The 576,716-nt window shown below is 43.7% G+C and overlaps 1 protein-coding gene across 2 annotated transcripts; it reads left to right on the top strand.

Annotated features, from left to right (window-relative positions):
* The first annotated feature begins 113,935 nt into the window (after positions 1 to 113,935).
* Positions 113,936 to 540,308, top strand: CA10 (carbonic anhydrase 10). Of its 2 annotated transcripts, none has more exons than XM_077328676.1 (10): positions 113,936 to 114,501; positions 115,195 to 115,669; positions 193,865 to 193,939; positions 305,870 to 306,012; positions 458,560 to 458,745; positions 517,520 to 517,615; positions 521,973 to 522,045; positions 535,838 to 535,992; positions 537,921 to 538,095; positions 539,544 to 540,308. In XM_077328676.1, exons 2-10 carry the CDS (start codon positions 115,609 to 115,611, stop codon positions 539,564 to 539,566), a joined length of 987 nt encoding a protein of 328 aa, XP_077184791.1. In that variant the 5' UTR covers positions 113,936 to 114,501; positions 115,195 to 115,608; the 3' UTR covers positions 539,567 to 540,308. The 2 variants fall into 2 exon arrangements, with proteins under 2 accessions (XP_077184791.1, XP_077184792.1); XM_077328677.1 differs by lacking the exon at positions 113,936 to 114,501 and adding an exon at positions 114,583 to 114,785.
* The last annotated feature ends 36,408 nt before the right edge of the window (positions 540,309 to 576,716 follow it).

Here is a 576,716-nt window from a genome sequence, read left to right as displayed (position 1 = left end):
TTTATTTAGATATTTATAATCCAGTTTCTCCTCAATGGAGACCTATTAGTAAAGGAGCTTGCCAACTCCTCTCTAGCCATGTGTGTGTGAGGCGAAGACAGATATTTTGGGGGGTTTGAGTATAACTAAAAAAAAATGTCAGTATTTCCCCATATTCCCAAATCTGCAAATATTTAGGAAACCCATGTTTTGTTTTGTTTTTTGCTTCCAGGCATTTAAATGGACTGAGATCCATTTAAATGCTCCCCAGTCAGCTGATCCTGCAGAGCAAGCTCTTTCTGTAGGATGGGCTTGAGGTCTGCTGGAGGCCCTGGTTAAAACCATTTCAGCAATCCCTTTCACTTCCCTCTGTTTGCAAAGGTGGAGGGGGTGAAAGGGATTGTTTAAATGGCTTCTAGCCATTTAGTTTATTTACTTATGTATTATACTTGATTGGCAAACTGGCAAGGTGGTAAGTTTAAATGGTTAAAGGCAAAAAGATTCTACAGATAATGTAGAATCAAACAGCCATTCAGGAACTGTACAGCAAAATTAAGACAACATAAAGTAGTCATGTTAATAGCCACCTAAATTATATCTGGGAGCCATTTTGAGTCTTTGCAGCCAGTGTGACCTCTGACCTATTTTGGTATCAGCAAATGATTCTTTAAAGAAGGCATTTAGCTGAAAAACAAGCTTTAACTGGTGGATTTTTCAATCATGATGATTTATAACTTTAACCTTGTATTGTTTAGCCATTGCTGTTCTGAAAAAAAAAGTTTTCTCTTTGTGTTGTCTTATTTGAAGTAATTTTGCCATACACAGTTCCTGCAGGGCTGTTTGATTCTACATGTTTAAATGGCTGGCAGCTATTTCAGCAGTGTAGTGGCTTTTATGCGAGTCAATTTTTCCAGTAGCCAAAGCAGATTAGAGAATCTGCATTCAGCTTAGAAATACCTCCAAAATACTAGTAAGGGTTTTTTGGGGGTTTCTTTTCCAGTTTGGGTGAACTGAATGCAAATACTAGGTTGTAAATGTGCCACTTTTTAATGGTTAGTTGGTAGATGTAGAATTATTTCTCTGGATTCCCTGCAGGTTTTTTGCATATTAATTTAATACTGTCAATTGGGCAGATTGTCGGGCTGTTGCAGATTTAGCTTTGAAAATGAACCCCCTTTCAAAATGCTTTAGCAATATCTGTCACTTTTTAAACTTACATCATGCTGTCCAAGGCTTTTTCCCTTCTACTTCAAATATTGATTTATTTAGTCAAGCCTAGCTCTGACTTATTCCCACAGGTGTCCTTCAGCTGTAAAACGGTATAACACTTCATCCACACTGAGCACGGCTTGTGCACAAAGTCTCCTCTCCCAATCCCTTTTCAGCCTGAATTACCGGGCTCAGATAAGGCTTGCAAGGAAAATGTCAGTCCCAATACTTTATTTGTCTTATAGCATGTTTTAATTAAACATTAAGGTGTGAAAAAATGTCAGAACCAACTTTTGGTAAATCCTTTAGATGCAGATATGATTAAATTGACTACAAATATTTAAAAGTTAATCATCAGCACTTTCTTAAAACAATAAATCCAGGAGGCAGCATACAGGGTGCATGCCAAATATGTATTCACCAAGATTTCAGTTGTCATGCTGCTACATTAAAGGGAAGAAAATACACCCAAGAAGTTTGAAGATGACCGGTTAAAATAGTTGGTTTTATACATACATACAAACACAGGCATGGAAGGTATTTTGCTAATTCCATGATACTGGTGTGAACATGTGTACACTGCAGCCAAGGACCACTGCAGCCTCAATGGACGTAACTGTGACATTCAAGCAAACTCTTCAGCATATCAGAAGAAATTCACATATAATTGGATTGTTATGTTAAAGGCCTGGATCTCCAAGAAACACTTGAAGGAAGAGTGAGAGAAAATGAACCAAGTGAGTAAAGAAGGAGGCTTTTTCAAGAACTGAGGACATTTGAACACCTGTCATTTCAGCTCACTTCCCATTCACCAGTGGTGACCAGGCTGACAATTCATTGATGGGCAGTTTGGCTGCTCATCTCTTGTTCTTGTCTATTCACAGGAACTTGAAGCCTTCAGAAGCTGACTCCCAGTTAAGGAGTGATCAGGCGTAGCTGTCTTCTGGTCTCCTGTTGGGGAAATCTTGCTCTGTATCCAACAACAAAAAAATTGTTTGACGGGAGGATCAGGACCTATTCCTACCCGATTAATTGGAGGGCAGGCTCTTTTAATCACCTGTCTTGGAAATGTTGCCATATCTCATACTTCTGGACATGGAGCTTTGGGGGAAGGGAGATGATGGGAAGACCAGCTGGTTTTATTTCTCTTCTTTCCATCCCAAGCTATTAGCTGGGCTGCAGATAAAATAAACAGATCACTTGCACTGCGGAGGAAACTTGCTTTTTCTCCTCCACCTTTCATAAAGGGGATCTCTAACTGCACTGAATTCCCATTGACAGTGGATCTACAATCTACTGTGTGAGCTGGGATCCCCATATGAAGGCTTTCCCTGTCTATACCAAAGAATGCCACTTATGTGACTTGGAAGCATGGAAAATATCTTTTGCTTTTTAAAATTATTATTCCACTCTTCCTCATATGTGCAGAACCCTCCAGGAAAACAGAGTGGGTTACAATTCTTTCATTCATTGGTGTTAACATGACTCTTAAGTCTTTGAGATACTTGTCCCAACATGAAATGGAAGGCTTTCCCATAGGTCCCTGCAATATTCATTCCTGGCAAGAGTGGATGGATCAAGTATCTCTGGTCAATTATGGGCCCTGTGCAGTTGGGTCTGGTATGGTATGGTATTTCCCATTAGTATACAAAAGTGTGAAAGCACGATAATGAAGACAGTTACCGTAATTCAGATGAAATGTGGAGTTGGAGGGGAGTTTCACAAATATCATGGAACACCCACAAAGATAAATAAGTGGTTTCTAGATCAAAACAAGGCTCTCCTTAGAAGCTAAAATGACTAAACTGAAGTTAGCTATTGTACTTTGGTCATATGATGTGAAGACAAGACTCACTGGAAATGATAATAATGCTAGGAAAAATTGAAGGCAGCAGGAAAAGAGGAAAACTCAACATGAGATGGATTGACTCAATAAAGGAAACCATGGTTCTTACTTTGCAAGACCTGAGCAAGCCTGTCAACAATAGGATGTTTTGGAGGTCACCATATCAGAAGGGTCACCATATCAGAAGGGACTTGATGGCACTGTACACACACACATACACACCTCACCATTCCAAGCCTTGACCCCCATTTTTGGCAAGGTAACATCTCAACCAGCCATGCATCACAGCTAAACTACTGGCTCTACACTATCGATGGTTAGCCGGAAATAAAATTCATCCATTATCTGAGGCCACCACGCCCAGCTTTTGCCTAACTCTACTAATTTGCCTAACTCTAACAAAGCTTTTTCTGACACACATGGAAATGCACTCTTGATGTAGAGTTAGGCAAAAGCTGAGTGTGGTGGCCTCAGATAATATATATTTTAGAAGGTGGGCTCCAAATCAGATACTTTACAAACGCTAGTTGGCGCTACTCCTAACAGATTTTCTTTGCCACCCAGCAAGCCTTTAGATTTTGATCTTATACAAAAGAGCATTTCACAAAATAATTTGACCACCGAGGAAGACCCTTGTGGGTCGAAACGTGTTTGGTCTATTCTATCATGTGCAGTTAGATATGTGTTGTTTTTACCTTGTTTTATATATTATATTGGTGCACTTTGTTTAATAAATATTTGTAATGGTTTTTTAAATATTGTTTTGCAGCTCAACTTTTGGGTTCCTGACCTCTGTTAAGGTTGGGTTTCAGTTTCCTTTTTTGGTTTTGCATTAAATGGAGAAGGGATCTGGAAATACATCTGGAAATACAGTGTTTATTTTATTCATTTTTATTTTAAAAATATTGTAACCTTTAAGCATGCCATGGCCCCAGCACTACAAAGCCCATCTTGTTTTTGCAAGAGGCATTTTAGTAATGACTCATAAATTATTAGACAATTTTGGATCATATTAAACATTTTTCCAAATGAGCCCATTCATGATTAATAATGCTACCATGAATGCCAGAGGCATTAATAGTGATTAGTGGGAGATTGTGTTGCTATCATCTTCATTTTGTTAACACGCAAAAGGAAGTGGTTTTAATAAAATCAAGCATCATTTTGAGACTCCAGCACCAGCCTGTTAGTCAACATATTGTATCACCATGTGATCAGAGCCTGTAAATTGCAACGTGACACATCCATTCCAAAGAACAGGACATAATTATACCACAGTCGTACCATCAGTTAAAAAGAGATGAAAATTAAGAGCACAGCAATAAACCTAAATTTAATCTTAATTTAGATGAAAACGGATTGGTGCAAAGATGAGTCCGGAGATCACAATTCTTGTTAATCTGTGCAATCTCGCACTCTCTCGCAACACGGAACAGGCCATCTCTATGATAGGCTTCCCATTATGCACGAACCCCCCCCCCACACACACACACACACATCCGTTTCCTCCCATTTACAACATGTCTGTTTTCATCTCTTTCATTCGGTTCACGTTGCCTAGCTATCCCAGGATAAGCAGTCAGTGAATTGGGGTCAGATCCAGCTATATCTGATTCAGAACAGATATTTATGAAGGGCAGCAGATATAATAGGATGATCCCCTATGAAGTGAGAGGAGATCAAACAGGGGAGTTGTTTCTTGTGTGGGCATAAATATTTTAGATTCTTTCAAGAAATAATTCAAATGGAACCCTTCAATGTATGCAAGTCTTCCCTTTCCTCGGTCTGACAATTTATGTTTGTACCTCTGTAGGGACAGAGATCCATTTCTCAGTTCCTGTGCTGCAGTGGGGTAACCAGGCCCTGGGCAAAACACAATCGTAGGCCCTCTCCCTGCATTCCCAGTGCTATTAGTAGGTGATGTAATTGTCATGAATCAGCCAAGTCTCAGCAGTGTTGAGGACACCTCAGAAGGGGAAGGGCCAGCGCAGCCAGACCAGAGGCAGCAGAATGCGGAACAAGTGGAGAAGATGCAACCATGCCAAGATTTACAGCCAAGAGCTTGTTTAGAGTAACCTCCACTCCCCAGTTCTGATCCAACAGATACAAGCCAGCTACCTGTTCCCAGCTCTCCAAGATCACCTGCACCGTTAGAGAGGTGGAGGTGCAGGTTTAGAGCAGAACTGCTCGCTCAAAGAAAAGTGCTCGCCTTATGGCTAGATGCCATGCTTGCCTGACTTCTGGGATCCTGAACCTCACACTGAAGCAACTTTGTATCTTGTTTCCTCCTCCATCAGCTTTGGTTATTTGGAAGGACAGTGAAGCTTGCTGCAATCTGATACCCATACCAGGCCAGACCATTACAATAATTGTTTATGGACATAAAATGTCAACTTCATATATGTCCAGTATACATTACTATATATTTATTTACTATTTGATTTCTATAGCTTCTCCTCCCAGCATAGCCAGTTTATAACATTTAAAACCAAACAAAATTCACAATTATCTGTAATATAATAATCTGTAGCCATAATAAAATTCAGGTTGTGTGCAGACAATGCACACGCTACTGGATTGACCCTCAATGGGGAACATGCCACCAATAGAGAGAAGACACAACCCCAATCACGGGTCTTTCCATCGCCTATCTTCTTCCTTCTCCTCCTCCTCTGTACTGCTTCTGGGCACTTCAGAGGAGGAAGAGCTGGCATAAGATAAGCCAGGAAGGGGGAAGGAGGCCAGCCATGCTGGGGCTTGCAGGACAGCCCCTATGTTTAGGCTACTGTCCTCCCAGGTCTCCTGGCCACTGGCAATTGGAGGAGGCCACTGGCTGTGCTATGCTGTGGGTGCAACAGCGCCTCTGCCAACTCATCCCCTGTGGCTTGGTCACCATTTTCCAAAGTCTCCTGGCTCCCAGTTGTTGCATTTTTGGCTGGGCCACCATGCTCCAAAACCTCCTGGCTGCCAACTGGCTGTGCTCCTGGCTAGACCACCGCACTTCCAGGCCTCCTGGCTGCTGTGAAGTAGGGGGAGACTGGTTGGCTACTATTTGATGTAGGGGGAGACTGGCTTTCCTACTTGATTCTATACATTCTTGCCGAGAAGGTTAAAAAAAAAAATCAGATAGGCACTGCCGTGTTTGGCCTCTAATCTTAGGCAGTATGGACCAATACCTTGATTCCTTCCATCTGTGGAGCTGTTTTCCTCTCCCCCCAATAGTTCAATCCAGCCGCATCTTCTGAAGGACCTAACAAGGTGTGTGTGATATGGAATAGGAGCACATGATCCCAGCCCCTTTCAGCCATTTAAGTTACAGAAAACAGTGTGAAAATGAAGACAGAAGTCCCTCCTCCCCACCTCACACTCTGAACTTTCTTGAGTAATGGAATAGTTCTTAACACAGTCTCCTCTGATGTACACCTGGCTGAGTCAGGCTACTGATCTTCCTATCTGATTCATATCACTGCCATGCGTAGTTGTACTTCAAGTCAACACAACATGGAAATGTTTGTCCCTTGTTTACCACCATCACTTTCCCTAGCTTCCTTGCCTCAAATTCTGCATGATAAACTCCTCAGGGCAGAATCCTCTCTTCTGGTCCTCTGCCTCCATTGGCATCAATGGCATAATAATGGCAAGAGTTCATTTGTTTTCATTAGTTACACAAAGCCTTGATTTAAAGGAAGATGAATAAGTTCTCAGCTGAGGTAATGAACTGCATCTGGGCTGTACCATCTCATATGGGGGGAGGAGGTAAATGACTGAATGCTTCCCCAGCTAAACAATGGAGGAAAATGTCTTGTCCCTCTGGTGTGTGTTAATAGGCAGCTGAAGCTTTTTGTGAATGGACGTAAATAATATGCACAGGTTGGGGGGGGGGGAATCCATTAAGCCTCTGTGAAAAAGGTCAGAATATCTTCCTCCAGCCTCATCGGAAACCCTAGTCAGGTCTCAACCCACTAAATATATGCAGGTGATTATTTCTCTTTAACTTTCATTTTTAATACAACATCAGTTGTTGCTATATTCCTTATCAAACATGATTGTTTTCGATAACACATCCATTTGAGTTGCCATTGGTTTTTAATGGAAAACACATTTAAGATCTGACGCCCTGACCGAAGGAAGAAGTCGGAGATACCTACAGCTGAATGCTGGTGTTACCTGGCACGGCTGTCGCTTGCCTGTCCTGGCAACTCAGTAGAAGACAGCTTCCATTGGATACTCAAATTTGGCTCAGGGGGCTCCAGTTGCAGATCCCTGCCCACTACTATACCGTTTTGTACTCTTCTGAAGTCTTATGTTTGGAGTCTGATAGCTATGTTAGCAATCCTTGCAGCAATCCTTGCAGGGCGTAATCCATATAGCTGTCTACTCACTTGCAGTACATGTATCACGGGCAGGAGAAAAGTGATAAAACGGAACAAGAAACAGGCATCCACTGTTTAAATGCAGTCATCTATTCTAATTATTTTTTTAAGCAGTGAAAGAAGAAAGGTTCATGATGGACAATCAGTTCCTCTGTGAGACCCTTTGCTGAGAGGCTAGGGGGCATTAACATTGATATCTTGGGCTGCCACCTCTCGAGAACAGATGGCTGGCTACTTCAAGTCAATATAAAGAGAAGCTCTTCACTGGATGATTTAAAATGCTACATTTGCAGTACTCCTATCATGGCAACTGCTGTGGATCTTGATTCGGGACAGATTAGCCAACAGCCAAAGTCTGAGAGTGCAATACATGACCAGTTCTATATTAGTGGCAGTTCTGCCACTGACTTGCACTGGGGTATGAATTGATACTTAAAAGAATTTGAATCTGTAGCATGGATATCAACAGCTGGGTGTGATGTTCTCAGGTTGTTGCTGTCACCTGCTTTGTTCCAAATTAAGATCCACGGCAGTTACTATGATGGCATCTCTCACTGACTAGGTTGTTTTTCTATTGGACAATCAAGTGCAAAGGTTCCTGCAGATCCTTTCATTCTACCTGCAGGAAAGTTCTGCAAAGACCAAACACTTGTGCTTGGAATCACTTGCCTCTGAAATCTATGTGATAGAGTTCTGCTCTATAATTATTGTGGTCTGTAGAGCCATTCAGAAAGGAGTCAGCTCCCAAAGTACAATTAGGCTGTCATGCAGAAGGACTGGAAACTCCGCTGGATGATAGAATGTGACCACTTAGGTTTCTGACATGTTTTCAGTGTTAACTCTTCACTGCCGCTTTGTTTTAAGTAGAGTATCACAGAGCAAAGCAAACAAACACAATTATTTAAAAGGCAGATGACAGCAACTATGGATCACATTATACTTCCTAATTTTCTAATGCTTGTTTATTTGGGTTCTCAAAACACAGGCCAAAGCCAACTTTGTATTGCTTAGACCAGGGGTTCGCTGGCAGGGGCTCATGGGAATTGTAGTCCATGGACATCTGGAGGGCCGCAATTTGACTGCCCCTGGCTTAGACGGACCGATGATGCTATATTGCCATAACTAAATGACTTCTGTTAACTTCAGTGGGCCATGTATATGCAGTTTATATGCTGTATCCTTGAAGCATTTGTTCCTTATAATTGGTCATGTAAAGCAATCCAAAACAAAGTGAAACCTTTCAATGCTGTTAATTTCAATGGACTTTGAAAGGTGTAACTTTGCTTAGAATAGCACTGAAGGAGAATTGTTGCTATAAGTTGGTGCTCCATCATCATCTGCTGAGACAGCCAAAATTCTTTTTACCTAGAAATTATTCGGGTTCATAACACAGCATCTAGACAGATGAAATAAACTGAAAGTTAGTATGTAAAAATGTATGTGAAAGAGAAGAGTCATTTCCAGATTTATATCCAATGGCCACAAAATACTGAAGGAGTAAGTTGCTCAGTTTGTGGCCCCTCCCACTTTAATATCTTTCTATCAAAGAAGCCACCTGGGATAGATGCCACTTTCTATCAAGAGTTTACCCAGATAAATATCCCTATATCTCATATACCACCTAGTGGCTCTCTAAGGATTTGCAGTTATGTCTTAAGAGGACTGCATACATTTCCCTTGTCCTCTGTGAGTGTCTAGTGCAGCTTCTTTATGTTGTCCATCTGAGCAAGTTCCTTTTTATAAAATTAATCCTATTAATAACTGTTGATCCCATAGACATAATTGCCTATATTTTAATACTCTTAATGACTCGTGAATATGTACTGGGGGTAAAGTATCTACCCTTTAGTTCTTCTATCAGCAGAGTGGGGAAAAGATACTGGATTTGCCTTCTAATAGCATTCCCATATTTTGAAAAGGAAAAAAGAGAACATATTTCCCATCTGACTGCTTCAAACAAGTGACTACTATGACAAATCTCATTCTAAATATTCCTGCTATTGAAATTATGATAATTGCTGCAAGGAGTATCCCTAGCCTCCCAACCCCATAATAGGACATTTTCATCAGGTTTTTTTTTTCCTTCCAAAAAGAGCCCCGAAGAGGATGGACACCCAAAGCAAGAAGAATGTCTTCTAAGAACAGGACATCTGGCAACCTTACTTGAAATCATGTCTCCTTTAATCTGTCCCACTGCTTTCAACAGGTGCAGGCTTCTAAGCAACACAGGAGCTGGCCAACCAGAGCCAAGTCAAGCCATCTACTAGGTAAATAAGACCAAGGAGCTGGGCAGTACAAGTGCAGTGCCTGCAGCTTCCAGGTGCTTTATATAACCAGCGTCCCAGATTCACCATTTCTAGTACATCAGTGGAAGCACTCAAGCCAGCACTAGACCCTTGCAGCACTTGTCTTTAAGGAGCATTACTTGGGGAAGGAAAAATCTGTGCTGCCAAAGACAATAAGATTTTTGAGGAGGTTCTCTCAGAAGCTGGCAAGACCTGACAATACCCTTAGCTTAAGTCACATCCAAATCAGAGGGATGAATTTACAACTGTGAAGTTGTAAATCTACCACAGCATTAAAAACATTAGCTGTAAAAGATGGCTCAGTAGTCTGCTTGGTGATATGGCAGCTCTGGGATCCTTTAGCCTTGATAATTAACAGCTCCGTAAAAATCTTATTTTCTTTGTCCCTTTGGTACATTTTCTAGAAATCATTATCTCATTGTAGAAGAGTTGCCGAGTTCTTTAAAAGTCACATTAAACGTTCCCCCAAAAGTTTGGACAAAGCTTTGGATTCCTAAATGATGATGGAAATTATTTTCTAAAAAATTAGAATCATAGAATCCTAGAGTTGGAAGGGGCCATACAGGCCATCTAGTCCAACCCCCTGCTCAATGCAGGATCAGCCCAAAGCTTCCTAAAGCATCCAAGAAAAGTGTGTATCCAGCCTTTGCTTGAAGACTGCCAGTGAGGGGGAGCTCACCACCTCCTTAGGCAGCCTATTCCACTGCTGAACTACTCTGATTGTGAAAAAAAAATTCCTGATATCTAGCCTATATCGTTGTTCTTGAAGTTTAAACCCATTACTGCGTGTCCTCTCCTCTGCAGCCAGCAGAAACAGCATCCTGCCCTCCTCCAAGTGACAACTTTTAAAATACTTAAAGAGGGCTATCATGTCCCCTCTCAACCTCCTTTTCTCCGGGCTGAACATTCCCAAGTCCCTCAACCTGTCTTCATAGGGCTTGGTCCCTTGGCCCCAGATCATCGTCGTCGCTCTCCTCTGTACCCTTTCAATTTTATCTACGTCCTTCTTGAAGTGAGGCCTCCAGAACTGCACATAGTACTCCAAGTGTGGTCTGACCAGTGCCGTATACAATGGGACTATGACATCTTGTGATTTTGATGTGATGCCTCTGTTGATACAGCCCAAAATGGCATTTGCCTTTTTTACCGCTGCATCACACTGCCTGCTCATGTTTAATTTACAATCCACAAGTACCCCAAGGTCTCGTTCACACACAGTGTTACCTAGAAGCGTATCCCCCATCCAGTAGGCATGCTTTTCATTTTTCTGACCCAGATGCAGAACTTTACACTTATCTTTATTAAATTGCATCTTGTTCTCATTCGCCCATTTTTCCATTGTGTTCAGATCTCGTTGAACTCTGTCTCTATCTTCCGGAGTATTTGCCAGTCCTCCCAATTTGGTGTCATCTGCAAACTTGATGAGTAGTTTAAGTCATGGCATAAGGAGAGGCTGACTTGAAGCTGGACCTGAAAAGCAGAATCTCCCATGCCGTTAGGGTCCCTGAAGGGAAGGATTGGTGTGCAAAATGTGAGAAAGTGATGCTCAGTTGCCAAAGCAAGGGCACAAAGCAGAATTTGTAACATTCCTGAGCAACCCGGAACCTTTATACTGCCTGCCATTTAAAGGAAGCAAGGCTGCATTCCCCCCCATTTCCTTCTGTACCAGTACAAGTCTATTAGGCCTCAGCATACACAAGCCAAGTTGATTAAACTAGGTCTCATACCATGAGGTTTCCGATACAGGATGCCATCCATTAGTGTAACATTGGCACAGATGTGAATGCAATGATCCTTCTTGTATATCTCTGTATCTCAATAAGAGACAGTATGGTGTAATGCAGGCTTTCTCAACCAAGGTTTTGTAAAACCTGGGGTTTCTTGACGGCCCTGGAATGGTTTTCTGAATGGGAGAGAGTTAATTAATTCATAAGGTAAAGGTATCCCCTGTGCAAGCACCGAGTCATGTCTGACCCTTGGGGTGACGCCCTCTAGCGTTTTCTTTGCAGACTCAATACGGGGTGGTTTGCCATTCCCTTCCCCAGTCATTATCGTTTTACCCCCCAGCAAGCTGGGTACTCATTTTACCGACCTCGGAAATGTGGAAGGCTGAGTCAACCTTGAGCCGGCTGCTGGGATCCCAGCCTCAGACTCCCAGCCTCAGACAGCATGTTGGCTGCCTTACCATCCTGCGCCACAAGAGGTTCTCAATTAATTCATATACATATATACATATATACATGATTCATATACATATATATACATTTATGTATATACATAATTCATATACATATATATAAATTTGCTAAACATTTATTGGGTGATGTGACTATATATGGTCATGTCAACCTGCCTCCCCCTCTCAAAATGGCCAATGATGGGCTTGGAAGGGATGGGAGTGGGAGGGGCCCTGGGTGGGTGTGTATCCAGCTATGCTTCCCAATCGTATTCTACACAATTGTGCCACTTTGGAGGTTTCTTGAAGCTTGAAGAATGTTTCAGAGGTTTCCCAATGGTAAAAAAAAAAGGTGAGAAAGGCTGGTGTAGAGGCACAAGTTAGGGTAGGACTCAGAAGAAAAAAATATATAGGATGGAGAAAAAGACTCAACAAAATGAAAACAGAGATAAACAGGCAGAGCAGAAACAGACAAGTTCCAAGGAGAAAGAGAGGGTGATTTTCTGACAGCACAACACTGAACTTCTATCAAAACGCATGGCTCACAAATGAACAAGGGTCCTCCTGAGGATTGTTAGGTCTGTTCCATATTTACAATCAATTTGTTCCTGTATGTATTAATGAGTGATGAACGTTCTGGCTAACATTAAAGGAAAGGTAGAAAACAGTAAACCTGACTATCTCAAGGAGGAAACCCTGGGGTTTTATGCTAACCCAGAAGGGTTTCCCGGACTGGGTGAGAGTTATTTAAAAAAAAACCAACAACATTGTGATATGACTATATAAGGTCATGTTGAGTCACCCACTCCCAAAATGGCCAATAATAGGGCAGAGTGGGTGGGAAGGGAGGGTCCCTGGCCAAACAAATCTTTGCTGGAAGAGGCTCATGACACATGGTAATGACCAGAATCCAGAGTGACATATTCTCCCTTTTTAATTCTACGGGGGGGGGGCAGTCATGGAGTGGTATAGACCTGCTCCAACCTGTTTCTTGCATTGGGAGGGGGTGAAGGCAACAAAGTGGCATAGGCCTGCGCCAGCCCTGATTCTGGCATTGTGGGGGGGGGGGGAATGAAGGTGGTGGAGTGACACAGGCCTGCACCAGCCCTGTTTCTGCATGCCTCCTACTTTAGGTTCCCTTTGGTGAAGAAGATCAAACTGGTAGCCAGCCCAGCATGCAAGTATGGCTCTGTTCACAAACCATCTGAAATATTTCACGGCTGACACTCCCTATGCTCTGATCTCACATCTGGTGGGAGTGTCTGGGTGATGTCATGTATAGTGACATGATTTCTAGGGTTGTGGCAGGAAGGTGTGGTCTACTGACATGGCTTCTCGGGTTCCTCATAGCCTGAAGAATGGTTCATGGGTTTCCCAGCAGTAAGAAGGTTGAAAAAGGCTGCAGTAAGCCTTCATTCAGTATTGTTACAAGACTTCAGTTATGTAGGCCTATTAGTGGAAGGAGAGCTTTGTACAATAGACAAAGACAAATTTACAGCCTGCCCCCTTATTATTATGGAGACTTGTAATTGATTTGCCGTTTGTTGGAATCCAGTAGTACTTACCCATGAAATTTGTTAAGTAAAATGTCTCTGAATTATGTTTATAGCCCTCAACAGAGAAGTGACATCCCAACAGATATTCATAGAGTTTGCATCTTCTTGTTTTCAGTAGTGCTGACAGCAACAGCTGCCCCCAAACCATTCACAGGGCCTGTGGGTTTGTACTAGAGAGGCTGCAATCACAATGGATCTCAGCCACCTCTTTCCTTTGCACAACAAGCCAAGCATCAAGCTGACAATCCTGAAATACTATGCTTTTGCACTGTGGAATTTAGTGTGGTCTAGAAAGATGACTTTTTCTTTCCGTACGTTGAAGCGCAATTGAAATTGTAATGTAATTGTAAAAATATAGTGATCTGTATAAAAGTCAATAAAAGTAGAAAAAAAGATGACTTGTGTGAACTGCAAACCTCAAATCGAACTGCAGAACAGGGTACCCAGGTGAATTCGTTGCCTCCTAAATCAAAAACCTGCCACCTACAAAACAGCTATTAGGCCACCTGAGATGTGTGGAATTGAAACCTTATCTGAAACAAAGCAGGAGCAGGGGGAGCCAACTGCACCATTTGTGAGATGGAACTGTTGAAAGAACTAGGAGGAAAAACAATTTCCAGGGAGAAGGTAATGTCCTGAGAACCACAAGCCTGTGCAAAACATGCAAGAAGAAAGCCGGTATGATTTACAATCACAGCACACAACACACTCTTGAATATGCTGATGAGTGACCATACAGTCTTCAGGTTTCCATTTGTGCACATCCTGCAAACAAACAGCAAACCACAAGCAGAGACTAGCCACACTGAGCCATGTGGATTGCATCACAATTCTCCTAACACTGGGAGTGGCTTCTGCTGAGTTTGAAAGTTTCTCTTTTACCATCTTCCCCTGAAATTTACTACAATTGAACCCAGGCATCAAAACCAAGACAGGGGGGGGGGGGGTGAAGGGCGCAAGCACTGCTACAGTGTTCACAAACTCTACCTTAGTAGTAGATCTTTAATATGGTCATAGACCAGCACAGGTAAATGGGATACAACCAACTAAGACCAAATTTTAAAACAGCCTAAAATACATAATATACTAGACTAGGGGCAAAGCCCGTTGTATCCAGGAATACAATGGGCGCTAGAGCTTGGCAGTGGGAAGAGGAAGGGGAGGAGTTGTTCAGTCTGTAAGGGCATGGGGTTGAATGTGTGAGTTGTGTGGGAGGTTGTGGTGGCATGGAGGCAAATATGGGCATGTGTGTGGAGATATGGGTGTCAAGAACCTGTGGTTTGTAATGTTCGATGAGTGTCGGAGAGGATTGACCTTTGGGAATTGTAGAATCATAGAATCATAGAATCATAGAATCATAGAATCATAGAATCATAGAGTTGGAAGGGGCCATATAGGCCATCTAGTCCAACCCCCTGCTCTACGCAGGATCAGCCCAAAGCATAGTGTGGCATAGTGATTGCAGATGAGCTTTCCAGAGCCATGTCTCCAGATATGTGAAGGGAAAATCAGACAGGAGACTCTTCTTAGAGGAAGATTACATGGCAACCAATTCCTCCCAGTTCTTAATGATTTCCCTTCCTGTATGAATTAAGCCACAGACACTGAAATGTCCTCCTGCCCTAATACACATGGGGTAGACACAATACACAGGTGTCCACCCTGTCCCTTCTGTCTCCATTTTTTCACTGTTGATAAAATGTTATGTGCCCACATGCTTCTTTCATGGTTGTTCCTTAGAAGAAGAAGAACTGTTTTGTTGTACCCTGTTGTTTACTACCCAAAGAAATATCAAAACAGTTAACAAATACCTTTTGCCTTTATCTCCCCACAATAGACAACCTGTGAGGGATGTGGGGCTGTGAGAGGTTTGAGAGAACTGGAAATGGGCTGCAGAGACCCGGCAGGCCTCAGGTGTCTCTAGCATTTTCCAGGACTGATGCTGGTCTGTCTGTCTGCACCCCAGAATACAAACAGTTGCTGGTAAGGGCTAGCCATAGCCCATAGCCCAGGAGGGACACACCTGCACCACTCCCTCCCAACTGGAGACAAAAATGGCTCCTTTGAAGGCTGGACTCTGAGGCATTGTACGATTTTTAAATCCCACCTCCAAACTTCCAGGAATATTTCCGACCCAGGGGTAGCCAACCTCCAGGTGGGGCCTGGAGAACTCCTGGAATCTGCAGATTATAAAGATCAGCTCCCTAGGCAGAAAGGGCTACTTTGGACAGGGTTGTGGTAGAGAAGAATCATTTAAGACCTCCCACACAGGTTGTTGTTGAATTGAAGTACTTGAGGCCTACTGCAGAGGGTTGTTGTGCAGATGAAACAGGAGACAAAAGAACCTCCGCCACAGCATCCAGTTTTGTCTGCAGAATAACGCTGTGCAATAGGCCTCAAATCTGCAGAGAGTTGCAAAGAAGAAAGACACGTGGCTTGGCTGTGTCTAATCCAGAGCAGTATTTAAAGTGAGAAGGGTCTTTTCTGTGGCCTCCCTGTCAGCCAACTGTTTGGCAGAAAGTTTCCCCCCCCCCTTCAAAAGGAATGCCTTCACCCATGCCCACAGACTCCCCTGCATTGCTCTTGGAGATACCTCCGTCCCCTCAGTCAGGGGCTGTTAGAGGCTCCTTCGCAGCAGGCCTGAAGGGGGGGAGGGGGAGCACTCTGTCAGGGTTCTGAGGCAATTTACAGTTGGACAAGACAGTTAGGACAGCCTTGGGGCGAAAAGGGCTGGCGCAGCCTGTCCAAGCCTCCGTTCTCATCCCCCCTTGGCAGCCCTACTGACCTCCTCTGCCTATGGTGGTCAGGGGCAGACTGGCAGCGATGTCTCCAGATTGCCCCTCACTGGGCTGGGTGGGCGGGCCCTGTCAGAACTTTGGCCCTGTCAGAACTTTGGCTTCGCGCACCCGACTGCCTGGAACTCTGGTCTGTCCTGGTGAGGGCCCAATCGGAAGGCGCTTTGGGCCTTCCAATTGAGCCCTCACCCGGACTGGCCCCATCCACTCTCCGCCCACTTAGGCCTTAGCCTTTCATGTTTATACAGCAACAGCTGTATAAAGATACAGTGTTATGCCTGTGGGCATTTGGCCACTGATGCAAATGAGGGCTTCTGCCAGCCAAGGAACTAACCAATCAAAGGAACCTGTTAAGGTCCAATCAGATTGCTCTGCTTAGGGCCAATTGGATTGCTCTGCTTAGGGTCCTGGTTGAGAAAGTCTGCTTTAGAGACAGGATGGGGGGGGGGAAATAATGCCATGGGTTGAATGGGGTAGGCTCGGATGCATTTGGTCATCCGTAGAACTAGAACAGACACAGTTTGCAGGCCCCCGCAGCAGCCATTAAAAGCCTTTCCTGTCTCCTTTTTTCCCTTGGAACTTCATAGTCTGCAAAAAACTTTAAACTTTTCTCTTTTCACAAATATATACATATAAGGCTTATTTTTTAACTCTTTCCCAGTTATATGTATGTGATGTTTTGTGCTTCTTGGTAGACTGCAAGAATTAAAAACAATAATTCTCAGTGGAATGCTTTTATGTATTGACTGCAGAATTATACTGTTAATGTCTAGTTGAGATGGAGTAAATGATGGCTTCATATCCCTTAATGAAGAATAACAATATCATTAATATGAATATTAGATGAAAACTCATTTTTATACCCCGCCTTTCGCTACCCAAAGTAGTCTTAAAGCAGCTTACAATTGCCTTCTCTTCCTCTCCCCAAAACAAACATCCTATGAGATAAGTGTGGCTGAGAGAGCTCTGACAGGACTGCTCTGTGAGAACAGCACTATCAGGACTGTGACTAGCCCGAGATCACCCAACTGGCTGCATGTGAAGGAGGAGTAGGGAAGCAAACCCACCAGATTAGAAGCTGCCACTCTTAACCACAACACCAAGCTAACTGATATTAATTTAAAAATCAATTTCCACTTTTTCCAGTCCCTTTTGAAGATTTTGAACCAGTGATAGGCAGAGGAAAGGACTGCAGAGGAAAGGACGCTCAGTAATGGGTTTAAACTACAAGTACTAGATATAGATATTAGGGGGGGGGGAAATTTCACAGTCAGAGTTGTTCAGCAGTGGAATAGGCTGCCTAAGAAGGTGGTGAGCTCCCCCTCACTGGCAGTCTTCAAGCAAAGGCTGGATACACACTTTTCTTGGATGCTTTAGGATGCTTTGGGCTGATCCTGCATTGAGCAGGGGGTTGGACTAGACAGCTTGTGTGGCCCCTTCCAACTCTATGATTCTATGATTCTATGATTCTATGATTCTATGTCATAGGGTACAGTGCATCCTTTCCACCTAAGAGAAACAACCACTCCACGCTACCCTGTATTAGCAATCCTCTATCTTATTTTAACTGGATCTAAGTATACTCCACATTCATAAATGTCATTACTTTTACTGGGAGCAGAGTTTACTTCTGAGTAAATGCTCATGCACTTAGGTTGTATGTTTCTTCTCTAAACGTCTGCAATTCCTTATGTAAACTCCTCTGCAAAGAATCAAACAACAGAAGGTGATGTGCCAGAACCACATATGTGCCAGTTGCTCAAGAGATGCTGAGCCTGTGGCAAACAAACTTTCAGCCAGGCGTAAGTTAGGGTTTGTTTCCTATGCAAATTGTAATCACTCCAGTCTTTAAAGCCCAATTGTTGACAAGCTTTCGGCAAGGAAGAAAGCCATTAATGTATTACTTTCCCTCTGAAGAACAATATATAGGTAATGGGCCATTGAGAACATGAATAACACTGACACTGCCAGCAATACTGTATAATTTTAACATTCCGGCACCTTTTACAATCAATCTGATCAATGTTCATTGCAGGCAGAAAGTGAAGAAGAATAGTTTACTAAAACCTAAGAAAAATGCAAGATCTCATTTTGTGCTTCTCCGTTCTTTTGTTATGATGCTGAAATGTCACCCGCATTATATCTGTTTCCCCCTTTTCGCCTTTGTTTTAATGTTCATTTTGGATTCCACTCTGATGGTATCTGCTTCCTTGAAGCAATGATAAATGAGTTATGAACACTGTTTTAACGCCACTCTGCACATCACAACCAAAGAGACTGAGGAGATGCACTGTCAAGAAGGAATTGCCTGCCATAGAGAGGCAACATAAAGAGATTCCTGACACGTGAAATATTGCACAATTGGGACTGTATCCAAATCAAAGAATCTGGACATTATGAATGCATTAAAAAGGGGGTGGAAAAGCTAGTGCTCATATTTATAATACAAGATGCTTGCAATAAATTAGAACATACAGAAAATTCTCCGAGGGAGACCTGGAGGGAATTGGCACTATATATGGAAAGCGTACCAGGTCCTTTAAGCCTCAACATAAAGAAACATAAAGAAACCTAGGTTTTTAAAGATAAGTTGTACAAATTTTTAAGTGCATGGTCAGCCTACGTGCTTTTGGTTCAAAGTCTTTAGCAGGAACTGCCTCGAAAAGGTTAAGTGTGCTTATGCACTATTTAACGAAGTAGCTACCATAACTAATTCAAACAGGAAAAATTAATGACATTAATACCGAGAGAAGGTTGTAAATAAATTATCTAATCAAACCACCTCATTGGTGATCTTCCTGACGCTCTGGGAAAGAAGCAACAAGGGAAGTGGAGTCCTTCAGCAGATATATGCCTGACAGAGACACAATCCAACCAAAAGACTTTGTCAGTGTTCCAGCCAAACAGGAGTATTCTGAGAAGTATTTCTGAACTCAGCAATTGCTCTCTGGAATATTTTTAGAGCTTGTCTTCTTTTCATTAATTTACAAAGTCAGATTTGTCTGCATGCATAGCAACCTCACTCTAATGCCTGTACTACCATCCCTCATTCTGAAGAGAAGGCAAGAAGGAAGAAAGGGAAATCCTTCCCCTCATTCCAGGTACTCAAGGGCTGATTAAGATTCAACACTGGTGGACACAGACACCCCTATATGCTCACTCTGGTACTTTAAACAGTTATATTTAATATTATATCTCATGCTATTTTATGTTTGTGTTTAGTAAAGTGATGCACAGGATGTATCATAGTAATGTTCTCTGAATTTTTTCTGTTACTACATAGCTTTGATATTTTCTGCTTACAGGAAACATGAGCGCAGGAGTCTGGGACTCCTATCTTTGAGGGCTACCATGTTTTTTCATTACCAGTGGTCAAAACCTGCCCAAAAGGACAAGGAAGTGAGTATTTGGCAGTGTTTATCTAAGTAGATCTAAATGTAGATGTCCAGCCCTTGGAAACTGGTTCTCAGCACTATATTCAGGACCTACTGATCCAAGGTCAACATATTGGCAGTAGCTTATCTAAGATACAGCGGCTGGAGTGCATGTCCAGGACACTGCTTGGGGAGGTGCAGGAGGACCACTTTTTGAGCCCACCCACCTGGCCATCTTGAAAGGTAGAACTCTGCTCATGGAGGGCATCAGTGCCCTCTAGCTCACCCCAGCCCTTTCATGGCATGGCTCACTTGGCTGAAAGACCTCAGGTAGGCAGGACAGCCAGCAGCCCTCCCTCCCAGGGCGTTCCCATAGCTGATTTTAATATTCATGATTGGTTTTTTTAATGTGACCCTGCAACAGACAGGCGGTCAATTTCTCAGTATAAGTTCTACCCATAGACAACATCAGAACCTCCTACCTGGTGAACATCTCTTCCCCACCCCCATAACCTCAGAATCCCATTCAGTTTCAAACCATACCAATGACTTTGCTAGCTGGATGTTACTCCCAAATACCACTGGCATCATATCTTTGCTTCTGCAGAGCTTCAGTCCAAGAGGACCTATTACATGATATATTATCTTGTCCTTTCTATACAAAGTCCAGGACCAAATTTCTCTCAGCACTTTTAGTGAGCCTAAATTCTTGAAAACTGTTCTTTCTTCTCTCAGATGTTTTTATTTATTTTTATTGTTACATTTATTTGCCACCCTCTCGCCAGAGACTCAGGGCAGCTCACAACAATATAAATTACATAATAAATACAATATAATTTAGGAATTTAAATAAAATATTTTAAAACATTAAAAAATATCAAGCACTAAACAGCCAAATTTTCTTAATTCTGTGGGAGAAAGCGGGGGGGGGGGGGTATTTTGGTGGGTTTCTGGCAGGCAGTCCTGAAATTCCAGGTGTTGTTTCCGTCTCAACCATAGGCCTGGCAGAATAGCTCTGTTTTACAAGCCATGCAGAACAGATTAAGGTCCCACAGGGCTATGATCTCATTAAGCAGAGGGTTCCACCAAGCCAGGGCCAAAAAATCTCTGGCCCTGGTAGAGACCAGTTGATCTCCTTGGGGTTGGGGATCCTGAGCAGATTTTAGACTCCAAATCATAAGGCTCCTAGTGGAACGTATGGGGACAGGTGGTCATCCAGGTATGAAGGTCCCAGACTATTTAGGGCTTTGAAGGTAATAACCAAGATGGACCTGACCTTCAGCCTGGAGTCAGTGCAGCTCGGAGGGACAGGTCAAATATGGGCCCTCCATTAGTCCCAAGGAAGGACCCATGCAAGAGCATTTTGGACCAACTGAATTTTCTACAACAGCTTCAAGGGCAGCCCTGCATAGAGAAAATTGAAGTTGTCTAATCTGGAGGTGACCGTTGCATAGTGGCTGTCACAAGTCAACAGATAGGGTGCTAATTGTCACACCTGGCAAAGATGATAAAAAAACTGACACACAATATTTGTGAGCTGGGCCTTTACAGATAAGGTCTTTGTACATCTTCATCCGGCAATCAGGAGCAGTGCAAGAAAATGTAGGGGATGACAAGAAATTGTGGAGTGGAGCATGAGGACAGCTGCTTAGCTCAATTCTCTTACTTTCCCCCTGTAGCCCCCTTACCCAATTTGCAACTCTTCAGCAGTGCCTTGAGTCCTACTCTCCATGTTCACCACAGAATGTGGACCAGAAAGCTGTCAAGTCTCTTTAACCTTCTCAGTTTCTGTAGAGAAAAAAAACATTAAACCCACCAAATACCAGGAAATAAAATTATTCACACTTTGCTTTGTTATCACATACTTGCTGTCAAACTACCTCATATCATCCTGTAATTCCTCTGAGAGACAGACAGAGCCTGCCTGAATAGAAGGCAGTGGCTTAGAACCTCACCATTTTCTTATTAAAATGAGAATGTACACTCAACCAGTTGTGAGCAGACAGAATCTAGCGAAGACCTAATTTCAAGCACAATGGCATGCAAATGTATTCAAAAACGTTCTGCTCTTAGAGTCCACTTCTAACCAAATTAGTATTCAACCTGTATTCATTCACTTAAGTGTTGAGGAATCTGTTTGGAATGAGCAGAGTTAAAAATAATACTCTATTACTAATTTTATGGTGATTTTGCCCTGCTGGTGTCCACAGGGAGCAAGAGGCCATGGGCCATATAATAAAGTGCAGAGACATTTGCAAAAAATAAGGCATACATTTGGACATGTGAAACGATTTGCCGACTTCTGGCCTCCTGAAGTTAATTTTAGTTCCACTGCAGTTAAGTTAATGCCTCTTTATTAACCATTAAATTGTTTTGTTGTCTCCAAAGTGTACATTTGTGGGAATAGTGTGTTGGGGTTTCAATGATGTTGGGGAATTTATGCATTGAATCCAGTTGCCTTTGCCAGCTGACAACAAAATCTGCATAAAGACACGGTGGTTTTGTACTGTTATAGCTGCAGAAAACGGGGAGATGACCTTTTCTTCTAGGCATAATATATAGCAAATTGTTAAAGAGGTTTCAGGAATAGGTATGCTAATCTGAAACGGCTTGTGTGTGTATGTGCTGACTTTTTTTTTAATATGACTGCTCTCTCTCTCTCTCTTATGACTTCTGTCTTACCTAGGTGTACTTCCTGGGTGGTATCTTTGCTTCCCAATTTAGCAATGCTTTGTCTTTCAGCTGGTTACCTGTGTGCTACAACTACAAAAAACTATCTATGGCCCATTATGCATGGGCCATAATGCCAGCGCTGGCGGTGGCACTGCTTCGGGGAAAATCCCTGATAATGTTCGCTGCCACCAGTGCAGGTGCATCCCGGCGCAGGGCTACGGAAGGCCCGCTTTAAGCGAATGTGGGATCTTCCACAGCTTCCTGGGTATGCCGGGGGCCAGCAGGGGCTGAGGCGGGCCGGCACTGTGCAGAATTGCCAGTGCCGGGTCTTTCGGCCCGCCCAGCCCCGATCTGCAGTGTTCCTTCAGGCTCCTCTGTGGAACCGCAGAACTGGCAGGGGCAACCCCCTGCCCCCACCAGTGCATGTGGAGGGGGCCTGGCCCCCCCATTCCCCCCAGCCCCTCACAACCTCCCCCCCACCGCTTCGCTTACCTCGGCTGGCAGTGATCCAGCCCTCCTGGCCCCAGCGTAAAGCATGCATGTATGCACTACTCCAGGGTAGCCCAGCATGCCCCGCCCCTGTACGTACATGGGGAATGGCGGGGCATCATGCCCTGCCGCAACGGCACAGCAGCAGCACAGGGTAGCTGCCACCGTGCATAAAAGGTCTACCTGAGTATTAAGCTCAGAGGGGAGTTTCTTTCTACAGTATATCCTCACAACAACCTTTTTAGGTAGATTTGGCTGAGAAGAGAAGACTAGCTCAAGATCACCCAGTGAACTTTATGGCAGAACACAAAGGCTCCTGTAGTTCCGAGTGTGTTACCCTAACCCAGCCTTTTTCAACCTTTTGACCATGGAGGAACTCCTGAAATAAATTTTCAGGCTTTGATGACCCCCCCCAGAAGTGATGTCAGCTTGCCACACCTCCCTGCCACACACCCCAGAAGTGAGATAATCACCTGCAACCTTCACCCTTCTTTCACTTCCTCATCTCATCTTTACTACTATATGGTGGCTTCACATCATGTAAAATGGAAAGAAGCTAAGAAGACCGCCCAGACTCTTCCATACCACACCACAAGTGACTCCCCTCTCCTTTGATTTTTACACCCACAGGCTCTTCACCAAGCCCTCCAAGTGGAGGTGGCCAGTTCCCTAGATTGTGGCCAAGTCAGATAAGGCAGGAAGGGAAGGACCACAGACCTCTAGTTGGGAATCCCTGCCCTAATCACTATACCACACTGAGTGACTCCTGGTCAGTCACTTGGTTCAAATATTTAGGGCAATTTTGCACATTGATTGATTATTTATTATTACAGTCATTGACCAGCATCAAAGTATCTACAGACCACATGCATTGTTACAGCATTTTAAAAATCAGGACACTTGGCATCAGGGAGTAAACAAAAGCACAAAACATTATTACAGCATTTTGACAGTCAGGTCACTCAGCATCAACAGTAACCAAAGATTTCCGCACTCTCCTGGCAATGTAGCAGAACTTCGCCACCATGTAAGAAACAGAATTTTCTTTATCTCCAAGCAAGATGTTAATTAGATGATCATCTGTAAGTCCAGGGAACCTAGAGAGCAAGGGCAAGATTAAACAGCTTCTGGTAACCTTATAAAAGTCACAGTACAATATAATGTGGGCAATCGATTCAATTGCACCTGAATTGCAAGGGCATAGTCGGTCCTCTATAGGCACACACTGCAATTCTGCACATTGAAAAAGATAGCATTACGCAAGCACTATGGCGTAACATCTTTAAACCTCCCCCTGCTCTGGAGGAGCGGGAGGAATAAAGGAGTAAGGGCAAGTGGGGAGGAGTTAGGGCGGGCCCTGTCCGGGATAAAAACTTGGAGGGCCCAACCAGGAGCCGCAAAGCGGCTCCTGATTGGGCCCTCCGAGTGTCACTCGAGGGCCAAGCAGCCAATGGGGAGCCGCACAAAAGTGCGGCTCCCCATTGGCTGGTTGGCCCAGCCTCACCTGGGCTGGCCGGGGAGTTGCCGCTCAGAGGAAGAAGCCTTCCCCAACGTTAAGTCCTCCGGCCAGCTTCCCCCCGCCCAGGGAGCCTTCTGCCGGGCCCAGGGCAGGCTCACCTGCCCTTGGGCCCGGCAGAAGGCCACAAAGCCCACCCCCGCCGTCCCGAGCCTTCTGCCAGGCCCTGGGGCAGCCGAGCCTGCTCCTGGACCTGGCAGTAGGCCGCAAAGCCACCTCCCGCCGTCCCGAGCCTTCTGCCAGGCCCTGGGGCAGCTGAGCCTGCTCCTGGGCCCGGCAGTAGGCCGCAAAGCCTGCCGCCGCCTTCCCGAGCCTTCTGCCGGGCTCTGGGGCAGCCAAGCCTGCTCTTGGGCCCGGCAGTAGGCTGCAGAGCCCACCGCCCCCGTCCCGAGCCTTCTGCCAGGCCCTGGGGCAGCCAAGCCTGCCCCTGGGCCCAGCAGAAGGTCCCAAGACCACCTACCTTACTCTGTTCCTCCCTTCCTCCCAGCATTCCCTTTCTCCTTCCCACAGCGGGCTTAATATCTAGTTATAAAATAATGCACCTCCAGCCATTCTTCACCTCCTGGCTGTCTCGCTTTCCTCTGCCACCTTCTTGCGCTTCTGCACACCTGCTTGAAATGGCGGAAGAGAGCAATGCACTTAACCTGTGACTCTCCTCCACCTGTCAATCAAGCCAGGCAGCCAATCACCTTTCTTCAAGTTTTAAAGAGCCTGCAATGGCAGCTAATTTTTTAAAAATTAGATGCCTATCTAATCATAGATGCATAGTGTTGAGATGTCTAATCATAGATGCATAGTGTTGAAATGCCTATCTAATCATAGATGCATAGTGCTTTTTTATAACATCACCTCTTTTGGAATCATGAACCTTGAAGCTTTTAAAAAGTAATTTCATTCCCATTTTGGGAGGGGGGGATTAGAGATACATGCTGTCTGTTTTAACTGGGAGGGAGATTTTCTTCTTTTTTTTCTTTTTCTTTTCTTTTTGCTTTAACCGCCATTATTTAACACCTATTCATTGCTGCAGGCAGTTTGCTTAAAAAAAAACATCCTCGGGAGAAGGGAAAAGGAGGCAGGTGTGACAGGCACTGAAGGTAGAGATAGTGCTACTTTGGCTCCACACATTTTCTTGGCATGTGGCTTGCTGGTTGCTCTCCTCTGCTTACACTACATATTTTGAGGAATCCACTTTATGCAGTTTCCCAACTAGCGCTTTGAAATGGAGGACGTAGCTACCAGTTTGCTGCTGGGATGCTGGATGTTGACGATGTCATGAGAAACGCCAAAATTACGGCATCTGCAAAAGGTAATCCTTTCACTATATTTTTTTGGATGTAGAATGGGCCTTGTTTGTCACATCTCCCCCCCCCCCACACACACACACTTTTCTTTCAAATATGTCAGGATGGTATATATTTGATTATCCCCCAATCGACCCTCAAAATAACCCTGTGGGTAGATAAAGCTTGGAAGTTGCAATTGACTGGGGATTTTAACGTGGATTTTTCCAGTTCTAGCTGTCTACCCATCACAGAACACAGATTCTCAAACAAAGGAGGGAAGGAAAGAATTAATTTGCAGCACACATCCATTTGGGAATCATGTAGCCTAGATGCATAATGTCCTATAAACTAAATGTTCCTTGTGTATCATGCTCAGTAGCAGGACTGCTGAAAGGAAGAAAGTATCTGGACCAAATTTCAGGGGCTCTGATCACCCTCAAGCCCATGGGACTGGGCAAGTAATATGATTTATTGTCAAATGATATTTGGACTTGGTGAGGCCTCAGAAGGATTTTTTGGTTCGGTTCCCAGAGTGGACCTCAGTATCCCTGTTCATTATTTTCTAGCAAGTCCCCAAAGGTAAAGTGAAGGTGGGTTTCTGCCCTCTGGGAAGTTTTGTTCTCCAGTTTTAATGTACAAACTGTACAACTCAGGTTTCCTTCTTCACAGAAAGAAAACCAAAATTGGTGATTTTACTCTCAGGGGAGGTGACTGATACAAAAGAAGTCTCCTCCAGTGGCGGTCAGAAAATATTGCAAAGGGGACGAGCAGTTGCCCAAAATCACAAAGATCCCCTCCCCATTTGTACACAATAATTTTTTTTAAACTCCCCCCTCCCCATTTGTAGATCGCACCGTGGGCCATTCAGAATCATGGGCTTAACCAAGAGGGATAGCTATGTTTCTCTGTTGCATGAAAATAAAGCAAGGAGTCTAGTGGCACCTTAAAGACAAACAAAATATATCCCAGCAGAAAGTCCTGTGAGTCAGATGCATCTAACCATGTGATCTCTGACCCAGGTTATGCTAGAATAAAATTTGTTAGTCCTTAAGGAGACTGCACTGTTGGGGTGGCTTAATCAGCAGCTTGTTGACATTTTCCATTTATAATAACAATACAACATGGGGCAATTTTTTTAAACCCCTTGACATTGAGAAAATATATTATGTGGTTAGTACACGGAGAAGAGAAGATGCTCCTAAAATCAAATTAAATTGCCATCACTTGCTATTGATCTCTGGGAATTCACAGCCCTGTCTACATACAGGCATGTAAGAAAGAGCAAGAAGATTCATGGTAGCATCCCCGGTTCCGTTACATGGGGTGACAGATGAGTTAGATCGATCCCAATGAATCAGCTTTTAAAAAGAGAGAGATGACGATGAGGGCAGTGGCTCCCCCAACCACCTCCAGAACCCTTTAATAAAGAAAAGAAACACAAATCAGAGTGGCAACTTGAGTGTGAATAAGATCTGAAATGGTGAAGCCTGGAGGATCAGGCTACGCAAGCAAAACAGTGGAGTCAAATCTAAGTGCTCTTGACAGTTGTGACTGATTAAATGCTTAATTCCTAGATTCTTTCTAAGCTCATTCACAATGGATACGGAAAAGATGTCACAAGCCTGCCAACAATTAACCATGTGGGAAGAAGGAGACCATCTCCGGCTGTCGCCAGTGAAACAGTCTTGAAAACCATCCCTAGCAGGCAATTTTGGTGAATTACCGGCATCAGGACCACACTCATAAATGACATTGCTGACAGCAGCAGGAGAGTGCTCAAATTTTTTTAAGTCATGCTTCCCTCCAGGGGATGGGTGAAGTGCTTGGCAATACAAATCTGTGCCTCAGATCTTTTTAAATGGCGTTGCATGTGTGCAAATTCAAAAGGAGCCCAATATATGTAAGGAAAACGACTTGGAATATTATGATATGCATGGATTAAGCTCTGAAAACCTTGCCATGGTTGAAGATATCCATGGAAAACTATTCATTGTATGCTTCATTCATTTTGCTCATGGGCCTACGGTTCCCAAGAGAATCCTAATACAGTATCAGGGAGCTGGGCCAAGATTAAAAAGCAAAGAGAATAATGCAGAGAAGTTTCTTATATAATAAGCAAAATAATCAGTGGATCAAAATGTAATCCTTGTACTCCTCCAAAATCCTGGTATGCATTGTGGCTCTCATAGCAGATTCTGTTCCTGAAGCATGCAAAGACATACCCATCAGACTACACTAGACCTCATGTCATCTGCGTCAAGCATGCTGAAAAAACATCAACAATATTGCCTTGACACACCAGTGGTCTTCAGTCATTAGAAGCAGGCATAGCCTATAAACCTTCTACCCAGGAATAGCCTTAGCCAGGGAATGACCATTGTTAAATTTGGCAGTGGATCCATTAGAAAGAAAAAGCACATCTTGAGCCATTTTAAAAGTGCTTTTGCACCATGAATCATTCCCGGATTCTGGTTTCTCCCCCTAAACTCCTGCAGGGCACTGCTTGGGCCATGGTAAAAAGGGGAAAGCAGCATTGTTCTGGGTCAAACAGATTCAAACGTGTATTTAAAGAAAATCCTGACAGCTTGATCCTATGCAGCTTCCAAGAATATATCTTACAAAATGCAGCTGGTGATTCAGCAGAAGGGAGAATCACACCGGGATTTAATAATTGCAGGCAGTGAGCAGAAATGTGACCCACATCTCTTGATTTATGCATGCCCCTAGCCTATCAGGGTCAATAGTCACAGTGGGAGGGACTGTGCCAGTACATTTTTTAAAAGCTGTGGCCGAAAATGAACAAAGTTGCAAATGATCAAGGCTGACAAAGAGTTTCCAACCCATCCAACCGCCTCTGTGATCTGCTTCTAAGAACCACAGCCCAGCCATCTTACCTTTCCAGAGAGATGGAGAAGCCAATGCTCTAGCCACTAGGAGCTACAGTCCTCCACAGCAGGGCTAGTCAACCTGTGGTTCTCCAGATGTCCAAGGACTATAATTCCCATGTGCCCCTGCCAGCGTTTGCAAACGCTGGCAGGGGCTCATGGGAATTGTAGTCCATGGACATCTGGAGGACCACAGGTTGACTACCTCTGCTCCACAGCATATTAAACTACTCCTCTAGGAGGAAAGCAACAACAACAAACCGCCCTGAGCCTTGGAGGAGGACGGTATATAAATATGAATAAATAAGGAAGAAGGCAAGGAAGACTGGTCTGATTTCAGTTACAGCCATCGCATGGTAGGCGCACCACAGAGGAGTTGGATTTCATATCCACTTTTCACTGCCGAAGGAGTTTCAAAGCGGCTTACAGTTCCCTTCCCTTCCTGTCCCCACAGCTGACACTCTGTGAGGTAGCTGAGGCTCAGAGAGCTCTCAGAACAGTGCCTGGCCCAAAGTCAGCCATCTGGCTGCATGTGGAGGAGGAGTGGGGAATCAAACCGGTTCTCCAGATTAGAGGCTGCTACTCTTGATCACTATACCGCCCTGGCAACATCCCATGTAGTACAATGGGAGCATCTGGAGTAGATTCAAGGCTGAGGTTACTATTCATCATTGTCTAGGTCCCTGGTCATTTCTAGCAGCACACAACCTGTATAAGTCATGACAGAATGTGAAACCATGGCTTGGATCCCACTTTGAGCCAGCAAAGTGCAGTGTTTAGAATCTTGGATTGTGGTCTAGGACAGGGTTAGCCAACCTGTGATCCTCCAGATGTCCATGGACTACAATTCCCATGAGCCCCTGCCAGTGTTTGCTGGCAGGGGCTCATGGGAATTGTAGTCCATGAACATCTGGAGGACCACAGGTTGTCTAACCCTGGTCTAGGAGACACAGGTCTGATTCCGCACATGGTAACATGGTGGGTGGCCTCAAGCTAGTCACATCCTCACAGACTAATTACCATCCAGGGATGGTTTGTTTATTTATTATTTAAATTTATATTCCACTCTATCTCAGCAGACTCAGGGGAGAGCAGAACATTATTAAAATCACATACATAAAATCTAAAATACAAATAAATCTAATTCAGATTAAAATTCCCAGTTTAAAATTACACTCCAGTATTGTCCAAAGAATGAAACTCAAATACTTTGGCCACCTCATGAGAAGGAAGGACTCCCTGGAGAAGAGCCTAATGCTGGGAGCGATTGAGGGCCAAAGAAGAAGGGGACAACAGAGAATGAGGTGGCTGGATGGACTCACTGAAGCAGTCGGTACGAACTTAAATGGACTCTGGGGAATGGTAGAAGACAGGAAGGCCTGGAGGATCATTGTCCATGGGGTCGCGAGAGGTCAGATACGACTTAGCACCTAACAACAACAAAAATTGTCCAAAGAATTTCTGTCATGGGATTGGGGGGGGGGACATAGGACAGACTTCCCTAAGGACTATAGTTTGACAGATACAGGCAAACCGGTCAGTGAGATTGGATCTTGGTTCTTAGGCCACAACCACAGGCCTGGTGGGATAGCGGGGTCTTGTAAGCCCTGCAGAACGGACTAGAGTCCCATGCAGCTCTGATCACATTTGGCAGAGCATTTCACCAGGCTGGGGCCAGGGCTGAAAAGGGACCAGGGATCCTTAGTAGATTTTGGTCACTAGTGTCCTTTGTGGGATATAATGGAAGAGGCGGATCCAAAGATGCGAAAATTCCAGACCGTTTAGGGCTTTGAAGGTAAGAACCTTGAATCTGATACAGTGCCCAATCTGCAGCCAGTGCAACTGGGAGATGTTCAAAATAGAGGAGAAGGGAACAATGAAAGCGGATTTGGGTCTCCACTGGGGAGAAAGGCAGATAATAATGAAGTCAAAATTTAAAATTGTCAGTTTCTAGCTTCCGCCTTCCAGCTACAGCCTCAAATGCCCCTATTGGAGGGAGGAAGTCCAAGGGACTACTGCAGGAGGGGGTAATCAGTGAAAATGCCCTCTTCCACAAGCAGAACTGTTCTGCAAGCTCCAACCCCACAGCTAACTACGGTTAACTTGTAAAGCCCAAGTTCAGTGTGCACCAAATCATTCAAATCCTGATTTGAATACATGATGCTGTCTTAGACGTTGGTCTATCAAGTCAGTATTGTCTGCTCAGACTGGCAGCAGCTGTCTGGAGTCTCAGGTCAAAGTCTTTTACATCACCTCCTGCTTGGTCCTTTTAACTGGAAATGCTGGAAATTGATCCTGGGATCTTCAACATGCCAAGCAGATGCACTACAGCAGGAAGAAACGCTCCACCACCGAGCCACTGATGGCTTCTTCTAAGTTGGCTTCTTCTAAGGCGTGTCTATTACCTTCACTCTCCCTTGCAGAAATCCCACTGGTATCCCCACCTGAACTATGGTGAGGATGACACCATGGAATAAGTCCAGGAGTCTAGGTTCACACATTGCATGAAATCATATTTAAAAGTCTGGCGTTTTCCGAACCAAGTTTTTGCTGCATCTTGTCTTCTAACAGTGCAATCCTCAGAATGCTTTCCTAGGAGCAAGCCCTATTGAATGGCCTTCCGTAGGATTATGAGTAAGCCTGCTGAAATTTTCGCTGTTAACAGCTCTGGTTTCCTCCTCCCTTACACACAGTGTCCTTTGCCAGTTATTGCTCTGTCTTCTTGTGTCCTTCTACCCAGTGTTTTTTAGACCACACAAAGATGATTTACTGTTCGGAGGGGGGGGGGGATGAGTAGTTTCATTAGGTTCTACCTATAAGTACTTGTTAGCCACCCTAAACCCTTCAGGGACAGACAGGTTATAAACATTTAAAAATAAAATACATCCACTAGTAGCAAGCACAAAAACAAACACGCACAGTCCGCAAATGCTGGCCTAGCAACTAAACTATACCCAAAGCATCCAACAATCCAGCAGAAATCCATCAGTTCTCCAGCACTCCGTTCAACAGGAAACACTCGGAAGCAGAATTGTTTAGTAGCATCTCCGGAAGGCCTTTCTTACCTCCTCCGATAAACTGTTCCAGCAGAAGGGTGCCAATTAGGAGTGCCAACTTCCAGGGGGTGGCTGAACTTCCTCTGCAACTGATCTTTAGGACAACTGACCCCCAGGTCACTGACCTCCTGGACACAGAGGTCAGTTCGCCTGGAGAAAATGGCCACTTGGGAAGATGGGCTCTGTGGCATTGAAGCCCTTCCCTTTCCAAATCCCACTCTACTCAGGCTCCACTCCTAAAATCTCCAGGGATTTCCCAACCCAGAGGTGGCAACCAGGCTGAAAACCAAGTTCAGACAGGGCATGAAAGTACAGTTTCATCAACTATGGTTAGTATGCTAAAACTTTGTAACCTCAGTATCTCTCACCACCCCCAGTTGAGGAAAGAACTCAAGGGTTGGTTAATGGAAGGGCGTAGGGCAAAAGGAGGAGGCAGCTGTTGTGTATGTGGATCTGCTGAGGACTGAGCTTGAGGTCCAAGGCAGGATCCAGGCACATGTGAAAACAGCCAATGTGCTGCAAGGATCCCCTCTGCGAGATCCAATGGGTTCCAATCAATCATGTTTAATCTAGCCAATTGCGTGTGGCTGTGGGTGTTTCTTTTGTCTGTCATATGTATATAAGTCGGGGTTTACTGGGGGTGGGGTCAGTCTTGTCGCCTGCTACAGCATGTGCTCACTACTGAGATCACCAATAAAGAGTGGTTTGTTTGCCTAGTAGCCCGGCGTGCTTCCTACGAACCCACATATTTTACAGTCATGAAGGAAATGGCAAAAAGAGAAAGTAGCAATGCTTCCAGCCCATTCTCTTCCGACTGTTCCTGTCCTCCAAGGGAGGAATTGCCAGTAGGAAGAATAGAGGGAAATACCATTTTCAAAGCAACTCCCCAGATCACTAATCAGCTTTTACATAAATCGAACTCAAAATACAAGCCGGGATTTATTCGACAAGGAGAGAGAAGTGATTAAAGCAGGACGTATGCAAAACCGCCGACTGAGACAATACAATTTAAAGTTGGAACAGCAGAGGGGACAAAATCTTTTACTTACAGAGGATAGCCATGCTCCTCTGCAGGGAACAGCTAGATTTGAGTCCAGCAGTGACTTAGAGACCAACAAGATTTTCAGGGTATAAGCTTTCAGGACTCAAAGCTTCCTTCACATCTTGAATCTCAAAAGCTTATCCCACACACACACCTTTTTGTCTCCAAGGTGCTACTGGACTCAAATGTAGCAGAATCTTTTGCTGACTCAACACAGACCTTCTGAAAGTGCCCCATGCTCTTCCTTTGGTGCAGATGGCTGGCTCTCTATGGTGATCTGTTGTTGCCAATCTCTAGAGCCTGCAATTCCTGGGGCTATTCTGTTCTCTCCTCCACCTCCTCAAAAAACCCTCTTTCCCCCTCAGAAACCATGTGGAAATCTCTTCCCTCAAACGCTTTCCCCTCACTCAACTAGAGACAGTTTCATGGAGATACTCTATGACAGCCTTTCTCAATTTTTTTTACCATTAAGAAACCCTGAAATATTCTTCAGGCTTTGAGAATTTCCAGAAGTGGCTTGATTGTGCAGAATATGGTTGGGAAGCATAGCTGGGTACATGCCCAGTTGGGGCGTCTCCCATTCTCATCCCCTCCAGGCCATCATTGATCATTTGGGGAGGGGATGGTTGGGTCAATATGACCATTTATGTTTGTGTTGTTGTTGTTAGGTGTGAAGTCGTGTCTGACCCATTGCAACCCCATGGACAATGATCCTCTAGGCCTTCCTGTACTCTTTTTATGATTGTATCACCCAATAAATGTTTTTTTTAAATAAAAAATACATTAAAATTAATTAACTCCCACCCATTAGGGATATCCTTCCAGAGCCATCAAGAAACCCCAGGGTTTCATGAAACCCTTGTGGAGAAAGCCTGCTCTATGACTAGCGGCCCTCCTATCCTGGCCGGGGTGCCTCTCTGCCTTCCCTGCACCCCCCCTGCACCCAAGGCCGGCCATGTGCCGGCCCGGGAGACTTCCTCGCTGCCGCCACTTCCCTCCCCGCCCTGCCACCTACCTCTCTTCTTGACAGCAAGGCAGCAAATGGCGGCGGCCGGCTTGTGCCGGGGGCGAAGCATCTGTGGCGGCCTCTCCCAGGGGCAGAGGCGGGCTCGGGCTGGGACAGAGTCAGAGCCGGCACTTTTCCCCCATCGCCGCTGGCAACTCCTCGTGGCTCTGCGCCCCGCCGCTGACCTCTCTTCTCGGCGGCGAGGCAGCAAATGGCGGTGGTTGGCCGATTGCTGCCGATGTTGGAGGGGGGCGGACCAGGAGGCGCAAAGCGCCTTCCGATCTGCCCCATCCAACATCGGCCACATTCTGCCAACCGCCGCCATTTGCTGCCTCGCTGCCAAGAAGCGCCTCCCGATTTGTCAGTCCGGCAGCATGGGACCAATCACGAGCTGAGCTCCGTGCGGCTTGCAATTGATCCTTGCCACCGGACTGACAATCAGAGGGCCCAATTGGCAGGCGCTTCGCTGATTGGGACCTCCGATTGTCAGTCCGGGAGAAGGGGCCAATCAGCACCCTTCCTCATCCTGGAAGGGCCCACCCTCAGGGCCCTTACTGTTTTATTTTATCCGCTCCGCAGTAGCGGTTAAAGATGTACATATAAAGGACAGGTTGAAGCATAGAGCAGCACAACTACAGGGCAACAAATCTGATACTTTCATATCAGATCTTCTGAGAGAGAAACAGAGACAGAGAGAGACAGAGACAGAGAGATCCTACCCTCTCTCCCAGGTATTTCAGCAGTAATAACTGTCTGCTTCTCAGTGTTCCTTCCAGGAACAAAATGGTGTATTGTTTTCACACAGACCCACCCCTGACTGTCTTCTCCATCTGTGTGGGAAGCTCACCGCTTCCAGGCCCCAATAGGTACTTGTACAAAATAATTTCCCGACATTCAAGGCCCATTAAGCAGATCTCTGTGATAATCACTGACGTGTTACCTTTCCTTTTGTCTTGCATGGTACTCTGAGCCATAGTGATCAGAAGCTAAGCTGGAAAAGGTAGACATTTATAAACTAATTTCTTGACTTTTTAAAGCACACAAAATTATTTGTGCATGGCATTTCCAATTTTCAAAGCATTTTACAGCCATGGTTGGGAAAAAAAGTTATAACAGCCTTGCAAGGTAGGCCAATAAATTCATCTCAACATCTCACATTGTAGATGAGGCTGAATGAGAGTTTGCCTATGTCCACCAAGAATGTCTGAGGCCAAAGGGAAATTTAAACCCAGGCTTTAGCCTGCTGACAACTTTTGGCCATTACGCTACATCAGCTAAACCCTCAGGTTTTAGCTGTGTTCTGAATAAAGTTGTACAGAAGGCTACAAATTAGCCATATTTGCCAGTTATTACAGCAACTTCCATGCTTGGCAGCCCACTCATCATATCCTTTTGCCAATTTAAAGCAATCACTGTTATTAGCATTATTAAATCAGGGCCTCGTTCTCCCTGCATAATAAGCTAGTCAAATAAAGTACGGCAAACATGGATATTTAATTCTATTACACTATCTTGCATATAACTAGGCGTAAGCTAAATTCTTGAGTCGATCCACTCAGTTTAAAACATTGTAATACTGTCAGCCATTATAAAAATACTGCTGATCACCCCCTTTTTTTCCCTCCCGTGCTAATGAAGGGATGTTTAGTAAAGACTAAGACACAGGATGGATCCCCTCCCCATAAACCCACTTTACTATCTGACCCACTTTAGCTAATTCCAAGCATGTTTCTAATTATTTTAAGGAAAGGAACAGAAAACAACCAGAGGAATACTGCTGCAGGTGTCTATTATTATGCACGGCGCAAAGTAAATAAACTATTGGAGTGTCTTGTGTTATTAATATTGCTGGGTCGCTGCTAGCCCTGGTGTCCTGGCCCAGTTCCAGTTCTGGTAATTACGTTTTGCAGCTCGAACTCCCTGTGTACTTAGAGGCAAGGCCTCTAGTGCCAAGGAAAGCTTGATACGATAGAAGAATCACATTGCTCACCTGCAAGTGAACTGCTGCGCATTGGCAGCCGCAGACGATTGCGGCGCGTGGCAGGGATATTCATGCACTAGTTGAATTAAAGTTGTCAGACACAAAAGGGAGCACCTTGTACCAAGTGTATTTGTTTATTCAGTACATTTCTATCCCTGCATGCCTCCAAGGAGCTCGGGGTGGAGTACATGGCTCTCCCCTCCTTCATTTTATCTACCACCAGCTTGGTGTAGTGGTTAGGAGTGCGGGTTTGATTCTGCGCTCCCCCACATGCGGCCAGCTGGGTGACCTTGGGCTCCCCATGGCATTGATAAAGCTGTTGTGACCGAGCAGTGATATCAGGGCTCTCTCAGCCTCACCTCCCTCACAGGGTGTCTGTTGTGGGGAGAGGAAAGGGAAGGTGACTGTAAGCCGCTTTGAGCCTCCTTTGGGTAAAGAAAAGCACCATATAAGAACCAACTCTTCTTCTTCTTCTTTTGGGGTAGGTTAGATGAAAATTGGGACGAAAGGCAGCATGCTATAGCCTGATCTCACCTGATCTCAGAAGCTGAGTGGGGTCAGTACTTGGAAGGGAGACAACCAAAAAAGACTCTGTGGGGAAAGGTGATAGTAAACCACTTCTCCTTCTCACTTGCTTCCCTCTTGTGCCTCATGACTTTAGACCCACTCAGCACAACACTCACTCAGGGAGGCTGTCCCACCCCCGAGTGCCTCCTCCTCCAACCAGCTTGCCTGACTGTCCAGTGGCCAGCCAACTGCCTTCTGTCCCCCCATCCCTGACCACCCCCTCCTCCTTCCACTTCCCTCCGAGGCTTGGAGGTTGCAGATCCCTGCTGCATGAGAGCTGCCCCTGTTGGTGAGTTCCATAACAGCTGCCTGCAGCCTTTCCAGGGCAGAGTCTGCACTTACTTTGTTTATTCCATTGTCAATCCTGTTGAATTCAGATTGCTTTGAACTCGGGTCTTCCTCTTCCCCCCCCCCCCATTGAAATAGGAAAGTCTTCTGCACGTGGTTAGGGAGGCTCAGAAGAGGGGGGGGGAGGCAAATGGAGACTCTTTCTTTGTTTTCTTGAAGGGGGGGAGAGAATCCAAGAAGTCAGAGGAGGGAGGGAAAAATCCTTTCTTTTTTTGAAGGTGAGGGAACGAAGAAGGCACAAAAAAAAATCCAAGGCCGACAGAAGATGAGAGAAATTAGGGGCTTCTCCTTTAAGGCTTCTCCTTGTCACATGACCACCTGTAGCCAATCACGGGGCCTCTACCATGGAGGAGAGCCCAGATTCAAAACAATGCTATTTTATCATAGAATCATAGAATCATAGAATCATAGAGTTGGAAGGGGACATACAGGCCATCTAGTCCAACCCCCTGCTCAACGCAGGATTAGCCCTAAACATCCTAAAGCATCCAAGAAAAGTGTGTATCCAACCTTTGCTTGAAGACTTCCAGTGAGGGGGAGCTCACCACCTCCTTAGGCAGCCTATTCCACTGCTGAACTACTCTGACTGTGAAAAACTTTTTCCTGATATCTAGCCTATATCGTTGTACTTGAAGTTTAAACCCATTACTGCGTGTCCTCTCCTCTGCAGCCAGCAGAAACAGCATCCTGCCCTCCTCCAAGTGACAACCTTTCAAATACTTAAAGAGGGCTATCATGTCCCCTCTCAACCTCCTTTTCTCCAGGCTGAACATTCCCAAGTCCCTCAACCTATCTTCATAGGGCTTGGTCCCTTGGCCCCAGATCATCTTCGTTGCTCTCCTCTGTACCCTTTCAATTTTATCGACGTCCTTCTTGAAGTGAGGCCTCCAGAACTGCACACAGTACTCCAGGTGTGGTCTGACCAGTGCCGTATACAATGGGACTATGACATCTTGTGATTTTGATGTGATGCCTCTGTTGATACAGCCCAAAATGGCATTTGCCTTTTTTACCACTGCATCACACTGCCTGCTCATGTTTAGTTTACAATCCACAAGTACCCCAAGGTCTCGTTCACACACAGTGCTACCTAGAAGCGTATCCCCCATCCAGTAGGCATGCTTTTCATTTTTCTGACCCAGATGCAGAACTTTACACTTATCTTTATTAAATTGCATCTTGTTCTCATTTGCCCATTTTTCCATTGTGTTCAGATCTCGTTGAACTCTGTCTCTATCTTCCGTAGTATTTGCCAGTCCTCCCAATTTGGTGTCATCTGCAAACTTGATGAGTAGTCCCTCTACCCCCTCATCTAGATCATTAATAAATATGTTAAAAAGTACGGGGCCGAGCACCGAGCCCTGAGGTACCCCGCTACTCACCTCTCTCCAGTCTGATGAAACACCATTGACAACAACTCTTTGAGTGCGGTTCTCTAACCAATTCCCTATCCACCTAACTATCTGAAAATCCAGATTGCAGTCCTTCAACTTATCCATCAGAACATCATGGGGAACCTTGTCAAAAGCTTTACTAAAATCCAAGTAAATGACATCAACCGAATTTCCCCGATCCAGCAAACCTGTTACTTGGTCAAAAAAAGAAACTAGGTTGGTCTGGCAGGACCTGTTGGAGACAAATCCATGCTGACTTCCTTGGATCACCAAATTGTCCTCCAGATGTTTGCAGATCGCTCCCTTTAATATCTGCTCCATTATCTTCCCCACAACAGAGGTCAGACTCACTGGTCTGTAGTTTCCTGGGTTATCCTTCCTCCCTTTTTTGAAGATCGGAATAACGTCTGCTCTTTTCCAGTCCTCCGGGACATCTCCAGTCCTTAAAGAGGTTCCGAAGATGATGGACAAGGGCTGTGCAAGTTCTCTGGAAAGTTCTTTGAGTACTCTTGGGTGCATTTCATCCGGACCAGGGGATTTGAACTCATCCAGTGCAGCTAAATGCCTCTCGACAACCTCTCTATCCATGTTAACCTGCCACCCAGACACTATCCTTTGGCTACAGCCATCTCTAGATGTGCCTAAACACTTTGACCTGTGGGAAAAAACTGATGTAAAATAGGCACTAAGCCTTTCTGCTTTCTCTGCATCTTTTGTTAGAGTTTGTCCATCCGCACCCAACAGTGGGCCTATTGCCTCCTTGACTTTACGTTTGCTCCTCACATAACTGAAAAATCTTTTCTTGTTACAATGGGCTTCCCTGGCCAATCTTAGCTCACTCTCAGCTTTGGCCTTTCTGATGATTGATCTACAGTGCCTAGTAACCTGTAGGTACTCTTCTTTAGAGCTCTGTCCTTCCTTCCATTTCCTGAACATTTTCCTTTTCTTTCTTAGTTCCTCTTGAAGTTCTCTGTTCATCCAAATAGGCTTCTTAGAGCTCCTGCAGTGTTTTCGTCTTTCTGGGATAGTCATTGATTGAGCATGCAATAGCTCTTGTTTGAGTAGCGCCCACCCTTCACATGCTCCCTTCCCTTCCAGCATTCTCGTCCATGGTATGACACTCATCATGTCTCTGAGTTTATTAAAGTTTGCCCTACGAAAATCCAACATCCGCGTCTGGCTACAAGCTTCCTTGGCTCCCCATCTCAAAAGGAATTCTATGAGGACATGGTCACTTCCCCCTAGGGTCCCCACCTCCTTCACCTCATCCACCAACTCTTGCCTGTTGGTCAGTATTAAGTCCAGTATGGCTGAACCTCTTGTGGGTTCATCTACCATTTGATAAATGAAATTGTCAGCCAGGCAGGTCAGAAACTTGCATGACTGAGGACGCTTCGCAGAGTTAGTTTCCCAGCACACATCTGGGAAATTGAAGTCACCCATGATGACAAGGTCCTGCCGTTTGGATATTTTCTCAAGCTGCTCACATAGTGCAGCATCCACATCCTCTCGTTGGTCAGGCGGTCGGTAGCAGACACCAACCACCACACTGTTTGTTTTCCCCTCGCTTATTTTCACCCAGATGCTTTCCACTGCAGATATGCTCTCCTTCACTAGCATTTCCTGACAGGTAAGCCCTTTCCTCACATACAGTGCCACTCCTCCACCTCTTCGATCTATTCTGTTTTTTTTGAACATAATATAATATAATATATTCAGGATTAAAAGCACTCAAAGATATTGCACAATAAAGATAGGGTCACTGCGGATCAATCCTTCTTGCTGCAGAAGGAAAATTTAAATCGCCCCAAATCCAAATGGAAATCACATTCTGTGTAGAGGGCAGGGACTGAATCGATCTGGGGTTGGAATAAAAGCTCTGTGCAGTTTACACCCAGGTTTTTGGGGCAAGGGGAGGCTGTCCTTAGAGTTCTTCCACCACCACCCCTAATCTAGTGCCTGCTGTATTCCTGAATGAAATGGGCTTGATCCTTAGTTATTGTATAAGTTGTCAGAGAGATACTGAAGCCCTTTGCTGGTGTTTGTATAAGAGATCACCTGATGTCTTCTACTGAATTCACAGCCAAGCATACCACTTTAAAAGGACAATATCAGTGCAGTGGCATTGTGAACTGATGTCCCTGTCAGTCTTCTTAGATCCAACTTTGCCCAGGGCAGCTTTGGTAACCTGTGAGCAGTCAAGGGGGGCAGTAATTAGTGAGTGGTCTGTTTTGTCTTTACTCTCTTGTAAGCTGAGAAGAGCTGGTAGGCATCAGTTTAAGTCAATTTTGAAACAAATCGTTTGTCCTCTCCTTTCCTTTGTTCCCGAAAGTGGCTGTTTCCAGGTGGTGCAGTCGGAACCCAGAATAAAACAGAATGAAGTTATTCTTGGCCTGTACCTCTTTGGGCTGTGGGTGAGTGTTGTCTCTTTGAATATTTCCTCCAATGTGCAAAAATAGCTAAGCTGGACTCTTGTCTAGAGAATCTATAAATACCACCAAAAATGCAGTCAACATTCAAACGGGCTATGATCAGTTTGCTGATGGATTCATTAAGTCGAGGCCATTACTAGAGCACGTCAGAGCACAGCTGGTCCCAGCTTTTGTAGAACCCAGAACAAAAAGTGCCATATGCCCAGTGCTGGCATGTTCTTCTCCCTTATATATCCCCTTTGCCCTTAAAGGAATGCCAGACATGATCCCAATGCAGAGTCTTCATGCATGCTTGCTTGCTCCTCTTGGATGGAAGAGCCACTGCCTCCTCTGTTATCACTCCTGTCCCTCTCTTCCTGAACAGGGAAGAAGCAAAGAAATCCTAGAGGGCCTTGCAACAGCACAAAGGCTTTGGAGCATTCTCCAAGCGAGGGCTGCAGTGGACATCAGGAGGAGCTGCTTAGGGCCCAGCAGCATCTAGCGCAAGGAGACTTTCCTTTCTCAGAGTGGCTCCTCAACCCTGCCACTGCCAGGCTCCAAGGCAGCTGGTTGGGCTGGGCTTGCAAAGGCTCAGCAATGGGCAGGGATGATGGGTTCCTCCTCAATGACTTTCACAGGGAGCCCATTGTACCAGCCAATTTCTCAAGGGAAATTCATATGGTGCTACCCCAACTACAAATAAAAGGTTGGGATGGGGACAGTGAGTCAACCAACAAGCTGTTGACCCTGGCAGCTGATCCATGTCAGTACACAGATGCTAAGCCTGGCTCAGGGTCTGAAGCTGATGCCAGGGTGAGCCTCCTGGACTGCAACATCTTCTACCAGAGAGCCAGCTTGGTGTAGTGGCTAAGAGTGCCGACTTTTAATTTGGCAAACCGGGTTCAATTCCCCGCTCCCCCACATGCAGCCAGCTGGATGACCTTGGGCTCGCCATAACACCGATAAAGCTGTTCTGACCAAGCAGTGATATCAGGGCTCTCTCAGCCTCACCCACCTCACAGGGTACTTGTTGTGGGGAGAGGAAAGGGAAGGGGATTGTAAGCTGCTTTGAGACATCTTCTGGTAGAGAAAAGTGGCATATAAGAACCAACTCTTCTTCTTCTTCTTCTTCTTCTTCTTCTTCTTCTTCTTCTTCTTCTTCTTCTTCTTCTTCTTCTTCTTCTTCTTCTAGTTTTCCTGCACTGGTTGCTTCATAAGCTACAGGGTTATGATCTGGTCATGTCTAGGTAAATAAGTCACATTTGACATTAGAGATTGTGTCTTCCAGTACTTTTTCACCAGCATGATTGGCAGACAGAATCTTCTTGATCACCAGTGAAAGCACCTGTCCCTGAGAATTACAGTTGGCTCATTAAAGTGACCTACTTTTCAGGCACAAATCTCTTGCCGTTTGCCTCCTCTTTGCGTCTGCACAGTCAGGAGGTATCATTTAAATGACCTACATTCGATATGGAGGGTTTAAACAAAAAAACTACCGTCACCATGAGGCAGTGTGAGAACATAATGTAGTAATTCTTCCAGTTTGCCTATCTTTGTGATTAACAGACATCGAGTTAGGCAAGTGCAAGGTTCAGAGGGAATCACTTCACACTGGGAAGTTACTCACCATGAGATGTACGGTTTTTGTTTACTTAAAAAATATGTGAGGACCAGCCAACACTGAAGGAAGGCAGTGACAAGGGATAGGGGTGAGAAAACCTGTGGGAAGGCAGTGAGAGGAAGTGGGTGCAGATCTGACTTTTCTTGCACCATTAAACACAACACACAAATACAAATAGTTTGTCAAATATTTGGCAGGGTTGATTGGGACTTGTGGACTTACTGGGAATCAACCAGGGGATGATTAAGCATCCCTGTTTCTGACATGTTGGTTTTGCACAAAGATGGATTCCGCATCCCACCTCGACCCATGGAAAGCATTTAAACATGGGCCTTTTCAGGTGGAGTCTGAAGACGTTCAGTTCAGGAAAAGCTAATTCTACAAAATTGTGTGTACAATACTACATCAGAGCTTTGTTATTTTTTTGTGACATCAGAGCTTTGTTGTTAGTTATATTTTTTTTCATTCTTAAAAAAAATATCTAGGGTACAAGACTTAACACTTCCCTCATTCTGTTTCTCCAATGAAAAATGCCCCTTTCAGGTGCTGTTATCCCTGCCTGGGATCACAGTGTTTGTCTTTTCCTCCACTGAATGGGGGAAGGGGGTTAACTAACTTTTCCCCATCCTTTTGACTCACATTCGACTTAGGAGGACTTAGCTCTCATTTTTGAGAGCTAAAAGCATGCTTGGAGATCTAGTCAGGCCAGGAGTGGTGGTTCAGTGGTAGAACAATTGCTTTCCACAGCAAAGTTCTTGAGTTCAATCACTAGAATCTCCAATTAATATAATACATGCTGCTGCTCTGAGTAGACAGTACTGATCTTGATGGACCAGTGGTCTGTTTCGGTGTAATTTACTGGGAGCCAGCTTGGTGTAGTGGTTAAGAGTGAGAGACTCTAAGCTGGAGAACCAGATTTGATTCCCTGCTCCTCCACATGAAACCTGGGTCAATCACAGTTCTCTCAGAGTGCTCTCAACCACAGCTACTCCACAAGATGATTATTGTAGGGAGAGGAAAATAAGGCACAGAAAAGTGAGGTTTAAAAGCCAGCTCTTCTTCTATGTATGCAATGAACATTGGACTAGGAAAAGCGGACAAAAATGAAAAGTATACATACTGGATGGTAGTTACATTTCTGGGTACCATTGTATGTGAATGAGATCTTGGTGTACTTGTGGACTGTAAGTTAAATATGAGCAGGCAGTGTGGTGCAGTAGTAAGGAAAGTAAATGCAGTCTTAGGCTGGATCAACAGAGGAATCACATCACATCAACATCCCAAGATGTCATAATCCCACACTGGTCAGACCGCACCTGGAATATTGTGGCAGTTCTGAAGGCCTCACTTCAAATAGGATGTGGTCAAAATTGAGAAGGTGCAGAGGAGAACACTGAGGATGATCCAGGGCCTGGTGACCAAACCCTGTGAAGAAAGGCTGAGGGACTTGGGTATGTTCAGCCTGGAGAAGAGGAGGTTGAGAGGGGACATGATTGCTCTCTTTAAGTATTTTGAAGATTGTCACTTAGAGGAGGCAAGGGAGAAATTCCTGTTGGCAGCAAAGGATAGGAACTGAAGTAATGGGTTTTAAACTACATATAACAGTATCACCTAGATACCACAAGAAAAAAATTAACAGAGCAGGTCAGCAGTGGAATTGGCCGTCTAAGGGAGGTAGTGAGCGCCTCCTCACTGGTGGTGCGTCGGCCATAGCAATGGCTGGACAGATTATTATTATGAAAACTTTAGGCTGATTCTTCATTAAGCAGGGGGTGGAGTAGATGGCCTGTATGACACCTTCCAACTCTATGATTCTGTGAGATCTGAGTTAAAATCATACTGCCACCTAAAATCTAGTTTGATATATAATCCACTCAGTCCAAACCAGATTTACACCCCTCTAAATTCACTGCATTCAATAGAAGTTATAATTCTACTTTGGACAGTAACAGGATCCAGAACAACATCAGAATCCTGCCATGCGTTTTACTATATGCATCTCTTGTATTCTTGTGTTCTCTGTGGGAGGGGGGTTGGAGTGCTCTATGATGAGCCTGGGGAGTTCGGAGTATAGTTGTTTATAGTTTCACTTTGATCTCTGTGTAAGCTGTGTGTTAACTTTATGTCGATACATGGAGGAAGGAGAGGAAGCTTCAGCCTTATATACAGGGCCATGTCCTTGGAGCCATGGAGTCTGACGGTTGGGATTCATTCATTCATTCATTCATTCATTCATTCATTCTTTCATTCATTTGTTGCATTTATATATCGCCTTCCCCGAAGGCTCAGGGTGGTTTACATCAAACAGAAACAGTACAAATAACTCAGGGGCTTTTTGCACGCCTTCAAAATAGCACAATGGTTGCCAATTGAAAACGCTACTGATTTGCCGTTTTGCACAACGTCGTCAACAATCTGCCACACACCTGAAACCAATCTGCAAAAAGCGCTTCCTTGTAGCGCTTTCAGGGAAATCCCCAAAAGTGGATTCACCCTCCGGAAAGCGATACGCTCCTGCAACCAATCTGCAACACTAGCGAAAAAGACCTGTGCGTTAACATTGTTGCGGTTTCTACAAAGTCTCTCCCCCTGGCTCTCTCCTCTGATCTTCCGGTGAAGCGATCGCCATTTTTTTTTTCTCCGAGCGAGCGGGGATAAACGCACCAGCGAGCCTCTTTCTGTTTAGAGGCTTCCCTGGCTTCAGTCCCTCCCCTTTAGTCACTAAGCACAAACCACAGAAAAGCACGTTTGCTGAAATAAAGTCCCTTTATTTTTTACACATTCATTCAGCCGAAAATCGGGCCCGTGAGAGGGGGGGGGTTTCACTCGGAGGAAGCGTGGCAACGATCAAACGATCAAACGACAGCTCAAACACACCAGGCAGCTGGATGGGTCTCTCCGTTGCAACGAATCTACCCAGATTCGTTGCTATGGGTCTGTTTTTTTTTTTTTTAAACCTTTCTTAAAGGGAAAGGGGCTGTTTGGGAGCATGCTAACGGCTGCCCATTGGCTGCTTGACGGCCAGGGGCGGGACGAGCTTGGCAATAGCGCTTCCTTTCTAGCGATTTCTGCCGAGACTGGAAGCCTGTGGGAAACACTACAAAACGCAACTGGATTCCACTACAAAGGCAGGTATGCATAACGACGAATTCCACTACTTTAAATGGCGATTTTTCATTCAGTGACCAATTTGCAACAAAGATCCCGGTGCGTAAAGCCCCTCAGTATATAACACAATAATAGCCATAACATTACAAACAATAGAACATTGGGGAGAACAATAATTCAGTGCTTACTGATGGCCCAGTGGGGTGGGTGAGTCTGCAATGATGGCTGTAGGAGGGGGCCAATTGGAAGCAGTGGTACTGCTGGGCCTCAACTGAATGCCTGGCGGAGGAGCTCCCTTTTGCAGGCCCTGTGGAACTGTTTGAGTTCCGTTTGCCCCTGAGTGTAACAATGTGCCTGGGAAAGTGGGGAGGTTACCTTTCAAAGTGGGGAGTCATGATGTAGCATAAAGGTGGAGTCGATGGGGAATATATCGATCTGTATCGGTACTGTGCTTAGTCTTAACAAAAAGTATCATGAGCTTAGTTCAATAAATGGCTTTTGCTGAACATGCCAACCCTGTTTATTTGAGAAGTCAACTGGGAATGTGATCAATGGCATTGTTATGCACTCAGTATGTCCCAGCGCTATCTGCTTTCAAACACCAACAACTTTGCAGGTGCAAAAGCACCATATACAGTTGCAGCTGACTGTAAATTCTGCATGACCCGCCTGTGATGAGTCTGGGAGCATGCATGAGCAAAGTAATCCTGTCATGTGAGCATGTACCTCCAGCAGCGATCTGTCCAGCTGCAAGTCTGAATGCCACCAACTGTGCAGATCTGAAACCAATAAATATATCTCATTTTAAATGCTGAACGAATCACTGGTGCAAATATATGGCATGCTCGACTCAAGAAAAAACGAACATTGCAAGTCGTCTTCAAACATTCCAACGTGAGAATCTATGTAAGAGAAAAGTGGTGCCTCCTCTATCCAGCCCTCTCAGGATCTTTTCCAGCTTGGATAGCCATCATCCCATTTACCAGTGTGATGGCAGCCCCCTGCCAGGAAACTCTGGGTGCCTGAATACTTTGTACTGATATCCCCCCCCCACACCTCCAGACCACGCAGCTGAGCTCTAAAGCATGGCTGCAGTCTCTTTGCATGTCTTTATGCCTATTCATTTTGATATACCAAATGAGAAAAGAAATGTTCAAGTCTTAGTTATCAAGCGTATAGAATCAGTGCCGCTGGTTTCCCCGTTAAAATGAAGACCTATAGGCTGCGAACAAAATAGTTTCTCTGTTTATCATGTCACATCCTGCTGGGCTGCAGGCTGGAGTTTGAGCCGGGGTAGGTTGCCCCGCCTCTTCCTGTTCCTACACAGGGGAGCATTTGGCCAGGTGCACCTCGTCCACCTTGAATTTGTGCTCTTGCATGAGAGTCAGGACAGCAAAGTTCCATGATTTTATCACATTTTGTCAGTACTATAACCCTCTAGAAAAGTTTTGAAGCAGAGCTTCACTCTGGTACTTATAACTAGAAAGTACCATTTTTGCAAGGATGGGTATTTACCATATTTGAAAACTGACATGAAATTCATTCATTCATTTAATTTGTTGACCGTCACTCCCAGGCTATGCCAGCTCATGGCAGTTTACAATAAAATGATAAAATCACATAAAACATAAGATAAATATACAATTCCATGCACTGGTCTAATCCTCCCCTCCCCTCTTTGCACACCCAAATGCAGCAGCCCACAGTCCCCAACCACCATCTTGGGAGTGCCCAGATGACCAACAAATAGGGCCTATATAGGGAGGGACCCAATCTTCGTAGTCAAACCTCAACCAATGCCTGGCAGAAGGCCTCAGTCTTACATGCCCTGCAGAACTGAGATAGTTCCATCAGGGCCCTTAGCTCATTCCACCAGGCTGGGGCCAGGACCAAGAAGACCCTGGCCCTGATCGAGGCCAGGGACCACCAACAGATTCAAACCTGAATAGCGAAGAGCCCTATGGGGGGCCATAAGAAGACAAGCGGTCCCTCAGATATGCAGGTCCCAAGCCATGGATGGCCTTAAAGATAAGAAGCAAAACCTTAAATCATTAGTATAGACTGAGGCCAAAATGATACTGTAAATTATGCATGACCTGCCCAAAACAATTCATGATTGAAATTGCAGAGAGCATATTTTTCTGGGAATCCCTGGTCCCCAGCATCAGCATTTGGGGCTGCAGAGATGGGAGGAGCTAAAAGAAATGAGGCTCCAATGACGGAAATCTTTCTGACCATGAAAACATTGAGGTGGATTAAAACCCAATAATCAGTGTAGAGTGAGGAAGTAAAAATCATATATTCTGTATATTGCACTTGAGAACATCACAAAACAGCTGGTTTACATGCACACGCGTATCCCTTGATCCCGTATACAAATATGTGAATGGATCCCATTGAAGGGCCCCACCTTAAAGCCCCCCCTCTAAAAGAAAAACCCCTTTAGGTACTGGAAGCGATTACATTCAAGCTTTTCAGTTTGAAAACGTTGCAATATCAATTGACAAGGTTTTAGCAAAACCCGGGAGAAGTGACTCTAACAGGTGCTGAAAAAAATGGCACGTGCTGTATCAGGAACAGCTCAAACAAGTCTGTAGGGAATTGGGGTAGCATAAATGAGGCTTGGAAAGATACATTTCATACCCTATTAGTTTTGTTGACAATAGAACCACAACAACCCAGGAGCAGAGAAACGGGCATTAGCTACGCCGGCACAGAGTGGTCGCCAAAGCTGCACGCTGCATGACGGACGGACCCCATGAAGTCTGCTAGCCAAGTGAAGTCAGAACTTGTCCAATTTGTGATCCATTCACAATTACCTCCCAAAACCTTGCAGTGAAATAAACTGTATTCCTTCTCTGTATGTCAGTAGGTTTCTAGCCAGCAGAGAAAAGTGATTTCTGCACATCAGGTTTCACATGTAATTGAACACATCTATTGTATCTTCTCCTAGGCAAACCTGAGTTGTTTTTACCTTCTCCCCACATGCAATGCATCAAATTCCTTGCATCTAAAAAAAAAAAAAGCCAAAGAGAATAGTCTCGGATCTCCAGAGACTTTCCTTACAATGAAAGGAATCCACTGTGTGAGGTGTGTGTGTGTTTTTCAAATTCGGCTTGGGCCACAGTTGTCAGAACGTCGTTAGCCGAGTGATCGATATTTTCCAGTGGAGCAATAGAGCCCTTTAATTTTGTAAACCTGTTTCTGAACAGATCAGAGAGGAGGGGACCTATTGCTTCGGTACTTAACAGTGTGCAACAAAGATATATCTTGTGGGAGACTGTCCACATGCAGACAAGTTGGCCCACAATGAATCCCTCTCCTTAGGATATAACTAACATCTTAAAAGAGGACCAAATCCAGGCTATTGCTCTGCTTCTCCGTCAAAGATAGCAGCCTATTTTGTTCCTTTCCTTGCAACAAAGTACTGCCATCTTTTTGTTACCTTCTTTCTGCTGTCTCATACATAGATGACCGTTTGTTCTCTAGCCACCACTAAATGTCTGAGAGTCTAGAATCCTGTGGTCAAAGCAAAGCTTTCCATGTGGGGAGTACAGAGCACACACAAAAATGCAGCAGAGCATTCTGTTAGAAGCTCTGTGATGTTTTGATGGGTCAGGTACAAACTATGGTGCGTCGGCCATAGCTTAGTGACAAAGCAGCTGCAATTCTTAAAGAACGTCCCTGGCTTCTCTTGTTAAAAGGATCGAGTAGCTGGTAATGTGGAAGACCTCTCCCTGAGATCCTGGAGAACTCATGCCAGCTAGAGCAGGCACGACTGACCTTGATGGATCAGTGGGATGACTAAGTAGAAGGTAATATACTTCTGGCAGCAGAGATGGGTTTGCTGCCCTAGCTGCCTGCATCCCAAACCTCTGGGCCCTAGCACAACCACACATACCTTTAACACTCTTTGTCTTGGAATAGACAATGTGTGGTGTACAAATAAGAGAAAAAGACCTGCAGGGAGGAGCAAGAAGACAATTACAGTGAGGACAGAATCTTCTCTCTCCTGTTAAGTGCCATTCCTTGCCTATCCTCAGGTCACCACTCTTAGGGCAATATCCTGTTTCTTGGAAGTTCCACATGTAGTTCCACATGCACTGATGCCGTGTTAATTATTTTGCCAACACTTTGGAAGAGCTGGGAGAAGGAAGGGGAACAGCTGCTTGGTAAGCAGCTTCTGATGTAGCCACAGCAAAGATGGAAGCTGTTGGTATAGGTATCTATAGTGGCTGCATGTTGAACTATTGTAGCACTATCACTTGCAAATGGGTATTCCAGTGTGGACAAAGCCAATAGGACAAATAATTGCCGTGATGCAACCACAGTGCAATTTCCATGTGTGTACATATGCAGCCTCCCAGCTCACAGTCTTTCTCCCCTACACCATCAGCTTCTTGGTTCGACTCCACATTTCTTTACCTCTCTCAACAGCAGAGGAGAGCAGGGACTTCAGCTACCTCCCCACATTAGCCTACATTTAGCAACGTACAACTTTGTCAGTCTACTTGTGCCCCCCCCCCCTTGGCCTCTCCTTTCTTAGGTCAGGGAAGATACTTTGGAATTTGCCATAGGGCTAGGACACGGCAACATTCTGTTGGAATAGGCAATGTCTGGTGTACAAAGAAGAAGACCCCACAGGGGGCAGCAAGAAGACTGTTAGGTCGGATAGTAAGGTCAGAACCTTCTCTCCTGTGAAGTGTCATTCTTTGTCTGTCTCCAGATTACTACTCTTAGGGGCAATTTCCTGCTTCTTCTCAGAAGCCAACATACAGTCTCTCTCTTAGTTAGGCATGTAGTCAGCTCCTATCTCTGTCTCTTCTCTGCACTATCAAGTATGGTAATTCCTGAATAAACCTTTAAAGGTAAAGGTAAAGGTATCCCCGGTGCAAACACCGGGTCATGTCTGACCCTTGGGGTGACGCCCTCTAGCGTTTTTATGGCAGACTCAGTACGGGGTGGTTTGCCAGTGCCTTCCCCAGTCATTACCGTTTACCCCCCAGCAAGCTGGGTACTCATTTTACCGACCTCAGAAGGATGGAAGGCTGAGTCAACCTTGAGCCGGCTGCTGGGATCGAACTCCCAGCCTCATGGGCAGAGCTTTCAGACTGCATGACTGCTGCCTTACCACTCTGCGCCACAAGAGGCTCTTAATAAACCTTTACCTACTCTTAAATCATGGTGTATTTACTCTGCTAACATATTCCATGGGGCACTAGTGCCACATAAGGTGACGTGTGGCAATCCCATTTCAGTTCTGCTTCTAGTGGTCAATGAAAGATTAATGAACACAAAGAATGGCAAACATTTCTCAGACAAAACGCTTCTTGGTCTTTCACTGCCTATTGGCTGTAGCCAATCCTTGGAATGTGTAAATGTAGTGCTTACCCACACAATATAAGGGGAGGTATAGTTATTCTATTTTTGCAAAAAATGAGATTGCTAAGGTTGACAGAAACCCGCAGCTACCATGTCCCTATCATGCAGGTTTGCTAGTTTTAAAAGTACATATTTGGGGAGGGAGGCTCCTATAAGGATTCATAGGTAAAGAGAATGTTCTATACCAGGGGTGGGCAAACTCTGGCCCACAATTCCCATGAGCCCATGCCAGCATATGGAGGGCCACAGTTTGCCCACCCCTGTTCTATACCCATCTTGTTCCATTTTCCTTCCTCCGGATGGGACCTGGAAAATGGTGTTTTGTTCCACACAATGAGGCCACCCAAGTTAATTAGATACAGGACAAATGAACAGGAAGAGCTGACAAAATGCAGTCCAGATGTTTCCTTTAAAAATGCTTCAAAAACTAGATTTTTAAATAAACTACTTTCTAGTTTTTACCAGTATTGTAAGATTAAATGTAGCTAATCCATATAAGGAGCAGGTTCAGTTTACCTGAGCACTGCAATACCTCTTAATATTGATAAAAATGTTATACAATTAGCCAATACATTTCAGTTCATTGATCATTTCTTGGCAGCTCAAAAGTTATACATTTTATACTTCCTTGTAGCCTAGGGGATGGAATTATTAAGTGAACTTCCTTCTGTATTTCTTTTTTCAATTAGATGTGGTTTGTAAGAGGCTAGATCAGCCGGCTCGAGGTTGACTCAGCCTTCCATCCTTCCGAGGTCGGTAAAATGAGTACCCAGCTTGCTGGGGGGTAAACGGTGATGACTGGGGAAGGCACTGGCAAACCACCCCGTATTGAGTCTGCCAAGAAAACGCTAGAGGGCGTCACCCCAAGGGTCAGACATGACTCGGTGCTTGCACAGGGGATACCTTTACCTTTACCTTTAGATCACTGGTTTCCAAACCAGCCTATTTCAACAATGAGAGCCATTCCACACCAGGAAAATATAGTGAGATACTTACCTTTTGCAGACGCCATATTTTTGGCGTTTCAAATGAGGTCATCAGCATCCAGCCTCCCAGCAGCAAACCAGCAGCTACATACTCCATTTTAAAGTGCTAGTTGGGGAATGCACAAAACTGGATTTCCCCAATTATGTAGTGCTAGCAGCCAGCAAGCCGCACACTAAGGAAATGTGTAGAGGCTAAGTAGTATGATCTCCACTTCCAGCACCTACCCTTGCACCCACCTTCCTTTCCCTTCTCCCAAGGACTTTTTTTTTGTAGCAAACTGCCTGGAACAACGAATATGCGTTGATTTATCCAGGCAGAGCTTGGACTCAGCCTATCTGAAGGACCACTTGTCCACTTATGCCCACCGCAAAGCACTCCACTCTGCGGGTTCTAATCTGTTAGTGGTCCCTGGTCCCAGAGAGATATGCCTGGCCTTGACCCGGGCCAGGGCCTTTTCAGTCCTGGCCCTGACCTAGTTAAATTAGCCCTCTGGCAAAGTTCTGCAGAGCCTGTATAACGGAGCTATTCTGCCAGATCTGTGGTTGAAGCTGGGTTAACAAGATTAATGGCTTCACCTCAGGCTTCACTATATCATCTTGCATACCCTTTGTCAGATGACTGTGGGAGGTAAGAGGGGTTCTGCCATCTTAGTATTTTTTGGATTAATGCTGTGTTAGGGTTGGATTTTATAGGGATTTTAATGTAACCCACCTTGAGTCTTAGGAGGAAGGAGGGCTATAAATTTAATAATAATAATGATGATGATGATGATGATGATGATGATGATGATGATGATGATGGTGGTGGTGGTGGTGGTGGTGGTGGTGGTGGTGGTGGTGGTGGTGGTGGTGGTGGTGGTGATGATGATGATGATGATGATGATGATGATGATGATGATGATGATGATGATGATGATGATGATGATGTCGTCTTCTGATTGGCTATTGGAGATTCATTCAACTATGCAGAATCAGTGTAACATGCCCAGCAAAACAAGTGCTACTGTGGCAGCGCAAACCCAGTAGGAGTATGGTCAAACCAGAGAATATCTGTAGTAGAAACTGAAAGTGAGACATTTTTGTAAGCCAACCAGAACTAGTACAATTTAGAGTGTCCAGAAGAACCCAGTGCTAATGTCGCAATGTTAGCTCACTGAAGTACACAATCACATACCAAGCAAGGGGAAATTGGAAACCCAGCAGAACCAATGCAGGGTACTATGCCCTGCAGAATCCAGTGTTAATGTGGCAATGGCAGCTAATACAATCCCAGGAAGGCGGACATTTTTGAAAGCCCAGCAGAAGCAGTTCAGTGTACGGAGTGCCCAACAGAACCCAGTACCACTAGCATTGCAAGCTTAAAAGGACTGGTTACAAATCCAAGTAAGGAGAAAGGGATTTTGCAAGTTGTACAAAAATGGGAAGAAAACACAAAATAATGCTTACAAAGGGGAAGGAACCCTCAACTGACATGACTTATTAGAAACTGAAAACAGTGTTGCCAAGGCTGAAAATTTCCACCCTTTGTAGAAGTTTGGTAAACATTTTATTTGAGCAGAGGCAGTCTGGAAATGTATCCATTAAAAAAGCAGCAAAATCCTCCAGGAACTGTTTGAAAGTTTATGGAAAGTTCATGCTGGTTGACTTGCCACAAACTTCAATTTGCAGATCATGAACTAGGCAAAATTCATTATGACTAGCCAGTTTATGCCCACCCCTAATCCCTGCTCTGCTATGGAAGCTCACTGTGTGACAGTGGACCAGTTACTCTTTCAGCCAGACTTACCCTGAGAGGCTTGTTCTTGTGAAAATACAATTCAGGCAGTGATAAAATGTTTTTTTTAAGCTACTTTGATTCCCCAATAGGGAGAAAAGCAGAACATAAATATCTAAAGAAATAACCACCTCAATTTTCCATGTCAAGGTCCACTGGTGGAGAGCTAGTCCCTTGTCTTCATAGACTAGTCCTTATGTGCAGAGGTACCCAAAAGGGAAATTATCAACCTGCTGTTGCAAACAGCCAGAAAGCAGATTGGTACCAAGGAGGAAAGATGGAAACTGGGACACTTTTTCTCATGCTGAGATGTTCTTAGACATTGCAGTTTCCACATAGTTTGAAGAACGCTCAATTACTTTTATCTCCTCCCAAAAGCTGCCTATTTTTTATAGGCACTAAATTTAATCAGTGAATTAGAAAAAGGCCTGGAATAATTCAATCAGAACATGGGTGGAGTTTTACATATTCAACATCATCAGCTCAGCTTGTGTTTGAGAACTCCTCCTTTTCCATTAGCGGGATCCAAGGTATACTCATCAGAGTTTATGAGTCAGGCTCCCCAAGCCATGCCTATGATCCCAGGATCTCTATATAGAAGTAATGGCCCATTACTCAGGGCTAAAGCACATTATTTGAATGAACATGATACCCCCTTCCTTCCCAAACTTGGCCAATTAAAGGCTCTCTGGTAGCAAGACTGGGAAATACCTCTGCAGAAGCTCCAGAGAGCCCCTGACAGTCAGAGAAGAAAGCTGTGAGCTGCGTGGGTGATTGGTCTGATTCGGGAAGCTCCTAAAGAACGTAAAAATGGTTTTCAGTGACTGAAAACATTCAACATGTCAATTTCATTTACATGAAAGCAGCTTTTCCATGGCTTTTCTTCTGTCCTCGTTCTATTCTGCATCTGCACCTCATTGGATACAGCACTATTGCTGATGTGGAAACATCTACTGGTGCAGCCCCACAAATGGATAGAACTTCAGACATGGTGTCCCACACCCAGTGACCACACCAGCAGATGGAGAGTACAGGCAGCTTCAAAGAATTAGCGGTGGCTGGCAAGGCTCAGAGCTGAGCCCCATCTGCCACGCTGCTGTCCCCTGTCCTCCAAGGCTGCCCAAGCCCTCAGGAGAGTGTGGGCAGCCTCAAAGTGCAAGCAGTGGTGGTGAGCAGGGCTTGGCTCTGAGCCTCACCAGCCACCCTGCCCTCAGGAGAACGTGGGCAGCCTTGGAGAACAAGCAGTGGTGGTGATGGCTGGCAAGGCTCAGAGCCAAGCCCTGTTCACCGCACTGCTGTCACCTGTACTCCAAGACTGCCCGCACCCTCAAGAAAGCGCGGGGAGCCTCGGAGGATGAGCAGTAGCAGCAAATGGGGCTCAGCTCTGGGCCTCACCAGCTGCTACTGCCACTTTTCCTCTTTTCAGGAGAGCATGAGCAGCCTGGAAGAGCAAGTGGCAGCGGCTGGCAATCCCCAGAGCCCAGCCCTGTTTGCTGTGCCACCACCGCCTGCCCTCCGAGCCTGCCCCCGCCCTCAGGTGAGAACTCATGGGTGGAGGAGGCAGCAGCAGAGGCAGAGCAGTGGGCGGGGCCTGGAGAACAAACTCCAGCCATTATGTGGGATGTTTCCACATAATGGCCGAGAATCCTGTTGCCGGCTCTTGTATTGTACTGTACCAGTAATTCACAATGGAATGGTTTTACCCACATGGGGGAAAATGGTCACTGATGATTGCCATAGCACACTGTGCCACAAGCTGTGGTCAGAATATCCTTTGTGCGGCTGTATGTATTATTGGTGCTCCTTGCCGCTGGTCCTGGTTTTGCATTGTCCTAAATTTGCTGTTTCACTAAAATATGGGGCCAGGTTCTGTGAATATTATATGGGCCTCCACCTTACATGTGTCCTTCACCCAGGATTCTACAAAACCCAGAGCCCAAAGGGGAAGTGAGCCAGGCATTCATTCCACTTGGACCATTAAAGCAGCTCACAGGAAGTAATCAGAGTGTATTTCTTTCATCCTTTCAAGAGATCTCCCAGAACCCAGTCCTGTGTAAAAGGACAAGTCACTAACAATGCAATCCTCAGCAAAGTTACCCCCTTCTAGGCACATCAACAGCTATGGACTCAGAATTGTGTGAACCTGCTGAGGGTGGACCTCTGGCATGTTATTTGTCATTCTGCCCTGCATGTCGTTGTGCAAAGATCATGAATCATACCTGTAACATTACGGTCAAGTAAAAAAATGCCACACCCCAATGGCTGAGCCACATTGTAAGTTTAGCATTGGCACTCCACCTGCCAAGAGAAAGGTCATACAGGCCCTGACAAACAAATGTGTAAACTACAGACAGATCCATTTGCTTTTCGGCCATAAAAGCAAGAGGAGAAGTTAAAAATCAGGCTCACAACATGGAGGAAAGATTTTTTAAAAAAAAATGTTTTAACAAACACTCTCATACAATTTCTAGCATTGCCACATTGGGAAATTCCTGGAGATTTGGAGATAAACCCTAAGGAAGGCAGGATTTGGGGAAGGGAGAGACGTCAGAAGGATATATCGCCATGGAGTCCACCCTTCAAAACTGCCATTTTTCTCTAGGGGGACTGGTATTACTAGTCTGGAGATGAACTGTAATTCCAGGAAATCTCCAGGCCCCACCTAGAGTTTAGCAACCCTGTTTTCCTAATTGATTTTTTTCCTCCTCTCTCATTCCTGATAACTCAGGTGTTAGGAGGTACATCATTATACACACAGGTCCCACCCCACCCCAGGGTCTGGAGCAAAAAAACCCTGCTAAGGAACTAGGCCCCAGTTTATAGCAGCTTGAGTAGGGGTATTTTCTGCCAGGAAAACAGAATGGAGGGAAGAGTTCGCTGTGCTTCCGCAGCACCACAGCACTGAGCCACATAACTGCCTGTGCTCTGGTGCCCTAACAAACACAGCTGTCTTAATGTTATCTGGCTCTGAGCTGTAGGTCTTGCATCTATGAATCTTGAACTGCTGCCAATTCAGGAGTCCTGTCAGCCATCACAGACCACTCTCTTGTGGTCTACCTGCATACCACTTAGACTAAGCCTAAACATCTGTGAAAACAAACCATATTGGTTATCCAGCCTTCTGGCTTCCTAAGGTGGTCTGAGCTCCTTGAATTTTTTTCACCCTAAAAAGATTTATTCAAGGCGTGAGCTTTTGAGTGCAAGCACTCTTCCTCAGAGTGCTCGCACTCGAAAGTTCACGGCTTGAATAAATCTTTGTTGGTCTTAAAGGTGCCACTGGACTCTGATTTTATGGTGCTACTTCAGACCAACACGGCTACTCATTTGAATCTATTTTTTCACCCTAGTCCTCCCAATCCTAGACAGTCCTGTGCAGGCTAAGTTGGTTTGTTTGTTTATTGGATTTTTATACCGCTACTCCCAGCAAGCTGGCTCGTGGCGGATCACAATAAAAACATAACATAAAACACAAACGATTTTGTAAAAACTTCATATGATACACTCTACAACAATTCTACAACAGTTCCCCACAATATAAAACAATTTACAAATTACATGGCAGTAAAATGACTATGCTAAAGCCTTTGATTGTGTGGAGCACAACAAATTGTGGCAAGTTCTTAAAGAGATGGGAATACCAGAGCATCTTATTTGTCTCTTGAGAAATTTATATGCAGGTCAAGAAGCAACAGTGAGAACTGAACATGGAATCACTGACTGGTTCAAAATTGAGAAAGGAATTCGGCAAGGCTGTATACTGTCGCCTTGCCTATTTAACTTGTATGCAGAGCACATCATGAGAAATGCGGGATTAGAGGAGTCACAAATTGGGATCAAGATTGCAGGGAGAAATATCAACAACCTCAGATACGCAGATGATACCACTCTAATGGCAGAAAGTGAAGAGGAACTAAAGAGCCTGTTGATGCGGGTGAAGGAGGAGAGTGCAAAAGTTGGCTTGAAACTCAACATCAAGAAAACAAAGATCATGGCATCCGGCCCTCTCAATTCCTGGCAAATAGATGGGGAAGAAATGGAGATAGTGACAGATTTTATTTTCCTGGGCTCCAAGATCACTGCAGATGGGGACTGCAGCAAAGAAATTAAAAGACGCTTGCTCCTGGGGAGGAAAGCTATGGCAAATCTAGACAGCACCCTAAAAAGCAGAGACATCACCCTGCCAACAAAAGTGCGTTTAGTCAAGGCTATGGTCTTCCCAGTTGCAATGTATGGCTGTGAAAGTTGGACAATAAGGAAGGCTGAACGTCAAAGAATTGAGGCTTTTGAACTCTGGTGCTGGAGAAGACTCTTGCGAGTCACTTGGACCGCAAGGCGAACAAACCGGTCAGTCCTAGAGGAGATCAACCCTGACTGCTCTTTAGAAGGCCAAATCCTGAAGATGAAACTCAAATACTTTGGCCACCTCATGAGAAGGAAGGACTCCCTGGAGAAGAGCCTAATGCTGGGAGCGATCGAGGGCAAAAGAAGAAGGGGACGACAGAGAATGAGGTGGCTGGATGGAGTTACTGAAGCAGTAGGTGCAAACTTAAATGGACTCCGGGGAATGGTAGAGGACAGGAAGGCCTGGAGGATCATTGTCCATGGGGTCGCGATGGGTCGGACACGACTTCGCACATAACAACAATAACAACAAAAATTATAGACTCCTCCTCCAATGTTCCAGGGCCATTGTAGCCAAGTGCTTCTTCATTCACAGGTGGGAGGGCACACCAGACTTTTTTGCAGGTACGTACACTCACCTAGTAGCATGGTTACTTCTTCATCTGTTACTTGTGGTCAGGTCTTCACACTCCTGTCTTTGAAACAGAACTGGTAGTAATGCTGCAGTAATGTTTTGAGGTAATTGTCCAAATAACACAGAACTTCACGATGGATCAAACATCTAGCAGCAAAGGGCATTTCTCCCTACAACTCATACCACCGTATTGGACAGGGGATTCTGACTTTAGGTTTATACAGGAATGGAGCCAGTTGTTTAAAGCTGATCCATAAAACCTGGGATCAGACTTGCCTCCTATAAAGGAGGGAGGGAGAATCTGGCAATACACTTGGGTTCTTTCTTTGCAGGAAGCATTAGCCCTAATGTAATAAAATATTGGTTGGGCATAAGAGATTTATGGGAATATGCAATTACTATAAACCGGCTGGGAGGAGAAGCCATTCTGCAGAGGATCTTGCTTGAGAAATCAAGGTCCTGGGAGAGTCCACATCTCTCAACCATCCCAATTTCCTTTCTGTCTCAGTGTCTGCTCACAGATGATCTCTCAAGCTCTTTTGGTTAACTCGTCCCCTGAAAGAATGTGTTAACTGCAGGAAAATAGGCCAGTGGCAAATGGATGACCTTGCTGTTTCTTCCAGCCCTAAGGATCTACAAATGCAGAAGGTACCTAAAAAAAAGAGAGGCCAGGAGGAGAGCATGCACTAGCTAGTGGAATGTTTGAATCCCCCCCCCTCACCTTAAAACTGCTGGCCCATGCAACACATCATAAAGAGCTGTTAAAATGCCCCCTTTATTCCAAAACAGTTTGCTATAAGGAGGGGAGCAACAATTTTTTAAAAACCTAAAAATATATCATGGAACCTTGTTCTGATAGCGGCTCAGTTAGCACCAGCTTTATACCTTGTAGGTTCCAGGTAAAGGTGTTTTTATTTGCTCAAGCATTTTAGAACCCCCATCATTTATTTTTTTTGGATTTGTTTTTACCTTCCACCCTTACTTTTTTCAAGCCTTTGTTCCAGATCCAGACATTTAAATGCTGGTGTTTATTTTACTGTGGCTCCTTTTTCTAAGGCTTTTGCCATAGACCGTTTATGCACTGGGAACTTCACTGCCCCACCCCCCTGTCAGGAGCACAGATCGGGGGCTGATGAAGCGCACCAGGCCAAATGCTCCCCCATGTGGGTGCAGGAAGAGGTGGGGCAACCTGCCATGACTAAAACTCCAGCCTGCAGCCCAGCATGAAACCTCCAGTGCATAAACGGTCATAGTCTGATTTATATGGGGTTTGGGTTGTGTGTGCAGGCAGGTGTTTTCAGTGTTTAAATGGTTATTGTAATGTATCATAATTGCCAGCTTAGATGGATTTTGTGGAAAGACAGGACATAAATATTTTAAATACATAACAGGCATTTAGGTTTGTCAGCAGTTTCGATGGGTCCTGGCCACAGAGTCCAATTTATTTACCGTATTTGCCGGCGTATAAGACGACTGGGCGTATAAGACGACCCCCCCAACATTTTCATTCAAAATATAGAGTTTGTTACATTACATTACAGTACTATGGGCCACTATGGGCAGCTATGTCTATCCCAATTGAAGTGCACCCAGGATATAGGACGATCCCCCCCCCACACTTGGAGGCATGTTTTTCAGGGGGGAAAGTAGTCTTATACAACAGCAAATACTGTATTTGTTTATATTTATTTGTTCCTTAGATTTTTAGCCTGCCACTCTCTGGGGACTCATGGCAGGGTACAAGATAACATTTCCCCCCAAACATGATAAAACCGCATCCCATAACAAACAACAAAACAAAGATAAAAGAGAATAAAACAAGATGGCAGTATAATACTTCTTCCCCCCCCCCCCCAATCACTGTAGTCATCCACCTGGCAGGGTTAGGTACGCTGGGTGTTATTGTGTAACCTGAGGAGGGCCAAAGGTAGAAGAAGTGCTTGGGGAAAAACACAAACCTTCAGTGGTTCCCATACATAGAGAATATTTCACAAATAATCAACACTGAAGCCAGGTAACATCTATTAGATCATTATTTGTACTTGTATAAATAAGGAACACCCACCTCCATTTCTGTTCTTAATCCCCACCTCCTCCAAGTTGCCGATTTCTTTTATATAAGGTCATCTGACTCGCCTTTGTCGTTTGCACCTTCCTACCAAGAACAACTTTAATGAGTGGAATGACATCTTCAAAACAACGTTTAAAAATATGAGAATGATATTAAGGATTTAAAAAGCCATTTGAAAGAATCGATAAGAATCTCCTATCAACACAGTCTGAAAAGAGATGCATGGTCTTCTCCGGTGATAAATTCATTCAAGGTTTGACCTTTTTTCTTGTCATTGATTTCCACATCCTTTCTGTTTGTGAATACAGTCAAAAGAAAGGACAAGAAAGCCCAGAGCAAGGCATTCCCCAGGAACAGGCACTTAGCTGTAACCTCAGGCTCTGAAATAATCTGCATGCCTGGAATTACTCATGGGATGTTAAAGTCAATCTGATGACTTTTACAGTGTGATTTTTAAGAACAAGTTGATATACCCAGACTTGCAACATGTACTCCTGTAAAATTATAGAGTCATTGCACTCTTTATATAGAGGTAAACATGGTTTGCCAGTAAGCCTACACTCAAGCGAGAGCTACCAGCAGGAGACATGCTTGTTTCGTTCAATTTTAGATGAACTCATAAAACTGTACAATATGAAACAGTCCATAGATGCAACATCATTACTACTGACTAATGTTATCAGCATGCGTGACGCACGGGTGGGTGATGGAACATTTGGATTCTGAAAGTACATGGAAAAAGAAAAGGGATTTCAATATGGTCCCAGGTCATTTACGCACAGGTTGTTTGCCCTGCCTTGGGTGCTACTGGGGGAATGAAATTTCCCTCCCACCCACCCCTCCTACAACATTGTGGAGCTTCTGTTCTCCTTCTAAGTTTTCCATGCCTTTTCTGTGATATTTCCAATCCTGCTTTGCTGTGCTGTTTGGGGAAGGATAACAGGAAATCACAAATGGAAAGCCAGGGTGGAAGTTCAGGAAAGTCCTGATCTTCTCAATCCCACCCACACTAGTGCCATTTCCACTGCTCCCAGTCCCCCACAGCAGCCATTTCCTCCCTGCCACCAGACAGCTTTTTTAAATAGCAGTTAAAAATGTAAGTGTTATCAGTAATCACCAGTAAACCATATATTTTTGAAAATGATGGGTCACTCACTACTTGATTGGCTTTGGGCCAGTAATAGCTCTCCCCTGAAGCTGAGCCCCTATTGGGAGGGAGCCCTCAGCCAGAAAGGGCTGATAAGAAGTCAGCTCTCTGCCCCCAACTTCCTGCCACCTTCGGAACATGCAGGGTGGAAACATAGCCGGCCCCAGTGAGTAGCCCTGGTATGGAGGGAGAGGAAAAGCAGAAGCAGCAGCAAAAGAACAGCCAGTCTCAGTGAGTACTTCGGCCCTGGAAGGGGAGAGAGAAGGACACCTGTCCCATGGGACCCAACGTGGCCTCTGTTCTCCCTCCCTCCCAGCTGTTTTCTCCAGAAGAACTGGTGCCTGGCGATCAGTTGTTATTCCTGAAGATCTCCAATGCTCCATATAGAGGTTGGCAACCCAGCTGGCTGCACATGGAGGAGTGGGGGATCCTACAGTTTAATCATTTCCAACACACTAGATCTCAGGATCCAGCAGGGAACAGGCCAGGGGGAGGGTCAGCACCCAGGAAAGCCACAGTTCAGCCAGGTGTCCTAGCACCCATTGTATTCCTGGGTACAACGGGCTTTGCCCCTAGTAGCAGTATAACAACCTGTCAGATTCTCTTGATTTACTTCCTCCCCCCCACACACACTTTTCTTTTAAAGTCCCTTTCGTTTTAAATATATACCTTTCCTTTTATATATCCACAATGAAAATGGTTTAATAAATGTAATGGGGAGATTCAGCAAACCTCATAGTCAAATTGTTATAACATTATCCTGCTGTAGTGATATTCAAATAGTTTTTTTTTAAGCACCCATGGGGGAGGGCAACGGCCATTGCCAGGGGAAGAGAAAGTGCAGGGAAATATGTGATATGAAAGCCCCATGGCCTCTGTACTGAATCAGGAATCTGGGGTCTACTGTCTATATTCTCTTCTCTCTGCTATTGGCAAATATGGGCTTTTGGATACAAACTGGCAAAACCATAGCATGAGCAGCAGTGCCCTGTTCTGGTGCCTATCACCTCCTGCCTGTTATCATTCATAATGCTTATTTCTAAGTATACTGGCATTGCTGGGCATGAAGTGCCAGACTGCCTACAGCACTGAATTCCAATAGGCCAGGATGATGGTGTAGACAGCATCAGACATCACACATGTACCAAGGCAGAAAAGGACAAAGAAGGACATTCAAGGCAAGAATAGCAGGTGAGAGTAGAACCAGCAAGGACAAAGTTAGCCACCAGGACCAGAAAATGACACTGCCAGATTTGTTCACTTGTCCCCCAAAAAACTGCTGCAACTCCAGCTGAAGACTCTGTTCTCAGAGTGTAGTAAACGATCAGGTGGCGAGCGAAGAGCTCATGGTTGACAATATCCAACAGATCCAGTAGTATTAGAAGCGCCAGTCCCCCTCGGTCAAGCTGGTGCCATCCGTCAGGTTGACCAGCGCTGTCTTCTGGCAGACTGAAAGGATCAAGGATTAAAGTTGGTCAGTCATGCTAGCAGGGACTCATGGTAATTGTAGTCCATGGACATTTGGAGAGGCACAGTTTGGCCACCCCTGCAGTGTAGAGCAAAAAGTATGTGTGCCAGAACATAGGAGAATTAGCTATTGTGGTGCCAACAGGAAACACAGTGTTGCTCATGGAGCTTCACAGTTAGGGATGCTGCAGATTTTGCCCTAAATGTATTCCAGAGTCCAATGGGAGCTAATCACCCAGCCTGTTTGGTCCATGTCACAAAGCCATGAACACCTGCCAAACAAGGGTGCATTCTGATTTCCTAAAATCTTGTATGTGTAAAGATACTGCTAATTCAAACCAACTGGCACCCATTATAGTAACTAGTAGGGACTATTGAGACAAAAAATTAAGACTAGGACTGCATTAAAACACATAATTTAAGACTAATTTGTATGATCTTTGACTAGTTTAATAATTGTGGGCTGAGCAGAGCAGTTAGGTAGTGAGGGGGTAGCGGCAGAAGTCAATCGAGCTGTGTGAGAACTCACATGCATGAACAGCAAATAGCACTGTACTGCACATACTGGTGATCCCTGGCCTGTGTCAAGTGTGCCTGGCCTAGACCAGGGCCAGGGCCTTTTTGGTCCTGGCCCCTATCTGATGGAATGAGCCCCCAGGTGAGCTGAGGTCCCTGACAGGACTGTTACAGTTCTGCAGGGCCTGCAAAACAGAGCTCTTCCACCAGGCACTGCTAGGGCAGGAAGATCTACGGACACCCCCCTTTTTTTCCATTACATGTCTAAGAGATCTGGACGCCATTCCATCCCCGTCCCCACACATCACAACACGGGGCTGGGTATTGAGAAGCTGACTGAGCCAGGGTGGGAAGTGGAATTATTAGATTGTAGTGTTTATCTTTGCTGTCCTTTTGTAACTTGGGGTTTTATAGTGTACTATTTTATAGGATTATATTGCATTTTACGGGTTTTAAATTGTAAGTCACCACGAACTGGCTTCAGCCGAAAGTGGTGACTAATAAACTGAAATATAATAATAATAAAAGGTTGTTAGGAAGGAATACAATGAGGCAACCTGCCATACAGCTACAAACAGATGGAGGAACAATTGAAGAAGAAGAAGAAGAGTTGGTTTTTATACCCCACTTTTCACTACTTGAAGGACTCTCAAAGCGGCTTACCATCGCCTTCTCTTCCCCTCCCCAAAAGAGACACACTGTGAGATAGGTGGGGCTGAGAGAACTCTGATAGGACTGCTGTGTGAGAACAGCACTAGCAGGACTGTGACTAGCCTGAGGTCACCCAGCTGGCTGAATGTAGAGGAGTGCTGAATCAAACCATGCTTGCCAGATCAGAAGCTGCCACTCTTAACCACTACACCATGTTGGCTTTAGAATCACCCTAAATCTTCTCCCTGTTCACAACCGATGAACAGGACATGAGTGGAACTGGTGGGGGTTGGCACATTTTGGGATGAGGGGCAGATCTTGTTATCTTACAAGCTAAGTTGGAAATGATTTTCATTTGGTTCAGAACTTCCTGTTTAAAAGATATGTCAGCCACTTAAGGCATTCTGATCCATCTCAAGTTAATGGGGGGGCCAGGTTACCTAATAGTAGGCACTGATACATTTCCTGTTGCATCTGTGGACTTCTCAAAGCTATGAATATCTTTCAATACAACCATTTGTTCAGGGATCTATACTCTTTACCACAGTTTAATCTTCAAGTTGTGCATTTATTTTCCCTGTATTGCTCTCATCGATCTTCCTACCAGCTGCACAGCGCATTTGGAGAAGAAAACAAAATAAATGAAAGATCAGAGGAGTTACAAGAAATATTGGAACATTTAAATGGTACAGTGATTGTTTTTTCCTTCTATCATCACAGGGCTGGAGTACACCTTACTACAAGCATATTTGTTAAGGAAATCAACAAGATTTGTGAATATTTAACACCCCTATGGATTTTGAATTCTTTTCCCAGGACTCTCTATGAGATCATTTCAAAAGCAACAACAGAACAGGAAAAATAATCTTTTGTTACTTACTCTAACCATAAACCTGAAGTCCTCACACATTGCAAGTGACTTTCCATAAGGGCAGAAGAGGCCAGGAGGGATTAATCCCGCGTCCACATGACTTCGCCACCAGACTGGTGTCCTCCTGGGCTGGGTGCAAATTGGCCCCTCAGTAGCTCCATGCTAAGGGAATGCGGATTCATCTGTGTTCCCTTTTCATGCTGTGGGAGCCAACGGGGCCTGTCCCTACAGAGGCCAGGCAAAAAATGCATCATCTTGTGCTGGTCTATGACTGTAATAAAACTAAAGCCTTGGTCAGCTTCACAGCACTTTGTGGTTTCATGGTGCAGACCGGGGCTTAATTTCTTTCTTTGCAGGAATGGAGGATTGTGTCCCCACGTAATCCCACCTTCCTGAAAAATAACAAGCCTCCAGGGGCCCCTGGGCGGCAGAACCTGTCTGCCACAGCTGCGTCCCTGGGGGGATACATTTCAGCAGTAGACCGGGTGCCCTCAGCCCTGGAGCCAATCTGGCACTGAAATCTATCCTGAGTGGACACAGAAAACTGCGGAGCATGCAGCTATTCAGCTGCGTATCGCTGGTGGCTCGGCACAACTGCCACCATGTGGAATCAGCCTTTGTTAATCAATGAACAACACTAAAACTTTGTTTCCTGCAGACCTCTATTGTGGGTGGTTTCTCATTGGCAGGCCACATTTTTGATGTTATGGTTCCCTTTAAATGACTTTCAAAGTAAAAAAATCAGCATGCTGTAGTGGTTAAGAGTAGCGAAATCTAATTTGGAGAACCAGGTTTGATTCCCCACTCCTCCTCCACCTGCAGCCAGTTGGGTAACCTTGGGTTAGTCATAATTCTGTTAGAGCTCTCTGAGCCCCACCTACCCAGAAGCTGTCGATTGTGGGGAGAGGAAGGAAAGGCTGCTTTGAGACACCTACCCAATCAGGATTCACAAACCCAAAACAGGATTCACAAATTGCATAAAAACACTAAAACGTTTAAGCAATCAAAATACAGTAAAAATATAAAATTCAATTAACAACATTTAAATACCAACACTAGAGGGAGGGCCAAAAACTTTAACTGGTAGGAAAAACAAGTCTTTACCTGCTGGCAAAATAAACTAATACATGGAAACAGACAGGTTTCCTTGAGGAGGAAGTTCAGCAGATGGAGACAGACCGGTTTTCCCTGAGGAGGAATAACAGCAACAACAACAACAACAGAGTTTTAGTGCCATGATGGAGGAAGTTCCTTTTTGAGTCACTACCTGTTCAGCCTAAGATAGGGACAACCAAACCAGGGCTCCTAAGGTGTCTGGACTGAGCAGGTCGGTTGGTATAGAGGAGAAGGCAGTCCTTAAAGTAGGTTCTGGGCCATACAGGGCTTTAAAGGTCAATACAAGCGTGAAAGCATATTGGAAGACAGTATAGGTCGCTGGAGTGTAGGTATACTGGAGTGATATGGCCTCTATGACTTGTTCTAGTCAATACACAGGCTGCAGCATTGTAGCTTCCAGACAGTCATCAAGGGCAGCCCAATTAAGAGTGCATAACAGTAATACAGATGTTATCATGGCATGCATCATAGTTGCAAGATCCTTCTAGCGAGGAAGGGCTGCAGCTGATTCACCACTGAAGAATACTCCTGGCCACCATTGCCACTAGGGCTGGTTCTGCACTTATTTTGTTTTTTCCATTGTTGATCATGCTGAATTCAGATCGATTTAAAACCAGGGGGCTTTACGCACAGGGAACGATTTTGCTGAATGTTTTCAGTATGCAGAAATGTTATATTAAATAGTGGAATTTCTTCATTCCACATACATACCTTTAATTTTAGTGGAATATTGAAGTCCGAGTAGCGTTGTATTGAATCCCCACAGGTTTCCGGTCTCACTGGAATTGCAACAAAGGAAGCGATATTATTCCACGTTTCTTCCTGCACCTTGGCCGTCAATCCAACAGAACAGCCAATGAACTGTTGTGTTCATGCTCCCAAAAGGCCCTTTCCCTTTAAAAACTATTTTTAAAAACCCAAACACACCAGTCGCAACGAATATTTGTTCATTCATTGTCTCAGAAAGACCTTTTTTGCTGGCGTAGGAGCTGGTGATTAATTGTTTACATGCTCTTCAAGTAACCCCCCAATGGGCGCGATTTGTGGCCAAAATACGGCTAGTGTCGAACAGGGAGCTGTATTGTGCTTGAGAACTTTAAAGACACCAGCAGTAGGGAGCTTTGTTTTACTGTTAATCACTTCTGTGGAGGGACTTTAGCTGGCGAAGCCTTGCTCGTTCGTTACTTTTGCCGGTTTAAGGGGGAAAAAATGGCAATCGCATCTCCGGAAGCTCAGGGATGAGAGCGAGGGAGGGACATTCTTTCTACCGCTACACTGAGAATGCACATGTCTTTTTTGGATGTATTGCAGGTTGTTTTCAAGAGTCTAGCAGTTTTTTTTAGAGGGAATCCACTTTTCTGGATTTCCCAAAAAGTGCTACAACAAAGCGATTTTTGCAGGAGTGTTGCAGGAGTGTTGCAGATTGTGTACGACGTCCTGCGGAACGTTGAACTAATAGTGTTTACCAAAGGTAAGACTTCTGCTACATTTAAGTCATGCGGAATGGCCCCAGGTCTTTCTCCTTCCTTACCCCTAAATTGAAACAGAAAGTTTCTGCACTTGATTGGGGAAGCTCTGAGCAGGGAGGGGAGCAGTGGTCACAAAGCTGCTTTTTTATTCTTCTTTTCCTTAATGAGCAAAAAGGGGGAGGGGTCGGGTGAAGGCGTTAAAGCAGAGTGCTTTATTTCTGTCTTTTGACTGCCAAGCCAGAGCAAGCTGGAGCAGGTGCCAAGTGCAGCATGAGGCTGCTTGTTTCTCTTTGTTTTCCTGAAAGGTGGGGGCAGGGGGGAGAGGCAGCAGCCTCACAGAGAAAAATAAATCCAAGAGGCAAATATCTACTGAGAGAACTGTGCTTCTGAAGCACAGTCATTTTAAAACAGCCCAAAATGAGGGCAAAAATAAGTCTTGCAAGGGATGTCTTACAACCGGGAACCAAGCCGTCTTTGAACTGCCTCCCTGACTAATCAGGGACAGACTGCTTTGCTACATCAGCGTTGGAGGCATGGGGCAGGAAGCTAATCCGGCAAAATTCAGAACATCTACACTTATACTGGGGGCTTTCAAAGCCAGTTCTTCAAAAATAGACTTATATCCGCACCTGGATAATGCAGGGGAAAGGTAGGATCACCGCAGATCAATCAAAGATGTTGCAGAGGGATTTAAAGCGCCCAAAATAAAAATAGAAATCAAATACAATGCAAAAGGGATGGGTTTATTTGGGCTGAGAGACTAAAAAGCAAAATGCTGACTCAACCTAAGAATGGGGGGGAATGGGGTTTTTTGGGCTCAGAAAAATTCAGCCTGAAAAAAATTGTTATATGCTGATATAACCAAAAATTGATGTCAGTATTAGTATTCGAATAAGCAAGATTCAGACAGGACAAATCTTTATGATTTACCAATCTTGGTGGCATGAGCAACAAAACCTAACTACAAATTCTTACTATGTTTTAATGGTATGTTTAGAAGGCAACCAGCATCTTCAAACCATAAGAATTGTTGTTACATGACGGTCTAAATTATGACACTGAATTGGGGTGACAACACTGATGCTCAATGGCAGCTGTTTTATAATCGTTCTGTCATCCCCAGGAACAAGTAAACTGACAGGTTTAGACAAAGTGAGAGCCTAAGCAAGGACTCAACATGACAATTACAACCTGATTCAACATCCAGTATTTAAATATGGATCTTAATATGCCAGAATTAGTAATATTCACATGCTAAGGAGCTGATCATTCCATGCATCTATATCCCTTCCATCTATATTTGCATTGATAGCAGACCTCAAATCCAGGTTTTGTTTGATTCTCCAAATACAACATTAAGAATTAGAGACATACAAACATTTTCAAACCCAAAACTTTGGTCCACTCCAATTTTATTACTTAAAAAAGAAGAAAGAATCAAGAGCTAGAGACAGCAGGAAAAGATACAATTAAATTCTTTTTTTTTTTAAGAAATGGTCCCTTGGTGGAGAAGCAAAGAGAATTCAACAAGGAACAAGTGAAAAATGCTGTTAGAAGAGTAGCTCTGAAGAACGAGAAAGCATAATGAGAAGAACATATTATAAGACAAAATAAGCCAAGGATGTGGTAGCCAAAGTAACAGCAATAGGATCTATCACATCTATGCCAACATTCTACCTTTTCCTTCCAATGCACTGTCACATTGCAGTGTGATCAAGAAATGGAATTTAGGGCATGCCCTGGTAGAGGTTGGCTCAGTTCCCAGCAGTTTCTTTTCAGGTGTACATGACACTTGTGCTAACATCTGAGACATCTGGGTTCCAGGTCCCATTTTGTCATGAATCTCCTTGGAGGGCAACTTGGACTGTTTCCATATTAGCAATATCATTAGGATTTGCACTGGCTCCACAGCAAAGGAATCCCCAGAAAACTAGATTTCACATTTTCAAGCCAGGTCTAATGGGGTCTAATTTAAGGCTGCCCAATGCAGAAATGAAATTGGCTGTGGGACAGAGAGGTCATGGTGACCTTAGTCAGTGAGCACCTTTTTAATGCAGGCGAGGTCAGTGCCTCTTGGCTGCTCACTGGATATTCGAGAGTCATACTGCGTGCTGATCTGGCAAAATGTCCAAACTAATTATGCCTAATCAAATAAGTTTTTCATACACACCCCATAATATTGTGCAAAATTCGCGGCCCGGCTTGAACCGGGGCCGCCATTGCCGCGGCGGGTGGGGCGGGCGGGAAAAATGCGCGGGGGGGGGAAGGAGAGCGCGCACGCGCCTGGAGAGGCGGCGTGGTGCGCTCGGATTGGCTGGAGAGGGCCAGCGCAGGCGCAAAGGAGCGCCTCGTGCTGTTCTGGCCCTCTTCAGCTCGGGAAGCGCCGGAGTCGGACGTGTTGGCTGGTGGCTCCGCACATCAAAAAAAAAAAAAAACAAAACAAAACCGTCGAGCGAAGACAGCGGACGACGAGAGGGGAACGGCTGAGGAGCTGGGGAGCCGGTCGGCGCGATCGGGAAGGACGGCTCCGCGGCAGCGGCGAGGCTTTTCTCGGCGGCGCGGCTCCTGCGGCTCCGTGTGGAGTGAAGCGGGACGGGCGTGGCACGCTGAAGATCGGGCAGGCCTCCTTAACACCCCCCCTCCCCTCACACAGGGATAGATGGGCCCGAAACGGGCGAGCAGCCGGGTGGGGCCGGGTGGCAATGAGAGGCCAGAGCTGGCTGACCCGGCCTCAGGCAGACGGGTGGGCCAGAGGGCGAGCGCTCTGCGGGCGCGGGAGGCCTGGGCTGGAGTGGTGCCGGGGCTGAGGGGAAGGGTTGAGGCCTCAGGCACCGGGGGGGTCGACCTCAGGACCCCGCGGGACCGCGGGGCCGGCAGCCCCGGTGAGAATGCCGACGCACGGAGGGGGCGCAGCAGACGCCGCGGGCGTGCTGCGCATGAGCGGAGGGCTGGGCGCGGCTCAACTGGAAGCCAAAGGGGTGCCGGGAGGGGCAGGGCGAGGGTTCGCCAAACCAGGAGCTCCAGTTCTGAGGGCACCCCGACGCTGGACGAGCCTCGCACGGCCTCTAACAGACGGCATGGGCGGCAGCATAGGGCTGCTGGCGTCAGGGGCATGGGGCCGGGGGACTGCTCCTCCTCGGAAGTGGAGAGGGTTGCCCCCCCACCTAAGAAGAGGAGGGCTGGTCCAGGTACAGCCCAAGGTGGGGCACGGGCCACCAGGCGTAGCAGGGGCACTGGCTCAGGGGATGAGGGACCATCTCGGGCCGGGAGCGCAGCAGAAACTGACTCTGTGTTTTTTTGGAGAGGTTACTCCCGGGCCATGGCTGAAATGTCCCGGGCAGGTGCTGCGGAGAGCCGGTCTTCAAGCTCCAGGTCACGGTCAAGGAGCCGGGTCAGCTCTGGGAGCTCTCAAGCGGGCATGGAAGAGCGCAGGGAGCGAAAACGGGACAGGAACCGGAGGCGCAAGAAGGGTTCCGGCCAGAGGCGACGGGGCTCCCGCCTTAGTACATCATCCTCGGGTGAGTTTTCTTCCGAGGATGATGGAGATGACATTCATGAGGAAGGAAAGTATTGGCTCGAAGGGGCCTTCGTGCCTGGCCTTCCATCGTGGTTGAGGAGGCGGCGAGAGGCCGCCAACAGCCTGTTGGCGTCAGTGGAGTGGGAAGGTGTGGACAAAGTCCCACCGGGTAGCTACACGGATGCTGAGTCCCCGCCTGGCATCCACTTGCCCAAGAGGCTGCGGGAACGTGCCCTCGAAGGGTATTATGTGGATCTGTTTGCATTCGTGCGGACAGGCAACAAGAAAGGGGATACAGGCAGGAAGCAGGACCGGAAGAGAATGGAGCCCTTTAAAGGGGAGCGGTCCTTTGGTAATTGGCTGCGGGGCTTTGCGGAATACGCAGCGCTGATCACGGCTGCCTATCCGGAGAGAGGGTGGCACCTGATCAGGTACTTAGGCCACGTTCTGGAGGCCAGGGAGCTGGCGGGGGACGAAGCGGCCCTTGAATATGACAAGTGTTTCAGGGAGCTCGCCTCTCATAATGCCCTGGCACGCTGGGACATGAAGCATCATGACACGTGGTTGGTGAAGGTGGGTCCTAGTGTCAAGGCCCAGCGGGAAAAGGAGCGGAAAAGTGGGGGTAGGCGAGAGGTGTCCCTTCCCTGCTGGGATTATAACAGGCGCTCCTGTAAATGGAAACAGTGCAGGTTTAGTCATACCTGTGAAGGCTGTGGTGGGGGGCACCCGGGGTCCAGCTGCCAGAGGACGGGCGATGCGCAACAGCCCTTTCGAGGGGCCCGATCTTCCGGACGGAAGGATGGAGGATCGGGGGCCAATGGTCCTTCCACCAGCAAATCCGCCTGAGGGTCCCGCGGAGCTCAGCATGGGCATGGCGCCAACACCAGTAAAACTGACGGCCTTACGGCCCTTGCTGGAGAGGTACCCGGATCGGGAGGCAGCAGGATACTTGCTGGCAGGGTTTGAGGTAGGTTTTCGGATCCCTTATGCTGGGGACAGGGTGGCCACGGTCTGCCGGAACCTCAAGTCCGCCAGGGATATGCCAGAGGTCGTAAGGGAAAAGATTAATAAGGAATGTGTGGCTGGGCGGGTGGCCGGTCCCTTCAGGGCCCCGCCTATCGCGAACTTGAGGGTTTCCCCGTTGGGGGTGGTACCCAAGAAGGCACCTGGGGAATTCCGCCTGATTCATCACCTCTCCTACCCGGAAGGTGGGTCGGTGAATGATGGCATCGATCCGGGCCTCTGCACGGTCCGGTACGCCTCTTTCGATCAGGCGGTCCGGATTGTGCGCTCATGTGGGCAGGGTGCTCTCATGGCGAAATGTGACATCCAGTCGGCGTTTCGGCTCTTACCGGTTTTTCCGGGGGACTTTTGCCTGCTGGGTTTCACGTTTCGGGGCCACTGGTTCGTGGACAAGGCCATGCCCATGGGGTGCGCGGTGGCATGCGCTGCTTTCGAGCGTTTTAGCACATTTTTAGAGTGGGCTATACGGGACAGACTGCAGTTTACGGAAATCACGCATTACCTCGATGATTTCTTGTTTGCTGGCGCACAGGGTTCAACGGACTGTGGGGACAGGCTCAGGGCCTTTCAAGACATGGCCGCGGAGTTGGGGGTCCCATTGGCGGCCGCCAAGACCGAGGGCCCCGCGGCTCAGATCACATTTTTGGGGATCACCTTGGACTCCGTACAAGGGGTTTCCAGACTCCCCGTAGAGAAGCTGATTGTATTGCGGGGTCTCATAGGCGGAGTCTTGGAGCGCTCCAAGTGCAGGCTGCGGGACTTGCAGGTCATACATGGGCATTTGAATTTTGCCTGCAAGGTGGTGGCGCCCGGCAGGGCTTTCTGTGCCAGGCTGGCCAGGGCCATGGCCGGGGCGCGCAGGCCGCAGCACCACATCAGGATCACCAAAGGGGTTAAGGAGGACCTCCGTGTTTGGAGGTCATTCCTGGAACAATACAATGGGGTTTCCTTGTGGCAATCCGTCATGGCAGTGGGTGGTGAACTGCAGGTGCATTCTGATGCAGCTGGGGGAGTAGGATTCGGAGTCTTCTACGACGACCAATGGGTGGCTGGCCGTTGGCCAGCGGACTGGGGTGACGGCGTTCGTAGGGACTTAACGTTCCTCGAGCTGTTTCCCATAGTGGTGGCTTTAGTCGTGTGGCAGGGGAAGTTCACCAACCGAAAAGTGCTGTTCTGGTGCGACAATCAGGCAGTGGTTGCCGTGGTGAACAGGCAAACCTCTAAGTCAGAAAGGGTCATGAGGTTGGTGCGACTCATGGTGCTCACTTGTTTGCAGGGTAATATTTCCTTTAGGGCCAAGCACGTGGCGGGCGCACAGAACGAGGTGGCTGATGCGCTTTCCAGGGGTCAGGAAGACAGGTTTCGTCGTTTGGCTCCCCAGGCTCGCCTAACGCCGGAGAAGTTCCCGGAGGGCATGTGGCGGCTTGGAGACGATTGATCTTCCGAGGGGTGTTGGCTTCACTGGCGCCTGCCACGCAGAGGTCTTATGAGGGAGCGGCAAGGAGCTACATGGATTACGCCAGGGGAGCAGGTCACCGGGAACCTTGGCCCATTCAAGAGGACTTAGTCTTGAAATACCTGGCGGGCATGCACGCGGCAGGGTTTTCAGACAGAACCATGCAGCTGCATCTGGCAGGACTTTCTTTTTGGAGCAAATTGTGGGGCAGCTGGGATCCCGGCACATCGTTTTTGGCACGCAAAGCAGTCGTGGGATGGGGCAGGGTGGCACGCGGGAAAAGGGATGCCAGACGTCCTATCACTAAGGAGGTGCTGGGGGCCCTAGTAGAGCAAACTTCGAGCGTGTGCCATGATGATTATGAGGGGATCATGGCGCGGGCCGCCTTCACATTAACCTTTGCTGGGGCATTCAGGGCATCCGAGGTCGTAGCCGCCTCGCGATGCCAGCAGGGCGTGGGGCCCGTGGCCGTGGGGGACGTGTCCGTTTTGGGGGACCATCTGAAGATTTGGGTAGCCAGGGCAAAAACGGATCAAACGGGCAGGGGTCAATTGGTACAGCTGGCCAGAGCGGCTGATCCAGCGGTATGCCCGGTGGCAGCCATGCAAGCATATTTGGCGATCCGGCCTAGGGTGCCAGGCTACTTGTTTGTACATCGGAACGGCACCTGGCTATCCAGATATCAATACAGCGCGGTATTACGGCTGTGCTTGCAGGGGGCGGGATTCGACCCCCGTCTTTATGGCACGCATTCGTTCCGGATCGGGGCAGCCACTCAGGCTTTTTGTGATGGGGTGTCACCGCAAGGCATCATGAGGTTGGGACGGTGGAGGTCCGGGGCGTACAAGGGGTACGTGAGGCCTAGTATGGTGCCTAACGTGTGACTCGTTTCAGGATCCATCGCTACGCCAAGTTCGGTGCTGGTATGCGGGCACAGCTACGTATTCTGGGGAGGCCGTTACTCGGCTGGATCCGAATGGGGAAGACACCTGGGCCTACAAGACCAAGTCCGGCTGCACTGGAGGGGGCGACGCGGCATGCTTTGGAGTGAGCTGGTTGGCATGGTTGCTGATGCGGTGTGGCACGATGGACCACCGGATGCGGTGGTCATACATCTGGGTGGTAATGACCTGCCAGCGACGAAAGGCGTGGAGCTGGTAAACTGGATGAAAAGGGACTTGTCTCTCCTGGCTCATCGGTTGCCCCGGACGGTGCTGATATGGTCATGCATGGTGGAAAGACGTTGTTGGAGGCGGGCCAGAGCACCAAAACGTGTTAATTTGACTGTTAGAAAAATTAATAAGGTTATTGGGCGTTATGTTAAGGGGATCGGGGGGCTGGTAGTTGGTCACCGTGCCTTGGCCGGTTGCCAGGAGGCCCTTTACAGGGCTGACGGGGTTCACTTGTCCAGCATGGGCATGGATATCTGGCTGGGGGACATAGCAGCAACGTTACTGGGTTGGTGGAAGGATAAGAGGGTTGGCGGGAATGATGGAGGCTTCCATCATCCTGGTGGCGGGTTGGCAGAGGACGGAGCCGGTTTTGGGGGGAGTACGCCCTGTGTGGCCCACTCCCCGGGAAAGGGACCTCCTTAAAGAGGTGGCGGGATGTGAGCGGGTGCCAAGCCCGGCTGGGCTTGGTACGGATCTTCACAGAGCCAAGTGGCCCTGGAAGGATGCTGAAGAGGTTTGCGCCTCCTCTGGTGTCCAGGGTGGCACACTTCCCTGATAGCGAGGGGCAATGGCTTAGGGAACCTGCATTCCCGGACGGGAACAGGTGGGAAGGGTGAGCCATTGCCCAGGAAAATGAGGCAGTCGGCTGACTGCTCCGGTTCCTAATCCTCTGCCATGCCAACCCTCGCTGGGGTGGATTTGAATAAAGTTGTGGCCTTTCATGCCAATACGTGTGAGCGTATTTATTGGAGCCCGGACCTCCCACCCTGCAAGGCAATTCGCGGCCCGGCTTGAACCGGGGCCGCCATTGCCGCGGCGGGTGGGGCGGGCGGGAAAAATGCGCGGGGGGGGGGGAAGGAGAGCGCGCACGCGCCTGGAGAGGCGGCGTGGTGCGCTCGGATTGGCTGGAGAGGGCCAGCGCAGGCGCAAAGGAGCGCCTCGTGCTGTTCTGGCCCTCTTCAGCTCGGGAAGCGCCGGATTCCCCACCCACCCTCCCCTGGTTAATCGGTTAGGTTTGGCTGTTCTTGCAGTTTGAGGAATACAGCTGGGAAAATTGTTGTATTGGTTTGGTCACCGGTGGTTACGCTGTGCTAAAGACCTTTGTCACAACTTTGGGTTGGCAGAGGACGGAGCCGGTTTTGGGGGGAGTACGCCCTGTGTGGCCCACTCCCCGGGAAAGGGACCTCCTTAAAGAGGTGGCGGGATGTGAGCGGGTGCCAAGCCCGGCTGGGCTTGGTACGGATCTTCACAGAGCCAAGTGGCCCTGGAAGGATGCTGAAGAGGTTTGCGCCTCCTCTGGTGTCCAGGGTGGCACACTTCCCTGATAGCGAGGGGCAATGGCTTAGGGAACCTGCATTCCCGGACGGGAACAGGTGGGAAGGGTGAGCCATTGCCCAGGAAAATGAGGCAGTCGGCTGACTGCTCCGGTTCCTAATCCTCTGCCATGCCAACCCTCGCTGGGGTGGATTTGAATAAAGTTGTGGCCTTTCATGCCAATACGTGTGAGCGTATTTATTGGAGCCCGGACCTCCCACCCTGCAAGGCAATATAAATTTATGCATGTGCACATCTGTCTATTTACCTCTGATGAAGGTCTGTTAGATTGAAACGCATTAGGTACTGGTCCTAACAACTTGGCAATACTGGTGTATTCACCCAGATATTTCCTGTGTGCCCACAGATATTTTAAATGGCTTTAAATATATGAGCTCCAATAACATGTTTCTATGTTTATAATTGTTTTCATCCCTAATACTTTTGGTTCTTACCCCAACTGGACCCAGAAATGGGGAAATTAGCTTTTTTAAGTATTCCAGAAATGAATAATGCAGAATCTTGACATATGTATACCAGGGTGGATCTGGGTAGTGGTACCCCAAAATAAAATTATGATAAAAGAGATGCACAAGAGACCAGTAGCCCCTTAGGGACTTAGTTCCATGGTTGGAAAACCCTGCATTGGAGAATGAGCAGGGTATAAATCTGATGGTATGTCTCGTGCTACTGGGTCCAGTGATGGCATTGCTAGAATCCATATGACAGCAAAGTTGACACCTTAGCTTGTTGCAGGCCTTGGTACCAGAGTCCATTTTACTGTTAAATAGTTAATCATTGTGGGTGAGAAGTTGTTTTACGTTAACAGGCTGTCTGTAAGCAAGAAAAGGTTGCCTCTTTCCCAAGGGCTATTAAGGGAAGTGTCACTACCCGGCAGAGAATGTGGGTCATTAATAATATGTTAATAATATGTTGAACTGACTTATGAGCTGTATGTGACCACCATGTTGCTCTGTTGTCATTTTCCTTGAGCTTGTAGCAAGTTGTCCCTAGGTATCATTCTGGCCTTTCCAATCACTTTTCTCACTTTAGTTAGGGGATACTGTAGTTGCAAAAAGGCTCCTGTAGACCCTTCAGGTGTGCATATCTGTCCAAAGTGTTGGACCAGATGCAACTATAGTGTAGGGCAGGGGTAGTCAAATTGCGGCCCTCCAGATGTCCATGGACTACAATTCCCAGAAGCCCCTGCCAGCATTTGCTGGCAGGGGCTCCTGGGAATTGTAGTCCATGGACATCTGGAGGGCCGCAGTTTGACTACCCCTGGTGTAGGGTATGGCTATACATAATGGATTGTTTGATGTGGTTGGAGTGGTAGCTGGAGGCATGTAGATATGTTTGCTGGTTTCCAATATAATGTCATACTTATATGTCCCTTGTGTATCTACACTGTGTTATCCAGGAAATTTATTTCTTGTGCAGTGTAATTCATAGTTAGATTGACGGTGGGGTGGAAGTTGTCGAAAGCCTGGTAAAATCTTTTGAGGACTTTGCCATGGGTGCAGGCAATGAAAATGTTGTCAATGAATCTCATTTAAAGGAAAGGTGCCAATGGGAAGAAGTTCAGAAAAGACTGTTCAATATCCACCATGAAAATATTGGCATACTGTGGAGGGAGACAGATGGATTGTAAGCACAACGAATTCAATTCATTGTATATGAAATAAAATGGATATGTAAATGACCTACCCTGAGCGCCAAAGAACTAATGCCCTAAGTAACCATACATGCACACACACACAAACACACACAAAAACAAGAGGGTGCAGTTATAAATGGCAGGCAGGAGGAAACTAGAATGTTTTAGGGCAGGGAATATAAGAACTGAAATCCTGAGCTTGAGGACTGGAGAGGTCCAGAGGTAAACACAGCTGATGCCCGAGAAGCACAGCAAGAAGCTGGCTAACCAAGGAGAAAAGGCCTGCACAGTGCAGCAGGGGTTCTCAGCAGGAAACCAGAGTTTTGAAGAGCAGGGATCAGACAAACAACTTGTTAAGGCATTGGGCTCCTGTCTTATGGACAGGAGATCCCAAGTATAGGTAGGATTTGGGCCATCATGGCTTCAGATTGGATCAAAATGGATTGTTTGAATCTCACTGGTTGGTTTAAAGTTAACTGCTGTCAATCTTTGGCAGGAAAAAGTATGGAAAATACCTTGATTAGGCTATTGTGAGCCAAATACTGTGATTCAACATGATTAGCATACTTTAATTAGGGTGAAGTGAGTCACAATAGCTCCTGAAATCAAGGAGAGTTGGAGTGTGTATTATTTGGCTGGAAAGAGACAAATCTAGAATAGGAAATAGTTTAAAATTTGTATACAAATGTATTGCAATAAAAAATAGAATGAAGTAGAATGAGAAGTAGCTTTAAATGTTAAATGTAGAATATACATGTATCCCAACAAAAAAATATTATATTTTATAGACAGCATTTTAAAAATTCTTTTATGTAATGAATGGGGTGTTGGAGAGAAAAGATTTTCTATTTTTTCGTTATAATCATGTTTTACTTTCTGTATTTTCTTTTACCTTTTTGTCTTACAAATTCATATAAAACAAAATAGCTCCTGAAGCAGGATGGAGCATAAATTACTGCACTCGAGTGCCCTTCTTGATAGAGTGAAAAAGAAAAAGAGGAACTGGGCTTGTGTTGGGCGGATATTTCTGGGGTATGATGAGATCATCCAGAGTTACAAAATCTTTTGTTATCGAGAATGAAATTGAGCAGTCTGGGGGAGATTGCACACTTCCAGCACTCCCTTCCTCTCCTGGGAATTTCCAGCATCATGGCTGAATCTTTGTGCCTTCATGAGACTCCCTGAGTTTCAAATCCCCTTAGAACTTGGGGGGGGGGAGGGTACCTATTAAAACAACTAATTCCAAAATTATAGGGAGACCCCACTAACCAAAGGGGTCTTGGCTAGAAGATGGTGCATAGTACTTATACCAAGCACTATTGAAGATAGAATCATAGAATCATAGAATCATAGAATCATAGAGTTGGAAGGGGCCATACAGGCCATCTAGTCCAACCCCCTGCTCAACGCAGGATCAGCCCTAAGCATCCTAAAGCATCCAAGAAAAGTGTGTATCCAACCTTTGCTTGAAGACTTCCAGTGAGGGGGAGCTCACCACCTCCTTAGGCAGCCTATTCCACTGCTGAACTACTCTGACTGTGAAAAACTTTTTCCTGATATCTAGCCTATATCGTTGTACTTGAAGTTTAAACCCATTACTGCGTGTCCTCTCCTCTGCAGCCAGCAGAAACAGCATCCTGCCCTCCTCCAAGTGACAACCTTTCAAATACTTAAAGAGGGCTATCATGTCCCCTCTCAACCTCCTTTTCTCCAGGCTGAACATTCCCAAGTCCCTCAACCTATCTTCATAGGGCTTGGTCCCTTGGCCCCAGATCATCTTCGTCGCTCTCCTCTGTACCCTTTCAATTTTATCTACGTCCTTCTTGAAGTGAGGCCTCCAGAACTGCACACAGTACTCCAGGTGTGGTCTGACCAGTGCCGTATACAATGGGACTATGACATCTTGTGATTTTGATGTGATGCCTCTGTTGATACAGCCCAAAATGGCATTTGCCTTTTTTACTGCTGCATCACACTGCCTGCTCATGTTTAGTTTACAATCCACAAGTACCCCAAGGTCTCGTTCACACACAGTGCTACCTAGAAGTGTATCCCCCATCCAGTAGGCATGCTTTTCATTTTTCTGACCCAGATGCAGAACTTTACACTTATCTTTATTAAATTGCATCTAGTTCTCATTTGCCCATTTTTCCATTGTGTTCAGATCTCGTTGAACTCTGTCTCTATCTTCCGGAGTATTTGCCAGTCCTCCCAATTTGGTGTCATCTGCAAACTTGATGAGTAGTCCCTCCACCCCCTCATCTAGATCATTAATAAATATGTTAAAAAGTACCGGGCCGAGCACCGAGCCCTGAGGTACCCCGCTACTCACCTCTCTCCAGTCTGATGAAACACCATTGACAACAACTCTTTGAGTGCGGTTCTCCAACCAATTCCCTATCCACCTGACTATCTGAAAATCCAGATTGCAGTCCTTCAACTTATCCATCAGAACATCATGGGGAACCTTGTCAAAAGCTTTACTAAAATCCAAGTAAATGACATCAACCGAATTTCCCCGATCCAGCAAACCTGTTACTTGGTCAAAAAAGGAAACTAGGTTGGTCTGGCAGGACCTGTTGGAGACAAATCCATGCTGACTTCCTTGGATCACCAAATTGTCCTCCAGATGTTTGCAGATCGCTCCCTTTAATATCTGCTCCATTATCTTCCCCACAACAGAGGTCAGACTCACTGGTCTGTAGTTTCCTGGGTCATCCTTCCTCCCTTTTTTGAAGATCGGAATAACGTTTGCTTTTTGAAGATCGGAATAACGTTTGCTGTTATTATATAAGATGCTGTTATTTACCTTTAAAGCCTTCTGCGGTTTGGTGCCAGCAAACCATAACTACTGTCTGCTGCCCTAAGAATCTGCCAAAACATTCCAGTCATCTTCAGAGGCCCTGCCGGGCTATACCTACTCAACCAGGTTATTGTGCTGAAGCAGGAGGGTGAGAGCCAGAGATCAAAGTCCAAAGTCAGATCCAGGAAGTCAAGAACCAGAGGGACAGTTTGCACAGCAAATAGGCTAGGGAGTGAAGTCAAACTGAAGTGGGGAGAAGAGCCAGATAAACAATCAGAGCCAAACCATGGTCAGAAACCAGGAACAAAGTCAGAAGCCAAGCCATAGGGCTCCCAAGCCGGGAGCGTAGACAAGAGTCAGGTAGAGCTTTGTTTTAGCGACCCGGAACAAGCAGTTGACTTAGAAGATAGGCAGGGAACACAGGAGGCAAGGCCCTCCTGAAATACACAAAGCAGAGTGGAGCAGCCCTCAGCTTGCATATGTATCTAACCCTCGTCAGAGGAAGGAGGTGCAGCTGAGCCCCATCCACCTTGACAGCAAGCTGACAGGTGTGCCAATCTTCCATAAGCTGTCAAGGTAGATCTCCTTCTGGGCTTGCCAAGGTCTTGTCCTGGGGCTGCCAGTGCTGCTCCTCTGGCAAGTCTTCAGGCCTGGTGAACCTCTTGTCCCGGGGTTTCACATAACAGGACTGGTGCTGGAATGGAGGGTGTGGGCACGACACCCTGCCATATGAGACCAGATGGGCCCCAATCCAAAGAAAGGCCTTCTTAGTTGTGGTCCCAGAATTATGGACTTCCCTCGCCAGAGAGATTCATATGTTCCCCACTATCACTGTCTTCCCCCACCAGGTGAAGACTTTTCTGTTTTGTCTGATACTCTCACTGACCCTCCCCCTGTTCGTGTGCTTTTATGTTTTGATTTAACTGTTTTATTTATAACTGCATATACTTTTAACCTTGCTTGAATCTTTTTATTGTTTGCCAGCTTGAAGACACTAAGCCGGGTCGAGCGGTGGCTTAGAAATGTTTCAAATAAAATCATCAATACATCAAATACACAGTGAACAATAAATATCTTTTCATAACTTATGCTTTTTATCCCTGTTGCGTGTAAACATTTTACAAAATGCCCCACCATTTGAGTATGGTATATCCTAGCATGTTGACATGCTTTCACCAGAAATATCACTATTTTTCCTTAAATAATTAGGATCATTAAGTTAAAAAATGAACTTTTGTGCTAGTCTTCATTTTATACTCAAGGTGGGACGTGGAAAAATCAGGGTATTCTTTGCATTTCAAAGGGCTTCGGAACTAGAACATGGAATTGTTGACAGAAATGTTGCTGCCACAAATAGTGATGTGAAGACTGGAGCCGGAAGGAAAAGGCTGATCACAAACCGGATACCTGAAAGCCATCAGATGAGCCCCACACTGTTTTATACTTGAAAAACACTCAGGTAAAAGATCAAATGTCCAGCATAGTAGAGACAAAGATGCCGTCTGACTGAAGGCCTTACTTTCAAAGCTGTGCTTCTAGATCTACCCTGTTTGGCTTCAGAAATGAATATTTTGAAAGGAATCTATTGGCACTAGTTTTTAGGAAGAGCAGATATTGTCCATAGGTGATAGAATTTGTTGATTCAAGGTCTTTTGTTTTGTTTGTTTTGTATCGAGACTGCAGTAAAGCCTCAGAAAGAGCCTTGAGCCTGTGAAAAGTGGTTCTCTCCACCATGAAATAAATAAGTGAGATGGGAAACATGCTATTAGGTAAAGGTAAAGGTATCCCCTGTGCAAGCACCGAATCATGTCTGACCCTTGGGGTGACGCCCTCTAGCGTTTTCATGGCAGACTCAATACGGGGTGGTTTGCCAGTGCCTTCCCCAGTCATGACCGTTTACCCCCCAGCAAGCTGGGTACTCATTTTACCGACCTCGGAAGGATGGAAGGCTGAGTCAACCTTGAGCCGGCTGCTGGGATTGAACTCCCAGCCTTATGGGCAAAGCTTTCAGACGGCTGCCTTACCACTCTGCGCCACAAGAGGCTCTTAACATGCTATTAGCTAGGTTATAAAACATGGAACTTTTGGTTGGAGGGAAACTTCCCTCACATGTCCTGATTGTCTTCTTAAAACGAACTACCTCCCACAGACAACTAACAAAGGGGTGCACTGGATCAGGGGTAGTCAACCTGTGGTTCTCCAGATGTTCATGGACTATAGTTCCCATGAGCCCCTGCCAGCATTTGCTGGCAGGGGCTCATGGGAATTGTAATCCATGAACATCTGGAGGACCACAGGTTGACTACCCCTGCACTAGATGCAGGGGTATTATTAACCCAGCCTCAACTGTAGACCTGGCAGAAGAGCTCCATTTTACAGGCCCTGTGGAACTTTGTGAGCCTCCATCAGAGTTGAAGTTCCTAGAGATTTGGGGTAGGTGCCTGGTGAGAACACGGACCTCAGTACAATGCCATAAGTCCACACTCCGAAGCAGCCATTTTCTCCAAGGGAATTATCTCTGTTATCTGGAGATGAGCTGTAATTCTGGGAGATTCTCAAGTCCCACCTGGAGGTTGATGGCATGTCACAAATGTGTTATCATTAGGCATCACCAGAGTGATCAGAGATGTATTGGCCATTAAGGCCACCAGGGAGGTCCCAGTAGACTGATGGCCTGGGAAGGGGGTCATCCTCCCTGCTAGGGCAGCCCCATACAAAATGGGAAGGAGCTGCCACAAACCAGCAGCTTTATTTCACATGATCCAGGTGCCCCTACTGCTCCATACGAAGATGGTATGTGCAAGATGGATGGAAACTGCTAAAACCATAAGCCAGTGGTTTCTCCCCTGATCATGGCAGGCAGGTACAATTCAGAAGGAAGCCATGGCAAACCAGTTCCTTCCTCCAATGTCTGCCAGTGGGCAGGTGTGGGCAGTGGCTAGGCCTTCTCCTTCCTTCTCTATTGAGAGTATGGCCCTTTCTGGGGTTATCTTTGCTTCCCATTCTCACCTGAGACACATCATATGAAAGAGCCCTGCTGCATCACATAGAACACTGACCTTTTCACAACTGAGACCCACCTTTAAACCCAGGAGGCCAAATGAGACCCACTGAGGTGCAAATGTAGTATCATAGCCTTGCAACAGAAAGATGGGAGTCAGAGTTATAAACTCACCAATGATGAGACCAGGGCCACGGGCAGCAGACCCTGACAGCAGAGAGCACAAGCCATGCTACAGGCCATGGAAGATTCCTCTCCACCTATCAGTTACCTTGCTTTCTGTCTTGCTGTTGTTCTCATCACACGTGCAAAGAAAGGACAGGAAGTCCCTTACTCTTGTCATATCCTCTCTAACAAAAGCAGCATATTATAGCAGTAGGTGGGAATTTATGATCCGACTGAAGTTTCTGACCCATAGATTTAATACCACTGAGGTTAGTGGGTCCATCTAGGTCTGTTTTCACCAGTGACTGGCCACGTGAAATCTTCTGGGGGGGGGGGTCCCATAAGCATGGCATGAAGTCCCTGGAACCTTCCAGTTTCTTCAGATGCATGATGATAAGACTCTGAAGTTGCATCCCCCATGCCTCTGAGATGTCCTGTGGGAAGGGTATCCCATCTTGCACACAGTAGCAGGACCTTCTATTCATTTATATCCTGCTCTTCACAATAGTATATGTGGTTCTCCTCTCCTCCATTTTATACTTGCAATATCTTTGAGAGGTTAGGCTGAGAGAATGATTACTCCAAGATCATCCAGCAAAAGTCACAACAAAGCGAGAATTAGGCTTGTGCACCAGGGGCCCAATCCAGACTGATTCGGATTCAGCACTGATTAAAGTCAAGGGTACCATTGACTTTAATGGTATAATTGACTTTAATGGGAATTCTGGCATTCCAGCCTTTCCTGGCACCCAGGGAGGGGGATTCCAATTACAGATCAGCCACTGGAGGGCTGTCCCTCATATTCTGGCATTGGCGAGGTTGTGAGTTAAGAGCTCGTAGTTGACTATGTCCAACACTACTGAAACGTCTAGTAATATCAGCAGTGCCGACCTGCCTCACTCCAACTGGAGATGGAGGTCGTCTGTCAGGGTGACTAGTGCTGTCTCTAATCCATGGCCAAGCTGGAAATCTGACTGAGATGGATCTAGAACCGAAGCTTCTTCCAGGAATGCCATTAATTGATTTCCGCCACCCTCCCTCAGAGGGGCTGGTAGGATCTAGCAGCCTTCCCCACCCAGCCTGGCCCTTGGAAGATATGGAGGGATGGGAAGGAGGCAGCCCCCCTCCCCACATGGCCTTCCCTTTCAAGTCTGGCCCAGCCTTTGGGAGATGTAGGGTGGGTCTGAAGGAGGCAGCCTCCTCTCTGAGCCCTCCCTGCCTAGCCTGCATTTTGGGAGATGGGGATGATTGGGAAGGTGGCAGCCCATCCCCTATGGTCTTCCCAAAGAAGCCTGGCCTTTGGGAGATTTGGGGGTGGGTGGGACAGAGGCAGACTCCTGTGGCCTTGCCCAGCCAGCCTGGCCTTTGGGAGATATGGAGGAAGGAATCAGCCCCCTCCTCCCATGGCCTTCCCTGCCTGGCACAATCTTTGGGAAATGTGGGGAAAGGGAAGGTCCTCCCCCCCAGCCTTTCTGGCCTAGCTTTTGGGAGGATGGGCCGGTGGCAGTCCACCCTCCAGGGCCTGCCCTGCTGACTTTTGGAAGATACGGGGTTGGATGGGAAGGTGGGGACCTATATAGACACTGTTGTATAGGGGTGGGGGAAGGAGGACCAGTGCCCATTCAAAGCAGCTGTTTCCTTCAGGAGAACTGGTGCCTTCCTTCCATCCTCCCTCCCACCTCTGTCTCTCTCTCTCTCTTTCTCTGTCTCTTTCTCTCTCTTTCATCCTGCCTTTCTCTTCCTGAAGGTTTGCTCTGCCATCAATAATCAATTTCAGACTGTTTCCACACTCTTCAGAGTTAAGAGAAAGGGATTTCAAGGCAGCATGGGCAGAATGGGAAACAGAATGAAGGGAAATATGGTGGAAAGTTTATAACCTGCTATACGACTACTGTGGCCTTACCAAGCCTGAATCTGATACTCTATCTGATCAGAGCCCCTCAGATTCATCACGGCATAGAGTGTAACAAGACACTTTCAGAAGGTATAAGAACTGTTCATGGTAGAGAGAGGTGCAGACCAGAGTGGGGGAAATGTATATACATAATGCATTGCCAGCATTAAAAGGATCTGCATTAGAGAGATCCATGTAACTTAAAGCAATGAGTCTAACCTTTGATAGCACTCTAGGGCTAATGTTGGACAATACTGCTGAAGAATGATATAAACTGCTTCTCATTCTGGGAAATTTGATCCAAATGGTCCTTCTCTTTAGCACATCAAGGAGCTGCCCTTAGGTGGGAGTAGGGGATTTGCTAGTATGAAAATTCTTTCTCCCATTACAATGAAGAGTTAAGATTAAAATTGGACCACAGGCGAAATGGGGAAATTGATTCTTTTTTCTTTTCTTTTTCTTTTCCTCACTGGAGGGCAGGAATTACAGGAAGTGACAGTCAAAAAACGAACCACTGAGTCAAATTGTATCTCTCGTATGGCTTCTCACAGCTTCCAAAAAGTTCCAAACCTCCGTGAAATCCATCAAGTGCTGCTTTATAATGTATCAGTTCCTGATGAAACTCTGCCCTGGTGAAAAAGACTTAGGTACGTTTCATATTGATGTCTTAAAACCTTGAAATAAGTAATTGACTTTGGGAATATGCAGTCTCCCTTGTAAAGAGAGGAATAAAGGGGGGGAACCCTCTTACATGACCTGCTGAATATCCTTTTTAAAACAAGGGATCAATCTGTTGATCTGTTTCCCTTGCCCAGAGCTTTGGTTTTAAATATTGTGGCTGGGAAAGACCTAGGATTTAAATTTATTTTCATCTTGGTACCAATCCATTAAAAACTATCAGTTAAAAAGTCAGCAGACTTCATAACGAGATTCCCCCAAATGAAGGAAGTACAGAGCCACTGGGATATTTATGCCATTTCATGCTGAGAGCGGGGTTGGGGGGGGGGGTGGAATGAGAAATTAAGCCTCAGGGTATGTAGGCTTGTAGATCTACTCCATTTCTCAGGTGCTGATGGCTTCTCATCTCAATCGGTCTTGTGACACCCAGTGCATTTCAACCGCGCTTGTATGGTTCCATTATCAGAGGAAGATTGCAAAACAAAGTAGAGATGCATCAGAGAATAAAATCACATGCTGGGCAAAATAAACCTTATTCTGTTAAGAGATCCCTTTGATCTGGTTGAGAATGTAAATTAAGGACAGTTTCAAAAAGACAACAGCCCAGTTTATTAACCAGCCTCCCATTTTGCACATTTGCTTTTTGTGTTCCTGAAGGTGGGGCATTGAGGGCAGCATACTTACCCATTCTTGTCAAGCAGCTACCATATGACACGGGAAGGGTGAGATTTGCAGAGGAAAAGCAGTAGGTGGATGGATGGGGTGTGTGTGTAATTTTTGCTGTCCCTCCTAATACTGCCATGATCTCCCAACTGAACTGTATGGGTGCCTACTTGTAAGAGCAAGCAGCAAAAGCAGTCAGGGGTGGGGCCAAGAGGGGGAAAATAGGCAGCCAAAAGGCAGTTACGTTGTCCCTCCCATCTAGATCCCCAGTGAATCACACCTCCCAAACTACTTTTAACGATCAACAGGGTCCCTAGAACCCATGTGGGCTACCGTATCTCAAAAAAATGTAGATTAATAGAGGCTTCAATAATAGCTGTGTTCTGTTCTTCAAAACACCAAGACGTGGGTGATTCTGGTCCCTGTGTTACAGTTTGAGCCAGGACAGGTTGCAAATGCAAATGCACAAGTGACATTGTGAGTTTTTACTTGGGTTACTGGTTTCAGCGCTGCATTCAAAGAGTCAGTGCAACATATTACATGGTTCCCTAAAGATCACTCTGGGAAACTGGAGCAGCAGTGTACATATCCATATTTGGAGCCACCAGTCCACATAAAAAACTACAAACAATACAAATACAGGATATATGTTACTTGTACAATATATCTATCCAGTTCAGATTCTATTGGGGCAGTATTTTTTTCTCCCAGGAAATAAGAAATTATATGTTCTTATTTTTGGAAAAAGTAATCTATATATAGTGAATGATATATCCAGGGACATCATAATTTGGAAGGGACTTGCCAGCATTTATCTACGTACACAACCAAAAGTGAAACAATACTACCCAAATAACTGTATAATTACAGTGCAAAAAATCAAGACATTTCTTAATAACAATATCTCCAAAGATTTCATAAATACTGCAATGAATACGGAATAATTTAATAGGGGTTAGATGAGTTTTGAAGCCATGATACAGAATTGGCCCACACAGGGCCATTTCTGTTTTATATTAGATTCTAGGCTCACATATATGGGGGAGAAGATATATGGTATGAAGTCTAACAAGGAAATGACTTATCAATGGATCTAAACATGTGGCCTTCTACATAGTCCTTTTCACCTTTCACATCACCTACTAATACGTTATTTAGTAGGTGGTATCTAATACATAGACTGCACCATATCTGTGGGCAATATGCTATGCTGGAGAAAATGCTGCAAAATTGTTCCATATTTCTGTACATGATAGTTGCAAATTAAGATCCAGCATTTCTGGGGACTAATTAGCTTTCATATCAAACAAGATTATGGGTTATTCCATTCCCCTACAGCCCAAGACAATGCTATTGGGATGCTTAGATAATAAAGCTATTCCCCTGATTAGGAAAGAGCTCATTGTATTGCTACTAACAGCAACTAAATCACAAGTGGCATGAAATTGGAAGAAAAAGGAAGCCACATAGTATCTCAAACTGGTACAAGAAAAAGTGGGAAGTCATGACAATGGACAGTTTTTTCACACACAAAAGGCATAGCTAATCCTAATTATATTTGCTAGAAAAATGACCCCCGTTCTTATTAAGATTCAGCAAAGGCCTATTTGAAATATCTTCTAGGTTCAACACAATCTTTATATATTAATGAAAGAAAGAAAGGACGAAAGAAATGACAAAGCCAGTGTCCCAAAAGAATGTTACTTGTAGCGATGATGGGTTATATAGTATGGCTCTTCCTGTGAGTGATCCCTGTATTTGAAATTCAAGCCTTGTTTTGTTTTCATGGGGCCTTTTGCTGCCATAAACTGGTTACAGGCTCAAAAATAAAAAGTTAAAAGCCACTACCACTGCATAAAAACATGTTTGGTCTAAGTCACAAGTCCCCACAAGGTTCTAGGTCTTCCCAAGGTGATAATGTGGGAGAAACCAGATTGTGCATAAACCAACTCACACAATATTAAAACTTGAACGAAGTCCACTATAGATGAATTCTGAGCCCACTGTTTCCTTGAGACGAGTGCCTTTGTAATGATACCTAGAGAAAAAGTACAAGTAGCCAGCCTTCCTTTCTAGAATAGATTTCACTCTCCCTTCCTCCCCTTCTCTGTTATGACTAGCAGTGAAGCCTGTTGCATGTTGGAAAGCAACAGGAGCTAGGAGGGGATTGGGTTGTATCAGAGATTGTGATACAGACACAATATGGGCCATACCCTGGCGGTGATGCCATTTGTGCATCCACAGAGGCAAATGCCAAGGAGCTGTTTATGAAATGGATGTGCTCCATGAAATGTCTGGATGGTGGGTGTTGTTGTCAGTTGTTTGATTAGTTCTGTAGTTTGTATTCTTGGCAGTGTCACTATGCCCTTTGTACAGCAATCCGTGAACTTCCCAATTTGTGTGTCAGTGGTTGATGCTGTTGAATGGGCTTCTTGTTGCATTGTGTGCTGTGAGGCGCCTTGGTGTCTGGTCTTGTTGTACTGCTCTTTTAAAAATATTTCCAGATTTGTTTTGTACATGTGAAGGGGATGAGTGCTGTGTCATGTGCATATGTTTTGTCTTAGGTGTTGTAGGTAGCATTGCCACATGTAGGTTTGTAGTAGCATGTTGAGCCCTCCTGCATTTTGCAATGAATGGTGTGTATTCCCCCATGTGCTGTGGCCCTTGTGTGTATTGTCTTGTTTATTCCCCCCTAGTTTTGCATGTGTGTGTATCTATTTGCCATTTTGTGCTTGTTTGCTGGGTTGAGAATACCAGTGCCAGCGCCCATGTTGGACTTGGGGATTGCCTGTTAATTGGAATTCATCTCCTGAGGGCAGAGGACACTTCCCCTTGAGAAAACAGATGCTCTGAACGGTGGAGTCTGTAGCATATGACTGTACTGAGGTTGTTGTCCTCCCCATGCACCAAGGTGAAATTTTTCTTGAGTTTGTGAAGGTGGGTGTGGCAACATTCCTCTCCCATCCCCTTGTGATTGCCAAAGGCAACCTTGGAACTGTATCTGTGGATAGCCCTTAGTTAGTGTGTGGGTTTTTGGGGGGGAGGTCCTGCCAAGCAGAGTTACGGCTTCGGTTGTCATCAATCTGCGGATGACACTCAGCTGTATCTCCTGATGGATGGCCGCCCAGACTCCCCCCCCCCCCGAACCATTTGCAAGATGTTTGGAAGTCATAGCCGAGTGGCTTGAGCAGAGTCGCCTGAAACTCAACCCCTCCAAGACGGAGGTCCTCTGGCTGGGTGGTAGGGGGGCAAGTCCAGGAAGTGCATCTACCCACCCTGGCAGGGACACAACTGATCATCGCGTCTCAGGCCAGGAATCTGGGTGTGACCTTAGATGCCTTGTTGGCATTGGTGGTTCAGATCAAAAAAGTAGCCAGCCAGGCCTTTTTCCATCTACGCCAGGGTAGGCTACTAGTGCCCTACCTGTTCCCTGAACACTTGGCCACTGTGATCCATGCGATGGTCACTTCCAGAATAGATTTCTGTAACTCGCTCTACACGGGCCTGCTCTTGGGCTTGATAAGGAAATTGCAGCTGGTACAGAATGCAGCTTCTAGGGTCCTCACTGGAACACCTTGGAGGGCCCATATCCAGCCTGTGCTGTGCTGCATTGGCTTCTGGTTACTGCCCAGATCCGGTTCAAGGTTTTGGTGCTTACATTTAAGGCCCCACATACCTTAGGGACCACCTTCTGCCCTACGCCCCCTGCAGAGTCTTATGCTCTGTGGGGACAAATGTACTAGTCATTCCCGGCCCCAGGGAAGTGCACTTGGCCAGGGCCAGGGCCTTTTTGGTCCTGGCCTCTATCTGGTGGAATGAGCTCCCGGAAGAGCTAAGGGCCCTGCAGGATCTTTTGGGGTTCTGCAGGGCCTGCAAGACGGAGCTCTTCCGCCAGGTTTACGGCTGAGGCCAGCACACCAGGAAGATCTGGACCCCCCTCCTGGACTATTCTACGGGCAGTTGAGATCATTTTCCATGCCACCCCCGGAGTTGGTTTTTAGGGGGGTTATTTTAGTTGTGTTATGTTGCCGCATTTGTTGGTTTTTGTCAGGATATTGTTGTATTTTAGGGGTATTTTATTTAGATTTTTATTGAATGTAACCCACCACAAGCCTTCCAGGAGTGGTGGGCTAAAAGTCAAATAATAATAATAACAACAACAACAACAACAACAACAACAACAACAACAACAACAACAACAACAACAACAACAACAACAATAACAATAACAATAACAATAACAATAACAATAACAATAACAATAACAATAACAATAACAATAACAATAACAATAATAATAACTGTTCAGGATGGGTGTTTTTAGTTTTTTAAAGGGAGTTTTGTCTGGTGCTATGTTTCTGTCCCCCCCCCCCAAAAAAAATCTCCCGTGTTATCTGATTTTCTGGGGTGGAATGTGCTTTTACTTTTTCACCTACCTTTTTAAATGTGTGATGTTAATGACTCTATGACCCCTAGTGGGAAGGTTGCCCTCTGGTGTATTTAAAAATATATATATTATTTCTTATTTAGTATTGTGTCTGTCTGGTATAGTGTTAGACCCCTCTCTCAGCCAATGTTCCTCCCCAGAGTAATCTCCTGAGTGAGCAAGTGTCAATTGGTTTGGGTGTGCAGTCACATTTTTTTGCATTGTTATCCATATCTTGTGTAGGGATTTTCTTTGTAAGGTTCCCCCTAGTGGCTTGTTTTTACATGGTCTTGGAGTTAAGTTGTGTTGGATTTTTTAGCTAGTTTGTTGGCATAGTCCAATCTTGCCAGATCTTGTTCTTATCAGTTTATCATAGAATCATGGAAGGGACCTCCTGGGTCATGCAGGACAGTCACAACCCTATTGCTCATCCACTGCCACCCCCTTGAACCTTCACAGAATCAGCTTCTCCGTCAGATGGCTAACCAGCCTCTGTTTAAAAATTTCCAAAGATGGAGAACCCACCACCTCCCAAGAAAGCCTGTTCCACTGAGAGACTGCTCTGTCAGGAACTTCTTCCAGATGTTTAGACAGAATTTCTTTTGAATTAATTTCATCCCATTGGTTCTGGTCTGTCCCTCTGTTTAATATCTGATACATCTTCTGAGGACTATATATTAAATAGATTTGGAAAGCTCAGCAGGGTCAGTACTTGGCAAGGCGATCACCATGGAAGACTTTGAAAACACAAGAGCAAGATCTATAGCAAACAAAAAAGGCACCCCAGCAAAAGTCCAAAGAAACAAGAAGCCTTCAGGAATTGCTTTTGCTAAACACCCAAAAATCAATACAGGGAGAGAGATTAACTTCTCCGTGTACTGAGTTCCATTGTTTTGGTGCCTGATTCAAAGTAAGTGTCCATCATCCTTGTGGCAACCAAAGCAGAGCTTCCAAGGAAGATCTTAATATTTGAGTAGGTTCATATTGGAAAATATAATTATACAGTATTAGTTCTAGGATTACTTAGAATCCCCTCTCCACTTTCATTATTTAATGGGTCCTTTACTAAAATCTCTGGTTCAGTCTTTCTCTTTTCTCCATCTCTTTCCATTTTATCATTCACATATACCTCTAGATTAGAGTGTATTATTATGCCAGTGAAGCTAATCCCCTTCCTTGTAGGTCCAAGAATTACATTACATTTTTCAGCCTTGAACATTTGGGGTAAAAATAGTCCCCCAAACCTTTTCCTCTAGCCATTTATTTAAATTTTTGCTCATACTTTTGAGACTATCACTTAGGATAACCAAACTCCCCTTGGCTTGTCCTGACTAACAATGCAACCTTGCAGAGTTAGACCCTTCTAAGTCCCATGAAATGGGCTTAGGTGGTTTGCGTAGTCTGCATAACTATTCTTTCTCCAACATAAACATTGGGGGGCAGTGAATGAAATTAATGAATCGTAGGCTTAAAACAAATAAAAGGAAGTATTTCTTCACACAAAGAGTAATTAACGTATGGAATTCACTGCCACAGGAAGTGGTAGTAGCTATAGGAATAAACAGCTTCAAGAGGAGATTGGCTAAACATAAGAAGCAGCAGTGGCCATTAGACACAATGTATAGATGGAACATGATGTTTGGGGAAGTGATGTTCTTGGTGTTTGGAAGGAAACAGTGGCAGGGTGTCTAGAGTTCTGGTTCTGCTGGTAGACCTGATGGCACCTGGGTTTTGACCCATAGGGAAGGGCAGTATAAACAAATAAACAAATAAATAAGTGTGACACAGAGTGTTGGATTGTGTCAAGGAATTCCTGGCTGAACCCTATGAGTTCACAGAGTAAACATTTGCAAATTACTGGACATTAGTTTAAACTATATATGCAGTTTATTAATAAGAATTTATTGGCAGGAGCAGCAAAGTCACGACTGATAATGTATTGATGATTTCATCTTTCTTGGCTCTATGATCACTCAAAGTGGTGGATGCAGCTGTGAAATCAAACGGTGAATAACTCTGGGCCGGAATGGAATGTTAGGCGTGAACCAAATATGGAAGAGTAAGGATATCAGCCTTAATACAAAGTACCGGCTAGTCAATGCCGTTGTCTTCCCCATAACAACCTATGGATGCGAAAGTTGGACCCTGAAGAAGGAAGACAGGAGGAGAATAGATGCTTTTGAATTATGGTGTTGGTGATGAATGCTGCGAATACCATGGACAGCCTAAGTTACCAACAAGATTGTTTGGGAGAAGAACAGGCCAACTGTGTCATTAGAATGGAAGATGTTGCTGCTGAAGCTCACTTACTTTGGACATATCATGCGATCAAACTCATTAGAAAAGTCATTAATGCTTGGCATGGTCAGTGGCAAAAGGAAACATGGTCACCAAAGGATCCGCTGGCTCATGCTGAATCCAGCCCAAGGTCTTCCTCATATTTTTAAACTGTAGTTCTGGTGGCAGCCACTAGGGGCACAGCGTAGCAAAAACCTTACAGCATAGCAAAATCCCCTCTAGGATTAACTTCTCATCTTGATTTAGGATAGGCTAAATAGACACACACAGAAGAGGGCATGGTAATCAACCCCCATTTTGGATCTGATATAATTACATTTTCAGTGAATCATAGCTTTTGCCTTCTAATAATTTTTAAAAGATACTTTAACAGTGTGCATAAATCACAGTAAGCAAGAGTTCTTCTGTGCAATTTGGTGCTTTAAAAACAATTTATCAGTGGAAATGTGCCTCTGGCTATCTGTTTTCATCACAACGGAGGGTAATCTATAAAGATAACTCACAGGATTTGGACCAGCTATATCAGATCACAGTTTTATGCAAAGAGTGAAGAATGAATGCAGGATTGATGAATCAAAAGGAAAGGATTCGCACTCTGGAGTGTTAATGAGGATGTATGAAACTTTTGGAGTAGATTTTGGGGAAATTCCCTTGATGGCAACCTAGTCATGTAACTGTTCTTCATCAATTTTTAGCTCATGCAGTTTTGATAGGCTTGCATAACATGAAAATACCTGATGGACAGAGAGGTTTGTGGAGCTAAGGGATCATGGAAAGGGTAACTTCATTGCCCTGCAAAGCTGTTGTCCATTGTCATGGCTTGCAAAATATGGACTTAATTGTGCAAATTAAGCATATGCATTTCAAGTTTGCACAGCGTACATTAATTAAACTTTGCTCAGAGCAAAATCCGAGATGTTAATGTCCATGAAGGAGTTAAAGCTCCTTTCCAGAGGAAGACTTGGGAAGTGTAGACAGTCGTGATCCATCACTTAGCTACAGGTTTATGTGACATTTACAACAAATGCGTATATTTGGAGAAAGTTGACAGTGACATCTTTATGCTTTGGTTATCAAGGCTTCCATCTGACATGCTCCTTTGGTCTGAAGGGTTCCAGGGTTATGGCCAATTGTACTTTTTTCTTTCTAAGTGGTGCAATGATGAAAGAATACAATATTTTAAAAATTCCTCCAAAGCATGTAGAAACTATATATTTTCCTTTTAACTATTTCCCTTATTTTTGTTAAGTTCCCTCTTTTGAAATCAAATGTTATAGTTTTGGACTTTAGTGGTAACTTTCCATTGATATAAATGCTGAATGTTATAGCACTGTGATCACTCTTGCTAATGCCAGCTAGTGAAGTAACATCTACATCTCTCACTAGATCTCATCACTCAGAACCCAGTTCACGATAATTACCCCTCTCATTGTCTCTGACCAACTGTTCCAGAGTGTAGTCATTTATGATGTCTAGAAATCTCATTTCTACAGCATGACTAGAGCACATGAGAACTAGCAATGTGGTGTGGGCAGGAGCGGCAGCCTGTGTAGGAGGAGGAGGTGGCCAAGCTGTGGCTGGTGGTGGCTGAGCTGAGCTAGGCCCACAAGAAGGTGGTGCTGGAGCAGGATGCACTGCAAAGCAAGCAGGAGCGTCTAGAGAGGCTGGACACACAACTGCAGGAGCTGCGCTGCCACCACCTGGAGCCCAAGGCTGTGGAGCTGTGCCACCACCTGGAGTGCCTGACAAGAGACTGTGCCATGCTGGAGGCACTGCTGGAGCGGCTGGTGGCCAAGCACAGGCGCCTGCAGGAGGAGCAGCAACAGTGGCAGCACCCCCACCCCCGCCCCCGGCCAAGCTGCTCACTCTGCCACAAACCCCCTGAAAAGGTTATTCGGCCCCCAAAGGGGTCCTGACCTCCAGGTTCGTAACTGCTGACCTTGAGACAGACAAGGGACCCCCAGTTCCCTAACTGTATCCAGATTGGACAACATGGACCAAAATAGGAAGACTAGAAGGGGAAAGGGATGAGAAAAATCATTATGCTTAACTATTTGAAGTGCAGCCTCAGAAACTAAAGGAACATTTCTGTCTCCCAAGCTACTTCACTATGGACCTAAAAGTCACCATAAACATAGCAATATTAAGGCCATTCTTCAACAAAAGGGCTTCAAAGGGGAAGTTCAATGTGAGATTGTAGAATTGCACTTCATCAGGAAACTGGCTAAATCCAGTTAGGACTTAATGTCAACAATGGTTCCTTTTCATTTTGTACGTCTAAAATTATCTTTGAAAGTCTAGCAAGATTGTGCTATCATCTTGTATATATTTGAGTTTTTCATAGAAATGCTACAGCGTGTTTCTCCAGCACAGTGCTTGATCCCACTGCTTACAATTATTTTTGCTGCGCTCACATCTTTATTCCTCCCACTGAAGTCACATTTCATGCATTTGATGAAGAGGGCTCTAATCTTTGAAAGCTTATGCCATATTAAGTATGTTATTCTTTGAAGTGCCACAACATTATATTCCATTTTCTCGCAGCAGAGTAATATGGATTTGCAATTCTCCAAAACTGCGAATGTGTGAGACAGATTACATGTTTAATATTATATCTCTCTTTAGGTTTTACAAATAAATCCTAGCCGTATTCCAGAATATGTACTTCTGACTTGTGAAGATGTTACTGATGGTTGGTATGGAATTACCTATGGAACATTACTGATTAATGGGGTTGGATAGTAAAACAAAGTACATTCCTGGTTGTTCCTAGAATCATAGAGTTGGAAGGGGCCATACAGGCCATCTTGTCCAACCCCCTGCTCAACGCAGGATCAGCCCAGAGCATCCTAAAGCAGACCGAAAGCTAAATACTCTGAGACCCAAAGCTAAATACTAGTTAGCATGTTCAACTAGGTTGAAATCATTGCTCTGCTGTGAAGTTTAATGGTTGACCTCTCGCAAGCTTTCCTCAGTTCCACTGATCTACTTCACAGAGTCGTTGGGAAGAAATGATGAAGAAGGGGAGAGTCTCATTTTAAAAAATATTTCCTTATTGAACAAACCTGTTTTCAAAACATATCTCTCCAAGAAAATTGAACCTTTGCATAAAACGTTTACATAAATTGCAAACCTATGAAAATTAATAGCTGAAAATCAAACCAACTCAAAATTACCTACACTTTGGATTCTATGCATAACGGTAATTTTTATTACATGCTGTATATTATTTTGTGTATAGAATTTTCACTGACCAGCACTGCATTTCTGGGATTACCCTTACTTTCCAGTGTCTCATAAAATTCAGCAAAATTAATTGTAATTTGTTTATAAACATAGAACTATGATTGAACAATGGGGCCTTGACAGTGCTCCCCAGTCCAAGGAATTTACTACAAGGACTGATTATGCATGGCAGGGGCTGCGTTGAGCTGCTGCTGAGGCATTGCAGCAGAGCAGCACGCTCTGCCATTTCTACATGAGGCAACTTCATTCATAGTACATCTAGAGTGGCGTTTCTCTTCTATTTGCTGGGCCATAACTTTGTGTCAATGTCAATATTGCCTTTGTTTTATCTCATTCATTTCTGAATATTTATCTAAATGTTTTTTAATTTCTCCCCAACGTTTCTTTTTTGAACTGTAAAAAAAAAATAATAATAACAAGAAGCTGAGAAAAGGAGGCATCCTAGATTATATACTTAAATCCAACAATTCATTGTCTGAGGAAGAGTGCTTGCACTCGAAAGCTCACCCCTTGAATAAATCTTTGTTGGACTTAAAGGTGCCATTGGATTCAAATTTTATTGTATTTTATTCTCTTAGGCATTCTATCCTCAAAATTATACAACAAGCCACCAGATAATTACATACTCTACTTGTTAATCACTGTTTAAAAAGCATGGTTTATCTTTCTCAATATACAACAGCAACTTAGGTTTAAAAAGAACTTTTAAAGCATTGTAGATTAAAATCATACCTATACAAGGCAATGATTTTTAAAGAACCATATATACCACAAGTGAATATCTGAACATTTGCCTGTGATTGCCCCAAATCTCCTTAACCTCTCAGTGTCTGTAGCATAGGTCTTTATTTAGTTGCCTTCTGTTTTCTATGCTGATTTTTTCCCTCTCCTAGGATTTAACCATCATTAGAAGCCTCCCCAGGGCTATTTGCCCATTAAAATGGACCTGCCACATTGGGGGATTCTAGGATGCTTCTGAAATTCTCACCTGAGTTCCTCCTGAACTACCACTGGCACTGGCAAGAGAGGAGGACAATTCTGTCAAGGTTCCTCCTGAGGTGATCTGACTATTTTCAAGCCAGTTTCCTGAGAAAGCACCTGGGTGTCAACACCAGCCCTGACCAGTTCCTCCTGAACTTGCATTTCACCTGTTCTGATCCCTAGTGCATCCAGGCTGATCTTATTTTTTGCCCCACTGAGACCATACCAGTGAGGCAGAATACTTTCCATCTGGAATGGACATCAAGCATAAGAGGAGGAAGTCTGTTAATCTATTCTAGCATGGGAGAGGGGAGCAGGTCTCTGATATGTAAAACTGCTAGGTTACAGACAAGACTTGTCCAAAGTAGTGAGAGTTTCCTATACAGATGGGAGCACATGAGATACTTTGTGGGGGAGAAAAAATAAGGCACCTCCTTTCTCCTATGTTCCAGCCTGAGGTGCCAGTTGCTGCATTTTAAGCCTTTTGGGGACAAGGTACTGAGATATCTCCAAACAGGCCTGGCTCTTCCCGGTGTGCACAGGCCTGGCCCAGCATGGCCAGAGCTTTCCATATCAAATTATACAAACTTAAAACTTCACGTTTGTACAAACATGTTTAAATTATTTTTATACTTTTAGAAAATATTTCAAATAAAGACACAAAAGAACAGGGAAAAGGAGGGCAAAAGTAAATGAGTTTTTGAAAAAAAATGATGTCACCATCCAGATTATATAGTTCTCTGGATATAATCACATATTCAATAACTGTGCTTCAGCCTGAAATCATTACTATAATCTTCATTATGGGGGGGTTGCCTGGATTGGGTTTCAAATATGGAAAGTCAGGTCCTCTGCATCTTCTTTTCACCTAATGTGTCATCCACACAAAAAGGTTTCCCCCCTTGACTTAGAAGAATCAGAATGAGAAACCTTGCTATGCTTAATTTTAAGTACTTGAAGAGTTTCATTTTGACATTAATGGTATTATTCCGTTACATGGACCAGCAAGCTCATAAATCATCTACTCTGCTGGACTGAGAATTTATCCACACGGTAAAAGGAGGAACCTTCCACTAACTTCAAAGGGCTGAAAAACGGTGACCTGGATCCTACCGGATGGACCCAAGGCAAAGAACAACTTCTATAATCACTGTTGCTGATTCAGAAAATCTTTGGTTGTTATGTGACAACAGAAAAGGACATGCCTGTGTTGATCATTTGCAAGAACTGCAGCTAAGTGAAATACAGCATATCTCTAATTCAACTCCAGCACCAGTACAGCTATAGCAAAATGTGAGACCACTCAGAAGTAGTCATTCCTCTGTTACTTTTCACAGTTCTTGAAAAAGGGACTGGCTGTTGTTTGCAACAAGACCTGTTGATTATTTCTTACTCTCTCCCACTATACCATTCAATGCAAAGCCAGGTTATGCAGAGGTATGTCAAGAACACACACATGACACACAAGTATAAAAATAATTTATACACATTTGGTAAGGACTAGGAGAAGGAGCTGGTCTCATGGCTTAAGTGCTACTCAGTGCCTAACACCCACTCAGAGCGCCCCTGAATGCCTCTTCCTCCAACTGGCTTGCCTGTCCAGCAGCCAGCCAATTGCCTTCTGTCCCACACCCCTGACCACCCCTCCTCCTTCCACGTCCATCTGAGGCTCGGAGGCTGCAGATCCCTGCTGCAGTAGAGCTGCCCCTGCCGGTGAGCTCCCTGCATTGGGCTGCCATCCTGCAGCCTTTCCAGGTCCTGGGGGGAGGGGGAGGCCGTTTCCTGAATGCAGTGGGCTTTTCCCCTAGTTTACAAATAAATGTCTGTTAATCTCTGCTAGCAGATCTGGACCATGGGAATCAACCAATACACTTTTCTATACAAAACCCAGAATCTTCTATAGTTTGGGGAACTTTCTACCTCATTCCCATCACTGGTTAACAAGCACTGACTGACAACCAATTGTTCAGACAATTAATCAGCACCTTTATTCTTTCCTTTTAACTTATGAGCAAATGGCACAGGAATATTTAACAACAGGGAAAAAATGCAAATAGTAGTATGATTTTGATGCCAACATCAATAAAGAAAAAAGAATTACCTCAACAGCCTTTGTATTTTTGGTTCTTAGAAGCTCTCTATGGTGATTATGTTAAATTTTTTATCAGTTCCCTTTGTGGAAAGATTGGACTATTTATATAAACACTGAAGATATTCTCAGAAAACATAGGAATTTATGGCTGTAACACTAAGTGAAATTATAGTGCCAGAGATAAAACAGCAATGATTGTAATTATTAGTACTTGCAGAGAGCTTCTTATCTTCAGAGAGCATTCTTAATGCTCGCAACATAAAATCATATGTGAGAATGATTTACTGCTATTACGAGACCCATAATGCCCCATTTCAGCCAAGTCCATTTCCTTGGAACTCGCCAACATATTTATCAATAGACCCAAGAACAGCCCTAAACAGCCCTGTTTATGTATGGTTCTCTGTTATAATGTAAACCGCCCTGAGCCTCCGGGGAGGGTGGTATAGAAGTATGATAAATAAATAAATAAATAAATAAATAGAACGACTCAGTTGCGTCTATCGTGGAATAGCCCCAGATCACTTTGCTAAGGAAGTGGGGCATCCAGAGGCACTACTCCCAGGGTACCCAGTGTTGTCAGCTGAGGATCTCTAGCTGGAATTAAGTAAGTTCCTTACTCTCAAATAGAGAGCGACGGACTCATGCTGAACGGGGGGGGGGGGGGCGGGGAGTGGTAATATTTCATTGTCCGCCATCTGATATTATGCTATTGTACTAACTGTGTTTTAATGGGTGATTTTAGGGGATTTTATTGTATTAATGGATTTTGTAAACCACCGCGAGACATTTGAGAGTGGTGACATATAAATATAAATAAATAAAACCAAGAAGAATTAAATGGTAAGAGTGGGGGACAGCTCTGCATGCTTTCATAAGGTCACAGTCTTTGACTAGGGTGGGACAATGCACACTTCACATCTTCTAGGCCTGATTCCTACCATATTCAATTCAGAAGGAATTCCAATTAGCACGGATGGAAAACACTGGCCTAATATCTTCAGGGGGGTAGATACCCAAGATCACCAAATGGATACATCAGCTAGTATATACTTGGCTGTACTACCAGTTACTTCAGCCATTTTCTTCTTTCTTCTCTCTCTTTTTGTGTTATTTAAACACACATGGCACAACCATTTTAAACCATTTTGTACACCACAAAGTTAATGCAATAAGCATCACAGTCCTAAGCAGAGGTGCACTTGTCTTAATACACTGACTTCAGTGGTAAGTGTTAGTCTGCTTAAGATTTCACTGCAACATCTCATCATTAGTCTGATACTTACGGTTTTATTTCCTATTCTTCTTTTCAATGCCACACTTTCTCCAAGAAGCTCAGGGCAGCATATGAAATTCCTCTCTCTTCAATGTCATTCCCTTGTAAGGGCTAAGGATTGATTAATATAATTTTGAGTGGATAGGCAGATCTGTTTGAAGGAAATAGTAAGATTGTACATCCTCTGGATGTTTAGCCAAAAAGTGTTTAGAATTAATTTCATCCCATTGGTCCTGATCCGAATCTCTGGAGCAACAGAAAACAACTCCGCTCCATCCTTGGTGGCAGCCCTTCAAATACTTGAAGATTGCTATCAAACCACCACTTAGTCATCTTTTCTCCAGGCTAAACATACCAAGCTCCCTCAACCTTTCCTCATATATCTTGGTCTCCAAACCCCTCACCATTTTTGTTGCCCTCCCCGGCATTGAGTGGTCCCCGGTGAAAAAAAGGTTGGGGACCACTGGTCTACATCATACTTCAATTGTCATGCCTAAAACTGAACACAGAACTTCAAGTGAGCAGAGTAAAGCAGTACCATCACCTTGTGTGACCTGGACACTATATTCTATTTGATACAGCCCAAAATCCCATTTGCCTTTTGAGCCACTGAGTCACACTGCTGACTCACTTTCAATGTGTGGTCTACTAAGACACGTAGATACTACAGGTCTCCCCCATCGTATAATGATGCATTCGATTTTTCGATCTAAATGCAGAGCTTTATATTTATCAGTATTTAAATTCATTTTACTCATTTTAGCCCAGTTTTCCAGCCTGTCAAGATCATTATGTTAGGCTTGGGTGCTTAAGCCGCTGTTGAAGCCAAAAGCGGCCAGCACCGTGGTGCGGGGGGTGGGGCAGCGCCAGTGGCGGTATGTGACCCGGCGCCCACATGCAAGTGCAGAGCTCTGCGCCTGCATGGGTGCACTGACTGATGCCACCCCTTCCTCCCATGCCGTCCTCACAGCAGCCGAAGCGCACAAGCCTACATCCAGTATCCTAATTCTGTCTTCTTCTGTGTTTGCTACCCCTCCCAGTTTAGTATCATTTGCAAATTTAATACGCACCCCTTCTATTTCTTCATCCAAATAAGTTATAAATATGTAGAAAAACACCGGGCCCAGGACAGATCCCTAAGGCACTACACTTGTCACTCCTCTCCAATTGGATGATGAACCATTAACAAGCACCCTTTGGGTGTAATCTGTCAACCAGTTACAGAAGTCTCTACTGCCATTGGTATTGATGTCATGCTACTTTCTCATTAAAAACCACCACTACCAAAAAAAACCTCAACTGATGGGGGAGAAAACAGTCACTATGACAACCAAGCCCCATGGGAATCAAGGAGCCTGCTTGCCATTTTCTGACTAAGAGAGTGGGCTCTGCTACTGATGCCAGCAATGGGGAGAAGCCTCTCAAATAGGGGTATTGCTAGTATGGTATATCTGGGGACAGTTTGGCCCCATTCCCTTGTAAAGTTTAAAGGGCCATAGGTTTAAGCCAAGGTCTTATCTGCACTTACATTTTTCCCCATTCTCAATCCTGCTGAATTCTGATTGCTGTGAAGCCAGATTTTCCAACAGATCTGCAGCAGTCCTTTTCATGACCTGAAACAGGTCCCAAGTCTGTGCCTTCTGCAGCCGGTCTCCTGTCTACTCCTTGCTTGTGTGAAGCTCCAGCTGGCATTGTAAAAGCACAAGCCTAGGGTGGGCTTTATTTCCTGCCTTTTGTTGAAAAAGCCAGGGAAGGGGCAAGTGGAGCAAGAGGCTGCTTGTTTATTTTTCTTTTCCTGCAGCCTGAGTGAGTGGGGTGGGGTGCAGCATCAGCATCAGGAGAGAATTGGGGGGAGGGGACTCCAAAAGGCAAATCTCTGCTCATACTGCTCATAGAACAGTGGGCTTTTGGACCACCGTCACTTAAAAACAATCACAAAAATAAGGGCAAAAAATAAACTTGTGAGGGAATGGCAACCTGGAACCCGTTTTCCTTCAGTCTTTGAATTGACACCCTGACCAAGTTAATCTGGCAAAACACCAACATTTACACTTGAAATACTGGGGCTTTCTGAGTGTTTTTCTCAGATGTAGCGAGTTATATCCACTCCTGGATATCATGGAGAAAAGGTAGTGCCACCGCAGACTCAAACATGGACATTGCAGAGGGAAAATTTAAAGTGCCCCAAATCAAAACAGAAATCGAATGAAGTGTGGAATGTGTGTGTGTGTAGGGGGCGTTATTTGGACTGGGAGAGAATAAAAAACCCAGACTTGACCCTGATCTACCCAGTCATCAGCTCTTAGTCATTGGCCTGAAGCAGCTAATGTTGGGTATAATTTCAACTTGGTATATCTGAATATACATCCCTAGAAAGTATGTCCATCCTTTTAAACTTCAAGGCTTGGTGTGAGAACTTTGATTTCTAAATAAGTAAACTCATGGAATTAAAATTTATTTATTAAGAAAATACAAGCATCTACTTCGAACACAGTCAGAACTGGTTCACCAAGGTATGTTGAACAATATAGGAGCTCTTCCCCCTCCTTTGAGAACTTGAACCAGGCACATTTCAAAGAAGTCAAAATATAGAGATCATCATTTGGGCTTCAAGGAACAGGATGGTGTGGGGGACTACAGGGCCCCTAATGAAAGGGGGAATAAGGAATGTGAGAAGAAAAGTGAGAGGCATAAAATATAATGGCAGGAAATTGACCTTTGGTGTCAAGCAAAAGCATCTGTGTTACATCAGGGAACAAAGGTCAGGTTAGCTAAACTAAGGTGACCAGATTTTAACATTGGTAAAGTGGCACACCATTGACCGGGGGTGTGTGTGTGTGTGTGGACGTTCTTGATTAAAAATTTGGCCTATATGGAGCAACAAAATTTTTCATAGAACACAAAAATAGTATTGTAATATATATATATATATATATTTTACTTGCAACATAAGTACAATTTGCCAGGTGCCTCTCCAAAAGTGGGACAATCTGGTCGCCTTAAGCTAAACATAAGTAACAGAATAAAATCATTGCAGAAATACTTGGGGTTTCTGACACTTGGGAACACACAGAAATATTACGTGTGCTCAAAGCATCTTCAGCATAAGATCAATACTGATATCCTTCCCTTTTTAAACACATATTATACAGTTGGTAGTTAATATTTGCAATGGCAGCAAGTTCTGATGATCAAATTGGAAATGTTTGAAAAAACTGTCTCTACGTTGGGTTTAAGCCTGATGAATGTTAATTGTGCCAGATGCCTTCTAGTTCTAACATGATGTGCTAGAGTCCAGAGGTCACTGGAACAGAATTGCTTATGCCAAGAGTGAATTTCACTCAGATTAGCTCAAGGGCAATCTTTAATATTTGGTGAAATCTATGGGATTCTGCTGGTTGAGCCAGAGTGGAATTTTATCGTTACATTTTACTTAAGCTGGAGGATAAATGCTTTCCAGGTACAATTTCCTACAATTTTTCAGAGGAGTGAAACTAGGTTTTCTTGAATCCATCATAACCTGTCTATTGAAGGACCACAGTGGAATTCTTGGAATATATCAGAGGTTGTTATGGACAGTGTTGAGCCAGGAGGCAAAAGTGTATTCTCCATTCCCCAACTAATTCATGGTGCCTCTGCTCTCTGTGGACAATAAGCACAGGAAGGGATAGCATTTTGGTTAGAACCAAAAGCATATTCTCTTTCCCAGCTGGCAAGATCATGTCAAATTATCACAGAACTTGAGGAAGCTCTTTCAGGTGGGAAGCTCAACCACGTGGTAGCCTTTAAATACAAACAAAGATAGCATACAAACATATCACACTAGGAGCAAATCCCATTGCACCCAGGAATACAACAGGCATCAGCACATACACCTGCACTGTGACCTTCCTGGGTTCTGGTCCTCTACCCCCTGCTCCCCACTGAATCTTGAGATCAAGAATGGTGAAGGGTTAAAGAGTAGCAGACTCTAATCTCAGGAGCTGGGTCCAGCTGGGTTACCAGGCAATGGAAGCATCTGGCTTCCCTCCCTTGTTGGGGGGAGATGGAGAGTGGGAAGCAGCTGAGAATGGAGCAACTTACCAACAGCAGGGCCTTTCAGAGAGACTAACACCAGTTCCACCCAGCAAGCAGGTGGAAGAGGACAAATAAGCCCCATGATTGGCCCTCATTAGAAGATTGCTTTCTCCCTATTGGCAGCACAACCCCAGGAAGGGCCAATCAGGTAGGGAATACATCGTCTGCATGCAATTTGAACGGATTGGCCCTCACGGCAGAGTGCAATTTGCACTGCTTAACCCTAAGTGGCAGAGTGCCATTTGAACTGATTGGCTCTCACTGGCAGACTGGTATCCCCCTATTGGCAGCAAACCACAGGACCAATCAGGTAGGGAGTAAGTTGGCTGAATGGAACTTCAACTTTATAATGTTTAGTGATAGTGATTAGTGATAGTGACGCAGAACCCCAAGGGAGAAGTATATTGTTTATGCCAAGTGTGGGGAGTCCCTTGCCAGTGACTCTGGTCTACCTCCAGTGCTGCTGGATTGGTTTTCATATCCTTCCCTTTAAAGTGACCTCAACAGTTTCTCTCCTTTTTCTCTTTCATGGATGCTTTTGTTTAGATGAGAAAATGAAAGCACCAGCACCCTTTCCAACCCACCTCTCCTTTAGAATATATCTCCAAATTGAAATCAGTTGAGCCAGGTTGATTCAGGTTCAAATTCCTACTCAGCCATGAAGTTTACTGGGTGGACCTTTGCCAATCGCTTTCTCTCAACCCAACCTATCTCACAGGGTCTACTTTGAATAGAAATAAACAAATAAGCTGAAGAGTGGAGAAACATGTATGCATCCATGAGCTCCTTGGAGGATGGATGGGATAAGTATACAGAAGCTTCCCCAAAAGCATTCTAACAAGGAGAAAATAATAAGAATTAATAAAGGTAAAGGTAAAGGTATCCCCTGTGCAAGCACCGAGTCATGTCTGACCCTTGGGGTGACACCCTCCAGCGTTTTCATGGCAGACTCAATACGGGGTGGTTTGCCAGTGCCTTCCCCAGTCATGACCGTTTACCCCCCAGCAAGCTGGGTACTCATTTTACCGACCTCGGAAGGATGGAAGGCTGAGTCAACCTTGAGCCGGCTGCTGGGATTGAACTCCCAGCCTTATGGGCAAAGCTTTCAGACAGCTGCCTTACCACTCTGCGCCACAAGAGGCTTAAGAGAATTAATAGGAACCCTCTACTGCAGAACTCCAAGTTCCTTGGCTTCTTTGGATGATGGCTACTTATGTATACAGAGTCTTAAAATCAAAGCTTAGTCCTTTTTGAATTCATGGGAAATTTCTGTGGGCCCAGCATTTGACTATAACTGGAGAACTAGAATTAGCTGTTCAAAATACATATATGTATTCTTATGACTTTCATGATTCCATCAAGCCTTGCCTCTCTAGGAGAACATGCATGTTGTAGGACATTATTTTTACATTCTAGCTCTCCTGCTCTCAATTCTTGGGTGCTCTTCGATCTCTGATACTTTGACCATGGCCAAAGCCAGATCCTTCTGTTATACCTTTGGCAACAGGCAGTCCTCTTGGCACAAGCCACTTGCTTAATGAATCTCAAACTGTAAAGAAAAAATCATTATCCATTTACTCAGGCAGAGGAATATTTAAATAACCATGTGCTGGAATTGACTTTCATAGGTACAGAGGTCCCCGGCTAGTAAAAGAGACAGAAGGTGGCAGTGTTTCCTCATAACGTGCAACCCAAACCTGGACAGGGCAGAAGTCAGGGCCAAACTAGGTGTGATGCCATGAGGATGCTGCCACCATCTTAGAGTCATTTAAAAATGCAGCACAATTCTCTTGGCCCTCCGTCGTTCCCTCCTGCACACAGTCACATCTTTTCAACTTGCTGAAACAGGCAGTCCTGGGGTTGTTTGGCTATGTTATTGTGGTTGCCTTGCAACTCCAAACAGGTGCCAGTTTCCAAAGGCATTCTTTTCTTAAAGCCACATGTTTTTTTCTGTCATTTCGGGGAGTTTTAATACGACTTTTCTTGCTCCATTTTGTGGCTCTATGACATAGGTCCGAAATAGATATATTGACATGCTAGGGCCTGTGAGATTTGCATGAGAAGGGTCTCATCCTTCTTCCCCTTTGCTCACACATACTCAGCTGCTGACAGGCAAACTCATGTGGAGGGGGATTATTGTTTGCTCACCGACTCCCTCCCCCATTCTGTTTCCCACCACCTTGATAGCCTGACCACCACTTCTCCGTTCATTCTCCTCCCTGCTCCCAAACCCATGCCTTCCCCAATGCTCTTCCAGTTCTGCCCATCTAGCCTTGACTCCCTTCCTCGCTCTGTTGATTCTCCCTTCATGCCACTGCTTTCTTTGTCTCTTTAATCCTGTCTTTCTCTTTCATTTTCCTGAAGGTTTCCAGGCCCCCACCTGGAATTTGGCAACCCAGCTGTCCGCATATGGTGAAGTCAGGAATCAAACCCAGATCTTGAGATTAGAGTCTTCTACTCTTTACCCCCTTGACCACACTGGATCCCAAGGCTGAGCGGGGAGCAGGGGGTGGAGGGCCAGATCAAAGGAAGGTCACAGTGCAGGTGTACGTGCTAGTGCCCTCTGTATTTCTGGGTGCAATGGGCTTTGCTCCTAATATGATGTAATACAAGTGATCACATTTGAAACATGTTAGGTTTAGTAGCCTCTTGTGGCGCAGAGTGGTAAGCGGCAGAAATGATGTCTGAAGCTGTCTGTCTATGAGGTTGGGAGTTCGATCCCAGCAGCCGGCTCAAGGTTGACTCAGCCTTCCATCCTTCCGAGGTCAGTAAAATGAGTACCCAGCTTGCTGGGGGGTAAACGGTCATGACTGGGGAAGGCACTGGCAAACCTCCCGTATTGAGTCTGCCATGAAAACGCTGGAGGGCGTCACCCCAAGGGTCAGACATGACCCGGTGCTTGCACAGGGGATACCTTTATCAGGTTTATAAAATCTACAAATCTAAAATCAAGAAGTCTAGGGTCAGGACCCGAAGACCTTGGGAAGGGTATGATGAAAGGTACTATACAGGAGGGAGGTTGAATCTGCCCCATAAGGAGATGTGTGTATTTTGATATGGATTCAGCTCATGTACCTTTCCTTAGAAAAACTGCACCAGTCCAGTGGGCGTCACCCAGGGACTAGGCATTAAATTTGTAGAGTCAGTGTGGTGTATTGGTTAAGAGCAACAGCGTCTAAGCTGGAGAGCTAGGTTTAATTCCCTGCTCCTCCACATGCAGGCAGCCCAGTGACCTTGGCCTCCTCACAGCTCTGATAGTGCTGTTCTGACGCAGCAGTCCTCTCAGAGCTCTCTCAGCCTCACCTACCTCACAGGTGTCTACTCTCAGGAGAGGAAGGGAAATTGATTATAAGCTGCTTTGAAACTCCTTTGAACAGTTAAAGGCGGGGTATTAAAAACAATTCTTCATAGATGACACCGAATTGGGAGCAGTAGCAAACAGCCCAGATGATCAAGTTCAATGAGATCTGAACATGCTGGAAAAGGGAGGAAATGAGAACAAGATACAATTCAATAAGGATAAGTGCAGAGTTCCACTTCTGGGACACAAAAATGAGAAGCATGCATACTGGTAGCAGTGTGTAAGAACGAGATCTTGGAGTACTTGTGCACTGTAAGCTAAATATGAGAAGACAGTGTGATGCAGCGGTTAAAAAAAAGTGAATGCAGTCTTGGGCTGTATCAACAGAGGCACCACATCAAAATATCAAGATGTCATAGCCCTGCTGTATAGTGTATTGGTCAGACAACACCTGGAGTACTGTGGGCAGTTATGGAGGCCTCACTTCAAAAAGGATATGGACAAAATTGAGAAGGTGTAGAGGGGAGTGAGATTTGTGGCGCAGAGTGGTAAGGCAGCAGACATGCAGTCTGAAAGCTCTGCCCATGAGGCTGGGAGTTCAATCCCAGCAGCCGGCTCAAGGTTGACTCAGCCTTCCATCCTTCCGAGGTCGGCAAAATGAGTACCCAGCTTGCTGGGGGGTAAACGGTAATGACTGGGGAAGGCACTGGCAAACCACCCCGTATTGAGTCTGCCATGAAAACGCTAGAGGGCGTCACCCCAAGGGTCAGACATGACTCGGTGCTTGCACAGGGGATACCTTTACATTTAGAGGGGAGCATTGAGGATGATCTGGGGACCAATCCCTGTGAGGAAAGTCTGAAGGGAATATTCAGGCTAGAGGAGGTTGAAAGGGGGCATGATTTTTCTTTTAAAGTATTTAGAAGCATGGAATCATCAATATCACTTCACTAAACATTATAAAGTTGAAGTTGCATGCAGGCAACTCATTCCCTACCTGATTGGTCCTGAGGTTTGCTACCAATAGGGAGATGCTACTCTCCCAGTAAAGGGCAATCAGTTTAAATTGCACTCTGCCAATTAAAACCAAGAGGTGCAAATTGTACTCTGCCAATAAGGGCCAATCAAATTGCAACCAGACAACTCAACCCCTACATGATTGGCACTCCCTAGGGGTGTGCAGCCAATAGGGAAAGAAAACTTTACCAATGCAGGCCAGTCAATACAAATTGCACTCTGTTAGTGAGGGCCAATCAGTTCAAACCTGCCAATGAGGGCCAATTAGTTTAAATTGCATGCAATGCACTCCCTAACTGACTCCCTAACTTCCTGGGGTGTGCCACCAATAGGGAGAAAACCCTTTGCCAATTAGGGCCAACCATTTCATAGAATCATAGAGTTGGAAGGGACCTCGTGGGTCATCTTGTCCAACCCCCTGTACTATGCAGGACACGCACAACCCTATCACTCATCCAATGTAACCTGCCACCCCCCTTCACAGAATCAGCCTCTCTGTCAGATGGCTATCCAGCCTCCGTTTAAACATTTCCAAAGATGGAGAACCCACCACCTCCTGAGGAAGCCTGTTCCACTGAGAAACCGCTGTCAGGAACCTCTTCCAGATGTTGAGACAGAATTTATTTTGAATTAATTTCATCCCATTGGTTGTGGTCTGTCCCTTCATAAATGAGGCACTCTGTAAATGAGGGCCAATCAGTTCAAACTACAATCTGCCAATGATGATCAATCAGTTCAAATTACATACAGACAACTCAATCCCTACCTGATTGTCCCTCCTTGGGAGTGATCTGCAAAAATAGGGAGATACCATTCAGCCAGTGAGGGCCAATCAGTTCAAATTGCACTCTGCCAATGTGGGCCAGTTAGTTTAAATTGCATGCAGACAATGCACTCCCTACCTGATTGACCCTTCCTGGGGTGTGCCACAAATAGGGAGAGAGCACTCTTCCAATAATGGTCAATAGTGGGGCTTATCTGTCTTTTTCTTCCTTTACTGAAAGGCCCGACGGTTGGTAAGTTGCTTCTTTCCACCCTCCATCTTCCCCAGACAAGGGAGGGAAGTATTTAGAAGCATACTTTGTCTCCTATGTTGGTCCCAGGTTTCAGCTCTCAGTTGGAACAAAGCACAAATGAGTTGTAAGACAGGCATAGAGAATAAGCATTTCAAAAACAGAATGCCAAGGGACAGAAAGAATGCATTGAATGAATGTCTTAACTCAGTCCAGTGAGTACATCTTTGTGGTTTGAAATGATGCCATCAGCCATGCCCTTTGGACAATATCTCCAAATGCCCACAGCCCAACGCCTGTGTTTATGTGGAAATTCATCTGTGGAGGACCTGCCCCACTATGTTTTGGCTTGTCCCCTGTACTCTGAACTCAGGGGCAAATTCCTTGCCAATTTACTACCAAACTCACACCCCACTTCTGATTTTGATAAAGTCGCCTATCTGTTATCAGATGTCGACCCCTATAGTTCATATATTTCATATAGGGTGGCACTTTTCGCTCTGGCTGCCAGGAAGATCCGAGCCAAAGCTGTTTTACAGGTGTCCCCACCTTGATACACCGTGTTTCTTTTAAATTGTAACTCAGTAGCCCTCGTCAACAATTTTATGTATGCAATATTGGAGAAATATTGTTTTATCCATATTTGTACCATATTGTTTTTAATTATGTTTTGTAATGGCCTTTGGCTATACACAATGAATGTTATCGTATTGATAAAATGAGCGAGGTGGTATGCAGTCCAGTGAGTCAATTGTTCCTTGAGGCAGTTCAAGGGCATCAGCAGAAGGATGTATCTACAATCCAGGTCTCCCAGCCTCACGTTAATATAGGCTGTTAGCAGCCTGTTAGTCCTCACTCACTATCTTCTGAAGTCAGCAACTGTCTTGGTATCATAGTGTGATGTATTTTAGACTGGCACTCTCTTCCAGCAGTAGCTGGCATTGCTTAATTGGCTCAGGTGAGCCAGGTGGGCTGACAAGGCAGACAGCTGCAGCTGGAGGGTGGGCAGTGGAATGAGGAGCTCCTGCAACAACTTTGGAATCTAAGCCCTGGTTTGTCTGCAGCTCCATTTCCTTCTGCTGGTCAGAGATCTTTGATGAACATCTAGCTGGGCTCAGCTCTCCTCTATCTGAAGCTCAGGTGAAGATGGGAGCTCCTGTCAAGGCTTTTCTTCTGAGGAGTCCTATCTAACAACATCTCCCCATGGCCTTGCAGCTAACCATCAGAACACTCTTTGCTTTCCCCCACCCTTCCTCTCCTCAGAGGGGCTGGTGGCATCCACCAACCTTCCCCACCCAGACTGGCCCTTGGGAGATGGGAAGGAGGAAGCCCCCCCCCGGCCTTCCCTGCCTGGCCCAGCCTTTGGGAAACAGTGGCAGCCCCCCTCCCTCCAGCATTTCTGGCATGTTCTTTAGAAGATGTGGAGGTGGCATAAGGTGGCAGCCCACCCCACCAAGGCCTGTCCAGCTGGCTTTTGGAAGATGTGGGTTTGGATGAGACAGTGGGGACCTATATAGACTCTATTGTATGGGGGTGGGATTAGGAGAACCAGTGCCTGTCCAAAGCAGCTGTTTTCTTCAGGAGAACTGATGCTTTCCTTCCCCCCCCCCCCTGTCTCTTTCATTCCTCCTGGTTTTCTTATTCTTCCTGAAGGTTTCCATGCCTCCACCTGGAATTTGGCATCCTACTGGCTGCATATGGAGATGGGGTCAGGAATCAAACGCAGCTCTTGGGCTTAGAGTCTGCTACTCCTTGACCATTTCATGACACTGGGTCTCAAGATTGAGTAGAGGGCCAGAACCCAGGAAGGTCACAGTGCAAGTATATGTGCTAGTGCCCTTGTATTCCTGGGTGCAACAGGCTTCGCTCCTAGTGGGATTATAAAAACAACAGCAAGAGTGGAACAACTGTACTTGTGAGTACCATAACTGTTCTGCGAGTGGAATGACAACCCCCTCGAGGAGAATAACAGTCATTGGGCATAGCATAAATGTCACGGGATGGGAACAGCAGCCTCCAGGTTGGAATAACAGTTTCTACAAGTAGTTTAAGTGTTCTGGGGATGTAATAATATCCCCCAGAGTGGAATGATGGGCCCTGAGCCCAGATAAAACTGCTTTGGGGCTAGGCTGACAGCACTGAGCATGGAATCATGGTCCCTGGAAGCAGCATAAATGCTATGGACTGGAATCACACCCATCAGAGTGGAGTGGAGGATAGCAAGAAAGCTGTGGCGGTCTCTAAGGAAGTAAATACAGGATGAGAAGAATAGCTGGTTTTCACTGAGTTTTCACCCTGCTTTTCACTGAGTTCAAATTCCTGTTCATTAGTGGTTTACTTCAACTTTCCAAAACAAGCACTCTGTCAGGTAGGTGGAGCTGAGAAAGCTCTGAAAGAACTGTGACCGGCCCAAGGTCACCCAGATCAGCTGCATGTGGAAGAGTGGGGATTGAGATCCTGAACTCGAAATTAGAGGCTACCACTCTCAACTACTACACCAAACTGGCTCTCAGGATACCAATACTAGTTTAATGCCTTTGGAAGGATAGCTATTGAGATGGAATGGATCAAGGATAGCAGCACAGCCTCCAAAGTATTAATTTATATGTGAAATATTTTTTTTCACTTGAAGATCTGTGATTACCCTTGCAGAGCACTGATTCCAAACCCATGGACTGCCATTCTGCTGTAGGGGTTGTCTTTCCTGTCCCAGAACACTTATGCTATTCCAATGGACCATAATTTCACTCCAGGGCTTTCATTCCACTCTCATAACACTGATTCCAGTCCCAGGAGCCATCATTCAACTCCAGAGTTTCTCATCCAGTCACAGAGCATTTTATTTGGGCCCAGGGACTGTCACTCCACTTTGGGGCAGCTCCCATTCCAGTCTCAGAACACTTAAATTAGTACCAGTGTCTGTGATTCCAGACTTCGGGAAGCTTTCTCAAAATCCATTCCACATTTTCATTGTAACTTCTGTGCACTGTAATATATCTCAATGGAGCCCATGCAAACCAATTGGCATTCCTGCCTCCCATTATATCCAATAGGCCCTCAAGCATTTCCCGTTGTTCCCAATGGGGATTCTTGTCATTCGTTTTAGTACATCATGCGGGTTATCCACCCACATTCTGGACCTACGCTTTTGAGCTGCTTCCCTGAACTGGGCTTTGTTTCCCCTCCCCAGATGGGCTGCAGGAAGGCAGAACCCCTCCCTGCTGCATACCTGCCCTGGTTCCTTGAAGCAGCAGAGCCCTACTTCCCCATGGGTTGGGTACCAGCTTGGTGAGAGTGGTTTGAGAGCCAGCCTGGTGTAGTGGTTAAGAGCACGGGCTTCTAATCTGGGGAGCTGGGTTTGATTCCCTGTTCCCCCACATGCAGCCAGCTGGGTGACCTTGGGCTCACCACACCCCTAATAGAGCAGTTTTGACCGGGCAGTGATATCAGGGCTCTCTCAGCCACCTCACAGGGTGTCTGTCGTGGGGAAGGGGAAGGGAAAGCGACTGTAAGCCGCTTTGAGCCTGCTTCGGGGAGAGAAAAGCGGCATATAAGAACCAACCGGAGAGAATTTCAGCCAAACCTTGATCGCCCCCCCCCCCGGCCTCCCTATCTGTATTCCAGCTAGCTGCGATCCCCTTCCTCCGAGGCGCGAGCCCCCCTCAACTTTGAAACCCCAGCCTTTACTGCAAAGCCACGAGCACAAGCGAGGACGGTTTGCGCGGCGCAAGCCAACCAACCAACTCCGCGCCTGACTAGTTCGCAATCCCAGCCTTCGATCTGCTTGGCCCGTCTCCCCCGCGGTCTGTCGCTCGCCAAGCCCGGATTGCAGCTCCGGCGGCGGCGGCGGCGGGCCCACCCGGGAATCCCGGCAGCTGCGGCTCGCATTTTGGCAGGACGCGCTGCCTCCCCCCAGCGGAACTCTCGCTCGCTGTACGGCTCACGTCCCCCCCGCGCGCGCCGGCTCGCGCCTCCGTCCCCGCTCGGCTGTGCAGCGAGCGGGCTGCTGAGCGTCGCCGGCTGCCTCGGAGCGCCCAAGCCGGCGAGTCCCCGACGCGGAGGGGAAGCCACCCAGCCTCATGGGCGCCGGACCTTCCCGCGCGGCTTTCGTAGCGAGCTGACGCCGCCTGCAGCTTGACTTCTAGGTTGGGGGCGGGGGCGGGCGAGCCGGCAAGCGGAGCAGGCGTCCCGAATGAGCTGAAGGAGAGCCCGGGGAGGTTTGGGGAGAGCGGTGAGTATGTCGTCGCCCGCCGCGTCGCAACGGGGGCGGGGGAGGGTTGCGCTTGGCAGCCGCTGGGAGACGGCGCCGCGAGTTTGCGAACTCTGGTCCTCGCGAAAGCCGCTCCTTTTCGCCCGCCAAAAAGGGCGCTCGGCGAGGAACTCGGAAGCGCTGCAGCTTCGCGCCTGGGCTGGAGCCGCCCGGGAGGTGAGCCCCGGCAGGCGGCCGCTCGGCAGTGCGATGCACCTGACCCACGGAGCGGCGCGGAGAGGAAGAGGGCTATGAGACGCGTCCTTGTATGTATCGAGCGGCGCCCCTTTCGTTTTATTCCCCCGAGCAGCGCGGTTCAAGTGCTACGCGAAATCGAGGAATAAATGTAGAAGGGCGTCTCGGGGAGGGATGGGAGGTGGGCGAGTTTATTTATTTATTTATTTGCATTGGGGATTCTTCCCCGGAGCTGGGGTGGGGGTGGGGGGTGCTGGTGGAAGTGGGTTAGGCGAGGGAAGAACGACCCCTGCAGTTGCATTGCGGAAAACCGCCTTTTGCTTGATGGGGGAATTACGGGCGCTGAGCTGTTTTTTTGGCAAGGCGACCTGGGCTGGGTATTTTCGTCCTCGGTGTTCGCAGGCGAAAAAAAAAAAAAAAACAGAGCCCGACAATCCTTTGCACTGTGTAATCTGAATCTCTTTGCGCTCGTTTTTGTAGCCAGCCCGAGAGGACGGAGAGACGCCGGGGCGGTGATCGGCGCGGCGATGCCCCGGTGAGGCGTGCGGAGTTTGGGGGACAACTTGCCGCTGAGGTCCCCTGGAATCGAGAGAGTTTCCGGAGCGGGGGCATCGGCTGGGGCTCGGTTGTCTATGTCTTGTTGGGAGATCTGGTGGATTTGTCTCGCTCTCCTGGAGGAAGAAGCCCGTGCCGGCGGTTGGCTCCTTGGTCTTGGCTGGAGGGCGAAGGCACAGAAGGGATCTCGTGTGAGCGGTGCGGCGAGAGAGATCGGACATGTGTCAGCACATCTGGGGAATACAGGCTGCGAGTCCAAAAGGAGGTTTTCGGGGATTGCGATATTGATCTTTGTTGTTTTTTTCCGCCGAGGGATGCACTTGGCATGAGAATCGGAGGATGGAAATTGTTTGGGAGGTGCTTTTTCTTCTGCAAGCCAATTTCATCGTCTGCATTTCAGGTACGCAGCGAAAACATCGCAAAGGAGGAGGAAAATATTCTCAGCGTTGTTGCCTTTCCTCTAACCCCCCCCCCCCCCCTCCGCCCACCATATTGTCCCATAAGTGCTGGCGGGATATATTTTTAACAAACCACCCGGATGGCATTGCGCTAGTTTTAAAGTGGGTGAATTTATTTAGCAGCCCTGGGGAGGACTGGCCCCTTTTGTTTAATATATAGTGTACCTTGGTTGCAAGAGTGAAATGCGGAGCTTCTTTGCCTAATGCGATCTCCCTTACTGGGACCCGGCATGTGTTGCATTAAATGAGTCGTTCCCTTTAATTCATCTTGCGTACATGTATGGCTTTTTAAACTTGTTAAACTTCTTGCTTGGAGCAGTGGGGCATTGTGTTTCGGAGGACGTTTCAGCTGCCCCAAAGAGTGGCTTTGGATCTGGGGATACGGGGCATTTATTTATTTTCTTCCCCCTAGCAGTTTACTCCGGGGGGGCATCACGCCCGCATGTCAGTTACTGGCATGGAGGTTTTTTGTCTCCCTATGTTTTTGCAAACAGCAGGTAATTCTGGTTGTCAAAAAGGATCTTGTCCATTTAATGACTAGGCATGGCCTGGTGTCTGCCATTAAGGATTACAACAATTTATTCTGCAGGAAAACAGATTCTCCAACTTCAAAAGCCTCTGCTGCTGTTAATGTGTCACGTCATTTGTGCTGGAATAATTATGCTGCAGCCAGAGAGAAACGAGGGGAGGGGAGAGGCTGAGCTTTGGAGTTTGGGGCACTTGAGATTGCACCCTTGGGGGTGATCCTGCTACTTCCCCCTTCCTACAGGTGGATGCCTGTGCCTTCTGTTTTGAACCTGGAGAAGGGTACCTGTGGAAACACCCTGGCCCCTTGGCTCAAGTGGGGGAGCCCTAAGGCCTGTAGGGAGAGAGCCAGCAACACCTGGACTTGTTTGTGTCTGTTGATTTGCTCTTCTCACAATGGAGCCAGTTCCCCTCTGTGGCCGGAGGCTACCAACTCTCTGAAATCATCTGGTGGTTGTCTTCTTTATTTCATCAGTGGTGTGTGTCTTCCCCCGCCCTAGCACCTCTCATCCCCGGAGAGGTCTCCTCTGAGTCTATCCTTCCCACAAGTCTGTTTACTGACCCTGCAGTGTTGACAGATGTATCAGTTTTGGAACCCTTATATAAGAGCCTCAGCAGGTTTCATTCAACTGGGTGGAGGGGATTCCACCCTTACTTAGGTAGTTTCCACAGCATGCATCATTTTTCTTCCTGGTGGCCATCCGAAAGGACCTCTGCAATCTTTCACCTAAGGGGACAGGGACATGTATCTCCTTTCTCACACCTGCCCTCGCTTAAAAGGGTGAAGGGTTCCCCCTTATCTTGCAAGACCCTCATCCTTTTCCCTGCTCTGCTTGGCAGCATCACGAGAGGGAAGCAGCGCCCTGTTTACCTGAACTAGTGGAAGGAAGGGATTTTTCCACCCCTTCCTCTGCTGCTGTTGGTATAGATAATGGTGCTGCTTCTGAAGCAGGGGAGGGGGGCACCCAGCACACCCTTCCCCAGAGTGTATTTGCAAGAACCGGTCTAAAGATGGACAAGATAAGAATCCTCTTTAGCCATACCGCACTCTTTCCTGGGCATGTTTTTTTTTTAAACCTGTCTCTTGCTAAGAGCTGCCCTCCTCTGAACAATGGGCATCCAAATTAGCCAGGATTCTTGTTTGTTGGCATGTGATGTTGCAGGAGGCTTCAGACCTTTTGGGTGGCCCCAGGAACCTTGTGCAGATACGAGCACGCTCATGTGTCTGGCAGAACTGCTGTCTCCTGTGCCCTGTGTGACTGGCACCGCCTCCACCCGTGGGGGTCTGTCTGCAGGGCTTTGGCAGGTTACATCACTGCCTGTGTAATTTTATCCTGAAGCTTTCTACCCCAGGGGACATCTGACTAACCCCGTTGCTCTTTTGAGACAGAGGAATCGTCCTTTGGGTACCAGACGTCTTCATGCAGTTGAGTGGCAGAGAAGGAAGTACAGAGCCTCCAAAAAACCAAAGGCAACAGAGTCCCAATAGTTCAGATAGCTCAGTGATGTTTTGAGAGGGAATGAATCTTGTATTATGTAAGGAGGGGGGGGTCTGTCCATTTGTCGTGTTTTCCATCGCATGAAAGCATTTTTTGTTTACTATCTTCTTGAATAAAACAATACGTGGATTCCTAGTCAGTATTATGGTAGGATTTTAAAATATCTAAGCACTTTGCAGATGATTAACTTCCAGCCCTTTATTTTTCCGGAATCTTTTTTCCCCTCGTTGAGATACCTTTAATCACGGTTGCTAACAGGGAGCATTGGACTAGTTAATTCGAGTGTCCTAGCCCTATAGCATATATCAGAAGTGCATTTGCTAGGGGCTTTTATTTTTGTGATTAGGTAACAGATGGCTAGAAAACGTAAAGTTAGCCTGCTGTGGGGACCGTTCAAGATTGATCCTCAATGAAATCTTATTTGTGAACCTTCACTTGGCCTCTTTCGAGCACACATGCAACTTGAATAACATTTGGGAGGAGGGAAATAAAGATTTGTTTAAAAGTTTTCAACAGCCAGTAAAAATGAATTTATCTCTGGAAACACTGAAATAAATTGAAACAAAACCAATATTTTTCCTTCCCTTGGCGTGTTAGTAATCTGCAGATGAATTCCTGTGCTGGTTGTTTGCATGTGCATTCAAGGGAACTGAAACAGTACTGTGGAAGGGTATATGGTTTTTTTTTTTGCTCTCAATCTCAGTAAATGCATGGCCATGTTAATGGGTAGGGAGAGGATTCAGTTGAAATGACATCATAGGTGGTGGTCTAAGCTGAGTGTGCTAGTGTAAATTCCTTGATGACGTTTCTTGGGGTCCATAATGTAAGACTATACTGCATTTGCTTATATATTCCCACTGTCATGATGGTCAGTTCTTAGTCTGAGGAGGAGTGCTTGCTCTCGAAAGCTCATGCCTTGAATAAATCTTTGTTGATCTTAAAGGTGCTACTGGACTCTGATTTTATTCCAAAGGATTTTGTTGAGGGTCTTTTTATATACTATTGTAGTCATTTCAGAAGGAAAGCTTTCATTGAAAAAAGCTTCTTGCCTTGGTGCCAACTCATTTTCATTGGCATAATCAAAATTAAGGATCTTGAATAGTCCCAGAGTTGTCCCCCCTCCCCCGAGTTTTAATTGTTCTCCATGCATTTTGCATTGAACTTGGGCCCTGTAGGAAATTGATGGTGCCTGAAGAGCTGTGATTGGCCACTCAAGCTCTGAAGGCAAGTTAAGGGTGCTTCTTATGCAGAAGGGGATTGAGTAATTGCACGGTCATGTTGCCAGTCCGTAGCCACTTAACACATTCGCCCATTCACTCACGGAGGTTCAGATTCATTCAGATTCAGGAGCTTCCTGACTGAATTGTTGGCTCGGGTTGATCGCAGTAGACCTTTTTGAGATGCGGAAGCCCATATACATTGTGGGAGTGTCCCCTCCCAGCTTAAAATACAGCTGCAGCGTTGGGACGCTTTCCTGTAATCCAGAACAGTACTTTTTTTTTGCAGTTTGTCATTTTTTCCAAGAAGAGAGGGATTTTCAGAACTGCTCCAGAGAGAACAGCAGCAAGCCTGAATGCATGGATATGGACCCAATAAAACCCTTATGATGAAGGAACCCGGATGGTTTTTCCCTAACCTTGATTTGCCAAGGCGTCAGATTCCATCGGAGCACGAGTCCTTGAACGACGTTATAACATGATGTTAACTGAACGCTGTGGTGCCAGGAGAAGTACCGTCTTTTTCTTTTTAATTATGTTAAAATAACATCCCAACCAGCTGCAGCTCTGAGACCTTCAGAGAATCGTGAGGCTGTGCAAAAAGGTGCATGGATTGCGTGGTGTTCTGGCCAGAATCCTTTTTGCCGTGTAACGCCACGACAGATTAATTAGCAGCGATATTCACAGCTGTAGGTGGGATGCTCCTGATCACATAATGACTGACACATTCCTTTGCACAGTCATTTCTTTTGCACGAGCCTTGAGTAATGTTTTCATAATGTTAAAACGGAGGCAGCCAGGTGCAATAGAAAACATTTGCGTGGCTCAAACAGTGGCAATAAGCCGTCTGACGGCAGCAAAGAGAAGGAGTTGTTTTGTCGAGGCCGGTTTGGAAGCTCATTCTGCTTGAAGTCCATGGTTTTGTGGAGGTATAAGCCTACTTGATTTCCTCTGGGTAGCTTTCCCTGGCATTTTTTTTAAAAAAGTATATAATAGGTATCCCAGGGTGTAAACTGCACGGAGCTTTTATTCCAACCCCAGGTCGATTCAGTCCCTGCCCTCTACACAGAATGCGATTTCCGTTTGGATTTGGGGCGATTTAAAATTTCCTTCTGCAGCAAGAAGGATTGATCCGGAGTGACCCTACCTTTATTGTGCGATATCTTAGAGTGCTTTTAACCCTCAATATTTAAAGGTTGTTTTGAATCTGGGCTCTCCTCCGTGGTAGAGGACCTGTGATTGGCCACAGGTGGTCATGTGACAAACTTGCCTTAAAGGAGAAGCCCCTAATTTCTCAACTTATTTAGATCTTGGATTTTTTTTTCTGCCTTCTTTGATCCCCCCCCCCTTCAAGAAAAGAAAGGATTTTTCCTCCCTCCTCTGACTTCTTCGATCCTCTTCCCCCCTTCAAGAAAACAAAGAAAGAGTCTCCATTTGCCTCCTCCCCACTCTTCTGAGCCTCCCTAACCACGTGCAGAACACTTTCCTGTTTCAATGGGGGGGGGGGAGAGGAAGACTCGAGTTCAAATCGATCAGAATTCAACAGGATCGACAATGGAATACACAAAGTAAGGGCAGACTCTGCCCAGGAGTGAAATGCATCCAGGTTATTCTGTCCCTTGTCTTGTTTAAGCCTGGTCACGTATCTCCAGGCATCATGTGACTGTGCAGGTTGAGAACACCCTTTCTCTGGAGCCCAAAGAAATTCTCTGTGAACTTTGTGGAGAGAGCTTGGTGGTCTCTTGCTCAGAATAAATGTTTCTGGCCATGTTTGGAGTCTACGGAGTCAATGTAATACAGCCAAAGATGCTCATTCATGTCTGTGGATGGGGATCAGAGATGGTGTTTTCCAAGCAGGCTTGAGGCACAGAATTTCCATTTCTGATTGTCATCATTCTTTTCTCCCCCCCCCCCCCGGAAGATATAATATTCCTGCCCCTTTGCCTGCTGGGCCACGGCTGTGGAATGCTCCCACCACAGGATGCAAGAGAGGCCTTTAACTTATTCATATAGATTTGATTTAGGTGTTTATACCCCACTTTTCTCACAAGTGGGATGCAAACTGAGTTACAGCATTGTGTCCCTTCCTCCATTTTACCCTCACGTCAGCCCTCTGAGGAAGGCTAGGCCAAGAGAGTTTGGCTGCTAACTTCTGTGGCAGAGTGAGGAATCAAACCTGGGGCTCTTTGTCTGTAGCTCAGTGCTCTGGCCACCACACCACACCCTGACCTTTAGGAAGAGGTGAAAATGGGAATGGGTTTTCAGTGAAGGGTTTGGATAAGTAGCTGGGGAACTGGAGTGTATAGTGTAGGGAAGTGAGTCTTTTTTTGGGTGGAGTGAATGGTTATTGGGAATATTTTCTTTTTTTAAAGTTTTGTGGTTAACACTATTGTTTTGTGAAATGCCACAAGCTATTTTGGGGTGAAGTCAGAATATCGATTTTTGAAATAAATAATTTTCGGAGGCATCCAAATATTTTCGACATTTTCCCCCTTCTCAAGGGATCTCATCTGCCAAGGAGGCGTCCAAGGCTATCTGTTTCACTTAATATTTCTGGTAAGGCCTTGGAAGAGGAACGTGTCTCATGGCTTGAGTGCCACTCAGCGCTTAACACCCAATCAGGGTTGCTGTCCCACCCCTGGGTGCCTCCTCCTCCAACCGGCTTGCCTGACTATCCAGCAGCCAGCCAATCGTCTTCCTTCCCCCCCCCACCCCTGCCCACCCCCTCCTCCTTCCTCTTCCCTCTGAGGTTTGGAGGCTGTAGATCCCTGCAGTGTGAGAGCTGCCCCTGCTGGTGAGATCCCTAACAGCTGCCTGCAGCCTTTCTAGGTCCTGGGGGGAAGGGGAAGCCATCTGCAGAGTTCTTCCACTCCACACCCCCCCCCCGTTTAGTGCCTGTTGTAATCCTGAATCCAACAGGCTTTGCCCCTAGTATATAATAGCCCGCTGTAGATTATTGACGTTCCCATATTTGTAGTTCCACTGACCCAGATGCCTTGCTCTAGTTACCTCTTTAAACGTTGGAGTTCTCAAAATGTCAACTTGCTAATCTGCTCACAAGCCTTCCTCTGCCAGATGATAATGGAGTACCCCCTAGTGCTGGGGCGGGTGGTGAGCTGTTGGAGAAACTCTGCACTTTCTGCAGAACAATTGAGCATTTGGAGTTGACTGTGACCAGCTGGCGTAATCTCCAACAGCTTTCAGGAGTCTTTATGTGGTGCCAGAGGCTGCAGTGATTTCCAGATGGTCTCCACAACAGGGAAGGGCATCGGCTGTATAAATACCTTTGTCTGTTTTCAGCCAATCATTTCATATGCGGATCTGAAACTGGTGTATCTCCCCAGGTGTGAGTTTTCCTTTGATGGTAATAATAAAGCAAAAGTACACAACACCTATAAGAGCTGAAGCTACTGTTAGTTTTACGTGTCATTGCAGTATGGGGTGGTCTGTCTATATCTGACCAGCATTTACTTAGTTAATAGTTTTCTCAGAGATTATGAAGGGACTTACGGAACTCACAGCTCAGGTTTTTGGTATGGAGATAGCTCAGCACTCTGCAAGTATCTGAAAACGAGACCGTTTCAATCCTGTGCCTTGAAACTTGGCACATGGTACGTTCGTCATGGCCGCAATAATTCAGGCACAGAGGAAGCAAGGCTACAACGCACTCCACTGCTGGAAGTGGAAACACTGTATCCGTTTCGAATTTGTAATGGCTGCCAGACTGAAAGTGGTACGTACCACACATATGTAGGCTTTGCTCTTTTTCAGGCTTCGAAAAAGCTCTCATTTTACATGTTTTTTTTTAAAGAACACTCATGTTGAAAGAAAAAAAATTCTCTTAAAGTATTTCTAGGAAAATCTTTATTGCAGAACAAATCTTGTATCTACTAGTAAATGGAAAGGACCCCCAACAGATCATTTTCTTGCCTTTGTTTTTTTTTGTTCTGTTGTTAGCACTTATACAACTACGGATAATACAGTAAGATTATTACAGCATTTTGCCAAAAGTGATTGGTACTCCCATCCTGTCTCAAACATCCTTGACATATTCCACATCAGATGTTGTTTTCCGTGTGGCTGCTAAGGGGGGAGCAATGCAAGAAATGCATCATTAAAACAAAATAAGTTTTACTGCAAGTACACTTGGGAGTTAATGATAGTTTGGAAACAAACAAACCATATGAGTAGATTCAAATGGGTTGGTCTGAAGAAGAAGAAGAGTTGGTTCTTATATGCCGCTTTTCCCTACCCGAAGGAGGCTCAAAGCGGCTTACAGTCGCCTTTCCATTCCTCTCCCCACAACAGACACCCTGTGGGGTGGATGAGGCTGAGAGAGCCCTGACATCACTGCTCGGTCAGAACAGCTTTATCAGTGCCGTGGCGAGCCCAAGGTCACCCAGATGGTTGCATGTGGGGGAGCGCAGAATTGAACCCGGCATGCCAGATTAGAAGTCTGCACTCCTAACCACTACACCAAACTAGCACAATAAAATCATAGAATCATAGAACCATAGAATCATAGAGTTGGAAGGGGCCATACAGGCCATCTAGTCCAACCCCCTGCTCAACGCAGGATCAGCCCAAAGCATCCAAGAAAAGTGTGTATCCAACCTTTGCTTGAAGACTGCCAGTGAAAATCAGAGTGCTTGCACTCGAAAGCTCATGCCTTGATTAAATCTTTGTTGTGCTTAAAGGTGCTACTGGACTGATTTTATTAAACCTTCTGGGTGTCTGGCTGCCCAGGTAGATCAGCATTTGGAGAGCTTTTTGGACCATTCCCTTTAATTGTAGAAAGAGCTGGTGGGAATACGAAGGAAAGCTTAATTATGCTGTACAAATGGTATTGGTTTTTAAAAAAAATCAGAACTAAACCTAAGGCAAAAGGCTATCTCAACTGGTGTCTCACAAGACCGTCAGATTAAAATCTGTTGCTTGTAACTATTTTGAGCTTTGGTATCTTACTATTAATTAAATTACAGCAGGCCATAAAGACAGAATTATTTTAGAAATGCTACACTTAGAGCTGTAAAAGAGGCTGTTGGTTTCTTGAAGGCAAAGGTCTTTTATTCAGCTAAATGGGTGGTCCTCAGTGTTTCTGGTCCCAGGACCCACATTTAATCCCACACGTGGCAATATGGACCCAGTTAGTGTGAGGAGTGAGATTCTGAGCAAGCAGACTTAAGGACTTGGAGACCAAGAAGCAGAAGCCCAGAGACAAGGAACTATACCACAGTGAGAAATAAGCCAGCTCAAGCAGTTCCAGAGAAATCCCTTCCCTGCCAAAGCTCTCTCTTGTTCTCACTTCCCCTCCCCCCTGGCCAGGTCTAGTGCTCCTCACCGATGTGCTTGTGATGCAGGAACCCCCCCCCCAGAAGATCAGGTGCCCTATAGCCTTTTGGGGGGGGGGGTGTAGTATACAGTGCACTGTAAGCCTGAATTGTGGGGCTAGTAGTGGTTGGGCCAGGCAAGGAAAGAGGAGGCAGGGGGGAACTTTCACTAGGAGAGGAAGCTATTCATTGCAAACAAATGGATGGAGTTTGGGAGAACCGATTAGTGGGATGTGGCTGGGAGTGGAGAAGAGAAGGTGAGGCAATGCTCCATGGCCAAAGAACTTTTATTCCTACTGAGTGACCTTGGCTGTTCAGCAGTTGCTTTCAACATGTGTGAAGCAAAAGAATGCATGACACTCTGGCCCTTTCTGTACACACAGCTTACTTTCAATTATCACAGAATTTGAGTCGGTATTCTTTTAATTTGAATCCTGTGCTTGCACTCTGCACCTTTTTGACATTTGATATTCTCTTTGGAATTGCAAAGTATGTGTTCTGCATACCAATGAGAAAAAGAGGATAGCCTCACAGTACTGAAGGTTTCAGGGTGTGGTTGGTCTGATCTTATTGGTCAGCTTTGTGCTGGGCATGTATTTTGAAATTGTAAGAAGAAATTCTTCCAAGTACATCTTAGCAGAAGGTTCCCTATTCCATCATTGCTTATCAATTTAATTTTAAAAAACTGAGTGAGTCTAGCAATGCATCACTACTTGCAAGACTTGGATTCTTTGTAAAACAAATTGCCTAGGAAAGCTTTATACAGGCTTGTATGCATGCAGGCGAGTACTGTTTAAAGAGCTGCATGTGAGGCAGAGGGCTTTTATCCCAAGGAGCAGCTCTTTTTAACACAGTGGGGTGCCCCTTTCCCTGGAATGAGGTGGGAAGGTGCAGAGCCAAGTGCTGTTGTTACTGCCCTCCTTCTGCTCCCATGTCTTCTGCCCTTCTGCCGGGTGAGAGCCGGAAGAGTTTAGAGTGGTGCTCATGGCTGAGTGAAACCCAGCACAGAGGTAGGTATCCTGGCCTGAAAGTGATGTGCTGCCCCACCACTCAGGGGCTGCCAACCAATCAGCCAGGTCAGTGCTGCGTGAGCAGGAAAGGAGTGTTTTTCCAGGGAGGGTGAAGAGCTATCTTCCCAGGCAGATGGAGGCTAGATATGGAGAGCTGCCATTGGAGGGGTCCACCTTGCCTGTCCCCCCACTCCTCTCAGCTCTGTGGGTACACAAATGTGAGAGGATGGGGGTAGTGAAAGTTTACTTTTCACAGTAGGGATGTGTGCTTCAGCTTGGTTTGGCCACCTCAGCAATCACTGAAGCCTGAGGCAGCGCATTGGAGGCCAGCACTATGGTGTGGAGAGGAGGGCCGCTGGCTAGCACGCTGCCACCACCTCTGCTCTCTGTGCCATGATGCTGGCCACCCACGTGCCACCTTGGGCTTTGGTGATCGCCAAGGCAGCCGAACCGAGCCATGTCAAGTGCATGTCCGTATTTCATAGCTACCTCTGACTCCCTGGCATAGCCTCTTTATATGGTCTGAATGAAGGAGCCTGGCATGGCACACTCATTTTCCAGTTGCACTTCACCCTCCCTCCTGACCACCTGTATTCTGATTGACTTAAAGCAAGATTGGCAGAAATCATTGTGGGGCTGTATGGATAGACAAGGGTGTAGTCTGCACGGGACTTTTTACCCACTCCCAGTTAAAATGAATGCCTGCGGTCTACACTGAATTTGATTTCCACTTTGATTTTGGGCACTTTAAATGTTCTCCCTGCAACAGGCATGATGGATTCGTGGTAACCCTACCTTTCCCCTGCGATATCCTGGAGTGGATATAAGCCTCGATATTTGAAAGAACACCATGAGTAAATGTGTATTGGCTCCTTTTTGCAAATTAATTTACTGCTCCATTGCTGGGAGCAAAGGAGTCTTCCCTGGTTGGCCAGGGCACCAGTTTAAGGACTTCCTGGTTCCCGGTTGCAAGGCTTCCCTTACAGTGACTGCGATCCAGAAGCCCCCCTAACTTCTCTCAGCAGAGATTTGTCTCTTGGATTTATTCCCCCTCCTCTGCTGTCTCCAATCCCCCCCCCCTTTTGTTCAAGAAAAGAGTGTCCTGCTGTGCTTGGCTCCCGCCCGTTCTGAGCTTCCACAATCATGTGCACAACACTATATTTCATTGGCGCGGGGGAGGGGGGAAGATAGAGGAAGATCTGAGTTCAAATCCATCTGAATTCAGTATGATCCACACTAGAATGAACAAAGTAAGTGCAAAATCAGCCAAGGTTGGGCAGGCACTTCATTGACAAAGATCCATGGAGGCTGAACAGGAGTTGTTTAGGATAACAGCTTTTCAGGAAGAATCTCTGTTTTAATGGTGTTATTTTTACAATTAGCATATTGTTTAAAATATGTTGTTGCAAACACAAAGGATCTGCAAGAACTTGTAGAGGGCATTTCATTTTCCCCTCCCTATTTCCTTTCTTCTTTCCTTCAAAAACTTTTCTCTATCCCCCTTTTCTGTCTCTTTTTGTCCTTCCCACCTACCAGCTAAACTTCCCTGATTTGCCCTGCTCAGTGTCATTCATTTCTTGATTCCCTCTGGCAGCCTCTTGTCTAGGAAAATAGCCTAGTTGTGCAATACCAGTTGCTGGGCTATGCCAGGTTGTGCAGTGAGGAATCTGCAAGGTTTTTTTTTAGTGGGTGGAGCCTATTTTTCTCCTCTCCTCTTTCCCACACTATTTCTTCTTTACCTTCTCCTGGTAGTTCCCATATCCTCACCTTTCCTTGCTTCCTTTCCTTCTCATCCACTAGCCAGTCTGTCTTCTATCTGTTTCCCTTCTTCAGCTGTATCATTTACTTTATTTATACCCTACATTTCTCCATAAAGGGATACCAAAGCAGGTTACATGTTTCTCTTTTCCTCCATTTTATTCTCAAATAACCTTGTAAGGTAGGTTAGGTTAAGGAAGTGTAATTGGCCCAAAGTCAGCCAGTGAATTTTCACCCCAGAGTGGAGATTCAAACCTAGGTCTCCAAAGTCTTAGTCTGTAACTCTAACCCTGGGATTTCTTCATGGTCCTGGAAGGGTTTCCTGAATGGGCAGGGTTACAGGGGTTTCTCAACAGTAAAAAGGTTGAGAAAGATTGTTCTAACCACTACACAGCACTGGCTTTCATCATGTATCTGTTGAACAGTAGTGAACAGCTGGGCCTGGGTGAGTCATGTAAATTGTCTGGTATCTGGTTTTCCGGTGCTTGTTGCTGAACCTGGCTTAGCTGAGTTCTCTCTCAAAGACGGTACGAATCCCTATACCGAGGAGCCTGTACAATTTCCCTTTTAAGGGAACGAAGACTTCATAATTGGCGATACTGTGTGGTAACCTAGAACAGGGGTAGTCAACCTGCGGTTCTCCAGATGTCCATGGAGTACAATTCCCATGAGCCCCTGCCAGCGTTTCGTTGGAAGAGATCATAATGAGAGTTTTAGCCATAAAGTGTATAAAATACATAACAATCTTAAATTCAAAACTTCACTGTATTGCACTATCTCAAACTTTGCCTCTTGAAGTTTACTGCATCGTTGAACTGACATTGCAATATCCACAGAACAGAATATGCCTAATGCAGAAACATCTCCCTAGATACATTTGGGTTAAAGCACCTATTCTGATATTCTATAAAATTATTCCATCTCTTAAAAAAAATTTTTTAACTTTAACGTTAAGTGTCTCAATCATCTGTAAATGTTATTCAGTGAGTCAGCACAGCAGTTACTACTTGGAGGATCAACTCCATGTATTGGATCTCACACACACACCTGAGTGAAATCAGTACTCACCAATTTTGCCTCAGACCTCCAACTCTCAGCTGATGCTGTTCTGGGCGGTGCAAGAGGTGAGGAATTCCTAATTTGTGGGCAGAACCTCATGCATAAGTGGAAATACTCCCTTGTTTTTCAAATAATGGTTCCTTGGCATAATCCAGTAGCACCCTCAAAGATAAGTAAAAGTATTGCATCTACTGGATTCCAATCCAGCAGCACTTTAGAAACCAATGAGAGTTCCCTTCTTTTTTTTTTGGGGGGGGGGGGGGTTTGATATAATACTTTGAATTATTTAAAAAATAAAAAGACCAATGAGATGTATGAGGTGTAAGCTTTCAAGAGTTAAAGTTCCAGTTTTTAATTTTTTTCGTTCTTCTGCCACATGGGGATATCAGGTAATGAGCAATCTCCCACACAAATCTGGAATGGCTTGATTCCATTTATTTGATTTCATATGAATAAGATATCATTCATAAAATACTATAAAAAATTTCTCAAGCTTAGTTGCAACTGAAAATTTTATTCTATTGAACCATTGTTTTCCATGTGGTGCAGCAAGATAAAACAACATTCTCCTCTTTTCCACTTTGATCTTTCCCTCTGCCTAATTTTGTTTCTGCCACATTTATTTTAAGTTTTCAACTCCTTAGCCATCTAAGCTGCTTGGCAACTGAATGTACTTAATAGCAATATAGTATCAAAACTTTATTAATACTATGAACACAAGGGGGGCTAATATGTCCCCATGATCTAATATAGTAGTAAAAAGATGTTGCCCCCCCAAACCCTACCTTTATATGGTTATACAAAACAGAAATTAGTGGATTATAACTTTAGTAGTTCAGACACAGTTTTTTCATTGTGTTGGCGGTAGATGTAATAGCCCTTTGTGAAAACTGCTTTGCTATATGACAAATGCCGTGATCTTTTTGATGTTATTAAAAATTAGATTCATAACAAATGCTGTGCACTGCCAGTAGGGACCCAAAGTTGCATTTTTCTCTTGTCCTCCATTTTATGCTAACAGCCACCCTGTGAGGTAGGTCTGGGTGAGAGTGTGTCACCCAGTGGGGCAGATTGGGGATCACATGACTGGTGATTAAAAGCTCTCTTATTATGTGTTCCCTGTCATGAAGAAAACCTTGTTCAGGGTGTTCTAATTCCATTTTTGCACTGCAGTTCTGGGATTGGTGGCCATTTCCAAGCATGTAGTATTATTTTCTGATAAGTTATGCCTGTCACAAACATAAGACTCTTAGTTTCCATTGCAAATGGTGTGTGTAGGAGCGTGTCTCACCTGGGCCAGGACATTCCCTTGCCTTTTGTTATTGGCTCTGGAACTCCTGCAATCATCTTATAGCAGATGGCCAATTTTGAGCCATCTAGCTTTATTTTCTGATGAGTTATGCCAGCCATAAAAGGACAAATGGATAGGCATTCTTTCCTTATTATAGATTTAGGATAACAGGAAGCCAAGTAATTTGTTATAATATCTGCTTTGGATCAGATTCATATGGGGGCCCAGGTGAAATCTTTGTCTGGAGGCCCATGCTGCAGTGCCAAATGTCTTAAGTGGAAATTTTAGAAGAAAGACGGCTTCTTTTTATATGAAAGTGATTTGCAGTAGAATTTCCACATGCTTTTTAATTTGATACCTGCTCACCCACAATTTTTCTGTGATTTGTTTTGAAACCAAATAGAAATATGACTAGACAGTAATTAGAAAGCTCACTTTTCCACCTACCAATATAAAATTTGAAAGCATAGCCTAAATTTCCCCCTATATGACATTTCTTAAATTTAATTTCCTGCCATCATAGAATTCTTATCCTTACTGGAATACAAATTGCCTGATATATTAAAGATAAAATTAGAGCTATACTTGCAATCCATGTCTTTTGTGTTCGTTTACATTTTGTAATCCTAGTACTGTTGTATTGCTTATTGAATGTCTTAAGCTATCATAATCCTTCCTACTTATCCTTATCCATGGTTCCTCTAAATATTTGTGAAACAGCCTGGGCGGGTGGAAAGTGTCTGGATGTCCAAGTTCGAATAGGGCCAATCAGGGTGCAGCAATTGGCCCTGCCCCTGCAGCTCCTGCCCTCTGTCCCTGGACTCTAGCCTCTTTGCTCTCAGACGCGCTTCAGTGCCTGGAGCCAGCAGCAGGTAAGGGGAGAGGGCCCTGGGCAAAGGGTCGTGGTGGAGGCCCTGCTGACAAGGGCCTCCTGGCCTGCTAATCAGGGCCTGCTAAAGAGGGCCTGCTGACTGCCTGCTAAGGAGCTTGGTCCCAGGCCAGCCCCTGCCCACTCCACTTGATTCAGCTGCGCGACTCAAAGCCACCTTCAGCTGCCTGGCCAGTGGCCAGGGGAGGGGGACCCTTTCAAGGCCTGTTCTTAGGAACGGGCTTTGAAGCTAGTTTTTAAATAATCTTTTAAAAATCATGTGTATGTTGCAATGCCTGCCAACCAAGGCATGTTTCATCTTCCATGCTTCAGTGTTTGAGAATGATAGAGTTATCAATTAACCTTGTATTTGCCAGGCATATTGTCACCAGAAACTGTATATCTTTTTTTCTTGTAAATAGACAGAACCTTGCAATGGCTTCCCACATTTGTGAATGAGCACTCAGAATTTTGATTTAATTTACAACCGAGGTATAATGCTTCTGTAAAATACATCATTCCTTTAACACTGAAGCTATGAGAATCAAAGCAGTGTAACTCACTTCCTTGCAAACTCAAATCATCCTGTTTCTTTGGACATACCGTTTACCCCCCCCCCCCAATTCTTTCTATTTTTTTAATAATAGCTAAAATTTCAAGGATAAAAAAGGGTTTCTCCTTGACATATTTCTGTTCTCTGCAAATATATCTTGCTTTCTGATATAAGAATGTATGACAACAGATCTTTATAGAAGATTGCAATCCAACTCTTAATATTATTTCCAAAGCCAAGTTTATCCATAACATTCAAAATTACTGTGGCTCAGCCATGTCAAAGGCCTTCTGGGCAGGAAGAAGGATAATGGCTCGTGTGTTATTTGTATAATGCAGCTAGCTAGCTGAGTAATTTTCTAACATCGAAGAAGTGTCTGTTTTGAACAAAGCTTGATCAGCTTTTATATATGTACAAAATATCTTATTGATGCATGGAGCGAAGAAGGGCTTTGGTTTATAAGATTTTGTTCTTTATTTATTTGATTGATTTTTATACCACCCTCCCATATGGCTCATGGCGGTTTACATACAATGTTGTGGGTATTACATGGAATGCCTTAAGCCTAGAACATAGTCAAAATAACATCAGCAGTAATTCAATAGTGATTTAAATTAACATAATATCAATTTATTAAGTCAACAATAATATAACACAAGCAACAACTTAGATAAGCCCCCAGAGAGGTCAGACTGGTGTAGGCCATGGAGAAGGTGTTTGAGGGTGGACCTGTAGATGCTATTGGGTTGGTCAGGCTCAGGGGAATGCCTGGTGGAGGAGCTCACTTTTGCAGGCCCTGCGGAACTGTGGGAGTTCAGGCAGAGCTCTGATCTCTTCAGGGAGCTTGTTCTACCAGGTGGGAGCCAGGACAGAAAAAGCTCTGTCCTTTGTTGAGGACAAATGTACTTCTTTGGGGCCAGGGATCACCAGCCAGTTAGCGGCGGTAGAGCGTAGTGCTCTTTTGGGGATATAGGCAGAGAGATGGTCTCTCAGGTACACTGAGCCCAGACTGTGTATGGCCTTAAAGGTATGCCAGAGCTGGAATTCTATTGGGAGCCAGCTAAGTTGTTGAAGTATAGGCTGGATGTGAAATCTCCATGGTGTATTTGTAAGAATCCTAGCTGTGGCATTCTGAACCAGCTGTAGTTTCTGGATCGATAAGGGCGAGTTGCAGAGCTCCAGTCTAGAGGTGACTGTTGTATGGATCATTGTGGCTAGGTGTTCTGGTGCCAAGTAGGGCGCTAGTAGCTTGGCTTGGCGTAGATGGTAGAAGGCCTGCCACGCTACTCTTGTGCCTCCATGGAGAGGGAGGTGCTGAGGATCACACCCAGGTTCCAGGTGGAGTGGGCTACCGCTAGACGCAGTCTGTCCAGGTTGGGCAAGCACCCTTCCTCGCTTGGTCCCTTCCTACTCTGCCACAGGGCCTCTGTCTTTGAAAGGTTGAGCTTCAGACAACTCTGCTTGAGCCACTTTGCCACTGCTTCCAGGCATCTGGATAATTTTCTGGTGGGGAATCAGAGCGGTCATCCATCAGGAGGAAGAGCTGGGTGGCATCTGCATATTGACAGCAACCCAGCCCAAGCTTCTGCACCAGCTGAGCAAGAGGGCATATGAAGATGTTAAATAAGATAGGAGAGAGGACTGCTCCTTGTGGGGTCTCCACATTTGAGCTTGTGACCTTTGGACACTGCCTCCTATTTTGACCCTCTGTTTGTGACCCCGGAGGAATGAGATCAGCCATTTGAGGCTGTTCCCCATATTCCAGCATCAGTGAGGCGGTGAGCTAGGAGCTTGTGACCTACAGTGTTAGTCGCTACTGACTGATCTAATAGTATAAGCAGCGCTGATCCACCTCGGTCTAGCTGTTGGCGGAGTTTGTCCATCACGGCAAGTAGTGCCGTTTCCACCCCATGGCCAGGCTGGAAACCTGACTGAAATGGGTCAAGGGCTGAAGTGTCCTCCAGGAATGCTGAAATTTGGTCCTCAGCAGCCCTTTCAACTAACTTCCCCAGGAACACTAAGTGCGAGACGGGGCGGTAGTTGTCAGCCTCTTGTGGTTCCGGAGATGGTTTTTTGAGCAACAGGTGCACCACTGCTTCTTTTAGTCCTTCCTGGAATTCTCCCACTGAGAGAGAGAGAGAGAGACTATTTCCTGGAGGGGGGCCCAATTCTTATGTCTGTTGTTTTTAGGAGCCAAAATGGGCATGGAGCATTGTGCTAGCTCCGGCAGGGCCCTGATCTCTTCTGGGAGCTCATTCCATCAGGTAGGGGCCAGGACAGAGAAGGATCTGCCCCTGATTGAGTAAAGGGTTGTTTCTTTGGGGTCAGGTTTCATAAGTAAAAACTCAAAATCATCTTCCACCTTAATGATGACTTAATTTTTATCTATCATTTGCTTTTTATAAGGATTTGAGAAAATAATGCAGCCATTGTAGTAGTGGGATGGTTAGAATTAATTCAATGTTAATTTTAACCTATTTTGGAGACCACCCTGAGCCATAATGGGAGGGCAGTTTACAAATGTAATAAATAATAATAAAAAGAACAAGAGCAGACATTGTCTGGTAGAGAATACCATGTGATGTTTATATTAAAAGATATCTGGGTCAACAAAAGTTGATTAATCATTTGTGTATACCCATTTGAAGTCTGCAGAGTCCATTTTTAAGTCACTGTTTAGTGTTTCGGACACAGAAAAGATATTCTGGATTCTTGGTACATATCCCCTTGGTACATATCACTCCAGAGCTGCTATTTGAAACAAATTTTGCAAAAAGAATGAATATACTATAGGATGTGTGGTTTATGTGATTGTGGTAAAACCTCATATTTCATTATGAAGAAAAATGAAAACCTAGCTTTTCTTTTGCTGACAGCGTGGTTGGAGAGTGCAAATATTGGACCTACTTCATTAAACTTAGTATGTTAAATGAGACATTTATGAAAGGCAGAAAGATGAAATATGAACTGCTTTTTCACATCAATACATGATTGCCCTCTAAATGGCTGCAGCTTCTGGAAGCTTGCTGCACTTCTGCCTTAAATAGACTGTATTTGGTTTATGAAAATCTGCGCTAAAATTGAGGTTAGTGTTGTTTAATAAGTAGCAAAACCTTGTGATAGATCTTCTGCACTGCCATCACTAGATTCCTGCAAATGTTTACACTGGCTGCTATTCATATTATATCTGCAGCTATCATGCAGGGTAGTGGTTATATAAGTTAGCTCTTAGTCCCTGCCTTTGACTGGAAACAGTTATCAGCTCTTGTCCAGTCTAAATAAACAACATGATTTCACAAAGTATTACACAAGGCCTGAAGAGACTCAGATTCAAATCCTCTTTCTGTCATGAATAAACCAGTTGGTGGGCCAATCATCCTCACCCAGGCTACGCTATTGTGGCTATTAGAATAAAATAGAAGAGGAGAGAACCATTTATGCCTCCTTCAACTCTTTGGAAGAAAGATGAAATAAAAATCCTTATCCATTGTTGTTCCTCTATATATTTCTGAAATAGCCTAGGGGGTGGGACTTGTCTGGCTGTCCAAGTTGGAATAGGGTCAATCAGGGTGCAGCCAGCTTTGCCCTGATTGGCCCTTCCCCTGCGGCTCCCGCCCTCCGGCCCTCTTTGCTCTCAGATGCCTCAGTGCCTGTAGCTAGCAGCAGGTAAGAGGGCCCTGGGCAAAGTATTGTGGTGGAGGGCTTGCTAATGAGGGCCTCCTGGCCTGCTAGGCTGGGCCTGCTCATGAGGGCCTCCCGGCCTGCTGACTGCCTCCTAAGGAGCTCTGTCTCGGCCCTGCTAACAAGCTGCCCAGCCCCGCCTGCCCCACTGGATCTGGCTGCAAGTTGCCGCTCAAAGCCACCATAAGCTGCCTGGCCAGGGGAGGGGACCCTTTCAAGGCCCGTTCTTAGGAATGGGCTTTGAAGCTAGTGTATTAATAAAATAAATGTCATAGTGAAATGCATGCAGTGCTTATGCCGTTGTACAAAAAGAAAATTTCAATTTTCCCCCAATGACATATATCTGATATATCAGTTCAAATTTAATTGGCATAATAGAACATTGCTAGTTAAAGGTAAAGGTATCCCCTGTGCAAGCACCGGGTCATGTCTGACCCTTGGGGTGACGCCCTCTAGTGTTTTCATGGCAGACTCAATACGGGGTGGTTTGCCAGTGCCTTCCCCAGTCATTACCATTTACCCCCCAGCAAGCTGGGTACTCCTTTTACCGACCTCGGAAGGATGGAAGGCTGAGTCAACCTTGAGCTGGCTGCTGGGATTGAACTCCACTGCCTCATACTAACAAGGGTCAGTAGCAAGGCTTCATCAGTCTCTTTTAGCCATAAGGTAAAGATGGAACATGATGTCTGGGGCAGTGATGCTCTGTATTCTTGGTGCTTGAGGAGGAGGAGGAAGGAGGCACAAAGCAGCTTACAGTTGCCTTCCCTTCCCTCTCCCCACAGCAGACACCCTGTGAGGTAGGTGAGGCTGAGAGAGCCCTGATATCACTGATCAGTCAGAACAGCTTTTTCAGTGCTGTGGCGACCCCAAGGTCATCCAGCTGGCTGCATGTGGGGGAGTGTAGAATCGAACCCGGCATGCCAGATTAGAAGTCCGCACTCCTAACCACTACACCAAACTGGCTCTGGAGGAGCAGTGGGAGGACTCCTAGAGTTCTGGCCCTGCTGATAGGCCTCCTATTTACCACCAGGGTTTTGGCTACTGTATGATACAGCGTGTTGGACTGGATGGGCCATTGGTCTGATCCAACATGGCTTCTCTTACGTTCTTATGTTACTTCCAAACCTTCCCTTCAACTCTAGTGCTCAAGACCTTTCATCTTCAGTTGATGGAAACATCCTTCTGTGCATGGGTAATTTCTCCATTGCAAGAAGGCCACTATCGAATCAAAGCCATTGGATCAAACCTATTCAATTCACAATTATACTTCATGTGTGTGAGACATCTAATTTACTGAGCCTTGTAAGTCAAATTTTATTTCTTGTTTGGCTGCTGTCAACCTGGAAGCCTATTGTTCTCTAAAGTTATTAAGGATTCAATACATTTGAAAGCATGCCCAAATGTAGTATGAGTTGTAAAAGTATTTCTACAAATCACATTTATTGCACATGTTTAAACTCTGTAACATCTAAGATTGTTCTTTAAGGGCCACAGTGCAATAGTTTTTAAATCTCTTTTTGTGATCTAAACCGCTGGAGCAAATAAACATTCCCTGTAGCTATTTGTGCCTCAGAAAACTAAACTGGGTTGGTATTTGGCTCACTGGTTCCTTCAGTCGTAGCACCTCTGATTAACAAATACAAATAGCCTAAGGAGCTATGATATAGGAATCTGGGGTTGATTGTCGGCAGACAAAATGAAGCTGCAAGCAGAGTGGCCTCCAATTACAGGCACATCTAGGGATTTGATGGTGCATTCTAGGAATTCTTGGCCTTTAAGCAGTATCCTTTTGAGGAATAGGCAAAGAACTGAAGTACGGCATTCACACCTTTTCCAAATGTGTGCAAGAAAGAGGGCAGTTATTACAGGGCTTCAGTAAATCATTCATTGTGACCTAAAAAAGTGAGATGTTTTCCTGGGAGTGATTGCCAGTTGTTATGAAATACCACTCATGTGCTATATTGATTTAGGTAATTTTATCAAGACACATGAGGCTAGCTTCAAGTGAGGCTGCAGAGGTCAGTAGTGACCTCCTTGCTTATGCTGGTAGTCGGCCTGCAAACTGCTGAGAGTACTTTTGCTTATATCAACTTTCCTTCTTTTGTGCATTAATTTTGACGTATGCGTAGGTAGGCTCAGAGGGCTTAAAGCAGTAAAAGAAAAATACAATTGAAATTAATATCAATAAAGATCATGCTGCAGTAAAGAGGATGCCCCTCTGACAGAATGGTCTAAATGAAGGTGACCAGATTGTCCCACTTTTGGAGGGACATCTGGGGGCACCTGGCAAATTGTACGTATGTTGAAATTAAAAATATATATATTACAATACTATTTTTGCGTTTGATGTGTTTGATGCAGTCTATGAAACTTTTTGTTGCTCCATATAGACCAAATTTTTAATCAAGAACCCCCCCCAATCAATGGTGTCCTGCTTTACCAATGTTGAAATCTGGTCACCTTTAAGGTAAAGGTAAAGGTATCCCCTGTGCAAGCACCGGGTCATGTCTGACCCTTGGGGTGACGCCCTCCAGCGTTTTCATGGCAGACTCAATACGGGCTGGTTTGCCAGTGCCTTCCCCAGTCACTACCGTTTACCCCCCAGCAAGCTGGGTACTCATTTTACCAACCTCAGACAGATGGAAGGCTGAGTCGACCTTAAGCCGGCTGCTGGGATCGAACTCCCAGCCTCATGGGCAGACAGCTTCAGACAGCATTTTTGCTGCCTTACCACCCTGCGCCACAAGAGGCTCTCTGGTCACCTTAAACGCAAATATTAAAGGGCCTGTGAAAAGTCAGCCTCTTTTTTTGCTCATTACACTTGATCCCTGTGCTTTTGTGGAGATGTTGATATAATGGTAGATAATGCTGTAAATAAGAAACTTGGGTTCTGACAGCACTCTTATGTAATATGTGTTGGCAGAGTTTCAGAATGCAAAGGTATCTAGCTCTGGCTGCTTAAAGAATAAATAGCTTTATTCAGAATCGAAACAACTTTGTAAATAGAGAAGAGAGTCTTAGCAGTCTAACTAAAGGTAAAGGTATCCCCTGTGCAAGCACCGAGTCATGTCTGACCCTTGGGGTGATGCCCTCTAGCGTTTTCTTGGCAGACTCAATACGGGGTGGTTTGCCAGTGCCTTCCCCAGTCATTACCGTTTACCCCCCAGCGATCTGGGTACTCATTTTACCGACCTCGGAAGGATGGAAGGCTGAGTCAACCTTGAGCCGGCTGCTGGGATTGAACTCCCAGCCTCATGGGCAAAGCTGTCAGACGGCTGCCTTACCACTCTGCGCCACAAGAGGCTCAATTAGCAGTCTAACTACTGTTCTGCATTCATCCAGTCTGTTCTGGAGGCATGCAGGAAGTCTTCCATTAAGCCAATCAGGACATTTGAGGGAAGACTATTTGAAAAATATCAGTAAGTTCTTATTTTAATGGTGCTAAATACATATCTCTTCATGCATACTATAGACCTTGAATATTCCAACAATATTATTTATTACAATAAGAACTGCAGGCCGGACAAGACTTTAAGGCATCCATGGGTTTAACTCATGGATGCTGATGCCATTTCACAAAAGAATTTGGCCATTTTAAAATGCTGCAAGACCAGACAATCTGGTTTCCTTGAATTTGAAAAGATGTGCAATAGTTTTAAATGGCCCAATTCTTCTCTAAATAGGTGTCTATTTTTTCCCTGCATCAATGCAGAAAAATAAGGTGGCAGACTGGATTGTACCCCTTCAGATGGCTGGTGGGGAGAAGCTATATTTTTCATTCATCTTTGAATGCAAGTTCCGTACAAGAAAATAATAATATTTAGGCCTTAAATTCTTTGCATGTGTGTTTGTTGCCCATCTTTCAAAGATTTGGAAACCTGGAAGAACTGGGAGAAAAGGTTACTCCGCACCTACAGTCTGAAATTATACAGCTCATATTATTACCTCAGTACTTATTACTACTTCATTTTGCAAGACGCCCAGACCAGACTTGAGTCTAGCATATTAAATGCCATATAAATGACTGCTGGGCCACCTTAAAAGCAGGTAAGATGCATGATTGATAGAAGCAAGAATGTCGTGTGTGGTGATTTGTGGGTTGCCTGCTGAAGCCAGGCAGTGTGTCAGGTTTCTTAGTGATCTTTTTCTCATCTCATTCTAAAGGCATTTAATTGTGTTAATTGTTTTAAGTTTTCTGATTAGCTTTAATTTCCTTGTTTTACTGTAAACCACTTCTGGGACCAGAAGCATCTAGTAGATTTTCACTTTGAAGGCATGGTCCTCAAACAGAGAAGTTTTTACCTTACCAAGCAAATTCTCTGTATTAGGAGACCACCGAATGTCCCCAAAGAAAAGCCTGAAGAGGCTCTTAGGATGCCTGTTGAGGCTCTGGTTTTACCTGACCAGATTAGAGTTTTTATTCACAATCTTGGTCACTGAAGAAAGTTTTGCAAGTGAATAAAATCTGGAAGTTGTTTCGGCTGAAATTTAAGAAATCTTTCAAAAATTGGAAGTGTTTTCTTTATTGAGGATTATATACAATATATTATAGAAAGCCATTTCACATAGGAATCTCCCTATATTTTTGCATATAGAAATTCCCAGGTTCAGTTCTTGGCATCTTCTGTTCAAAAGATTCTCTTCCCCTGCCACCTTCTCCCCCAAGTCACTGCTAGCACTAAATTAGATGATTTGGCATTGGTATCAGCATCTTTGTATCATAGAATCATAGAATAATAGAGTTGGAAGGGACCTAGTGGGTCATCTAGTCCAACTCCCCGCAAAGTGCAGTACACTCACAACACTATCGCTCATATACTGTAACCTGTCACCCCTTTGAGCCTTCACCGAATCAGCCTCTCTGTCAGATGGCTGTTCAACTCTGTTTAAAAATTTCCAAAGATGGAGAACCCACCACCTCCCGAGGAAGCTTGTTCCACTGAGAAACCGCTCTAACTGTCAGGAAATTCTTCCTGATGTTTAGACAGAATTTCTTTTGAATTAATTTTATCCCATTGGTTCTGGTGCGTCCCTCCGGGGCAAGGGAGAACAACTCTGCTCCATCCGCTATATGGCAGCCTTTTAAATACTTGAAGATGGTTAACAAATCCCCTCTCAGTCATCTCCTCTCCAGGCTAAACAGACCAAGCTCCCCCAACCTTTCTTCATATATCTTGGTCTCAAAACCAGTCACCATCTTTGTTGTCTTCCTCTGGACATGCTCCAGTTTGTCTACATCCCTCTTCAACGGGGGTGCCCAAAACTGAACACAGTACTCCAAGTGAGGCCGAACCAGAGCAGAGTACAGCGGTACCATCACCTCCCGTGATCTGGACATGATCAGGGGAGCTGATGGAACAGCTCTGGTTTGCCATCACTTGGAGTACTGTGTTCAGTTTTGGGCATGGTGGTGGTGTAAATGTGAGAGCCTGTTGTAAATTGTAGTAGTCTTGCATACAAAGATGAAGAACAGATGAGGTGGTAGGGTAGGCTGTTTGTTGCTGGCACAGTAGGAGTATAGACTATACTCCTGTCTGATTACCCCTTATTTCACTAGCCATTTCTGGCCCCAGGAAACTTTGTTCCTGAGGTCTTGGGATCCATGTGGACTAAGACATGCATGGGTTTAGATGGGAAGTGGGTCAAATTGCTCTTTCCTTCTTCTACCAGTAGAGGTTGGCTGATGCAAGAAGCATGGGAATAAACCCTGCGAATTAACTTTCTGGAGACAGAAATAGCTGCTGGAACACTGGGAAAATCAGCAACCATCAGTATCTATCATCAGGTAGATCCAGCCCAGTAAATGGGAACTTGACCCCATTTAACATAGGAAACTGTAGAGTTGAGTGATGCGTTTCTTTAACTCCAGATAGGGAACTCACATGAGCTTAAATTTTGGATTTGGGCTTATCAAATCTTACGTTTAGATCAGGGATTCCCAACCAGGGTCTGTGGACCCCCCAAGAGGTCTATTGGAACTATGGAGGAGGTCTGCAGCATTTCCCCTCCTGCCTTAATGGACTCAGCTTATTCTGTTGTTCCCCCATCCAGTGTACAAGTTCTCTCATGGTTTCTGCACCTGGAAGGGGGCGGAGCCTGCATGCCTACTCTCGCCTCAAACCGTGTCCTGTCTCTCCACCCCCCCATCGAGCCTGCTTGTTAATATGGGTCATGATGTCACTTCAGGTGACAGGTAACTTCTGGGGGGGATGGCAGAGAGGTGTGGTCAGTTGATATGACTTCCAGAGCTCCTTAAAGCCTGAAAAACTATTTCAGGGGCTCCTCCATAACCAAAAGGTTGAAAAGGCTGCTTTAGATAATGGAAACTCTTTTAAATTGATCTCTGGCTGCATGGATCTACCAGAAGCCATCTGTCTTTCTAAATACCTGCACATCTAAAACAATAGTTGACTGAAACAAACTGCTTTACTATGATGAATTTCTTGCACTGCCTCAGAGTTCAAGGATATTTAAGAGCCTTGTGAAAAATACAGATTAGGGATATTATGTCCCAGCACTTACAAAGGAAATTGCATCTCCCATGTTGAATCTAAGTAACTTCCTTCTTTATGTAGAGGAGGACAACCGTGGCAGCAATAGCATACGCCATTTGGGTAAAATGCTCTTTAAAACAAATGGAGCTGTATGTAGGCTTCATTGTGTTTCATATCTAAATATTTCAGATTAGGTTTTAAACAGCGATTTAAGTCAACGGAGTGTTTCATGTAGTTCAGGTTTGGGAAATCAGTAAAAGTATTCAGAAAAATACATTATCTTGCAGTGGCTGGAAGAATAGTCACTGTCTATTTGCATTTAGAATGAGAAACTAGTAAACTTGGCCAAAGTATAATCTTCAATCACTCAGGGCTCCTGTACTTCAAGGTAAATCACAGAGGAGTTTTCATTTTTCTTCTGGTGACACGTTTCATAGGAATAAGCCATTTTGAAGAAGAATTTTGGGCTGTGTTGCTAGATAATGGCTGGAATGATTGATTAAATAACAAATTGCTTCCTGTTTTATCAAGCAACCTTTTCCCCTGTGCAGGTAAAAAATTGCAGAAAGCAAAACTTCCATGATCAGCTCTTCCAACAATCGTGCAGTGTAATAAAGCTTCCCAAACTTTCTATGGACAGCGAGTCTGGAAAGAGTGAGAAATCAGTAAGCTAACGGCAGGGAGGCCAGAATGAAGAGATCACTTATGTTGTGGCCAAGAGCCATATATAAAATTATTTTTATCATCATTCTTCACTCTCCGTCTTCTGTTGCTCACATTCTTCATTGCATCTAGTCCCTATTCCAGTCTTGGAGCTGCAATCTTTTATTCTTCATGTTTCTTCCCTCTGTTCCCCAGTTTGCCTGTTCATTAATTTCCCCAAGGCCAAAAGCCCAGACTTGAAAGATCCACATGACAAATCCTAATTCTAATATATACATAGGAAGATGCCTTGTTTGAATCAGACTACTAGTTCAGTTGGCTCAATGTTTTCTGCTCGGACTGGCAACAGGGTCTTGGACAGGTCTTACCCAACACCCTGCTCCCTTAAACTGGAGGCACTATGGATTGAACCTGGGATCTTCTGCATTCAAACAAGTGCTATGTATTTGGCCATTATTGTGCTGGACTACTAGAAATGATGAGCTGGAAGAGGCAGAGGCCACTTTAAGAGGATTTATATCAAGAATTCAAGTGGAAGTTGAACATTGATGACTGTGCCCCATGAGTCTTCCTGCAGCCTTTATCAGCATCACATGCAAGATCCCAAGCAGGGTGATGTTTGATTAGAATTGTGTCTGGGCAGTCAAGAGCTCAGAAAATGGATTAAGAATAATGCCAACAACCTCCTTGAATACATTTCCTTGGTGAACTTCTCCTAGTAAAGATAAGGTGCTGTTGAGATGGGAATAAGTCAACTCCAGAACTCAAATCCTTCGGCAAGTTTTGCAGGAAGTGTTTCATCAAATCGAAGGCTTTTTGTAGGCACAAAGATTTTAACATCTAAATTGTTCCGTAACCTATAACTACAGAGTAGTTGACCTCAGGGGCAGCCTTGTTGCTGACTGAGATTATTCCATTAGTGTTTACACTGCCAGTGCCTGCCAAAAAATCAGGCTGGTTTTTCCCTTGCATGGTTTTGTCCATTTTGAGGTCTTACAGCTCTGGAGTAATTATGCAACAAAGGATGACCTTGGAAAGGTTTGCACGGGATGTCATGCTAAGTTGCACAAGTTTTTTTTTTCTTTTGCTATGCCTCACTCCCTCGCAAAATCCCACCCTAATTTAGGATAGCGACTTGTCTTTTGCATGAAATAAACTAGTTTTGTCCTATATTGTCAAGAATATTATGTTTTGGACAGTGCTTCTGGGTTCTTTGCTTAGACTTCATTTTGAACAGATACAATTACAAGAACTACTATGATAGAAGAAGCAGGTGTATGTAATATGCGGTTATAAGAATATTACAGTTGTGTTATACACCTTGAGTTTTCATTTTTGTCCCATGTAATAAGCCCATGGCATGCATAATTGGATTTATGTTTGCTGTCTCTGATAAATTCCAAATAGGTGCAACTAATAGTATTGGGGTATGTGTTTGTCAACAAAATGAATCATAAGGGGAAAATAATGAAGTGCCACCGTGTTAGTTTCTTAGGCAGATTAAGCAATTAGGAGTTTATTTGTAGATATGAAAGGTAACATTGTACAGACTTGTTTTTGGCCAAATTTCACAAGACCAAAAACTGAAAATTGTACACTCTACTCCTGAGATCTCGACCAGTTGTGATGAGCTGGAAGAGGCAGAGGCCACTTTGAGAGGATTTATATCAAGAATTCAAGTGGAAGTTGAACATTGATGACTGTGCCCCATGAATCTTCCTGCAGCCTTTATCAGCATCACTTGCAAGATCCCAAGCAGGGCAATGAGCTGAATAGCTTGGTTGCTTCTAGGTGGATGTTTCCTACACAGTTCTGGTAACATTAGAGGAAGTTAATCAAAGTATGTGCAACATGTTATTCCAGTGTTATATGGGAAAGTATTCCTGGACCCTAATGCCTCTGAATACTTACCAGCCTCTGGGTCTAGTGCTCAACCTTATCATAGAATCATAGAAGAATCATAGAATCATAGAGTTGGAAGGGGCCATACAGGCCATCTAGTCCAACCCCCTGCTCAACGCAGGATCAGCCCTAAGCATCCTAAAGCATCCAAGAAAAGTGTGTATCCAACCTTTGCTTGAAGACTGCCAGTGAGGGGGAGCTCACCACCTCCTTAGGCAGCCTATTCCACTGCTGAACTACTCTGACTGTGAAAATTTTTTTCCTGATATCTAGCCTATATCGTTGTACTTGAAGTTTAAACCCATTACTGCGTGTCCTCTCCTCTGCAGCCAACAGAAACAACATCCTGCCCTCCTCCAAGTGACAACCTTTCAAATACTTAAAGAGGGCTATCATGTCCCCTCTCAACCTCCTTTTATCCAGGCTGAACATTCCCAAGTCCCTCAACCTATCTTCATAGGGCTTGGTCCCTTGACCCCAGATCATCTTTGTCGCTCTCCTCTGTACCCTTTCAATTTTATCTACGTCCTTCTTGAAGTGAGGCCTCCAGAACTGCACACAGTACTCGAGGTGGGGTCTGACCAGTGCCGTATACAATGGGACTATGACATCTTGTGATTATGATGTGATGCCCCTGTTGATACAGCCCAAAATGGCATTTGCCTTTTTTACCGCTGCATCACACTGCCTGCTCATGTTTAGTTTACAATCCACAAGTACCCTAAGGTCTCGTTCACACACAGTGTTACCTAGAAGCGTATCCGCCATCCAGTAGGCATGCTTTTCATTTTTCTGACCCAGATGCAGAACTTTACATTTATCTTTATTAAATTGCATCTTGTTCTCATTTGCCCATTTTTCCATTGTGTTCAGATCTTGTTGAACTCTGTCTCTATCTTCCGGAGTATTTGCCAGTCCTCCCAATTTGGTGTCATCTGCAAACTTGATGAGTAGTCCCTCCACCCCCTCATCTAGATCATTAATAAATATGTTAAAAAGTACCGGGCCGAGCACCGAGCCCTGAGGTACCCCGTTACTCACCTCCCTCCAGTCTGATGAAACACCATTGACAACAACTCTCTGAAAATCCAGATTGCAGTCCTTCAACTTATCCATCAGGGCCTGTTGGAGACAAATCCATGCTGACTTCCTTGGATCACCAAATTGTCCTCCAGATGTTTTCAGATCGCTCCCTTTAATATCTGCTCCATTATCTTCCCCACAACAGAGGTCAGACTCACTGGTCTGTAGTTTCCCGGATCATTCTTCCTCCCTTTTTTGAAGATTGGAATAACGTTTGCTCTCTTCCAGTCCTCCTGGACATCTCCAGTCCTTAAAGAGGTCCCGAAGATGATGGACAAGGGCTGTGCAAGTTCTCTGGAAAGTTCTTGGAGCACTCTCGGGTGCATTTCATCCGGACCAGGGGATTTGAACTCATCCAGTGCAGCTAAATGCCTCTCGACAACCTCTCTATCCACGTTAACCTGCCACCTAGACACTATCCTTTGGCTATGGCCATCTCTAGATGTGCCTAAACACTTTGACCTGTGGGAAAAAACAGATGTAAAATAGGCACTAAGCCTTTCTGCTTTCTCTGCATCTTCCGTTAGAGTTTGTCCATCCGCACCCAACAGTGGGCCTATTGCCTCCTTTACTTTATGTTTGATCCTCACATAACTGAAAAATCTTTTCTTGTTACAATGGGCTTCCCTGGCCAATCTTAGCTCACTCTCAGCTTTGGCCTTTCTGATGATTGATCTACAGTGCCTAGTAACCTGTAGGTACTCTTCTTTAGAGCTCTGCCCTTCCCTCCATTTCCTGAACATTTTCCTTTTCTTTCTTAGTTCCTCTTGAAGTTCTCTGTTCATCCAAATAGGCTTCTTAGAGCTCCTGCAGTGTTTTTGTCTTTCTGGGATAGTCATTGATTGAGTGTGCAATAGCTCTTGTTTGAGTAGCGCTCACCCTTCACATGCTCCCTTCCCTTCCAGCATTCTCGTCCATGGTATGGCACTCATCATGTCTCTGAGTTTATTAAAGTTTGCCCTACGAAAATCCAATATCCGCATCTGGCTACAAGCTTCCTTGGCTCCCCATCTCAAAAGGAATTCTATGAGGACATGGTCACTTCCCCCTAGGGTCCCCATTGAGCACTTCTGAAATTTTGAGAACACATGGTGAGTGCCACTAACAAATGGCTGACATAGGAGCAGACCAGTTTCAAAATGGCTGTCATTGGGTGGCATGGGTCCAATAACAAAATATTAGAAGGAGCTTCCAAGGCAAGTTTCCTCCTATAATGGAAACATCTGCTTTTTTGAATCACCTTTAGTTCCAGTCATGTGATTGGGTTAATGAGCACTGATCTAGTGGATAATATACATTATTAAATATAACACATGGCCTGTGGTATTGCAACAGTATTTGGCCAGAAATTCATGGTTATTTTTTACATTATAGAAGGCTTTTAATTCAGTTTCTGCAGAATATACTGTAAAGGTAAAGGTAAAGGTATCCCCTGTGCAAGCACCGAGTCATGGGGTGATGCCCTCCAGCGTTTTCTTGGCAGACTCAATACGGGGTGGTTTGCCAGTGCCTTCCCCAGTCATGACCGTTTACCCCCCAGCAAGCTGGGTACTCATTTTACCGACCTCGGAAGGATGGAAGGCTGAGTCAACCTTGAGCCGGCTGCTGGGATTGAACTCCCAGCCTCATGGGCAAAGCTTTCAGACGGCTGCCTTACCACTCTGCGCCAGAAGAGGCTCTTAGAAAATACTGTAGTCTTTGACATATTTGTGCATATTTAAGAATACACTGAAACAGATTTTTTTAAAGTCCCATTTAAATATTTTAGGATCTACTGGCAAGAAAGGGGTGGCCTACAAATCCGATTAGTACATTAAAAATCAGTAAAAATCATAAACATCATGAAGTGCCAACCAGTAGATCAGCAGCCATGCATATAATAGATGTTCAGCTATTGTGCTGATAGGAATAACAAAGAAAGAGAGCAGAATGTATATAGTTTTACTCTAGTAGTTAGTTTGCCTCAGGTTGCTTGAATAAAATTATGCATATGCTTTCGAAAATGAGGTATTAAAGTAGTGATCAGTGTTAATGTACATCCTAATAAGACACTTACCCCATTATTGTGTAACACTGACAAAACTCTTTTGCTTCTGTTAGTATTTGCTAAATACTTTACAGTCAAATAACTTGTATTTGTTAAAATATGAATTATCCACTTTCCCCGAATGTTAAAAGCAGGTTTCATGAGCAAATGAAATAGACTGCATCCTCGATAAATTAAGATAATGAAATAACAAACATTTTAAACATAAAAAACAGCAGATTGAGGTAGCAGATTAAAGCAATAATGTCACTATAACATTAAAGGAAGAAATTTAAGATACAAAGCAGTAGATCAAAACTACAGCAGGTAATATCCTTATGGGGTAATTAATTACATGTGAATGCAAAGCAGGATGAAATGTTTCAAAACCCCTTTATGATGCTTAAGCACAAGTAATCAGCATCTCCATTAAAAATTCTGTATCTTGGTCACTGTGTCTGCCTTAGTCTGTAGGGGTGGGTGTGAGTGTGGAGAGGGATATACTAGAGAAGGGTATTTGAAGATCCTAATGGCCAGGCATATAGGAAGAGACAATTCTTCATATAGTCTTAGTTGATTGAAAAGTCATAACCAGCACTCTGCATTGTAGCCAAAAAATAAACAGAAGGGCAGTGAAGATCTTTCAGTAAAGGTGTAATAATCTGACTGTGCTGTGTTCCTATCAATATGAGGTGGCATTTCAGGCCACTGCAATAAATCCAAAAGGTAGCACCATGGATTTCACGTGGCCATCCAAACATAAAGGTTTGAAATAGAAGTAACTGTGGGCCTTATACTTTGGGAGAATGCTACCCTACCCAGAGCAGTCGGTAAGCTATCTGAAGTTTAACCCACAGCTACAGGGGTGTGGGCATGAAAATGGGGGGGAGTTACACTGTAGGTGCTTTCGTACATGCTGAATTAAGCACTCTCAGTCCACTTTCAATGCAATTTAGCAATTGTTTGCAAGGGGTTTTTGCCTTTACACACAGTAAAATCCAGTTGTAATGTGCATTGAAAATGGAATGAAAGTGCCTTATTTAGCATGTGTGAACTCAGCATGTGATAATATATGGCAGTTTTGAGGACCCAGTATTCTGAGTAGTGGCATTAATCTGTTGGCTATAAATTGGGGGGGGGGGAGGGAGGCTGTGGCTCAGCAGTAGAGCCATCCACTTGACATGCATAAACTTCAGTTTCTGGTATCTCTAGTGCAGCCTCTCTCAACCCTTTTACTGTTGAGAACCCCCTGAAACATTCTCCAGGCTTCGAGAAACCACCAAAGTGATATCAGTAGGTCATACCTCCCTGCCACAGCCCTAGAAGTCTCCATGCAGGAGCACGAATCGGGGGCAGATGAGGCGCACCAGGCCAAATGCTCCCCTGTATGGGTGCAGGAAGAGGTGGGACAACCTGCCATGACTAAAGCTCCCGTCTGCAGCCCGGCATGAAACCTCCAGTGCATAAGCAGTCTTAGACACTCCCATTGAATGTAACATCATGCTCTATAGCCCCCTGCCCCCCCCAAAAACATCAGAAATGCCCCAACAGTCTACTCTGCTGGGCTGGGGAAGGCAATCGCCGCTCCATCAACCCCTGCCCTCTCTCCCCCAACATGGTTAAATTAAAATGAGAGTACTTACCTCTCTGCAGTCACTATCAAGTGCAATGAAACTCGACCTAGAAGGATTTTTATGACTAGGGCCACATTGCATCATCATCATGCATCCTGTGCTCTGGAGCATGAAGAAAATATGTGGTTTAGCGGGTATCAGCATATTCCAGCCCTTTCATGAAGCAGAGCAATGACATTTAACTGCATTTCACTGAACCATCTAAACTACTAGTTCCACCATGTCTTCATTCTCCTTTGAAGTCAATATATGAAAGAAGCACTTGTCCCGTGTTCTTCATGATCCTTCTATATCAGTGGTTCTCAATCTGGGGGTTGGGACCCCTTTGGGGGTCGAACGACCCTTTCACAAGGGGTCGTGGTAGGGTGAGCAGGTTGGCCGGAGGGGAGGGGGTGCCACCACTGTTGCCACTCCTCCTGAAGGCCACCTATTTATATACAATCATGATGGATGTTCATGCCATTGGTTAATTTCAGTTTAATTTCCTAGAAAGAACACTTGCGTAATTTTATGTTTGGGGGTTACCACAACATGAGGATCTGTATTAAAGGATCGCGGTATCAGGAAGGTTGAGAACCACTGTTCTATATGTTCATGTCTTACTCTGAACACCGTAATACGAGCAAGGATCAAAATGAAATTTATGGAGCGAGTGTCTATTGCTGATGGTATAATTGTATTGCCACCCAGGCAGAGATAAGGAACTCGGATTCTTATTTTTATTCAGGAACAATTTCCATGCTTTGCTAATGTAGTATGGCAGAAATTACTGAGAAAAACAGATGGATATGCATCAAAGGAAAGACAAAAGGGAGCTGTACTTAATAAGTTTCTACTGTTTTTACTTCAAAAAGAGGCAATTCTATTTTCTTCCCCTCATTCATTTAATGTATGTTATTCCAGTTTGTACCAACTGGACTATGTCAAGAAGCTTATGGTTCCACTACCTTGTTTTTCTTATGTTCAGAAAGCAAGACAACCTTCAAAAAAGGAAAGCTAACTGGAGCTGCAAACCCTGTTTTCTTGCAAGTTATCAAGGGCAGAATTTTAACTCAAGAAGATAGGAAGGGATACAAGTCCACCGCTATCTACTAAAATCCACATTGGTGCAATGTACCATAAAGATAACCAAAGGGTTTGATCCAGTGCAAGGACTGAAGGCCTTCCTTGCTTTCTCTTCCTTTCCTCCCAGCATTTATTTTCGACTTCTGTATATTTCCTGGGGTTGTGAAACCTGTGTGGAGTAATAGCCACACTACTCAGTGGATTGGATTAAAGAATGGAATGAGGTGGTATTACTCCTGTTTTCCTCTTCGATCACTGGAAGTCTTCTGTTGAAAGAAACAGATGATTGTCCCCCTTTCCCTTCCCAATTGCAGTCTGTTGGCCCACATGGTTATTATTAGACCATGTTGGTTCTGTGACCTCTCTGAAATAGACTTTCCTAGGGTTGCTGGTAGTATGAAAAATTTAGAGTCTTAAAGTAGTGAGAGATCCTAGGATTCAACCCAAGATCTAGAAACTTGTACAAGGTCTAATTCTGTAGGGTAATTAAGAATGTATAATTTTAGGTAAAGGTAAAGGTATCCCCTGTGCAAGCACCGAGTCATGTCTGACCCTTGGGGTGACGCCCTCTAGCGTTTTCATGGCAGACTCAATACGGGGTCGTTTGCCAGTGCCTTCCCCAGTCATTACCGTTTACCCCCCAGCAAGCTGGGTACTCATTTTACCGACCTCGGAAGGATGGAAGGCTGAGTCAACCTTGAGCCGGCTGCTGGGTTTGAACTCCCAGCCTCATGGGCAAAGCTTTCAGACGGCTGCCTTACCACTCTGCGCCACAAGAGGCTCCTTAAAAAACCCAAAACTTTAAATTAAATATATTATTTTTTGTTAACTGAAGTAAAGAGGTGCATCTGATACAATTAATGATGATAACACATAAAAGTATTAGGTAGACTGGGTCTGTTTTAATTCCACATCTTCAAGTGAGCCTCAGTGAACTCAGGGGGACTCTCTCCTAAAGGCAAAATAAAAATGAAGGTTTGGGATTTCTGTTCATCTATAAAATGCCAATTACAGGATTGTGCAGTCCCATTCGTATTAGAGCCATGCAAGACAGGGAGAGGAAGTTTAACCTTTCTTTCTCTTTGCCCATCCTTTTTTCCTGTTAGCCGGTTAAGTAGAAAAGCACATACATCATGCATTGTGTAGAGTAGACAGTTAACTCTGATGCAGTAGACAGTAGATGAAACCTAGCTGGCATTAAACTTTATTAAGTCCCTTTTTTCAGATCTATATCAATGCTGAGAATTCCCAGTGAAATTAAGGCTTTATCACATTCATATGACTTTAATATTGTTAAAGAGTTCAAAGGTTTGTTAATCTAAATGGAAAGATAGTAACATTTGACATTATGGTGTGAAATCAGTAAAAAAAACAACAACCCCTTATTCTTAACAATATTGAACAGTCAATATTGAACAAGATCTGATTCAGCGGTCTAGTATCTTAGTATCTTAGAATGGTGAGAATTGCTATTGTAAAAATGAATGTTCTGCCTCTGTTATTTTCTTATCCGTACTGACAATATTAGAAGTTAAAATTAATACACTCAGTAAATGTTGACTAATTTATATGAAATTATAAGATGCCAAGAATCGGATAACTAGGTATGGAAATAACGATTTTGAATGAATGAACACATAAGACAAAACCATGTAAATTACAAGTGGGGAACTGAGAAATTCATGTGAGGGATGCCATCCTCCCTTCCCCCACTCACTTTCTCCTCTACCTTTGGTCCGGTCTCCCACTCCTTCCTCAGCAGGGACCAAATTAAAACTCCTGTAAGTAGGGGGGGAATTTTGCACAACTGTCCCCAACTCTATTTTCCTGCTCCCTTTCCCATTGTTTTGGCCTATTCCTCATTGGCCTCCCATCATTTTGCCACCCTCCTACCTGTTCTCCTGCTGTCTCACCCTGCATATGAAGCCATGTTGAGTACAACACCAATTGAAATTGATTTATATTTCATCACCAATGTGCATGGCAATTTATAGCCCACAAGAAATCCTTATGGTTAAAATGTTACCTGAGGGAAGCCTAGGAAGTGGAAATAAACAGGGGGAGATTATATGTCCATTATATGTACTTAGTTTTAGTAGAAAAAAGTTACTAGGGATTATTCCAAAAGCTTCATGTAAAAAGTACATTTTGAGAGGAAGTGTGAGAGTTGGCTTGGGCACCAAATTTGCATGGAAATCTGGCATAGATATGTTTTAAATAATCAATCAAGCATTCTATGTATCTATTTCTTTATATGATGAACAAAGATGTAATCCTTTGCTGCAACTGCTCATGCATTATATTTTCTGGAAAGGATATGGACTCATTCTGGAAACATTCTAGGTGTTCTTGGAGACAGTCCCAGTCACATTGGACAGTAAAGGGAAAGGAAAGACTCCTTGGAGGGATCAAGAGACCCCTGGATTACTGTGAGTGATAGAGGTAGGGGAATCAAAGTGGTAGAGGGAGAACAGTAAACGTGGAAAGATAAAGAAGGGAAAGGCCATGGAGTGTTTTAAAAGTAAGGATGATGAATTAATGGTGGATCCAGAAATGGACAAAAAGCCAGTATAAACTTTCAGGAATATCAACATGTAGTTAGAATGGAAAGAAAGTGATTTTGTGGCAGATTATGTGGTCAGCTTTTTGGTATAGATCAATGGTGGTAAAAGGGCAACAATATTTAGGGTTGTTTGAACATGGTATAAATATGCGATTTAATAAATAAGTTGTGGTAGGGAAGGAAACTAGAGCTTGGCGAATTAATAAATAATCTGTGTTATAAAGCTGGTGTGGCAAGTAGATGGGAAAGACACAGAGAGCTGGAAGCTACACCATTGCTTAATTCCTTTTCTAATTTATTTTAAGGTATTTTCACTAGGGAGCACGGTGGGTGACTTTAGTACATGCAATAAAACTAGCTTAACAAGAATTTATGACCTGATGGGTGAGAATAGGTTTTTCTCTCATATAATGATATAGAGATCCAAAGCTGTTCTGTCTTGAATTTTCAGTATTTGGAAATCAAGAAAATGGTGATGATACATTTAACAGGGAAGATTGTATCAGGAGAGAGTTAATAGAGTGTGAGTATTTGCTATATAATTTTAAATCAAATGAAGGACTCATGTCTACAGCACCCTGGGTGAGGTTAACACCTGAAGATGACAATTACAAAGGGAAAATACCCTGGGTGAATGATAGGCAATTTATTGTCTTAAAGTAAGATGTGGGATTATATTTGTGAGATTGGTTCCTCAGCAGTGTGGCTCTTAAATATCTCCTTTAATATCAAATGCCAATCCTATGTTATTACACTCGGTCAGAACAAGGAAAACATTATGTGCATATGTATGAAATGTATGGGCAGACCAAGTAATTCTGCCTTGGTGGGAATTTTGTTTGCCTGTAGGCCAAGTTCTGTTTGGCACAATTCCCAGACCAGAGTCCATAAATAGGACAGTCTGGAGTGCAGCTCTGTGCTGGGATCCAATTATTACGTGTGCTGTCTCCAGCATATCAATCCTGATTAGCCAGCAACTATATTCTGCTTTAGCTTGTTGGCAAATAGAACCTATGCATAGATTGTTAAAACTTTTTAAAACTTTAGTCAATGGGGCTTTGGAACTGAGCCTCTTGGGAAAGGACTCACCCATGAGGCTGGCTTGGCTACATGCATCTTTGGCAGTTGGTGCTGAATTGCATTGGTGTGACATGCAAATGGAAGGAGGGGGAATTTAGAGTTTAAAACACAAGGGGGGGGGGAAGCCCTGAAACCATAAAAATCCAACTGGTGACAGTTAGGACCTTCAAAGGTTGAATGTCTGTATTAACGTTAAAATTATATAACTTTTATTGTGCACAATTTAAAAACTTTTAGGAATTAAAACATATATACAGCACATAGGCTATTGCAAAACAATGTGCTATGCACTATATAAACCAACAGACCGATGCATTTCGACCCTTATAGGGCCATCCTAAAAGGTCTGGTTCATTACGTATATGTATAGCAGCCAATAAAAAGAGCTGTAAAGTATCAGAGGCACTTAATGAATGAAGATGTCTATTTATCAGTCATTAGCTCTCTTCGGCCCATTATGCATGGGCCATAATGCCCGCACTGGCAGCAGCAGCGCTTCGGTTAAAATAATTCGATAACGCTTGCCGCTGCCGCCAGTGCAGGCGCCTCCCAGCCCAGGGCTACGGAAGGCCTTCGTTCCGCGAACACGGGATCTTCTGGAGCTTCCTGGGTAAGCTGGGGCTGCAGCGGGCCGGCGCTGTGCGTAATCGCCAGTGCCCAGGCCTGTCAGCCCGCCCAGCCCTGACCCTATGGTTTCCCTGTAGGGACACCGTGTGCCCTTGCGGGCTCCGCAGAGCCCCAGAACCCCAGAGCTGGCAAGGGCACCCCCTGCCCCCACCTGGGCTTGTGGAGGGGGCCTGGTCCTCCCCGGGCCATCCAGACCTCTCCCCCCTCCACCAGGGCAGCCCAGCATGCCCTGCCCCCGTGCATACACGGGGAACAGCACAGCAGAAGCATGCAGTAGCTGCTGCCGGGCATAAGAGGCCTTCCAGAGGCTGTCAACATTTCAATGGTGTGTTGTCTTATTAGTGCATAGTACATTGTTTTGCAGTCACCTATGTTTTTTATCGGTAGGTAGGAGGGCAGTTCTGGAACTTCAAGAACACTCGACAACAGTACTAGGATTTTAGCATAAACAGGGCCACAGCTTTATTGGCAATTTTTGATGAGCGTAGGCACACTTCTCACCAATGGGGGCAGATCCCACCAACCACCTTCCATTGCTACAGCCAGCAGACCACAGCCCCACTTGGGGAGTGAACCATCATCAGGCCTGCCCATGCTCCCCTAACCACCAGGCTTGCTGGACCACGGGAAGGTGAGCCAAGAAATGTCTCATGGGTGTCAACCTCTATTGGAGCTCTTCTGGCTCCAATAGAGTAATGTCGGCAATCACCTACTGGGGGATCACCCCCCCCCCTTTATCACATAAGCCGCTTCTTAAGGAAGATCCCAAATCTGGCAAAACCTGGCACACAGGCACAGGTCGTGCCCCCAAAGGATCCCTTGCCAACTGCCTGGCTGTGCCCCCTTACCAACTGCCTGGCTGTGACAATATAACATGGAACAGGACTAGCACACTACAACAAAGCCCACTAAAGGGGTGGGAGGGTGGGAAGCAGCAGGTGGCGGGCAGCAAAGAGACAGCATGGTTGGCTGGCGTCCCTTTAAATCTGCCACCCCCCTTTGCAGCACCCAGCTTGCACTCATGGGAGTGCACCAATCATGCGCTCCCATTTCAGGTGCTGCTGGGTTCTTTTTCTGCCTCGCCCTACACCCAGCAATGGCTGCCATGTGTCGAGGGCAGCAACAGCATTTCCTAAAGGTTTTTAAATTGTGCACAATAAATGTTATATAATTTTTACCTTATTACAGACCTTCAACCTTTGAAAGTCAAGCAAACACACACGTGTTCATGACCACTTCACAGGTTGACCAGAGTCACTTTGTGACGGGTCCTGACCCAGGTCCAAATGATTCTTCTGGTGGTGGCAGACCACCTATCTGAGTTTATCTTGAGGAAAAGGTAGGGAAAAAAGCCCCACATAAGTTCCTCCTCAGCCACCTTAGCCTGTAGAGCAGGGGTAGTCAAACTATGGCCCTCCAGATGTCCATGGACTACAATTCCCATGAGCCCCTGCCAGCTTTCGCTGGCAGGGTTCTCATGGGAATTGTAGTCCATGAACATCTGGAGGGCCGCAGTTTGACTACCCCGGCTGTAGAGCTTAGACCTAAGAAAGTGGAGGAACTGATGGCTGAGAAAGCTGTGCTGTCTGGGGAAGTGCATAGACCCCAACAGGCATAGAAATCCAGCCCAAGCATCTAAACATGCTGCCATTTCTCCCTTATTGGGATCAATATTCCTAACATCAGTTCCCTTAGAAACTCCTAGGTCTGAAAGATTAATATGCTAATCTCCCAAAGTGGCTTTTCACAAGTAGAATTGAAATCCAAGGACCTGTTTGCAGACAAGGGCATTAATTAAATCTAAATTCGATAACACTTCCGTACCACAAGACATGACAGCAATTCAGTCTTCTTGTTGCCCCTGAGGCATTTTAAAGAAACGCATAAATTAGAAAGTTACTATTTTATGGCCTGCAATACTTTCTAACATATTAGAAATACGCAGTTAAAAATAATGACTTGTGTCAGTTGTCTTCAGAGATGATGAGGAATTTCAGATGTTTCCTTTACTGCCCTGTTCTGTAAAGTATATCGTAGCCTGGACTACTTTTCTAATTATATCTTATTTGTTATGGAACAATAAAGTTACGAAGATTGCAAGTACTTTCACATCATCTACTTTGGAAATTTTTAAACAGAGGCTGGATGCCCATCTGACGGAGAGGCTGATTCAGTGAAGGCTCAAGGGGGTGGCAGGTTGCAGTAGATGAGCGATAGGGTTGTGAGCGTCCTGCATAGTGCAGGAGGGTTGGACTAGATGACCCATGAGGTCCCTTCCAGCTCTATGATTCTATACTGCAACCACATTAAAACTTATCACCAGTTCTGACAGGGTGTGGCTGTCTGAAAATTAATGAGAATGAATGAATGGTCAGGTAGCTTATTTCATTGCTCACTGATATTTGATTGATATGTGTGTAAGATATACTTCTTTTATATTTGTATTTTGGTTTTTCTTCTTAAATACACATTTTCATACTTTCTGCATTCTCTGTGAATAGTGTTACAGCCTGGGGCAAACAAAGCAAATATCTGGTCTTTACTATGCCGAAAATCATGGTGTAGACCAATGGTCCCCAAGTTTTTTATCACCGGGGACTGGTCAACAGTTGACAATTTTACTGAGACCTGGGAGGGTAGTCTTTTCCCGAGGCAGCAGCCGGGGAGGAGGACGAGGAGGAGCCGCCGCCCGGTACCAAATTATTAACGGACCGGTCCTGGTCCCTGGACCGGGGGTTGGGGACCACTGGTGTAGACCAGTGGTCCCCAACCTTTTTGAGGCTGGGGACCGGCAGGGCAACACAGAATTTCAGTAGGGCATATTTTTCTCAATCCTGTTTGGATTACTTAGCTTCCTTCTGTGCACTATTAAAAATCATAGAGTCCTTTCTATCTATGCAAAACTCACCCATTAATTTTCCTGAAGAATAAATGAGCAAAGTAACCACATCTATCTTTCTAATATAATTTATCACTTGGTGTATGATTTCTGTAATTTTAATAAGATTCCTTTCTCTTGCAAGCCAATCACAATTCTGAACAGATTACAGAATGCGAAGCCCAAAACCAAATAAGATCAAGCCAGCTGCATTGTGAGGTCTTTTTGACTTTCCAGAGAAAAAGCAGTTTCCAAATCAAATATTTTACAGGATCAGTTCCCACTTACTGTATTATACAGCTTGACTACTGTCCAGGCAGTAATGATCTTTCTAGCAGCATCAGTCCCACTGAAGTGACAGTATTCACTGGTAGCCCACTAATGCTGCTTCTTGCCTCTGAACTGCAGAAAAGAGTATCTTTTTTCCTCCTTTACTAACGTTACACAAAACTGTTAAATGCCTTTTCTCCTTGCAGAGGGAGGGGCAGTGAGAGAGATTCGTAACCCTATCCTTCCCAGATGGCATGACCTGAACACTGCAGCATTTTGGAATATATGCCAGCTATTAAGCGAATGTTCAAAGGCTTGGAGAAATGTCTTAGCCTGACATAAAAGCATTCCAACTATAGTATTCAAATTCAAATTTTTTTTAATACCGCGCTGTGGCCAGATAAAACAGATATAGTATTAATCCTTGGCCTCCCACTGTTCTCCTAAGTAGGACTGTGTATATACACTGTCGTTTTATTTTTTTTCCATTTTTGCTTGCGGCTACCATCTCTCTTCTCCGCCCTTTATTTCACAGTGTTGCCCTCTTTGTCCTTTCCTTGACTCATCAGAACCTGAAAATTACGAATGATTCATCACTTTTGGCTCAGCCCCCCTCCCCTCCCAATATTGCAATGCTGCGCTTTGGTGAGAGCTTGTTCCCTCCTGTTTACTCTACGAACACTGGAGAGAGAGATGTGAATAGCAAAGTTTTGCCATTCTTTTCTGATCAGTCATGGATTACTTGGATACTTACTGATCCAAGAAGCAACTGCAGCTTCCTAGAATAGCTTTTCTATACAGTTTATTACAAAGCATTTTATTTAAAACTGGTTATGGTTATGCAATGTATAAAGAAGCCTCAGTTTACACTTATATAATGTTCTTGGGTTGAGGCCAAACCAGACATGACACTCAGAGCAAAATTTTGGAAGAGTTCGGTCCAGATTCTCTGGTTCCCCGCAGCTGCACAGCAGCTGCATGGGTTGGCTATTAAAAATAAAGCAGAACCCAAATAGTGTTAGAACACCACTGTGGGTGTGGGTGCAGGTATGTGGAGTCCTACCTCTCTGGCCCAGTTGTTTTCCATACCGAAGCAACACTACTCTCTCCCACACTTTTTAACATCTATATGCGCCCTCTAGCCCAGCTGGTCCGGGGCTATGGGCTGGGTTGCCACCAATATGCGGATGACACCCAGCTCTACTTCCTAATGGACGGCCGGCTGGACTCCACCCCGGATACATTTGCCAGCTGTTTGGAAGCGGTAGCTGGATGGCTCAGGCAGAGTCGCCTGAAACTCAACCCCTCCAAGACGGAGGTCCTGTGGCTGGGCAGAAGAGGGCAGGACCAGGAAGCGCGCCTCCCATGCCTGAACGGGGTGCAATTAACACCTGCACCAGTTGCCAGGAATTTGGGAGTGACATTTGATGCCTCCCTCTCTATGGAGGCTCAGGTCACCAATGTAGCTCGGACGGCATTTTTCCATCTTCGCCAAGCCTGGCTACTAGCGCCCTATCTGTCCTCGGAACACCTGACCACAGTGATCCATGCAACGGTCACTTCCAGATTAGACTTCTGTAACTCGCTCTCCGCGGGCCTTCCCTTGTCTTTGACTCGGAAGTTACAGCTGGTCCAAAATGCGGCTGCCAGGGTCCTCACTAGAACACCTTTGAGGGCCCACATTCAGCCGGTGCTTCGTCATCTGCACTGGTTACCAGTCTGTTTCCAAATCAGATTCAAGGTATTGGTATTGACCTTTAAGGCTATACGCGGCCTGGGTCCCGTCTAAATGCGGGACCGCTTGGTTGCTTATGCCCCCCGCAGGGCACTCCGCTCTGCGGGTATGAATTTACTGGTTGTCCTGGGCCCACGGGATGTTCGCCTGGCCTCGACCCGGGCCAGGGCCTTTTCAGTCCTGGCCCCAACCTGGTGGAATGAGCTCCCAGAAGAGCTAAGGGCCCTGCAGGATCTACCAGCTTTCCGCAGGACCTGTAAGACGGAGCTCTTCCACCAGGCATATGGTTGAGGCCAGGGCAGCTCTCCCACCAATCCATTAGAGGATCCCCTCCAATATTGAGATCTCTAACATCGAGATCATGGTTAGATCTATCGTATTGGTGCCACCCTCTTCTGAACATTATTCTCTCCACCAGGCTGAACTAAGATCAGAATTGTGACCACTGCCGCTATATGTAACTTTTAATTGGGGTTTTTATGGGGATTTTATTGTGTTTTAACTATTTATGTTGTAAACCGCCCTGAGACCTATTGGGAGAAGGGCGGTCTAAAAATTAAATAATAATAATAATAATAATAATAATAATAATAATAATAATAATAATAATAATAATAATAGTGGGGAGTTATTTTCCTGTTTTTGCTGGTCCATGTATACAGAATATTCTGTGCAGAACAGCAAAAAATGGGGATGTATATTACTCCTGCAGCGCTATTCTGGCTTGGAGGATGGCGGGGAGGGAGCCCCCCCCAGGTGTTTGAGGCCCATTTTGGCTCTCTCATTTGTTTTTAAATAGGAATTATCTGAAGCTACTGTGTAGCTGTGGGGGACCCTGACTCAGCTCTTTAAAAATGCACTTGTCTAGTTTGGTAGTTTGGCCTTGAGAGATCCATAATCTGAAATCACAAATTACTATTCAGAAGCAGAACTACTGACCTCCATTTTCAATAATGATCATGACAGGAGGGTTCTGTTTCACAAACCAGAATTCTTCTTCATCATCTTCTTCTTATTTATCATTATTATTATTTATTAGATTTCTAATCCACCTTCCTCCTTAGATTCACGGTGGATTACAAATAAAACCCCATAAAATCTCAACTTTAAAACCAAAAATCTCAGATGGCAGAAAAACACTTGTGTCAACCCCAAAGTCATCAAAAAGGGTTGTCTGATGACATAATGTGGCCTGAGGGGGGGCAGTGATCTTAAGAGATCTGTCCTCAACCAAAGACCTGGCGGAAAAGCTCCATCTTACAGGACCGGCAGAACTTTGGTAGCTCTGTCCGGGCCCTCAGCTCTCCTATTTTATTTTATTTTATTTTATTTTATTTTATTTTATTTTATTTTATTTTATTTTATTTTATTTTATTTTATTTTATTTTATTTTATTTTATTTTATTTTATTTTATTTTATTTTATTTTATTTTATTTTATTTTATTTTATTTTATTTTATTTTATTTTATTTTATTTTATTTTATTTTTACATTTATATACCGTCCTCCTCAAAGACTCAGGGCGGTTTACATAGAACTGAGAACTATACAAGAAACCATACATATAAATAACTATAATGTTAATATTATTAACTGATAAATAACAGGGTAACAGAATAAAATTAAACAATCATAATACAAACAGGTCCAGGAAGAGCCTGGCAGATGAGCTCCCTTTTGCAGGCCCTGCGGAACTGCTTGAGTTCTGTCAGGGCCCTGATCTCCTCTGGGAGCTCCTCTTGGGATCTTATTCCACCAGGTTCAGTGTACCATTATTTTCCCTATTACCCCCATAGGGAAAATAATTCCACAGGAATTACATCTTGGGAAAATGGCACTGGGGGTGGGGGAGCCCCTCTCCTCAATACGTATTGCTACATCTCCAACTGAAAATACAAGAAGATTTGAGACTTCCTACTATAAAAATCTTGGCTGGTGTTTGGTTTAGCCCTGAGTGTCTAGGCAGTGAAATCAGGTGATAGTTTTCAACTCTTATTGAAATGAAGCTAGGGAAAAACTCTGCAGAATTCTTTTTTGTAAATAAGTATTAGTTTCAGCAAAGTCAAATTAGACTTAAGTACTCAAGAGAGAGATGGCATTGCAAACCCAGGGTTTCTTGGATGAAACTGATTAGACAACATGCAGTACAACTTCCAGACTGATTATGGGGCAGAAACTACATTGGCTATTCACCATGTTCCTGAGGGGGGAGGGGAAGCATATGACACCTGAGCCTCAATACAGTCACCCAGGGGTATGAGACAATGGCTGCATCAAACAGGGCACAGACCTTCCCCTTCAGCAAAGAGTTCTCGTTAGCTCAGCAGAACAGCAAAGGCCGCCATCTTGGCCCCATCTCAGACTCTCAGAGGGAGGGGGAGCAGGTAGGCAAAAGAGATGGATAAAAGGCAGAGGGCTGGAACAGGAAGTGGTTGGAGGCAGAAGAGGTGATGGAGGGCTGATGACTAACGGAGAGTGAGAGAGAAAAGAGAGGCTAGGAGAACTGCAGCAAGGGTGAAGCCAGCAAGGATGAAGAGGCTGGAGGAGAAGGAGAGAATGAGGGAAGAGTCTAGAGGTGGAAGAAGAAATGTGTTGCCAACGATCTGGAGATGGAACCAAGCCAAAGTGGGAGATCAGGGTGGGAAGAGCCTGGTATAGCCCCAAGAAACCCCTGAACCACCACTGTATTTTTCAACCAAATTTGTGAAAAGCGATGATCAATAAGTCTGTAGGGTAACTTGTGGACTGTTGAACAGGTGGATGCAGTGAGGACAATCTTCACCATTCTATTTAGCTCAACCTTTTATCAACTTTTTCACTGTGAAGGAACCCCTGAAATATTTTTCAGGATTCAGGGAATCCCCAAAGTGGTGACATGCCCCTTCAGAAAAGTGGGCACTGAAGTAAGATGCAGGAGGCAGACAATCATCATCCATCAATCATTTACCATTTCCATTGTGTAGAGAGGGACTAAACTTGTAGGGCAACAAAGGAAGTGGGCTCCAGTGATGTCCGTGACCATCTGAACTTCTGGTTAGGCTGCATAACCCTTGAGAGCTCTCGCATAACGTCAGGGTTCCCCAGAACTCTAGACAGGGATCCCTGTTTTAGTTAGTATTAAAATACTCACAGGTTAGTCTGCAAGTAAATAGTGGCTGAAATTCCAGGGAAATAAAACTGGGATTCAAGATTGCACAGATACCAGAACATGTTAAAATCCTTATAAAATAATATATCATCTTATAACAGATGCTTTGCTAAGATCCCATTTTAGAATGGTCCTAATTTCAGAGCATAAACCAAGCTGTGGTTTGAATTCAGGCACGAATATAAAAATGGAAAAGTGGCCCATAAAAAAGTGACAAAACTGATGGAGCTATTTCCCCTTCCAGATGTAGAGTTTCTTAATGCTAGTCGGTTTCATCCCGCAAAGCTTAGCAGGAGTACCTTTAATGGAGCAGAAAAGATAGCTTGCTGGTAAAAATATCTCTTCTCTGGGCCAGACTGCAATTCATTCCATTGTGCTGAGGACTAGATTAAACCATGGGCAGCTTTCCTTGAAAGATGCAATTTGTTCCAGAGTAAAGTAGTAATCTGCCACTGTAAGTCTACGTCCCCCCATTCCATGAAAGTATCAATTTGAGACTCAGGCCTTTCCCCCTGATTTGGTCTTGGTCAAAAATAATATATGTTTCTAAAGAAATTGGATCCCAGGAAAAAAATATATATTGAGACCTTTCAGAAAAACTGCACCAGAAAACTATGCATATGATAATTACACTACCCACAAAGATAGATTCAGAAAAGGTGCCATTGGACTCAAGTTTCGTTGTACTACCCACAATGGTTGCTGAATGAGCTGAATGAGCAACTGGTTTACAAAAAGTTTTATGAATTCAACCCCCCGCCCCCAAATAAAAAGCTCAACCATGTGATATGGAAGGTACAGAGATAAATAATTGTGCATTGATGACTCAGAACTGTATTAAGTCAGGTTTTGAATGGAGATCGTTGCACTGTAGCCTTGCCCATGTTTCTAAGGTTGTTTCCACATGTGGTTTCCCCATTGCTAATGTGTCACTGTCTTCAGTACAGTGCAGTGGCAACACGTCTTCTGCTTGGAAAGCTGTCTTGCAGTCTCAGTGCCTGAGCCCACCACAGTAGCCTTCCCACTCCCCTGGGCCACTGGAGCTTTTTTTGAAAAAAGAAATTGCCAATTTCAGATCATACCAGTATATCGTTATAAAAATAAGTTAGGCTGATTCCTATTTTCTTAACAAAACAAACAAAAAAACAAGCCCAGTAGGACTGCAGCCTCCCTCTGTTACCTTTCCCCTTGCAAGTCCTCAGAGGAAGGGATTAGAGATTTTATGCTTATTGTTATAATGATATAGTGAGATAATGTTATGGAATTGCTGATTTTAAAAGCTGATTTTTAAATGGCTGCTGTGTGGACAGGGTTAAGGAAAATGGCTGCCATGGGGGTGGGAAAGTCTGAACTTTTCCACCCACGGGGCAGCAACTTCAAAACTTGGTAGCAAAGCAAGTTTGAGAAAGATTGGAGAAAAGCTGGGAAAGCCAAAAGAGATATATCCTGGATGGAAATGGCCTAAATGTAACTTGTGCCATTTAATCAAAATACATTCCTATTAGAATAACCTATTGCTGGTTTTTTCAATCTTGACAGAGGCCACAAGGGGACAATCTTGGAGGACTCTCAGTTGTTCCTCCTATTTGACAATGTGACCCTTTACGGTTCTCAGTTGGGAAAAGGAATCCAAAACAAATCCTCTTACACACAATCCTTTTGTCTTGCAATTTTAGGTATTCCTCTTGCCTGTCTGCTCACAGTTGTCTTTGTCTTCTGAACTTGAAAATATCCTTGTCCTTCTCTCCTGTTTGTACTTGCTATCTCTACTTACCGTGATACCATTTATTATTTAAGGAAAATGCATTTTCCATGTAACAATACCATACCTGACTGATATAATAATAAATAAATAACACAGTCTGAATTACTCCTTCTGAATTAATCTGACAAAGAGTGTTTGCACTCGAAAGCTCACACCCTGAATAAATCTTTGTTGGTCTTAAAGATGCTACTGGACTCTGATTTTATTGTCCTTCTGAATTTGTTTGCTTTCCAAGTAGCTTGCCTTAAGCATGAGATGATCTTTCTGTGCTTCTGAAATCACAAAATAGTACCGTGAGGCTTGAGACCAAGGACTGTAGCTCAGTGATGGAGCATCAGCCTTGCTCACAGAAGATCCAAGGTTCGGTCCATGGTGTCTTCAGTTATGCAATCTCAGGTAGCAGATGGTGGGCAAGGTCCTTCTCTGCCTGAGAGCCTGGTTTGCTCCTTCCAGTCAAAGCAAAGAGCACTGAGGCTGAATGCAGCCAAGCCTCCCTAAAACCAGCAAGGGGATACCACCGGCTCAGTTGGTCGGCACATCTAGAAAGAGAGTTACTCGTGGTCTGTTCCTGTCCACTTTTGCAGCATTGATAAAATACTTTTTGTGCCACTCAAGTTTCTACTAGACTCTGGAAAATCAGAGAAACAGAAAAACATGATCTCTCCATAAAAGATGTCCTATCTTTTCTTCTATTAACTGTCAGTTCCCATGTTTTGTATGAACATGACCTCAAGCCTACATAGTTGGGGAAGAGTCCTGTTGAAAATCAGCGGAGTCTAGACTCAGAAGTATGCATTTAGCTTTGAACTGGGAACAAGTCCCACAGAAATAAATGGCTTCAGTTTTAAGAGAACAATAACACAGGGAATACTGGATCATAATTGGAAGGGATCAAAAGGCTACGAACCTCAGTAACCTAGTGAAAGGCACATTCATTTTTAAGCTAAATTACACATACAGGGTTGCACTGTAGAAAAGGATGTTGAAATTCTGCTTCCTGTCTCTCCATGAACAAAAGATATAAGTGGCCTCTCTTCTTTACTCACTGCAGCCCACTGACCCACATGAGGGTTCCACAAGACACATCAGAAATGGTTGTTTGGGACAATGGGAAAGAAGATCATTGGGTACAATCACAAAATTATTTCTATTTCTGCTTCATGTTAGTAAGTTATTAAAATTTTAGCTGCAGGTTGACCTTGGTGTTTTAGGGTAATAGTGAAACAGAAAAAATGTTCACCAAATAATTCACATTTATATACAATTTTACCTACTAATTATTGTATTGCTGGATACATATTGCCACTATTCAAAAGTTAATTTAATTGCTTCAAAATAACAGACAATCTATTTGTTTCTGTAATGAGAACAAACTGTTGATAATTAAAGAATATTCTGCAATAATAAAATGCTTTCAAAAATTGATCATTATATGACTTCTAAATTAAGGGACCAGGCAAATGGCTGAGCCTTGCCAGAAATCTGCAAATGACAAGACAGCAAGTGCTGGACCAGCTGAAAGGATTGCAGTAATGTTGTTAGAACATAAAATATTTTAATCATAACAGACACAATCTGATCTTGCACTTCATTATTCCCCTACTTTTAATTCCAGAAATCTACAAATCAGTGTCATTCCCCCCCTAACACATTTTGAATGGCTCTTCTCTTGCCAAATGCAGAAGCAGAATGGCTGTAAATGTTTAGGCAGACATATCACCCTGGTGGCAAACCAAAATAGATGGCTTGCACTTTCTTTTCCACTGCTTAGTTATGATGATGTTTGCAGCTGTTAACATATTGGGAATCATGGGTTGAATACCAAAATTGTGTGAGCAGAGTATAGTTTATGGAATGGGATTTCCTCCATTCCTCTCCAGTCCCTCAAAATTCTGCCCCTGGTGGGTCAGGGAACCCTCACAAACAGATTACAGGGCAAAGCAGTGGGAGGGATAATATGCAAAATTCCCCCTTCCTTTTCCTTGCCAAGAATATTCCATTCTACTAATAAAAGTGCTGGTACAGCCATATATCTCTGTTCTTTCATTTCCCAGTGTTGAGGATCATTTATGGTATTGACAATACAATTGTCTCCTGTAATGGTTTTAAAAAATTGTGAAAGTTGGACCATAAGGAAGGCCGAGCGTCAACAAATTGAGGCTTTTGAACTCTGGTGCTGGAGAAGACTTTTGCGAGTCCCTTGGACGGCAAGGCGAACAAACCGGTCAGTCCTAGAGGAGATCAGCCCAGACTGCTCTTTAGAAGGCCAGATCCTGAAGATGAAACTCAAATATTTTGGCCACCTCATGAGAAGGAAGGACTCCCTGGAGAAGAGCCTAATGCTGGGAGACATCGAGGGCAAAAGAAGAAGGGGACGACAGAGAATGAGGTGGCTGGATGGAGTCAATGAAGCAGTAGGTACAAACTTAAATGGACTCCGGGGAATGGTGGAGGACAGGAAGGCCTTGAAGGATCATTGTCCATGTGGTCGCGATGGGTCGGACACAAGTTCGCAACTAACAAAAACAACAATGATTTAAATCGCCATGATGAACTCTGTGTAACAACACAACCAGCCATTCTTCAAATTCTAGTACCATTAATTGAAGAAATGGGTAACTAGTCAAAACTAGTGCCCAGGAAAAACCTTCTACAGTACAGGTCCAGCAGAGAAACTGATAACACTTCTCTGGCTATCACCTTTGAGTCCCAACCAATAGTTGGTACAGTTCATCATTACTTACCCCTCACTTTCCCAAATGAGAAACATAAAACTTGCAGTGGCAGGGTTATCTGGATTTGGTTTTCATTGCGTGAGTAAATACTGATGACTTTTGTAATATTTGCTTTATTATTTATACAAATATACACAGAGCATAAGGTACTCCTGCAAGCCAGTAGATGTGCCATCTCTCAATATATTTTGAGTGCAGAGGAGTTCCTGTATCCCCACATACTTCACTTTTTGCCAGCTCAAGCTTGCTGTCTGACGGTTTCAGTTTCTCTCTGTTCTGTATTCCAAAGTTTTTTCAGATGCATGCACGTAACCAGCTAGCAGGAAAGACTGCTGTGTCTGAATTCTGATGGGTCACTGAACAAGAGAGATATTTACAGACCATCTCCTGACAATTACCTTCAATCAAGCAAACATCTATAGCTATTATGGTGCATTAATATTCCTTTGTCATAGGTCCAGACTCCTATCAAGTGTGTTATTCCATGCCAAACTATAGTGATAGACTCATTCAGAGTAATTAGAAAACAATGATCTGCATCCATCCTGATAATGGAGTTTCTTTCTCGCAAGCCTTGGGTGATAGACTTGTCCTCACTTACAGACCAGTAAACATCTGCTCGGCAGCATTAAGAGGCCTTCTAACAGAGTTCTAGATCTCAGGTACGAGTTGTTCATCTTTGATTTTCTGTGCCATCCCACATTGGATCCTGTGCATGTGCAGTCCAACCACCAGAGACTCTCTATAGCTTTTCTATCATATTGTTAACACTCCAGGGGAGAGCCTCTGCCCTGCAGAACCTTTTAGAGGCTGCCTTCCTGCTTAACAGTCATGCTTGTAACTGTTGTTCTTCTCGATGTTTTCTATGCAGGCACACATTGTCTCCCTCCTACCATGCTGTATGTCGAAAGTTTACAAATTATTGGTTAGACTTATGGCAGCTTAGGAGGACAGAGGGAAAGGGGGGATCCTTCCTGCAGAGCATGTGAAGGTTAGGTAGAAAGACAGCCTCTAATACTCTCTTAAATGGAGGGGTCCCCTTGGAGTGTTAATAATAGAATAACTGTAGAAAGCTTCTAGTGGCTAGCCTGCGCAAACAAAGTATCCAGTGTGGGCCTGCACAGAAGACACTTAGATGAACAACTGTTACATGTTTTCCACAGTCTACTCAAATAACCAAATATGGACCAAATAACATCAGCTATGCCATCAGGAAATATAACATTACCTGTATAGGGCAGACAAATGGGAGAGTAAATGGACATTTTTCTGACAGCAAAGGTGGTAATAAGGTTAAGTTGCTCACATATTATTAGTTGCAAAAGTCCTGCCCCTCAGTCAGTCTGGCCGGTAGCAGTAAAGGGAAGGCTTGACTGAGGGAAAACTGCTAGTTCCTTTACAGGCCCAAGCCAGGCAGGAACTCCAAGCAGCAGCAGCAGCAGCAGCAATAGCTGTAGTGGCGAACCATTGAAGAGGCAGCCTTACACTTCAATAAGTTAAAGTTTGGACTTTCTCTTTTCTTGTGTTGTTGGGCATTGTGTGCTAATACTGGCTCTGTACTGAGTGCCGTTTCAGAAGGACGCTGAAGATTCTTTCTCTTAGTGTTGTTCCATTCATAACCATTGTGATTTAGTTCTACATCTAGTTGTGGAGTTCTGGGGTTTATGATAAAATCTGCTATACTGAAAAGTAATGTCTGGAATGCTTTTTTTTTTTAACTTTTGAAGCAATTTCACATCTTGTCAAGCCATAAAGGTACTGTCATCTATTGCTTCGAAACCATTAGAAAGGATTACACTTGCAGTTATTTTTATGCTACGTAGCATAAGGTTGTGCTCTAACAGAAGGGTAGGAAAGTCTGCAGCAGGGATAGTCAAACTGCGGCCCTCCAGATGTCCATGGACTACAATTCCCATGAGCCCCTGCCAGCAAATGCTGGCGGGGGCTCATGGGAATTGTAGTCCATGGACATCTGGAGGGCCGCAGTTTGACTACCCCTGGAATGTAAGATTCCGTCAAACCTCTCTTCCTGCAATCCTCTTTTTGAATTTCTCTTTTAACACAATGACATAGATTAGAAGTTGGCTCCAAAATCTTAAAGGGGGGTGGGGATAAACAGATTGTGGAATTTCAGGGAGAGAAACTGGGTAAAAGAGATTTTTTCCCCTGAAACAACAACCTTCAGAAACTAACAGAAGAACATTTCAATATCCTATGACATCGTGCTTTTGCCATGAAAGCCTTTTTTAAAAACAAGAAAAAAGATCTTCAAACAGGGATTTCAGCATATTACCAGCAAGCCTGATAATATTAATCTGAGTCTGAATTGTGAGAAAGGATTTATCTTTCAATATTGATGTTAGAAAAGACAGCAAAGTTTTTTTTTTATGACTGATTACTGCTTCTCATAGAAGTGTTCTGAATGGACTGTTTGCATTTCTAGCCATTCATCCCTGGTACCTTTGTGTGCATGCGTATTTATAGATCTTCCATTACATATTCTTATAGAAGATGAGAAGGAATCTCTGCAAGATTCCCTTTTTATGTTTGCATAATTTTCTTTTCCCAGACATCATTAGAGAATGATTTCTGAATACTGGAGACGTTTTGCCATGTCTGGTTCTTGTCTCTCCAATGACTATTTAATTTTTAAAGCATTTTTAATATATTCCATGGTCTTTTTCATATTAATAATTAGGCACCTGCCTTGCAAAAGATAAATCTTTAATTGGGTTGCATCCAGCCAGCTTTTTCATTCAGTCCCGACTTATTCCCCTTCTTACTACAGGGACCATCCAATATGCCTATTGTATGTAAAGTTCCCATGAACCTCAGCATAGCATTTTCCCTTCTCGACATCAGAACAACTGGTTGTACTTAGCCCATCATCTGGGTCACGCCAGTGTTGGGCAAGGATAATAAGGCCATCAATGTCTTTACAGGTAAGGCTAGGAATAATTTATAATTTATTTATTTCCATGATTTATTTATTTCCAACAGAGCCTCTTGTGGCGCAGAGTGATAAGGCAGCCGCCTGAAAGCTTTGCCCATGAGGTTGGGAGTTCGATCCCAGCAGCCGGCTCAAGGTTGACTCAGCCTTCCATCCTTCCGAGGTCGGTAAAATGAGTACCCAGCTTGCTGCTGGGGGGTAAACGGTAATGACTGGGGAAGGCACTGGCAAACCACCCCGTATTGAGTCTGCCATGAAAACGCTAGAGGGCGTCACCCCAAGGGTCAGGCATGACCCGGTGCTTGCACAGGGGATACCTTTACCTTTACCTATTTATTTCCATGATTTATTTCTCATGATTTCTGCCACTGCATCATAGGGAAACAGACTAGCAGACCAAGTGAATATCTCTGCTGGCAAAGTTATGGCAACCCCAGCAAGGAGCTTTCAAGACAGAGGACCTGCTTGAGTCCTAATCGTTGGGAGACAAGTTGGGTATAAATACTTCAAATAAATTGTGTAGATGGATAATTCCAAAGTATAAGCAATATAAGAGTGTGAACCAAAAAGGGCAGACTAGATTAAGTCAAAATGTGGCATACATGCTTTGTTGAATATTGTACACCGAACTGTGTATTTCTGTACTACTCTGGATAAAACGGGTCTAATACCTTTATAGGATCTTTATAGGATAAAAACATTATTGGTTGTTTCTGCTTTAGATGATAGCAGCCATGTGTTTTCTCACAGGCTTCCTACTGAAAAAGGAGGATATTCACTTTGCTATTATTGATATGGAAAGTAATCTTTGATATCCACACAGTAAAATGGGACAGGGTTTCTCCATGGTGCGGTTCAGATGATTCAGACATAACTCTAAACCATGATGTGAAAATGAGTTGGAAGCTGTCTTAGACTCCTGTGTTTCACCCTGCCCTGCTCCTGTTCTTCATGCTAATGAGTTGTTTTCAGTTGTTTCCAAACCATAGTTTTCCATTCCATCTGAACTGGCAAACAAATTTCTTCTTACCCTGCAATTCATGATAACCAAGTATCAAAGCCATGAAGCCTCAATCAAAACTTGAATATATGAAGCTGCCTTATGCCGAGTGAGACCATGGCTGCAATTGTCATGGATGGATTTGTCTGTCCCATCAAGCTATCATGAGGAGGTCTTTCTCAACACCTACTACCTGATCCTTTTAACTGGGGCTATTGGGATTGAATTGAAGAGTTGGTTCTTATATATCACCTTTCTCTACCAGAAGGAGTCTCAAAGTGCCTTACAGCAGTGGTCCCCAACCTTTTTTAGGCTGGGGACCGGCAGGGCAACTGCCCCGCCCGCACATCTCGCATGCGCGGCTGCGCATCGCATGAGTGTGGCCCGGCCGCGCATGTGCAATGCATGGGCGCGGCAAGAGGAGGAGGAGGGGGTAACGGGAGTTCGGCGTTCCTGCGATCCGCCATGGTGGAGGCGAGGCGCTCCTCTCGGCCGCTCCTCCGCCTCGCCCACCCGCCCTCCATGCTCACCTCCGCCGGCTTCGCGGCGCCAGGCTCTTTGTTCGCCGCGCGCACGCCAGCCTCCCGCCCCCCACTCTCCCGAGCAGCGGCCGAGGCAAAGGAGGCGGCAGAGGCGGCGGGGTCGGGGCTTGCCAAGACCGCGGTGGCACAAGGCAGCAACGCCCCCCGCTGCTGCAGCAGCAGCAGCCCCCACGGCCGCCCGGCCCGAGCGAGCCCTCAGCCCGGCCCGAGCGAGCCCTCAGTGGCCTGGGAAGTTTTTTACTGTGGGGGGGGGGCGGGGAGAGGGAACCGCGGCCTGGCACCGGGCCGCAGACCGCAGGTTGGGGACCACTGCCTTACAGTGGCCTTCCCTTTCCTCTCCCCACAACACACAATCTGTGAGGTAGGGGAGGCTGAGAGAACCCTGATATTACTTCTCAGTCATAGAATCATAGAGTTGGAAGGGACCTCCAGGGTCATGTAGTCCAACTCTCTGCGCAATGCAGGAACTCACAATTACCTGTCCACACACAGTGACCCCAGTTACATGCCAAAGAACAGCTTTATCAGTGCCGTGGCGAGCCCAAGATCACCCAGCTGGCTGCATGTGGAGGAGCGGGGAATCAAACCTGGTTTGCCTCTGCTCTTAAACCCTACACCAAGCTGGCTCTTGTTGAGACTTCCTGCATGCTGAACAGATGCCTCAACCATTCAGTTACACCCCCTCCTAGGCCAGCATCCTTTCAGACTTTGAGAAGTCTTGGATTTAAATGCAAATATTCTGAGATGGATATTGCCAGAGAACGGGAGAGAGGATGGAAGAGAAAAGGTTTGACAGAAAATACTGTTTCTGGTTCATCTCTGAAAACAATGTGGGGAGAACTGTTGTAAAGATCAGGGTATAACTGCAGGTTGCAGAATAGCTCCGTAACCTGCGGCTGATCAAACTTAACGGTGGATTCTTCCATAGTATTAAAAAAAATCTGGATACCATCAAGACTCATGGACTGAGCTGATATTTAAGACTGAGGTTATTTAATAAAATACCATGGTTTATTGCTGATTAAAACACCATTCCCATGAACCTTCTTTAGCTGCATCATTTTCTGTAAATAAATTCCAATGGCAAAAATATTATTGGTGGCTTTTATTTTTCAGGGGTTTATAACCTGCAACCTTTTAGGGGATCTGAAGTTTTCACAAGAGCCTCTTACGGTGTGTGGTGGTGATATTTTTGTATTCAATTTGAATCAGCTCCAAATTGTTGGTTACATAGTGTTGTCTCAGGTTCTATATTGACAGTGGAGCAGGCAATTGTTGTTTTACTGATGTCTAATATTCCTTTCAATTAAAGTAACACAGCAATAACAAATAGCATTACGGCACTTCCAGTGCAATTCTGAGCAAACTTAAACTCTCTTAAGTATGTTGAAGTCAGTGGGTTTAGAAGGGTGCCACTCTATTGAGGATTGCACTGCTTGATGGATTGCACAATTGGAGTAACATATAACTCTGAGTTGGCTTGTTTAAGGGGGAAACAGCAAATGTTACTAGATAAATACTAACTCTATTACGTTGTATATTTTGCCCTTTCTCCAAGGAGGACAGAACAGCATTTTTAGCCTCCAGGAGTTCTGTTTGGGAAGACAGGTGAGAAACATGATGAATTGATCAGGCCATGTACACCACAGAGTAGTGATGTTTCTTTCATCCAAGTCTGACACCATAGATGAAGGATGGCCAATTACTTTAGCCTGAAGAGAGAGCACAGATTTTCCTCAATCAGTTTCTGGAAGCCAAGGAACAGAGAGATCTACATCAATGTAGATGTGGCCCATGGGTCCACCACTTAGGCATCCTACTCTAGACACCATTGTGGGCTCAAAGCTTTTCCTGTTTTTTAGAGATGCAAGGACTTTCTAATAGTAGAAGAGAGAAAACAATTATATAAGCAGGCAGCAGTTGCAGTGTTTGCATTCTAGGATGGTCCACATGAAATGATTAGGAAATTAGGAAATATTGACATAATGAAGAATAATATTTGGATTTTTTTTTTTTTTTAACAAAATATGATCTAAAGAAAAAAGAAATTTGACCTCCCTGGATAAAATGTTTGTGTATGTATGTGCTATAAGATTGCTACTGATTTCTGGCCGCCCCAGCGAGGGGCTTTCAAGGCAAATGAGATGCAGAAGTGGATTGCTCTTTTCTTTTCTTTGTTCTGCTTTCTCTCCCCATTGTCTACTCCTCTGTGGTCATTTACACAGCAGACAATGGAGTCTTCCATTGGCAGCATAACTTTGGATGTCATATTCATTGTGAAGTTTGTTGTACCATAAATGTGGGCAGCAGTTGGGAAGCCTCTTAATTTCTTCTGTGGACAAGTGGAATATTGATCACAACTTGTAAGAACCTCTGGACACAAATAGTATCTGTAGGTTTCCTAGATCTATGTGTGTGTGTACAGTGTCATCAAATCACAGTGGACTTATGGCAACCCCAGCAAGGAGCTTTCAAGGCAAGTGAGAAGCAAAGGTGATCCCTGGCCCCAAGGAAGCACGTTTGGCCTCGACCAGGTCCAGGTTGTCCTACATCATGACCCCTACCTGGTGGAATGAGCTCCCAGACAAGATCTGAGCCCTGTCCAAGCTATCACAGTTCCACAGGGCCTACAAAAAGAAGAAGAAGAAGAAGAGTTGGTTCTTATATGCCGCTTTTCTCTACCCGAAGGAGGCTCAAAGCGGCTGACAGTCGCCTTCCCATTCCTCTCCCCACAACAGATACCCTGTGGGGTGGGTGAGGCTGAGAGAGCACTGTTATCACTGCCCGGTCAGAACAGTTTTATCAGTGCCATGGCGAGCCCAAGGTCACCCAGCTGGTTGCATGTGGGGGAGCGCAGAATCGAACCTGGCATGCCAGATTAGAAGTCCGCAGTCCTAACCACTACACCAAACTGTCTCTCACCAAACCTTTTCAGTCAGGCATTTGGTTGAGGCTGGTGAAAACATCTATTGGGCCCCCACCCCTTCCTATCCAGACAAGCACACTCTCTGGGAATGTGGACAAAATGTCACCTGAACATGTTATGTCATGTTAAAACTCTTGATGACGTTAAAATTGTTGATACAGTTACTTGAACATGATATGTTATGCTATAATTGTTGATGTTAAGATTGTTGTTACAGGTATCAAACTTATTCTGTACTAGGGTTGTGTGCGGCGGGGTCCGAATTGGCCATTCCAGGCCGACACAGCCCGTACTACGCCGTGCGCGGGGGAAGGGGGGGAACATGCGGGTGCCTGTGTGTGCGCACTGAGTTATGCACCAGTGCCTGCACCTCCTCTCTTCCACCCCCATGGCATGGCGCTGGCTGCGTTGGCCTGGAACAGCTGATTCGGATACCGCCGCGCACAACCCTATTCTGTACACTATTACTCATCTAACATTTTCTGTAAGACTCCCTGAGCCACAAGGGAAGGTCGTCAAGCAAGCAAGCAATCCAACTCTGCTTGATCATTTTAATAATGATGCCTAACCCAAATCTGATGACTCTGGTAGAAGTACACAGGATCAGGGAGGACTAAGGGTGTCCATGTATTTTCTTGCACAGGATAGAGCGGTATGGAGCTCTTGTGTGAAGACTGAAGAAGGTTGGTTCTTATATGCCGCTTTTCCCTACCCAAAGGAGTCTCAAAGTGGCTTACACTCACCTTCCCTTTCCTCTCCCTACAACAGACATCCTGTGAGGCTGAGAGAGCCCTGATATTACAACTCGGTCAGAACGGTTTTATCAAGGTCACCCAGCTGGCTGCATGTGGGGGAGTGCAGAATCGCACCCGCTTCGCCAGATTAGAAGTCTGCACTCCTAACCACTACACCAAGTAGGATCACTACACCAAGCCGAGAAAATGATCCGCTGTGTTTTTCTCAGTCCTGAATTCAGGCTTGTGAGGTTGGCAGAGCAAAACCAGATAGCAGCCCTGTACATGAAAAGCAAGCTATCAGCTCTTGTACCCTCATCAGTATTAGGCTGCTTTTGTCTGGGGAAGCCACGTTGAACCCTGCAGCAATGATCAAGTACATCAGCTTGGTTCTGCAGTTTGCTCTGAGTGAGGAGGAATACTGGTAGTGCTTCAGTCTACAGGAATGAAAAGTTGGAAAGCTTCTCTATGCACACACATACAAATTCCCCCTACGTTGAAAACCAGAGTTAACTCTAGATTCCTTCACGATATGTAGAGAATATCTTGAGGCGGAGGATCATTTTGACCTGCAGGGTCTTTGCCGCAGTTTCAAGTGGTAGAGTGCAGATACTTATTCACTGGCACAAGTGGCACCCACTCCTCATCAGATATTGTGCAGTTGTTGCTCTCTAGCTGTAATTCCCTGCTGAATTTTCCTCCATGAACAAGGCAGTCTAGTAACAAATTATTTCTACAGCATAATATCTCGATGCAGCCTGAGTGCGAAGGCCTTGGTGGTAGGGGTCTGGCTGTGGTTGGGCCCTTTACACTCCAGGAAAGTCTGAAATGTAGTGAACAACGGCAAAAAAATATATACTTTTTATATAAAGACATTTTAAAGGCGCAAAACTAATTATATAATCTTGATGTATGGCACTACTTTATAGTCTCCTGGAAATAACCAGATGAATTACATTCACTGAAGGCAGATGATTCTTATCTTTATCCCTTGCTTCTTTCCTCCTATCTGATCCTGCTTCGTTCTAAATAATACATTATGTTTTTATTAAAGAGATAAAGACTCATTTGTTTGTGTTTGCAAAGACAAGCTGTAAATTCTGCACTGGAAAACGCATTAGCTGGCTTTGCCCAGAGAATCTTTTTTTTCTGCTGGAAGTATAGAAATATAAACCCGCAACAATCAACAGGCCTATTTGAAGAAGAAGAAGAGTTGGTTCTTATATGCCGCTTTTCCCTACCCGAAGGAGGCTCAAAACGGCTTACAGTCGCCTTCCCATTCCTCTCCCCACAACAGACACCCTGTGAGGTGGGTGAGGCTGAGAGAGCCCTGATATTCCTGCTTGGTCAGAACAGTTTTATCAGTGCCGTGGCGAGCCCAAGGTCACCCAGCTGGCTGCATGGGGGGGGGGGAGTGCAGAATCGAACCTGGCGTGCCAGATTAGAAGTCCGCACTCCTAATCACTACACCAAACTGGCTCTCCAGTTGGAGCATCACATGTCATCTGTGGATCAGTTTTTGGATATCAGCTTTGTGAGACTGCATGATGGCTTATGTTTTCCTGACTAGGAATGGCTAAAAGCTACCTGGTGCTGGGACTGGAAGCAAGATGGAGGAAACTGCAGGCCTTGTGTTGTTCACAGCATCACAACCATGGCTGCTTGTGTGTTGGAAGACAATCAGGAGTCACAGACCTGGTGTTGCAAGTGGAGTCTTCAAGGTACATGGTGTTCATCTTAAGCCAAGAATTGCAGAGAGCTGGTCAACTTGGAGCCTGGTGTCCAGCAGACAGAAATGGTGCAAGGAATCACTGTGTACATAAATGTACACCTGATATACAAGCACAGGTTTCTGCATGAGAGGCCGGGTTTTGTAGTGAATGGACTATAGCTCAAGGTACAAAGCTTCTGAAAGTTACTACCTGACAGTTACTACCCACAGTTACTACCCACAGTGATGGGGCGGAGGCTATAACAATGCACAGTGCTATCTTGTTATTCTGTTTGCATGGTGGGACTATAACACAAATAAGCAGGGGTACGTTGTATCCATTTCTCTCTGAGCAATCCCAATGTGGCTAGCATTGCTTATAGCAGTTAGGTCTCTGACACTAGAAGAACCATATGATTATTTTATTTCATCTGTAAACTGAACTGCAAAGCTGAGAGTTCAGAGGAAGCTAACATAGATATCTGGGGGTATAGAATCTGTGGAGCCCAGAGTTAAGATGGTTAAAGGAAGGGTGCCAAATAGGCTGCAGGAACCTGAGGAATCAGCCGGTAGAGACTTGAATGGAGAAGGGCGAGGGTGGTAAGAGAGGGCTTTGAAGACCTGAATGTCAGGAGAGGTTGTATATGTTCTTTCTCTCGAAGGAAGCTTTTGAGGTTGATCAAGACAGAAGGATATTGAAGAAATGGAACAAAATAGAGAGTGGCTTGAAAGTAATAGTTCTGAAGAAACTTGGTTGTGGAGACATGGAAAAAAATCAGGACTAGGATAGAATCAGACATATGCCTTGGAAGTAGCAGGAGACATATGATGTTCTAAAGAGTGGGTGTGAGAAACTTTGATTTCTAAATAAGGAACCTCATAGAATGAAAGTTTCTTTATTTAAGAACAGTGAAAGCGTCTACAATGAAGGCATGGTCAAGACTGAGGTACAGAGCATAGAACAAGTAATATAGGGGTTCGTGCCCCTCTCCCATGGGAAATCGAACCGGGCACAGTTCAAAGGAGTCAAAACATAGAGATAACCACTTGGCCATTGGGAACACCAGGGCCAAAAATGAAGGGAGGGGTGGGAATGTGGAAGGAGTGTGAGGCGGCATAAACTATAGTGGCAGGAAATCGACCTTGGGGTGTCAAACTACAACATCTGAGTTATATCAGGGCAAAACAGGCCACTCTTAACAAGGAACAGAATCAAACAATAAAATAATGGCAAAAGACCTGGGGGTCTGAGAGATTCAAGTGGTACTGTTATTGGAAATGGCCAGTCACAAATTATGATGGGGAATTTAATATTTAAAGTGACAGGAGCGAGAGGTCCATTACAGCAGAATATTCCATCCCTCTATACCAGGGTCCAAACGTAGGAACTCAGGCAAGGCAAGTTAATAGTGAATAAAGAATTTGTATTTAGAAGAAACCATAGACAATTTAAATTAGCAATGTAAGTAATAGCACACACACACTGACATTTGGAGAGAAATAAAGAGTATAGCATCCAAGGTAGAGGGATTGATTGGGGTAAAATAGACATACAACCTGAACTCTGGTGCTGGAGAAGACTCTTGCGAGTCCCTTGGACTGCAAGGCGAACAAACCGGTCAGTCCTAGAGGAGATCAGCCCTGACTGCTCTTTAGAAGGCCAGATCCTGAAGATGAAACTCAAATACTTTGGCCACCTCATGAGAAGGAAGGACTCCCTGGAGAAGAGCCTAATGCTGGGAGCGATCGAGGGCAAAAGAAGAAGGGGACGACAGAGAATGAGGTGGCTGGATGGAGTCACTGAAGCAGTAGGTGCAAACTTAAATGGACTCCGGGGAATGGTAGAGGACAGGAAGGCCTGGAGGATCATTGTCCATGGGGTCGCGATGGGTCGGACACGACTTCGCACATAACAACAACAACAACAGACATACAACCAGTCCTGAAGAGAAGCAGATACTTTGAAGAGCAGAAAGAGAGGGACAGATTCAAGACCAGCTTGTACCTGGGTGTCCTGTCTGGTACCAAGGTGAATGCACACTAAAGTGAGTTGGTGCCTTGCTTAAATGCCCAAAAATGTAGCCTGCAGATAACCTGGCATGGCGAGACTGAGTTAATGTGGTGAAGGAATTAATGTGAAAAATGAAAAGGGTGCAATGAGTGATTTCCTGGGCTGGCATGGGTGTGGGATAAGTGGTAAGATCCTGAGCTTCTTACCCAAGTGACTGAATCGCAACGTGCAGATCAGGAAGACCTGATGGAAAGTCACCTGAAGAAAGTCTGAGGCAGTTTCGGTGTGCTTCTGGTTACTATTTGTAAAATATCCTTGACACACTAATTTGTATATAAATTAACGGCAATGTTTCTCTGTGCAAGAACCTAATATCTGATGAGATTACTGCAGAGGAGGGCTTAAAAGGTTGAAGAAAAGATTTTTGTAAAAAGTGTTTGTTGATCTGATAGCTTTTTTTGCACTCTCACCATACTCCAAGATTGGTTTGTGGTTGAAAACATGCATGAACATGGAAGGCAATTGTGTGGGCTGTGTGGGAGGCACAGTTATACATTTGGCATATTGCAGGTATTGCTGCACGGTGTTTATACAGCTGAACAAACTACTTGGTCTGACGATATATATCACTTGCTTCGGTAGAGTCAGGTCTGAATCCAGGCAGTCTTTTATTGTGCAATGTGATTGACAATAGCACCCTTTGTAAGAGAGTTTATTCTAGATACAGTCCTCTCAATGCATGCAATTGTTATTTTTTTGTGACATTAACATATTTGCCAACATTAGTATACATCATCCTTGATGTTTTTGAGGGTACACATTTGTGCATGCCAAAGCAGACAAATAAGTGCATTTTCCTGTACACACAAAGTAGCAACTGCATCTCTCGGAAGAATTGCAGGTAGCTTGCTGTCCCATTATTCGAGGTTGGAGTCCCAAAATAATAACTGAGCATTTTGCTATGGATTGCAGTTAGGAGATCCCTCTGTGCATCTTTCAGCCAGTTGTCTTCCGCTGTGCAAGAGCATCTCTGGATCAAGATTTATAATGCTGACTAAAATTATAGGGCTGTTGGAAGAATTGCTGAATCAATGTATATAGTAAGTGCTCTGAAAAGTAAAGCACAATGTAAATATTATTACATGGGCATCTGAATTTCACTAGGGATCTTTGCCTCTAACAATGTAAAGTGGACATGAATAAACTCAAACAAAAATCTACTTTTTATAGCCTGTTTTCTTTTTAGGCCAGATGGAATGTGTAGGCAGCACACATCTTCTTGCCTGATTTTCCCCTCCTAACTTCTAGGGACTGGTTTACTGTAAGCCACAAGTTTCAGATTTTCTTTGCTTCCTTATTAGGCCACTATCAAAGTATCCACCACATTAGCAGGAGTAGGTGGCATTGTTTAAACACCAGTAGATAAGGAAACAGCTTGTCAGCTTTTGAAAGTAGAATGGATAATTAAAATACAAGAAAGCAACAGGGTATGGTGATAATTCAAAAATAAAATAAAAGCAGAGTAAATGGAAGCAGTGTGAATGGATTTTTTAAAAAAAATTCTTGGACGTATATATCACCCTTCCAATATTACAATGAGCATAATGAAAAGGAGTGCTGGGGAAAATAACTTTTCAGTTGTCATTAAAGCTTGGTGCCATGTGAGCTGATGTAGGATGAGAATTCTGTACTTGAAATCGCCACCAAAGAGAAGACTAGGGATGTACATCAAAGAAAAATTTGGTGCAGTTTTGATTTGTACCCAAACAATTCAAGTGTACCCAAATCACCCAAACCTCAGCATCAGTTCAGCGATTTCAGTATAGCCAAATTGATTTCGGCTTTGAGGCTTTTTAAGAGACTTAGATGTCCATTTAAAAGCCTTGAAGCCAGCTAAACTGATCTCTCTGAGAGAAATCTCTTGGCAGAAATAGCTGTTTTTTGGGCTGTGGGGGGAGCAGTTCTAACAGCCCAACAGCCAGCCAATCCAGGGAAAGGTTTCTCTCCCCTTATTTGGCTTGGGCTATGTGCAAGGAGGGGGTTCAAACCATCCAACCCTGCACAGCATAACACACAGCTGATCTGGGGAGAGATTCAAGCTGCTAACCCCTTGAACAGCCTGACAGCCAGCTAATCCAGGTACAGACTCTTCCTGGATCAGCTTGGGTTTTGAAGGAGGGAGGGGAGCACTTCAAAAACTCCCCTCACAATCTGGATAGCCAACTGATCTGGGGAGAAGCTTCTCTTCCTGGGTTGCCTTGGGCTGTGCAAGTGAGGGGTCTTGAACTGCCCTGCTCCTGCGTAGCCCAAGTCCATCCAGCAGTCTCTTTCACTTTTCTCCCCTTGGAATGGGCGGGGAGGGGTGCAAAAGGGAGGGTTTCAGAGGCTGATGGCCATTTAAATTGAACAGGGGATCAGTGGGCCAGTCAGTCTGTTCAGTTTAAATGGCTGGCAGCCATTTCAGGCTTCCCTTTAACTCCCCCCACCTTCCAAATGGAGGGAAGCTAAAAGGAGCACTGGGATGGCTTGGAGACATTCCAGCAGTCCCTTTTGCTTCCTTCCCCTTGGAAGGGAAGGGAAGCAAAAGGAAAAGTTTAAAAAGCTTTCAACTGAATAGCTGGTCAGGCTGTTCATATTCAATGGCCCACCGAATCTCCTGAATACATCCAGACTTCCCTGATTCAGCCCGCTTAAATTAATGGGGATTGCAATTTGCCTCATATAAACCCAGAAAGAACCCCTGAAATCCATTTTGCTTTGTTTTTGGGGGGCTTATATGATCCAAATTGCAAATCCCTGGACAAGAACCTGCCTCTGATTGCCATACTTGAGATTGACATGCACAGAGTAGGGTTTCCATAACAGAACTTAGCTCAGGGTAGCAAACGAGTGACTTGAATACCTTCCTTTGTGTTTTCGCCGTATCACTGAGAGTGGAATCTCTGTAATAGCCATATATCAAGCTTTAGTATCTTTGTCTGGTGCTCAGACTTCCTACCACAAGTCATTTGTTGCTTCTCTGTTTAAATGTGCTCCTAGGACACTGTGTTGTTCTGAGGTGGTAAATCCATCCAGTAGTCCTTTTCCAGTAAATAGTATGGAGTGAAGTCTACTGTGAAGTCCCTCTATTCAGGTCTTGTCCATTGAATAGAAAGTGTTTAACCTCACTTCAGTCACTCACTAGAATTGCTGAAAGGCCTGGCAGAAAAAAATGTCCAGTCCCTTTAACAGAAGAATAAAGGGGAGTTATTCACTAGATTATGCTATTTACCTCTCTGCTTTGAAATGTTTCAGTTGCCCATTCCACAGAAGCTCAGAAACATGGCTGACGTCTGTATAATGTTGTGCCTGAGTCTCTATGTCCATACCTTGTTTGTGTGTAGCACAAGCCTTCTGACTTGAGCCAAGGGGCTCTTCTCCTTTGGCCAGTGGCTGATAACTAGTGACCATTGATCAGAAGCCCAGGGGATCTGGACCAGCCCAGAAGTTTGTGTGTTATATTTTTGTTTGCTCTTCTTCAATTTTTTTGTTGGTAATCTGCCTTCTGTCCCCCATGTGGAGGAAAGCAATACTTAAAAGCAGCACATAAATGTCCAAAGAAATAAATATTAACTCAGTAGTGATTTTGGAAAAGGACCTAGTAACAGAAGATAGAACTTCTCTGGTAGAATTCTCGCTGTAAGGACTTCCCTTGGAGCCTGACTTTGTGCACTTTGACCAGGGCTCTTAGTTGACTGATGCAGAAGTGTTACTGTGAACATTTCCGTACATCAGTTTAAATAGCGTCATGCCAGCTGAATGGCAAAGCACTAATTTGCCCTTGTCTGCGCCTTTTCACACGTTTCACCCTCCACAACTGCTGCTGGAAATGGCAGAAGAGAGCAACATGCCTTATACACATTGCACTTCCATCTGTCAATCAATGCAGGCAACCAATCCCCTTTCTCCATATTTTAACAGTCCCGCAATGCCTGCTAGCCAGCGCCCATACACAGGCCCAAACAGTTATATTTTAACCTGTCTCCGAGAATAGGGTTCTATTGGCTGCATCAGAGCACCAATCTAGTTGGCTCTTTTCCTGCAGGGCCAAGTTTCTGTGCTCTGTTCATTACCAGGAAGAGGGTACATGTTGTTCCAAAGAATCTCTCTGGTTCCTGGGGGTCTTGAATCCAACCTTATGTATCTTGGTTCCGAATGAATGACACTAGTTTGTCTTTTTGTTGGATGTGGAAAAACAAAACACCCATTCTGGAGTAGAACTCTGTGAAACTGGAAAACTTGTGTATTAGATTGTAAACCTCAGCTCATCTTAATCCAACGTTATTTGTTTCCCTGATGTCTGGTTCTATTACAAATAAACTTTTTTATCATGGTGGCTATTAGATCTCTGTTGGATCTTGCGGGTCCCAAGGTCAGGGACTGAGACTGTTGATGACAAAATGCTTTTTGGAGTTTTCAGGAGTGGCATTGTTGAATCCTAACCACTTTGTGAAGCATTTTCAAACTTTTATGCTCCTTGTTCACGGACTATTCTGCTAATGTTTACAGTGCAGTCCTAAGGAGAAGTAACTCCATGCTATTGTAATAAATGGGTTTAGACTGGAGTAACTCTTCTTAGGATTGCACTGCCAGTCAAAGATCCAGAGCACACCTGCAGGTTGGTAGAGTTCGTTGCTTCTGTATCATTATTGTCGGATTGTGCAGCCTGTCAGAACTCAGGCAGATTTCCTCACATCTGTGTTCAGCATACAAGACTCTCTATTGCTGCCACTTGGAGGTTAGCCCGAAATAGATAAGGGAGTCCTTATAAGAAAGTGAGAAGGACTGCAAAATCCACAACAGGAAAGCCGCTTTTAGTTTTGTTTACTGTTTTGCATGCATAAAACAGAGTGGCTTGAGCACTGGTCCCTCTGATCAATAATGTATCCCATTGACAGCCAAAAGGGAAGGGGAGACTAACAAAGCCAATAAATAACCTTGCTGTTTTAGGATGGGCAGCAGAATTGGAGGGTGGCTCTTAAACAGAAACAGTTATTTCTCTGACCTTGATGAATTAAGGTGGGTCCAAATCATAGTCAAGTCACAGGAAAGGTTTCTTGCTATATGAAGGGAACAATTGTGCAGACTTTAATAAGTGGAATGGTCTTTCTCTTGAAGAGAGAGAGAGAGAGAGAGAGAGAGAGAGAGAGAGAGAGAGTTCACTTTGTTTACAGCACATATGGAAGAAGCGTTTTTGCTGTCACTGCATTGTGTGACCTTGGATCAGTAAGCATACTTTCCCTCTCCCTCTCCCTCTGTATATTACATCAAAGAGAAAGCTGCCACCAGCTTATTTTGTAAGTAGTCTAAGGAGGCAAATGCAGCCTGCAGTTCATCCCTTCTGTTGTCACTTGTGCCACATGCTGGTTTCTTTGAATGAAAGTATCTCATTAAAGAAGTACCAACTTTCCAGCAATTAAGTACTAACTTTCCCACAGTTTTTCATGCTTATATTTTATGAGTACTCCATCGTGTTCTGTCTCGTGGATTTCACTTTTCTTTTTTTTTCTTTTTTTGGAGTTTTCTTTCTTTTTTTAAAGACTTTTTTTGTAAGGTACTGATTACGTGATGTTTGATTTTTTTTTAAATTTACATCACATTTTACTCCCTAATGGGGACTTAAAGTGACTCATCATGCTGTTATCTGTTCTGCACCATATCTTATTTATGTATTTTATTTTATTATATTTATATATTGCCCTCCCTTTCAGATCAGGACGGTTAACATTAGAACTCTCATAAATGATACATGCAGTAACCATCTTGATTTAAATATATAGCATCTTTAACAAGAACTTGCACTGAATAAAAACAATTTATAATTTACCATTCAACATTCAGTGCTCAACAGCTCAGTGTTTTATTGCACTGTGGCTCCATTTTTTTTTTTTTACTGTGGGTGTAGTTGATGGTGGGAGGCTCCTTGGGATCTGGTTGATGGTTTGTTTCATGTATCTTGGCTGAAAGCCTTTTGGAAGAGCTCACTTTTGCAGGCCCTGTGGAATTGCTTTAGCTCTGTATGGGTCTTGATGCCATCGGGGTGGAAACAAAACTGTACACGGTATTCTGTATGCAGCCACCCCACTGTTACAGCCACCCCATCTCTCTTGTGACTATTCCCAAGGCAGGATGGGTGAGATGTGGACCAGTGTCAGCACAAATACCTTCTGATGCCATCTGCATTTATAATGGTAAGGAACAAGGGTGAATATTTTAGACAAAACTGTTTCCCTTTGCTCTTTTTCTCTCCATCCTGCCTTGGGAATAGTCATCTTTAGGCTAGATAGCAGGAAATAAATTTCACAGTCAGAGTAGTTCAGCAGTGGAATAGGCTGCCTAAGGAGGTGGTGAGCTCCCCCTCACTGGAAGTCTTCAAGCAAAGGTTGGATACATACTTTTCTTGGATGCTTTAGGATGCTTTGGGCTGATCTTGCGTTGAGCAGGGGGTTGGACTAGATGGCCTGTATGGCCCCTTCCAACTCTATGATTCTATGATTCTACAAGAGAGATGGGGTGGCTGTAACAATGTGTGGGGTGGCTGCATACAGAATACCGTGTACAGTTTTGTTTCCCCATTTGAAAAAAGGTGTTGAAGAGTTTTAAAAAAATACTAAAAGGGAGCAGTTAAAATGTTCAATTCTTTTCCTGCAAGGAATGGCTGAAGAAATTGGGGCTTTTCATTTAAAAAAATGGTAACTGTCAGGCAGGGAGACAAGATATAAGTTTATGAAGTGCTTGGGTGGAAGTGTAGACAGTGAGTATAGCACCTGTGGCCACCTAGTGAAACAGTTGTCCAAACAAACACCCTAAAATGATTCACAATAAAACATATTTAACATGTAGAAATCATCCCAGGGTGTGATAATGGGCAATAGCACAGGTGCCTTTAAAAGGAGATTGGACACATTTATGTAGAGTAGGTCCATAGTTGTTAAGAGCCATGGTGGTTGAACGAAAACTCCATGCTCAGTGAAAGCTGTTAGAGGAAAATAGCAGAGGAGAGGCCTTTGTAATACTGCCAGCAGACCCTCCAGGGCAATTGAATGCCATAACAAATAAGAAGCGAGAAAAGATGGACCATTAGTCTGATCAAACAGAGCTACTTTGTAGTTAAGAAGATTTTAATGTACTTTATTTTTATTTATTCATTCAACCCTCACTGTGACATCTTGGGGCGGAGTACATTGAACTGTGGGAACAGGAAGGTACATTAAAACATATCGTGAGTGGGTGATCAGGAAGGGATGTGCCATTGTTTGTCTGTTGGGGCCTTTCCTTGCATACCCAGGGAATTGCTGATCACCACTGTGGGATGGTAAGTGAATTTCCTCCAGGCCAGGCTGGATTCTGGAGATTTTCTTTTTTTTTGGGGGGGGGGATCACTTGGGCATGAAATTGGAATTACTGTGGGTGGGCAGGTAGTTGTGAGTTCCTGCGTTGTGCAGGGGGTTGGACTAGATGACCCTGGAAGTTCCTTCCAACTCGATAATTCTGTGATTCTATATGCAAAAATAGGATCATACAGTTGGAAGTGACCATAAAGGCCTGCTAGTCCAACCCCTTACTCAATGCAGGATCAGCCTAAAGCATCCAGGATGTGTATCTGCCCAGCTGCTGCCTGTAGACTGACAGTGAGGGGGAGCTCACCACCTCCTTAGGCAGCCAATTCCACTGCTGAACTACTCTGACTGTGAATCCACCCCCACAATATCTCATTCTCCACAAAGTTTAAACCCATTACTGCGGGTCCTATCTTCTGCTACCAATAGGAACCTTTCCCTGCCCTCCTCTAACTGGCAACCTTTCAGATACTTAGACAGCAATCACGTCCCCTCCCAACCTCCTGTTCTCCAGGCTGATCATTCCCAAGTACCTCAGCCTTTCCTCATAGGGCTTAGTCCCCAGGATCTGGATCATTCTCTTCACTCTCCTCTGAACCCTCAGAATTTTGTCCCGCTGAATTTTTTTGAAAGAAAAAAATGTAGTCATTATAGACAACATCAATCAAAAACAGTAGCAGCTAGGGACATGTTGGGTGTCAAGAGTTGCCTAGCAATGGCACCATATAGTGGTGAGGTTCTTGTCACTGGCCTCACTTAAAAGCCTGTTGTTAGAGCTCTGTTTTACAGGCCCTACAGAATTGTTTGAGTTCCGATAGGGCCTTGATTTCCTTGGAGAGTTCATTCCACCAGGTTGGGGCCACAGATGAAAAAGCTCTGGTTCTGGTCAAGGCCAGGTGGATTTCTTTGGGGCTAGGGAACACCAGAGTGTTGGAGTGGGTAGAGCTTGTCACTGCTGGGTGTATAGGGAAGTTGATGGTCCTTGTGGTACACAGGACCGTGGCCGTGTAAAGCTACAAGATTGGTAGTTGGTAGCGGTACCATAGACAAAATAAGGATAAGACCATGCTGGATGGGAAAAAAGGATGTCATAAAAGAACAGGTGCCACTTTTGATGTCTGCCCTGACCCCACAGGTGAAAGAAATGTCTGTTCAGTTTTGGAGACAGAAAGGTACTGTGCATATCGTTGGAAGTACTCTCTACTATGTTACTGTAATACTACAAAGTCCTTGCAGTATGAACTGCCACAGGGCTGGTCTTTTTCCCAAGCCAGGCTTGTGAGGAAGAGCTGCTGTGGATATCCTTCCATAAATAACCCCTAATCCTTCCCTGCACAAGAAACCTGTGTGGTAGTTTCAGAGGGTAGCCATGTTGGTTTGCAGTAGAACAGCCAGATTCTAGTCAACTAACACCTTAGAGACCAAAAAGATTTTTTTGGTTGAGGGGGTGGTATGAGCTTTCATGGGAAACCAGATGGTATCTGACAAAGGGACTCTTGAAAACTCATCCCCTAAAACAATCTGCAAGGTAGGTAAGGCTGGGAGGTTATGAAGTAGCCATGTTTACCTGATGAGCTTCTATGGCAGAGCAGGGGTTAAAACCAGGTGGCCCCAGGTCTTAGTCCAGCACTCCAATTGTATTGTGCTAGTTGAATAAAGGTAAAGGTAAAGGTATCCCCTGTGCAAGCACCGGATCATGTCTGACCCTTGGGGTGATGCGCTCTAGCGTTTTCATGGCAGACTCAATACGGGGTGGTTTGCCAGTGCCTTCCCCAGTCATTACCGTTTTACCCCCCAGCAAGTTAGGTACTCATTTTACCGACCTTGGAAGGATGGAAGGCTGAGTCAACCTTGAGCCGGCTGCTGGGATTGAACTCCCAGCCTCATGGGCAGAGCTTTCAGACAATATTTCTGCTGCCTTACCATTCTGCGCCACAAGAGGCTCTTGCTAGTTGAATAGATAGACATATATTCATCCATCAGGCTCACTTTTACTAAATAGTTATGTATGACCACCAGCAAGAACAAGAAGCAATGCATTACCGAGTAGGAAATGAAGCATTGATGGCAACAGTACATCTTGAATGCCAGACTCAAGATATCACTTGCATACATGTCAAGCCCATTACATAGCAGGAAGGAGGACTGGAGAAGAGACCTCCACCTGCCATTGTAAGCAGATTTTGGTCAGAGAGGCCTCAAGAACAATTTCTTGGGTCTGATAGATTTCTGCAAGCAACCTGAACAAAAATACGGTTTATGGCATCACAGGGTGAACTTGCTCTGTTTGCTCATATATAATTCCTTTGGGAACCTTCACACCCACATATTTCTATAGGGCCAGCATAAACAAAAGAATTGGGCATGGTTGTTTGGGTTGTCTGTTTTTAAAGTCCTTCTCCGTAGCTGGAATTGGTAACCCATTTGTAAGGTCAGACTGACTTTGGAGGGAGCCAGGCATAATGCCATCTCATCAGATGGCCATGAGATTAGACTGGGTTGGCACACTGTGTGTGTGCATGTGAGTGTATGTGCGCATACAAGTGCGTCAGACAGGATGCCCAGCAAGGAGCATTTGAATGCTTTTCTCATTCTCATTTCGCAGCCCTGTGTTTTTGAGACTTCTGTTACTAATCCTGTTTTAGTGCAGATTAAGGTTTGAGAAAATACCCAGCTTCCTTGCTCATCTTCCAAGACCTCTTGGCCTTTTGCATCAGACCACTGGAAGAACGGCTAGATCAAAGCTTCATCCCACCCACCCCTCCCCCGGCGATTTGTGGACAGACAGAAGCTCTGCTTTCATTTCACAGAGAGTGACAAGCCCTGCTTGGTGACGTTCAGAGTGTATTTCAGATGCGCAGCATATTCCTGAATGCCATGTTCTTTGGGTGCAATTTTCTCATTAGCATTTTCCTGGAGCGTGTGCCTACTGTAAAGATTTCAAGGTTTCCAGGTGAATATGGCCCTGGGGAGAGGCTCTCCAGTCTGCTTGCCTGGTAATATGAACATAGCCTTTGCTTTCCTGCCAGGCCTGTACAATTCAGGCTTGGCTCTGGCTGTGTTTTTTGTCCTTCCTCTCTTATCTTAAATGCCCTGTTCATGTAGTATCTCTGGCACCTTAATCCTTGGGCATTTGCTTAGTGTATCTAGCTTCAGCATAATCCCTGCCGAACATTAGCTCAGCCCCTCTGAACTTGGGAGTTGCTGGCACAGCAGGCTATCGGATTGGGTTGTTAGTATTGCCTCCCTTGAGCTTCTTTTTAGCATGCTTAGCTTGATGCTTGTTGACCTGATAAGGATTTTATAAATGTCTAGTAACGACCGCCTTGCCAGGTCATTGCCTCCTCCTCCTGAGATGTTTGCACTCTCAGTTGGTTATTTGAGTATAAAACAATGGTTACCTGTTTTCTTGTGCTCCTGGAAACTCATAAGCAGAAAAATGCCTACAAAGAGAAACTTCCCACTTTCCCCTTTTTCTCTCCTGCATCAATTAATAGTAAATAGTGGCGTTCATATGTATGTGTGCGTACACATTAATATGTGGCTGTGTTGAATGCCATCAGATTGCTTCTGATTTAGGATGACCCTATGAATTAATGTTCTGCAAAATGTCCTATTGGTAACAGGTCTGGCAAACTAAGGTCTGTGGCTTCCTTTATTGAGTCAATCCATCTCATGTTGGGTCTTCAACTTCTCCTGCTGCCTTCACCTTTCCCTAGCATTATTATTTTCTCCAGTAGCATCAAGATAGCCAATGCTATGAAAAGGGAGTGGGAAATAGTTCATTCTTTTAGATACGCATATCCTGCTTTTCTCCCAAATGGGGATCGAAAGTGGTTTGCAACATTTGGCCCTTCTCCATTTTCTCACAACACCCACGTTAGAATCATAGAATGATAGAGTTGGAAGGTACCTCCTGGGTCATGTAGTCCAACCCCCTGCACTATGCAGGACACTCACATCCCAATCGCTCATCCATTGTAACCTGCCACCCCCTTGAGCCTTCACAGAATTAGCCTCACTATCAGATGGCTATCCAGCCTCTGTTTAAAATTTTCCAAAGATGGAGAACAAAGAAAGAATGAATGGTGACCATAGCAGAGAGGGGATTTGAACCTGGGTGTTCACAGTTCTAGCCCCTCACCCTAATACTTGCCCTGCTACAATATGCTGTTCTTCCTTTATTCCCATAGTTGTCCCTTGGAGGAAGTTAACTTGCAGGGGGTTCCTCATGCTGACCAGATTCAAATCTGCTTAGCTTCAGTGAAGTTGGTGTGTCTCATGCTATCTAACTATACTTGGGACCCCCTAGACCAGTGGTTCTCAACCTGGGGATCGGACCCCTTTGGGGGGTCAAACAACCCTTTCCCAGGGGTTGTGGCAGGGCAAGCAGCTTGGCTGGTAGAGCGACATCCACACAACAGCCTTGCGGGGTAGATTGAGATAGAGCGTTCATCTGTCTGGAGCAGCGGAAAAGAGTGAGATCGGCATGGTGGGACAAGACGCAGAACTGAACTGAGAAACCCCAGAAAAAAAAATTATATACAATTCTGAACAATGGATCTTCACGCCATCAGTCAGTTTCAGTTTAATTTCTGTGAAAGAACACTTGCATAATTTTATGATTGGGGGTCACTACAAGTTCTTAGCACCATTATGACAACTGAATTTGTTTTATGAGTATCCCAGTGTTGCAAAAGCTTTTTCTGTATATTGTTATATAGGCACATGGATAGCTATAGATATTTGTTTATGATTAAATTCTTATTTTGCTTCTGTATTTTGCATTTCAGTGAAATTCTCAGTTATTTATCATAATACTGCTTAACAAAGCATTAATTTAAAATGATCAAAGGCCACAATTCCTAGAGAATGTAGATGATTACATAACAGTGGCCCATGTCAGAAAGAGGTTAGAGTTTCAGATCAGGATCTGGGAATCCTGGGTTTATATTACTAGGTGATCTTGTGCCAGTCTTTCTCTGTCAACCTAATGCTTTATTTCCTTCCTTCCTTCCTTCCTTCCTTCCTTCCTTCCTTCCTTCCTTCCTTCCTTCCTTCCTTCCTTCCTTCCTTCCTTCCTTCCTTCCTTCCTTCCTTCCTTCCTTCCTTCCTTTCAGTGTATATACCATCCCTGCCTGTGACATCTCAGGGTGGTGGTATGAATATAAAATGAGAAAGGGAGAATTCTCTGGGCTGCTTGCAGGAAAGGTGGAATAAAAATATGCTAGATAAGGAAGTCCAAAGTATTGATTTATCAATAATGAAATAGTCCTTATGTTCTTTTCTCAAGGAGAAGGCACACAAATCTCCCATACTTCTAATGGGAGGGGATTCCAATATCAAGGAGTCACCTAGGGCTTACTAGACTGTGGTGGGATATTTTATTTCACCTGAGAAATGTCTACCATTTCCACATTGAACAGCTCTTGTGTCTCTTCTGAGGAAGGACATGTGTGAATCCCAGTTTATATTGATTTGGCTGTATTTCTGGGAGAGAAGCAGGGACACTATTGTGTCCAACTGTAGAAGCCCTCAGTGCAAAAAATGGTAGAAGATTGTTGAGGATTAATATTAGGGTCACTTGTCCCACCATTATCTTAGCTGACAGTTCCAGCTTTTTAGTATGTATTTAAAGGTAAAGGGTAAAGGTATCCCCTGTGCAAGCACCGAGTCATGTCTGACCCTTGGGGTGATGCTCTCTAGCGTTTTCATGGCAGACTCAATACGGGGTGGTTTGCCAGTGCCTTCCCCAGTCATTACCGTTTACCCCCCAGCAAGCAGCTGGGTACTCATTTTACCTACCTCGGAAGGATGGGAGGCTGAGTCGACCTTGAGCCGGCTGCTGGGATTGAACTCCCAACCTCATGGACAGACAGCTTCAGATAGCATGTCACTGCCTTACCACTCTGCACCACAAGAGGCTCATAGTATGTATTTAGAGCAATGTATTTAAAGAAGTGGCTTCCATAGTGTAGTACTGTGTACCACATACCTGCAATAACCTGAAGCTATAGATTGGGTCCTGTCAACTCTTCCACTAGTGCAAGAGCCAGTGTTGGCTAAAGGTGAGTGTTTTTGACTGGGATCTGGGAGGCCCACATTTGAAACACTACTTTGCCATGGAAGTTCACTGAGTGACTTTGGGCTAGAGATACACATTCTAAACTACCTTACAGGATCCTTATTACAAAGATGAAATGGAACAGGGAAGAATAATATTTTGTTACCTTTTAAAGGTCCCCCTTAGAGAGAGAGGCAGGTTATAAATTTCCAAATAAATAACATGGAATAACAGTGTAATCCAGTGCTCAGTCCAATCCTCTTCCATTGTTGCTTTTTGTTACTGCAAGTCTCAAGACCTGCAGCATAGCCTTTTGAGTGGTGGAAAGGAATGCTTGCTTTCCCTTTTTTCTGCAGAAGGGGTGGTAAGATACAACCCTATGCACCTCAGCTACTGGTTTCAATTAAAAAAATGACAGGTTTTTAATTGCAAGTCACTTTGAGTGTCAGTCTGACTGCAAAGCAAGGTAAAAATACCAAATATGTTTCCTGATCTCAGAAATTAAGAGAGAGGATACTCCTTCAGGTATCCCAGACTCAGGTCTTAGAAGAGTGGGAACGTTTCCACCTTTTGCTCTCCCATTCCCTACATTACATTCCACTCTCTTCTAACACTGTAGCATGACAAAGAAACAGAATCTCTATCCTTGGAGCTATTAACAGTAAAAGGATTCAAATACCATATTCTCCAACCCCAAACAAAAATCCATTATGTATTTAGTATTTTCACTGTGGGCGGTTGTTGAGATAATATTCTTCAATCCAGAAAATAGGTTTGATTGTGATGCAGTTGCCAAAAACAATACTGCATTGCAAAGTTTTTCCTAAAGAGCTTAACGTTGTGTATGAATCTGCCTACGTTCTGAAGTGTGCAGTCAGAGTACGATGCTTGAGATCATCCGTAGACTGTACAGGTTTGAGCATGTGCTTGGCAGGTAGCTGTCAGGTTTCCGTAGTTCTGTATGAAACCCCAGAATCTTTGTAGTCTGAAAGTAAGATTTCATCTTTTTATTATTTGATTTATTATCTTTCTGCAGGTGCTGTTATTAGAACGGAACATTTTTCTGTGTAATAATTCTAACTCTTGTTTGAATACTTCCTTTTCCGCTCAGTTGGCTCAGTTGAAATAAAGTTGATGGTCTGTTCTTGGTTTTGGGTGAACTGGTTTCCAGTCCTTATAGTCATTTTCATAACTGGGGATGCAAGTCTTAGCAATCCTTCTCATAACCCAACTGTATTAATATAGATGAGCAAGCAGTCTGTTTCCTGAAACACGGATCTATACAGATCTTAATATTGATTTAAGCAATTCAGAATTCCTGGCAATATAACATTAACCTTCCCATCCTTCTTTCCCTTTCTTTCTCCTCCAGCCCCCCCCCCCCGGCTTTAGCCAGTATGTATCCCTTTGGCCCTGACCTAGATGACCCAGGCAAGCATGGATCTCATCAGAACTTGGAAGCTGACCATGGTTAGGACTTTGAAGAGAGATGATCAAATTCAGGGTTGCTGTGCAGAGGCAGGCAGTGGCAAAACCACCTTTGTTTGTCTCTTGCCTTGAAAAACCTCTGGGATTGCTCTATATTGGCTGTGACTTGATGGCTCTTTCCACTACCAAGTCCCTCATATTTGTTCTAGCTCATTGATAGGTAACCTTCCTAGTCCAAGTGCTGAAAAGCACTGCAGAGTCTACATGTGAAGGGGGGAAGAGATGCAAGAGTTGTACTTGATTACTAGTCATATGGGAAGTAAGCCTGGCCAGTGCTTCAGGGGTCTTGACCTGACTGAGCTGTCGCTTTTGTGGGTCTGAAAGAGATCCAAACATAAGCCACACTGTTGCCCTCTCCCCATCCCCGTCAATATTGACTGTGCCTCATGAGCTTTCCTTGGTACCTGGGGCAGAAAATTGTTTTTGCATGCCAAGCAACATTAAGGGGTGCATACTGATATTTGGTATGCATAGCAGGAGGCAGGGCATATTGTTCTGTGCTGCTAACCTCTGTTTGTAACCAGCCTTGCACCTTCAGTTGGATTAATTTGTCATTCTTTCACAAGTTGAACATTGGCTTGTTTTTGGTGATTACATTGCAATGGTCTCTGAGACTTTTTAATACATGGAAAATGTGCAAGAGGCCTTAGTTTATTTCCAGGGTTGTTTTCTTTTCTTTTTCCTTCTTTCTTTTTAGCCCCACTGCCATGCAGCAGCGGTGTGAGTGTTGCTCCTTCAGCTGACTGCCACCATGGGTGGACTTCCTTTTATGACTTCCAGTTAAGATCCTTCTTGGGCATGTTGGATGGAACCTGGCAAAAGTATAAGGAAATGCTGCTACCCTACTCTTATTTTTCCTTTTCCTTCCTATAGCTCAGCAGAATTCACCGAAAATCCATGAAGGCTGGTGGGCTTATAAGGAGGTGGTCCAAGGAAGCTTTGTTCCGGGTAAGTGCAACTGTGCAGAACCAATCGCTTTATATATGTACGTTAGTGTGTGGCTCATTGGCTCCTACGATGCATCCTTACGAAGTACCAATAAATGTAAACTTACCCATTATAACACAGATGTGTTGTGAAAATCAGTAGCACCCTACTTGCTGCTTTACCAGAATGGTACATTATTGGTGAAGACCCTCTAGCCTTTTGTCTTTGTGTTTATTTTTTTCTTTCAAACCCTACTTCTTAAGCACTAATTCGTACTTGTGATGTGAAAGCAGAGGCAGGCAAGGAAGTCGAACCACCACCTTTGAATGCAATAGTGTTATCTTGCAATGAAAAAATGGGGAAGGGATCCTAGTAAGGGTCTTCAGTTCTTCTGAGAAGTTGCCAGAAATTCTAACCCAAGATTCGAAAGAGAGCAAATGTAAGAGAATGAAGCAATCCTAAATAGAATCGTACTTTTTAAATTAGTGGGCTTACAAGAGTGTAACGTGGAGTAGGATGGCAGATTAATAATAAACGGAGAGAATGACTCTGTAGAGAGGCATAGTAAAAGGGATTTTAATCAGCAAAACAGCGCCCATTATTCCAAGGCTATCAAGGTATATCTTTAAGAAAGGAAATGGAACCATTAAGGTAAGGTATGTTGGAGAATTGTGTACAATACTAACATAGCCGGTACGTGAAAGGACTGGCAGGCAACGGTCTTTGGCGGTCTAAAGAGCTTCTTAGAAATGTTTAACAGAAAGGGAAATGATAGAGACAATCAGTTGCCAGTAATCCTAGTGTGAAAGGTGAACAGATGCATGCCAGTGCATTAAAACAGTTGCACGGAGTGCTCCTATGTTTATTGATTGCTTATTGTGAAATCTTGTGTAAGCTGCTTCCAAATAACAGATTCGCAACTAGCTACGTTTGGGCTGCAGAAACTTGATGTATTATTGATCAGCATACCAGTTATCTGTACTGTTTAGTTGTATAGTTCTGGTATCTAATAGGCCTTCGTACGCCAGCTCTGAATTTTGATGCAGTTTGCCACTTAATATTAAAAGCTTGCTGGCATTTAATTACAGAGGTTGTCATGAAGTGTAGAAGCATGCATCTCTGTACCATGTGGGACAAATGTTGTGCCCGGGAGCTATGATGGGTTCAAAACTCTTAGACATGTACCCAGTGTGGATTCCCTGTTTGAGCATGTGCACACTTTATGGTGTTTGTTTAGCTATCCCAGCACTCTTGTGCATACATCATGTGCGCTAACCCCATGACTTATGAGCCAGCCATTGCACTTGTGATACTGGGTGCATATTTGCTGTGGGTGATTTCTTACATGAAAAAAACGACCCCTACTTTGATTGCAGCAACTTGAAGGCTTTTAAAATAATTTTATTGTAGGAGAGCAACCCTTGAATACACATCAACCTCTGATGTCTTTGCTATCTGTGGACTAATAACAGAGTGTGGCAGAATTGCTGACAACATTAAAGATGTTTTTTTATCTGGGATAAGTGATCATGTAAACAATCGGAGGGTAGTTATATGCCTGTGCAGGACTTTGTAAGTGGTTCAGGTGAGAGGCTATCTGAATATGTTCTCCACCCCCCACCCCTGTTTCTTAAAATTCTTTAACTAAAGATGCCAGAGATTGAACCTTCTGCCTTTGTTCTGCAAGTGTTCTGTCATTGACCGTTTATGCACTGGAGGTTTCATGCCAAGGCGCAGGCCAGAGTTTTAGCTGTGGCAGGTTGCCCCACTTCTTCCTGCACCCACACAGGGGAGCATTTGATCCAGTGCGCCTCATCCACCCCCGATTTGTGCTCCTGCATGAGAGCTGGGGCAGTGAGGTTCCCAGTGCGTAAACAGTCATTGAGTCTCTTCACTCCCCTATACAGGACGCACACAGACACACAGACACACACATGTAGTGTAATAACCAGTGATTTCTTAATAGGTCCAAAAGACACAGTTGTCACTGCATAATACTGGCCTTCTGAATACACCTTGAAAGTGCTTGAATTTAAATAAGCAACCATACCACCCCATTTCTGTAAGTGTAGGGTGCAGCTGCTACTCTGTCTCAACAACTGCAGGCTTGGAGTGCCCAGCAAACCTAAAATGATTCCCTAAACATCCAGGAGCATAAATAGAATCGAAAGTAGAACACGCTAAAGCAATTCTACATTCATGCTCCAGGTCCTGCAGAGATTTGTCTTTGGCTGACGCTTCATAAAATGCAGCCATATGTTCTGTTCTGGATATTTCTGTTAACTCTTCTGAAGGATGACAAGCCTTTCCTGCCTTTCAGTTTATCCTTCTGCTAAAACATTGCATGGAATTAGAATAAAATGAACAAGACAAAGGACATGGCAGGAACATATCCAAAATGGAAGTGGGTTCATTGTCTAATGTTCATTTTGCTTGGACAGTTTCAAAAAGTGCGCACACTTGGGGAAAAAGCATGCTTCCTGCTAGGTCATTCACCATCCGCTATATTTCAAATGCTTGCACTCGATTTCAAATGCTTGCACTCGATGGAACTTTTTAAAGAATGCATTGTGTGCCTACTTCTTTAATGTTTCTTTTAAAATCAGATTTCTCTTTCAGTCTGCCCTTAATTTCTGAGATTAGAAAGAGATCAATGCAGTATAATCATAATAGATACCCAGATCTATCTGTCTATCCAGGCTGGTTTATTTGCATCTATGTGAGACCTGAATCTAACTGGATCACAGAAGCTAAGTGAAGCCTCAGCCATATCTGGCTAAAGTCATCCTTGCTCTGATTACATCTGGGGTAGATTACTGAGATGTGTTTATGTGTGTGACTGCCTTGGGAAAAGGTCCCAAAACTTCAGCTGACCCAGAATGTGGCAGACAGTTTTTGGGGGGCTAGATTGTATCATCCCAGGGCTGAAAGTTGCTCATTTGTTTCTGGGCACAGTTCAAAATGTTGGTTCTTACCTTATAATAATAGACATTTATTGGCATAACTGATTCTTACCTTTAAAGCCCTTAATGTCTGGAACCTGTGGTACCATCTACTCTGGGGGTGCCAAACTATGGTTCTCCAGATGTCCATGGATTACAATTACTATGAGCCCCTGCCAATTATAGTCCATGGACATCTGGAGAGCACAGTTTGGCCACCCTGGTCTACTCCCATAATGTTCAGCCTGCCAGTTAAGATCAACCTCACAAGCCATGGTCTCTGTGCCCCTGTCTTCAGATGTGTTTCAATAGTGGCACCTTACCTTTGAAATGACCTTACTTCTGAGGCTCACCTGGTGCACATACTGCTCTATTTAAGCATCAGACCAAAATGTTTGTTTATTGTATTGGCTGAAAACTATTAAGTTCATTTCAGCCACTCCATGCTTTATACGAGTCCAGTAATACCTTCGAGACCAACAAGGTTTTTAGTATATAAGCTTTCAAGAGTAGGAGGTCCCTTTAGCTTTCCTATTTTTTTTCCTTCCAAGGAACTCTTATAGGGAACTTAGGATATGACAGAATGACTGGCCTGTCAAATTTTAAAGCAGAGTGGAGATTCGATCCCTGGTCTTCCTGATCCTAGTTCTGCACACTGAAGCAAGCTTTCTCAACCAGGGTTTCACAACATTGGTGTTAAACATTTATCAGGTGATATGAGCATGTACAGTCATGTTGAACTATACTCCACTCCCAAATGGTCAGTGATGGGCCTGGAGGTGGTGGGAAGGGAGGGGTCCCAAGTGGGTGTGTACACAGCTATGCCTCCCAACCATATCCTGTACTTTTGGGTTTTCCTGAAGCCTGAAGAATGTTTCAGGGGTTTCTCAACTATAAAAAAAAGTTGAGAATGGCTACACTGAAGGGAGGAATCAATTTCTAGAATATTTTACAGAGCGAAGGAATCACAAACAAAATGGTTTCTGATTAATATATTATTATTTATTATTGGCTGATTTCTTTAAATTTATGGACTGACCTTGCTGCCGGAGTGGACTCAGGGCAGTGGACAACAAGTACTGAACAATGCAATTAAAATTACAGATAGTTTTAAAATCCGTTCTAAAAACTTTACCCATTGATATGGAACCAGAACCCAGGGTGAGGGTGTGATACAGGATGGAGTCCAATTATAGATGTTGATGTTGCCTGTTTTACTGGCCTCAACCATAGACCTGGTGGAGGAAGACTGTTTTGCAGGCTCAGTGGAACTCAGTGATCTCTGACAAGGCCCTGATGTTTTCTTGGAGTTCATTTAATAGGGGACTTCAAAATATCACTTCAACACAAAGATTTCCCACTCTTAGTACAACCCAGGAATGTAGTGGACTTAGCCTATAATAGGGGACTATTGTAGGCTGAGTCCACTAGATCACCAGGTTGTGTTGAGAGTGAAAAACCTTTGTGTTGAAGTGATATTTTGAAGGAAAGGAAGACGTGAGTGTGAAGAAATCTTTAAAATTTATGGCAAAGAGAAATGATTCTTAGAAGTCACTGAAGACGTTCTTCAAAAATGAGATATCTAACTAGGGACTTGTTATGACTGACTTTTTGCTGAGATTACTGCACATCATGGGAAATAAACCATTTGAAATGGTCACTTTCCTTGCACTTCTCTTGGACCTTGACTGATGGGTTGTCAACTACTATCAAAAAGGCGGTGGCTTATTTTGGCCTTCCAAAAGGTTATGTGAGGGATTGTGGGTCCTGTATAAACAGAAGCCATATGAGACAGGCACAGCGGCAAAGATGCTAATCAGTGAGTGAAAAAGCTGGAAGGATGTTACCCAGTGAGTATTGAACCAGATCACAGTTGAAGGTATGTAGCATTTGTCTCTACAAAGAAACCTCATGGGATGTATTATGCCTCTTTTGCTTATTTCAGATTCCTCTGCTGTTTTGCCTAAGAAAGAACTCTCACCTTCACTTCTTGCATTTTGCTTCAGGCAAAATTCCACTGGCAACTCTAATCTTTATTTAAAACTACCATAACAGAAAGGCACAAACATTGTCAATAGATTTGACAAAATATGGATAAAAAAGAACACACGTCTGTGTCCTTCCACAGAAATGTGTCGAGAGTAATGGGGGTGATTTATGCCTGGTGTTTCCATCAAAAATAATTGTCATTTACTACAAAAGCCTGGGAGGACAGTAAACTGTCAGAATAGTGTGACCTAAGTGGGAAGGGGTGAGCCGTTTTGCTTCCTATAAAAGGAACTGGAGCATACTGCAGGCATGGTTGGTTGCAAAAAAGCCTTTTGATAGTCTTACTGCAAGTTTCTGGAAGGAAGGAAGGAAGGAAGGAAGGAAGGAAGGAAGGAAGGAAGGAAGGAAGGAAGGAAGGAAGGAAGGAAGGAAGGAAGGAAGGAAGGAAGGAAGGAAGGAAGGAAGGAAGGAAGGAAAAGCAGTGTCAACAAATCTGAACCTGCAGCTTTGTCTTTTTGGTCTAGAACTGGTTTTCAGTCTCCATTGCCAGTTTCATATCAGGGATGGATGAATATTCCCTATTTTGGTTTTATATCTATTTGAATTTTAGTCAACGAGTTCAATTCATCCCATTGGTTCTGGTCCATCCCTCTGGGGCAAGAGAGAACAACTCTGCTCCATCCTCTATATGGCAACATTTTAAATACTTGAAGATGGTTATCAAATCCCCTCTCAGTCGTCTCCTCTCCAGGCTAAACAGACCAAGCTCTCATGTGTCCCATGACTGTATTTTTGCCAAGAGTGTCCTTATAGGAGGAACCCTCACCTAAGTGGTTCCAACATGACAGCATTGTTTTTTTCCTTCGGGGTATCAGGAAGACATGTAGACAGTGAACTTAGCAGAATAACAATGTTCTCTTGTTATCTTGTTTTCTTTTTCTGTAGTGCATTCCTTCTGGCAAAGGGTTTGTTTTTCTTTGGCACCAGTATATTTAACCTCAGTCCATAAGAAGTCATGTGAAGCCTAATGTACAAGTTGCCTGATAGTGATATTTGAGATTCTTAACCTTCTGACCTCTTCTTTTTTGTGTGTGTAAAAAGCTTATAGTTGAGCTGAAAATTGTGGCTGTGAAATGTATCAAAATACCTTAAATGTCTCTTATTAACAATTTGGAAGAAATCATTATCTGAGCTCCCATCCCCGGGAAGTGTGGTATATAAATACAAGAATAAATGAATACACTTACTCACAAGATAAATCAAGACAGCAGTTGAGAACCAAACTCATTTTCTTAGAGGATCATGCAACAAATATAGCAGAATATGGCCCTCATGAGATGGAAATTCATCAGAAAACACAGGTAGGTTCGGCTCCCCCTCCCCCATGTAATTAGTCTTGACCTTCTCTGGTACAAAATGAAATGGGGAAAATATGAACTGATGGGTTTTCTACCTTTTGTCAGATTTATATTCCACTCCCCCCACCCCAAGGAACTCTGAGCAGAGGGATTATAGGAGATGACCCCCTTTTATCAATACAAAAGTTTTTTTATAATAGGTTAGGCTGAGAGATGGTTACTGATCTCATGTTGACACACTGACCTTCACAGAAAAGGAGAATTTACTTAATCAGGGGTTGTTTAGCATTACTAAAACCTTTACTTAACAGAGTTCCACTTGTGTAGTAGATTGTGCTAGTGTTAATGTAAGATCAAGCACCAATTTTCCAATCAATGTGATTGTATGCAAAAGGCTAACAGATGCAATCATTACAGCCTAATTTGGAATTGTGATGTGATTTGATCAAAGATAGCCATGGGATGTGTGAATATGCTGAAATATATCTTACACTAAGGCTTGCACAAGTAAGAATGAGAGAACGGATAGAGTTGACATTGTACAAGGGCTACTTGTGTCAACTTTTATATATTCCTGCTCATGCACGTGGAAATATTCTGTGGGATCTTACACTCAGACTCTGGATCATAAGACGATGCATATGTGTGAACTGGATTCCTTTATTTAAATTGTCATAACTCATACCAGTCTGATAACATAGGAAATGTGCTATTTTGTATGCCAGTTCTATTGGATCCAGCTAGTACTGCTTTTGAGTGAGGTACAAGGGAAAAAAAAACAGGACTGTCCTTGGGCAGTAGGATAACCAAAACCAGCTGGTTTGAGGACTGTAAGTGGTGAACATACACAGTTCATATGAGGAGAGACAGTTCTTCAAAGATGATGATGATATCATCCATTCAGTCATGTCTGACCCTCGGCGATTCCATAGGAAAGTCTTCACCATGGACCCCTGTCAGAGAGACTGCTTCTTTTAGTTGGTTTATGGTCATCCCTGTATCCGTATCTTCAAAGAGGAGCACTTCAAATAATGAAGGGCTTTAAACTGGCACCTTAAATTGAACCTGGAAACACATTGGCAACTAGTGTACTTGGAGGAGGGCAGGGTGCTGTTCCTGTTGGCTGCAGAGGAAAGGACGCACAGTAATGGGTTTAAACTACAAGTACAACGATATAGGCTAGATATCAGGGGAAAAAACTTCACAGTCAGAGTAGTTCAGCAGTGGAATAGGCTGCCTAAGGAGGTGGTGAGCTCCTCCTCACTGGCAGTCTTCAAGCAACGGTGGGATACACACTTTTCTTGGATGCTTTAGGACAGTGGTCCTCAACCCCCGGTCCTGGGACCGGTACCGGTCCGTGGCTCAGTCGGTACCGGCCGTGGCTCCTTCTTGTCCTCCTCCCCAGCTGCTGCCTCGGGGGCTGCCCTGTCACTCTGCTGCCGGCTCACCTTTGGTGCTCTCCAGCGGCTGCCATGGCTGGGGCTCTCCCTTGGCGTGGCACTACGCAGCTGCTGCTGGCAGCACCCCCTAGCAGACAGTGGGAAGTCAGGGGCGCCGGCAGGAAAGCAAGTGGAGCATGGGCTCAGGCAGTGGCGGTGATGTCCCTTGTCAAAAGACTACCCCCCCCCCCACGGGCCTCAGTAAATTTGTCAAGCGTTGACTGGTCCCCGGTGATAAATAGGTTGGGGAGCACTGCTTTAGGATGCTTAGGGCTGATCCTGCATTGAGCAGGGGGTTGGACTAGATGGCCTGTATGGCCCCTTCCATGATTCTATGATTCTATTCTACTTGTTTCAACATAAGAGCACAAACAAGGTGCTCTATTTTGCATAGATTGCAGTTCTTGAGTTGCCTTTACAGTATGTAAAAGTAGTAGTCCAATTATGGAATTATAAAGCATGAATCATTGTTAGATTCACTGCATCTAGAAGGGAGACAAGATGACACCTGAAATACTAGAAGGTACTTCTAGCAACAGCAACGATCTGTTCCCTCAACTAATGCAGGACCCAATATCACACCCAAGACTCTTCGCCTGATGTATAAATGGCAATTTAACCCCATCTGGGGTAAGCTTTCCCTGTAGAATATGACTCATACCAACCACCATTCCCTTCATCTTGTCTGGGGTAAGTTTCAGCTTGTCACTCTTAGCCACTTGACCACAGTGTCAAGACCTTGATTTAGGGTTGAGGCTGCAGCATCTAGGACCTTTGGTAAAGAATATAGAGCTGGTAAAGAATATAGAGCACATTAATTATTCTCATCCCTAAAGTTCTGAATAATCACATTCAGCTTAATACCAACTTCACATTCCAGATGCCATAATAAAATGAAGAGATCAACTGTATCAAAACTTGCTTACAAATCCAACATAGATGATTGCTTTGATCAGGCTGTAAATGGAGATTGTCCACTGGAACAACTACAGTTTCTGCCATCCCATCGCTGAGCGTTAAACCAGATTGAAATGACTAGGGGCAGATGTGTCACCTAGGTATGCTCATCCACCTTTGATAGAACAATAAATTGGAAAGTACACGATAATGGCATACACAATGTTTAATTTTATTGCTGTCTTAAAAAGATCATTCCATAATGTCTAGCTCCCAAACGTTATTTTACCTGTTTGTTTTTTAAAAATAGAAACCATGAAGCTTCTTGGGTTCTTATTATTTCATAGCATTGTTTGTGAGTTTTATGACTTCAGTTGCAGGACGATATGGTGAGGCAACGTCTAAGCAAAGTACTACACATTGTTAATGAGAGGAACTTGAGCAAAAATTATTATTATTTATTAAATTTCTATACTGGCCTCCCAGTATGGCTCAGGGTGGTATACAAGGTGGGTTAAAATTAACAGTAAATTAAAAACAGTATAAAGCAAAATAAAAATATAAGTAACAAATTAGCAGCATTGAGCAATAGAGGCCTCCAGATATTCACTGCCCATAAGTCTCCAGACTAGGTGTCACTCAGTGGGGGAGTTTTGTAGGGGAGGGCCACAGATATAAAATAATTTTACTGTTGCTGGACTAGTTCCTTGAAGAAGACCAAATGCCATTATCTTGTTTCAGTGGTTCTCAATCTCCCTAATGCTGCAACCCTTTAATACAGTTTCTCATGTTATGGTGACCCCCAACCATAAAATTATGCAAGTGTTTTTTCACAGAAATTAAACTGAAACTGACCACTGGTGTGAAGATCCATTGCTCATGATTGTACATAATTTTTCCCCCCTAGGGTTTTTCAGTTCAGCTCTGCCTCTTGTTCCACCATGCCGATCTTGTTCTTTTCCACTGCTCCAGACAGACGAACACTGTTATCTCGTTCGACCCGCAAAGGTGTCTTAATCCCCAGGTTAAGAACCACTGCTTTGGTTGATACTTGCTTCTTTGTTGTAACTTCTCCGCTTAAACCCACAAAGATCCTTTAGATCAGTGGTCCCCAACCTTTTTATCACCGGGGACCGGTCAACGTTTGACAGTTTTACTGAGGCCGGGGGGAGGGTAATTGCCACCGCTGCCTGAGCCCCTGCTCCACTTGCTTTCCTGCCGGTGCCCCTGACTTCCCGCTGCCCGCTGGGGAGCACTGCCAGCAGTAGCTGTGCAGTGCCATGCTGAGGGGAAGCCCCAGCCATGGCAGCCGCCAGAGAGCACCAAAGGTGAGCTGGTGGCAGAGTGTCAGGGCAACACCCGAGGCAGCAGCCGGGGAGGAAGATGAGGAGGAGCCGCGGCCCGGTACTGATTGATCCATGGCCCAGGACCGGTCCACAGACCGGGGGTTGGAGACAGCTGCTTTAGATAGCACAAGGCCGAAGCTGGTTGAGTAAATATCCTAAAATCTTTTTTGGGGAAAAGTCCATATAGCAGCATCTGTTATTTAAATTAGGGAACTTTTGCTGATTCTAAGATTCCGTGGAAGAAGCATCATTGATCTATACTGGTAAGTAGCATTGTATATGTATATGAGTGCTCTGGAGCACATTCGCGGAAATGACTTGAAACAGATATTCCTTTTTTATCATTATTGAGTGTTTCTGTGTACCACTTCTCATCTACTTATCTATCATAAATAATTCCCTGTAAGTGTTTGACAATGAAACAGAAGGGCCTTGTTACAAAACATTAAATACATGGAACTGCGTTGTATTCCAACAGTGTGCTAAATTCATCCATATCTGAGAACATAAAGTTAAATCACATTAGCTGATTAAGACTTGTCTAATAAAAGTTAAGTTTTGCCATTACAGTTTCTTAGCAAGTGTTTACTCTACATTCCTTCAGTCTAGCTCTTGCATATGCTGTCTTTGCTTCTGGCAGGAAATTCATCAGAAATAATCTGTCTTTGGTATTCAGGCAGAGCAAACGTACTCCTGAGTGAGTAGGTACAGTTGTTTCTGTTGCTCATTTACAGTGCCATCCTAGGCAGAGTTGCTGTAGTCAAAAACCATTGATTTGAATGGGCTTAGAGTGGAGAAGATCTGCGTGGGATTTCACTATAAACTGGGTTTTGCTTTGCCATTTTCTAGTTGCTTGCACTGACATTGACTGGATTAGCTGGAGTGATATAAAGCTGGCGATTATAAGCTACACGTGCTGATCGTACGGAATTGCTAGCATATGAAATGCTTTCTATGGCACTATCTCCTTCATCCAGCTCTGAAGACTAGATCTTTTGTGCTTACTGCCATTTTGTAGACCGCAATAGTGGGGCTAATAAGTATTTGTTGAAAACCCACTCAGCGAAGGCATAGTTGAGCCCGATTTTGAGCTTGTTGTGTCATTTCAAGATATTAGCCCCTTTCTCCCATTGGGGGGGGGGGGAGACGATTTCCATGCTTGTTCAGCTCAGAAAGCTTCTCTTCTAAGCATACGATTATCGTATTTCATTGAAGCGGACTGGCCAAACTTGAGTCCGTGCAATATCTGGGACAGTTCCTCTCTCACTTTATTTGCTGTTGATAAAAGGTAAAGGTATCCCCTGTGCAAGCACCGGGTCATGTCTGACCCTTGGGGTTACGCCCTCTAGCGTTTTCTTGGCAGACTCAATATGGGGTGGTTTGCCAGTGCCTTCCCCAGTCATTACCGTTTACCCCCCAGCAAGCTGGGTACTCATTTTACTGACCTCAGAAGGATGGAAGGCTGAGTCAACCTTGAGCTGGCTGCTGGGATTGAACTCCCAGCCTCATGGGCAAAGCTTTCAGATGGCTGCCTTACCACTCTGCGCCACAAGAGGCTCTTTGCTGTTGATAGCTGCAGGTAAATAGCGGATGGCTTAAGTGAATGTCAGCTTCTGCATGGATTTGATGTTATTTTTGATGGGAAAACACTTCCTATGCAATTCTAATCAGAATTGTACCCTTGTATACCATCAATTTCAAGAGACGGTTGCAGCTTAGGACTGCACCAGTCATGTGCCCGTTGGTTTCATATTTTACAGGCATCCAGTGTTTATCTTTATATTGGTGCATGCAAAAAGGAAGTTTGCCTTTCAGGATGTACTGGAAATTAGTACTGGGCGGTCCCATTTTTCTTGCCCTGCACCGCTATCATATAATCATTGTTGAAGGGCAAACCAGCAGGCTGCTTTGTGTTTCTTCTTCTTCCTCATCCTTGCCTCTGAAATAACAAATTAACCTTGTTCCTCTTCTTCACTATGCTGGTTGTAACTGGAACACAATAATTTATACAGATAAGGAACGTTAGTCATGGAGGAACATCTGTTTATATCCCTCTAGATGAGCAGAGCTCCATATTGATAGAGGAAGTGCCTAAAGCCCATGTTGTCAGGGTATTTTGCAGGCTAAGTTCTATCTGTAGGAAATACGTTACGAATAATTGAACTACATGGTGCTAATAACCCCAACATCTGTCATCATCATCCTGGTTTTTCATGTGTATTAATGCATAAGAGGGAGGTTGGGATTTCCCGAATGCTGGATTGGTGTGCTACTTTATGTATTTCTAGCCAGCCTTTTGACCCAGTTAAGCACAGAAGGTGTCTGATGACAAATATAGTCATAAAATATTACACTCACAGATCAGAGAACCCCACATTGTCTTGTCCCCATATGTAGTAAGAAAGCAGATTGCTTCAGCTCTCTGTTTCTGTTTGTGCATTCTTTGCAGTCTTGAAAGTTGTGAAGTCTGCTTGTGACATTCTAGTCAATGCCCCCCTCCAGAAGGTGTAAGAAGGAAGCGCATGGCTCAGAAAATGAATAACAAATGTGTGTGAGAGAGAAAAACACCTGAGCACATTTTGGAAGTGTACTGTTATAGCAGTACAGTTTCATTCTGGTCTCGAGCGAGTATCCTAATGAACCCTCCATGTTGTGAAATAATTTCAGTAAAATAACCCCTCACCCCCATTCCTTTCTCTCTCTGTTTTTGTGCTGTTTTATTGTAACTGCTGGTTTTTACTGATAGCTGTTGAAAAATTCTGATGATCGGTTTTGTTTCCAGTTCATTTAATTATTTTGATTGTTGTTATTTTTTTTTAAATGTCATCAGCTGCCTTGAAAGGACAATGGATTGTAAGGGATGTTGTTGTTAGTTGCAAAGTCATGTCCGACCTATCACGACACAATGGACAATGATCCTCCAGGCCTTCCTGTCCTCTACCATTCCCCGGAGTCCAGTTAAGCTCGCACCGGCTGCTTCAGGGACTCCATCCAGCCACCTCATTCTCTATCATCCCTTTCTTCTTTTGCCCTCCACCATTCCCAGCATTAGGCTCTTCTCCAGGGAGTCCTTCCTTCTTATGAGGTGGCCAAAGTATTTGAGTTTCATCTTCAGGATCTGGCCTTTTAAAGAGCAGTCCGGGCTGATCTCCTCTAGGACTGACCGGTTTGTTCACCTTGCAGTCCAAGGGACTCACAAGAGTCTTCTCCAGCACCAGAGCTCAAAAGCCTCAATTCTTTTCTCTACCTAAGGGAGTCTCAAAGTGGCTTACATTCGCCTTTCTCTTTCCTCTCCCCACAACAGACACCTGTGAGGTAAGTGAGGCTGAGAGAGCCCTGATATCACTGCTCGGTCAGAACAGCTTTATCAGTGCTGAGGCGAGCCCAAATCACCCAGCTGGCTGCATGTGGGGGAGCGCAGAATCGAACCCGGCTCCCTAGATTAGAAGTCCGCACTCCTAACCACTACACCAAGTTGGCTCTCCTGCCTCCTGGGTTTGTGGGCAGAAGAGCTGAATATCACGGTCTTCTTCTTTGTTCCATTCTTGCGTTACAATGATCAGTCCAATCAACCCATTTTCTCTTTAAGCTTCTGTCCGTGGTATTTGAACACTTCTTCCAAACAGTCTTTTTAAATGTAAAAGAGGAGAATATTCAAGGGGAATAATTTATAATGGATGCCACGCTGAAGGCGTCTACTTGAAGCGCTTCAACCCCAATTGGTCGTATTTGGTTATTAAGTGGTTTTCGGAACGGAGCCCAAACCTTTGGCATTATGAGTGCCAGTTATTGCACTCTGATCTCAATTACAAAAGGGTGTATAAATCCCGACGAAGGCCTAGATCTATTAGCGTCATTATCATGGTTCTATGCCGCAGACCGATCAGCACAATTTATAAGAGTACTCTGCACAAAGTGCTTCCCTCCAAAACCACAAAGAAAGCAGTGTACTTTTAGACTTGAACTAAAGTCAGAAATGACTGGAAGTTGGAGGCTCTTGAGTGAGATGTGCAGCGTTGCCTTCTGTTGCCAGCTTGTTGCCTAGGCAGAATGCTTGCAGGGGGCCCCTGTGTGCATCAACACTCCATTCTTTGATTCAGCTGTCTTGTCTCAAAGGCCTCTGTGAGTTTTTCTATGCTCATGTCCCCAAAATGAACTTCAATCAAGGCATCTGCCACCTTTTGGCATGTGGGACAGAAATTTTATTGGAATTAATTACCTTAGATCAGTACTTGGCTGCTATGGTGCCACTCCTTATAAATCAAAGTTTTGCAGGGGACGGACAGTGGTAGCAGTAATTGCTCCCCCAGTGCTATGATCCTGCCGCTTTGTTCAGTGAATTTTGCATTCTGTACCAAAACCACAGCCACAGGGTATGAATGCCACCCAGAGAAAGGTACTCCAGTAGCTTGATCCAGGAGTGGTTGAAGGATTTGTGGGACCTGTAGCACCAGAGCCAGTTTAAGGATTTGTGGGGCTATGGCAGAGTACAATTGTGGTGGAAGCAGCCAGAGTGGGGGCGGAAGGACCCCCCAAAATGGAAAGGGGTAGTACTCTGAAAGTCCTTAAAGCGGGCAAAGGGGGAAGGAGAGAGGATATGGCTTTGATCCATGGGGGGAAGGCACCATGTGGGGCCCCTGGAAATGTGGGGCCCTTAGCACATGCTACAAGTGCTACATGGATAAACTGGCCCTGCCTTGGGCTAAAATTTTAATTTTGCTTTACATTTCTGACTTCTCTTCCAGGAGTCATACGTAGCGTCAGGGTCTATAACTGTCCATGTTGATGTTTTTGGTTTAGTTTCCCCAGAGGTCCAAGTGAGACTGTATATTTCCGATTTTTTACTTAACAATTCCTATTCAACATAGACAATGTTATATAAAGGTAAAGGTATCCCAAGTGCAAGCATCGCGTCATGTCTGACCCTTTGGGTGACGCCCTCTAGCGTTTTCATGGCAGACTCAATATGGGGTGGTTTGCCAGTGCCTTCCCCAGTCATTACCATTTACCCCCCAGCAAGCCGGGTACTCATTTTACCGACCTCGTAAGGATGGAAGACTGAGTCAACCTTGAGCCGGCTGCTGGGATCGAACTCCCAGCTTCTTGGTCAGAGCCTCAGACAGCATGTCAGCTGCCTTACCATGCTGCACCACAAGATATATGGGATAATGAAATAACAGTGAAAGCAACCTTTGTTAAATAATAGCCTCCAAAACTTCAGCTCCCATCAAATTCATCATTCTAACCAACAACAACAACAACAACAACAACAACAAACTCATTGGATTGGATCCAGTAACCTATCCTTGGATGGTACTGACAGATCCAGATCTTACCCTCATTCACCTCCTTCCTGACTCTGATTCCCAGAGTCGTAGGAAACGTGGAGCACTAGCATGGAAATCGTTCAGGGAAGCTGTGCTGGCCTGTGGAAAGGACTGTGTATGGCTACGTATGTTCTTGAATTCTGACTGTTAATTGTTTATTATAAACTGACGTGAACAATGCTGTTCAGAATAGCACACTTTTAAGAAAGTGAATGCAGATATCAATGTGCAAGTTGTAGGGGCTTAAGCAAATGTGAACAGACCTCTAAATCTTCAGGGAAGCTGTCTTTCCTTCCCATTTGGATTTTCCTTTCCTTGGAACTGTGTCCCATTTAAGCATCTCCCTGCATGGATTTCACTTGTGCACCAGGATGTGGGGGGGGGGGATAGTGCTGATTGCAAGGACACTATCAGAGACGAACACACACACATCTAGTTCTGTGACTTGCATATAGCCACACGTACTGAAGTTTTAAATGCATTTTGGTGTAGTGGTTAGGAGTGTGGACTTCTAATCTGGCATGCCGGGTTCGATTCTGCATTCCCCCACATGCAACCAGCTGGGTGACCTTGGGCTCACCACAGCACTGATAAAGCTGTTCTGACCGAGCAGTAATCTCAGGGCTCTCTCAGCCTCACCCACCTCACAGGGTGTCTGTTGTGGGGAGAGGAAAGGGAAGGCAACTGTAAGCCGCTTTGAGCCTCCTATGGGTAGAGAAAAGCGGCATATACGGCATAAAAGAACCAATTCTTCTTCTTCTTCTTCTTCTTCTTCTTCTTCTTCTTCTGATTAGATAGAGGGAATTATTAACTCCCTCTCCTCAAATTCAAGGGCATTCATTGGCAGTCCCCCATGCATGCCCCCCCCTCCGCTGATTATCAAGGGACACTCCTGAGTCATATGTCACTGGGACCTGTAGTAAGGAGGATGTTCTTCCTGCCCTGCTGCTGTGAAGATCTGCTTCTGTAGATTCATTCTGTTTGCAGGAATTGGGATCTAACCTATGGTTTTTCCTCATTTTTCAGCACAGCTGCACAAAACCGATTCCTTATTGAACAAATGTCAACCCAGTCCACATTGAATCCACCAAGTCCAAGGTGGCTTAACTCTTAAGCACCCTGCTTAGTGGGTTTGTTTGTGAGTCCTCCTGTGGGGCAGAAGGATTAGTGTGTGGCAAAAGGCATGAGAAGATCTACGAATCAATATGCACCACAGAGAAATGCTCTTTGTTTTTATATGCTAATGCACTTTTGAGAAGCCATTATGGTTTATTGCTTAAATACAGAATAATAGGATTTTTACTGCATGTAGTGTTTATAGCTTGCCAAAAGCTTTGTGTTTTCTTAATTATATTTTATCAAATCTTGGATTTAATGGATGATTATGGCTTGCAGTTGCTGCTCGTTTATGTGGGGAGGAGAAAGGAGAATCCAACCTACTTTTTTTTTGTTTTTGCTTTTAAAGTCCTGTTGTTGAAACTGTTTTTCCATATAGTGTCATTTGGGAATGAGCAGATCTTTAGCCTTCAGACATCCTAATTCTTGAACGTGAGAAATGGTTGGGTATTATCCCAATTCAGTCATACTGATCTTTCATACTACTCAAAAGGTAGGCCTCAAAACTAGAAACTGAACTCCATAAATTGTTGCACTGTCATTTCAAATCATAGGCCACCTAGGAACCAGGTGACATAGGTCTTTGACATGGTAAGAGGCTTCCTCAACCTTGATTACTATTATTTATTTATAATATGATTAATATATCACCGCTTCCAACACTGGCTTGCGGCTGTTCACAACACGAATAAAACAATCACAATAAAACTTCAGCATAAAAACACAATTACAATAATAACATCCTAAAAACCCAAAATTACAATATACAACATCAAAGTGGCAGTATAATCCTACAAGCTACAAGACTTCTCCCAACCTCTGTGCAGTTGCATCCATTGACTGGAACAGCTGGCGATGGAAGATAATAAAGGATGGGTCCAACAATGGTTCTAGGTTAGTCTAATACCTAACCTAGAACCTGGGGGGGGGGGGGTGATGTCCCCAGTACTCATTGTGCCCGACCTCAACCAAATACCTGGTGGAAGACCTTTATCTTGCAGGCCCTGCAGAATATATAGCTATATATGCATCTGTTCATCTGGCTGAATATGACAATGTTCTTAGGTTCCCAAGTTTTAGTGATTTTTAGTCTCCTCCTTGAAGTAAAAGGGCTAGGGCAAGTGTACATGCTGTGCATTTTTATTGCAAACACACAAAGTATGACTTCTGTGAAAGCCTACTGATTTCACTGTATTTGGACTGGAGTAACTGCTTGGTTAGTACCCTCCACTTCCCCCCCCCATTTTAGTGTTGAATTTGTCATGTAGCTCTTCTTTTATGTTTAAATTTTAATACAGCTAGACTAAATGCGAACTACCCTGAAGAATGCTGCTTGAAGACAATCTACCGAACCGTGGAAATCTTTCGAATTCCCCAGGGGATCTCAGGCTTCCAGGATTTTTAATGCACTCTTTAAATCGGTTAACTGTTATAATAAATTAAAATAAAATAATAGAGGAAATAGACTCCCTGGTGAGTTTTATCACTTCTTATAACTTCCTGTTTTTATGATGGTATTGTCAGGTGGGGAGGGGCAGAAGCAAGTAACTCTGCCTGGGTGCTTGTCTTAGAGGTTGAAATAAGGATTGTTGCCAGACACACTCCCTCCTCCCCTTCCCCCTTTTCACCTTTCAGGCTGCAGCTTAGCTCTTCCGGCAGCAACTCCCCTTTTCTCAGGCTGGTCCTACTCTTCTAAGGGTGGGATGGGCTTGGGAAGATGGGCGGTGCCATGGCCCAACTCTGCCTTGCAGCTCTGCTTCCATTACCACCATCTACTGCTGCACTCCCTAGGGCAGGACAACAGATTCCATTATCATTTCCATTTTAGGGAACGTGGCAATAGATGTGTTCCACATCAACAAGCTGAAATATATTAATTAGTTGCTGTAACTAATGAAACCTATTGGATTGAAACTAGATGAAACAGTCATACAGTTACACACCGTATTTCAAAACTTCTGGCTAGGCAGCCTTCATATCTTTGTGTTACATAATTTATGTGCTTTAGAGGGAAGAGACAGATTTCCATTTGACTGTCTCTGCACATATGCCAGCATACTAAACAAGATGAAGGTTAAGTCTGCAATCCTACACACAGTCATTTGTAGTAGTCCCCATAGATAAGCATAGGTTTCTTTGGGTAATGTAAGGTTACAATTGTTGAAAACTTTCCTGAACTGAATACTGATAGTTACTGGGGGAAAATAGTGTTTCTCTGTTTGATGGAAAATAGAATCATAAATACTGTGATTTGAAACAACATCCTGTAGAGCTCAGGTGGTTGAAGGGCATAAAATATTACCAGATCACTGATGTGGGCTCAGTGGGTGATCTTGATGCAATATAGAATGACATAGGATGGTGTCATCTTGTCTGAAATACGGCTACGATTGCTATATCAGAAAGGACATTGCAGAGTTGGAAAAATACAAAAGAGGGAAAACAAGAGAGAAGAGCTGGGTTTTGTTTATTTCCCACTTTTCACTACCTGCAGGAGTCCCAAAGCAGGTTACAAACACCTTTCCATTCCTCTCCACACAACAGACACCCTGTAAGGTAGGTAAGGTTGAGACAGCTCTAAGAGAAGTGCTCTTCAAGAACAGCTCTAAGAGAAGTAGTCCAAGGTCACCCAACTGAGTGCATGTGGAGGAGGGCAGGGAAGGAGGTCCAAAAGTCGATCTACTGTTCACACCCGGGGGGGGGGGGTCACTGATCTCCCTGTCCAACCCCAGCCTCAACCGTAGACCTAGCGGAAGAGCTCCGTTTTGCAGGCCCTGCAGAATGCCGGACGTTCCCGCTATCATGTCTTTCCCTTACATGTCTCTTTACTAAAACTGAAAGCCCCAGACTTCATCTGCCTTTCCTCACAGGAAATATATTCCAACCCTTTGAGAGCCAGCATGGTTTAGTCATTAAGAGTGGCATAGAGCAAATTTAGAGTCCAGTGGCACCTTGAAGACCAACACATTTTTATTCAAAGCATTGCATTCGAGGAGGTGTGCTTGCACACACAAGCTCATGCCTTGAATAAAAATGTGTTGGTCTTCAAGGTGCCACTGGACCTTAAATTTGTTCTGCTGCTTCAGATCAGCACAGCTACCCACTTGAATCTAGTAAAAATAGTTATGTAAGAAATTTAGCCAACTTTATAGTTTTTGATTGTTCTGGCTTTTTGTTTTTTTCTTTTGCTGAGGGAGCCAATGGTATGTGCGCAAGGATACCTTGGAAAAGGTATATAAAAGCAGGAACAAGGTTCTGGTCCTCTTCTGTGTTCTTTTTCAGTTTATCTCCACTTTCTTGGCTGAATGCGTCTATGGAAGATTAGTGTAAAAGCTCCCAACCTGACTGCTTGTGTTAGATGAGAAGTGAGCAACTTGTTCTGTTGACATATTGCTCTTGGAAATGTATGAAATTATTGTATTGTAAAGAGTTAGCATTGAGGTAAGATATGTTAGATGTTTTGTTTTTGATTTGGTATCAATTCTTGAGCTAATAGGAGCTAGTAGAGACTAGTAGAGACTTTATCCTCTTGGTTAAGGAATCTGTAATAAGATAAAATGATGGAACGAACTTTATTGCCCGGAAATCTTCATTGTTGCATGATCGCAAGAAAACAATTGAATATTATTTGAGTTGTGTTTAGTTCCTTTCAGAACAGATTTTATTTCCTCTTTGTTCAGGATGAGAAAAGCAGCACCATTGAGATGCATCGCAAAAAAACATATTGCAATCAAAGCAATCAAAGCAGTAAAAGATAAAGCCGCAGAAATACAATCAATGAAATAAGCACATGTCTATCCAAAAATATTAATATCCTGCTTTAACCGGGGGGGGGGGGGCTGGGGGGGAAGGTTCTGTACTCTTTGTAGAAAATTGGTAAGCTGTGATTTTTGACAGACTGTCAGACAAAGTGTAGTAACTGCCAAAAACAGTGCATGTGAACCACCCTTTCCAGACTGACATATCGGTACTGAGATACTCTGACACTTTTGTTCCCAGTATGTTCCCTTTTCCTTGCTAATATTCTCTTGGCTTCCTTATATGACGTTGCTGAGCACTTTGAATAGTAGCACAAAAACCCTCAAGAAACATGTGCTATGTTTTTCTATTTGGCTAAGGATGAACATCTTTAAATATGGATGGATATTTTATTATATGGAATATGATGCCCTCTAAATACTGCAGCTGTTTTTCTATAAATATACTACTCAGAACTCTCTTAGATTAACTAAATCAATGAAGTGTATTTATCAGTAATGTTAATTATGTAGGATGTGTAGTACAGTGATGATGCAGGAGACATCACATACCTTTGGTAAGAATTTAGGATGTCCAGGGGGCAAGGAAGTGAATGAAATAAATTTATTCTCAAGAAGAAAGCATAACTCAGTGACTTTTTATGATGGAAAGAGCTGGAGAAACTGTATATTGTGCATGATAATGTCCACATCTCCATCAGGAGATGAATCAACTTGAGAAGTGGCTATGATTTATTTATGGTACATGGGAAGAACCCTCAAGACATGCATCTCATTGTTCCAGCACAAGGCAGCCCTCCTTATTTATGTTCCGTTTTTTAGTGTTTTTTCATGAGCGACTATTGTGATTCCCCCCCCCCCTTGTAGATTTATAACAGATTTATAACTGCGGACCTCTATGGCATCATGTGGCTCTGCTTAGACAAGGAGTTGGACTAAATGGCAGTTTCTGCTGATACCCCATTCCTGCTGCAGACCCCTCATGTCATTCCTCAGGGTCCTCTATTCCCCCAGGAGCAGTATTTTGTGGTGATAATTGGGCTGCAGTGGAAGGGGGGAGACGTGAAAGTTCGATTCTGTCATTGAAAAATGTCATCTGGAACCAACCCAAGGGCTTTGTGATTCTCTTCCATGGAGGGTCATGATATCATATATCATGAGAAAGTATAAGCATATGCTTATCCTTCCATTGATCTCCTTAATATTTGTGAAATGCCTCTGTGGGCGGAGTGCTGTCCGGGACCACATCTGGTGTTTGGACTGTACTTCTGCCCGCACGGGACAATCTGACCGGATTGGGCCGGCCCTGGAGTGCCTGCCTCCAGAAGCCAGCCACAAGGTGCTCTGGCAGCTTCACATCCAGACCCTGCCTGGCAGCCAAGGAGGGCGCTCCTGCCCTGCCCTGCCTCAGCTGCCAATCAACACAGCCTCCAGCGGCCGCCACACAGCAACTGGCTGCATGGCTGTCGCCCCAGCTGCCAGCATGTCTCCTACCTCACTCACCATACACCAGGGTGGCCAGCTGTGGGGCCGTCTCCCCAGCAGCCAGCAGGAACAGGAGGTCTCCCAGAGGCATCAGGCTGCAAGCCGCTTGGCCGGCCACAAGGTGCTCGCAAAGCCTTGCGGCCAGCCCCTAACTACCTGCCAAGGTGGCCGCTCCTGTGCAGCCCTGCATTGCCTACTCAATGACTCGCAGCCCATCGGCTGTGCCATCTGGACCGACTGTGCGCCTGGCAGGCAGCAGGCCCTCCGACTTGACCACCACCCACCTGCATTACCGCCTGTAGTCCCGTCGTCCCGCCAGCCTCCGGGAACATAATGTAAGTCGCCGGCCGCACCCTTGGGGGGGGGGAGTGCCGCTAGCACCCGTTACATTCCTGGATGCAACGGGCTTGAATGCTAGTCTTTAAACCGCTCCTGTGGAGCGGTATAAATAAAAGAGTAAGGGCAAGGTTGGAGGAGAAAGGGCAGGTTGAGTCCATGATAAAAACTCAGAGGGCCCAATCATGGCTCCTGATTGGCCACTTCATGGCTCCTGATTGGCCCCTCCGAGTGTCACTCTGGGGCCAAGTGGTCATGCGTGCAGCTCCCCATTAGCCACTTGGCCCACCCTGGCCTGGCCTGTGAGTTGCCGGCGGGGAGAGGCTTCGCTGCTGGGAAAGGAGCAGGGCCACAGCGGCCGTGTTCCTTTCCCGCCAGCGAGGTGGCCACCATGCCCGGGGGGGCCAGGAAAGGAGCAGGGCTGCCATGTCAATGATGCGACGGCCCAGCTCCTTTCCCAACGCAGCCACGTTGGGCGGGGAGGGGGGTGTCAGCAAGCCTTCCAGAGGCTTCGCCACCGGCAGAGGGGCGGCCGGGGCGAGGGGGGCGCCGAGAAGCCTTCACCATGGTGACAGGAGCAGGCCTGGTGTGTCGGAGACGTGCCGGGCCTGCTCCTGTTGCCGTGGCGAAGCCGGCACATCAGTGGGGGGAGGGGCCGCCTGGGATGCCGCAACAGCGGGGACCACGACCAGCCCTACAACCCCCCCGCCCTGCTAGCACCCAGGCTAGCACCCATTGTATTTTGAATACAATGGGCTTTGCCTCTAGTAAGTACGTAAGTAATAAAAAGAAAGGGGGTACTTGTGGCCTTTATACACTTCCGAGTGTCATGCAAAGGCAGTAAAGTTAACTAAATGGACTTAAAATGTAATTAACATGTTACTAGAAAAGACTAAAGGTTACTTTTGGGTGGAGTTTGGTACCACTTGTACCTATTTTCAGTCCTTTAAGAAGAAAGGAATAGAGAATACATTGGTTAGCTCTTGCTCCTTCCACCAGCTGAAACTTTATTATTTGGCAACCCCCCCCCCCGCCGCACACACACACCAAATAATGGTTATTGACCCTCCTCTCTGATATGAGTGTCTTTACTGAATTATTTTAATGTGCTTTTTAATTGTTTTATTTTTTATGTGTACCACCTTGAGGACATAGATCAGGTCGAAAGGTGTAATTAAAATATTTTAAGTCAATAAGAATTAAATGTGTCTGCTGTAGGTTGGATGGACTTGAGACAGCTCTAGGGCAATGCTGCTGCACCTTTCAGCTCCTAGATATGAAACATGGCTATGCCCCTGTAGAAACTCTCCCCCTTCCTCTTGACCTACAGAGCAAGGACAAGATCCAAGCTGGTAGGCAGGAGACCCATTTGGTCTTCAGATTGATACATAGGTTGGGCCTTCCTGGAAGAGCTGATTAATGGTTCAGCTTTCATTCTCTCCCCATTTTCACTTTTGTTAGAGGTGTCAGCTGGTAGATGGGCTTTCTGGTTTTCAGATAGAGGTCCAGGTTCCCAACTTCCTTGCAGAGAAATGTTTCTACTTAATACAAGATTAGTTCTAGATTGTAGTGTACTGATATGTATCTTGTTGGTTTGATGGTTTACTGTGGCCATCAAGGTGGGACTGTGGTCATTGGGGTAGCCGCTGTTCATGACATCCCCAAGCCTGCTAACCGTGCTGGACCTCCAGATTGGTAGCAGTGGGCCCTCTTATTGGCTTACTTGGCTTACTAGGTGGCGAGCCTGCTTTGAGGCCCAAAGGGAAGCCTCCCCCGTCTGCCCCCCTCCCCGCCAACTCCCCGTCTTCCCTGCGGGCCCCGGAGCAGGCTCTCCACATCCTCCGCCACGCAGGCCCCTCCCTGCCGAACTCCAACCAGTCAGGTAATGGGCCAATTGGAAGGCACTTGACGCCTTCTGATTGGCCCCTCATCCGATTTCTGGACTTCTTGTCAGACTGGCTCCCAGACTGGCTCCGCCACTTTCTCCGCCCACTTAGCCCTTAACGAATTATGAAGAGGGACATATTCTTTTTACTGTCTCCAAAATTATCGTGACCTTTTTGGAGACAAGATGAGATTGTCCTGTCAGCAGTCCTCAGCCTTCTCTGCTTTGCCTAAGTTTATCATAATAAAGTTGAGGCCAGTTTTTAAGTCAGCACTGTCTTGATTCTTGTGTCATCATTGTCTCCCTCCTTTCATACACTTTGGTGCCAGCTATAGGTACAATTGATTCATCTGCAACTTCACACTCAATTTGTGTAGCAGGAATTCTCAGGCGTTTGATAACCGCCTGTTGCGTGATAACAGTCCTTTGCTCATAATAATGAGAAATAGTTTCTCTACCATAGAATGAACTCTCTCATTAACCATTATTAACATCAGTGCCTCAAAGTTGTCTTGGTCTGTAATTTTCAGGTCACACAGCATTACATTAGTTGCAGTCCTGTGAGCTGTAATTACTTAGCACTTCATTTAAAGTACACCTACTTTGAGTACACATCCCTGAACTCTGTGGGATTTTATCCTGAGTAAAAACACATAGGATCTGATTAGTGGGCAGCCCTTTAGTATAGCTGTTCTTTATACTTAGGAGTAATTTTAGAGAAACACTCTCATCAATTAGAATTGTAACCTGAGAAGGAATTCTGAATGTTTCCTCTTGCAAGCTGAGAGGAGGATGAATCTCATTATGACCGTTTATGCACTGGAGGTTTCATGCTGGGATGCAGGCTGGAGTTTTAGTTGTGGCAGGTCGCCCCACTTCTTGCTGTACCTACATGAGGGAGCATTTGGCCCGGTGCACCTCATCCATCCCCAATTTGTACTCCTGTATGGGAGGTGGGGCAGTGAAGTTCCCAGTGCATAAACGGTCTATGGGAGGGGGAAAACTCAAGATCCACAAATGGAAAGTAGTAGTGGTAGTAGTAGTAGTAGTAGTAGTAGTAGTAGTAGTAGTAGTAGTGGTAGTAGTAGTAGAAGAGTTGTTTTTTATACCCTGGTTTTCACCACCCTAAGGAGTATCAAAGTGGCTTACAATTGCCTTCCCTTCCACTCTCCACAACAGATACCCTGTGAGTTAGGTGAGGCTGAGAGACTTCTGACAAGACTGCTTGGTCACAACAGCACTATCAGGGCTGTGACGATCCCAAGGTCACCCAGTTGGCTACATGTGGAGGAACGGGAAATCAAGCCCAGCTCAGACATACGATCTTGCGCTCCTAGTCAAGTATAGGGAAGTAGAAATACAATGGAATCCTATATTTATATTCTTTCATATTGGGTTTCATTCTGAAATTATAAAACTAAGACATTAGCTGTAAAGCCAGGTAGAAGTTACGGGTTTAGGTACATTAGAATTAGTCCAAATCCATCATAAATCCCTGCAGACCTGAACCAAAGGAAGTGTTCGTGCAAGCTTTGTAAGAATCAAATACTCACACGTTTTGATGTCTGTGCTCAAATGAAATATTTTATATGTTTCTGCCAAGAGGGGAGAGATCAAAGAGCACTGTTCACTGTAGCTGTCTAATGGTAAATCGGCTCATAAATGATGAATAATGAAAATTTATAATTCTTTTCACTAATTGAAGAAAGTTCCTCCAAATGTGAATCTGAAATGAAAGGGCTATGTTTTCTATGGCAAGAAGAAATGCTTTCAATCATAAACCATAGAGAACAAATCTAAGCTGTAAATGCAACAACAAATTACAATGAAGCATCTTCAGAAAGTAATGGGATGGTAGTTTAATGGAACTTTGCTGAGGCTAGTTTTTGCTGGATGGTGCTCAATATCTTTTACAGTGGTGGTCTTCAACTCCAGAGCCATACCTTTTTTTAAATGCGTCTTCCAAGTGTCCATTGCTAGAATGTATAGGAATCATAGGTCGCCATGGCACCTGATTCACTTTGGTCTCAAGCTGAGAAAAATAATGGGATGTTGAGATGAGATCACTGATTACTGGCTTGGTTCTCACTAGGGTAGACTTCCTGGTGCTTGGTTTTGGCTCTCCTATTTCTGTAATGCCATTTGTTTGTAGTTCAGTAGGACCTGGGTTGGAAAGGTTGAAAACCACTACCTTAGAGCAGTGGTCCCCAACCTTTTTATCACCGGGGACCATTCAATGCTTGACAATTTTACTGAGGTCCGGGGAGGGTAGTCTTTTGCCGAGGGACGTCGCTGCCGCCACCTGAGCCCCTGCTCCACTTGCTTTCCCGTCGGTGCCCCTGACTTCCTGCCGCCCACAGCAGCTGCGCAGTGCCACGCCAAGGGGGAGCCCCAGCCATGGGGCTGCTGGAGAGCACCAATGTGAGCCAGCCACAGAGTGGCAGGGCAGCCCCTGAGGCAGCAGCCAGGAAGGAGGACGAGGAGGAGCCACGGCCCACTACTAACTGATCCACAGACCGGTACTGGTCCCCGGACCGGAGGTTGAGGACCACTGCCTTAGAGTATCTGGGGAAAATTGAAATGCTGTCAAAGGAATTACCATGGAAGAAAAGTGTGGCATAAAAGAGAAGATGGCTTTTGAATTGTAAAAAATAAATGTCTAGGATGATGGGAGCTCAGGAATGCAGAAATTTGGGAAATGTTTAGAATGTCAAAGATTCTTTTCTTTGCATCTTTGAGATAGAAAGAATTCCCCAGAGGGGTGGTTAAAAACCCAACTTGTGTTTACTTTACAGAGGATAATTCACGTACAAAGGAAAGATCACAGGATCAAAAGCTGTTGACTCCCCTCATTTCTAAGGGAACTAACACTCCATAACATCAAAGTGCAGACAGAATGCAAAGAACACTCAAGAACTAAGAAAGCCTAAATAGAAGAGAGGTTATGTGTAGCATTTGGCTCCGCTTTCAGTGCACACACGTCATCCTTTTCAGACACAAATAGCCGTGTTTAAATCTGGAGACATCACCATCTTTTTGATTATGTTTTTGCACCATCAAGATTCAGAGATGTCCCCACCCCAACCCCTGCAACATTGCTGTGGCATCTGGAGGGAAAGAACTGCATTAGTTGCATTATTTATAGTCTACTTTTCTCACTAGTAGCAGAACTCAAAGGATAAGCAAACAGAAGATACAGATCAGCTGGGTTTTCAGCAACATGCTCTAAGTCAGGGGTACTCAACCAGTGGTCCTCCAGATGTTCATGGACTACAATTCCCATGAGCCCCTGCCAGCATTTGCTGGCAGGGGCTCATGGGAATTGTAGTCCATGAACATCTGGAGGACCACAGGTTGACTACCCGTGCTCTAAGTGGCTTGCAGCATAGACCAGGAGTGCAGGGGAAGGGGATTCCAATAGAGGGACAGGAAGAAGCTTGTTAAAACAACTTGGGTCAATATTAATGCAGCTGAATCCCCAGAAGGCCCGAGTGTTCAAAACCTGCCAACTGCTGCTTCTGATGGCTGATTGCTCTATTTCAACATCTTGTAACAATCAAATCACCATTGGAACATGGAAACTGTGCTGGGTTTATTTTCCAGACTGGATTTGAGGAGAGTGGTTACCTTTGTGAATCAGGTAGCCAAGGAAATGTGTTTATGGTGAGGACAGACTTTGTGTTCGTTAGAAAAAAAATGGGATATTCATTTATGTCATTATTACCCATTGGTATTAAGAAGCAAAGGAATTTTTGAGCTGCCAGGGATACTGGCAGTGAAATCTGCAAGCCGTATGCCAGATATACTGTGTGGGCAGGACATTTCCACACATTTCTAATAATAACACTACGTTGTGTATGTTTGCAAAAGGTGAATGCAGCCTTCTGGAGAGATGCAAGCATTTGCAGATAGTTTCCCAAAACAGGAAATGAGACATTTGTAGGGCTCCCAAAGTTATCTTCCAGCTGAATTTAACTTTTAAGAGGCTATTTGCTTTGTTGTGAAAATTTTTGGGTGATTTACTCATTTTACATAGGATAGTGCACTCAGTAAAAGAGAAATCAGTATATCGAGTACATATCTTTTAAAAACTAATTGATACTAATGAGTAACTGCCACTGTCACAGTTTTAAATTGATCACAGTATTAAGGAATGCTTATTTACTTATTGAATATCTACCCCACCTCTGGATCCAAATGGATCGCAAAGGTGGCTTTCAGACAGCATGGCTCCGCTCATATAATGGTTAGTCTTCAAGCTCCAATTTCCCGTGGGCACAGGACCAACATGCATTGTGGATACAACATCTTACAGTTATATGCCCTCTTTGTTCTAAGGAAATCAAGATGGCTTGCACAATATTTGCAGACAGTCTCCTATCCAGGTGCTGACCAGACCTTGGACCTGCTGAACGTCACCAGAGTTGCTATCTTAGGTGCTTTCAGAATTCACAAAACTGTAGAACCTGCCTGGCTTGGTAAATGTGGGCCTGTGAGAAAAGCTGTTGAACAGATAGACGCGTACACAGGTACAGTCACATATACACTCATTGTTCCAGTTAGAAAAGTGACAAAATGTTTGTGAAAATGTTTAAAGTACAATTCACGATTGGAACTCATAGATCTTTGTATAGGAATGGGCCATGCTTAGTGCTTCAGTGGAAGAACATATCCTTGACATGCGGAATGTCTCAGGTTCAATGCCCAGTTAAAAGACACAGGTAGAAAATGATGTAAAAAATGTTTAGTTAAACCCCTGCAGTTAGACTCAGCCAGCTTTTCTACCAGTAGAGAAAGGAGGAGAAATGTCCCGGAGCTGAGGATTGTAGGACTTGCCTGGAAACAAGTCACGTGGGGTAGTGGCTGTATTAAGGAGGGGAATTTGGTGAAATAAATTGAAGAAGTTGACTGGATCCACCTCCTGGAGAGCAACCGCCAATAACAATTGGCAGAACTGAACTTGGTTCATTTCATACACATTGGATAATGCATATTCAGTGTACTTTTGCAGCTGGATTTTCCTGTTAGAAACTGGAAAGCCTGCTTCTAAAGTGCATTGGAAGCGCATTATCCAATGTGTGCGGAATGAGCCCTTGAGAGACCAGTGGCAGGCTAAAGGAGATCCAAATCGACCCATTAGGCTGTATAGCTCAGTAATATTTTTATGAACAAATTCAATTTTTATTCATTTAAATATCTATGTGCCTTATTTCATCATGAGATGCAGTGTGGTTGATCTAACAGGATTTTATTTAATCAACTTTCAAGGGCTTGGTAACAGATTATTAGAGTATACCTGGGTTGAGGGAATCAGGTTTGGGGCAGGAAAAACTCAGACAAGCAGCAAGAGGTAGATCTGTGTGGGATTTATGTAAGATATATCAGGCACAGAGTTGGCAAACTCCTGGTGGGACCTGGAAATCATAACTGATCTCTGAGCTACAGAGATCAGTTCCCCTGGAGCAAATTGCTGCTTTGGAGGGTGGAGTCCATAGCATTATACCATGCTGAGTTTCCTCCTGAAACTGCACCCTACCCAGGCTATACCCCAGATTCCCAGAAATTTTCCAATCCATATTTGGCAGCCCTAGGCACAGGGTAAAGATTGAAGTGGACAAGGAGTCCTCAAGTGGACATCAGGCAGGTTCTGGAACATAGACATGGCTCTAGCCTCCTCTAAGCAAATTAGAGTACAGTGATTCAATTTACTACGACAGCATCTAGAAGAATCAGAGTTGTGCCATGTAACATCAACGGCTGGAATCATTTGGTACTAGGCATGGGTGATTTGGTTGGGTAAGATGAAGAATATCTGAATCAATGCTTATTCATATACTTTTTTTGACCTGTCTGAGCCGAACTGTCCATCCCTTGCATTTAAATGGTCTGAATAAGCAGTGGCTGAATTGCAGTTTGGCAATTCAGCCACAATTTAGCCATTTAAATGCATGCCTCCCCCCTTCTCCATTTTCTCAGGCAGTTGATGGCATGGTGATAAAGAATATGATTGACACTTAACAGGGTTCAAGTCTTTGGTTCTTACCAGGCAAAGAGAACATCCTGTTCCTCTCTAGAATGTAGTTTTTGTTAAGCTCTCTCACAAAAGCAAAGTCTATGTTATAGCTGGAGTCAAACTGTCCTTATCTCAAGATTAGAGAAATGTAAGAAGTGTGTATAACTACTGCTTATATAAACCAAATGGAGGTTGGGGTGGGGGGAGTATGCAACCAGATTTTTGAACCTGTCAGTAGTTCCTGGAAGGCTGGTGTAAGGGCTCTTGGGTATTACCGGGAGGTGGAATGGGGAGGTAGAGACACCAGGCTATTGGCATCTTGTAAGGGGTATCATCTTTCCTAGCCTCTAAGAAAAGGGTATTTAACACTATGTAGTGCTGTTTTTTTCAGGCCAGATTTGAGAACTCCCCTTTATATTTCTTCTGCAGTAAAAATATAAAAAGGTTTTTCTCTCAGTGTAATTAATTGTGGGCTAGGCAAAATAGTGTCTGAGAGGGCAGGGAGAGAGGAGTGCCTGCCAAACAGCTGATAATGACAGATAGACTGCGGACTCCCTTTAAATCCCTCCCCAAACTTGGGGAGGGATTTAAAGGGAGTCAGTGGTTTATCTGTCATTATCAGCTGTTCAACACACCAGTTGCTCTCTTTAAATGCTCCCCCTACCTTCCTAGGCAAAGCTACCTACAAAGGTCGGGGCGAGCATTTAAAGGGAGCAGGTGGCCACCTAAGAGCTTATAATGACAGGTGTGCAATTCCCAAGCTTGGAGAGGGATTTAAAGGGAGTCAGCAGCGTATCCATCATTATCAGCTGTTCAGCTCACTACGTGCTCTCTTTAAATGCTCCCCCTACCTCTGCAGGCAAAGCTACCTACAAATGTGGGGGGAGCATTTAAATGGAGCAGGTAGTGAGCTGAACAGCTGATAATGACAAACATGCCACCTGCTTCTTTTAAATCCCTCCCAAGTTTGGGGAGGGATTTAAATTGATCAGCATGTCTATCCCTCCCGCCTTCTCAGAGAGCAGAGATGTTCTGTGCTACCTGGGAAGGGGGGAACCATGTGCACAAAAAAAATCCCACAACTTTTTTTATTCAGCTGAATCTGAAAATAGTAAAGGGGTATTTGTGTGATTCAGATTTGGCCTGAATTAAAATCTGTATGTTTTTTGGGTGGGTGCACATGCTAATTTGGTACATCTCTAAATGCATTGTTTATTCTATAGCTAGGGAATTAAAATGTGCTTTCCACAGGAATTGTATAGTCAGGGATAGGGCCCCCAAAAGCCCTTTTTTCCAGGGAGCCACATTTATCCTACCAGGTAAATTGGCCATAGCTTTAATTAAAATGGTACAAACGGTATATCGTTCTATTGACAATATTTGCTGTTCTGTGAGAAGTTTTGTAGCTATTAGTGTAGGAACTGGAGCATGAATTCCTCCTGTTCCTTCTATGTTATTAGCATAATTTGGGATATGTGTTTGTTTTCCATGGTAAAGCTTCTGAAAATGCACTTCATAAAATCTGAATACATTGTTAGGAAAACAAGTCAGCAGTATAGCTTCTCTCTATCTCTCTGGACCAGCCCTTTTCAACCTTTTGACCATGAAATAACCCCTGAACTAGGCTTCAAGCTGATTATTGTCAGTGGTTCAGAAAGAGTTGAAGAATTTTGAAAGCAGGAGGGAAAAAAGAAAGGTAAAAATGAACATCTGATTTCTTCATATCTTTCTATCGTTTGGGGTTACTACTGCTAACTTTTGGGGAATTTTAAAGAGAGACAGTTTGGTGTCGTGGTTAGGAATGTGGATTTCTAATCTGGTAAGCCAGGTTTGATTCCCTGCTCCTCCTTTACAAGCAGGCTCACCACAGCCCTGATAAAACTCTTTTGAGCAGTAATATCAGGGTTCTCCCAGCCTTACCTAGCTCACAGCATGTCTGTTGTGGGGAGAGCAAAGGGAAGGTGACTGTAAGCCACTTCGAGACTCCTTCAGGTAAAGAAAAGTGGCATATAATAACCAACTCTTTTTCTTCTTTTTCTTTTTTCTTCTGAAGTAATAATGGACTGCTGAAGTTATTAGGCCATATGGAGGCCTTTTCTGTTAATTTGCGTATTACAAAATGTACTGTAGGTACAAGAATAACCACACTGCTGTTATGAAGTTGATCTTATTTCTACAGATATTTCTACATTATTGTATAATTAATAGCATGTTGGGGGCTTTTGCCCACAAAAAGCACTCTGCAGTTTTTGTGATGGCAGAATTTGCTAGTCTGAATTCTAGCTAGTTTGAACTCTAGCATCAGTGTTTGATGTTCCCCATTCATTCAAAATCAGAAAGACCTGACTGTTCAAACAAAAGATGTTCATGCATTGTCTGTTTAGATTGCAGATTATGAACCAACCAACCCTTAAACAAATGTTCACGTATTTAGAATGTTCTGAAATAACCCACAACTTGATTGATATGTACTGTATCTCAGTGATTTGCCATGGCCATCTCCTTTCTAGGACCATTAGTGTACTAAACGTTTCCTGGGATGGGTGTTGTGCTCCTCCAAATTAATACATTAAGAATAATGGCCAAGCTTTTGGAAGATAACATTAATCATGGCTTTCAATGGCAAAGCAAGTTTTGCTCAAATTTATTTCAAATTCTTGTGCTGGAAATAGGCTTCTCCAAAATAATATTCTAAAAAAATGCTCACCCAATATATTGAAAATGAATATGTACTGGGGGAACACATTTAATAGTGGACACAATTGTGGTGAAGCAAAAAACATTACTTCCAGAATTTCTCACTGGTAGAGACTTTCATTTAACCTAGACTGCTACCTGTACAGAGAGCAATTGCACATGCTTAACTAGTGCTCTAGAAATTGGTACTCTGGACACGTTTCATTGGTGTGCTGAGCATATGTTGTTGTTTTGCGAATGGAGAAGTGTGATTTAAATGAGACGCTGGAGGAAGGTTAAGTCCTGTGGTTGTGTTCTTTTTCCTTGCCTATATCACATTTAAATCAGACTTAAGCACATTAATCTGAAAGAGGAGTATTATCACATTGATTTCATTTTTGGCAAAGGTTTCAGCAGATTTAAATCCAGATTGGTTAGGTACTAATGTTTGTCTTGTTTCCTGTTAAAGCTCCAATTCACAGGCTAACTATTGGCACCAGATAACTGAAACTGGACATGCTGCGCATGAGGGTCTTGTTCTCTGTGTTACCAGTAGTACTGTTTTTTGGGGAGGCAACTGCAGATAAGTTTAGTGAAGAGAATCGCACCACATTTGATGATCCTCCTGGCTCAGAAAGCCACATCATACTAGAGAGCATAAGAAGAGCCCTGCTGGCTCAGACCAGTGGTCCATCTAGCCAGGCATCCTGTTTCATGCAGTGGCCAACCAGTTGCCTTTGAAGACCAACAAACAGGGCAAAGAGCCCAAATTCTGAAGTGAATCTGTCTAATTTCTTCCTAAAGCCATCTATGCTTATGGCTTTCATCATGTCCATTGGCAGTGAATTCCTCAGTTTAATCACTTGGGCAGTGTGCTGCCCATCAGCTTTATTATGTGCCTCTGAGTTCTAGCATTATAGAAGGCACCTCAAACATAATTTTATAAAGCTCTTTTGTCCTTAGTCACTTTTTTTCTCAAATGAAAAGTTCCTGTCTCTGTAGACTTGCCACAATGAAGTGCTTCATCTTCTTAATCATTTTGGTTGCTTTCTTCAGCACTTATTCCACCTCTGCAATTTCCTTTATCAGATACAGTGACTAGAAGTCCACATAGTACTCCAAATGAGGCCACATCATAGGTCTATAATGGGGGACTATAATATTGGCCATTTGATTTTCATTTCCTTTCCTAATAATACTGACACAGCTGGCCTTTTTCACTGTTACAGTAAACTGAGTCGACATTTTCATTGAGATATCCACTATGAGCCCAACATCTTGTTCCCTCCGAATCATGGCAGTTCAGAGCCCTTCAGAATATATTTGGAGTTAGAATCCCCCCAATTGTGTTTTACTTTATACTTGCTTATGTTGAACATGTTGTTTGATTTATGTTGTTTATGTTATGTTGACATGTTGTTTGATTCACCTAATTCAGAGGGATCCTGGTGGAACTCTTCAGAAATTTCCACATGGAGGGGTGAAACGCGAGGCTTCCTGCTGGCAAATGCAGGATGGTAAATCTCGTGTTTGCAGTCCTCCTCATGAGGAAACCCCACCTGTGTTTTCCCTCTGCCCCATCAAGGCTTTTTGCCCCCTGTGGAGGCTGCAAGGGAAAACAAGATGAGCTTCTCCCTCCGCTCCTTGGCTTGTGAATCACATCAAGCTGCCAATCACAACACGGCAGTTCTCTCATGGACTGAAACTCCCCCCCCCCAGCCCAGAATTTTTTTTACTTCCACATTGCTGTGCAGTAATGCCATAATACAAATGCATCTTTAATAAAATCCACACTGCCCCATTTCTATGGAGAAACGCCAGAACAATACAGCATCCCCTCCCCCTTTGGTGATTTGTATTTTTTTGGAATTTATTTCTTTTTGGGTAGATTTCTGAGGGCCATTCCGCACCCGGAAAATAAAGTGAAAGCCTTACTTTTTGCTGATGCCATATTTTTGCCGTTTTACACGACGTCATCCACATACAACATTCCAGCAGCAAACCGTCAGCTATATCCTCCATTTTAAAGCGTTAGCCATGTAGCACAAACAAGAAGAGAGCAACCAGCAAATACACACTAAGGAACATTGTGGAGGCAAAGTAGCTCTATCCTGAATAATGTGGAATAATTCACAGACTTGACCCCACCACATTGCTTGCCCAGAATTCCAAAGCATTTATAAACACATTAGATAGCACTGGTCTGAATACCCATTCCAGTGAGACCTCACTGTTCAGTACTGTTCACTTATTCCTGTTCTCTGCTTTTTTTCATTTATCGTATTTCTAATCCTTAGAAGGACTTGCCATCTTTTCTCGTGGTTGCTCCACTTAATCAGCCATTTTTGGTAAGCCTTTTGAAAGTCCAATAATATAATGTCTACTGGGTCACCATTATCGACATGCTAGTTCACTTTCTCAAAGCTTTCCAAAAGGTTGGTGAGGCAGGACTTAGTTTTGTGTAGACGCCATGCTGATTTTCCCTCTGCAGGGTTTGTACCATTAATAATCCTATTTTAATAACAGTTTCGACTAATTTGTCTAATTAGACTAACATATGTTAGTCTAAGTGATCTTTACCTTGGATCCCTTTTTAAAAATCATAGTGGTGTTTGCTACTCTTGCTCTTTTCTACTCTACACCTCTTAGCAGAGCAAAAATGTCACATTGTAGTTTCTTAAGAGTCCTTGTGTGTGTGCCACTTGGACCCAGATACTTTTTTATTTGCCTAGTAGTCCTAGAAGAAACACCACTGTGATATTTATAAAGGGATCCAAGTTACAGATCAGTTAGGCTAACATATGTTCATCTTCAAAAGCAGTGACTTTAGCGTGGATACATGCCCTACATTTCCCCAGTGAAAACAGACACCAAGATTCAGTTTTTCTACCATTTCCCCTTCTTCCTTTGTCATCCAAAGGCTCAACCGCCACACTGGCAGGTTTCATTCCTTTGTCATCTAAAGATCCAACTACCACATCAGCAGATTTCTTATTACAGATACATTGGAAGGAATGTTTATTGTTTGTCTTAATGTTACTGATTCAGCGTTGTTGGCTAGTGCTGCCTACAGTCTGGGAAGCTTGTCTGCCAACTGAGGTTTCTTGTTCTAACTTCCCTGATGCCATTAGAACAAAGACAGGCATATTTCTGTGATACTCACTGGCATGAATACCTGACTTTGTTATCTCTATTCTAAGCTGGTTCTATTGTAATTTGCCTGTATTCTTATTTCTTTGCCACATTTGACTTTGTTTTTTTCCCAAGGAATTTCCAATTTTGTTTAGCGAGGGTTACAAGTCAGTCTGGTGTTTCTTTCTTCTTTCTTTTCGGTTGTTTCTGATTCTCTTACAATGCAGAATGTAAATGTAGTTGGCAGTGTTCCCCTGAAACTAATGCAGAAATTCCCACTTACTTTAGTAGTTGTGGACCATGCTGTTCATTTCATCTGCTGCTGCCGGTGCTTTAAATAGACTCCTTAGAACTGACATGCGGTTTACCTTTGTAGTTGCCCTATTTAATATCCTTATAACTAGATTGCTTATTCTTAATTTCCTCTTTGATATGTAAAGTATTCTTGCGGTGGATTGGGGAGGGGGCTGGAATCTGAAGTCTGATTAATTAACAACTACTGTTAATGAAATGCCGTGATCTGGATGGCTCAGACTGGGCCAGGCTCATTAGATCTCAGATACTAAGAGGGGTGAACCCTGGTTAATGCTTAGATGGGAGACTACTAAGGGAGTCCAGGCTGCCGAGGCAGGCAGTGGCAAATCATCTCTGTCTGTCTATTGCCTTGAACATCCTATGGGGGTCAACATAGGTGGGCCATAGCACTTTGGTCCACCATTGATGGTACTTTGCACTTGACAATACCAGATCATTCAGAGTGTTTTGGGGTCCATTGCTCCCTTTACTCACCAGTCTTTTTCTCACATGGCTTTTGATTTCCTATCCTTGGTGGGTTTACTGGGCTACAAAGGATTTTGGCCAGCTGCAGAGCCTCTGGTTTTACACTATTTAACATATTTATTTATTTATTTAATTTGTGAATTTCTATCCCGCCCCTCCCGTTTACTGTCGACTCGAGGTGGCCCCATAAATACAACACAACATTAAAACATTCCCCAACTCCACCAGGTAGAATCTCTCCACATGGACCATGGGAATTTGCTTGGCTGCCGTATCTTTTTTAGTAAACCTTTGGGTTTTTCGGATCTTTGCAACAACTGTCTGGCTTGCAGCAACTCCACTTCAAGGGATGGAGGAGAGCTTCATCTCCTGAGCCTGTGACTTGAATGCTCATCACAATTCACATTGACTTGGGCCTGATCCCTTAGGCTTTGGAATTGGGCCTCTCCATGGCGTTGAATTGTGCAATTGGACAATGGTGGTCTTCAGAATGCAAGTCTTACATACACCCTTCAGATCAGCTAGGTTACTTTTTTTTTGTCAGATGCTGCAGGTTGCCTCAAATCAGTGTGGATCTTGGGCCAAAGCATTATCTTCTGGGTAGGGACATATGTCTTGTCACCTGGATGGGGAGAAACCTTGGGATAGGATTACCAGGTTGGGCATGGAGGTATACTTTAGCTTTCTCTCCTCTCAACTGGTTCACATTAAGTATCATTTCATGGATCACCAGACACCTTGGTCATCGAGATAGGAGAAGACAATATTCCTTAACAAAAAAGGCAGCTGCAATCCATTGCTGTGAACTTGAATACTTTATTTCTGGCTTCCTGATACTTGCCTCATCTGGTCTGGCCTTCTCAAGCTCTACAAGTGGCACAGGGCTATATCACTTGACAGGAGGAAAACATGTAAGGCAGTGATGTGATTTGTTGAATTGTTTGCTGAACATATCAGTGGCCGCTTGGACATCAGTTATAGGCAACCTGCCCTTTATAGTGTCAATGGTGTATACTTAAGCAAACAGCTTGACCATCTTGCTGTCAGTGGGCCTCTCCAGGTGGCAAGGGAACTATGCAGCATCAGGTGTCTGCATGGCTCCTGGGAGTTTGCCACTCCTCAGTGGCACCCCAGCAGATGGGCAGGGGTGTGGGGTTAATCAAGTGGGTCACCTGATCCGGGATCTGTTCTCATGCTGCATGATTGCTCCTGTATTGTATTCAATAAAGGAAGGTTTTTTATTTCTCCAGATTGCTGTGTATGGTTGTATCATTGCTTTCCTTTGCTCCTCTCCTTGACCTGGACCCATAATTCATGTTCCCATACTTTGTCCATTCTTCATACACTCCAAGACCTGATTAAATACAGCTGTATTTTGTTGGTCTGTGTGTGAATACAGAGAGGTGGAGGAGCCAATTCTAGCCTCCTTGTGGGCAGTAATGAAGTGTTTTTTGCAAGGGTACAGGTAGAGACACATGTCCCTACTAGACATGAACATTGTTGAGCCAGCCCTGTGTCGATACAGATGCTGAAGTAAAAGGTAAAGGTGTTCTTTTTCACCCTTTTCATTCCCCCTCCATAGGGATAGGAGGGAGAACAACCTGTTTCCAATCTTTCACAGAGATCCTAGGCTAGTCTGGTGACCTCCCCTAGATTGGTAGTGTCTGATTACTTAGACTCTTCCTGATCAGAGGATGTTGAAAGTCCAGAGGAGAAGTCCCCATGGTGTCTTATATCAAACAGAGAAGTATCAGGAAGAGGAGAAGAGCTAGATACCACTCAGTCTATTGGCATGTTGTTTCCTTTGAAGAATACTTAAATGTTTGGCTCTGCCTTCTTTCTCTGTGGTGGGGTATTCCCTAACTGCTGCCTGGCAGGTTAGGTTGGATCAGATGTTTTCTCTATCCAAGTTACAATCCAAGTCCTCTAGCATTCCTAGGACCTCTCTGTACTGATCATAAATTCCATTACTTCCAATGGTGAGAATTTATGATCAGAACTGAGAGTCTAGTTTTTTCGCATCATCTGTACACCGCCCGTGGCGCCGCGGGCGCCACGGACTAAATAAAACTGTAAGCCCTCCTGGGGCGGGATGTGTCCGGGATGAGGAAGGGTCCGGATTGGACCCTTCCTCATGACAGACAATCGGAGGGACCAATTGGTCCCTCTGATTCCCAGCAACTGTGAGCCGCGCGCAGCGCGGCTCGCAGTTGCTCCCGGCCTGACGCGGCGAGAGGCGCGAAGCGCCTCTCGCCGCGTCAGGCCGCCGCCCGAGGGAACTCCCGGCAGTCGCGCGGAGCGCGGCTGCCGGGGGCTCCCTGCCCGGCGGCCTGACGCGAGGTCCTACATCAGATGCGGGCGGCGGCGGCGGCGCGATGGACAATGGCGCCATGACTGTTTCCGCCGGAAGAGCCGCCATCAACGGAGGAAGCGGTGCCGCGATCCCAGGCGGCGCCCGCCCAGCGAACGGCGGAGCCTGGGCCGCGATCGCCGCTGGGCCCATGCTTCGCCGCGCTGCCAAGCCGCAGCAGCAGCAGCAACTCCCCCGCCAGCGCCACGGGCCGCCGAAGAGCCATTTCAGGTGTGCGCAGAGGAGCTCAACCCGCAGCCGAGGAGCCACCGAGGAGCCGCAGCCCTCTTTCAGGTAGCCTTTCGTCCCTTGCTCTCGCCGCTGCTTGCTAGAGCCCATTGTATAAAGAATACAATGGGCTTATTTTACTAGTAGGATATAATGAAGGTAAGGTAAGGACATCCTCTTTGTGAACCCCTAGAATTGGGCCCCCTGGTCCAATCTTCTTGTAACTTGGCAGAGAGTCAGAGAAGAGCGTCCTGAAGCTAAACAGAAATTTTGGCGCCTCTAACAAAAACCCCACCCCTCAGGCCACAGAGAAGATGGAAACCTGAATATTTCCATTAAAGTCAATGGCACTATTAACTTTAATGGCCAGATTGCTTTGGAGACGTCCAAATCAATTTGGCCGAAGCTGGCCAAATCTTTAATGGCTCAAATCAAGTTCCTCCAAACCAGAAAAAGTCTGGATTGTTTTGTGCGTGCACGTCCCTAATCCCCAGAATTCCCATTTGGGTGATCACAGTGGCCTCGTCATCCCCTTCTCGACCAGCTGAATGGATGCAGCCCTCTTTAGATGATTGTTAGGACATGGATGACCACTAGGACCTGTATTTCCTGATACAGACTGTTATTCTCTGCTGGGGTCTCTCCTCTCATGTTTTGAACCTTCCAGCACAAAGATTTGGCTGACCTTGGACCTGTTTTTGCTTAGAAACCCTTTTAAAGCTTTGCATGTTTTACAAAAGAGAATTATTTGTGTGTGTTTGCATCTTTAGAATGCAGGAGAAATACATGTTCAGTGTTTGCATTTTGTTACACATCCTGCCTTTTCTCATTAAGGAGTTCTTTTGAATGTGAAAAGGGAACTATGAAATCATTTGCTAAGACATTTTTTTATGAGCTCCTTCTTAAGAAAAGGATCTCATGCCCTTTCCTTCATTAAGCATGCCAATAAACCAGTTTAAAGCTAATTACAAGGATGCTACATAAATTGCAGATAAATCTATGGAAAATAGGATTGCGAGGTTAACTTGACATCCTGCCAATGGAAATAAAGGATGATGTATTTGTAGGGCATGTGTTAATTATAAGCAGATTTGGTGTAGCACCGACCATCCTCCAGCTTCAGTGAATCAAATGATGCTCATAGGCACTTGGTATGTTGCAATATTAAATTCCCTCTTATATGCTACACAGCTGGAAAGAATGAAAGGTGATATTATGGAAAGATTCCTAACTGTAGTAACCAATGTAAAGTTTTTAATGGTGCCTACAGAAGCAGAGTGGCAACCCTGTAAGCCCATTGACTTCAGTGAACTTAGAAGGGCAGAACCCTGCTGAACATGAGCTTGCTACAGTGCTATCCTAAGGATACTTTCCTTCAAAACTTGGCTAGATGGGGACAAGATTTCTGAACTGATGTGCAATAATGTCCAGTGGCACATTTAAGACCAACAAAGATTTATTCAAGGTGTGAGCTTTCGAGTGCAAGCACTCTTCCTCAGACTATGAACTTCCATCATGACAGTGGGAATATAAAGCAAAAGTTAACACTTTCAGTTTACCATTTGTTGCTGCTTAGGCTTTCTCTCTCAGTGGCTTGCAGATGTTCAGGAGTGAATCTGAAATGTATTTGCCTGTCCAAGAATGTTTCAGTTGATGCAGTTTTCCACCCAGTATTACTCTTGTCTCATCTAAATGCCAGTCTTCTCTACTTCCAATCTGATACACAGCTCTGCATTTTAGAGAATTGCTACAGAAAGATTTGCCAACATTCCAAAATTATGCACCAGCAGTGCATAAGTGACAGATATTATCTTTATACCGCTCCGCGGTATAAATAAAAGCCTAAGGGGTGGGGGTGGGCTCAGTCCGGGATAGTTTACAGGGGCCAACGATTGGCCCCCGGCCCCCGGACTGACAAGTGGAGGAGCAAGAATCAGCCCCTTGGCCCTCGTCTTCTGATTGGCCCCTCTGCCATTCCCCATGGAATGCGCCAGGTAGGTGACTGTTGAGGGGAGGCTTTGGACCGGGCCTCAGAGCAGGTGTGGCGGGCCTGCTCCAAGTCCCGCGCCGACACCCTGAGACTCGCGGGGGGGGGGTGGTGGGCAGGGGAGGCTTTGGCGCGTGCCTGCTCCAAGGGCCACGTTGAAACCAGGGACTCCTGGGTGAGGGGGCGGGTGGGGGAGGCTTCAGCACGGCCCTTGGAGCAGGTATGGTGTGTCTTCGACGTGGCGGGCCTGTTCCAAGGGCCGCGCTGAAGCCGGGGACTCGTGGGGGAGGGGCGAGCAGGGGAGCCTTTGGTGCAGCCGTCGCAACAGGCCTGCTTCGATGGCCACGCTGAAGCTGGGGACTCGTGGGGGAGGGTGGCGACCGGGGAAGGCTTCGGCGGGGGCGGGGAGGCTGCCCCGGCCCCTTCAAAGCACATCCTTATGGACGGGCTTTGAAGCCTAGTTTTTGCTTTAGGATGCTTTGGGCTGATCCTGCATTGATCAGGGGGTTGGACTAGATGGCCTGTATGGCCCCTTCCAACTCTATGATTTTATAATTCTATGATTCTAGTTGGGGTAATAATGATCTTAAGGCATAAGGAGCACAGGTTGCTTTCTTTGGGTCTCTGAGACCTAAGATTTAAATCTCTTATTTATCTATCTCCCCAATGGGAGGGCAGTTCCTCAGTACAGAAAATTCAAGAACAAGTTAAAACTGGACCAGAGCCAAAAATATGAATGAACAAATAAATTAGAAGTCTATAGGCAAAACCCTGTATTTCTTAAGAAGGAGCTCATTAAAAAGTCTGAGCAAATGATTCCATTTTTGAAACAAAATATTGAAAGAACATCTGTTTGATATAGACCACATCCATTAAAGAATACCCCATCCTTAATTTGCTGTCTCACAATGTTATAATCTATATGGTGCTTATCAAAGATTTAGGATGTGTTTTAGAATCTTGCTATGGAAAAAAGCCTCCTGCTTGCTCTTAACTCTCTCATAAGCCCCAATTATGTGGCAGAAATCAAGAACGGAAGCAGGTTAGGTACAGCCTCATCCAAATTTTAGAGTAGATACAAATTTGGATTTATTCTACCCTCATGCTGGGTTTGTAGCTACCAGTAAGTCTGTAGATGTTCCTTCATTACTCTGGGCTCTGTCACTTTTCTGCCTCTGTTCAAAAGGCTGCAATGGCAGTCTTGCTCACTTGTTGTTTTTCTGGATGATAAATGTCATAAATGTGCCTGGCACATCCCATAGCGAGTACCTTCTGAAATGGTTTGTGAGAACCTAGAAGGAGGAAAACCAACAACAGGTGTGACAAGCAAATAAGTGGAAATATTTTTATGCAGGACAATATTCCTGGCTGTGAGAGCTTGTGAACTGTAGTAGTGAGGGAAAGGTTGAACAATCATTACAAGGTTAGACGAACAATGACTTTTGGAAAGAAGTCTGGAGGGTAATAAAGACGGAATCTAGCCAAAGATAAGTCTCATTAATTTTGATAGGAGCTGATACTTTCAATCCCCCATTGAAAATTAGTGGGATTTAACAATGCCATCCCAAGCAGATTTACATCCCTTAAAATCTAGGGAAGCCTGTAACTCTGCTTAGAATGGCAGCATTGGATGCTAAACTTTTGCCTTCTTCCTCACTTGTTAGAACACTCTTCCTCCACTGGTGTTGCATACTATGGGGATTTCTAATAATCACATGCTTGTGTGGACCTGGGCCTGCTTTAGAAACATAAGAGGCCTCAAAGAATTGTATCTGACCTTCTGGTCCACATAATTGATTAGTAGGTAAGCTTACAAGCCTTTTGAAACAGTTTTCCCTAATCTTAACACCGCCCGTGGCGCCGCGGGCGCCACGGACTAAATAAAACGGTAAGGCGTTCTGAGGCGGGATGTGTCCGTGATGAGGAAGGGTCCGGATTGGACCCTTCCTCTGGACAGACAATCGGAGGGAGCAATCGGCAGGCGCGCAGCGCCTGCCGATTGCTCCCTCCGATTCCCAGCCCCGAGCAACTGCGAGCCGCGCGCAGCGCGGCTCGCAGTTGCTTTTTTGTTGCCGCCCGCAAGGGAGCCCTCGGCAGCCGCGCACAGCGCGGCTGCCGGGGGCTCCCTACAACACAAACCTACGAAGAGCAACTGAAAGAAAAAAGAAAACCAGCCAAAAAGCCCCTACGAGCTGCGACAGAAGCCGCCGAGGAGCGCCCCTCCTCCGACCCGTGTGCACAGCTCGCCTTCCGGGGCCTCCCTGCCCTCCTGGCTGAAGAAGAAAAGAAACCTCTGAGTAGCCACGGAGAGAAAAAAAAAAAACAGCCCAAAAGCCCCTACGAGCCGCAACAGAAGCCGCCGAGGAGCGCCCCTCCTCCAACGCGTGCGCACAGCACGCCTGCCGGGCCCTCCTTGCCCTCCTGCTTGCAGAACAAAAAAAAGCTTTGAGGAGCCACCCAAAGAAAGAAAAAAAAACAGCCTACAAGCGCTGCCGAGCCGCGTCAGCAGCCGCCGAGGAGCACCCGTGAAGAGCTGCGGAGGCGCCGCCAGCCTCCTCTTACAGGTAGCTTCAGTCCCTCGCCTGCGCCACGCATCGGGCCGCGCCCGTGGGCCGCGCTCGCGGATCGAGCCGCGCCCGCGAGCCACGCCCGCGGATCGGGCCGCACCCGCGAGCCACGCCCGCGGATCGGGCCGCACCCGCGAGCCACGCCCGCGGATCGGGCCGCACCCGCGAGCCACGCCCACGGATCGGGCCGCACCCGCGGATCGGGCCACGCGGGCGCGGCCTGCACGGGCGCGGCCCGGCCCTGATTCCCTCTCCCCGCCCTCCCCGCAGTAAGAAGCTTCCCGGGCCGCAAACTTGCGGCCTGGGAAGTTTTTTACTGCGGGGGGGCAGCGGGGAGAGGGAGCTGCGGCCCGCAGGTTGGGGACCACTGTGCTAGAGCCCATTGTCTTCTTTATACAATGGGCTTTTTTTACTAGTTGATTTATATTATGCTATTGTAACACAGCTTTTATATAATTTTATATCATTGTGTGTAAAGGAGCCTACTGTATGTAGTTAATATTTTTTTCCTGCATTTTATGTATGCTGTTCTATTTGTGCCTGACCATTGATAAAGGCAGCCATGCCGAAATGCGTCTGGTCAGTGGCGACGTTAATATGAATGGACACATGGATTTTAATGAGGCTATATTTTAAGGCTTGGGTTTTTAATCTTAATAAATATTAATATTTTACATTACATTCTACCCTACAGAGGCTTGAGCACATTTTCCTTATTTTAACCCTTTTTTCTGGGGGGGGGGGGGGATTGCCTACTCAGAGCCAGTGTAGTGTCGTTGTTATAAGGGTCAGATTAATATCTGAAGAGTCCCAGGTTCTAATTCACCAGTGGTGCCATGGAAGCTCTCTGGACAGCTTTGGGCCAGTCCCCCTCTCTCGGCCTAACCTACCTTACAAGGTTGTTGTGAGGGTAAAATGGAGGAGAGGATAATAATGTCAGCTACTTTTGGTCTCCATTGGGGAGAAAAGCAGGGCACAGATTAAACATACCAATAAAGAAAATAATAAAGTTCATGAAAATATAGGATAGAAGGATTACTCTCTGTTCCCAGTGTCCATAACAGTAGGGGGCCTGGCCACCCAAAGTACTGGGACTCTGAGGAGTCTAGGAGGTGGCTGGCTGTGGTGTCAAGGGGCAAGACTCACTGAGATTGGCAACAAGGCTTCTTGGTGGTAGGTGCCAACTACAAAGAGGGTTCAGATGCAGTTTGTACATCTTGCTGTTGCTGTATTATTAAAAGGTAAAGGTAAAGGTATCCCCTGTGCAAGCACCGGGTCATGTCTGACCCTTGGGGTGACGCCCTCTAGTGTTTTCATGGCAGACTCAATATGGGGTGGTTTGCCAGTGCCTTCCCCAGTCATTACCGTTTACCCCCCCAACAAGCTGGGTACTCATTTTACCGACCTCGGAAGGATGGAAGGCTGAGTCAACCTTGAGCCAGCTGCTGGGATTGACCTCCCAGCCTCATGGGCAGGGAGCTTTAGACAGCATTTCTACTGCCTTACCACTCTGCGCCACAAGAGGCTCTTTGCTGTATTATTATCTAGCTCTATAATTCCACTTTACATTGTTTATAGTATACCTTGCTTTGGGAAGTGTGTTTGGGTAGTTTTCTGCATTTTTAATCCCAGTCCTCTGACACTGCTTTTAGGATGGCTTTTTATTCTGTATTCTGCCCTAAGCGTCAGGGAGAAAGGCGGGCTGTAAGTAAATGAATAAATCATGCGCAGGTCCTGTGCACACTGTTTAGCACTCTGAGTTCGGTGATGGGATCAGTGGATTCATTTTGGCTCCTCTGCATGGATGTAATTTCTGTCTGGGGCATTATTATTATTATTATTATTATTATTATTATTATTATTATTATTATTATTATTATTATTATTATTATTGTATTTCCCGCCACTCCCTGCGAGGCTCGTGGCGGGTAACAACAGTCTTGCCCCATTAAAATACCCATTAAAAGACTTTAAAAATCCCAACTAAGCAGAAAAACAATCTTATTCCCACTCCCCACTACCAGAGCGGCAGGAAAAAAGCAGGGAGTGATGTAACTTCTAATCCCATGTCAGGTGAACAGTGCTTGTGTGTACATAGCATTTCCTTTTCACACAGAATTTTTTTTTTTACTTTACAGATTATTTCTTTTAAAAGATTTTTGTGGCGTATTTTTATCAGATACTTTTTTAAAACGGACTTGACATGGTTAACAAAAAGAAACCTCTGGCATTCAGAGGTAGAGACAACAGTGGCCATGAATGCACCAGGGCTAATTCTGTAGCAAAGAGTGAAATATTATTTAATCAGCAGTACTTCATACATAATTCAATTAACTGCTTTAACTCATCAGTATTAACGAGACCTAGAGGTTGGATTTATGTGCAAGAGCTTCATAAAGGAGCTCCCAGCCTCCCTAAATTCTGCCAGAACTTAATAAAGCACTGCCAATCAAATTCCTTTCTGTGTCCAGTGCTTCTACACATCGATAACACAAATCATCCTAGGTACTCATCTTTGCTCACTCTCTAATTATGCTGCTCTTTATACATGCACGCATGCACGCACACACGTGTGCACACACACACACACACAGAGTTTTAATTAGTGTGTAGAGGACAATGTGCCTCTTGCCAAAAGCCCCTCTAGACTGGTATGTGCTAACGGATTTCATCAAGACAATCAGTCCTAACACAATGGGGGCAATCTCCTTCTCTCTATTGTTTGAGGATGCATTTTTGTTTACACCTGCTAGCTTAAATGACCACCATTTTGACCTTCAAAGATGTTCTGAACATGAAAGCTGGTCTTCTACCCATGAGAACTTTGTTGCCATGAGGACTCCATCCATAAAATTCAGCCTTTGGATCACCTTGAGCAATAAATCAACAGTGCAGTCTTATCTCTTGCTGGCACCTAAGGGTGCTGTGATAGTAGGATGGGCAAGGACATTGGTGGTGCAACATTAAAGATGTGCATGTTTTTTAAATGAAAACGTGTGATTGTAGGTATGACAGGCGCTAGTCAAATGTTCTAAATCAGTTAATAAACGCTGCATACTGGAAAAGTTAACATTGGACAGGAGATTGTTAATCAAGTTTTTGAGGGTTGAGAGTGGAGGGTTAATCTAACAAGTGTGTGAATTAAAAATCTGAGCATAAATCAAATGTTTGATCATATTGCAGTTGTAAGTATTGTTAAAATAATAACTGCCTGCCATTAAGTTGCCAACAACTTGAGAAGACCTTAGGACCAAGGTGTTTTCAAGGCAAGAGGTGGTTTCCTATTGCCTGCCTCCATGTTGGCTTAGCTTCTGAGATCTGATGGGATCATATCCATATACCCTGATGATGTTGTGGCCTTCAGGAGGAGGGTCCTTCCCCCCAGGGCCACTCAGAAGCTGGTGTGCCATCAGTCACTGCCATGGACCCTCTGATTGGCTCTTCCTGGGAGTGGGTCCTCCCTCATTGAGGACCAATTAGAGGCTGTTCCAGCCCTCTGAAGGGGCCACAAGTCCTGGCAACCTCCACCATGGCCTGCTTCCAGTCCATCTGCCCAAATTCCCCACAGACCGACCGCTACTGTGAGCTGCTGCCTCAGCTAACAGCCTGCCCCCTCCACTCCAGCCCAGACACCATACCTTCCCTCCTTACCTGGAGAGTGGCTGCATCCCCTCACCACATGGCTCACCACCCCTTGGCTGCAGGAGGCAGGGACTCGCATGCATGCTTGGAGTCAGGGCTACCAATGCCCTCCATGGTGGCTGCCGGTCTCCATATGTGCACTGTGGGTTACTGATCATTCTCGGCCCCAAAGAAATTCACTTGGCCTCAACTAGGGCCAGGGCCTTTTCGGTCCTTTCCCTCACCTGGTGGAATGAGCTCCCGGAGGAGTTACGGGCCCTGCGGGAGCTTTCAGCTTTTCACAGGGCCTGTAAGACTGAGCTCTTCCACCAGGTCTAGGGTTGAGGCCAGTGCAGAGAGAAGATCTGTGGGCCCTCCAAAGGAAGGTATTCTACCACATTTGTTTAACAGTGGTGGTCAGCAGTTCTCCCCTAGTCCCCAGTGCGGGTAGGTGGGGGGTTGGTTTCCCGCCATACTTGTTATTGGAATCTGTATTTCTGTTAATTGTTGTAATTTTAGTGGGGTTTTTAGGGGACTGTATCTTTTATTTTTATCTTGTAACCTGCCACAAGCCGGCTCTGTCAAGAGGGGCGGGAAATCAATCAATCAATCAATCAATCAATCAATCAATCATGATGATGATGATGATGATGATGATGATGATGGACGGGGCTTTGCTGCTGCCTCCCATTCCTGCATGCGCACAGCTGCCCATGGGATCTGGGACTGCCGTCTCCTCCCATCCAGATCCAAGCCTTCCCCACCGTGAACTTGTGGTGGTGCAAGGTGCTGCCAATTCCCAGTCTCTTGTCCCCAGCTCACACTAAGTGGTCTGGGGAGCGCCCCTGTGCTCCCCACTTTAACGAAAGCCTGGAAGCTCCTTGCCTGCTTTTAAAGCAGACTTCCTTGCTGCATCTCCCCCACGCTCTACCCCTCCCTCCTTCCTACCCACTTTTAAAGCAGGCTTCACAGCTACTTATGAAATAAAATGAATAATAATATTGGCCAGAAAGGAAACAACAGACAGTGAAAAGTTTCTTGTATTGCTGTAGCTGCTATTAGTGTGCTGGCTCTGCTGTTGTTAAGTGAGTTTGCTTAGTTTTGGAGCAAGGAAGGTTTATCTGATCCATGCTCTGTTATGCACAGTGGTGGCCATGCCAACCGCCTCTGGTTTCTTGCACCAGGGTAGCATGCCCTGCCGCTTCTTGTTTAGAAACCGGGGATGATTTCACACTCCGGATACTGCCCACCCTGGATTTCAGCATGCACACACGCCACTGTGGCAGAAAGGTTCTGTGGTGCTTCTCTGTGGCGGTGTGTGTGTGCGTTCATGAAGGATTTTGTCACAATGTAATGCTACATTTGTGGAAGCAAAAACAATGCCCTGTTTGGCTCCATGACACCATGAAGTCCTGTGGACCAAACAGGGTTTTTTTTGTCCCTGCCAGGTAATGTAGGCAGGAGAGGAGTTGGGCCTGGATGGCCCAATACTTCCCTGAAGGCACAGCCCTGGCCCACCGTTATTAATTTGCTTCCCATATTGCAAACCAGCACTCTGTTCTTTGAATGACAGTGGCATTGGGCTACTTCACATTTCATTTGGTGTTATCCTGAGTTCACATGCATCGTCCTGCATCCTGCCTTCCTCCTTGTGCACTATGAGTCACTGTTTTGTAGCAAACTGTAATTCATCAGTGTCTGAATCAGAGAACTGTGCTTTATGCTTGTTCTCCAAGCCAGAACAGGAAACTGGGGTTTATTCATGGCTTCTGTTTTGAAATTGGAACCAGCATTCCTGTTTCAAATTATATAGCCAAAAAACCTTTTTGTTCAAAAAATTCAAAATTCCAAAACCCTTAATGGCATATAAAAGTAACATCTGCACATGAGTAATAATAATTACAAGAAACTGAGAGCAAAGCAGATGATAGATAACAAATAAAAAGCAACCAGTTAAACATTCCTCTATTATATGTTGCTGCTGGGCATGTCCAGCAAGCAGATCAGAAGGAGATTTCTGGTTATGTCTTGAGTTAGAAGATTTGAGAAATCCATAGATTTCCAGAGTTGTGTGCTATGGTCATATTTCTGTCTGAGTTCATTACTATACTCTGCAATCAAACCTTGCTCTAAAACTCAAAGTAATCTCTTACTGTTGGTAACCACGTCAGTAGGCATAGACACCAGCACTTCCTCCAAAGGAAATATCCATCCCAATTGCTTCATTTGATTCTGAGCTACAAGGCAGCAAAGAGATTTTCCTGTATAAAAGAGATTTTCCAACTTAAGCCCATAGTGGAGGAACATGCTGGCCTGATATTTTCACGTGGAATCAACCTTTGTTAAATTGAGAGGAACAGGGCTGTACACAAGATCGTAGTGGTTAAGGAAAGCCACTTTTCTGGAGCTTTACGTTCATTTTTGAGCATTCATAAGGTTTTGGATTTTGGTCAGTATGTTGAATGGCATACACCAGCATCTATTTCTGTTGTCAATGGATACTACTGAGCACTGACAGCCTTCATACGTCAGTTTATATAGAGTAGTAATAAACTTGCTGTTGAGTTCTTTCTAGAACTCTGATTTTAATTTCCCATTTTGATTTATAGCTATATAATTTTGCACAGAAGATGAAAATCAACAGAATGTAAAATAGGTGGGGAAAATGTACAGCACCGTAGGGCTAAACCGTAGGGCTAGCCTTCCATAAAAGACTCTACAGATTCATTTTGAAGTACTTAAGGTGCACATGCATTTAACAATTTAATGTATGGCAATAATGGCCAGCTTTTCACAGTAATTCCAATTGGGCTGGTTTCAGAAAGGTTTGCAATAACATAGGAGATTGGTCTTCACAATCACAATGCATAAATCTGGAAATGTGAACGTGGCACGTTTGAGTGGAAATTTCTGCAGGAGGCAGAAATAAAGGTGGAGTTGTCAGTGCAGTGTAAGATGAGAACCAGTGAGAGGAACACAGACAACTGTACAATGTTTGCTGGCATCTTCTAAAAATGTGCTGATGACACCGGAAGCTTAACAGCAGGTTAGCTCAAATTACATGCAATCTAGATCTATTTAGATATAGGAAGACGCTTCCAGCTGGATAAGAAAATAGGACACGCTCGGAATGAAGTTAAGTAGAGCAATGTCACCGAGACAAGTACGGAGGGAAACATTTACTATAGTAAGTTGGAAAAACACAAGATGTAGAGGCGGGGAGCAAAGAGAATAGACAGGCTCATCTGAAAACAATGAAGGATCTTCCTTACGCTGGGGAAGTGGGTGCCAGTGGTTCCTATTTTTGGTGCTTTTAATATCCTTGGCGAACAAAGTGGGCTTGTCCATACTTGTTCAGCGTACACTCCAAGTGTAAATGTTAGGGAATGGAACAAGATTGGAAAAGACCAGCTTGTGCAGTGTTTTAACTGCACACAGTTTGGTTTAAGTGTGAATCGGGGTCACCATCTGACGAGTTAAGGATAGACAATGCCCGGCAATATGTGTGCATGTGTTCAAAGACCAGAGTAAGCCAAACAACGAAGCAGGATTTCCCTCCCCCCTTTAATTCTGCACCAAATGTGAAATGTCGAGATGGCTGCTGTTGCAGTAGGAAGGTCTGCAAGTGATCTTGGGATTCCCTTGGGAATTACCCTGACTCCAGATCCATGGCTCCTTCTAGAGCGCCAAGTGTTGCTCTTTTCTCATTATGCAAATCTGCCGCTTTGTGTGCTGGTGGCATGGTGGATTGATTGAGAACAAGCTCATTTAAATCAAGTTTCCAGCTTTCTAATTCATACATTTTCCTGAAGAGGCATGCATACTAATCAGGTGCTGTGACAAAACGCATAGGTTTGCAGATAAATAATGCCTTAGGAATGGATCTGAAACTTCAGGTTATATTGCCTAAATGCTTTTTTCGGAACAGGATTTAGATCTACTGAATGATAGCAACCGCTGTTGTGTTAAATTGAGGATTCCTATTCATAGCTTTCTGGATACATGCAGAGGTGCTAAGGAAGTACTGTTTCTTGAAGATTTAAGTGCTCAGACGCCTCTAGAAGCAAGGGCCAGTAGTTAGTGCACAGGGCTAAAGCTAGCCTTCCTCACGTACAATGCTATCCAAAGCTGATTATACCATTCTTGCTGGTGCCAGTGGGCTTAGAACCATGGAAATCAGTTTAGGAGAACATTGGAAATGGAGTTGGATCGACAGGGCCCTCCTTCTTCCTCCATCCCCACTGTAGGAGGGGAAGGGAGGTGACAGTGGCAAGACAGCTGATCAAGTCTAGTCCATGAACATCATAGCTGAGAAGGCCTTAGCCCCTGAGTGAATCCCTGGTAGAGAAAGCCCGACCTAGTCTTAAATGGAAATTGACAGCCACAAGCTGTAAAGCCTATTTTTTCTTTTAAAAAGAAAAAAGAAAAGAAAAATAATCTTAGGCAAAGTGAAGTAGTGCTCATGGGTGGGGGGGGGAGTATGATGGTCCCAGTCTAGGTACAATCTTGTTGTATAGTAGCTAGTGAAATATCTGTGACTTTTTGTGTCCTCTTTATGCTCAGTTTTCTCTCCCCCATATAGTTATCACAGAAAGGCAGGTTTTCATTTAGTGTGTTTGATAATATGTTGTGGATTTAGTTTGAAGAGTTGGTGAATGTGCAGGCTTTTGCTTACCAGCAAATTCAGATTGAATTTTAGTTCAGATTATTGTAAAGCAGTGATCCTCAGTGGCTCAAGATCTGGCTCTTTGACATGCTACTCGTCGTTTAAAGGAGCACCATTCTGCAATGTTTCACCCGCCTCATGTTTCACGAAAGTGGGCAAGGCTATTGTCTGATTGCCTTGAGGTTAGTGGAGGTTCCCCTGTTGAAACAGCTGCTACCGGAGGGACTGCAGTCTTCATGCCAATAATGGAAATAAAGGACCCACGCTCTCCAGCAACCCATTACCTTTCTCCACATTGTCTGTGCAGCTTGCCAGAAGTAAAGTGAGCTAACCCCAGAGGAGACAGAGTGAAACCTTCATCACTGTCATGACAGCTGCTTAGGAAAAATCAAGCTGAAAGTAGGAAGTAGGAATCGGTTCTGCTTGTGCTGTTAACTGGCTCAGATCAGGCTTCTGCCTTGGAATACCCACTACTTCCCTCACTATCTTCTTGCTGTCTTCCTGGAATGAGGCATAGCAGGCTTGGACATCTTCCTCTTATCTGAGCTATAAGCTCCATGCTAGGGAGAGAGCAGGAAGACAGTGTGGGAGTTAAAGTTTGCACAGGCTTCCCACTGCAGGAACCTGGCCAAGAGTGTTCTTTATGTCCATCTCTGTCTTCTTCTCTTTCCAGCAAAAGCTTCTGGCCAGACCCAAGTGAGTGGATTTTGCAATGAAAAGATGGCTGCTCACCCATTCATTCTCCACAGTGCCCAAATACAGTAGTTTTTTGGCTGATGAAGAGGCAAAGTGGGCTTGTTGGGAGACTGAGTTCTGAAGGAGGGTCCAATAATTGAAAACTCTCTTTGCTGTCCTATTTTATCACCTTTCAGAGAATGAGAACAGGTCACTAGATGAGGTTCATGTTTGATGAAGTGGAATAGATATGAAGCACACTAGGGAATACAGAAAAGCAGCAAAAGCTGCAGGAAAAAGGGAGGAAGCAAAAAAAAATAAGTGCAGATTTTCAAAGGGCAACAAGAATAGATAGTGGAAGGTAGTAGAATCAGATATGCAAGCAGTTAGAAGAAGACTACAAAAAGGGAAACACCAGAAATGCTTTCAAACAAGTTAAGAGATTCCAAATGCCACTTGCTTCTCACAAAAGTATTATAAAAAATAAACAGAGGAAAGAACGAACTGACCAACGGAGCATCAAGAACAGGTGGTGGGAATACACAGAAGTACTGTACGCATGCAGAACATAAGTTCACTTTCTTCCAAAGGAAAAAAGAAACAGAAATAAAACTTGAACTGTCCATTCGTGAGGAGGAAGTTAAATGGATCTTGAGTCAATTGTCAAACAACAAGGACCCAAGCATTGACATTATACCCATGGAACTGATGAAATTTGTACCAATCATTACAGCTTTGTGCCAGAAAATCTGGGAAAATAATAACTAGCCAGAGGAGTGGAAACTATTGGTGTTCATCCCATTACCAAAAAAAGGTGACTCAAAAAACTGTTCCAGTTATCATACAATAGCCCTCATTTCTCGTGCTACTAAGAACCTGCTTAAAATCATACAACAAGTCATAACAGCAACCATTTAAAGGAAATTACCAGATGTCCAGGCTGGCTTTCAATGGAGGCATGGCACTCATGACCACATAGCAAATTTGAACTGGATTTTGGAAAAGCCATGGGAATATTAGAAGGATCTCTACATCTGCTTTATTAACTACAAGAAAGCTTTTGATTGTGTGGATCACAACAAATTGTGGGAAGACCTTCAAAATTTGGGGGTGCCAGTGCATTTGATCAAACTGATGCAATCATTCGACGCAAACCAAGAAGCCATTGCATGTACACCATTTGGTGACATTGACTGGTTCAAAATACAGAAAGGAGTGCACCAAGATTGTATTCTTTCCCCCTTCCTCTTTAACTTGTATGCTGAGATCATTATAAGAGAGATTGAACTCAAAGAATCAAACATTGGAATTAAGTTTGGAGGAATAAATATAAATAATCTTAGATATGCTACTACCCCCTATCAGAAACTAAGGAAGGCCTAGAACAGTTGATTACAAATGTCAATGAAGTAAGCAAGAAATTTGGCCTTTTCTTAAACTCTAAAAAGACAAAAATAATGACCACTGCAAAAAACAGACATGTCACAATAACAATTGATGGTGAAGAGATTGAATGCTTTCAAGAATTCATTTTTCTTGGATCACTGATGAAACTGTTGATTGAAATACGGAAATAAAACATCAGATTGCTCTCGGTTGCTCAGCAATGATGAGCTTGAACCAAACATGGAAAAGCAAGGACATAAACCTGACTACCAAATGTAGATTAGTTAGATATATCATATTTCCAATAGCCACTTATGGCTGTGAAAGTTGGATGATGGAAAAAATCAGACAAGAGAAGAAGTGATTTGTTTGAACTCTGGTGTTGGAGAAGGCTTCTGCGGGTTCCATGGATGGCAAAAGTCATGAACAAGGAAATACTACAGTGCATAAAGTGCATATATCACTGGTAGGCAAGATCATGAAACTCTGGCTCACTTATTTTTGCCATATCATGCGATCCAACTGATTGGAGAAAGCAGTTATGCTAGGATTGGTCAGTGGGAAAAGAAACCAGGCCGACAGAGAACGCGGTAATTAGATAAGATCAAAATAGACACATAATACAATGAAAAGAAGTGGTGCAAGATTAAAAGATGTGGTGACAGCTGAGCCATAGTATCCCCAAGAGATGGACACGACCGAATGGCTAACAACATCATCATCAGGGATTTAAAGTGCACTTCTTCAACATTTTTTGTCAGTGTGTTGTAGTGGTTAGAGTATCAGTCTAGGATTTGAATGGTTCAAATTCCCAGTCCATTTTAGTCACCACTCACCTGTAGGGTCTCATGATGAGTCATAACATCAAAAACAATAAAGTAAAAATAACATAGTAACTAATATAAAACTTTAACATGAAAATATTTAAGTATTAAACATTTTTTTTTAAAAAAACGCATGGCTGCTATCATACCACTATTAAAATAGCCCAAATGTGGTTGTCTTTCAAAGGCCAGCATAAATAAGGGGGTTTAGAGTTTTGCATACTCTAAAGAAACTAAATAAGTCTAGTAGGGCATGGATGTCATCTGAGAATGCATTCATAGGGTAGGGGACACAACTGAGAAGTCCCTTCTCCTGGCAACAGCTAACTGAGCTACCCAGGGGCAATGACTGAAGGGAGTGCAGGAGAAGCAATCGTGTAGGCATGAAGGTCCCAGTTTGTTAAGGGCTTTAAAGGTTGACACCAACACCTTGAATTAGATCTGGAGACTACTTGATAACAAGTGGAGTAATATCAGCTGAACATGATATTCCAGTCTAGACCAGCTGCAGTTTCTGAAGCGTTTTCAAGGGTGACCCTATATAGAATGTATTTCCGTTGTCCAATCTGGAAGTGACCACTGCGTGGAAACCTGTTGTGTGACCTTTGCCAGTCTCTCAGCACGACCTAAAAATGAAGGAAAGAACTATGATAATGGCATTTGGAGGAAAGGTGGAATGAAAACGTGACACATAGAAAGATCAGTAGATTCTAAGTGAAACTTTGCTTCTGAATAAGGGATTTTGAAGTCAGTGTATTATTTGCACAGAAACAAAATAAAGATTCCTGTTTCTAACCCCAAGAAATATATAGATACACTGGAAATAATACAGTTTAATACTCCAGCAGAAGGTGTCTTCGTAATGCATCCCGTCCAATTTTCAGTCTCAAACTGAAGTGTTAATATTCTTACATTATGCGTGAATCAAGAGAAGGCTGCAGAATTCTGTTCCCAGTTATTACACTGATTATACTCAATTGCCACCTGCTCCCATCAGCTCAGTGTCTGGCAGGACATCTGTCAAAGTCTTCTCCCATGGCGTTTCGGTTTCATGTTGAAAAGGGAGTGTTCAGTGGTGAAAGGACAAAAGGAAATGCATTGCCAAACAGACTCTTTCTCCCCCTTCCATGTTTCCTTCACTAATTAAATCTCTAAAGAAGAACATACAAACAAGAGAATAAATGCAAACATATCTATAAATGCATACATAGACACAGAGAAACCATACCTTGTGTATTTTCTATAGTATGCAATTAGTTGAAAGTTAATGTTTTATATAATAGATCTAGGAAAGGTCCCCGATAAAAACTGAGCTGGTGTAAGGTGCCCAGACTGAGTCTTCTGCTACCCTAGCCCCTGTACCTTACATCTTGTGCCACGGGGCAGGCTACAGTATCTGTAGTCTGTGCAGCTTGATTGCAGCATCTAGACTGCACTCTCCAATTCAAGACACTGAAGGAGCCAGTGTGGCGTAGTGGTTAAGAGCCAGTTTGGTGTAGTGGTTAGGAGTGCGGACTTCTAATCTGGCATGCTGGGTTTGATTCTGCGCTCCCCCACATGCAGCCAGCTGGGTGACCTTGGGCTCGCCATGGCACTGATAAAACTGTTCTGAGCGAGCAGTGATATCAGGGCTCTCTCAGCCTCACCTACCTCACAGGGGGTCTGTTCTGGGGAGAGGAAAGGGAAGGCAACTGTAAGATGCTTTGAGACTCTTTTGGGTAGAGAAAAGTGGCATATAAGAACCAACTCTTCTTCTTCTCCTTCTTCTTCTTCTTCTTCTTCTTCTTCTTCTTCTTCTTCTTCTTCTTCTTCTTCTTCTTCTTCTTCTTCGAGTGACGGCTTCTAATCTGTTGAGCCGGGTTTGATTCCCTGCTCCTCCACATTCACCCAGTTGGGTGACCTTGGTCTCTTCCCAGCCCTGATAGTGCTGTTCTGACTGAGCAGCCCTGTCAGAGCTCTTTCAGCCTCACGTACCTCACAGGGTCTCTGTTGTGGAGTGAGGAAAGGAAAGTGGTTGTAAGCCTCTTTAAGACTCCTTCAGGAAGCAAAAAGTGGGATATAAAAAACAACTCTTCTTCTGACTGGACCTTAGTGCCTGAGAGCTGGAAACAATATGCTTTATACAGCATTGCCTAGACTGTTTCCTCAGTCTGGATAATTGTCAACTGTGAACAGACATAGCCCAGATTTAGTTTATGTTGGACCCTTCCTAGATATTTGACCTCACCTGTTCTTATCTCATCTCTGTTTTTTGGGCATCGACCTTTCTCCTTTGAAAACCAGACATCTGCTTGTTCTGATCAGGCCCTCGGATCCTCAGGTTAAGCCTTGCTGCCCTGACAAACGCTGGAAAAATTCAGGAAGTTGATGTAAAGCGCTGATTGATGTTAATTTATTTGCTGGTGAGTTACCTCCTCATTGACCCGCCATCTTTGTGGCTTCTGTTGGGTGGGAGAGAAATTGAGGGACTGATTGTCCAAGATTTGGACCTACAAGGCAAGCAGCTGGCTGCCCTGGAGTCTGGCATGTTGGCAGCATTGCCTGGATCTAAGTCTTCAGAGGTGGGTCCTTTGACCGAGGACTCAGAATCAAGGAGCTTTGGTCTGGAGGGGGTCCAGTGGTGGTTGTGTCCCCTGAGCCTCCTGGTCTTTTCTTAAGGTGGTCTCTTATGGGCAATCTGAACAATCTGGGTGCAGCTTGAGGAGAACAAGAGTCTCAGCCCTTTTGTTAGGATTCGGAGACGAAGAGGAGTTGGGTTTTATACCATGCTTTTCAGTACCTGAAGGAGTCAAAGTGATTTACAATTTCCTTCCCTTCCTCTCCCCACAACAGATGCCCTGTGAGGTAGGTGGGGCTGAGAGAGCTATGAAAACTGTGACCCAGTTGGCTGCATGTGGAGGAGTGGGGAATCAAACCTGGTTCTTCAGGTTAAAGGTAAAGGTATCCCCTGTGCAAGCACCGAGTCTTCAGGTTAGAGGCTGCTAATCTTAACCTCTATACCAGTGGTCCCCAACCTGCGGGCCGCGGCCCGGTGCCGGGCCGCAAAGGCCATGGCGCCGGGCCGCGGCTCCCTCTCCCCGCCCCGCCCCCCAGTAAAAAACTTCCCAGGCCGCAAGCTTGCGGCCCGGGAAGCTTCTTACTGCGGGAGGCGGGGAGAGGGAAACAGGGCCGGGCCACGCCCGCTCGGCCCGATCCGTGGGCGCGGCCCGTGGGCGCGGCCCGACCAGTGGGCACGGCCCGGGCACGGCTCGCGGGTGCGGCTCGGGTGCGGCCCGATCCGCGGGCGCGGCATGGGCGCGGCCCACGGGCACGGCGTGGGCGCGGCCCGCGGGCGCGGCCCGATCCGCGGGCATGGCCCGCACGGGCGCGGCCCGGCCCTGTTTCCCTCTCCCCGCCTCCCGCAGTAAGAAGCTTCCCGGTGCCCTGCCGGTCCCCAGCCTCGGAAAGGTTGGGGACCACTGCTCTATACCACACTGACTTTGAAAGGCTTCCTGTTGTGAGACCCTCTTCCTAATCATCCCTCATGTGATATCAGAATGGCAGAACCAGTGGTTGAGACACTGAAGAAGTCTTGTCTCCTTTGTGAGAGAGCCAGCTTGGTGTAGTGGTTAGGAGGGCAGACTTCTGATCTGATTTGATTCCGCGCTCCCCCACATGCAGCCAGCTGGGTGACCTTGGGCTCACCACAGCACTGAGAAAACTGCTATGACCGAGTAGTGATATCGGGGTTCTCTCAGCCTCACCTCCCTCACAGGGTGTCAGTTGTGGGGAGAGGAAAGGGAAGGCAATTGTAAGCCATTTTGAGACTCCTTCTGGCAGAGAAAAGCGGCATATAAGAAACAAATCTCCTTCTTTTCTGCCTGTCTTTCTTGGTAGGTTAGTCACCAAAAATCTTGCAGTTTTCTTATCATGGCTCCCTTTCCCTCTATTCTACCTCAGTCAACTTGATTAATAGCTGGGAAAGTAGAGATTGCCAACTCGTGGACAATAAGCATCCTCTTGCTGCTGGGAGCTTGAGCCTGCCCCCATGGAAAAATTACTTCTTTTGTGGCAGCCCTAGTATTATGGGATGGTCTTCCTGAGGATGTGGTGGTTTTCTAGCATGGGTATAATTCTGAATTATCTAATAGGGTTTTTTTTAGAGTGTAAATAGATAACAAGTCCCATGTCATGATCATCTGTTCTTTTATTTTGTTTTTTATTCTCTTTTGTATAATTTAAACGTTATTTTTTTATTTTGTTTCTATTGTAAGTTGCCTCAGGTCCTCTGGGACGGAATCAGTATAGAAACATTTTAAGTAAATAAATAAGGCTTTGAGTGCCCAGAAAACCCAGCAAACTTCCAATCGCCTCCATGGTTGTAGTGAAACTGTTTGGGACACCTGCTCATGGGGTTCCTCTAAGGGTGTGGCTGCCATAGCCCACAAGCAGTAGTCATAATGAAATGTAGCATATTTATGTGACATAGTAAATGTAGTTTAAAAGGACGAGATGGGGGCCAGACATGTTCTCTTATAGGTTACATGTAAACCAGGTATGAGTGAGAAAAGAAACTCAGATGAAGCTAGGAATCAGATTAAACTCAGATGAGAACAAGAATCAGGTGCTACAGATCTGTAGATGGTGAGGAATATGAGCAAGTGTGAACCAGTAGCTGATATAGTTAATAGAGATAAAACAATAAATGAGAAGATGAGCTGTTATGCATGTTGATTTTCATTGCTGAAGGAACTTACTTGAGATTGAAACAATTAGATTTATGGTGCGATTCTAAATGAGTTTTCTCCAAAGTAGATTCCACTGAGTTCAGTGGAACTTAATCCCTAGTGAATGTACATAGAAAGTATGGCTCCCATAGCCATTGATGTGGTTTTATTTTTGCAGTGGTGGTGCTTTGGAATGGCATAGAAATTAATTATAACATTGGCTATACATATTTTTTAAAAATCAAAATGCGTTCTTTCATTAGTTTGATACATCAGCAGCTACATTTAATTTCACTGCCTGTCTTATTACAGCACTTTGTTGGTCTTAAAAGTGCTACTGGATTCTGGTTTTATTACAGCACTGTAAGCTTTCCCTGGTGTGATAAGAGTGGTGGTGGATAAGGCTGCCATGCTTCCAACCATGAGTGACCTGATTCTTCTGGGAAACTCACGAGGGTGGAATGAGAGCAACAGTCCATCACAGCTGTGCTCCATGTCCAAAATGCCTAATGAATCAGAGTATAGAGCTTATCTCCTGAAACACAATTCAGTAGTCCAGTCAAGAGCTGTCAGACATAAGGAGAAAGAAGAGCATAGTATTTTATGACTGCGGAGAATTTAAAAACTCAGGGGCATATTGAGGTCTGGTGGAAATGGCCAAAGGATCTACTCTCGTCTGAAAAATTATTCTGGAAGTTAAAGTTCCTTGAATAGGAAATACTGTTTCCTTTTCCCATAACTTAGCTTTATTAAAAAGAAAAAGAAAAAGCCACCAAATTAAAGCAAATGTAGTTGTTGTCTAAAACTTACACTAAACCACTCCAGGCATTTCCTCTGAACTTAAATCAAAACTGGTTTTAAGAAACAAGGATGGTTTTTCCATTCACAGCGCAAGGCTTAAGTACAAACAATTTTCCATGGTACCTTTCAAAGGCAAGCTAAAGACTGAATTGTTTTGATTACCGAATTACCTTTCTGAAAGCTGAGACACAAAGTCATTGCGTGCATTGTTGTGATAGATCAAGACAGGACTTTTGATTTTTCCTCCCTTTAAAAGCTCTGCATTTACCCTGCTGAGTCATAAAAGCTCATTCCATTTTGTGTATATTGGAGTGCGTATGTGTTTGTGTGGGGAGGCGAGTCTATAAAGCAGAGGGGGAAAATAAGTTTCTGATTGTAAGGGCAGTGTTGCCTTTTCTTCATTCAGTCAACTCAAGGCAGCCATATCCAATCGAAAAGGAAACACTTTGAATATTGTGGCGAGGAGTCTGTGGCCTTAATATGATTACTGACTTAGCCATATTAGCTTTTTTTAAGAAGAGGAAAGAACACTAATGAGAGTTAATCTGTTTTTCATACATCTCCTGCAAATTATCTGTACAAAGTTGCTTGGGCAGTATTAAGGCAAGTTCTAAGATATTTTTATTTTACTATTGCTCAGAGCATGGAACACTCCCTGCCTCTCTCCCACCTCTAGAAGTATAAAATAAAAATAAAATCTGGGTCATTGCTCTTGCCGTTGACATGACAATTATTTTTATGTGTGTTCTCAGTGTTGTGTAATGGATGGTCGTTTAGGAGTGGAAAAATGAAATGCACATTGATGGCATAATTTCGAGGATCATAGATAGATTTATAGAACAAAGCTCACAAACTCCATGGATAACAAATGGCACTATTAAAGACAATCCTTTTAAAAATCAACTTAAAGGGCCAGACCTGCATACAGAATACTAAGACGGCATTGTAAACTGTCCTTGTCAACTGCAGCGTTTATACTTGAACAATATACAAAAAGATCAATTAAACGTACAAAACATTACAGATTATAAGATTTACATTATAAGATTTATATTGCATTTTTTAAGATTTCTTATTTTAATTCTTTATACTTTGCCTTTTCCATTGAGTATAGGTTTTGCTAGTTCTGGAGATGCTGAATACATATGTGCTGATGTTTCTTAGCTGGTTGGTGAAATGGGTAAAGGCCAAAGTACAAGGCTAGCCTCCTTAGCAAAGGAAGGATGATCTTTCAGCTAAACAGAGTTCTTTCTTCTTCAGTTCATGACAGGTTGCTCAGAGACAGTGTGGCTATGGATTGTAATCGGGAGAAGTGGTCCCCAACCTTTTTATCACCAGGGATCGGTCAACGCTTGACAATTTTACTGAGGCACGGGAGTAGTCTTTTGCCAAGGGGCGTTGCCGCCGCCTGAGCCCCTGCTCCGCTTGCTTTCCTGCCGGCACCCCTGACTTCCCGCCGTCCACTGGGGGGGGGCTGCCAGCAGCAGTTGTGCAGTGCCACGCCGAGGGGGAGCCCCAGCCATGGCAGCCACTGGAGAGCACCAAAGGTGAGCTGGCGGCAGAGTGGCAGGGCAGCCCCCGAGGCAGAAGCTGTGGAGGAGGACGAGGAGGAGCCGCGGCCCACTACTGACTGATCCACAGACCGGTCCTGATCACCGGACTGGGTTGGGGTTGGGGATAGCTGATCTGGAGCACCAGTTTTGATTCCCTACTCTTCCACATGAAGCCTCCTGGGTGATCTTGGTCCAGTCAGAGTTCTCTCAGAACTCTCTCAGTCTCACCTATTTCACAAGATGTCTGTTGTGGGGAGGGAAAGGGAATGCATATTGAACATTCCATTTGTCTTGTGTCTTACATGATAGTCCTACACTTGGTTTATTAATTTCCTTAAACTAGATTTTGCAAGAACGTAACTGTGCCAACATCTTTCTCCCACCCAACCTCTAAACTTTAGTCTTGACACCCTGTTTACTTGGTTTGAGAAGAGAATTTTTCAGAGGCACCTCATATTAATGGCCTTTAGAAGATCATAATCAAAATCTAAGTGTCTTTATGTGTTGATTGCATATATATGGCATGACACAAGATTAGGGCTAAATCTGACCACCACTCAGGCCTGTGGGAATACTGAAACAGAGAGCAGAATTAGAGGTTGTTTTTTGTATAGTGACCCTTTGTATTTGGCGCCATTGAATGGTTCTCATTCACTTTGGTGGAGGGTAATAATGCTATGCTTGGGAACATTGAATTGGAGCCATTAATTTGTTGGCCTAAAGAGTATTGATGTTTGCCATCTCTCCCTCCCCTAGTAGTCCCTCCCAGCCCTAGAAAAGTTGATTTCCAAGCCTGTGGGACCAGTGTAGACTAATAGTTTTTTTTGGGGGGAGGCTGTATGGATGAGGGGGGAGGCAGTGATATCATTCCAAGAATGAGGAAGATCTTGCAAAAATTCACCTCCTGCTGATGAGGACCAAGCTAATTTATCCATCGTTATTTTTGGCTTCCAGTATTTGCCAGCCACCTATGGTGAATCCTTATCAAACAGGAGCGAAACTTGTTCAGCTCTGAATAGACAAGGATTAACTTCAATTAAAATAATTACTCTAATGTTTGCACAGGGCTTTGTACATGAAAAATGCTCTAAAAGCACCAGAGCATTGTCATTATTTATTAGACTTCAGTGTGATTCTGGCACCATACAGCTATCAGCATTTCTATAAAACGCTCTGTTGATGGTGTGTGTATATGTGTGTGTTTCGGCTGTAATTGAGATCAATGGAAATCTTTTTAAGAGACTTGTAGGCTGTAATAAACCTAATAGACTGTAATTGCTCAAGGTACAAGTCAGTGCAGTGGGTGCTTATAATCACATTGTGAAGGCCTGCATCCTTCCATTTCACATCAATGACTTGGGAATTGCTGCAGTATAACCCATAAGTGTCTTGTTTAGTGAGAATCTTTGGGCCATTGGGAGGAGCCTATGGTAGTGTTCCTTCCTGTGCCAGTATAGTTCCAGTTTCTTTGAAGAAGGGGATTGGTATAGGGAGAAGCAATAGCAATAGTCCAAGGCTTTTGATTTTATCCAAATGGGACAAAAAGGAATTATATTACAGTAATTTCCACACCACTTCCATAACTTCAGATTATTCATGGAAGCTTACATCTTGAATAAAACTTTGTTGGTCTAAAAGGTTCTACATGACTCAAATTTTGTTCTAAGACCAAAGAGTAATGCACTAATTGTATATGGCATTGATCACAAGCTAAGAGATGAGTCATGAGTGAAGATGACTAAAGGAACACAAGCCACAGAGCCACTGGTCATGAAATTAAAAGGTGGGGAGCAGAGCAGGAACCTGGCTTGAAAGATGAATCAGCATTATTTAGAACTGTGCATATTCTGCTCTCATACTCTGATGCCAGATGATAACTTCCAGGGCATGCCTGACCAAGATTAGCTATATATTGTAAAGCACAAGAAGACTGGAATGAAGTTATGAATCATCTTCAGTGCTCAGCCATATCCCAGTTCAAAACCACAGGAGCATCACAGTTAGAACTGCCTTTCTCACATACCAAAGAGGGTATGAGTTCAGCTGTCCCTTAGACTTTCAATGATAGGTGTGCCAGAATGCCCCATCTCCTTCCTGTTTGAAAAGGGCACATGTTTTTTCCTCCATAGTGTGAAGAGAAGGGAGGATCAGCTGATCACTTGCTCACCTCCTTTCAGATGCTTGTTGGGCAGCCAGGAAACTGGCACCTGGAGGAGAAGGGGAGTTTCTTCTTTTCAGACTTCCCTAGGAGAAAGGAGAAAGAACAAAACATGTTTCTAAAGAGCAAATTCACATCAAGCATCAAAATGGTGAAATGGTTTCTTCTAGGGCATTTTAATGTTGTATTTCATATCATAGATATGTTCTACTTCATTTATGTACCAAGACTAGAAAGAAAGCCCATATTATCTGCAAATAAAATGGGCGCTAGAGAAGGAAGCCTGGGCGGGAAGGCTTCGGAGGCTGAAGGGCTCCGGTAAGCTCATAGCTGTGCCTCTTCCCCCCCCCCCACTGGCGATTGTACTGGGGCCAGGCAGAAGGCGGAGGGCGGCGAGTGCAGGAGAGAAGGCCGGCAGGGCGTTGTGGGCCCATGGAGGCACGGGGCTTTGTTAGTGCGGGGAGGCGCGTGCGCGTGCCGGAGCGTTGGCGGGGTGGCGATGGTATCTTGGGTCGCGGCATATGTATTGTAGCGTGGCAGCAGCCCCGACGGCAGCAGTCCCATGTCGGCAGAGGTCAGTTGCGGCTCCGGCCGGGTGTGGCGGCTGGTGGCGATGGTCTTGCGGGCGGCGGGAGCGAGTGGTGTGGCCTTAGTGGTGGCGGCGGAGGCCGCGGAGATGGGTGGAAGCGGCTTGGCAAGAAGGAGGAGTGGCTGTCGTCCGTGGAGGCAGCAGGGCAGCGGGGGCATGTGTGCTCGAGGCGATGGTTCATTGGCGGGAAAGGAGCAGGGCGGCTGCGTCTTGGACGCGGCCGCCCTGCTCCTTTGCCGGCAGCGAGCCATATGGGGATGGAGCGTGGGCAGAGAGTCCAGGGCGGACCAAGTGGCCAATAGGGAGGCGCGCTATGCGCACCTCCCAATTGGCCACTTGGCCCCCGAGTGGCACTCAGAGAGGGCCAATCAGGAGCCACAAAGCTCTCCGAGTTTTTATCCCGGACAGGTCCCGCCCTAACTCCTCTCCACAAGCCGTTACTGTTTTATTTAGTCCGCGGCACCCCGCGCCGCTGGACGTTTAAAGATAACACCACTGAATAATAGTAGCTGTGTTGGTCTGAAATAGCAGAACAAAATTTGAGTCCAATGGCACCTTTAAGATCAACTGTGTGCATGCACAGTTCCTCGTACAACTTCTGAATGATGTGTTCGTTGTTATGGAGAATATGTGACACAAGATAACCAATAGTGGCATGAAGATGAAAAATTTCCAAGGCAGATTTGCATAAGGGAAAAACAACATGGAACAGAAATGGTAAGTTGAGTATTACACCTAGTTGTTCTTAGTGGCTGAGCCCAGGATTGAACTCCAAAACTTGCCAGTATAGTTTGATGACATTGCCTGTTAACTGAGAAGTCATATTCTCTGTTTCCACAATATCCCTATCTTGTAACCTTTGTTCCTTATGTGCTACATTTCATGCTCTGTTCCTTTTGAACCAAATAATTTCATTTTTTTTTCTTCCTAATCCTTTTCATCCCAAGAGGGGAACAATTTTATTCTTGGGATGGTAGGGAAGCCATCGAATTATATCACCATGGGGTAGAATAATTTCCAAAACAGGATGTATTCTGCTCTGTTTGAAGGTCACAGGTAATAAAGCCTCAAAGGTTCTACCTCCTGGTGAATCTTGACTGCCAGAAAGGAAACATACATTATATTTTACAAGTCTCCCCCTGGAAGGGATTGGTGTTCATTCTATATGAGCTACAGTAGAGTCTGAGAGAGGAGAAAAAGAAGCCATTTTAAAGTTTCAGAGCTGCACACATGCCCTGCAACATTAGAACAAGTAGATTAAGGCAGATGCTTCTGGGATGTTTTGCTCACCATGGACCTAAACCTTATTTGACAAAAAGCACAACCTCAGACTTATGGTGTGATACGTTTTCCCAGTTCCAGTTCTCACTAGACCACAGCTTGAAAATAAATTGCATCTCTTTTGCTACAGGGGTAGTCAAACTGCGGCCCTCTAGATGTCCATGGACTACAATTCCCATGAGCCCCTGCCAGTGAACGCTGGCAGGGGATCATGGGAATTGTAGTTCAAGGACATCTGGAGGGCTGCAGATTGACTACCCCTTGCTGAGATCCTTGCCTTGAGAATCATCCTATTATTCACTGCTGATAAACATCAGTTAGTTGAGGGGCTTTCCTCTCCAGCCAGTTTTAAACCAGAATCAAAGATGTATGTTGGATCGAATGACATCTTTCTGCTAAGACTTGGAAAAAGTCATCGCGAGTGGGAACGATTAGATCCAAGTAGATGGAAAGGAATGATTGAATTGAACTTGCTGGGGAAAAAAAATTCTGCATTTGTTTATTATGGAAACATATTTTGGGTTAGAGCTACTATAAGTGAGAAAAGATTCTTAGACATTTTCAGAGGGTTTTTGATTTTTTCCCCTCCTTGACTAGTAGGCCATCATTGCCAGATTAAAAACTGATTTTGAAGCTCCCGTCAGTGTGTTTTGGTTTGCCATATGCTACATGAGGTGTTTAAGACACATGAGCCAGACGTTTTGGTTAGAGGGGCACATGGAACTACTTGTATGGATCCCAGTTATAAACTTCAGTTGACAAAACTCACACTTTAAAAAGTAACGTAACGCTGAATAGCACTTTGCAGCGAGTATTTCAGAAGCTTCCATCATGGCAGTGCTGAAATATTCAGCACATTTAAATTGCTGTCTGGCACAATTTACTAGTAAGTTGAAATTATCAGGGCTATGAAGAGGAACGGGCAGGCTTTCTTGCCAGATATCCCCCTGAAGTGAGCCTCAGCTATTCCATTGTGTTGTCTGGAAACTAAAAACTCTAATGGATTCTGAGAATTGTTAGTAAATCACAGTCACATTGTTGGGTGGGGGAAAAAGGGCATTCAGGACATGTAGCGTTTCAAGATATATGGAAGTTAGTTGTGAATTCCAAAGGATGGGAGGTTGTTATGTCTGCTTATCTTCCTTAAGTTTAAATATGTTTTCATGTGTTTTGTTTGTGTTTTTTACTTGCAATAGTTGCCACAAATAGTCTTGGGTGCTTTATTCTGGTTCAAATCTTGGGTAAAAAAATTAAATGAATATATAAAAATACCCATACCCACAAATATTTTTGGGATAGTCAGTGCTAGTCACTAGTCAGTGGGATAATTAATTTTATGGTAATATAGGTACAGAAATTGTTCTGGCATATGCTAATTTTACCGATGATGTTTGTTACCATCAATAGTGTTTAAAGAGCCCAATCAGTACTCACACTTTGGTTACTCAATGAGACCACTGCAACATGGAGCAGAGTCTTCCCCAAGTACTGATGGTTGGGACTACATTTCAAAGGGCTGTCCCCCTGTATGACAATGTGATGCCAGAAACAGTGAAGTGCTGCAGTTACAAGCAATGGGTACAAATCAGAAAAATCTATCTTGCTTTTGGATTCCAGGTGTCCCCAAAGCCTAACCCCCAAACTTAAACAACCCAGAAGTCCCCAAACAAACTGGCTGGGTTTGGGTCAGTCCATTTCTCTTCTCCCCACTTAGAAGTCGGGGGGGGGGGGGTAGTGAAACAGAGTGCCAAAATGGTGGCGAGTTGTTTCAGGGATCCATATTGTTCCCACTTTCTTCCGATCCTTGAAATGGCTGCCAACCATTTACAACCTCTATTTCATCTCCTTCCATCTGGAGGGCAAATTCATGATGGATCCATGGTTGTGAACTGGTTTGTGCTCCTCCTTAACAATTACCTTAAGTGCCAATAGCCATAGATGTGCTAATACCACCAATGCACAAGTTTGCTTGAATTCTGTGATCTTGTATAAAGCTACACTGTGATTCGGGTCATATTTAGAGACAGGAATTAATTTTGTAAACTTGCTAGTTCACTATGGAGATTTGTATTCTGAATTTGCTGCTTCTGGAGGACAACACGAAAAGAAGGGGGACGGTTCTGTAGGACAAACAAATATTTAAGTCTTCAGTTTCATGCCATTTTCTCATGCTGATTTTTTCCTGTGAAGCCATACTCATTTCCCAATATTATTTTGTGCAAATCATGTGCGTCTATCAATGTCATAATCAAAACCAAAGAATCATCTATGATGGCAACTATGGTGAGGTAGATGAATCAAAACGAATAACTGTGACAACATACAGAATCAAAAAGAAATGAAACTTCTTTTGTATTCATACCTGTCCCCTGGTGTTCATCACTTTTCAGAATCTAGATCTTTCAATAGCAAATATTCTACCTTATAAGTATGCCACTGTAGAACTAAGTGTAGTGTAGTGTATTCTAAAGCCCTTGTCTTAAAAGCACAAAGAGTATGTTGGGCTACATATGGAGAAGATTGCTTGAGTGCCATTTAAATACAAAGGGGCAGTTTCCTTAGCAATGAGTGCACATTAGTTCAGTAAGGATTTTAAACCACTAAAACAGTTGCCCAAATGTGTTCTTAGGCCTTCCCCGTTGGTGACTTGTGAAAGCCTAACGACACATTTCATTTTCCTTGTCCTTGGTTATTATATCTTCTTGCAATGCACAGGCAGCATTTTTTAAAGCAGATGTGATGTGAGATATACTGCCTTGGAGCCAACTTAAGAAATTCAACTAATCGTTTTGAGGTGCTTGTAGATCAGGGGTAGTCAACCTGTGGTCCTCCAGATGTCAATGGACTACAATTCCCATGAGCTCCTGCCAGTGTTTGCAGCAAGATGGCGGCGGGCCCAGACGGCGGTGGGCCCAGACGCTGGGAACTAGAGCTCCCGCCTGGCCTGGGCTATGAGAGTTTTTAAGTTCAGGGGGTGCTGCTCCGACGCAGGTTTGGGGGCTCAGGAGTCAACTCCTATCCCCTCCCCCCTTTTTACCACGGGATTGGACCCCTTGCAGCTTAACAGGAGGAGAAAAACAGGTAGAAAAAGAGGGGGGGAAGAGCGGCCCAAAGCACCGGCCCATCACCGGGCTTGCGTATGGACGCCTCCCAGCATAAGACATCGTGTCTGGGGGGAGGGAGCCAACGCGAGTCCCGGAGTGCAATGGAGAGAGGCCGCACGGGGGGCACCAACTGAAGACCTACCCCCCCCCGCGGACTGCTACTACCTACTGGTAGTTATATATCTTCAACGCACCCCCCTCCGACAAGGGAACAAAAAAGCAAACAAGACTGCTGGCCTACCTGGAAGAGCGCCTCGATAGCGCGGGGCGCAGGGGCTGGGGCTGGCTTGGTTTCCTGCCTGCTCTTAGTTGCCGGTTCCTTGCTGACCCTCGGGCTCGGCTCACTGGGGGCTCTACTCCGGGGCCTCCTGGAAGCGGCGAGTGGTGAGTGGCAGCGGGGCGCAACGGCGCTTCGGGGCCTTTGGAGGCGACGAGCGGCGGCGGGGTGCAACGGCGGTGATGGCGGGAGCCATTGCCTAGGGCCTGGGCTCGACCAGGGGGCTCGGGAGCCGTGCACGGGCCCTGCGGCTGAAGATCCTGCGGCCGAAAATCCATCGACCGGCAGAGGACAGCTTCCAGAGGGCTCCTGCTGCCAACGGCGCTTGGAATCTGCCCCCCCACCCTTCCATCTCCATCGGTGGGGCTGCTGCCTCGAAGAGAGCGCGGAGAGCGGAGATATCGGTGTTCTCCATTTATGATCAAGATTGGAAATGAAGATTGGCCTCGGACACCATCTAGCGGCGACTGGAGGAATTACAAGGATTTACTTGTTTTACTGGAAATCGCACTCTGCTCCACCTGGTGGCCAAACGGAGAATACCAACTACTTCTTTTTGTCTTTTCTGTTCTTTTCTCTACCTGTGGCTGTCTGGGGTAGCCCCCCTCCTTGGTAATAGGGTGGGTTAGTGGGTTAAGGATAGGGTTAAGGATAGGGTTTTCGCCCAGAGAGATTAGATGCTAGGGAAACTTAGCAGTGTTGGGAAGTGAACTAAAGGGTTGGGAGAACCCCTTGCAGGCGGGATCCCACCCTGCAGTATAGCTTGGACCCACCAGCTGCTAGGTAGAATAGGGTGGGGGAGGGAGGGTTGGGTGGTTAGTAAATATAGGGTAGGGCGGGTTAGGGTGGGATTAGTGCAGCCAGGTGGGAGTACAGATAGGAGATTAACTGATTATCTCTCTGGGAGCAAGGGGTATGGAGAGGGAGGCCCAAACTGAGAGGGGGGGTTATGCTGGGGCCGGGATCTCGACGATCATGGGCCAGGGGCGCTATAGCGAGGGGAGGAGGTTGGACAAGAGAAGGGGTGGGAGCACTGGTGTCCTGTATAGGGACCGGTCGTGGAGACACGGTCGGCGCCCTGGGTGTGCTCGATCCCCTTCTAACCTCCGGCCCATCCCCAGGAATGTGAGGGTGGAGGCTAGGGTACAGGATCCGACATTGGTCTTGTGCAACGCAAGGTCGATTAAGAACAAAGCCTCGACTCTGCAACATTTTATTGCAGAGTCGAGGGCGGACCTTGCTTGCGTGACCGAGACCTGGGTGAGGGAAGGCGAGACAGTGGCCCTGAGAGAACTAGCCCCACCAGGTTACTCGGTCCTCCACCAATCTCGGACCCATAAAAGGGGAGGGGGGGTGGCTATTGTGGTCCGGGAGGTTCTCACCCACAGGGATCTCCCGGCGCCGGAAATCGAGGGGGTGGAGTGTGTCGGTATTGGATGGGACTCGGTCGAGAGTTTGGCTATCTGGTTGGTATACCGTCCGCCCAATGCGCCGCCAGATGTCCTGCCCCGCCTGCTGGAGGCGGCGGCCGCCTGGGCGTTGCAGTACCCCAGGCTTTTGATCCTGGGTGACTTCAATGTCCACGCGGACGCGCCCTCTCCAGTCCATGGCGGAGACCTGGTGTCATCCATAGCAACACTAGGACTTTCGCAATTTGTTGCTGGGCCCACCCATCACGCCGGACACACACTCGACCTGATTTTCGGCGCTGGGATAGAAGTGGATCTGGATACAGCTTTGGCTGTGCCGTGGTCAAACCACTATGCTCTGCGGGCCTGGCTCAGGATACCACCACCCCCAGTTGGGCGGCAGGCGCATTTTAGCCCGCCCGCGGAGACTTATGGATCCAATAGGATTCCGGAATGCTCTGCGGGACCCGATGTCTCCTGGCGACTCACTGGCGGCCCTGGTGGCGGACTGGCAGTCCCGCCTATTGGCTGCCATAGATGAGATCGCCCCTAAACGTCTTCTCTGCCCTCGACTCAAACGGGCACCCTGGTATACCAGGGAGCTTCGGGAGAGAAAAAGGGAAGTGAGACGACTGGAGTGAGTGTGGCAGAAGACTCGCGACGAAGCTACGAGAACATCTCATCGCATGCTTATGAGGGCGTATGAGATGGCGGTGAAAGTGGCAAAACGGGCATTTTTTGCCGCGGAAATCGCGTCCGCAAGCTCTCGCCCGGCCCAACTATTTAGAACAGTTAGATCCCTCACCGCCCTTGAGGGGCGCCAAAATAGTAGGAAATTAGAACTAGCCTGTGAGGCTTTAATGAGCCATTTTGCGGACAAAGTCTCGTCGCTCCGCCGCGCTCTTCCCGCCACAGTTAATACAGTAAATGAACTGGAGTCCTGTTGGCCGCCTTTGGAGGTGACGTTCGATGGCTTCAGACGGCTCTCTTTACCCGAAGTGGACGAGTTGCTAGGTTCGGTCAGAGCGACCACGTGCCCCCTCAACCCCTGTCCGTCATGGCTCCTCAAAGGAGGGGGCCAGAAGATAGGAGGCCAGCTCAGGGATATTGTCAATCTCTCCCTGGATTCCGGGGAGTTCCCTGAGCAGCTAAGGGAGGCAGTGGTTCACCCTCTCCTGAAAAGATCTATGTTGGATCCGCGAGACCCAGACAGCTACCGCCCGGTATCGCACTTAGCGTTCCTGGGCAAGGTGGTTGAAAGGGCCGTGGCAGACCAGCTCCTGGCATTCTTGGAAGAAACTTCGGCACTCGATCCATATCAGTCTGGCTTCCGACCTGGCCACGGGGTGGAGACGGTGCTGGTCGCCCTGCTGGATGATCTCCGTCGCCAGCTGGACAGAGGCGGGTCGGCAGTGCTGGTTCTTCTGGACCTGTCGGCCGCTTTTGACACCGTGGACCACGAATTGTTGGTCCATCGCCTTGCCGAAACGGGGATACGGGGCACAGCTTTACGCTGGATACGCTCCTTTCTCCAGGACCGGACCCAGAGGGTAGCAGTGGGGGATAAGCTCTTGCGCTCCTACAGACTTCCATGTGGAGTCCCACAGGGCGCGGTCCTCTCCCGCACATTATTCAACATCTTTATGCGCCCTCTGGCCCAGCTGGTGCGGAGTTTTGGACTGGGTTGCCACCAGTACACTGATGACACCCAGCTCTATCTCCTCATGGACGGCCGCCCGGACTCTCCCCCGGAACCATTTGCCAGATGTTTGGAAGCGGTGACAGAATGGTTCGAGCAGAGTCGTCTGAAACTCAACCCCTCAAAGACGGAGGTCCTGTGGCTGGGACGTAGGGGGCGGGATCAGGAAGCGCGCTTGCCCACCCTGGGAGGGGCGCATCTCATCATTGCGTCCCAGGCCAGGAATTTGGGCGTGATCATTGATGCCTCCCTAACTTTGGAGGCACAGATCAAAAGAGTAGCAGGCCAGGCATTCTTCCAACTTCGCTAGGCCCGACTACTAGCGCCCTACCTGTCCCCCGAACACCTGGCCACGGTGATCCATGCAACGGTCACCTCCAGAATAGATTTCTGTAACTCGCTCTACGCGGGCCTTCCCTTGTCCTTGATCCGGAAACTTCAGCTATTGCAGAATGCAGCTGCTAAGGTCCTAACTGGCACACCTTGGAGGGCCCATATCCAGCCAGTGCTGAGGCAGCTGCACTGGTTGCCAATTGCTGCCCGGATCCGGTTCAAGGTTTTGGTTTTAACCTGCAAGGCTTTACGCGAGTTGGGACCCACATACCTGAGGGACCGCTTATCGCCCTATGCCCCCCGTAGAGCTTTACGTTCTGCGGGAGAAAATCTATTGGTCGTCCCCGGCCCTAGGGAAGCACGCCTGGCCTCGACCAGGGCCAGGGCCTTCTCGGTCCTAGCCTCTGCCTGGTGGAATGAGCTCCCGGGAGAGCTGCGGGCCCTGCCGGACCTTCCATCGTTCTGCAGGGCCTGCAAGACGGAGCTCTTCCGCCAGGTTTACGGTTGAGACCAGGCTTAACATCTATGCCCCTCCGGGACCTGAGGATTGGGATTAGAGACGGGTACCACCAGTATCCCCTCTCCACTTGCTAGGGGGGGAATGGGTAGTTGATTAGCCGCTCTTGCCAGGTAGTTATTAACTATTGATATGTTAATTGGTTTTTAATGTATTTTATGGGGTTTTATACTGTTGTAACCCGCCACGAGCCGCAAGGGAGTGGCGGGTAATAAATTCAATAATAATAATAATAATAATAATAATAATAATAATAATAATAATAATAATAGTTCATGAACATCTGGAGGACCACAGGTTGACTACCCATGTTGTAGTAGATGCTCTCAGAATTCCTATTGATATTTCCTTTGTGTGAGACTCTCCCTGTTCACTTTAAATCTGCCTTTGGGCAAAATTCGGCCGCTGCTTAGGCATCCATGACAATCCAACCCACCCCTTGAGAATTTTATTGACAATCATTTGAGTTTCCCAGAATTCCTTTGGTTGAAATCCTCTGGAGCCTTTAGGTATAGCACTATTGTTGGTCACGCCTCAAGTGGGATCAAGGCACTGGAGGGCGGTCTTTTTCTTTCAAATGACAGAAGTTTGTGCATACCAGAAGAAGCAATGCCCCAGCCCCATCTAAAACTATGCACAATAAAGGCAGCTTGAATCATCATAATTGGAAAATGCAGGCTCTTTCTATGCTCTTTATTTGAACTTTTGTTTTTTTATAGCTGCTGAAGTTAACTTCATATAGGAGGGAGTGACGAACTAACATTTCTATATTACTGCTGTCAGTTTCTCCTGAGAGGGAAATGGCAAGTCTGCCGAGTCAGGCAGTTAATGCATGGCTTGCTGTCAGGATTTCTAAGATTCTGATGGGGAAATTGAAGCAGCATGTTTCTCCCAGTGATTCTCAGGAGGTCTCTTTAACTTTGCCTACAAATTATCCTTGAGAACAGTACCAGAGTACATGCACACCTCCTCTGCAATTTGGACTCATACCAAATGCAGTGTTCCTATAGCCTGCCAAAAAAAAAAAAAAAGGGCAGGAGGGGTAATGATGACTGCCTTCTGTCTTTACTAAAATCCTAAACAGCTTTTATAGTCAGGGAGGATTATTAGAAAGCCGTCACCTGGGGTGACCATATGCCTGACCATTTCATCTGAATGATTTTGGGGTGCTTGATCCAAATGTTCATGTTAATTGGCCATCTGACATACCCTCTCGATGGAAATAGCCTGTGTTCCTGTAGATACTGCAACCGCAAACCTCCATACACAATAAATGTTGCTTTCTTAGATGTCCATTGCTCATAAAAGCTTCTTATCATTAAGCAGCCATCAGCAAGCTGCCTTGGAACTCAAGTGTGACGGGCGGGCGACTAGTACTAAAGGCATATCGAGTGTGGGTGTTGTCATGAAGTCCAACCTTCAACCATCCTACCTACGTTTCTTTGATCATCTGCTAGTTAAATCGTGATCACTATGATTTCATTATTCTGTGGCATCAGTGTCTTACTCTGATTAGCACTAAAGAGTAAGATAAATATTGAGATTTTCATAGCCTCTGTACATTGTCAAAAAGAGTCAATTCTATACAGTCATCAGGATATAGATTTTGAACCCCCTTTGGGGTGCATGTGGTCCGGGCCAGCTTAGCCTTGTAGCATGGGCTACAAGCCCTGCACTGCCAAGGGCCTAGGACGATGCCTCCCCTGCCACGGATCAGGGCCATAGCCTCACTCCCCCCCCCTTTTCTCCCTTTCATGAAACTCAAGAGTGACATCTCTTTCCACTGGAGGGCACCCCCATCCTCAGTCTGGCTGCTCCCGCCACATTATACTTCGCTAATGCCCCACAAATCCTTAAACTGATTCTAGTACTACGGGACCCGCAAATCCTTAAACCAATCCTTCATATGTTAGAGAAATCAAACACTTTCTGCTGCTCCCATAATGCTAGGACTAGGGGGCATCCAATGACGCTGAAGAGCTATAGATTCAGGTTGGATGAAAGAAATGACTGTTTTACTCAGCATGTCATTAAGTTGTGCAATTCACTGCTAATGGTCATATCTGGTGCTAGCAGCCATTAGCGCAGGTTGCTTTAAAAGGGGATTAGGCAGATTCATGTCGGATATATCTATCCATGGCTCCTAGGAACCAGCATATTCAAAGGCAATAAACTTTTGAATACCATTGCTAGGAAGCAGCCTGAGGGGGCATCATTGGCCTTACGCCCCCGTCTGATAGCTCTCCAGGGCATCTGGTTGGCTGCTTTGTGAATCATGATCCTAAATTTTGACTAGACAGACTACAGTTCTGTTGCTCTTATGCTGTCAATACGTTGCCTACAATTTTTGCAGTTGCTGAAAGTTACTGAAGATGAATAATATTAGATTCTGTGGAACATAAGCCTATGAACCAGTATTCTGTCCCTGGAGGCCTAAGGTCAAAATATAAGCAGGCAATAATAAAAAAAAAACACTTCTGTAGAATTTCTGACAAAGGAACAGAAGGCACTCCAGGAGACAGGTTTCTCTCACCTTTCTAAGGGAGGTAGCTCCATGGCATTCCTCAAACAACAACAATTCATCTCCAAGATGAAGTGTTTCAACAATATACCATTTCCCAAGATAACGCAGGGGTAGTCAAACTGCGGCCCTCCAGATGTCCATGGACTACAATTCCCATGAGCCCCTGCCAGCATTTGCTTGCAGGGGCTCATGGGAAATGTAGTCCATGGACATCTGGAGGGCCGCAGTTTGACTACCCCTGTAACAGAGGGACTTCTAGCTTCTTTGCAGCATCTGTCTCTCCAGTCAAGTTTGGCTCCCTTAATTCAGAACAGGCTTCCCCAGAAAAGTGAGGCATGAATTATACATTGTTTGGAGGGGGGGGAGGTAGGCAACCCTCTCATCACACTGCTTATCCTAATCCTGCTTCCTCTCACATATAGGAACTTGTTTAGCGCAAATTATTGCGGACTCTTGCTGTGCCTTTTCAAGGTGCTATCTGGCAGGTGGGATCTTCGCTTGTCTCACCTTTCCAATATAGAGAGCAGATGAAGAGACACATTGTTCCATTGACTGCTCACGTGTGTTGCCAGAAATGTTTGTTTGGGTCATGTTAACACTTGTGCAGTTCTTCAATGGTAACATGTGGAGATGAACCCTGCCAGAACATTGTAAATTACACACTCCTAAGGGGATCCTAATTGAATGAAATTCTCTTGTGATTCCTTAAGTGTGTTCATGAAATTAAACTTTAAAGCCAAGCGTCTTTCCAGTATCTTCTTTGTTATAGTCTGGTCTTGATCCCAGTTAACCCCAAGGATGTGCACTCTAATTAATATAGTTTCACTGCCAAACTTGTTAGGTCACTACTTCTCTCTTGGTGCTTGACTTCTTAGCAGTTGCAGTGAGAGCTTGTTGAACATCCAGATCTTTCATTTGCATGTGCTGATCTCCACAGTGTGAGTGATATGCTTGGGCAAGTCTCTTTTGCAACCACCTGCTGTATACCAGGCCACTGAACTGGCTAATTACTATTGTGCATATGTCAGAGACTTTGGCAGGCATTCTAAGGGACTGAAAGGTGCATTCAGCTAGGAAACCAAATCTAGATTTTATATCCAGCTCCGCTTATAAGATATTTATTAGCAAGTGACTTTTGTTTTTTTTTAGCATTGGTACAGTTTTTTATTAGACACATAGCAATGGCTATCTTTTCCCTATAATTCATTTTTTCTTTAAGAAGTTTGCCAGAATACCTTGGCATTGGCAGTTTAAACCATTTGATTGAACCTCATCAGACTTGCTTGCATGCAACATATTACACAGACCACCTTGCCTCTTGTAATAAACACTGGACTCATTGCAGTGTGATACTGTGCTGAATGATTAATTGGCTTTACAATTGGCCTCTTCTTTCAGCCCTTTGCCCCTGTTTCTTTGCAGTTGTCTTGAGTGCTCCCTTAAAGATCAAAAATTGTGCTTCATGATTCCATTGAAGCAACTTGTAAGACTTCTGTGAAGAACCCCCCCCCCCCCATTTAAATGCTGTGTTACAGTGATTTTGAGATCTGCCCCAACAACTTAGGAAAGTTAGATTTGTGCTTGAGAACCATTTTAAATAGTGCATAGACTAACATGCATTTTTAGAAGAGGTCATGATTACTATCAAGATGGAAATGTTGCTTTTCTAGCAAGAACAATCTTCTCAAGTTAGATTCAGGTGGGTAGCTGTGTTGGCCTGAAGTAGCAGAACAAAGCTGTAGTCCAGAGGCACATTTAAGATCAAGAAAGTTTTATTCAAGGTGCATGTACACTTCCGAAGCATTATTCTTCATGTTTTGGGGCTAACCTCTGGGGTCATAAGGGTTCTTAACCACTAAATCACAGACTGGAAATGTTTGATGTGCAAGTCTTTTTTTTCCCAAGCACAAACAATTGCACAAAGTTTTACCTTTGAACTGTCATAAGAATTTACTTGGATGCAGGCTGTATGGGAGTCAGTCTGGTGTAAGGTGACCAGATTGTCCCACTTTTGGAGGGACATCTGGGGGTATCTGGCAAATTGTACTTATGTTGAAATTTTTACAAATATATTTTACAATACTATTTTTGCATTCTAAGCGTTCTATGAAACTTTTTGTTGTTCCATATAGACCAAATTTTTAATCAGGAACCCTTCCTGGTAAATGGTGTCCCACTTTACCAATGTTAAAATCTGGTCACCTTAGTCTGGTGTTACTCTACTAAGAATACAACTCATTAAGCAAAACTCACTGAAGATATTATTGGTTTAAGTGAAGTTAGAAAAACCTAATAATCTCGCATGCAGCCTAATCATAAGATTCCGGGTCTACACAAAATAATCAGAAACAGCCACACAAAATTCAATAATAAAAAGTAATTCAAAAGATGGCAGTAAGCAGCAGTTAGCAAACAATGAAATTGAAAGTATTTCAATTAAAGCCCTAAAATTAGAAATGGATATTAATAGTAGCTAAAATAGTAGCAAATGAATTGTGGTTGCTTTGAGTCCCACCTTCAGCTCCTGCTATTACTGCATAGATGTGTCTATACAGTTGGGTTCAGAACCTGAGCAAGCTTGACATCATTAAAGTCACAAGAGGAGAGAATCGGTTAATTAAAGCATAGAACTGATTGATAAACACTTGGGCCATTTCCACAGTTGTCAGTTTTCTCCAGGTCTCCTTTGTATTGGCCTCTGAAGGTCGACTTGGCTTTTGTGCCTGGCCATCCACACATGTATTTTCCAATTGGCAATACTGAGGTGGAATAGGAGCATTTGACATGGTTTCTGAAAACAAATAACTAAGGTGTCAGAGAGACTTGACCAAGAAACAAAAAACACCAAAGCACAATTCTTTAGCCACACAAGTACGAGGATGCCTGACATTCTTTGAAGAAGTGTGGATGGAGTGTTAGGCATACTCCTGGTTGAGGGAGATGGACTCTCAAGGTTACATGCTAGAATTCAGCAGGTTGGCACCAGAGCACCTCCTGATCTCCCTAACATCAAATACTCCAAGAGAAACATCTGAGAGCCTTGTGGCCAGATAAGAGCCATAGAACCAGCCTTGGACTCAGAAAGAGTCCAGTGCCCAAGAGAAACAGAGGCCATCCTCTTCCCAGTGCCCAAGAGAAACACAGACTGGTGGGCCATTCTAGATCTAAAATTTATCAAAAAATTAATTTGAATTTTGCAGTTCAAGGTGGAAACCTTAAGATCAATTGCAGAGGCTCTTAAGTGGGGAGAATTCATGATGTTAGATCTGATGGAGGTGTACCTCCAACTCCCAATTTTTCTAAAACACCGGCAATACCTCAGATTCTGTTTTGAGGACAAGCATTACCAATTTCAAGTCATGCCTTTTGGAATATTGATGGCTCCATGAGTATTCACAAAAATTTTGGTCAACCTGGTGGTGTCAATGAGGTGTCAATTAATCCACCTACATCCGTATCTTGACAACGTTCTGGTCAGATCAAGCTCCTATCAATAGTCGTGAGACCATTCCCTGTCTTCAGGAGTTCGGGTTTCTGATAAATGTAGACAAAAGCTATCTTACTCCATTCCAGAAGCTGGAACATCTGGGGATAATAATAAATAGCACACAGAATCGTCTTTTTTTTACATTAAAAAAGATTTTAAAATACTAAGTCAGCAGTGGCAATTGTCATCAAGGCCAGATCTTCCACGATTATGCAACTCGCTGGTCTCATGCGTCCCTTGGTGCTGAAGTCCAAGGCCCATCAGTGGGGCACCTAGCATTCTTGCCCCCTACAAAAAAAAACAAAAAACAAAAACAAAAACCTTTGTCCATTCCAGTACTTCAAGATCACATCCAGGCAGTACATTTTGATCAAAGTTCCTCTTCATGTAAAGCAGAGCTTGTCATGGTAGATGAGGCCAAAGTATCTGAATCAAAGAAGGCTATTTGTCATCAAAGCGGAGATGCAGATCTTCACAGATGGCAGTTTGAAGGGATGGGGAACAATCCTCAACGGTACTTGGACTCAAGGTTTATGGTCAGAACATTGCTACCACTAAACTTGCTGGACTGAACAGTGAGATTCTTAGCCCTATAACATTTCAAGGAACACATCACACATTTGCATACATACTGACAACATTGCATCCAAAATGTACATAAATCATCAAGGGGAATAAAGGTCATCAAGACTACATTGAGAAGCTAAAAAAAAAGTCTCCTGGGTAGAAAAATATCTACTGCCCCTAAGGGTAGAACATGTTCAAGAAGGACGTAGATAAAATTGAAAGGGTACAGAGGAGAGCGACGAAGATGATCTGGGGCCAAGGGACCAAGCCCTATGAAGATAGGTTGAGGGACTTGGGAATGTTCTGCCTGGAGAAAAGGAGGTTGAGAGGGGACATGATAGCCCTTTGAAAGGTTGTCAGTTGGAGGAGGGCAGGATGCTGTTTCTGCTGGCTGCAGAGGAAAGGACACGCAGTAATGGGTTTAAACTTCAAGTACAACGATATAGGCTAGATATCAGGAAAAAGTTTTTCACAGTCAGAGTAGTTCAGCAGTGGAATAGGCTGCCTAAGGAGGTAGTGAGCTCCCCCTCACTGGCAGTCTTCAAGCAAAGGCTGGATACACACTTTTCTTGGATGCTTTAGGAAGCTTTGGGCTGATCCTGCGTTGAGCAGGGGGTTGGACTAGATGGCCTGTATGGCCCCTTCCAACTCTATAATTCTATGATTCTTTGTTCAACTGAGCAGACAGACTATCCAAGAAGTAGAGTGGACGAAACCAGAGGCATTCAACATGGCCAAGAAATAATTCAGCACTCCAGTGATGGACCTGTTTGCCACCTATCACAACAGAAAGCTTAGCAGGTTTTGCTCTTGGTACTTTCACAAGCAAGCAGAAATGAGAGACAACAACAACAAGCTGGCCTCAAGGTCTGTTGTACACCACTGCTTTAAATGGAGATGGCATGGATTGAACCTGGGACCTTCAGCATCCAAAGTATGTGCCCTGTCAGAGCCAAAGCAACTCCCTTGCCGTGCTTCTGTTATTTTATTTTGCTTCAAAGTGTCTTCTTCATAAGCAGTAGTAGCTATTTGACAGCACACAGAAGACAGATGTGATATACTGTTGGCCTGGGTTATTGCCATGAAAATTAAACAAAGGTAGTTTGTAGTTAGTCTCATAAAGTTGTAGTAAATCATTCTTAATGCTTAGTTTACTTTTATATGAATTCTAATTGCACTGAGACAAGGACAATCTAATTACATTAAGAAAAACCCTGTACAAATGCTTTTTGCTCCACATCTCCATTCCTCCCCATGAATAGCACAATTTACAAAGTGGAATTAAGACGGCTTCAATCAGTGTAATGGAAGAAAGGGCTTCCTTTTTGTTACCTGTTGCCATATCCTTTGTGTCTAGATGAAAATAAGCAAATAATCTGTAAGGCCAAAGGTTGCTAATTGTGATTGCTACATCCATTTTTCCCAGGTAATAATCTTCATTGAAAAAAAAGCTTTAAAATTATAGTTCCTGGTTTTTGCATAAATGTTAATGTCCAAAGGGGCATTTTGGAATGGCTCTATTTTCCAAACACAGCAAAAATTGGGATGGGGGAGGACTTCTGTGTATATGTATATTCTTCAAACACTATCATTTAACATTTTGTTCTCCACTACAAGATCATAATTGGAAGGAATCAAAAGGCCATATAGCAGAATCCTCCTGGAGACCCAACCATTGATACACACACACTCTTACATGCAGTTTGGACTCAGGTGTGTTACAAAGACAGGGAAGGTTTACAGAACAGAGAGCTTCAGATGTTCCAAGGAAGACAGCCAGCCCCCCTGCCTCCCCCACACACTATAGAATAATGCAAACATAAAAACTCACGTGATATATTCCCACTTTCAGGTACACCCACGTGTGCTTTGCACACAGAATCTTACACCTTGAATAAAACCCAGTGTGACTCTGGGTGGACACTGGATATTAGACATGACACAGTGCCACACATTTTAATGCTGCAGCTATTAAAATGGTATTTTGAAAGAATTCTCTGGCATTGTGGATCATTTTGGATGTCTTTCCACAATGAATTAAAATGAACCTGAAATGGTGGATACATCACTGGCACGATCATGCAGAATACAGTTGGGAGGTATAGCTGTGTACATACCGACACGGGGCTCCTCCAGACCCATCATTGGCTATTTTTTTGGGGGGGAGGGGGTGTCGAAATGACCATATATGATAACAATTTATATTTTATTTATGTATTTATTTCTGTATTTGTTTGTTTGTTAGGCTTGTATACTGCCTCTCCTGGACCAGCCAGCTCAAGGTAGTTCACAATAAAACGCATCAGTTAAAAATACAACATACAACACAGATGGCGACAACCAAACCCATCTTTGAGTAAACCCTCAACTCCTCACCACTTCTGTTCCCAGTCATGGATCCTCGAATATTGCTGGGCAATGTTAGCCCAAGGGGTGACGTTGGCCCAGGGAGGGTACTGATTACACAAGGAGGGGGAATATATAACTTAAAATCCTTCAAGGGCCATCAGGAAACTGCAGGTTTCATGAACGCCTGGTTGATAAAGCCTGATCTACAGTATCCACTACATTTTGTTTGCCAATGTAGTCTGTTAGCAAATGAACCCAGGAACCAGCACTATCAGTCTAATATCTTCTCATTTTGATCAGACCTTGCCTGGAGATTAACTTGAGCACATTGTTCTGAGCTTTCTCACCATGCATCAACTTGCTTCTCTTGCCCAGGCTACCAATCTGTTGTGCCTGATCTTTTCTGAATCACTGCTTTGACTTTTGTGGAGAAACTGGATGCCTCACAAAAGGACTCACTGCCATCAAATAGGATTTTCATCCTGGTGAATTAGTCCCTGGATGCCCAGCAACCTGCAGGAACCCACATGGCGAAGCCAGCACCCGCTTCGGCATCCATGATCTCTGGAGAGACATTGCATTCCCTTTATTGAGCTGAAAACCAAGAAGAAGCAGTGAGGAAGCAGGTTTTTGTGTTAGCTGGCAATACCTGTGAAGATAGCAGACTGGTTTATTTTATTTATTCAGTTTTTATACCGCCCTCCTGGCAAGCCAGCTCAGGGAAGTGTACAGCATTATAATTAGTAACACCAAGATACATTTAAAAACATTTATAGCATTTAAAAACCATTGAAACAGCATTTATGACTAGCAGCCACATCAATATGGTTATTATTTTTAAATTATTTTGTACTCTAAGTCTCTTACCAAATCAAGGTGTTTTCATGGGAGTATCTTTTGTAGGGGCTTATTTGATGCTTGCTAGGTCAATGTACTTATTTACTGTATTTAGGAAATGCTTTAGGGTTGTGTGCGGCTGCGTCCGAATCTGCTGCTCCAGGCCGCCGCAGCCAGTGCCTCACTGCGGGGGATGGGGGGAGGGAGGGTGCGCGGCTGCACACCCTCCCTCCCCCTCTCATGGTGAGTTTTACTTCTAGAAAACTAAAGCATGTTATATATTGCAATTCTGTATGTCAAAGAGCTTATAGTTGAGTCAGTTTATGTTACAACAGTAAAAGTAGTTAGGACAGTAAACACTCTTTATGTTTCAGTACTCCCGCCAGTTTTCAGTCCCCCTTTCCCACAAAAAAGGTGTATTTTTCCCCCCTTGACTTTAAAACTGCCAGGAGTTTTACATCTGTCCATGCAAGTCCTTGAAGCCTGGCTCAAACGATGAAGCTGGGAAACAAGGCTCCATGTTCAACCTCCTCCCAACAGCAGGGGGGGAAGAATAGAGTGTACGGAATGATGGTATACCCTCATCCTTGGCTTTCCTCAGAGGACACTGTTCACAAGAGGGGGAGAGAAGTTCAGTCTGAAAGATGTATGGGGGGGAAGAGTCTTGGGGCACCTTGAAAGGCCTTCCCCCCACTTCATTGGAAATTACAGTTGTGCAGCCTCCAAAATTGCTTTTGGTGGAGAGAGTGCAGGAGTATAAGAGGAACTATTTACCCATTTCTCCTCCAGTCATATTATCATTTTTCAAAAAATTAATCCCCTGAGCTTCTGTGGTTTCTTCAATGAGGAAAACAGCAAATACTTACTCCTTTTTGAAATAGCTGCAGCTGGACTTGAACAAAAATTAACACTGGACTTTTATAAAATGAGTAGATCGTAATAATTTAGCTTACATACATCTGTTAGGTGCTACAACATTTCTTCTGTTTTTTGCTGAAATAGGCATAAACTGGAATATGTATGCAAAGAGGAAGGAGAGTTTGGCTGTGTCATTTGTCCGAAAGAGGTCCTTTACCTGTGGACAGTTCAAGAGGCTTCATATGAATAGGGGTGGGGAATCTGACTGTGTCCCTTTTGGAATTTATATCAGTACCAGGTGTGCCCCTGGCTGCCCCTAGGGGAAGAGGATTGTTTTATTGATTTAAAGCAGTGGTCCCCAACCCATGGGCTGCGGCCCAGTGTCGGGCCGCGAAGGCCTTGGCACCGTTCCGCGGCTCCTTCTTCCCTCCCCCCCCCCTGAAGCAAGAAGCTCACCAGGCTGCGAGAAAATCGGCCGCCAAAGTGGCCGATTAGCTCGCGGCCCGGCAAGCTTCTTGTTTCGGGAGGGGAGGGAAGGGAAGCTTGCCGAGCTGCAAGCTAATCGGCTGCTTTAGCGGCCAATTTGCTGGCGGCTCAGAGGGGCCGGGAGGGGTAGCCGTGGCCGCCGGTATGGCGGCGGCGCAAACGCGCATGCGCGTTTGCTCTGGGGCTGCCGTGCGTGCGCGGGCCCCCGAGCCGCCCTCTCCCCGCACTCCGGAGCAGCGGCCCGCAGCGGCCGAAAGCTTGCGGACCGCTGATTTAAAGCATACAAATTGCCATTCCCACAATGATCCAAGCCACAGATTCTAAGATGTGTTTAACACACAAACATGGAACATTAATTAATATAAGTACCTTAAAATACCACAAAAATATTGCAAGATTCCAGTGGGACAGACTTACTTTACAGCTGTCTAATAGAAAAGAGCCTCTTGTGGCGCAGGGTGGTAAGGCAGCAGAAATGCAGTCTGAAAGCTCTGCCCATGAGGCTGGAAGTTCAATCCCAGCAGCCGGCTCAAGGTTGACTCAGCCTTCCATCCTTCTGAGTTTGGTAAAATGCGTACCCAGCTGGCTGCTGGGGGGTAAACGGTAATGGCCCTGTATTGAGTCTGCCATGAAAACGCTAGAGGGCATCACCCCACGGGTCAGACATGACCCGGTGCTTGCACAGGGGATACCTTTACCTTTACCTTAATAGAAAATAATAGCTGGTTGCTGCTCTCAGCAATTATTAGTGTAGAGCCTCTCACAGCTCATGTAGATTGTGTGTATTTTATACTTAGGCAGTTGAGCCATGATCCTCTTTTAGCAGCACAATCCTAAATAGAGTATAGTGAGTTTAGAAAAGTATAATTCTGCTTAGATCTGCACTGTTATCATATAGGATTGAACTAGGGATGAGCAATTCAGCTCAGATAAGCTAAAAAGTACCCAAATCAATGCTGATTCAGGTACTATCCAGCCTTAATGAGCCAAACCACCAATCCCCTGTACTTAAATGGTCCAAATCAGAGGTGGATGAATCACAGGTGGCCATTTAAATGCATCCCCCCCCCTCACTTTCTGAGGCAGTGCATGAGAAGGCAGGGGGAAAGAGAGCTGTGTGTCAAACACCTGATAATGACAGTCACACTGCATGCTCCCTTTAAATCCCTCCCCAAATTGAAGTGGGTGATGCAGTAGTCATTATTAGCTGTTAGGTGGCTGCCCACTCCTTTTAAATTCTCCCCCTACCTTCACAGGCAGATTTGTGATTTAAAGGGAGGGATTTAAAGGGAGCATGTGGCCACCTATCAGCTGATAATAACAGCTTCACCACCCTCTCCCTTTGACTCCCTCCCAAGTTTAGGCAGGCAGCTACCTTGGGAAAGGCGAGGGCAGAATGGATGAATCCAGCCCATACCCACTCTCCCTGAGCTGTCTGGAACAGGATGCTGGCTGTCCTTAGGGGGAGCGAGTGTGGGGTGGAATCCTGCATTCTCTTTTTCTCCCTCCTGGAGTTATCTGCAGCCAGTTCAAAGGGAGAGTGATTGCAAGGTGGAGGAGTCCTGACCACACCCACCATTCTCCAGGCTGCTGCAGGCCCCTCAAGGAGAGAGTGAGTGTGAAGTAGACTCTTCCGCCCTGCACTGCCTCTTCCTCCTGGAGCTGCCTGCAGTGTCTCAAGGTAGCACCTGAGAAGGCGAGGGAAGGCATTTAAGAGCACAGGCCCTTTAAATGCTCCTCCCTTTCTCATGTAGCAGAGATGCTCTCTGCTGCCTGGAATGGAGGGGGGAGTGATGGAGACAAAATTCAGACCCTTTTGAATTAGGCCAAGTTGATTCTGGCCAAATTCTAAACAGTCCAATTTTTTTTGCTGTGCACATGCCCAGTTGGAACTACATAGCACAAAGAAAACAAGAGGCCAATCCCCCATGTTCCTTGTCAGGAAAATGATGTGTGCATGATGGTTTGGGCTGATCCTGCGTTGAGCAGGGGGTTGGACTAGATGGCCTGTATGGCTCCTTCCAACTCTATGATTCTATGATTCTATGGGCAGAAGGGGAGGATACTTAAACTTTCCTCTGCTCACTGGCAAATTCAATCCCCTCTCCTGTTTTCTCAGCCTATCTAGACTACATTTTTGCCTACATTAAGAGGACTTTTGCCAAGGTAACTTAAAGGTCTGCTGTTATAACTTCTATATTCCTTTAGGACTGGGGTTGTTATCCTGGGACCAGGGGAAGCATATATATGTGGCCATTTACACATTCACCGCAAACTGTGGATTTTTGGGGCATGAGCTTTTGCATACGCAAGATAATAAATCAATGCAAGGTTTTATTAAACAATTAATGAATAGACTGAAGACAAGATAGAAAGGAAATCTGAAAGGCAGTTGGCAGTCAAAATAGTGATGTCAAAATATAATGCTTTAAAAATCTAGTTTGGTAAGTCCTAATCAAACAGTTACTAAAATCCTGGATAATTAAGATAACCAATTATGTCTTGCTCATAGCTAGAGAGTGAAAACGTTGGTAGATGCACAGTGTCTCTGAAGAACATGAAAGAAGGAAAACTGGGTGAGAGGGGGAAAGAAAATGAAAGATAATGCAAGGAGAAGGCATGGGGATCTGGTTTTTTGTACCCTTCCTTTTTACTACCCAAAGGCGTCTCAAAGTGGCTTACAATTGTCTTCCTTTCCTCTCACCACAGCAGAAAACCTGTGAGATAGGTGGGGCTGAGAGAGCTCTGAGAGATCAGTGACTGGCCCAAGGTCACCCAGTTGGCTGCATATGGAGGAGTGGAGAATCAAACCTGGAGTAATCTGGACTAATAGGTGACTCACAGGTTCCGGAGTACCAGGGGATCTAGAGAGGGCTTTGGGAAGAGACAAAAACAGGCTCCATAGAAAGAACCAGGAGCTTTATCAGCAGTATGGCAGAAGCATGCTTGGCAGATGGGCCATATTGAAAGAAGGAAAGAATCATAAAATAGAAGTTAGATCATAGCTACCAGTCTTGAAGAGTGCCTGTTGTCTCTTTAGTGGTAGAGACAGACTAAGGTGAAGATGTATGGCTAGATTCCAGACCATATATATTCAATTTTCTATCTTGGTTTTGCGTGTGTGTTTGTGTGTCCAATGATGAGGACCCCCACCCAACCACCAGGAACTGCACCACTAATAGCCAAATGTATCCATTTGTTAGACCATTTCCTGTGACCTGTTATTTATATCAGTTATATCCTCTTTCAATTGTCTGTGATTGTTTACAAATGTTATCAATGTTCAGTGCATTTTTCAAGCTCTATGTTCTATGTAAGCAGGCCCGAGATGCCAAGTGAGGGGCAGTATAAAAATTGAATAAATAAATAAGGGGATCAGCTGAAGTGATCTTATTTGCTACTTTCAGGATTCAATAAACATTTATTTTGCTGATATTAGTTGGGGAGCAAAAGCTAACTATTGACAGGAGATGGTGTTGGTATTTTGGGTAATAGTTCACTAGTTAATCCTGTGATAAATTATCACACAATGACTGAATATTTGTTTCCAGATATGTTGTGTCTCAGATGATGAGTTTTTGCCCTTATAATCCACTCAGGAAGAAGAACAGATTGGTCCATGTGATTTATTAGACAGTGTCTTAAAACATCCCATAAAGTGTTTGGTAGTATTTGTCCTTTTCCGATGCTATGACTGTTATTTTTGTCATCAAATCTGAAATCATCTCAGCTAATTAATGTGTGCTCTTAAGAGGAAAATTCTTGCAAAAGATTTCCTGAAAATCTTGTTCGTCTTTTAATATATTTTTGCAATTTTTCCTTTTTCTGGTCAAACTGCTTCTTCCTGTGGCCTTTTGGCATCTGTTCTCTGGGTCTGTATGTGCATGGGTGGTATGTTTAGCTGCCCCTTTTTCTATGACCTGGTGTGGTTTGAGGTCTTATATAGGAGCATTGGCATAACAGTAACAATAACAAGTGGATGAAATAGACAAAAGATCAGATATGCCAGAAGATCAGTTTTCTGGTTCACAGGTTAGAACTCATACAAATAAACTCTGAGTCCCATTGGCACAAATGGGAATAAGAAAGAAGAAGGTTGGCATGCTTTTCCTTGCTTCTGTTTTGTACACACTGCCCTTTTGCATTTAGATCAGTGGTCCCGAACCTTTTTATCACTGGGGACCGGTGAACACTTGACAATCTTATTGAGGACCGGGGGATAGGCTTTTGCTGAGGGACGTCACCACCGCCTGAGCCCCTGCTCCGCTTGCTTTCCCACCTGTGCCCCTGATTTCCCGCCACCCACTGGGGGGACGCTGCTAGCAGCAGCTGCCACGCCGAGGGGGAGCCCCAGCCATGGCGGCCACTGGAAGCACCAAAAGTGAGCCAGTGGCAGGACAGCCCCTGAGGCAGCAGCCGGCGAGGAGGACGAGGAGGAGCCGCGGCCCGGTACCAACTGATCCATGGAACGGTCCCGGTCCCCGGACCGGGGGTTGGGGACCACTGATTTAGATCATGTGCGGTGGACTAAGGAAGTACTGAGAACTAATGTGGCTAAGAAGATAGCACATTGGGCAGGGAGTTGGGATTCCTGATTTCAGGTTTCCTAAAAACTCCATATTTTAAGACAGATCATTAAAAACCAGCAAAATTTGGGGCAGTGTATGAGCTTTTGTGAGTCTCTGCTCACTTTCAAAGATAGAAAGATGCCACTAATTTTGTAAATTTTGGGGGCTACAGGACTCTTACTCTTTTCTACTGCTACAGATAATCATGACTACCCATCTTGATCCGTCCCCATGGAAGGCACCACAATTATCCATACAGATCTATAAAGAAGTGAGCAGTGATTCACGAAAGCCACAAATGTTGTTAGTTTTTACTCTGCTCTGGTTCGGCCTCACTTGGAATACTGTGTTCAGTTTTGGGCACCCCAGTTGAAGAGTGATGTAGACAAACTGGAACGTGTCCAGAGGAGGGCAACAAAGATGGTGAGGGTTTGGAGACCAAGACGTATGAAGAAAGGTTGGGGGAGCTTGGTCTGTTTAGCCTGGAGAGGAGACGACTGAGAGGGGATTTGTTACCATCTTCAAGTATTTAAAAGGGTACCATATAGAGGGTGGAGCAGAGTTGTTCTCTCTTGCCCTGGAGGGATGGACCAGAACCAATGGGATGAAATTAATTCTAAATAAATTCTGTCTAAACATCAGGAAAAAGTTCCTGACAGAGTGGTTTCTCAGTGGAACAGGCTTCCCTGAGAAGTGGTGGGTTCTCCATCTTTGGATGGGGCGGTCCGCGGCTCCTCCTCATCCTCCTCCCCAACTGCTTCCTCGGGGGCTGCCCTGCCACTCTGCTGCCGGCTCACCTTTGGTGCTCTCCAGCGGCCACCATGGCTGGGGCTCCCCCTCTGTGTGGCACTGCGTAGCTGCTGCTGGCAGCGCCCCCCAGTGAGTGGTGGGAAGTCAGGGGCACCAGCGGGAAAGCAAGTGGAGCAGGGGCTCAGGCAGCAGCGACATGCCTCAGCAAAAGACTACCCCCCCCCCCGGGCCTCAGTAAAATTGTCAAGTGTTGACCGGTCCTCGATGCTAAAAAGGTTGGGGACCCAGGAGATCCCTTCCAACTCTATGATTCTAGGATTCTAGGACTCTTTTCTACAGCTACAGACAGATTAACACGGTTACCCATCTGGATCTAGTACAGATCACTGACAGCCTCTGTTTCATCATTTGTAAAATGGCCATACTGAACTGAACATGCACAGTTGATGTGTGAGGAAACAAGTTAACAACTATGAAACAGTTCACACATTCAAAGAGTTCTGAACAGTTAATGGCAATCAGTACTTTTGTGGTCATCACACATACCCAAAGAGCCTTTGTTTCAATTTATGAGGCTGGTGTTATCAGGATTTTACAGATAATGAAACATCTAGACGTGATCATGAGAAAGGCGATATTAAGCTGACAGCCATTCTCAATAATTAGATCAGTGCACAGTGATGCAAGAAAGCTTAATAATGAAACTGATAATTACAGTGGCAATCGTTACCATACATAACACAGTGATGCAGTAGCTGTTAAAACTGCTTCGAGAAATTGGGGATCTATATTTTTCTATAAAGATTTGTGATTTCCAGTAGGCTTCTTTTTCATCAGTAGAGGAAATGAGCAATCTAAATAGCTGTTGAGGGAGGGAGCAGTAATAACTAGGACAGCAGACAAGAATCATAAAAGCCAAGAAATGGCACAGCTGAAAGGGACCAGGAGTGCATTTTTCTTCACTGGAATATGAGCCACAATTCTCCTCCTGGGTTTCACATATTATCATATTCAAATTATCAAAGAATTCAGATTATAAAGTTACCACAACACTCTCCCCCCCCCACACACACACATGCACACACACACACTTCCCTTCCTCAGAGACAATATTTTCCCTCTGTTTCTGTTTTCCTTTACTGACTGAGCTGCCCTAGTAATGTGTTTTCTTCTTTGCTGAAGAACTCTGGCTGTCCCACCCTATCATCTTTAACCACTCCTGTGGTTAAATTAAAGGTTAAGGCCACCTGGGGAGGAGTTAGGACGGATAAAAACTGCCAGTCTGCTCCTGACCACTGAAGGGAGAGGTCAGTAGGGCTGCCAAGGGGGATGAGAACAGAGGCTGCACCAGCCCTTTTCACCTAACTGTCAAGTCCAACTGCAAATTGCCTTAGAACCCTGACAGAGCTGGCAGGAGGCCGCAGAGTGCTCCTGCTCCCCCCTTCAGGCCTGCTGGGAAGGAACCTCTGACAGGCCCTGACTGAGGGAAGGAGGCCTTTCCAAGAGCAACGCAGGGGAGCCTGAGGGCATTCCTTTTGAGGGGGGTCGGGGACTTTCCCCTTCTGCCAAACAGTTGCCTGACAGGGAGGCCACAGAAAAGCCCCTTCTCACTTAAAATACTGCTCTGCCCGGAGGTTAGACACAGCCAAGCCATGTGTCTTTCTTCTTTGCAACTCTCTGCAGGTTTGAGGCCACTGCACAGCATTATTCTGCAGAGGAAACTGGCTCTTTTGTCTCCTGTTTCATCTGCACAACAACCCTGTGCAGTAGGCCTCAACATTCAACCCCATGCCCTTACAGACTGGACAACTCCTCCCCTTCCTCTTCCCACTGCCAAGCTCTAGCGCCCGTTGTATTCTTGGAGACAACGGGCTTTGCCCCTAGTAGTACAATATTTTGGCTGCTGACTCAGCCCAGGAACCTGAGGGAAGGATCGTGAGCCCCCTTTGACTTAAACAATTTAAATGGCACTCAAGGCATTTTGAAAATGCCTTAGGAAATGGAAGGAGGACCTTATAACCAAGGAGGAATATAAACAAATAACCAAGATTTGAAGGGAGAATGCTGGAAAAGCTAAAGCTCACTATGAAGGTGAGCAAGAAATGCTAAAAACAACAAAAAAGGGTTCTTTAGTTATATTCATAGTAAGAAAAAGAATAGGGACATGGTAGGACCATTACGGGGATATAAAAGTGACATTGTAACAGGTGATGAAGAGAGGGATGAACTGCTCAATTCTTGTTTCTCCTCAGTCTTCTCTTGCGAGGGGAATCATGCTCAACATGGCAAAATCATTGCGCTTGATTAGGGATGGGAGTTGTGGCCTAGGGTCATTGTAGGGGTAGTCCATAAATACCTAGTTTCTTTAAACAAAATCAATCCTCTGGGCCAGATGAATTTCATCTTGCATATGTAATTTCTGTCTATTATTTTTGACAATTTTTGGAGAACTGGTGAAGTGAAACCATAAAAAAACCAACTGATGACAGTTAGGACCTTCAAAGGTTGAATGTCTGTATTGATGTTAAAATTATATAACTTTTATTCTGCACAATTAAAATAAAAACAGTGCATTATATGAACCAATAGACCAACACATTTCTGCCTTTATAGGGCCTTCTTCAAAGTTCTGCTTTTAACACACACCAGTTCATTACACATATGAAATATGCATAACAGCCAATAAAAGCTCCAAAGTAAGAACTATAAAGTACCAGAGTCACTTAATTAATGAAGATGTCTATTTATCAGTTATCAGCTCTTTTCCAAAGGCCGCCAACAATGTCAATAGGTTCTCTTATTAGTCCATGTATTGCATTTTAGGGGTGGGCAAATGTTGTCGCCATCTTCAAAAAGGGGGGAAAGGATCTGGGTAACCTGTCAGCATGATGTCTATAGCTGGCAAAATTTTAGAATGAATCATCAAATGGTCGGTCCTTGAGCAGCTAGAGCAGATGGATGTAATTACTAAGAGTCAGCATGGCTTTCTCAAGAACAAGTCATGTCAGACTAACCTTATCTCTTATTGATTTTTAATTTTTTTGAGAAAGTTACTACCTTGCTAGAACAGGGAAATAGGGTTTGATAAGGTTCCACTTCAAATTCTCATTGACAAGTTGGTAAAATGTGGTATGGATCCTATTAATGTTAGGTGGATTGAGATTTAGTTGACAGATCGCACCCAAAGGGTACTTGTAAATGGGTTGTCATCTTCTTGAAGAGGAGTGACAAGTGGAGTGCCTCAGGGATCTGTCCCTGAGGCACTCCACTCAACATATTTATAAATGATTTGGATAAAGGAATAGAGGGCATGCTTATTAATTTGTAAATGACACTCAACTGGGAGGGGTAGCAAACACACCAAAAGACGGAATCAGGAAGATCTTGACAGGCTAGAAATCTGTGCTAAAATGAATCTCAATAGTGATAAATGTAAAATAATTCATTTAGATAAGAAAAATCAAATGCATTACTATAGGATGGGTGAGATTGTCTTGGCAGTAGTACTTGTGAAAAGGATCGGGGGGTCTTATAGACCAGACACTGAACATAAGCCAGCAGTGTCACTCGGTGGCTAAAAAGGCAAACAGGATGCTAGGCTGTATGAAAAGAAATATAGTGTCCTGATCACATGAGTTGATATTACCACTTTACTCTGCTCTGGTAAAACCTCACTTGGAGTACAGTATTTAGTTTTGGGCAGCTCAATTGGAGAAAGATGTAGAGAAACTGGAGTGTGTCTAGAGGAGGGCTGCAAAGCTGGTGAGAGGTTTGGAGACTGTCATATGAGGAAAGGTTGACTTGGTCTGTTTAGCCTAGATAGAAGATGACTAAGAGGTAATATGATAATCATCTTCAAATATTTGAAGGGCTGTCATATAAAAGATGGAGCAGAGTTGTTTTCTGTTGCCCCAGAGGGTCAGACCAGAACCAGTGGGTTGAAATTAATTCCAAATATTTTCCAGCTAAATTCCTGACAGATAGACTCGTTCCTCAGTGGAACAGGCTTCTTCAGGAGGTGGTGAGTTCTCCTTCTCTGGAAATTTTTAAGCAGAATTGCTAATCACCACTATGGAAGAGTAGGTGAATTTCCTCCAGGCCAGGCTGGATTCTGGAGATTTTTGGTGGGAGGATCACTTGGGCATGAAATTGGGGTCAGTGTGAGTGGTCAGGTAGTTGTGTGTTCCTACACTGTGCAGGGTGTTGGACTAGATGACCCTGGAGGTTCTTTCCAACTCTATGGTTCTAAATTTTTTTAAAAAAAGCAAAATATTTTATTTAACATAAGAGTGGAACGATCAGGCGGAATCAGGAATTGAAAATTTCTGAGGTAACTCAATATAGATAACTCTGAGGTAAAATCAGTACATGGACAGTCTTTAATACATTTTAAGACATTTTTAATAAGATTTTCCTAAGCTGTTCACAATTACTGAAATCTTTTACAGAGGCCTTTGTTCCAGTGGTTTTCCAAACCCTCCAGTATTTATGGATTCCCCCCCCCCATTGTCAGAAATCATATCTCGCTTAAGTCAATGCAATTTTTTGTTCCTATTCTTTTGGTACATAAACATTAGACTGTTGGCTTTCAGTGGAATGCTCAGCATTTCTTACACTGCCATCATGAAAACCTTTCCTTCCCTCAGTGTCCTTTGTTCACCACACCAGAGATGGAGACCATACAGATGGTAAAATGAGATGTAGCTAGGAATGTCCTTTTCTCTTATCATCATTTCATTTGTAGGATGACCTCCTCCCTTCCTGAATCTAACATCCTGACAGCTGATTCATGCTTCCCTTAGCCTCTATCCTGGATAACTGTATCATCCTTGAAGAAAGTGTGGAAGCATCAATTTAGACAATAATGGAGCTGCCCATCTTTTAATGATTGAGGAGGAGTAGGAACATAAATCATCAGCTCTAAAACCAGTTAATTGTCTGCCTATTTGCTTCCCAGATGAATTTGGCATACGGGTTCTTTTCTTTAAAGCGTTTTATGAACCCAAGATCTATATGTAAGGGATCACCACTCTTGCCATGAACTCATGTTTCCTTACATCAGTCTAGCAGACTTTGATAATTATCGCCATCCCCCTATGCTAAAATCAGCACACCAGCTGCAAAAACCCATTCCCCTCCTCTGGAATAGTCTTCTGGAGAAGCTGCAGAGATGTCCTTTGACTTCTAAAGAAAAGTATGCACAGCTTTGTTTGTTCCTAAAGCCTCTTTCAAGTAGTGTCATGGTCATTCTGCTGGCTCTTATGGCTGGGGTTGTTTCTTGCTGGCTATTGTGTGCTGATTCATTTCCTACAGATGTTGGGAGCTACTCTTTCAGGAGGCATAGGGTATAACTTTAAAAAAATAAATAAATCCACCCTTTGAGAAGAACTCTGTAAAATAAATATTTCAATAGGCCACTATTGCAAAAAGCTGCAGTAACCTTTGTCTATAAGTACGGGTTACAAGAAGAGATTCCGGATGGCTTGTGGGTTTATTGGGACAGTAGAGGAAAACATAATGGGCTGTTGGGGCTTGTTTTTTGTTTGTTGGTTTATTTTTTTACCTTAAAAATGGTACCTTAAAAATGGAATGCTTGAATAGCCTGACTGGCCCAGTCTTGGCAAAACTTCAGCCATGGTTAGTACTTGAATAGGACCCACCAAGGAAGACTATGATAATTATGCAGAGGAAAGCATAACTGCTCATTTCTTGCCTGTAAAATCGTGTATTCCTAGGGTTGCCTTGAGCCAGTTGAGACTTGCCAGCCCACACACACAAAGCATCTGGTCTTGGGCATTATATCCTTTTGTGACGAGAGATTAATCTAGGTTGAGGAATACTATTAATGGCAAAATTGCATGGCTGAAATCAGCTTGCCGCTGCAAGTGTGGAGGAGCAGATGTGCAAGCTTTTGGTATTCTGTTGCTATTTCAATATCCCATCAGCCCTCAAAGAGATCATTCTTTTTGGTGCCATGCAAAAAACAGTTGCAGGGGATGCAGGCTGGCTCTATGAGAATAAGAACGAATGAAAACACAGTTACTTTCATGAAAATGTGTAAGAAGGAGGGAGGGAGGGAAAGGGGAGCGGAGAAAACCACTATGAACTCAAGAAAGGTCTACACGCTTTCAAATGTGGAGAGAAAAGAGTTAAGTTCCTCCCTGAGACCATAAGGAGGTAGGAGAATCCATCTGCTTGTCACAGTAGCCAACAACATCCTGGGTAGCTTATTCTCTCATCAGTCAAATGATTGTGCTGGTTTTGTCTCTGAAAATTTTAAAATATAACTGAAAAGAAAATAGATCGCAAAGCCATCTGTTTCGTCCTTCACTCTGCCGTGCCTTGCCTGCCGGTTCAGAAATCTCCTTTGCATTTAGAGTTACACTTACATCTGTATAAACACATGACTACTTAAACATCACCAGCCAGAGAAGATGTACCAATCAGCACTACTAAATTCTGGGATCCAGATGCCTACTGCCCCATACTTCTGCTCCCCTCCCCCCCAGTCACCCTAGGGCCTCAGAAAGAAAGAGAACAGTAGGCTTGATCAGAGGCCATATTGGAAGATGGACTGCAGCACCATCATGATTTTAGTCCAGATACCAATCACCTAATTATGATCTGGATTGGTTCTGTCTGTGTGCAGAAAGATTTGCCATGCCTGCCAATACATTATCTCAGGTTGTACAGCTCCTTACGTCGTCCCTCAGCCTACCAGCCTGGACAGGACACCCGCTGCTCTAGCTACCTTGACTTGAATCCTGATTCCTAATTTTGCTGGACAGCTCCTTTGCTTCTCTTCTGCTGTCCCAGTTTTGGCGAGTATGATACTATTTCCCATTGCTGATCGCTCTCTGAGTTTGCAGATAGCCGTAAATTGCGCAGCTTATCCCTTTCAAGCTGAGTAATGCTTGTTCCTAAGACATGACTACTACTGACTGTCTCGTTTGCTTGCCAATATTAATTTCTTATCCGTTTCTTTCTTGCACTGGCAAATTAGTAGAAACAAATAAATAAATAAATAAAAAGCTTGACTATCCAGGAAGGGGAGACAGGCAGTCTACACGTTTCACTGCAATTAATTACAGTTCAAGCTTGGTGGTATATGGAATAATTTTAGCGCAGGAACATGACAGAGGCTGTTCTGCAGCTGTTGCTGTGACAGGTAATAGCTGTGTGCTTTCTGCAGAACATTAACTATGATGCAGCCTAGAGGTGCCAGAGATATGCAAATTGGAAAACAAAGTTACTGGAAACAGATGGCACAGAAGCACTGTAGATGGTGAAGGCCCTTATCCAACATTTCTGTGCACATTGCTGCCAGAGTTTTTGTTGGGCACCTAGTCACATACTCTGAATAGTGGTTATCCGGTGGGTAAGAGAGAAAAGAGGGACGCTCCATGTCAAACAGTGGAGTTCTCATATTCAGACAGGAAATGAGCATGTAGTTCAGCCCAGGAAATAAATAAGCAGGTATCCAGATAGAGATATGCACATGGAATTCTCCTGCATGTGTATATTGCTGACCACTATATAGAGCCCTAACTGAATTGTTGTATACGTTTTGTTGCACATAACAAAGTGAATAATGCACTATATGTAACATTATAGGTGCGGGGAATGCAACTGAACTCCACAGGGTGAATTAGAAATAAAAGAATAGCAGGAAAATATATTTTGGAGTATGAAAATGGAACCTTTCGCAGCCGAATGGAATACCCATTTCAGAAGCAGTACAGCTCAGATGCCAGATCCTCAGGACAAAGAACATAGCAGGGATGTGTTTTGTTTGTAAATGCCTAGCAGCATCTCCTTGTTTTGGGAAATGGAATGCTTCACTGGATGAACCTTGTGCCTCCTTTAGACAGGCAATTACAATATTTTGTACGTCTACGTATATTAAAAAGAGCAGGTTACAAAAATCTTTACCCAGACAGATTTTTCACAATGGTTATATGTAGATTTCTTAATATAACCAAGTTTCACATTTGTATTCATATTATTTTTGTTTGTTGTTATAGTGATGGATCAGTATTTATACTTTGACACAGCAGCTGTGAAGGGCCTATTATGATTAAGATATAAGGGTGCCTTTTATTTTCTGTTGAATTGCTTATGTCTTCATGAAGGCGGCTTTGCACGTTGTCCCCCCAGGCTGCAGAAGTGTGTTAAGTCTAGTTCATGTGTCTAGTTGGGTGGAGACAAGAGCCTCTATACATCTTGGAAGTGTAACAAAAGTAATAATGAATACTATTCAGTGAATTTAGAACTCTGCATATAATAACCAAGAGTAATGAAAACATCTCTGTTAAAAAGTCTCTAAAATGCCACTGCATTTTATTTATTTATTTTACCTTTCTCTCCCTAACTTGCTTTAGGAAAGGAGATCTCCATCACAGATGTCTATCCTATCAGTTTAACAGTTAGAAGCAAGTCCAGAAGCAACTTAGGGACCAGCAAGGGTTTTGAGGTATAAGCTTTGGAGACTCAAAGTTCTCTTCCTCAGACACAAATCCAAATGGAGATCTCAGAGTCCTTTTAGTTTAGACAGAAGGTGGGAAATGTGGCGTAAAGCAGTTTTTCTCAACTTTTTTACTACTGAGAAAATTCTGAAACATTCTTCAGGCTTCAGAAAATCCCCAAAGTAGCCAGATTATGGTTGGGAAGCATAGCTGGGTTCATGCCCATCCATAGCTCCTCCTCCTTCCACCCCTCCAGACACATCATTGGCCATTTTTGGTGGGGAGGGAAGTGGGCCAACATGACCATATATGGTCATATCACCCCATAAATGTTTAACAAATTTAAAAAATATTTAAAATTCATTAACTCCCACCCATTCAGGAAACTCTTCCAGGGCTGTCAAGTATCCCTGGTGTAAAGGTTGCTTGTATAGGATGTAGAGATACCTTGCATATTGTAATCAGCATGATTAGAGCAGAGGGGAAATGACTGGGGGCAAAAAAATTAGCATCTGTAGTGCAATATGAATCCTGTGTCCCTCTTCAGCCCTGAGCTCCAGTACTCTGAACAAGTTAATAAACCAAAGTTCAGCAATGTTGTGTTGTACTTTCCCCTTGGATTTTCTTTATTGAGAACCATCACTGTTAGAAGTGGAATGATCTGGTAGAGTAAAATGTTATCCTACTGTGTTTTTATTTTTTTTAATGTTACATTCTTTAATGTTGGATTTATGTCCATAATTTTTTTCATTGCTGACATTTGATGGCATTATAAGGTTGGAAGATAAACAAGTGAATGAACCTAAAATGGTATAACAGGTGTTGCTAAGTCCACGTATTGTTAGGAATGTACCCTGGGGGGAAATCAGTATTTTTTAGATTCGGGATATCCTGATTCAGTACAATTTGAATCAGTTTGGTAAATTGATTTGAGTTTGGCTGATTGAAGAACCTCAGACTGATTCAGCCAAACTCCGGACAACTGTCTCTGGGGATCTCTGGCAGGTATCCCCCTCTCTGCAGAGAAAGCGGGGGGGGGCATTTAAAGAGTCACCAAAGAGCTGGCTCTGGGGGGGAGGGCATTTAAAAGGTGTGCTCTCCTCTCCCTTCCCAGAGGGCAAGCTCTGGGCAGCCCAGGAAGGATCTGAGGGAGGCATTTAAAGGGCACACCGGTCAGCTGCTCATTGAGAGCCACTGTTTAGTGCACACCCCCTCCACTTTCATTTAAAGTTTAAACCAGGGGTAGGCAAACTGCGGCCCTCCAGATGTTCATGGACGACAATTCCCAGGAGCCCCCTGCCAGCGTTCGCTGGCAGGGGCTCCTGGGAATTGTAGTCCATGGACATCTGGAGGGCCGCAGTTTGACTACCTCTGGTTTAAACTGTCCGAATCACTGGATGGCAGGCCCAGTTTCTGGAAGTTTCTGGGTGTGAGGAGACTAACTGAGAAGATGGAGTATCAAGGCACCAATGAAGCCCCAAGAACAGAGGTGGCTGGGAGGCATACCTCTCAGATCCAGAGAAAAGCAATGTTGAGGCCAGTCACCAGAGAGAGCCAGCCTGCAGCAGCAGGAAGCATGCCAAGTGAGAAGAGATGTGGGCCCCAGCCCCAAGGTTTGCATACCAAGAAGGGTGGGCTCAGCCCATAGCCAGGACACAGCTGGAACAGGGGTGGAGCCAGACAGCAACAGAGATGGAAGAGAACTTGGGAGGAAGGATGGGATTGAGGTGGTAAGATCCAGGATTACTTGGGAGGCAGGAGGAAGATGGAGAAAGGAAGGAACCACACAATATTAAAGTAAGTTCCAAATACTGTTTAGGAATGATCATTAGGAATGATAGGAATGAGTGCTGGTGAGAAGGAGAAGCTTGGGGGCAGAGAACCCCCTCCCCTCTGCTATATAATGCCTGTGGAGCATCCTAACTAGAACATGACACAACAGCAGAAGGTGTCATTACTCAAGGCGTGCAGAGTATGCATGACAAGTTCCAACAAAAGATCTTTGAAACGTGGCATCTACTTGGAAGCAGCTGTTTTGTTCTTGGCTTGAAACCTGCTATAGTCCCACTAGTAGACAGGAATAAAGAAGGAAAGATTAAAGTTCAGTGCTGAGACTAATTTATGCACAGGGATATATAAGTGCATACCCATAAAATGTAGCCCTTTGAGGCATGGATATAATTAAAACAACCCACATGGTTTCACTGTCCAGGAAGATTTTGAAAGCTGCAGTCATTTATCCAAATGAAGATCTTCTCCATCATCTGCTATGTCATCTGAGGCACCTTCTATCAATTCTAGTGCAGTGTGAGCTGGTACACCATGCTTTGTTTTCTTGTAGCCTCCAGGCAGTATTATTTGTATGTCTTGTCCTGATACAGCCATTCTGTGAGGTGGCCTCTAATTTTGGGAGGATTAAGTCACATGTCTTTTTAAGATGAATATGACTTCCAGTGATGAAAGGAAACTATAGAGGGGTTGTCAAGTGATAAGGAAGCAGAGCAGGAGCTGAGGAATAGATTTTCTGAAACAAAACACTGGGATCCCCTCGTACTGATGGGAGACCAGGGATGGAAAGCCAATGGCCACATTCCTACCAGAACCAGAGAAGAAATCTCAAAGAGGGGACACCTAACTGAAATAACTTCTCAAGACAGCAAAGAGTTGGCGCCTTGTATGGGCAGACTGATCAACTCAGCCTGCACTTGAGTGATCTGTTACTCAGGCAGAAAAGCCAGGCTGGAGTCAGTAACTTTATAAGGTAAGATGGAACCCTAATGGCTACTTGTCCCATTTAATCACTGCTGAGCTGAGGGATGTGGCACCACGCTAACTGTTTTCAGCCCAACTGAGATCAAGCCACAAGTTTCCTCTACTTGCAACAATGATACAGGCATTAAGACTCCTAAATGCTAGCATCCGTGGGCCCATAAGTGGTGCACTGGGGCGAAAGCTTATGGTAATTGCCTGAACAGTAGTGTATGACCAGTTCTTCATACATTCTTCACGTACTTATGACAAAGAGGTAAGCTGTAAAGCAGCACGGAGAGACAACTGAAATGTGACTGATAGCAGTGAACAGCTAGATCACCATAGGGACCAATAAGATTTGGTGGTTAGGATAAGGTTTGAAGAGTCAAAGCTTGCTTCATCAGATAGCAGTGAGAAATCAACAGCAGCATATGGTATTATATCAATAGTAGACAGGCCAGGGAAGAAAAAGCAGAAGATTAGGCTGGGACAAATGCTGAGGGAAGGAGAAGATAAGCACGTTGGTAGAGGAACAGAAAACAGAAGGACAGTTGAAATGGAGAGATCCCTCTTCTGTCTGGAGTATATACCATCAAAAATAAAAAGATTTGCTTCTTCTTTGAGGATTTTCCTTTGACATACCCTTCAGCTGGTGCGCTGGGGACATGTCTTTTAATTTTTTCTTGCTTTTCTCTCATGGGAGACAAGGATTGTTAGTTTTATTAAGTACTTCTGTGTATTTTAACTGTGGTTGGGGTTTATTGTAGAGAATTTTAATTCATAATCCGCCATGAGCTGGCTTGCCAAGAGTAGCAAGGTCATTTATGACAAAATGGTGAATTAAATCCAGGTTCTCCTCAGTTTGCCTTGGTGACTTTCATTGGAAGGATTTTTAACCCTTTTACCTTGCCTCAATTTCTCTGTTTGAAATTAAGCTGCCAATTTTGTTATTAGGATTTTATATATAGGTTTCAAGCAGCAAAACTGAGTAGAGATAGAAGGGTTAAACTTTCTTTCCTGCACAATCCTGATACACATATTCTCAGCCTAACTTACCTCAGAGACTTGTCAAGATAAATTGGAAAAGAATCATGTAAGGCAGAGGTCTCCAACCCCCGGTCTGCGGCCCGGTACCGGGGCGTTAAGGCCATGGTACCGGGCCGCCAGCAGCCGCGCCTGCCTTCCCCTCCCCCCGCAGTGAGAGGGGGAAGAGGCAGGCGCAGCCGCTGGCACGCCAGCAACGCAAACGCGCATGCGCGGAGCCGCCACGCATGTGTGTTTGCGCCCCCAGCTGGCGAAAACGTGCACATGTGGCTGTTCTGCGCATGCGCGTTAGTGCCACCTAGTGGCAAAAACGCGCATGCGCGGCAATTGCGCATGTGCGTTTGCGTGCAGCTGCTGTGGCCGGGCCACCGGCTCTCTCCCACCCTCGGAGGCGGTCCCCGACTACAAGAAGGTTGGGGACCGCTGATGTAAGGTGCTTTGGGTCCCCATTGGGAATAAAAGTGGGGTATAAATGAAGTAAGTCAATATTAAGACAGCACAAGTCTGCAATTTGCATGTTATGGATGAAATACCGTTGCACCATGTCTTTGAGGACCTAATCTGACACATTAACCATTATGCTATCTAGTTTCCATGACTTAACATGTCCTGAATTTATACTTTCCGGGGCTAAAGGAGTTGTTTGAATTGACTCTAAAGGAACCCGCATTTTAGGAACAACAGGTTGCTCAGTTCATTTACACCATTGATTATTTGCACATATTTAATCTTGAAAATTGAGACCAGCCATAATATTAAAGCCAATCAGGTTATATTTGCAAAGCAGTTCTTCTTAGCTTATATAATTACTGGGCCCTAAGATACAATCTCAAGCTACTTTATTGAAATTGGGAATTGAAACCAGGAGGAAAAAGAGCTCTATGTACATCATTAAAGCAATCCATTGCATGCTTCCACCTACTCAACTTGAAGAAAATCATAATGCTAATACCCTGCATAACCACATGACCTTCTCAGCTTTTATATAAAAGCTAAATGTAAAGGCATAATAGCTTTGAGAAACATAAATCATAGTCACTGAAAGACATGACAAAATGTGGGATAGTAGTCAAAGATGTAACCTGTCATGGCTGAATGACACTCCTAATTTGTGGGTAGTAGTAGACCCTATCATGGCAATTTTTTTTTTAAATGAGAAATTGATTATGGGAATGTGAAATACTGGATTAAAGTCCCCATTCAGTTAGCTCATATTCACATTTCCTGCCATGAATCAGAGTGTTACATTGGACTAATAGAAGACTCTCTAATCTCTTCCATGAAACAAGATGTTTCAGGGATGGTGATAGATATCTGAAGATAGTTGGACAATGGTTATCTGTGAATCAGTCTTCATTTCTTTCATTTTTCTTTTTCTCCCCACATTCCTTTTTGCTCCACTGATGGTGGGCGGCATAAAAGGCGTGCAAAACAGCAAGCAAAATTTAAATAAATGGGAAATGAACAGAAAAAATATGATTGAAAAAGAAACCATTTTGTTTCCCCATATTTTGTACTAAAAGAAACGTCTTGTCCAGAGTACACGTTGCACATCAAAATAATCACATGCTATGGCACCCCCATTTCCTTAAAAATAGCTTTCAGTGATCAACACATCAACTCTAGTACCACTTTCTTTTCTGAATCCAGCTTGAACATCTGACATTTCTCATTCCATATATGATAATAGTATTTTCATAAGATTTCGAGCATCACTTTACTTGCAGGTAATCTATTTGATTTCTGTATTCATCTTCTATTGACGTCCACCTATACAATGATCTGTTTGGTTGCCTGAAAGGTGTTTACAATGAACAAATTGTTGTCTTCACAGAATTCTTGGAGTCACTCTCCTGCTGCATTTCATGCTTCCAGCTTAAATCATCCAACAGGAGTTGATTGTGTTTTTCTTCCTAGTTTTGCATTCCAGTCACCTTTGATTTTGCGCACATCTTGCTTAGGTGTGTGATCAATCTACCTGAGTATCTGGAGAGAGGGTAGGAAATAATAATTGCAAAAATAAATAAAATAAAATGTCTTCCTGGACACTTGCATAAACACTTTCAATTTCTTCCTCAACTGTATCTGTAGTTGGGACATAAATTTGAATGATGGTTTAATGGATAGGCTTTCCTGAAGTGTTTTAGCCCCTGACTTCCTGTGGCTGTATCTCACCTGTTAGATCAACATATTTGGGGATCTCTGAGATAATAACTTTATAAAAATTCCACTGGACTTATGCTTGAGGCCAAGGTCAATACTCTGAAACATCTGAATGGCCCCCCTGCCCTCTCCACCCCCACCATCTTATGTCAGAGTGGTTAAAGTCAGTTAAACTACCCCCAGGTCCTTAGTGATGGAGAATGTTTGCTTTAATGGCCAGAGTTTTAAATGAAAAAGGGTTTATATTTTTGTATGGAATTTTAAACTGTTGTTAGCCACTCTGAGACTGCTGCTTTTTTTTTGGGGGGGGTATAAAATATATATATATATATATATATATATATATATATATATATATATATATATATATGTCTACAGTATAAGAGGCCATCCCCCCCTGCAGCGTTTCTATAAAACTTTCCCATTTTTCAAACTGAGAGTTTCCAAATAGAGAAATTTCTGTTGTACATTTGGAATGAGTGAAATGCTTTCTAATACAAGGTCTTTCCAAAACAAGGTCTTGAAGAGGGCATGGTTTCATAGGAGTTTTCTTCCCCTATTTCATATTTCATAGGATAGGTTCAGGTAGGTCGCCATGAAAGATGCACCTGGACTCAAACTTTGTTCTGATATTTCATAGGAAGTTATTTTCAGTGCTCCTAAAATGTTCCCAGTTTTTTCCATTGGTAAAATTGAAAGCGACCTCAGAGTTTTTCATGATATTTATTTAGGATATATTTTTTAAAAAAACCTTGAAATGAATCATTTTGCTCTTTCAAAAAGAAAAATATCTAATACAAGTGATTTTTGTCTTTGTTTCTCCTAATTTTCCAACTTTTGCATTGGAAAATTTGGGGGGAAATGGATTAAAGGGGGGAAAAGGAGGGAACTGTTTTTCCCTGAACATCCCCCTTCCTCGGGCCCTCAATTCTCTAATTATCTTAAGTTGCCATCTTTTATTACAATTACTTCATAGGTATCCTGTAGGATAGGCTCCAAATATTGGTTTCTTCAGTATGAAAATTACCACTTCTTGGTTAACTAAAGTTCCCTACCCCCTTTGTCACATTTCAGCCTCTGCTATGCATTGTAAATCAATTTGTTTCATTAATGGCACTCATTGTTTAATTGGCTTGCAAAGCCCACTCCTGTCTATTATCGAGAAGTGTGTTTGTTTGTGCTAAATACAAATTGGATACGTGCTGTTCAGATCTCTCTAAGAAATCGTTAATCCCTCAGATTGCAGTAATGACAAAGTAGAACAAAATGGATTTTGGCAAAAGTTTGTTGGTAAATGTGACAGATTGCTTTGCTTCTTGTCTCCTCTCATTGCAGTTCAGTACACCAGGGGGGGGGGGAAGGCTTCTGTTTTAAAAGCATGTGTAGGTGAGTGCCAATAATCATGGCATGGGGACACCAAGGCTTATAAAACCTTTTAGTGCTGTGGAACATTTGCTTGTACAAGATGAGTCTAAAAGACCAAGAGTTTTATAAGAATGCTACATGGTAAGAGCGTGCTACCAGATGCTTAACAGTGGAAGGTGGCAGTTTATGAAGTCTGCGTATATAAAAATGTCACATAAAAGCTAAAAGGAAGAGTGGGCCATTACAAATGGAGAAGGAAAAAAGTGAACAGATTGTCATCCTAAAATGGGTACCTAGACTCACAATGTGATTCTTTTTATTTGTTTGTTTTTTAAAAAATTAAGTTATCTTGTAGTATAAACAGAAGTTTATCTTAGCCTTCATGCTGGAACTCCATCCAATGGTGCATTAAGAGGGATGCTGGGAGATCTGGAACCATCTGAACTTAGAATCTGCTTCCAGAGAGAGTGTCAGGACTCAAAAATGGAGGGGAGCAGATTCTAAGCACCAGAACCCTCCTCCGTTTTGTATGGACAGCAACTTCTCACCCACCACTCTCATACTTCTGTTGGGGTTACTTCAAACATGCTTTCTCAGGCCTGACATCCCCACCCCTTGTGCTAAAAGCACACAAGACTTTTAAGCTTGTCTTGGACAATATGGCTACCATGCAGCCATGCTCTGCCACTGGCCCACCCAACTCTGTTTTCATGTCTGACCATGCCATTGGAGAAACAGTTGACAGCAGATTCTCCTTAGCCACTCAGTCAAACTCAAAGACCTGGTTTACACTTGTGATGGGATAAAGTGGCAATTAGATAACAGAGTGCTAAGGGATGATAGAATGGAGAGCACGCTTTCAGCCTTTGGGAAGATATTGCCGGTTGGAGAGTTCCTCTATATAATTCAGGAGAAGTGATTAACACTTGCAGTATGAAGTATCAGATTTTGTAGAGGCTCTGCATGCATTGGGATGGCCAGAGTGTACAGAAAATATAAAGGGAACAACATTATCTGTTATGTTATGTACTGTGAATGCACCATAAATAGGGTAAACAGTCTTTGAGATGTCTAAAGCTTTGAGGGCCTGAAAAGGCCCTCTTTAACTTCCTTTCCAGATGTGGTAAATCCCCAGTTGTTCAGAGATGGTGGGGTGAAGCTTCCCACTCTAGCATTGTGTAGTGGTTATGAGCATGGACTTCTAATCTGGCATGGTGGGTTTCATTCCCTGCTCTTCCCCCACATGCAGCCAGCTGGGTGACCTTGGGCTCCCCACAGCACTGATAAAGCTGTTCTGACTATGGTTGTGTACGGCGGCATCTGAATCGGCCATTCCAGGCTGACGCAGCCAGCACCACGGGGGGGAGAGGGGAGGCGGGGACGGTGCTGTGTAACTCAGCATACTCTGCGCCTGCATGTGTGCGCCGAGTTATGCACCAGCGCCCACGCCTCCCCTCCTCCTCCACGCTGCCAGCTGCATCGGCCTGGAATGACAGATTTGGTGATTGTAAGCTGCATTGGGACTCCTTCGGGTAGAGAAAAGTGGCATATAAGAACCAACTCTTCTTCTACTCCCAAAATTTAAAACATACCGCCAGCCTAAAGAGTATTCCTCCAACTTTAGGGGAAGAATCTCCTAAGTTGGAGGAAGTCTCCTTCAACTGGAGAAAGATTACTTGGTTGGATACACCCCAGTAGAGACAGTAGAAATGAACTGGGAAGGGTGAAATATGCTTGGATCCTGGGGGTTCTGCCTGCTGTCAGTTACAGCACGGAGGTATAATGTTAGAAAGTCTAGCACAGAGCACCATCGACTGGAAACTGCTCATAAATGTGGCAAATTTTTGTACTTTAATTACGCTGCCTGGAACTCAGCATTCTTGAAAGATCTTGCTTTCTGTCTTCACTTTTTCCTCTTTGTTGTATTAACAGGGATCAGATATGTATCCTTTGTTTTGGAGGAAAAACCGTACAAAATAACAAATTTGCTGTTCTTTAATCTTACTAGCAAATACATTTCTCCAGTGTTTGAAGAGAGACTGAAATACTAAAGGTCTGTTTCACTCACCCCTTTGATGCTGCATATCCCATTTGGAGCTGTTGGTACTAATGTGTTTTGTATTAGCATAATACCACACCAAAGGGTTTACCTCTATCACCCACACCTTGAAGTGCACTGAATGGAATTTTCTAATTTAAATAAAGTGGTATTGATTCAGCTAAAAAAAGTTGTAACTACCTTATTGAAACCAGTGGAATAAGTTAGCTGTGCCTAACTTCAGTTATGACTTAGGTCTGGTCTACAAGTACAGTAGAATGAGGGTGTCAACTGGGGATTGAGAAATCCCTGGCAATTTGGGGTTGGAGCCTAGAGGGGCGGGGCTTGGGCTGGGGAAACCTGAGTGGTTATAGTGCCATGCCGTCCAATTTTCAGAGCAGCCATTTTTTCCCCAAGGAACACCTGAGTGTTCAAAGTTATCCAAGTATTCCAGCGGGGTTTATTGGATCTGATATGAAACCAAAGTTGCAGCAGCATACCATATTTTTATGGGGATATGTTTTCCTTTGGGCATGTACGGTTTAAAACCTAATATTCCACAACTCCTGTTTGATTGTAGCATTTATCTCAGTTGTGTGTTTCTCGCTCACTTAAACCATCTTGCGCCTGTCAGTTTACCTCATTATCTTTAAGCTATCAATTCAGGCTTGGGTGACTTTATACCCAGACCCAAATTGTATCCCCTCAGACTTTTCAAAAAAATTGCTGGCGACCCAATCAAAGGGGTGGGGAAACAGGAAATTATGACAATGAAATTGGGTTGTTCCTTTCAACCTAGCCTACCTTGGTGGTTGGTTTAAGAATAACATAGAAGTGAAGAGAGCAGTACGCCTGAGTTCTAGGGAGAAAGGAGAGGATGAAAAAATGATAAATATTTTCAAAAAAGTTTTATCTTATGGAGAATATCCTTATTATTCTCAGTATCATGTCACAGTTTATGATGGCTGCTGTCTAATGAAATGGCACTGGCTATAATTCCATCTATGGGGTAGTATCAGGTACAGAATAAAGAGCAGAAATACCATGGTGTGTGTCAAAAGTAGGGGATTTTGTGCTTTGCATCCTGACAGCTTCTGTAACTCTCTGTAAAAGCGTATGTTGTCTGTGTACTGTAGACATATGAAAGAAGAGAATATGTGGCCAAGAGATGTGGCACTCTAGAACATTTTGAACACAGAGGCCATAACTTAGCCTTATGATGCGTTGTTTTGCCTTACCCTAGAGGATTTTTTTTTCTCTTCTGTGTCAGAAGCAGAGAAGACAGCAATTCAAGCCACATCTTGCATTTGAAAAATATAGTGATCAACTTTAATACCAGATGGCAGAATACAGCACATTTATTTATTTAAGAACACATATCCCACCTGCTGAACAAATCAGCCAGCAAGGCAGATACACCATAAATCAATAGAACAATAAAATCTAACAATGTGAAAAAGATTTTCCCCAAACACAATTATACTGGCAACAGTAAGTAAATGTGCTTAAAATAATCCTAAAACAGCTGTCAAATCAATTAATAATAATATATATATAACACCCAAACCAGCAGATGAAAGAATTAAATAATGAAAACTCTATACAATCTAAGCAAATGCCGTATAAATCCATAAAGGTGAATGAAAAAAGCCATTCAGAGCAAAACCGTTTTCAGAAACTGCCAGGAATGATGGGTGTGTGGCTAATTTCCTGGGACAGGGAGTTCAGTGGGGCAATGGTGGAAAAGCGACAGTCTCTTTCATCTCTCTCCTTGAAAATACACAGTTGGCTTGAGATGACGCTCCTGAGTCCTGTGCAGATTCAATCACACACCAAAGAGCCTTTTGCTGAGGTGGCAACTCTTTCCTATGCAACACTTTAAAAAAAAAAATTGCACAGCCAATCAAATCTCAGTTAGCCAGTCATAAGCCTAGTTGGACAAAAGCCCCACCTGGCCCCTCCCACTTTTTGAAAACATTTGCTTGGTGCCGGGAAATGTGTTGGTGGGAGCCACATTGCGGACTCCTGCCTTAGTCATTCTAGCACTCTTAATTGGGTCTAGAAATAAGCAGGCAATCAAGAGCAGCTGACAAAGCACAAGAGTGTAGTGATTGCTGGTTACCAGTCAGAATCGTTGCTGGCCTCATTTTGGATCATTTGAAACTTCTCAATCCACTCAAGGCAGCTGCTCATAGAATTCATTGAATAATTTGGCATAATTGTTAGCAAGGCATGTGTGACTGTGGCCCAATCAGATTGTCCCGAGAACAGAGGAGGATGGTGAAATAGTTTAAGCTAGTGGTAAAGTGGACTTGATCTACTGTTGGGACTCCAATGGGGTATAATGCTGTAAAATTCACCTTCCAAAGTAGCCATTTGCTCCAGGTGAACGGATCTCTATCATCTGGAGATCAGTTGTAATAGCAGAGGATCTCCAGGTATCATCTGGGGATAGGCAACCCAACTGAAAGTGTGACTGGCTCAGTGAACTTTATGGTTCAGTGAAATTTCACACCCTGGTCTCCCACATCCTGAGTCCAGCACTCAAACCAATCCCATCCACTGGCTCATCAGTTTAAGCCAGATCTATAAGCAATTTTTTTGTGCTGAGTGATTCCAGTGGTCCTTCAGACTCAGGTCTAGACAAATTAAGGTCTGTGAAGACAAATGAATCTTGCTTGTCATGTATGATGGTTGAATAAATTGTGCTATTGCTCTTGGCTACACAATGCAAAAACAGAGCAGTGAGGTTGTAGGGTATCTGGAAGAGTTGTCTGTCCTAATTTTAAAATATAGATCTGGCCTTTTTTATATGGTTAGGCCAGAGACCAACACAATGAAAAACAATCTCAATATGAATAACATGTTAAACTTGCAACGTAACTAGTATAACTGGAGTTGGTGGGAGTTGAATGTGGACATTATCACCATACATTTAAAAAAAATAGTGTTCCATCAAGAGGTTTAATAAATACATTTTCAGATGGGCTTCAGGGTACTTTTAAACAGGCATAGAGACAAAGAGAGGTTATGGTATTGCCCCCTCCCGCCCAGTATTTAGTACCAGTGTCACATCCATCCACATCCACATCTTAGCACAGCCTGCGGCTCTGCGGGCGCCGCGGACTAAATAAAGCCGTAAGGGCTTAGTGGGAGGAGTTAGGGCGGGCTCTGTCCGGGATGAGGAAGGGTGCTGATTGGCCCCTTCCTCCGGACAGACTACGCCTGCCGATTGGCCCGGCCGATTCCCACCCTGCCAAGTTGCTCCCCTTCCGGTGGCCTGATGCGTCGGGAGGCGCAAAGCGCCTCTGACACGTCAGGCCGCCGGCAAGGCTGTGCGTGACTGCCGGGGGCTCCCTTGCCTAGCGCCCACTGTATTTTCATTACAGTGGGCTTGATTACTAGTCTATTATATTTCTGTTGCTTCAGCAAGCTCAGTGGCAATTTCTGTGCCTTTTCTGCTGCATCTCACATTGAGAAGACCAGGAAGTCAGTACAAGAGAAAGGAAGTGAAGCTGGAAATTACCTTTTCAGGTATTATCTGCACAAACAGAAGAACTGCACAGATGAATTTATCTGTGAGAAAGGTGTTTCAGATCAGACAACTTACTGAACTAGAAAAATCAGCACAATCTCCATTCCATTTATCCCCTCATTTGAAGGCTCTCTTTGGATTTAATGTTGAGTGATTATTGTCTCTCAGACTAGTTGGACCAAAAATGTTCTAAAATTACTGTGCTTATCCTAAAACTTTTCATTTTAAAGTTAATGTATGTATTGGGGTATTTTGTGACTGAAGTATTCGCTTAACACCCATGGTGGTTCATGTGAGCAGAAATGCAGATGTTTGCAAACCTATAACTAAGGACATTCACCATTGTATGCCCAGTAATTTATTGCTGTAAATTGTTAAGCTTTAGTCTATAGAACAGCCTGTAAACCAGTTGCTACATGTGCAGATTCCTGTGTAAGAGCATTTAGTATACTGGGAGTATGCTCTCAATGGATACCTATGCTTCTTAGTTCTGCTACAGTCTCCCAGAGATTTCTGGATATATGGTAACTATATGAACCAGGCTATAAGTATTGCTTTCATTGATTTTTAATTGAACAAATACATCTTCTTTAAGATGTGCATTACTTTTTTACTGTTCACACATATTTTTAAGAAATGCAATGTTATATTGCATTATCCCAGAGCATTTCTTGATTCAGCTTTCAGGCCATAGTCTCTGTGATGAATACACAAATGGAAAATGGAAGACTGGACCGAATTCCTGTAATATTCATACAAGCAAATAGCTATGGATTTAATGCAGCCTTTCAAGAGAATCTGTTTTGCTGTTCTGTCTCTACATTAACTGATCTTCTGTGTCCTCAGAGACTGTCTAAATGACCTAAAATAAAAATTGACAGATTGCATGATGTCTTCCCCCCCTTTCCCATAAATCCTTCTTGAAATTGTTTCTTCTTTCTCTTTTGGTTGCAGTTCCTTCCTTTTGGGGCTTGGTGAATTCAGCCTGGAATCTTTGCTCTGTTGGGAAACGGCAATCACCTGTCAATATAGAAACCAGCCATATGATTTTCGACCCTTTCCTTACTCCCCTCCGCATCAACACAGGGGGTAGAAAGGTAAGATGCCTGAGACGGCTTTGGTTTTCAAAATAACGCACACTGAACATCCGGTCCTTTTCATGGTTCTGAGGCTCAAAGGGCAATTCTCCCCTTTGCCTTAGCAAAAGAAAACATGCAGTGCCATAAAGTTCTTAATCACATGCCGTTCTTAAATTCCTAACAGCATGCCGTGACATACTATATGTATTACTCTTAGCAGATGAGAACTGTTCTTAATCATTCTGAAGGAATGGACTGATCTGGATGTTTTAAAGTTTTAACAGCATGAGCTTGTAAAAGAGTATCTTGTTCCCTGCATTCCCCCCCCTCAAAAGTTGTCAGATGTTTAATGATTTAAGAACAAGGCTCAACTACAACATTCCTCATCCTCCAAACTGTGGGTCTGTTCCTAGGTACAAAGTTACCCTCCCTCCTTGGACAATGCTTTGGGGTAGGGTAGGCTGCAAACAGACTATGTACGAACTCTGTGACACTTCTTTTCTTGGGCATGGTGTTGAGAAAGTAAGTAATGCAGCATGGAAAGAGAGAAGACATATATGTGGTTCCTAGGGACATGTTGAGTCTTACCCTACACTGTGCTGTTGTGGTTTCATTGTCCAACTTTGTAGTACTGCATGGGAAGAGTGGGAATATACGCCTAGATTGAGCAGGTAATTTAGCAAACAAATTTGGGCTTCATAATACTGTTTAGTCAAATTGAGGAAACCATTTCACTTACAGATCTAGGATCATTCAGTAAGGAAGAAGATAACATGGTATCAAATGAGAAGCAAGGAGCATTGTGGCTGAAAATTTTAAAAAATACTAAAGGATTCATTTTAGGCTTGAAGGAATATATTTTACACCTCAAAAACTTGCCTTTTCAATCAGGAATTTTTCTGTGAGTGGTTATTTGTAACAGCCATATACAAAAACAATATCTAATATCTAATAAGTGTTAATTTGCATCTTTGGAATTGCAGTGGAGGTAGTGCACATTTTCATTATGGCTGCAAGTCATTGCAAGTTTAGACCCTGACTGAAGCACTGGGTATTATGTTATGTTGGTACAAAGATAAGCCTTTTTTATTTATAATGTTTTGAAATGGGATTCAACTGTACTGCAAGTAGATAGCTACAGGCACTTGCCTAACTAATAAAAAGAAGATCAGAAGGTATGCTCTCTGGAAAAAGGTGGTTGCTTAGTATTATTCCTCATTTACACATATTATGCCATTATATCTTTCACTACATGGCCTGGATTCTTCTGGCAAGACACATCAGTGTAAATGATAGGATGGCAATTAAGATTCCTAATGCATTCAGCAATATGAACACACAAACACCCACAAACTTTCCTCAGTCCAGCATACTGTATCCTCATTCACAACTTGCCAATTGGAAGTGGCTTTTCAGTTATGAAGGTAGGATCCATTATCTTAGTGGTTGCTACTTGACAGCTGTACCTCCTAAATTATTGACAAAGGAAACAAACTATAATTTAGTTAAAAAGAATCTCTCTCAGTAGGCTTGACAAGGTGATAATGTTGGACCAGGCAGACTTTTAGCAGGCATGAATAAGTTGGTTGTGGCAGCGGTGTTGGTGATGAAGACCCAGAAAGATTCTGCTGGAAAAGTGTTTTGAAAACATAAATAACAATCCTTGACTGTCTGATTGCCTGGGAAAAAGCAGAGGATTAGGGCAAAGGATATAGTTGAATAAGAATAATGAGGATAATGAAAACAAATATATTCACAACTCAAATGTTGGGAAGCAGCAGTGCATCTTCAGTCTTTGTGCTAAGATGGTTCTATGTCTCTATATCAGGAGATGAGGCATTTGAGAAAAAATTACTGTAGAATCCAGTTCAGATGGATAATACATATTGTGCTCTTGGGCAAAGATAATGTTTGATAGTCTCCTTTACTATTGCCTGAAATATGAGCACCTCTAAAAACAAAAAGAGCCCTGCTGGATCAGATCATTGGTCCATGTAGTCTAGCATCCTGTCTTACCAACTGACCAATCAGTTCCTCTGGAGGTCCAGCAACAGGCATAGAGGCCAAGACCTTCCCCTGACAGTGACTCCTAGCACCAGGATTCAGAGGTTTGCTGTATCTGAACTAGAGGATGCCTTTATGGCTAGTAGCCACTGACCTATCCTCCACCTCTGCCTCATGAGAGTCCCCATCATTAAATCTGGATCTAGTTGTCCATTCATCATGTATTTGTTTCTTTTAAAGTAAAAGTAAAGGTATCCCCTGTGCAAGCAACAAGTCATGTCTGACCCTTGGGGTGACACCCTCTAGCGTTTTCTTGGCAGACTCAATACAGGGTGGTTTGCCAGTGCCTTCCCCAGTCATTACCGTTTTACCCCCAGCAAGCTGGGTATTCATTTTACCGACCTCGGAAGGATGGAAGGCTGAGTTAACCTTGAGCTGGCTGCTGGGATCGAACTCCCAGCATTAGGCTTTTCTCCAGGGAGTCCTTCCTTCTCATGAGGTGGCCAAAGTATTTGAGTTTCATCTTCAGGATCTGGCCTTCTAAGGAGCCATCAGGGCTGATCTCCTCTAGGACTGACCGGTTTGTTCGCCTTGCAGTCCAAGGGACTTGCAAGAGTGTTCTCCAGCACCAGAGTTCAAAAGCCTCAATTTTTTGACGCTCAGCCTTCCTTATGGTCCAACTTTCGCAGCCATACATTGCAACTGGGAAGACCATAGCCTTGACTAAACGCACTTTTGTTGGCAGGGTGATGTCTCTGCTTTTTAGGATGCTGTCTAGATTTGCCATAGCTTTCCTCCCCAGGAGCAAGCGTCTTATAATTTCTTTGCTGCAGTCCCCATCTGCAGTGATCTTGGAGCCCAGGAAAATAAAATCTGTCACTATCTCCATTTCTTCCCCTTCTATTTGCCAGGAATTGCCAGGAATTGAGAGGGCCGGATGCCATGATCTTTGTTTTCTTTATGTTGAGTTTCAAGCCAACCTTTGCACTCTCCTCCTTCACCCACATCAACAGGCTCTTTAGTTCCTCTTCACTTTCTGCCATTAGAGTGGTATCATCTGCATATCTGAGGTTGTTGATATTTCTCCCTGCAATCTTGATCCCAATTTGTGACTCCTCTAATCCCGCCTTTCTCATGATGTGCTCCGCATACAAGTTAAATAGGCAAGGCGACAGTATACATCCTTGCCGAACTCCTTTCTCAATTTTGAACCAATCAGTGATTCCATGTTCAGTTCTCACTGTTGCTTCTTGACCTGCATATAAGTTTCTCAAGAGACAAATAAGATGCTGTGGTATTCCCATCTCTTTAAGAACTTGCCACAATTTGTTGTGCTCCACACAATCAAAGGCTTTAGCATAGTCAATGAAGCAGAAGTAGATGTTCTTCTGGAACTCCCTAGCTTTCTCCATGATCCAGCGTATGTTGGCAATTTGATCTCTAGTTCCTCTGCCTCTTTGACATCCTGCCTGTACTTCTGGAAGTTCTCGGTCCACATATTGCTGGAGCCTAGCTTGTAAAATCTTGAGCATAACTTTGCTAGCATGAGAAATGAGTGCAATGGTGCGGTAGTTTGAACATTCTACATTAAGTTAAAACAAATTTTAAAAAATTGATTTTTAATTACATTAAGTTAAAACAAATTTAAAATCAACCATTGATTTAAATAAGAGTAAAATCAACAATAAAATAATTAAAGCAGTAATACCAGCAAGATAGTTTTTAAAAACTGTGAAGCCAGTGAAAATAAAGATTGAACTATCCTAAATGGGCCAGAATTGTATACCTGATTAAATTCTTCAGGCAGTTTCTTAAACATTAATCTAAAAACACTTTTTTTTTGAGAGGGGGGCTGATTCTAGGTTAACTTTTGCAAAATGGGGACCATTGAATCCTGGAGATTGGGGATTGCTTTAAAGAGAGAAAAACTCTAGTGAGAGTCTCACTATCACAGGGTATGGAATACATACCTGTGGAATACATACCTGCTCTGGGACTCCCTGGTCCTGGCTCCCTCCCTCTTGTCAGAGACACACACATATGCAGGCACAGACACCTTCTCCCCCACTCCCCCTTTGCCTCTCACCTTTACCTCCCCTTCCAGGTCCGTCCCTCTCTTAGACACACAAACACACATGCGCGAACACACACAGAAACAGACTCCTCCCCCCACTTCTCCCATTCTTCTCCCCCTTACCTCTCCCTTCCTGGTCCCTCCCCCTCCCTCTCGCACAGAAAGGCACATACACAGAAACAGAGTCCTTCCCCCTCACTTTCCCTATGCCTCTCCCCATTACCACTCCTTGGTTGCTCCCCCCTCCCTCCCTCCCTCTCAGACACACACACATGCAGACACAGAGTCCTTTCCCCCACTTTTCCTGTGCCTCTCTCCCTTACCTTGCTTTCCTTGTCCCTCCCCCCTTCCTGAAACTGGTTAGTAGTTGGCAGGATCCAGGGGTCCTCCCCAACTCTACCACATTAATAGCTTTTCAGTATTTCTTCCCATCTCCTTCCAACACAATTTATAAGCCAGTGTTTACTGGGTTTCCTCCAAATTCTCCCCATATACGGGAACTCTAAGGGGGTACCTGGAAATTTAAAACTCACAAAGGGTCAGTTGCTGGAAAATAGCAAAGTGGTGATGGTGTTGTCCCACTTAGAAGGTTCATATCTGTTGGTGGTCCATGGTTTCTACCAGTTCTCCAATTACATGTATTCCTTATACAAGGGGCAGGACAAGTCTGCAGACATTCAGAGGGTAGAGGTAAACAGAGACAGAAGAAATAGAAGGCTTGCTTTGTTTATGTGCTGCAGAAAATAGAACATAAAGCATTTTGGTTGTCCCCCTTATAGACTCAGCTTGTTGCTTATACATAATACATTGATTTCCATTAGGGCCTGTTTAGTGTTTAAGGCATCTAATGCTAAGATTGTACAAATTCCAATCATCATAGAGACTGTCCCCAGATGAAGGTTCCTTTCCTTCTGACAATTTAGTGCTAAGCCTGTTAGTCGGAAGTAAGAGAGGAAATATGCCAATGGATCCTTTTGTAAATGAGCCTAAAGTTGGGATTGTACCCTGCAAGGAGGGCTTCACTTGAAATCTGGCCAGAAACTATGAACCCTGGAAAAGTGCTTTTATTTCATGAAGTCAGTGGGCATAGAAGGGTATAACCCTGCTTACCTATGTACTTATATTTTTTTTCTTTTAGAGGGAGGCATAATTTATTATTTAAACGTGCATATCAGCATCTTAAGTGAGTGCCGAACACATGGATTTTTAAGGATGCTTCCTATGATTATTGTAGTTTTGGAGTGCCTTTGCATATCTTCAGTCTTCTGAGACACTGGTGATAGTCAGAGAACCAGAAGTTCTGTTTAAACTTTAATCCCCACCATGGAAAAAAAAATAATGTGCTTACTGTGTCTCTTGGTTGAATGTTTATTAAATGTTGTAAATATTTTAAATATGCCTTTTAGAGCTTATTAATTTTGCTATGAATAATGTATAATACATATTTGAGCCTGAGGAGGAAAATTATTACCTGTCTTTTCATATAAATACCCAAGATACCTTTAAAACAGAGAAAGATACAATTAGAACACAGTGAATTCAAAATATTAAAAGCTAACAACAAAGAGAGGCTGCCAAAATTCCCAATGTCAGAAGATTTATTCACTACTTACATTTATAGTCCGCTTTTGTCCTTGGAGAAGATCCTCACCAGAGTTCCTTGTATGGGAATCATTATGGTGCAACCAATTTGAAAATGATTTGCAGCAATTAATATTGCATTAATTACAATACATGATGCCAGAGAGCTATGAACGATGTTGAAAATGCATTCCTCTTGGAGAACCCTTCTTTCAGCTCTGTGTCTTGTATGTACATGATATGGCAGAAGAGATCCTTAATCATTAGTGGCTCTAATATTTTGGCAGAACCACTATGGAAGGAGCGGAGTCCGGAACATGTCTGGGTGTCTGGACATCACTTCTGACTGTACGGGCCAATCCGGGCACATCCAGCAAACCTGGGTGCACCTGGATTGGGCTGTCCCCTGGAGCGCCCGCCCCCAGAAGCCAGCCTTGAGGTTTGCTTGCAGCCTCATGGCCAGATGCTCCCTGGCCATGGAGGAGAGTGGTCCCGTGGTGCCCTGCCCAGCCCATCACTCTGGCCGCCTGCCAGTTCACATGGCAGCCTGGCCAGCTGCTGTGACCACCGCCAACACCACAGCCAGGTAGGGCAACGGAGTGGCCATAGTGGGCTCCCAACGCTAGCGCCCGTTGCATCCCTGGCTGCAATGGGCTTTCGGCCTAGTATATAAGATATAAATGCCATTATACATGGTGCCAGTGGGTTTTCAAATATTGTAAGACATTTGGGGGGATGGGCTAAAAAGCATAATAACTTTATTTTAAATTATTTTAAAGAATCTGCCTTCTGTTTTGGACCCGAGATGCCATCCTCACTTATAATTCTCTGATCCAAGTTGATTCCCTATTTTGTAAGTTCCAAAGCCCTTGACAAATTGCTTTTTCAGTCCTGGGCAGGAAATAAAGTCTGCAGGTGTATTGCATTCCTGTGTTGGCTTCCATACATAACTGGTACTTGGGGGTGAGAGACAATCTTTGTGCCACCTGCAGTTAAAAGGTGCATGGTTATAAGTGATGTGAAAGACCTCTACCTGAATCCCTGTAGAGCTGCTACGAGTCAGAATAGGCAACACTGGCCTTGATAGACCAACAATCTGACTCTGTATAAGGCAGCCTCATGTGTTCATTTACTGAATTTCTTTACTGAAATTGTTCCAGGAGTGAATAAACCCAGTGGCACTCCCCCTGCTCATCTCACTACTGACAAAATAGCTATTTAATACACATTTTGAGATGTGGTTAGTTAGATATCTCTCAATGAAGTGCCCAGATCCTTCTAGGATGTACGGCTTGATGAACAGCAGGAGATATGAGGTCTGGTGTTTCTTCCCTTCCTCCCCCCCTACATCTCCAAGAAGGCCTTACAAACAAAGGCCAGAAAGCCAGTGTGGGGTAGTGGTTGGGAGAACCAGAATTTGAAGAGAAGACCAGAGAGACATATCCACGGCTGATGAGTTGGATCCAAACTAAATTTTCCATGAAATGAAGTGGAAGAACAATTCCCACGGATTCCCCCTTCCCAAAGCAGACCACCCATGTTCCTTAGAATCCCCTTTCCTCTCTGAGCAGCATTTTGTTAACATCCACGGGCTACCACTGGAGAGAGTGAAGCAGGAATGCTCCCTTCTGCTGATGAAAAATTTAGCCAAATCCAGGCCAGTCAAAGAACGATGGAACCTAGTCCGATTGATTCAGTCAGCTCTATGTGGCCTGAACAATTTCTGGACTTGGAGACTTATTTCCCTAAGAGCTGTTCTTGAAAGAGCATTATGAATGAAGAAGGGAGGAGAAAGAGTATTTCCCCCCTCCCTTAGAAGCATTTCTAGGTGATGTCATAAAACCATTCCTCCATTATTTACTCTGTGCTTTCATTTTATTACAAAGGGGCTCTCCAGCTCCAGAAGACACTGTGTCACTGGTGCACCTAATTGGATTCCAAGATCTGAAATATCAACCTGAGATGCTTAATGAGTTTACATGCAGATGAATTCCCCCAGAAGGAATGCGGTTATGGAAGAAAATTCACATGTTGCAATTTTCTCATAATAATGCTGCCTTTGTCTCCTGATTAGATGCGTTTTAGAAAATGCAGCAAGCCCATTTACAGATAAACTCTCCTTTCTAATAAGAAATTCAAACTAATTAATTTACACCACACATTTCTCCAGTCTTTGCAAACCAATTCAGATTCACTTGATGCTCACAACAGAACAAACTAAAGAGAGCCAGTTTGGTGTAGTGGTTAGGAGTGCAGATTTCTAATCTGGCATGCCGGGTACGATTCTGTACTCCCCCACATGCAGCCAGCTGGGTGGCCTTGGACTTGCCACGGCACTGATAAAACTGTTCTGACCTAGCAGTAATATCAGGTCTCTCTCAGCCTCACCCACCCCACAGGATGTCTGTTGTGGGGAGAGGAAAGGGAAGGCGACTGTAAGCCGCTTTGAGGCTCTTCCAGGTAGAGAAAAGCGGCATATAAGAACCAACTCTTCTTCTTCATCATCATTAATCAAGAGAGAAGTACAGTCCAGTGTCAGTCAAGCAACACATGTTCCAAGCCCTTATCCCTAGAAGGAAATGCCCCAAATCTGCATTTTAAAAAAAAATAAAAATATATATTAAAAATATATTGTTGATATATTATTAGATTTATGGAGGAAAAAAAATTCCCTCAAGGAAAAATGGATCCTTGAGTTAGACCTTCGAATTCCATAAGTAAATACGGGATAGTTGCCCTAGGAAGTTCAGGTTCCAAATCCTTGCTCAGGAATGGTGTTGCTTCAGAGTAGGCACTGAAACAAGGCATGACTGCTGAAATATGTGCTTTATTTATCCATTAGTCATCTTGTATATCAGCATTCTTCATCTGCTGCACCAAGTTAGTATTCTGGGACCAATATAAGCCCTGTCTCCAGGCAAGAAATTGGCAACTGTACATGTATGTCTTACGCAACTCTTAAAGTTACTGGAGGTCTGACCTTTGCATTCACATTTATTTATTTATTTATTTATTTATTTATTTATTTATTTATTTATTTACTTACTTACTTACTTACTTACTTACTTACTTATTTATTTAAATTTCTACAGCACCCCTCCCTGCACATTTCAAAATGATTGGTCCAAGGGATCCATGTCTAGGGGTTCTCAAAGAGGGTGCCCCCATCCACTCCATTATATCCTATGGGATGGACTCTCCATTGGATATAGTGGAAGGATGGGGGCACCCGCTTTGGGAACACTTCAGGTCCTTAGTGCACAAACCTACTCGTGATCCCATAAGGGGTGGTGTTCTAAAGTAGCGATCCCCAACCTGTGGGCCGTGGACCACATGTGGTCCGGGCCCCGAAGGATGCCTTCTCTCCCCCCCCGGCCCTTTACTTCATCCCCCCCGGCCCTTTACAACACACTTCGGGTGTCATTGTCTCCCATCACTCCCAGATGGGACTATCTTAAATATTACCATAGCGATCAGAGAGCGTTAGGTCAGTGGTTGAGAGTAGAGGAGTAAACTACCCCCCCTACCGGGCCTCAGTAAAAGCCGTTGAGTGGTCCCCGGTGAGTGGCCCCCGGCGTTGAGTGGTCCCCGGTGATAAAAGGGTTGGGGACCACTGTTCTAAAGCACTATGTATCTATGATTATATGCATAGACATTGTAATGGAGAAGTATGATTTAAAAAACATTAGTGGACATCGCGGGTCCTTTAAATTGCGTCAGAATTTGTAGGAAGGGGATTGGTTGCCTGAATTTATTGACATGTGGAAGCGCGATGCGTGTAAGGCGCATTGCACTCTTCGACCTCTTCCAGCAGCAGGTGAAGATGGTAAGTCGCGCAAAAAGAAGGCAGACAAAGGCGAGACAGCAAAAAGGTAAGTAGGGACTGGGGGGTGCGATATAATGTCGCACTTGGCCATTCTGCAGGAGTGATGTTATTTCTACTAATGTGCAGAAATGCCCTTTGGCTTGGTATAGAACAGCATATATGAAGGCAGTCTGACAATTCATTGCTGTCAAACAGCGAATACAGGTGTGTCCTGTTTTCACCTTGGGCATCAGCTGATTCCCAATGGCATTTTTAGATATATCTCAGCAATGTATAGTTTTGGATTTTCACATATAAATAGTAGTAAAACCAGTTGTGTGGGCGCTAGCTGATGGTTTGGTGTAGGTGTTGTGCCTCACTTGGAAGCCAGCAGCCCTAAGAGGAGGTCTCTTTGCACAACAGTCCTGACCCATATAAGATTCAAGCCCACCTAGGAAGTGCAGAATTCCAGAACATAAACCTACACCTATCAGGCAACCTTAACTCCTCTCTGCAATGTTTTCTTGACCTGAAATAGGCCAGGGGCACTCTGTGATTCGTGTTTCCCCTGCTGCATATTCTCCATGACCCCTCCCTACATCCTGCCCCCACCAAACTGTTCCCATGATATTCACCATTTTGTAAAAGTTCTGTTTATTGCATTAAAATGTGATCACGTAAGTATTACATTGTTTTGTTATTGTGTTGTGGTCTGCCTGCCTGCTTTACCAGCCTTTTCCCCTCCACTTCACGCTTTGTTTTGCTTTTGCTTTCCCTTCACTTGCGGCTCATCCTCAGGCTCACCGTAGGGAGCAGGAAAAGAAAAGCAGGATCCAAAGGGATCGCAGTGCAGCCCTCAGCAACAGTAAGCGAAAGGGACAGAGAGGTGCCCGGCGTGTGGCCTGATGGTTTGCCAGCGGTCTGCAGGAGGGACCGATGGGGTGCCACCAAAGTCTGTATGAGCATGGAATGAATAGACGTGGATGAGCGTGTGCTAAACTGTAAATTCTGACCCCAATTTCTCTGACTCACAAAGAGTTTCTGTCTTGTCTGCCCTTTGTCACTTGCAAGCATGGGATTACATCCATCTAAAATTTGACCCCATTTGCCTCCCTTTCCTCACATTGTGCCCTGCCCTTGAAATATTCTGCAGTGCAGAACAGACTTCACTCACTGTGCTGCCCATTTACCTGACAAAATCATTTTTCCCAGCTGAGAACATAGCGGTTGTTTCCCATTGATGAGGGCAAGAGAACTGTCTTGAACTGAGAATATTTTAATGAGACCCCAAGGCACAAAATGGATACATGCTCCCATCTATTGCTGCAAGCTTTTCTTAGCATAATGAATTATCCTTCCCTGAGCTTAACATTAGTTGGCACCTGCTGTTTGATTGAAGTGGCTTCTTCTTTTTCTGCCATCTCAAAGAGTCATTCCACCTGATGTTGATGTTTGGAAGCTGAATAAATCAGTTTGCACTGGCCACAGGCTATTATTTAAACTCTGTAATGCTGTGTGGGTAAATGAAAATTATTCAGTTGTATCCTTTATAGCTTTCTTTTAAAAGAGCACCCCCCCCAAAAAAAAAGTAATTCCACAGTCATTTAAAATAATGTTTTTTATATAAATAATTGGTCCATCCAGCATATGTTGGCACAAAATAATTGCAATACTAGAAGTCTTCTGATTCCAAAGTGGGGATAAGGATAGAGGGAGAGATCAGTCAAATGGATTCTCTGACAGCTAGTTTCGATTCCATGCTGTTCAATCAATTCAGAGTATTACTGGCATTTTTTTTTCTCAAGAGTGTAATTTATGACAACTGCCAAGCTTTGCTTTGGTGATTACTAAAAGGACAGATACTGGCATGAGCCATATTTCAGCACTGCAGGATTGTGAAATGAACCGCTAGTAATGGACCAGGAGGAATGAATAGCAATAAGACATCAGTGTCATCGGAAAACTGATTTGTGATTGATTTTCAGAGGGCTTAATAATCTGATTCTTTGATATATTGTGTTCAGAAATTTAATAAGTTTGATACAGATGTCAGAAAGTTTAACAAACAAAATTGAAATGATAGATTTGTTTTATATAACACCTATTCTTCATAGGATACTTGATTCACCCAGCATTTTGTTGAGAATGGGTCTATTGGGGAGAAATGAGGTTCAAAGAAGTTTCGTTCCAACTAAGGCTCCCGCCCTTTTAAAGACATATTTAATCATATGACTTTTAATCAACTGAACAATCAGTTAAACTTCGGAAATGTATGAATAAATATTATGCTTCTGAAGCATAAAAGCAGGCTTTCTTTGTATTCAAATGGATTTGTGCATACCTTATAGCAGGCACTATCTTATAAGAAAAGTCCTTCTCTTAAGATGGTGCTTGTCACCTGCAGTTTTTATAAGTATACTAGTAGTAAAGCCCGTTGTGTTCCCTAATACAGTGGGTGCTAGCTTGTAGATTGGTGTGGGCTTAGTGCCTCACTTGGAAGCTGGCAACCCTAAGTGGAGGTCTTTCTGTGCACAGCAGTTTTGACCTTAGGTGTATGCATACCTGGGGGCATTTTTTTGTTTTGGGATTCTGTATTGGGAGATGGAGCTGGGCCAGGACAGCCCTATTCTTCCCTTGCTGCACGGGCCTGTCCTAACATAGGCCCCATTGTTCACGGGGGCAAAAAAGGAGCTCACAAGGAGTTCAGTGTGTTTCATAATGACCGTTTATGCACTGGAGGTTTCATGCTGGGCTGCAGGCTGGAGTTTTAGTCATGGCAGGTTGCCCCACCTCTTCTTGTACCCACATGGGGGAGCATTTGGCCTGGTGCACCTCATCCACCCCCGATTTGTGCTCCTACATGGGAGGTGGGGCAGTGCATAAACGGTCAATGTGTTACAACCAGACCTTTGTTCCAAAAGCTGTTTCTGCTTTACATAGAGCAGAGAAGTTTGTTCTTCATTGCTTTGACCCAATCTCAAACACCCTAAGGAGAAACACTGGCACTGCTTGATAATTAAAAGTGCTTTGAGTTTGTTTGTTTTTTATGTTGATAGGACTAAACTTGCATAAATCTGACATTTTCTGTCTTTCAGGAAGTTTCCTTAGGAGACAAGGTTTTGACAACTTCTATTAGCATGTGAATTAGGGGTCATATAATTCTGGTTTACAGGGCAGTATATTTGGAGCTGCCTGCAGGTGTCATGGCTCACTTCAAATAGGTGTTTTGAGCTGTTGATTGGCCCTTCCTCCATTAGAATCTTTTGGTAAAGCAGCCTTCTGGATTAAGGTGACCAGATTTTAACATTGGTAAAGTAGGACACCATTGACTGGGGGGGTTCTCGATTAAAAATTTGGTCTATATGGAGCAACAAAAATTTTCATAGAATGGTATTGTAATATATATATATTTAAATTTCAACATAAATACAATTTTCCAGGTGCCCCCAGATGTCCCTCCAAAAGTGGGACAATATGGTCACCTTATTCTGGATATCAGTGTGTTCCTTCACCAGGTATCACAGTATTGATGAATTATTCTCTGCTGAGGCTGCCTTTGATAGAGGGGTTATGCATTGGGCCACATCTAGGGGCCAGAATTTCTTCACTCACAGGAACATACTGCTGGAGATTGCCCTGCCCCGGACCACTGGAGAACGGAAGATTTTTCTCACCATCAATCTTCCTTCTTGGTGGTCCAGGGGTGGGGTAGTCTGTACCCTCCCAAGGGTTGATTCTTCATTGATTCTAGCCTTTGGTCCAGAGTTGGCCTCCTGAAAGGTCGAGGTTTCCTCATTCTGCTGCTACCTTCAGTTTTATTTTCTGTGGAGAATTGTTAGTTTTTGGGAGGCTGTTTCTTCTTCATAGTTTGAAGTTTGTGCTGAACAGAAAGTTTTTCTTTATGGCCTTTGCACAACACTGGAGCCAGTTGAAGAAGCCCCTTCCCTTCTGGTAATAACAAACTTTGATGACCCTGCCTGTCAGTAGGAGGAGTTTCTATCCTACTAGTGGAGACTGCCGTGCCTCTGGACCACCAAGAAGGAAGATTCATGGTATATGAGAAAAATCTGTTCTCCAATTCTGTATATATAAGGTATTATCATATACAGAAACAATGTCCCATGGCTATTTTCCAGATGTGTCTGTCAAATCTAGCAGAAATGCTTCTGGTCTTATTTGTAGATTAACCTTTAAAATCTTTTATGTGCAAGCATATATTTGTGTGCTCTTCTGCCTCCACCACATATAGTACAATGTTTCTGTTAAATTTTCACACTTCTAAGTAAGATCATGGCCCCTTCCAGGTTAAGACGGGCCATTGGGCTATATCTCTAATCCTCAAGGCGAGGTACTGTTTGGTTGGGGGGGTGGTAGGGTTTTTATCGCCACTTGGGTATTTTGAATTTAATTGTATTGGGGTTTTTGATGGGTTTTTATTGGAGGGAAATGTTGGTACCCGCCATGAGCCGCTTGCAGGAGTGGCAGACTAGAAATCAATCCAGCAATCAATCAGTCAAACCTATCTTGTATATCTTGTTTAGTTGTCAAATCTTAAAACCATTAAACTTATTTTGTGGTATATTTTCCTAGCATACAGCAAAAAAGTTTGCATTTTCTCTTATTGCAAAATGTTTTGCAATTGTAAAATATTTTGCAATTGCGTTTGTCAGCAATTTTTTGCTGGCTGAAGTGCTGAACTGAAAAAAACAAACAACAAATGCTGTCTAGCATCACATAATTTCCACCCCTGAGTAACTTGGACATTTTCTGTCAATGGGGCCATTACAGTCTCATCTAGTTCAACCCTTAATAAAAAGCATTTCATTGACCGATTATGCACAGGCAGGGAAGGGCAGGCCAGCACCTGCATGACAGCCGGGGTAATCCCCATTTATGTACGATGTCGATGAAATCCGGGCCCCCTCTCAGCCCGTGTTAGGGCCTCTGTTGGCCTGTGGCAAAGGAATGCTGATTCTTCCACCTTCCCTTTCTTGCTGTGGCGGCCATCAGAGGCCCAGTCAAGCCAGGCCCATGTATACAAGGCCTTTAAGGCCCATCTCCTCCCCCACCCACAGTGTCCTTGCTTATTTGGCTTCATGGTGCTGTGGAGCTGAATGGGATGTTTTTTACTCTCTCTCTCTCTCTCTCTCTCTCACACACACACACACACACACACACACACACAATGGTGGGATAGAGGCATGCCACTCTCCCACCATCATGCAGTGAGACCTGCAAGCCCTCCACCCCTCTGCAGCCGCTGCGACCACCAGGTGCAGCAGAACCCACCCATCCTGGAGTTGTGCATGCGCATGCACAACACCGAAGTGGACCATGCATGCGCAGGACAAGGCAAGGCACGCTGCTCTGCCACTAGGGTTTAGCAGCTGCCTGGTGCAGCTGGCACTGTGCATAATCAGTCAATAAGTCTCTTTTTCTCTCTCTCTTTTTCTCTCCCTCTCTCTCCCTCTCTCTCACCCTTCCAGGTTAAGCTGATGTTTGTCAGCTTTGTGCATGAGCAGACAAACTTCAGTGATCAATTATAGCTTCGCTCATTGTACAAACTATTGAAAGGAATATACTACAGATGTTTATATCTGAGATACCTGATTCTAGATGATCTTTAAAGGTACCTGCATTTGGGCATAACAAGTAACAGGAATTCAATGGAAATGAGCCAGAATAGGAGACCCATCAGCCTCAAGGCAAGCAAGAGGGAGTCTGTAAAACTCTGTACATGCTGCTGCTTTCAAATCATTTTTAGGGGCAGTCTCACGTATTTCCCATTAAGTAATCTAAGAACTGGCATGCATTCCATACGGCTGCACCTGATGTGCTCCCACAAGATAGCATAGCCAGACAATAAAATTGTAACTCTGCAGTTCTCCAGCAGCTCAGCCAAAATACAGGAGATGTGTGGCATGGATATGTAAATGCATCATATTCTACAGCAACATTACATGAAGTGGAGCCAAAGCTGTCACAGAACATAAACTTTGGAGGGGAAGCCAAGGCGTTTTATTTTGGGGAAATTGCATCCAATTTAAAGTGATCTGTTCTACTAAAATAACTGCAATTCTGTGAAATTAACATTTTATTTCCCCCAATGCCTACTTAATGCTGATACCATATGCAGACTTGAATTATTTTGTTAATACAGATGGATAGAATAATAAAAGTCGTTCAGTTGTTTTAATGTACCAAAGGTAAAAAAAAGATTTGTCTGCTCTTCTCCATGCCAGAAAAGTTTATTCCAGCCATCTATGCATATGTTTTTACCTAAAATATAAACTGAATTAGAGGAAAGTACCTATTTCTAAATGTAAAGCTCCTTGATGTAGTCAGACCTCTGTATTGCTAGCCTTTCTGCCCTGGCCCATCAATATTGGATCATTCTTCTGTGCTAGTCACATGAGACTAGGGTTATGCGTGGCAGCATCCAAATCAGTCGTTCCAGGCTGATGCAGCGCACCAGTGCCCACAGTTCCCCTCCCCCCATGGGCGGTGCTGGCTGTGTCGGCCTGGAACAGCTGATTTGGACACCGCCGCACAGAACCCTACATGAGACACAGAAAAATATAATTTGGACCATTGACAATATAGAGGCTAAGACCCAGCTGAGAAATGACATAATTTCAAATGATCTCATCGCCCTCAGCTAGAACAATGGCAGTTTCAGAGAAAAACAAGATTGTCCCTTTACCCGGCCCGCAGTGTATTAATCAAGACCATCCAGTAATCTGTCAACAACAGACTTCCAGATGCCTTAACACTCAATGGTAGGAATAACTAAAGCCCTTACTAGCAGTTCCTAGTAAGAGGTTCCCAGAATTTCCCACCACAAATCCTATATCAGTGAAGTAACTACATCCAGTGTCCCTGTTTCCTGTACAGAAACTTTCCCTCTCTTTCCTCATTGCCTTAGTACCTTTTTGACAGCTTGCAATAGGATCATCACTCTGTCAAAGATCCCTGTTGTGTGGATCACTCACTTGCTGTGCTAGAAGGAATTTTCCTTTTTTTTAACTTAGAGGAACATTCCAAACAGTGATTCTCCACCTGTGTTCTCCAAGGCCTTTGTAAGTTGTCTTGAATCTTCAGAGAAGAGTGGGTATAAAGGTTTCAATAAATAAATAAATAAATAAATAAATAAATAAATAAATAAATAAATAAATAAATAAATAAATAAATAAGAATTACTGTTCATTCTCTCCCTTCAGCATTCTCATTTTCCAGCATGTGTGACCCAGTGCAATCTAGAAAAAAGGACAAGTATATAGGGACTCATGTTATTCAGAAATAAATACAAGTAGTTAGGATCCATAACATTGAAGGCGATCTTATATTTGCTACTTCCTACCATCTGCTAATAGGTAGTAATAATATTTGTACAACTGCAGTGATATTGTTAGATTCTATCCTGATCTTGCATTAAAAAAAAAATATGAATTTTTGCAAGTAGACAGGGGCATAAGTATTTATGTTATAATGGTTATGATTATTTTTCCTGGATGATTTGCAAAAAAGTTCTTGGCACATGGAGGATTGTTAATTGAAATTCTCCAGCAATGTGCAGGGACTGTGCTATTCTGATAAAGTGGCAAGGCATTACTTATTACTGAGAGCCAGTTGTGTGTAGTGGTTAAAGTCTTGGACTGGGTTCTGTTAGACCTAGTTGTGGAAAAGGTGTATAAGTGGGAAAAAATGAATACATATTTAAAGTGAAATGCTACTTCATAAAATTAGACTGCTGCAAGTATGAAAGGGGGGAAATCTGCTGGTTTCTATATTTTTCAAGGTCTTAGTGTATTCTTCTTGGGCTAAGTTTCAAGGGAGTACCGCTGGAAAAATTTCTGGGTTATTTGATTTATGATGATCACTATGTAGTTCCCATTCTTCAGTGGCAGATCTCATTGTCTTTTTCCAGGGGTGGAATGTGTCAGCCTAGAGTGGGAGTCGGTTGAGAACGTGGCTATCTGGGTGATGTACCGTGCACCCTCTGCACCCTCAGATTCCCTGTAAGGCCTGCTGGAGGCAGTGGTTGCCTGGACGCTGCAGTATCCAAAGCTCTTGATCTTGGGAAACTTCAACATCCATGTGGATTGCGTTGTCTCCAGGACTTGGCCTGGATCTGATGTTGGCCATGGAGACAGTAGGATTCTCGCAATTTGTTGCTGGTCCCACCCGTCAGATCAGACATATCCTCTGGTATGATCTGGTGGCGAGTAACATCTTTCCATGGTCAGACCACCATACCCTGAAGGTCCAACTGAGGATGCCACCCAGTCTCCGGTTGGGTGTTGGACGCATTTTAGTTTGACCGTGGAGACATATGGACTTTGAGAGATTCCTCAATGCTCTGCAGAACCTGATGCCTTCTGGTGTCTTGTTGGCAGTCTTGGTGAGGACTGGCAGTCCTGCCTGTTGGCCGCTATTGATGAGATTGCTCCTAAGTGCCCTCTCTGCCTTCACCTCAAAAAGGCCCTTTGGTATACCCAAGAGCTTTGGGAGAAGAAGAAGGAAATGAGGCAGCCAGAGCGCATGTGGAGGAAGACTCGCGATGACCAATTATGCACGGGGGTTTTAGCGCACATTCAGGGTGGAATGGCGGCGACTAAAATCACCGATAACGCACGGAGCCAGCTGCAACCGGCTGCAGCTTCGGTGCATGCTGCCGAAAAAGCCGCGTCAGTGAAACGCGGAAGAAAGCGCAGCTTCCGGGTGACCGGGGCGCAACCAGAAGTGGCGCCCGGATCGCCGCGTGCATAATCAGTTACTCTGGGTTTTGCCGCCGTCACGCCCCGCCCCGTGCATAACCGGTGTGCGTCGCGTCTTCCCCCTCCGCGTTTTCCATGTGACCCGAAATCGCCGTTTCGGCGGCCGTGCATAATGGGCCGATGAGGTGACAAGGACATCACATTGCATGCTTACGAAGGCGTATGAAAATTCGGTGAAAGTGGTGAAAAAAGACCTTCACCACAGATATTATGTCCACAAGCTCTCGCCTAGCACAATTGTTTAGAGGTGGGTTCTCCATCTTTGGAAATTTGTAAACAGAGGCTGGATAGCCATCTGATGAAGAGGCTGATTCTGTAAAGGCTTAAGGGGGTAGCAGGTTACAGTGGATGAGCGATAGGGTTGTGAGTATCCTACATAGTGCATGGGGTTAGACTTGATGACCCAGGAGGTCCCTTCCACCTCTAGGGCACTTCATTCTGTGGGTATGAATTTGCTAGCTGTCCTGGTCCCCTGGGAAGTTCACCTGGCCTCAAGCAGGGCCGGGGCTTTTTTGGCCCTAGCCCCAACCTGATGGAATGAGCTCCCTGAAGAGCTACGGGCCCTGAAGGAGATTTCAGTATTCCTCAGGGCCTGCAAGACAGAACTCTTCCACCAGGCGTATGGTTGAGGCCATGGTAAGGTCTTGGAGTTACTATTGGCGGATCCCTTAACATCAGTTAGATCAAGACCCTCACTCCCAATGAAAGAGAGTTCTTGGCCCCAGTTGGACAGTGGGAGAGGTTGGAGGGGAGGTTAGAACTCTGTATGGATATCTTTTAATGTTAATTTTTGCTGTATATTTTAAGGGGTTTGAGAGGATTGGACTGGTTTTTATTGTTTTATTGTAAACCACCGTGAGCCTGAATGAAGTGTGGCAGTATATAAATATGAAAATAAATAAATAGATTACAGCATCAGCTTTCTACACTTACAGAGCTTTCAAGAGCTTCGGGCTTCAAGTTTACTTCAGGTTTGGTTGATTTCCTAACTTTACAAGAGTTTGGCCTATGATACAGAAACGTTATGCTGGGGAAGCAGTGGGACAAAACTGATAGTGACTTGAAGGGTGTGGAAGAATCATTGGTTATTTAGACCCAGGAAAAGCCAGTCAAAGAACTATAAACACTCCTGAGGAGGGGAAGGAGGAGAGGAACAAGGAAAGAAGCTGAGAGAGGAAAAATTCCAAACTCAGCCAAGGATAAGAGCTTCCTCTTTCACTAGAGATGAGACCATTTTTTAAATTTTATATTTTGTTGAAATCATTTTGGTCCCCTCATTTTCTTTATTAACATTGTTTATTTCTTCTGTGTTGGGTGGGCTATTTTGCCAACTTTGATAGGGTCATTTAAATAGGCATGTGCATGGGGGAAAATTCAGATAATTTTGGATTTGGCCAGTATCGATTGGGGCTGAATCCAATCACCCAAACCACCCTTCATTGGTTCAGATTTGGCTGAATCGATTTAGACAAATCTGTCTGAATTTTTCCCCTGCACATGTCCCCCACCCACTCCCTCCCTAGGCAGTGAGGAGCATCTCAGCTGCCCGAGAAAGCAGGGGGAGACTTTTGAAGGGCCCACCAAGAAGCTGATCATGACAAATCGGTTTGGTGTGCTCCTCCACCCCCCCTGCTGCCTTCTCAGGCGCTGCTTCAGAAAGTTGGGGAAGGCATTTAAAGGTCATACCAAACAGTTTATCATGCTTTAAACACTCTCCGCTGGGTGGGTGGGGGAGGCATATTAAGGGTCTACCAAGAAGCTGATCATGACATATCAGCTGCTTGGTGCTCTTCCCTCACCGTTCATTTAAACTAGCTGAATCATGGTTGAATTGCAGAATCGTGATTCAGCTACCGCAGATTTGGCCCATTTAAAGACCGGTGATGGCCAATTCGGCTCAGTTCTGAAAAGTATCTGGATAAACATTGATTTGGGTACTTTGGGGTACTTTGGGGCTTATCTGAACCAAATCACCCATCCTTACATACTGGAATACATGCCATAGCCTATGAAGCTATATCAAACATTGCTTAAATAGTGGTACTCACTCCCTGGCTCTTCGAGAACAACTTTTTCACATGTATTTCCATCCCTGGCATGAAACGTGCATTTCAGAGAGACTTACAGTTTACCTGTTCCTCTGGCAGCAGCTGTTTCAAGGTGGAAACCTACTAGCCAGAAGCCCCACTAAACAAGGGCCTTTTGCCTGTATTCTTGAAATAAGACAGGAGCCACACTGGAGAATAGTGCCCAGAGGAAGCACAGGTGGTGTGTCAAAGAGCCACATGTGTATAGATATCACTGGTTTAATCTGACAGACAAAACTCTGAATATGCCAGGATGTCCTCTTCTTCTTTGCAACATGTTCTTGACATGACTGTCTACAGTACTTCCAGGTGACCAGACATTATTTTTATGTTTTCTCAAATATAGTTCTTGCTCCTTATATGTAGTAAATTTGATTTGTGTGTGTGTGTGCTAGATAATAGCAGTCCAGTGAGTATGGGCCAGTTTCTATGTGGTGAGAAATATTGAAAAATGTCTAAAATACAAATCAAGGATAAAGAGTCCTGAAGCTTAACAGCCTCAGAGGAGACCAAAATTTCATAACTAAATCTCTTCTAGCAGCCAGGAGCTGTCAGAATGATAAATTGGCTAGTCTTTAATATCAGTTTACATAGCAGGACAGGGAAAAAAGTGGGGTGGGAGAGAAGCAAACAATAATTCTTACAGCAAGATCTGTTGGCATAACCATTTCCGACTTTTAAGATGACAAAAGTAAAGCAATCCGGCACTAAGGCCGAAATTTTAACCGGCATCACAGATAACATTGTCAGGAAATCAATAGCTATTCTAAAGCCCCCAGGGCAGTTCTGTCACACACTCTAAGAGTTACTAGTTAGATATATGAATGGCTTACTGGTTGATGTTCTCATCTTGCAGTGTATCATTTTGCGAGACTGCAACAGCTACGTTCAGATAAATGTTAGATGATTTTGATTTTTCATGCCATCTGCAGTATGACTAGACATGAGAAGGGAACTCAGGATAGCATCCTCTTGGTTCCAAAGCCACCTTGTGAAGTAGGTAAGGTTAAATTGGCTGAAGCTCACCAAACAGTCTTTGTAGAAATGGTACCCGAGTCTCCCTGGTCTAAGTTTGTTAACTCTGCTGACAATGGCATTTTAATTACTGCAAGACAGTTTGTCCTTGAGCAATGTTTTCTGTGTATCCTAGAAGAGGATGGGTTTCTGTGAGATGCCTGGCTCATTTTGTCATTCTAACAAGAATGTATAAAGGGGACTGCATAAGCTGTTATATTTACTAACCAGACATTCAAAGATGCAGATCTAGTTCATTAACCTTGTAGAGTATTATTTTCCCGCCAGTCAATGAATTTAAGTACCCCTATTCTCTGGCGGCTGGCTGAAGATGACATAGCTATCAACTTCCTTGTCTTTGCATGCTATGCTTGGGCAATTATGCTATGTTTAGTGACTGCAAATGTAACATCATTTGAAAGTCTGTCCTTCCTCTATGTAGGGAAATTGTTTCCAGCTTATTCAGCACTTATTGGATTAGCATCGAAAAGATCATTTCATGCTTGGTTAAGTGGTAAATCCAATTCATTTGCTACTGAGACAAAGTAACAAATGTGACTTTTAATACTGTTAATTGTAAGCAAAGAAGAAAGTGACAGGTGTTTACAAAGGAAGGTAAAGAGGGCTGGGTTTTTTGTTAGTCACTTATCACACCTTAGCCAAGGCTGCCATTTTGTTCATTGTCACAATTGCAGACATGATTAAGGCAAAGTTAAATGCTTCTAAATCCTGTAGTTTTCAATGTAAACTAAACCACCTTGAGTCCATCAGGATTAAGGGAGGGTTAAAATGTCAAAAATAGATTACAATAGAATAGCATTAAACAGATATTTCTTTTGATTGATTGTTTTAGATTTAGCTATAAATAACCATCCCTCCCGATGACGGCTCGGAGCAGTTTACAACATAATAAATGCATTAAAACATTGATTATAACCCATAAAACAATGAACAACTAAATTTTAAATCAGTTATAAAAAGCCTAGGATTGCAGTTCACAGCATAATCAGCTTGCTGATGTTGTCATCTTTCAGAGTTTATTTATTCCAGGGTGGTTCTTCCAGAATCTTATCGGAGGAGCCCCATAGATGTTGTATTGTTATTCTATCACAGAAAACAATGGAGCCAAGATGTGCTTTACTTCAGTTGGATTATTATTGTGAAAATTAATACACAAATAATACCAATAAAATCACATTGCCCATAAACGTTCATAAGGTATAATCCATATAATCTTTATGGAAAAGGGGGAAAAGCCACAATATTATTTTGTGAATGAACCATATTCCCTAGTCTTATTCTGTCTTAATGTAACAATAGTGAAAATCTGCCTACCTTTTCTCAGTCATATCTGGCTTGCTAATTTAATTAACTGTTTCCCTATATTTTACATTCCAATCCTCTAATGGTTGCATGTTTGGGGATTTCTGTAACTTAGTTATAAGATACAGTTGTAATTAGATTATAAAGCACTTCCACGCTGGCTTTTTTATATCCTTTATGCAATACCCGTGAAAAAATAGGAATAGGCCCTTAGGCAATTGATGGCATAGAATCATTTGCAGCATTTATATAACTTAATTCCAGAAACTGTGTAGAACATAACAGTGCACTAAAAATGAATAAAGTTGTTTCATGCCAAATACATTTCCAATAACTCTCTGAAATCTTATACCCTTTTCAATTTCACAGGTATCAGATACCACCTAAGCGTAAGCGTATAATGATTCTCCTTGAAGTTGGTGAATATAAAAAGCAAAGGACCACTATGAAAAATTTAAGTTCATGCTTCCTTTTGAGTCTTGATTCTTTAAATCTAATTCCCAGGAACATTATAGGTTTTTTGTTTGTTTGTTGTTTTTTCCTGTAAGGCCTCAAAAAGAAAATGATACATTATTTTTAATAAGATTTTTGTATAGCCAGGATCTTTCAACAGAACGATCAGTGTGAGAAAATCAGTTCCTCTGCACAGTTGTAAAAACTGTTTTATGTGAAGAAACAAAAAAAGAAAGATGGGTATGTACATATCTTGTACTCTCCAGATCATATCACATTTTAATATTTTTATAAATGACATAGTCAAATATTTTTGATAGACTGTATTATCCCCAGTTGCCCATTTGAATTAAATGCAGCAAGTGGAGAAATACATGGGAGTAATTTCCATTTGTATCCCCCCCCCCCCACGTTCTTTGGCACTGGAGAAATAGAAATGTTTCATTTTCATTTTACAGGTCAATAATTCATTTTAAGCTATTGAAGTATTTCAGTATTTTCATCCATATCGTATTGTATAAGATTGCACCATTAAGCCAAAATCAAAGAAATGAACAATGATGCATGATAGTATAACATAGCATTGTGTCATTCCATTAAACCTTCTTTCTTACGCTTTTGATTTTGGATTTTTAATTGTTGAACTGACTATTAAGTCAATACTATGCCAAGAGATCCACATCATATGTCCTAACTATATGTACACATAAATTACATTATAATGAATCAGACCATTGATCTATGAAGCTCAGGATTGTCTACTCTAGCAGTGGTTCTCTAGGGTTTTATGAAAAAGGCTTACATATCATATCACCTATTCCCAAAATAAAAATTTCATCCTTGTACACCCACTACAGACTTATTTATTTATTTATTTATATTTAGATTTATATACCGTCCTCCCCAAAGGCTCAGGGCGGTTTACATTAAAACTAGTCAATGATACATGAAACAGTCTTTGTTAAAACATACAGTAATTAATAACAGTGGTTGTAACCATATAACAGAATAATATAACAGTTGTTGTTATGTGCGAAGTCGTGTCCGACCCATCGCGACCCCATGGACAATGATCCTCCAGGCCTTCCTGTCCTCTACCATTCCCCGGAGTCCATTTAAGTTTGCACCTACTGCTTCAGTGACTCCATCCAGCCACCTCATTCTCTGTCGTCCCCTTCTTCTTTTGCCCTCGATCGCTCCCAGCATTAGGCTCTTCTCCAGGGAGTCCTTCCTTCTCATGAGGTGGCCAAAATATTTGAGTTTCATCTTCAGGATCTGGCCTTCTAAAGAGCAGTCAGGGCTGATCTCCTCTAGGACTGACCGGTTTGTTCGCCTTGCAGTCCAAGGGACTCGCAAGAGTCTTCTCCAGCACCAGAGTTCAAAAGCCTCAATTCTTTGACGCTCGGCCTTCCTTATGGTCCAACTTTCGCAGCCATACATTGCAACTGGGAAGACCATAGCCTTGACTAAACGCACTTTTGTTGGCAGGGTGATGTCTCTGCTTTTTAGGATGCTGTCTAGATTTGCCATAGCTTTCCTCCCCAGGAGCAAGCGTCTTATAATTTCTTTGCTGCAGTCCCCATCTGCAGTGATCTTGGAGCCCAGGAAAATAAAATCTGTCACTATCTCCATTTCTTCCCCTTCTATTTGCCAGGAATTGAGAGGGCCGGATGCCATGATCTTTGTTTTCTTGATGTTGAGTTTCAAGCCAACTTTTGCACTCTCCTCCTTCACCCGCATCAACAGGCTCTTTAGTTCCTCTTCACTTTCTGCCATTAGAGTGGTATCATCTGCATATCTGAGGTTGTTGATATTTCTCCCTGCAATCTTGATCCCAATTTGTGACTCCTCTAATCCCGCATTTCTCATGATGTGCTCTGCATACAAGTTAAATAGGCAAGGCGACAGTATACAGCCTTGCCGAACTCCTTTCTCAATTTTGAACCAGTCAGTGATTCCATGTTCAGTTCTCACTGTTGCTTCTTGACCTGCATATAAATTTCTCAAGAGACAAATAAGATGCTCTGGTATTCCCATCTCTTTAAGAACTTGCCACAATTTGTTGTGCTCCACACAATCAAAGGCTTTAGCATAGTCAATGAAGCAGAAGTAGACGTTCTTCTGGTACTCCCTAGTTTTCTCCATGATCCAGCGTATGTTGGCAATTTGATCTCTAGTTCCTCTGCCTCTTCGAAATCCTGCCTGTACTTCTGGAAGTTCTCGGTCCACATATTGCTGGATCCTAGCTTGTAGGATTTTGAGCATAACTTTGCTAGCATGAGAAATTAGTGCAATGGTGCGGTAGTTTGAACATTCTTTGGCATTGCCCTTCTTCGGGATTGGAATGTAAACTGACCTTTTCCAATCCTGTGGCCATTGTTGAGTTTTCCAAATTTGCTGGCATATTGAGTGTAGCACTTTTACTGCATCGTCCTTTAAGATTTTGAATAGTTCAACTGGAATGCTGTCACCACCACTAGCTTTATTGTTGCTCAGACTTCCTAAGGCCCATTTGACTTCACATTCCAGGATGTCTGGCTCCAGGTCAGTAACTACCCCATTGTGGTCATCAGGGATGTTAAGCTCACTCTTGTATAGTTCTTCTGTATAATTTTGCCACCTTTGTTTAATCTCTTCTGCTTCTGTGAGGTCCCTACCATTTTGGTCCCTTATCATACCCATCTTTGCATGAAACGTTCTCTTCATATCTCCAATTTTCTTGAAAAGATCTCTGGTCCTCCCCATTCTATTGTTTTCTTCTATTTGTTTGCACTGTTCATTTAAGAAGGCATTCTTATCTCTTCTAGCTTTTCTCTGGAATTCTGCATTCAATTGGGTGTATCTTTCTCTTTCTCCCTTGCCTTTCACTTCCCTTCTCTCCTTAGCTATTTGTAAAGCTTCCTCAGACAGCCATTTTGATTTCTTGCATTTCTTTTTCTTTGGGATGGTTTTAGTTGCTACCTCTTGTACAATGTTGCGAACCTCTGTCCATAGTTCTTCAGGCACTCTGTCTATCAGATCTAATTCCTTAAATCTATTTGTCACCTCCACTGTGTATTCGTCGGGGATATGATTTAGTTCATACCTAAGTGGCCTAGTGCTTTTCCCTACTTTCTTCAATTTAAGCCTAAATTTTGCAACAAGAAGCTCATGATCTGAACCACAATCAGCTCCTGGTCTTGTTTTTATTGCCTGTATAGAACTTTTCCATCTTTGGCTGCAGAGTACATAGTCAATCTGATTTCTGTGTTGACCGTCTGGTGATGTCCATGTGTAGAGTCGTCTCTTGGGTTGCTGGAAAAGAGTGTTTGCTATGACCATTGTATTCTCTTGACAAAATTCTACCAGCCTGTGCCCTGCTTCATTTTGTACTCCAAGGCCAAACTTGCCTGTTATCCCGGTTATCTTTTGGCTTCCTACTTTAGCATTCCAATCCCCCATGATGATAAGCACATCATTTTTGGGCGTTGCTTCTAGAAGGTGTTGTAGGGCTTCATAGAACTGATCAACTTCATCCTCTTCAGCAGCAGTGGTTGGGGCGTAGACCTGGATCACTGTGATATTGAATGGTTTGCCTTGGATTCGAACTGAGATCATTCTGTCATTTTGGAGATTGTATCCCAAGACTGCTTTTCTTACTCTCTTATTGATTATGAAGGCTACTCCATTTCTTCTGCGAGATTCTTGTCCACAGTAGTATACCTGATGGTCATCTGAATTAAATTCACCCATTCCTGTCCATTTTAGTTCACTGATTCCTAAAATGTCGATGTTCAGTCTTGTCATTTCTTGTTTAACCACGTCCAGCTTGCCTTGATTCATGGATCTGACGTTCCAGGTTCCTATGGAATAAAAATCTTTACAGCATCGGACTGTCTTTTCGCCACCAGTTACTTCCACAACTGAGCGTCCTTTCGGCTTTGGCCCAGCCGCTTCATTCATTCTGGCGCTACTCGTACTAGCCGTCTGCTCATCCCCAGTAGCATATTGGACACCTTCCGACCTGAGGGGCTCATCTTCCAGCGTCATATCGTTATGCCTATTGGAACTGTCCATAGAGTTTTCATGGCAAAGATACTGGAGTGGTTTGCCATTTCCTTCTCCAGTGGATCACCTTTTGTCAGAGCTCTCAGCTATGACCTGTCCGTCTTGGGTGGCCCTGCACGGCATAGCTCATAGCTTCACTGAACTACGCAAGCCCCCTTGCCACAACAAGGCAGCGATCCTTGAAGGGGGAATATAACAGTATAACAATATAATAAAATAATCTAAAAATAATCTAAAATAGTCTAATCTAAAATAGTCTAAAAATAATACAATAAATAAATAACTTAAATATGTTTGTTTGTTATATACAAAACATATATGTGTAGATATGTGTCATATATGAAGCATGGCAGGAAGAACAATTTAATGTACAGAAGTGGCATGCAGAGAAAGAATGAAGCACATATGTTTCTCCTCATCACTTATATGGTTAAATTTGTACCTTCCAAAACAGTTTTCCCTTTTAAAATCTATAGTTTATTTCCTTTAAAAACACTTGTATCCAATTATCTCAGAAAGGCACAAGGCAGCTAATTAGCATAATTCTTAGAACAATTTCATAAAAATATTCCAAAAACACTAATCTGAAAAGTGAAAGAATTCATTCTGTTGTTGTTGTTAGGTGTGAAATCGTGTCCGACCCATCGCGACCCCGTGGACAATGATCCTCCAGGCCTTCCTGTCCTCTACCATTCCCCGGAGTCCATTTAAGTTCGCACCGACTGCTTCAGTGACTCCATCCAGACACCTCATTCTCTGTCCCCTTCTTCTTTTGCCCTTGATCTCTCCCAGCATTAGGCTCTTCTCCAGGGAGTCCTTCCTTCTCATGAGGAGGCCAAAGTATTTAAGTTTCATCTTCAGGATTGGCCTTCTAAGGAGCAGTCAGGGCTGATCTCCCCTAGAAATTCATTCTGTAGACAAGTGGTCCCCAACCTTTTTATCACCGGGGACCAAACTCAATCATTGCCCTAATGCTCTCTGATCGCTATGGTAATGTTTAAACATCCCTTCAAAATATGATACAGACATGCCGCAACAATGAACATAAGGAACATTTTATTTTCATGGAAATTTTAACTCATGACAATGACAAATCAATGAGAACCCTGAGTTTGTTTCTCTGCAACGAGATAGTCCCATCTGGGAGTGATGGGAGACAATGACACCCGAAGTGTGTTGTAAAGGGCCGGGGGGGATGAAGTAAAGGCCCGAGGGGGGGAGAAGGCATCCTTCAGGGCCCACCTCCAATTAGTCGAAGGACCACATGTGGTCCGAGGCCCACAGGTTGGGGATCGCTACTGTAGACCACACTAAAGCCAAACTCCTGAAGACTATGTAATGATATTTTACCTGTTTTATTAATTTAATTAGGGGATGTAAATGCTACTTCTTTAGAGTTCTGCTCGAGGTGGGTTACAAGTAAAAGTGATGCATAAAATCATTTTTTTTAAATCATAAGTTATCAAAATGAAAACACAACATTAAAAATAAGTGCACTTGCAGTGGCTATTGAACGCCTTAAAATATTGCTATAAAACAGACCAAAGACCATAAATCAACTGAAAAGATGAACTACTTAAAAGTCAGTCTAAAAAGAAAAGCTTTGGCCTGACACTTACACAGTAGTATACACCAGGCAACGATACCTCAGTGTAGTAGTACAATAGAATAGAAACCATCTCCTAGAAACTACAGTTACCCAGCATCATCAACAACAAAATCAGCTGCAACAGAAAAGTTTAATAAACTCTGCTAAAGTGAATACTGTCCTGGCCTGGTGGCCCAGACAAGCTCCACCTAATTAGCTCGCACAAGCTAAGCAGAGTCAAACCTTGTTAATATTTGGATGGGAGACCAAGGAATATCAGGATTACAAAACAGAGATAGGCAATGGAAAAGGATGTTTTAATTTTACTTCCCATTTAAACCCTATGGGGTTTAAATCTTTAGTAAGGAGGAAGAAGGGTGTTTGTGGCATTGTTGCATATCCTCAGCCATGGCTTTATAGAAAGCTGTGGAAACACAAGAAAAGGCCCAGGGTTCACTTTTTAGAATGGCAAACACACACAGAAATAGCATTTTGATTTTTATAATATTAATGTTCATGCAGTGATAGATCTTCTCCCATCCATGGCCACTGCTGCAATTTTGAACTAGCTTCTATGAAAGAGCATTCTGGTCTGGTTCACTGGGCTTTTCCGCATGCCATAAATTTAGCGTCGTGCTTACCTGGTGAAGGAACTGTATTCCGGCCACTCTGCATGATGTCACCAATCTCCAGTGTCTGGCTAGCTAGCACATTGCTTGCTATATCCACCATTTTAAAGCGTGAGTTGGTGAATCTCAAAAAGGAGATTCACCAACCTAAAAAGCACTATCCCCCAGTGAACAACCACCAGGCCACCAGCAAAAGAAATGTATAGAGGCAAAGAAGCACTACCTCCGCCTCCAATGTCCCGCCCTTACACCCACCTCCCTCTCCCTTCTTCTAGGGGATGGGAAGTGCTTTTTGAAAATGGAGAACAGCCTGGAGCAACGAATAGGCAGGCAAGTGTGCAGGTTATGCCAGAAATAAAATAATTATTTTCCAAAGTTGTAACACAAAGCATGTCTCTCTAAAGGCCCCCTCCCCCCAAAAAAGATCAAGAACGAGATTAATGTTTAAAAGTATCTAAAGACTCGTGATTCCATAAGGAGCAGCATTCAAAAAGAACTATGCATCTATGATTCTATGCATGGCCGTTTTAACGGACAAGTACGAATTTAAAAAAAAACTAGTGGCCATTGCAGGACCATTAAAACATGGAGAAAGGGGATTGGCTGCCTGGATTGATTGACTGTCGGAAGAGAGTCGCATAACAAGTGCGTTGCTCTCTTCCACCATTTCAAACAGCAGATGTGGAGGATGAGAAGCGCAAATAGGCAGCAGACAAAAGCAAGACAGCAAAAAGGTGAGGAGGGGCCAGGAAGCATTATATGATTTAGCGCTATGCTATTCATCTGGTGTAACACTATTTTTACTGATATGCGGAAATACCCACTGTGTTGCCAACTGTGCTTAAGAACATACATTCTTAAGCTGAATTGTAGGCTCCATTCAGTTGTGAAGGAGATGCTTTCCAGACCACTAAGAGTCTTCTGAGAAGACTGATGATCCTAGGAAACTTTCCCATCAGCACCCTCACATTCAAACTACTGGACTGCATGGTGTATTTACCCTAGCAAAAGCAACATGGCTCTGCCCGTATAGAACTTTAAAGACTGTCTCTCAGCAATCAAAAGAGAGCTTGAATTCATACAGAATAACCAGCAGAACTTTTTCCTTCATCTCTTTTTCTCCAGTTATCTTTCTTCTTTGTAGCTAATCTCCCCTTACAGGTTTGGGGGAGGAGAAAGAAGATTAACCATGAAAAAGAAATAATCACAGATAAACAGCTGAAGGGTAGATAGAGCTTAGCTGGCCACCGAACATCAATGAGGCTTACATCCATGTAAGTGTTCATAAGAACCCAAACTTACATCAGTGCAGGTAAAATACCACACTTTGAATCATGGCTAGAAATCTAAATGAAACTTTTGCACATTCAGGAACATGAAAGGGTCATACAGTCAAGACAGCAAACAATGGCAAAGCTAGGATGCAATTAACAAAGCTAAAACAAAGTCCAGTTAACAAAGATTAAACACAGATTGAAAGACACAAAATGCCAAGTTAAAAGCAGTCAAGATTTAAAACCCCAAAGAACTAAAAACTCACAAGGCTAAAACAAGTAAAGCAAAATCTGCTGAAATAATTTAGCCTCTGCCAAATGCTATCTGGAATAAGGCTGAGTTACATACCTTCTGAAATATAGTGAGTGAAGATGCTTCTCTCACTCACTCTGGCTGGCGATTGCAAAGGACTAAGCACACAATGGAAAAGGCCCACGATCTGCAATGTACTGCTGACAGCTCAGGTGAAAGATCATTTGTTCCCAAAAACTCCAAACCAATGTTATTGTGACTGCCTAATGGCAAAACTCTAAGAGCCTCTTGTGGCGCAGAGTGGTAAGACAGCAGACATGCAGTCTGAAAGCTCTGCCCATGAGGCTGGGAGTTCAATCCCAGCAGCCAGCTCATGGTTGACTCAGCCTTCCATGCTTCCGAAGTCAATAAAATGAGTGCCCAGCTTGCTGGGGGGTAAACGGTAGTGACTGGGGAAGGCACTGGCAAACCACCCGTATTGAGTCTGCCATGAAAACGCTGGAGGGCATCACCCCAAGGGTCAGACATGACCCGGTACTTGCACAGGGGATACCTTTACCTTTACCTAATGGCAAAACTTCTTATTTATTTATTATTTTTCATTTATTGCTGTGACTTTTAGGCCGTCCCTCTCCAAAGAGGTCTTGGGGGAGGCTTACAACAGTGTATAAAACCAAAACAAGATAAAACCAGCAAAATTCATAGTAAAAATTGTTAACATTACATTCCACTCTGTAATCACTTTGTCCATGGATCGAACGTTGATTCATTATCCTATGTTTTCTTCTATTGTCCAAAATATGAAGCAGAAAGAATTACACTTTTAAGAAAATGGATTCTGAAATATTCTTCCTTCTTTGATATGGCAAGATTAAGACTGTTTTTGAGCAGTTTATACCATAACTGTGTTGTGCACCTGGCAAACATTTGTTTTACCGTTAAAAAAAAAAGAAATCTTGAATTTTTAGGTGTATGGCTTATGGGCTATTAAACTTTAGCAATAAATTGAACTGATCTCCTTGCAGTCATACCAACATAGGGTTGCCAAATCCAGCTGGGAAATAACCTAGATATTTTGGGGGTGGGGCCTGAACAAGGCAGGGTTTGTGGGGGGGACGGACTTCAGTTGGGTATAATGAAATACAATCCATCTTCCAAAACAGCTATTTTCTCCAGGTGAACTGATCTGTGTCACCTGGAGTTCTATAGCTACCACCTTGTTTAAAAGTTTACAAGTTTAAAAACTGAAAACTTAAAAGTTTAACAATTATTTAATATTGTTTTTAAGTAGCAGTGCTATTTAATCCTTCACACCTGTGTAGGGCACTATTTTTTACACATTGATATGCAGCTTACATTGGTGAGAGTTTGAAGGGAGTAGGTGTATGTTAACAGATCAGGGATGAGGTAAATATGCTATGATGTTAGCTGTTATACTTTAACTAGTAAAAAAGCCCATTGTATGAAGAAGACAATGGGCGCTAGCAGGTGGGGACCAGAGCGAGCGGCAGGCGAGGGACAGAGCGAGGGACAGGCTACCTGAAAGAGGAGGCGGGCGGCGGCTCCTCGGCGTCTCGTCGTTTTTGCCGAGGAGCACCAGGAGTGGTGCGCTGGGCTGCGGCGGCTCCTCTGCATTTTTTTGTTCTTCTGCGGCTTTCCCGGCGGCTCCATTGTGTTCTGGGGCCATGAGGGCAGGGAGCCGCCAGCAGCAGCGCTGTGCGCGGCTGCCGGGGCTCCCAGGGCGCCGGCTTGAAGCGGCGACAGGCTCCTCCAGGGGTTTTTTTTTTCTGCTGCCTCTCGTGGGCGTGCCGGCTTGGAGCTGGGAAAGGCTCCTACAGGGTTTTTTTTTCTGCTGCTTGGAGCTGCGAAAGGCTCCTAAAGGTTTTTTTTTTCTGCTGCTTGGAGCTGCGAAAGGCTCCTACAGGGTTGTTTTTTTTTTCTGCTAGCTCTCGTGGGCTTGGAGCTGCGAAAGGCTCCTACAGGGTTAATTTTTTTCTGCTGCTTGGAGCTGCGAAAGTCTCCTACAGGGTTAATTTTTTTCTGCTAGCTCTCGTGGGCGTGCCGGCTTGGAGCTCCTACAGGTTTTTTTTTTTCTTCTGCTGCTTGGAGCTGCAAAAGGCTCCTACAGGGTTAATTTTTTTCTGCTGCCTCTCGTCGGCGCGCCGGCTTGGAGCTCCTACAGGGGTTTTTTTTCCTGCTGCCTCTCGTCGGCGAGCCGGCTTGGAGCTGCAAAAGGCTCCTACAGGGTTTTTTTTTTCTGCTGCCTCTCGTCGCGCTAGCGGCGAAAGGCTCCTCCGGGGGTGTTTTTTTTTTCTCTGCAGCTTCTCTGCGGCTGGAGTCTTGTGTTGTGTTTGCGGCGGGGGCTTCCTTGGGGCACGGCCTGACGCGGCGAGAGACGCTTCGCGCCTCTCGCCGCGTCAGGCCGGGAGCAACTGCGAGCCGCGCTGAGCGCGGCTCGCAGTTGCTGGGGCTGGGAATCGGAGGGACCAATCGGCAGGCGCTTCGCGCCTGCCGTTTGGTCCCTCCGGTTGTCTGTCATGAGGAAGGGTCCAATCCAGACCCTTCCTCATCCCAGACACATCCCGCCCCAGAACCCCTTACTGTTTTATTTAGTCCGTGGCGCCACGGGCGGTGTACAGATGTTCAAAGTTAAGCAAAATGCACTGTGTCAATGAGCTTCTTTGACTATCTTCTTTTGTATATTTCAGTGCAGATATAATTGACATTGTGATGAAGATGTATGATTTGAAAACAATGTTACCGGAAGCTGTTTAATTCTAGATAAGTTATTTATAAGGGAGTTCTTGATAAGCAAATCAAAATACGGAAGCTTTTATTGAAGCTTGATATACTACAAAATAAACTTGGAGCCTTTGTTATACATTTGCCCTTCCCAGTCTTCATGCTTAGCTACTCGTATAGTGTGGCCAATTTATTTTTTTGATTACCACCTGAAGGTTGGCAACTCCATACTAAGAGAAGGCACCTTAAATAGGAAGCAGTCTGCAGAGCAAAACAACAAAAATCCTTAAAGACTAACAATACTTACGTCAACATGAGCTTTTGGGGGTTACAGTCCACATCATCAGATATATGATAGAAATTGTACTGGGAAATTTTATGGGGCATGTTGAATTATCTGCAGAAAGCAACTGACACAGGGACATATACAAGGATATACTTTCATGCAATATAATGTAACACTAACACTATTCGTGTCAAGTAAACCAGGTGGGAAGATATGATTAAGGACACTGAAAAAAGAGGGCATTTTCTTCTCTGCAACATTTCCCTAATTGTAAATGTGGTTTCTTAGAGTCTACATCCCAAGATAGCAGAGGCAGACATAATACACATATATGATGATGTCACCTTCTTTCCACTCTCAAATGCATGATTTTCCTTCTGTTTTTATCTTCCTTTTGGACTGAGCAGCCCCTTTGTCTGTTTTCTTCTTTCCTAAAGATCTATGGCTGCTCCATCCTTTCACATTACTGTATTTTAATGCTGGTTTAGCAAAGGAACATGAGGAAAGAGACAAGATCGCCCTCAAAATTTAAAGTTCTGGAATGGCAAATAAGAGCCTTTATAATGTTCAAGAATAAATAAAATATTTTATTCAACATAGGCCATTTATGCATGGCAGCAGCTGCACAGGGCCACTGCCAGAGCATTGCAGTGGAGCAGCATGCTCCACTGTTTCCTGGGGACGCATGGGGGACACAGTAAAGTGAATCAAGCAGGCACGTCACTTACTGCATCCCCACGGGGGACACATTTTGGCAATGGACCAACTCCATGCCAAAATTCGTCCCCCCCAGGGAACGCCACCACCGCTGAATGATTCTGCTGTAGGAGGGGAAAGCAGGGGGGTGTTTTGTTTACAGGAAGGCAGGATTGCATGAGACTGTTCACAACTCACCTGGGGCGCCCTCCAGAGTGTTGGTTGGACTAGAGATGAGATTATTTTTACTGCCATGCTGTTATTTACTGTTTTTGTTAATTGTATTGGGGGTTTTCATGGGAGTTTTATTGTATGGGGGTTTTTATCATGTAATCTGCCATGAGCTGGTTGACTGAGAGTGGCGGGAAATAAATCAAATAAATCAATAAAATAGCACACAAAGCCCTAGTCAACCCCATGGCGCCGTGCAGTGCCATGGAGCTAAGTGGGATGTATTTGCCCCCCTCCCCGGCCACCGAACCACATGGCTCCTTCCTGTTTGCATGGGCATGTTCTGGCTTAGTTTCCGATGGTGGCCGCAGTAAAAAAGGGAATGCTGAAAAATCAGGGGTCCCTTGGAGGCCTTGCACTGGCCCTATTAGAGGTCCATTGGAGGCCCTACAGTGGGTTGGGGCTGGGAGGGGGCAGGGATGGTGGCAACATCATGTTTAAGCAGGGATTAGCCCTGCTTGCATGCCACCACCAGCCCAGCCTTTCCTCCCCATGTATAGCCATAGAGGGTCCTCAGTATGAAACAATTTTCAGTCAAAGCGAGACTTTCCATAGTCAGGGTTAAACTCAAACTGAATAAATCTTTGTTGGTCTTAAAGGTGTTACTGATTTTATTGTGCTACTTCAGACCAATACGGCTACCCATTTGAATCTGAATTATCTCCAGTAGCCAGTTCCCAAGTCTTTCTCCTCAACTGACATTAGCCAATCAAATTCCTTTAGGCAGCCTGTCACTCAAGGCTCTCTGAGGCCTTAACCCTTCACAGTCCTTCATATGTTTGCACAATACCTGTGTGTTTTTAAAGTGCAGTCCACCGCAGCATATTACCAGCCTTTTCTCCTTCTAGCATTTAAAGAATACTGGTTGTGATTTCTAGTGTGAGAGGGAAGAATTAACCTCTTTTCTCCAGGTGCTAGGACCCCAATCAGTATCCAGCACCACCCAGCAGTGGTGCTGCTTTTGGCTACTCAATTACATTTCTGGGGATTCAGACATAGAGGTTCTGGGCATGTTCCATCAAGTACCTCAGTCAAATGGATGCTGAGCAAGCAAGTCACAGAAAGAAAGAGCAAGACTGTGTGTGATCCCAGGGGCTATTTAATTGTTACTGTGGTGGGTGGGGTTTGGCGCTTAACGTGGCAGTTCGACACCCTTAAAATGGAGTTGCAACTGAAAGCTGGCAGAGTGATTTCTGCACAGTTCATTGGCACTGTCTTTGAGTGTGTTACCCAAGCTTTCCCGAACAACCCTTTTCCATCTCCTTTTTAATGAAGTAGGTGTCTCATGCATTGTAGCATATGTTACATCAGGGGAAAGTTCTCAGTGTAATTGTTCTGGATGAAAGGGACAAAATCTTTTCTTCCAATACAGAGATTCCTTGCAGTAATTTGTCCAGATCGTTGCTTCCTTTATCTCCTACTTGCTATTCAGCTCTGAGCAGAGTTCTTTCTGAGCTTCAGACAGTTCCTTGTAGCAGCTCTCTTCTCTTTTTCTATTTCACTTCAAAGTGTCTGTCACATGAATAATACTGGCTCTTCGGAGTCTCAGGTGTAAAAGCAATAAACTGGAGACTCCGGGATTGTTGTGATTCCCAGTTCTTCTTTTTTTGTGTGAAACATCAAAACTTCAACTTGCCACAGAGTTTCTTTCCCTGTTCCTTGCCATATGGGTGAAACTTGCCCCAAGAGAAGACACAATCCGTCTGGTAAGGCCATCTGCTTCTGGGGGGTATTTCTCCAACTTTTTTTTTGCTTGCATTGCATTTTTTACTGATTAAAATATTAATACATTTGGCACTGAACATACTATTTATCCAAGGATGAGATAGAAGGCATGATAATATAGCCCAAGTCTCAATAGTTTACATCTGATATCTAAAACGTCTCCCTTCTATTTATACAAATCCATCCTTCAACAGAATACTGTGTGCCATATTTTAAACTTTTGTTTCCTCATAGGTCAACACAAATATAATTTCCTCTACTTATTTAATACTCGCACATTAAAGTATCTACACCTGTCCACCCCATTCTTAAAATGAGGAAAACATGCAAATTTAGTAGTTTTAAGATCTCTCAGATCTTAGCTATAAGCAGATAGTAAGAAGTAACATGTCTTTCTTCCCAAGCAATAACTAATCTTTCCACTGCAGATAAATAAAAGACAGCTTCAACCTTAGAACTGTCTGCTAGCATTTTTGAAAAGCTAGTACAAAATAGATAGAACGAGACACCTGACATATACATCTTGGCAACATTGGCAGGAGCATGTATTCTGCCCGCCATTTGTCGAAGGTCAGCCATGTAATCAAGTTCAAAGATGCACATTTTTGAAAGGTTTTCATGGAGATTTTAAGACAGAGAACCACAGAGTTCGTGTAGCATAGAAGCTAGGAGACAGCTATGACTGCATGGGGAACTCAGTCTCAGGTAACGCAGTGTTGATCACACATCTGTAACATGGAGACTGGCCTACCTTTGCAAGATTTTCAACTAGCTACCACCTCAAGATTGAAATCTTTAAATCAGTTGCTAATTTACTTTCAGAATCCATTCAAGGTGGTGGTCTACCTTTAAACAATAATAGAACCATGTAAACTTTAAAGAGTAGAAGGGTAGAAGGCACACATGTAGCCTGCCGTCTTCCACTCTTCTGTCATCTTAAATTTTGTACCATCTAGTTTGATGAAGAGTTCTGGTGCAGTCGAAAGCTTTCATAATGCTTTGTGTCATTTTGTTTGACCCTAATAAAAGTCTCTTGTGGCGCAGAGTGGTAAGGCAGCAGACATGCAGTCTTAAGATCTGCCCATGAGGCTGGGAGTTCAATCCCAGCAGCCGGCTCAAGGTTGACTCAGCCTTCCATCCTTCCGAGGTCGGTAAAATGAGTGCCCAGCTTGCTGGGGGGTAAAACGGCAATGACTGGGGAAGGGAATGGCAAACCACCCCGTATTGAGTCTGCCAAGAAAACGCTAGAGGGTGTCACCCCAAGGGTCAGACATAACTCAGTGCTTGCACAAGGGATACCTTTGTTAAGAATTAAATATATTGATTATTTAACAGACCACAGTCCAGTCAAAAGATACACTCTTGTTGATTTCAGTTAAGAGACTTAAACACATGCTTAAGTCTTAAATTTTACTTTTTAAAAACAAAGTAACCCATTTTATTTGAACAAAGTAACCCATTTTAGGAAAAGGCAAATTACAAGACTATGTTTAGTGTTAGGAGTGAAAGAAAACATATTTCTTAATTGCATTCTAGCACATGTGTTTTTTCTCATTTAGGTGCATATTCACCAAGAACATTTTTTGTCCTGCTTATGTTCTTTCTCTGCATTGTATTTTAACTTTACATTCAATTTTTACGTGCCCTCAGCACAAAAATAGGCTCGATTTTTCTGGTAGTATTTCTGTTAAAGTTCATTAATATCATTGTGGAAAAGAATGTCAGCAAGTTTGTGTTGAGTCTAGAGAGACCATTAAAAATTAAACTTTTGCATAAACCAAAGTTGCAACCAAATCCAGCTATATTTCCAGTTATATTCCCAGTCCAAATTGACACCAGAGTATTGTTTAAAGGAACAGATGTGGTTGGGGAACAACCCAGTGAGGTAGGTTAGGCTGAAAATATGTTACTAGTTCAAAATCACCTAGTGAACTTCCACAGCAAGTTAAGAATTTAAACCTGGGTCTTGCAGAACCTGCTCTGAAGTTCTTAAGTGTTAAGCCACACTGGCTTTTATGGGGTGGCTGCTGTTGAACAATAGCAAGCATCCAGGCCTGATTGAGTCTTGCAAGTCCTGTGGTATCAAATGAGAGACTGCAATCAGGCTTAGAATTGCCAACCTCCAGGGGGGACCTCAGGATTTCTCAGAATTACAACTAAACTCCAGTCAACAGAAATCGTTCTCTGTAGAGAAAAACGGCTGCTGTGGAGGGTGGGCTGTGTAACATTATATCCAGCTGAGATCTCTCTCTTCCACAAACCCTGCCCTCATCAAACTCTACCACAAAATTGCCAAGAATTTCCCAACCTGGACCTGGCAACCAGGAGTGGTTTAAGGATTTGTGGGATCTGTAGCACCAGAGCCATTTTAAGGATTTCTGAGGCCCTGACAGAGTACAGTTGCAGTGGGAGCAGCCAAACTGGGGGCAAAGAGGTGGGTGTCACTCTGAAGGTACTTAAAGAGGAAGATGGGGAGAGGATAGAGACTACAGCCATGTTCCATGGGTAAGAGGCACAGTGTGGGGCCTATGGAAGTACAGGGACTTTAGCACGTGCTACATGTGCGATGTGGATAAACAGCCTTGCTGGCTACCGTAGTCAGGCCTGGTCCCAATGAATCCTCCCTCAATGGCCAAAATAGACCCAGAAAGGATCCTGCCTCCTCCCCCCCCCCCCTGCCTTTTTACTAGCAAAAACCCAGCCTGGGATACTGTGGTTGCCTTCCAATCATATTTGGACTAGGGGATTAACTCCCCAATTTTTGTTTTGTTTTCCATTTTGTCTACAAATCTCGACCCTTTTTCAGGTCTGTAGAAAGATCCGTCTTGCCCATTCACAGGTCTAGTCACTGGATTTAAGTATCCCAAGATTTTCAGACTTTGCTATTAGAATATAAATTTGAAATTACATAAAAATTCCATATTCTCAAACCATACATGGATACAAGGCAGCACAATAAAAAGATACATTTAAAATTAATCAAATAATTTAAAAGCCAAAGCAATTATTAAAAATTACATAGCCTTCAACTACATAAACATATGTACAGATACAATCCATACTGAAGAGCCTAGGTGAAAAGTCACATCTTGTGCCTAAAATTAGCAAGGCTAAGAACCTTCACTGGAAAGGTGATCCATAAATGGAACTCCCACCGCAGAAAATATTCTTTTTCCTTCTGGAAGCAGGAAATACAGAGGAGGGCCTGTCCAGAAGCTATTAGTTGTTAGGCAACAACATATAGAAGAAGGTGGATCTATTCTTAGAAGTACTGCAGTAGTGTGCCAGTAAAAAGATAATTTACTCTCAGGTACAGTTGCTTGAGGGTTTTTTTAATATATTGCTGATTTATGTAAGTTCAGCTTTAAATATAAACCTTACAGAAATTCAAAACTGAATCCATACACTGTTTCACTGAATGTATCTAGATTGTTAGATTCAACTAATGTGACTTATTTACATATGAGCTATCTTTTTATGCCTTTGCATAGAAAATACTTAGGTTAAGGAAGCTAGAATGAAACATACCTTCACAAGGGAGGGGAAGTCTGCTTCTCCTATTCTCCTTTTGCCTCAGTCTCTGAGGTAAAGAGCTGATGAGGCCAGCTGCTTGGAGTTGAAAACATCCTTTGTGCTCCTTGCCTTCCCCATTGATCCCTACTTCGTCTTTATGCCACCTTCTCCGTCTTCCCATTATCACCAACATCACCCCTCAACTTTCTATTGATTATTTTGCTTTTAAAATGTCCAGGAATGCCACCTGTGAAATCACAAGGTCTTTATTGGCTTTTATTAGTAACAGTGTTAATCTGCACATATACTGCTTCTGGGAGCTTCTAAAGGACAAATCTAATTTACTGATTTGGATTTTTCTGCAAATATGGTCCTCTCCCCCTTCCCAAATTTTGCAGAAACATCCCAGTCCCTAATAGAGCAATTTTGTGTGTGTGTGTGTGTGTGTGGGGGGGGGGTTATGTGCATGCTGGGGATGGGGCAGATAGGAAATCAGAAATTTCACACGAAGGACAGATTTCTCCCCACACCAGATGTGTCCTCTATGTCCCCATAAACCATTTTTCTGGTGAGTCAGAATGGCAGCTGTTGAATGTCATCACCACAACTATTTTATACATGAAAAAAACAGGCAAGGAACAAACAAACATGGTTGCCCTATAATATCTAATTTGGACCTCAATTCCATTTCAGAATTAATTTTTGCTATATATTCCCACTGTCATATAGGGATATCTTAGTCTGAGGAAGAGTGCTTGCACTTGAAAGCTCACACCTTGAATAAATCTTTGTTGGTCTTAAAGGTGCTACTGGACTCTGATTTTATTGCGCTCTCTTCCTGTCCCTTTGGTATAGTGCTTAGGAGCACGACATCTAATCTGGTGAGCTGGGTTTGATTTCCCACTCCTCCTACTCCTCCTTCTCCACCTCGTGCAGTCAGGTGGATAACCTTGGGCTCGCCACAGCACTGATAAAGCTGTTCCAAACCAAGCAGTAATATCAGGGCTCTCTCAGCTTCACCTCCCACACAGGGTGTCTGTCGCTGTCATGTGCTTGATCTTTTTCCTGAGTTCTACTGGAGGGAGGTGGTTTCCTCACTCCTATGCTTGATTTCCCCTTCTTGAGTGCCTCTTACTGTATGCTGCCTTTCTCTTGAAAGTGTGAATATGCTTATCTGTCCCTGCACCTTTGAAATGGTAAACAAGTATTTGTGTAGGCTAGCGAAGGCCATCTGACCAACTTTCCCAGCCCGCTTGTCTCCAGATTTCGCACACAGCTAAGATCAAATGTTCTTTCATGAGAAAGGTTTTCCCATGTCTTTAGAAGGGTGGGGGATCCTGTGTCTATATTACCTCAGAGCTTTGTCGCAGTCAGTTTTTCTGTTCCACAAGTTACCTTTGGCAAAGTGATCTCCTGTATGTCTCCTATTCAATATACTAACTTTGGTTAAGTCCCAGAGCCTTGGTATTTGCCATGTTAGGGGATGGAAGGAGACTTTGCAGCAGTGCATGCCTAGGGTCATGACGATTGCGGGGAAGAGGAAAGGAAAGGCGATTGTAAGCCACTTTGACATTCCTTCTGGTAGAGAAAAGTGCCATGTAAGAACCAACTCTTCTTCTTCTTCTTTTTCTTCTTCTTCTTCTTCAGCAGCAGAGCATATGGGAAATTCTCATTCACAGTGTTGTTCCCTTATTAATGTATGTTTTTTTGTTTAACCATTGTGTTACAGCAGCTTCCTTGGCAGTTTAAACTAAGAAAGGGGAGAGTGATTTGCATTGAAGGAATGGTCTTTGCTTCTCCTATTATCTACTCAAATTATTTCAAGGACCTAGATATTGCCTTTTTTTCTGGATGTCAGCAAGGTGAACATGCAAATATAATTATTTCTCCCTTCAGTTTGAAGTATGAAAAAAATGTGGTCGAAGATCCAGCTTTGTTTGTTATTCACACACATTAAAAAAAAAGCTTCACAGGAGGATGACTCTTTTATTGTTGCAAAGTGCTGCACTACTGTGGAGGATTTTGATGATATTTGTCTTTGAGCTAGGGCATGGTTTCTTGCTGATACATAAGTTTTTATCTAATGCCAGTATAAAAAGGACACTGCAAATGTGTTATGCAACTTTGGGTGGAATTCTAGGAACTATAGTCTAGGAACTAGCTACTCACCATCAATCTGTGTAGTCCCCACATGGGGACTTCGCATGAGCGGACCTGCCATTGGAGAGTCCATTACCGCCAAGAGCCTTCAGGGAGTGCTGCGTGCCAGGAACAGATGTCCCAGGGACAACGTGTTCCTGAGTGGCAGTGCCCCAACCACAAGTTCTTCTCATGCCGCTAAAGGAGGTCATCTTTCCAGAGTCTCCAGTCTGCACTGGCGAAGAATCCCTTTGCCCAGGTTGCTGGGATTCTTCTGGCTTTTGAGTTCTAGCCATGACTCAGAAAGCCCTTTTCAAAAAAAAATGCACCCATTGTGCAGTGAAGATAACCCAAATCAATGAATATGACTTATGTTTGTTTTATTTGGGTGAGGGGCACAACATCCCCATATAAAAGGCCTGCCAATGCTTCACCCCAAAAGCTTGGGGAGATAGGACATCAAAACTTAAAGCAGTCCAATTCTTAAGATTTCTTTCCTAGGTAGTACCCAGGTTTCGCTTATCTCAGGGTGTTATTTTGCCCATCTTTTCCCCTGCATCAAGCTCTGAAAATGAGTGATTATTGCAGCCCATAGATGTTAGAAGGGCTTTATTACTTTACCTTAAAAGAATCCGAAGTTCTACAGAAATAGAACACTGTATATTTTGCTAGTCATAATATAGATAAAGAAGCTTCATTTCCAATTTTGTCCCAGTGGATTGTCTCAACCATTAGGGAATCCTATGGATTGGCCAGGTTGCCATGCCAGACAAATATTAATGCCCATTCTACTAGAGCAATGACTTCTTCAGCAGCTTTCTGCAATGATGTACCAATGTTATAAACAAAATTGCACTTACCAGTAACTATGATTCATTGAGTATCTTCTGTGCAGGCACACATATCCTCCTTCCTGCCCACTGCATGCACTGCCTTGGTGGTGCTAAAGGTACTGCAGGTGGGGGCTCTGCTGTATGGGATCAGAAACAAGTTTCTGGCTCTGGTGTGCAGCGCCCCCTGGAGGTTCCTTCTTGATGGCAGGCCTTATGCGCAGTTGCCATGTGTACCTGTAGAAGATACTTGATGAACAATAATTACAGGTAATAAAAGTGTATCAAATGAAGAGCCTAACCTATCTTTCTTTGTATTAACAATTTATACTATTTGTTCTGTTCTATTTTTATCTTTATGAAAATAAAAATATATATCGCAACAAAAAATACAGGTAAATGTAACTAAGTTTAATTCACCTCTTTCGTGGTAAGGCAGCTGTCTGAAAGCTTTGCCCATGAGGCTGGGAGTTCAATCCCAGCAGCTGGCTTAAGGTCAACTCAGCCTTCCATCCTTCCGAGGTCGGTAAAATGAGTACCCAGCTTGCTGGGGGCTAAACGGTAATGACTGGGGAAGGCACTGGCAAACCACCCCATATTGAGTCTGCTATGAAAACGCTGGAGGGTGTCACCCCAAGGGTCAGACATGACTCGGTGCTTGCACAGGGGATACCTTTACCTTTACCTTCGTATCTTAGCATGAAAAAACAACACTATCTCTCTTATATACTGTATATATTTTATTTGGCCAAACCTTGACAGTTGCTCAAAATGCTGCCAGTTCACACTGTATAGCAGGGGTAGTCAAACTGCGTCCCTCCAGATGTCCATGGACTACAATTACCATGAGGCCCTGCCAGCATTCACTGGCAGCAGCTCATGGTAATTGTAGTCCACTGACATCTGGAGGGCCGCAGTTTGACTACCCCGCCTGTATAGCATCTTGGTCATATGCTCTTGGCAACTCAGCTCATACCTTGACAGTAATTTCTTTTTTTGGAAAGGAATCTAAAATCTTTATTGAGAATATTGTCCAGACTTTGATATGAGGCCTACAAAAGGATGGTGATTGGTATGTGGTGCCTAGGAGCAAGACAAAGAGAACATCTCCCCACAGAATGTCAGTCTTCTGAAGTTCTCCGAAACATGACCTAATGGTATAACAAGTAATGATTGTATGAGCCACCTGAATAGGTTATGGCTAGCCCAAGGTTATCATACAGTTAAACAGACTGTATGTTTTCTTTGTTAGCTTGAATGATTTATTTCCTTTACAAGACATTTTTATCATCAGAAAAAGACATCAGAACTTTCAGATTTTAAAAGATGGCTGCCACACACATAGAGCAATGATGGTGTCAGGGTTGGCTTTGTTTCTTTAATGTACCTGCACAGTAATATTTCTTTTTAAGGCTGGTGACATCAAAGGTCAGAGAGGAGAAAAGCAATATCTGTATGTGAAGACCAGCATATGGGCTGGCCTATCATTGCCAGAGATGATATCACCGTATTTTCTGTTCTGAAGTATTGGTAGATTGACAGCTTTTTTGTGTTAACAAGCCATAAACATCGGTTGGAGAAAAGATGGGCTACAGCCTTATAGATCTCTCTTTTCCTATGAGCCCCTTACAGTCCTTAGTTTCAGTCCTCTGCTTATGATTTGCCATCGTCCCATTGTTTAGGGTTAGTCTGCTTGGCTTCAGCTGAAGCCCATGCCTTTTCCATCATAGCTTCCACCCTATGGAAAGGGGTCCTCTGAAAAAGTGGGGGATGTTGTCTCTAATAGTATTTATGTGGCACTGTGAGGCTATTTAATTTGATAGGTCATTAATGGGATATGGGCTGCTGGCATTTTTTTTAAGCAGGAAAGGGAGTTATGTGGGGATTTATGAATTTGTAAGCTACTTTGAACTCTGTGACAAATGGGATATAAATATTGCAATAAGATAAAAACTCTTTCAGAAAATCTTATTTTTGGTAGGAGATTCTCTATTACTATACTACTTTTCTTTACAGCTGTACTGACAGTAGATTCTCAGTTTACATTTTTGTACTAGGGGATAGAAACTCTGAAAAAAAAGACTGTGATTAAAATTCTACACACAATCACCCTTCACAAAGTGCAGAGATAACTGGCTTACATAATATTCTTTATATTACCCCATTATTTCCTCCAAGATTAAAGTAGAATCCTAAAAACACTTTCCTGGGAGTAAGTCCCACTGGATAAAATGGGACTTACATCTGAGCAGACATGCTAGTACTGCTCCATTCATTTCCTCCCTTTCGTCAGTTACTGTCTGTGTGTCAGCAAAAGATTCAAGTCCTATGGACCAGGGGTCCTCAAAGGCCATGGTACCGGGTTGCCAGCGGCCACGCCTGCCTCCCCCCACAGCGTTAGCGCCACCTAGTGGCAAAAACACGAATGCACGGCAACTGTGCGTGCGCGTTTATGTGCAGCTGCGGCAGCCGGGTTGCCGGCTCTCTCCCACCATCGGAGGCGGTCCCCGACTACAAGAAAGTTGGTGACCACTACTATAGACCACTTGCTTTAGGACAATAGCCCCAAAAGAGAATTTATTTTTCCCAATATGGATTTAACCCTAGCAGCTCCTTCAGGAGCATCCAATACACACTGTTGACATTTGAATTTGTGTTTCCATGTATGTACTTTGCCTTCATTCCCAAGCTTTGATTGACATTTGCAGTGAACAGAATGAGAATGTGATTTTTAAAAAAATACATATTATTATTTTAATTGATATTAAATAAATGTGACACTGCTGGGGTGTTTGTTTTTGCTGTTATTCCTATCATTACCAATGGCTGCTTAAGGAATAGGCCACTCACTGAAAAGTGTCTATAATTCAAGATACTGTTTAAGGATATTGCCATTCCTATCAGATTTGCTGATGTGTCATTTATTCCCACTGCTTTTTTAGGGAGTTTGTTCTTCCTTCTTAGCTGCTTCTGTCAGCTTTCTTAAACTTCCAATCTAAGGCAGAGCTAAATATTGAAATTTAACATAGAACTGTACCCTGAGGCATTGGGCTCTAAGACAGAGGACTGTCTTGACTGACTGTTGACTGGCCATCATCCCTTTTTCTGCTGGGTGGCTATAGGACGGATAATGTGACAGGGACCTGTGAAGGATTTTTTGGGACCACATTAGGCCATTGACTGATCTGCTGTCATCTGTGACATGCACACAGGTCAGGCATAGTCTAATACAGATATACACTACCAAGAAACTTATCTCAGGCTTTCTCAACCAGGGTTTCGTGAAAATCTGGGGTTACTTCATGGCCCTGAAAGGGTTTCCTGAATGGTTGGGAGTTAATTAATTGTTTTTTAAAAATGTTAAACATGTATTGGATGGTAGGATCATATGTGATCATGATGACGTCCCTCCCTCCCAAAATGCCCAATGATGGGCTTAGAGGGGGTTGGAAGGGGAGGGGCCCCAGATGGGTGTTTTACACAGCTATATTTCCCAACGATATTCTGCGTTATTGCTCCACTTTTGGCCTGAATAATGTTTCAGGGGTTTCTCGATGGTTAAAAGGCTGAGAAAGGCGGTTTTATCTCTTTGGTTCTTCAGCCTGATCAGATGTCCTCCATTCTGCAGCTTAACAGCAAGAGAGGGAGAAGGAGAATGTGAGATCTTTCCATCCACCATCTGACACAACAGCTACTCATTCCTATTACTACATGAAGGAATATCCATGAAGTGCTGTTCATTGGCTCAGTTTCATAGTTTTGAATATTGGTCTGGACCTTTATGGCAGGGATAGTAAACCTGTGGTCCTCCATATGTTCATGGACTACAATTCCCATGAGCCCCTGCCAGCAAACTCTGGCAGGGGCTCATGGGAATTGTAGTCCATGAACATCTGGACGACCACAGGTTGGCTATCCCTGCTTTATGGTATTTTCTATTTTATTTATTTTTTACTGCTGCATGTATTATCAAAAAGAGAGGTGGGGTTACCTCCTAAATAAACAACAGTCTTGTCAAAACCCTTTTGGTTTCCTTTGAAATTCCTGTGAGCAGAAAGACCTTTTAGTTGTTTGAGCTTCAAATTTCACTTTAAATAAGACAGTGGAGGGCTGCATTTGACTAATGTAGTTCTTATTTATTGGCACACTTAATTGAGATTTTAAATTATCATCTTTTTTATATTTTATAATAACTGTTTTATTTATATTTCAAGCCATCTTGAGTGTCACATGGTAGAAAAGTGGCCAATAAATGTTTTAAACAGATACATTAATAAGTAAATTGTTTTTAAATAGCAAGGTCTCGAATAGGTTTTTTCCCCTCTGAACAGGCAAGGACTTCATAGTATGAAATGAAAACAAGAAGATGTTCTGACCGAGCAGTAATATCTGGACTCTCTCAGCCTCACCCACCTCAAAGGGTGTCTGTGGTGGGGAGAGGAAAGATGCTTTGAGACTCCTTCGGGTAGAGAAAAGCGGCATATAAGAACAAACTCTTCTTCTTCTTCTTCTTCTTCTTCTTCTTCTTCTTCTTCTTCTTCTTCTTTGCTGCATTAAAGATTGGCTGTGCTTGAAGTAGACCTTAAGAATTTTTTTGTGACTTGGAGTGACTCATACGCACCTGACAGGTTCAGCTTACACAGTGGTCAGTGTCCCATATATAACATTTCATGTGAATCTCTCCAAGATTATTTGCTCAGAAGTTCATGGTCTTCTTTTTCGAAGAAGTGTATTGTTCTTTTTCTTCTCCTCTTTCCAGCCATGGTTTGTTCCCACTTGTTCTTTCAAGAAAGCCCTCATGTTTGTTACGGATATTGTATCACACATAAGAAGGGGGTTCTGAGTCCTCTAGAAACAGATGATCTCTTCTTGCATCTTTAAACCAGCTCATGGAGCTACTATTAATTCCAGGCAACATGGAAGTGAGTTTGAGGGCTGGTGGAGGGCAGTTTTCCTTGAATACTGTGGTCACAAACAAAAAAAAAACATTGATTGATTATGCAAGGAAGTGGCCATGCTGTGCCACCGGTAGTGTGTTGTAGAGGAACAGCATGCTCCACTGCTTCTTGTGTCCCCATGGGGGATGCATTTTGGCAGTGGAGCTAGTCTGGCGCTTTCTGCATCCCTGCGGGGGACACATTTTGATGGCAGACCAGTTCCACCACCATATATCCCTACAGGGGATGCCGAATAGCGGAGGGGGGATTGTTGTTGTTGTTTGCAGGAAGGTGGGGTTGCATGAGAATGTAATTCCCACCTTCCTGCAAAATACCCCCCCCCCAAAAAAAATTTGACCCCGCAGCATCACAAAGCATTGTGGAGCTGAGTGGGGCATTTTTGGTCCCCTCCTTGGCACCGTAGCACAGAGAGGAGCTTGGCCTGAAAGGCCTGATTGTTCCTGTGTGCACAGGCTTTGCACAGCCTGGCAGCCAATGGCAGCTGTGGCAAAAACAGGAGTGCTGAAAAATCAGCATTCACTTGCCGTGGGCCATCAGAGGCCATAAATCGGGCCAGAGCTGGGAGGGAGCCGGTGCCGATATCTTATATAAACAGGGATAAGCCCCACTGCCATGCAAACTCTGACCTGGCCTCTCCTCCCCATGCATGATCGGTCATTGTGTATTTGGGAGGCCCAAAACCTTTAGCACACATGTGATGTAAAGTCTTTGGTTAAATATATTGCAAGGTGTAGCTGGAGTGTCAGTGTTTCTCTTTTTAATCATTTCCTAAGTTATTTGCTTATCTTTTGTGATATTCTTAGTGGCTATAAAGCAGTGGTCCCCAACCCCCAGTCCTGGGACTAGGACCGGTCTGTGGATCAGTCAGTACCGGGCCGCACCTCCTCCTCATCCTCCTCCCCGGCTGCTGCCTCAGGGGCTGCCCTGCCACTCTGCTGCTGGCTCAGCTTTAGTGCTCTCCAGTGGCCACCATGGCTGGGACTCCCCCTCGGTGTGGCCCTGCACAGCTACCGCTGGAAGCACCCCCCAGCGGGTGGCAAGAAGTCAGGGGCGCTGGGGGGAAAGTAAGTGGCGTAGGGGCTCAGGTGGCAGCGTGACATCCCTCGGCAACAGAGTACCCCCCCCAGGCCTCAGTTGACCGGTCCCCGGTGATAAAAATGTTGGGGACCACTGCTATAAAGAACAGAGCTTGCTGGGAGATATGAAAGCAAGAAACAGAAAATAGGAAGGAGGACATTTGACCTCAGGCTAGTCAAACTTCATGAGCACAGTGGCCAGGTCTGGGTTGGGAAATATATGATAATTTGGGGGTTGCAGCCTCAGGAGGGCTGGGTTTGGGACATAATCTTATAGAGTTCAACTCCCAAATGAGCCATTTTCTCCTGGTGAACTTATCTCAGTTGCCTTGAGATCAGTTGTAATAGCAGGAGAGCTCCAGCCTTCACCTGAAGGTTGGAGCCCCTATTCATGAGTAGTGCAGCAGTTATGTCTGTTCAAGTTCTACAATAAACCTTGTTTTGAACTTAAATAATACTCTGTTGCATGACAAAACATCTTTCTGCTCCTTTCTAAGATGGAAGCATTCTTCTATGCTTACCAGTTGATGAATAACATAATTTAAAACAAAAATCCATCTTGATCTAATCTCTTCCACACATTCTCTCCCATAGTAGGTACTCTGTAAGAGAAGCAAAGATTGATAATTCAGCTAAAGTTTAACAAGCAGGGATGGTGAAAGATTTGGACAAACAACATCATCACTAGGACATACGTCAAGATGAATCTGAATGAGTAAAGTGGGTCTCACTCTGCTATTGTATAAGAACACCACCTTCATATGGCCAGTTACATATGAATCATAAGACCATGGAGACTTTTTTTCTCTCTTCATGTGTAACTGACATTATCCACCCCAACAAAAGATAAAAGGAGGAATGATTCAGTTTCATAAGGATCATTCAGTAAGACTGCATAGAATTATACATCATGAGAGCCAGTTTGGTGTAGTGGTTAGGAGTGTGGACTTCTAATCTGGCATGCCAGGTTCGATTCTGCGCTCCCCCACATGCAACCAGCTGGGTGACCTTGGGCTCCCCATGGCACTGATAAAACTGTTCTGACCGAGCAGTGATATCTGGGCTCTTTCAGCCTCACCCACCCCACAGAGTGTCTGTTGTGGGGAGAGGAATGGGAAGGCAACTGTAAGCCGCTTTGAGCCTCCTTCGGGTTGGGAAAAGCGGCATATAAGAACCAACTCTTCTTCTTCTTCTTCTTCTTCTTCTTCTTCTTCTTCTTCTTCTTCTTCTTCTTCTTCTTCTTCTTCTTCTTCTTCTTCTTCTTCTTCTTCTTCTTCTTCTTCATAGGCTCCACTGCAGCATCAGGATGCATTTTAAAGACAGGTGGGTCTACATTGGCCATGGGCATAACCCACCCTGCATGAAAGCATCATGGCTAGCAGCACATGAACATAGTTGAGCATGGGCATTTGTTAAGGGACAAATAGAGTTGGCTCTATGTTCTGTAATGATGTATGCGTGACAAATCCAATTGAACTTTAGGAGTCTCCTTTCTGAGATAATGTGTGTAGGATCATATCGTATAGGATTGAGGAACATACTAGTTCAGATCTTGCCTCAGCCTGGGACTCAGGGGCCTTCAGCTGCTCTCTGCGTATCTGCAATGGAAGAATGATACTGATCTTCACTGAAGTTACATGTATAAAGCATTTTGCATAATTTGAAAGCCCAATGTAATGACTGAATATTTTTATATTGCTTTGCTGTTTTCCTGTCAACTAGGTAGAATTTCAGAAAATTACTTCTTCTGTAGAATTTAGTCTGTCATGCCAAGGTTTCCCACTCAGAGTCAATGAGAAGGTATCTGTTAGTGGTTCCCTGGTTTCTTGTGGGGTTTTGCAGAAGCAAACTGTGAAGTTCCCATTGGTGTAGTGGTTAGGAGCACTGACTTCTAATCTGGTGAGCTCGGTTTGATTTCGCGCTCCCCCGCATGCAGCCAGCTGGGTGACCTTGGGCTCCCCACGGCACTGATAAAGCTGTTCTGACTGAGCAGTAATATCAGGACTCTCTCAGCCTCACCTACCTCACAGTATGTCTGTTGTGGCAAGAGGAAAGGGAAGGTGACTGTAAGCCGCTTTGAGACTCCTTCAGGTAGCATATAAGAGACTCCTTCAACGACATATAAGAACCAATTCTTCTTCTTCTTCTTCTTCTTCTTCTTCTTCTTCTTCTTCTTCTTCTTCTTCTTCTTCTTCTTCTTCTAATGAGTGGGAGGGAAACTGAAACAGCAATAACCGCTTTATTTGATGATTGTAAACTATCCCTGTTGACCTACCTTATATTAATTTTCCCTGATCTTAAAAGAAAATTGAGTTCTTGTGTTGCTGCTCCACTTTGCACTAGTGAGCAATTTGATCAGGAAACCGTGCTAACTGTTGGGAGGCTAAACCATGGAAACATATTTCTTCAGAATTCTTTAATCATTAGGTAAATGTTCTAGCAATCAGCTGTGCTAATAGAAGTTTCCCATTAGTATGTCTTCAAGGTAGATATAAATGAATTCATAAATAAATTTGACTTTAATCAGCTATACCTACATCCTTATATTTCCATCTCTGGGACAATTGTGTAGTGATTCAAGGAAGAGCATGTCAGCAGATGAAGGCAGGGAAAAGCAAGGTAAGAATGAAAGTCTAATTTTTTCACTAGGCATATCTGTTTCAGTGCTAGTTCAAATATGCAGAAGCAGCACAGCGTACAGCCACACCCCTTATCTGTTTCTCTTCTGACGCAAAGCTTCAGTGCTCTCCCATACAAATTCAAATTTTCTGCACATGGAAAGCTGGCATGTCAGAGGGAAACATTTTTACCATACCTGTTCCCTGCAAGCAATCATTTGAAATATAGGGTTTCCCACAACATTGTGAAATGGGATAGGCCAGTATGTTTAGGCCACACTGTGTCAGCATGTTTGAATTGTCACTGTCCATAGAAAGATACAAATAGGTAGCCATGTTGGCCCGAAGTAGCACAATAAAATCAGAGTCCAGTAGCACCTTTGAGACCAACAAAGATTTATTCAGGGCGTGACCTTTCAAGTGCAAGCACTCTTCGTCAGACAATGAATTCCTTACATGACAGTGGGAATATATAGCAAAAATTAATTCTGTTACATTATTAAACTGTGTCACACATCTAAATACAGGCAAATACTTCAACTGAATTTCAGGGGGTTCTGAGTCCTCTAGAAACGGATCATCTCTTCTTGCATCTTTAAACCAGCTCATGGAGCTACTATTAATTCCAGGCAACATGGAAGTGAGTTTGAGGGCTGGTGGAGGGCAATTTTCCTTGAATACTGTGGTCACAAACAAAAAAGAACCATTGATTGATTATGCAAGGCAGTGGCCATGCTGTTCCACCAGTAGTGTGTTGTAGAGGAACAGCATGCTCCACTGCTTCTTGTGTCCCCATGGGGAACGCATTTTGGCTGTTGGCTGTTTTGACAAAGAATTATCATTGGCTGTATTTGGATGTGTGACACAGTTTAATAATGTAACAGATTTAGCTTTTGCTATATATTCCCACTGTCATGTAAGGAATTCTGACGAAGAGCGCTTGCACTGGAAAGCTCACGCCCTGAATAAATCGTTGTTGGTCTTAAAGGTGCTACTAGGCTGTGATTTTATTGTCCACAGAAAGGTTACGGAAGTGAGCCAGATAGTGACTGGTGGCTTTATTTATTACAAGACTGGACTTAGCAGTCCCACATGATAGAAGGCTGTTGGGATGGATACCTTGGGAAATGGTTCTAAACATCCCTGTCACTATTGAAGGGGGAAAGAACACATTGCTGGGACATTTTCAGCTTCTGTTTTACGTGGATGTTTGTGAATGGCCGTGCTATTATCCATAAGCCCCCAGCATATATATGCACAGAAACCAGCTGTTAATAGTGTAATGATTTAGAATTTACTGGTGATGGGCCAGAAGGAAAATAACGACAACACAGCTGAAATGCATTATGCCTAATGGGGCAGTGAAATATAAAGAAGTCAATTTTTGAACACCTACTGGATTTCAGCCATCTTTTCCCCCTAATAGTAGAAACTGTTGCCAGCTTTACTATGTATGCCTCGTTATCGTTACATTACATGGAACATATGCTATGCATTAAACACAGGGGGACCAAATTCCCAGCCCAGCAAAAGGATACAGCAGAATATATTTCATAACAGGAGTACACAGTGCTTAACTGCTAAGGAGCATGCCAAAGGCCTTTCCTAGGTATAAACCATCTAACCTTAATTGCTCAGAAAATCCCAGATAGAGACAAATTTGCAAAGGATTACTGTGATCATGTAATGGTGGTAAAAAAATTAACACTTCTTAAATTTACAACTGAATACTGGTATATAGAAAAGCTAGGCACTCCTTGTTTAGACCATTCAAAGTTTGTGGGGGACCCTAGGAAATGATGAAATTGATAATGTGGAGTGCTTTATTTGGATTATCTTGTTTGGAACTTTCCCCCCAAAAAACTATAATTCTGCAAAGACAAGAATCATACACAAGAGATTGAAATGCTTAAATACTTCTTGTAGCTCTAAGCACCATTCCCTTTTATTGACACACACAAGTGTTTCTTGATTTAAAATGGGATCAGGGTTTCATGGCTTTTAATAGTGACATCAAATTAGTGGGTAGTTTCTGAACTGTTTAATGCTCTGACTCAGTCTTGTCTAAAGCTATACCCCTCTGTCCTATAGGACTTAATTTAACTGGAGATGTCTGATGTTACTCACAGTTGTTCATACATGAGTTAGGATGCCCAGCATTTCTTGGAGAACATCAAGACCACCAGTATGATTGTAGCTGGACCAGGTTGTAGCCATCTGGTGAGGATTGGATTTATGGGATCTGAGATATGGTTTCCAAAGAAGGAACCTTCAGCAAAGTGCTTTCTGGGGAAAGGACAGATGCAGTTTCAGGAGTTTATAGAATAGATCCTCTGCAAACTAGAGCCATCAACCTTGTATGGGACCTTCCTCTGATGCTCTTCTACACACCTACCATATTATGTGTAGTTTGGACCAAGGGGGTCCAAGTTATGGCCCCTCAAAGTAGATATTCTCATGAAAGTGCTTTTGGGGGAAACATCAGGTGCATGTTCAAAAGTACAGAATGGATCCCATACAAGCTGTTTTCAAGGCTAGAATATTTCACCCTCACCCCCACATTTCACTTTGAAATTTAGTAAGCCTTTAAACTGATCAGAGACAGTTTGTCTGGAAATGTATCCATTCACAAACCACCAGGAACAGCTTAGAAGTTCATGGAAAATTCGTACTGGTTGACAACAATGAAGACTGGGTTTTGATCAGTCGCCCCGGGTAAGCCTTGACAACAACTAAGACCTAGAATGCATAAAGAATTTTCATATTGTATTCAGTTAACATTTTACTACAATGCAAGAAAGATGTGTAAATAATTTTCACTGAGTTATTTTTTGTATTAAAAAAAATCTTACTAAGACTGGTATAGAGTTATTTATTTGATCTCTATCCTGGGACTCTTCAAGGATCAGAGTTGTATGTATGTCAACCCCCCCCCCCTCCCACCACCACCACCACCACCATTTTAACCTTACAAGAATGTTGTGAAATTGTATACCTTGAGAAATAGTGACTCCATGAGATTCATTGGGAAGCTGAACCCAGGTCTCTTTGGTAAGCTTGATGCTATAGCTATTATTCCATACTGCTTTCTTAAGTTAATTTCAAGCAAAATCTTTTGATTTCTCTTTGACACCGAGGCAGTTGTTAATGATAGTAAAACCATATGGTAATTGACATTCCATTCTCCATATGCTGCTAATTGTCCATAGAGCAAAATACCTGCCAGATAATAGTTAACATAATTCGTGTGCTGGAAAAAAAAATTAATAGAAATTCTAGTGGTTTCTATATAAACCCTTCAGTATTCCCATTTCATTAAAAATTCCCCCTCTGCAGCTGGTAGCAGAGATTAGGATGTTTTGCCATCTGTGCAGATTAATGTTGACTAAAAGACAGCGAGTGCAACAGATGAGCTAGCATTTGAGACGGAGGTGGGGGAAGAGGAAGAGTACCCATCTAAAACACAATAAGTCAAATATTGTCTCCTGCATTCTGCATCCTACACCTGTTACACTTAATCATAGTGGTGGCTTGATTTGTTTTCACACCCAGACATTCAGATTTTTATTTTATTGGGGGGGGGAGAGACTTACACCCCATCAAGCTGTTCTGTGGCTTGCGATTGTACAGAATTAACAATGGATTTTGCTAGGAAGCAGCGGAACTTGCTTAGTTTCTGATCTTTTCCATCACTATCCAAATAAAGTTTCTTCCCTCCAACCCGTTGCCAATCTGCGATGCTGGGAAGAGGATGCCAGATGCGCAGTTTGCAGGAACACTCCTCTTCTGGTTCTTTCTCCTTGATTAGCCTTTCATAATCATTCCAGGGGAAGCAGCTTCCTTGTTTATTGAAATTAAATTTTTAATCAAACCTATGTCACTGCAACGTCCTACCGTGTTGTAATTATCAAATTACATTAGACTCCTGCACGGTAGAGAACAAAAGGAACACAGTGTGGTATTCGACACACAGGAGCCGAAGGGGGAGGGATTGGCCGAGGTAGCATGGGCTGGGATTTAGCAATAAAATTAATGGATTTTCTGGGTCTGCCAGCAAATGTGATCATAATTTGGATTATTTCTCGAGGTCTTCCAAAATCCTCCAAGGACGTGATCGGAATGACCTTGAGCAGTGGGATTATGCTGTTGTTGGCCTCAGGAACAGTCTACATTATGAGAAGCCTCTTGCAATTTGTCTGTTGTTGGTCTTTACCACTTCCTTCTGCTATTGGAGGATTAAATATTTGAGAGCTTTCCCACATTAATTAAAAATGCAGACACACTCAGCTCCTTGCTGATGGAATACAAGCATCCTGGAAAGAAATTTCCAGGCTATGTTAATTTTGAGGGAAGTGTGAGAGTTCTGTTTTCTACTTTTACTCATAGATATGTGACATAGTTGACTATGTCATATTCATATATTTCATATATGTCTACTATTTTATTTCTGCCTACTAAGGATATTCAAGGTGTTTCGCAAAGTATAAAAATCTCATATAAGATATGCTAAAACCACTAAAAGGTACAGCAGGTATATTAATAAATGCAGTAAAACATCATAAATAATAAATCAATCAGCAGGTTAGAAGATAAACAGTTGTGGAAAGAAAACCTTCCAGCAAATTAGCTAACCATTAAAACCAAGAAACAGGAAGAATAATCACCCTATGTCTGCAGACGGCTTCCAGAATGTATTTTAAAAAGATTGTCATCCTTTTTGGTAGGCCTGGAGTGACAGTGAAAGAGAACAATCCAAACATGGTCCATTGAGAACCCTACTCAGTTCTATTAAATGGACCTTCCTTCCAGGAAAGTTTTTTAGGATTACATTGCTAGTCTTTCTTCCTGAAAGATGGAGTTTTGTCACCTGACTCAGGTGCCAAAAAGACCCTACACTGTAAATTAACCTCAGTTTGAAACAGTGGGAGATTCAGATGTCACCTACCATGTTAAAATTAATGAAGCAAGCTAGCCTTCAATGAGACAAATAGAAAGCATGTATAAAACGTACAAGGAGGAAAAAAAACTGGTATCATGAAATATTTCATTGTATAATGATAAAGGAAGTATGTAACTGAAATTCTACAAAATGGGAAAGAACTCATAAAGGGCATTTGTTTACAAGGGTATTTGCAAGTAAAATGTTACAGCTAGTGCAGGACTGGACCTGAGCTACCAACTATAACATCCCCCAGTTCAAATCTTGCTTCTCCCAAGGTCTCATGAGATGGCCTTAAGCAATCTACATTTCAGCCTCAGGTTTCTAATACACACAGCATAAAATAGATATTTACATGTCATGCCGGGTTGTTACAAGGAGTACAGCATGATAACACAAAGCACCTCACGCACACTAAATACAAAAGTGCTATATAGATGCTAAGTACACTTCTAAATGTGTCAGGGCTTTTTTACTCTAAAATTATTAGCACAGTTTATCCAGCTCTCTAATATGATGAGTTGAGTCACCAGTTTCAGTTAGCTAGATATAAATTGAAAGTGAATGAATGGGAGCTATTATGGATTTGATAACATAGATGTTTTAGTTTTAATCTAAAATTGGCATCTGAAACATACAATTTGGCATTTAAAATGAAATTTCATGATATCCTACAGATGAAACCTATAAATGCCAAGTTTAACAATAGATCTAAAATACATTGTTCATTATGATAATAGCTTTTGGTTCATGTGACACCATTATTTGCTGTTGGAAAAAAATAGCCACACAGATTGGCAGAAGTATTAATTTTACAAGGCATTATATAGGCACACAGATTATTGTTAATATTTCACATTAAAAATTCTGATTTCTCCAGAATGTTCTTTTCCTAGGCCTTTTATATCTCAGGTTCTCTATTAAAAACTTTGAATTTATTGATATATAATTTATTCAGAAAAGAGGTAAATTATCTGTATATCGCCCGTGGCGCCACGGGCGCCACGGACTAAATAAAATAGTAAGCCCTCCTGGGGCGGGCTATATCCGGGATGAGGAAGGTTCCTTCCTCATGGACCCTTCCTCATGACAGACAATTGGAGGAACCAGTCGGCAGGTGCTTTGCGCCTGCCGATTGGTCCCTCCAATTCCCAGCCGCAGGGAGCGCCTCTCACCGCGTCAGACCGCCGGGCAGGGAGCCCCCGCCAGCCGCCCTGCGCACCGCTGGCAGGGACTCCCGTTTAAAAATCTGGTGCAAAACGCACCGGAAGACCCCGACGGATTCGAAGATGGCCGCCAAAGGCCCGCAGAGCAGCCGAGGATGCCCCGCCGCCGCCGCCCGCCCTCTCTAAGGTGAGCTTCCTTGCCCCGCGCTGCCCTGTCCCTCCCTATCCCCCACATTCTAGCGCCCATTGTATTTTGGTTACAATGGGCTCTTTTACTAGTTAGAAAATAATTTGTGTAACAGTTTGATTAGCATTTGCCAAACCCTGAGGCTGAGTGATATATATTTTATGAGCCACTAAAAACCACAGTTGCTATCAAATTTCAAGGCAAATTTGAGTGAAATTTATTGGGTGATATAGCCATATATGGTCATGTTAACCCACCCACCCCTCCCCAAATCAGCAATGATGGGCCTGGAAGGGGTGGGAATGGGAAGGGTCCCAGTTGGGTATGTACACAGTTATGCTTACCAACCATATTCTGCATAATTACACAATTTCAGGGGATTCTTGAATCCTGTTTCAGAGGTTTCACAATGGTAAAAAAAATGAGAAAGGCTGAACTACATGGTTATGAACATGATTTCACATTTAACTGGATTCAGCGTGAGTCACTTCAATCCAGCTTGCACAAACCGTGTTCAAAAACTGTGTCCAGAACCTTGTTTACACTCTTGCTAACCCTGTCACAAGAGATCAGGCTTGTTTGGTTCTGAGACGACCTCAAGAAAATATTAGAACATTACTTGTTGGTTATTAAGTCATCATTTGCTAAGTTGTTTAAATGAACATGAAAAATGTGTTTTATTTATTTATTATATTTATATACCGCCCTCCCCAAAGGCTCAGGGTGTTTCACATAAAACAGAAAAAATACAGATAACTCAGTTTAACAATAATACAGTGAAAACAGCAAGCAAGTAGAACAATAGAATAGTATGGAGAACATTAAATTAATGTATCCTGATTGCCCAGTGGGTTGAACGGAACTGCTGTGGGTGCCATAGGAGGGAGACTCAGGAGGAGGGCCCATAGGAAGTAGTGGTTCAGGTCGACCTCAACCAAATGCCTGGCGGAGGATTCCTCTGGTCAAAATCCCAGCAGATGTTGCAATCACCCGCCAAGTTACAGTGAGGGGCATCGGTAGTACTCTTACTGCCACGATTGGTTGTCATGTATTGGTTGTACAGCTGGTTGGTTGTCCAGTTGATTGGCATGCTCAAGGAGGGGAAGACAAGGCAAGTTTGTGATGTTTTCATTGCTCTTCGGCAAGAACCGGAAGTAGGTAAGGAATGCTGAAGAAGAAACAGTAGTGCTAGAAAAATTGAGATTTTGGCCATGTGTGAAATGATGATGCTACTAAAAATAGTGGAGGAATATTCAGTGCTGATGATGGATTTCTACCAGCTGTAAGGAATGGACCTGAGTGTTCAATTGACACTACACTCCTTTGCTGAACTACTGTGGTTTCAGTAGAATTGATTTCAGTGGAATGACTCTGCATAGGTTTGCTTTGGTAAATGTCCATTCACAAAATATTATATTGCTATCAACACCCAATGCTTATTGGAGGAAGAATGACTGTATTTTAGGACAGCGGTCCCCAACCTTCTAGTAGTCGGGGACCGCCTCCGAGGGTTGGAGAGAGCCGGCGGCCCGGACGCCGACGCCGTTCGCAAACGCGCACGCGCAGTTGTCGCACATGCATGTTTTCGCCACTAGGCGGCGCTAGCGCGCATGTGCAGAGCTGCCACGCGCATGTTTTCGCCAGCAGGGGGCGCAAACATGCACGCGCGGCAGCTCCATGCGCGCTCTTTTGCGTCGCTGGCGTGCCGGCGGCCGTGCCTGCTTCTTCCCCCCCTCTCGCTGCGGGGGGGAGGAAGGCGCGGCCGCTGGCGGCCCGGTATCATGGCCTTTGCGGCCCGGTACCGGGCCGCAGACCAGGGGTAGAGGACCCCTGTTTTAGGAGGTTGTGTGCAATGTCTTTCATATATGGGATTTCATTCAGCAGCTGAGTTCTATACTCAGTTCTATACATGGAATCCTGTTTCCACTCATGTATTCTGCTAACTGGATTGAAGTGACTCCAGACGTGAAAGCTGGAAAGAACTGAAAACATTGCTAAGCTTGTGAAATAATGGCTTGAAATATTTCTGCTGGTGGCTGGAACTGAACTGTGAATCACAGTATGTGGCTGACGTATTTGTTAGTTCACTGTAGTAAATGCATAGACTGTCCAAAAACTGTCTCTCAAAGACCAAGTATTTTGGAGAGAGATCTGATTATGGATTATTCACTGCCAACTCATTTCAGATGGTCTTTTTCTGACAGTAAGGTATCTTAAGTCCTCAAAAATCTCGTTTTCATATTATTATTTTACTTGTTCTATCCTTTTGAAGACCATTTTTTTAGCATTTTTTTTCACAGTGCCCCTCAGTTTTTCCTTAGTAATAATTCTTCTTTGGTGAAGAGTTGAAGAGAAATGTGAAGGTATTTCGTTGTCCGTCAAAAAAACAAACAAACCACAAGAATTAGATTGCCGTAGATCAGTGGTCCCCAACCTGCGTTCTGCGGCCCGGTGCCGGGCCGCAAAGCCCTTGGTGCCGGGCCGCAAAGCCCTTGGTGCCGGGCCACAGATTCTTCTTCCCTCCCCCACCCGAAGCAAGAAGCTTGCCAGGCCGCAAGCAAATCGGCCGTCAAAGCGGCCGATTAGTTTCCGGCCCAGCAAGCTTCTTGTTTCGGGCAAGGGAGGGAAGAGAAGCTTGCCGAGCCGCAAGCTAATCGGCCGCTTTGGCGGCCGATTTGCTGGCGGCCCGGAGGGGCTGGGAAGTGAAGCCACGGCCGCCGGCACGGCGGCAGCGCAAACGCCCGTGCGCGGACTGCCATGCAAGCGTGTTTGCGCCCCTGCCGGGCGTAAACGCACGTGCGCAGCGGTCCGCACACACGCGTTTGCGCTGGGGCTGCTGCGTGTGAGCGGGCCCCGGGCCGCCCTCTCTCCACTCTCCGGAGCAGCGGTCCGTGGCAGCCGAAAGGTTGCGGACCGCTGCCGTAGATTATGTGGAAATGCATAATCTGCCACAATCTAAATCTTGCAGTAGCAACTACGCAAGCCCGGCACAGAGCCGCCTCCTCTACTGCTTGTCTTCTACTGCCAGTCCAGCAGGAATGGGGATGGCAGCTGTGTAGACATAGCACTGAGCCCTGATTGCTGCACCGCTGCCCCCTCTGCTGGCCGTCTTCTGTGTGGCCCCACACTCCTCTTGCTAGCATATCTCTGAGATACTCTGATGCTGGATTTAATTTATAAACTGGTCTTAGTACTATGCTGGCAGTTGTGTTTTGGGAATTTAACAGATCTTGTGGCGCAGAGTGGTAAGGCAGCAGTCATGCTGTCTGAAGCTGTCTGCCCATGAGGCTGGGAGTTCAATCCCAGCAGCTGGCTCAAGGTTGACTCAACCTTCCATCCTTCCGAGGTCGGTAAAATGAGTACCCAGCTTGCTGGGGGGTAAACGGTAATGACTGGGGAAGGCACTGGCAAACCACCCCATATTGAGTCTGCCAAGAAAACGCTAGAGGGCGTCACCCCAAGGGTCAAACATGACTTAGTGCTTGCACAGGGGATACCTTTACCTTTTATGTTAAGCAATTTACCATCAGTAGAGACTGAAATAAACTGTAAAACATATTTGAAACTCAGTAATTTTCTAATTCAGCTATGTCTCTTTGGAATATCCTTTTGAAATTCCTTTGTCGGCCAATGTGGTCTTTCAGGTCAGTTTTAGAAAGTTTAACAAATATTTTAAAATATTCCCAAACCACTCGACCCCAAAAGCTTCAGGTAAATAGCAAATTATACAGCATATGTGATACAGCTAATTAAACATGGATGAAATATAACAAATGCAAAAATAACACCTCTTCACTAGCTTATCCTCACTATAGAACCCAGTCTCAAGATGGACTTTTCAAGAAGCTACATGAAACTATAAGGAAAACTCTAATGTATATTTTTCTGAATTAGATACGATTGCTTTCCTATATAAATTATACACACACACACATCTATCTATCTAGATATTTAGAACTTCTGTAAATGAGTTTCATGTTTCCTGTTCACTGAACAAGTGTGCTTCCGATACTAGATAAATGTAAAATAAATAAAATTAATAGAATAGAAATGAGAGAATAGGAATTTGTCCAAGACATCAATGGTGCTATTGGCAGAGCTACAATCACACCAGCCTGGAGATTCTTATGACCTTTGAGTACAATCTACCAAGCCTAACTATATGTTACTATGAAATTTATAATGGAACTCAAAGAAATAATGGTTCTAGAAACTTCCATTGAAGCTAAGATCTTTTGACACATAGCATGCTTGTGTATTTAATACACTTTGCATACAGTTAATTACTTTTTGTGAAGATTGCATTTTTAAAAAGGCCGTAGTTTTCTGCCAGGGAGATAGTTTATGAAGCTCATTAAAGCACTTTCCAAAGTTAAATATTTCCTTTCAGAGTTAAACTCCTTTTAAAAAGCTGATGAAAATTAATTTCTTTTTTGCATATATTGTAGACACTTTCATTGTTCAAAATTTACCTGCCTTAGAAGAGTCTATCATGTTTAACAGTGGATTTGTGTTTCCTGTTTCCTCCCAGTTTTCATGTATGGCTTCGTTCATTTTAGAAGTATTTTATATAAATCTGATGATCTGCTGATCCTAACTAAACTGGGGATGGGGGAGAATTAGTCGATGCTATAACTTGTATGTTTTGATTAACTTTTTTATCACTTTTATTACTGTGTTGTTGGATTCACTTAAAAAGAAACTTATCCTAATCCTAATTAAGAGTGGGGTAACTGACTTCATTTATCCTTGTTATAAAATGAATAGACCTAATTTTTGCAGACATCAATAAGAAATACCACTGATTTTTTCCTACATATTCTTAAACTGCAATACCTCTTATTATTATTTGGAATTGTCAAAAAATGAGGGCCAAAAACACCCACTATCCAATATTTATTCATGTACATGTATAATCTGTAAACTACATTTTCTTGATTGCCAGAGTATAGACATGAATTTCCTAGGACAGTGGCCAGATTATTAAAGCTACTTCTTGTCAAGAACGTAATGTTGTTTCCTTCATTTTTATTCATATGCAGTTGGTTGCATATTGGTATGAAGAAAAATAGGACTTTGTAATTAAACAAACAGGAAAAAAACTGGTGTGATGCTTTAGAAGGGTTGGGTTATTGAGAGCAGCTGAAAATTAAAGAAAAGGAGAAGCGAAGGAGAACACAAGAAGAGTCCTGCTGAATCAGATCATCATGTTGTTTTACACAATAGCCAACCACTTGCCATGGAGGTTCAATAAATGGGGCACAAAAACAATTTGATGATGATAAAATTGCTGTTCCATCAATCTATCAGTTCTGAACAGCTGTACAATGAGCCACCACAATTGAGAGAAATTTGGGTATAGCCACTTTTTTGTTCATCTCTCAAAAGCCATGCCACCCTAATAGGGGGTGACACAGAGAACAAACCTTCAAAGAGATAATCAGTTCATTTTTTATGGATAGAGCAATCAAGTAGGATATGATCTATAATTTCTATTTTCCCACTGCCTCACAGGCATAATCTTGCTTTACCTAACAACCGTTGGTAACCTCTGAGTGTTGTACGTTTAGACATCTGAGGGCAGAAGCTTTTCCATATTTTGTAACATCTGGCATCTTTTGGGGAGTTGGAATTCCAACCACAGGTATGTCTGAACCTCAGAGTTAAATAATCAAGCTCCTCAATTTGGTCTTATACTTTACTGAAAAGCTTTTTGATGTCCCAGTAATAGATCATATCCTGAGAGATCTTGAGATAATTTAATTTAGAATCCAGCAATTTATACTAAGTGATATAAGATTTATCCCATTTTAACAGATACAGGAGTCCTTGGGAGGAAGTAGATCATAATGTTTTGAGCTTCCATTTGAAAGCCTTTATCCAAGTCTGAACATCAAGGGATTACAAGCCAAATTTGACTTGCAATGAAACTCCTGTCACAGATTTAGGTACTTCAGACATCAATCAGAGATTCCAGCTGTGGGTGATCCAAATCTTCATTAACCATTTCAATCCAAATTGGAGTTTCATATAATAATTGAGCAGCAACTTTAGCCTTAAAAGTGGTGAAGGTACCAGAGCTGAAAAAGAATCAAGTAATAGCACGAGCAGAGTTGTTTGCCACTGTGACATCAGCTTCTAAATGTATCTTCTAGGATAGATTCAGTTGAAAGGTAACTCCAAGATAACAAAAATTGTCAACCTATTCCAATTCCTATAATAATATAAGCCATCTGTAGCGTTTCTTAGCACTGCCTCCTATAATGGCCAGCAGCCCAGACTTAGAAAAATGGCAGTAATGAAGAAACAACTTAAGAAATTTACAGAAGCCTAGATATGAGGCTTCCCCCTTCAAGGATCGCTGCCTTCCCCCTTCAAGGATCGCTGCCTTGTTGTGGCAAGGGGGCTTGCGTAGCTCAGTGAAGCGATGAGCTATGCCGTGCAGGGCCACCCAAGACGGACAGGTCATAGCTGAGAGCTCTGACAAAAGGTGATCCACTGGAGAAGGCAATGGCAAACCACTCCAGTATCTTTGCCATGAAAACTCTATGGACAGTTCCAATAGGCATAACGATATGACGCCGGAAGATGAGCCCCTCAGGTCGGAAGGTGTCCAATATGCTACTGGGGATGAGCAGACGGCTAGTACGAGTAGCGCCAGAATGAATGAAGCGGCTGGGCCAAAGCCGAAAGGACGCTCAGTTGTGGAAGTAACTGGTGGCGAAAAGACAGTCCGATGCTGTAAAGATTTTTATTCCATAGGAACCTGGAACGTCAGATCCATGAATCAAGGCAAGCTGGACGTGGTTAAACAAGAAATGAGAAGACTGAACATCGACATTTTAGGAATCAGTGAACTAAAATGGACAGGAATGGGTGAATTTAATTCAGATGACCATCAGGTATACTACTGTGGACAAGAATCTCGCAGAAGAAATGGAGTAGCCTTCATAATCAATAAGAGAGTAGGAAAAGCAGTCTTGGGATACAATCCCCAAAATGACAGAATGATCTCAGTTCGAATCCAAGGCAAACCATTCAACATCACAGTGATCCAGGTCTATGCCCCAACCACTGCTGCTGAAGAGGATGAAGTTGATCAGTTCTATGAAGCCCTACAACACCTTATAGAAGCAACGCCAAAAAATGATGTGCTAATCATCATGGGGGATTGGAATGCTAAAGTAGGAAGCCAAAAGATAACTGGGATAACAGGCAAGTTTGGCCTTGGAGTACAAAATGAAGCAGGGCACAGGCTGGTAGAATTTTGTCAAGAGAATACAATGGTCATAGCAAACACTCTTTTCCAACAACCCAAGAGACGACTCTACACATGGACATCACCAGACGGTCAACACAGAAATCAGATTGACTATGTACTCTGCAGCCAAAGATGGAAAAGTTCTATACAGGCAATAAAAACAAGACCAGGAGCTGATTGTGGTTCAGATCATGAGCTTCTTGTTGCAAAATTTAGGCTTAAATTGAAGAAAGTAGGGAAAAGCACTAGGCCACTCAGGTACGAACTAAATCATATCCCCGACGAATATACAGTAGAGGTTACAAATAGATTTAAGGAATTAGATCTGATAGACAGAGTGCCTGAAGAACTATGGACGGAGGTTCGCGACATTGTACAAGAGGTAGCAACTAAAACCATCCCAAAGAAAAAGAAATGCAAGAAATCAAAATGGCTGTCTGAGGAAGCTTTACAAATAGCTAAGGAGAGAAGGGAAGTGAAAGGCAAGGGAGAAAGAGAAAGATACACCCAATTGAATGCAGAATTCCAGAGAAAAGCTAGAAGAGATAAGAATGCCTTCTTAAATGAACAGTGCAAACAAATAGAAGAAAACAATAGAATGGGGAGGACCAGAGATCTTTTCAAGAAAATTGGAGATATGAAGAGAACGTTTCATGCAAAGATGGGTATGATAAGGGACCAAAATGGTAGGGACCTCACAGAAGCAGAAGAGATTAAGCAAAGGTGGCAAAATTATACAGAAGAACTATACAAGAGCGAGCTTAACATCCCTGATGACCACAGTGGGGTAGTTACTGACCTGGAGCCAGACATCCTGGAATGTGAAGTCAAATGGGCCTTAGGAAGTCTGAGCAACAATAAAGCTAGTGGTGGTGACAGCATTCCAGTTGAACTATTCAAAATCTTAAAGGACGATGCAGTAAAAGTGCTACACTCAATATGCCAGCAAATTTGGAAAACTCAGCAATGGCCACAGGATTGGAAAAGGTCAGTTTACATTCCAATCCCAAAGAAGGGCAATGCCAAAGAATGTTCAAACTACCGCACCATTGCACTCATTTCTCATGCTAGCAAAGTTATGCTCAAAATCCTACAAGCTAGGCTCCAGCAATATGTGGACCGAGAACTTCCAGAAGTACAGGCAGGATTTCGAAGAGGTAGAGGAACTAGAGATCAAATTGCCAACATACGCTGGATCATGGAAAAAGCTAGGGAGTTCCAGAAGAACATCTACTTCTGCTTCATTGACTATGCTAAAGCCTTTGATTGTGTGGAACACAACAAATTGTGGCAAGTTCTAAAAGAGATGGGAATACCAGAGCATCTTATTTGTCTCTTGAGAAATTTATATGCAGGTCAAGAAGCAACAGTGAGAACTGAACATGGAATCACGGATTGGTTCAAAATTGAGAAAGGAGTTCGGCAAGGCTGTATACTGTCGCCTTGCCTATTTAACTTGTATGCGGAGCACATCATGAGAAAGGCGGGATTAGAGGAGTCACAAATTGGGGTCAAGATTGCAGGGAGAAATATCAACAACCTCAGATATGCAGATGATACCACTCTAATGGCAGAAAGTGAAGAGGAACTAAAGAGCCTGTTGATGCGGGTGAAGGAGGAGAGTGCAAAAGTTGGCTTGAAACTCAACATCAAGAAAACAAAGATCATGGCAGCCGGCCCTCTCAATTCCTGGCAAATAGATGGGGAAGAAATGGAGATAGTGACAGATTTTATTTTCCTCGGCTCCAAGATCACTGCAGATGGGGACTGCAGCAAAGAAATTAAAAGACGCTTGCTCCTGGGGAGGAAAGCTATGGCAAATCTAGACAGCATCCTAAAAAGCAGAGACATCACCCTACCAACAAAAGTGCGTTTAGTCAAGGCTATGGTATTCCCAGTTGCAATGTATGGCTGCGAAAGTTGGACCATAAGGAAGGCCGAGCGTCAAAGAATTGAGGCTTTTGAACTCTGGTGCTGGAGAAGACTCTTGCGAGTCCCTTGGACTGCAAGGCGAACAAACCGGTCAGTCCTAGAGGAGATCAGCCCTGACTGCTCTTTAGAAGGCCAGATCCTGAAGATGAAACTCAAATACTTTGGCCACCTCATGAGAAGGAAGGACTCCCTGGAGAAGAGCCTAATGCTGGGAGCGATCGAGGGCAAAAGAAGAAGGGGACGACAGAGAATGAGGTGGATGGATGGAGTCACTGAAGCAGTAGGTGCAAACTTAAAAGGACTCCAGGGAATGGTAGAGGACAGGAAGGCCTGGAGGATCATTGTCCATGGGGTCGCGATGGGTCGGACACGACTTCGCACATAACAACAACAACAGATATGAGGGCTATATCATCAGCATAAAGAAGTGTAATAATTGGAAGGTAGCAAGATATGGAGGAGGACATTAATCTTTAGTGAGAAATTGTCATATAGTTTATATAAAGATTGAAGAGAAGTGGGGCCAAGATACAAACCTGTTTAATACCTCTGCTGAGGACAATTAATTTGCTTAGCCATCCCCTTTGTTCACATCTAATCTGATCCATAGGACAGTTATACAAGAAATAATAAATGCTTATCCACTGATGTTGTTTTGATCTTTTCCCCAAAAACATGGCCTTGGGATCCTGTCAAATGCAGCCTTCAAATCCAAGAAGGCAAATACCAGTGCACCCTCATAACTCCTGATGTACTTATGAGCAATATGTTCATGAAGAATATAAGGGTGATCATTTGTACTCCCCCCTCTTCTCAAGCCAGCCTGCTCAATACTCAGGGTTTTTTTTCTAGAATGTATCATGTAGATATAAGTCATATAGCTTTCCCAGAACTGACCGCAGGCCTTTAATTCACAGGTTTTAGTGAGTCACCTTTTTAATAAATTGGGACTATTATGACTTGCCTCTAGATCCTCAGAATTTGTCCTGTTGAATTTCCTTGAGTAAACATTATTGATAAGTCTTCACACCACCACTTTTTGTTAGCCTTGAAAGGCTTTATAGGAACTTCATCAGGGGCTGGGATTATCCTGAGTGTATTTTCTCTCAGGTGCTCAACTTCTAGTTTTGTTACATGAGGTCATTCTTTAACATACCTTATATTAGTTCAACCGGAACAGCTAAACTAGTTCCCAAGCTATATGCAATTAAATTCCAAAGTCTTTTATCCCATTGATTAGCAGTTTGAATAATCAGCTTCAACCCCTTTAATAATGGCCTCCCTTTTCTTCTGTATGATAGCAGATTTTAGTTCTTTTTCAGGGATATTAATAATTCCAAAGAAATGGAATATTATACTTTTTAAAATGTTTGTGCTAGTATCGGATTTCCCTTTTGATGCCTTTGCATTTCTAATCCAGCCCCCTAATATTACCCTTGTAGTTCTTTGAAATTTGAGTACGGCACTGAAGCCAAGGCCTTCTCCAGGTGTTGTCTCCTGGCTTTCTGAGGTTTAATGCTTCTGAATGTGGAGGCATGATTATGAAACAGGTGTTTGTGTGCACAGTCTGTTGAATCAAGGCCAGTGGATATACTTCATCTTCCAGTGAAATCAGTGTTGTGAATTCAACAGATGATTTCAGTGCAAAAAATGACTGTAGAGGAGGAATGGTCTAGACCCGTGCAACTGTGAAGTATATGGCTAGCACTATAACAATACAATTTGCTTTGTCGTCTCTCTTTTATTGTTTCATTTTTAATATCCCATTGCAGCTATTCTAGTTATTCTCTGTAGTCAGCTAGCTTTATTTTTCATTGATCTTTCCATATTGCAGAATTGGTACAGTGCTCAATTTGATAGAAATGTAATTTAAATGCAATTGTAATAACGTCAGATTGCTAGGGGAGCTCAGCAACGGCATTGATGCTGAAAATGGTTTTAATTGTCTTTTTAATGAAACTGTAGGTTTTAAATTGTTGTTGTCACTTTCAGGTAGAATCAGTTCTCAAGCCCTGTCAGCACAATTCTCATGCAGTAGTTTTCAAACATCCTACCTTATAGGCAAATTGTAGCAGGGCCTCTGATGTTGATCTGAGTGCAAATTAATAGACAAGGTAGTCCTTAAACCATTCCTGCCCTAGACTATTCAGAAGACACAGAAGAATTGGTTTTTATAGGTTTTTATGGAATTGTTTTTTTTATAGAGGTTTATAGGTCAACAGCAGCATTTGGAATTGGGCACACAAACAACTTGGTAGTCAAATATAACTGTGTCAGAGAAATGCATTCCATTCCACAGTAAGTATTTTATCAGTTATAATTTGAGCTGGTTGACATTTCTGAATATTTTCCAGCACTAGCCTTTCCAAGTGTCTTGCATCTAATCTGAATGTAACCAGGCAAGAATGACATTGGCCTGTCTCCTCCAGGCAAGTGTGCATTTGGTCACCCAGACCGTTTCCACACTGGGAACTTCAGTGCCCCAGCTCCCATTCAGGAGTACAAATCGGGGGCAGATGAGGTGCACCAGGCCAAATGCTCTCCCGTGTGGGTGCAGGAAGAGGTGGGGCAACTTGCCACGACTAAAACTCCAGCCTGCAGCCTGGCATGAAACCTCCTGTACTTAAACGGTCCCAATTATGAGGGCAGAGCTGTGGCTCAGTGAAAGACATTCTGCTTTGCACATTGAAGGTCCCAGATTCAATCCTTGGCATCCCCAGTTAAGCAGAAAACCTGAGACCTTGGAGAGCCACTGGTCAGATTCCCTGTAAGGCAGCTTCCTGTATGTTCATGTGTGAGACCACTGTCTTCCCCTCTGCAGTTCAGAAAGAAGTACAAGGCACCATTTCCCAGAAGGCTTCCTTGGCTGGCTGTTGGTTTTCATTCTTCATTTTAGGATGCTGTTTTAACCATCTATGGTACTATGGAATGTTATGCTTTAAAATCGATTTCAGCTTTTTCTTAAAAGCCACACCAAAATATATCAAACAATATATAAAGAAACCAGAGTACCCCTGACCAGCATAAAGCATTTTCTAAGTTGTGTGTTCCACTTCTGTGCAATTACTGTACAGTCTTGGAGGGGGGGGGAGGGGGAGGCTTTCCATCATCCTGCATGATGAGAGTGTGATCCATAACATACTAAATAACCTGCCATGGTTGTAGTAGTAGTGGGCAGGATTTTTCTAGAAAGCTATCCCAATCAGAAGTTGCCAGCTCTGAGCTGGAAATTGGGGAATGGAGCCTGAGGAGGGGCAGGCTTCAGAGAGGGGAGGAACTTAAATTGAATATAAAACCATAGAGTTCACATCCAATGCAGCCATTTTCTCCAGGTAATCTGATCTCTATCACTTGGAGGTTTGTTGCATTATTAGGAGATCTCTAGCCATTACCTGGAGGTTGTCAATCCTAGGAGGGTGGGGCTTAAGGCAGAGCAGAACCTCAGCAAGGTATAAAGCCATGAAGTCCATCCTCCAAAGCAACCATTTTCTCCGGGTGATCTGATCTCTGTCATCTACAGATCCCCCAACCCTAGCTCTCCTTGAAGAAACCCACAATTTGCAAATCACTGTTCTAAGTGTATCATGACGAGGAATTGTTTTGGCATTATAGACTGCTATAGCTGAGAATCCACATTCCCCACAAGTGATTTGAGTAGAGACTTCCCAGTTGTAGCATTCCTGCTTTTTCAGGGACACGTCCACACACCAAGACGGCAAGGCTTGTTGATAATGCCATGCAATACAATAGAAGATAGTCATTGGCAAGGCATAGGGTCAATTTAGCTGAAGTGCTTCCCTAGCAGAATGCTTTTTTGAGCAGCACGTTCATGGTGGGTAGTTGCTTCTGTTACTATGGAGCTATTTTTAAAGGTCCACGGCAATGACTACAGCGGCATTATGTAACTGGGAGGGATGAGTTTTAATTTTAATGCTACTGGTTATTAATTATTCATTCCGACAACAAGTGTCAGCTTCTTCTTTCAGCACGCATTTCCTGATAATTGCTGGGAAACAATGGAGCAGAGAGGAAGCTCAAAATAATAGTTTGTTTTCACCCAAGGGTATTCTCCCAAGCAAAAGAAGAGATTGTGGCATGTTTCATCTGATTATGTTATAGTTGTGTGGTTTAAGCGATTTTCCAATTTTGTCTATTTATAAAATTGCTTAGAGTTGAGGATTAAAGAGGAAGGTTTAATGCAGGAAAGCTGATTTAAGACTGAGAATCTTTCTTAGCAGCATCCATTTAAAAGTTAATCTTTGATCATCTGTGAAGCTGATTACCTAACATATAAAACCTATAAAAAGGAGCCTGTCTGTTATTATGCAAGAGAGAATATTTCTGTTTATCTACATATTATTGAACACACACACAAAAAATGTATCAGACTGCAGATGAAGCAGAAGCACATGCGTTGTGGCCCAGAAAGGGCCTCCCCTAAAAACTAAAAAGGGAAATGAAGCCTTTTGTTATCTTTGCTCTGAGCAGTGAAATAAGATCACAGGATCTAGGAATCAGAGATGGAAGGGAAGGGAGAGACTGTTGAGCCCCTCCCTTTACAAAACTGGGATATATTCCACCCAAGAGGATGTGTCAAATGATACACTTGATCTTGGCCCAGAGGCTTGCTATTTAAAGATGTCTGACACAGCATGTGCTGGTGCTTTTTCACTCTGCACTTTAAAAGCTCCAAATCTCTTCACAGTCCATTGCATGCCTTTTTGCAATCTCTTGTTTGGAGAGCACATTCGTACTCCAGAAGATCACAGCTCCTTCACGCATAAAATAATGCATCTTGGTTCACAAAATATACAATTGCATGATGACTCTCCCCCCCCCCCACCCACCCACCAGCTGGAAACATTCTCAGGGCATTTCCGCACCAATTAAATATAGTGAAATGCTTCTCTTAAGTAGTCATTATATTCTGGCCCCTCCATATGACATTGCCAACATCCTCTATTTTAAAGCGCTAGTTGGGGAAATCACATAAAGTGGATTCCCCAACCTATTTAGTGTGAGCTACAGGAGAACAACCAGCAGGCAACCAGCAGAGGGAAGGTATGGAGGCTCAAACGTGCTAAAGATGCCTGCCTCGTCCTGCCGGGAATTTCTTTTTTTAAAAGGTCTAACTTCTTGGAGCAATGAATAGGAAGACAAGCATGCAGGTGATGCCAGAAATAATTGCATATAATTGAGGTGGTATAGTATGGATCAGAGATGCTGCAGAATTCTGCAAAACCAAGTCTGTTTGGCCTCATTTTGGAGTCGCCCCTTTGCAGATTAAGGACATGCAGATATGCCATTTTCATGCTTTGTTTCCATGCCCTTTTGAGACTTTCGATTCCATTTATTTTTGTTACTGAATCATTTATTTCTTTATGGCATTTGATCTGATATTTTACACATATAATACTGTAAAAGTGGTTTTTATCTGCTTCTGAACGGCCTGTGGATCATCATAAAACTGAACTATACTATTATACTATACACAATTGATGCAGTAATAACATTGAAATGGATCCCTTTATAAAGGATGTGTTTGACATGAGGAGGCAGAAAAAGGTATGAGAACAAAACTCTGTGGGTTCTCTGTATCCGTGTGTGTATATGAGAAAGAGAGAAAGAGAAAGAGAGAGAGAGAGAGAAAGAGAAAGAGAGAGAGAAAGTTTCAGCCTGTTTCTCCTGTCTCCCAATCTTCTCCACCCATCAGAACTCTACTTTCAGCACTGACTGATAAGCATCTCCAGCAGATGTGAACCAGCTTGGAAGTTGTTAAGAAACCACACTGATGCCTCTGTTTGGTTCCCTGACACAGAACTGCAGTAGGTGCCCGCTTCCTGACACCAAAGTCCGGACATATAACTGCATCTCAGGCTGTCCTACTAATGGACTTCCATTCTATTTAGAGAATTCTCTCCCTGAGCAAATCAGACATGGGGTATGAGTAAACTTAAAGAAGGCTTGTGCAACTGCACTAATATCATTTGATGTGCAACTCATTGCTGAGTGCACTGGGGTGAGGGCTTAATCAGGGGAACCAGTAGGTGGGCCCAGCGGTAAAATTTGGCCTGCTGATTTTGCCCTTTCCCAACTCATTCATGAAAATGAAAATATCACCCTTTTTCTGCAGTGTACCTTGGAGATATTCCTCCCCATTCCAAAAAGACATGTCAGTGTTAACCTGAAAGCATATTTATTCTCTCACAACCTAGTTTGAACTGTGTCTGGACCGGATGGTAAGGAAGCATTAACACCTCTCATAAATACATGAAATAAAGGGAAAATAGAGAACTATTTGGACTATTGTGAAAAACCAAAACAGGATCTCCAGGCCATGCTATGTGATGAGAAAGTCACTATGGCCTAGATGCCCAGTCATGACCAATTCCAGGTTTTTTGTTGCTGTTCATTTATTTTTATTTATTTATTTTATGTATTTTTCTGCCACTCCCAGACTAGCTGGTTCATGGTGGTTTACAGTATTAAAACATAATTATAAAACTACAAAATATTAAATATATTGTATATATTACATCCAAAATTTCAAAACTATTGATTCATTTCTGATGCTCAGTCTGGAAAGATGATAAGGTACTAGTGGGAAAGCGATATGCAAAAACGAAGACTGGGATCTAGAGTTGGTTCCTTCACTGTATAGAAATCCTCAGTCATTTTCTCTAATACCTCAAAGGCAGTCTTATTAGTTAACCAATTTGATAGTCATTTCCATTCATTTCAGTGGAAAACTGCCAAAGTTCAGACAGTGGGGAGAGTGTTCCACTTCAGAGGCAATCACACTCATTTCTTGTAGAGCAAGCATAGACTTTGTGACAACTTTGGCATGTGAATGAGACTTCTTTTCCCAGGACCTCAAGTGGCAGATGGGGTGCATCTGTTATTATGCAAAAACACCATACAGTAGAGAGGAACTAAAACATGAACAGTACTTCTTACCTCATTGCACTCTGCCACTTTCAGCATTTTTCTCCCATCCCAAATGATTTCCAGTAGCAGAGTCTGGCTGGGAAAAATTGCTGAGAAGAGCAGAATAACGTACAGAATGGAGCAGTGTTTAGGTCTGTGCCCATTGTGCTCCCACTTTGTTTGCCTCCCCACCCTTCACCCCATTCATGTCTAATGTGAACGTGAAGGTTTTCATTGCTTATCAGAGTATTTGCTCAGGAAGGACCATGACTTGGAAGCTGAGCATCAGCATGGCATGCAAAGGTTCTTAAATTCAACCCCTGGCATCTCTTACTTAAAAACAGGACTAGGTAGGGAGGACTCTGTATGAAACCATGAAGAACCTCTGCCAGTCAGAGTAAACAGTACTGATCTTGTTAGATCAGTGAGTTGGATATAGTGAACTGCTTATATAAGAATCATGGATCTTCTCCACTTTTCCTCCCTCCCCCTGGTATCCATTACAAAATTGATTCCTTGGATTGTGAGATCCATGCAGAGTAAGGGCCATGCAGATCCTTGGGCTGCTTTGATGAGGGAGATGGGGAAAATATTTCCTTTTCTCTTTACTCAGTGGAGATCCTTGGTTTACCCCCTTTCTTATCCATACTGCAGCACAATCACCCACATGGCTATTGCTCCTGGTCTCACAACCATAAGGGTCAACTTTCCCAGGGTCAGAAGGGACTGCTAGTGGGAGGAGAAATGTAAGCTTCCTTCTTCCCTCCAGTGTGCTTACTATCCTCTCCTGTTCTTCTTCTACCTCCTCTAAGGCCTCAGAATGAGCTTTGGTCTTATATCTGAACTTACCGTATATACTCGCATATAAGCCGACCCACATATAAGTCGAGGCACTTAATTTTACCACAAAATCTGGGCAAACATATTGACTCACATATAAGCCGTGGGTGGGAAATGCAGCAGGCTACTGGTAAATTTACATGGTGGCCTAGGTGCTTAATCCATGCTCAATCATCACAGGCTTTCCCATCCAGCCTCCCTCCCAACAAATACAGAAAAGTCAAGAGGATGAATAGCTGCTGGTTTTTGTACCCCACTTTTCACTAACCAAAGGAGTCTCAAAGCGGCTTACAATTGTCTTCCCTTCCTCTCTTGATGCCAGACACCCTGAGAGAGCACTGACAGAACTGCTCTGTGATAACAGCTCTGGCAGAAGAACCAAATAGTGCCCGCCAGGCCAGCAAACCAGAGCAGAACAATAGTACCCAAAGTTGGCAACCTACTACAACTAGTACAGCAGCTACCAAACTGGGGGCTACACTGCCCCCCCAGAACAAAACACTGAAAGAAAGAACTGTAAAAATCAACTTTTAAAAGAAACACAACCCCAAGAAGGAAAGGCAAACAATGGTGCCCCTCAGATAAAAGAAAAAACATGAAAAAACAGTTGGATATAGTCAACCTCAACCAAATACTTGGTGGAGGAGCTCCCTTTTGCAGGCCGTGCGGAACTGTTTTAGTTCAGTTATGGCCCTGATCTCCTCTGGCAGCTCGTTCCACCAGGTGGGGGGGGGGGAGACAGAGAAGGCTCTGTTAGTGTAGCTTCAAAAAATCAATCAATTAATCTTTATTTTACGGTCATTCAGACCAAAATTCAAATACACAGCTTCAAAAGATGATTTTACCTTCTGCCTAACTATTTCCCACACAGTTTGACATTGGCCTTCACCAATTAGTCAGCTTTTTGTTGATAAATCTGCCAGTGAAATTGATGAATGTTTGCAGCACTAATAAAAAAAACATTTGCAGGGGTGCTGAACAGCTAAGAGACAGGCATATACTGTTCTCACAAAGGACTGTTAGTTAGACTTTTATATTTGCGTCGATTTCCCTTTGTGGGATTAATTCCATGTGAGCGATGTTCACAAGGAACATTTAAATTGGTTCATAGTTCAAATGTAAGATCTACATTGGTTAGAACTGTGGTTATCAAACTATGTGCCTAGAATCCTCAGGGATTCCCTGGTAGGTTACTTGGGAATTCACAATTAGAGAAATTACAGACAACCTTCTCAGCAATGAACCATGCCCAGCACTACCAATTCCCTCCTGAAATACACAGCTGCAGGAAAGTTCAGGGTGCATTCAATAAATTCTACGTGAATGATATTACAGGCCTGTAAAATACCCCACATAAATTGACATGTACGCCAGAATTCCACTTAATAATGACCATTTTTTACTCTCTTTAAGGCAAATTGCATAAAAGGGGCTCAGAGGTGCTTTCTGTGTCAAACGTGAAAACATTTTTTCACAGGTCATTTGGGTTATGTGAACTAGAGCCGCTTTAGAAATGGTAAGTCCACAAAACTGATGAGCGATAAGGATTCTCCAGGCTGGGATATTTTACCTTGTGTTTACATGGCACACAAAATGAAGCTTTGTGTACTCTCTGTACCTTATGAAGTTAAGGCATATTAAAAATAAATCACTCACGGATCATATGCTACTTCTAAAAGAGAGAAATATGCTTTTAAAAGATTTGTTCGGTCTTAAAGCTGCCTTGCAGCATATCAAAGATCAATGTGTCGTCTGATTAAATTGGGCTCTATAGATTTCTCCAGTCAAGTTCATCAAACAACGCATTTCTCTTCTTCTAATGATGCTGAACCTAAAGTTCTTCTCTGAAGTACTTTAATTTTCACTTGGTCATTACAAGAAGACAGTGACTTAATGAACTGCAAATAGAAGAAGAAAGTAACATAAATCATTTTTTGCTTCCCTTTTGCGGTTATATTAGCATAGCTGCTCTTTCATCATTGGAGTGCCTTCAGTGATTTCTCCACATATGATGCCAGGAATTAAATTATACTGCACTTTCTGGAATCCAACACACCAATAAACATTTAAAATCATTAGAAAAAAAATAAGCAAGATAAATTAATGTCATAGAAGTGCAGTACTTTATAATCTACTAAAATAGATGTGCTGGTGACAATTCCTGTTCCTATCATATTCAGCCAATAGTTCTTGCTGGTGAATCAGCAGTTGCTACACTTTGTTAGGAGGGGATCCCTCCCCCCCCCCATGATCCTCCCCCTGGCCATAAAAATTATACTTTGAAAATTGAGAGACCTCTTATAAGAATCCTTTGAGCATCATTTTAGAAAGAGTTAGAGGTTCATTTTCTACATTTTACCTCTGAGTAACAAATGGTAAACACTACGTGTTGTTCCAGTAGCTGATATTCTTCTTCATCATCATCATCATCATCATCATTATTTCAGTTTGTTTCCTGCCACTAGTTCATGGCAGGGTACAAGTGTCCATAATAAGCCCCCATTAAAACCCCGTTAAAGAACACTAGGACGTAAAAGTCATATAACAATCAAAAATCCCAAAGAACACAGCGGTGTAACCCAACCTCCAATCTCCCCAGCAATATCTAATCGAGGAAATGGGAAGAGGGGCACAGGTGACACATAGCCAGCCGTTGCTTAACACCGGGGCAATCAGACCTCCTTGCCATGCTGGCCTCAACCATAAGCCAGGCAGAAGAGTTTAATTTTGCAGGCCCTGCGGAACACCAAAAGCTCCCTTGCTGAGGAATTAGTAGAAATAGCTGTAGCTAAGCAAGAATTTATCTGGAAGTAACTCACAATCTGTAGGAGGGCACTGAAGACACACGGTTGAATCCTAAGGTACTGTACCAGAAGCATAACAGCAGTGATACAAGCAGAATGGCAGTTCTGCTAGTGGAAGAGCAGAAGTTGATTTTACCAGTTTTTAATCTGTTTATTGATTCATTGAAATTTTATACTACTCTACCATAAGGCTCCAACCTGTCCCTAAGCTGTTCATGGTGGTCTCTCCAGGAGCAAAAATTCAGTGGACTTACATACTTATGACTAACTCTTTACTATTATAGCAATACTCTCTTTCATATAAGGTAAGGTGACCAGATTGTTCCACTTTTGGAGAGACATCTGGGGGTACCTGGCAAATTGTACTTACGTTGAAATTAAAAATATATATATTACAAAACTATTTTTGCGTTCTGTGTGTTCTATGAAACTTTTTGTTGCTCCATATAGACCAAATTTTTGATTTAGAACCCCCCTGGTCAATGGTGTCCCGCTTTACCAATGTTAAAATCTGGTCACCTTAATATAAGGAGTCTGATGATTGTACAAATATCACGGTGCAGAGCATGCTCGTATTTTACCCTGTATAACGCCTTGTACTTAAAAATGGCAACAGCATTGAGTGCATTCCAGAACACCTTGTTTATATTAATCTCAAGCCCAGCTCCAGCATTCCCATATTTCCCTGAGGATGAGCTTTGAAAAGTCTTGCATGCAGACATCAAGAGGTTCGCAGTAAGTATGTCATGTTAATATTCACCTTCAAAAGATAGCCTTTTGTTCATAGAATCATAGAATCATAGAGTTGGAAGGGGCCATACAGGCCATCTAGTCCAACCCCCTGCTCAATGCAGGATCAGCCCAAAGCATCCTAAAGCATCCAAGAAAAGTGTGTATCCAACCTTTGCTTGAAGACTGCCAGTGAGGGGGAGCTCACCACCTCCTTAGGCAGCCTATTCCACTGCTGAACTACTCTGACTGTGAAAATTTGTTTCCTGATATCTAGCCTATATCATTGTACTTGTAGTTTAAACCCATTACTACGTGTCCTTTCCTCTGCAGCCAATGGGAACAGCATCCTGCCCTCCTCCAAATGACAACCTTTCAAATACTTAAAGAGGGCTATCATGTCCCCTCTCAACCTCTTTTTCTCCAGGCTGAACATTCCCAAGTCCCTCAACCTATCTTCATAGGGCTTGGTTCCTTGGCCCCAGATCACCCTTGTCACTCTCCTCTGTACCCTTTCAATTTTATCTACGTCCTTCTTGAAGTGAGGCCTCCAGAACTGCACACAGTACTCCAGGTGTGGTCTGACCAGTGCCGTATACAATGGGACTATGACATCTTGTGATTTTGATGTGATGCCCCTGTTGATACAGCCCAAAATGGCATTCAGAGAAGACCTGGCAGAAAAGCTTAGCCTTACAGGCTCTGTGGAACCTAGGAAAGTCCTGCAGGACCAGGTCTCATCTGAGAGGGCCAGGATGGGCTCCAACTTAAGAAGCTCTGGTGAACACCAAAAGTGGGACCTGAAGGCCTGGCACCACCAGCAGGCTGCAAGATGATGGCTGCAGTTGCCAAGGTAAGTTGTGAAGGGAGAGGCGGTCCCTCAGGTATGCTGGTCCCCAGAGTGGGAAAGGAATTTTCAGAGATGAAGATAGCATACTCCTAATGTCACACCAAGGATCAGTATCTAAGGCCCCTCACTCAATTAGTAAATATTCCTGATGGCTCTTTTCCACCATTATTCATTTACTCTTCGCTGATTTTGATATCTGAATTTCATGCTTCTTACAACAGGGGAGTTGGACAGGTTCTTTTTGGATCATTTAACACAGAATATAAGAATATAATTTTATGCACGCGACGGATGAGTCACCAGAACGAAGTTCTGACCCTGACTTTGTCGTCATCCAGTTCATTTATTTTATAAACTTTTCACAGCTTTGTTCCCCGAGCACAACTGCTGCAAGCTTGTATGGATTTTATTTCTGTAACGCGTTTTTGAATGCATACCAAATTAATGTTCAAAGATAAAAATAATGTGTTGGTAGACTAAGAAATCATATATTCCTTGTTTTGCCATCCCATAATAAGCTAATTATATGATAAGGCAGTGCTCTGAAAAAGGAATTATGCTTATTGTCTGTAGTTAATGTTCGCTTTCTCTAGGGAAGTAAGTCATCATGCCTAATAGTAAAGTAGTTGGCACCCATAAAAACTGCAAAAACAGCCTATCTGTAAACAAAGTGGGGGTTGACCTACTTGGAACACTTTGCAAGTAGTAGACTGATCTTATTGCCATTATACCAAAGCTAGGGGCCCTGTAACTCAGCCTAAGTAACCAAAGCACTCAGTGCCTGTAAATCTGTATCTAAGAGAGAAAGAAGATAAACGGAAATCTTCTGGCCTTCTAACTCATAGAGATGGTGGTAGTTAGGTAATGGGGCAATAACATAACCAACCACACGTGTGTTATGCCTACAGGCAACAAATCTCTGTCATAGGTAGTTCTACAAAATGGTACCATGCTCCAGCACACCCCAGGCTGAGTAGCTCATTATATGGAGAATGTTTATTATTGACTATTACTACTGATATTGAGCTTTGTCATCTGGATATCCTACCCTGTGCTCTCTAGGGAAGTGACCCAAGCTCATTTCCTAACGAGCTCATTCTATGGAGTTCCACAGATTGCAGTGATGTACCCAGAGCCGTAACTCACATATTAGCTACCGCCATCCCTGATGTTTGCCCTTACAGCTGCCTTACACAATCCTAGCAAAGAGGTTTAGATAGTGCATCTATTCTTCAAGCAGAAGGTCCCAGATTCAGTCCCAACATCTCTACCCAAATGAACTCAGGTAGCAGAAGCAGGAAAAGACCTTTCTCTGAGGGCCTGGAGAGCTACTGACCATCAGAGGAGACACCACTGAGTTAGGTGTACCTCATTATAATGCAGAATCATATGTTGATATCTTGCCTTGGTAAAATAACAGGAATCGAGGTGAGTTTGTTATCTATATAGTTTCTGTTCCTGAACACTGCATTGTGATTTGGGTATCTGGGACAACTGGCAGCAGGTGATTTCCAGCTTTGTATTGCAGGAAAAACCACCTAGAATCACAATAACTCCTTTATTTAAACTATATGTTTGATAAAGGAATAGTTCTTTCCAATACCAGAGTATATACCTCTTAAGTTCATGCAGATGCATTTCTTCTTATGGAGAAATCTTTTTTTTTTTTTTTTTTGCCTAACAAAAAGAAATTAAAGCGCGTCTGACTAGGCTGGAATAGTTTCAAAATAGAAGGGGGAAAATGATAATAATAGTATTCCATCTGTGCTCCGTTCTTGCCTAGTTAGTACAGATTTAACCGTGGATGAAAACTACATCTAAGTGGTGTTTTGTAATGTAAATGAGAAATTGAAATTGGAGGCAATATGTCCAGGAATGTGGATGTAAATATAGCAAAATATAGGCGAATCAATCCAGCTTGTCAGTAGCACTTGTATTTTGCACCAAAACATTAATAAGCAGATTGCATTTTATTCATTTATCACACTAGCTGACTTACCAGTGCCTGTGCAGAAAAGGGTGGGTGGGACAAGGTGACCCATACTGACTCCCTTGATAAAAGCAAGAGTTGTATTTCTTGTATTCAGTGATTCTTATGGGAAAAGAACGTGGATGTGGCACCTCCCCTGCTTAGAGGGAAATATTGAAAGCATGTAGTTAAAAGAAACAGGACTTGGTTGGATTGGAGGCAATTGCAGGTAATTGGGGGGGGAGGGGCTGCTGCTCAGCCCTCTAAGAGATCAGATGAAGAGCTTATTCATTTCCTTTATGCAAAAGTTAGAAGGTGAAAAATCATATGTGTGCATGTACATGGGGAGGGAGTTTTCCTTGCTGAGACCATCAATCCTCCACTCTTTTCAACACTGCAGAAATGGGAGGGGAGAGCAGAGTACAGATGGATGTCAGCAACCAGGAGAATATAGCAAAACAAAAAACATCCCCTCTGGAAGTAAGACCCAATAGAAACGGGCTATGATACAAAGAGAGCAGGACAGTTCCAACCTAAAAGGTGTGGGGGGAGCTTAGAAAGGAAGCAGCCCAGGCCTATAGCCTGCCCAGCAACAAAGTGGGCCATCAGGAGGCGGGCTTGGTGTGATGGAAACCATTTCATAGGTGCCAGAGCCCTAAAGAGACCTCCCCATCTGGCTCCTTGCAGCCTATAGGCTGTGGGGTGGGGGTGGATGCAGCAGCTAATAGAGCTTAGTGGACGCTCTGCATGCTGGTGAAAGCAGCTGCAGGAGAAGAATTTTGGGAAAGGGAAAGGTGGCTTGGGCAGACTCCCACTGAACAAGCCAAACCTTTTTTGTTTTTCACTGCCAGGGCTTGTGTTATATTTTAATGGGGTTATATGATTGCCTCTTGTGGCTCAGAGTGGTAAGCGGCAAAGACTGTCTGAAAGCTCTGCCCATGAGGTTGGGAGTTCGATCCCAGCAGCTGGCTCAAGGTTGACTCAGCCTTCCATCCTTCCGAGGTCGGTAAAATGAGTACCCAGTTTGCTGGGGAGTAAAACGATAAATGATTGGGGAAGGCACTGGCAAACCACCCTGTATTGAGTCTGCCAAGAAAACGCTAGAGGGCATCACCCCAAGGGTCAGACATGACCCAGTGCTTGAACAGGGGATAGCTTTACCTTTACCTTATGATTGTTTTATATGGGGTTTTATTCTGTAACCCACCACGAGTTAGTTCGCCAATAGCAGTGGGTAACAAATCCAATAACAATATCAAGCAACAACTTGAGTCATCTTAACCCTCCTTCTTCTCCTCTTTATTGGTAGGATTGGGTGGGGTAATACTCTGCCATGTTTGCTTTTATTTTGATTTTGTATCGTGGGTTTGAGCCTCTTGTGGTGCAGAGTGGTAAGGCAGCGATATGCTGTCTGGAGCTGTCTGCCCATGAGGTTGGGAGTTCAATCCCAGCAGCCGGCTCAAGGTTGACTCAGCCTTCCATCCTTCCGAGGTCGGTAAAATGAGTACCCAGCTTGCTGGGGGGTAAACGGTAATGACTGGGGAAGGCACTGGCAAACCACCCCGTATTGAGTCTGCCATGAAAACGCTAGAGGGCGTCACCCCAAGGGTCAGACATGACTCGGTGCTTGCACAGGGGATACCTTTACTTTACCTTTATCGTGGGTTTTATGTTGTTTTAATGGGTTTTATCGGAGAGCTGTAATCCTCCACAAGCCGGCTCCAGGAGTGGCGGGAAATACATTTAATAATTATAAGATGATATTATTACTATTATTGTTATTATTATTATTGTTATTATTATTATTATTATTATTATTATTATTATTATTATTATTATTATTATTTAGCCCACAATCCCCGCTCCAGATTCTTCCCCACACATCTTGCTGGTGCTGAGAGAAGACTTGGAGATACACGGTCTCCTGTGCCCTGATTCTCCGCCCCCCCCCCCCCATATACACACACAAAAACATTTTCCTCTAGATCAGCCTTTCTCAACCTTTTTTACCATTGAGAAACCTTTGAAATATTCTTCAGGCATCAAGAAACCCCAGAAATGATGCGATCATGCAGAATATAGTTGGGAAGCAGAGCTGTGTCCATGGCTACCTGGGGCCCCCTCCCCACCTCACCCCTTCCAGGCCCATCACTGGTCATGCGAGGGCACGTTAACATGGCCATATATAATCACCCAAAAAGGTTTAAAACATATATTAAAAATTAATTAACTCCCACCACTCAGGAAATCTTTTTAGGGCCATCAAGAAACCCCACAGTTTCACGAAACTCTGGTTGAGAAATCCTGCCCTATATGCACCACACTTTCCTGTCCAGGAGGAAACTCAACATGCTTAGCATGCAAGAAAAGTGGGGAGGAGGTCCACAGAGATCCAGTTCAAAAAACCTGTACCTGTGGTACTTCACTGCAGGACACCAAGAAAGAGGGGAAGAACCGTCAAAAAGAAAAAAGATTGGGAGCTCTTAAATAGGCTTCATCTCCTGGCCATAAATCTGTCAACACCAAGAAGACAGTATCATGCTATTCATCTCTGCCATCCTCTAGCTGTGGCAAACCATGCCCCTTTTACAGCACCTTTCAGACGCTGGTATGTGAAAGAAAATTCCTTAATGTTTTCCTGTACCCACAGCTTTGAATGAATTCCAAGCTTAATTAATTGAGAAATACGTTAAAAATGCTATTTAAAAAAAAGAAGTCTAAAAATAGCAATATGTCCATATATACCGTTTTAAGAGGTATTCCTATTCTCTCCCACAAAGGGGAGAGAATACCATTTCTGTCATGGTATCTGCTGTGCAGCATACAACCTAAAAATGAAGGATGGATGGAGCTGGGGGGGGGGGTGGATTGTGTGTGCCAAAACTAGTTGTACTCACAGATTTAGCCAGTAAATGGAGCAGGAGTGGGGGCTGGGTTATGTGAGCCAAAACTAGTGTCATATGCAGATTTAGCCAATAAACTGATTCATCAATTAAAATTCTTGCAGTTAATGAATTGAGGGGCTTTTGCATGTGGATATTATTATTTGGCATTCATTTCAATAGAAATGTTTATAACTCATCTTTCTAACAATTCATTGTATATTACATGAAAGCAAAAAGGAAAATAGGATGCTGCAGCTTATTAGATTAAGGTTTCAGTATAAGAGCCTACTCACAAGAAAGAAACCTGGCTAAGTTAATCATCTTTGGAACAAATTAGATTAGTGCATTGCCCAGTGGCTGCTGCGGGGGGCATGGGGTCCCCACCACACCCTGGCGGGGGAGTGGCATACCACTCTCCCACCATGGTGGGGGTGGTGGAACGCCCCAGCCAGCACCACGGCTGTGCATAGCTGACAGGGGTATGTCCCCTCCAATACTGAGATCTCTAACATCGAGATCATTGTTAGATCTATTGTTAGATCTATTGTATTGGTGCCACCCTCTTCTGAATATTATTTTCCTCACCAGGCTGAACTTGAGGGGAAGTCAGGTAACTAAGATCAGAATTGTGACCACTGCCGCTTATATGTTATTTGTAACTTGTTGTTGATGTTAATTGGGGTTTTTATGGGGATTTTATTGTGTTTTAACTATTTATGTTGTAAACCGCCCTGAGACCTATTTGGAGAAGGGCGGTCTAAAAATTAAATAATAATAATAAATAAATAATAATAATGTGATGTTCCTTCGGGGACACTGTAGGTTAGGGGAGGAGCCAGGCCCAAAGGCTTAGCTTTTCCGATTATGCACAGTGCTGGCCTGACCTAGCCCCTGATAGTGCCCGCGGCATCTCAGGGACTCTGCGTTCCCTTACCACAGGTCATCCGAGGGCCTGAGTCAGGCCAGGGCTGGGCGGTGGCTGGGATGGCAGCAAAGTTGGGCATAATCGGGGATTAGTCCTGCAGCCCTGTTGCCACCGGCATTCCGCCCCATGCATAATCCGCCCCATGCATAATCGGTCAAAGTGGCTTTTACAAATGACATTTACAAATAACATATATTTTCTCCAAACTAAAAATGACTCTGCACAAAAACCCAAAAAGAAGTGTAGGAAATATAGTGTGTTTTGAATTTGCAGTAGACATAACACGAGGAAAAAGGTATGTTCATATGCATGGGGGGGGGCACTAGGGATGTAACCTGGGAGTCAAGGGGGCAGCACCCCAAAAAAGTTTGGAAACCACTGTAGTATGTTCAGATACCTTAGAGTCACAGCACGACTCTAAAATGGTATTCCCACCTGGCAACTGTAAATGCCTCAGTTCTGAAAGTTATTGGAGTCATCATGAGGTTCTACCACACCAGATGAGAGTTTCTGGTAGAACCTGTCCCAAACCTTTTCACAAGTAAGATTATCCTCCATCTAGTGTATGGCATTGGTGTCTGAGACGGAGATCCTTTGTCTTGGTTGGCATGCCAAGGTAATGTAGTACAACTCCCACCTCTTGATGGAGTCTGTAACACCTTTGACCTCTGTAAGGAGCTTGGGCACGATCCTGGATGCCTCTCAATCTATGGAGGCCCAGGTCATGAACGTCTTATCGCTTGGTGTTTTACCACCTTTACCAACATGACAGTTTACACTTTACCTATTGGTGCCTGACAAAGCTGCTATTGTACATGCAACAGTTACCTCCAGGTTAGATTTATATAACTTTCTCCACACAGAGCTGCCCTTGAAGTTGCTCCAGAAGCTCAAACAGATCCAGAACGCAGCAGTTTGGGTCCTAATGAGGACCCTGTGGAGAGCACATATACCTGTGCTCTCCCAGCTTCACTGGCTCCAGAATGGAGACCAGATCAGCTTCAAGGTTTTGACTTTAACTTCCAATGGCCCTAAATGGTCAGGGATCCCTGCATCTATGGGACCACCTTTTCCGCTATACTCCTGCAGAGTGTGTTACGAGTGAGCAGTCAAAATCCACTCAGAGTCCCTGGCCCTAAAGAAATAAAAGTGACCTTAAAAGTGGCCTGCTGGGATGCTGTACCTGGGGATATCAGGGGCCCCTGGGACCTTAAAGAGTTCCAAAGGGCCCTATGGTATAAAATAATGTTTAAAGATCATTCTAGAGCACCCTATCTAGTCTAGTAAATGTAACAGCGCACAATCTTAGAATGGCATTAACACCTTTATGGTTTGAAACAATGCCATCAGTTATGCTCTCTGGGGATTTGGGGGGGTGGAGCCAGGAGGGGCCGGATTTGAGGTGGGGAGGGGACCTAAGAGGGGTATATTGCTATCAGGGATCCATGACTCCTGCCCAGGGAGGATCACAATCTCATGAGTGCTTCTTCCCCCCTGGACACATTACCAGACTCACGACTTACACTGATTCATAGACTAGTGGGCTTTTCCACTAGTACTTTTATATTCTCAGAGTAGGCGGAGCTGCAAACATCACAGACTGGCATTGTTTGAACAGTACATCATTTTTGTCACATTGAAAATGAACAGGGAAGCTGGTAATTAAGTGTTTCCATACCTATTTTTATAATTGTTCCCATAAGCGGAGCATTTCCATCACTTTGACGTAGAAAACACTGGACTAAGCATATTTTGATATTATTCATGTCTTGTTATCTCTTCCCAAAGTGTCAGAGATTGACAGGAGAAGGAGGGAGGCCTTCTGCTTTATTAAAGGGTTTCCTAGTAGCTTTTGCATGTTGCATTCCACCCTGTTTTTAAAACAAATCTAGTATTTATTGATGAAAAATAATTAGGGTGAACCAAAATTATAGGATATGCTGCAGATTTTAGAAGGTGATGCTAAGTACCAGTAGAAGAATACCCGGCTTCCATGTTTTACCCGTAGACGGTATATACTGGCCCTCCCTGTTAGTATTTACACTGATGCAAGCTACTGTAGGACTGACAATACATTGTGTGTACAACATAAACCAGAACCTTTATTTGTCACTTGGTCATTGCAGCCAAGAATTTCAACATGCACCAACACTGAGGTTGCAGTCTGTAGGAAGGGAAGGCCATCAGACCAATGATTGCATTTCTTAACCGGAGTATATAACTGCTCTACCGGGACATCACACACAGTGAACATGTTCCTTGCTATAAAAAAATCTACGTATACAGTATTACCCTGGCATCCTCCACCATTTCTTTAATGTTGCCAAAAGGGATAGCAGAGTCAGGCCATGCACATAGGATACTGGCACCAAGGAGACTTTTCAAATCTGGATATATACAGCCAAGGACAAAATACGTCAAGAACAGAATGAAAAAAGGAGAGAGATGCAACTTAAACATGCCAAGACAGAAATAATGTGGGTTAGTAGAAAGACATACCAGGGACCTAAGAACTCTGTCTTAGACAAGATATACTTCCCTGGAAAAGGGGCTGCTATGGATCAGACTGCTTTTACCCAGCTTCTGTATGCCAGCTTCACCCATTCCTGACCCTGTCTGATCTAGTCACAGTGATCCATGTCTTTGTTATATCTGGACTGCAATGCTCTCTGCTTGAGTCTACCATTAAAGAGGGTTCGGAAACTGCAATTAGTGTAGAATGTTGTGGCTAGACTTCTGGTCAGGGCCAGTAGCTGAGATCATGTGATCTCAATCCTACAACTGTTACACTGCCTTCCACTCCGGTTCAGACCCCAATTCAAGTGGTGTCTTGATCTTTAAAAAGCCACTATATGGCTTGGGACCAGGGAATATGAAGGATCATCTTCTCCCATAAGTTCCTGCTTGGGAACTAAGATTGACTGTCCCATCAACCGAAGAAGTGTATCTAGTGGATTTTTTCAGTGGCAGCTCCACAATTATGGAAAACCTCCCCAGAGAAATATGCATGGCCCCTCACTCTCTCTGTCTTTAGGAGGCAGCTGAAGACAGATTTGGATAGAGTGGAAGAATTCTTAGCCAGCGGCTGAAGGTTGACAGAAATGTCATGGAGGACAAGTGGGCAGTAGCACCAGCTTACCAAGAATTAGGAAGGAAATAGGGTTTTGCAGTGAACCTGTATGCAGCGAACCTGTTTGCAGTGAACCTGTTCTGCAAATTTAACCTGCTTGATGCGAACAGATTGTGAACCAATCAGGGATATATTTGGATTTCATCAATCAACTCAAACAGTGGCCAGACAAGTTTTCAGATGCCTGTTGGTCAGAAGAATAGCTATACAGTACAGTTGGAGATAAGAAGCAACTGATGTATGATATCTCCATTTCTAAAGAAGAGTGGGAAAGTATTGTTTCTCACCATCCCTCCAAACTTGGCAGGGACAGGCTCAATGCTTCTGATCTCTTCATTTGAAAGGGAGAGGAGAGAAATATTATTTCACCCATTTTCTCCATGACTAAGCTTACAGAGAACTGAACTATTTCCCCAGACTAAAATCTTGGCCCACAGAGAACAGGAACTCTTTTTCTTTACATCCCAAGCTTACAGCTTGGTGCAGGCAGAAGAGAAGGTGAATCATTTGAACTTCTAATACCTTTCTGCATTAAACTTGCTGCATTTCAGTGAGCCAAGGATGCAACAGTTTCTGGGATGGGAGATCGGAACAACAGTGCTTCTGCCTGATCACCTTTGAATCCTGACCATACTAAAAAACATTGCTAGGTGCAGAGCAATGAGGGGCTGCCATTCCCAATACGTTCCCTGGAGAGTGATATACTCTGCAAACACCAATTTATTGGTAACCTCTGGCCCCAAAGATGTTCACCTGACCTCAACCAGAGCCAGGACCTTTTTGCCCTGCTGCAACCAAAATGGATCTTTATAATCTGGAGATGACCAGCAATTCCAGGAGATCAGGCCCCACCTGGAAATTGGCTGTTCCTGGTCTGAACATTGTATCAACCGTAAAAGAAATGGAGACAGACGGAGCAGGGCGGACACCTGTGCACTGTGACTACCCCATGAGTATTAGGGCAAGGGGACATTTTGGTATCTGTGGCCTAATTCACACAAGAAGGGAAATGAGGTTGTATGTAGAACTGGGAGGAATTGGTTGCCATTTAATCTCCCCCTAAGAACCGTCTGATTTTCCCTTCACATATCTGAAGACATGGCTCTGGAAAGCTCATCTGTAACCACTATGCCACAATTCCCAAAGGTCAGTCCTCTTCTACACCCAATGAACATTCCAAACCACAGGTACTTGACACCCATCTCTCCATACCCATGGATCATGACTCATTTCTCACCATGCCACCACAACCTCCCACACAACACACACATTCAACCCCATGCCCTTACAGACTGGACAACTCCTCCCCTTCGTCTTCCCACCACCAAGCTCTAGCGCCTGTTGTATTCCTGGATACAACGGGCTTTGTCCCTAGTCCCTAATAATAAAGGAATTGGAACTAGATTAGATAGGAGAGTGTCAGAGGAAGCTCTTTGAACCTGGAAGGCCACATCCTAATGTTATAGCTGTATCTCTATGCAGTTAATGGTCCTGGAGAGATTGTTGTTCTGACTGACTGAATTGAGATGTTCATGCTTGCCGGATATGGAGAGAGAGAGAGAGAGAGAGAGAGAGAGAGAGAGAGTGTGTGTTCTGAAGTCATTGGGTGATGCACAGTGATGGCTCCTAAGAGGGAATTCTGCATGAATCTTGCACGTTAGCTTGACAATGCACGATGTCAACATACAAACACCTGGGTCAAAAGTTGGAGGCATTTTTGAGCTAGCTTTATTCCCAGCAGAATACTGTGCAAGCAAAGTAACAAGGCTCTGATAAATATGTGCACATATTTATTGTAAGTTCATGCTTATACAAAGCTATAGGGCATGTTGACAACCATGAAATAGAAGGGCAAACTAGCTCACTTCTCAAAAGCATTGAAAAACTGGCACTATTCACACTGAATAGTTTATGTTTTCTCTCACGGAACGATTACTAACAGGATTCTCAGCAATTTTTTTTTTCAAACCTATCTTTCAGAACAAAAAATATTACAGACATAAAATTTAACACAATGTTCTAAAGATAAAGCTGTACTTTAGGTGAAGCAGCTGTGTACTTCATGTGCATTTCCAAACATGAAAAATATCATTTGGCCTACTGTTGTAAAATACATTCCACACAAGGGAAATATAAACACACACTCATAGAGATCCTTGTTTTATGCTGTCAAAGAGTTGAAATATCATGACTTAGGCATGAACAAGGTCAACCAAAAAGAACTTAGATGTAATTCAGTTTAGCACTATTGATATCAGGTGGGTTTCACTGGTTGGACTTCTCCTGGTCTGTATGGAATGTTAGGCTGTAAGGTATAGAATCATCATTCCATTTATATAAAATGCAAGCTGTGGTTGCGATAACATACTTCTTAAAGAAGGATATGAGGGCCCTGGATGGGGGATATTCTAATAAATAGGAAAAAGGCAGTCCAGGGGATCTGCCCAGAAATCACTGAAGAAACCAGACTGCCTTTTTCCTATTAGTGGAATATCGCCGTGCAGGGCCAGTCACAGTCTACAGCCTGGGAAGGGTCTTTGGGATGAGAGCATACCAAACAGCTGATCCTGAGGATCAGCTGCTTTGTGGTATCTTTCTCCCTGCTCAGAGAACCCATTTAAAAGTCTAAGGAGGGTACAGGGAAAAGCAGCTAAAGACTCCACCAAATAGCTGAGCTTCCAGATTAGCTGCTTGGCAAAGTCTCAAGGCTACTCAGGCAAAGGTGGGGGGGGGGGCTGGGGGCCATTTAGGAGGGAAAGCAAGATGGCAGGACAGGGGGAACCTGGAGGCTGCTTTGGGGAGAACAAACCAATGGGCCCACTCCCCCATTTACTACAGCCCATCATGTCTGCTCCCCCCACCCTTTTCATTGTATTTTTCCCCACAACCATATGGCATAACAAGTAAGGGCCTTACTCCCATAAAAGTGAGTTGTAAACTCTTTTTTTGTTTGTTTGTTTGTTTCAGATTAATATGGCTATGCTAAATTGTGAAAAACTTGTTATGGAAGTCTTGATAATTCCTTGGTTAATTTCTCAAAAGGACCATTTTTCAGGACATACTTCCATTATTAGATTAACAGTACAATCCTATGCAGGTGCATTCAGAAGTATGTCCCACCGTATTAATTGGGACTGATTCCCAGGCAGGCCTGGAGAGGATGGCACTATAAACTTTTTCCATTTTAATATTATGCATTTGTGGGTTGATCTAATAATTCCTTTCCACCAGACTGGATCCACTGATTCCCTCCTGGAAATATTCCTCAATGTAGAACCACCTCTACTGATGGAGAAAGACGTGTAATGCAAGAGAGGGACTAGCAGGGAGACCTTCTTTATCAAAGGAGGATTTAGCATAGGAAATTATTAGATCCAGATTGGTGAAAGGAAGTTATTGAATCTGGGTAATTCCAGTAATTGACTGGGAAGATGGGGGTAGAGGAGGGAATCCCCAGTTACCTTTGGAACTAAAATTCTGAGGTGATGCTTACTAAATCACTATTCATTGTTCAAGACTGTGTGCTACAATACTATCATCTTTGCCTTTTGTAAGCCCTCTGCTATAGAGCAAATGTTCAGGACAGTAATTTTGTTCGATATATGTGACTGCAGTAAGGTCAAGAACATTGTTTCTGCCACTGACAACCTGATGCGTACACTGTTATCAGAAATAATTTCCGATGATTGCATTATGGTCAGGCTCCAGCCTAGTGGGGTGAAACCTGGAACTGTTGTTCTTTCCACAGCTGACAAGCATTTAATTTAGCAATGAGGTTCTCTCAAAGGGTTTAAATAGTTTGTGATTAGATACTTCTCCATAGAGCACTGTACTGAACAGAGAGTATTAAAACCACATTTAATAATGATAATCCCAGAGATTTAAACTCTCCGCGATTTACTACCTTGCCATTTTTTAATCGTAGGAACTGGGCAGATAGCCATTGCTTCACTATCAGGAGAGGTTTAGAATGGAATATATGTTTGCTTTTCATGGCTCTGTATAGACAGTATGTAAAGATATATTAACAGTGTGTCAGATGGGAGCTATAAATAGGATCAGTGAATTTTATAAAACCTTATCTCATTTCCCCTTCAGCCCCATTGTCATCTTGTTGCCCAGTTATAACAACAGCCCCACAATGAAGGCAGATTCCAGGGATGCCATGAACTACCAAGGGCCCCTTGACAAAGTTTCCATCCAGCGTGTCCCCTGTTATCCTGATACAAATTAAATATCATAATAAACCAAATCACTTGGCTTCCTGATACTGTGAATGGAATAATAATTGGTCATTAAAGGAAAGGAAAAGATTAGTAAAAGGACCGAATTATTAATATACAGATTTTATTTAGGATTTATCTGTGCCAAGCCTGGCTACTAGCGCCCTACTTGTCCCTGGAACACCTGGCCACTGTGATCCATGCAACAGTCACTTCCAGGTTAGACTTCTGTAACTCACTCTACGTGGGCCGTCTCTTGTCCCTGATCCGGAAATTGCAACTGGTGCAGAATGCGGCTGGCTGGGTCCTTACCAGGTCATCCTGGAGGGCCCATGTTCAGCCTCTGCTGAAATAACTTCATTGGCTACCAATTTGCTTCTGGATCAGATTCAAGGTATTGGTTTTGACCTTTAAGGCTTGATGCATCTTGGGCCATACCTACCTATGGGACCACCTGCTTTCTTATGTGTCCCACAGGGCACTTCGCTCTGCAGGTATGAATCTGCTGATGTTCCTGGGGCCCAGGAGTTACACCTGGCCTCAACCAGGACCAGGGCCAAGGCTTTTTAGGTCCTGACCCCTACCTGCTGGAATGAGTTCCCGGATGAGCTATGGGCCCTTTTGGGACTCTCTGAGTTCCACAGGCCCTGCAAAATGGAGCTCTTTGGCCAGGCATTTGGTTGAGGCTTGCCGGAGATCTCAGGGTGTGTGATTGAGTCCTCCCCCCTCCCCGGTTCCTGTGCATGGCGCTAGACTGCACTACGAGCCCTATTCCATTCTCAACTGCCACCCATGGTTGTCATCTGGACCGATACCAGTATCCTGAAGTGTGGGGAGAGGCTTTTAGGTTAAATTGTATACTGACATTTTGTATGATGTTTGGGGATAGTTTTTAAGATGATTATTAATTTTATATGGTTTCATTGGATATTGTTTGTATTTTTTGTGAACCGCCACAAGCCAGCTTGCTGGGAGTAGTGGTATACAAGTTTAAACATAAATAAATAAACAAACAAACTACATGTGTTGTAGTTTTCATAAGAATAAAAGAAGAGGCTTGTTGAATCAAACCAAAGCTCTGCACAGTCCTACAAGCCAGATGCTTCTGAGAATTCAGCCATCAAGAAATTAAGGCAACAGCCAGCCCCTCAAAGTTTTCCCCAACAACAGGCATTCAGATGCATACTGCCTTTGAACATGGAGGTCCTATGTAGCCAGGAACCTGGTAGGTTGAGCAACTTAACAAAAGGATAAGATATCTATTTATTACAAAGTGCACAGTAAATATAGCTTAAAACATAGATAAAACCATGAGGTTTCAGCTATGGCATTACGTCTGCATGGCATACAGGGACATGTGAAAGTTGCCCATATAGTAACTAAGACCAAAAAATTGGTTGCACAAAGTAAGAAACAAGATTGAATAAAAAGTTTGGAGTATGGAGCTTAGCTGTTCTTCCCCATCAGAGTGTGTGGTCTCTCTGGAGCCTCTGGTAGACCCAGGAACCAACCCTGGGTCAAGCGCACCACCCAGGTCATTGGATCCAGACACAGAGGCAGACACCAAGGATTTAGCTGGAGGTTGGGACCATCCAGAACTGCAGGGTGAAGAACAACCTGGTCCCAGTCAAGAGTCAGGCCAGCTCATTGTGCTAGCACCACTGGGTCCAGGGCAAAGGGCTCCATCCAGCTATGAAGGCTCAGTAGAATGGCAAGGACAGTGCAGGCAAGCTAGCTTGACAGCTATCAGAAGAAGGACAAGGCTGATAGCTAGCTGTCTATAACTAGCAGCTGAAGGCCCTTCCCTTGATGAGGACTGAGCCCAGCTGCTATGGCCTTTGGGAAAGTATAAAAGAGAAGTCTCAGCCAGACTTCTCTGTGGGTGCAATGTGTGTGTTTCTTGTTTGTCCATTTGGTTTCCTGTGCCAGAGGCACAGATTCCTAGCTTAGCAAGGGGAATATGGCTGTTGCTGTAGATAAGGGTTTCATGAAACCCTGGGGTTTCCTGAATAGGTGTGAGTTAATTGATATTTTATATATTTTTAAAATTTGTTAAGCAGTTTTTGGGTGACTCTCCCCCCTCCCAAAATGGCCAATGATAGTCCTGGAGTTGATGGGAAGGGGGGAGACCCTGGGTGGGTATGTACACAAATGTATTTCCCAACCATATTCTTCGCAATTGTGCCACTTCTGGGCTTCTTGAAACCTGAAGAATGTTTCAGGGTTTTCTCAATGGTAAAAAAAAGTTGAGTAGTTAAAAATGCTGCTGCAGAGAATTGGTCAAGCACATGCAAAACACCCAGGGTTTAATCACAAGATTTAAACCTGTTATGTTCTCAGGAAGCAATAACTTGGAAAGACCATTCTCTGCATGAGTCCCTGGACAGTTGTTTGCAGTCAATGTAGACAATTATCCATGAGATGGCCCAGTGGTTTGATAGCTTCCTATATTTTGGGGGAGGGGATGTACGTCAGTGCTAGAGCAAATGTTCTGTGTGCAGATTTAAATCTCTGGCGTCTCCAGTTCAAAAGCATCTAGACAGCAGAGATGAGAAAGGCCTCGGCCTGAGAATTTGGAGAGCAGGGTGGAAAATAGAGTCCATGGTTGACCCAGTAGTCGAAGTCACCGTAAGACAGTTACTAAAAGTAACCGTAACAAATATACTACTTTGTTTGCAGTTCAGTCTTTAATATCCTTGAAAGTGGACCTTTTGAAGTTGTTGAAAATTTTGTACCCTTGTCTATTATGTTGTGGTCCTTTTTCGGCAACCGCTGTTATCTTCTTTTCTGTGTGGCTTGCATACCAAATTCTGTATGAATTTACCCTTCATACTTTTTCATTTGGGAATAGGTAACGGAATATAAAAGGAGAATCAGTTCTGATAATATCACCTTGAGCAAAGAAGTGCAGATTTTAATATCCCATATTTTGAAATACGAGATACCAGCATTATCATTCTCATCACAACTGCATGCACACACATACCAGGCATACTGATTTTGGAGGTACAGAAAATGCAGACAACTCCATTTGCCTTCAACAACTGGAGACTTGGGGAATTGGGCTTAAAGCCCAAGCCTGATTATTTCCCTCTTCCAGGGTTCAGCGTAAAGGACCTGAGAACCCTGCACAGAACATTACTTTCAGGGACCAACGTCTTTTTAGCGTGCAAGTCACAAACTTGCATTTCCATTTACCATGGGAGGGAAAAAGAGCCAAATGAAGTAAGTTTTCTCCCCATTATCCCTGCATCTGTAATCTGTTTTAAATTGCACTGTGTAACAGTGCTTCTCATAACTCTGGCCTTCCCATTGATCTCACCGCTGAGAATATGGAAAGTGTTCTATCATGCAACTGCCTTATTGCAATAATGTTGGTTGCTAGCTTACATGGCTTTAAAGAGCAGTGGGCAAATTCATGAAGGAACGATGCACCAATGGCTGAATAGGAACTCCGTGTTCAGAACACCAAGAATCTTTGTGCAGACCTTGGGAGGTCCTTGCCCTGGATCCCACCCAATTTCTATGTATTTGCATGGCTTGAGAGCCAGCTTGGTGTAAAGAGTGGCAGACACTAATCTGGAGAACCGAGTGCGATTCCCCCACTACTCCACATGAAGCCAGCTGGGTAACCTTGGGCCAGTCACAGTTCTCGCAGAATTCTCTGCTGAGCCTACCTCACAAGGTGCCTGTTGTGGGGCGAGGAAGGGAAGCTGATTGTAAACTGCTTTGAGACTCCTCAGGGTAGTGAAAAGCAGGGTAAAAAAGCCAACTGTTCTTCTTTATAGATACAACTACTTTTTGAATAGCAGGTAAGTAGTAAACGTCAAAAACAGACAACAATAATCAGAAGCACTGGACACATTTAATGTTCAGAAGCAACTTTTAAAAGAACGTACCTTTCCTGCCTCTTCCTATCTTAGACAGCCCCTAGTTGGGGGTCTGTTAGAACAAACACGGGATGCAACTGGAAGAAGAGTGCAATTCATTGCACAAGAAGAAGGATGTCCTTTTGCACATGAACATCTTTAGATCCAGTTTGGATCAGTGTGACCCAGAAGAGAGGATCTGATACAGGCACAAGTCAGAGATAAACAATACCATTGGGACATAGCTATTCCAGAATTTTGTGGCAAAATATAGACAATAAAAAGGCTCATGTAACCCGAAAAGCTGGTATAACAATTCTTTGCCTGAGCACTTCTAGACAAGGCTCTACTTCATTAGAAGTGAATGATCTTGTTAAAATACAATTTTGTTTTTATTCTTTCAACATGCGCGTAGTACTTGCAAGCTGCCCATCCCCGACTCCCCCTTTTTAAAATCCAAAGCGGAAAGCAACTAGTCCTGTCTGGCCTGTATTCTGTGTCAACAAAGCTGAAGCAAAGGACCAAGTAAGAGCAGAGCTTCTTCAAAATAAGCAAGGAACTTCGCAAATTAGGAGGCAACAAGTTCCTATTTCTGCTTCAGAAGCATGTTGAGCGTCTACAGCTCAGTGTGCTCTATTGACAGGTTCATGTAAAATTCAGCACCGCCGGATTCCCTTGGCAGCTATTCTACGCAAGAAAGGCTGTGTCAACCCTCATCAGCAGAGGTGGCCGCCAGAGGACGGTTTGCTTCAGTTCTCCTGGAATTCCCTCTTTTGCCGGCTGCGGCGTGGACACTTTTAACATCCCACTCAGACAGATAGGCAGCTGTTCTGGGTAGAAAGGTCTTCCCAGTGGTACTAAAACTGGCAGCTGTTTTCTATGCTCTTCACAATGTAGTGACAGTTTGCTAAGACAAAGCTGCGAGATGAGCAGAGGAACAGCCTCCCAAACGCATCCTGTGTGGCTGACCTTGCGTGCCCCTTGGTGCCCACCATCAGCAGCCTAGTTAGGTACAAAATCAATTGCCTCTTTATGGACTGGGGCAGGAGATAAAGCAGAAGAGCTCTGCCGGTTGTAGCCGTTTCCAGATCCAGCCCAGCCTCACTGGGACCGTTTATGCACTGGCAACTTCATTGCCCCGCCCCCCTGTCAGGAGCACAGATCGGGGGTGGATGAGATGCACCAGGCCAAGTACTCCCCCATGTGAGTGCAGGAAGAGGTGGGACAACCTGCCACGACTAAAACTCCAGCCTGCAACCCGGCATGAAACCTCCAGTGCGTAAACGGTTTGGGTGAAAAAGTTTGCTGGGTGTGCAATGGAGTAAATGGCAAACTCCATGCTGGGGGTTATTATTAGGAAAGGAACTGAAAATAAAATGGCTGGTATTGTAATGTGCTTGCCTAGGGCATGTTCACATCTGGAAAACTGTGTACTTCTGGCTTTTGTAGGCTAAAAAAGATATAGCAGAGGTGGAAAAGAAGAGGGCATCTTTCACACTGCACCCTTGATCTGGTTTCCTCCCATCTCTGGAGCAGCTCCTTTCATACAGAGATCGTGGTAACTGTTCCACTCAACCTAGGGGGTTTTTATGGTACGGCCCCATGTGTCATTCATTTGTTCACAGACCAGTTTTCAGTGGATTTGTTTTCTTGTGTTGTTGTTGTTGTTTTGCACTTGTGCTGTTGTTCTGATGCAGTGGGGCAGTTTTACACAGCCATTAATCCCTCATTCATTTATGCAGTTACTGTCTCTAAAGACCACTGGTGAATTGTACTTTGCCCGCCTGTCTGTCCTTTTGATTGGTTAGCTGCTTTCCCGTGTTAGGCTGGCTGTGTTGCCATTCTTCCCCTTTTTGAAATAATGGACAGTAGCTAAAGAATTCAGCAAAGCTATCATCCTGGCCAATTATAGGGCTATGGGAATATTTCTTTGGAAGGTTATTTTTGAGACTCTTCAAAGCATCCTTACACCAGTCCTTGTTCTGTTCATCGATAAGGAATTTCACTTTGTTTATGCTCCATTCATTATTATTGTCCAAACAAAGTGTGTTGAGGGGGACCTTGGACCCCATATAGGCATATCTTTTGGTCAGCAGAGATCAGAGCTGCAGCCTCAGCTCACCTGTCTATTAAGGCTTCCCTCATTTCTCCCTTGGCTCACCTGCCCACAAGAGTCTTGTCAAGCTATGTGCTCTCTCAGTCACCTACCTGCCCTGCATCTATAATTTGACAGTGGCACCCAGGCACAGTACTGAAGTCCTGTTCCATGAGGCAGCAATGCAATGATTGGTGGCCTGTTAGGGGCCTTCTGGTCAGTTCTGATGGCTCATTCAAGATATGTGTGGCCTACAACCACTGGCCCCCTGTAATGCTAATGCCACTGTCCCCCTGTAAATGCTTTTAGAAAGGGAATAACTCCTAAGACAAATTAGTGAGGTAGGTGGAGCACCATTTTGTGAAGAATGGTATGCCAGCCTTGGAGCTGTGATGTCATCCAGCAAAATGTAAAAGTGGAGACAAGCATAGAATCATAGAATCATAGAGCTGGAAGGGGCCATACAGGCCATCTAGTCCAACCCCCTGCTAAACGCAGGATCAGCCCTAACCAATGAACAATGGAATTGCAATGAACAATGCAATGAACAATGGAATTGGCACAAGCTTTGAGAGGACAAGGTCCATGGCCACAGAAGGCAGTTAAAATGTTTCATCTTCTTATATAAATAAGTTTCATCTTATGTAGTAAAAATGAAGCTGTGTGAAGGGGTTTGAGTCCAGCCATAGTAGAAGAAGTGTCAGAACTCTGATAGAGTATTAGAAGTTCCCAGATTTAATCGCTGGTATCTCCAGACAATGGACTTGAAAACATGCTCTGCTTGAGATCCTGAAAAGTAGATAATCAGAGTAGACAATACCTGTTTAATAGTTTTATCCATCCTTTCCCCCAAAGAGTTCACTGCAGAGTACATGGTTCTTCCTTCCCTGTTTTAGCCTCCCAACTACCTTGTGAAGTAAGCTAAGCTAAGAGAACGTGATAGGCCCAAGAGGTGTGGCGACTGGAACGTGAGTCTCCCAGAGGTATAAACTGACAGCCACTCAATTAAACCTGGCCAGATAGGCTAAGTGGAAGAACATCCGATGCAGTGTAAAACTGTTGTAGGAGATATTGCAGGTAATGTTTGCTTTAAAACCACAACCCCAACCATACTCCAGCAAGTAGGAATTTTGCTACTGACTTCCATAGCATGTAGATTGCCCAGTGCGTCTACAAATTGTGGCCTGTAATGCAATCGCTACTTTCACTGAAAGCTCACGGAAGCTCTGATCGGTTTCCATGTGTGAGGCTTCCATTCAGGTCACTCCAGGGAAGCTCTTATTGCTTAAAGGGAAGCTGGCAAAAGTAGCCGGTGTCATCATGGCTTAGAGCACTCGAGCATGCAGAATTGTTTGGGAGAAATTAAAAAGATGTTTACTCTGCATAACATGGCAGTATCTCAAGGCTCCTCTACTAGGCTCATCAGCAAACTGCTGAGTAAGAGGCGAGGCAGAAGTAATTACATCTCCCCCCCCCCTTCCTTGTAGTCCCAATTTTGCGAGTAATGATATTTGGACAGAGGGTCATTTTCCAACCAAGTAAAACAAGCAGACATATTAATAAAGGGGAGAAAATAAGTATTTCTCTCTTGCAGACCCAGTTCTCTCATTCACCCACCGCACAACTTTGAGGAAATTATTTGGTCTACATTTTGCATGTATTAAGGAATGTTTCTTCAGTGCATGTGCAAATATTTGAGGTTACCAACAGCCCTGTTCCTCATCACCATCTTCCATCTCTAGGCATGTCTATGCAGTTCTGTCTTCAGACAAGGGTTTGCTTTTTTTGGGGGGGGATATATTTTTTAAAATAAATGTTAATAGTTCTTCCCCTTCTTTAAGGGTGTTCCTTTGTTCTTCCTTCTGTCGTCTCCTTCAGTCCATTGTAACACCAACTATACTATCTTCTGTGTACATCTCATGAGGTATACAACCATCATTCTGCAGCGGTTTTGAAGGAAAAGATGTTTCTGCATGTGTAATTATCTACACCTTAATTTCTTGAGTTCAGAGGGATGCCTCTTCCAGTCTTATATCTACTTCTCAATGTGGGCAGATCTGTGGATACTTAAATCACGAGTCTGGAACCACAAACAGACAAGGCAGATTTTTCTATAAACCTAAAAAACACCCCAAAAATCTAAAAATCTAATGTAAAATGTAAAGGTAAAGGTATCCCCTGTGCAAGCACCAAGTCATGTATGACCCTTGGGGTGACGCCCTCTAGTGTTTTCTTGGCAGACTCAATACGGGGTGGTTTGCCAGTACCTTCCCCAGTCATTACCGGTTACCCCCCAGCAGCAAGCTGGGTATTCATTTTACCGACCTCGGAAGGATGGAAGGCTGAGTCAACCTTGAGCCGGCTGCTGGGATTGAACTCCTAGCCTCAACAGAATAGAATAGGGGCATCTTAAAACCCCAAATTATAGAAGCAGCATCATTAACTGTAAGAAACAAGTGCCCTCAGTGGCCTGTGCTAGGCAACTGCAATGGTATTATCTGCTTTCAAGCCTTGGTTTCACTCAGTAAATGGCATAGCTCTTTCCAGGGCTATTAACCCCTCACGGAGAGAGGATTTCCTCAAGCCAGGCCTGGCAGCAACCACTGTCAACTTGCTACCATCAAACTTGCATAACTTACTGAGGTCCAGCGGCTTGCTATGTTCAATAATAGCCACCTCCAAAAGGCAGCGTGGTGCAGCATTTACAGTGTCATTTAGGAACTGGGAGACTCAGGTTTGGATTCTGTCTCTGCTGTGGAAGCTGAGGGTGACCTTGGGCCAGTAATATACTGCATGCTGGCACGGGCTCATGATAACTAGCCTATGGACCTCTGAAGGCCACTCCTGGTCTAACTTATCCTACTGGGTTGCTGTGAAGGTAAAATGGAGGAGAGCAGATTGATGTAAGTTGCTCTTAGAATCATAGAATCACCGAGTTGTAAGGGACATCCTGGGTCATCTAGTCCAACCCCCCACACAATGCAAGACACTTACAACACTATTGCTCATCCACTGTAACCTGCCACCCCCTTGAAACATCACAGAGTCAGCCTCTCCGTCAGATGGCTATACAACTTCTATTTAAAAATTTCCAAAGATGGAGAACCCACCACCTCCCAAGGAAGCCTGTTCCACTGAGAAACCATTCTCTTTATCCCCATTGTGGAGAAAGGTGGGAGATAAATGAAATAATACAGTTGAACATGAGGGCAGATAAAAGGTAACACCTCATATTACTACATGTTATTAGGCGGTTAGGCTAGCTGAAATGATAAAACAGTACAGATGTGATAAAGAAAATCAATATGTGGAAACTTCTTAAAGATGGTTTCAAATGGAAAGATCTGATTTGGCATGGTAATAGAAAATTGATTTGGAAATGGGATAAGCCTGTTATCTATTCAGTCTGGGTAGTCTAGTATAAGTTAAAGGGTAGCTTCAGTCCCAGTTTGTCACTGGTGACATCAATCTATAAACAGATACAAGGTCTAACATAAGTAATCTCCAAACCTGGATAAATAATTACTACATGTCTATTATATGTAATCATATAAAGAGGAGGTGATAAAGATGGGGGGAATAAATCCCCATTATTTCAGGGTTTCTTTTTGTTTCTTTCTTTGTTTTTCAAATTAGATATTTAGTACAAGCATTTTTAAGGAAATATGCAAGTTTAAGATCTAAAGCATCTGTTCTCTGGTAATGTCTAAGGTTTATTTCATTATTGTAATCTTGGCTAATTAATATGGACACTAGTCCATTGAGCTATACTAGAGAATGGGGAAAGCGTTTGCAAATTATGATCATAGTAGAGTCTTTGGGAAAAGCTATCAACTAGTAGTTCTTAAAGAAGTAGTTCTTAAAGAACCATGTATAAGCTACTTCTCCAGTGGTACCCAACTCCCCATAAATTAGTCCTTACATATAATACAGCAGAGAATAGGTACTGGAGATATAATAGCTCCTCTGCAGATGTGTTTCATATTTTCTGATCTTGTCCTAAGAGACAAACATTTTGAAAGACTCTGGTAAATTATGTTAATGGAATGCTGGATAGGGAAATTATATCTTTTGAACCAAAATTAAGTCTTCTGAGTTTTTTAAAGATTATCTAGACACTTGAGATTTGGAATTAGTACCAAGTTTATTTACAGCAGCAAAGATGGTTATTGCAAAAAAAAAAAAAAAAAAAGCCAGAATCTCCAACTGTCAGTAAGGGGTTTAACAAAATCTGGCTTATTGCACCATTATCTAAATTAATTTGCTATCAAGGGGCTAGTAGGGCTATAGACCCTGATTTATTTACTAAATATTAAATATTAGATAAATATTAGATATTCATTTAATGAAAAGAATCTTAAAGGATGATAAAATTACTGGGAAATTTGTTTTGTGTATATAATATGTTTGAGTATATGTGTCAAGAGTATTGACATAATGTTTTAAAAAGCAAAATGAAGATAAAAAAGAGAACCTGAGGCACAGCTTTTAGACATAGTAGGATGGACTATAGAAAAACAACAAAGCACACAAATTCCTGATTATGGACAATGACTGCACAACTCAGCTTGATACTGAGTAATTATTCCAACACAGGATCATTTCTGCATATCCATTGCAGAAATGATCCTGTGTTGAGCAGGGGGTTGTACTAGATGACCTGTATGGCCCTTTCCAACTCTATGATTCTATGAGAAGTTCAGTTGCCAAATTATGTTGGGTCCCCCGCTGCATAGAGGGGTACCAATAGAGCATCTATCATCTATGCTCCCTCTTTTCACCCCTCAGAAAGTTATTAATGGGGTGGGGGTTGGGAGCTAAATACCTCCATGTTCTGGTTTTCTGGTTTGTAATTCTATTTGTTATATTTTTATGTCCAGAGGGTTTCATTGGTTTTATTTGGGCTGATTGTAACCCACCACAAGCCAGTCTCTGGAGTGGCGGGTAATGAATGAATGAATGAACAAATGAATGAACGAACGAATGAATGAATATTTTCCATTTCAATTCAGAAACTGAAATAGGTTGGTTGTTATTGTATTGTGATACCAATATTTTTAATTCTCACAACAGACAGCCGGTGAAGTAGGTGAGGCTAAGAGAGCTCAGAACTTTGAGTAGACCAAGGTCACCCAGCTGGCTGCATGTGGAGGAGTGGGGAGTCAAACATGGTTTTCCAGCTTAGAGACCACTGCTCAACCACTACACCAAGCTGGTTCTCACATCTAGCTTAACCCTTGAGGAATGACAGGTACATGGAATTTAAACAAGAACAGAAAATACAGAGGACTGACAAAATGCACGCACTTTGGTGCTTAAAATTCAGAGCTCATGTGTGAAAGAGCTCAGACTGAACATTTCAATAATATGCTCTACTTGCTAAGTAACTAAAGTTGAAACTCAGGTGTTTTGGTTAAGGCAATATAAGAAATGCTGTTAAAATAACTGTGCTGGATAAGGCAATAAGTCACAGAAGAGCATGCAAAAGATCCATTTTAGATCAAGCCTGGACATTCTAGAAACCCTTATGTCTGAAACAGATCTCATAAAAGGCCTGTACCTGCTGTACCTTTTCCACCAGGCATTTGCTTGAGTCCGACCAGCCCAACAACATCCATGGGTCCCCCTTCAGACACCCCCTCCCTGACCTGAAGCAGCCTGACCTCCTTGGGGGTTTGTCTAAATTGTAGTTCTTATCGCTGACCAAAGCGATTGGAGTTCTCTTGATTTAGATTCACAGTTGGATTGTTGCTGATGTGTTATTTTGTGACTGTGTTATATTTTCAGACTGTTCCATGTATTACCCCTGCAATGTTGTATGTGAACCGTCCTGAGCTGTATGGGAGGGCAGTATAGAAATCGGAAGGAAGGAAGGAAGGAAGGAAGGAAGGAAGGAAGGAAGGAAGGAAGGAAGGAAGGAAGGAAGGAAGGAAGGAAGGAAGGAAGGAAGGAAAATAGTATGTCTTTAGCCATTAATATTCACTGCTGTTGGCACTTATATGGGTGCAACAGTTTGCAGGTTCCCATGAAAGGCCTACACCTGAACAGCAATAATCATCATGATTTCCACAAAGCTCAGCTTTGGTGTTTCTGAACTAGAATAAGGGGAAGTGCAGAGATGATCATCCTTGCAGTTGATTCTTACATGCCAGTGGAGCCCAGCAAATATAGTTTCCATGAACAGAGATATAGCAGACTTTGATGCAGGCAGCAGTAGCCCTGAACTTCGTGGCTTTCCCACTGCTTCTGTTAACTAGTTCTGTTAACTCATTAGTGATGAGCGTGGCCATGGAGATGGCAGTGATCCCCATCATTAAGTCTGTAGCCTTCTTGGAGATCTGTTCAGACCCTTGATTTCATCATCGAACTCATCAGGAACTATTAATAATTTCTGCAGAAGAAAAGTTGAATATTGGAAACTGCTAATTGGAAAAGCACTTTCATTTAAAAAAACTAACCAATAATGGAGAAGAACTAGCAGGTGTCACCTGTCCTTCTGAGCTGTGTGCACATAAGATTCAATAGAAAAATGGGAACCGGTTATATTTCAGTGAGTGATCTGGTACTAGGCTGATTCGTTAGCCATCAAACAGTGATGTTACGTTTTAGAGTAGAAGACTTCAGCAGAAAATAGGATAGCATTAAAAAGAAGACTGGAGATGTGGAGTGCTGAATTGTTATACAGAAACTCATGCTGTTTGTCAAAGACAATGCCTTTCTCTCTGAGGCCTTATGACAGATATCTTGTGATGTTTTCATGTTGCTTCCTGACAATCTCATTTCTCACCTTTCTTTGTCAAGAGGAGCTGCTAAGTATTTATCTGCCTGCTGTGCTTCCATCTGCTTTAGCAATACACAAATATTTCTAGACTTCCACTGACTATGAATACCAATAAGACATGAGGTTGGATCCTATGAACAATGAGCCAAAAGCATGTGCAGAGGTGGATATATCTGCTAAAACCTTAGGCTAATAAGATGGTACTTAAAGGAAGTACTTAAATGCTGGATGAGCATCTCTGGGGATGGAGTCTTTAACCAGGGGGCTTCCACTAAAGAAGACCCTATGTGTGAACCACCCCACCCCTAAAGTCAAGAGGCAATGAGATAAACTCTTGGCAGGAACAGGAACAGAAATCTTGGCAGAAATCAATCCTTTAGATACCCTAATACTGTTAAAACTGTTCTTTGCAGATGCCTACAGCTTAACACTTCCCTCCCAAGTGACGGTTGTGTGGAGTCATTTTTTTTTATTTGGAAAGCTAAACTAAAGTCTGCCCCCCCCCCCAGCTTTTAATTATTTCTTTAGAATATTTATGTGCTACCTTTCCACCCTACTCAGGGGACGCCAAGGTGGCAAACATCAAAACATTTCAGATATTAAAACAGTGTTCAGAATATAAACGGATATAAAATATTCAGAACAATTAAAGCACAACTATTAAGATCATTTGGTTTTGTTCTGGTTTAATTTGCTTCCTGTTTAATGAGTTCTTAGCTTCTGTTTCTGTTTTTGTTTTTATTATTTTTAATGCTGTTTCCCCCTCTAAATTTGAAAGCTGCACTGGAGGCCATTTGGGAGGAACGGGGGTGATAATGATTTGAATAAAATGAAATGAAAAAAACCCTGGAGAAGAGAAAGGGTGAAGACATATACAATATACCATTGAGATTTCTCATGCATACCCCAGTTGAATTAAAAGCTCTGCTCCTTCCTTTCTTCAAGACTAAAATGACAGGCAGGTATACCGACCAATTGCACTGACTCAACCACTATTTTTTGCCCTCCCTTTTCCATTTTGTCCTCACATGGATGACCCAGGCTAGCCTGATTTTGCCAGATCCCAGAAATTAAGCAGAGGCAGCTCTGGCTGTCACACAGAGGCAGGCAACGGCATGTCACTGCTGCACATTGCCTGCCTCAAATATCCTGTGGATTCACCATAAGTCATCTGTGACTTTCCAGCGCCACTTTTCCATCTTAGCCAGTCAGCCCTTTTCAAAATAAGCAAATAAACAGTGCAAGACCATTGGTGCGTTCATCAGCTTTCAACAAGGACGTAGCAGGGTTGGCTACGTTTGAAACGGGCTTCAGAAAAGGAAGAAAGAAGGGTTATTTTGCTGATTTTTGAAGATAATATTTCATATTCATTATTATTCAATAAATAAATTGAATAACAACAACAACAACAACAACAATAATAATAATAATAATAATTTTACAGAGCTCAATTCTGGCTTGAGTGTTGAACTAGAAATTTAAAACTTAACTATTTTATCCTATCTCAGCCTTCCCTGTAGCTAAAAAGGAAGGCAGTTCTGATTCATCTTTCCCAGTACGGGGACTTGCCAGGGTGATTAAGTGAGAATAGAAAAACCACAAGGATGAAATGCATTGTGTTCTGAATCCTCCATCAATTGTCTGGAGCTTCATGCTAGAATGGAATTTGACTTGATGAGTTTTAACATTAAAGGAAGAATGTTATTAAACCCAATTTTAAAAATATCATTCCCAAGCTGTTGGATTCGTGCTGTCGTGAACATAGCCATGCTACATTACTGATCTGAAACGACTGATGTCCAACTGATTATGCTGACAATGTTGTAATTGTTCATTGCTCTTGCATCTTAATGAGCCTGCTTGTTCATTGCTATCCATTTAACTAAAGTGCTGAATGGAGATGTCTGTGTGCGCCCATTTAGCGACGTTTATTTCAACCTTGTTAATAAAGTAGTCTGTTAATCTGTTAATCTTGCATTTGCTGGGTACACTGAATGCTTGATAGCGAAGGGAGCACGAAACAGTGATGGGGGCACACAGAGTCAAATAAAAAACTTTTGAAAGGAGGCAAGGTCCCTTTACTTTTGCTTTTGTTGTGACTTTATAGGGCACAGCTTCTGCTCTGAGACATGGGGAATGCTGTGGACATTGTCAGAGATGGTGGACATGCAGAGATAATTTCTCTCTTAAGACAGATTGTTGGCCTTAAAGGTGCTACTGATTTTATTCTCTTAAGATAGGTCTTTCTGCTGTTGGAGAGAAATGAACAGCCTCTTAGCCAGGGTGCCACATCAGGAACTGCATAGACCAGGGGTAGTCAACCTGTGGTCTTCCAGATGTCCATGGGCTACAGGTTGATTACCCCTGGCATAGACCCACATCAGGTAATTGAGATGCAGATTCCATTTTAACAGGGCTGCAGTCCTGGGCACACTCCAATGTGAATAAGTTCCATTGATTAACTTGTGAATAAACAGCATTATATTGCACCTTTAGTAAAACAATTGCTTCCTTGCTCTGTGTAGGTTCAGCCGTATTTCCTTCAGTGTATATGAAAATGCCTTATATGGAGTCATACCATTGCTCCATCTTGTCTACTCTGACTAGCAAAAGGTCTCCAGGATCTCAGGGAGAAGCAGAGAATTGAACTTGGGACTTTCTGCATACAACGCTAGCAACACTCCCTGTCTGTTGTTATCTACAATTATGTATTCAAGAAATGATGTTATCACACAATTGATACTGGCAACTAAGTTATCATGGGTATACAGGTAGTGAACCTATAGTCCCATCTATTTAAGTAACTTAGTTTACCACCACATCACTACATCCATCTATTACCAAGTGTAACTTTGTTTAACCCAGTAACTTAGTGGACATTTCCAAATTCTCCAAGTAATGAAACAAGGAAGAAATGTGTATCGTCTTCCACACACACAGGATCATGGTGTTTTGGTTTTTTTTTTTTTAAGTGAATGAGCACAGAACCTTTCTTCTCATCCTCCTACATGCAAAAAAATATTACTAAGAACCAGGGGGGCAGGGATCGTAATCACATTAGAGTTGAAACTGAGCAAGATAAAACTCAGCATTAAAATATATTCTCTGAAAAATCAGAATGTCTTCCTGAAGGCTGTATAATTTCTGGAACATGCACAATCCTGTCCCCTCCATCACATTCTGTTCGATCTAAGAAAATTGTACCAATATATGTACATTTAAAGATGGGTGATGCTTTTGTTCCCTGTCTTTATTTCTAGACACTAAGGCATAATTAACAGCTATCAGTCAATTTGTTGTTCGTCTTATCATAATTAGCAATTTGTTCTGCAATAATGATCTTGCAATATCACATCTAACAGCCACACAACTTGTCAAACTATTGCTTCTATTAATTCTGAATTTCCCCTTTATTTAAGGAAATTACATATTACTCTCATTTAGTCAGTTCTGCAGACATATGTTGTTGTTGTTTTCCTTCTGACACCTGAACATTTCCTCATTGCTTAGTGGGTTTTGTCGCCTGCTACAGTAATTTGTTGCCTAGGGATTGTGTAAGCTACATACAATTCCCGCTTTAATTATCATCTGTATATCATCGTTTTACAAACAACCCCACAATTTGGAATAAATTTGTTGCAATTTTTGCTAACTGCAATAACCAGATTTAAATGAAACTTGCCTCCTTCTGCAACATTGTATAACAAAGTGAGAAACATTTCTTTTAACTACCACCTCAGTTTTACATGTGCATGCTGTAGGAGAAGATCGTGCTCTCATAATTTGAGGCACACCCCAGCAAGTGCTAAGTGCTTTTAAATCTCACTGGGCACATATTTAATTCTCTTGCTGTGAAGTCAACTGGATTAGACATTTTTCACTTAGATTAAACTGCAGATTGTATTTCTCTTGGATTGTCTTGTTTTTGGGGAAAGAAGTAAAGTAAAAGAGCTTCAGAAAGTCAGATCAGAAGCCAAATAAGAGATCTGTGATTGGGATCTCTCACTCTGTGTGTGTGTTTAAATTTATCAATCCCATGTAGATGTTCTGGAGATCAAGGGGAAATGTGGTATCCTTCCCCTGGCGGTGATGGAAGGATCCAGGGGGGCAGTGAGGGATTTTGAGTAGGTGGGGCAGTGAAAACTGTTGGGGCAGTAGTCTGTCTCTAACTGTTGTGACTGCATTTTCCTAGCAAGAGACATTCCATGATGGCTTGCCTTTGCCTGCCTGTTGGTAGTGGCCACCCAGGACTTCCTTGGTGGTCTCCCATCTCAATGCTGACCACGGCCAACCCTGCTTAGTTTCCTGAAGAAAAAAGTTTCAGAAGGTGAACTGGATGGGATCATATTCCCCCTGAGCTCCTTTCCAGGCTCCACCCCAGATCTCCAGAATTTCTTAACCCAGGGTTGGCAATCCTTCCCCCAAATTCCCCATCTTTACAAGACTGGAAAAGCCTTCTCCTGGCCATGGGATTTTCCATTGCTTGCTTCTCTCTCTCCCTATTTCCCCATCTGTATTTCTCCCCACCGAAGACTCAAAGTGACTTTTCCAGACTAAAAATATGGCTGCTGCACAACAGCCAAATAAGAAGTGTAGGCAATATAGCATGTTTTGAATTTGCAGTAGACTGAACACCAGGAAAGAGGTATGTGTTCACATGTGTGTGTGTGTGTGGGGGGGGACCCTAACCATGTGGCCTGGGCAGGGTCTCAGGCTTTCTCATCATCAACAAACTGATCCTTTTAATTGGGGGTGCTAGGAGATGTAAGAGATTCAACCTGGGATCTGCTCTACCAGAGACTTTTCCATTGAGCAGAGGCATTTCCACTGGGCTGTATCTCCTTTTGAGTTGGTTCCACCAAGTTGCCAAATGGAAAGAAGTCTCCTCTGTCAGTTTCTACATACATAACCTACCCTCTGAGAATAACAGGTTATTGCATAATTATTTATAAAGCATCTAAAATTGCTAGGTGCTGTACAAAAATGGGAAAAACTACACAACATTCTGCAAGTTTACAGTTATAAAGGCAATACAAAAGTTTTGTATGGTATCTCTCATTTAGCTATAGCTTTTGCTCCAAAACCATTGTGTGAGGAAGGTAATGTGTAGTTCACCTCAAAAGATTTTGCATAGTTGTCGGACTGCATTAAATTTGTGAGATCTACTAGGAGGCATCTAGACAGCAGCTGCTCATGATGTTTGCGAGATTGAATGTTAACTTGAAACTCTGGAAAATGGTGTCCCTGAAAAGATACAAAGTTGTACCAGGTTTTATACACAAATCCCAGAGCAATCAGTGATTTTATTCATGCCCTGTGATAGTTTCCAGGCCGAACGTTTTCTTGAAGATCAGGATTAACACTTCCTGTGACTTCCCCAGCTTAGGATACATTGAAATCTGCATATAATGTCACCCAACCGGAAAGCCCTCTTTAAAAGGAGGAAAATAGGTTATCAGGAACCAGGAGATTGCCATGACTGAAATGAAAAGTACAAGATAAAGAGAAGATAAAGGGAAGGAGGTTGTTCTAAAAGAAGATATTTCTCTGAAGTTGCAGGACTATTTCAGTGGTGGCTGATGCATGTATTCTCCAACTTGCTGTTTAAAATATCCCAGAGACATAAAGTCATAGATGTCTCTGCACTTGTCACAGGTATTCATTTGATCTGTTCTGCACTGCAAGTGACTCTTGGATTTTTGAGATAAAGGGTGAATTTAACAAAGTGAGAAAGAAACAAACCAAGCATATAATATTGTAAGGACCTGCTAGCTGAACGAGAAGCATTAAGAAGATGAGAATAAGAAAAGAGTGTAGAGGTTGAAGGAGAAAGGACAGAAGAGCACAACTGAAATGAACAAGGGATTGGATCACCTTTCCTATGAAGAAATACTAAGTAATCTTTCAGTTTAGAAAAAAGTCAGTGGAGACAAGGGATGGTAGAGATTTATAAAATTATCTGAAGGGTGAAAAAAATGTACAGAGAGAACTTAACCCTCTTCTACCCTAATACTAGGGCACCCAATAAAATTGATGGGCAGTCGATTCAGGACAGACAAAGGGCAATATATCATTACTCAACAAATTAAATTGTGGAATATGCTACCAGTTGGTGTAGTGATGACCATGAGCATGGATTGTTTTAAGATAGGGTTAGAGAGATTAATTGATGACAGGTTCATCAAGGGCCACTAGCCATGTTAACTACAGAGGACCTCAGTATATGGAGACAACAACTTAGAGCTAGAAGGCAATGTCACTTAATCCTGTTTGCTGAGCCCCCAAGTTAGCTGTTTGGCCACTGTGTTGAAACAGGTTGCTGGACTACTGGCCTGAGTCAGCATGGCTCTTCTTCTTTTCTTATGATTTTAGATGTTCAGTACCTTGCAGTTGATTGCATGCAGAAAGGTCACTGAAGGATCCATAACGCAGTAAGGCTTGTCTGGAGGCGTGAGGCATGCAAACCATAACAGCTGTATTCCAGTTGATACAACTAGTGTTTCCATGAATTCCTGTATTGGAGCATCAATCCCACAGCTGCCCCACACATTCTCACAGGCAACTGCATGTGATTTGAACAGCTGACCAATGTTTTTGTTAACCCGCTTTCTAGACAACAGTCCAATTCCAAAAGTTTAGAACATTTCTGCACGAGTAATATGTTCCTACACAGCCTTCAAATGCAGGCAGCTTTAATAGCCCCCTCCACATGACATAGCCTGCTTCCTGAGGCTGTCCAGTAGCCAGGTCAAGATTTGGCCATTTTTAACTCATGATTTTGGGAATCGCCAAAACTGGATTTACCACCCTAACTCATGTGTCCCATTAGTGACCACCAGGGATAAGACCCTATGGAGGGGGAAACATACGATAGTCTTGGCAGCTTTGTCCTGCTTTCACACCCGCCCTATCCTCTCCATTTCCTGTTCCAAGTAATTCCTTTTAAAAAATGGTGCGGTCAGTGTTGCAGCACGACCACAAACTTACATTGTCAGATGTGAAATAAAATCTTCTTTAAAGTGTCCACAGTCTTTTTGCGATTAGGCAGGCAAAACACAGCCCCTTTTCTGTTTTCTGGAGGTGGGGAATGAGCTGGGAAAGGAGGGGGGCGGGTGATCCCAATGATACAGGATTCTGAGCACTCTGTTTTAAACCCAGCCATTAGCACAAAATGTCTTTTTTGGCTCCAAGGACCATGTTCAGTGTCTCAGAAATCCACCCAGAGAGAAATAAACTTCAAAAGAACACGCATTCTAAAAGGGGGGGAGGGACGCTGTATCATTCTGGTGTTTCTCCATAGCAACACGGCAGTGTTGATTTTTATTAAAAATGTGTCTGTGTTGTGGCATTAACTCATAGCAACGTGGAAGTGCCTTTAAAAACCCATAATTTCAGAGCTAGGGGGCAGTAATTTTCAGCAGTTCTGTGCTGTGAGTGGTTGTTTGCTTTGATTGACAAGCCAAGGAGAAGAGGGAGAAGTTCGGCTTGTTTTCCCTTGAAGCCTCCAGGAGGCAAAAAGCCGCAACAGGGCAGAAGGAAAACACAGAAGGGGTCTCCCTGTGAGGAGGGCTGCAAAGGGAAGATTTACCATCTCACGTTTGCAAGCTGGAAGCCATTTGCATTTTACCCCTCCATGTGGAAATGGTCTTAGTGTTCCATCACTTTTTTTTTTCATTTTCAAAGCCGGTGTCAGTGGCAGTGATTAAAATGGCCAAATGCCAACTAATCTTGCTCAGTTTCAAAGCCTGGCTTTGGTTGCCAAAGGATGAACTGCACATTAATTAGCTCTCTACCAGTATGCAAACACGGCACAGAACTGCAAAACTCACTATTTGGGGATTAATCCTTTAATCTCACACTGTGTATGCACATTTTGCTTGGATTTCTGATTTCTGATGGCATCAGTTGTTTTCCTTCCAAACTCTGATCTGACTGAGGAATTTGGGAGTGTGTGTGTGTGTGCGTACTCCAGCTGTTAAAACAGTGCTAGAGATTTCGCTTCCCAAATTTAAGCAATAGTTTATTATTTCAAGAGTTTTAAGTAATGTAGCTATCTTATTTATACTTAAGTACTTAAACCTGGTCCCACTGACTAGACTGCAATTTGGGTGCCCTCGACCACCTCCAAGTCTGCATGCTCTTTGAAAAAGGCTGAAAGGAGGTAAAGTGTCCCTGGTATCATAGCCTGCTTGTTGAGGAAGAGGAAGAGGAAGAAGAAGAAGAAGAAGTTGGTTCTTATATGCTGCTTTTCTCTACTCGAAGGCGGCTCAAAGTGGCTTACCTTTCCTCTCCCCACAACAGACACCCTGTGAGGTGGGTGAGGCTGAGAGAGCCCTGATATCACTGCTCATTCAGAAGTTTTATCAGTGCCGTCACGAGCCCAAGGTCATCCAGCTGGTTGCATGTGGGGGAGAGCGGAAACAAACCTCACTCCTAACCACTACACCGAACTGGCTCTCCCAGTTTGAAGTTGAAGTGATTGCTCTAGCTACTTTCCTATTGCTGTAACAGTATCATTTTCTGTAACTCTTTTTTCTACACAGTCCTTGTATTGATCTTTCCTTGGATCAGGTGGGGAGCTATGTTGGTCTGAAGCAGCAAAACAAACTTTGAGTCCAGCAGTGCCTTAAAGACCAGTAGAGTTTTATTAACTGCATAAACGTTCATGTGCACAAAGATTTCTTCAGATACAATGAAATGGAAATTACCAGTCTATTCATATAAGGTGTTGTTGTTGTTAAGTGCGAAGTTGTTTCCGACTCATCGCGACCCCATGGACAATGATCCTCCAGGCCTTCCTGTCCTCTACCATTCCCCAAAGTCCATTTAAGTTCATACCGACTGCTTCAGTGACTCCATCCAGCCACCTCATTCTCTGTCGTGCCATTCTTCTTTTGCCCTCAATCACTCCCAGCATTAGGCTCTTCTCCAGGGAGTCCATCCTTCTCATGAGGTGGCCAAAGTATTTGAGTTTCATGTTCAGGATCTGGCCTTCTAAGGAGCAGGTAGGGCTGATCTCCTCTAGGACTGACCAGTTTGTTCACCTCGCAGTCCAAGAGACTCTCATGAGTCTTCTCCAGCCCAGAGTTCGAAAGCCTCAATTCTTTGACGCTCGGCCTTCCTTACTTTCACAGCCATACATTGCAACTGGGAAGACCATAGCCTTGACTAGATGCACTTTCATTGGCTTTTTAGGATGCTGTCTAGATTTGCCATAGCTTTCCTCCCCAGGAGCAACTGTCTTTTATTTCTTTGCTGCAGTCCCCATCTGCCCTCTCAATTCCTGGCAAATATAGGGGGAAGAATTGGAGGTAGTGACAGATTCATATAGGTAAATAGTGTGCAATTTGTTTCAATCCTGTATTTTTTGGTTGAGGTATATTGGATCCAGAAAAATGTTGGCATTTCCAAAAAATTCCAGATCTGAATATTGATATGGTATCCTAAATATTTTTGAGTTCAATAGGAAGAGAAATACCAAATAATAAAAAAAAAAAGTCAGCTCAATCCTAGTGCTGGCTTGGCTTCTTTTGCAGTCTGGTTGAGACCAGTCTTTCTCAGTTTTTTTACCATTGAGAAACCCTTGAAACATTCTTTAGGCTTTGAGAAACCCCAGAAGTGGCACAATCGTCCAAAATATGGTTGGGACTCATAGTTGTGTATACGCCCACCCATGGCCCCTCCCCTTCCCATCCCCTCCAGGCCCATCATTGACCATTTAGGGTCGGGGTGGGTGGGTTAACATGACCATATATGGTCATATCATGGACAAATGTTTAACAGATTTAAATATATATTTAAAAATTAATTAATTCCCACCCATTCAGGAAACCCTTCCAGGGCTTTCAAGAAACTCCAGGGTTTCATGAAACCTGTGCAGATCCTGGCTGGGATGCCCCCCCCCTCAATGTAGCTTATATGGTGCTGCAGGAGAAGCTGGCCCAAGATCTGTGTATGGTAGGAAGTTCTCTCCCCACCACATGCAGATCCTGCAGCTGATTCTGGGTGGACTCACTTCTTCAGCAGGGCTTGCAGGAGAAGTGAGCCCCAGGAACTGCTGCAATACATGGAGCACATTGCTCCATGTGGCACATCCAATCCTAGCTATGCTCACTTTTCCTGTCCCCATCCTACATTGTTTCCAGTGGAAAGGAATAGAAGCCATATTTTAGGTCCACAGTTCCTTTAAATGCCTTCTGCAAGCCTGTGAGTGAATTCCAAAGACATTTAAATGTCTCACAGTCCCTTTAAATGCCTTCTCCAAGTTGAGAATTCACTCCAAAGGAATTAAAACCCCTTTTAGATGCACTTTAGTTGCTATCTTGCAGTCCTAAAACATCCCAAATATTTTCAACCTATCAAATACCAGCTATCTATATCCTGTTGAAAAAATATCTGGAAAATACAACTTCGATTAACCAAATGTTCACCCCTATATAAAGGTAGAAGGTGAGCTGTGAATTATTATACAGCATAATTTTTACTATTTTTAACGGCTGATCTTTAACCATATTGCTGTGGATGTTATTTTGATGCTGTCATAAAATGTTGGTTTCATTTGCTGGTTTCAATTATTTTCTTCCCATTTATTACTGATTGGCAGGCAGCTCAGTAGTCCGCATAACTCTAATGCCAACTCCAGTACATACAGTCTTCTCCCTTGCAGGGGAGTTGCATCACTCCCTGCCCCAACCACCTCATTCCTGCCCTACCCCACACTTTTCATGCTTGCCTTGTCCTCCTTCCGCCCAGCTCCTTTTCATGACCTCACCTTTAAATCCCACCCTAGTAGCTGTAGTCATCTGGGAAACTGGGGAAGTAGATCTTCCCCACTCCTCTGGTACCACCTCCACCAACCTAAGGGCACTCCTTCTCCACTCAGAGCCACAATTACATCTGTCTGCACCTGATGCTGTATCCCTTGGGCCACATCCATCCCAACCCCTATGCTGTGCCCTCAGCAAGTCCATTGGCTTTGTTTGAGTTCTCACATGGATATGGGAGGGGGACAGGGGAGTGAGATAAAAGTTGCTTGGTGTAGCCCATTATGTATGTACAAGCAGGAAGTCATGAACAACTTGTGGGGAAATCCCCTCCTTTATCCTCAGGCTCTGCCACTTCAAGCTGACAAATGCAGTTCCTATTTTCCCTACTTTCAGCCTCTGTACAAATAAATGGCATGGATGTTTTCAGAGTTTGCTCCATTTGGCAGATGTTACTTGACAAATAATCATATAATGAACCCTTTTCCAGATGTGTCATTTTTCACCTTATGCTTACCAGGCAATTCAAACTGGCTTAGTGCAAGAAAAATGAGTGCCAGTCATCTATATAGACGAGAAAGTGGGACATACAGGCAAGGAAGAACTATATTTTGAGATTACTGTGGGTGAGCTTCCATGTTTACTTTGCAGGCTCTCAACACATTCCTCACAGCCCCCATGTCAGCAAGAGTTTAGTAAACATAGCCAGTGTGCCAGCTGGAGCAAGCACTTGTATGGCTTGCTCCATCAGACTGTGTAGCTAGCCTGATACGAAATCTAGCATCAGAGAAGCCAAATATATAATATATACAAGAGAGATTCTTCCAGGATAACATGATGAGCTCTAAAAATCAATAAAGGAGACCCTTTAATTGCATTGTTTACAAGAGTGAATTACCCCAGGAAATTGTGTTAATCAGGGACACAGTTCATGGTAGTGATCATTCACCAGAGAATTTATGTTAATGGGATTTGTGTAGAACAGCTTCCCAAAAGGATTGTATCCTATTGACTAAACAGAAATGATACATCAAGGGTGTTCCTAGTGAGTTTCCCCACAATACATTGATATGCTCTGAAGAAAAGCTGGGAAAGACCTTCGTGTTTGTGTTCTCTTTTAAGCCTGTGGGTCTGAGCGCTAGGGTAGCTATTTTTTTAAACAAAATAAATAAGTGCATGCATTCTATGTTTGTTCTAAACCACTATTAACCTGGAATGACTTCCAAGATAAGCTGGAAGCTTAAATAAAGAATGAACTAACAAATCTTTTTAGATACATGCAGCCATGGTACAAGAATTAAATTAAAACTGGAAAAAGAATGCATGTTTCCACGGGGGAAAATAAATAGTCTTCTTGAGCTCAGATGTCTACACTGATAAGTTTCCATCTGATAGTCAGAAACACTAGGGTTTAGGCCATAGCATGGTGCTGTTTTAACTCCAACGCAATATGTGTGTGTACATGCATCTTTGTAAAGTGCCATTGAGCGGCAAACAATTTATGGCCACCCCAGCCAGGGGCTTTCAAAGCAAGTGAGAATGATACATAGTTTGCCATTGCCAGAGTCCACTTTGGAGGTCTCCCTTCCATGAATTGACCCTGTTTGGCATCCAGGATTGGGCTGTGCCATACCACCTTCCCTTCTGTCCTGACACAACAGCATTCCTCAGTTAGTAATAGACAGGAGAAAATTGGGAAGAGTTCCCTTTGACGATGAAGTTTAGCACAAAATCTTAAATCTTTGGCTATCCCAGGAAAAAAATTTTCCAGCCTTGAAGCACAGGGGGCCCTGAGCCCTGGTGACAGAATTGTACAGTAACAACACCGTGATGCATCAGAGTACCACACCCTATGGGATGGAGACCACTGGGCTAGATATGTAAGTAGGAAGAGCCTTTCCTTGGTAGAGCAAGTCTTTGTCCCACAGATCAAGGATCCTTGTGACCTGATCAAGGCTACCTTGCTTAGTGGAAGGGAATTGTTGGATTAAACCGACTTATTCCAGGTTTTTGATGCTTTAAAAATGTCCTCAGTCTAGATACACATAAAATCCAGGTTTTAACTTTTTTCCATTTCTGTAAACAACTCTTGGTGACTTTGTTATTATAGTTTAGGTGACTTCTTTCACAATAGGCTGCATAGATGTCTGTCTATGTAGAGTACAAACCACCTTTTCTTTGACAAACCAGCAATGATGTGTATTTTGTCTATGTATTTCTGGGTTTCTCATTTTGAAGTCTCCCCCCTCTCTCTCAAATGTGTGTACTACCAAATTCTTGCAAATTACTGCCACTGCATGTGAGACCCTCTGCAACCTCAAAGCTGCCTCACAGTTGTAAGTCTTTGTAGGGGTGGAAATACATTTACTTTTCACTGCAAAAAGTCTGAGGGCATTGTTTGTTAAGTATCTTGTAGCAGCAGGTTAAATTGTGAATGTCAGACTCTCTTTACACAAAGCTGTGCTGTATTAGTAGTATTAGCTAGCTGTGAAATCAGGTTCTGCAAATATGGTGGACTAAAACTTATTTATTTAAACCAATATTTAATGGTCACCTTTACAAATGAGTATTCAGGGCAGGTTGCAGCAATACAATTGTAAGAAGCACTTAAGCCATATGAACCCCTATGATAACCTCATCTAGCAATGGCTTCTGCGTATACATTTTCAACAAGGTCCCAAAGCAGTGGTCCCCAAACCGCAGGCCGCAGCCCGGTGCCGGGCCACAAAGGCCTTGGCGCCGGGCCGCGGCTCCTTCTCCCCCCCCCCCCGAAGCGAGAAGCTCACCAGGCTGCGAGCAAATCGGCCGCTAATGCAGCCGATTAGCTCACGGCCCGGCAAGCTTCTTGTTTCGGGAGGGGGGGGAGAGAAGCTTGCCGAGCCACGAGCTAATCAGCCACTTTGGTGGCCGATTTGCTGGCAGCCCGGAGGGGCTGGGGGGGGAGCAAACGCGCGTGTGCAGCAGTCCGCGCACACGCGTTTGCGCTGGGGCTGCTGTGCGTGCGCAGGCCCCCGGACCGCACTCTCCCCCCACTCCGGAGCAGCGGTCCGCAGCAGCCAAAAGGTTGCGGACCGCTGTCCCAAAGCATTTCTGGTTATGGCCTCAATCCCGTGGAAGGGACTGCTGGAGGAAGTTTGAATGGCTTCCACAGTGGCAACTGGCCAGAAACCTTGTAAAACGGTCCCTTCCCAACATTTTTCTTAGACTAGCAATCTTAAACAAGTTCTGTTTGGAAGGCCTTTTCTATTCAGTGGGGCTTACTCCCAGGAAGGTGTTCGTAGGGTGGCAGCCTGTGTCGTCTTTCATATTACCTTCTTCTCCCACTTGGGTGCTGTGTCATGGACCATGTTAACTATATGTATCGGTGCTTTCCGACTTGGTTTTACAGATTTGAGCCTAATGTTGACTTTGCTGCTTTTCAGTTCAAGATATTATGGAGATAAATCAGAGAAATTGCCAGAGAACTGTGCTGTCAGGTTCCATGTCTCTCATCCCACCACCATGGTCCCATCTGCAATACACATCCATGGTAGTATCGTTATCAGGGAGACAAAGTTCCAAAAAGAGCAACAGATTTGTCTGTCTCACTTTACAGATTTGCCAGTGCCATGTGGAACCAAGCTAAGTGGAAGTGTGCTACTTGGGTGACATAAAAATTGGTTTTAAATAAGTACATGGTTTTAATTATTCTACCTTCCAAGTACCCTTTCTGTGTTGTCTAATATGAAACCATTAATTGTCTGCTATAGAAACATTGCAGAGGATTGGGGGGGGGGGTATGTTTTAGGGCAGGGGTAGTCAAACTGCGGCCCTCCAGATGTCCGTGGACTACAATTCCCAGGAGCCCCTGCCAGCATTTGCTGGCAGGGGCTCCTGGGAATTGTAGTCCACGAACGTCAGGAGGGCCGCAGTTTGACTACCCCTGTTTTAGGGTATATGATCCATTCACAAGGGGCACCAACCATTCCTTTTCTCTGTGTGAACGTAGAATGCCACAGAGACTAAACACGTATAAATGACCCCTTTACATGCTCTTGGTAGGAGAAGATTAGTAATGGCAAACAAGGAAAACTTGCCCATCATTGTTGAGGGATCCCTGATAACTTCCTAGAAATCCCTGTAAAACACAGGAGAACTGGAAAGTATGTCATCTTCATGGGGGACCCATTTATTCCTGGCTAAAAGTTTGAGGCAAGCAGGGAGAGAAGTGTGAATAGCAATAAGCCAGAGAAGTACTTGCAGCTCAAAAGGTCCCTGACACAGCAGCATTAAAGCCCTTGGAGAGACTCTGCTAACAGATCAAAGAGGATACTGAGAGACACAACAGTGTCTTAATTAATTTCTAATCCTTTTCTATCCTTAATCTTCTTCCCTCTCATAGGAAGATCTGGCTTTATGCGTTCCTTGTGCACATGTTTTGTAGACAGTGAGTACTGCCTTCTTAGATCTGTGATTTGTTAGAGGCATTGTGTCAGTGGGTCAGCTATTTATTTTAGTCTGGGACTTAAATGTTCTTGGCTTTGTGTAAGATAAAGGAGGACATGTTAAAACTAAACATCCCACAAATGCTCACTTAGATTTGTTGCATTGTTTTGTGATTCTGTTTAAATCTGTCTCGTTTTTAATTAATTTTAAAAATTCAAATAAATATCAGAGAGACAGTAAAGTCCAGATTTCCTACTTGTTAGGAAGTGAAATGTGTGTATTATATGTGCTCTGTGGAATGTCTTATTATATTGTTGGCTTCAACTTTATCTTTGAGGGCACTAGAAGACATATAGGCCTTTTCTGCACTGGTGTTTTCCTTCACTTTCATAGTGCATTCCCATCAGGGACTTTTTTTCCTTTAGCATTTTAACCCACTTTCCAAGACCAATTATGCACGGCAGCAACCACACCGGGCTCCTGCTTGACCCTTGCGGCGGCGTGGCATGCCCCACTGCTTCCTAAGTATGCACGGGGGATAGAATCCCTGGGTGCACGTGGACTGCCCTGACATAGTCCGCGCACATGCACAATGTCAGGGCTAAAAGAGCATATTGTGCTGCATGGCAGTGGTGGAGGCAGGGGGGCAGTGGCACGCTGCTCTCCTGCCATCATGGGGGTGGCGTAACAGCCCGTCCAGCTCCGCAAAGCTGACATGGGTGTTTGGTGTCCCTGTAGGTCAGGGAAGTTATGCACAGGGCACCCGGCAGGGCCACAGGTGGGAACTGCAGCATCACAGGGAATGTGGAAGTATCCATGTTAGCTTACCGCAGGCCATCCTGGGCTCTGTGTTGGGTCAGGACTGGGAGGTGGCTGGGATGGCAGCTGCATCATACACAATCAGAGATTAGCCCTACCCCCCTGCTGCCACTAGCGTGGCCTTTCCGCCCTGTGCATAATCGGTCCAAGCGGACATAAATCAGGTTTTTTTTTTCCCTTCTGCATTGATTTTCCATCCTTCAACATTCATTTCACATCCTGTTTGCAGTATCCACATTTCTAAAGAGTGCTTTCTCATCAATTTACTATATGTTTTTGCCTGCAAACTGAAATTAATTCCAAAGCATAAAGGTTCATATGAGTTTTTCTCTCCCCCCCCCCTTGGGAGGGCAATCCTCTACTCTTCCATTGTGCACATTGAGATAGGACTTCCCACTCTGTGCCTTCCACCACCCTCTTGCCCTCATTCTGTACTCTCTCCATTGGCATTTTAGTTTTGCATCTTTCAAAATGTTTTGATTTTTAAAAACGAGTTTTCTAAAAAACGTACATTGGGTTAGCAGGTTTAATGAAAAAATGTATGGAACACTAAACTTATATCACTAAAAGGAGAAACCACTGGCAGGGTAGAAAAGGAGAGCAATATTGGTGGACAGTCACCAAAAAAAAAAGCAGTTTTCAAAGTCATAAGTCCTCAGGAAAATGAGATGCAGTGGTGGGGAGTGGATTTGATAGAGGGGCAAGTGATGGTCCAGAGCCTCGAGAGCAAAAAAAGACTTTGTAAAAGTTAAAAAACGAGAGCAATATAGGTGGACAGCCACAAAAAGGTACTCTGGAGGGGCTGCCAGAGTAGAGCTCTGCCTTACCTCCGTGGCTAAGCACTTGGACTATCTAAGGACTATACCAGTATCCAGGCATTCTTCTTCCTTCTGAATATCTTCTACAAGAGACATAAGCAGATTGTCTGTGCTTTCCTGTGTTATAACAAAAATGCCTAGAATCTTATTACTTGAAAAAAATCTTCTTTGCTGTCATCATAAATATGGATCTTGAAGCATGTCAATTATTTTATCTGCCTGTAGTTTATTTATCCTTAAAACAGCTAGATATTATTATAAAATCCAATCCTGCCCCCAGCACCCCCACGGAATTGATCCTCGGAGTTCAGACATACAAATTGCAGGAGCCAGAGCACCACTGAATGTAAAATCCATTGTTCATCCGGATCAGTTAGACAGAATTTCAACTAAATGGCCTTTAAAAGAAAGAGAAAAATCAGAAAGGGAAAGGTGAATAATTCAGAAGAAGATTTTTGTGCAGATAGGGGTGTGAGGTGAATTTATTGCATAATAATTTGTTTTAAAATTATTCTGTACACTGACACAAAATAGTAAAATGAGCTTATAAATACAAATGAAGAAATGTCCCAGTGTTAGGGGAGTAGTATTTTTACATCTTTGACACTTTTTGCTCCCTTTTATAAAATGGAAATTACCTCCTGGGAGAGGACTGTCCGGGGCCCTGTCCGTGCAGTGCGTCCCTCCTGATTGGCCAGCAACCATACGGCCCGCACTCCACATAGCCCGCAAGGCCAGTAGCCACCATTTGGCCACTGGACATCACCGGAGACAGAGGTCAGAGTCGGGCACTGATCTGGAGAGTGAGCGACTGAGGGGCCTGCCTGCTGTTGCCCTCACTGCCAGAAAACCTCTGATGCTTGGGAGTGGGCGCTGAGGCACTGACTGCTGCTCTGGGTCAGGGGCCAAGTGACTGCTTGCTGCCCCTCAGAGCTCTCAGCCCCACTTCTCTCATAGGGTGTCTGTTATGGGGAGAGGAAGAAAAGGTGATTTTAAACTGCTTCTCTAAACTGAGGCCTGCTGGGTGATTGTGGGCCATTCCAGTTCTCACAGACCACTCAGCCCCATTTCACTCACAGGTGACTGTTATGGGAAAAGGAAGGGAAGGCAATTTTAAACTGCTTAGGGACACCTGAGGCCTGCTGGGTGACTATGGGCCATTCCACTGACTGCTTGCTGCCCCTCAGAGCTCTCAGCCCCACTTCTCTCACAGGGTGTCTGTTATGGGGAGAGGAAGAAAAGGTGATTTTAAACTTCTTAGACACCTGAGGCCTGTTGGGTGACTCAGAACCATTCTCAGTTCTTTCAGAGCTCTCACAGCCTCACATCCCTCACAGGTTGTCTGTTATGGGGAGATGAAGGGAAAATGTGTTTGTAAACTGCTTTGTGATTCCTTTTGGTAGTAAACAACAGTGTACAAAAAACTAACTTCTAAGGGACAACAGTGAAAGAAGCATGTGGGCACATAACTTTATATCAACAATAAAAAAAATGGTGACAGAAGGAGTGGGGCCACAGAACTGGGAGGAATTGGTTGCCATGTTATCTCCCCCTAAGAATAGTCTCCAGTCTGATTTCCTCTTCACATATCTGAAGACATGGCTCTTGAAAGCTCATCTTTAACCACTATGCGACAATTCCCAAAGGTCAGTCCTGGCCACACTCAATGAACATTTCAAACCACAGGTTCTTGACACGCATATCTCCACGCCCACACCCTCATTTATCACCATGCCACCACAACCTCCCATAAAATGCACATATTCAGCCTCATGCCCTTACAGACTGGACAACCCCTCCCCTTCCTCTTCCCAAGGCCAAGCCCTCTCTATCTTAATCATTCTCTTCCTTTCTACCTCCCTCTCTATTTGCTATCCTCCCCCCCCCCCCCGCTAGTGCGTGTTGGATCAGCTATAATGGGCTTTAATTCTAGTTTTTCATATAAATGGAGAACATGTGCCAAAGTGGTAGTGGCTGGTGCCTAAGTTAGTTTAAAAAATAACCATGAAGAAAATGTGATTCTTGTTAAGAAAGTGGATTTTTAAAAATAATAGTAATAATTTGTTTGCTGCAGTCTGTAAACTGTGCTGGTATGCTGGTACGGAAAGACACATTTTTAAAAGAAATCAAGGAGAAAAATTGTGGTGAGAGCAAATTGTGCAGATGCAAGTGCAAAATTCATTATCAGCAGTCCAAAATTCATTTTTCTTGCTGAAAGATAACCAGCACAGAAGGCACAGTAGAAATACGGTGTGACAACTGAGCAGAACTGGGGAAATCGGCTCATTCCTAAAAGCTGTCTACCAAAGAAAAATCTCTCTTATTCTCATTTTCATATGGAGCCATAAGACAGGCAAATATTGACCGGACCAGGGCAACCAATGAATCCCACACTTAAGGCCCATCGCTGTTGTCTCTTGCTCCATACTGATTTGCTACTTAGTCAGCTGCTGCATTGTTAAGCCATGGGAAGGACAGGCAAATTAAATGTGGTTCCTTTTTTAGTTAGGAGACTCAAAGAGATGGTGAAGTTTCTTTCTTATTGCTGTCTATTTCATATATGATTTGAAGGGCTTTGGTTTAAAGTTGGGAAAGACAGTCTTCCCTTTCTATATAGATATGATTGTTGCTTTCCCAATTTTGCTTTCTTTTTCTTCCCATTGCAGAGCAGTATATAAGGCAGGAGGTCTAAGAGATATTTTGGATATGATGCTAAGTGGAAGGGAGGAGGTCTAAGAGATATTTTGGATATGATTCTAAGTGGAAGGGGTAGTGATAAAATGATCTCAACAATCTGTATGCTGCTCCTTTGAAGAAGATATACACAATGGATGTAAGCTCAGGCAAAGAAATATAGGGCACAAATTTCACTAGTCAAATATCTTGCACCTCCTATTTAATTAATTATATCTGGAATGCTTGTGGGGTTCTCTAATGCAGGGGTGGCCAAACTGTGGCTATCCAGATGGACTACCATGGACTACCATTATCATGAGCAACATGCTGGCAGGAGTTCCTGGTAATGGTTGTCCATGGACATCTGGAAAGCCATAGTTTGGCACGCCCTGCTGTGATGTAGGAGGAGGATTGAGAATAGAGGAAGCATGAACTGAGAGACAGAAAGAAACTCCCATTCTTGCGGGCACCATCATTAGAATGGAGGGTCTTTCTAGGTTTTAAACTTTACATGTGTGATGATGTGACAAGGTAAGTATTTTTGAGTTTTGCAGACTCCAGGGTTGTCCAAGTTGTCATGGAACTTGTGAAGTTGCTTGTGAATCAGTTTGGTTAGCTTGAGGAAGAACATGCTGGTTGGCTACTGGGGAGATAAGCCATTAATGAGTTCCTAAAGTGGCATGTCTCTTTGGCAGGCAACAAGCAGCCAGATGTAAATATTTTGTTTATTCCATTGTCAATCCTGTTGAATTCAGATCGCTTTGAACTCGGGTCTCCCTCTTCTGCCCCCTCCCCATTGAAAAAGGAACGTGTTCTGCACGTGGTTAGGGTAGTTCAGAAGGGAGGCGGGAGCCAAGCCTCTTTCTTTCTTTTCTTGAAGGGTGGGGGGAGAGGAGCCAAGCAGGGCACCTCTTTCTTTTCTTGGAGGGGGGGGAGATGATCGAAAAAGGCACCTGTGGCCAATCACGGGTCCTCTACCATGGAGGAGAGCCCGGATTCAAAACAGCCTTTAAATATTGAGGAATAAAAGCACTCTAAGATATCGCACAATAAAGGTAGGGTCACTCCGGATCAATCCTTCTTGCTGCAGAAGGAAATTTTAAATCGCCCCAAATCCAAACGGAAATCGCATTCTTTGTAGAGGGCAGGGACTGAATCGATCTCGGGATGGAATAAAAGCTCTGTGCAGTTTACACCTAGATTGAGTGCTACTTGCAATGACATAAAATTGCAGAGCAGTGTATGGTACTGCAGAACAGGGCACTGTATTCCCCAAAGCTCACTATAATGCTTTGGGGAATACAGCTACAAATGAACTATGTTTTAAGCAGTGGCCAAAATTAACTGCATGAATTCAGTTGCTTGCTGAGGCAGTTTGTGTCCTACTTTCCCAGACTTTCATTGCAAGCAGTTATGTATCATTTCTGCTTATTAAAAAACAGTGTGCCAAGATCAATACAGCAATATTTTGCAGAAGAAAATTGAATTTATTAAACTGGTTTGGCATTTTAAAGATGATTAAATGCCTTGTTTAGTGGGTATCAGAGAGACTTCAGGAATATTAGGCATGGGAAAAGAAAGAACATAATAAACTTCTAGGACTTTAAGTAAAATGAGAACATTGATTTCCTTTCCCCCTGAAATCATAAAAAGGAAAACTTGGGTTCCAGTATCATGCATTAGGTAGTTAAAGATATTACATTTTTTTATTATGAAAGGACTTGATAAAAAGAGGACTTGTGTTAAGCAATCTGTTTGGGATGTGGAAGGAAAGCATATCCAAGTCTGAACCCTGAAAGTCACTTTGAAGGCAGGGACAGGAAGAAAGGCTGAGCCAGATAGACCAATTTAGGTACAGACGTGTAGGGAGCTGATGAAGCTGGGATGCAGGCAGGTGTTTAGGGAAGGTGATGAGCTAGCAGACCAGAGGACAGACCAATCTCTTGCAGAGGTAAGGCACTGAAAATCTATTTATCCCATCTTTCTCTTGCTGCTCTTCTAAGGAACTCCTTTTGGCATGTGACCTTCTCCCCTCTTCACTAGGGATGGGTGATTTGTCTTGGATAGCAAGAAAAATTTCATCCAAGCCAAATCAAACATCCCATGAGTTTAAACCAGCTGGACCAGAGAAGTTCAAATCAATTTGGGCTTGATTCAGCTGGTTGAGTTTTAAATGCCTCCCCAGTCCTTCCCAGAGGAAGGAAAGCCAGCTCACCTTAGACTGGGAAGGATGGGGGGGGGGCAAGCTGTTTGGTACCTCTTTAAATGCTTCCCCAATCCTTCCCAGGTGAAGGAGAGCAACTGGGAGAGGGAAATGCTGACTGGGATCAGGCAAAATGGGTGTGGGATAGACACACGTCCTCCCCAACCCTTCTGGAGCCGGCTGACAGCTGGAATTGGGGAGGGCATGTTCTTTATGCTCACAACAGACCTCCTAAATTAATCTGGGAGAGGGTTATTGGCCCAAACTAGCCCCCCTGAGCTTCATGGTGAAGTTTTTGAACCCAAGTTTTTCTAGTCCTATTTTGACACTCAAGCCATTACCCAATGCTACCTCTGATTCCCAGAATCAAAAAAAGTCCAGCTATCTTGTGGTAGAGCTCTTACCTGGGGCAATATCCATGCTCCAAAGCCCCCTCCTGATTCTGAACCATTCAGTGGTAGAACAAGCAATCACCTACTATACATGAGGCATCTGATTCAAGACTTACCTTACCTAGCAATTGTATACATGGGACACAGTTCTGAAAGAATGGTTCCATCTATATTAACAAGTTTGTGCTTGTGGTAAGAAATATCTGTGCTACACAGACCCACCAGTCTGGAGGCCCATAGCCAGAAATTAAGGCAAGGCAAACTGTACATTTGAATAATCATGCTATTGCCAATCCCCAAACGTAAGTGTAAGTAACTGAATATGTTAAATACTTTTTCTGAAATAAAATTTAATTGCTTTCATCTTTTTTTTAAGTATCCTCAAATATGAGGATGCCTTAAGTATCCATGAACCTATTTTCAAGCCATGAATATCAATATGTTTCCATGGATAAGCAGAACTGAAGGACTGTTCAGATTGCTAAAGGAAAAAGCCTTCTCACTTTTCCTACATGGTGTATGGTAAGAAATACCTGTGCTACACAGGCCCTCCAGTCTGGAAGCCTATAGCCAGGAATTCAGAGAAGGCAAACTGTACTTTAAATAGTTAATGCTGTAACTTGTTCTGAGAACCTTGAGTGACAAGGGATTCAAATGGAATTGTTGAGTTGAGAATATCAGAAAAAGAGCTGGGTTTTTGTACCCACCTTAAAAAAAAACAGCGCTTCTTCTTTTGCTACCTGAAGGAGTCTCAAAGCGGCTTACAATACCTACCCATCCTCTCCCCACAACAGACACCCGGTGAGGTAGGTGAGACTGAGGGAGCTGTAGTTGGCCCAAGGTCACCCTAGCTGGCTGCATGTGAAGGAGTATGGAATCAAACCTTGTTCTCTAGAGCAGGGGTAGTCAGCATTTGCTGGCAGGGGCTCATGGGAATTGTAGTCCATGGACATCTGGAGGACCCCAGGTTGACTACCCCTGCTCTAGAGTAGAGGCCTCTACTCTTAACCACTATACCCAGCTCGTTCTAGGAGTTGGGAGTTGACAATTAGCAGTGAAAGAGAAAGCAGACTGAGAGGATCAAGAATGATTCTGAGTTAGGAAAGTGGGATGCATAGCCCATTCCTATTAAGTCTGAGGGAAACAGCTCCTAGAAGACAGAGGTGATCCCTAGCGAGTGGATAAGGAAGGCAACTGAAATTTGTGTGAATGTACCAAGACTTTTATCCTTGTTTATGTAATCAGAGGCTGCCATCTCTCTCCTCAAGTTTTAAAGACTTGTCTGAATAACAGAAACAGTTATTTTTTTGTGACAAATTGATGCTTATTTTTATACAAAGTTCTCTCATTTCTGTTCCCTGTTCACTTCATAAGTCCTAAATCTGATTCCTACCTGCCCATTTCCCCTCAAAGTGAATTAAAACAGGTTACTTGGATTTACCATCAGCCTCTCGTGTGCCATTATAAAACAAGAACAAAAGAAGGATGTTAGTCTATCCCTTCAGCTTCCTAGGCTAGACCAGCATTTGCCAATAGCAATTCAACCCTAACTAAGCCGTCCAAAGAGATTATTCCTACTCGAGGTTTAGGGAGAGAAGCAAAGAATGCCGAGTGCTCTTGTGAGTAACTGAAAAGGAGAGTGTTTTGGTTGCAGTGAGGGCGTAGCAAGTGTGTACGGCTGTTTTTAAAAGTCAAGGGCACGCTTGTTGCTAGTTTGAGGAAACCACTTCAAGGCCAACTCTGATGGTTCTCGGAACCAAGCTGTTGTACCGAGATTGAGGCTAGTTAACTGCCGTTAGGTGATTAGGTGAGGACTAGGCTTAACCTGCCCTTGACTGAGCTTCAGATCCATTCTATTGGCCTCTAGGCAAAAGGTCTGAGTTTCTGGGTGAGTCTTTTGTGGCCTACAGTACAGCGCATTTTTGAAAGATGGTTATCAAAATATTGCACGGATAAAAGACAAAAATAAGGCAGAGCAAGAAACAGTCAAGGAAGGAATTATGCCCAAATATCATTAGCACCAGGCATCAATGAAGTGAAAATGGCAAAACTCACGTCTATAGTTAATTAAAAAAAACAATAGAAAATGTCCAGGACCATTGGAGCTTTTAGCTGGACTACATTGTCAAATGAAGCTCGAATAAGAAAAAAGGGACCATGAGAAGTAGAGGGATGGGGATATATTGGACTGAATGTATATCTATTTCTTTTCTATTTGTATACTCTTATAAAAATGAGAAAAAAACAGGGATTTTGCAGGGAAATCAGGTCACATCATATTCTTTATATTTAAAAAAAACTAGAAAACTGATTGGCATCTTTTCGAAGTGCTGCTCTGGCAAGTGAAAAACTGTGCAGGCAGGAAACTAGGCATGCATGAACTTCCCAGAGGTCTGTTTCCAAGCACTGAATCCTTGGAATATGGAAAATAGCAACAATAACTTTTGAAATTTAGGCATTCCACGAATACTAGAACTCAAAAGTTGAGTTGCAAAACAATGTTAAAACAATATTAAAAAGTAATTTTTAAAGTTTAAAGTGAATTTTTCCCCCCTGATATCTAGCCTAAACTTCAAGTACAACGATATAGGCTAGATATCAGGGGGAGGGGGAATTTCACAGAGAAGTTCAGCAGTGGAATAGGCTGCCTAAGGAGGTGGTGAGCTCCCCCTGACTGGCAGTCTTCAAGCAAAGGTTGGATACACACTTTTCTTGGATGCTTTGGGCTGTTCCTGCGTTGAGCAGGGGGTTGGACTAGATGGCCTGTAGGGCCCCTTCCAACTCTATGATTCTATGAGAGTATTTTTTGACGCACATGACATGCACTCTTGATGCAGAATAAGACTATAGCTGAGAGTGGTGGTCTCAGACAATATATATCTTAGAAGGTGGGCTCTTGGCTCCCCAGCAAAACTTTAGAATTTGTTTTTAGACAAGAGAGCATCGTACAGTATATATTGACCACTGAGGAAGACCCCTGTGGGTTGAAATGTGTTTGGTCTGTTCTTCATGTGCAGTTAGATATGCATTGGTTTAACTTTGTTTTTATGATATTATTGGTGCACTTTAATAAATATTTGTAATTGCTTTTTAATATTGTTTTAATATTGTTTTGCAGCACAACTTTTGAGCTCCTGACTTTGTCCAGGTTGGGTTTTTGTTCCCTTTTTGGTTTTGCATTCCACTAATACTTCCATTATGAAAGGTGTGATTGCTGTTGACTAGCACTTTTATTTCCTAGATGAAGGGAAAGTAATACCATTGTTTCCAAAGGGGCAGATTTCAAATTATACGTTTTATACCCTGGCTCACTTTTTGCACTGTGTATATTGTTTGTGTGCATGAAAGAAGGCTGGAATAAATGGCACTCTTTTGCACAATGGAAGATGTGACAGCCGAACAACATGTACTGTTTACATGCCACAAAGGATTTGGCCCCCATGCAAAATGGATTTTATCGAGGTCGGGTTATTTAAATGTCACTTTTAACTCCTGGGTAAAGCCTTAGGCATTCTTGTATACCTGTGATTTTTTAAAAATTAGCATTATTCCAATATTTTTAGAAAAACTTAGTATCAGTGGGTTAAAGAGGTAAAGATAGAACAAGGCAGTTCTTCACCAGGAATGACCTGTTTCATCCACCCACCCACCCATCCACAGAGAGAGAGAGAGAGAGAGAGAGAGAGAGAATGCATGCTGCTAGCATGATTATTGTAGCCAACCTGATCCTATGTAAACCACCATTTGAGACTGATGGTGCTTCAGTCCTAAGAACACCTACCCAGGAATAAACCCCAGTGAATCAATCAGGACTTAGCTAAGAGTAAATCTTCATATGATTGCAGTGCTAAGGTACTCTAGTGTGGCCCATTCCACTCCATTTTGTTATGCTCCATCAAACCAGGATTTGGAAACATGGTTTGTAGTTGGTTGATTAACCACAGTTAGTCTTAGCTTTAGTTTTGCATGATATGTGAGTGTAGACATACTGGATGTATCTTGACTTGTATCTTGACCCTGCTCCGACTACAGAGAGAAGGTGACAGATTCAGCATTTGTCAAAGAAAGCCAGCACTGTTTTTATAACTAACCATAATTAAAATAAGCCATGGTTTCAAGTTGTGCATGATTTGAGCCAGGTGGGCTTAGCTGAGGCAGCATGCCCCAGAATATTAGTCTGGGAGTGGGGAGGGTAAAGTATGGATGTACCATTGTATTGGATCCATGCTTGTGAAGTTCCTAGAACAGAGGTCCCCAACCTGTTCTGGTGAACCCCAGGGTTAAACAAGAGCTCACCAGGGATTACATGGCCTTTCCCAGGATTTCAGATGGCTGCTGACATTACAAGACGTCACTGGAGCCCCTTCCTCTGTTGCTCTACAGGCCGAGTTTCTTTCTCCGCAATGAAAACAGTATACGATCGATCGACTGATTGGCTGGCTCCTGCATCTTAACTCCATACCCAATATTCTGAAGAAGCATCTCACCACTTCTAGGGTTCCTTGAAGCCTGAAAAATATTTCAGGGGTTCGTTTTCCATCTTGCGCAGCCTCATATTGGGAATGGGCATGCAGAGTCCCCATGTGTGTCTGCACACAAGATGTCAAGGAACAACAGTTACAGGTGAAGGCAACTCTGTTTTCCTCCACTGTCAAAAGGTTGAAAAATGCTCTTCTGGAAGAATCAGATTGGATGCTTGCAAAACAGGATGAACCTTTGGACTGATACAGACTGATTTTTTACAGAAATTAAATCTAGTGCTATCTCTACATCATAAGGCAACAGAGAGCCAGTTTGGTGTAGTGGTTAGGAGTGCGGACTTCTAATCTGGCATGCCGGGTTGGATTCTGTGCTCCCCCACATGCAGCCAGCTGGGTGATCTTGGGCTTGCCACGGCACTGATAAAACTGTTCTGACCAAGCAGTGACATTAGGACTCTCTCAGCCTCATCCACCCCACAGGGTGTCTGTTGTGGGGAGAGGAAAGGGAAGGCGACTGTAAGCCGCTTTGAGACTCCTTCGGGTAGAGAAAAGCGGCATATAAGAACCAACTCTTCTTCTTCTTCTTCTTCTTCTTCTTCTTCTTCTTCTTCTTCTTCTTCTTCTTCTTCTTCTTCTTCTTCTGTAAACCAGTCTGGTTGTAATGGTTAGAGATTAGGATCGGGAACTCAAATTTCAGTTTTACTTCTCCTCTTCCATGAAACTCACAGAGGATCTTTGTGTCCATCACACTCTCTCATCCTGACCAACTTCATTGAGAAACAGAGGCATGTATACAGCCTTATGCACTTGGAGGAAAAGTGGGATAAAAATGTCTAGATAGATGAGTTAACTGTGTGCTGTATAACCAGCAATTAGTACAACCAGGATAACAACTAGTATATTTGAGATTCCTTGCAAACAAATAATTATGTCAACATTGACTTCAATTGTTATACTCCACTTTTCTACACACTAGAGACCCAAAGAACTTTTTAAAAAATCAATGTAATAGATAAGCAAACAGAAAGAAAATTTAGCAGAACTCCGTAGCTCGTCCAGGATTGAACTAGGTCAGCTCACTCAAGTCCTGAGACTAAGCATCAAGAGCCATGAGCCCTTGGCCAAGCCCAGACTAACACCAGAAACAGAATGGGAAAGAATAGCTTAGCCATGATCGTCTGCAGCCAACAAACATTTCCCCAGAATTCCCCTCCCTACTATCCATGTCTCTCCTGACCCCTTATGACATCAGACAGACTGTATGCTATGGAACGAAATCCTTCTGGGCCTTGGCACACTACTTGATACAATCAAGGAGATTTTTGCTGGTAATATAGAATACATTTCGGTTAAAATTTTGTTTTGCGTGGTTGTTGCTCTGTATTTTTCTGTAGTTTAACACCTGTGGAGGGCAAAGTGGCAGCAAATTAGATTTCTCTCAGTTTCTCTGAATTTTATTTTAGCTGCATTTCCAGAATAACAAGGCAGAAGCGTACAAGAAAGTTGAAATAGGTGACACAAGAGTGGTTAATTGTTTTCTCACTCATTCTGTAACAACTGCATCATTTGGACTATTAATAGAGAGGCCTGCTAGATCACACAGCACAGCCAATATTGTAGAGCTACCCATCCCACAGAGACACATCTGCAGTTGTTTTGTTTGCACCATTGTTGAATAATAGAATTCCTTAAGTCAAAATGTGTCAGTGTGTGATGGGACTCAGAAAGCTTTTTCCATGATGAGGTAGAAACATCTTCCTGGCAGGGATTTGAACCTGGATTCTCCAGATCTTAATCCAGCAATCCGACACTTGTTCTTTTGCACGGCTTACTATCTCACATTGTCCATACAGCTGTCATTCAGTTACCTGGACAACTTCTCATAATGATGCCCTATAGATGCCACATATGATTGGTGGGGGTGGGGCAATATGGAGCCTTGCAGGACCTAGAAAACAAATGTTAGTAGATGGAGCAGAAGTCCTCTGGCACCACCTTCTGGAATCACTTTCCAAATAAGAGCTGAAGACTGAAGCACAGAGCTCCTCCTTCCCAGCTCAGCCAGGTGATCCAGAAGGATACTACCAATGACCGTTTATGCACTGGAGGTTTCGTGCCAGGCTGCAGGCTGGAGTTTTAGTTGTGGCAGGTTGCCCCACCTCTTCCTGCGCCCACACGGAGGAGCATTTGGCCTGGTGCACCTCATCGGCCCCCGATTTGTGCTCCTGCATGGGAGCTGGGGCAGTGAAGTGAAAGATCCAGGACGTCCACCAGGGCAAGGATATGGCCTCCTTTTTGGAGAATGGTCTGGAGAATGGGGCATAAAAGACCTACAAGAAACAGCCTGTATATTAAGGAACTACAGTCACCTGTTGTATAGCCAGAAGAAAGTGGAATGTCTTTCTGTTTCCAATCCATTAGCATTAGCCACTGTAGGCTGTAGTGAATTTACTGCAGCCTTCCTTCATTTCAACTAACAAACACAGGCTCCTGTGTTAATATGGTAATGGGGATATAATAAAGGAACTTTATTGTCCCTGAGAGACAGCATGTGGTATATAAACCCCATGGTGTGTTTCAGTGTGCCAGGACACATTTTGTGTCTCTAATTGCTTATGGTACATTATTATCTTATGACTGGCATGACCCTGTGGTCCCTCTATTAAGATTCTGCTGGCTTGCCCCCCTCCCTTCAGTATGGGATATGCATTATTGAAGCCCATTGTTTTGATCACAGGGGATTGACATATTGTGCTCATTAGCCAGTAAAACTGGACTTGGTCATTTCTGTGGCTTTCTCCAAGTATCTTGCAGAGTAGTAATTTAGCAAAGTAAACACTCCAACCCTCTTTACAATAGCAATTATGGTCAGCAGGAAAAAGGGTTACAAAAACCTTTTACTCTCAGAATGCTTCTGTGGGGCATGTTTACATTTCAGCATGTTTAATAATAATAGTAATAGTAATATAATGATACAATTTATTTTCCACCCTCTCTCATGCAACTCACAACATATTATATCCCAAAATCATATCTCAATAAGCTATAGTCATAAAAGGTAAAGGTAAAGGTATCCCCTGTGCAAGCACCGAGTCATGTCTGACCCTTGGGGTGACGCCCTCTAGCGTTTTCATGGCACACTCAATACGGGGTGGTTTGCCAGTGCCTTCCCCAGTCATTACCGTTTACCCCCCAGCAAGCTGGGTACTCATTTTACCGACCTCGGAAGGATGGAAGGCTGAGTCAACCTTGAGCCGGCTGCTGGGATTGAACTCCCAACCTCATGGGCAAAGCTTTCAGGCGGCTGCCTTACCACTCTGCGCCACAAGAGGCTCTTAGCCATAAAAACATAAAATTATTTTTTATTTATTTTATTACCTTTGTATACCACCCTCCCTTAAGGGTGGTTCACATAGAACGTAACAGAACACTACATTAAACTGGCTAATTATAATATATAAAGATAACAATAGTAATAGCAATAAACTGAGGATAAGGTTCTAACAGTGAACAATCTAACAGGCCCATTGTAGGTCAAATTTTTATCATTCTCCTTTAGTTTTACTAGAGAAAGTGGGAGAATCTCCCAGCCCCAGATGGAATATTGATAAGGCTTTGGTGGGGAGGCCAGCATAATTCAGATGTTACTTAGGGCCTCAACCATAGGCCTGGCGGAACAGCTCTGTTTTACAAGCCCTGCAGAGCCATTCAAGTCCCGTAGGCCTGATCTTATTTGCAAGAGTGTTTCACCAGGCCAGGGCCAAAAATGCCTATTCCCAGGTAAAGCCAATCTAATCTCCTTGGGGCTGGGCAAGTTCTACTTGCTAGATCTTAGCTCTCTGGGGAACAAACAGGGAGAGGCAGTCTCACGGGTATGATGGTCCCAGACCATTTAGGGCTTTGATGGGCATAATCATTGCTTTATTTATATCCTATTTTTCATCCAAATCAGGACCTAAAACAGCTTAGAACACCATTCTCCTCTCTTCCATTTAATCCTCTCTCTTCCATTTAATCCTCCTCTCTTCCAACAACCCTGGGAAGTAGTGACTGGCCCCAAGGTCATCCAGTAAGCCTCCCTGACAGAGTGGCTGTGTGGAAATGTGGGTCTCCCACATCTTCTGTATGTGTGCAAATGCACGTGCCCTCAAGTCACACCCAACTTACGGAGCCCCCAGAGGGTTTTCACTGCAAGAGGTGAAGAGAGGTGGTTGGCCATTGCCATCCTCTGCATGGTGACCCTGGAATTCCTTGATGGTCGTCCACCCAAATAATGACCTGGGTTGACCCTGCTGGATCTTCCTCCTGGAGCAGTACTTTAATCACTAAACCATTCTTACCCAATGCTAATCAAGGTAATTCCCCTTGCATTTGGTGAACTGTGAAAAAGATGGAAAAGTTCATCCATTCTATATATATACTAGTATTCAAACCTGCTTCACACGAAAATGCAGCAGGGACTAACAGCAGAAATGGGGGTGAGAGGCAAGCCACTGGAGGCGCACAGAGGCCTCCTGCCCCCTTGCCCACCTCCCAGCCCCAAAGGTGGTGGGGCGGGGGCTCATCGACCTCAGGGCCAGTGGGCACCATGCACCACCACGTCCTCACTGTTGACGGTGGCCCCTCTTGGCCCTCTGCAGGCACTGCCTCCTGAGCGCAAGCACTAGTGCGGCCTTCCGCACGTGTCATGCGGCAGCTTGTTGATGGCAGCACAGCTGCAGCCAGCTCCTCCTTGCCACTGCAGCTGGCAACTGTGCTCTGCCACCACTGCCCAGGTGGAGCAGCTGAGTGGTGCCGACGTGAAGGCTCCAGTAGCCAGGCGTGTCTGCGGGTAGGGTGGCGGAGCGGAGAACAACCAGCCATGGAGGGCGGCAGCTGAAAGGGCCAGCCCAATCTGGCCACACCCTGATTGGGCTGGATTTAAGTCCGGACACTGGCCAAGGGCCAAACACACTCTACCGCCCCCCTGGCCAATTTCCTAAATATTAAGAGGAACCCATGTATATGATATGTATATGGATGAATTATTGATCTGTCGATCAATAGATAGATAGATAGATATGGATGATTTTTTCCATCCTTTTCACAGCTCACCAAGATATACGATTGTTTTCCACAAACATTGATGCAGTTATTTCTTTATTTATATTTCTGCTTCCTGTTGTTCTCCAAAGCTAAGCAATTATGTGTTGTCGCCCCCCCCCCCAGTAAGGGGCATATTATTAACGACTCCAGTGTTCAATTTATGTACCGTTCTTTTAAATTCAAAACCACTGCATACTTGCCAGAAAAGCACAGCTAGAGATATCACTTATCTCATGGCCTTCAAACTATCCATAGAGAGGCACCCTGAAAACTCACAGCTGTATGCTGGAAGTACCCAGGAGCTTTGGAGCGGGAGGGATTCACAATTGTTTCAGATCACTGATACCACTGCCTTGCAAATACAGGTTACAGATTTGGTGCTATCACTTACTCAAAGAGATGAGGTTCCTTTCTTTCCTGTTTGGCTCAGAGAAGTAAACATAGTACATATTTAATAACAAGCATAGATGTGTCCACAGTGCCCTCTGCTGGATGAAACCAAGCCCTGCAAGCAAATGTCACCTGGCTATACAGATTTAAGCGGCAGAATTCCTTCTCTTTTAGAATGCTGATGTAATGGTTATAATTATTTCGACACATCGTAATGTATTAGACGTAATGTATACAAAACTGATAGTGGCCTCTCAGAATGCAACTCAGCCCGATTCTAAACTTGTGCAGTAGCTGATTTTTGAAACCAGGAAGGCTGTCAGTAGAGCAAAGTTTGTGTCCAGTGGCACATTTAAGACCAACCAAATTTGATTCAAGATATAAGTTTTCATATGCATGCACACTTCATCAGATTGTGAAACAGAATTTCTACAACCCTTACATGGGAGTGGGCTGCAAAGTCCAGGAAGGGTTAGCTAGAGTCAAGATGCTTAGTTACTGGGGTGATTAGAAGACGAAGAAGTGGGGTGATTATCACAGAGATTGGATTAAGGGAGTTGTCACTGTCTCTGAATTGCCATAGATTAGCATACAAATACAAGATTCAATGATCAGATGCAAGAATTAGGCTTGAGTCTTGTTCAATTCTGGGTACAAGAAACGTAGCATGGGCAGATGCACAATCCTTCAGTTACCTTGAAACACATTTCCTTAAATGTCATATGTAAAGGGGGGGTGTTAGTTGTCAGGAAGGGCTAACTAGAGTGAAGATGCATGAATAACTTAGCAATAAGTACAGCTGAGATTGGAAGATTTGGTAAGACATAAATACCAGCAGATTGACATTCGGGTGATAAAGGAATTAACAACAGATGTGAGAACAGAGCTCCCACAACCAACAAATTCAATTTCTGGATATAAGTGAGAACTGGGTGATTTAGCATGTGTAGTGCGATAGGAAGCCGATATCCCTGTGAAGCCCAGGGGGTTCAGTTGTCCTGAATATTATAATAATTTGTGATGTCAGATTTGTGTCGGACTGGAACAACTTCGTAGCTGGAAAATAATATCTTGTTTTGTTTTTTAATTTTTAAAAAGAATGAAGGGATGCAGTCATAATAAGAAATTATAACTTATGAATGATGAATGATGTGAATAGGAATGTATGTAAGTCAAACTACATAGTCCCAGTCTGTGCTATAGTTATTCCCCAGTTCACAGGGGAATTGAAGCCATGGATTACCTTAATGTGACCCAATTAACAAGTGTCATCAGATTTAGCTTTGTAAACAAAGAGGCCATTTAGTAAGACTTTCAGATATTTTAAGAAGTTGGGAGATGACGCTGTGATCCAGGTTGTCCTATGATACAATATTTCCTTGTCATGGTTTGGTCATTAAAAATGTAATTTTAGTTTGTTCATTTGCTTGTTTGTTGCTGCAGGCAACTTGAAAGCTTTGCTTGGTCACATGATGTGTCCTTAAAGTGTGTTATGGGGTGATCTAGATGAGCAACATGTTTTAGTGCTATGTTTTGCAGGCGATAGCATGGAACTATACCAGAGTTTTTATAACTGTAATATATCTTGTGTATTTGTTTCTGCAACTCTGTAACACGTGAAACCCTGTACATTTTATATAGATTACTTCAAAGGCTCAAATAAATCTCTAGCCTTCTTTACCAGAAAGGAAACTAATCCAGAAAAGGCTGCCATGAATTTCTCAATGTTCAGGGAAAGGAAAAATAATAATGAGATGGGTAAGGAATGAAAGGGCTGTATTCAGATGAGAAAAGGCAGGTTGGTCATTATTGATGTGGAAATGTCTTTAGCGGTGCCTTAGGCCAGGGGTAATCAACCTGTGGTCCTCCAGATGTTCATGGACTACAAATGCTGGCAGAGGCTCATGGGAATTGTAGTCCATGAACATCTGGAAGACCACAGGTTGACTACCCCTGCCTTAGGCAATGGAAATCATGGCAGAAGTGACGTGGCGCAACAGGGAGAGGAAGGAAGGAGCGACTGGATAGGTTGGGGCTCCTTTGCCTCTCTTTGCCACTGCCATCGACCTCAAGCCAGCAACTATCCACCACCACCTTTTCTCCTGCTGGTCCCTGCTGGTCCTCTCACTGCCTCTCCCCCTCCTGCAGTCGGCAACGGGGCCCATGCACAATGACAGCGGTGGCCAACCCAGCCTAAGTGCGGCAGGCCCTTCAAGTGCTGCTTTTGGGTTGCTGCTGCTGTGGTTGTGGATGGGCCCCACTGTGGCCCACAGGGTGTTGTTGCACTGCATCTTCTTCCTTCTTATCTTCCTTCTACTGAGCTTTCCTTAGCTTCTTTTCTCCTTTTAGCTGTCCTCAGTGTTTTTCTTTCCTAGCTCTTTCCTAACATCTACAATGTCGTAGTAGAAGGCATTACAACAACAAGCACAGGAAGAAGGGATGTTCACTGGAGATCATGCTTTAGAAGAGCTAGCCATAGATCTGCTAAGAAGGTATGACCATTCTAGGGATAGCTAGCTACTGGGTAGAAATGTTATGTGATTCAGGAAGCAGGGATGGCTCTACTGCCCAGGGGTGAATTTGAATGGCCTAGGAGCAAACTGTGTGGCAGTGATAGCCGTAGGCCTGTCATCTCCTCCCATGCTATTTCCAACGGAGCTACATGGCTGTGTGGACAGAGATAACAAGCAGGTCAGGGCCTTGCTGAGCAGTTCATGAGGCACTGCCAGCTCTATCTGCACTAGACTTCCTATTGGCTGTCCATAGCCATTCAGGGCAGTAGCCCAGCAGGAACTTTCCTAGTTGATTAAAGGGCCAATCTCCCCCTCCTCCCTTGCTACAGTATAAATGTGTGAGCTGTGGCAAGTTTATAGAATCATGATTCAGTTCACCGAATCTCAGCCCTAAATTGTGGCGACAAATCCTAGCCTCACAGCTTTCATTTTGTCTCCTAAGAAGATGGAATGGCTCTCCCAACCTGCATGGCAGGGTGCTTGATAAAGAAAACAACAGCTTGTTTTCTGTTGGCTGTTGATATTCAAGAACCATAAATCCACACTCCCCTTCCCCTGGTTCAGACAGTATCCCTTATATCATGACAGTTAACCACACACAACAAGAACTTCCAGAGGTCAAACACAGTGCTCTGCTCACCAAGTTTCAGGTCCCGACTTGATGGACCCTGATTGTAGTTAATGAAGTGACCCACATTCACAAAATCAATGAATTGTGGCTTGTTGAACACCCATATTTTGTGTGATGCCCGACCCTTTGTTGTATTTGTACCATACTGTGGAAGCAGAATTTCTGTCAGAGAGAGGCAAGCCTTACAGGCTAACAGAAGTCCTAATGTCTTCCTTCTTTCTGTGAGGTTTGTCACTGACAAAGCTGTTCGACAGTAAAGAGCTCTCCCGTGCTTGGGCTGGCAACAGAGTAATCCTTCAAGCCAGCCATTTACACAGCACAGTATTGAGCTAAAGCAGGTATGAAATCCAAATGGAGAAGAGCGACACCTTATTTCTGCTAATGGTTGCTCTTGCATAATTCCTATTTTAATCTACAGCATGAATTTTAATGAGAACAGAATAGTAGCAGTTAATGTCATACGGTAGCTCACTCTTTTTTAACAAATAGGAACATCTTTCCGATAGCATTTAACGAGGGTGTGATGTTGCATGAATTATATGTAGTGAGTTTAATAAACAGAGTAATTATGGTAATGTATGTGGACTGAGAAATTCCACACAGATACTGTATTCTAATGGGTGGTGGTCGCGGTGGTGGGAAGTACAAGGATTCTTTCATTCATTCTGGGCAAGTAAATAAGTCAGGGCTTTATAAATGCAAAGGTTGTGAAGTTCCAGACAATGCTTTGTTATATGAATTAGGAGCTAAAGCAGGTATGAAATCCAAATGGAGAAGAACGGGTTGGAATGACCTTCTGTAGAATTTAATGAAAACTTGTTGAACTTTCTAGTGTGGTGCATCAGCATCAGATGTGGATGCAGGTACCTCCTGCTGGACTTCATGGAGACACGTCTACCTAATGCCTGTCCAGGTTCTTTCTGAATATTTGCCAGGAATCTGATTCTAACAAGTTGCCCAGGTGATTATTGTAATAGAGATCTGAGGTTCTATTTGGGAGCAATGTAACACATTTCTCTGGGATTTGAAACTTCAAAATAGTGAGAGAAGAAAGTTGCCAGCCAGTTGCTCTCCCAGCTTGCATCGCAAAGTGCTTGAACGCTTTAAAAGGCCTCAACTCAAAGATTGGCAAGGAATTTCAGCTTTTTGAAGGAGCTGCCAAATGGTTGTTTTATATTTGTTTTGCCACTGACTCAGCCTGTTGGCAATAGCAGCCTTAGAAAACAAGCACCGAAACCCTCAAAGCACTTTCTTTGGTGTTGTTGAACTGGGCTTGGCTCCTAGGGTTCCAGTTCTGCATCCCATAGGAAATTTAATACATTTTCCAGCCTCTGGAGTTGTGAGCCTGTGAGTGTTCTCCATCCTCCAAAGTACACGCTTCTAGTTCTGACGAACATTCTGCTGGTGATGACAATGTTTGCTGCTTCTGAGCTACGTTGAGAAGTTGCTCTGTTTAGTCCAAGAGTTAGAAAAAGGACATGAATTAGTTTTCAATGTAGACTCGAGCCATCCTAAACTTTTCCTCAAGATAGGAAAACTAAGGATGGTCACATTTTGAACATTAGAGTGGGAGGCAGCAAGGAATTTTCCCTAAGTGGAAGCGGGAGGACAATTTCTACCGATTCTCTTTACCCACAGCAGACCTCATACGCCAACCCATGTCCTCCCTGGCTTTGCCTGTCCCCCAGGAGGAGCAGAATGGGGGCCCCTGTAGACTGTGGAAGGGAAAGCCAGTCCTACTCTACTGACTGGAATGCCTTTCATCAGCCTGAATGGCCACTAGATTCCAGCCTAGAGCTTCTGTATCCCCCACCCCTCTTTTTTGGTTGATGTTTGTCTTCAGCTTTATTTAATACTAGAATTAAAGCCCATTGTAGCTGCTACAACAGGCACTACCAGGGGGAGAGGGAGGAAAATAGCAAAGAGAGAGATAAGTAGAAAGGAAGAGAGTGATTAAGATAAAGAGAGCTTGGCATTGGGAAGAGGAAGGGGAGGGGTCCAGTTTGTAAGGGCATGAGGTTGAATATGTGGGGTTCTGGTGGCATGGTGACAAATGAGGGCATAGGGGTGGAGAGATGGGTGTCAAGAACCTGTGGTTCGGAATGTTACTTGAGTGTGGAAGAGGGAATTGTGGCATAGTGGTTACAGATGAGCTTTCAAGAGCCATGTCTTCAGATATGTGAAGGGAAAATCAGACTGGAGAATCTTTTTAGGGGGTGATTACATGGCAACCAGTTCCTCCCAGTTCTGCAGCCCCACTCCTTCTGCATCCATTTTATTTTTACTTTTGATATAATATTATGTGCCCACATGCTTCTTTCACTGTTGCCCATGAGAAAAAGAAGAGATGGATTTTTGTACCCTGCTGTTTATTACCAAAAGGAGTCACAAAGCGGTTTACAAACACCTTTTCCCTTCATCTCCCCTCAATAAACAACCTGTGAGGGATGTGAGGCTATGAGAGCTTTGAGAGAAATGGCAATGGTCCACAGTCACCCAGCAAGCCTTAGGTGTCTTTAAGCAGTTTAAAAGTGCCTTTGTTTCCTCTCCCCATAACCAGACACCCTGTGAGGGAAGTGGGGCTGAGAGCTCTGAGAGAACTGGAAATGGCCCACAGTCACCCAGCAGGCCTCAGGTGTCTCTAAGCAGTTTAAAATCGCATTCCCTTCCTCTCCCCATAATAGTCACCCTGTGAGGGAAGTGGGGCTGACAGCTCTGAGAGAACTGGGAATGGTCCACAGGTACCCATCAGGCCTCAGGTGTTTCTAAGCAGTTTAAAATCACCTTCCCTTCCTCTCCTCATAATAGGCCCCCTGTGAGGGAGGCGAGCATAGGGGCCGGCCCAATCAGGGGCCAGCCAGCTATGCTAGCTGCACCCTGATTGGCCCGTATTCAACTTGGACACCCTGGACACACACCTCCCAGATTGCTTTCACAAATATATAAATTGATGATTAACTCCCACCCATTCAGGAAACCCTTCCAGTGCCATCAAGAAACCTCAGGGAAAGCTTGCTGTGTTTCTAAGCATGTTTGGCCCTTCGTATCTCATCATTAAAAGCATTCCCAGTGTTGTGCATATAGTTAATAACAGATGCTGAAACAATTCACCAATTCCACAGATCAAGTATCAGAAAGGCCAAAGCTGAGAGTGAGCTAAGATTGGCCAGGGAAGCCCATTGTAACAAGAAAAGATTTTTCAGTTATGTGAGGAGCAAATGTAAAGTAAAGGAGGCAATAGGCCCACTGTTGGGTGTGGATGGACAAACTCTAACGGAAGATGCAGAGAAAGCAGAAAGGCTTAGTGCCTATTTTACATCTGTTTTTTTCCCACAGGTCAAAGTGTTTAGGCACATCTAGAGATGGCAGTAGCCAAAGGATAGTGTCTGGGTAGCAGGTTAACATGGATAGAGAGGTTGTCAAGAGGCATTTAGCTGCACTGGATGAGTTCAAATCCCCTGGGATGGATGAAATGCACCCGAGAGTGCTCAAAGAACTTTCCAGAGAACTTGCACAGCCCTTGTCCATCATCTTCGGGACCTCTTTAAGGACTGGAGATGTGCCGGAAGACTGGAAGAGAGCAAATGTTATTCTGATCTTCAAAAAAGGGAGGAAGGATGACCCGGGAAACTACAGACCAGTGAGTCTGACCTCTGTTGTGGGGAAGATAATGGAGCAGATATTAAAGGGAGAGATCTGCAAACATCTGGAGGACAATTTGGTGATCCAAGGAAGTCCGCATGGATTTGTCTCCAACAGGTCTTGCCAGACCAACCTGGTTTCCTTTTTTGACCAAGTAACAGGTTTGCTGGATCGTGGAAATTCGGTTGATGTCATTTACTTGGATTTTAGTAAAGCTTTTGACAAGGTTCCCAATGATGTTCTGATGGATAAGTTGAAGGACTGTAATCTGGATTTTCAGATAGTCAGGTGGATAGGGCATTGGTTAGAGAACCACACTCAAAGAGTTGTTGTCAACTCTTTTGGTGTAGTGGTAGAGCCAGTTTGGTGTAGTGGTTAGGAGTGCGGACTTCTAATCTGGTATGCCGGGTTTGATTCTGCGCTCCCCCACATGCAACCATCTGGGTGACCTTGGGCTCGCCACGGCACTGAGAAAACTGCTCTGACCGAGCAGTGATATCAGGGCTCTCTCAGCCTTACCCACCCCACAGGGTGTCTGTTGTGGGGAGAGGAAAGGGAAGGCAACTGTAAGCAGCTTTGAGCCTCCTTCGGGTAGGGAAAAGCGGCATATAAGAACCAACTCTTCTTCTTCAATGGTGTTTCATCAGACTGGAGAGAGGTGAGTAGCGGGGTACCTCAGGGCTCAGTGCTCGGCCCGGTACTTTTTAACGTATTTATTAATGATCTAGATGAGGGGGTGGAGGGACTACTCATCAAGTTTGCAGATGACACCAAATTGGGAGGACTGGCAAATACTCCGGAAGATAGAGACAGAGTTCAACGAGATCTGAACACAATGGAAAAATGGGCAAATGAGAACATGATGCAATTTAATAAAGATAAGTGTAAAGTTCTGCATCTGGGTCAGAAAAATGAAAAGCATGCCTACTGGATGGGGGATATGCTTCTAGGTAACACTGTGTGTGAACGAGACCTTGGAGTACTTGTGGATTGTAAACTATGTATGAGCAGGCAGTGTGATGCAGCGGTAAAAAAGGCGAATGCCATTTTGGGCTGTATCAACAGGGGCATCACATCAAAATCACAAGATGTCATAGCCCCATTGTATATGGCACTGGTCAGACCACACCTCGAGTACTGTGTGCAGTTCTGGAGGCCTCACTTCAAGAAGGACGTCGATAAAATTGAAAGGGTACAGAGGAGAGCGACGAAGCTGATCTGGGGCCAAGAGACCAAGCCCTATGAAGATAGGTTGTGGGACGTGGGAATGCAGCCTGGAGAAAAGGAGGTTGAGAGGGGACATGATAGCCCTCTTTAAGTATTTGAAAGGTTGTCACTTGGAGGATGGCTAGATATCAGGAAAAAAAATGTTCACAGTCAGAGTAGTTCAGCAGTGGAATAGGCTGCCTAAGAAGGTGGTGAGCTCCCCCTCACTGGCAGTTTTCAAGCAAAGGCTGGATACACACTTTTCTTGGATACTTTAGGATGCTTTGGGCTGATCCTGCGTTGAGCAGGGGGTTGGGCTAGAAGGCCTGTATGGCCCCTTCCAACTCTATGATTCTATGATTCTAAGTAAGGTCGGACATGGAGCTATCTTCTCATCTTTTCTTGTTTAGCTGTGCCATTGTTCTTAAGAAACAGGAGACAGAAGGCCCCCAATAACAGCAAAAAATATGCTAAGGTATCTACATTTCTGCCAGAACTGTGAGACACAAGATGGAATTCATTCAAAAAGACTGAAAGTGTATTCAGCATTGCAGAAAATGCCAAGAAGACAGGACAGTCTTAAAAATTCAGCCATGACAGAAGGAATCTCCAGAGGCTGGGACCTCTTTGATGCCATAGCAGTGCAAGAAGCCAGACAGTTTACTTTCGTCATCTCAGATATTACTTCTCCTATTGTAGACTGAAGATCTTTGACAACCCATGCACAAGTGAGAAAGCAGCAATTCTAGTTTAGATGTAGAAAAGTATCAACACAACCCCCCAAAATAATATGAAGATTTTAACACTGAGATTGCATCCATCTAATGTGAGTAATGAGAACTCAGAGAAAAATCTCTGATTTTTGGTGGAATGATTCTCATGACTGGAATGTAATGGTGGATGGATATGAACTGTTCAGAAAAAACAGAATAGATCGAAGAGGTGGAGGAGTGGCACTGTATGTGAGGAAAGGGCTTACCTGTCAGGAAATTCTAGTGAAGGAGAGCATATCTACAGTGGAAAGCATCTGGGTGAAAATAAGCGAAGGCAAAACAAACAGTGTGGTGGTTGGTGTCTGCTACCGACCGCCTGACCAACGAGAGGATGTGGATGCTGCACTTTGTGAGCAGCTTGAGAAAATATCCAAACGGCAGGACCTTGTCATCATGGGTGACTTCAATTTCCCAGATGTGTGCTGGGAAACAAACTCTGCGAAGCGTCCTCAGTCATGCAAGTTTCTGACCTGCCTGGCTGACAATTTCATTTATCAAATGGTAGATGAACCCACAAGAGGTTCAGCCATACTGGACTTAATACTGACCAACAGGCAAGAGTTGGTGGATGAGGTGAAGGAGGTGGGGACCCTAGGGGGAAGTGACCATGTCCTCATAGAATTCCTTTTGAGATGGGGAGCCAAGGAAGCTTGTAGCCAGACGCGGATGTTGGATTTTCGTAGGGCAAACTTTAATAAACTCAGAGACATGATGAGTGTCATACCATGGACGAGAATGCTGGAAGGGAAGGGAGCATGTGAAGGGTGGGCACTACTCAAACAAGAGCTATTGCATGCTCAATCAATGACTATTCCAGAAATACGAAAACACTGCAGGAGCTCTAAGAAGCCTATTTGGATGAACAGAGAACTTCAAGAGGAACTAAGAAAGAAAAGGAAAATGTTCAGGAAATGGAGGGAAGGACAGAGCTCTAAAGAAGAGTACCTACAGGTTACTAGGCACTGTAGATCAATCATCAGAAAGGCCAAAGCTGAGAGTGAGCTAAGATTGGCCAGGGAAGCCCATTGTAACAAGAAAAGATTTTTCAGTTACGTGAGGAGCAAACGTAAAGTAAAGGAGGCAATAGGCCCGCTGTTGGGTGCGGATGGACAAACTCTAACGAAAGATGCAGAGAAAGCAGAAAGGCTTAGTGCCTATTTTACATCTGTTTTTTCCCACAGGTCTAAGTGTTTAGGCACATCTAGAGATGGCTGTAGCCAAAGGATAGTGTCTGGGTGGCAGGTTAACATGGATAGAGAGGTGGTCGAGAGGCATTTAGCTGCACTGGATGAGTTCAAATCCCCTGGTCCAGATGAAATGCACCCGAGAGTACTCAAAGAACTTTCCAGAGAACTTGCACAGCCCTTGTCCATCATCTTCGGAACCTCTTTAAGGACTGGAGATGTCCCGGAGGACTGGAAAAGAGCAAACGTTATTCCAATCTTCAAAAAAGGGAGGAAGGATGACCCGGGAAACTACACACCAGTGAGTCTGACCCCTGTTGTGGGGAAGATAATGGAGCAGATATTAAAGGGAGCAATCTGCAAACATCTGGAGGACAATTTGGTGATCCAAGGAAGTCAGCATGGATTTGTCTCCAACAGGTCCTGCCAGACCAACCTAGTTTCCTTTTTTGACCAAGTAACAGGTTTGCTGGATCGGGGAAATTTGGTTGATGTCATTTACTTGGATTTTAGTAAAGCTTTTGACAAGGTTCCCCATGATGTTCTGATGGATAAGTTGAAGGACTGCAATCTGGATTTTCAGATCGTTAGGTGGATAGGGAATTGGTTAGAGAACCGCACTCAAAGAGTTGTTGTCAATGGTGTTTCATCAGACTGGAGAGAGGTGAGTAGCGGGGTACCTCAGGGTTCGGTGCTCGGCCCGGTACTTTTTAACATATTTATTAATGATCTAGATGAGGGGGTAGAGGGACTACTCATCAAGTTTGCAGATGACACCAAATTGGGAGGACTGGCAAATACTCCGGAAGATAGAGACAGAGTTCAACGAGATCTGAACACAATGGAAAAATGGGCAAATGAGAACAAGATGCAATTTAATAAAGATAAGTGTAAAGTTCTGCATCTGGGTCAGAAAAATGAAAAGCATGCCTACTGGATGGGGGATACGCTTCTAGGTAGCACTGTGTGTGAACGAGACCTTGGGGTACTTGTGGATTGTAAACTAAACATGAGCAGGCAGTGTGATGCAGCGGTAAAAAAGGCAAATGCCATTTTGGGCTGTATCAACAGAGGCATCACATCAAAATCACAAGATGTCATAGTCCCATTGTATACGGCACTGGTCAGACCACACCTGGAGTACTGTGTGCAGTTCTGGTGGCCTCACTTCAAGAAGGACATCGATAAAATTGAAAGGGTACAGAGGAGAGCGACGAAGATGATCTGGGGCCAAGGGACCAAGCCCTATGAAGATAGGTTGAGGGACTTGGGAATGTTCAGCCTGGAGAAAAGGAGGTTGAGAGGGGACATGATAGCCCTCTTTAAGTATTTGAAAGGTTGTCACTTGGAGGAGGGCAGGATGCTGTTTCTGCTGGCTGCAGAGGAGAGGACACGCAGTAATGGGTTTAAACTTCAAGTACAACGATATAGGCTAGATATCAGGAAAAAGTTTTTCACAGTCAGAGTAGTTCAGCAGTGGAATAGGCTGCCTAAGGAGGTGGTGAGCTCCCCCTCACTGGAAGTCTTCAAGCAAAGGTTGGATACACACTTTTCTTGGATGCTTTAGGATGCTTAGGGCTAATCCTGCGTTGAGCAGGGGGTTGGACTAGATGGCCTGTATGGCCCCTTCCAACTCTATGATTCTATGATTCTATGAATCTGTATGGCATGAAAAATAGCCTGGACATTGAATTAAGGATTATGACAGGGCATTCGCCATGTGATCTCTCTCCATGTATGGACAGGGTTTTTTTTGTAAAGAAACATAGGGAAGACAACCATGGTAATTAAATTTAGAATTCATCCATGTGGCAAACTCTTGCACTCTTTGTTTGCTGTTTGTAGCTTAAAGAAGAAGTGCAGAAAGTTGGACATATCAGAGTAGGTACCTGGTTTCAGGATCTAAAAATGGCAGAGCCTACAGTTGTCCCATCCACATACCACTCTGTCTCATGGCTAGTCACGTATAGGCCAAAACAAGCAGACGTTGATGACATCTCCAGATTGTGGGGAGTTAGATACTGTGACAGGCCTGTTCTGCCAACTGAGGGGACTCACACAGTCTCGTTTGATTTTGAGGGATTAGGTTTGTTTCCCTGCGGTCACCAAGTGTTCTAAATGTGGCATGTGTATATAGAAATGGGTCCGCTGTTGTGAATTAAGTTTTCTGAGGCACAAGTAAAATATGGAGATCACTGTAGGCAGGATTTCTTTATAAACATGGGAGATTTATTGATTTACAGGTTGGTTCTAAGGTAGAGATCAGCACCACAGGTCTCCAGGTGGTCAGAAGAGAAACTGGCTGAGACACTTAGAGCCATTCTGCAGGTCTAAAAAAAAAAATCGCACCCCCCGCCATTTCTCAGCTCCTAGCTCTCTCAGGTTCTTCTCCTGCTTTCCCACATTTCCAGGCACTCCACACGGCTGATTAAAATGGCTGCGGAGAGGGACTCGCAATACCAGTAAGTCTCCCCCAGCCTGTCAATCATGGATAGTGCATATTATAATGCCACCCAGTTTTGGAATTATAAGGCTTGAAGATCCACAAAAGTAATTTTTTTCCTGATTTTTTTTCGGGGGGGGGGATTGAGAGGCATGCTTTGTGCTGCAACCCCCCAAGCACAATTTCAACCTGGTTCGTTCTCCATGCAGTTTTTGTGAGCTCACTAGAAGTAATGTAAGTGTTATATATGCAGTGCTGATAAATCTTTACATTTGTGCTTGTTTGTGTGTATGCCACCTGGAATTCTGGGTCTCACACTGTGAGATACTGAATTATCCACAAACTAACCATTTTGTGGGCTCAAGGACTTCTGCCCACCAAGGGAGATTTCCTCACCTCCTTTACCTGGGGGAGTTCTGGGAAGGCAGGAAAATCCACTCTTGTAGATGGAAATCCTTGTGCTTGCAGAAATGTGTAGCCTGGATCCAAGCCATTATTGTGCAGTAGAAGTGCTTTCCATGTGACCCAGTAGACAATCTAGAAACTTGCACCAAGTTCAGCATCCACCTTAGTGCCCTTTTCAAAACAGCAGAATGACTTTGGAGCCCATTTGATGTTTTTCTTCTTCTGTTTATCTTTTCAAAACAACACATTCAGTTTGGGGCAGGCAGTTGCTTATGAAGAGCCAGTTTGGTGTAGTGGTTAGGAGTGCAGACTTCTAATCTGCCAAGCCGGGTTCGATTCTGCATTCCCCCACATGCAGCCAACTGGGTGACCTTGGGCTCGCCACGGCTCTGATAAAGCTGTTCTGACTGAGCAGTGATATCAGGGCTCTCTCAGCCTCACCCCTCACAGGGTGTCTGTTGTGGGGAGAGGAATGGGAAGGCGACTGTAAGCCGCTTTGAGACTCCTTCGGGTAGAGAAAAGCGGCATAAAGGAACCAACTCTTCTTCTTCCTCTTCTTCTTCAGAACACCATAGCTTCAATTCAGTAAAGCACATCACAGATCCCCTTGAAATCTTATAGTTTTTTTGTCAAGGCAGTAAACCAGAGAAAAAAGACTAAACTCATTAATTTTGGGGGGTTTATACCCTTGTTTTTGATAAGTGGTGTTATTTGACAAATAGAAGTGTTTCTTATTCTGATTGGTTATTCAAAAGAGACTATAAAACACCCATGTCAGAGAAATGAAGGAGAATGGATTTATGGCCGCCCCTATTTCCATATCACAATCTCTGCACTGTAACTTTTCTTGCAAGAAACTGAGCAACAAAGCAAGACTTTTTAAAAACAGTGTGTAGCATTACAGATAAAATGATGCTGCAGCAAAGTTAATTATTGCAGCGCTGATGTATCATAGGCTATAACATGTAATTTTGAAAGCTTTTCCTTTCAAATTGAAGCTCAACAAGCCTACCATCGCTAGACTTCCTCTGATTAATACAAATTAAGATAATTTAAATTTATTATTTCTATTCAGCCCATTGCTTTTTTTCTTTCTTTCTTTCTTTTCCAAAATGTCGAGAAGCATGATTGCTTTGAATAGAAGCATAAATGTGTCTGGACCTAATCTAGCTGGAAGGTCACATGAAACCATGAACCTATCTTATATTGAGTCAGGCTATCTAACAATGCTGTCTGCTTGGCCCACCTCTTTAAGGAAAGGGGACAACTGCTACTGAGATGCTTTATCACTGGAGGAGTCCGGGATTGAAACTGGCACCTGCTGCATGCAAAGCTTTCAGTGTGCCTGCTGAGTCACTGCTCCTTCCCATTCCTCCATGAAATGATGGTTGGGAGCTATGGAAGACAAAAGTCTTCATCTTACCTTGTTGGATATTGTGCTATCACTGTAGTGTAATGATGCGTGGATTCAGCCTGGGAGCAAAATATTTCAGTGGTAACATAATTGTCTTCTTGGTCATGATTCTAGACTTGGGTGCTTTATGCTTGGGCACGGGGTCTGTCTGTGAACCCTGTTGGTTGTTTTTTAGAGACTTCCACCCTCAATGAATTAAAAACAAAAGCTCAATAAAGGCAGCAGGATCATTTTTCACCAGCACATTTATTCCTTGTCTTGCTGATATTGGCTAGATACTTGTAAAGCAATGATATACTACCAGTTACACACCCATTACAATTTTCCGATGCTCACAGTAAAAGCCAGTGTGCGAGTCAAAGAACAGTATTGCAAACAAACCAGTCTAGTTACCTTGAATGGAAGATTTACCATCCAGGACTCGAATTGTGTCTGCTAGCAAAGATCATTCAATTATGTGGTCAACATGCCTTGGAGCCAAGCGCAGACTAGTTGTGTTGAGAAACTGTGATGAACAAGAGTTTTACTTCCAACATGTGCAAGGACAGAAGGTCACTGTATATGCTGGGGTACCTTCAGTTTCAGAGATGATCTGTACTGCTTTCAGGCAATTGTTTTTATAAATTTTTCATTTTGAACAAATGAGTTTAGTTTCTGCTATGTTTAAGTATAATGTAAATAATTTATCCTTTAGTTGAAATATTCACCATTTGTGTGCCTGAAATTCTATAATGAAGCTATTATTCAAATCCTGTACAAGGAATACTTTCAAATTCCTACTTATTTAGAGGCAAACTAATCATATTTATTGTGTTTCCCTGTACACTGCTGGCTAAAATGTGAGTGTGTGTGTGTGTATAACATGAAATATGGATACTTATTAAAATAATTCAGTATGCAGTGAGATGATCAAAGCACAAAATGAAGCCCTTAAGGGTGCGTGAATTAACTTGCATCTTTTATTTTCCTTTTAATTGCATCTAGATTCACCAGACAATATTTGAAAGAAAAACCTTGAAATCAGTCAATGCTTTCTACCTTCATATTATTTATCTTGCTTTGTTTAGGTCAGTGGAACAATGTATAATACAGGGAGGCACGTTTCTCTACGACTGGACAAAGAGCATTTGGTCAACATCTCTGGAGGGCCCATGACATACAGTCACCGCTTGGAGGAGATCCGATTACACTTTGGTAGTGAAGACAGCCAAGGGTCAGAACACCTACTGAATGGACAAGCTTTCTCTGGGGAGGTATGTTAGTATATTGTGAACTTTGAAAAGAGCAGCAGAATGAAGCATGCATGGGGGAGGGAGAGTTGTTTTGTTTTATAGCCACAATAATGGCATGAAATTCCACATTTTACAAAACACAAACATATTAGCTACAGTAGACATTTGTCATTTGTGGGGGATTGTTTCACAAAATCACTGAAAATGGCAAAATCTGCAAATATTGGGAGGCTATTGCCTCCCAGTAGCAAAACAACCTGTTTTCCCCACAACTTTATGATGATCATGCAGTAGAAATAAAAACAGACTGGAGATTGCATCAAATGATCAGACTACAGATTGCAAATATATTTAATATATTTAATGTTAATGTTTACCTTATGCAAAAAAAAAAATAGAGGGGAGGGACATTTGACTTGTTCAGCTTTCATCACCAGTTAGCAGTAGGAATTAGTTGAGAATTGGAAAGAAATAGCCAAAGAAAATAGACAGCTTGAGCAGTAGTGTCCAAGCCCTCCAGGGAAACTCTGGGGCTTCTTGGTAGTTTATCACAGGTTTCTCAATGCAAAGACAAGTTTCCCTTAACAATCAGTTTGACCATCACTTTTCCTGCAACCCATGGGAATGTCAGGCCTCCTACTCAAACATCTAACCTGAGAACACATCCAGGGAGCTTTGCTATTTTACATAAACAAACCGGAGGACACCAGTAAACAAATTGACAAACGTAACCTGTTCAGTACTCACAATTGGATCAGAAGCTGATTAAGGATATGTTGAACTCACATTGACTAACTCAAACAGCTGCTAAACAAGTTTGCACTGCTGCTGCATGTTGGTCAGAAGCTGACTCCCAGCTGATCGGGGATTCTGACCCCCAGCACATCCCTGTCTCCTAGCCTTGTTATGCCTAAGATACTGGAAAGATTCTCAGAAGGGACTTTTAGCTGATAGGGAATCAGATGGGAATGGGTTTCTGATCCACCATCCATTCTGAAAAATCACTACACAATGAAGTTGGAGATCAGAACTGATTCGCTTCTGATTGCCATGTTGCAAAAGGGGAGGAGAAGCACACTGCTTCTCTTCTTTCCTCTTCAAGTTGTGCAGGGGGAACAATGTTTCTCACTTCATCATTTCTAAAGGGAGAAAAAGAATATTTCTCTTCCCTCCACTCCAAGCTAAGTTGTGGGGGCAAGGGGGAAAGCGATGTTTCCATATTGCACATAGGGAGAAGAGAAAGAGGTTACTTCTCTCCTTTTCTCTGTTGCCCAGGCCAAAAGCTTGGGTAAGGAGAGGAGAAGGTGAATAAAGTGGGCTTCTGATCACCACCACCACCCCACCATCAAATTTGCTGCATCTTTCAAGGACTGAAAACATGACTTCAAGCTGTTTCATGCAATCATCTGCAATTCAGTTTCAAATTCCCCTGCAGGAGATCAGAAGCCGACTCCCAGATGATCCTTCCTATTATTTATTGTCTACCTGATTGCCAGTGGTAAACAAAATATGAGATGAACTGGCAGATTTTTGAGCATCCTTAGATGGAAATCTATGTATGGAACTACTAGCTTTTGAATAGCAGCAAAATTCCAGTTTTTTATATATAGGGGAGATTATGCCTTGCCCATCTCCTACGCCTGTCTGCAGTTTCCCTGCTTAGACAGACATACAGAACTTGATACAAGGTGGTCCTATGGGATGCCATTTGATTTAGAAACACAGTGCAAGGAGAAGCCTTGGAATCTCCCCACACAAACAAACACACACACAGAACTGCATCATATTACCAATTTGAAGTCCCATATGCTCACTTATTTAAAAATACAAAATATTGAAAGCTCCATGCACACTACTACAGTGTCCTATCATGACCCCTTACGTGTGTCCCAAATGTAGATTCCAAGTAGAGCCAAGAATCCTCTTTAGCACACCACCCACAGTTTCTCAGTAGACAAATTAACTGGAAAGGATTCCTTCAAGGAAAGCCATCAAGATAGAAGGACGAGATGAATTTCAAGGCAGTCTATTTATGAACTAAATAAAAAGTCGGGAACATTATGGCGGACAGATTGTTTTTCTTCCATCAGTGGTTTATGTCTAGACCACTAGAAATAAATTAAGTATTCTCTGTAGGCTATAAGCACTGAGTTGATTTCTATAGAGATTTGCTTAGGGGGGTGCCCGTACACAAAAGAACCAAGAATAAAACCACTAGCAATATCTCTTGCATAAGCCTCAGTGATATGACTAGTACTTGTAAGTATATTCTGTAGATTGCACTGGAGTTTGCAGTCTGCAACATTGCAATGAGCAGACTTCTGAAGATTAAGTGTTAGACTGAGACCACGGGGATTAGCAGCAAGAGCCTGCAGATAAGTGTCTCCAAAGAAGTCATCAGAATTCGAAGGCATTTAGGTAAGGACAAAGCAAGTCACAAGGTCAAGAAGGCCAGTATTGGAGACAGAGGGAATGTGAGTAGGAGGCAGATGGACAGATGATCTAAAGAAAGGGAGCCCTGCAAAGATAGGTCACAAAGGGAGGAGTATTCCATAATAAAAAGGAGAAAAATAGGATGTAGCTACCTGTTTCACAGTGGCCCAGAAGGTCTTAGAGATAGTTAGGGTAGGATCACCAGAGCTAGTGGGAATCTGCACATAGTCAAAACCAAGAATCTAGGTGAGTAAGTATAGCCTATTTTTCTACCCTTAGAAACTTGCTTTCCCACATCATGGATTGGGAAAGGAGGCTTAGAAGGTTTCTGGTTTGAGACTATATCAGTTTCATCTTAAGAGTTCTTCATAGCGGATTGTTCCTATGCTGACATTTCAGTGACAAAAATGAGTCTACACAGAAGGCTTCATAACACAACTCGTAATGGCTCATGAGAACTGAACCTGCATATTTAAAAACAATAATGAAGAGTCTGCCATGTGATCTTCAAGGCTCAGGAGAAATTCAGAAAGCAGACAGAGGTGATCTGTCTGTTCCCCAAGAGAGAGTTGTTTTTTTCTGGATATTTGGACACCAATATGACTTCCAACTATATGAGCATACATATTAGAGGATCTGAGAAACATTCCCTACTTGCAGATATATACAGAAGGCACCTTGGATACTTTATCTTTTCCCCCCTAAAACACCAACACATTTTGGCAATAAAAGAGTTTATTTTGTTGAAGATTAATAGCCATTTTACAGTCTGGATCATCTATCACTAACTGGGGGATGAGTCAATTACTGCCCAGCATTTTTATTGGCATCATGGAACAACAAATATCTGATATAAGTAGATTAATTGCAGCCTTGTCAAATGATGTTGTTATAATGGATGGCAATAATTTTCTTTGCTTTACAAAGTGGCGTAGTTGCGTAACAAAGTCACAACAACTATTTTAATGAAATAAACATCCAATGCCTCTATAGTTACTTTAAATCCATTGTTCGGTGGACACGTTGAATGAAATGTTTGTTGTTGCTGTTGTTGTTGTTTTAAGCACTGGACACTCCAGTTGCTTAAATAAAAGCAGTATGTATATGAAGCTAATCACATTGGTATAATTAAAAGAATATTAAAGACTAGACTGGAAATAAAGAATAAAATACAGCATTGATTTGGGTTCATCAGTGTATCTGGTGATCATTTCAACAACTAGGCAAGATGCTTTTTTAAAAATCTGGCCTGGGGATTTGACTTTCATATCATGCTGCTGAGAACTCAGTTCCTAAATGTGCACAGCCCATATGTTCCCCTAGGCCCATTTCAGGCTTGGAAATTTTGGGGGGTGGGGGGGAAGCTGAAGCCTCTTCTTCTTCCACCCCATAGTCACAATCTGAATTTGAAGCCCTGAACAACTGGGAACTGAATTCCCAGCACTGTGGTATGTGGCTGATGGTATCAGTCAGGTCAGAAAGCCCAGATACAGCTCTCAGGCATCTAGTTGAGCCTTAAATGATGGACTTCGTAGGAAAGAACTCAGTATCCCATGCCATCAGTTGAGGCAGAGAAAAGATCAGTGTCACTGAAACAAAACTTTGCCAGAATTGAGTGAAAACTCTTCCATAGGTTTTGAGGGACCAATTCGGCCACTCTGCTATGTGAAAGTCACACAACTTCCATGGTAAGATTGTAGGGGACTCCCATGTATGGAATGATGCTCACGAAAAAAAGGCAAAGAAGTTACAGTGCAGTATTGCATGATTGCCTTAATGACTAAACCCAAGAAATTTTAGTATGGACATTTTAGAAAGATGACTTACCAGTATAACAGTAAGTAAGCAGTTTGAAGAAAGAAGATACTCATAATTCTCTACACAAATGTGGTATTCTGGAATAAGGGGCACATCTTTTGTAATAACAAATATCTTTTATATCTGTAGAATGGAGCTGGGTTTGCAGAACATGTATCAGTTCAAAGTCAAATGAATACTCTATATTAAGAGTTAATAAAGAGCAGGCCATATGTGAAATGTAAACTATGTAATGTGACTCACTAGGGGCTTAATTAAACTCCTGCACGTTCAGCTCCAGATGGTTTATGAAGGGGGTTTCATTTAAAAAAAACAACTAACACAACCATTCATAGAATACATAATTAAAATATATTAATAAAAATATGCTATAATTTTATCAAACACCTGGCAGGTAATAATGCATGGCTAAGCTACCACTTGCAGCTCCAAGGCCAGATGTTGCCCTGCTATAAGGAGAGCAATGTAACAGATTCCCCATAAAAAGCTGAAGTAGATACCTCCTGCTGAACTTCTAATATAGAATCTTCTGAGCCCAAATTTATAATAGTGACTAATTGATTAGTGATGTTCTGGATGCTATGCACATGACCATGTATATATAAGCTTTGATGAATAAGCCATTTATTGCAGAGTTCCTTTGTTTAACCAACTGGTCATGACTCCCAATTAAGAAGCAATTGACATTAAGCAACTATGGAGTACTTTAAAGCAGTGGTCCCCAACCCCCGGTCCGGGGACCGATAGCGGTCCGTAGATCAGTCGGTACCGGGCCACGGCTCCTCCTTGTCCTCCTCCCCGGCTGCTGCCTCGGGGGCTGCCCTGCCACTCTGCCTCCAGCTCACCTTTGGTGCTCTCCAGTGGCTACCATGGCTGGGGCTTCCCCTCAGTGTGGCACTGCGTAGCTGCTGCTGGCAGCACCCCCCAGTGGGCAGCAGGAAATCAGGGATGCCGGTGGGAAAACAAGTGGATAAGGGGTCAGGCGACATCAAGATCCCTCAACAAAACCCTCCCCCCCCCGGGCCTCAGTAAAATTGTCAAGCATTGACTGGTGATAAAAAGGTTGGGGATCACTGCTTTAAGGGATCATTCTTACTCCCCAGCAGACTCATCTGAGGCTGTGGAGAGCATGCTTTCCTCAGCTACAGATATTTACTCCTCAAGATCAGCTGTTGGCAGGTTCTTTCTCCCCAGCAGACTCCTGAGCTCTCTGCAGGCTCAGAGGGGCCTGCTGAGGAGACATTTAAAGATCTTATCAAATGGCTGCTGGAGAGGATCTTTTGGAGAGGACCCAGAGAAAACTTGTTAGCCTCATACCTGGCATCCCCTATCCTGCTGGGACCAGCTTCAGGCTGGGATTGGGGTGGGTAGGCATAATGTTACCTCCATACCCAGCCTCCCCAACCTTGCTATAGCCAGCTGTAGGCAGGGTGTGTAGGGGGAGGGGGTTGGTCATGGAGATGACTTGTCATCTCTGCACCCAGACATCCCAACCCTACTGGAGCCAGCTCAGCAGATCCCAAGCCTGTCTGCTCCCCACCATGTACAGCCCAGAGTGTGTAGGAAGGGCCAGCTCAGAGCATTTAAGGAGACCTAAGTCCCTTTAAGTGCCTCCAGAGCTGCCAAACAACTGATCCATAGAGAGGCTTCTCTCTGCAGGATTTGGCCAGGTGGCTGATTTGGCCAGTTTGAGTTTCCTGGATCAGCCAGATTTGAATCGATTTACCAAATCAGTGATTCAGTTGATTCAAGTTTTACCAAATTAGAAAAACATGAATCCAAAATATACCACACTTTCCCCAGTGCACATCCCTAGTCAGTAATGTGGTGTCATCTGCACAAAGATGTCAGGCAAGGATGTCATTTATCTCCTTATCTGTCCAATGTGTTCAAGAACATATCCTAAAGAAAGTAGGATTAGACTGAGATGAAGGTGGAATGAAAATTGGGAGAAGGGACATCACATCAACAACAACCAAGAGAAAAAGTATGTTACATGTATGAACCATCAGTTTGATTTACTTTCATACTGCACTGATGTCCCACATGTAGGGGAAAGAAATTAAAATAATTTCAGGAAGTGGAATAGTGAAATTCAGATCTACAGATTGCCATGGGCTATCTGAATTACAACTTGGAGCTTCCCCCCCCCCCCCCGGAAATTGACACTGGTCAGTTTTAAGTAGTTCGGCTCTAAGATAAGTTTGCCATACTTCAGTACTTATTAACATAGAATATTAAGCCTTGGAAGAAGGATTGAGAAGAAGGAACATATGTTTCAAGGCAGTGGGGTTTAGTAGAACTGCTGCAGACTGCAGATTAATGTTCATCCTGGGAGGTGGAAATCAGAGTGGCAATGTATTTAATTGCTTGAGATATACACTATGAATCAAAAGGTACTGAAGATGCTTTAGAAGACATATTGGGATTAACTCAAGGGGTGGTACATTTTAGTTACCTGTATTTGGCAGTAAAGATGCCAGGAAGTGGATTACATTTGAATAGAGCTCACTCCAACGTTGGTGACAGTGTCGGCACTCCTTGCACATGCTCTGCCCAGGCATGCCAGAGTTACTGACCAAGACTCTTCATCCTTTTGGCTGGATCATTAACCAGCCTGCGTATTCATTCTGTGCATTTGATCTTGTAAGCAGCAAGTGAGCATTGCTCTTTCTCCCAGATCACACTGCATGCAGGCACAGCCAGCCACCTCGGAGGCAACAAAACTTCCTTCCTTAGTTGATGGACATAGGACAAGAGAGCTGCCAGCCCCCAGATATGCCCTGTCTAGTACAAAAGCTAAAGTGGCCTGCAAAATGCGTAGGACCTCAACAGCAGGGGGGAAAGTCTCCCTTACTTTGTCTTATTCCTTTCCCTATATAACTCCAGTCTCAACACTGGTTAATGGGTAGTTTTAAATTTGCATACATTGTACATTCATGAACAATGAATTTAACAGATTAAATAACTACTTTGAATACGTTTATATAAATGAGCTGGGGCAGCAAGTTTAATTGATTAATTGGTGCAATTAATTGCTTAAACTTTTAACTTCCCATTAAAAGCATGCTAGCTCACTTGCTCTGCGAATGAGAAATATTTTTTGAGCTCCTAAAAAAAAAAATTCATTGCTTGATTGCACTAATGCGAAGCCCCAAGGAAATGTGTGTGTACGATAAGCTGAGTAGCGCTTCTGTACAAATTCTGTCCATCTTGGCAAAATAAGCGAGAGAGAAAAGGTGAACTCTTTCATCACAGAATCAGGGATTTGGAAGGGACTTCCAGGGTCACCTACTCCAACCCCCTGAAGAATACGACCATGCAGGGTTTTCAAGGCAAGACTCAGTGGTGGTTTGCCATTGCCTGCCTCTGGTGGTCTCTCATCCATGTAATAATCAGGGCTGACTCTGCTTAGCTTCCACAGTCTGATGAGATTGGAGTGTCTGGGCCCTCCAAGTCAGGGTCTCACGATTCCACTAGCACAGCCTTTTTCAAGCTTTTGACCATGGAGGAGCCCCTGAAATAAATCTTCAAACTTTGAGGAACCTTGCAAGTGGTCAGCTGGCCACGCCTCACCGCCACACCCACAGAAGTGACATATCACCAGAAATGACATAACCACCTGCACCCTTTGCTTCCCTGTTGCTTATTATCTCTGCCTTCACAGTGTTGGCTCCGCCTCATGTAGACCGGAAAGAAGGGCAGGAGCTGAGAAGACTACCCAGACCTCCCCCATAATACAGCACAACTAACTCCCACCTCCCTTCGATTTTTATATCCACAGACTACCCACCAAGCCCACTGAGTGGAGGCAGCCAGTTCTATAGCTTGTGGCCAGGTCCATTAAGGCAGGAGGGGAAAGGCTGCAGACCCCCCCTCTGGAACTCCCATGGGCCCCTAGAGTTCTGCGGACCCCTGTTTGGGAATCCCTGATCTAGCAGGGACTTTCTCCTTCAGGGCTCTCTCTGCGCCATCGATCCCGGGGATAGAGTGTGTCGGCCTAGGGTGGGAGTGAGTCAAAAATGTACCTTCACTCTGCAGGCATGAATTTACTGGTTGACCTGGGGCCCCGGAATGTTCGCCTGCCCTCAACCCAGGCCAAGGCCTTTTCAGTCCTGGCCCCAACCTGGTGGAATGAGCTCCCAGAGTAGCTGAGGGCCCTGCCGGAATTGTCAACTTTTTGCAGGGCCTGCAAGACAGAGCTCTTCCACCAAGCATACAGTTGAGGCCAGGGTGGAGTCCCGGTGCTTCCATCAGAGGATCCACCCCTCGATGCCTTTAAATCTGGCTCCTCACTCCCAGTGGAAGAAGCTTGACCCTCCAGCTGAGTGGGGGAGGGGGGAGATACTAGTAGGAATGAACTTAGTTCGCGATGTGTCTATTTATTTATTGTTATAAGGGGTGTTTTATGGGGTTTTATTGTTTGGAGCCAGTTTGGTGTAGTGGTTAAGAGTGCAGACTTCTAATCTGGCAAGCCAGGTATGATTCCACACTCCCCCACATGCAGCCAGCTGGGTGACCTTGGTCCTGCCACAGCACTGATAAAGCTGTTCTGACCGAGCAGTAATATCAAGGCTCTCTCAGCCTCACCCACCTCACAGGGTGTCTGTTGTGGGGAGAGGAAAGGGAAGGCGAATGTAACCCACTCTTCTTCTTCTATTTTGCCATTTTATTTTGTGTGAACCACCGCGAGACCACTGGAAAAACGGCGGTATAAAAATCAAAATATAAATTAAATAAACACAAGTTTAAAAAATATCAATTATTAAAGGCGATCAACAGGCTGAAAAACATCCTCATCGCTGGTGATTTGGCATGTGCTTTCGCAGAACACTGGCCTGAATCTGTTCTGGAGGAAGAAGCTGGGATTTGACTGATAAGGATGGGTTCAGGGAGGGCAAATTGGCCCAAGTTGTTCAGAAAAAAACCTGTGTTGGCATAGTAGGGGGTTTTGAGATGTTCTGGGATAGGAAAAGAACAGGATGAACAGGGGTGTGGGAGGCTGCTCAAGTGTTGCTATGGAAGAAGGCACCCATTGGAGCAGAAACGAATGGCTTCCTGTCCAACATTTGCCTTGACATCTCTATAAGCCCCCTTTGCCTGAAACAAAACAAAACCTTCGCGGATTGAATTGTTAATCTGAAGATGGCTACTTAAAAAAAAAACTGAACAAGCAAACTAATTACTGTGCTGTATTCCATTACTTGACTTCATCTTCCATTAAGAGTTTTAGTGTCCTTTGTGGCACGTGCCCTGGAATGAGCCATGACTGAGAGGGAGACTTGGAGAAAATACAGCAGAAAAGATCCTTCCAGTTGGGAGGTAAAAACTGGTGCAACAGACCACAATTAACGAAGCAGCTAAAATTCTAGGAATATGGGATCGTAATAATCGTTTCCAAATGCCAGCCAAATGTCAATGATGTTAGACCACGGGTCTCCATAGCTGGTGCTCTTTATAAGACTCCTGTCAGAGTTTAGCACTGGCCGTCTGTTAAACTGGACTGTAGAAATTCACCATAATGGCTTCAAACACAAACAGGCCTCTGCCCAGACATTCCTGGGACAATATGGTAGAATCCTTTTTGCAATTGTAGTAAAACTATTTCCATTTGTAATAAATAATGCTTATAGGATACGTATATAAATTACTTTTAAAAGGCAGGCACTTGCGTTTTTCAACACTCCTGAAAACGTTTGTGCCTAAAATAATCCCCCTCCCTCTTGTTCTGGCCTTGTTCTCTCCTTTTTGCCCCTCTTTCTGTTATTTCTTCTTTTTTTGCAATTGGGAATTTACTTGGGATGGATCCCATGGAGCAGGGGTAGTCAACCTGTGATCCTCCAGATGCTGGCAGGGGCTCATGGGAATTGTAGTCCATGAACATCTGGAGGACCACAGGTTGACTACCCCTGCCGTGGAGGATATCCAGAGATGGGAGGAGCAGGTTTTCTCTATTCCTACCTGCTTTAGTAGACTTTTCTCTCCAAGCTGTTCCTGGGGCCTCCTTTCCCCCCAAGAGCAGTATTTAGGCAGGGAGGATTTGGGGCAGCAGCAGGAGAAAGCAGTTGAGAAAGTCATGCTCTACAGACAGAAATCCCATCCATAAAGTGAGATTCTGCTGGGGATTCAACCAATCACTTTTGCATGCAGTGTTTTAGATGGCATCCTGAAGTCAAAAATTAAAGAGTTTTGAATGAAGCATTTGGTGGGGTAAAAAGAAGGTAAACTCTGGTGGGCATTTGCCAAATGACCACATTGTGAAATAATCATTTATCAAGAAGGTCACTTGTATCACCCTGTAAACTTACCACTCTCTTGTCTCCTTTGATTTTCATGTGGTATAGAGCAGTGGTTCCTAACCTTTTTGTCACCGGGGACCACTCACCAGGGACCACTCAACTGCGGGGACCACTCAACGCCTTTTACTGACGCGCGGTGGGGGGGTAGTTTACTCCTCTACTCTCAACCACTGCCCTAGCGCTCTCTGATCGCTATGGTAATGTTTAAACATCCCTTCAAAATAAGATACAGACACACCACAACAATGAAATATGTTGTAAAGGGCCGGGGGGGGATGAAGTAAAGGGCCGGGGGGGGGGGAGAGAAGGCATCCTTCGGGGCCCATCTCCAATTAGTCGAAGGACCACATGTGGTTTGCGGCCCACAGGTTGGGGATCACTAGTATAGAGCAGGGGTAGTCAACCTGTGGTCCTCCAGTTGTTCATTTTTAGGGCTGTTTACCAGAGAAAGATTTGGTTACATTGACTGAAACCTTGATTATACATTACTCATTGTATATATCTTCACAAGAGGAATTTCTTAAGTTTTATTTTGCATACTTGTTTATATATGGTATTTATTATTCACTATTCAATTTTATTTTTAGTATGCCAGTAAAGGTATGTGAAAAATGCTTGTTTGTATTCATTCTTAATCACAACCTGGTTTTGAATGCCAAATAGCATTGGGGGCCACTGTTCAACACCTTCTTGTTTGTACATAAAACCAGCTTTTTAAATGCTGGACATACAATTTCCCTGTCCTCAAAAACAGTGTTCTTGTCTGTCATTCCTTTATATTTATGGTTGTAGTTGAACATTTTTTCCACATTCATTTTTGCAATCTCAGTAACATGATGAATATCATCACCAAGCTAGGGTCTTAGCGTAATGTTGTTCTTGTCACATTGCTGCTTTAGAAGAAAAATTAGATTTCATATATAGATTTCATTATACAACCAGAAGCCTATGATATCCAAACTATATGGGCACTATGCAGTTCTGTGTCATGTACGTTTACGTTTCATAACATATATTTGTATTTCTACTCACTTGAATAGGAGGGGGGAAAAGAAAGGTAGTGTCCTCCATTAAAAGATTTATGTCTCATACTCAAGGATTACATGTGCATTTTATGGGAAACCTGATAAAAGTGAGAAAGGCCAAACATTTCTGGTTGCAGCAAAATGAATTTTTCTTGATGCTTCAAGTAAATATTTTCTGTAATTAGTCTTTTCATGCCAGGAAACAATATCTCAAATCCCTAAGCATCACATTTCTAGCTCATAACCGTGCACAGAGTTGAAATGAAAATCTTTCTGGAAATGCTGCAGAATGAGGGTATAGTCTACCTAATTGAAGGTATAGTCTATCCCATTTCATCCAAGGAGCAGAATATCTGGTTCTTACCCTTTTCCATTTTATCCTCAAAACACTCCTAGGAGGTAGGTTAAACTGACAGGGGATGACTCATTCAAGATAACCAGCAAAAGGCCACACAATTGGGAACTTATTTGAGGAAGAAATCAAATGCAGGTCTCCTCCGTCCTAGTCTGAGACCCTAACTGCTTGCCCAAATTGTAGAACCATATTCTTCCAAAGTCGTTATCATTGTAAATGTAGAGTTACAGTCTAGTGAAGAAGTAACCTGAGAGAATTTCCAAACTGTATTCAATAATGATGTCTACCTTCATACAGCTTTCACTGTATTCATATTTGGCTAAGGGCTAAGTGGGCGTAGATTTGGTGTGGCCAGTCCAAGTGAGGGGCCAATTGGAAGGCGTAAAGTGCCTTCTGATTGGCCCCTCACCAGGACAGACAGCAGTTCTAGCCAACTGGGTGAGGACACAATCTAGGCCCTCACCAGTACAGGCCAGAAAGACTTCTAGGCCCCCACCAGCACAGGCCAGAAAGCCTCGAAGAGGTATGCTTCTAGGCCCCAGGGGAAGACTGCGCCACTGCCAGAGGGGAGGGGGGAAGCAGGCCTTCCCCTCGGGCCTAGAAGCACACGGGGGGGGGGGAGCTTTCAAAGCCGGTTCTCACAAATGGGCTTTCAATCTAGTTAACTTATAAAATAAATAATTGGAGGAAATTAAAATTAGATCATTAGTGCTTCATGGGGGTAGGGTTTTTTCTGCATTAGTATATATAATAATACTCTAGTATATATAGTATATATAATTATAGTATATATAGTAAACCGCCCAGAGCTGCAAAGAAATGGGGGGTATAGAAATCTAAATAAATAAATAAAATATATAACTGGAAAGTCAAGATGCACCCAGTATAAAAATAAAAACTATTTTTCATTGTAATGGGTTTGCTAAGGTCTCATACAGTCAACTCACCTTGTCAACAAGAATATTTTATATATGAAAGGCAAACTCCTATTCTCATAAAAAACCACATTCTTATAGGATCTTGTGAATGAGACATATGCCAATACCATCGTATGTGTGAGAGCAAGTTTTCTTAACTCAGTAAACAGCTAGAAACTTCTAAATGACCGTATCCAAAGTGTGTAGTCGCTGGCTTCACAAACTCAAACCATCCAACATTTCACAGAAGGAGAAAAGGAACATTTGAGAATAACTTGACCTTTTAACTTAGTGGATAAGTTCTCACTGCCCTGGAGGGACTCTGGCAGCAAGGAGCAAGCTAAGGCAAGCTCCAGCAGATCTGGTCATTATTCTTTAGGTAAAGAGAAAGCTCTAAGAAAGCCAGCATGGTATAGTGGTTTCGAGTGCTGGATTCTAATCTGGAGAATTGGATTGTAATTCCCCACTCCTCCAAGCAGCCAGCTGGATAACATTGGGCCAGTCATAATTCTCACAGAACTCTCCAGACCCACCTATTGCAGAAGTTGACTGTTATGAGGAGAGGAAGGCAATTGCAAGCCCCAGGGTAGAGAAAGGCAGGGTATAAAAACCAACTCTTCTTAGAACTGAAATTAAAGGCATTTGGAAACCAGACAGAAGATGGCTCAATGACTCAGACTAGGTACTGACTGCAGATTGTCAAGAGAACAGATGAAATCAAGAGATTCATACTGAGGAGCCTGTGTATTACCTGACTTCCTAACTTACCTTAAGAGCACTTAAGACAAGAGCTAGGGAGAGAAATAATTTAAATAAATTAAATGAATTGCTTCTCAGTATGCACCTCCAGGCTAGTAGCACACTCCACTGAGCAGCTGTCTTGATTAGGCATGTGCATTCAGCTGACCTGAACTGAAAAACTTACCGGGGGGGGGGGGACCCATATCTGTATTTTTCCAGTATTTATAATCTGCTTCAGCTAACGATACAGCTGGCCTGAATAAAAGCTGAATGTTTTTTACATTTATTTGGGCATATTCTGAAATGGTTACTGATCATTTAAATTTAGCAGCTTGATCGGTCCATCGATCAGCTGTAAATTTAAATGGCTAGCAGCCATTTAAACCTTCCCCTTCCAAAGGTAGAGAAGTTATAGGGACTGCTGAAATGGCTCCAAGCCACCCCAGCAATCCTTTATGCTTCCCTCCCTTTAGAAGGGGATCCCTGAAATGCCTGCAGGCCATTTAAACTTAATAGCTTGAACAGTCAGCAGTTAAGTTTAAATGGCCAGCCAGCCATTTAAAGCTACCCTTTTACTTCCCCCCCTTCCAAAGGGGGGGGGGGGACAGAAATGCATATGCCTAGTCCTGAATACAGGTGTGCATTCAGTATATCTGAGCCAAAAATTACCTTATCAGCATTTTCTGGGTATAGCTGACTATCCAAAATGGCTGAACCCCACAAATTGAAAAAAAAAATTTAAAGGACAGTCACAACAATACCATGACATTCTGCCAGTTGTACATGATGGTAAGAAGATTTGGGTTCCTCTGCCCTGACAAAGACATTTATCCATCTCTGGTATCACCAGATGTATAGTGGGACCTGCAAAGTCTTGAGTGTCTGAGGAGGTGTCACTGTGCAGATACAGCAAGCCAGAAGCTGATGATGGGGTTAACAAGGATGATAGTTCTTTTTGGCGGCTACTGATAGTTGAAATTAAAGGGAATTTCAAGAGATTGAAGTCCCTTTAAATGCCTTCCAGGTGAACTTGCCACTTGCAGAAAGCATTTAAAGGAACAGTGAATATTTTAAACACTTTTGGAATTCACTTGTGGCTTGCAAAAGGCATTTAAAGGTACTTCATTCCCTCGAAATGCCTTTTTGCCCCTTCCATGGAAATCAATGGAGGCACCTGATTTGAGGGCTCATATTTTTGAAACTTTTTTAGGGGAGGTACATACAGTGATGCTGCAAATTTGTTTCCCCTAACTTAAAAAGCTATCCCCAGGTACCCCCAGATTGAGTCTATGTGCACCATAGAGTATAATAGAACCACAAAAATGTGCATTTCCTGAATATTTCCTAAATTTGAATACTGTATCAATATTGGGAATCAGGAATATCAGGAAATACCAGTATTTTTCAGGTTCAGTATACCCAGACTTGAAAAATGCTGGTTGGATTTTTTTGCACATCCCTAGTCCTGATGCGGTAGAAAGGAAGAAGCTTATACCATTCCCCCAGGGGCCAGGAAGAACTTCCCGACACCATGGAATTAACATTCTGAGTAGACACAAAGTGATACTTAGCATTTAGATAGTTTTTCCTATGTTCTTACAGAGCTTCAAATACATCATTTGAGTAATCCTCACTGGTTTAAACTGCTGTGTAGGAAAGTGGCACCTTTATGTCACTTTGCTGCAAATTTGATGTAACTGAAAACTTGTGTGAAATTATTTCTGTGTCCAATAGTGCAAAATCTCAAGTGACCCTCATATTAATCATACTCCGCTGGCAAAGGCGTAAGAAATAAGAGCAGTCAAGGCATGCTGCGTCAGGCTTATACTCAATTTCATCTACCATCCTGCTATACAAAATGACCTACTAGATGCCACTGGAAGGCATAAAAACAGAGCATAGAGGGCAGAATCTCTCTCCATTATTAACCCTCAGCACGGCTATTCTGAGAATGCCTTCCTCTGAAGATGGAAGTTCCATTTTGCCTTACAGCCCTGTAAAGTAGACTAGGCAGAGAGAAAGTGATTAACCCAAGATTACCCATTTGAGGATTTGAGAAAGGGACTTTCAGGTCCTATCCATTACAATGGCACCAAATTTGTCTAGTCTGCTCCAAGTGATTCTATCATTTTCCCAGGAGAAGTTAGGTTCGTGATTAGGTTAATGTTTGTACATTCCAGGTTCTCCCCCTTTCCTAAAACTGGAAATGCATTGCCATTTTTTACGACATATTTCAGTCAGAAGCTCAGTAATCTTGGCATCTTAGTTTGTTACAACTGTCTAGGTAATGCCATCTGTTCCAGGCAGCTTGATCTTTTTAAAAAAACGAATTAGTTGACATAATTTTTCTTGTACATCCTCTGGAAATTGATTGACTGATTGATCCTTTGGAGAAAGTGGTTGTCAGTGCAATCCTAAACAGACTTTGCACACTTATAAGTCCATTGAATGAGCTTAGAAAAGTGTGATTCTGCTGTAAAATGTGGATATTCCATATCTTATATAGTTAATAGTAAATCAGATAATTAACTGGTATTTTTTGGTATTTTTTTTCTCTCAGTGCCTCTTTTATATCTTTGTCATTTAATGATTGTACTGCATCTCTGATTCTCTTATTTAAATACATTGAAATTATTTGTTTTTATATCTTTAACAGTGTGTCCAGGAAGAATTCTTAATTTCTTTTTCTTTGCTTGTTCTTGCATTGGTTTTGCAGGACTTCCTACTCATATAGCCTCCCTGATTCTAATAACCATGCTGGCTTCTTCATGCCCTTTCTAATTCATGGTCTACATTTTCTCTTAGTGGTTTAAACCTACAAGCTTTCTGAAAGGGTTGTGATTCTTTCAGCTTGTTTTAACTTGTGGGGCTTTTCCTGGCCCCTCCGCGAGGTTCACCCTTCTCAGCCGTGGCGTCCCCTCTTCTTCCGCCCAAGAATCACAAAGTCTGCTGGATTTTCCAAACACCGTCTTTTATTCTCTCCTCCCCGTACACTCGCAACGACCTTTTCTCTCATCCACACCAACCACCACCCCGGTGTATTCCCCACCTTATATTTCCCGCCTTGGACCCCGCCCCCCTACATAACCCGTCTTGCCGCCGCCGCCCTTCCGTCCTAGTCGCTCGTCGGCGTCCGGAAGTTACTTTCAACTTTCAGGTAAGCGTTTCTTTCTAGGTTCCAGCGCCGGCGACTTCTCGGGCGGGCCCTTCCTCGGGGTGAGCGAGTAGGGAGGTGCCACTGATCACAACTCCCTTTTCCCCCGCCCCCTTCCCAGGCTGGCCGGGCACTCAACGCGAGGACCGGTTTGGCTGCTATAAGTCCCTTGCGCTTAGCATCCTCATTCCAGGTTTGAAGTCCGGGCGCCTCTCTACAGCCTCCCTCCCCGCGTTCGTATCCGTTGGTCCCTAACTCTCCATCCTCGCCCGGACATAACTGAACCTCTTATATCTGAGAAATCTCAACTTCTGAAGAAATCCCACTTTCAGAAAAATAACTGGCCAGGAATGTAACAATATTAAACATTCTGTTTACATATATTTTAAATCTGGAGTTGTGGCTATTATTCCTAAAGGGTTCCTCATGCATGTAGTTCTGGACATAGCTTAGGTTTAACACTCTTTTCAAAATATTTTCGTAATGAATATTTTGGTGTGATAATTAACAAAGGTTCAGACCAGAGAGTAACTTTTCACAAATGAATGACAGGTCAACAGTTCACTCATTTGCACGCACAAAAAATTATACAAATAATACAACTCTCACTTCTAAGATTGTTATTTAAACCTCTACATCCCTAGTGGACAAACCATGTTGATACAACAAAGCTTATCCGAGGTGACAGGTATGTTGCTAGGGCATAGAGAATTTCTGATGGTATCTGTTGGTTTCTGTTGGAGAGGCCAAATGAACAGCTTGATCATTTGTTTATTAGCAGTATATGATGGACACACTTTAAAAGCTAGTGCCCAGGAAGTGGGGAAGTGAAGGGTTAATTCTTCACGGAAGGAAAGAGCTGAAGTGACAGGCTGTTCCAAGGACTCTGATTGGCCAACAGCCACTATGAGGGAATTGATATTAACGCTGTGTGCTGGAGGGAGATTATTCTGATTGAGATTCTGACAGAACTTGCGTTGAGAGAAGAGCTTACTCTGCCCTAGCTATGTAACATCTTATCTGAGGAGAAATTTAGTCGGAGGAAATGTTTTTTATAGTGTGGATTCAGCATAGTTCTACTCAGCTGGGAGAACTGGGATTAGGCATGGACAATTCAATTTGATCCGGCCAAAAAGTGCCCGAATCTTTCTTGATTCAGCAACAAATCCAATCCAAATTGCCATTTCCAGGTTAGTTTAAATGGCCGAATCATCCTTGTTCAAATCGCAGTTCAACATGATTTGGCGATTTGAGCAAGTAGCCATTTAAACATTAATGGGAAAGAGAAAGGTGGGGAAGTTCTCCCTTTTGCCTTTCTCTGACTTGCCCGGAGGGAGGGGTGAAGTAGAGTTACCAAACTTGCAAGGTAGCTGCAGGAGCTCTCCTCAAAAGAACCTCTAAGTTGCAAAAAGATTGGACCAGGGGGTCGAATTCTAAGGGCACCCAAAAAGGATACCGCATCCAATCTCCATTATTTCCTCTGGTGAGAACAGATTGGGGAATCTGGTTTTTCCTCAGTTTAGGAGATAATGGTGGTCAGATGGGGGCACCCTCTATTATTGGACCCCCTTTTTGCAACTTAGGAAGAGGGATTGCAGTTATTGTTTAAACTTCAGGTGAGTGGAGTAGCAAGGAAAAAATGTGTTCTGTTGTGCTGTGCGAGGAGATGGTCTATCTTGCTAGGTCCAACTGCCCTGGCTATGCTACTGTTGCCTTATGACAGGGTCACTCTGTGGGGCTCCCCATCCAGATGACTCAGACATATCAGGAAGAGCAGAAATCACAATTTTACCTGTTCATCAAAATAAAACACATTCCCCAAACTTTAAAGCAACTGCACTAGCTTCCAATTTACTTACAAGTCCAATTGAAGATGATGGTATCACCTTTAAAGGCCTATATGTATTGGGAGCCAAATACCTTAATGCAGGGGTAGTCAACCTGTGGACCTCCAGATGTCCATGGACTACTATTCCCATGAGCCCCTGCCAGCATTTGCTGGCAGGGGATCATGGGAATTGTAGTCCATGGACATCTGGAGGACCACAAGTTGACTACCTCTGCCTTAATGGACTCCTTCTCCCAATATAGAGCCAATCACACATTAAGGTCTTCTCAGTGCTCTTTGTTGACAGCCTCCTCTTTTTATGCAGTCAGTGACGGGACAAGCATTTGGACTATTGGTTCCACATTTGTGGAAGGGACTGCCAGAAGAAATCTGGCAGCTACCAATTTAATTGCCTTTTAGATTAGAAAAACACATAATACCTGACTTGTAAACGGATCTGTATGTAGCTCTAACAAGCTAATGGGACTGTGTTCCTACAGAATCGCAATTAAAGTAGCAATGAGTAATTGTTAACTTTTACCGAATTGCATTTATGTTTTTGTCCTGGAAGCTGCTCTGACCTTTGGAATTGTGGGATATAGATATTTAATGTTGCACAGAGGAGAGGGATGGCAGTTTAAAGAAAAGTAGCCAGAGAAGAGGGATTTTCCACTCCAAATTGCCCCTAACTGAGCTCCTCCTACATGTTTATCCTTCCAAATGTACATTTAAAATTCCATGGAAAACAGCCAGTGAGAGGCACTTGGCTGCAGAAAAATAACTGGCCAGGAAAGGGTTGAGCCCACCTTCCTCTTTACCCTTTCTCTTTACTCCTTTCTCTGTTCAAAATTCACCCTCCAAAAGAGAGTTTTCATCTTTTAAAAAATAGTTCTCAGGACTTTGTGCCGTATGTGGTTATGGCTGCTCTGTTAATTTTTTCATTACATGATTAGACCATTTGGGTAATTCAGTATTTTTCCCCACTTATTTATTTGTTTCGTTCCCAACTTCTCTGCTTATTCGGGGGATGTAAGAACAGCCTGTCATAGAACAGACTCTAATTCCCTATTGGGATGAAATGTTTAAACTTCATCAGCACAAACTGAGTAGAAAAAAATCCCACCCCCATAGTTCCTTTGAGGCATTAAGATGCTAAAAAGTCCAACCCTCCTGTGACTCTTATAACATATTCATTTTCCCGTAATTGTTTTTAGTTGCTAAAGTATTACTTTAATTGGCTTCAGGGATGGTTTGTCTTTAATTAAAGAGTTATGTTATGTCCAAAGGCAGAAATCTTCAGTTTTACAATAATTCTTAGGCAACTGATAATGAATTCTGCATTACAACTTTCATTTTTTTTATGCTTTGGCCTCTAAGACCAAATTCTAGCATTTGCTGTATCAGCAACAAGAAAAGACAAGAGGAAAAAAGCTTTCAGAAGATGGCTCTCATGCCTGAGGACCCAGCTACACAATATATTTGGCAAACCGTTGGGTCAGGGTTTCCCTAATCCATCCCACTTTCCCCACACCCACACAGCAGCTATGGAGAACTCACTTCCCAAAGCACCACAGGACCTAGTACACATTGGGCCCAGAGAGGAGAGCTTCCAGTCTTCCCAGCCACTCATCAATGTTTTTTTTTGGGGGGGGAGCCTTGTTTGCACTGAACACTGCATGTGCAGCTTCACATTGAGCCAAAAAGCATACCCCAGGCCATTTTAGCTGAGAAAAATAGGTCAGGAGCAAGGTTGGAGCCTCCTCACCTTGCACTGTTGTCTCAAAGTGAATCAAGCCCAAAGTGCTTGGATAATTACGTTCTCCACAGCTGCTTTGCAGCTTCAGGAAAAGCAAGCCAGCAAAAGCAAACCTGGCCCAACTTCTAGCCAAACATATTGCTTGGTTTAACCCTTAGAGTTGTGCCTTGTTGAGTTGTGCCTAGTTGAACAGCAGCCTGCTAGTGGTTAAAAAAAGCATTCCAACTTTATGGGGATGAACACTGCCAGGTCTTAGTGGAAGAACTATTAGAACTAGGAAGGTGAAACTTAGCAGGACTGTCAAGCACTGGAAGCTAGAAGAGTGCAGAGCATGGCCAAGGAGGGAGAGAATCCAGACTATGTCAGCAGTACAGAAGCATGTCAAGAGCCTCTTGTGGCGCAGAGTGGTAAGGCAGCAGTCATGCAGTCTGAAAGCTCTGCCCATGAGGCTGGGAGTTCCAGCAGCCGGCTCAAGGTTGACTCAGCCTTCCATCCTTCCGAGGTCGGTGAGATGAGTACCCAGCTTGCTGGGAGGTAAACGGTAATGACTGGGGAAGGCCCTGGCAAACCACCCCATATTGAGTCTGCCATGAAAACGCTAGAGGGCTTCACCCCAAGGGTCAGACATGACCTGGTGCTTGCACAGGGGATACTTTTACCTTTACCTTATAGAAGTATGTATTTTCCCATTCATTTTGAATTCCTCTGGGATGCCTTGATTTGACTCCAGGCATCCCACAGCAGGGCCTAGAATATAGGATGTAATCCACACCACATGTCTCTCAGTAGCTTCAGAAATGTGGGCTGCTTCCCATCATGCTTTTCCTTTGAGAGGGTGCATGCGTATTAACATTGCTGAGCACCTACATGGCCCTAATCATCCCAATCCTGCCATTTTGATTCCCTCTGTGCCACCCCAACAGTTTGGATCATTACTGTAATATCCTCGGCTGTGCCCAAATAACCAACCCTTCCCACATTCATAAAATAGTCGAAATGTGAGCAAATTTATATAAATATTGTGTTGTAACATGATTTTGTATCCATGTTACAAAGCATTGGTTGAATGGGCAGCATGGATTTGCATGCCTGTTCAGGTAGGGACCCAGTTCTGAAAGTAGAAAGCCTGTACCAGTGACGGGTGATTATCTGAAACAGTCCTTCTCTCCTCCTGTAGTTGTGAATTTCCTGCATTCTGCAAGGGAAATGGTCCCAGCTACTTAATCAGGAGTCCCACATGATACAGTTGTACCGCTTCACAGATAGAGTGGGAAACCATAGAATCATAGAATCATAGAGTTGGAAGGGGCCATACCGGGCCAAAGGCTCCCCCGTGTGGTTGCAGGAAGAGGTGGGGCCACCTGCTATGACTAAAACTCCAGCCTGCAGCCCAGCATGAAACCTCCAGTACATAAACAGTCAAAGAAAATTCCAAGCAAAAATATAAAGATTTATCAGTCCTGCATATATAACACTTACATATAGAATCACAGAATTATAGAAGGGGCCATAGAGGCCATCTAGTCCAACCCCCTGCTCTACGCAGGATCAACCCAAAGCATCCTAAAGCATCCAAGAAAAGTGAGTATCCAACCTTTGCTTGAAGACTGCCAGTGAGGGGGAGATCACCACCTCCTTAGGCAGCCTATTCCACTGCTGAACTACTCTGACTGTGGAAAAATTTTTTCCTGATATCTAGCCTATATCGTTGTACTTGTAGTTTAAACCCATTACTACGTGTCCTCTCCTCTGCAGCCAATGGAAATAGCATCCTGCCCTCCTCCAAGTGACAACCTTTTACAAACTTAAAGAGGGCTATCATGTCCCCTCTCAAACTCCTTTTCTCCAGGCTGAACATTCCCAAGTCCCTCAACCTATCTTCATAGGGCTTGGTCCCTTGACCCCAGATCATCTTCGTCGCTCTCCTCTGTACCCTTACAATTTTATCTACGTCCTTCTTGAAGTGAGGCCTCCAGAACTGCACACAGTACTTCAGGTGTGGTCTGACCAGTGCCGTATACAATGGGACTATGACATCTTGTGATTTTGATGTGATGCCCCTGTTGATACAGCCCAAAATGGCTGTACCAAAAGCTTGAATTCCTTCTTATGTAAAAACAACTTCTGGAACATTCAAAACTAGCCTGTCAAGGAACAGATCAAACTTGATAGGTCAAGGGAAGTTAGTTTAGATGAAGGTATTTAAATGAAGAGATTTAGACTCCTAGGATGCTAATATTTATTAATTTACAGCTTTTATTTGCTGAATCTCCAGAAAACCTTCAGGCAGCTGACAAAGTAAAGCATGATAAAATCATCATAAAACAACATTAAATAATTTAATATGTATGAACTATTAAAAACAAGCATTTAAAACGAGATAAAACTTACATGTTTCAAAGTGGAAACCAGCTATAATACAATTTTAAAAGATTGGCTGCTTGGTTAAAAGGTAGGGCAAGAAGAAATACTTTTCATGGCACTTAAAAGATAGTAAAGGAGGCTCCACGTGAGTCTCAGAGGAGGATATTCCCTAGGTGAGTTGCCTTTACTGAAAAGTCTTCTCTCTGGTCTTCTCTCTGTATCATATCTGCGAGGGGGGGCGGGGAGGTGGACACAAAGAACAAGAGTTGTGAGAAGGATATCTAGTAGAAGGTTGAACTTTACAAGAAGAGGTAGAAAACTATTTTCTTCATAGGAGAACAATGCTGAACTACTATTGGTCGAAGTGCAACTGTAACAGCCAGGAGGAGGAATAAAATAATTGAATCTAAAGTTTTAAATTGTCCTGTTAAGAAATATTACTTGAAATAGTTAACTTAATTTCATTTGATAATTTATTTCCATACGACAATCACTGATCAACTTAATAGGGTGTTATCAGAATTTCCAGATAATGACTTGTATCTAGCAACACCATTAAGAAAAAAATCAAGTACCCTTTTCTTAAAGGGAGACAGCAGCAATCCCCTGTTCTTTAGGCTACTGAAAGTTGTTCCTGTGGGTCAGTGGGCCCTTGGGATTATCAGGTGGGGATCTTCAGAGGATAAAAAGCACTGCATAAGAGTATTCAGATGCTTGCTCCTCTGGTACTTGTTGCCCTCATTTCTCTGTTGCTTGCCCAGTGCTTGAGAGATGGTAGTGGTCCAGAGCATCAATTTGTCATTTTTTTAAACATTCTCCTTCATTTGCAAAGAACTGTCATGATCTGCTGTCATGATATTACCCTTCTTTTCATCCACCCAAGTACCCATATTGTTCCTTTTATTTGGCTTTTTTTTAATTTTAGGGATGGAATTAATTTATTAATAAGCCTACTACATGTTAGTTGGATATCTTTCAGTCAAAATGTTTGGAATGTTCAAAGCCGGCTAAGAGTATTTTCTGAAAGGGACCAGGATGGTTTATTTCCCAGGGAGGAGATATATATCCAAATCTGTACTGTTCTTTCTTTAATTAAAGTCACTCTGATAAATTGCATATCTTCCCTCCAATCAATAAAGCTTTGGCTTCAAGACATATTTATTTTTATAGCCAACTTATTTTCCCTATTGATAACTTTCTGCAGTACAAATAGAAGCACCATTTTCAAAGGCAATCACTTCTGTCTAGGCAAACTCAGTGATAATGGAGATAACATTATGAATTAAGTAATACAGGAATGGGCAGTTCAGTGTAGGCTGACATTTTTGGAGGAAATTTGTTTTTCTTTTAAAATTATTGCAGTAATAACAGCCATACCTCAAGATATCCGCATCTTGAAATTCTATATTAGGTGTCATCTTAACCACCAAGTAAACACATTTGAGTTCTGTAAGAGAGACAAAATTCTGTTTCAAACTCATTTTCCCCCTATTTATCTCCTACTATCTCATCACCTTTTATCTTTTCACACTCCTATCTTTCTGCAAACCAGTGTGCATTAACGCATACCCATCTGCCAAGAAACGCTGGATTAAAAACCAAACGAAAGGATTGATCTAGTTCATTTGAAAAACAAATCCTCCAAATGCAAACAGTGTGGATGGGGAGGGGGGAATTTCAGAGGAGTTTTTGATATGGGCATATTAAAAGACATATACTGCTGTCCTGCTGAAAGTTCTGCCAGCAGCAAAGCTTTGCAGTTTGAGCTACAAACATGAACCCAGTTGAGGTCAAATCTCGTTTATTTAGTCCAATTTTAAATGTCTGAGACCTGAAAACCTCCAAATGCTCCCTAAGTGAAAGACAGTTTTTTTGGTTAGGTAGATACATTAATTTCGATTCAACTAATCCACATGCGATGGATGTACAACTGACAAAGAAAAACCTACAATACCTTGTGAACTCTATTTCTCAGGTCAAGTCAGAGAACACAGTGGAAGACCTGCAACTGGGCCTCCAGTGGTTTTTAGTTGACAGACACAAAGGAATGAGATAGCAGAGAAATCAATGAATGGATTGTTCTATTACAGAGGGCAGATAAAGGATCATAGAGGATCACATTTTAGAATGCTCTGCTGTGTCAAAAGTTCCCCACTAATAGAATACAAACACACAATGGAACTTTTATTCCTAGACTTCTGTTGGCACACTATATTGGATTACATGGATTACACGAAACCCTGTTTTGGGAGGAGGTTATTTTAAGAAAGAACATAAGCATTTCCTTTGTGGATCAAATAGTTGGATTATGTAAAATTTTTGGGTAGCTGGATTATATGGAATTTTGTTCTTCCTGCTCTTTCCTAACAAGGGAAATATATATATATGTATATGTATATTATGAGCCTCTTGTGGTGCAGAGTGGTAAGGCAGCCGCCTGAAAGCTTTGCCCATGAGGCTGGGAGTTCAATCCCAGCAGCCGGCTCAAGGTTGACTCAGCCTTCCATCCTTCCGAGGTCGGTAAAATGAGTACCCAGCTTGCTGGGGGGTAAACGGGGAAGGCACTGGCAAACCACCCCGTATTGAGTCTGCCATGAAAACGCTGGAGGGCGTCACCCCAAGGGTCAGACATGACTTGGTGCTTGCACAGGGGATACCTTTACCTTTACTTTATATGTATATTGTTTGCGATGTGGGTAACTAGTGTGTTAGCATTTTGTCTTTCTATTGTATACTTGATGGTACTGTAGAGAGAGGTGGCCCACTTACTGTTGGGGATATTACTGCATTAGGTTCACTCTCACTTTGAAAAGTCCTTGCAGAATGAGGAAGCCATTTAGCAAATTAGTGCTTTCTATCTTGAAGAGATGGCAGATTGGTTAGTACACAAGGCAGAACGGAGTGAGTCCACTTCAGAGCCATTACTAGCTATGATGCTCTCATAACAAGTTGATCCTTAAGGAAGCATAAATAGAGGTCAATTCTAAAGAAAATAATACCAAATGGATTTCACAGGTGACATTTGGAGTTTACTTTCCTCAGGTTACATGATGGCTGCCGCTTATAGTCTGCATTTTAGTGCCATTTTCATCCAAGCACAAGGTCAAACACATCATTTTAATAGTGCAATCTTAAGCAGAATTACTTAAATGGATTTAGAAGAGTGTCACTCTGTTTAGTGTGGGACTGTAAGTCACTCATCAGTTATTCACAAGATCATGCTATTAAGCATTATATTCTTGTTTTTCATGAGATTTCCCAGGACAAATAAAACATTTAACTGTGGGTTGCTGCGACCACTTGCTGTAAGGCTTCATATAAACAACTGCTCTGCTCTTTATACTTCGTCCCAAAATCACTGAGCAAATATAAGCGGTCAGTACAAATCAACGGTGCTGTCCATCATCTCTCAAGGAAGAGATAATGGGTCAAAAACTTAAAGGCAGTAGACCCTCCCTGTCAATCTGAAAGCACTGGATTACTTGAATCAATAATTTTATAATAGCAAGGTCAGGATAACTTTGTATACCTAATTTCAGAAATTGGAACTGGACACAACGGATCTTTCTACAAATCTCAAAAAGACCTGGGTTTGCAGGAAAATGTAAAATCTGAAAGAAAGAAATACGTATATATGTACGCACTTACGTGAATTGATACCAACTGCCTAGCATGACTCAGCTGGGCTGTTCCCCAGCAGCCACCTTATAAAAACCTGTGTGGTGCAGCCATTGGAGCTTTAGAATAGGGTCTGTGAGACCCAGGTTCAAATCCTGTTGGGTGATTTGGGATCAGTCACATACTTTCAGCGTATCCTATTTTGCAGAGTTGTTGTGCGGATAAAAAAAGAGATTTATTGATTTATTTATTTGGATTTTTATACTGCCCATTCTTTACAGCTACCTTGTTCCCCACTGTGGAGAAAGACTATAATTTTCCTAGGTAGAGGCCACCAGGGGAGAGGGGTGGAGACAGAAAGCGGAAGATAGAGGGGAGGGAAGATAAAGGTAGGTTGGCTATTGGGTGGGATGGTGATAGAAGAAGAAAAAGCAGAGGTGCTTATATGCAGCTTACAATCGTCTTCCTTTTCCTCTCCCCACAACAGACACCCTGGGTGTTTCCATGGTGACCTAAAATTTTGAGTTAGCACCCATTTAGCAGCGCAGAATTTCCTCGATTTCACATAAAAATCGGGCTCCTCAGGCACAGACTAGGAGGAAGGGTTTCCATTGCACAGGTTGGGAGGGAATTCACAGTAATCCAATGTGTGTGGTCAGCATTCGAAGTGGCTTCTCTCTTCTTTCCATGCTTTCAACCTCCTTTCGTGGACCTGTGAGCCTGCCTCCCTGCTTCTCCACCTCCTGTTTTGTTCCCCGGCACCTTGCCGGCATTTTGTTGTTGTTGTTGTTATATATGGTCACGTTAAGATGCATGATCGTTGTTAGAAATTAACGCACTCACAAAATAAAAACCCTTATCTCCATTTAACAACTAAAATCAGCTTAGAATGACCACCTAATGTGTGTTCGGAACTCTTAGGAACCCCCCTAATCCCCCCAACCATGAAACTAGATGTGCTGTTTTCAAGATATGTTTCTTGTGATTTCCCCCCCTATCTGATTGTGTTAAGACACGTGATTGTAATAATGATTATGCAAACCCTCCCCCCCCACACACACACACCAAGAGCTTCTCTGAAAGTATTTGAAAAGGCATTATTTTTCCATCCCTTCCTTTTCGCCTTCTTCCTGAACAGGCTCTTCCTTCCTCCACCATTTCAGTTTTAAAGTACAAATTTAGAGTCCAGTGGTACCTTAAAGACCAACAAAGTTTTATTCAACGTTTTATTCACACTTCCTCAGATACAAAGAAAGTGCCTTAAATCAAATGTGTGTTATTGCACGTGTGCAAAGAAAAAAAGAGGGGGAAAGGATGGGGCGGGGCTCCTCGCCCTGCACCTCTGAAAAAAACACAGGAGCACCAAAGCTAATGTGAACACCATGAAAAGAAAGCAAATCCTCAGTATTGCCATTTGGAAGCTACATGTGCAGATGGAAAGGCACAAAAGTGAAGTTGACCTCCAAAGGCCAATACGAAGGAGATCCAGAGAAAGCAGAAAACTGTGGAAACAGCCCCTGTGAGGTAGAAGAAGAGTTAGTTCTTATATGCCTTTTTTCTCTACCAACAGGAGTCTCAAAGCGGCTTAGAGGGGAGGGCAGATAAAGGTAGGTTGGCTATTGGGTGGGATGGTGATAAAAGAAGAAAAAGCAGAGGTACTTATATGCAGCTTACAATCCCCTTCCCTTTCCTTTCCCCACAACAGACACCACGACCATTTATGCACTGGAGGTTTCATGCCAGGCTGCAAACTGGAATTTTAGTCATGGTAGTTTGCCCCACCTCTTCATGCACCCACATGGAGGAGCACTTGGCCCAGTGTACCTTATCGACCCCCGATTTGTGTTCTTGCATGGAAGCTGGGGCAGTAAAGTACCCAGTGCATAAATGGTCTATGTGAGGCATAAGAAGAGTTGGTACTTCCTGGAAGAGCTGAAGGCCCTGATGGAATTTCTTCAGTTCCATAGGGCCTGCAATATGGAGCTCTTCTACCAGGCGTTGGGTTGAGGCCACGACTGTGGGAAGATCTGCCCGCCCTCCGGTGCTTTCAGGCACCCTATCTGCATAACATCCCTCCCGGGCACATATACATCTGACGGCATCTTCCAGCTTGAAAAGGGGGAGTAGAGTAGGAGTAGGCTTTTTTAATGGTTATGTTGATTTTATACTGTTTATTCATGTTGTAAGCTGCCGCATGCCAGCTGGTTCTGAATGCAGCGGCATATAAATCAAATCAATGAATATATAAACCTCTCAACATCTCTTGGCTAGAAAACCTTACAGGGTTGCCATAAACCTGCTGCAACTTGAAGACCAAAAGAAAATCATGAAGATTGGCACTTCCTGTAAGGAAGTCAAGGTTAACATTGCCTCCTTCAATAGCTTGAAGCTTTTGGCAGATAGTTCCAAAATGAATGATCTGTGTCATGTGGTAGTGGAAAGTACTGTCAAGTCCCAGCCAAGTTACAACAGCCCCTTATATTGTAAAGTTAGCTTTTATGGTTGACTCAGACATAAGTATCAGATTTTGCATTGACTTCAATGACCTGTCGTTTCAATCATCTTTTCATATGCAGTGAAATTACTAGAAGAAACACTGACTTCAGTCCGAAGAGTAAATTTTCTTGGCCATGGAGTCTCTCAAGAGACCAAGTGGGTTTTAAAGTAGCAAATAGCAGCTTTCACACTCAGAAGTTTTATACATTTAGGGCAATTTACTGGAGTGACTTCCAACAAAGGTGAACATAAAGATATACTACATTTCCTACTACCACAGCTCCAGCTGCTAGGGTGAGATCTGCAAGCTCCCTGTTTGAAAAACAGCTTGTAAACCTTGCCCTGCACACAGTCCAAAGATTTTCACAGTACCATTCTATGGTGGGTGTTATTTATTCTTGGCCTGACTTTGCGTAAAGAGATACAGGGACATACAACAAATGTCCTCACATTAATGAGCTGTCCGTGAAGCGCTCTGATTATTTCAGACCGGATGATCCTGCATGATCTTCCTTGGAGGGTTTTTTAAACCTTATAAGCCTGCAGAAGATTGCACAGCATTGTATGAAGCACTATGGGCAATTTAAAAAGCACACCACAACAATTCATAAGTGCAGTGAAGGGACAGAAAACAGGCCAAAGCAGTTACCCCCAAAAGTGGCTCAACCATGCCTTGCTAACCCAGTGCAAGTGGATTGGTATGAACAGGTAAATAAATTCCACTAGCAGCGAGTTACTAAAATGGATTTGTCTGAAATGACAGAAGGGGAAAATCAGCAGCCATTTAATAAAACAGAATACCATAGTGGTTTGAAAATGGCAAAGCAGTCTTCCCTGATTGGCCAGGGCATCAGTTCAAATACTTCCTGGTTCCCGGTTGCAAGGCTTGTCTTAAAGTGACTGCGCTAAAAAAAGCCCTAACTTCTCTCAGCAGTGATTTACCTCTTGGATTTAGTCTCCCCTCCTCTGTTGTCTCCAATCCTCTCCCCCCCCCCCCCCATTCAAGAAAAGAAAGAAAGAGCCTCCTTCTGCGCTTAGCTCCCTTTCCTGCTCTGAGCTTCCCCAATCAAGTGCAGAACACTTTCTGTTTCAATGGGGGGGGGATAGAGGAAGACCCGAGTTCAAATGGATCTCAATTCAGCAGGATCCACAATGGAAAAAAACAAAGTATAGCCCTTGTGTGAGATGGGTTAGGCAGACAGAAGACCTGATTAGCCCGAGTTTCTGTGGTGCACTAGAGATTCAAACCTGGAGCCTCCTAGATCCTAGTCCAATATTAACTACTTCTTCAAAATGTGCTTGAACTGCTAGTGTCAGATTACTGCATGTCATCTACAGTGGACAAGTGATCACAAGCAGATATGCTCAGCAGCCTTAAATAAGCCATCAAGTGACAGTATTGAGATATCAGTCTACAGCTAGATTTCAGCCTTGGGAGAAGCTATGGCTCCATGGTAGGGCATGCAGAAGGTCTCAGAGTCAGTCTCCGGCCTCTCCAGTTTAAAAAGCCAGGTAGTTGGTGATTGAATCATGGAGCTGGAAGGAGTCATTCAGGCCATGCAATCCAACCCCCTGTTCAATACAGAATGAGCCTCAAACATGATATGAAAGACCACAGTAAAGAAAACTGACTTTGATGGACTTATGGTCTGATTCAGTATAAAGCAGGTTTATGTTTCCCTGAGATTGAGCTCCTAAAATCAGAACCCAAGATCAGAACCTGTTAACGGGCAACCCCAATTACAACTCATATTTTAAAATCACTATTTTCAGTATCACACACACACTGCGGTCCATTCCGCACGACTTCAATGTTGCAAAAGGCTTCCAAATTGTAAACACTACTAATTTGCAGTTATGCACGATGTTGCACACAATCTGCGACACTTCTGAAACAGTCCTGCAAAAAGCGATTCATTGTAGCGCTTAAAGGGAAATCCAGAAAAGTGGATTCACCCTCTGAAAAGCACTACACTCTTGCAAACAATCTACAACAGTAGCGAAAAAGACCTGTGTGTTCCCATTGTTGCGGTTCCACCAAAGTCCCTCCCCCTGGCTCTCTCCTCCTAACTTCCGGCGAAGCGATCACAATTTTTTTTTCTCAGAGCGAGCAGAAAGCAACGAACCAGCGAACCTTCATTCATCCAGCGAGGCTTCTCCAGCTACAGTCCCTCCATAGAGCTGCTTTAAAGCTCCCCTAAGTCCCCAAGCACAACACAGCCCCGTTTGCAAGTTCCCTTTATTTTCAGCCGAAAATCGTGCCCATGCATGGGAGGGGGGATTTTTTTTTTCACTTAGGGGAGCGTGGCAATGATGAATCGGCAGCTCACACGCCAGCTGCCAGCTAGATGGGTCTCTACGTTAGGAAGGAATCAAGGAATCAAGGCATATTCGTTGCAACGTGTGTTTTTCTTTTTTAAAAAAAACCCTGTTCTTAAAGGGAAAGGAGCTTTCGGGAGCATGATAATGGCCGCCCATTGGCTGTTCGTTTGATTGACGGCCAGGGGCGGGACAAAGCACAGAAAAAATCGCTTCCTTTCTAGCGATTTTTGGTGAGACCGGAAACCTGTGGGAAACGACTGAAACGCTACTGGATTCCACTACAAAGGCAGGTATGCATAACTCAGAGTTTGCACTATTAAAAATAGCGTGTCCGCTTTCAGGAATCAATTGGCAACATTGGTTCTTGTGCAGAATGGGCCTGACTTTCTTAACTTCTTTCAATTGTTACCAAAGCCCATTTGTGAATAGGGTTTTAACAAGTAAAATATTTTGCAGTCCAAAATGGTTCCTTCTATTATTCATTTTAATTTTGTTCTTGAACAAATAGATTGTTGTAATAACTACATATCTGATGTTATTAAGCAAAAGGAATTTAATGCATTGTATTGAAAGTTTACCGCAGATAGCAGATCTGCCCTGTCAAATATATCTCGAACAGTTTTTGTAAAAGACTGGGTAATATCTACTCTTAAGTGCTGCTAATGCTAACTTCCCTGGAACATTTAGACTAATTACAATACATCTCTGAGGTTTGGTAGTACGGTAATTACCTTTAAAATGTCTCTAACCATCCCTTAAATAATTTGCAATTTTTGTTGAAACGGCAGTTGGAAATGTAGTGAACCATTTAATTAACTTGATAGTGTTTACCAGTTGCCATCCTAACCAGAGTTATGCCCTTCCATGTCTGTTGAATTCAATGGCCTTAGAAGGCTATAACTCTACCTAGGATTGCACTGTAGAGATGCTGACTGATTCCAGACAGTGGATTCTGCCACAATAATGGAAGGGTTTTTGGTTTTGTTTTTATATTTATTCTTCTGACTGTTATCAGTGAACAGAATTTTGCAAAACTTGATTGACCTTCACCCAGTATCTTTCATACCCGTATATAGTATCATCTCCTTCCCCCTCTCCACCTTCTCAGTTTCCTTCAGGTGTTTGTGTCCAAGCATGCTCTCTATGCGGAATGTTGATTCTTACCTTTAAGTCCCTAACTGGTTTTGGGCCCATGGCAGGTAAAGGTCTAGTCTAGTCCAGCAGTGAAAATTCTCCCTACAAGCCCTGCTTTCTGTGCTCCCACGTAGGCCGGTGGTGGCAATGTGCAAGGGTTTTTTCAGTGGTGACCCTGCTTGTTGAATGCCCTGTTACTTGACACTGCTTTAGAAACCAAGCCAAAATATGTCTTTATACCCAGGCTTTTAATTTGATGGGGTTCTGTCTTTGTAGCTGTTTTATCATTTGCTTTATTTATATTTATTTATAATGGGTTTATATGACAACCCCCCCCCCTCCGCTAGGCATCTCAGAGGGAGTTACTTTATACATTGCTTTATAACATATGAGCATTACTCTATACATTGCTTTATAACATATGAGCATTAAAACAATGAACAGTCTAAAGGCTCTTTTGCACAATTCATATTGGGGTGCTAAATTATTTGCTCTGTTTTTATTGCTCTGGCTGAGTTTTAGTGGATCTGGATTTGAAACAGTGTATTATTGTTTAATTATGTTTATGCTTTTATGATGTTATCATGTTTTAAATTGAAGCCACCTCAAGCAGGTTCTATAGAAAGATATATATGCGTATCAGCCTATAAATAAAATAGATAAGGGCAAGTTTTTAAATATATCCATGATAAAATTTGGGGAGAGAGGGCATTTATCATTCTTCTTTACCTTGTTCCACTATGTTTAATGAATGTGGAATCAAAGACCGAATCCTTAAAATAGTTCATATCTGTTCTCTCTGTCTAATATAGCTCCTTCCATAGTAAAATCTCCAAGGCTAAAGGATAATGGCGCAGAGTGGTAAGCAGAGTGGTAAGGATAATGGTGCCTCTTGTGGCGCAGAGTAGTAAGGCAGCAGAAATGCTGTCTGAAGCAATGTCCATGAGGTTGGGAGTTCAATCCCAGGAGCCGCCTCAAGGTTGACTCAGCCTTCCATCCTTCCGAGGTCGGTGAGATGAGTACCCAGCTTGCTGGGGGGTAAACGGTCATGACAGGAAGGCACTGGCAAGGCCACCCTGTATTGAGTCTGCCATGAAAACGCTAGAGGGCGTCACCCCAAGGGTCAGACATGACTCGGTGCTTGCACAGGGGATACTTTTACCTTTACCTTTTAAAAGATAATGCACTCCAAAGAATCCTTTCTAAAAGAACGGGTGGGGGGGAACGGGGGGGGGAACCTTTGCTGTCAAAGTTCGAAGGCAGCAGCAAGTCAAAGAATGGAGCATTTTTGCCATCATGAACAAGAATCAGGCTGAACAGATACTGGGCTTTCTGCCCATAGAAAGGGGAGGGGAGGAGAATGCTAACATTTGTTTCCTTATTGGCTAACTGCCCATCTTTCTAAGTGAACATCTTGAGAATTCAGCAACCCTGGTGAATCCCACTTGCAGCCCCATTAAGGGATTCCGGAAGAGCTGCAATATCCTCCACTGTTAGAGAGGCAGTGAGTGAATAGCTTTATCTGAGTGAATGGCTTCAGAAGCAGTCCCTAATGCTCCCTTAATTGGACTGCTAAACCTTTTACCATCCCTGAATTTCTAGGAGGCCTATGGCTTGGGTCTGTGACCTTTTAACTCTTCCCACCACTCATTTTCTTGGAGAAATGATCAAAACTCTCTTTTCTCCTCAATGGTGCAGTTTGCAGAAAGGACACATCAGTGTGTTTCCTGTCACGCAAAAGCTATCTGCTCTGGAACCACTTGGATTTTTATTGCATGCAATGATTGTGGCTGCAGGACTTGCTCCTTAAGTCATCAAAATACCAAGTACATTCTGATGCTCATGCAAACAAATAACACATCAAGGCAGCTATAGCTTCTCTTGTTATCTTCTCTGTGCTGCAAACCCGGGTAATTTTCAAAAGCTACGTTTTGAGCAGAGCAAGGGGCCAGTGACATAATTGCAAGCTCTGCTTTGAAGGAACAATTCTAGTTTTTATTGCTGCTCATGAGGGGGAGGGTCTTGGGGGTATATAATGCTTTGGCAAGGTCTCTCTACAGAGCTGCTGTAGCTTTTCGGGGGGGGGGGGAGTGAAGACCTAACAGCTTCAAGTGATTGAGATGTACAGTAAAAGGAGGTTTGGGGAGAATCTGGGATGAGGCACCATGCTGGGTACTAAACATCTTCATGGACATCAATTCTACCTAGTCCAGCCTTTCTCAGACTTTTAACCATTGGGAAACCACTGAAGCATTCTTCAAGCCCTGATAAACCTGGGAATTGATGCTAGCAGACCACACTTTCCTGCCATGGCCCCAGAAGTGACATCACCTAGATATTCCCAATGGATGTGACATCACTGTGCCACTCCCACAGCACTGGAAGTGACAGCACATAAATATTTTCAGATGATTTGTGAGCAGAACCATACCTGCACTCTGAGCTGGCTACCAGTTTGCTCTTCTTCACCAATGGGAGCCTGCAGTGGAAGCCTGCAGACACAGGGCTGGGGCAGGCCTATGACATTGCATTACTTCCACCCACAAACACACATTGCCAAAAGCAGGGCTGGAGTAAACCTGTGCTGCTCCATCCCGCCCCCCTGGACCAGGAACAGGGTTGGGGCAGGCTTATGCCACTTGGTCCCCCCCCCCCACACACACACACACACACACAATTAAGTTAAAATGAGAATACTTACCTCTCTGGACTTCAGTCACTACCACATGTGACAAGCCTCGGCCAGTGAGGATTTGGATGGATGGGCCCCTCCCCCTTCTTGCCCCCTCTAGGTCCATTATTGGCTATTTAGGGGGGTGGGGAAGCAGGTTGACATGACCATATTTAGTCATATCACCTGATTTTAAAAAAATTAAAATATATTTTAAAATAATAAATTCCCACCCTATTGGTGAAACCCTTCCAGGGCCATCACAAAACCCCAGGGTTTCATGAAACCCTAGCTGAGCACACCTGACCTTATTCGACAAAAAGCCATAGAGAACAAGGGCTATTTGCCTCATTCATTCATTCATTCATTCATTCATTCATTCATTCATTCATTCATTCATTCATTCATTCATTCATTCATTCATTCATATTTATGCTTGTAAATTGGACAAAGTGTTCAAGCATTAAGCTAAAAACTTTGTCTTTCTAAGCTGGTGGAGCCCCTTGGCAATTGTCCCTAAGCCAAAAATGCCTACAGTCAATTGGCTGGGTTTCTGGCCTACCCAGTCTAATGAAGCCCCTTCACTTGCATTCCATTTGTTCCCTTACTCAGTAATCCATTCTAGTCTTTTCACTATTTCCATAGTCCACACCATGAACTTTTGCAGGTTTTAAACAGCCCATGTTGGTGTGTGTATGTTTTGAATGTTGACTTTCAGGTTCTTTGTTTGTTGAACTTGTCAAACTTAAATTTGTCAGTCTGGAAATGATTCTCTATACTTGAGTCATTTGCATAAAACATGAGGCAGAGGCCTTTGGATTTCTGTGTGTTTTTCTTCTAGTTGCTCACCTGGGCCTCATTTAGGGGAACCTGTTGTTTCCTGCCCTGTAGACACAAGCAACTTACTATATTAGTGGTCATCATAATCCTTCAATCTTCTGTTTAAAGCAGGGAAATCATGAGTTGAAATTTCCTTTCTTTGTGTCATTGAATAGAAATGGAATAGTAGTATCCTCAAGGATTTTCAACACTTTAATAAAACATTCATTCCAGAATGCTGTTGGCTATTTTAAATCATGCTGAGTATCTTCAAACATGCCGTGGCTTGAGTTTCAGGCTTTATACCAATATCACCCTGTGTCTTTCATGGGTGATTGTTTTAATACCTAATTACCATTTTTCATCTTGGGGAAAGTCAGATGCCTCATAGACTTACCAGGTTTGCTTTCAGTGGCATGCAGTAGCTTCTTACTCTTGCCACTGCAGGATATACGCCCTATCTAAACTAAGCTGCAAAAGTCAAGTGAACGTCATAAGATATGTCCTATAGAAAAATAATTCATTTCCAGACTTTGTGACTCTCGTTTGGCTTCTACTTGATGTACAAAGTTCCCTTTGTCCATTGCTTGAAAGTATGTCCTCAAACTTAAAGTCTGCCTGGTTGCACATTAGATTGTGGGCTTATGCAACACTATATTTGGCATCAATATCTGTGGGTAAAAGTTGGGTGGTAAGTAAGAAATAACTGGCCACAGTGACCCAAACTCTCATTACATCTATGTTAGATTACTCTAATGCACTCAGTGTGGGGCTGCCTTTGAATGCAGTTCAGAAATATTGGTCCACTAGTAAATAAGTCCACTGCAGGATGAATGCAGCGGGCGCTAGCGGGGCCAGGGACAGGGCCGGGAGGCGAGGGTGGGCGAGGGGCGGCATGCGAGTGGGTGGTGGCTAGTCCGGTGCTCCCCTGTCCCGTCCCGCGGCGTGGCCTACCTTGGGGGTGGTGGAGGAGGTGATAGCGCAGGCTAGGGGCCGGCAGCGTGGTGCTCGGCGTAGTCCACAATGGTGGAAGGTGCCATGTTTGCGAGTGTCCAAGGACGGGCCATCTTGGCACATGGCCGCGAGACCGTGTCGTCGTCGTGTGCAGGCAAGACGGCTGGCGTCGTGGGCCGGTCCCGGCCGTATGGGCTAGGGCCAGGCGTTTCTGAGGCTGGCGCAGGTGAAGGCGGTGGCAGGAGGACGGCGGGAGGCCGTTCCTCGGTGTCTCGGAATGTGGCAATGTAACGAGGCAGCACGAGGACGGCGGCGGTGGGGGCTTCCAGGGCGGTCGGTGCTGCAGCGGCCGGGCAGCTTGAAAGGGAAGGAGGTAATGGCGGCTGACAGGCACATCCCGGCAAGGTGGAAGGGGGGCGGATTGGGAGGCGCTTTGCACCTCCTGATTAGTCAGTCCTGGAGAAGAGGCCTATGGCCACCCTTCCTCATCACAAACAGGGCATGCCTTGGGGGCCCTTATCAAATTATTTAATCCGCTCCACTAGGAGTGGGTTAAAGATAATGCTGGAGCTAGGCTTTTGTCAGAGGATACTTACAGGGACCTTATCTCCCTCCCTGTGCTGAAAGATTTGCACTGGCTACCTATCTGTTTCTGGGAACAATGGAAAATGCTGGTTCTTACAGTGAAGGCTCTAAATCAGTGGTCCCCAACCTTTCTGAGGCTGGGGACCGGCAGGGCATCGGGCCGCGCCCACGCGGACTGTGCCCGCTCATCGGGCCGCACCCACGGGCTGCGCCCGCACGGGCAACGCCCGCGCATCGGGCCGCGCCCGCGGGCCGCGCAGCCCGGCCCTGATTCCCTCTCCCCGCCCTCCCGCAGTAAGAAGCTTCCCGGGCCACAAGCTTGCGGCCTGGAAAGTTTTTTACTATGGGGGGGGCGGGGAGAGGGAGCGGCGGCCCGGCGCCATGGCCTTCGAGGCCCGGCACCGGGCCGCAGCCCGCAGGTTGGGGACCACTGCTCTAAATGGCTTGGGGCTTGGATCTGTCTATCTTGTCAGTTAGCATCTGCCTCTCAAGTCCTGCCCCCTCTTGCCCGGCCTTCAGAGCAAAGTGGGTGGCAAGTAGAAATGGAACATATCATGTGGTGGCACATCACGTCTGGAATACTCTCCCTCTGAGGCTTTATATTCTTTTAGGTGTCAGGCGAAAACACATCTTTTCACCCAGGCTTTTAATTGGGAGGTTTATCTTCTCAGCTTTTTAAGAGTCTAGTTCTATTGTATGACCATATTTTTATGCTGCTTACATCCAGTGGTTTTTTAATAGCTTGTTTTTATATGGTGACATTTTTAGTTACGGGCCACTGCAAGCAGGGCACTCTAAAAATAAATATTACAGAAACATAAAATAAAGATAGATATTTCTCCATTGCACAAGGTTGATGATGCATGTTGGGCAATGCAATCCTATGCCAAGTTGCCAGCTAACTTCCAGACTTCCACTCCAGACTTAAACCTGGAATGTAGGATTGCATTCTAGAGATATAGAATATTTATTATTTTGTCTAGTCTATATTTTATTTATTTATTTTTAAATTTATACCCCACCTCTCTCAACAATGTCACCTCGAGGCTGCTTACAGAATAAAACAATAAAACAACATGACCAGTCTTGGGAAGGCACTGGAATGGTCAGGACAAAAAAATTCTCAAACAATTCCTTTAAGAAAATATATACTTTGAAATAATACAGACAAAGGGGAAAGAGGCAAGAATGGGCACAAGTTGCTTAACGCTCAGAATGTGTGTTCATATACTTCAGGACCAAATATATAGCTGGAAAATACCTTATCAGTAAATTTGGGATATATACACATCTGTGTCTGTGTGTGTGTGTGTGTGTGTGTGTGTGTGTGTGTATGGCATCCAAGATACCAGGCATTTAGCTGCACTGGATGAGTTCAAATCCCCTGGTCCGGATGAAATGCACCCGAGAGTACTCAAAGAACTTTCCAGAGAACTTGCACAGCCCTTGTCCATCATCTTCGGAACCTCTTTAAGGACTGGAGATGTCCCGGAGGACTGGAAGAGAGCAAATGTTATTCCGATCTTCAAAAAAGGGAGGAAGGATGACCCAGGAAACTACAGACCAGTGAGTCTGACCTCTGTTGTGGGGAAGATAATGGAGCAGATATTAAAGGGAGCGATCTGCACACATCTGGAGGACAATTTGGTGATCCAAGGAAGTCAGCATGGATTTGTCTCCAACAGGTCCTGCCAGACCAACCTGGTTTCCTTTTTTGACCAAGTAACAGGTTTGCTGGATCGGGGAAATTCGGTTGATGTCATTTACTTGGATTTTAGTAAAGCTTTTGACAAGGTTCCCCATGATGTTCTGATGGATAAATTGAAGGACTGCAATCTGGATTTTCAGATAGTCAGGTGGATAGGGAATTGGTTAGAGAACCGCACTCAAAGAGTTGTTTGGAATTAAGGAGGAGTAAGAGCCCCTTGTGGCGCAGAGTGGTAAGGCAGCAGACATGTAGTCTGAAGCTCTGCCCGTGAGGCTGGGAGTTCGATCCCAGCAGCCGGCTCAAGGTTGACTCAGCCTTCCATCCTTCTGAGGTCGGTAAAATGAGGACCCAGCTTGCTGGGGGGTAAACGGTAATGACTGGAGAAGGCACTGGCAAACCACCCCGTATTGAGTCTGCCATGAAAATGCTAGAGGGCGTCACTCCAAGGGTCAGACATGACTCGGTGCTTGCACAGGGGATACCTTTACCTTATCAGGAACCAGTTTTTTAAGACTTCCAGGACTCTATTTCATTTTACGCTGTGTCTGGTCTTTTGCCAGGGCTTTGTTTTTGCTTGGTATGTTGATCTTGGAGAACTGGGTTCTTTGCTCAAGGTGCTTTGCTTCTAGTTTGTGGTCCGCTTTCTGATTTGGATTCCTGGGTTCAACATTGGCCTGAATTCTCTGTTTTGACATTTGCTGGGTGTGCAACAGAGTTGCTGGTAAAATCGAGTTGGCTTGGAGGATTCTTTGGTTTGACATTGGCTTGGATTCTCTGGCTTGACATTTGTTGTGTTAGGCTTGCCACATTGTCCCTTGGTTATGCTGGGGTTCTGCATAGGTTCTATGGGCTTCTGTTTGCATTGTGAGGTTTTTGGACAGTGGTTCCTTTGTTTGTTCTTGAGTGTTTAGTTACTGGTTGCCCTAGACCAGGGGTAGTCAAACTGCGGCCCTCCAGATGTCCATGGACTACAATTCCCAGGAGCCCTTGCCAGCATTCGAATGGCGAATGCTGGCAAGGGCTCCTGGGAATTGTAGTCCATGGACATCTGGAGGGCCGCAGTTTGACTACCCCTGCCCTAGACTGTAGGGTGGCATCCCTAGCTGAGAGCTGCTACACCGGGATCCAGTGCAAGGACTGTGCACAGCCTGCACAAGGATTCCTTTCTTGCCAGGTTTCCTCTTGCCCTGGCAGCCATTTCCAACCCTGGGGAAATATATTCCTTGTCCTTCTCTCTGGCTGCTGCCTCGGGGGCTGCCCTGCCACTTTGCCGCTGGCTCACCTTTGGTGCTCTCCAGTGGCCGCGATGGCTGGGGCTCCCCCTCGGCATGGCACTGCACAGCTGCTGCTGGCAGTGCCCCCCAGCGGGCAGCGGGAAGTCACGGGTGCCAGTGGGAAAGCAAGTGGAGCGTTTGCTGGCAGGGGCTCATGGGAATTGTAGTCCATGAACATCTGGAGGACCACAGGTTGACCACCCCTGGGCTAAACTACCTCCGTCAGCACCTTCCCAAACAATGCTTCTCTTCCTAGGCATGGGCTGCACTCTGAGCTGGACTCCATTCCCTCCCTGGCTTCCCACCCTCCTACAGCAGTTCCTCTAGCTTGATTCCCTCCCCAAGTAAACCCTACCCTCCTACAAAAGTTCCTCTAGCTTGAACCCCTCCCAGTCTCCACCGGAGCCATGTTACCTCTCTGCAACTGCCAAAGTGAGCTCTTATTCCCTAATGGCACAAGGTTACACACTCCATTATGAGTATGAGTTGCACAACTCTGTTGATATTTTTCTGGGTGCTGCAAGGTTTTTGGTTTTGTGTTTCTTAAATCAACTTCTATTCTATATAGTTTCCCTCTTTGACAGGATGTAGAAGGGAGTTGTCAAAGGAGAACATTTTTTAAAATCCTATTTCGTGTTCATAAAATCCCAGCGTTCTTTGAATTATTGTTAATGTGTTATTGTAAGCTTCCCTTCTTCCAAGAAGTTTAGGGGGTCATTCATGGCTCTCCTACCAGTACGTTGGATTACAAACTGAATTGTCATATTACATGACTTTAGTTATGTACACTGCTGTTATTCCTACAGGGAAATGTTTGCTCACCACTGGCCATGGCGTCGAGGCAATGTTCAGAGACAGTGGACCTCTGAATACCTCTGGGGTATAGTGACAGGGCTAGGCTATGGCCTCTGTGCCTTTTCTATGTTCTTCCTGAGGCATCTGGTTAGCTACTGTAGAAAACAGGACACCGGGCTAGGTGGACCACCACTTTGATCCAGCAGGTCAATTCTTACATGCCTGTCCAGAGGGAAATAGAGCAGTCATCTATAATTGCCATTGCCTATGAATTAAATATATGACCATAAGCTTAAAGAGGTAGGATCAGAGAGTGTGTGTGTGTGTGTATCATACTGCTGATAAAAATTAAATTGCTTTGGTAATTCACATAAAATGATTTGCTGTATCCTATTAGTTTATCACCTAGCTTAATCAAGGGGGTCTCTTGCTTGCACAGACCCTTGGCAACCCAGTATCATAGCCAGAAGAAAATTCCTGTAGAAACATTTGATCCTTGAAAAGTTTCAAAGGCCTGGTTTTACTTCCAATACATTTCCAAAGAACAGGATGGTTCTCAAACCCCTCAGGCCAGTTAGAATCTACAGACCCTTTAAGAGAGCCTTATTTCTTTCCTCCTCATGAGTTGTAGTGAGGTAAACACATAATGAGGACCACACAGGGTCATTTTTTCAATAGGAAAAACAATTCAACAGGATTATATACCTCTCTTTTTCATGAACAAATTGATTTCATTTAATCCCATGCTAACCAGTGCCAGGATCACAAATCAAAATGGTGGCCATGGCTCTTTAAAGAGTTGCAAAATTGGAGGGTCAGCAGTTAGATCCATCAACCTTTCCTCTCCCTTTCATCTGCCAGTTGTGAGAGATATCTGGAGGAAATAATGCCTATATCTGCTTTGTCCTTGAAGGTGATTTGTACTTTCCACTGAGTTAACTACAACTACAAATGGGATTAGGGATAATTTTTAGCTTTTTCTAAATGAAGCAATCTGGTTGATTTACTTTACCAGTAAACAAACCACTATAAAAAGAAAACACTACTGGAAATTTAATCAAATAATATAACAGATGACTGGTAGATCTATGGATTAATTAACTAATAGGCCTTGGATGAGAGCATCATAGCAGATACTAATCCTCATTGAACTAATGTTTGAGAGAAGAGTGTCCTATGTTGCAATATAAAAAACAGATAAATATAAATAAGCCCAACTTTTTAGTCTCTGACTGCTGTTGACCACGTTTCATTTTATGTCCTTTTCTGCAATAGAAAGGCAAGGGAAGAATCATTATCAAAGAAACTCCCTTTTGAAAGTTAAAATTAAACATTTACAAAACGGCTTGGATCCTTTGCCAAGGAGGTTCCAGGAAAACGATCATTCAATTGATTTTCAGTTACCATTTTCTATGATTTCCTATTCTTGGCAGGACAGAAAGATACGTAGCAAAGAAACTTTCTTGTTTCTTGCCTCCACTAGAGCAAGGTTCCTCACTTAGAAGAAGGGGGCTGTAGCATCGAATACTATGAAAAACCTGTAGCCTACTTCTTACTGTATACTAAAGAATATGCTCTGGTGCTGGATAAGACTCTTGCAAGTCCCTTGGACCGCAAGGCGAACCAACCGGTCAGTCCTAGAGGAGATCAGCCCTGCCTGCTCCTTAGAAGGCCAGATCCTGAAGATGAAACTCAAATACTTTGGCCACCTCATGAGAAGGAAGGACTCCCTGGAGAAGAGCCTAATGCTGGGAGTGATCGAGGGCAAAAGAAGAAGGGGACGACAGAGAATGAGGTGGCTGGATGGAGTCACTGAAGCAGTAGGTACACACTTAAATGGACTCCGGGGAATGGTAGAGGACAGGAAGGCCTGGAGGATCATTGTCCATGGGGTCACGATGGGTCGGACTCAACTTCGCACCTAACAACAACAACAAATGCTCATACGGTTGAGGCCAGAGCAGCTCCTGGTGCTGTCAGCTGAAACCAACCAATTCCCTCGCTCCCAGATAGAAATTAATAGATTTATGCTGAACGGGGGGAGGGGAGTGGGTTAAATATTTATCATCTACCATCTTGATATTGTGTTTTAATTATGTTTTAATAGGTTCTTACAGGATTTTATTGTATTCATGGATCTTTGTAAACCGCTGAAAGACACTTGAGAGTGGTGGTATATAAATATAAATAAAATAAATAAATAAAGGTAAAGGTAAAGGTATCCCCTGTGCAAGCACCGGGTCATGTCTGACCCTTGGGGTGACGCCCTCTAGCGTTTTCATGGCAGACTCAATACACAGTGGTTTGCCATTGCCTTCCCCAGTCATTACCGTTTACCCCTCAGCAAGCTGGGTACTCATTTTACCAACTTCGGAAGGATGGAAGGCTGAGTCAACCTTGAGCCAGCTGCTGGGATTGAACTCCCAGCCTCATGGGCAGAGCTTTCAGACTGCATGTCTGCTGCCTTACCACTCTGCGCCACAAGAGGCTAAAAAATAAATAAACAAATGCCCTCAAATACTGAAGAGGTATCTGATGAAGCATGCATGTACACAAAATGTAGACTTAAAGTTGCCACTAGACTCCAACTTCCTTCTGCTTCTTCAGACCAACACAGCTGCCCACCTGAAAATATGTTTAGTAACAGAAGAAGTTGTAATATAGTTCACTCTTCATAAGACCACTCTGTTTGGATTGCTCTGCACTGATGGGTCTGAAACAGGAACAAGACTGCGTTCTGAATTTTTTGTCAAGCACAATAAGAGTAATTAATCTTAACTCAAGCCCTCTCGCTGGAAGAAAAAAAACACAGGCTTTTATTCCTCAAGGGAAGCAAAGAAGGCTCAGTTGTTTTGTGGCAAATTAATCTTACAAAGGGAATCTTCCGAAGAAAATCAATAGCTTATAACAAGAGCTTGGAAGCTTAAAACCAGAACTGAAAGGGGATTTTCCTTTCAGGCTTCACTGTAAACAATGCTCTTGGTGCTAAATTATGCTTTTTGTGGGCAAAACTACCCAGCTATGATTTGGCTTCCCATTTTCTATTGAAAACATGCTTTGCACAAATAAGGCTTTATACAAATATCTGCCAAGACCTTTTAAAAAGAACAGGTGTCCTAATAGCATTTGGATTTTTGGCATTATTGTTATTATAACACCATGAATATACATGGAACATTACCAGGATTCATAAGCAAAAATATTTCCTAGTCTCAAACACATACTTACCTGTAATGGAACCTGTTTATCTAATATTGTTGTATTTCAGGTGGCCATTTCTGTCGGGCTCCTATACCACAGGGCTTAAGTTGGGAGAATACCACAAGCTTCATTCCCACAATCTACCTACATTTTCCTTATTTTTTGTTTATTTGTTTATTGATGTCACTTTAAATCCCGGCATTTACACATGACTTTAAAACCCTGAATCTAAGCCTAAGGACAAACTTCTTTAAGACCTCACAATTTGTATATGTGTTTAGAATGCCCTCAGGTCACAGCCACTTTATGGTCACTCCATAAAGTTTTCAAGGTAAGAGAGGTTCGGAGGTGGTTTGCAACCTCCTGCCTCTGCATCACTACCCTGGTATTCCTTGGAGATTCAATTACTAAGTGAGGCAGATCCTGCTTAGCTTCCAAGATCTGATGAAATTGGGCTAGCCTCAGAATTTACATATTCAGGCCAGGACAAGGGACTCTTCCCTCTCTTATTGTTATTATTCAACATGAATCCAGAAGAAAAAGTGGTGAGCCCTGTGGGCACCAGAAAAAAGAAGGGGGGGAATGCAAGAACCTGGTATGAATGCCTAGAAGGGAGAAGGCAGGACAAGAGTGGTATATCCTTGTTTTGCTGTCTAAAATGCTTTGAGATGATTCTGCAGCTGAGATTTACACATCCAGTTTAAATCTATTGCCTTGATCTACAGTGTCGTCTCTGGCACTGATGATGTGCAATGCTAGCTCAATAAACAACAAAACCTCTACCCTGCAAACTTATTTTGCAGAGCATAGAGTGGACCTGGTGTGCGTGACAGAAACATGGGTCAGGGAGGATGAAACAGTTGCTCTTAAAGAACTAGCTCCTGCCGGGTTCTCTGTTCTCTACCAGTCTCAGATCGCAGGGTGGAGAAGAGGGATAGCAATCCTAATTGGAGAGCATTTCTCTTTCAGGCCCTTCCCACATTGTCAATCACAGGTACTGAATGCGTTGGCCTTGGGTGGGGATCAGTCAAGAGTATGGCCTTCTGGTTGGTGTACCGTGCGGCCAACTTACCTCCAGATGCCCTGCCAGCCCTGCTGGAGGCAGTGGCAGCCCTGATGCTACTGCTCCCCAGACTATTCATTCTGGAGGACTTTGACATCCATGCTGAACTGCCGTCCTCTAGAAATGTGCAAAAGAGGGCTGGTTGAATGGAAATACCCAAAATAGAAAAATTTGACTAGTTGGCTATCAAAAAAGTAATGGAGGTCCCACATCCGGCCCATCCTCCAACAATTGCAGTGGCTACCAGTCAAATTCCAGATTAGAGACCAGTGTACCTGAGGGACAGCCTTTCTGCCTATGCCCCTTAAAGAGCTTTGCACTCTGTCACCTCCAACTGGCTAGTGATTCCAGGCCCAAAAGAAGCCTGCTTGAACTCAGTCATTCTCTGTCCTGGTCCCCACCTGGTGGAATGAGCTCCCGGAGGAGATTAGGGGCCAAACAGAACTAAAACAGTTCCGCAGGGCCTGTAAAAGGAAGCTCTTCTGCAGGCATTTGGTTGAGGTCAACTGGAACCATCAACACCTGCTGGATCCCTGAACCTCCCTCCCAGGAATCCATGTACCTGAACTGAACCATGGACCTATTTGAGTGTTATCCTGTTAAATTGTTATTCTCAGTTGTTGTTGTTATTACCATTGCTGTATTTCTATTTGACAAAAAAAAAAAAAAAACGAGTTTGATGTATTGTTCTTTTACATTCCATGTGAACCCCCCTGAGCCTCAGGGGAGGGTGGTATGCAAATGTAATAAATACATTAAATAAGTGAATATATTTGCCCATACTATGAGGTGGTTTGCTTCTCCTGTAGAGAATCACCATTATTGAAGTATGTTGGATGGCAAGACATTCTCAGAGGCCACCTCCCCCCAATTTTTGAAATTGTATTCCTTGAAACTATGCTTATCCCCTCATCGTAGAAGCTCCAACATCGAAGTGCTCCATGGCAAAACATTACTTATAGAAGGCCTTTTAAAACTTAAACTCTTGCCCACATTTTAAATACGGCGTTAAATCATTTTCTAGTTGTTAATGCTTTGAATGTCATTCCTGTAGCAGTATTTGTGTGTTTTATTCATTGATGAGCCACTTTGAGTCCTTTTCCGAGTGGAAAGGTGGCATATAAATGATCTAGAATCTATGTGTGTGTAACATTCAGATTCTGCCATAGTTAAGAATGTATTCATTCGAGGACTGGAGGCATGCTTCCAATATTAAACACCCCCTGTCATGTTATGGATGGTTAACACAAAATACATGAAGACAAACAAGCTCCCTCAAGGCAGAGAACACTTTGCCATCAGCCACTTCACTTTTAAATCAAACATTTGTCAGGTTGGGCCTCTCGACTGATCATAGCTGTGCTACAAACAGCAGGGGAGATTGATGATACATCAGGTGCTAGGTCCCAAGCCATTTAGAGAGAGCTCCAGAGGTGACATTATGTCACAAAGCAGCCATGCAGTATCTTTTAGAAGTATTTATTTCAAATGGTAATGCCGGTCTCAGTGTGAGAGGAAAGTAAAGGAAGTAGCTTTCGGAATGCTGGTAGAGCTCTTTTGGAGTACTAACCTGAGTTTTTAACACATCTGAAAATGCTTTAGGATGGTGTTGAGAAGACACATAAATATTTGACTCTTGCTATACACAGTGGATGAGCAAGCTCACTGTCAAGATTTGAGGAATTCTAAACAGTGCCTCCCAAACTCCTGGAGATCCAAAAGTCCATAGTGTCTCTTTAAAAGCAATGCCTGTTGGTTAGAGAATAAGTTTTTTTACCCCCCTGTCTGAACTATCCTGGAACCATGTTTCAGAATTCCCTGTGGAAAAGAACTCCAGCTGCAGGATTCTGGAGACACATTATAGTCAGGGGGAATGCAGCAGCAGTATGGCCAGGAGCAGCCAGAATGAAGGTGCCTAGTTCATCCTGCGCTCTAGATATTTAAAAGAGAGAATGTCACAGTAAAAGCACATTGAGAAAAGGTAAGTGATTTGGAGTAAAGCAAAAATACGAGGCACGTTTACAAAATGTAGGACAAGTTTCTTGGAAATTGATCTGTAGTTTATAATGTTAATTACCAATGGTGTTTTGCCCTCACAGCTGTCTCTTTGCACTTTCTCCAGAAGGAGCTCTACCGCACTTGAATTACAGCAAACATATTCTCTTCAGCATTTTCTTGCAAATATAAGGCCTTCTTTGAGACTAATTTTGATCATGATGTCAGCAAAGGGAACTTTCCAACTAGCCCCTGGTATCCACATAACTGAAACTGCTGGAGTTCCTGTTGGGGCAGTTAGCTAATTTTAACGTCTCGAGTTAATGTTCTTTAACCTCCTCCTTTCAGAAGTCTATGGATTAAACCAGTGGTCCCCAACCTTTTTATCACCTGGAACCGGTCAATGCTTGACAATTTTACTGAGGCCTGGGGAGGGTAGTCTTTTGCCGAGGGAAGTCGCTTTCCCGCCAGTGCCCCTGACTTCCCGCTGTCCACTGGGGGGCACTGCCAGCAACAGCTGTACAGTGCCATGCCGAGGGGGAGCCCCAGCCATGATGGCCGCTGGATAGCATCAAAGGTGAGCCGGAGGCAGAGTGGCAGGGCAGCCCCCAAGGCAGCAGCCAGGGAGGAGCCGCAGCCCAGTACCGAGTGCTCCATGGACCGGGACCGGTCCCTGGACAGGGGGTTGAGGACCACTGGATTAAACCATTTATATTCCACTTTTCCTCTTGGTTCAAGGCAACTTACAATAATAGCTAAAACGTCCCCAACTAAAACAAAAAATGAAATACCAAGCCTCAAATTCCTCCCCTCCCTCCCCCCCAAAATATGCCTATCATTTGTAGTTGTGAATTTCCTGCATTCTGCAAGGGGTTGGACTAGATGATCATTAAGGTCCCTTCCAGCTCTGTGATTCTATGATTTAAATGACCTCAAAAGCCTGGCAAACAGGCAGGCCTTGCAACACTACATGAAAACCTCCAGGGAGGGAGCCTACCTCACCTCTTCACTCTCACCATTCCACAGATCCAGAGCAATGATGGAAAGGGCCCATGCTCTGTTTGACGCTAGGTGGACCATCCTAATTGGTGGGATTGCCAAGAGACAGTTGCCTGGTTAATATAATTGACATACAGGGACATATGGAAGGAGACAGCACTATAAAATAAATATTTATAATGATGGCAATAGTTTTGCACCTCTGCCTGTTCCTTCTCAATGGCCTCTTCACCTCCTCAAGTCTATTCCTTTCAAATTTTTGATTGCCCACCTCTGCATGTTCCCTGCTCTCTGCCTTTCTACAATGTGTTCCTTCCTCCCTGACCACGCACAACTTCTCTTTGCCTTCCTGCCACCATGACTTCCCATTTCTTCCCCTCCTGTCTGCTCTCATGTGGCCCATTTGTTTTAAAAATGGCAATTTTAATACCATGTATTACCCCTGCTAGAGCCTCTTGTGGCGCAGAGTGGTAAGGCAGCGGCATGCTGTCTGAATCTGTCTGCCCATGAGGTTGGGAGTTCAATCCCAGCAGCCGGCTCAAGGTTGACTCAGCCTTCCATCCTTCCGAGGTCGGTAAAATGAGTACCCAGCTTGCTGGGGGGTAAACGGTAATGACTGGGGAAGGCACTGGCAAACCACCCCGTATTGAGTCTGCCATGAAAACGCTAGAGGGCGTCACCCCAAGGGTCAGACATGACTCGGTGCTTGCACAGGGGATACCTTTACCTTTACCTATTACCCCTGCTGTAATGAAATTGGAATTGTTGCAATCCCCATCTGCTACCTTGATTTAGCATCAAGGGCCTTTCATTATAAATGGTGTTTAAATCTACTTGCCTTGAGATTTTGAGTCAATTTTATTATTAAAATTTCTGATGTATTTAATTAATTCAGCCAGAATCAACAGCAGTATAAATACACAGAAGGGCAGGAAAGGTGGTGGGAGTCCACAGTCCTGGAAGCAAAAGTGGGTCATTATGTGATCAAGTTTTAACCAAATTATTTGGAGCATAACTGGAGTGGGGATAATTACTTATTGCCTACACACAACTCCATTAACATGATTGTATAATACAACATTGCTAAGTTAACTTTTCCAAACTATAATTGGATGGGAAGTATATGGGGAATGTTATATCAAGGTTGCCCTACATTCTCACATAGTGTCCTAAGATCCCATTATGCTGCACTGTAGAACAAAAATGAAACAAAATGATGTATGTGTAACTGAAAAGAACAGTGTGAAAGATTATATTCCAAAATATAATATATGGTTGCCAGTTTCCCCCAGACCACCAAAAAGGGTTGGCAGGAGGTAAGTTTTCCAGATCCAGGTTCAGAAACGCATCAAGATTTGAGGATGGAGACTGGGGAGGACAGGGACCTCAGGGTGGAAGAATCTCCATAGACTCTACTTTCCAAAGCATCCATTTTCTCCAAAGGAGCGTATCTCTATAGTCTGGAGATCTGTAATTCTGGGAGATCCGTGGGAAGCTAGCAACCATACCCAAAGCCAATGCATGAAAACCATTATCGGACAATTCCACACTCAATGGAGTGAAATGCTTACCTTATGCAGATAACATATTTTTGCCATTTTGCATGACGTTGCCAACATCCAGCATCCAAGCAGCAAACTGATAACTACATCCTCCATTTTAAAGCACTAGCTGGGGAATCACATAAAGTGGATTCCCCCAGTTAAGAAGTGTGAGCTAGAGAACAGTAACCAACAAGCTGCACACTGAGGAAATATGTGAAGCCAAAGTAGTGCTATCTCTGCCTCCAGTTCCCCCCCCCCTGCATCTGCCTCCCTCTCCTTTCATCCAGGGAGGAGTTCTTTTTTAAGCAAACTGTCTGGAGCAATGAATAGGTGTTCAATCACTCAAGCAAAGCTAAAAAAAAAAAGTCCCCCCCCCAAAAAAAAAATCGGGAAAGAGATAAATTTTTAAAACATTCAAGGCTCATGATCGCAAAAGGGGTGACATTAATTTTAAAAAGCACTATGCATCTATGATTAGATGCATAGGCATTTCAATGGAAACGTTTTACTTAAAAAAAATAGCTGGCATTGCAGGCCCTTTAAAACATGGAGAAAGGGGATTGGCTGCCTGGCTTGATTGACAGGCGGAGGAGAGTCGTATGTAAAGTGTGTTGCTCTCTTCCGCCATTTCAAGCAGACATGTGGAGTCCTAAGAAGTGTGAGAAAGCGGCAGAGGAAAGCAAGAGAGCCAGAAGGTGAGGAATGGCCAGAGCTGCATTATTTTTTAGCAAAATGCCTTTCCTTGGCATGATGCTATTTTTTTCAATGTGCAGAAGTGCCCCAGCAGTGGAGGACAGGAATATTCAGCATAATTCCAAGGGAATGACTCAGTTCAGAATTTATACAAAAACATGTTTTTTTGTTAACGGCAATTAGTTTGTTAAACCAGAATTCAGCTTGCAGATGATCAGTCATATCCGGGTTTGCCACAACAAATGCTAGTTCATCACCTTCATGCTAGCTCATCACCTTCTAGACAGGGAGAGGGAACTAGGGTAGCGGTCCCCAACCTTCTTGTAGTCGGGGACCGCCTCCGAGGATGGGAAAGAGCTGGCGGCCTGGCCACAGCAGCTGCACGTAAACGCGCACGCGCAGTTGCCGCATATGCGCATTTTCGCCAGCAGGGGACGCAAACACACACATGCGCGGCGGCTCTGCGCATGCACGTTTGCGTCGCTGGCGTGCCAGCGGCCGCGCCTGCCTCTTCCCCCCCCTCTTGCTGCGGTGGGGGAAGGTAGGCGCGGCCACTGGCGGCCTGGTACCATGGCCTTAGCGGCCCGGTACCGGGCCGCAGACCGGGGGTTGAAGACCCCTGAACTAGGGAACGAGCCAAGACTAAGCCCAGAGTATTTGTACACCCAGAAAAACCATCATTAACATTAACTGTGGCTGATAAACTAACTTCAGATTGTGTTTTAACATCCTTGTTTGACACTTAGCTAGTTATTCAGCACAGTTGCTTGCATTTAGACACAGTGCAAATAAACGATGGATCTGTAGGATGCCTGTGTGTGTATGTGCATGTATGTGCATGCATGCTTGTGACAGAAAATATAGTGAAGAAACTAGGCAAGTGCAAGTTGGATAGATTAACTAATCAGTCTAAATCCCTCACAAGTGTTCCCTGGTTATTTGTGTTTAGCTCAGTCTAATGAGTTAATTGTGACTTTATTGTGTCCAAAACTAATGATTTATGGAGCAATCCTAAGGAGGTCTACTTGTCAATTTCCCTTTTTAGTCAATGGGACTTACTATCAGGAAAGTGTTCTTGGGATTGTAGCCTTATCATGTTAGTTTCTCATAGTGAGTATTCCAGGCACTCAAATGGGAAAATTTTGGTTTTGACAAGACAAAACAACCATTAGTCTTCAGCTATTCTTTCCAGTGTGGAAAATGGGGAAAGGGAAGGGCCTAAAAAAACTGCTGTTTTGCACCCAAGCACCATTTCTGGAGTGGATGTGCAGTCTGTATTTCTACAGCCTTTCTGATGATTGCAGACCCAAGAACCACTCTTACCATCCTTGGCCCTTTCTGCTTTTTAATTACACTTTTCCTTCCTTGCATCACATCACTGCCTCTGACACTGTGAGTTAGTGGAGAGGAACATCCAGACTAGATATCATGACCTCTTTCTTCCTGAACTCATTTACCGACCTTGGCTGTGGCAATGAACATCAGTAGTAAATAAAAATCCAAAACTTTGGTGCCAACAACAAAAAAAGAGTTGCCAACAACAATCCTGAGGTCATAAGATTTTATGGAAGTTCAGTAAATTCATAAATGGGTAGCTAATGAGCCTGTAACCTCTGGTCACCATTTAGTGGGAACTCTCATTAATTCTTTACAAAGCCATTAGAAGACAGATCGCAATAGGACTGCTTTCTCCAGCTCTGCTGGCTGCCAGAACTATATCGATGACTTCATTGTCTATCATTTTTACTTGTTCTGCCCAAGTTAGTTTGTTGCTGGCTTTTAAAAAAACCCTACTGTGCCAGATGTAAAATAAAAAAAGGTTCAAGCTATATTTTTCTTCCTCTGAAACATTGCAAAGTAAAGTAAATTATGACATTATGTCAACACTTTTGACCTTCCCATTAGTTTTTTTTCCAGTTTTAAGCATTCTCTCTTTCACAATTAAGCAGAAAGCTGTTCTTCACATGCTTGGAGCACATTCCAAGCTCTCTAGTTTATAGCATCAGATATAAAATAATGTAAAACTGGTAATTATTTATTGTAGTGCACAATTAAAAACAGAATAAAAACTACATAAAAACTATACAGAACTAACTGCAAATAAGACCAAACACGTTTCAACCCTACTGGGTCTTCCTCAGTGGTCAGAATTGTAACAATACACTCTATATAAAATGTCTAAACTCGTTATAAAATGTAGCTTGATTGAATGATATAGCTTTTGTGGTTGAATGATATAGCTTTTTTTCTGACACACATGAGATACACTCTCAGCACAGAATTATATAATAGCGAAGAGTGGTGAGCCTAGCCATATGCCATAGGAGGTGGTCTCCAAAAAGTCAAAAATTTACATATATTGGTTGGAGCCATCATTTACAGATCCTATTCAACCACTCAGCTACACTTTATAATGAGTTTAGACATTTTAGATAGACTGTATTGTTACAATTCTGACCACTGAGGAAGACCCAGTAGGGTCAAAACACGTTTGGTCTTACGTGCAATTAGTTCTGTATAGTTTTTATGTAGTTTTTATTCTGTTTTTAATTGTGCACCACAATAAATAATTACCAGTTTTACATTATTTTATTGTACAGTTCAACTTCTGAGTTCCTACCTGTAAAGGTTGGGTTGTATTCCTTTTTTGGTTTTAGTTTGGCATCAGATATAAGGCATTTTGCCACCAACAATGCACAGTTTAAGAAGTCTTATCCCTGAGTCACATGCTGTGTTTTATGTGCTGGGCTCAATGGTGACTTTTGTTGCATCTGGCCAAAGAGCTATTCTCCTGCATTCTCTGAAGCATTTGCAGAAGTTCGTCAGGATGATGTAAAGTTACCGCCTCTAAACTGGCACTCTCACATGGAGGACATTGTGGGACTTCAGAAAAATATTGCTGATATTATAGAAATTGGAGCTTCCTCAGATAAACTGCCCATAACTTTGTACATGGCGCTTCCATGTATATCTCAACCAGGCTACAAGCCCAGTAGACAGCAGAACTTCCCAAGCACTTAACTGAGAGCTGCCAGCAAATATGAACAATCCTTCAAAAAAAATCAGCTACATTATTTTTGTGCTGGTTGTTCAATATAAATTATTTTTGACAGTATTTGCTCCCTTTTTCTGTTTCTCCATCTCCGTTTCTCATTGTGACAATGGAAATCAACAAAGACATTTTTCACGTCTGGCCTGTTTGTTCACACTATTTGCTCTAGGAGACTGCCTAGAGCTAATAAACATTTGCATCTTTGCATTCTCATATTGTTTTGAATGTCTTTGATTGATCTACTGCTGTATTTTTCTTTTTGCAACGCAAGCAATTATCATTTGAGACTACATATTTAATCTTGCCCAAATAGTTGAAGGTGCTACTCTTTCTAGCTTCCTTTATTGGTGGTGGCAGTGGCAGTAGGGATTTTATGTTGGAAGTAAAACTGTTACACAGATACTCCACATGGACTTCTTTTGCATGATGAAATAGGCTGTGATCACAGCTTGTTTGTGCATGGGTCTAAATCCCATTTTTGTACAGCTTTGGGCCTGGTCCAAGGCAGTCCAAGGGCTGGCTTGACTTGGGCCCACATTTCATAGAATGATAGAGTTGGAAAGTGCCTCCAGGGTCATCTAGTCCAACCCCTTGCACAATGCAGAAGCTCACAACTACCTGCCTAACCACAGTGACCCCTATTTCATGCCCAAATGATTCTACACCAGCACCAAAAATCTCCAGAATCCAACCTGGCCTGGAGAAAATTCACCTACCCTCAGTGGCAATCAGCAGTTCCCTGGATATGCAAGGAAGAGCCACAAGAGACAAACGCTGGCACATCCCTTCCTGCCCACCCACTCACTGTTCATAAAATCAGCATTTCTGTCAGATGATCTAACCACCGCTTAAAAACTTCCAAAGAAGAAGAATTAACTACCCCCTGAGGAAACCTGTTCCGCTCAAACTGTCAGGAACTTTTTCCAGATGTTTAGCTAAAAATTCTGTTGAATTAATTTCAACCTATTGGTTCGGTTCCAACCCCCTGGGGCAACAGAAAACAACTCTTCTCCGTCTGCTATATGACAGCCCTTCAATTATTGGAAGACAGTAATCATATCACCTCTTAGTTGTCTTCTCTCCAGGCTAAACAGACCAAGCTCCCTCATTGTTTCCTCATATGACTTGGTCTCCAAACCCCTCACCATCTTCATAGCCCTGCTCTGGACACACTCCAGTTTCTCTAAATCTTTCTTCAGTTGCGGTACCCAAAACTGAACACAGTACTCTTAGGTGAGGTCTTGCCAGAGCAAAGTAAAGCAGTAACATCACCTCTCATGATCTGGACACTATACTTAATTTTAATGCAACCCAAAATCCCATTTGCCTTTTTATCTACTGAGTCACACTGCTGACTCATGTTCAGTGTCTGGTCTACTAAGGCCCCCAGATCCTTTTCACACATGCTACTGCCAAGACAAGTCTTGCCAATCCTATAGTGATGCATATGATTTTTCCCACCTAAATGAAGAACTTCTGAAATGAAGAACTATGGTTTTGCATTACAAAACCATCATGGTTCTACATCTGGGTCAGAAAAATGACTGGATGGGTGATACACTTCTAGGTAACACTGTGTGTGAACGAGATCTTGGGGTACTTGTGGACTGTAAGCTAAACATGAGCAGGCAGTGTGATGCAGCGGTAAAAAAGGCAAATGCTATTTTGGTCTGTATCAACAGGGGCATCACATCAAAATCACAAGATGTCATAGTCCCACTGTATACGGCACTGGTCAGACCACACCTGGAGTATTGTGTGCAGTTCTGGAGGCCTCACTTCAAGAAGGACATGGATAAAATTGAAAGGGTACAGAGGAGAGCAACGAGGATGATCTGGGGCCAAGGGACCAAGCCCTATGAAGATAGGTTGAGGGACTTGGGAATGTTCAGCCTGGAGGAAAGGAGGTTCAGAGGGGACATGATAGCCCTCTTTAAGTATTTGAAAGGTTGTCGCAGTGGTCCCCAACCTTTTTATCGCCGGGGACCACTCACCGGGGACCACTCAATGCCTTTTACTGAGGCCCTGAGGGGGGGTAGTTTACTCCTCTACTCTCAACCACTGCCCTAACGCACTCTGATCGCTATGGTAATGTTTAAACATCCCTTCAAAATAAGATACAGACACGCCACAACAATGAACATAAGGAACATTTTATTTTCATGGAAATTTTAACTCATGACAATGACAAATCAATGGGAACCCTGAGCTTGTTTCTCTGCAACGAGATAGTCCCATCTGGGAGTGATGGGAGTCAATGACACCCGAAGTGTGTTGTAAAGGGCCGGGGGGGAGGAGAAGGCGTCCTTTGGGGCCCACCTCCAATTAGTCGAAGGACCACATGTGGTCCGCAGCCCACAGGTTTGGGATCGCTAACGTAGAGGATGGCAGGATGCTGTTTTGGTTGGCTGCAGAGGAAAGGACGCGCAGTAATGGGTTTAAACTACAAGTACAACAATATAGGCTAGATATCAGGAATTTTTTTTTCACAGTCAGAGTAGTTCAGCAGTGGAATAGGCTGCCTAAGGAGGTGGTGAGCTCCCTCTCACTGGCAGTCTTCAAGCAAAGGTTAGATACACACTTTTCTTGGATGCTTTAGGATGCTTAGGGCTGATCCTGCATTGAGCAGGGGGTTGGACTAGATGGCCTGTATGGCCCCTTCCAACTCTATGATTCTATGATTCTAGTTCAGCAGTGGAATAGGCTGCCTAAGGAGGTGGTAAGTTCCCCCTCACTGGCAATCTTCAAGCAAAGGTTGGATACACACTTTTCTTGGATGCTTTAGGATGCTTTGGGCTGATCCTGCGTTGAGCAGGGGGTTGGACTAGATGGCCTGTGTGGCCCCTTCCAACTCTATGATTCTATGGTAAAAAACATTTATTTTAATTATTCCGGACTTGGAGGGACTTTGGGAGTTTTCTCCCTGTGACAGTGATTGATGAGTAAAACAAATGGCAAGAGGTTTGGACTTCCCTGTCCCTGGGCTCTCCCATGCGTACACAAATCCTGAAGGGAGTGCAGGGCAAGGGCTCCACATGTAGTTGTCGGAAAAGATTGGAAGAGCCAACCCATGGCAAAAAAAAAAAAAACAGTGGGTGGCATGGCATAATGGCTGGATGAGTCCTTTGAGCAGAAGAGTTCATGGAGCATCTAAATTGGCAAAATAACTCTCCCCAAACATAGTTTTCACATGAGGAAACTGCTTGAGGGGGAGGCATGAACCCTTCCTCACCACATCAGGGTTGTCAAACTCCGGCCCTCCAGATGTCCGTGGACTACAATGCCCAGGAGCCCCTGCCAGCGAATGCTGGCAGGGGCTCCTGGGAATTGTAGTCCACGGACATCTGGAGGGCCGCAGTTTGACTACCCCTGCCCCACATCATCATTCAATGCCCACTGGGGCTCTCTTTCTTTTTTTAGAGAAACAGTTCCCCAACGCTGTTGCATGGCTGAGGGACCACAAGCAAACTACTATAAGCAAGTGATAAAATGTATCATGTAGTTTGCCTCATAGAATGGGGGGGGGGTCGTTCTCTGTCACTACGTTGTATTGTATAGCTTGCATCAAACCAAGTAAGTTCCTCAGCTGTATGTTACTAGATCTGAGGAGGTCCCTTATATGGCTCAGATAAGGAAGATATAAGGTACACAAAATGTTTCCTAAACAAGACTCCTCTCCCTCTATATGTTTGCTGCTGCGTCTTCTTGTTCGTCTGCCGGTTTAAATTATCCAGGGCCCTTTTCAATTAATTGTTTTCTAATAGTACACTAGAGCTGAGCCCAGCGAAGCTTCAGACTCCATCACTGTACATCCTAACCTTGCTCTAATATCTAAAAAGAATAGAATTGTGCAGTGTACAAATAATGGTTTGAGTGCCAGACTTCAATCAGAAAAACCTGGCTTCAGATCCCCACTCAGCTAAAAAGCTCTCAGTACCTCTGGGCTAGTAACTCTCTGTCAGCCAAACATACTTCACAGGATTGTTGTGAGAACAAAATGGAGGGGGGAGGAGTACCCTATATATTGTCTTGGAGAAAGGACGAGATCAAGATGTAATTGTTGAGGGAAATGGGATGTCTAGCCATGAAGGTAAATGGGATGGACACAGTGCCAGTGTTCATGACTCCCCCCATCATTGCTAAAGCCCTCTGCCCCATTGCCAAATTGTACACTTTACAATAAATATTACAGTCTCCCAAGGGTTTGATCCATGTTTCTGCTTTTTTTGTTTATTTTGAAAACGCATATGCCACCTCTCCTGAGGCCAGCTCATGGCCACTCACAGAGCAAAAAACAAATCCAATAAAATCTTTCTTAAAAACAGATAAGACCATCAATATTAAAACATCATACAAACAATATTCAGCAACCTAAAACGATAGCCATAAAACAGCCTTCAGGCTAGAGGTAAGCCATAAAAACAGCTTTCAAAACAAAACCTTTCCGTTTAAATCCTGAAGAAGGAGAAATGTTTGGCCTGGCACAAAAAAGGAAAGTAAGAAAAGGTGCAGGGTAAGCCTAAAGGAGAAGCATATTCCAAAGGCAAGGTGGAAGGATCGAATATAATCTCAAGCAGGCAGCATGTAAAGGTGGATTATTGAATCCTTAAGGGGCTGCTATTTGTGGTTCAGCTGGATGGATAACAAGTTGTAGAGTCCTGAGTTACACATGCATTTCTCAGTCCTGTGATTAGTCTAAACCTTTAACTTGAGCTGCTCCTATGAACCCAAACTGTATTTTATTTGAATGCATAGAGTCTGCAGTGTCAGTTTCTGCCTCTCCTGCTTGTGCAAGGAGTCTGTCTCTAGCCATCTTTGTATGTAGCTTAGATTGCTGGAATCTTACTTAGTGCCTCCATTTAAGGCTATTGCAGGGGGAAACCAGTGCCGACCTCTGCAGAGCATTTTGCATCTTAATGTGTTAAATTCACTTATTGACAATGGAAAGGAGAAACAACTGTTATGGTGCCAATACAAGCCAGATGGTCACTGTGATTATTAAAATCATGCCGGCTGCAAAACCTCCAGCAGGAAAAAAAAAGTATGATTATGAAATTTTACAAGCTTGGTAGAGATCATGTTGCAAGCAACTCTGCATTTGTTGTCTGAAAAGAGAGGAAATCACCAATTCACCAATGTAATTCACCAATGTTTAATCTTCATTTCCCTCTCGTTTCTTTAGGTTCAGCTAATCCACTATAACCATGAGTTATATACAAATGTTACGGAAGCTGCAAAAAGTCCCAATGGCTTGGTGGTAGTTTCTATATTTATGAAAGTAAGTATAGTGCAATTTCATATCCACTGAGTTCTGTTTGCTTCATGAGGTTGTAAGTGGTTGAGTGCTGTTGTACAGGCCAGCACCAGTATCCTGTAACCCTGACAATCAAACTCCCTCTGAGAATCTTGCTCTAGTGGACTGTTCTTAATGGTTGCTCATTGAAATAGCCATCACTGTGACCAGTATGCAAGTTGCTCATTACAGAAACCTTTAAAAGGTACTCAACGACTTCTTTATTCTGAAGATGTTTTCAGAGCATCCATTTTAGATCTCTTTTCAGTATCTCTTTCCCGTCCCATCCTCATTCTCTCCCCCCCCCCCCATGACCTTTAAAATGTAACATAACTGTGATAGTTTGATATATGCACCCTTAGTACTGATTTCTTGGGCTGAGGCCACATGCTATAGTTACTGAAGCCCGTAAAAGTCCCAATATGGAATCTTCTACTGTAGCCTTTGAATCATGGAGGAGCCCCAGAAATGATGTCAGCTAGCCAAACCTCCCTGTCATGCCCCTGAGAAGTGACATGTCACCAGAAGTGACTTCACCACGTCAACAGGCAGGCTTGAGGAGGACTGGGGGGGGGGGGGTAGACAGGAGGTAGACAGGAGTGGGTGCAGACATGCTGGCTCTGCCCCCAGCCAGGCATAGAAACCACAAGAGAGCTCACTCACGCTTGGGAGGGCAGAGGGGTAGCAATGGAAGTGGCTGGTTCCCTAGTTTTTGGCTGAGTGCATTAAGGCAGGAGGGGAAGGCCAGAGACCCCTTCTGAAGCTCACATGGATCCCAAAGTTCTTCAGACCCTTGGCTAGGAACCCCTGCTCTATTGTATTAAACAATGTTTATATACTCAAAGCCTACAAGGGTGTTCACTGTGTTTAATACAGATATGCCACCTTCTCTCCCAACTTGCCTCTGAAAATTTGTTTTTGCACATTTTTAGTTAGGTTCATCTTGAACGGATGGTGGACAAAGTGATGATGGAGGATGCCTGTTGGTTAGCATCAGTGTCTCAGCAACATGTGTTTGTTTCCCAATCTTTGAAACAGTGGGGACATTTTCTTAGTACAGTGAAGGATGAACAGCTATGGATCTAAACATACATATGATGATTTAAATATTTGCTTACCATCTATAGTGGTCTTCTGGAAAAGTCACACATCACCCTGAAGAAATTCATTTCTTTATCACCATGCCCAACAGGCAGAAGAGGGTGCTGTCAATGGAAATACTAGGTAGTTCCCGGGGGGGGGGGGGATTGTGAAAATAAACCTAAACTCACGTTTCATTTTTAAAACAAGGTTTTCAATTCATGCTGAAAATTTCAGCTTTTTTGCAGATGCAAAAGTAAAACAATACTCTTCAATTTAACTGAAGTCATTTCCCCTGCTCTACTCTTCTGCCAATATTGATCATATCTTTTTACAATGACAGTGGAGCATTGTCAAGAGGACGGGGAAGCAAATGCAGTTAGTTCTATGGCGTTCAAAGACTTCCATAGTACAGAACACAATTTTGTACTGAATCATTCCTGGAACCTGAAGCGTGGCTATCTCATTGAATTCCAAGCCTAAACGGCAAAATGTCAAGAGCTGATTAACTCCTATATAAAATTCTTAGTCAGGCTTCATTCCACAACCCTTGCAACTGTGTTACTGTGAGTCATGACTGCAAAATGAACACCAGAACCAAGTGTCAATAGAAATAGAGACCAAGACCTGAGGAGAATATAGTTCAAAGAGCAGCCGAAGAGAGAAGCAATTGTGTAGCCTGGCTAAGAAGGCAGCCATTTCCATGCCAGAACATTCCAGACTCGGATTCCAAAAACCTTTATTGGTATAAACAGAAAATATTAGGCTTTTAAACAAAAGCAGTTTCCATAAAATATAAGTTAACACGGCTGACAATACCTTAGCTACTTTTACAATGAATATCAGATCCATTTTTATCCAAAGTTTCTCATCTATATAAAAGTAATTCAATTTCTTTAAATATCCAGCTAAGGGGCAGCAATATCGTGCAAACTTGAGACATTCCAAGGGTATATGGAATCAGGTGTATGGAATATTGCACCCATGAAAACAGAAACCATTAGAAGAAGGAATCCACAGAAATCTATCCCAAGGTGTATTTGAGGGGAAGATGTTTAAAAGAGCTAGGAGGTAAACTCTTTTTAAGGGATATATATATATCCCTTAAATATGGATGGAGTCATTGAAGCAGTCAGTGCGAGCTTAAATGGACTCCAGGGAATGGTAGAGGACAGGAAGGCCTGGAGGATCCTTGTCCATGGGGTCGCGATGGGTTGGACATGACTTTGCAACTAACAACATAACAACATCCAAAATTTGGACATACAATGGGATTATTTTGTATAATAAAGGAATATTCCAAAAGCAAGGCGAGCATACACCATTAGCTGAGGATCCCAGTGATTGGGTGTCCATGTCTTCCAATCTCTGTGTTATTAATTTTAATATTACCTGTCTTTCAAGAACAATAAGGGTTGTGAATAAGGCCAATGGTCTGTAGTTTCTGTAAAATTTTGTTAAACCAATTCGAAGAACAGAGATCTCCCGGAAGATTAGAAAGTGGACTTTTTGTCTGAGCATGGAAGTGTATCTTTAACCGATATTTGAAGGTTTGCAGCCAAGCTGAAGTTTCTAATTTCTGTTGTCCTAGCTCTGCAGCTAGAGTACGGCTTGCCACACAGTTTGGAACTTCTAATAGCTGTCTAAAAAAGGAAGGCCGTATGTTTTCTAAAAGATTGTTAAACACTTCCAAATTGGTATTCCAAATAAAACTAGTGGAATTATTTTTGTGTTCGACGCTTTTAGGGCAGCTTGCAGATCTTTGTTGCCTTTTTTGGTGATAAAACTTGGATAAAAAAGCCAAGTGGCAGAATATTCCATAGAACCTTTAAGCATAGTCCTGATTTGTTAAGCAGTTCTAAACATAGATGCTGCACCTTAAGCCTATGCTTGCAGCAGTTTAACCTGGTGACTGGAAGTAAGGGCAAGGTGAGAGGAGCTCTTTTATGATCAGATTTAAACTGGACCATGGCAACCTTGGATGGAGCGACGGAAGATACTTTTGCTATAATGACAAAGTTACAGAACCCACAGGGCACAATTCAGAGGGCTGGTTGTTACCTTTTCAATCCCTAAGCACCTTGCGGCCTTTGTACTTGAGTGATTGCTTCTTCTCATACTTTGAAGCCCTGCCTTCAGAGATGGAGTGGGTGATGGTTAAGTAGAGACAGGGCATTTTCACCTGGTGGCACTTCACCTTTGCTCTCCCCCTTGAGGCTCACCTGGTGGCTATTGTGCTGCCTTTTAGATGTAAAGACAAAACTGTGTGTATGTCTTTAACCCAGGCTTTCAGCTAAGGTTCCCCCCCACCCACCCACCCACCGCCCAGCTTTTTATGATTTGCTTCTGATCTATTTTATGGAGGTTTTTTTTAAGGGTCCTCAGTAGTTTTATGCACCTGACTTATTTCAGTAACTCGTTTTTAATACTGGTTATATATGTGGTTGGCCGTGTGACTTTATGGGATTGTTTGTTTTCCTTTCAGCCACCTCTCTGGAGAAGCAACATATACATTCTTTATAAAGAAAATAATATCCACTGGGATGAGGGGTGGCCGCAAGGAGAATGAAGATGACAAAACTGCCCCGCTTATCTTTTCTGTTAACAGCTTTGCAGAGATGGGAAATGGAGGACAGACAAACCCCCAGCCTGCATGGCTATTAGTCCCCGAGTGAGAATAAACTTCCCTGAGGTCAGAAAGAACTGTTCAGGGAGGGAAACAAGGAGGAAATATACTGTACTGTCACCTTCTGCTGACTGATCACTGGATCCAGTTCAGCAAGCTGGATCCAGTATTTTGATTATACTAACAAGGAAGCTTTCTCTGATGCAAGGAACATTACAGTGGTGGAATCCTACTTGGTTCAAAGAAGGTGCTGCTAATCAGTGGGGGGGGTTGGAGAGAAACAAAATAAGGACCCCTAAAAAAAGGCAAACTGAAAGGCAAATGATATGAAATATTATAATCAAATAAATGAAAATTATTTATATTCATTCTATTCTGCGATGGGGTACGTGTGTTCACTGAAAGGTCAAAAGAAATGTTCATTTCAAAGCTGATGGTGCACAGGAGACGTCATATTACTGGAAGGAGTCATTGATGCTGTAACTATGGATTTTTTAAAAATCATTATTATTTTTGCCTCTGCTGCTATACAACTCATAATGGGATACTTTGTATGCAAATCAAAAGCTCTGTTTTTTTCCAAATAGGAAGCTTGTGGTAACTAGTTGCCGATCTCGATTTTTTTACCTCTCATAGGTATCGGAATCATCAAATCCATTTCTAAATCGTATGCTTAACAGAGACACCATAACAAGAATAACGTACAAAAGTAAGTTGCTTTTGACTCACCATCCAACATTTGTATAAGGACAATGGACAGTAGTTATACCCCACCCATTGTGAGGTTTGCTTAATGGAAGAGCTGTTTTAGTTGGGACCTGAGAAGTGGCTGTGGGAAATATAAATGCTGTTTTAGGATCTGCTGACCAGGAAGAGTTCACAGAACTTCTTTAGGGAATCCCATGTGGTAAATTTTCCACAGGTTTGCAGAAATCTCTCTCCTGTCTATACCTAGCCCCAATGTGTGGATTTTTAAAATCACACTCTGAAGTCACATTAGATTATGATTAGAGATGCCAAAGACAGGGCTACAATACATAAGAGTTACTTTCATAGCATCATGATAGAATCATCATAGAATTGGAAGGGACCTCCAGGGCCATCCAGGCCAACCCCCTGCAGAATGCAGGAAATTCACATCTACCTAAATTCACAACTAACTTTTCACACTTTGTGCAGTAACTAGAAACTCATTAAAAACTTTTTCGCAGCAGTCAGGGAGTAGCAAAACAAAACAAACAAAATAAAAACAAAGCACTGAAAGCAATGCTGTTGGCTGGGATCACGGGATGTAATTTGGTTAAAACTTCATTTTGCTTCACATACTGGAAGGCTGTGTTGCTCCTAAACAGCTAGCTTTTTAAAAACCTCTATTTAGGAAGGATTGTACAGTCAATATTTAGTTCCAGTTATTAACCAAATCAGAAGAGGCTATTCACTCTCCTGCAGTTGGAATACAGAGTGTGAAATAGGTTCAAAATTCAGAAACAAGTTCAAGCAACAACTGATGCATTGGTTTTAAAGGCATCCTGAGGTGCTATGAACCATGCATCGGGAGAATCCTAGCAAGCAATCAATTGCTACCTAGGAGTTTTAAACTGATTTTTAAATGACTGCTTCATTGTTCCACTAATAACCATCCCTCCTTCCTACTCCTGCAACATGTATAGGCACTGAAACAGCTTTGAATGCACTTGATATTGATAATTCCTGAAGAATTATTGTTTTAATATTCTAGCTTTTATCTGCAGGTCTCAGGGTGGTGGTGGAGGAGGTTGTTTTTAGTTCAGACTGCATTTTAAGCTTTCTTCTGTGATCATTTAAAAACCATTTTTCCTGGGGCTTCTTTATGCCTCCCTCCGTTACTGTCCCCCCCCCCCCAGAAAAAAGCTGTGACCAAGATGCTTGAACCCGCCATGTTGGTCTGAAGTACCATAGTTTGGGAGCTGTAAGTTTTGCCCCCAAAGGTAAAAGCAGCTTGAAGGGTATCTTTTTTCAGCAGAAAAATGGCACGAGAGTAAGACTCTTCCTCTCGAAAAAGTGACTGCAACAGCTACACTTGGAAAATAACAAGAAATGTTATTAAATTATCAGGGAAAATACTAGATCTTTGCCTTTATTCTTTTTATAAATACCTGTCTTGCCTTTCCAGAAACTGTCAGCCATTTGCTGTTGGTTTCAGATGACTTTAGTGTGTTAGGGCCTTTTCACACATTGCTTATTTTAGTTGTATGCCTGAAAATGAATATAAAATATGACTGCACAAAGATGTATCATCCAAATATCCTTATTGGGTAGCTGTGAACGGCTCCCTGTTGAGTAGCAAACTAAAGTTTACTGCTACAACTGAATGTATGAAAAGGCTTTTGCATGTGCTTGAGACTTTTGTTACATTAAGAACTGATTGCTAATTATGGTAGAACTACAGGCTTAGCCCATTGCATTCAGGAATACAACAGGCGCTAGATTGGGTGAGGTGGAATAAAAGACGGCCTCCCCCTCCCCCCTGGACCTGGAAAGGCTTCAGGCAGCTGTTAGGGAACTCACCGGCAGGGGCAGCTGTCATGCAGCACGGATCTGCAGCCTCCTAGCCTTGGAGGGAAATGGAAGGAGGCGGGGATGGTCAGGGGAGGGGGACGGAAGGTGATTGGCTGGCCACTGGACAGACAGGCAAGCCAGCTGGAGGAGGAGGCACTCAGGGGTGGGACAGCCGCCCTGAGTGGGTGTTAAGCACTGAGTGGCACTTTAGCCATGAGATACTGGCTAAAGAACATTACTACCAGTATCTGTTGTGTGCATTAATGGCATACATCAATTTTCATGACCTCTAAGGGAAAAAAATGGCTGTGTTTTTGTAATGGTTGGACAACCTCGCTTACCTATGACCGTTTATGCTCTGGGAACTTCACTGCCCCAGCTCTCATGCAGGAGTACAAATTGGGGGCAGATGAGGTCCACCAGGCCACATGCTCACCCATATGGATGCAGGAAGAGTTGGGGCAACCTGCCATGACTAAAACTCCAGCCTGCAGCCCGGAATGAAACCTCCAGTGCATAAACGGTCTATGAGAGAAATATCAAAACCTAAATTATGCAATATGTGTTTTAAGTATTTAATTCAGAAAGTCCATAAGCATGATCTTATTATCTCTTATCATTGTGCTTGGCTCAAGAGCCTAGTTCACTGCAAATATTTCAAAATAAATATTTTACATAGAAATGTTCCCTTGAAATTTGGCATTCAAATTTTAGAAACAGACTTTGCTGCCAGAATTTTAAAATCCACTATTATAGACAGGTTAAATGATGTTGATTATAAAATTTACTAAATTCTACAACGTCATCTACAAGATATGGGAAACTGTCAGTTGATTATGTATGTCAGCTGTTATATTATGTATTTGACGTGCCCTTTTTCTAAGAAGCCGAGGGTAATATGCACATACCCCACCACCTTTTATCATTAGGTCCATTGAATTCAGTGACTGAGGGATGGTTTGAATTTCTGACTTAACATTCCTAGTGTAACACACTAACCACTGCATTCATTCTCTGAAATTAATCTTGTGGATTTTAATATCACGGAGTTTCCCTGTTGAGAAATGTCTGTGGGAAGCAGTGACATGGATCAGTGGACAAGTGTTGACTTGTGAATTAAGTGCTCCAGTTAGCCAACATCCTTGACTGCCACAAATGATCCTGGAACTATATGAGTAGCAGCCACTTTGAGATGCATCCTCATTCTCTTCAGTATCTAGTGAATATTTATTAGCTTATTTATGGCATTTATTTGCAATATTTCCATAAAATTGTGCTGTGTGGTTTGCAATTTTAAAAATCAAATGCAAAACATAGTATTAAGATGGTAGCTAAAACCCGGGCTTAAAAGTTCTGTTAAACATTTATTTACTTCATTTATAGTGTGCTTTTCTCAATGATACTCAAGGTAGATTAACAGGTCTACTAAAAGGCTTTCTGGAATAATTAGACGTCGTTAAATGCCATTGAAAGGCCCACAGCGAGGAAGATAGATGACGTTCTGGTGAACAGAGTCTAAGAGCAGCTGCCAAGAAGGTATTCCCAGAGGTTCCCACCAGGAGTGCCTCAGACAAAGTGGGTTTGTACAGCAGCACCTCTTTGGCAGCAGGAAAATAAATGTAAGTCGAGGCACTCCTTTAGGCCCAAACTAGTCAGTGGCTTTCAAAGTATTGGATACAGAAATGAATTGAACCGCCTATCGCCCTATGCCCCCCGCAGGGCCTTATGCTCTGCAACTTATTGGTTATCCCTGGCCCCAGAGAAGCACGCCTGGCCCCGACTAGGACCAGGGCCTTTTTGGTCCTGGCCCCAACCTGGGCAGAGTCTGCACTTACTTTCTTTATTCCATTGTCAATCCTGTTGAATCCAGATAGCTTTGAATTCGGGTCTTCCTCTCCCCGCTCCCCATTGAAACAGGAAAGTCTTCTGCATGTTGTTAGGGTAGTTCATAAGGGGGGGGGGGAGCCCAGCCTCTTTCTTTCTTTTCTTGAATGTGGGGGAGTGGAGACAGGCAGGGAGCCTCTTTCTTTACTTGGAGGGGTGGGGGAGATTGGTTTCCCAATCTGGATATTGAGCATTAAAGCACTCTAAGATATCGCACAATAAAGGTAGGGTCACTCTGGATCAATCCTTCTTGCTGCAGAAGGAAAATTTAAATTGCCCAAAATCCAAATGGAAATCACATTCTGTGTAGAGGGCAGGGACTGAATCGATCTGGGGTTGGAATAAAAGCTCTGGGCAGTTTACACCCTGGTGGAATGAGCTCCCAGAGGAGCTGCGGGCCTTGCAGGAGCTCTCAGCGTTCCGCAGGGCCTGCAAAACAGAGCTCTTCCGCCAGGTCGTGGGGTGAGGCCTGGCTGCATGGAAGATCTGGCCCCCCTTTCAGCAGCAGTAGCGTACTCCATCTGGCACCCTCTGTCCTCCCTCCCCCTTGATAGTGGGTTAGATATGAACTGAGTTTTTACCACATCTTGTTCTATTGTCTGGGGATTTATGTATGATATGTTTATATTTATTTATTTATTTATTTATTTATTTATTTATTTATTTATTTATTTATTTATTTATTTATTTATTTATTTATTTAGATTTATATACCGCCCTCCCCGAAGGCTCAGGGCGGTTTACATTGAAACTAGTCAACGATACATGAAACAGTCTTCGTTAAAACATACAGTAATTAATAACAGTGGTTGTAACCATATAACAGAATAATGTAACAGTATAACAATATAATAAAATAATATAACGATGGAACAGTGCTGCAGGCATAGTCAACCTGTGGTCCTCCAAATGTTCATGGACTACAGTTCCCATGAGCCCCTGCCAGCAAATGCTGGCAGGGGCTCATGGGAATTGTAGTCCATGAACACCTGGAGGACCACAGGTTGACTACCCATGTTTTATTGTATGTTTTATTGGGGTTTTATATGTCTGTAACTCACCTCGGGCCTCCAAGTAGAGGTGAGGAATAAATCTAATTAATAACAACAACAACAACAATAGCTGGTGTAACTTTGGCAGCATATAGTCATTGTGCTGAATCCCAATCAGCATGCCTCATTTTTAGCCAGATTAAGTTGGTAAGGTTTTTATTCTCAGCATGGGTGTTGTTTGCTTACCAGAATAATCATTGCCATCACAGCAAAACTCCAATATTAGAGAGTTATGGTAAAGACATGTCATACTGTCCCTTCTAGGTTAAATGTACTAATGTCAAGAAAGTGTGTTATAAACAGAGTATAGTCGATGTTCATGATTGGTAGTAGTGGTTATTAAAGTAATAATCAATGTTGTAAAAATTTAAACTAAGAACTAAAAGGAGATAATAGATACATACAGCTTATAAAACAAGTGTTGGTGTCTAGGGCTTTGGGAAAATGATTACGAAGTTAATAAAATACAAATGTTACAAGAAAAGTTCTCAAGTTCAGAAACTGTCCTCAGGCAAAAAAGAGTCAGATAATCAATGCAAGCTGGTAGTGCTCAAAGCCAGTATTACGTAGAGATATATGTAGCAGGACGATATAGCCAAGCTTTGTGAGACACAGGATACAAAGACAGTATCAAATGATTTTGAATATAGTAAAGGACCATGACAAAGACATATTTTGTTTGGATGGTGGCTTGTGAACAGATGGCAACCAAGGTTGATTCTATGAGTAGATAGTTTTTAGTAAAGCAAATAGAAGTGCGTTCATTATAAGATGATGCCGTCTTCTCATTCAAGACTCATAGTGGATACTTGTCTACTCTGGACAAGTATCAATATTACTAACAGTTGCTTCCACAAAGGCAAAGCACTAAGACGAAGAAGAATTGAAATAGGATATATTTCATTGTAAGGGAAGAGAGTAACATGAGCATATCTTATATTGAGATGGTTCTAAGGAAAAGGTACTTGTGTGATCCATAGTGATGTAATTGATTCATTCCAGCCCCAGAAAAATGGCATGTCATCCTGATGTAGAGTTCTTGTGGTCTAATAGGCTGAAGAACCACAGTTTGCCTGAGTGATGGGATAAGTTGTAAAGGAAGACTTGAGGATAACAACATATACTTCTCTAATGAACTTCATAGGAATTGTCCATTAAACTGAACACTTTACAAGTTCTCAGAGTTTCACTCTGCTGATAGTATGCACATTGTCAAAACTGCTTCTAGAATTATAATTTTGGGCAGTATAAACCTCCACCATTCTTGGTTTAGCTTCTCAGGTAATCGACTGACTGCTATTTAATATCTAAGGCCTCATCTTATAGTAAATTAAATGAAAAACCAGCAATACTAAGCTTGTGGCCCACTCCTCAGTTTCAAAAAAAAGCCTTCAACATAAAGCAAAACCATTCCTGGATATGTATAACTCAGAAAGGGCACAGGTTTGAAGCAACTTTACCCTATTGGTCATCTCATCAGATTTATATACTGAAACAGAGTTACAAATCACAGACATCTCAAAACTTGAGATATCACTTCTTGAAAAAAGCAGATTTGATTATTCTATGAAGGGCCAACACAACAACCTCACAAGATTGAATTAGAACTCCAGACATCAGAAGGCATTCAACTGGACTGTCCTAGGGAATCAGTTTCTCGTCAACCCACTTCATTTGTGCACCCATAGAGAACTGTAGAACAAGCATACTGCCTCACATCCAAGACTCTCCGAACACTGAGAATAAGCATCAAAGAAAAGCAATTAGGTTAGCCACAGTCTTCATGCACTGACTTGCAAACAGCAGAAAGCATTCAAACATATTATTCTCTTATCTTCTATCTGAAATGGAAAAGCTCTAGAAAATCTGCACCATGTGACACTTCTGAACATGTAGCTCAGCTTTTACTTCAAAATGAATGGCAGCATCACAGTGATATAAGCCAGAGATGAGTTGTTTTCTTTGTTGACTTCCATTGCCTAGAAAAGCATGATACAGCCATTACTTTTTAATCAGCAGAACACGATCTTACAAATCATCCTTTTTCAGAAATATAGCTAGAAAGATGGAGGGAGAGAGGGAGACATAAATGTTTACTTTCTATCAGGGTTCTGAACAAGGCAGAGTTACAAAGGAAATCAGTCACACTTATTGCACTTGGGGACAGAACTGACTCACCTGGTAATGGACAGCGTCTGCCGTTCTTTGCATATATGCACTCCTCAAAAAGTCAGCCAAGTTTTGCATCAGTAGGAAACAGAATTTCTATTTGCAGCTACACAGGCTTCCACCAAAGGAACTTGAGACTGGGGGGCAGAATTCTGGGTCAATAGCCTTGAATGGATTCCTCTTGTCCACTACTTTCATCACATTTTTCTCTCCACTGCCAAATGTTCTCAAAATATGAAAAATTGTCATTGACTTGTCCTTGTTATCTTTGCTCATACTCTACATTTGGCTCCCCGTTGTGCTTATGTAAGTGCAACATTTTAAAAGGTTCAAAACATCATCTACCATTGGCATTGCCATAACAATTGAAAGCCACACCACTGATTTCTGGATTACAATATACAATGCATAGTAATTCGACAACTAAATATCTGTGGATTTATTGGCACCCCAAATAGTGCTGACTCTCCGTTACTCTACAGGAAACAAATTGATTAGACAGTAGTTAGAAGCAATGCCAAAACCTGAACAGTGGATGATTTCAGCTCAGATTAAGCTTGCTGTCTTCATGACTGCATAAATCATGAAAAATATTGCAAAAGCTGCCAAAACTGAGACAGAATTGTATTGTGCTACACTGGCACAGGACTAGTATCTTTGCTGAGGCCATCCAATAATCATACAACGAACTCAGCAGTAGAAAGGTATGGGGTGAAAGATTTATATGGGCAATCAGTCCAGTTTGTTGGCTGAGATCCTGGCTTCACTTGTTGATTGCGGCTGTCACCATTTTCTTTGTGGGTAGTGGCACAAAACAAGCCAATGTTTGGGCTTGTCTTCATCTCTCTTGGTATCCAACTTGCTTTGACAAAGGTAGCATAGTTGGTAGACTTATAGATGGATGCCATGCATTCTATGACAATATGGGCTTTGTCTAATATTATTGCCAATTACAGACGATGCACAAAGCCTTTAACACAAAATGGATGAAAGAAACCAAAAACCAAATCAAGAATGCATGTTGACAATTATTCTTCCAGCAGGCAAAAAAGAGGGGTATGACTTGCATGCACAGATCGGACATTCAATCCCTTCCATCGTCAGTTCAAAATCTCGCACAAAACTTTCTGAGGAAGAGCCCAGGTACTTTGAAGAGCAGCTGCCAATTGGACCAGAGAATATGAAGCTAGGTTGGAGTCAGAATAAGGCAGTCGTCTATTCCAAGGGCAAGAATTGAAACTAACAGTTTTGGCTCCCTTATTTTCAGGATGTGACTTAAAGCTTTAATGGCTGTCCCACATTGGTAGCAGCTCTCTATAATAAAAGGTGGGCATATGGCAGCGCAAGTTAATTCAACATGAGCCAATGAAACCAAGCATATATTTTCAGCAAGTTTGTTTGCACACCTGATTATAATTTTCAGTCTCCTGGTAAAATATTCACCAAACCAGTCTCATTGAAAAATAACAAGGGGCTGGTAGGAGATGCTGGCCTTCTGAATTTGAAACACCTCATTTCAGTTGAGCTATTTGATGTTGTGCATCACTCTCTGTGCTTCATAAATAATGAACAGTTGGGGAAAGGAGAGGGGGGAGAGAGAGAGAGAGAGAGAGAGCTGTGACGAGTCAGAAACCATTCATTGGCCTGAAAATGAAAAACCATCCTGAGCCTCATGTCATTCCCACAAAATTATAATTCATTCCCTTACAAATATTGATCACTAACAGAGTTCTGCTATATGCAGTCATTTCTAAGTATTAACATTTTAACACAGTTCTGCTTCAGTAATGCTACAATACTGGTTTTATACTTTCATCTGGAACCTCTGGCTTGGAAACAAAATCAGCATCCCAGGCCTCCAGCTAGTGTGGGCTGAATATGTAAACAATAGAGATGAAGCCAAACAGGTAGAAGAGAGCAAACTAGCCGTCCGCTCTGTGGGACCAGAGCAGCACCAAATGCCTCACATTTAGCAAGAATGCTCTCTTAGCCATTCTTTCCACTACCACCTTCCAGTCACAACATGTGCTAACAGACATGGAATCTGCCCCTTATTCCTGTTTATGGGAAACTGACTTGTAAGATGAAACACTTCCTTATTTTGAGAAAATGGACAGCATAATGTGGGTGAAGAGTGGTGAGGTGCATGGAAGTAGGATCTGAAATAGGTAGGTAAAGGTTGTTCAATTTCCTCTTCCCTTCAGGTCACAAAATTCCTTCACACACATAAACCCAACTTATATAGCGTCAGACCAGCAGCCTACCAAGGTTGTTATTGTCTGCTCTGATTGGCAATGGCTTTTTATGGTCTCAGGCAGAGATCTTTTGTATCGCCTACTGTCTAACTGTTTTAACTGGAGGTCTTTTGGAAGATGGGGCTCCCTGCATGCAGAGCAGATGTTCTTCTGCTAAGCCCTTCCAAAGCAACTGGAGCACGCTCTGGATGGGCAGCCTCCAGCATCTTTGTGTGGAAATACTGAAATTGCTGAAGCCCTCATCACAGGTTCTAGGATTCTGAATAGTTCCCGCATTCTGCACCTTTGCTGCTGTCTCTGTAGTTTACCAAGCTCTTGGGGCATGCTGTCCCCATGAAAGCACTAGGCAGTCACACTCTGCCATGCTCTTCTCTTTGCCCTCTACTATTCTGCCACTGCTCAACTCTATGACCCAGCAGGTTGCTGATTCTCATACACCTCACGCCTGTCCTTCAAGCCTCTTTTCCTTTTTTGCTCAAAGCTTCCTTTCGGCTGTTGCTCGGAATTCTTTTTTTATTTGATTTATTTTATTTTTTGCTTTCTGCCGAGCTTCTCCTAGCTTTTATCTCACATCAAGCCTTCCATCCTTCCTCCAGTCTTTGATGATCAGGAGCAGCATAAACTGCATGTCCTGAGACATCAATAGGAAGAGAAAGCTCCTTCCACCAGCTGCTGCAGCTAAAGCACCACCAACCTCACAAAGTGCTGTGTTTGGGATCTGCCTGGAGTTGCTTAGTGGTAAGGCTGGCCCTAGAGAAATCAGCTGCCTGATTTCTTCAAAGGTCACTCAGGACTTAATCCTCCAGCTACTTATGTTGTGGAGTTGGTGGTTTATGACAGGGGTAGTCAACCTGTGGTCCTCCAGATGTTCATGGACACAATTCCCATGAGCCCCTGCCAGCAAATGCTGGCAACTGTCCATGGACATCTGGAGGACCACAAGTTGACTACCCCTGGTTTATGGCATGTGATTATCAGTCTTGGAGCAAGACTGGACACAGAGTGAAGAAGTGCTGAGCATTTGTAAAAGTTTTTCTTTTTCAATAGCTCTTCACCTGCACTGGCTGTTATTAGGTGGGTTGCCAGTTCAGGAAAGGGAACAAGCATCCAATCAGGTCCAAAGATTGGTGCTTGAATACATTCAAGAGGATGTGTTGTATATACTTTTCTTTGTATGTCATGCAGTAGATATCGGTGTTGTCAGTGACCGGTTGTCGTTCGGATCAGTTCTCGCCTCCGGAGTACACAGTGTTGAGTCCCATTAATTGGTTTACTAGGGGCCAAGCCCGTTGCATTCAGGGATACAATAGGCACTAGATTGGGGGAGGGTGGAGTGAAGGAATTCTGCATAAAGCCTCCCTCTCCCCCCAGGACCTGGGAAGGCTGTAGGCAGCTATTATGGAACTCACCAGCAGGGGGAGCTCTCACGCAGCAGGGATCTGCAGCCTCTGAGCCTCAGAGGGAAGTGGAAGGAGGAGGGGGTGGTCAGGGGTGGGGGGAAGGAAGGCGATTGGCTGGCCACTGGACAGACAGGCAAGCCGGTTGGAAGAGGAAGCACTCGGGGGGGGGGGGGGGACAGCCACCCTGAGTGGGTGTTAAGCGCTGAGTGGTACTTAAGCCATGAGACACACTCCTCCTCCAAGGCTTTACCAAATAAATTATGTGGAACAGATAACAGTCATTTGATGTATAGAATGACTGAGCTGACCCAGAGATAAAAGTGCTCCAGAGGAACAATCACATGTTGACTGGAATGCCTGTGATTGTCACCTTGGCTTGTCATAGGAGCTTGGTATTTCTCTGAACATTAGAGTTTAACAACATTCTTCCAGTGGATTGTTAAACTCCTCTCCATCTTTTACGAGCAGTCAGCTGCAGTTACCTTGTGGACCTTCATTAGCCTCTACTGAATTACTTTTTTTGCCACTGCATGGAGGTAAGCCTATATGCAATTGAACCAACTTAGATGAGAAGACCTGTACAGCGTACGTAATGCAGCTCTTTCTTTGCTAACCTTAAACACTCCATGCGCGGACACTGTCATGCAATTGAAAGGGGCTCCTGAGAGCAATGTGCAAAATGCAGTTCTGCCCCAGGGGGTAGAGCATTGCTCTGGGAGCTAAAAGAATGATTGAAGTCCTTTCTCTGCCACTAACTGTGGGAGTGCAGGCAACGCTCTCCCTACATCTCAGTCCCCTCTCTGTAAAATGGGGGCTGTGCTGCAGCTCCTGCTAAAGACGTTGTAACGGAGAGAGTAATGATGATGGTTGAGCATTTTGCTCTATAGATACCAAAAGCATGACAGGTGGCAGTCTACTCAGATGGCTTTTAAAGGCTCAATCTCTTTCTAATTATAGGCTGAGCACATAACATGTTCACCCTGAAATCCTCTACAGAGGGATGGCTCATTAATTAGCAAGGAAGGAAAGATGTGATAAAAAAAAATAATAAGTGGGAAGCCTAGCCGTTTGCTTAACAGCGTATTTTCTCATTGGCTCGAGCATTCTCAGTGAGCTCTCGGTGCCTTCCACACTCCCACTGTGCGCACTAAAGGGCATTAGGCTTCAGCGAGCAGCTTTATTATCATGCATTAACCTTAACAAGGTAGAACAATCTTTTTCTGCAGTGCAAGGGTAATTAAATCTAAACACCCTTGGCCTTTCCAGGATTTGTTCAACAACAACAAAAAATTGTTAACCAACTCTCTTTTCTCCCGACTCCTCCTGCCACGCACAATAGTCAGTATTTTCCCAATAAACCCTCCCCCCCCCCCAATATATTGCGGTAATATAGTTCTTCTAAATTTATGTTCCGGAATTGCATGTTTGTGTTATGGGATGTACTGTGCCCACTACAGTAACTGAAAGACTTGTTCATTCAGCTAGTCAAAAGTAGAGGCTAAGAGAGAATGAGCTATGAAGGAGAGACAGTTCAGACCATACGTCTTCCAAGAACTCAGCCCAGGAATGCATGAAGCCGCCTTCTGTTGAGGCAGGCAATTGGTCTGTCAAGGTCAATTGTCCGCTGTGACTGGTAGCAGCTCTCCAGTGTCTCAGAGGTCTTTTGCATCTTCTACTTTCCAATTGTTTTGGGTGGAGATGACTGAAAGTTGGACCTTCTTCATGCAAAGCAATTTCTCTGCCTCTGAGCCACAGCCACACAGCCTAGCACTGGGCATGTTCATTTGCACATTAACTGCAGGGTGTGGTAGAACACCGATTTCACTTACAGAGCTGTTGTACTGCGATGATGAAGCATTTTGAATACCCCAAAAAATCAATTAAATGATACACTTCTTTCCCTCTTGCACAGTCCCATCTTACATAGTGGATCATTTTCCTCTAGCAGGAAGCACTTTTCACTCCCAAAATACACCACTCTTGATCTAGGGATTTACTCTTCCAGAGGGTAGGCAGCTGGTGAACAGGGACAGGGTCTTGTTGGTAGTTATGCCCCTATTATAGAAAATTCTCCCCCCAAAAATATACACAGTTTTATGTTGTAGACATTCTTTTAGGCTTATGGGAAGCCATTTGAGATAGGGCAGAATACAAATTTAAGAAATAAATAATATAATTCGTTTCTGTTTTAATATGGGAAGGAACCGTGCCTCTGTGATAGAGCACATGCTCTGGATGCAGAAGGTCCGAGGTTCTGTGCCTGGCGCATTGAGTCTCAGAGAGCAGGACTGGGAAAGATCCTTCTCCTCCATGTGCCCTATACAACTTTTCTCTATGTCAACCAAGATTTACCAATAATCTGCCTCTGAATACATGTCTCTATGCTGGTTTCTTTTGTTAAAACATGGATCCTTTTAGGCACATAAGGGGTTTTAACTGAATGTGGATTTTACTGTAAATTGTTTTTATTCTGTATTATGTGCTATGTTTGAGGGACTTGCAAGCCCAAAGGGTTTTAAATAAAACTAGGGGCCAACCCCATTGCATTCAGGAATACAATGGGCACTAGATTGGGGAGTGGGGTGGAAGAACTCTGCGGATGGCCTCTCCCTCCCCCCAGGACCTAGAAAGGCTGCAGGCAGCTGTTAGGAATCTCACCGTCAGGGGCAGCTCACACGCGACAGGGATCTACAGCTTCTGAGCCTCAGAGGGAAGTGGAAGGAGAAGGGGATGGTCAGGGGTGGGGGACAGAAGGCGATTGGCTGCCTGCTGGACAGACAGGCAAGCCGGTTGGAGGAGGAGGCATTCAGGGGCAGGACAGCCACCCTGAGTGGGTGTTAAGCACTGAGTGACACTTAAGCCATGAGACACGCTCCTCCTCCATGGCCTTACCAGAAATATATTATGTGGAACAGATAAGTTGGGTATTTAAATGTTTTCCATTTTAAAGCCATCTACACAGCTCTGAATGCAAGAATGCCTAAACTAGATTCATTGATTTTCCTGCTGGTGTGATTCAGGGTGAAGATTTCTAGGTTTGCTTAGGGCTAATTGTTTCTCTTTTTGAATTTGCAAACCATGGCAAGTTGTAGTAGAATATCATCAGAACCTTTATATTAGGTTCCTAATTAGACCTTAAACATTTGTCTTGTGGATCTGCATGTTGCATTTTGCTAAATATTTTGTCCCCATTCATTCTCTAGATGATGCATATTTACTGCAGGGACTTAATATCGAGGAACTTTACCCCGAAACCTCTAGCTTCATTACATATGATGGGTCAATGACGATTCCACCCTGTTATGAAACGGCAAGTTGGATACTAATGAACAAACCCGTCTACATAACTAGGATGCAGGTAAGAAAAATAAGCATCTATGTGACACATCTACTAGAGCAGGGGTAGTCAACCTGTGGTCCTCCAGATGTCCATGGACTACAATTCATTGTAGTCCATGGACATCTGGAGGACCACAGGTTGACTACCCCTGTACTAGAGGAAACCTTTTAAGTCCTCATAAATTAACTTGAGGTCAGAATAGATTACTCCTTAGCAGACTTACACCCTTATAAAGCCATGGACTTTAGTGAGCTTAGCTGGATGTAACTGCTTCGGATTGCACTGTAAAGGCCATAGTCATAGATTTTGGCTGGCCATTTCAAATATGTGAACTTCAACCTCCTTCACCTCTCCAGCTTCTGGCCATGTTGATCATTGATTTTCTGTGCAGTTTACACCTGGGGACTGCACATGAGCAGGCCTGCTCTGGAGAGATTTTGTAGCTGAAAAGCCTCTAGCGGGTGCTGTGCACCTTGACTCCTCCCTGGGAGCATGTGTTCCCATGTGGCAGCGCCTTCACACTCTCTTGCCACCAAAGGAGTTGGTTGTGCTGTAGCTTGCCTCCGTTTCATCATTCAGGAATACATTTGGTAAGAAATTTTTTTTTGAAGATCATGGCTGAGAGCCCTGCTTAAGAAGTGTATTAAGTGTAGTTTGGGGTCAACTTGACATAGATTCATTTGCAACACAACACAGTGCCAAACCCAGAGAATATTGTTCCCAGGCATGTAAAGGGAAGGGGTCATTAAGAGATGCTTTTAAGGTAGAGGGGTCTCTAATCTATGCATTCCGTCCTCTTCCTTTAGTGGAAGAGTAGTAGAAAAGGCCAGAAGAGAGGAGTCAGATATGATCCTCACAGCTCCATTCTGGCCTCATCAGATTTGTTTCTTCACTCTGACAGAGATTTCCTGGAGTCTGTTCTTGGCTGTTCCCAAGGAACCAGACCTGCTGGTACTCAGTGGGTTGTTTCACCAGACTTTTACAGGCTCAACCCTGCAGAATGGAGGTGTGGGACAAGGAAATAATATTCTCTCCAGCAGTGAATGAGGTCCTTCCGAATGCTTGGAAACTGAGCTCCAGGAAATCCTGTTCTTACAAATGGAGGTGGTGTGTGGTTAAGCAACAACACCCTTTAACTGCTCCTTTAGAAGTGATATTTGATTATATGTTGTCATTAAAAACCAAAGGGAGGTCTTGCACCCAAGCTTGACTTTTATGCCCAAGATCTTGTCTCGATTTCATATGACACAAGAGATAATCTTGGTAATTGACAGCCAAGATGAATTTTCAGTCCCTTTTCACCTTCCCCTGAGAACACCTACTGTTTGAGAATAGCTCTCAAAACATTTTAACCTAATTTCCCCATATATGCAGAAGCATCAGGTTTGAAAAGTTAGAAAAGTGTACCATTATGGGGAGGGGTTTTACATCCTTACACCAGATTCTGCTGTTACAACATAGGTTTCTTGTGCCTTGTGGAGAAGGGAAGGGACATGTCAAGCCCACAAAGGAAAAGCATAATTTCAGCAGTGGAGTTTTAATGAAAAATCTTTCTCCATGTTTGTGGTCTACACAGAATTAGAACATAAACTGTGAACTCCTCTTGAACTGCTCCATACATTGAATCTAGATGGGGAAGAATCAACAATTGATTGTGTGATGCATCAAATAGGATTTCATCATCATCCCTAATTTAAATTTCTGAAATTTGCCTACAGTATAAAGGCAGCAGAATTCAATTCAGCTTGGTGCAGAATCCTTATTTTATTTCTTTATTCTAAGTACTGGTTCCATGAAGACCTTACTATAAACAGTCTATTTTTTCCTGATTGTACATGAAATTATCCTGGGTTGATGAGTGGAACATATAGTATGCTCCCACAACAAATTAAGTCATGAAAATCCTTTGAGTAACATACATGGGGGTGCATTTATGTTTTGTTCAGATGCATTCATTACGACTGCTAAGCCAGAATCAGCCTTCACAGATATTTCTGAGTATGAGCGACAACTTCAGACCAGTCCAGCCTCTCAACAACCGATGTATTCGAACAAACATCAACTTTAGTTTACAGGGGAAAGATTGCCCAAACAATAGAGCACAGAAACTACAGTATAGAGGTATGCTTCAAACATCATTTCATTTTAAAAGAATGATTTTGATAATTCTTTTGCAGACTCTTTTCTCCCGTGCTTTTAAACAACTCACAAAATAATATGCACAAGGGAAAATCTGATATGACTTTTCTGCCTTTGAAGTCCAGTCTCGTTGCACTAAGGCCCAGTTATAATACTCATTTTTTTAAATCACAGGATCATTATTTTCTTGGTGTTTCTTACCATTTCCCCAGAGAGAACCAATGTGATAGACTGTGGTAAAGGTAAAGGTATCCCCTGTGCAAGCACCGAGTCATGTCTGACCCTTGGGGTGACGCCCTCTAGCGTTTTCATGGCAGACTCAGTACGGGGTGGTTTGCCGGTGCCTTCCCCAGTCATGACCGTTTACCCCCCAGCAGCAAGCTGGGTACTCATTTTACCGACCTCGGAAGGATGGAAGGCTGAGTCAACCTTGAGCCGGCTGCTGGGATTGAACTCCCAGCCTCATGGGCAAAGCTTTCAGACAGCTGCCTTACCACTCTGCGCCACAAGAGGCTCAGACTGTGGTATAGTGGTTAAAATACTGAACTAGGTTGGTTCAAATTTGTATTTAGCCATAAGGCTCCTCTGGATGACCTTGAGCCAATCACTTCCATTTTTTATGCCATTAAAGTTAATCTGTATCTATCTGTCACTCTTATTCTAACATACCCTGCAAGGGTGTAGTGAATATAAAATACAGGAGTAAGAAGCAATGTGCACTTCTCTGAGCAACTTAGAGGAACCAATCATATGGAGCCAATCTCTGTAAATCTCTGTTGGCATTCCTGCTGCTGGTGTGGGAGAACAGGTGGGAAACTGGAAGAGTGATGGAGCCAGGATAGAAGATGCCCATCCTCAGATGGTACCTGGGGATCCCTTGATTTTATAGGTCATCTCCAGGTGACATAGATCCGTTCCCTGGGAGAAAATGAGGGTGGACATAACATTATAGTCCACTAAGGTTCCTCCCCATCCCAAATGCTGCCCATTCTGGGCTCAACCCATAAAGTCTCCAGGTATTTCCTAATCCAGAGCTGGCAACCTTAGGTGGCAGAAAGAGAAAGTAATTGATAAGCATGGAGGAGAGAAACAATAACAGAACAGGTCTTGGAAGGAAGAAAACATGAGAGACAGAGAAATGGGAGAGAGAAGGAAGAAAAGGTGAGGAAATTGGGATAGCCACAACTCCTTCCCTTTAAGTTCAGTTCTATACCTCCCTTTTGCCAAGCCTTCCTCCAACAGAGAAAATCTTTCTCCATCTAAGCAGTCATCAAATCTAGTCCATTCTTAACAAGGTTTTCAGTGTGTTCGCAGTATCTGTCCTAAAATCTATATTCTAATCATTTTTCTAATCTTCTGTAGTCATATCGTTGGTTTTCTGTACTAGAAGTAATTATTGAAACCCACTTTTCTTCCCCGTCCCCTTGCAGTAAACGAATGGCTGCTCAAGTAATTAAGACGGAAGCAGGAAGAACTCTTAACCTCAGTGGAATGCTACTACTGTGAATTGACATAATGCAGAAAGCCCCCAGCCTCATTCAGTCTTCGGTCTTTGTACTTCATAGATGGCACACACGGTCGTGCTCCCCTCTCCCCAGAGAAAAGGATGCCAAGTTGGGAATTCATCTAAATGAAATTTATTCATACGATCAGTCATAACAAAACAAAAAAGACACTATCTACCGTTAACATGATTACAATTTTGATACTGTTTTCCTGAAACTACTATCGCTTACCAAGGAAAGACTTTTCAGACTTTGTACATATGAAATCCTTCCTCTGTACCCCTCTTCCCCTCTTCCCTTTCTCATCATCCTCCCATTAAAAAAAAATGGTGGTTCACTACCGCATCCAAGTGGATTTGTGTTCTGTGTGCCAAGTAATCCTTGGAAAGCTCTCATGTCACTCTCATTACTGGTTACTGGCAAAGCAGAACTAGATGGTTGTAAGGGAAACTTATTTCTGGGTCATGCCCCTTCTGTTTATTTCATAATGGACAGATACTGAGATAAGTTCTGTAAATAGATAACCTGAAGAATATAAAGGAAATTGAAATATTTTCCCCTCATCGCATAGCCGTAGTAGGAACTGCCAAGACTGGAATTATTCCATTTTTTTCTGTTTCTTGTTTTACAAAGGTCATACATTGTGTTTGGTTACTGTTAACAATTCAATAAATGTGTTTAACAAATTAATTTCCTATACTTGCTTTGGTTTACTTTTTCCTTTGGAAAATAAAAGTCCAGCAGACCTCTCACTACATATCAAACAGCCTGCTCTGTCCCAAAGGATTGGGAATGTATAAATGAGTGTCAGTTTAATTCTACTGTATAATTTTTTTTAGGCTTCAGAAGCTTTGAAGGCAGTTTTAAAATATTGTGAACCTTATTCAGACAGTTCAAAGCATGAACCTAACACCCAGGTTAGCCACTAATTTCAAACAAGACATATTTTGACACAACCAAGAGCTGAATTCTCTGCAACTGTGATTCCCTGTGCTGAATTGTTTGGCTAGAGATGAAAGTACACATGGTATAGCATTCCAATGTCCTTTTAACTGATATATTCTTTATTTACAGGATGTAGCCTCTGGGGCTGCAATTTCAAGGGAGAAACCAGCATTTGGGGAGGGTCTATTTAATGCCTTCCGGTCATCCTATTTGCTACCCCGTGAACTCACACTTTCCCATTACCTCTTCCCCTCACATGTACCAGTACAGTTGAAGAATTCTGCAGTTTATAATCTGACTGTTTCTGCACTGGAGGCCTCACACTAGGCTGCAGGCTGGAGTTTGAGCTGAGGCAGGTTGCCACGCCTCTTCCTGCTCGTGCATGGGGGAACATTTGGCCCAGTGTACCTCATCCACCCCAGATTTGTACTCCCGCATTGGAGTCGGGACACTGAAGTTCCCAGTGTGGAAATGGCTGGTTTGCAGGAATCAAGTCAGTAGATTGCCATGCAAGAAGTGAGCTGGAGTGTACCATGAAGTCTAAGAACCCCCCTTTTTTGCCCATATAGCAGCTACCTGTGAGATGTCATTACTGTTGAATCATGCCTCTCTTAGCTCATTTCCCCAGTTACAAGTGTAAAGAGTGAAGACTTTGGGCAGAGTTCTCTATTTAAGCAACTTACCCAATCACTTTGGTTTCCCTATGACTAAGCCCATGAAATGAAAGCTACAGCTACGCACAAGGGGTGGGGGGGACTTTGAATGGGGCACACTCCTGGGAGCGAGCCTGATGGAATACAGGGCAGCAGGCTTCTGAGTAATCATGCATAGGACTCAGATAATAGAATCGTAAATTTGGAAGGGATCCCCAGGGTCAACTAAACCAATCCCCTGTACCATGCAAGAACTCACAACTACCTGCCCACCCACAGTGACCCCAATTTCATGCCCAAGTGATACCCCCCACCAAAAATCTCCAGAATCCAGATTGGTCACCTACCATCCCACAGTGGCGATTAGCAATTCCTTGGGTATGCAAGATGATCATGTCCTACATTGTGCAGGGGGTTGGACTAGATGACCCAGGAGGTCCCTTCCAACTCTGTTATTCTATTATTCGATCCCCTTTTCTTTTTCTACACTTGAGAAGAAGATCCCATTTCACTTTTTCTTGAGTCTTGATTGTTTCATCAGTGGGGGGGGGGGGGAGAGGCGGTCTGCAGGCCTGGTAATTGCTCCAAGAAGGCGCTGTGGCAATTTATAAGCTTTTATAAAGCTGCTGTGTCAGTTGTGCTGTAACAGGTAAATACAACTGGTGAGACCTGACTTGCTGTTTGATGTCGCATGAGATGATTGGTCACAAGAGACTAGGAAGTGAAAAAGAATATGTAGAGTTTCCCATTTTCTGTTCAAAAGGGTCCAAGCAGTAGCCTATGAGGGAAACAACTAGACTGCAGAGGCAGGGGGTCAGAGGAAGGAGTGTGCACAAAACGCTTCTTCCGAAGCCATTGAGAGGCTCAGAAATGGGTGGGGGTCTGATACTAAATGAAGCATACTAAAAACATAAAACATAAGATGTTTTTAAGATTAAAACCCAGCATTTTGATGGCATGGCATGGGTACTCCCTAATTGATTCTTGTTACACTCATGCTATAGCTATATTCCAAACAGTACTCCAAATCACCGTATTTGGGTATGGCATCAGATCATCCCAGCAACCATATGCTGAAGCTCTGATTTTATATGCATGTGTGACATCCCTGAAATTGCCACAAGCTGAATCAAACAACAAGACTACACAAACCTGGCAGTGACTCTCCAAGATCTCACATCACCCACTATTTGATCCTTTTAACTGGAGATACCTGGGATTGAATTTGGAACCTTTTGCATGCCAAGCAGATGCTCTCCCACTAAGCCAGATCCCACAAAACAAATACACTTTTACTGCCCTATATACCAATCATCTGACAAAATCCTTTACTATACATTTCCATTTTAATATTTTATATTTTATAGGTTTTTCTTTACAGAAAGATTGAAGCCATTCAAAAGACTCTCTTCATATTTTAAGTCATTTACTATTTGATTGTTGTCAAGAACTCAATAAATGTGTTTAACAAGTTAATGCCTGACTGTTAAATCACTGTCAAATTCTCAATAAGCAGACTCACTGTTAAAGGAAATCTCTTTATTGTTATTATCTCTTTATTGTTTCTTTGCTAAAACTGAAAAGCTAGCAATAAGACTACATATGTTCTCCAAACCCCTCTCCCAACCTGAAATATCCCATGGTAAAACCATGAGAACAGGTAAGCAATGAACAGGGTCTTGACATTAACCTTGTAGAATTTTCCACCTAACCCCTATAATGTATATAATACAATACTTCAGACATTCTCATGAGGGAAAATAATGTACATTGTGTGTGGGGGTGTGATAAGTTCTGCCCCCAACTGACACACATTCATTGGAGTGCCTTATAAAGCCAATGTGCATATAAGTGTACATGCATCAGGCTTTCTATATTTGGTTGAATACATAAGGAGAACCATATATGCCAAGGTTCCATTCAGGTATCCCAATGAACAAGTGTTATCTAGAAGAGCTTACTGTTGTGATCCTGCTCTTCTCCATCCCCCTACATTGCCCTTGTAACATCTGAGAAGGGCTTTTCTTTCAATCTGATCTGCTAAAATTCCTGGAATCACATTTATTTGTAGATTTGGATCCCCCTGCTAGAAAAGCATCAAGCTGTCCTTGTTTTGCACATAGGAGAAAAACATCAAATTGTGCAGTACTTGTTTTGACAGCAGTTCCACAAAAATGAGAATTCTGCTTTGTGAGTAGTCAAAACTCATGTTCCTTTAAAGAAAATGCCTAGGATTCAAGAGTACAGAAAAGTATTTTTGGTGAAACGAATATTCCTCCACGCCTGACCCGTGGTAGATAACTTACACTAGTTTCATAGGAAAAAGGACTACTCAACAGAGAATGTCAAATGTTGATAGATTACCTAGCTAAACCAAGAAACTGATGTGTCTGCACATGAACATTCACACTTATAGGTTGGCCCTATAGTGCCAATCAAGAGGTTTTTGCAAACTCTTGAAAAACAAAGATAGTGTGGCAAGATAATTATGTCAGTTGAGACAGCACAAACCCATGCTGACTCCAGTAGTGTTCAAAGGCTGAAGGAAAAGCATTGATCTGTGGACCTCAGAGACTAATATATTCTTTAAAAATACGGTATGAAAAGCCAGAAATAAAAGAAATAATTAGAAAATGAAATTTGGGCCCTGTATTCACTTTCCCCCCTCCATCCATGTATAATACATCCCTGTCAATTGAGGAGAACATTTCATTCATCTGAAGAAGAAAGGTATTCCAGACAAGTACTTGGAGTCAATAACGGGCTGGTTGAAAGTGAACGAGCTGAAACTTAATCCTGACAAGAAAGAGTCCCTCTGTGTTAGTAGAAAGGCAGAACAGGTACTTGAGATCTCTCCTGCCCCTTTGAAAAAACAGATTAACAGCTTGGGAAAGCCATGAGATTAGAGAGAGCCATGACATTAGAAAATCAGGTGCCTCAGCGTGTTTATGCCGAGGTTTGACTGGTACATCAGCTACATCTATTCCTGGTTCAGTCATATCTAGCCACATGCCTTAGTTATATCTAGACTCAACTACTGCAATTAACTACATTTGGATCTATCCTTCATGAGTGTTTGGAAGCTGTAACTAGTGTAGAATGCTGAAGCTAGACTGTTGGTCAGGGCCAGCTGCTGAGAACATGTGACCCCGATTCTACAGCAATTACATTGGCTACTGATCCAAGCCCAATTCGCTTTCCCCCCCTTTATATCCTTCATGACTTGGGACAAAAGTATCTGAAAGACGATCTTCTCCTATATATGCCTATCCCGGAATTAAGATCGTAGGGTGAGGACCTCCTGACTGTCCCACCAATAAAAAAGCTCTTCTGGTGAGCATATAAGACAGGGCCTTTTCAGGGGCAGCCCTATGATTAAGATAAAACCATACACGGGAGGGGTACCTTTCATTTTCAATTTTCAAGAGGCAGTTGAAGACCACCTCCTAACATCTCTTGCCTTGAACCTGCAGGGTCATCAGAAATCAGCTGTGACTTGATGGCCGGGGGAACAATCCACCACACCACTCATGTTGTGAAAAAGCACTTAGGAGGGCTTCTGTTATCCACTTTGAGGCTCAGGAGCTGACCATCCCAAACATCCGCAAGGTATTTTTGAGAGCTAGGCATCTGCCGTGGTACTAACTTTTACTAACACTAGCCAAAGCATCACAAATAAGCGATTGCACGCTTCACCAGACTGGATGCTGAGAAATACACTACCCTCCAAGAAGGTGCCCCCATCCTCCATTGTTTCCAAAGGACTAGAGTCAAACCAGAGAGTCTCTGCAAAAGAAATTGAACATGAGGAAGCATTTTTTGAAGCAAAGCAGAAACAGTGCATTCTGTAGAGCAGGGGCAGGCAAACTGTGGCCCTCCAGATGTCCATGGACTACAATTCCCATGAGCCCCTTCCAGCATTTTCTGGCAGGGGCTCATGGGAATTGTAGTCCATGGACATCTGGAGGGCCACAGTTTGCCTAACCCTGCTATAGAGTATCCAACAGTACCAGTGCAATCATAAGAACCCAGTGCCATTTTAACAATGCCAGCTGATGTCAAGGTCGGAATCACAGTCCAAATGTTTTTATTTACGTGGGGGAGGAATTTTCAAAAAGCATGAAAGATAACTAGAAGGTATATATTCGCCATCTGCTATATGAAAATCTGTATAAAGGTTCTCTAATACTCTCAGTCATTACAGATATTAATTCATTTCCCATGCTTAGGACAGTTATAAAAACTCAAGTCTGACATTTATGTTTCTGCCCATTAGGTTCTTATGAGTTTTTTTTTTCCCTGTAACGCAAGCTTTCAGCTGCACAGCTAGCAAAATCAATACAATTTTCTGGTTATTTTAGCAAAGGCTAAGTTATACTCAGAGCCAATTTATTGTAGGCTTCAGAGAATTATTCAGTGAGGCAGTTTCCATGACAGTTTTCAATATGAAATGGGAAGCCAACATTTTCCTTTTTCCATTGCTGCCAGATATATGCGTCAAATGTACAAGCAAGGCATTGAAAGAAAAAACAGGATAATCCAACCCTTCTTCCAGATGCTAAGCATTACTAGAATTAGAAATCCTTTAGAACAGGGGTAGTCAACCTGTGGTTCTCCAGATGTCCATGGACTACAATTCCCATGAGCCCCTGCCAGCGTTTGCTGGCAGGGGCTCATGGGAATTGTAGTCCATGGACATCTGGAGGACCACAGGTTGACTACCCCTGCTTTAGAAAACTGTTGTTCCAAGTATCAGCAACATACAGCGCAATCCCATTCATAAAGGTAAAGGTATCCCCTGTGCAAGCACCGGGTCATGTCTGACCCTTGGGGTGATGCCCTCTAGCATTTTCATGGCACTCAATACGGGGTGGTTTGCCAGTGCCTTCTCCAATCCCATACATATTTACTTTAAAATAAGTCCCACTGAGTTCACCGGGGCTTCATTCCAGGAAACTGAGCAATACATTGCAGCAATCCCCCTCTCCATCTTACCTACCGCAAAGGAGATTTAGACATTACAAAAATGCCCTTGATATTTCTAATATTAATTGCTTATGGAGCTGTTAGAATAACTTTTCAAGAGCTTTAACATTGTTTTGTCCGTGTGGATTTCCTTTCCTAGGGACTATATATTCTCAGTGATCTAACCCACTTAAACCCACACTCCTGATTTAAAACTTGCATGAGGAGTTAAAGTGACTGCCCACCTTAGAGGCAAAAAGAAAGAAAACAGTTCGCTTCATCCATGGAGTGCTTGTTTTCTAGCTGCAGGGTGGGTTTTTTCACACATAGAACAGAGTGGCTCAATCCATTGCACCACACAAACATGCCTCTAGCATTCTGTTATCTGATTCCCTCTCAGTTGTTCTACATGAAGTTGTTATCCCACATCATCCTTTTCATTAGTATGGGTTAACTGGGGGCCTTGCATTGTCTGCTAGATCTATAGCAGGAGGCCAGCACACAGATCTCCTGTAATATATCAAACCAGCTCTGGAGAAGAACAGGGAGTGTCCCTGAACTTCCACTTTATAAAGAATAATAATATGGAGACCAGGAACAATTTCATGTATATGTGGTCTACACTTTGTCCCGATACCTGGTGGTAATGTTTTAAATATTCTTTGCAATTTTTTTGTATTATTTTAGCTCTGGTTTTAATTATTATTTTAATAATTTTTGAAATGTGATTTTATTGCACTTTACTTAATTTGTTAGCTGCTTTGGTGGCCCTGATTAGGGCAGAAGAAGGATTCCCAGCCAGGGGTCCATGGGAGCTCTGAAGTGGCATCATATGGGGAGGGTTTGAGCTGTCTTCTTAGCTCCTACTCTTCTTTCTGGCCAAAGTGAAGCAGAACCGACATAATAGTAGTAAAGGCAGAGAGGGAAGAAAAGAAGGGCTAAGGGTGTGGGCAGCGATGCCACTTCAGGGGGTGGGGGCAGCTGACATCATTACAGGGGCTTCTTGAAGCCTGAAAAATTATTTCAGAGGCTCCTCCATGGTCAAAAGGTTGAAAAAGGCTGTGATAGAAATTTTAGATATAACATTTGTAAAATCATCAGTAAGCCATATATTTTCCAAAAGGACAGGTCACTCGCTACCTGATTGTCTCTCTCTGAGGGTGTGCTACCAATAGAGACAAAGCACTCTGCAAATGAGGGCCAATCTACTCAAATTTTACTCTGCCAATCAGCTTAAATTGCACTCTTCCAATGAGGGCCAATCAGCTCAAATCGCACTCTGCCAACAAGGGTCAATCAGCTCAAATTGCACTCTGCCAATGAGAGCCAATCTACTCAAACTGTACTCTGCCAATAGGGGCAATCAGCTCAAATTGCATGCAGATGACTCACTCTCTACCTGATTGCCCTCCCTCCTGAAATATTCCCCCATTAGGAGATGGCCTTCAGCCAGGAGTGGCCTGTCCTGGTAGTTTAGCCCTAATCAGGAGACAGCCCTTAGCCAGGAAGGGCTAATGTTAGCTCTCCACCACCAACTTTCTACCAGTTTCAGAGGTTTGCTGGGTGGAAGAGAAGGTAGCCTCAGAACATGCCCTGCTATTACTAAGTTGTGCTGGCCTCCTTCAACTCAGAAGACATATGGGGGGATGTGCCTTCTGGGGCAGCTTCTGTATGAGGGGGCTTTGGGAGGCCCAGAAATGGCCCCCAGCTGGCCCTCTGGATGAATCGCTACACAAAACAACCACCTTGCTCTCCCCTCCGGCCAAACCGGAAGCTGAAGACTAGTGGGAAAAAACTGGCTGCATGCAAATCAAAGGTAAAATGCTCTTTTTAGCACTAGCCCATTCAACGGGAATTACGCTAGTTGGGGCAGGGTGTGGAAATGCCCCTAGTTTTTATACCTTGCTTTTCCCTGCCCAAAGGAGTCTCAGAGTGGCGTATATTAGCCTTCCCTTCCCCAAAACACACTCTGTGAAGTGGGTGAGGCTGAGAGAAACTGCTCTGTGACACCCAGGACACCCAGCATATGGAGGAGCAGGGAATCGAATCCAGCTTGCCACATTAGGAGCCACTGCTCTTAACCACTACACCAAGCTGTACAAATTGCCATTGCCTTAAAGTGATGTAGCTAGAGCACAGGCAGAAGAAGCTGTTGCAGGAGGTTAGTGTGGAGGTTTTTTTTTACTTGCTCATTGACTGTTACAGGATTCTTCTCCTTTAACATAGAACTGTTTTTTTTATTTACTCTGATATTGAACTGAATGGAGGAACGTACTGACCGAAAGGTTTTCTGTTCTTTAACCAAATTTTGCTATCAATTAAATATTTGCATTGAAGGAAGAAACTATGACAAGTTTAGGAATTATTTGATGTTTAATGTTATTAGAATTACCCCCAGCCAGCATTTCTCTTTGCTTCCCACCTGGAGCCTGGCATCCCTGGACCTCCAAGGGATCCAAAGCCAGGGCTTTTCTCCAGAGAGGCTGATCTGTGTAGCCTGGAAATGACCTGCAAATCCCCGGATCCCAACCTCTCCCATCCTGCAACTTCTGTACCACAGAGTTCCCCCTCCCAAGCAAGCCCTTTTATCTCCAGGAGCCTGGAGATGAATTGTTGTCATTGTAGCGTCCCCCCTCCAAAAAAGCCATTATCCCTTGGGGAGCTGGAGTTTTCCAGGTCGCAGCTGGAGGTTGGTGATCCCTAGGTCCAAACCTTGAGGTTTGGAGGTGGGGCCTCAAGAGTCCAAGGGTGAGCAGGAGCTTTTGCCAGGAAGGCCACAGTGCAGGTGTGCATCCTAGCACCCATTATATTCCTGGGTACAATAGGCTTTGTCTCTAGTTTTCTAATATTATCTTGTCCACACTGGCTATAATAGTAATTCACTTTGGCCTGAAGAGATTCCCATCTTGACATGTCCTGCCTCTCAACATGCCAGGGACAGTTACTGGGGAAACATCAGGGACTAAAACTACCAGACCATGGCCACACAGCCCACAAAACCCAGAACAACCAATTCAGTCATTATTGTTGAAATGGTATGTTTTAAAACATATGGAATGAAAAGGCCCATGGGGTTACCCCTTGGCCTAAATCTTGCCTGAGGAAATTTAAAAAATTTCTTTACAAAATGAAAACTAGGGAAACTCCTGGCCTAGATATGATTTCTATTGAGTTGTCCCAGTATAACCTAGACTGGTGGAGCTCTATATTGGTCCAATTTTTGAGTGATAAATGAAACCGGTATAATCTCAAATGTGTAGAGACGAGTGATGATCGTGCCTATCTATTAAAATGATGATAGGGTAAATCTCTCTAATTACAGACCAATTAGTCTCTTGTCTTTATTAGGAAAACTCCATTACTCTTTGTTACTACAGAGATTTTTAGAAGTGGGTCATTTCTGAAAAGATTCTAGATCCTGAATAAGTAGGCTTTGTTACTGGAATGTCTACAATAGGTCATTGCTTAGTTTTATACCATTTAGCCAAAAAATATTCATCAGCTCCAAGAAGCAATTTATACAAATGGATCCCCAGAAAGCTTTTGATTCAATCCAAAGGGATTGTTTGTGGGACAAATTATGATGGTCTTCAATTGACTAAAGTTTGTCATGGCTAATCAAGAAGTTATATAATTCTCCTTCAGCTCAGGTTCACTGTAGTTCGGGGGATCTTTGCCCAGTTCATTTCCTTTATAGTAGGGTATTTGGTCAGAATGCCCACTAACTCATTTATTTTTAAAATTTATATTTATATGATATGGCATCCGCTTTGAGAAACCGCAAATTATGTGAAAACCCAAATTCACTTGCATTGGCTCACCAGCTCAGAATCAGTATTATTATATGTGGAATTATACACTTTTATTAGTTAAATCTCCTATGGGCTTCCAATGACTACTGGGGAAGCCTTTTGGTATATTGTAATGCAGAAGCATTTGTTTTCCAAATATAATCACCCAAAGAAGTATAATTGGAAAGTCAGTGAGAAACCCATAGAGCAAGTTACCCAGCTTTGTTATTTAGGAGTTCACTTCCAAGCTAATCTGGCCTGGTGTACCCATTTTAAGAACATTTAAGAAAAACATGGCTTTAGTCACAACAAAGGTTGGAATAATATGGGTTTTTTTACAGCAAAGGTTGCCAATTTGTCCCTGGTGATATTTCAGTTTTTCCTTCAAAATACGTGGCTAGCATCTCTACTGAGCTCCAATATGGACTATAGAGAGACGTTAGATTCCCTTCTCTCATAATTTTTGCAGAAGATCATAGGGATGCCAAGTTGCATAGCAAATATCCCTTTAAAGGCAGCACTAAGCTTGCAATCTCTGAAAGCATGGGCATGGCTTCAGTGTTCGGCTGGATTTTTTAATTTGCCACAGAAGCTAATGGGTCCCTCTATCTATAAAGATCTAACTGTTATGTTACCCTGTGGAGGACATTAATGGAGACCAAACTCCAACTGCTGAGTTTTAGCAGTGGTGCAATGGAGATTTTGTAAAGAACAGCAGCACACTGTCGCATAACTTTTGACTTTATCAATACCACAAGGAGAGGCCCATAGGGTATGCTCCTCTTTATACTTAGGATTGTCTTATCCACAGGCACCCTTACCATATTTCTGATTTTTTAAAGCTTTACAAAGGACTTCATAGTCAGATAGATGTGACTGAACTTTCAGACACACAGATAATTTGGAGCACTGTTTACTGGAATATGGTACTGTTTGCAGTATTAAAGAGTTGTGGATTACCCCTCTTTTCTGCAAAAGCAATGGGGTGTCAACATCCGGTAAGGTTGGGAAATTCTTGGCAGGTGTGGACTGAGGAGTCATATTGGCTGCAACCAAATGCTTTGCTTATATAATTAAATTCAAAGGACCTCAAGTCGGTTATGTTTGTGTTATATTTAGTATGACACTCCTCAAGGCCCCTAGGCTAAATAAGAAGTCTCTATTAAAGTGAAATATAGAAGCAGAAGAAGACACAGGAACCTGAGCAAGGACAAATGTTTGTAAAATATTTTACAAAACTAAAGCACGGCATCTGAATCTCCGCCCCCTCCCTCCAAATAGATCCATAGTATTTCTTGTTTAATGATACAATAATATAGCAACAAGAGAGGTTGATTTCAGCTCTCTGCTTCCTTTCAGGCACAATTTGAAATGTGACAGTAATGACTAATAAGCGACATTTTCAGACAGTGGCTGCCAAAGATTTCCCAGACTGGGGGCCCAGTTCATTAAACATTTATGCCGCATGCTTGCGCGCCACGAACAGCAGGCCAAGCTACAGAAATGAAATTTTGTAGACAACGTTTTTTTTTCAAAATGCCAGTCTCCTGCTGCCAGCAAAGGGAACATTCAAATGAGCCAGCATTAGTTCTTCTCTTTTAATTCATCCGTCACTGGTTGTTACCAGCTGAAGTAGTCTCTCAAAGTAAGGTCTGTTGTAGCCTTGACAGAGTGTGAGATAATACAGTCCAGCCATTTTTGGATTGCTCCCTGCAAATAGCTACTTGATTAAAAGGTTACTGAGAGTGACTGCTATGTGGGCATCACTTCCAAAAACTCTTCCCATCCCCACATCCTTTGGAACCCAGGAGTCCAACACAACCCTGTCTAGTTTGCATTGTAGCTTGCCAGATATTTGATAGCCCCTGAAGTAGTTCCAGGAAAGCAGGAAAAAATAGATTGACTGTGCTTGGAATGCTGAATTTATATGTGCCAGGAAAAACTGCATATTGTTTTATTTTTTTAAACATTTAAAGGATTTTAATACTCCTTTTCAGTAGAAAGAATACAGATGGGCATCAAAATTTTATTAATACTTCATTTGCTTTGTGCATAGATATTGTTTTTCCTTTCTTCTTGTTTTCATATTTTACCATCAATAGCCTTTTCACCAATTTGTTTGCTCTGTGCTGTTTTTACACCATTTATATGTTATTAATATTAAATGGATACAAAAATAGCACTGAAAATGAGTTAATTTTAATAGGCAATATTTGACATGAACTAACATGGTGCAAAAGTGAAGTTTCATTCTGTTCAAACAAGAAGCAAAATCTTAATAGATATTTTTGTGTCAAACAGATACACGGATGAGAAATTTAATAGCATCCTAAGACTTTAGTAGCATTTAGTAGACTTTAGTAGAAGTAGGGCCAGTATGGAACAGTAGACAAGGAACAGTAGACAAGGAGCAAGTTTCAAATCCCAACTTTATCACAGAAACTCACTGGGTAATGTTGGGCAAATCACATGCTCTTAGCCTAACATACCTCACAGGGTTGTTGTGAGATTGAAAGAGGAGAACAATATAAGCCAATTTAGGTCCCCAGTGAGGAAAAAGGTGGGGTGTAAACAAAGTCAAATATTTTTTTAAATCATTTTTGTTTTTATATTTATTAGGCCTCTATTGGTTGCTTGCTTTCATTGATTTCAATGGGCAATATATTTATTTATTCTGAGACTTCTATACCACTACCTTGTGAATAGATGTCTCAGGGTGGTGTACAGCATGGCAAACTATGTGTTATATTTCCACCCAGCTCTGCTGAATCTCTCTGGTTTTGTAATTCTCATCCATGCTCAATTTCAAGCAAGTAGAAGGGGTATGTCTGGATAGTGGGATTTTAAATTACATGTGAGTAGACACAGAGTGATGTTGAGTTTGACAAACAGTGTCCACTCTCTAAAATTTTCTCTGAAATTCAAGCTCTGAGGCCTATATAGTCTCCTGAGGCAGGGTCCCCTTCCCTGGCCTAAACCTCTGGAGGCACAAACCTCATCAGACAGTTTTCTCAGTTGGACAGCACATTCAGCATGGCATGGATTTGAGTGGGGTTTCCTCTTTTCCTAGAATCTTCAAGTGAAGGTTGGAAGCTCTGTTTTTAAAACAGAAATGCAGGGTTCCAGTGAAGGGAGATGAAATCTGCCTCCATTATCTCGCTGCTCTGGCCTTCAGAGGTTTTCTCTGACTCACTTCTAGTATTACAATCTGGCTGGGGAGAAAAGCCTTCAAGCATCAGAATAAGGTTTAGCTACTCTTGCTCTGTGATCTCTTCGACCATGCCCAAATGCTTTATATTTGAATGGGATCTTGCCAGTCTCCTCACCACCACAGTCTCCTCACCAAGCCCTTATGGGAATAGGGTGGTATAGAAATCCATCAGTGACAACACCATCAGCTTGTCCATGCAGCAGGTCCCAGGTTCAGTCTCCAGAATTCCAACCCATAGTAGCTAGAACTATCTCTTACAGTACCAGGCAAAACCAGCAGATCAGCCAAAATTAATAAAAGGCACAGCAATCTTTTGACAATCTGGAAGTAATAGTGGATCTAAGAGAACCTATCCTCCAAGCAATGTACCTCATCATTTTGGGGAGAATAAATTTAATCCAACCAGAATAGGAATTTCTCCCACTAACTGGTCCGCCCATGGAGGACAACACGTGTTTTGCAAGAACAAGTCATGTCAGGCCAACTCTATCTCTTTTTTCAAGAAAGGGACTACATTGGGACTACATTGCTGGATCAAATAAGGGGATTAAAAAACGTGGGCTGTTTTATCATGCCACACATGATGCGAAAGCCCTGCCCTAAAGCAATGAGAGCCTACAAAACAACAATAAAAGTCAGTATGGGCTAGTGAGTGTGGACTTCTAATCTGGCATGCTGGGTTAGATTCTGTGCTCCCCCCGCATGCAGCCAGCTGGGTGACCTTGGGCTCCCCATGGCACTGATAAATCTGTTCTGACCCAGCAGTGATATCAGGGCTCTCTCAGCCTCACCAACCTCACAGAGTGTCTGTTGTGGGGAGAGGAAAGGGAAGGCGACTGTAAGCCGCTCTGAGACTCCTTCAGGTAGAGAAAAGCGGCATATAAGAACCAACTCTTATTATTATTCTAGACTAGGATCTGAGTGTTCCAGGTTTCAATCCAGATTTCACTCCTAAGACTGCCACAGAAGTTCATTACATCAGTGGTCCCCAACCTGCGGGCCGTGGCCTGGTGGCGGGCCGCGAAGGCCATGGCGTCGGGCCGTGGCTCCCTCTCCCCGCCCCCCCCCCACAGTAAAAAACTTCCCAGGCCGCAAGCTTGCGGCCCGGGAAGCTTCTTACTGTGGGAGGGCGGGGAGAGGGAATCAGGGCCGGGCTGCGTGGCCGTGTGGCCGCGGCCCGCAGGTGCGGCCCGATGCGCGAGCATGGCACGTGCGGGTGCGGCCCGCGGGTGCGGCCCGCGGGCGCGGCCCGATGCGTGAGCGCGGCCCGCAGGCGTGGCCCGATGAGCGGGCGCGGTCCGCGCAGGCGCGGACCGATGCCTTGCCGGTCCCCAGCCTCAGAAAGGTTGGGGACCACTGCATTACATGACCTTAGGCCCCTCGTTCTTTTCCAGCCTAAACTACCACCACAGAGTTCAACGGAGGAAGTGAGAGCTATTTCAGGTCTGTATTGAAGAAAAAAGTGAGGTATAAATTAATATAAAATGAACACTGCATCAAAACAGTATGAATGAGAGAGAGCTGATTTTTTTTGTACCCTACTTTTCACTATCCAGAGGAGTCTTAAAGCAGCCTCCCCTTCCCCTCCCCACCAAAGACAAGTGAGGCTGAAAGAGCTCTGAGAACTGTGAGTGGCCCAGTGTCATCCAGTTGGCTGCATGCAGATGAGTGTGGAATCAAACCCAGATCAGAGGCTGCCCTTCTTAGCAACTGCACCAAACTGGGTCTTGGTATGGTCATTTGGGGGGGGGGGGGGACTTTGGCTGCATGGAATATAGTAATTTCAAGGTGGGGAAGAATAAATAGAGGCCCTTTGCGCCACTCTGTATCCATAAGGGACTAGGTGACCGATAAATCTGAACAAATAAAAACAGGTAACCCCATTTGCCCATGACTGTTTGCATTGGTGGCATGTAAGGTAAAGGTAAAGGTATCCCCTGTGCAAGCACCGAGTCATGTCTGACCCTTGGGGTGACGCCCTCTAGCGTTTTCATGGCAGACTCAATACGGGGTGGTTTGCCAGTGCCTTCCCAGGCTAACCTAAAAGCCGAGTTAGAATTCTGCACGGAAATCATGTTTTCCTCAGTAAATGGCACTCCACCAGCAGAACTGAGTATTATCACCATGTGTCACGTTGCACTTCACAGTGGTCTCCTTTCCGCAGTCCATTGCCTAGGGCTGCTAGTGGGAAGGAGAGCCAGATCTCTCACAGACAAGAGCCTCCGCAGCGTTAGCGGAAACGTGACATCAAATCAAGCGAAGATAGATGGCTGTGCTGGTGTTTCTGTTCCTCCTGTGTCTTGAGAATGAAACCTGGCAGAAACTTGAAGCCAAGTTTCAACATGCTGGGTTGCTCAGAATTAAGCCAAGACACTTAGTTGAAACCCCCCCCCCCCCACTCACCAGCCCCATGTTGTGGGGCTTGATAGGATCTCCTTTTGTTTACAATTCTAGGCCAGCAACAAAGATTTATCACATTTCTGCTAGGGCAGCAAGCATATCTGTGCTTTACTAGCAGCGTCATTACTTATATAGACTTGAAACAGGATACCTTTTGTTGCACTAAACGGAGGCCAAACTGGTAGTACCCCCCTCTCCCCTCCCTTGCAGCTACAGGCCTTTCAGTCAGCTTTTCCTCTTCCCTCTGCACCAAAGCCATATACTTAGACTTCCAAGGTAGGAAGCTGCCAAGAGTAGCAGCAAAACAGTCTCTATGCCCATCACTCTAGGATTACATTTTTCTTTCATCCCATGTGTCGCTCATCAACTAGGCTTGGGAGCACTACAAAAGCATGCTGTACTTTTAAAAGATGACAATTTGATAAGGGCACAAAGCACAGAAATGCAGGAGAGTTCCCTAAGAACTCTCAGGTATATGCCATCAGGACCTGGAGATGTATTTTGTTTCCCCAATAGCGCTAGAGCTTCATTTCCATCACTTTAATTTGTCTCATTTCTTCAGAATTTCTTCTTCCTGAAAATAGCTGCTCTGGCCCAAGTACATGCCCCCACACTTTCCACAGTGAGTACAGATACAAAGAGCTTCTTTGTCATCTCCCTGTCTTCCTTTATCAATCCTCTTATTCTTTGGTCATCCAAAGGCGTAATGCCTCTCCAACTGGTTTCTTGCTCAAGATATATTTTAATAAATGCTTAGGTCCATTCCGCACAACTTAAATGTAGCTGAATTTTAAGTTTGTAAATGCTATATTTTTAACATTCCACATGACGTCGTACACAAACCGCAATACTCTAGCAACACTGCAGCAACGTTCACTTTTTATAGCGCTTCAGGGGGGAATGGTAAAAACTGGATTCCCCCTTTAAAAAGCGCTTGACTCCTGAGAACAACCTGCAACACATTAGCAAAAGACATGTGTGTTCTCAATATAGTGTTAGGAAGAAGGACCCTGCTCTGCTCCCGCCCCCAAGCTTCCAGGAGATGGGAATGCCTTTTTTTCTAAAAACCTTATACAGGAATGAACAAGCGAGCACGCTGTTCGTTCGACAGAAATTTTAACCTTTCAAAGTGAGCATCATTACGTCACAGAGTCCCTTGCTCACCGTGTGCCCGAATGTTGCCCTGCCTGCACTAACATGCATTGTATGTTATTTTTTTTCTTGGAGATGCATGTCAATGATTACACACATGTCTGCCGGCAGGCTGTATGAATTAGCGTGTGTGGAGGAACTGTGAAAGCTCCCTCAGAGGGCTTTTTCCCATCTCCAATGAATACTTCCCCCCTAGTTTAGCCTTGTGTAAAAAGCCATGGGGGGGGGAATTACAACAAAATACAGTTCCGTGTGAAACAAAGAAGCAATGAATTAACACATATTTGTTGCCACATATGTTTTTGGATTTTTTAAAAATAAAATTTAAAGGGAAAGGGCCATTTCGGACTCACAAGGGCAATCCGTTTGATTGGCTCTCCATTTTGATTGACAGGCTGAGGCAGGCAGAAGCACCACAAATTTAGAGTGCCTTGTTTACAATTCCTGCAAAACCGGAAACATGTGCATTACCAAAAAAGTGCTACGGGTGCACTACAATTTGCACTGTGCAAAATGTCAAAATTCCACTACAAATTGTAGCAACTCGGGCTGCCGCAGACATCTAGCAACATTGGCAGATATGAGGAATGGACCTTACTGTTCATCTTGGTGCTTTAGCAATCCACTTATCAAATTCTCTTTTTATTTGCATAATTATTAACTTGCCCATCTTTTGAAACACTCGGTGCTTCAGTTTTACTGGGTATACCTTCCCCCTTTTCAGATTCAGAAAACCTATATTGGCATAGAATTTGATATATGGCAACTCATCTGTGCTTCCTTCCAGCAAAGAGCTGAAACCTGAGATCTATATTGGCATAGAATTCGATGCATGTCAGCTCATCTGTGCTTCCTTCTTAGCAAGGAGCTGAAACCTGAGACCAACACAGGAGGCAAAAGAAATAGCTGGCTTCTCTCCTTTGAATGGGGGAGATGGAGGGTGGAAAGAGGCTGAGGATGGGTCAACTTACCAGCAGCAGGACCTTTCAGAGAGGCCGACACTTCTTCCATTTAGCAGGCAATAGAAACAGGAAGATGAGAAAAGATAAGCCCCACAAATGGTCATTAAGAGGGTCCTCTCTCTCTCCCTGAGAGCCAGTTTGGTGTAGTGGTTAGGAGTGTGGACTTCTAATCTGGCATGCCAGGTTCGATTCTGGGCTCCCCCACATGCAACCAGCTGGGTGACCTTGGGCTCGCCACGGCACTGATAAAGCTGTTCTGACCGAGCAGTGATATCAGGGCTCTCTCAGCCTCACCCACCTCACAGGGTGTCTGTTGTGGGGAGAGGAAAGGGAAGGCGACTGTAAGCCGCTTTGAGCCTCCTTTGGGTAGGGAAAAGCGGCATATAAGAACCAACTCTTCTTCTTCTTCTCTATTGGTGTCACACCCCCAGGGACAGCCAATCAGGTAGGGAGCGAGTTGTCTGCATGCAACTTGAACTTTATTATGTTTAGTGATTAGTGATGAGTTCAAAGGATATACAACTTCCTCAGTAATGAGCGGAGGCACACATAGAACCCCAGTTACCTGTGCAGGGTTGAGAACCCAACTGGTGACCCACATCAGGGTGGACTTGCAGTACACATTAACACAGAACTTACTAGTTGAAATCACAAACATCTTCATAAAGCAACCTTTTACATTCACAGCTAGGGATGCCAGTCTCCAGATCCTCTGGTTTTACATCTCATTCCCAGGTGACACAGATCAGTCCCCCGGGAGAAAATGGCTGCTTTGGAGGGTGGACTCCATAACATTATGTTCCAATGAGGTCCCACCCCACCCCAAGTTCAGACCACTCCCGACTCTACCCCCCAAGTCTCCAAGTATTTCCCAACTCAAAATCAGCTACTCTATTCACAGCAGCCCGAAGAACTATATATAAAAACCTACATGGCCTCCACAACCCTGCCACCCTGAAATGCAAGCCAACCAATATCCCCAACCATGGGATGGTGCTATGGCTCATCATTCACAGAGGGCCTTTTCGCACGGGGATCTTTGTTGCAAATTGTTTGCGGAATGAAAAATCGCCATTTAAAATAGTGGAATTCGTCGTTATGCATACCTGCCTTTGTAGTGGAATCAGTTGCGTTTTTTAGCGTTTCCCACAGGCTTCCGGTCTCGGCAGAAATCGCTAGAAAGGAAGCGCTATTGCCAAGCTCGTCCCGCCCCTGGCCGTCAAGCAGCCAATGGGCAGCCGTTAGCATGCTCCCAAACAGCCCCTTTCCCTTTAAGAAAGGTTTTTTTTAAAAAAAAAACAGACCCATAGCAACGAATCTAGGTAGATTCGTTGCAACGGAGAGACCCATCCAGCTGCCTAATGTGAGCTGTCGTTTGATTGTATGATCGTTGGCACGCTGCCTCGAGTGATAAAAAAAAAATCCCCCCCCCTCTCACGGGCCCGATTTTCGGCTGAATTAATGTGTAAAAAATAAAGGGACTTTATTTCAGCAAACGGGCTTTTATGTGGTTTGTGCTTAGTGACTAAAGGTGAAGGACTGAAGCCAGGGAAGCCTCTAAACAGAAAGAGGCTCGCTGGTGCGTTTATCCCCGCTCGCTCGGAGAAAAAAAAATGGCGATCGCTTCGCCGGAAGTTTGGAGGACAGGTTCAGGAGGAGGGACTTTGAAGAACCCGCAACAATGGTAACGCACAGGTCTTTAGCGCTATTGTTGCAGATTGGTTGCAGGAGTGTATCGCTATCCGGAGGGTGAATCCACTTTTTTGGATTCCCCTGAAAGCGCTACAACGAAGCGCTTTTTGCGGGTTGGTTTCAGGATTGTTGCAGATTGTCTACGACGTCGTGGGTTATGGCAAATTAGTAGCGTTTCCAATTAGCGACCATTGTGCTATTTTGAAGCCGTGCGAAATGGCCGAGAGTCCCTTATTCAGACCCCATAGTGGTGAGCCCAGTGCACAGGTTCAGCTTCCCCTAATAAGGATCCTTCCCATGTCCAAAACCGCCAGCTGGAAACAAGTATAAGTAACAACACTCATGGCAATGCCACAATCCACCGTACTATCATTATAACACATTGTTGACCTTGCATATCAAAAAGCTGGTGACTGACCAAATAATTATCCACTGTCACTAATAAATAGGGCGTAAATTTTGGGTTGCTCCAATACAGGTTGTCAAGGAAAAGGGCCAGGGGCCACTGCACATCCTCCTTCCCAAAGCTATTTGGATTATCATGGACATCAAGAAATATGCTGAGCACATCAAAACCAATCAGAATGGTCCTGTTCAACAGGAATATTGGCAAGCTCTCTGCTAGACAACATCCCTAGCAGGCAGCTGTTTAATTACGCTCTCCCCTGATTGCCCCTCCTGCTTGTTGGGATATACAAGATCTGTAATTTGCACGACTGAAGAGCATATGAAGATATCATAAAGGGGGGCATCAGAGGAGATGTGTAGTTAGCATATTTAGATCGGGAACTTCCTAGTATTTTTCAAATATTCTCCTCCTATGTCTTGATTGGTGCAGTTGGAGACTTCCTGCTCCTTTGAGCTAACATCATCCCCGTTTGCCTCCCGATAAATATAGTTAGACAGTTAGACTGCTGGGGCTCTCTCTTTTTACAAAGTTGTTCCTCATCTCAATAAAGCAGTTTATTCTTGGAGCAGCCAATGCTCTGCTCCTTTGCGTGTATTACCTCCGCCAACACCACTACTCGAGAAAGTGCAAGCAGACAAGGACACAGCAAGATAAAGGTCAGCTCACGTCTTCAGTTATTACCAAACATCGGAAATGATTATGCTCAGATTACTTATATTAAAGAATGGATGAAATGCAGCTCAGGTCTTATTATCCCAATGCATATCTCTAGGCTGCAGTAATGAATGCAATTAAAGAAAACCCAATTTTTTAAATAAGTGAAATGAAAGTGGAAACAAGTTGCATACCTCTAATTAAGGTAGAGGAAACATCAGTTATGGGGATGGATTTCACCCCTTGCGTTATGAATTTAGTCACGTTGCAATACATTTCTATAAGTAGAAATGTTGCCTCCTAGTTTCCCCATGCGTTTGGTGTTAGATGCAGAAACGAGATAATATACAAGAAACTACATTCCATATGTTACCAAGACAAATGCAGTATGAGTTAGCATCGTTTTGAATAAAATAACCCACAGCTTTGAAAATGAAGAAGCCCATGTCAGTGCTTTAATAAATGGACATCTGAAAGCAATATAGTTTTACAGTCTCGATTCAATTAAAAGGTAAATTGTAAACTTACCACAGAAACAATGTTTTGCTATGTCAGCACTTTTAAAAAACTCTATTGGGGAGTAAGCTATCTATGACAAATCTTTAAGAAAAATGGGAACCACTCTTGTCTATGAGCAAATTGCATTTTCCCCCACAAATTTTGCCCCTGATTTGAACAAACAATTGAGGATACTGTTCATTGATCGTGATGTCAGTGTGATCATGTGTCATCAGAAGACATCTGCAGCCTAGAAACAAATCAGTAAAAATATGCTCACTTTCTACTTTAAACTCAAATCTACACTAAAATAGCCTAGGCATAAGGAAGCTGCCCTCCTTATATCATTCCTCAGTCCAAACCTCTAGAGTTGCTGTGGTTCAGGTGCTATGTATGGCTTCAAATCCACGCCCCTGCCCCCCATGGATCAATGATAGGGAACCACAACAACTTCAGAAGGAATACTGAGATCAAATTAGAGTGAAAACTAGAAATCAAATCTATTCAGCAGAATAACACCAATAGTTGAGTTGGAGAGTTAGCAAATCTCAAAGAGCAATTTAAAACCTTTTAATGAGATCACCCACGGCTAGAATCCCATGAAGAAGAAGAAGAAGAAGAGTTGGTTCTTATATGCCGCTTTTCCCTACCCGAAGGAGGCTCAAAGCGGCTTACAGTCGCCTTCCCATTCCTCTCCCCACAACAGACACCCTGTGGGGTGGGTGAGGCTGAGAGAGCCCTGATATCACTGCCCGGTCAGAACAGCTTTATCAGTGCCGTGGCGAGCCCAAGGTCACCCAGCTGGCTGCATGTGGGGGAGTGCAGAATCGAACCCGGCATGCCAGATTAGAAGTCCGCACTCCTAACCACTACACCAAACTGGCCAGTCACACTAAGCACCCAAACATTATGCAATTTAGCCAAGATGGGAATTGAAAGCCCAAACTGGCAGAGCAAGAGAGGAAACACAAAGACTATAGCTATCGGTTCCTGGAGGTCCAAGAAGGTGGTCCAAGCAGCAAGGTAGAAAATACTCCAAAAGGGAGCAAAGCAATGAAGCAAATTCAGATTTTGTCAGGGGATATGGGGGCCATAAGTCAACTTGTGCACAGCACAAGCCTAATTAGAGGGGTTAATTTTGTGTGCCCAGTTATAAGTCAAGCAGCTATATATTCTCTTCTTTCCAAGGTTAGAAAGAGAAGGGGTGAGGTGGGAAGCTCAGATGTGAAACCAGACTGGTCAAAGGGGGAAAAGGTGCTCTGGGTTCCTGTGAACTACTCTTTAAAAGGCAGCAGATGAAAGTTTCCACATATGGGATGGATGCATGCTTTGAACGGTCTTATTCTGAAGTGAATACAAAATGCTGACTAGTCAATCCCATTGTCTTCCCCATAACAAGCTATGGGTGCGAAAGTTGGACCCTAAAGAAAGAAGACTGGAGGAGAATAAATGCTTTCTTATTATGGTGTTGGAGACGATCTCTGTGAATACCATGGACAGCCAAAGTTACCAACAAGACAGTTTTAGTGAGGAGCAAACCAACTATGTCATTAGAAGGCAAGATATTATGGCTAAAGCTCACTTACTTTGGACACAGCATGCGATCGAACTCGCTAGAAAAATCATTAATACTCGGCATGGCCAGCAGAAACGTGGTTGCCAAAGGGTCCACTGGCTTGACACGATCAAAGCTGACTCAGGGATGACCATGAACCAACTAAAAGAAATGGTTATTGACAGAGACACATGGCGGAAACTTTCCTATAGAATTGTTGAGGGTCAGACACGACTGAACGGGTGACATCATCATCATTCTGAAGTGGGTCTTTGGCAGAGATCTCAAGCCATGCAAATTAGTCAGCTGGAAAAGCATATAAACCACTGCAAGGCAGGAAATTAAACATATTTACCACACATGAACATGAACCCTGGGGATAAGGAGTAGAAAGGATAATTCAACAAGTTCTGCTCGTAGCTAAAGGCAAACACAGAAGTCTTTGCCACAATATATTTGTTTAGTCCTTCAGATTCCCCTGGACTTCTGTTTCATTTTACTGCAACAGGCTAACCCAACTACACCTCTGCAATGATTAATTCATGTGGTTCTTTGATTAATGGTCTGATTGTTAGACACCAGGTAGAGCTCCTCCCCTGGGACAACTATTGTGCTTGAGTTAATGTGATTGAGTTAGATGCAGTCCTGCTCCTTCTGCTGGCTCTATGCTTTTTATCCAAATAATGGCTAGAAATCCATTTACTACTTGTCTGATGCAAAAACTGCCATATTTTTGACCCCCGTGATGAAAGCAAAAGAGACTACTCAATGTGAAAAGGTGAGTTAAAGTTTACGATAATCTTGTTATAAGTCTGGGTACTATTAAGAGCTCATTTAATTATTTTACTAAGTCTGGTGTTCCTGGATCCGGACCCTAATTGGACGGCTGGTAATACCAATGTACAATTGCGCACATGGACATATAATACAGTATACCAAGTTTTTACTTGAACAGTTAATAAAACGATTGATCCTCACATAGAAGCCATTACCTGTTGCTCTGTATTCCTTAATAGGTAACAAATACTTACAAACCCCACATGTACCACATTTGTAATTGCCTTTAGGAAAGTTACTTGCTGATGTTTCAGTATTACATTGTTTTTTATTAATTAGTTCACCTATAGTGTGGTTGCGCCTCCATGCTAATCTTAACCCATTTTCACATCCAGGTAAGTCCCTGATTAAATGCCAATGTTTAAACAATATTTTTCTGATATTTGTGGCAAAATATGAATAATCAAAAGCACAGGTCAATTTCTGATCTTTTACTCTCTTATTGTACTGCAATAAATCATGTCTCTCCTTGGCATCTACCCTAGTTTTAGCCTGCTTGATAATAGATGGTGGGTAGCCACGATGTTCAAGGGCTTTACCTAATTCCTTACTGGCATTTTCATAAGAAGAGGAGTAATAGTTAATACGTTTATGTCTCAAAAATTGCCCATAGGGTAAATTTCTTATGAGGTGGGGAGGATGAAAGCTATTGAAATGAAGAAGTGTGTTACGATCTGTTGGTTTTTTGTATGATGTGGTGGTCAATCTACCATCTGGTTTTAAAGTGACCAAAGTGTCTAAAAATGGTACTTACACCATGTCATGATGACCTATAAATTTAATTGTGGAATGCTGGCTATTAACCCATTGTATGAATTGTTCTATGGAGTCCGGATTTAAATAAACAAGAAAAATATCATCCAGGAATCTGGTATAAAAATTAATATCAGACTTAAATGGATTAGTAATATCGTTGTATAACCACTGGTTTTCAAGGTAAATCATAAAGAGGTTTGCGATGGCCGGGGCCATCGGGGAGCCCATAGAGACTCCATGAGTTTGTAAGTATAAATTGTCTTCAAATTCAAAGTAATTATTTTCAAAAATCAAATCCAATAAATCCAGCAAAAAGTGTGTAGGTGGGATACATAATTGTCTATTGTCTAACAAATTTTGTATAACTAATCTTGCCTCTTCCAATGGAATGTTGGTATATAAGGATGTGACATCCATAGTCATTAATACTGCTCCTTTTGGTACCCTTAATTTTTCTATGAGGTTAATAAAGTGGGTAGTGTCTCTTGATTCTAGAGACAGTGTTCTTTGAGATTCACGTATGCCTTGGCTGCTTTGAAGAATTCACATTTACTGCTGCTTACGTGTATTCTATTCTCTTGAAAACTTGCACCAGAGTCTTCAGACTATGCTGATCACTAGATTCCATAACACAGATACCATTTGGGAAACTCTACAGCTTGGTAGACCTTCTAGGGCCTCCTCTATGGTATCTGCCAAAATGCAAGTGCAGACCATACTCTAAATACCCATTACTTACACAGGAACAATTCCCATTCTGTGCTGATGGCAAGAACAGCTCTTGATTCCTTCTCCTCTACTTCCATTTGAAGATAAACTGAGGCCGAATCTAATTTACTGAACTTCTTTCCTTTATACAAAGATAAGAGAGTATGTTCCATATGAAGTAAATAGTAGGGTTCTGGTTTGAACACACAGATCTCTACAGTTCTATTTTTCTTTATACTAGGAGTTATAGGATGTCACAGTCACCCACTCTCTCCAATCATCCTTAAGTAAGTATGCCCATTACTCCTAGTCAATCCAAATCCAATCTAATTCCTGTGTTAATGTTTCCAGTAACAACTAGTACCAATCAGGCTGTCAAGTACTTGAATTTTACTCTGTCTGTGAAAATGATACAGGCTAAGCTGTTCAGTTGCAAGCCCTAGACATCAACATGTTTATGACACGACAACAGCACAGGTGTAACAAGTCAGCATCCTATGTTCTCCTTATAAAGACAAATAACAAAAGAGACAACTCCAAAGAGATGGGACCACATTAACACTTCCCATTTCCACCAATGGGCGCCACGGACTCACCCGTGCCACCTTTTGGCAGCATAGAGGGAGGGGGAAGGAGGAGGCAACGCTGGTGGCTGTCAGCGTGGGCTCCGTGGGTGGGTGTGGCTTCTGCGCGCACGTCTGAGGAGGCGGGGCCGGAAGCATCTGTTTAGGACGCTGCTGGGTTCCCTTCCTGCCTCTTTGCCAGAGCACAGGCAAGCGACCTCCCCCCTCCCTCCCAGTTTTTAGTTGGGTTCTATGGTTATGTTGTATTTGTCACAGCAGAATGTGCACAAGAATATGAGTCTATTTTGATGGGAGCCAGTGTGCAATTGGCCTCCCTGCGGGGTGGGGGCCTCCTTAAGGGGGTGTTACTAACAAGCTACATGCAGACCCAACGGGGTAGGCTTGCAAGCTCATTTCATGACCAGATGGCTCTGGAGGGAACCGAGGAGGTTTGCGCCCTTTGGCCCTCCGCAGGGGTCGTCTCCCTAGTCTTAGGATAACCCTAGCAGGAGACCTGTAGCCCAGCGGGGTAATTGATCGGCTCCTTCTTCGGGTGATGCGTATCATGCAGTCAGCGGACTGCCTAGTTTTAGACTCATACCCTTGTTGTCCCAACCCTATGTTCAAGGTTATGTATTAATAAAAACTGTGGCCAATATTTGCCAACAAATTGTGTTCTCATAAACTGGCCTCCTACTTGCCAATCATGCAGCAGCATGCTGAAAATGCCCCTGTGTCAGATGTATACAGAACCAGCCAGTCAGCATGAAGCAATGCCAGCCATCTACCTAATGTCACTGTGTCCCACCCATACAGAGAAAAAGCACAGAAAACACAACAGCCTCCAGTAAGAGTCCTCTAACAACTACAATTCTGGAAGTTCTGAAGATGATTTGAACCTCCTGGAATCACAGGGGAGGGGTCTTGGACAGCACAACCCCCACAGAATACACAGAACCTCTCCAACACAAAGGTGAGGAACTCTTTGGGGGGGAAGAAACTTAAGAAGTAACTTTTCCAAGGCCATGGGACACACATATCAAGACAGCAAGAAGAGAAAATACACAAACAACAGAACATTCATTTAAATCATTCTTCATGTCTGACAAAATGAGCTCTGAATCACAAAAAACTATACCCTTTCAGGTACTCAAAATTAGTTCTGCTACCACAGACTAACACAGCTACCCACCAGAAAAAAAAATAATTTGCATCACTCCCCACCATAGTTTCATGGGCCAAAAGTACACATGTGAGAAACAGTAATAAAAAGGGTTCAGATCCCACCAAGAGGAATGCTAGGAATAAGGCAAGACTCAAATTGGGGGCAGCAGCACAATAATCAGCCAGAAATAGAATGCTTTCCCATGTACCAACCCTTCCATTGTATTCATGAAAAGTTCATTACTGCCTTCTAGTGATGGTCATCCCAGCAACACTTATTCTTCATTCCTCCTCCTCCTCCTCCATCACCACCACCACCCCACACACAATTATGTTGCTTACAGTAGCAGTGTTTGGAGCAATTTGTACTTCCTACCCAGAAATGTGGTTGTTCTCCATGCTCCCCCACACACATACACGCACGAGGAAATAGTATTATATAAGTGTAACTTCTGACTGAAAATATGATGATGTTCTGCCCACCTATCTCCGTTTCTGCACTGTACATACTTAGATACAGCTAGCAACTTTCAAGGGAGGAAGATTTGTTGAGCCCCCAAACAGCAGGTATGTGTTGATGAAGGGGAGGAGGGAGTAAGCAATCAGAGTTTGAGCTTGAACTTCTGTGAGCCTAGGTGGCAGCTCACACAGATATAGCATGTCTCAGGGCTTTCATAAAGAAGATAACTGATTATGTCAAGAGTTATTTCTGAATCATTTCATCTCTCAGACCACTGTCTGACATATATCAAGGCAGGTTGTACATAGGCATTATGTGGTCCCGGTTCTGCAAAATAAGTGCTCTCGGGACTTAAAAAAATTAAACCTTTCTGTACCCTTCAAATACATCCAATACAATCTCAATCCATTACACATAATGTGTGTTTTACCAAAGATTTTAATGGGAGAGGAATCCACCCATCATTTCCTAAAAGTTAAAACCAAAGTGAAAGGGAGGGGGCAGATTCTTCCATAGCATTAAATGAAAGGAATCTCTTGCCAGCTAGCAACATAAGTTAATAAAATGATAGAGAGGTAGCACCACAATTGCACACCGACATCAGAAAGTATCACTTTGGAGAGATGGATTTCTCTGGAAACACATCATACAGTAATAGTAAGTGAAGTAGAATAAGGACAGCTCAGCAAGACTTTATGAATAGTGTCAAAGCACATAAAACTTTTTTCCTGTGAGGAGCTCAACACCAATATCTTTTTGTTAGACTTATAAGTCTACTTTACCTGTCTATGTTGTCCATTGATATATAACTAGAAAGTAATAATTCCACACTAACTCCCCCCCCCTCCTTAGTCTTCTGAAGATAAAACTTTTCTTCCCCTTTCTCTTTCTGTCGCTTTGTGACTTTTTGAGAAGGAAAACTATATTTTGGCATGAAGTCTAGAGCTTAAAAGTAAGTATATTTTATTCATTTTTAAAAGAAACAACCCTAAGAAGGGAATGAAAAGGGAAAGAATTCAGTTTACCTTGCTATAACAAATGTGGGTTTGCACCAAATTTTTGAGAAACCCAGGCTTTTATAAGAATGTGCTGTGAACTCCAGTTTAAATCCCACCTTATTTAGAAAATCAGTGGGAGAGCTTGAAAAAATCATAGTGCTCTCAGAACCAAAGGAAGCTAGTCACACTTAGGGAATTTAATTATGATTAGGGAATTTAATTATGATGATTAGGCCTCATATGAGACCTACCAGCTTGGTGTAGGGGTTAGGAAAATGGACTTCTAATCTGGTGAGATGGGTTTGATTCCCTGCTCCTCCCCCACATGCAGCCAGCTGGGTGACCTTGGGCTCACCACAGCATTGATAATGGTGCCTGACCAAGCAGTAATATCAACGCTTTCTCAGCCCTGCCTGCCTCACAGGGTGTCTGTTGTGGGGAGAGGAAAGGGAAGGCAATAATAAGTTGCTTTGAGACTCCTGGAAGAGAAAAGCAGCATATAAGAACCAACTCTTTTTCTCTCATCCTGTTCTCTTGCCACCACTGGCCTACAAAGAGATTGGTCCAGGGAGACCATATCTCAGGAGCCTGAGTCACTGAAAGACATCAGGCCTGTTTGGGGACAAAGTGTTGGTAGAAAATTCATTAGAGAGACTCTATGACTATTTACGCACTGGAAACTTCACTGCCCCAGCTCCTATGCAGGAGCATGAATTAGGGGTGGATACAGCGCACCGGACCAAATGCTCCCCCGTGTGGGTGCAGAAAGAGGTGGGGCAACCTGCCACAACTAAAACTCCAACCTGCAGCCCAGCATGAAACCTCCAGTGCACAAACGGTCTATGGCAATGATGTTTGTTAAGGAGGAGAAGAATGATGGTAATCAAAGCTGTCATTGGAATGACAACTTCGTCAGGCTTTGTGGGATAGCATTGTCTTTTTCACTTCATCACAACCAATTCCGTTCCACAACAGAATGAAATTGGAAGACAACCAGAAAGATGGGCATAGTTGTGGACCAGCCAGCTTCAGCAGAGTCAAGAGATAAAGAGGACTCCTCAAAGGAAGGGGCAGCTAGAAGACCCCCAACCCCACAGCAATATCAGGGACACTGCAGGAGGAGCTAATCTCTGGGGAACCAGACATGGATCCACAACCAGGTCCCAGTACAATGGCCTCATAGCATGTGGTTATTTATTTATTATATTTCTTTTTTACCTGCTTGTAGGGTTACAACATTAAAAACCCTACAGTAAAATATAAGAATCTCCACATTAAAAACCCTTCTACCTTCAATAGCAGCATTAACCCCCCCCCTTACCTGTTCTGAATCTCCACCCTGTCCGGTGCCACAGCGTGTTAAGATGTAATAGAGAAAAGCCCTGATGTCCCGGCCAATCTGAGGAGGGGCATGCTGAAGACCAAATGCCTGGTGGAAAAGCTTCATCTTGCAAGCCCTGCAGAACTGTCTAAGCTCTTCTGGGAGCTCATTCCACCAGATCGGGGCCAGGACTGAAAAGGCCCTGGCCCTGGTTGAGGTCAGGCACACAGCCAGCAAGGGAGTGGGTGAATAGAAGCAGCACATCCATTAGCCTGTATCTTGAACTGATTCTCCCTTATTGGACTTTGGCCTGTGTTTTGGAACTATTCTTTTGTATATCCCCTTGAATTTGAAGCTGTGAGTTTGGACTTTGGACCGGCATTCTGACAAACTCTGGCAGCTAATTACTCCCTTTGTCTACAAGGCTGCCTCTGTAAGCATTGACTGGCTTCTTCAAAATGATTTATTTACCGTCAGTAAGATACAGGAAGATGGCTGAGAATTTTGTATCTGAAATTCCATTCTGCAACCTCTCTACTTTGTAGAAAACCTCACACTTGAGTAGAAAACAGCATCTATGTAGGATGAACGCAAGTTAAGTCAGCAACAAATGCACAGTCACTTAATATACAATTAAGCAGAGGATAATCCTGCAAGACTGTCTTTCTAAATAAAGGCACGGACCTTTAAACAAAGGTATCAGCGAATGTAAAGAGAGAACAGGTCCCCCTCTCCCATATCTTGCACAACTTCCCCAAAAGACTGACGAAACATATATATTTTTTAAAAAGATCCAAATATCTTTTGTGTTTGGTTTAAATTAAAAATTTATCCCAAACAACTTCATTGAATTAAAGTTCATTTTGTAAACCGGGCATAACATTTATGCGCATCTTTAGCAAACGGCTTCTTCCTTATTCCAATTTGCTTCCCAATTAGCATACAGGTTGAAGTGGCTGGAGCGAGAAAGGAGCAGGCTGGTAATCACCTCATTAAATTATTATACTGCACTTTACAGCATTATGCAGATTTCCTCTCCAAACTGACCACAGATTTCTCTTAAAAGCACACAGCTCCTGCTCATGTAAGCACTCATTTGCTTGCACAGAAGAATTTCTGGGGATACTGATTTCCCTCCGACTCCCCCCCCCCCATTCATTCTAACACATTTCATTATGTGCTAATTACACTGACTTGTGATGGTTGAAGAGAAAACATGTGTGACAGGCACTGATCTTCTCATAATGACTAAAGGAATCCATATATCACAGTCCGGGTATGCAGATGCTGCTGTCTTTGTGTGTGTTTTTCCTCGAGCCCTGAGGATTTCCATTTTTTAAGTTCTTGCTGCAATTTTTCATGCTGTCGCTTCCTAACATGCATATTGACAAGAATGTCAAGAAGTTCCCTTCCTTGCATTTATTTTTCTCTCCCACAGTTCTTCGCAGCTCTGCGAATAACAAGAAAGATGATTTATCTTGTTAAGGTGCATATGAATTCATGGCAGACGATGCATTTAAATTCACATAATAGCATAATTAGCAGAGGTTGTTGGGGAAGGAGCTTGTTTTATGGCCCATTGTTGTCCCTCTAATACTTGACCTTTGGTTCCAGATGGGGAGATGGGAGGTTGGTTCTATAGATCACTGTGCTTGAAAGCTGCTGATGCATTTTCGCACCAACGTGGTCATAAAAACCTTAATTAAATGTTGTAAAAGATGTGGAAGACTATTTGTTTAGCAGTCATAGCTGTGGGACTGTCAATGCAGACACTTTCTGGCTGTAATCAAGGGGGCTGGGGGATAGCTTGACAGAGAAATAAAATTTCTTTTTTTTAAATCACTTCAAAAGCTGGAACTGAACGGGAAAATGAAATGACGTTTCCTGAAATAGCAATAATCCCGTTACTTAAACACAAGAGGCCTCAAATGGGGTATGTTTAGTTTGGTGGTAATAGCGAAATCAGAAATATTTTATGGCACGCAGGTACCACACATTTGTCTAAAAAGAAAAGGACTCCTGAGAAAGACTTGTTTGGTCCCATTACTTCTATATTTCAGGCAGGCAAAAACAACAGTATTTTCACCAACCCAGAATACTATTGCCTTCTTTTAATTTTTACTGATGTTTTATTGTGGTCATGGTTTTTCTGTGGTTTTTTAAATTTGAAAACAATACCTGGTTTCAATTTTAAACAGTATTCTGCTCTTCATATACTGGAAGCCTAAATTGGGATTATTTAGATATTGAAACAGAACAGTTTGCATTTGTGGGTTTCCAGAAGTCTTGAAGGGGCACTACTATAACAGTGAACAATTTTAGACCTGAACCCCAGTGGAAATTCTCATAAGAAGCTGCAGAAAGCTTTCAGTTCAGCTGCAGAGTTGTGTATGCAAACAATCCATTTGTGTGAGCAAGTGGTTAGCTCCCAATGAACACCATTAATCATTTTTCAAAGCTAGAAAGACTTAGTGGCCAGTTTTTTCTGCCCAAGCCATCTTCCAATATCCAACTTGATGCAGTTGCTCATTATCATGTTTAAAAAAAACCCTTGAAAGAGAGGAGAAAAACACAACAAAGGTTTTGATGGAACTAAAAATGATTAATGTTTCTTGAGTCCCTCGCTCTGTGATTTTGGAGATGCACAAACTGGGTTCTGCGATGAAACAAATAGACAGGTAATTAAAAATGTAAGAACTGTTAAGATATGCAGATTCATTTTCCACTCCTGTCTGTCCTTTTTTTTAAAAAAAATATATACAAAATCAGTCCATTAAATCTTCATTTTCTTTGCCGTCTTTTACTTTCAGGTACAAGGCAGGCATGAATATTTAAAGATATTCTAGCATTAATTTTAAGGTTGGTGGAGTACTCAAGATTTCCTCGGCTATCAATCTGTGCCTAATATAAAGTATCACATAAAAACTCAGGCACCTGCAGCTATAAATATGCACTTAGAATAAGTATATGGTCAAGAGTAAGTCAGATAGGCTTAATTTTTGCATTGAAAAAAAAATACCGTTAAGGTCTCTTTTCTCCCCCAAGGATTTCACATTTCATGTGTATGTATTTCTTTTTCCTATTAGCATTCCATGCACCATGAAAAGCTTTCCCTACCTTTTATTATAATTGAAATCCTACTCTGGAGGATATGGTCTGAAGAATGCAGCAGGTATAACTCTAGTTATTTCTAGGACTAGTGCAAAGCAGGTGAAACAGGACAGGCATACTTGGATGATTAAGAGACTTGTCTGAGCCTATGCAGCAAGTCAGTCAAGTCAGCCTGTAGTTTAATGCAGTGTTCCCCAACCCCCGGGCCATGGACCGGTACCAAGCTGTGGAGCCCTTGGTACTACCAGGCCACGGTGGGGGGGGAGGTGCTGGTGCACCAGTGGGCATGCCTCCCTACCCCCCCCCCCCCGCATAGCACGGTGCTTGCTGCGCCGGGAGCGATCAGCTGCTTCGGCGGCCGATCGCTCCCGGTGCAGCAAGCACTATGCTGCGGGGGGGGGGGGAGGTGTGGGCACCTCACTGGCATGCCCGCGCCTCCCTCTCCCCGCCTCAGTCCCTGGGCCTCCCTCCCACCCCGGTCCCCAGCCTGAAAAAGGTTGGGGACCACTGGTAATGTCTTTGATCATGGATCACCACAACTGAGCAGACAGAACGTACACATAGATTATGGACAAAGAACAGCAAACGCCATGAACACATAAAGGTTCATTAATACAAATTAGCACCTTTAGGTATCCTGGCAAAGGAGCTTCAACCACTGTGCAGTCCTAGCTCAAATTTTCTCAGCTGCCAAGGCAAACTGTGAAACTTTATTAAGAGACATGAGTCCACATAGTTGTTCACCACAGGGGAGAAGATGCCTTTCTCCAGTGCATTTGTTTCTGGGGACTGTATACAAAGGGCAGAACAGAATGTAGTGTGGAAGGTCTTCAGGGTCTAAGTCTCCACAAATACAAAAAAGGACAGCGACTGGTATAGTGGCCATCTATAAGACATAGTTTGAAACCTCAAAGAAGTTAAGGCTGTTCAGCCTGGAGAAGATTGAGAGGAGGCATGATTGCTGTCTTTAAAGGATCTGAAATGTTGCTAATTAGAGGAAGGCAGGGAGCAGTTCCTGTTGGCAGCAGAGGATAAGGACCCACAGTACTGGCTTCAAACTACATGTAGAAAGGTACCAGGTAGACATGGTTGGGAGGGGAATCACAGTCAGAGTAGTTCAACAGTGGAACAGGCTGCCTGAGCAGATCGTACCCCCTCAGTGGTAATCATCAAGCAGTGGCTGCATGGATACTTATCATGGATGCTTTAGACCAGGGGTAGTCAACCTGTGGTCCTCCAGATGTTAATGGACTACAATTCCCATGAGCCCCTGCCAGCAAACACTGGCAGGGGCTCATGGGAATTGTAGTCCATTAACATCTGGAGGACCACAGGTTGACTACCCCTGCTTTAGACTGATCCTCCATTTAGCAGGGGGTTGGACTAAGAGAGAGTTAGCGATAGACCAGTATACTAACATCCTGTCTACCTCTACCCTATTGCTGTCCCTTTGACGTGTATATTGTTACTCTCAGGAAACAGCCTTCTTTCCTTCCACTCTGACACCTCTTTCACATACACACACAACGCCCTATCTTTGCATCAGGAGACCAGGACATGGATTCCTCCATATCTATCCATCCCAGTTGGCTAGAATAGATTGAAACACAGTTCCTTGCCCGCCCTAACTAGAAACCAAGTTCTTGTAATAAATCAGTTAAAAAAGGCAAAAGGGTCTCTATTTTCTTCCCTGAGCTTACACAGACCACCTGGCCTCTGCTGCCTTCTGAGCCACTGTGTACTCTGCCAGGAATTTTGCCAGTATTTCCCACCCGTTAGGTCCACAAATGCTGCAAACATAGCCTCGGTAGCATCCTTGATTCTCTGTTGAGCCAGCTGGTAAAGAGTCAGGCAATTGTTTATTGCTGTGTGGTAGACAGATCTAGAAACAGACTGCCTCAGCGTCTTCAATGGGCTGTGTGTGTGTGAACACCTGGCTGTAATGAGCTTGCCAGTCTTTTGCGGAACCTCCCATAAAAGGGGAGCTGCCTAAACTAAGGGAAATGAGTTCTCAGAACCAGGAATCCCACTTTTCTTGAACTGCCAGACGTAATTCCTGCCATGGCAGTTTAGCAAAGTCAACCTTCTTTGGCCTAAGGAACTTCTTCCTTCTTATAAGCTGACCTCAAGGAAACTGATAGATGTTTCTTTCTTATGGTGGTGAATCCTTTGAGGGTAGAGTACTAGCTCTTGCCTAGCTCTTCTATATTCCTGATCATTCACTCTCTGCTTAAGAGGAGTAATAATTTAAGGGGGTTTCTTCTCAGATACAAGCAGTGGCTTGCACAAAAGCAAAATGTTATGATTTGTAAATGGAATTGAAATACCAAGTTGATAGTGACATCTTTTACATGCAGAAATTTACTGCAAAGTCGATGGGGTCTGGGGTTAGGTGCAGGGGTGGCCAAACAGCGACTCTTCAGATGTTCATGGACTACAATTACCATGAGCCCCTGCTAGTGATATGCTAACAGGGGCTCATGGGAATTGTGGTCCATGGACATCTAGAGAGCCACAGTTTGGCCACCCCAAGTAGTTTTTACAGTGCTCCCTATCACTAGGGATGTTACTGAATTTCATGGATACGCTGATTCCATTTAAAAAGTCCAGATTCTGAGATGGATTTTGGGGCATGACTGCAGTTTTGGTTTCTTGCCCTTACAAATGTCATCTAATGGAAATATTACCTTAAAAACTCATCCATTTTTTGCGTCAGTTGGGTAAACATGGTGTAGATGAAACAAATGCATTGGAAACATCAGCAATATAAATAACCAGAATCAAAACGTTTACAGAGAAGACATGCAAAAACAAATGAAAAAGAGCCTATTTGTATATCCCATCATTACCCATGCTCCAGTCCCCTGCAAGTCTTCAAAAACTCTCTTGTGTGGAACTAGCTAGTAATGATACATTCTTGCACAAGAATGGACCCATCATCTTAAAAGACTGTATATTGCATTGGTAGGTCTACACCTGGTGAGACACAGATTCAACTCTTCCATCATTGTGACCTCCAGCCAGTCACTCTTTTTCAGTCTAAGCTACCAGCGTGGTGTAGTGGGTAGGAGTGTGGACTTCTAATCTGCGGAGCTGGGTTTGATTCCCCGTTCCCCCTCTTGCAGTCAGTTAGGTGACCTTGGGCTTGCCACGGCACTGATAAATCTGTTCTGTTTGAGTAGTCATATCAGGGCTCCCTCAGCCTCACAGGGTGTCTGTTGTGGGGAGAGGAAAGGGAAGGCGAATGTAAACAGCTTTGAGACTCCTTCGTGTAGAGAAAAGTGGCATATAAGAACCAACTCTTCTTCTTCACAGGGTTGTTGTGAGGAAGAAAAATAGAGAAAGGAAAAACTGTGTGTTGCCCAGAGTTCCTCAAAGGAAGGGTAGGAGGGAAATAAATAATCACATTAATTGTGTTTCTATACATTCTCTGGCTCCTATGACTGAACCATTCACCAGGGTTGAGCAACATCTGTATCCTCAAGGGCTATTATGCTCTAAAGTTTGGAGAGCCAGTTTGGTGTAGTGGTTAGGAGTGCGGACTTCTAATCTGGCATGCCAGGTTCGATTCTGCGCTCCCCCGCATGCAATCAACTGGGTGAACTTGGGCTTGCCACGGCACTGATAAAACTGTTCTGACCAAGCAGTGATATCAGTGCTCTCTCAGCCTCACCCACCCCACAGGGTGTCTGTTGTGGGGAGAGGCGGCATATAAGAACCAACTCTTCTTCTTCTTCTTCTTCTTCTTCTTCTTCTTCTTCTTCTTCTTCTTCTTCTTCTTCTTCTTCTTCTTCTTCTTCTTCTTCTTCTTCTTCTAAATAATGATCTAAAGGCTGAAATTTCATCGCATGAATTGAGTTCCTCATGGGCTGTCAAGGTCTATAGTAAGTACCTACCAAACTTAACAACATTCTAGAGATGAATTGGAGCATACATGTCGAGGCACTGCTGAATTTACATACAAAACTCAAAGTTACACACAAGAGCTCTCTATTTCTTCCCAATTAAAAACATTCCTTATGAATGAAATCACAGCCAAACCTTTAAGCTCAACTTGATTCACATTTGTAGGACTGGCAGGAGCCAGGGGAAAAAAATGGCTTCAGCATCCTTGCCATGAGTAATTCATTTAAACATATGCCCCAACTTCTTTCCACTAGACAAATAATTAAATAGTCATGATCTTTCTGCACATGAAGCCCAGATCTGTTACATCATTTGTCCATCCAGGGGTAAGATATCTTCAGTTTATTTTAAAAAGTGCAAAAAGGCTGATGATAAGTACTGGAAGGA

The sequence above is a fragment of the Paroedura picta genome, chromosome 3, assembly GCF_049243985.1.
Source record: "Paroedura picta isolate Pp20150507F chromosome 3, Ppicta_v3.0, whole genome shotgun sequence".
NCBI lineage: Eukaryota > Metazoa > Chordata > Lepidosauria > Squamata > Gekkonidae > Paroedura > Paroedura picta.
The sequence above is the reverse complement of the archived record's forward strand: the minus strand, read 5'-3'. Positions and strand labels throughout refer to the sequence as shown.

Bases quoted from the DNA above. Each gene is read 5' to 3' on its own strand.
- CA10 (XM_077328676.1), top strand. From the start codon at position 115,609: ATGGAAATTGTTTGGGAGGTGCTTTTTCTTCTGCAAGCCAATTTCATC. The intron at 458,746-517,519 runs GTATGTTAGTAT...TCGTTTCTTTAG, and splicing joins GACAAGCTTTCTCTGGGGAG to GTTCAGCTAATCCACTATAA. The intron at 522,046-535,837 runs GTAAGTTGCTTT...TTCATTCTCTAG, and splicing joins AACAAGAATAACGTACAAAA to ATGATGCATATTTACTGCAG.